Source organism: Enhydra lutris, unplaced genomic scaffold (genome assembly GCF_002288905.1).
Source record: "Enhydra lutris kenyoni isolate GAN:26980312 unplaced genomic scaffold, ASM228890v2 scaffoldscaffold5, whole genome shotgun sequence".
Lineage (NCBI taxonomy): Eukaryota > Metazoa > Chordata > Mammalia > Carnivora > Mustelidae > Enhydra > Enhydra lutris.
The window spans coordinates 49,295,748-49,727,734 of record NW_019154089.1 but is presented as its reverse complement, the minus strand read 5'-3'; the positions used below and the strand labels follow the sequence as shown (position 1 = coordinate 49,727,734).

Sequence of the window (431,987 nt, the reverse complement as noted above, 5' to 3'; positions counted from 1 at the left end):
CCCGCCTACTTGTGATCTCTATCTGTCAAATAAATAAATAAAATCTTAAAAAAAACCCTTAAAAATAAAAGAGCTGTTTGCGTCAATTGGCTATTTAAGTTTAATAATAAAAGACTCGTTAGTGATAACAAGGCATCGTAAAACCTTCAGAAGGAAAGGAGAATGTTTTGTGGACCATTTGTTTTGTGTGTGTGTGTTTGTGTCAGTTTTAAGTTATTATTTTTTAAAATCAGTACTTTTTACTGGAAACAACTTGATCAAAAATCTGTCACAGAATTTTGAGATCCATTAAAACAAAAGTTTAATGGGAAAAAAAAGGAGATAGATATCACCTAAAAAAGTTTTCATTTTCAGTTTCAAGTTTCCAAGTAAAATTATTTCTTTCACAAGACAGCTGTCTAAACAGTTCAGCTTTATTTTCAGGGAAAAGGGTTCCCCAAATTTTTTGTTAAATATCAAATTCAAAACATTAAAGTCTGAATATGGCATTTTGCCATAAGCCACATTTGGGGCATGCAGGGGCAGTCCAGAGAAGACCCTGGATATGTGGAAGAGGAGTACTGTGCGGGCAAGAAGAGGCAGCAGCCCCTCTGGCTTAGTGGAAACAAGGAATCAGAGATGCATGTATTTTAAGATAAAATCTCATGAGGATGAGATTAAGAAGAAAGTTGAAAGCCAAGTAGTTTTCCTCTGTCACTGGAAAAAAAAATTGTCCTTTAGAATGCCCACTCCCAATATGGGGATGATCCTACCAGAATAAAACATGGTAATATGATAGGAAAAGGAACTGAGCTGCTCTCAGCTCTTACATCAAGTTCAAGGCATATAACTCACATACTCTGGGGAAGTTGAGAGCAAGGGGACCCACCAAAGAGACACCAAATGGAAAGACAAAGGCTGAGCCTTGGTGGACAAGTGTAGCACCATCAAGGGAGAAAAAGGTTTACTAGCTGTACCACAGTAGATACCAACCCAAGAGATCAGGAGCAAACATCGAACACCCTGAAGCAGTGGGTAAGAAAATAGAAAACAAAGTCTGAACACAGGTACTCTCTCCCCCATTGCCTTTAGGGCATGTAACCCCTCCTCCCAATATCATAATCTACCCTGTAGATTAAGTAGAATGAGAAGAAAAAATCCACAAGATACAGCATTTATTTGAAATTCTTACCAAAGAAGAAATGGAAGTACTATTAATTGTCAAGATAAAGACTTTCCCTGCTATACACTGGGGTGGAGCCTTATGAAGAATATTCAATTACAGAAAAAAATTATAAACTACATTTTCTTTGTGAAATGGTAGATTTGCCATCTTCTCACTTTACCACAAAAGAAGCCAACTTGAAGACAAAGGGCAGAGTGAAGAGAATTAGAGAAAAATAGAAACAAAACCCCACTTGATAAAAACTTGCAACAGACCTGCTGAATCCCTACATTAATGAGCCAATCATTTATTGTTTGGCTTCTTTAATTGTTAAACCCAGTTTAGGTTCTCTGTTACTAAAGATCTTAAAGGTCTTGCTTAAAGGTAAGCAATTTAAAGCAGCCAGTAGATCATAGAGTTTGGAATAAAACATAGGACGTCTAACATCCAAATCTGGACTCCCTTTTTTTTTTTTTTCTTCGAAAGATTTACCTATTTATTTGAGAGGGAGAGGGGCAGGGGGAGAGGAAGAAGCCATCTTAAGCAGACTCTGCACTGAGCGTGAGGTGGGGTGTGACCCTGGGTGCAACATGGGTGGGGATTGACCTCAAAACCCCAAGATCACAACTCCAAGATCACCACACCGAAATCACAACCTGAGCCAAAACCAAGAGTCATATGGTTAACCTTCTGTGCCACTAAGGCACCCCACCAAACTTGGACTCCTAATCATCATAACACATAGATGTAGCTCAACTGCCATTTTCTTTGCTGAATCTGCAACTACTTGCTACTCAAAGTATGGTCCAAGGACCTGAACTGTGGCATCACTGGGAGCTCGTTAGGAAAGCAGATCTCTAGGCTCCACCCACCCAAACCTACTGAGTCAAAATCTGCATTTTAATAAGAGTCTCAAGTAATTCATATGTACCTTACTGTTTGAGTCATCTATCTCCTTACCAAAACTGTGATAACTTTGAAGGCAGAAAATACATATTAGTACTTTTAAAATGTAACTACTTGTAATAATTGTCCACCAAATTAATTGTTCATAATAATAATAATAATTGTGCACCAAAACACTCTTTCAGTATTACTGGGTACATTGCCAATCTGCATTTCCCAGCCTCCCTTGCAATACCCTTGTGATTAAGTAAGTTCTCTCTAATGCAACCTAAGCAGAAATATGGTGTACAACTTCTGGGCTCAGATCTTATTATCATGGACATACTTTCTCATTTTCCTCTCCCCTTGGCTGAAATCCACTGTGACCCAGTTTGATTACGCAATGAGACACTGAAGAATGCCAGAGCAAGTATCCTGAAGGAAGCGAAATCTCTGAATAATTGTACGGATGAGAGCTACTCCTCCAACTGAATCAGTACCTTGTAATAGTAGTATAAGAGAGAAATAAATGTCTCTCTTCTTTAGGCCACTGATTTATTGTAGGGGCTTTTTGATATGGCAGTCTAGTCTTATCTTAAATAATTCACACTCGGGTACCTGGGTGGCTCAGTTTGTTGGGTAACTGCCTTCGGCTCTGGTCACCATCCCTGAGTCCAGGGATCAAGTCCTGTGTCGGGCTCCCAGCAACACCGGGAGTCTCCTCCATCTGACCTTCTCCCCTCTCATGCTCTCTTTCACTGTCTGTCTCTCAAATAAATAAATAAAATCTTTAAAAAAATCAAAGCAAAAGCTTATTAAAAAAATAATAATTCACACTCCATCTTGTAATAAACCTCAACTTAGAATGTTTCCCCTTGTGCTAAAGGCCTCAAATAAGCACACAGCACTCATTTCTATGCTATGTGATACTAGCCATAGGTGACTGGTTGAAAAATGGATCCTTTACCCAAACTGCACTATTTGCAATTTCCCTCCAAGAGATTTGGAATTTTTTTTTAAAGGTTTTTTGTTTTCTATTTTTTCCTTTTTTTTTTTTTTTAAAGATTTTATTTATTTATTTGACAGACAGAGATCACAAGGAGGCAGAGAGGAAGTAGAGAAGCAGGCAGCCTCTCTGGAGGCTGGAGCAAAGGGGGGCACCATGCCAGGTTGAAGAACACCAGTCTTCACTCGGCCCACAAATTCTGTAGATGTCCTGGAGAGGCAGATGCAAGGGTTTGTCAGTTGGACGAGCTGGTGACAGAATGCAATCCAGAGCTTCAAGCAGGGTGGTTCCAAGGGCATTCCCATCTTTTCGGGTGACTTTCCATCCTTTGAACCAAGGTGTGTTAGCACTTGTCTCCAGCATGTTGTCACCGTTCCAACCAGAAATTGGCACAAATGCTATTGTGTTGGGGTTGAAGACAATTTTCTTAATGTAGGTGCTTCTTAATGATTAACTTCTGTTAATTGATTAACGATTCACTTCCTTAACCATCTCCTCATATCTCTCCTGGCTGTAGGGTGGCTCAGTGGAATCCATTTTGTTAACACCAGTAATTAGTTGTTTCACACCCTGTGTGTAAGCCAGAAGGGCATGCTCTTAGGCCTGCTCATTCGTGGAGATGCCTGCTTCAAATATATCCACACTACCAGCAACCATCGGGACAGCACAGTCAGCCTCGGATATGCCTGTAATCATGTTTTTGAGAAAGTCTCTCTGTTCTGGGGCATCAAGACATAGTACTTGCTGGCCTCAAATTTCCACAGGGATATCAGTGGTGATACCACATTCATGTTCAGCTTTCAGTTTATCCAACACCCAGACATACTTGAAGGAGCCCTTTCCCATCTCAGCAGCTTCCTTCTCAAATTTTTCGATAGTTCTTTTGTTGATCTCACCACATCTGTACATCAGATGACCAGTAGTGGTAGATTTGCCCAGGTCTATTAGTCCCCGATGTTGATGTGAGACTTTTCCTTTCCCATTTTGGTTTAGGTTTAGCAGTGGTTTTCATGACACCCGTGTTTTGGCGACAAACCCGTTTTGAAAAAACTGGTTGGTATCTAGATTTTTTTTTAAGATTTATTTATTTATTTTACAGAGAAAGCGAGAGAGAGCACAAGCAAGGGAAGCGGCAGGCAGAGGGAGAGGGAGAAGTCAGCTCCCTGCTGAATAGAGAGACTGACACGGGGCTTGATCTGAGGACCCTGGGATCATGACCTGAGGCAAAGGCAGATAGATGCTTAACCGACTGAGCCACAGAGGCACCCCGGTATCTATCTTCTATATAAAGACGTGAATGTCACTGATTCAATGAATGGGTTGTAATGATAGATTTGTACTGTGTCAACTTGGCTAGGCTGAATCCCCTCCTGGTATGTTTCTAGCCAGAGCAGACCACAGGGAAGATTCTTTCCCCGCCCCCACAAGGGAGATTTTTTTTTTTTAAGATTTTATTTATTTTTTTGACAGACAGATCACAAGTAGGCAGAGAGGCAGGCAGAGAGAGAGAGGAGAAAGCAGGCTCCCTGCAGAGCAGAGAGCCCAATGTGGGGCTCGATTCCAGGACCCTGGGACCATGACTTGAGCCGAAGGCAGAGGCTTTAACCCACTGAGCCACCCAGGCGCCCCCGCAAGGGAGATTTTTATGGGAGATTTCAGGGGCAGAAGTGAAGCAGCTGTCTTAGAGCTCACATAGGTGGTCACTTATCTGCTGGCTTTGCAGCTGCTCTAACTTCCCTTGAGTTAGTTCCAAAGTCTCTTTCAAAGTCTCCAACTCCTGGGCCAGGTGTAAGTATTTAGCTCCATGAAGAAGGACTCGGCTTCTGCAGGACATCAATACCACCATGGTCAGAAGCAACAAAAACTGACATGGATTTTGGTCTGTCCTCATGAACTTCAGTTCATGCTTGTAGGGTCCAACCTGTCTTGACTCTCTTTTCCTTTGCAGCCATCTTCCCTTGTTGCCTGACTGCTCTATGAACTTCAAGCTCCAACATCTGATGCAAAGAAACAGTCTTACAGAGACTTAAACGAGCTCTACTGATTCCGTAATATCAAATTCCTATAAAAATACACACCACAAACCCATTTTCTAATGCTTCTTTCTTTCTTAGAACCGTGACTGATACAATATGTAAGACAACAAATTTTAATGAATATAGTATTTCTTCCCAAGATATTATTTAAAAGTATCATTTCTGGTATGGTACCAAAAGGCTAGAGATGTCTCATATCCTACACTGTCACACATCAAGGAAAAAAAAATCTATTTCCTCAATCTGTGCTTCACTCTGATTGGAACAATTTAAGTCACATACCCACTTTGAGTTAATCACTTGTCCTAAAAAAAGAAAATAAAAGCATTGATTGGTTTAGGCTTTAGTTAAGTGTCACTTATAGACTAATCACTGTGACAAGGTGAGTTACGAGACTGTAGTAGCAATAACTAATCATGCATTTTTCCTGTCACCTGAAATGTGGCCATTTTGTACTTTAAGTATGCTTCCCATTGCTTGTCATTTGGAGGGTCGATTTATCATGTACGTGGGCAGACAACGAGTGAGTACTCAGAAGCCATTTTGACCATCTTCCAGCTCAACAGAAACTATTAAACTGAGTTACACAATCCGTTAGAGTTGCCAGAGTTGTCAGAGAGAAAAGACTATTTCTCATGGCAAGCACTATGGATCCATATGTCATCTCAGTAATAGGGACTCACCCTCTCACTTCTCTTCTGAGGCTGTACCTCAGAAGGAGACCTACAACAACTGTGTAACCTGGCAGATGGACTGTGTGCGGAAGCTTTCATAGTTTACCAAGCTGCCGTTCGTTCTTTATCTTCAGATGAGTGTAACAGTACTGTTGTAACATGCATCCTTTTAATTTCAAGTCCTAAATTCTCCTCTTGTTTATTTTATTTTTTAACATTTTACTTATTTATTTGACAGAAAGAGTCACAGCTAGAGAGGGAACACAAGCAGGGGGAGAGGGAGAAGCAGGCTTCCCGCTGAGCAGGGAGCCCATGTGGGGCTCAATCCCACGGCCCTGGGATCATGACCTGAGCCGAAGGGAGATGCCTAAAGACTGAGCCACTCAGGCATCCCAATTCTCTTGTTTAAAGAGAAATTGGAGTTGTTATTTCTACTTTCAGAAAACCTATCAAGGGGTGCCCAGGTGGCTCAGTGGGTTAAACCTCTGACTTCGGCTCAGGTCATGATCTCATGGTCCTGGGATTGAACCCCGAGCCCCGCATCAGGATCTCTGCTCAGCAGGGAACCTCCTTCCCTCTCCAACATCTGCCTGCTTCTCTGCCTACTTGTGATCTCTCTCTGTCAAATAAATAAATAAAATCTTAAAAAAAAAAAAAAAAAAGAAAAGCTGTCAAAAGGAAAAAGACAACCCACGTGGAGGGAAAAAAAGTAGGTAAAAAAATAAGATTGGCTCAAATTCCTTGGCATCAAGACCAGACATAGGAAAGAATATACATGCTTTTAGGTAATATTCTATATCTCAACCCAGTGGTAAACAAGTGTGTTCTTTTTGAGAAAACTTATCCTATGATTTGTGTGCTATTCTCTGTATTATTTCAATTAATATCAGGGTTGTTTTGTTTTGTTTTGGGGGAGGGCATGCAGGGGAGAGGTAGAGCGAGAATCCTAAGCAGGCTTCACACCTAGCCCAGAGCCTGACACAGGGCCTAATCTCAGAACCCTGAGATCATGGCTTGAGCTGAAATCAAGAAGCGGATGCTCAATCGGATGCCACAGAAGTGCTTCAAAGTCAGTTTTTTAAAAAATGCTTCAGTTGGTTGGGCAACTGAGCTTTCGGCTCAGGTCATGATCCTGGAGTCGCAGGATCGAGTCCCGCATTGGGCTCCCTGCTCAGGGGAGAGTCTGCTTCTCCCTCTGATCCTCCCCTTCTCATGCTCTCACTCTCTCTCTCAAATAAATACATAAAATCTTTAAAAAGATAAATATCATATATTGGAAGCTACCTATTTTTTTGAAAGCTACTGGTTTTAAAAATATTTATTTGAAAGAGAGAGCGTACGCACATGTGCACATGCAAGGGGGGCTGTAGAAGGAGAAGCAGGCTCCCACTGAGCAGGTAGGACTCAATCCCAGGACCCTGGGATCATGACCTGAGCCGAAGGCATTTTAAAAAAAATTCTGCTTGACTAAAATAAAAAAGAGATCTATCAGAGCCCAAGCAGATTCACTTTTAAAGGATGTAAGATTTTGATAACAAAGTGGAGGAAGATCATGAGTTCAGGTTTGGGTTTTTTTTGTTTTTTTCTGTATTAATTTTTAAGGGGAGGAAGAGGTCAAACTATTTGATAAATCTGAGGGTGAAAAGTATCATATCCTCAGATGTTCTGATGAGGCTTCTCATATCCTTGAAAGATTATCCTAATGCAAAAATGGGAAAATATGAAGCTGCCTGCAAAGTGGCAGGAGTAGAAGGCTATTGCTCCAAAGCAGAGTCTCTTTATTTTTTTAATTTTATTTTAAATTTTATTTATTTAACAGAGAGACGGTGAGAGAGGGAACACAAGCAGGAGGCGTGGGCAGAGGGAGAAGCAGGCTTCCCAACGAGCAGGGAACCAGATGCCAGGCTTGATCCCAGGACCCTGGGATCATGACCTAAGCCGAAGGCAGATACTTAACCAACTGAGCCACCCAGGCACCCCAAATTTTTTGGGTTTTTTTAGAGATTTTTAGTTATTTTTCTGAGAGAAATAAATAGGGGGAGCTCCCAGAGGGAGAGGGAAAAGGAGAAGCAGGGTCCTTGCTGAGTAGGGAGTTTGGTGCAGAGCTGGATCCCAGGACTTTGGATCATGACCCGAGCCGAAGGCGGGCGCTTCACTGACTGAGCCACCCAGGCATCCCGAAAAAATTGTTTCTTAGGAAAATGAAAGTTTGAAGAGTTTAAATGATTAACCAGAAGACTCAAAAATATTCTGGAAAAAAATTTTATTATTAAGAGAATTTAAATGAAGAAACTGATAGAAAATGAAAGAAAATTATGTGCCCTTTCAAGACCTTTACATTCAATATTCCAGTTTTCTTGATACAACTGTATCACTATCACAATATTTCCTCTCATGAATAAGAGGAAAAATGAGGTGGGAAGAATCCTGAGGAAGAGAATGAGCAATCTGTGAATCCTGAGACTGAAATTAACTATATAACATAAATGTGGAGGAAATGCATGTGATCAGCAGAGGTGTTCAATGAAAAAGTCACTAGTAAATCACATATGTTATAACTAAAGAAATGTCGAACATAATCACATGCATTTCACGGTCAATATCCCATACTTTGCGCAATTACTCAAAAATAGGTTCTTCTCTTCTTTCCTGACCATTTTGACAAATGAAAATGATCTATCTAAAACTAATATGTCACAATCATGGTCTTCAGTGACTCGTCATTGCCTACAATGAATGCACTGTTTCATAAATAATGTTCAACTTATTATTCATTGCCTATATATGTTTAATAGTATAAAGAAACAATGTGTTGACTAAACATCAAGTACGAGATATATTAATACAGTGATAAATGTGCAAGAACAATGCTATTCCAAGCTTGAGCCACTGACCACCAGTATCAGTATCACATTAGAGGTGGAACACCTGGTTTCAGCAGGTTATCCAGGTGATTCTTATGAATTACAAGTTTTAGAAACACTGTTCTAGAAAGCTTAAAATGCACTAATTTCTCTTAGGGATCTCACCCTCCCCAAAGGTATGGAAAACATTTGCTGTGCAGCTAGAACTGTTAAACCTTCTCAAAAGTGCTCTGTGATAGAAAGAACAGGGTTCAGATTTCTGACTCCTAAGGACCATTTAGCCATGCTTAGCTTACAGTCCTTTTGAAAGATGTAGCTTCAATATCTGAGTTGAGTATATTTAATGTAACATATATATTAATATGCTTGTGTGTAAATGGACTTAAAAAATACACATATATAGTAGAATTGGAGTCATGGCTAAATACCATTTAAGTAAGACTTTCATTTTAAGTAGACGTAACAAAATTTTAAGTTTATAGAGTTAACAATGCGTAACTTACATTCATTTTACATATTCAAGAAAACTAAACTTAAGGAACTAAAAGCTGAAAAATATGAGAGGTAGTGGTATTGAATGAGTGACATTTTGATAGTCTATTAAATATTATGAATTAGATTATAGGAAAAAGGGAACTAAATTCTAAGAGAATAAATACGAAAAGGTCAACCCATGACCTTGGGAAAAAAGAAGGGAAGGAAAACTATTTTCAAAATGTACTATAAAAATTGTTAGACATGCTTCAGTGACAATAAGTAGAAGGCAATTACTCTTGATGGCATAAAAGGTGAGAGGAAAGAAGTCCATGTCCTCGCTTTTGTCAGTCCTGGCCATTCCTACTCTGTTCTCCTTCCTTGTTGTTGCCATGACTTGGTTTAGTTATTCCAATTTGCTGAAAACTAAAATCTCCATCACTAACAATTTTACTTCATATATTGTGTCTTGGGTAAAACTCATTTGTTGTGGTTATTGATTGGGAGGAAAAAGAATCAAACAGGGAGCAAATTCCCAGATGATGCTTCTCTGCTGGTTTGGTGCATACACTTTGAGAACCACTGTTTTAATGTGGTTGGTAATCAGTAGCAAGGACTGGTAGGTAGACACTAAAAGGAAAACAGTATCTCTCTGTGTAGGTTTTTAGGACATAGAGTATTAGTTACACATTTGCTACCTGCTCAAAAAATAGCCAAGTATATATTAATCTTTAAGAATTACAACTGACAATATTAGTAGTTGGAAGAAATTTCTTTCCAAGGATGAACCAAAACCTAAATAATTTTTTAAGAGACAGTGTTTATTTGCCTATATTAGGACTGTTGTAGAATCCAGTGTTATGGAACTTGCTCAGCTAGCCTATTTAAGTTTTGATATCAACATCCTTGGACTAACTTGAAAATGATTACTGTAAGTTCAAAATTTCTGCCTTCATTAAATTAAAAATAAGAATTTCTAAATGTTTATCTTTGTGTTAAGATTGTAAGTAATCTTATTTCACTTGTCTTTTTAACCTGATTATTAAAAAGCAAAATAATAATAAAAATAATTCATCTGGCAAATGTACTGTTTGTAGATATTGCCACTTATTTCTATTAAAATTGTTCTTAAATTCTTAAATTAGAGCACCTGATATCCAGACCCAGCTGAGCTTTTATTTTACAGATTAAAATGCATGGATAACAATACACTACAATAATTAATGAAGCCGTTCTAGTTTAGCCTGAAGAGATTTAAAATTTCCCGTGATGGCTTGTACTGCAACTGAAGAGCTCATAGACTGAAGCTCAACCAGATAACCACAAATGGCATCCAGGCACAGATTTGTAAATCTTCTCCTGTAAAGGAAAAAATACCTGATCAACTGTTGATACGTTTAGAAACATTTCCTCCTGTAAGACTTCTCTCTAACTTCTGCTAACATTACTATCATCCCAGAAAGAGCAAGGATCATATGATTAAGTAAATGGTAAATCAATGAAAACAGACAAGAAATGCAGGGGGAAGGTGAATTACCACATGACCACCATGTTCTTTGGGGAGATTATTATAATGGGAAGGAGACAATAGGGATGACTCTTTAAATTAATACTGAATTATTTACGTTCTTTTGGTCTTTTCAAACAAATATACCTCGAAATGGCCAATAATCTCACAAAGACGTAACTGAACTGAAGGAGTTTAGAAGTAATTCATAAATTACATCATTTACCTATAGAAAGTATTCAGAACAGGGGTTGAAAAATGGAAAAAACTCTAACCTTTCATATATGCTAACTGATACCATTCAAATAGTAATTCTCCGTATCTTCCCCCATCTAACGTTGTTGTTCAAATACTTATTAGAAATATTTAAGGTTTTGCTATAATGCAATAGCTAATTCATAGTTACCTCTCACAATTTAAAACCTGGCTAGGATTCTCAACATATCTTGCCAATAGTACATGTATACAATCCAAAAGGTGCAGTGGCTTCTTCATTCTGTTCCAGAATGGATCCTATAAAGAAAGCACACACCATGAGATCTAAAGCAAACTGTGTCAACTGATTTTTCAACCATTTATATTATTGGTTAAACCAGTCTTCGGAGTCCCAGGCAGAATTTCTCAATACTAAAATAAGCATTTAATGCAGGAGCACTGTGACAATGGGTGTGCTAACGGTTCTCACTATTCTGAGGGCTTCCTGAACAGCATGGGGTGTGAGATGCCCTGTTCCGGGCAGAGAGAGTGGGGTGGCACTATTTTCCCCCTTGCTACCAATACAAAGACTTCAGAGATCACTACAGTGGCCCCCAGTGGAGGTGCGGTTGCTTACATCAAATTCCACCCCTTGTGGTGCTTATTTACTGGGAATGTTCTGACTCTGCGCCAGTGTGGCAGGTCTTTCCCCCAGAAGACCAGCATAGGAAGCACACCTGCACCAACTCTAATGCTCACAGAGTGCTTCAAAGCATCACCTGAGTACTGGTAGAACTAGGACTAGGCTTTAGGGGTTTTTTTTGTTGTTGTTAGTTTGTTTTTTCATTTCCTTTTCTCTTTTGGGGGATCAGGATTCTCACCACCCCTTCTTGTTCCTTGGAATCAGGCTTACAGTTTTTTGATTGTCTATTCGATTTTGGCGGGGGGGGGGGTTCCTTTTCTTTTTCTTTTGTGGAACAGGCCTATTTTTTCCTTCTTCTTCTCTGTCTTTTATTTTTCTTTTCTTAAGATTTTTATTTATTTGAGAGAGAGAGAGAGATCACAAGCAGGGAGGAAGGGTAGAGGGAGAAGCAGACTCCCTGCTGAGCAGGGAGTCTGATGTGGGACTCAATCCCAGGACGCTGGGATCATGACCTGAGCTGAAGGCAGACACTTAACTGACTGAGCCATACAGGCGTCCCTTCTTCCCCACCCCCCACCAGGCTTATTTTAACAAATAAATCAAAGCACATCTAGTTAAAAGGTCTAAACACTCCTCGTGACAAAAAGGAGCTCTGCAGAGGACTAACCAGTGGGAAAGAGCAGTCAAAGCACAACAGCAGAGGCCACACAGCATACACCAGAAACACTTCTTGAAGTGCCATGCCCTGGACAGTGTATGATTCTGCCACACTTTTTTTTTTTTTTTTTTTTTTTAAAGAAAGGGAGGGGTGCCTGGGTGGCTCACTGGGTTAAAGCCTCTGTCTTTGGTTCAGGTCATGATCCCAGGGTCCTGGAATTGAGCCCTGCATCGGGCTCTCTGCTCAGCAGGGAGCCTGCTTCACCTCCATCTCTCTCTGCCTGCCTCTCTGACTACTTGTGATCTCTGTCAAATAAATAAATAAGAACCTTTAAAAAAAAAAAAAGAAAAGAAAGGGAAAGAGAGAGAGAGAGAGAGATGGAAGAGCAGAAGGAGAGGGAGACAGAATCTTAAGCAGGCTCCATGCCCAGTGTGAAGCAGGACATGGGGTGCGATCTCATGACCATGAGGTCATGACCTGAGCCCAAATCAAGTTGGATGCTTAACTGACTGAGCACTCAGGCACGCCTGACACCTTTTTAATATAGCATTACTCTCAGATTCAAGAAACATAATGAGCCTTCAAAACACGCAAAAGAAACTTATCAAAAAGGCCAAGATAGAAAAATTCTCCCCAAAAGAAAGGTCAATAAGAAATCATAGCCAGGAACTTGTACAAAACAGATATAAGCAATATATCTGAACAAGGATTTAGAACAACAGGTGTAAGACTTCTAGCTGGGCTTGGAAAAAAGCATAGAAGACACCAGAGAAACCCTTGTTGCGGAGATAAAAGGACTAAAAACTAGTCAGGCTGAAATAAAAAATGCTATAGCTTGAGATGCGAAACCAAGTGGATATAATTACAATGAGGACTGAAGAAGCAGAAGAGCGAATAGGTGATATACACGATAAAATTATGGAAAATAATGAAGCTAAAGAGAAGAAGAAAAGAAAACTATTAGATTGTGTAGGTGGACTTAGGGAACTCAGCAAGACCATAAGGCAAACCAGGATCTATATCATAGGAGTCCCAGAAGAAGAGTGGGAAGAGGGGACAGATGGTCTATTTGAACAAATTATAGCTGAAAACTTCCCTAATTTGGCAAAGGAAAGTTCAAGTCCAAGAGGCACAGAGAACTCCCCTCCAAATCAAAAAAATAGGTGAATACCACAAAATATCATTGTGAAACTTATAAAATACAAAGATAAAAAGAAAGTTCTGAAAGCAGCTAGGAACAAAAAAGGTCCTTAGCCTACAAGGGTAGACACATAAGATTAGCAGTAGACATGTCCACTGAAACCTGGCAGGCCAGAGAAAAGTAGCATATTCAATGTGCTGTGAATGGGAAAAATAAGCAGCCAAGAATACTATATCCAGCAAGGCTGTCATTCAGAATAGGAGAGATAAAGTTTCCAAGACAAGCAAAAACTAAAGAAGTTCATGAACACTAAACTAGCTCTGCAAGAAACATCAAAGGGGATCCTCTGAGTGGGAAGGAGACCAAAAGCAACAAAGAATAGAAAGGAGCTGAGACAATCTACAGGAACAGTGTCTTTACGGGTAATACAATGGCACTAAATTCATATCTATCAATTATTATTCTGAATGTAAATGGACTAAATGTTCTAATCAAGAGACACAGGGTATCAGAATAGATAAAAAAAAACACAAAAAACAAGACCCATTGATATGCCTGTTTACAGACTTGCTCTAGACCTAAAGATAACCCCAGACTGAAAGTAAGGGAGTAGAGAACCATAATCATGCAAATAGACATTAAAAAAAAAGAAAGAAAGCTGGAGTAGCCATGCTTGTATCAAACTAGATTAATTTATATTTAAGATTTTCATTATTATTTATGTATTTGTCAGAAAGACAGAGAGCGAGCGAGTGCACACCAGCACAAGCACGAGCACAAGCAGGGGGAGCTGCAGGCTCCCGGATGAGCAGGAAACCTGATGCGGGACTCAATCCCAGGACCCTTGGATAGTGACCTGCATCAAAGGCAGATGCTTAACCAATTGAGCCACCCAGGTGTCCTGACAAACTAGATTTTTAAAAAATTGTATTTTTATTTTAATTATTTTTTTTTTTAAGATTTTATTTATTTGACAGAATGAGAGAGCACAAGCATGGGGAACAGTACAGGAAGAGGGAGAGGGATAAGCAGGTTACCCCCAAACAGGGAGCCTGATGCGGGGCTCGATCCCAGGATCCTGGGATCATGACCCAAGCATAAGGCAGACACCCAACATCTGAGCCACCCAGGCACCCGACAAACTAGATTTTAAACCAAAGACTGTAAAAAGACATGACGCAGGCACTATATCATAATAAAGGGGTCTATCTAACAAGAAGATCGAACAACTGTAAATATTTATGCTTCTAACTTGGGAACAGCCAAATATATAAACCAATTAATAACAAACTTAAAGGAATTCATTGATAGTAGGGGACTTTCACATCCCACTCACAGCAATGGACAGATCATTAACGCATAAGATCAATAAGGAAACAAGGGCTTTGAATGACACCCTAGACCAGATGGACTTAACAGATATATTCAGAGCATTTCATCCTAAAACAGCAGAATACAGATTTTTTTCAAGTGCACACGGAAGATTCTCCAGAACAGATCACATACTGGGTTACAAATCAGGCGTCAAAAAGTACAAAAAGACTGAGACCATACCATGGATATTTTCAGACCACAATGCTATGACACTTGAAATCAACCACAAGAAAAAAATTTGGAAAGACCACAAATAAATGGAGGTTAAAGAACATCCACTAGGGGTGCCTGGGTGGTCATTCAGTTAAGTGTTTGCCTTTGGTTTAGGTCATGATCCTGGAGTCCTGGGATAGAGTCCTGCATTAGGGAGGCTCCCTGCTAAGCAGGGAGGCTGGTTCTTCCTCTCCCTCTGCCCCTCTCCCTCCCCTTGAGTGCACGCACATGCTCTCTCTCTCTTCTCTCAAAAAACAAAAACAAAACAAAAAAAACCACAAACCCCCCCCCAAAAACACAAAAAAACTTAAAAAGGAAATAAAGAACATCCTACTGAAGAATGAACCAATTAACCATGAAATTAAAGAAGAGATTAAAAAAAATAAATGAAGGCAATTGAAAATGAAAACACTGTGGTCCAAAACCTTTGGGATGCAGCAAAAGCAGTCATAAGTGAGAAATACACAGCAGTACAGGCCTACCTGAAGAAGCAAGGGAAGTCTCAAATATACAACCTAAACTTACACCTATGGGAGCTAGAAAAGGAACAGCAAATAAGGCCTAAGTCAGGAGAAGAAGGATAATAAAGCTAGAAGCAGAAATAAATGATATAGAAAAAAACCCAACCAGACCAGATCAATGAAACTAGGAGGTGGTTCATTGAAAGAATTAATAAAACTGATAAACCCCTAGCGAGACTTATCAAAAAGAAAACAGAAAGGACCAAATAAATAAAATCACAAATGAAAGAGACCACAACGAACACTGCAGAAATACAATTGTAAGAGAATATTATGAGGAACTACATGCCAATAAATTAGGAAATCTGGAAGAAATGGATGCATTCCTAGAAACATATCAACTACCAAAACTGAAACAGGAAGAAACAAAATCTGAATAGACCCATAATCAGCAAAGAAACTGAATCAGTTATCACCAAAAATCTCCCAACAAACAAGAATCCAGGGATGGATGGCTTCCCAGGGGAATTCTATCAAACATTTAAAAAAGAATACCTATTCTTCTTAAACTGTTCCAAAAAACAGAAACGGAAGGAAAACTTCCAAACTCATTCTGTGAGGCCAGTATTACCTTGATTCCAAAACCAGATAAAGGAGAATTACAGGGAGCTCCGGGATGGCTTAGTGAGTGGAGCACTGGACTCCTGATTTCTGCTCAGGTCATGATCTCAGGGTCATGAGACTGAGCCCCGCGTTGGGCTCCATGCTCAGTGCAGAGTCTGCTTGTCCTTCTCCCACCCCCTCTGGTACACTCTAAAATAATAAGTAAAATAAATTTTTTAAAATGGAGAATTACAGACCAATATCCCTGATGGACATGGATACAAAATTCTCAACCAGGGGCTCCTGGGTGGCTCGGTCAATTAAGCAGCCAACTCTTGATTTTGGTTCAGGTCATGATCTCAGGGTCTCAGAATCAAGCCCTGCATTGGGCTCAGCACTCAGCTGGGAGTCGGCTTGAGGATTCTCTCTCCCTCAGCCCCTCCCCCTGCACACACTCTCCCTCTCTCAAATAAATAAATAAATTTAAAAAGCCCCAATTCTCAGCAAGATACTAGCTAACTGGATCCAAAATTACATTAAAAGTATTATTCACCACAACCAAGTGGGATTTATTCCTGAGCTGCAGGTATGGTTCAATATCCACATATCAATCCACGTGACATACCACATAAATAAAAGGATAAGAACCGTATGATGCTCTGAGGTGCCTGGATGGCTCAGTCACTAAGCGTTTGCCTTTGGCTCAGGTCATAGTCCCAGGGTCCTGGGATCGAGCCCCACATCGGGCTCCCTGCTTGGCGGGAAGCCTGCTAATCCTCTCCCACTCTCTTTGCTTATGTTCCCTCTCTCGCTGTGTCTTTCTCTATCAAATAAGTAAATAAATAAATAAGAACCATACAATGCTCTACATACAGGCAGAAATAGCATCTGACAAAATACAGCATCCTTTCTTGATAAAAACCCTTAAGAGCGTAGGGATAGAAGGAACATACTTCAATATCATAAAGACCATATACAAAAGACCCACAAGTAATATCACCCTCAATGGGGAAAAAACAGAGCTTTTCTGCTATGGTCAGGAATAAGACAGGGATGTCCTCTCTCACCAATGTTGTCTAACATAGAACTGGAAGTCCTAGCCTCAGTAATCAGACAACAAAAGGAAATAAAAGGCATCCAAATTGGCAAGGAAAAAGTGAAACTTTCACTATTCACAGATGACATGATGCTCTGTGTAGAAAACCCAAAAGACTCCACCAAAAAATTGCTAGAACTGATAGAGGAATTCGGCAAAGTTGCAGGGTATAAAATCAATGCACAGACGTCTGTTGCATTTCTATACAACAATAATGAAGCGGCAGAAAGAGAAATCAAGGAATCAATCCCATTTACAATTGCACCAAAACCATAAGCTAGCTAAGAAGAAACCTAGCCAAAGAGGTAAAAGATCTGTACTCTGAAGACCATAGAACACTTAAAAAGAAACTGAAGATGACACAAAAAAATGGAAAAACATTCCATGCTCATGGAATGAACAAATATTGTTAAAATGTCTGTATTACCCAAGCAATCCACATATTCAATGAAATCCCTATCAAAATAACACCAGCAATTTTCACAGAGCTAGAACAATCCTAAAATTTGTATGGAACTAGAAAAGACCCCATATAGCCAAAGTAATATTGAAAAAGAAAACCAAAGCTGGAAGCATCACAATTCCGAACTTTTAAGCTCTATTACAAAGCTGTAATTAAGAAGACAGTAGGGTACTGGCACAAAAGCAGATATATAGATCAATGGAATGGAACAGAATGCCCAGAAAGGGACCCGTAACTATATGGTCAACTAATCTTCAACAAAGTAGGAAAAAATATCCAATGGGAAAAAGTCTCTTCAACAAATGGTGCTGGGAAAATTGGACAGCAACAGGCAGATGAAGCTGGACCACTTTCTTACACCATACAAAAAAATAAATTCAAAATGGATGAAAGACCAAAATGTGAGACAGGAATCCATCAGAATCCTAGAGGAGAACACAGGCAGCAGTCTCTTTGACCTTGGGCACAGCAACTTCTTATTAGACATGTCTCCAGAGGCAAAGGAAAGAAAAGCAAAATGAACTCCTGGGATTTCATCAAGATAAAAAGCTTCTGCACAGCAAAGGAAACAGTCAACAAAACTAAAAGGCAACAAATGGAATAGGAGAAGATACATGGAAAGGACATATGTGATAAAGAATTAGTATCCAAAATGTATAAAGAACTTATCAAAGTCAAGACCCCAAAACAAATAATCCAGTTAAGAAATCGGCAGAAGATATAAGAATGGCTAAAAGACACATGAAAAAATGCTCAACATCACTCATCATCAGGGAAACACAAATCAAAACCGTAATGAGATACCTCCTCACACCTGTCAAGAGGAAACACAGGTTCCTAAACAGGAAATTTACATGCTCTACAAAATAACATCACAATGCAGTTTTCAAGGATGTTCAAATATTAACCATGACCAGATAAATAATCTAGAAACCACATAATATTAAATGCTTATTTTATTTTACTTTTTTTTTTTTAAATTTTCTTCTTGTCAGCTGTGATACCTCTTTTGCTATAAACCTATGCAGACTTAGTCTGATATTATAAATAAAGACTAAACCAGTAAACAATCTTAATTCTCATTCTGGGTAACTAGACATGAGCAGGTTATTTATTTAAAATCTCTGCCCTTGTCAGATGCTCATTTCAAGGTTTAAATGAGATATACAAGTGTCTTGTAAAGCACCAAATAAATGTTTTGGTGGTGCTACCTTAAGAGACATCATATAGGTCAACAAGGTTTCATTTGCATCTTTTATCATAGGATAAAAATGATAAAATATATAGTCTGATAAGGTTCAATATGATCAGAAAGATTTTTTTTTTTAAATTGAGAAAGAATTTTTTTAATTAAGGTATAAATGACACATAACATCATATCATTTTCAGGTGTACAACATATGAGTTGTTATGGGAATCAGTATGGGAAATGATCACTATACTAAGTCTAGTTACCATGCATCACCATCATAGTTACAAAGTTTTTTTCTTGAGGTGAGGAAGATCTTTGAGCACTGACATTTAAGATGAAGTTATAGGGAATAAATACAGTATTATTTTGTTCTGATAAAACAAATGGTGATTCTTAATGTAATCAGGTTAGCTTATTCCACCAAGAATAAAGAAAATATGTTTACTAAGAAATATTTGATTTTTATCATGATACATGGCAAAGCAACTCATTATCAGTTTTAGAAGTGTAAAGGATGATAATTTCTTATATTGAACCAGTGAAGCATGTTTCGGAAGTAATTTTTATCATATGATGAGACACTTTCCTAAACAATCAAAATATTCTCCTTTTATTTAAAAAAGGTTTAACTTTAACTAAATTATTTCATTTTATTTTTTTCTTACCCGTGACTTGAACAAGTGATCATATACTTCTAATAGTCTAGGTAATGGCATTCCAATTTCATTCATTGTCTGTATTACAAAACCTACATCCCAGTTCAAAGTACAAACTTGCTGTTCTAAAAACTGCACAATAAAATCTGGAGGGGGAAAAAGATCAGAAATTAGAATTGTTAACTCTCCGCCTCACCCCAGCTTATTGAGAAAAAACAGGCAAATGTTACGTAAGTTTAAGGTATAGAACATGAAGATGTTATACATATATACACTGTAAAGTGTTTACTCCAGTAAGGTTAGTTAACAGGTCCTTCACCTCACATAATTACTCTTTTGTTATTAAAGAATTGTTAACTCCTGGGGAGCCTGGGTGGCTCAGCTGGTTAACTGGCTACTTTCAGCTCATGATCTCAGGGTCCTGAGATTGAGTCCCGCATGGAGCTCCCCGGTCCGTAGGGAGTCTGCTTCTCCCTCTGCCCCTTCCCCCTGTTTGTGCTCGCACTTGCTCTTACTCTCTCAAATAAGTAAGAGCTTTAAAAAAAGAAAACCAATTTTCAAAATTTTTTTTTTTACAAAAATAAGTGATATATCAGAATAGGCAACACAGAGACATAAACTAGATCAGTAATTGCCCAGGGCCGGAGAGTGGGAAGGTATAGGGAGTGACGGCTATTGGGTACATAGTTTCCTTTGGGGTGATGAGAATGGTCTAAATTTAATCGTGGTGATTGTTGTACAATGATGAATATGCTACAAAATTTAAAGCTATTAGGAAAAAACTACATTTTGCTGAGTTTGGAAAATACAGAAAGGTATAAGAAATAGAGACCATTCACAATCCCACTATTGGAGAGGACCCACTGGTATTTCTTCAGTATCTTGATATATTATATACTCAATTTAACAGTTTTTCAGAAAAGAAGGGTTACCTGCATCCTGATTTTAGAAATATTTAATGTGTTTTTTAAGCGCATCCACCCCCTCAGATGTGTAAGTTATTTATTTGATGGTTCTAATTTTGGCCCCATTCTCACTTTTTACTCCCTATCATATCACAAATAAGATCGTAATAGTAACAATCACATTCATATTTATGATAGTCAAAATCTGAGAATGACCAAGGTGAATGTCCCCAGGTAAGAAGAATCACTGAAAAGACTGCCACTGACTGAACCTGCAACTACCCTAGAATCTACCACACAAAAATTTTGCATAGGTAATCAAATTCCTAAAAACTCTACACTTGCTCTAGTTTGCAGCCCCCAGAGCTTGTTTGACATTGAAAGATAGATGAAAAAAGAAGAAGGAAAAAAAGGGCCTCTTCTACCCTAGACATTATTGGGTTCAAAAACTAAAAATCTAAGCCAAAGCAGAAATACTCTCTAAAGAAATTTGTATAATGAGGCTTTTTTATTATTAAAATTGTTAAGTTTTTATTTTCTCTTTATTTTCATTAATAAGTAGCATGGCAGTTTTAAATACTATACTTACAAGAGAAAAGGGTATGATTATAATGACTTGATTTCCTGACATTTCCAGGAAATAAATTGTAAATCAGAGATGGTCTATAAAAAGGGATCTATCCTCATTAAATAAACAAAACAATTTAATGTTATGTTGTGAGCATTTTCCTGGTTCTCAACATTTTTCAAAGACCCTAGGTGCTTAACATCTTACTTTACGGATGTATTTATGTTGATTCTATTCTTTTATTTTTATTTTTTATTTTTTTTAAGTAGGCTAAAAGCCCAGCACGGAGCCAACATGGAGCTTGAACTCATGACTCTGAGATCAAGGCCTGACCTGAGAACAAGAGTTGGACGCTGAATCAAGTGAGCCACTCAGGCACCCTGATTCTACTGTTTTACAACTGAAGAAAAACATTATACATTGGCAAATGGCTAATAATTAGAGTCATATACATAACAATTATAGTAATATAGTTGATTAAGGGGTTCAAAAAATTGCATTTTAAACACAATAATTTGCTATTTAATTTTTTTAAAGATTTACTTATTTTTCTGAGAAAGAGAAAGAGTGTGAGCAGGGGGAGGGGCACAGGGAGAAGGAGAATTCTCAAGCAGGTTCCCTGCTCAGTGGGGAGCCCAAAGTGAATCAGGGCTCTATCCCAAGACCCTGAGATCATGACCTCAGTTGAAATCAAGCATCAGCTGCACAACCAACTGAACCACCCAGGTGCCCCAACTACTTGTTATTTTAAAGAAAAATGTGTCCTCAATATAATAAGAGGAGTTGAAGCAATCACAGATTGCCCATGCAGAAAAACAATCATTTTTCTTTCTTCCTTAAAACTTGTAGAGGGTTACCAACAATATAATCATTACTAAGGTCTGTTAGCACTATCCCCAGATATGGAGACTTGCAAGGCCAAAGAAAGTTCCTTACCTAACTACCAACAAATTCTGCTATCTTTGGAGATTTTTCTTTCTGGAGAGGTAGAATTACACTATTGAGCTAAATAGCAACAAAGACACAATTCCACTCTGAAGAACATCAATTTTTTTCATGTCAATGAAGAAAACCATCAAAACAAAACAAAACACCCATGATAGCACATAAGATTACTGCTTACCTAAAGGAAAGAAGCGAGGTGTGCCAGCGTAAATTTTGCCCAGGAGCACAACCTTGAGACTGAGGGCATGCATTCTATCTGAGGAGCTCAGTGCCACGCTTTCATTCAATTCTGCAAGAAAAAGACATGCCATGAGAAACCAAATGGCTTTTCATGTGAAATGTTTAAATTGGCTATTTCATTCTATTTCAAGGTAAAAAGTATCCTACAAATGATATTCTAATATAATGAGCAGATACTGTGTTTCTGTTAGTGTCTGAAATACTTGTCTTAAATAAGACACAGGTTATGGGATTCTGAGTAAAGTGTCTCAGAATCCTTTATTAAGAAGAACAACCAGGGGCACCTGGGGGGCTTAGTCGTTAAGCATCTGCCTTTGGCTCAGGACATGGTCCTGGGGTCCTGGGATCCAGCCCCGCACCAGGCTCCCTGCTCAGTGGAGAGACTGCTTCTCCCTCTCCCACTCCCCATGCTTATATTATTTGACAGAGAGAGACATAGTGAGAGAGGGAACAGGAGTGGGAGAGGGAGAAGCAGGCTTCCCGCTGAGCAGAGAACCTGATGCGGGGTTCAATACCAAGGCTCTGGGATCATGACCTGAGCCAAAGGCAGATACCTAATGACTGAGCCACCCAGGCACCCCTAAATAAAATCTTAAAAAAAAAAAAAAAAAGAACCACCAAAAAATAACTATCCTTTTCTCAGAGTTTTCTCCAATATAAATTGAGGTCACTCTCTACAGGACTACCCTCTGCCATATCCAGGTGCCCTCCACTTAGGTATATTCAATTTTCATGAGCTCTAGATATATGAAAGCCACTAATAGCTTGCATTCCTCTACCAAGTCACTAAATAATGTATGCTAATATACCTGTAAGTGAGCACTTACCTTTCTCTATGATATCTTGCCAAAGTGTCTGCACCAATATAGGGTCTGAATAACCAGCGCAATGAATTATTGCAAGTTTACACTCTGCAAGTTTAAACGGGTCAGCAAATTCCCCATAAAGCTGTCGGAGAAAATGCCAACATTATACATACAACCAGAGGTCAAGAGTCAGAAATTAATAGTGATACACTCCTTGTTATCCAAAGTTCCTAAAATACGATATAAAGATGTGATGACATGCAGCTGGTCATAACTCCAGATTGAGAATGGCAAAGGCTTGGTAAAATTAATAGATTTCAACATGTGTGCCTCCCCGGCCCCCTTGGCTGGCAGGGAGATACTGTAATAACATGTCTTTTATAATTAGCACTGTCTAAACCAGGATTTAAAGAATCATGGAAATACAAGTCTCAGGGTGCTTCACGGTCCTTGGAGAAATGTCCAAGAATTATTGAAAAAGGGACTGCTCTGAAGTACAAAGTGGGAGAGGCTTGGAGAGATAAGCAAAGATAAGTTACTTCTCCAAGACAAGAAGCAGGGCCATAAAATAAATGGCAGGAGTTTTAACAAAGCTTGGTGTGAGGCTGATAAGAGTCTTGATAGAAAATGGCCTGGACAGAGCAAGTTAGCTGTCCCTAAGAGTCAGATACCACAGCAGTGATCTCTCAGCCCAGCGACATGCTCCCCAGGATGGGTTATCTTAATTTTGTGGAGACAGATTAATCTTTCTCATGAAACGCAAAGTAGAATGCAAATGAAACAAGGAATTTATAGGTATTATGTGACTGCTAGAGGAATTCAACTTGCTTTTTTATTACCTTAGTTATGTCCATTAGCTCAGAATCCAACTGAGAAATTGCATCCTGGACAGAAGAATGATGGGAATACTGTCTTTGTAGTGTCTCTTGTATCTGAAGTTGGATCCTAGCAACCTAGTTTGGATTAAAAAAAGCAAGTCTTAAGTTCTTGATGATAAATCAACAAGTACTTGAAGGAATGATTCCTAGTATCTGACTTTAAGTTGGTTAAAGTAAAAATAATGTATAAATAACAGCATAGTGACTATAATTAACACTGTATTGCATATTTGAAAGTTGTTGAAGAAAATAAATTGTAGGGCGCCTGAGTGGCTCAGTGGGTTAAGCCGCTGCCTTCGGCTCAGGTCATGATCTCAGGGTCCTGGGATCGAGTCCCGCATCGGGCTCTCTGCTCCGCAGGGAGCCTGCTTCTTCCTCTCTCTCTGCCTGCCTCTCTGCCTACTTGTGATCTCTGTCTGTCAAATAAATAAATAAAATCTTTAAAAAAAAAAAAGAAAATAAATTGTAGAAGTTCTTATCACAAGAAAAAAATTTTGTAATTATGTATATGGTGATAAGTGTTAGATATATTATGGTGATCATTTTGCAATACCTAAAAATACTGAATCATTACACTGTATACCTGAAACTAATATAATGTTACGTCAATTATACCTCAATAAAAAACTGTACAAATGAAGACTTCTATTGTAACAAACTAGCAGCTCTTCATCACACCACAAAAGATCTCATAGAAAGTATACTATGGCAGAGAGCCTTTGCTGTCACTGTAATACCCATCTCTCCCACAATTGCAGCCAGAAAATGGCTAGACCATATTTTCCAACCTCCTCTGTAGGGAGATATGGCCATAAGACTAAGTTCTCTTCAATGGACTGTAAGTGGCTATAAAGTATGTCATATATACATATATATATATATAAAGAGGTCTTTAAGAGAGTGAATGTGCTTCTTACATGTGATTTTTTCTCTTACTCCCTCTGACAGAAGAAAAAGTTAAGGCCATAGGGAATGGCAGAGCCAGAAAATAGAACTTGGGTATTAAAATCAATCAAGTGGAAGAAAGCCAGTGGCCAATCAGGAACACCAACTCTGGATATTTGTGAATGAGAAATAAGCTTTTGTATTTGCACTACTACATACTTTTGGGTCTCTTAATTAGGGCAGTTTAGCCTACTCTACTTCACGTATCTACTCATTAGTTTCCAGAATAAATGGTAAATGTGATAATCTCCTTTGTGTTGGAACAGTTGGAAAAAAAAAATGCCACAGAGAAAAATCTAATTATACCAATGTCCTGTGACCCAATAAAAGATGTATGTCTAAATATGAAAATAAATACATACAGGCAGAAGACACTAGAATTACTAACTGCTACTGACCTATGAGTTACTAGAGGGAAGAAGGGAAAATGAAATAAATGCAGGCAAAGTTTAAGTATCTTTAGTGCTTACTTCCATTTTTTCTTCTAATTCATGAAGGAATTCACCATCTGCAGCTATCGATGAAATGGCAGTAGAACTTTTGGCACTAAGAATGGCTCGAGCAATGTACTCTAGTCGCTGCTGAAGTGAAATTTCTGTGCTGGGGGGAAAAAAAACCTTACTTTTATTTATATGAACTCTTAAGGATCCAATATACAAATATATTAATTATGACGCACTATTTTGTACATACCAAATGAGCCATAAAAGCCCATTTGAAACTTGAAAAAACTATTAAAGGACTTCTAATGAAAGAGATCTACAGTTTAAGGCAACAAATAAAAAAATGCTTAAGTTTACATCCAAGAAAGTAACTTCTGATTTTAAAACTTTAATTCAATATATTAAAACTTGGATTCTTTGAAACACAGAAAAGTTCTTTATCACTCCTCATATTCTTCACTTCTCTACCTTAATACAGATAATACTGTATGTGATCCTCCACAAAGCAACTAGAGTGACCTCTTAAAAACAGAAATCAAATTATGTCACATGTCTTCACCTACTCCTTCAACCTCCTCTCCTTTCACCTGCTCCCATGTTCACCATCTCCAACCCCACTGGCTTTCTTTTTTGTATCCTAAACATGGTAAACTTGAATCTGAAACTACCTCTGCAGAGACTATTGTTCCCAAGCTTGGGCCATTTCCTCCACATCTTTAATACTGTACTTTCTTGTCACTTGAGAATCAATTTTCTTTTTTTTTTTTAATTTTTAAAAAAGATTTTATTTATTTATTTGACAGACAGAGATCACAAATAGGCAGAGAGGCAGGCAGAGAGAGAGGGGGAAGCGGGCTCCCCACTGAGCAGAGAGCCCGATGCAGGGCTCAATCCCAGGACCCTGAGATCATGACCTGAGCTGAAGGCAGAGGCTTAACCCACTGAGCCACCCAGGTGCCCCAAGAATCAATTTTCATAACAATCTGAGGTCTTCTCTGACCAATCTTAACTAAAGCCGCTCCTCACCCCCACTTCCCAATAGGCCCTTTTTACTATATTATTCTATTTTTATTATTTTTATAGAACCTGAATTTGTGTCTGCATTCTATACCCACTGGAATGGGAGCTCTTGGGAACAAAGGTGGTATTTACGTTGTTCACTATTCCTTTCTGCATGCCTTTAATATACATCACTGGTGCTCAAAATCTATTGCTGGCTAGCGGGCTGGCAGGTGTCAGAAAGCCCAAGCATGTATCCACCTCCATGGTTACCACCTTCAGTCCTTTCTAATCCCCCATCACATTTGGTTCTTTGACATTACAAAGTGACTTGGCATTAAAAACAAACACACTAATTCATTTAGTTGCTGGCAACCTCTCATACTAACCAGTATTAAATGTAACTTTTGATATCCCCATTACTTCCAGTTTGAATCAGGAAAAAACTAGCTTTCTTTTACTTTCAGATCAAACTGTCCTTCTGTATAGCTATGCCTCCCATATTTTTCCCCTTCTAAAAAAAAAAGAAAGGGAGGGAAGGAGGAAGGAAGAATTAACTCCTCTTTCCCTTCTATCTTTGAAAGTATCGGTGTAGATGACCGTTACTTAGCACTGACCATCTCTCAGTGCTGCACATAAAGGATTGTTTAGTACATTTAGGACCTGTTTCTAAAAGAGCTTCCCTTTCTTGGGGCGCCTGGGTGGCTCAGTGGTTAGGGCCTCTGCCTTCGGCTCGGGTCATGATCTCGGGGTCCTGGGATCGAGTCCCGCATCGGGCTCTCTGCTCGGCGGGGAGCCTGCCTCCTCCTCCTGTCTCTCTCTGCCTGCCTCTCTGCCTACTTGTGGTCTGTCAAATAAATTAAAAAAAAATCTTAAAAAAAAAAAATAAATAAAAGAGCTTCCCTTTCTTTCCCCTCTCATCTCTAAAAAAAGCCCTACTTGACCCAAACATATTAAAAGTAGGTAACATTTCCAAATAATTTAAAATACAAATTCTACAGCTGCCAATTTATTTGCTGCAGCCTGTATATGCAAAAAGAGTGTGGTGAGAAAGAGAGCAACATTATAGCTGGAAAAATATTTTATTGCGGAAAAAGAAGGTAAGCTGAGAGCTAGAGTAGAAGGACAGTGTATCTCGCATGAAGAGGAAATTAGGTTATATGTGTTATGTACAAAGTAGATATGGATAATGAGTGTTCTTAAAAGTTAGAGAATTTGTGAATTTTTTTTTTTAAGATTTTATTTATCTGACAGAGAGAGAGCAGGGGGAGGGCACACAGAGGGAGAAGCAGGCTCCCTGCTGAGAGAGGAGCCTGATGCAGACTCAATCCCAGGACCTCGGGATCATGACCTGAGCCAAGGGTAGACACTGAACGACTGAGCCACCCAGGCATCCCTTTTGAATATGTTATAATAACAATATAAGAAGAAAAAAGGTCAATAAATATTAATGGAAGGCCAATTAAGAATAAATACGTACATACTCACACTTGCTATTACAGTCACATCTAGACTCTTTAAAGTAGGCTCTATGCCCAAGGTGGGCTTGAACGAATTACCCTGAGATAAGAGTCACATGCTCTACTGACTGAGCCAGCAAGGTGCCCCATAAATTACCATTCTGATTAACTTCGTTTGAAAAACAACTTTGTTTCCACAACCTCTTCTTCCTAATTTAACAGATCTCCAGTTTTTAAAAATAGAACTTGTGTTATTTTGGCAAAGATTCCAAATGAAAATACAAGGTCAAATTAATGATCTGTCCAAAATTATATTGTTTTTTGATATGATAATCTAACTAGAAATTTCAATGCTTTGTTTAATAAGATTCTTAACAATCTTTAACATAAATGCTCAAAGATTTTTTGTAATTTAAACCAATAGTGCAGAGGAAATTAGTCTGGATTTAGTAAAACATTTAAAATTATAAAGCCTTTGAGAGATTTGGTCCTTTTAATTAAGAATACTAATTAACTGCTTAGTAGTAAAGAATCTAAAGACATACTTTAAAGAAGAGATTTAGAAGATAGTTTGACTAAAGACAGTCTTGGGTATTTAGTACCTCCTACACACTATTAAAAAAGAAAAAAACTGTAAACTGTAGGTAAATCCAAGTAAAAGCATAAAAACTGTACATACTATAACCTGAATAAGGTTTTATTTAATTTCTGAAATCCAGATGTGTTTAGTTATAGGTCAGTTATCAGTCATTATTCATAGAAGTAAGAGTATTATACCATACCTATGCATGTCAGCCAATTTGGACAGGACGCGAGCAGCATTACTAAAGCTTCTGTTCTTTTCATAATACCTCCACAGTAAATCCATATAACGAACTTTGTTTTGATCAACTTTGGCCATTCGGACTAGATGTGGCTCCAGAAATGGAGAAGCAATCTGCAAATTATACAGTCACTCAGAAACTCTTCTGGGCTAGCCGCTTGCTCTTTATGTAGTAACTATAACATTTTTAAAACAACTACAGGTATGCCTTGCTTCACAAATACATAAGCAAAATTATAATCTAACAACAGACAGAGGGCAATTTTTTTCATTATACATGATTTTTGTTTTACTAGAGTTGACCAAAGAGTTGCTATGATAGTTGAATTAGGCTAATTAAACTAATCATAATCCAGTTACAATTTTTAATTTTTTTTTTTTTGAGACAGAGAGTGAGCATGAGCAGGGGTCAGGGGGAACCCCAAGCAGGCTCCATCTCATGACCCGAGGATCACAACCTGTGACGAAATCAAGAGTCGGATGCTTAACCGAATGAACTACCCAGGCATCCCCAACTACAAATGAAAACACAGCTACTGATTCCTCAAAGACGTCCTTGCCATTGTCAAATGCCACACATTTATTTTACAGAATGAAGAATACTGAGACTTAGGATAGTAAAAAGACATGTATGAAGTCACATACTGAATTAATGACAGAGGTTATGCCAAGTTTAGGACTCCTAATTCATAATCCAATGATTTTCATCCCACAATATAAGAAAATTAGAGCAATAGTTTACTTTATCCACCAGGAAAGGATATCACATTACTTGGATTGATGCTAACACATAATGGTAGGTTCAGGATAAGAAAATGAATTTCCTGGTATCTGCTTTTTTTTTTTTTTTTAAGGATTTTATTTATTTGACAGAAAGAGAGCGAGTGAGTGAGCACAACCTGGGGAGTGGCAGGCAGAGGGGGAGGGAGAAACAGGACCCCTGCTGAGTAGGGCGCCCGATGCAGGGCTTGATCCCAGGACCTTGAGATCATGACCTGAGCCAAGGCAGACGGTTAACCAACTGAGCCACCCATGTACCCCTCCTTCAACTATATATATGCTCATTGAAAATACAAGTTAACAATATTGGAATAAAAAAATATTTTTTACCTGCAATAGCTTATCTGCAAGATCAGCTTGTATTAGCCAATTATAAAGGGCAATACTAAAGAGCTCATCTTTGGATCGTTGAGATAATTTAAGCATTTGTTCAAACTAAAACAAAAAAAAAAATAAAAATTAGCAGTTAAAGGCTCTCATGCTGGACATCATAACCATCAGCCTTATAAAATGCTGAAATCAAGAATCTTTGTAAATGCTTATTTCTAAGATCTACTACCTTTCCCAAGACGAGCTGTCCCCACTATTACACAGAACATCTAAACAATGTATTTTCAGGATAAAAATATGCTATGTCCCTTACATGATGTCCTGCTTCTTCATTACTCAGCATATTGGGATCAGATGACAATACTGGAGGCCCAGGTTTTTTGGGTACACTGGGAGACTGAGGAGCAGCCTTACTTTGGTTTACCAATTCTTGAAGCGTATCTGTAATACACTTATAACTGTTTAATCTGAAAAAGAACGGAGAAGGAGCAAATGCATTGTTTAATTAGATAGCAACTGACTAATCTAATTTAAATACACAATAATATGAAGACTATTTTGGGGACTAGATATATGTACATACAAAAATATATTTGGTATTAAAAATAATATAAATCGTATACTTTTTCTATGTTTGAGAAACGTCATTAACCATAAAAGAATGAAGTTATAAAAATTAATGTATTAATAAAAAACATGTTTTAGATAGGTTATATATTTCCTTTATGAACACACTTTTTTTCTTAACAGTCACTACTAATTTGTGAACATTTAAAAATCATCCCATAAAATAAAATACTAATCATACCCAGAACCAGAAATTAGGTGGGGGAGAGATGGTTCCAAATAAGTTACTGCATTTAAAACTGACATTAGTAAAGTGTTATAAAAACCATAGAGGCAAATTCAAAAAAATTTATAAGTCCTTAAGAATTTTAACCAGACTAAAAGTTGACCCCTAAGGCAAGAATTATAATCCTAATTTAGGCCTGTGATAAAACAAAACATTTTTAAGTGAAAGCATAATTCATTCTTATAAGTGTTGTACTTAAAATATTGTTTTCCTAATATAATCAATCAAACTGTACAGCAAGGAAAGTCTGTATCCAAAAAGTTGACAAGCTGCTAGGGTGATAAAACTTGCCTTTCTTGGAAAGCCTGCAGTCCCACGATGTCTTCTTCTGGTTCTCCATGTTTATAGAAATGAAGTCCAAGACCCTGAGGATCTTTTTTTTCTGCAGCAGTAAGAGAGAGCTCCACTACACCCTCATAAAAACGGACTAATGGGAAAGGAAAAGGACAAAGAGATAAGGCTTATTAAGCTGGATGTGTTTTTCCTTAGCTGGTTTATAAAAGTACTGATCAAGGTCTCTACCGTATGCTAGTCACCTTAATGACACTATCATATAAAATATGGTGAATCTACCAAAGAACAAGGTACCAACATGCCTAAAAGGCAGCTATTAAGTGTATTTTCTTTATTGGAAAAAATTTTTTCCAAAGTTAGAATAACAAAAGGGAAGGTTTCTCTTCCTTGATGGGAAAAAAAAAATCTTAGAATTCAAAACAATATCTGTGCTAACAGTTACTACTTTTACATTATGCTAGATTTGATTTAAAGTAATTTAGGGGTGCCTTGGTGGCTCAGTGGGTTAAAGCCTCTGCCTTCGGCTCAGGTCATGATCCCAGAGTCCTGGGATCGAGCCCCGCATCCGTCTCTCTACTCAGCTTGCCTCTCTGCCTAGTTGTGATCTCTGTCTGTCAAATAAATAAATTAAAAAAAACAAAAACAAACAAAAAGGTAATTTATTTTTTTTTAAAGATTTATTTATTTATTTATTTGACAGACAGATCACAAGTAGGCAGAGAGGCAGGCAGAGAGAGAGAGAGGAGGAAGCAGGCTCCCTGCTGAGCAGAGAGCCCAATGTGGGGCTCGATCTCAGAACCCTGAGACCATGACCTGAGCCGAAAGCAGAGGCTTTAACCCACTGAGCCACCCAGGCGCCCCACAAAAAGGTAATTTAAAAGCAAGCAGACAAGTACTATTTTCAAAATTAGCCAAAAGAATTGAAAGCATCCAAAAAACTAAATGTAATCCAGGGAGCTATCTAATATAGATAGTATACAAGGACAAGGATTGAGACTCCTGTGTTAAAAGTTATCTATTTCAAGATATAAAAAGAGCATTATAGTTTTTGCAGAGGCCAGCCATCAAACACTAAAACATAAGGCATGAGTTTCCCAAGTCCTATCACATGGGGGAAGTGTCGCTTATGTTAAGAGGCTTTTTATCAGTAGCTTGTAATAAAACAGTCATTTGTCCCAAGTTAAGAAAAAGATGTGAAGAACATTTTGTTTCTCACCTTGTCTATACTGAGCACAAACATTGGAAAGGTCCACTTGATTGCTGATTTTCTGATACTCCTTTAAGGATTCTCTTAACATTCTTTCCTTTTCAATCTTATTCTGAACTTGTCGGGAACGCTGGAGGAGTTCATTTGCCTAGATTAGAGATGACAAGAACTTAAAAAGACATAAAATCCAGCACATAGACAATATTATCAACATAAGTCTTGGTCTATGTCTCAATTAACATCTGGTTTATTATCAGAAAAAATAAAAACAACTCTACAAACTTATTTCTTCTTAATTTTAGGCAGAAAAATTTTTGACCAAAAAAATCCTAGCTACTTTTAATTCCTCTCACAAATATTTTAAGCAAGATAGCTTTTGACTGGTAAATCTCTTGCCTAGTGAATACATTATTGGTCAGCAGGCAGTCCATATGATACTGATTTAAATTATTTTTACCTGTAAGAAAGGATCAATAAAAATTGCCCAATCAACTCTTATTACAGACTTAAAGTTTTTGTAATTTTTAATTTCTAAGGAGATACGTGTTTAACCATTTAAAAAAATATGGTCTAGAAATGTTATATTCTTTATGAAAAACTTAAATATACAAGGATTTTAAGAAATGATGTATTCCAACTCCTTTCATCATACAGATGGAGACTCTGGAGGCCAAGAGAGAGGTTAGGAGACACACCCAAGAGACATCATATGTTAAATAAAAGACGGTTTCTGATTCCAGTTCTATTGTGCTTTTCATACTATGAAACCCTCTTTAAGAAACACTGAAATAGGGGCGCCTGGGTGGCTCAGTGGGTTAAGGCCTCTGCCTTCAGCTCGGGTCGTGATCCCAGGGTCCTGGGATCGAGCCCCACATCGGGCTTGCTGCTCAGGAGGGAGCCTGCTTCCTCCTCTCTCTCTGCCTACTTGTGATCTCTGTCTGTCAAATAAATAAATAAATAAATCTTTGAGGGCGGGGGAGAAACACTGAAATAGCTGATAAAGCATCATACCTTAGAACAAATTGCATCATCAGTGCTATACAGAAGTGGGCAGATATCCTGTAAGTGTAAACTAATGCCATCAACAGCAGCATTATCTCTGATGTAGCAGTTGATAAGAGAAGCGATTAATGCCCCGGTCAGTTCCTTGTCCCTGATTACCAGATCTTTAAAGGTGGTGATTTTCAGCTGCTCTTGAAATTCCTAGGAGTATAATACAAAGTCCTTTTTTCTAACAAAAATACAGAAATATCCTATTTCTACCCACAACAAAATTTCTTTAGCAATTTAAAATAAAAAATGAAAAAGAGAAAATATGCTAAACTATACAGACTAACACATTTTTGCAAACTTCCATAGAATCATACAGAATTGTTAAAGAACCCACAGTATGACCAGTCGAAATCTCTCAATTTACAAGTGAGGTAAGTAAAATGTAGGCAGAATCAAAATTAGAGCCAGGTTTCCTGATTTTAGTCATCACCAGAAAGAATAATCACTTAGCTACATTAAAAAATCTTGGGTTTACGGGGCGCCCGAGAATGCCTCAGTTGGTTAAGCATCCGACTCTTGATTTCAGCTCAGGTCCTACAAATGGACCTTGAGAGCTCGTTTGGAGGTTCTAGCAGGGACGCGCAACTATTTGTACACCCCTTGACCAAAGAATGGTCCACCTCTATCAAGGAAGATCATCCTCTTCGAGCACAAAGCTTTGGAAGGGATGCACATGGAGTGGTGAGGGAGAAAGGGAACACCTGCTTAGCCAGTCAGCCGAGTCAACACGATCAATGGGCATGACAGATTCACATCACACCTTTCCTTAGAGAACACAGTATACAGGGATGAAATGACATGATATCTAGGATCATCTTTAAAGTAATTTGGTAAAGAAAAAGAGAATAGATTAATGAAAGTTGATAAAATCTTGAAAATGCTGAATGCAAGTGTATATGAAGATTATAATGTAGTATTTACTCTATTTTTGTATATGTTTAGAAATAGTCACAATAGGAATACATTCCCCCCAGTGACCTAACATTTAAGTGAATGCAAACTGCCATCATACTTAAAAAGGATTCAAATGAGGACAGCAAGAGAAATGTGATCCATTCATTTCTCAAATGGTAAACCTTTTTAAAAGTAAGAATGTTTAAGTCATTAGACTCTTTGAAATTACAGGCAAAAATTTTGTGGATGTATCTGTATGCATTCTTTGAGGGTGGGAAGAAAGAGTTTCGATCAAATTCCCAAAGGGATCTGAAATCCAAATAACGGTTACAACCTACTGTTTAAAAAAATACTTTTCGTAAAGATTTCATTCATATACCATAATAAAATTCTCACATATTGTAAAAACTTGGGGTTTTGACAAAGTGGATCCCTCAAGTTTTCATGCTTTAGTGCAATTTTCCATTAAGATTTCCATTAAGCAGATACTAACTTCATCATAACACCTAAATGATTCTCCCCGAAAGTCTCCTCTCAAACCCAAGTGTAAGATTAAAGCTCACTCAAAAGAAAACAAACTAAGCACAGAATTAACAAATATGATCTTAAAGGAAAAGAAATCCTACCTTCTGAAGTTCTCCTACAATGACAGTGAACTGATGTTCACAAAGAAGCTTCCATAAAGCCAGAGCCTGGTATGATTTTCGAACCAACTGCTGGATTGCCTGAAGCGAAACCTTTTCACTCAGTTGAGCCTCTAAGTACAAAACACAACTGATGAAGTTTTATACAATGACATAGGTTGTTTTGTTTTAAATAAAACAACACTTTGCTTTCAATAAGAATAACTATAGTTAAGGCTGAAATCCTCACTGGTCTCCCCTCATCACAGCCAACCATGATCATGACTTGTTGAATTCATCTTTTCATCCAGTCATTATGTATATGTGGTTCTATGTGTCTGCGTGTGTACACATAAAACAAAAACTGCTGTTTTTAAACCATTTACATCACTTTTTCCACCCAGCTGTATCTTAATAAGTATTTTATATTTTTAATATTCTAATATGTATTACTGGATATTCCATCATGTAAGTATACCACAATTAGGTCCATTTTCCACCTTAAGGACATTTATGTTATCTCCCATGCTTTGCTACTAAAACAATAATGCAATAAACATCCTTAAGAAAGGACTCCTGAAAAGCACCATCAGATTTCTCTAGGACTATGTTCCTCAAACTCTGGATTAAGATAAATTGGTGAAAATAAATAAATAAATAAATAAATAAATAAGTGGGCAAGTCATGAAATCAATTCAGTCAGTCATGACAGCTACCTCCCCCCCCTTTAAAAAGGAAAGAGAATTGGAGTGCCTAGCTGGCTCAGTCAGTAGACCATGCAACACTTGATCTCAGGGTTTTAAGTTCAAGACCCACACTGGGCATGGAGCCTACTTAAAAAAAAAGAAAAAGGAGATAAAATAAAAAAGGAAAATATTAGAGTGTAAAACAGGTAGTTATTTCCTATAATTTTGTTTCAGTTATGTATATATGCTTTCAAACATGAAGGTCATAACATAAAATGCATTTCTTACCATAAGAAAAAAAGTCTGATAAAGACTGCTATACAATGTATCCTTAGAAGTGAAACTGCTGGGTTTCAATATACATGTATTTTCAGCTTTTATAGGCTATGATCAAACTGCTCCCTAAAGTAGTCGTTTCAGTGTACATGTGCCAGCAATCTGAACCCTCCTTTGGTTTTAATCCTTACCAATGCTTGGTATTGTCAGTCTTAAGACCTTACTGAAGTACCAATAGCAGTAATGAAAAAATGTTTATGAAATAGTAAACAGAAAACTAGATTTAGCAGGAAGAGACAAGAGTAAATGGCTGGGTCTTAATTAGCAAGGATCTATCAGCCAGAAATGGCTCAAACAGAACACAAAAATTCTTTTAAAAAACCAAATGGCAGGCAAAATTTAAGCAATGATTTATTATTATTCCAAACTATTTCTGGAGTAATTGATGATTTTAAGTTTTCCATTACCTTGCTCCTTCCTTGATTGTTACTATTTATAACAGAAAAAAAAAACAAACAAACCAAAACCAACCAAAAATTTGATTCACATTTTTAACTTTATAAAAAGGTGTGCCACTAATCATTAGGAAAATGCAAATAAAAACCCACAATGAGATACCACATTGTATCCACTAGGATGGAGATTATAGAAAGAGAAAAATAACTGGTAAAGATGTGAAGAAATTGAAATACTACTGCACTACGAGCAGAAATGTAAAATGGTACATAGAGAACAGTATGGCAGTTCTTCAAAAATTAAAAAACTGACTACCATATGATCTAGCAATTCCATTTCTGGGTACATAACAAAAAAACTGAAAGCAAGGACTCAAATTTATATTTATACAACACGTTCATAGCAGAATTATTTACAATACCTCTAAGGTGGAAGCAACCCAAGTGTTCAAAAACCCAAGCTTTTTTTTCTGGTTTCACGATACAATACCCTAAACCCAGTATTCAGTGTTTGTTCTGCAGTGAGCCTTTACAGAGGCAGCATGCACCCTGCCATACCCCTTTCCCAGAAACCACACACATCACCTCAGCATCAAGCTGCCACAACTTTGCAATGTGTCTATGGAATTCTGTGCTTTATCTCTAAATGTGTCCTAAGGTTGGGCACCTGGCTGGCTCAGTTGGAAGAGCATGTGACTTGATCTCATCAGGGTCGTGAGTTCAAGCCCCACAATGGGCACAGAGATTACTAAAAAAGGTAAATAAACTTAAAAAAAAAAAAGTGTCCTACGGAATAGAAAAGCCCAAGAAAGGTTATTTTTTGGGGACTGGGAATGCTCAAAAATTTTTCCATATAATTTAATGGTAAATACTTCCTAACTTTATGCCACCATTTTGGCTTATGAAAGGTTTCATAGGAACACTACTTTCAGACAGCAGGGGGAAACCTCTGTAGACATACAATGGAATAATATTGTCTTAAAAAGAAAGGAAATTCAGACATATGCCGCAACATGGATGAACTCTGAAGACATATGCTAGCTGAAATAAGCCAGATGCAAAGGGGGTCACTGTATAATTCCACTTATATGAAGTGTATTAGGTAGTCAAATTCAGAGACAAAAAAACATGAATGATTGACAGTAGTAGGGGCTGGGATGGTGTGGGAAATGGGGAGTTACTGGTTTGGTACAGAGTTTTTTAAGAAGATGAAAAAAGTTTTGGAGATGGATAGTAGTGACATTTGCACAACCAAGTGAATGTGGTTAAAATTGTAGTCTATTTTACGATTTAAAAACTTATTTTAAAAAAGGTTATCATGTTTCTTGTAAAGGAAAAGAAAAAACTTAATGGGCTGAAAGTTATGAAAATACATGAAAGCCATACAGTCCACTTTTCTTAACCACACTGATGTTATTTTAATAAAAAATATTTGTGTTATCAAAAACCAGATCTTATTAAGAAATGTTCACTGTTTTCTATTCAATCCACTGTTTTCTACTTGATAAATAAAACTCTTTATGGGGGTCATGTACAGTCAACTGATATGAGAAGTAACTTACCATGAAACTTTCTTTGCAGCTCCTGTTGCATCTGCTGGGTATTTCCATTTTCAGGACGCATGAATCCTATCAGCCTCTGCTGCACTTTGGCAGTTGTACTGAAACAAATTTCAGAATGTGTATTTGTGTTTTTGATAGCTTTACTGAGATATAAATCATACATCATACAATTCAACCATTTAAAGTACACAATTTAGTTTTTCAAAATACATTCACAGGGTTGTGCAACTATCACCACAATCTGATTTTAGAACATTTTCACCCATTCTCTATTAGCAGTCAATCCCTATCTCTCCACCCCTACCCTAAGTAACTGCTAGCCTACTTTTGTCTCTTTAAGTTTGCCTATTCTGAATATTTAATATAAATGAGGTGGGATACATTGTTAATATTCTTTTCCTTTACAGAATAGTGAAGTAGTAGAATAGTAAAGCAAATAAATGATGATTTAAAACTGAATTATTTTAACCTCCTGGATGCTTAAAGTTTCAATTATTTGGTTATCGTGATGACCATTTTTATTCAGAAAGGCTAGATAAGTGGTTGCTTCTTTCTCTTTATCCGCCAAATTTAAAAGTAATGGATTGGTTTCTAGCATCCTTCAAAGATGAGCAACATTTTGGTTTCAAGTTACATAATAAAATCTACCTTTTCCATGTGTAGTTTTATGAGTTTTGACAGATGCATAGTGTTATATAACTACCACCTCAATCAAGATACAGAACAGTTCCGTCATGCCTCAAATTCTCTTGTGCTGTTTCTTGCATCCAAATCCTCTTCCCACCCCTAAGCCTGGCCACCACTAATCTCTTCTTTACGCCATAAGTTTTTTTTTTTTTTTTTTTTTTTTTTTAAGATTTTACTTATTTCTTTGACAGAGAAAGGAAGTGAGAAAGCACAAGCAGGGAGAGTGGCAGGGGGAGAGGAAGAAGCAGGCTCCCCGATGAGCAGAGAGCCCAATGCGGAGCTCCATCCCAGAACTCTGAGACCATGATCCGAGTCCAAGGCAGATGCTTCACCTGGAGCCCCTACCCCTAGGTTCCCCTACCCCTACAGTTTTTGCCTTTTCCAGTACATAATATAAATCTATTCTGCTTCTTTTCTATAGCATCATATATTTGACAGTCATCCATGTTGCTGTATATATCAGCTCTCTGGAGAATGTCAGTCTTGTTGTTTGTTTTAGCAGGTAATCTATCTCATGAAATCTGGTATTCACGTTGTAAGTGCTAACTCATGAAAAATGGAAAATAAAAGAGATCTTAGAACTAAAAATATAATGGCCAGGAAAAAAATGTATCAGAGAAATTGAACAGATGCTATTTTTTTTTTTTTTTTTTTTTTTGAGGGGGATAGAGAGTGAGCAAGTAAGAGCACAAAAGCAGGGGAATGGAGAAGCAGACTCCCTGCTGAAAAGGCGGCCTGATGCAGGACTAGATCCCAGAACCCCAGGTTCATGATCTGAGCCGAAGGCAGCCATTCAACCGAGAGAGCCACTCAGGTGTTCCTAAATAGATGTTATTTAAAATATAATTGGAGCCCCTGGTGGCGCAGTTGCTTAAATGCCAGACTCTCGGTTTCAGCTTAGGCCATGATCTCAGGGTTGTAGGATCGAGCCCAGCATCAGGCTCCACGCTCACTGTGGAATCTGCTTAAGACACTCTCTCTCTCTCTCACTCTCCTATGCCCCTGCCCAACAAAGTAAATAAATAAATCTTAAAAAAAAAAAAAAAAATATATATATATATATATATATATATATATATATTTATTTATTTAATGATCAAGAACATCAGCTCTAGGAATTCTGTAATCTGTAATCTAGAGAACCACCACCACCATAACAAATGGAAGAAAGGAAATTATGGAAGAAAAGAGAAGAAACTGAGGCTAGATCCAGGAGAGTAAATAGGATTTTCCCAAGAGAAGGGAAGTAATCAGATAGTATAATAATAAAAAAAATAACAGAAGAAAATTCACCAAGGCTTTAGTCTAGTTCTAAATGCTTACTGAGAAAATTTAGTTCTCAATACTCACCGAAAAAAGACATACTGAAGACATGGTGAAATTGCTAAATTTTTAGTAATAAAGACAAAGAGCATAAAAACCTTCAAAGCTAACACAAGTCATTACAGAGAAATGAGAATCAGAAAGGCAATGTATTTTTCCTCTGCAATATTAAAGTTTAGGAAGAAAATGGAACAAACTGTAAATGAAAATCTGAGAGAAAATGACTATGACCTTACAATCCCATATCCATTAGGCAATAAAAAGGGGTGAAGTACTGATTTATGTTGCAACCTGGACCTCGAACATGAACCTTAAAATAATGCTAAGCAAAAAAAGCTAGATTCTAAAGACCACAAATTATATAATTCCATTTGTACGAAATGTCAACAATAGGCCAATCTGTAGATAGGATAGATTAGTAAGTGTTTGAGGCTAAGGGGTGGAAATGACTGCAAATGGACTAAAGAAATGTCTTTGAGTTGAAGAAAATGTTCCCAAAATGGATTATGATTGATGGTTGCACAATTCTATATATTTACTAAAATTTGCAGAGTCAAACATTTAAAATAAGTGAATCTTGTGGCATATAAATTACATCTTAAGAAGCTATTAACAAATACTCAGTGAAACTAACGTTGCAGGCATGAAGGGTTGGTTGAAATGAGAAAATCTGTTAATAAAAGGAAAAAAATATCATCTCTGCAAAATGCAGACATTTGACAAATTCCAATACTCACTTTATATGGAAACTCAATAAAACAGAAATAGAGGGGCGCCTGGGTGGCTCAGGGGGTTAAACCTCTGCCTTCGGCTTGGGTCATGATCTCAGGGTCTTGGGATCGAGCCCCACATGGGGCTCTCTGCTCAGCAGGGGGCCTGCTTCCTCCTCTTCTCTCTCTGCCTGCCTCTCTGCCTACTTGTGATCTCTGTCTATCAAATAAATAAATAAAATCTTAAAAAAAAAACAGAAATAGATGAATACTTTCTTAGTATGATGAACTATCTACGTAGGCACGATCTTTAATGGGGAAACACTATAAGCTTTCTCACTGAAGTCAGGAGCAGGACCCAGATGCCCACTGTATCTCCACTACCATTTAACACTGTGTTGGAGATATCAGCCTATATAGACAGGAGAAAGCAACCAGAGCTAGAAAGAAAAGGTAAAATTATCTCTATTTGTAGATGACAGGACTATATATCTGAAAAACCCAAAACACTCAATGAAAAAAGTACTAACTGAAGAGAAATAGAAAAGTAGCAGGGTATTAAATTAACAGACAACTTCAGTTATAACTGTAAACTTCAATAAACTGCTAAGAAACTATTAACATAAGAATATAATGTTAAAAAAGAAAAAGAAAAAATACCTTATAACTAAAATTCCAGATAATTTCCAAGAAGGATACTGGTGGAGGGTAGGGGAAAAAGGAGTAATAATAGCTCTGTCCAATTACTAATGCTGACAGAGATATATATTTTTCAGAATTTAAAACTAACTACTAGAGAAAGAAAATCACATATAAAACTTCTAAATCTGTTTGGGGTAGGGAGAAGTCTGATCAATCCAGTAAAATACGGGGATGGGGAAGGAAAGAAAAACAAACAAAACACACAACAAAAGGCAAAATTCAGGATGGTGAGAATAAGATCAAACATTAAACTAATGCCAAACATGGGAAGAGGTTAAACCATCTTATGAAAAGATAAAGACTTTTAAACTATGTTAACAAAAGAAGGGAGAAATCAATTTATATATTAAGATATACTTTATAGAGTGTTCCAAAGGCTCAAAATAAAGAAAATTGGTATAACTTTCTCAGGAGACAACTAAATACTACATATCAACTTTTTTTTTTAATGTTCGTCTTTTTTTTTTTTTTTTAAAGATTTTATTTATTTATTTGTCAGAGAGAGAGAGAGAGAGAGAGCGAGAGCGAGAGCGAGTGAGCGCACAAGCAGGCAGAGGGAGAGAGAGAAGCAGGCTCCCTGCCGAGCAAGAAGCCTGATGCGGGGCTCGATCCCAGGACCCTGAGATCATAACCTGAGCTGAAGGCAGAGGCTTAACCCACTGAGCCACCCAGGCACCCCTACATATCAACATTTTAAAAAATAGTCCTTACACCCAATAATTCTATTTCTCAAGAAATTCATTGAAGATTACTGAACAAGTACACAAATATGTATAAAGAAGAGTGGGGGCACCTGGGTGGCTCAGTGGGTTAAACCTCTGCCTTTGGCTTGGGTCATGATCTCGGGGTCCCGGGATCGAGCCCTGCATCGGGCTCTCTGCTCAGCGGTGAGCCCGCTTCCTCCTCTCTCTGCCTGCCTCTCTGCCTACTTGTGATCTCTCTCTCTCTCTGTCAAAAAAAAAAAAAAAAAAAAAAAAAATCTTTAAAAAAAAAAAAAGAGGAGTAACCAGTGCACCTTGTTTATAACATGAAAAAACAGAAACACTACAATTATTAGTAGAGTTATACATTAAATGTTTGCGTATAAATAATGGAAAAATATGCAGCCAATATACAAATTATTTATTCCACTGATTTGGAAAGTTCTAAACTACATAGTGAGTATATACAATATATACAGTACATATAGTATATAAAACAATGAGTGTATATAATGTTTCATAAAAGTGTGCCTATTTAGATTCTATTTGCAGTTTTTAAAAAAAATTTTCTTAATTATTATTATTGTTTTTTTTTAGGGAGAAGACCTAAGGTTCGAGCAGCAGGAGAATGATACAATGTTGAATATGATGTCACAGAACAGTCTCTCTGTCCCACTGAGTGACAGCTGCAACTGGCACAGTCACAGGGCAAGGATGCAATCAAGGGTTTTCTTTCAGCAGCAACTACCAAATCCTGGCCCCAGGGTTTGTCAGGGGAGGACCTATGAAAGTGTTCTATTTGCAGTTTTAAATAAATACCTTTATATGTTTCATATAGTTTATACTCTTATATTTCAGATCATAAATTTTCTGGTCAGTAAAGTGAAATCTTTACAAAAAGCCCATATTATTTCTATAATAAAATTTTTTTTATCCTAAGTGTACCCCCCACAAAAACTCTATAGGTATGTTCACATCAACATTTTTCATAGAAACCAAAAAGCTAACATCACCCAAATAAGCATCACCCGATGAACTGAAAAATGAAACAAAGTACCAATACATATTAAAACACGTGAAACTTGAAAATATGCTCAAAGAAGCCAGAAACAAAAGGCCACATTTCCATTTACATAAAAGATACAGAATATGGCAGGTCCACAGACACAGATAAATCAGTGGTTGCTAGGGACAGGTAACAGGGAGTGCTATGGACTGTTTGTGTCCCACTGTATTTCAATATTGAAGTCCCAATTCCCAGAGTGATGGTATTAGGAGGTGGGGCCCCTGGGAGGTAATTAGGTTTAGATCGGCTGATGAGAGTGAAGCCCCCACAATGAGATTAATAGCCTTATAAGAGACCAGAGAGCCTGTCACTTAGTTTTTTCTCTGCCATGTTAGGACACAGAAAGAAAGCAGCTGCCTATAAATGAGGAAGAGGGTCCTCACCAGAACCCAACCATGCTGGCACCCTGATCTCAGACTTCCAGCCTCCAGAACTGTGAGAAATAAACGTTGTTGTTTAAGCCATTCTATAGTATTATTGCTACTGGGGCCTGAACACAGAGTAATTGTTAATGGATAAAGGGTTTCTTTTTGGCATGATGAAAATATGCTGGAATTAGAGGTGATAATAGCATCAACTTATAAATATACTAAAAACCACTGAACTAAAAATTTAAAGGATGAATTTTATTTATTTTTTTTTTAAAGATTTTATTTATTTATTTGACAGAGATCACAAGTAGGCAGAGAAGCAGGCAGAGAAGCAGGCAGAGAGAGATAGGAGGAAGCAGACTCTCCGCCGAGCAGAGAGCCAGATGCGGGGCTCGATCCCAGGACCCTGGGATCACGACCTGAGCCGAAGGCAGAGGCCCCAACCCACTGAGCCACCCAGGCGCCCCTAAAGGATGAATTTTATAACAAGAATTCTATCTCAGAGAGAAAAAGGAATAATAGGCAAATAAATCTTATTTATTCTTACTTTGGATTTCCTAAGGGTCCTCCTGCAAATTGGGAGTTTCTGTCTAGAAACTCTTGCAAACCTTTTAGTTCTTGCAGCACTGATTCCAACAGCTGGGAGGGAACACTACTTTCAATCTGTAAGAAAAAAAGTATTTTTAAAAGCTTTAAAACACTTGAAAAATTGTATATGTAAAAAACATACTTTATAATTGAATGTCAAGTTTCAATTTTTAAGTTTCCTATCTTCATTAATAGTAATCATTTATGCTTGGTGACCAGAATAAAGGGCTAGATACCCACATCCCTCCCATCCCGCTCTGCTTTGTTTTAGGTATAACTGACATACAGTAATTGATAGCTTTTTATGTTTTAATACAGTCATCATCCAATCCATAATATAGAATATTTCCAACACCCAAGAAGTTCCCTAATGCTCCTTTCTAGTCACTAGTCATTCCATCTACCAGGTAGCCACTTTTCTTTTTTTTTTTTTTTTAAAGATTTTATTTATTTGACACCCAGAGAGAGAAATCACAAGTAGACAGAGAGGCAGGCAGAGAGAGAGGGGGAAGCAGGCTTTCCGCAGAGGAGAGAGCCTGACACGGGGATCGATCCCAGGACCCTGAGATCATGACCTGAGCCGAAGGCAGAGAGAGAAAGTATACTAATGCATGGAAATTAGTAGTGGGTTCATGGAGTTCGGGAGCATATAAGCAAAACACTAAATAGTAGCTCTGAGTAATATTAAGTATTAGGACTTATTCTGTTTAACACTCACAACAACATTAAGAGGAAGAGGTCTTATTGTTCTCTTCTTATAGTGAGGTATCAGACTGAAATATTAAGAAAATGACTCATCATTTATGTGAGTGACAGAGCTCAGTGGGTTCACTGAGCCACCCAGGTGCCCGGTAGCCACTTTTCTTATTGTCACCAACAGTTAGCTTTGCCTGTTCTTGAACTTCATATAAATGGAATCATATACTATGTTAAATAAATATATTCTTCTTCTTAGAAATGTGAACTTTAAAAAGTATCAGAATTGAAAAAATATTTGGTAACTTTCAGATTTAAAAAGAACAAAGTTTAAATTGCATTCATATTTCATGTTAAAAAATATTTACTACCTGAATTTATGATAATAAAAAGTTTTACAGGATCTATTCTTTTTTCTTTTTTTTTTAAAGATTTTATTTATTGATTTGAGAGAGCACGAGTGAGAGTGAGAGTAAGAGAGACGAGCAGGGGGAATAGGGAGAAGTAGGATCCCTGCCGAGCAGGGAACCCCAAGTGTGGCTCCATCCCAGGGCTCTGGGATCATGACCTGTGCCAAAGGCACACCTTAACCGACAGAGCCACCCAGGCGCCCCTACAGGATCTATTCTTACAGCACTCCAGAGAGTATACTAATGCACGGAAATTAGTAGTGGGTTCATGGAGTTCGGGAGCATATAAGCAAAACACTAAATAGTAGCTCTGAGTAATATTAAGCATTAGGACTTATTCTGTTTAACACTCACAACAACATTAAGAGGAAGAGGTCTTATGTTCTCTTCTTATAGTGAGGTATCAGACTGAAATATTAAGAAAATGACTCATCATTTATGTAAGTGACAGAGCTGGGACTTCACCCAGGGCAAGGAGAGTTTATCGGACATGAACACAAACATATACATAAAAGAAAAACCACTGCATCTTGTTTATAACACCAAGAAATGTGAAACAATCTATTTATACAATTAAATCATAAACTGGTTACACACAGCAATGAAATGCATTATATGATACACTTACTGCAGTGATTTCTCTGTTGCCACTCTTGAATACTCTCTCCACAACTAAACTAGCATCCCAGATATTTCTGAAATAAAAAATGTTTTAATAATTATGCTGTGCAAACAAAAAACAAATACATTATGTAGTAAATTCTTTTGTGTGTTTGTCAAAGTACAGCAATGATTTAACACTTTACAAAGTTATCCAAAAGAATGGAAAATAAGAAAATTTCTAAACCTGATATATCTAAGTTATTTCACATAATGAAATACTGCTAAAGAAAAATCAAAGGACTATGGGCAATGATTGTAAACAAGCGTGTTGCACTGTTTCACATTTTAAGCAAATGATTCTAATGAAAGCATTCATTTCAAATCTAAGACAAATATAGAACAGACAGGATAATTAACTAAATGATATGGTAGACTAATGCAAAAATGGCTGTAATTCTTTGTCTCTCCTTATACTTATCCTTTTTACAAGATGACTTTGATGTGTCTCTCATAATGAGTGTATTTCCCATTTTTGACTGGATTCTATTTTTGAATCTGGGTTGGCATGGAGATGTTTCCCTGGCCCAGTGAATGAGGTTAAAATGATGGTAAGCCAACTCTAAACTTAGGTAGGCATCAGGAAGCTTTGCAAATGTCTACCCCTGTCTCACCTTGCCATCACCAAATGAAGAGTAATCCTTGGCTAACCTGCCGGAGGATGACAGAGCATATGAAAACAATCCAATTGCCTCAGCAGAGACCATTCTAGACCAGCATATAAACATGACCCTAAATATGTGAGAATCCAGACAAAATTGACAGAACTCTCTTCAACCTGACAGCTGAATGTGTATAAATGAGTGAGTCTAGCTCAGTCAAACCAGAACTGCCTAGCTGACTTGCAGATACACTTCACTGAGTTAATGGGGTGGTTTGTAACACTGTATGTTAATATATATGTGTATGCATACATATAAAACACAACAACAAATATAGATGGTTAGATGATTTAAAAAAAAAAGCTAAACAATCATAGATTGTTTAGAAAATAGAAAACAATCATATTGATAAATAAGTGAGCTAAAACAACTATAAGTAAAATTTAACAGGAATAAATGATGTCCCAAATTTAGTTAAAAATATTCAACTACACAAAACAAGACAAGGTGAGCAACAGTTGGTTATTCCATGCAAAACTTACCCCATGATTCGAGAAAAGTAAATGCAAATACCATTGTGTTTTCCAGAGTACACAATCTCTGGTGCAGCCATACAACTCATACTTGCAGCCTGAGTTGCTGGGTTTCCTGAGATACACACTGGAGTTGACATGGCAGGAGGATGTACACCTTGTACACAATGGAAGAAAGACAAATCTTTAAATTTAACCTTAAACATTCACCATCCTCAATAACCAAAGCCTCTTTATCTAGGCCCAAAGGCAAGAATATTTATAAAAATACTGGAATAATCAGATACTGAATTTGGTTTTTCCTGATAAGAAGAGACTCAGATTGGATGGATGCTCCCAGGCAGACTTTCAAGTGTCGGCATGCAGGATAAAGGGCAAGAAAGCTTCTGGTCACCCCTCCTTAACGTCGGGTATCAGAGAGCTAATCATACAGATTTCATGGCTAAAACTTGAATCCTGGTCCCCAAATAAGGAGCTTTCAGGTATACTACTACAAGTGATTCTATGCAAAGGCATTCATGGACATCCATACTTGTTTGGATGTAACTTCTACTCAATTACATTATTTGCAAGAGACTAGGGCAAGTTAATACTTCTCTCACTAAGCTTTAAGGATAACAGTGTTAGCTCTTCAAAAAGACTAGTAGTAGCAGTATAAAACAAAGAAAAGAGGTACCTTGAGATGGTGTTCCCAAAAATGATGGATTTGGGTAAGGACTACTACTAGGAACAGGAGAACCTAAAAAGAAAAGAAAATCAAAATTTATAAAATAACCTCTAAATCTTTTAAATCTGATTAAATTAGGCAGAGACGCTGTTTCTAAGCATGAGTGAGGAGTGGCACCATCCGTGAAAAATTTATTTATTTATTTTTAAAGATTTTATTTATTTATTTGACCGAGAGAGACACAGCGAGAGAGGGAACACAAGCAGAAGGAGCAGGAGAGGGAGAAGCAGGTTCCCCCTGAGGAGGGAGCCTGATGCGGGGCTCAATCCCAGGTCCCTGAGATCATGACCTGAACTGAAGGCAGACGCTTAGTAACTGAGCCACCCAGGTGCCCCCATGAAATATTTAAGATTTAGGGACTCCACTCATTTCCCAGGAACTTTCTAACAATTCCCACTTTGGAAAACACTGAGGTAGGAGTTTACTTATTATTTAATCATTCACCTCCTTCCTTTTGGATAAATAACAAATGAGTTCTGTAAATACTAATAGTTACATGTTATTTTGTTTTCTAACTAAAAGAACTCAGTATACCATCGCTTTTAAGAGTCAGCATCTATAGAATTATTCACCCAATAAAACAATAGCAGTAAATAAAATATAATGAAAAGGTTTGTTCATGAAAATATGCTACACAGTTTCTAAAATTCAAACTATTAGAAATAGTCTCATTTCAGTACTTTGTACTCACTAGAGTAGACAGGAGACCCCAAGATGGGACCAACGTTACTTGGAGCAGGAAGAGTGGTTGGAAATCTCATCTGTGCTTCCCCACCGTACCTGTTTTTATGACAACAGAGGTTGAGTTTATTCAGTGAAATTATCCACCTTAAAAGCTGGAATTGTTCCACATCCTGCTAGCTCCCAAATAAATGCTTTAAACATTAGAGGCTTTATGGTATTGTGTTTACAGTGCTTATACCTATAAGCATAGATACAACATTTACTTAAACATTGTTGACTTGAATCTCCACCAGAAAGAATTATAAAGGACTCTAGCAGTTTCTAAGAAGGGTTAGCAAAGCACAGAATTTACTTAAGAGTGTATGGCTCTGTAATTTCCATGCCAAATTGTGGTTAGACAGCACTTGAAAAACTGTTTTAAACAAATCACGTTTCAAATTCTTACATGCAGCTATTTTCCAAATAAAAATATTGTTTTGATACCAAGTTTCCTTGAAGTGATTCAGAATCCCTCAATGCCAATGATACAAATAAAGCAGGATAGGTACAGTGTTTTAGGAAGTAAAAAAGATATGGTAACTGAAGTAGAAAGAGGTGTAGAAAAAAGATTAGACAGAAGAAATTGGAGAACAGAACCCAGAGCAAGGGTAACAATTCATACATTGTGCTAATCTACCTACTTCTATTAGTATTATAGTCTTTCCAGATTTCAGTCTTGCAAAAAGATTTTAGTATCTTGCTTATATAGTTCTTCAACTGTTTGGTAAGCCCTTAAACTATCACACTGACCAAAGCAATCATTAAAAAAGTGGCTAAGAACAAAAAACTGACATACCTGAAGAAAGCCCGAGTGGCCCATGCAGATACTTCTCTATCACAGGCAGCAGTGGAACAAGCAAGGATAAGGCAGGTTGCACAAGCCTGGTCTTCCTGTTAAAAAAAAAAAAAAGTTTTCTTCCCTTATATTAAACATAAACGTTTAAAAAGTTTTGGTTATTTTTGTATCCAGTGTTTCAATTTGTGCCTAGCACAGAGTAGGTGCTCAGTCTATATCTGCTAAGTGAGTGAAATCAGTTGGTTTGAAAAAGGAGAAAGTTTATCACAGGCACTATCTTTAAAGGATGTTTTTTCTTTTTACCTAGATTCTATTTTAGTTCGTAGTTTAGTCCCCTAATTTTTTTTTCTCATAGTCTTTTTACCTTTACAAAAATAATAACAATATAGCTATTTATTAAGTACCTGTCATGTGCCAGGTACTATGTTAAAAGTTAATTCTATAATAAATATAATAACCATAGAAGTTATTTTAGTTAAAATAATAGTTAATAAATAAAAAATTATTAATAAAGTTAATAAATAAAATAAAAATAGTTAAGAATAACTATAATAAAAGTTAATTTTTATATTAAAAATTAATTCTCACATCATACACTATTTTAATGCCTGTTATAGACATGAAGAAACTGAAGTTCACAGAATTCAGGTAATCTAATCTACCCTGGTGGTAGAGCTGGTGATTTGAATCTAATGTCTCTGTATTTAACTTTGATCTGATATTCTATCTTTTTAAAAAGATTTTTATTTATTTATTTGACAGAGAGATGGAGAGAGAGCACAAGTAGGCAGAGAGAGAAAGGGAAAAGCAAGCTCTCTGCTGAGCAGGGAGCCTGATGCGGGACTTGATCCCAGGACTCTGGGATCATGACCTGAGCTGAAGGCAGCCGCTTAAGCATCTGAGCAACCCTGGCACCTTGATCTAACAGGCTTGATCTTAAGCTTTCTGAGTTTTACCTTCTCAATTCTAGCAATGGTTCTGAAATACTAATGGCCTTATCACTATTGCCCCAAATTTTTTCATCAGCTCATTGGCAAGAAATAAAAAAAATTTAAAAATTAAAAAAAAAAAAAAAGATTTGTCCACAAATATCCTTTGTCTTAGTAAAAATGCATTTATCGTATAACTTGAACATGAATCTCTTACTAGTATACTTTAATAAGAACTTATTAATAATAGCAAATAAAAATCTGAGTTTATTGTATAAGCTTTACTTATTAATACTGCTCCCAAATATTAGCATACACATAATGACCAACGTAAAGAAAGGAAGACTGCTAAGATTACCTATTAATTACAGTATTTTGATCCTAACTTATATAAAATTCAGGCATTATTCTCATTGTTCTATTGTTCTATTCTTTTTTTTTTTTTTTAAAGATTTTATTTATTTATTTGACACAGAGAGATCACAAGCAGGCAGAGAGGCAGGCAGAGAGAGAGGAGGAAGCAGGCTCCCCGCTGAGCAGAGAGCCCAACGCGGGGCTCAATCCCAGGACCCCGAGATCACGACCCGAGCCGAAGGCTGCGGCTTAACCCACTGAGCCACCCAGGCGCCCCTATTGTTCTATTCTTTATTCTATTGTTCTATTCTTTAAAATACCATAAAATTTTTTAAAAAGTACAAATAATTACCTGATGTAATTTAAAGAATCTTTCGATCTCTTCTCCATCTCCACCCACATTACTCACAAGTAGATGCCTCAGTTGATCTACAGGTCTAAGTTTATGAAACATAAGACTTCCCTAAACAGTTAAAACAAAACAAAACACAACCATAAATAACAGATTTATCAAGCACGGCTAGCATCAACTGATCCTCCTATCTTATCTAATAAAATCAATAAAACAAACAAAAAAACCCCTTCAATAATACAAAGTAAACTGGCCAAAAGAACATCTACATTTCAACTCCCAACCTATACTAGATCTATATATGCCTAAAGAAAATTTAATAGGAAAACACTGCTCTGTAACACATAAAACATATTCGCATTTGCTATTACCATGCATAAAACACAGGTTTATAAAACGCTGTATCTACAGAGCAAAAACCTTATTTAATTTATTTTTTGGTGGAGGTCAGTGTTTACTTATTAAATTTAGAAAGTTGTTATATAGGTTCAAGTAAATACTTACATTTAGAATATGATAAAAGCTGTCCCTCAAACCAGAGGATTAAAGTTAGATTATCCACTAATTATGTTGGTATAAGTATGTCCATTTAGAAAAAACTGAAGCTGGATCCTTAATCATATATCAGGATAAATTCCAAATAGATCAGAGATTGAAAGGACAAAAATAAAACTATAATAGTACTAAAAGCAACTATGGGTGAATTTTTTTTTAAATAGAGGATGAGGAAGTTTTTTTTTTTTTAACTACTTTTATAAATCTCAAAAAAAAATAATAGAAAATGTTGACTACTTATATGCTTACCTGTATGGGAAAAATCTCAATAAACAAAATAAAATGACACACCAGGAAAAATATGATACTAAAATTATAAAAAGTTTCATTAATAAAGAGCTTCTATAAATCAAAATGAAAAAGAGAACTTAGTAAAATAGGAATAGATAGTCCATAGAAAAATAAACACTTGTAAAGACTGTCCATCTTACTCTTAATAAAATGGTATATTACATTTGGAGAGGATGTAAAGAAACAGGCACTCAATATTCATCGATAGTGAATGTATACACGGATATATGAATACAGGGGAATTTGGCAAAATCTATCAAAATTAGAAACACACATATTCTTTCACCCAGCAGATATAATTCTACAGCTTTATTCACACACACAGAAAATGATACACACATAAGGTTGTAGTGTTACGAACAGCAAAAAATAATTCACTAATAGGAACCTAGTTAAATAGGATACATTCATATAAAAGAAAACCTTACAAATACAAAATAGAATGAGAACGTTCTTTATATAATGATATGGACAGATCCCTAAAATATATATTTGAGATACAAAAAACAAAATATAAAACAATGTATATAATACACTACCATTTATTTAGAAATATACTTCATTGTTTGTGTATCTACACCTCTGGAAGGATACACAGATGCTGATGACATGGCTGTCTGTAGGAAAGTAACCTCAACTGGAAGGGAGATATTGCTCTGTATACTCGTTATACCATTTGAATTTTAAATTCATCACTATTCCAAAATCAAATATTAAATATGTTTTAATAAGTGAGTAGTATAAAAATAAACTTAGGTTATTTTGTTTTATGCTGCTGAACACTGGTATAGAAACGCTACTTTAGAAAAAATGTTAACACTTTATAAACAGCAAGTTCTTTTCATTGCATTTTTGGTAGTTACAAACTATTCCTCAAGAATACTTTTAGGAGTAAACATTCCTAAAGTACTTAATGACTCTATGAAGCAAATATAGCAGAATACTTAACATTAAACATCACTTCTTTTTTGTCTCTACCTTAAGAGAGTATGTACATACCTGTGCTGAGAGGAGAACAAATTTCTTTGGAGGCAACATGTGCTGCTGTACTACAACTGGTGAGTCAGTTATTGGAATATGATCCTTATTTAAGGGTGTAATTATTTTATCTACTTTCAATTCATCTATTGCAGAAAGAGCCCAGGAATGACCATCAACACGGGTTGTCATCTATGCAAAAGAAATAAACTTTTTATACCTGTTATTAAAGTTACATAAAGCAAATGTTCCAAAAAGGAAAAAAACATATAGACCTAATTTCTAAGGAAAAGCAGAATTTTACAAATTAATAACACATGGGGACGCCTGGGTGGCTCAGTTGGTTAAGCAGCTGCCTTCGGCTCAGGTCATGGTCCCAGCGTCCTGGGATCGAGTCCCACATCGGGCTCCTTGCTTGGGGGGAGCCTGCTTCTCCCTCTGCCTCTGCCTGCCACTCTGCCTGTGCTCGTGCTCTCTCTCTCTCTCTCTCTCTAACAAATAAATAAATAAAATCTTTAAAAAAAAATTAATAACACATGAATGTGAACATTTCCTGTTTCTATCTAATGCTCTACAGTCTATTCCTTCAATTAAGCCAGCTTCTATGATAATAATCCTTCATAAAAGGCGGCAAAGGCAAAATTTTCTTAAGATAAACTGTAAATAGTGTTTACTAAAATTTTAATTATTTCGATAACCAAAAACTATTTTACCATCTTTCCGGGATAGACTGGATAGGTTAATACTTACATTTTGCTGATGTTTAGATTTTTGTTCTCTTCTGAAGGTTTTGCTTTCTAAGCTATTTTTTAAAGTGTTTAAATTTATAAAAAATTTCAAGCATCTAAAAATGTTTCAAGCACCGTAACTATCCATATGCCCAATACGTAGATTCGGTAATTGTTAGCATTTTGCCATATCTGCTTTCTCTAATATATAGATTTATATATATATATATACATATATATAGATCTAATATACATATATTATCTACCTATATATATCTTTTAACTGAACCATTTGAATGTGCTGGATATCATACGTCACTGCCAAATACTTTTGCATGCATCTCCTAAAAATAAGGATGTTCTCTTATACAACCACAATACTGTAACATTAAAGAATATTAACAATAATCTAATGTCCAACCAATATAGAATTTTGCATTGTACCAATGTCTTTTATAGCTGTTATAGGGAGAATACAATTTGCATGACATTTATATTTGGTAGTTGTTTTTCTTTAAAAAAAAGTCCATATTTGGGAACAATTCAAGTACTATACAAATGAAATGAGATGCTGTACAGATTTAGCTCAAAAAAATTTAATAGTTATCATTTATTATTTCCTGTGTGCCAGGCAGTGTGCTGAGTGCTTTATACATATGAACTCATTAAATCCTACAACAAACTCATAGAGGTAGTTTTTATTACAACTATAATAGACAAGGTAATTGAGAGCCAGAGACATACTAAATCCTTTGAGTCACAGTTTTAAGGAACTGGAGGCAAAATTCAAACCTGCATTCCCTAACACTGTGCTCCCATCAGGACAGGGTTTGTATCTTATTCAGTTCTGAATCCTCACAGTCTATCACGACATGAGACTCATAATCAGTGCTCAGAAAAGTTTAAAGGAAAGAATTTGAGAAAAGTGCTTCTTGCCTCCATACCTACCTACCACCTGCCCCTACCCCAGCTCCTTGGGCCATTTCAGAAACTTGTAAGAAATCTATTCAAACCACTCCCCCATCCCTAGGGATGGTTTCTACCTCCTCCCATCTATGTACCTTTTCCTGCTCCCCACAACAAAAAGGGCTTAAATTTGAGAATAACCAGAAGTAGTCAGCAGCACCTGGAAACAAAATACCTTTAAAGAGAGGATTCCAAAGGGAGTCTCAGACATTCATACCCTAGTGGACGTTGGTCTATCTGGTTTGATCAGCATCCTCAGGGGGCAGGAAGCATGGGCTATGCAAGGGCATTTAGGAGAAATAAATGGGGTGAAAGAGGGTATACCAACAGTGGGAACCAGAGCTAGTCTTCCCTAGCCATATCCTTGGAGGTGCTGGACACTCCTTAGCTCCTTTTGTGCTGAGGGCTGAAATGAGCAGCCAAGGTGTGAGACGGCTGGGATAGGCAGGGGCTGCACCCCTATCCAGGACCTGTACATCAATCTCATGGAATGTGCAGTAGTATCTGCTTTTAAAACACAATTACGTGATTATGTGTGGACATTTGTATATGCAGGGAAGAGAGATGAAAACAAGATGGGGATAATGTTGGTAATTGTCTAATGTGGGATTCACTTTATCATTCCTCTATTCTTTTTTATGTTCAAAAATTTCTATAATTAAGGGGCACCCTTAAATAAACAAATCTTTAGGCGGAACTACAAATTAAAGGCATCATTAAGATAAAATTCTAAGGGGCACCTGGGTGGCTCAGTCAGTTAGGTGTCCAACTCTTGATTTTGGCTCAGGTAATGTTCTCAGGGTGATGAGATGGACCCTTCATCAGGCTCGGCATTCAGCAGGGAGTCTGCTTGAAATTCTCTCTCCTTTTGCCCCTCCCCCACCCCACATACATACACACTCTCTCTCTAAAATAAATAAAATATATTTAAAAAGACACAATTCTTTTATTTATTTTTTAAAAGATACTATGTATTCATTTGTCAGAGAGCGAGAGTGCGAGCGAGCACACAAGCAGGGGGAACAGCAGGTAGAAGGAGAAGCAGCTCCCCGGTGAGCAAGGAACCTGACATAGGACTCAGACCCAGGACCCCAGGATCATGACCTGAGCCAAAGGCAGATGCCCAACTGACTGAGCCACTCAGGCATCCCAAAAAAGATACAAATCTAACCATAACTGTAGTAGATGACCTCATAATTAAATGACTAAAAACATATTTAAAAGGCACAAAAGTCATTTCAGAAAATGTATATGCATTTTCAGGTACATTGTGAGCAAGATTCTAAAACGATTCCAATGTTTAAAGATATATTTAATGATTACCATAATGACTTCTGACCTCACAGAAGAAAAACAAAGAATTAATAGGATACACTTTTCAATATGATTTCTAATCATATATGATTGCTCAAAATAAATGTTATCACAACATAAAGATTCTTATAATTTTATTCTTTACTTAAAATAATAAATTATATAAAAAATTAAGATTCTCAGGATAACTTACCTGGGTTTCCATCATTGGCTTTTGGAAAGGAAATGTATCATGGTTGACACACCACAAGATGTCATTATCTTCATTTTCTGAAGCTGCCATCAGTAGGATGCCTAGAAGTTTAATACATAAAATCTTATTATATGATGCTAAAAAACATGCATCCCTAATGATCTTAAAAATATTAATTACTAACATTAATATGTATAACATACATATATAACATGCATTGTTATAAGTAAACAAGTCACAAAATGAAAAAAAAATTAATCCCTTGAAAGGACATATAATCATTGATAGGGTAGAATCAATTAAGTGTTCCAGATCTTATACTTCATTTCTTTCAAGTAAACACTTTTTCACATCTTAAATTTCTGACATTAGGATATATTTTCCAATCAATGAGCTTATGAATTTAATTGACTTAAAAAAGTATACTTAGTACATTAAAAATGTGACTTTCAATCAGTGGTACCTAATGTTCAATGAATAGAATTTCATGTACTGATCATCTCAATATATCATGAATAAAAATGATGAAGTTACTAGTGGAATGACAGAGTAAACCATAAAAGTATCATCTTAGCAATATTAGTTGATTTTGAAATATACTCTCCTGTGCTCAATTCCAGCTCCTTCTGCTAACTTATTCCCTTTATACTGACGTTAGTGATATCAGCCTTAAGTCCACTGGATTGTTATAGGTGATAAGGGCATAATTAGTGTAAGAAATTAAAATATTCCAAATTTTACTGGAAAATTTATTAATTTCAAATGGCTCAAATGACACTTTAACAATTTAAAAAATTCAATCTTAAATCTGAAAGGATATCAGAACCTACCTTTACTGTAAAGAGCTTTATGTACTTTTGAAGGTTTTTCCACTGTTGAAGACGCTGAGAATCCAGGAGGTAAGCGGACATGAACCAGTGTCAACGTATTAGGTCGTGCTAATGGTTGTCTGAATGGACAAGTGCTGAAATATAACCTTACCCCTGATGACGGAATAAAATTATACGTCAGTAACAAAATGAAAGACTTGAGGTCCTTGTGTTATTGATGCAATTCAACAGTGAAATACAGACACCTGTTAAAAAGTCATAGAATCACTTTGCTGACTAATCTTAAATCACCATGTGTAAAAACACCTGAAGTAGAGTTCCAAGAAATTGTCACTTGGAATTGACAGGTCAATCAACACATTTTAGCAGAAGAAATCTGCAACTAAAAGCCAAGAGAGTCCTTTTCCTTATTCAAGCTCTGTCGCAGAATATCAGCCACTTTACTGTTCTGGCTTAGTTTTTCATCTATAACATGAGGAGACAACACCAGAAGAATCTTCCAATTTTCAAAATCCTTAATTTTATGAATTATTAATATGTTGAAAATTGATACAGAAGTAAAATACATTTCTAATCATAAATTTCCAAATCCGAGGATCATCAAGTTCCAAACGCAATAGCAGACATATAAATTAAACAACATACCTGCATGTGTGACTGCCAATAACTGACAGTCCAGTGATTCAGAATTTCCAATCACTGCTATCTGAACAATTGGCTTAAAAACAGAACGATCTATGGTCCTAGGAGAAAGGAAAAAAAACTAAAGTCTAATATGCTAAAACAAGACTAACTTCTTAGAAAAATGATATAACAGCAGCAAGAGCAGGCAAAAATCCCTGAATACGAGTTTACCTTGTTAGACATTACCCTTTTCTCAAAGATCATAAAAGAAGGTTAACTCCACTGCATAAATGGTTAATGAGGAATGGGGTGTTCTCAGAGCATCAAATTATCATTATAAAGATTAACACTAACTAAAAAGAAAGAAAAATGAAACTTTATGATGGAGAAATCTGGTAAACAGCACCTTAACCAACTATTCTAGTGGAAAAACTTGGGATTATGTGCCTACTGATGTAATGCTGCAAGGAGTTCACATCACCTATGTAATACTGGCAAAAAACAAAACAAAACAGAACAAAACAAAACCTGAATCTAATGATAATGAAAAACAAACAAACAAACAAACACACAAAAAACGACCCAAATTCAGAAATTGGGATATTCCACAAATAAGACTCTTGCCCCCCCCACCAAATGTGAGTATTTAGGGAAAAAAGAAAGATGATGAGACATTTGTTGTATATTAATAAGACAAATGACCAATATAATTCATGGGCTCTGACTGAATCTGGGGAAAAATGGAAAGAAAAACAGCTATGGAAGATTTCTGGGACTGTTAAGTAATGTTAATATGAACTGTACAATTACAAGATAATACTACAAAACTACCAAGTTTTTTAGGTGTGGAATTGGTATTGTGCTTAATAGAGACTTAGGACACGGAAGCTGAAGGATTTAAGAGTGAAAGTCATGTCTGCAACTTACTTTCAAATAGCTCATAAGAATGAAAATGAGCAAATAAGGGAAAACAGTAACAACTGCTGAATTTGGATAATTTGATAAGGTGTTATCAGTTTTACCATTGCTCTTCTAGTTTTTCTGTGGATTTGAAAACATTTCCAAAAAAAAAAAAAGTAAAGTTGGAGAAGAAAAAGGAAACCCTTTTAGATTGTCTGCCTTAAGAATTTTTTTGTCACTGAAAAGCTACGAAAGCACTGATTTTTTGCTAGGATAGGTGAATGCAGCAATGACCTAAGCACATAGAAAACTGAAGTTAAATATGTGAGGTCTTTGTTATGTAAAGAGAATTTCTGCAGCTGAGCTAAATTAGTTGTGATAAAATAAATCACAGCACACAGTGTCTGAAGAGTTTGCTTGTAACTTGGGTACCGTTACTTATCTAGGAGTCAGAAATCAGACAAATCATAACATCCCTTAGTTTCAGTTTCCTCAAGAATACAATGTGAACACAATACAACTGTAAAGTTCTGTATTCCCAAACTGCCCCTGTGTCAATTATCAGACCAACTAAACTCATACTACGCAGGCCTGTTAAAAAGGTTGAAGTGGTGATTCCAGGGTCCAGGAATCGAGCCCCGCGTTGGGCTCCCTGCTTAGCAGAGAGTCTGCTTCTCCCTCCCTCTGCCCTCTCTCTCAAATAAATAAATAAGATAAATAATGGTTGAAGTAGTTACTAGTGGGAAACTTTGAGACATGTAGTTTCCTAATGACAACTCCTGTAATTGCCTATACAGACCACCTAAAGCTTAAAAATCCAAGGAAAAATCAAGTTGTACTTTACACTGTAAAAAAACCAGTCTGCCTTATGTTTCAAACCATCCTACATTAGAATTAACATAAGTCTTTCTCTAGGAGCTGTTTCAAACATAACCTGTAGCGCCATCTTCTTCAACATTCCTTACCCTTTAGATATATTTTGAAGAGGAAATAATTTTAGTATGCTGCACATATATAGTATACTGATATACCTTGTACAAACGAAATGCCTAACAATTAATTACCTAGCAATGTTTCCAGCAGCAGAGACAATAGAATTCTGTGAAACTGAGGCAACTCTGCTCATTCCTTGTCCATCCTGGCCCAAATCATATACCTGTGAATAAAAAATTGTACCCACTTAAACATAACTATAACCCATATACTTAGAAAATAAACTTTTAGAAAAAATTATATTAAATACACTCTTCCTTTTTAGGGATCCTTCAATTTAGGCACTTCACACAGATATGGAAACATCAAAGATTTGAAATTTCATAAACAAAGGAGCCCTAAAAAGATTTTTTAAAAACTTAACATATAATGTATTATTTGCTCCAGGGGTACAGGTCTGTGAATCATCAGGCTTACACATTTCACAGCACTCACCATAGCACATACCCTCCCCACTGTCCATAACCCAACCCAGCAACCCTCAGTTTGTTTTGTGAGATTAAGAGTTTCTTATGGTTTGTCTCCCACCCGATCCCATCTTGTTTCATTTTTTCCTTCCCCACCCCCCAGCAACCCTCAGTTTGTTTTGTGAGATTAAGAGTTTCTTATAGTTTGTCTCCCTCCCGATCCCATCTTGTTTCATTTTATCCTTCCCTTAAAAAGTTCTTTAAAAAGCACACAGCTCATAGGAAAAGGTAAGAGTAACTGAATCTCTTCCTTAAAAACAGGGATGTTCTTACCCCCCTTATATAGTAATGTATTAATACTTGCCTGTATTACTCCTTTCTCAGAACGTGTATATAAAATGTTTCTAGAATTATCAATTGCAATTTGAACAATAGGATCTAAAAATAAGACAAAGAAAAAAACCTCTAAAAATTAATGAATTAAACAGAGTAGCTATTTGTAACAAATTTAAATTGGCTGAATTAGAACTTTGCGTTTAGGGGCTTTCTCTTGCTTTGCAGGTAAGTCCTACGATATTTGCATGAGGAAAAAGGTAGGAAGCATTTAAATCAGACAATATATGAAAAAAGCAGACATCAAAAACTGTGACTAGATGAAGAGCCTCACAAATAAATGTCTTCTTAATGAATTTTAAGCCAAATCAAAAACCAAGGTCTAAATTATTTCTTCATTCAACATTTAATGAATGTCCACTATACGCTAGAAACATAGGAAATAATTACACTCAGTGCATTCCTTCAGGAAACTTCCAATTTAGTTTAATAAATTATGGTGTGAGGGCACCTGGGTGGCTGAGTCGGTTGAGTGTCCGATTCTTGATTTCAGCACAGGTCACAATCTTGGGGTCATGGGACTGAGCCCGCTGGTCGGGGTCCATGTTCAACATGGATTCTGCTTATATCTTTTCCTTTGCTTTTCCCTCTGTTCCCCAACCCCGCAAACTCTCCTTCTCTATCTCAAATTTTTTCTTTAAAAAGGGAAGAATAAAAAGAAACCTTATGAATATATAAAAATGTTATTTAGTTGATAAGACATTATTTAGTAAGACAAACTTTCAGTTAAGAATGAGAATTTCTGGGCGCCTGGGTGGCTCAGTGGGTTAAGCCGCTGCCTTCAGCTCAGGTCATGATCTCAGGGTCCTGGGATCGAGTCCCGCATCGGGCTCTCTGCTCAGCGGGGAGCCTGCTTCCCTATCTCTCTCTCTGCCTGCCTCTCTGTCTACTTGTGATCTCTGTCAAATAAACAAATAAAATCTTAAAAAAAAAAAAAAAAGAATGAGAATTTCTGAAGAAGATGTTAAGCCAACAATTTTAAAAAATTCTGTTTGCCAAATTTATTGTTTTCTACTTACCATCTTCTGAGAATGTGAATTGTAGCAATGAAGGAACAAGGAAAGAAAGTGCACTCTTTGAGTGGTTTATTTTCCTACATCTTTGGCTAAACCAACCTGCTTCTGCCTTAAAAGGAAAAATTGAAAGAAGCAAGACTTGTAAATATAAATGCATTTGTCATAGGAACTAATCGTATTCCCACATATACAAAAATCCTCAAATCTAGCAAAGTACAAATAATTGTAAATAAAGTGAGACATACTATTTGGAATAAGTACTGAGTTTAATCTTTTAATTAATAATAGAAAATGTAGTTAGCCATAATCAAATCACAGCTCTCAATGAAATCAGCTATTTCAACCTCATAGTGCTATGTTAATGAACTCAAATTTTAGTTATCTTAAAAACTCTTTTATTTGAAAGTTTTAGCTGTATGTCTGAATACTTTCCTTAAGAATATATTAATGTGCTTACATAATTAGAAACAAAAGTACAGTCTATCCTTACTTTATCCAGAGGGAGAAAAAATATGTTTATAAATGCCAGACTTACTTGGTATGCTACTTCATATAAACAGCCATCTTTTCCAGCCAAGAAAATTCTGCCATTATCAGTGGAAGTTATTGTTAAAAGGTAAGTATTATCAGTGGGAAGAGAATATAAGGGATCTGGAAGCAACTGCATTCCACCACACATACTGTCATTAAGAACCCCAGAACCTATTTTTTTTAAAGAAAGAATACAGGAATCAGCTTATCAGCTTTTTTAAAGGTTGAAACAATCACTGCATTATCTTCAGAATTGGTATTGTTACTGAATTCTTTTTGACACACCCAAAAATTTCTATAACATACTTTTAAATTACTATAAAAAGTCTGATAGAATTTATTCAAGTTAAATAAAACCTACAATATGTACATATATATTTTAAAAATACATAATATATGTTTTATATATATAACATCGTAAAACATCAATTGACAAACTATTCTAAATGATTAGATTTTGGGAAAGAACCCAAGGATTTGATAGTAATAATCACTAATCTAAGTCTCTGAAATTCAACATTATTTCACCCAAAACAGGTGCCAGAATGCAAGAGAAACCACTGAATGTACTAATAATAAACTGAGGGCTTCTTATGTTAAAGGACAGAATAATATATATTTCAGTGTTCCTATGTTAAAACGGCCATTCAAAGAAACAGAAACAAACTGAAAGCATTACAGAAAAACTCACTAGTGTCAATTATTTCTCTTCTACTACCCTTTTATATTGTACATTTAAGGAGCGCACATTGATATGATAAACATTCAAAATACTTGCTTGATGGAGCTGCTAAACCCGAAAGATATCATACCTATAGGGAAATATTTTCCTATGAACAAATAGTCTGGAAAGTTAAGTTAGTGAAAAAAATTAGCTTTTAATTATATTAAATTGCCTAACATATTTTTATTTTAAAAATACTACATGTGAAGCGAAATAAGTCAATGGGAGAAAGATAACTATCATATGATCTCCCTGATATGAGGAAGTGGAGATGCAACATTGGGGGTTAAGGGGGTAGGAGAAGAATAAATAAAACAAGATGGGATTGGGAGGGAGACAAACCATAAGTGACTCTTAATCTCACAAAACAAACTGAGGGTTAATGGGGGGAGGGGAGTTGGGGGGGTGGGATTATGGACATTAGGGAGGGTGTGTGCTATGGTGAGTGCTGTGAAGTGTGTAAACCTGGCGATTCACAGACCTGTACCCCTGGGGATAAAAATATATTATATGTTTATAAAAAATAAAAAATTAAAATAAAAAAATACTACATGTGATTTGCTATACCTGTTTGTAAATTAGCATAGCTAAGTCCAAGAATCACTATATCCACGGGGGTTGCCAAAACCAGGAGATGTCGTACATGAGGTTGAAAGATGCCTAAGATAAAGCAGACATGGGTTAGAGATTATTCCAAAAAAAATCCACTTCCACTATTTAAGCACTGATAGACTAATGGTTTTACCATTAAAATAACTAGTGACTAAACAGTATATGAAAAATGTGTCTGGCTGGTTCAGCTGGTACAGTATGCAACTCTCGATCTTGGGGTCACTACTTTAAGCCCCACATTAGGCGTGGAGCCTACTCAAAAAAAAAAAAAAAAAAAAGAATATGAAAATTCTGAACTCACTTTTGTTTTGATGTTAAAATATTACTACCTATAGTTATTTAAATAAGTAGTTAGTAATAAAAAAGAGCCATCTTAGAAAAGAAACACTTCAGTATTTAATCCAATTAAAATCAGTATTACATTATAAAATAGTTCATTAAAATATAAAGCCTTCTATTTGTATACTTTCACTCAGAACAGCATAATTCACAGTGCACCAAAGGAGGAAGCAACTCAAGCGTCCACCAATAGAGGAATGACAAAATGTGGTGTGTGTGTGTGTGTACATACACATATATGTATGTGAGAGAGAGGAGGAAGCAGGCTCCCCGCTGAGCAGAGAGCGCAATGCGGGGCTCGATCCCAGAAGCCTGGGATCATGACCTGAGCCGAAGGCAGAGGCTTTAACCCACTGAGCCACCCAAGCGCCCCAACAAAACTTTTTATTTTATTTCTTTCACAGATGAACATCAAGGGGCATAAAAGACATTTTTTTTTAAAGATTTTATTTATTTATTTGACAGAGATCACAAGTAGGCAGAGAGAGAGCACAGAGTGGGGCGGGGCGGGGCGTGCAGGCTCCCTGCTGAACAGAGAGCCCGATGCGGGGCTCGATCCCAGGATCCTGGGATCATGACCTGAGCTGAAGGCAGAGGCTTCAACGCACTGAGCCACCCAGGTGCCCCCATAAAAGCCATTTTTGTGTATGAAGGTTCAAGTCAGTAAAGCTGAAGACACAGACCTTCTACCAATTGAACTCAAAATATAATTGATATTTCATGATAAGTTGGTTTAAAAAGCTTTAACTTTATGAAAACTTAGATTTTCCTTAATAAAAGCCTTATCTCATGCTTGCTTCAGCAGCACATACATTACAACTGGAATACATGGATTAGCATGGCCCCAGTGCAAGGATAACAGGCAAATTCATGAAGCGCTCCATATAAAAAGTAAAAAAGAAAAGTCTTATCTCTAAGTATTCAGTCACCAGCCTATGCCAAAGAAGTCATCTTTGATTACAAAAACTTTAGTGAGGTTGGAATTTTATAGATAATTGAGCTGATTTATGGCTTTAAGTAAAGGTAGTGTCTTTAGACACTAAAGCAGTGTCTTATCAAACGATGCATCTTTTCTAAAATCTCTCATCATTTATTCAAGTATTTTGTAACAGGAGATGGTAGAAATGGAAGACATTTCCCTTCAGGATGCAACAAGGTTAAATGACTAACACTTCTCACTTCTGTCAGCTTTTACTTCTTCTTCTTCTTTTTTTTTTTTTTAAAGATTTTATTTATTTATTTATTTGACAGAGAGAGAGAGACACACAGAGAGAGAGGGAACACAAGTAGAGAGAGAGGGAGAAGCAGGCTTCTCACCGAGCAGAGAGCCTGATGCGGGGCTCGATCCCAGGACCCTGGGATCATGACCCGAGCTGAAGGCAGACGCTTAGTGACCGAGCCACCCTGTCAGCTCTCACTTACCTAAAAAGTACATTTTATTAGAACTTTTTAGAAATTAACGTTAAGTTTTTTAGGTCTTTGGAACAGTTCAGTTTGGGCTTCTGAATGAAAAAATTTTAAAGTTTTGAAAAAGTTTTGAAATAGTTTAATACTTGTGCACAAACATGAACACTTAGGGTCCTTTGCTAACATGTCTGTTTTTGCCTTTTTTTTTTTTTTTGGAGAGAGAGAATGAAAGAGAGAAAGAGTGAGAGAGAACACGAGTATGGGGACGGGCAGAGGGAGAAACAGACTCCCTGCTGAGCAGGGAGCCCGACACGGGACTCCATCCCAGGACCCTAGGATCATGACCTAAACTGCCTAAAGGCAGATGCTTAACTGACTGAGCCACCCAGGCGCCCCTGTTTTTGCTGCTTTGATGAAAAAAAAAATCAAAAGAACCATAACCCACTGCATTTTATTTTTTATTATTTTTAAAAGATTTTAGAAAGGCATGCTTTGGCACCAAAAACTTGCCCAATGGAACCTTCAACTTCTAAGGCAACTTCAATGACAGTATGAAGTGATGCCTTTTCAAAGATGTTGGTTCAGTAATATGAAAATATAAAGTTCTCTTCTACTGAAAAGTCCACTGACTTTCCTGAACTAATTGACTGAACTTGAGGTAGGAGGTTTACTGTTTTAGACAAGGAAAGACCATTCCAAAAATAACTTCCAGGAAGGAGTTTACACATGATTTGACTTTGGTGGCAGCCCTAGTTGGTCATACAGATGAGGTCAAATGACTCATAATCACTAATTACTCATAATCACTATAATGAATAATGTCCCAAAGCCATAATTCAGCTAAGTTACCTCCCTGGAAGATGCAAATGAAGCTAGACAACCACGTGACTCTTTCAATACATGGAAAATGCTCCCCTGAACTCAGAGAAGTGTGATTAACTCTTGTCAATTTCTCTGCAGACAAAAACCTGCAAATGCTAGAAAACACCGAAAAACTCTATGTTTTATTGAAACACGTATTCATACTCTTCTTGCCAATAAAGCAAACTCTTGCTAAAGAGCTGAACTTAGAAAACAATGACTTCAAGAATATATTTTCCTGGAATAGGCGAAATAAGATATGGACTTTGTTAGCTTTAACATTATGTTCGAGTTAGAATTTTCAGTGCTTATGGAATGCAACGTCAGAGTTGTTTTATAATCAAGGTGGCTCATTCTGTTAAGTGTCTGACTCTTGATATTGGCTCAGGTGATGACCTCACGGTAGTGAGATCCAGCCCCAGAGTCCAGCTCTTTCCTGGGTACGGAGCCTGCTTAGGATTCTCTCTCCCTTAGCCCCTCCGCCCCCCACTTGCACACTCTCTCCTAAAAGAAGAATTGTTTCATTATCAAAGATCACAACTTCGTTGTCATATCAAAGACTCGTCATAATTTTAATTTTGCACTGAAGTTTATATTTACGTAGAATAAAATTTTACTTTTTTTAAGATAGACAATTTATATTTATTAAAATACACAGCAAGGACAGCCCTCCATTGTTACAATGAATAAACTTTAGATAGTAACTTTTCTTAAAAAAAAAAAAGATCTATTTATTTTGAGAGAGAGCACATTTGAGAGTAAGCACACGTGAGCAAGCAGGGGGCAGGAGCAGAGGGAGAGGGACAGTCTTAGGCACTCTGCACTGAGTGTGGAGCCCCATGCGGGGCTCAATCTCATAACCCTGAGATCATGACCTGAGCCAAAACCAAGAGTTGGATGCCTAACGGACTGCACCACCCATGTGCCCCTATGAATAAACTTTTTTTCTTTTAAACTTTTAATGTAGAAGAGAGAGATACATATCTCATGGTGAAGAATACCTCGAGGTTCTATGTTAAAGAAATAAGTTTCCAATGTAATCATGTAAACAGTGTATAAGAATGCATGTTTGCACCATGTGAATATCATTTCAAAGCAGCTGTGACCTCAAAAGATTTTATTTAGGCCTTACAAACAATTTTGTGTACTATTTCCCATTGTAGGAAGATTTCTCATACATCCCCAAAAAAAGTATATTAAATTTAAATCAAGCTATTATTGTCATTAGCTCTGATAAAAAAAAAAAAACTGACGTTGACTCTTAAACAATGCTTGCCACTTCTTTAAGACTTATTCTGAACTCTTTTCATTTCTATTGGCTATCAAGACTAAAAAAAACACAGAGATAAAAATGGCTTTTACATTAAATTCAGTAACCAATAAAAATGTATAATGCAAAAAATTTAAGTAATTCAATAAGAGTAATAAAAAATAAGCAAAACAAAATTCAAAAATTATAGTTTAACAATTTATTAAAAATGATTTCTTTAAAGTAAGCTCTATACCTAATACGGGGCTTGAACTCATGATCCTGATATCCAGAGTCACATGCTTTACCAACTGAGCCAGCCAGGGACACCTCACCTCTACCATTACATGAATAAACTGTTAAATATTCCTAATCACTATACATATTTCTAATTAGAATTCAGACCAAACTTCAAAATTTCAACTATATTAAAATGTGCTGTTATTCAGTTCCATGTATATACATATGTAAATTATTCATTACATTTTTATTTCTTACCAGGTTTTGGTTTCACAAGTCCCACAGCAAGAATGGTCTCACTAAGTCCATCAAAATAGGCAAGGTCTCCTCTGTCAATAGTTAAAGAAAAACATGTTATACATATAAAGAAAACAAAGTTTTATCTAAAATGTTCTTTAAGACATCAGAATATAATGAAAAATAAATCAGCAAACAAAACTGTTTCAATTCCAAGATCTAGACACACAGGCGTATCTAAGGCTAATAAGCGCAAACCAAGGAATGCTGCTCCCCATCCCAAACTTTCCCCCAACCAGGTTGCAAGGCTCAAGTAACAGCCATTCTACTGCTGGGGCAAGACCTCTTCAGAAAAACAGACTCATAGGGAAAGAATAAGGTTGAGAGTAGAAGAGAAACATTGAGAAAAAATCTCCAGCATCCCAACCTGTATCCTATGTGCAAATAATTCTACAGGAATTTGAAACCTATGGTCCACTAGAGGTAACTACAGCAATGACAAAACCAAACTCAGCTCAACTCCCCATTATAAAGGCTTAACCTGCTAGGCCTATTTCTAAGGATAAACATATTTACTGCATTATCCACTGTCCTACACATGATATCTAGCTTTCAAAAAACACCCGAGACATAAAAAGCACAGGAAAAAAAAGCCTGTCAAGAAACAAAGTAATTGGGACGCCTGGGTGGCTCAGTTGGTTAAGCAGCTGCCTTCGGCTCAGGTCATGATCCCAGCGTCCTGGGATCGAGTCCCACATCGGGCTCCTTGCTCGTCAGGGAGCCTGCTTCTCCCTCTGCCTCTGCCTGCCATTCTGTCTGCCTGTATTCCCTCTCTTGCTGTGTCTCCCTCTGTCAAATAAATAAATAAAAGCTTTTTAAAAAAAAATTAAGTCTTCAAAAAAAGAATCCTGAGATATTAATATGTATTATCAAACATTGATAATTAAAACAGCCTGTTAGGGACGCCTGGGTGGCTCAGTTGGTTGGGCAGCTGCCTTCGGCTCAGGTCATGATCCCAGCGTCCTGGGATCGAGTCCCACATCGGGCTCCTTGCTCGTCAGGGAGCCTGCTTCTCCCTCTGCCTCTGCCTGCCATTCTGTCTGCCTGTGCTCGCTCGCTCTCCCTCTCTCTCTCTGACAAATAAATAAATAAAATCTTAAAAAAAAAAAAAAAGTCTTAAAAAAAAAAAAAAACAAAGTAATCAACAGAAATGGACTCAGCTATGACCCTGATGTCTGAACTACAGATAGGAAAGTTAAAATAAATAAATCTGATTAATATTGTATAGGTGCTAATGGAAAAAGTGAACAATATAAACAAACAAATAAGGAATTTCAGCAGAGAGGTGAAAATTACAAGAAATAAACAAGTGAAAATATTAGATATAAAAAGTACAGCACAGAGAAAGAGCATCTCGTAAGAACTTCTGAAGTAGAGCTGACATAGCTAACAAAGGAATCTGTGATCCTGAAGTTGGGTCAATAGAAATTGTCCAAATTGAAACAAAAAGAATAAAAAAAAAAAAAAAAAGAATGGCAAAACAAAAATAGAACAGAGCATCCAAAACCTGTTGAAGAACAAATCTAACAAACAAAGAGGGAGAGAGTGGGGCAGGACAAATATTTGAAGATAATCACTGAAAAATTTCCAATAAATTCAATATTTTATCATGATGGGTATGTTAGATGTTAACGGAAATAAGTGAATTTTCATTAAAGGGAAAATCCTTTTTAGGGGAATTATTCTTACATTTATATATTACATAGTTTTTTGGCATTTGATTTTCTTAAATACACTCATGCCTAAATGAAGAGGTTTTATTCCTTAGTATCAAAATGACCATGTTACAATAACATAACAAACTAAAGTTCAGGGTATATGAAGAACAATCACAACCGTGTATCACTGCTATTAGGAATACGTAATAATTCAGTCATAACTCTAGCTATGAAAAGTTGTAATCGAAAAAAATCAGTAAACAAAAATGGTTTCATTTAAGCTACAAGTTCAAGTTGTCTTTAGTGTCACTTCAACTCAATGATACAGTGTATATGTGTGGTTCCTAACAGATGTTTTAGTACCCAAGGAAAGAGTAACAACTACAAGGGCCTTCCTTTCATTAACCCACTTAACCCCCTATAGATAATATGACAGAGCACTGGTAATAAGCCAAAATTTATCTCCAGAAAGCCAGGTGAGATTACCAGATCAATAAGCTTTATTTTAGCAAGAATGTCTTGGACCTTCACTCAGACTATGACATACATTCAAATTACACAAAGATTAAGTTCACAGACCAACAAAACTGGTTAGTCACTTCAGTAAGTTAAGAGACTTTCAATGCATAGAAATGCATTGAAAATAGAGATCCTCAAAACATCAAACCATCTCTCTAAACACTACTGATAGGCTATCTTACTGGACGATAAGAGCTTGGCAACTAGACCCCTGCTACTCAGAGTGGTACTTAGGCTGGCAGCATCACTGGGAGTCTGTTACAATGTGGACTCTTGAGGCTCACTCAGAACTACTGAAACAGAACCCACATTTTAATCCCCTACCCAGGGGATTGGTATGCATACAGAGAAGCACTTATCCAGATGTTACATGAATGAAAGAGAAACCAGGCAGCTTCTGATGGGTAGAACAATAGCTGCAGTTAAGATCATCTAATTCTAACCATGCTACAGCAAACCGGCATTAAATACATACCCATCTTCATAGTTCCACATGAATATGTCACTGTCGATTGTGAGCCAAGCTCTGCTGATAGGAGGAAACACGCCCATCATGCAGTTACACTGCATATCTGAAGTCATGTGAATGTAAGGCAAAAGATTTCACTCTTATCTTTCTTAAATTTGCTTAGATTTTGATTTAAAATTTATGATTAAAAAGTCACGACCTAAACACTCTTTAATAGAAAGAGAAAATAAAATATCTTAATTTCGAATGAGTTTAACGAAAAACATAGCCATGACAGATATAAACCTGTAATTTGTAATTTCTAAATAATGCTATCTGACCACTTAAAATGTATTCTAAAGGACAAGTGAAATGTTTTTACCATTACTGACTTACTGATTATGAATAACACCATTAAATTTTGACCATGAAACCAAATTTTGACCATAACACCATGAAAAACTTACTGGACCAGTTTCTCCAATTGTGTAAAAGCAAGACTGATTTAAAAAAAAAAAAAAAAAAAAAAAAAAAAAAAAGCACATGGTATGCTAAAGTCATAGCTTGAGAATCTGCAAGCCTCTTATAAATAATACAACTGAAAAACAATGAATTATATTATGTAATTATAAGACAAGGAAACAATTATGGAATAATTTCCTAATGTTTCTTGCAGAAATAGTATTATCAGAAGATTAAAGAATATAGGGGCACCTGAGTGGCTCAGTGGGCTAAGCCTCTGCCTTTGGCTTAGGTCATGGTCTCAGGGTCTTGGGATCGAGCCCCGCATTGGGCTTCTTCTCAGCAGGGGGCCTGCTTCCCCCCCACCCCGCCTGCCTCTCTGCCTACTTGTGATCTCTCTCTCTGTCAAATAAATAAATAAAATCTAAAAAAAAATAAAAAGATTAAAGAATATTAAGAAACTAAACAAGAGTAGAATATGGAATAAGGTATGTTTTATCTTTAATAACACTATTTCATCAAGTCTCAGAGAAACACTGAAAATTTTAGGGAAAATATTAAATTCTACTAGTTTTTCTACTTACAAGTATTTCCTTAAATTTCCATCTCCTTTATTTTTGAATCAGACTGTAATGAAATCTGTAATGTTTTCACTTTAAATAGATTAATATACTTTTAAGTTTCATTAAATATTAATACAGCACCTTAATATCTATATTATGAGGGCTATAGATTGATAAAAAAGCTTTCTAGGAAATAACTATAGATCTAATGCCTTTATAGGGTATGCCACACTTAAAAAAATTAGATAAAATCTTTCTTTCTAGAGGGTAAGAAAACTCCTCTAGCAACTCAGTCTACAAAGATGCCATTAGTGCTCCATTCTTATTGTGATCCCTAGAAATGCAATCATTTATAAACTTTAATTCTAAGATAGCAATAAGTGCAAAACCACACCAAAAATTTTTGGGGAGGGGCAAAAAGAAGTACCTGGCAGATTGTTTTAAACAGTTTTAGAACAACATCTCAGTTTTAAAATTTAAAATATGAGAAAAAATAAAAATAAAAATCATAGGTCTTCCAGCTAAAATGTAGTAGTAAAAGCTTCCTTCTATAGCATTTAACTGGAAAGTACTACTTTGCAAGAATATCATTAAAAAAAATGCAGAACTCCTTGTAAACAATTTACTCTCTTTAGTGTCCCAGAAAAATTAAAATGTGATTCAATTTTCAACATTCAATGTTGTATGAAATTTTCTAGGCACATGGCAAACTACCCACATAACTTAAAATGTTTTTTAAATAAAACTCTTAAATGAACTGATATACACACACCAATTAAACACAAAGCAAGAATTATAATAAGAATACCAATTTTAAAAAATTTTAAGGAGTTAAAAACAAGGTAACAGGATACGTCCAAACTGTTCAACAAGTTCAGGTGGGAGAGGAACTCTTCGGATGGAACTGATCTCTGGAAGGTTGGGTACTGACAGCAAACCAGGTCCTTGTAGAGGATAATCCATATCTGACATGCCAGAAACAGTGGGATTATCTGCAAGTAATAAAACAAAGCATTTATTAAAATAATAATGTTTTGGGCATCAACTAGGCATACTGAAGCACTGCAAGCTACAAAATGAAACTGTACATCTGGTGGTTGTAAAGGTAAAAAGAGAAAATAGTTCTGACCCAACACAAACCAGGCCTGGGAAAATCCAGTGTTAACATGGGGGCAATTATAGGTTTCAGCCCTAAACAGAAGATTATCTTTCACAAAGATTCCATTTCCCCAAGGAAATACTTGGGGCGCCTGGGTGGCTCGGTGGGTAAAGCCTTTGCCTTTGGCTCAGGTCATGATCCCAGGGTCCTGGGCTGGAGCCCCACATCGGGCTCCTGGGATCCAACCTCACATCAGGCTCTCTGCTCGGCAGGGAGCCTGCTTCCTCCTCTCTCTCTCTCTGCCTGCCTCTCTGCCTACTTGTGATCTCTGTCTGTCAAATAAATGAATGGAATCTTAAAAAAAAAAAAGAAAGAAAGAAAGAAAGGAAATACTTAGTTCAATAATTTAGGGTTTTTTTCCCATTATTTTACTAATCTGAAATGGGCAAATATTTATAAAACCACTTTGTGACTGTCAGATAAGACAACTGTGAACAAAATATTGATTGGGGGAAAAGAGCTATTTCATTTCCCACTTAAATATTAATAGATTAAAACAATCTATGCATTTTTCTGTTAGACCACCCCCCACCGAGACCAATAAGAAATACAAATAATATCACATATGCAATATTTTATTGGGAGAAACCACAGACTGCTCTATAAACTGTTCACATTTGGGAACTTGCTCTCAGAGTCAACTAAGGGCAAAAGTGGGCTACTCTATTCAGCCTGTCCTTTCTGTGTCTTGAACAGGGAGGTGTTCTTTAGATCTGACTGATAACTTATGTTTATCCCAGGCACCTTTCCAGGCTCTCTTTAAGTACAAAGATGTTGGGGAAAACTGATATATAAAAGAAATTCTAAATGTATCATGAAAATTTAAAATATACAACTAGGGAGAAAAATGCAATCAATTCCTATGTACTGATTTGATTACCCAGTTTCAATAATTGCCAATAACATGACTGATCATGTTTCATTTATATTCCTAGCTACTATTTCCCTACTGGATTTTTTGAAGCAAATCCCAAACACCCTATTTAATCTTAAAACATAATTTTAATAGGATATTGCACATGTTAAATGACAATGGAAACACAAAGGATGGAATTAATAACTGGTGAAAGTGTGCATGGTTAAGAAAGCCCTCACAAAGAAGTGATATTCAAGGGAGTGTGGAAGAATGCCAAGCAAAGAAGAAAGAACATTCCATTAGTGATGAAGTAAATGATGATATAAAATAGAATCCTGAAGAGGAAGCTTTTTTTGAAAAACATATTAAATTCTGTGTGACTGGAACAAAGAGTTTGAGAATTGGATGGAAGGGAGGAGATTAGGTTGAAGAGGTTGATGTAAAGGTGGATAGAATCTATTTGAATCAGATAAGAGAGGAAAAGAATGTATGGACTGTTTTTACATCTTGCTTTTCAAACCTAAGGAGGTCAAAGGGAGTAATGCTGTTCAAGATGAGAATTGCTAATAGGCCACTCAGTTCTTATAAACACTGGTAAGCAGTTGCCAGAAACAAATACTACATGTGTTTTACTTCTATCTTTCTCTGACTACAAGTCTACTCAATTTTTATAAATCACCAGAAGTGTCCTTTAGGTTGACATTGCACAGATTATCCTTATTAATTTATCCTGGTTATTGTTTACCGAAAACCTTGTCTCTCTATCAGGCTTCTTTTCTCCAATATAGGTCTCAAAAAGGGGCCACTCTTTTTTTCTTAAACAACTTATGTAACTCCATGCCTTGAGGAACCTGGTCATAATTTAAAACCATGATACAAAGTACTTTTCCTCTCACCTCTCTTTTGTCGGCCCATACACTGCCTTACCCTCCCTGTCCATCATCACAGCTAATATCCCTGCTCTCTTCCTTTATTTCACAGGTAATGAAATAAAGAATATTTATTTAATACAGGACTCTGTATTTATTTATACAGAGAATTCCAGTTCTTCGTATTACAGGACTGTATTACAGGACTTCGTATTACACTAACTCTACACATAATAAAGGCTATCTTTGAGAGAAGATGGTAAATTTCCAAATTTCGTTTGCTCTTCTGTTTTAGTCTAAAGTTAATGAGGAATCAACAAGAATGAGACTTGGATCAGGCGATCCTACTCAACTGGCCTTAGCGATGAACACTTGGAGACAGTGAGCAGCTCGTTAAGTTTGGGGTGTTTGCTTCAAATGGGTTGCTCGTCACTCCCCCCCTTTCAAATATCGGCAATGAAGTGAGGACAGGAAAATAAACGAAAAACAGACTCTTTTTCGCTCTTAGAAATGTAGCAAACAGCTCAATCTCAAAATGTTTTCGCTGGGACCACCCTGGGGATAAGGCCTAGTTAGGAAGTCAGGCGAGAGTCCTTTCGGCTGAGAAAGCAGTCACCAAATGGACACTGATCACTCACTTGGGGCAGACACCATGAGAAGCTCGGAAAGGTCCGGGTACATGCGGTCTTCTTGCAACTGACGGTCGATGAGCCGCCCTGCATTTTCCAGAGCTTCCTGCAAGCCTGAGGCCGACGTGGAGGCCGGCATCGCCGAGCCCAGTAAAGAAGACGGCATGTCGTGCTTCGGAGACACCAGCGTCTGGAAAAAGTAAAAAACCAAGAAGAAAAGAGAGAAAATCCAACAACCCAGCTCAGACCCACAGCTTAGAGCGCGCGCGCCAAACGAGCGCCTCGGCGCTTGTGCATGACGCACTTCCGGTCCATCTGGAGGGGAATTTGAAGGCTGCGTTTTGAAGCGGAAGAGAGGAAGTTGTGGAAGGGGCGCTAGACGTTAGGGGGCGGAGCCAGTGAGCCGAGGCGCTTTCCAGGGCTTGGGCTGGGTGCTTGAGGGTGGGGTAGTAGAAAATCCGTGGAGGTTATCTAGGGAATGGAGGAAAGAAAGGGAAAGGACCCCGGGAAGGAGAGGGTCGGGAGAGGGTCGGGGGGTGGGGGGAGGTGGAAGGGAGCAGGGGTCGGGTAAGTGGGAGCTGGGTAGTGCCCGGCAGCGCAGGCTGCTCCGGTTCTGGTGGGTTTCGCGAGCGCTGGATCTTGGTGTCTCGAGCTTTGCAGGTTAGAATCTCCCAACTGCAACTACTTAAGAGTTTGCGCGTCAATTTCTTTGGCATTCCACACAACTTCTTTTCAAGAGTGGATAGGAGTCGGTAGTTTGCCAGAAATAGTTTACGTGTGAACCAGAATTTCACTACATTTGTTATGGGCTTCACTGTAAATTCATCAGACTTTACTGGCCGGGTCAGTCAGTAGAGCATGTGATTCTGGGTGTCTGGGTGGTGAGTTCAAGTTCCACCTTGTGGTGGAACCTACTTCAAAAAAATTCATCAGGCTTTTCTATTTGTGTATGGCTACTGTTACTTTGAAGAATTGTGTGTTTACTGAGTCATTCGTTGCATGCAGGAGGCTGATGCCTTCCTTTATTTCTCATTACAGAGCGGAAGAAGAGTGTTCTAATTCATTGGTGGATTCCCAGCACAAAGTAGAGGGACCCCTATAAAGTAGATCACCCAATATATCACCAAGTCCTACAGAAATTGAATTTATAATTTGTGTCAGGCACTGTGCCTGGTGCTGGGAATATCAAACAACCCATTCCTGTCCTCAAGTTGCTTCATGCAGGGACACACAAGTAAAACAATAAAGTACATCACTGTAATGTTTTATGGGGTATGTATTAACTGCAGTAGGAGGATAAGATGAGCAAGAAGAGGTAAGATAGGCTTCATTTCACATAGAAGACAACTGGGGTGGTCAAACCAAAGCACTCTTTCAAAGCGCATTCCTCATTTAGAAATACTAAATTTGTCCTTATTTAGTGCTCATTTAGAACCACACTTAAGCTTCATCTGCTTACATTCTTAATAGTTCAGCTAGTCAGTAACTGAATTACCCCTTATTGACAAGCTAAACTGAAAGAGGACTTCAACTACCTCCATTTTGATCTCAAACCTTCTAATTGATTAGGTTTTTCTTTCCAGCTTATCTTTTAACTCAGGCCAAAGATCCTGCTGGCAAAGCATCCTGTGATGGGAACCGAAAGTACCCCCTCAAACAATTAGGACTGCCCTGAGCCAGCAAAACCCTGCCTGTAGTTGACCCCCAAGATAATGATGGATCTGACCTCTACTGCCCACTTACTGAAATTTACTGAACTTTGTCCCTCATTTTCCTTATATAAACCTAGGAGTATTTTCAGCAATTTGGAAACAGTCTTTGAGACACTAGTTTGCTGTCTTCGCAGTGTTGGCCTCACTCAAATGAATTCCTTTCTTGTTTCATCACCACTTGTTTCTCTGCTTTTGGATTTTTCAGTGGTGAGTGGCTGAACCTTCTGTGTTTGGGACCCCTTGAGCCAGGTGCTCTTGTGCCCCATGCCCAGGATAAAAAACTATAGTCTTTGCTAAACTATGGTCTTTGCTACTTGAATTATATTTTGCTCCCTCAAATGAGGGGTTGACTGAATTTCTGAATATTAAAATTTCTGAGATGTTACAGATCTATAGGTATAATTTAAAACTTCATAGTAAATATATCAGGAAAAATTAAATTTGTATTATTGGTGAGTAAATAGGCAGATGGTTCTCCAGCCATCAACTTTCTTTTATTTGGGAGACCACAGATTGAAAACTGATGGTTTGGAGCAGGGTTTGTTTGTTTTAATTTAAGATAAAACATATGAATGAGACTTTTTAATTCCACAAATTGGATGATCTGGCAATAGAGGTCTAATGTTCCTGCATTCCAATAATATTCCCAGGGGCCCAAGTCCAAGGACGTCTGTTCATTTGTATATTGCATTTGGTTGCTTTTGAGCTACAGCTGCTGAGTTGAGTAATTGCTACACAGACCACAGGGCCCCAAAGCCTAAAATACTTACCACCTAGCCCTTTACAGGAAAAGTGTGAAGTCTTCCCTAACCGGTGATTTTAAAGCTTTTTTCTCAGAAACTCTTGAGACATTTATTAAGGATTACAAAGAGTTTTTGTTTTGTGTGGGTTGTATTTGTTAATAATTGCTAATATCTCCTAAAAACAAGAAATTTAAAAAGTCATTTAAAACAATAAGCCTTCTGGCACCTGGGTGGCTCTGTCGTTAAGTGACTCCTTTAGCTCAGGTCATGATCCTAGGGTCCTGGGATCAAGTCCCATGTTGGGCTCCCTGCTCCTTGATCAGCAGAGAGCTTGCTTCTCCCTCAGCCTGCTGCTTCCCCTGCTTGTGCTCTGTCTTTTTCTGTGTCATTTAAGTAAGTAAGATCTTTAAAAAAATAAAAGAATAAACCTAATCCATTTTAATTTAATTTTAATTTAATTTAATCTAATCCATTTTAAATTTAATTTAAAAATTCATTTTAATTAAATGACACAAATTTTATGGAAAACCACTATAGTTTCTAAAAGTAAATATTAGAAGAATGCAGTATTTTACATTTTTCCAAACCTCTTAAATGTCTGGCTTAATAAGACAGATAAGATAGCTAGATTTTCATATCTGCATTTGCGGTAAGTATGTTGTGATCTGTTGTTTACTTGAAATATATGAAGAAAAGTGGGCCTCTCACAGTTTTGAAATGGGAAAGGGAGAAGTATTTTAATGACCTTTTTAGATAGTTGGGAATGTTTTTCTCTGATAGATTACCAAAACATGACAAGTGGTATAGTTTTGTTTTGTTTCGTTTTTTAAGTGGGCTCTACTCCCAGAGTGGAGCCCAACACAGAGGTTGAACTCATGACTCTGAGATCAAGACCTGGGTTGAAACTAAGAGTTGACCACTCAACCAACTGAGCCATCCAGGCATCCCAAGTGGTATAGTTTCTTTTCTTTTTAAAAAATTTAAAAACTTATTTATTTGAGAGACAGTGAGAGCTCACGAGTTGGGGGGGAAAGGGAGATGGGGAAGCAGGCTCCTCGTTGAATAGGGAGCTTGATGTGGAGCTCAATCCCAGGAACCTGGAATCATGACCTGAGCCAAAGGCAGCCGCTTAACTTGCTGAGCCACCCATGCACGCCACCCCAAGTAGTATAGCTTCTTAAAAGTTAGTTATGATGTGGAATTTGAAACCATCAGTGAATTTTTTTTGAAATTGTTAAAAACCTCTTGTCTAATATTTTGGACCTTCTATTCTTCATGCATGAATCTGTAACTTTATGTGTTGGTCATTTGGGAAATATTGGTTCTCTAAGTTATACAGAACTTCCAAATGTTCACATATTTCATTAACTAATAGAAAAAAAAAAGAAAAATCTTTAACAGAAAAAATTTTCAAATATTAGGAAGTTGTCAGGATTATGGTTGTTGATACAACCTTGATACAATCTTGGTAAGTTTTTCAGGAGTCTAATTTTATCTTAAAAGCTCAAATTTCCATTAGTAGCAAGTATAGTGAGTTATTTTCCTTGAAGTGACAAATTCATTTCATTCATTTGTGTTTAAAGTGGGAATGTAACAGGAATACAATACAAGAACTACTACAACAATTTGCTTGTAACTGCCTTGATTTATGCTGAGGCAGTTTTACCCACTATTGTTTCTGCATTGTAAGTGCAAATGGCAATAGCATGAAGAAAGCAAATGTCTTAGTATTATTATGAAAATAATTTTTAAAAAAGATTTTATTTATTTATTTGGCAGAGAGAGAGAGAGAGAGAGATCACAAGTAGGCAGAGAGGCAGGCAGAGGGAAAGGGGGAAGCAGGCTCGATCCCAGGACCCTGAGACCATGACCTGAGCAGAGGCTTAACCCATTGGGCCACCCAGGTGCCCCATTATGAAAATAATTTTGATCTCATGCACCCTTTTACAAGAATCTACAGAATACACTTTGAGAACCACTGCTCAAGTAGCTCCCTATTTAAGTAGATTAGCCGTACTAGGTATTTAGGGTTTTTAAAAGTATCCTCATTAGGGGCACCTGTGTGGCTCAGTCCTTAAGCATCTGACTTTGGCTGAGGTCATGATCCCAGGGTCCTAGGATTGAGCCCTACATCAGGCTTCCTGCTCAGCGGGAAGCCTGCTTCTCCCTCTCCCATTCTCTTTGCTTGTGTTCTCTCTCTCACTGTCTCTTTCTCTGTCAAAAAAAATAAAATCTTCAAAAAAAATCAAGCGAGTTCTGAAGGTTGAGTAGGATTCAATAAAGGGCATGGGGACTGGTGAAGAGGCAGAGTTTTCCAGACATGATATTCTCTGAGGCTGCTTATTGAGCTGAAAGAAGGCTGGTGTAGTGGAAAATAGAACATGATGAGGTTGGAAAGGCTTTGGGGGCCATGTGAATCATTTGCATTTTAAGAACAATGGAAGTGATAGTAGACGTGATAATTATCATTTAGGGTGCGTAGCTAAAGCATAATTTGAGATAGGACACTAAGGTGTAGTAGTTAGGCTAATGAGTAACTCTATGAAAATACTTTTATTCAATAACATTTATTAGGACTATATATGGTTTTGCTAGAATTTAGAAATATAAAGATAAGTAATATACCATTAGTTTGTAGCACAGGTAAGGAGTTGTGTTGTAAAGAAATTAGAATCAAATATGAAGTAAAGATATAATAAATATGTTAATAAAGTGCTTTGGGAACCCTTGCTGTGGGCTGGGAAACTCTATAAGCAATCATGACTGATAGCCAGAGGGAGGCTTGGGCTAAGAATACAAGATTTAGAGCATTTATTTTATTTATCTTTATTTTTTTTTAAAGATTTTATTTATTTATTTGTCAGAGAGAGAGAGAGAGAGAGCGAGCACAGGCAGACAGAGTGGCAGGCAGAATCAGAGGGAGAAGCAGGCTCCCTGCGGAGCAAGGAGCCCGACGTGGGACTCGATCCGAGGACACTGGGATCATGACCTGAGCCGAAGGCAGCTGCCCAACCAACTGAGCCACCCAGGCGTCCCTATTTATCTTTATTTTTTAAAAAGATTTTATTTATTTGAGATAGACTATGCACAAGCAGGGGTAGGGGCAGAGGCAGAGGGAGAGGGAGAAGCCGACTGCCTGCTGAGCAAGGGAGCCCCATCCAGGACTCCATCCCAGGACCCTGAGATCATGACCTGAGCTGAAGGCAGACATTTAACCAACTGAGCCACCCAGGTGCCCCTAGAGAATTTTTTTTTTTTTTTTTAAAGTAGGCTCCACTCCCAGCATGGAGCCCAACACAGGGCTTGAACTCATGATCCTGAGATCAAGACCTTAGCTGAGATCAAGATTCAGGCACTTAACCAAATATGCCAAATGCCCTTAGTGCATTTTTGCCAATCTTAGCTACACAGGCTCCTGTGTACTTTTCAGTCATGTAGTAAATACTATTTTTTTTTCCTTAAAATATACTCAAAGGGTGGAGAACTGTGAGCATTTCCTCATAGGAAAGGACAAAATGCTAAGAGGGAGTTTTTTGGTTTTTCTTTAGAATTCTGTGAGGACTGTGTCACCTTGGCAGTAAATTGCGCCTTAAAAATAAAGGGTGTTCACAAAAATGTATGAGATCTTGACATTTGCAACAAGGTGGACGGACCTAGGGAGACTTCTGCTAAGTAAAATAAGTCAGACAAAGACAAACATCATATAATTTTACTGATATGTAGAGTCTAAGAAACACACACGCACACACACACACGCACACGCACACACACACACACAATCAAAAGGAAGAAACAGACCCATAAATACAGAGAACAAACTGATGGTTTCCAGAGGGAGGAGGATGGGCAAAATAGGGGAAAGGGAGAAGGAAGACACAGGCTTCCTTCCAGTCGTGGAATGAATAGGTCATGGGTATAAAAGGTACAGGATAGGGGATCCAGTCAAGGGTATTGTAATAGTGTTGTAGGGTGATAGATAGTAGCTACCCTCGTGGGCATAATATATAGACTTGTTGAATCACTATGTTGAATGTCTGAAACTAATGTAGCATTGTGTCAACTGTACTTCAATACAAAACAAATCAATTAAGGGAAGACAAAACAAAACACCTCCCCAGGTGATACTAATACGCAACCGAGATTAAGAAATATTGCCAGGGGCGGGGGGCGGTTTCCACGGGGTCTACTTGTTGCTTGTAGGACCTGTGTACTCCTTCTTTCTTTTTCTAAATGCTTATTATACCAATCATATATAATCACTGAACAAAATGTAGGGAAAAAAAGAAGGGAGGAAGGAAGGAAGGAAAGGAGTAAGGGATGAAGGGCGGAAGGGAGGAACGGAGGGAGGGAGGGAGGGAGAGGAAAAAGAAAGGATGCTGGCACAAACTACGTAATGTTTCCAGCCAGTGGGTTGAGTAAGTAGGTGATCTCGGCGGCGGTTATGCCCCGCCAACCCGGTAGGGCGGCGCAGCTCCGGGGACCGCCATCTCCTCGCGGAAGGCGACGCTCTTGGCCTTGGCCGCGGCGTCTCTTCAAGGCGATACTTCCTGTTGGTGTTGCCTCGAGTCTTCCGCAGTTGTTTGTGCTGTGGCTGTAGCTAGTTCTGGGGCTGGCGGCTGGCCATGGAGCGCCCGGGACCCAGCGAAGGTGGGTTCCGTGGGGGCGATGCCAGGCAGGGCGAGGAGGGCTAGGGGGCGCCGGGGTCGCCGCGCTAACGAGGTCTCCTCCTCCTCTTGCCCCAGTGACAGGCTCAGACGCGTCGGGACCGGATCCGCAGCTGGCGGTCACCATGGGCTTCACGGGGTTCGGTGAGTGACCGTGTTAACGCTTAGCCCCCGTCTCCTTTTGCAAGGCTTTTAAGAACGGCAGGTTGAGAGAGGAGACCCAGCTGTCACCTCTGGTCCGCACCCTCAGCTGCGCCAAGCCTTAGTTACTTTCGCTCTAGTGTATGCCTTGCAATTTCTCCGTAGTCTCTTTCCCATCCGCTAATTCTTGCTTGACTGTTGGGACCAGCTCAGGTGACACATATGGGAAGGCTTGTGGGAAAGATAGCTTTGTGACCTATGCTGTGGACGTGTTGGTGCGTGGAGGGAGTTGTCTTTTTGTGTCCTGAGGCTGAGAGCTAACCATTGACTGTGGTCTGCAATGAGATGGCCTTTCTGGCAACAAGTGGTGCATTGAGTGATAATTATAAGAGTTACTAAATCCTTTTTGATTAAAGCCTTTCTTCCCCGGAATTGTCACTTCAGTGTCTCTGTAGAGTCTTGCTGTGAGATAAAGAAGAACATTTCAAACAGAGATGTAGTCATCTGTTGAAAACATACTGCTTGTAAGAAACAAATGTAAATCTCCTTCCCATTTCTCTTGGGTCCTGGATGGAACAAATATCAGGCTGATGTGTCCAGGTCTCTTGTTGGTGTTCATATACTCATTTATTATGGCAATGTCTTCTGCCACATTTTTACCCGTAGCTGGTCGTGTTTATAAAAATACTATATAGTTATGTATTACTATAGTATCTACTTTTGTCGGTCTTTTAAAATGATTTTATTTGTTTATTTGCCAGAGAGAGTGAGCGAGCACACAAGCAGGGGGAGTGGCAGGCAGAGGAAGAAGCAGGCTCCCTGCAGAATAAGGAACCCGATGCTGGGCTCCATCCTGGGACCATGGGATTACGACCTGAGGTGAAGGCAGATGCTTAACTGGCTGAGCCACCCAGGTGTCCCTATACTATTTAATTTTGTTTCAGTTCTTTAAAATAGTTTCCTCCCTAATTTCAAAAGTAACACATATTAATAGCAGAAAATCGGAAAAACAAATAAGGAAGAAGTAAAATCCTTAATAATTGCATGATCTAGAAATCAAGACTTAAAGTTATTTTTCTATTCTTTCCTGTTGTATATTTATCAAGAAAGTTAAGATCATATGTATGTACAATTTTATGTTATTCTTAATTATGTATTTTAATTCTTAATACTTTGAGGATTTTCCGTATTATAATGTGCTCTTCCAAAACATTTTTAATGGCTGGATAGTACATTTAATAGAAGTGTCATAATTTTGGCCTACATAGTTTCTAATTCTAACTTTTATTAGTAATACTCAAAAGAATATCTTTATGAATAAACCTTTCTTTTTGTAAAAAAGGATTTCCATAGGATAAATTTCTAAAGAAGGGACTATTATAAAAATATATTAAAAAGTAACCAAAAACATTGGGTATATATCTTTTTTATTTTTTAATTTTTAAAGATTTATTTATTTATTTTTTAAAATTTATTTTTTAAGCAGGCTTCCCAGCCAGTGTGGAGCCCAACCTGGGGCTTGAACTCATGGCACTGAGATCTAGAGTCCTATGCTTAACTGACTGAGCCACCCAGGTGCTCCTGGGTATATGTCTTTTAAAATTAATTGATACATTTTGTCATAACGCGCTTCAGAAAGGTTGTTTCATTTTATACCAAAGTATTATGTAAGAGTGACATTTTTACCATATTCTTACTAACATGAAGTAGACACTATTATTTAAAAAAAAAAAAAAGGCAATGAAAACAAATATAATATTGCTTCCAAGCCCATTCACATTGTTGTCAGAATTTAGTTTCTTGTAGTTTTAGGGCTGAGGCCTCTGTTTCCTTATTTGCTGTCAGGTGGGAATCTCTTCGCTTCTTAAGGTGCTTGCATTACTGTCGTCATCTGTAAACTCCAGCTAGTATTTCTAGTCCGTCTCACACTTCACATCTCTCTGACTTTAGCTGCATCTGTTCTTCATCTTTGCTTGTAAGGTCATCTGTGATTAGACAGGGCCAACTAGGATAATCTGTTTTGAAGTCCATAACCTTAATTAGATCTACAAAGTCTCTTTTGCCCTGTAATGTAACATATTCCCGGGTTCCAGAAATTAGGGTATGAACATTCTCCATTCTGCCTATGACCAGTGTTGTAGATTTCAGGGGTAGAGTCCGGGTGTATTAAAGGAGGATGGGAAAGTCGGCCGATTAATGATGAGACTGTCATTAAAATTTCCCTGGGAAATAAACTCTTTCTTCCTAGGTATTTTTCTTGTTGCCATGCTATAAATTAAACAGACTAAATGATTGTCAATCATTTAATAAGTGTTTATGGAGTACCTAAAGTTTAGCCAGCTTAATGCAGGAAGATCAAAGTTTGCTACTTATTTCTGTTTAGGAAAAAAAGCTCGCACATTTGATTTGGAAGCAATGTTTGAACAAACGCGAAGAACAGCTGTGGAAAGAAGTCGGAAAACACTGGGTAAGAAGTTCAGTGATGGCTCTTTTATTGGTATAAGTATTGTATATGCCTTACACAAGTATGTTGACAGTTACTATTAGGCTGAAAAAAAATTCAGAGCTGTTAAAAGACCAAATGTGCTGGTTCCTTTGGAAGCAGAGGTTATTATTATTATTATTGTTATTATTTTAGCATGGTAAAAGTTGCATCTAAGTAGGATAAGAAAGTCTGAATGCTAAAAATCTTTTTGAAGGCAATTCTGCTATGAACAAACAGGGATTCTAAATTAATTTATAAGAATCAAAATAGCAGTTTCTTTATTACCTCTCCTTCCACCTTTATCTGATTTTCTCTTCATTTTTTTCTTTTCCTGCTTACAGCGGAACCAGTATTTGGAAGGCTGGGCGAGAGGTGGCTCTGAGAGCTGTGTACACCACTGACTGTTGACTCAGACAGTATAGAAAATTGAGACATACAGTGAATGTGGCTGCTCCTGTTGAACCCTTGCACTAATGAGTTGTATCAGACATGTAATGAAGGCCTTAATTTCCAGACTGTCTGGTGTGATAGCAGGTGGTGGGCAATTCTGGGTACCACCTTAGGGTCTTCCAAGTAGACTGACTCCTCTACTGCTTTCTTTGTTTTTTGATCTTTGGTTTTTTTAAAAGATTTTATTTAATTTTCAATTTTTAAAATTTTTCAAAATATTTTATTTCTTTATTTGAGAGAGAGAATGAAAGAGAGAGAAAGAGAGAGTATGAGAAGAGGGAGGGTCAGAGAGAGAAGCAGACTCCGTGCCAAGCAGGGAGCCTGATGCAGGACTCCAGGGTCATGACATGAGCCAAAGGCAGTCGCCTTATCAACTGAGCCACCCAAATAGGAGATTTACATAAGAGAAAGCGCACAAGTTGGGAGAGTGGCAGGCAGAGGGAGAAGGAGATGCAGGCTCCCCACTGAGCAGAGAGCCCAATGTGGGACTCAATCCTAGGACCCTGGTATCATGACCTGAGTGGAAGGCAAGTGCTTAACCGACTGAGCCACCCTGGTGCCCCTCCATTGCTTTCTTTGGATAAGACTCAGATCATTCTTTCACTGAAAAGATGGATGTATCTTGATAGCGCAAAAGGGGCTAGAAATCAGAGACAGGACTTCTGGAAAAATTTAAGTGAATATTCTGGCAATTGTCCTTTTTTGGTTTTAAAATGATAAACTATATAGCAGTAATAGCTAATATTTGGAAAATGAGCTTGTTGTGAAATTTTTCGGTCTTTGGAAGAATAAGTTTTTTTTGTGGCGAGAAGCCCACCTACTATTTTTTAGAAAGAACTGTCATTAATAACACGTTTCAAACACATACAAAAGTATAGTAATGAACTCTTATCACACAGATTTAAAAACTATAATAATGCACAGCTGGTGTTATTTCCATTTTCTTCCCCTGTCAGATTATTTTGATACAAATCTGAGACACATTATTTCACCCATGAATACTTCAGTATGTGTCTTTAAGAGATACTGATCCTTTAAAAACTTAACTGAAATACCTCTACCACACTTAAAAATATTAAATAATATCATCAGACAAAATGCAAAGACATGCTACTACTTCAGGCATATTTATACATTCTTTAACCACTTAATTTTAAAATTATGCTTTTTAGTTAGTGCTTATGCTATTAGAGTATAGCTCTCTTGTATTTAACCTCTTTCAGCTTGTGATAACAAAACACTTGGAACAGAGATTGTCTGTTTACCTAAGTAAGTTTTATAGTTCCCTGTACCATGCCTTGCAGGATAAGTTCTCAATATATACTTGAGAAGATTGAATTTAGAACTCTAATACTGCCTTTTAAAAAACAAATTCTGCTTTTTTGGAGAATGTTTTAAAATGGCCCCAACTGTTTTATAGAACTTGGGATTTGGAGTTGGAGGACTTGGGTTTGAGGGTCAGCTGCACATCCTACTAGAGATAATGTTGGTGGGTTTTCAAATTTCAGATCCTTAATTTCCTCATCTGTCAGGTGGAAGTGATAATAAGGGATTCCTTACAAGTTTCTTGAAGGGATTAAGATGTTGGGCATAGTACCTTTTATTTTATTTTTTTCTTTTTTATTAACATATAATATATTATTAACCCCAGGGGTACAGGTCTGTGAGTTGCCAGGTTTATAAACTTCACAGCACTCCCCATAGCACATACCTTCCCCAATGTCCATAACCCCACCACCCTCTCCCTACCCCCCCCGCCCCACCCCACAACCCTCAATTTGTTTTGTGAGATTAAGAGTCTCATGGTTTGTCTCCCTCCTGACCCCATCTTGTGGCATAGTACCTTTTAAACAGTAAAGTACTTTGAAAACAATTACTTTTAACTCCTACATTTTTTCTTAGCAAAGCATGTGTGCATTTAGCACCTAAGGGGAATTACAATGAACAGTTACTAGATTTTTAAAATTTGAAAAATCATCAGAAGACCAAGTTCTCCAGTGATAATTTGTGGATGAATTAAATATATTGAACTTACTTTTTTTTTTTTTTTTTAAAGATTTTTAAAATTTATTTTGAGAGACCAAGTGAGTAAGAGAAAACATGAGAGGGTAGAAGGTCAGAGGGAGAAGCAGACTCCCTGTGGAGCTGGGAGCCCAATGTGGGACTCGATCCTGGGACTCCAGGATCACGACCTGAGCCAAAGGCAGTCGCTCACCCACCCGACTGAGCCACCCAGGCACCCATGTTGAACTTTCTTGATTTAGCATTATATTCTTGGACTTGGACCACTGTTTTTACCCCTGATCTAAACACATGAATCCAAAGTTTCACTTGTTTTTCTTGAAAGTTCAAAAATTGAGATATGGGCATTCTTTATCTCGTGATTGTATTGGAGTCTTTCTGAGGGCATTGACATTAGGCTTGAGGAAAATAAAACTGGGAATCATCCCTCCTCCTCCTGCCCCATGGTCCCTTTTAATAGCAAGTTTGTCTGTGTATATGAATATGAACTGTTTTCGTTGGTAAATGCTCTCATAGAAAGGATGAATTACTATAAAAACCTCAATAAAGTATGCATTATGTTAAATGTCAGGAAATAATCGTGTAAGTGGTTTTTTTTAAGTGTTTTCATTTTCTTTTTTTTTTTTTTTTTTTTAAGATTTTATTATTTATTTGAGAGAGAAAGAGCACAAGGGAGCATGGGTGGGGTGAGGGGCAGAGGGAGAAACAGGCTCTCTGCTGAGCAGGGAGCCTGAAACAGGACTTAATTCTGGGACTCTGGCATCATGACCTGAGCTGAAGGCAGATGCTTAACTGAGCCACCCAGGGGCCTCTAAAGTGTTTTATTTTTCTGAAAGCTCTAGTAAGTATGTCTAGGACATATGAAAGACATAAGTCCTTTTTAAAGCTATAAAACTATGAGGAGATAAATAGAGAAGAAAAATTTATTCAAATGCTTATTTTGGGTGTGCATGTATTTTATTTATTAAAAATTATTAGGGAGAAAGCACACGAGTGAGTGTGTGCAAGGGGGAGGGGAAGAGGGAGTGGGAGAAGTAGAATCCTGCTGAGTAGGGACCCTGGCAGGGCTGGGGGGGGGCCCTCTGTCCCTCCCCCCCACCCAGGGCTCAATCCCAGGACCCTGAGTTCCTGACCTGAGCCAAAGACAGAGGCTTAACTCACTGAGCCACCCAGGTGTCCCTAGGTATGCCTGTGCTTTAGATGGATTTATGAGCCTTATCTGTGGTAGGATAGGAAACAACATCTTTGAAAAAACGTTAAAATAGGATTTGAATATGATTTTAAGTGATCCTGAAAAGAAAACCTGTCCCAGAGATTTTAGAAATTAGAAAAGCTTAAAGAGTTGTGTGTGTATGTGTACCTGAAATGGTCTTCCTACCTGGTTAAATCCTACCTTATCTTTTAAGGCCTCATACATATTTTACTTTTTCTAGGGATTTTTTTGAAAAACTGTCTGGACATAATAATTGTTCCCTGCCTTTATATCCATAACACTTTAAAGAATACTATAAATTTTTTCCTAATATTTTTCACATATTGAGGATAAGAACCTTGTTTTCACTTTTATACTGTAAATATAAGCCTAGTAGAGCTTAGTACATAATAGTTACATCCCTAAATATTTAATGGAGAAATGTAATTAATGTAGTTAAAATGTTCTTATTTTTTAATTTCCTAGTATTTTGGCATTAAATATTTTGAATTTAGATTTACATGAAATTGGTAAGCTAGGGAATTGTTTTTTAAGTTAGAGTAACAAAAACATTTAGCAAGATTTAAGTCCTATGGGTAAAAAGAGTATCATGATGAGAAAACCATTTATTCTAGCTTATATTTACAGTAATTTATTTCTTTTACATTTTAAGTCTCATTTCTTTAAGATAAGTGATTGCTATAATGATTGGCTCTGAGATTTTATTTTTTTTAAAGATTTTATTTATTTATCAGAGATCACAAGTAGGCAGAGAGGCAGGCAGAGAGAGGTGGTGGGGAAGCAGGCTCCCTGCTGAGCAGAGAGCCGGATGCAGGGCTCCATCCCAGGACCCTGGAATCATGACCTGAACCAAAGGCAGAGGCTTCAACCCACTGAGCCACTCAGGCGTCCCGGCTCTGAGATTTTTATGTGCCAAATTATATTCCTTTGACTCTGCAATTTGTGTGAATGAGCCCAGATGAGAGATGGTACTTTTGGATAGTTTGCCATTACCTAGACAAAAATTGCATACACGTGGAGAAGCTTTTCAGAAACGGCTATCCAAAAATTGGTAACTGTTTGAAAGTAGAACAATAAAATGAGGTGTTTGGAAGAATAAAATTAGATGTTGGATAGTAGGTTAATTCAGTTTGGTTAAGGGAAGATACAGAGCATTTTTACAGGGCTGACACTGTACTTGGTTCCACATTTGATGAAAATGCATGAAATGATACCCTTTGTCGGGAGTTCTCTCTCTCTCTCTCTCTCTCTCTGACAAATAAATAAATAAATAAATAATAAATAAATAAAATCTTTAAAAAAATACCTGATACGTAGTAAACGCCATGTGTTAGCTGCTGTAATATTTGTTAAACTAAGGTTGTTATTTTAAGGTGGTTACTTGCAAAGAAGTCATAGAACACCTAGTTAAAAATGACTCAAATAAGAAAAATTTAGTGTTACACATGAAAACAACTCCAGAATGGGGCTCTTCCATCTTCTGAGTCCTGGCATGAGGAACATTAAGTTTTCCCCCCTTTTTCTGCTTTGCCAGTTTTAGGGTATTGGCTTGTTTTAAACTGACTGCACTCATCACCCAAAATTATAAGTGAAATTTTATTACAAGCAGATGACCACCTCCACAGGCTGAAAGGAAACTGTTCTGTATATCTTTTTTTAGAAGTAAGAAAACCTTTCTCAAATGTTCCTCCAGCTGACTTCTCATATCTTATAGGCTGGTGTTAGTGTGGAATGTTAGTTCCAAAATACAGCCACTGGCAAGAGCAATATAGTTGACTTGGAATCAAGCTTTACCCCTCTGGGCAGGGAGGGGCCCAGCATCTGCTGAAGCACCTGCTTCCTCTTACCTGGAGAAAGTTGTGGTTTTTCTTAGCAAGGGGAAAAGGAAGAAATGGCTGCTGTATAGGAGGCTAATAATGTATGCCTAGGTATTGTTTACTGATTAAGGTCAGAAATGCCCCAAGACCAGAGCCTAGGATCAAGTGTCCAAGTGTGGTCCCCCCCCCTCACACCTCTCCCCTCTCACCCAGGATGATGGTAGGAGCCATGCAGGCCTACTCTTCTATTTAGACATTATCGTCTTTATTTTTATTTTTTTTCAACCTCAGCATCAGAGTGCAGAATTACCTAACCCACCCACCTTAGCCCAGTGGTGAGCACAAAAAATACCAACATGAGCTAGAGTTATAGTGTTTGCCTTTCCTCATCCTGTAGTTTTATCTTCCCTGTTTGAAATAAAAGGCTATTTAGTTACTTGTCCATGTATGTTTGTTATCTTCTTATTTCTTATCCTCCATATCCCATCAACAAAAGACCCTAAAGAGTACAACATTCCAATTAATAAGTGCCTTGTGATACTGTTTAACTTTAGGTGTATTGTTTTTCATTATTAAAAAAATGTTAAAGATTATCTCAGGCCGTTGAGGATGGTGGCAGTTGAGAACAATTTAAGTAACTCAGTTCCTTCCTGTGTGCCCTCCAGTTGTAGAGTGACATTATCAGAGGAAAAAGATCAAATTTCTTTGGATAATTTTTTTTGTCTTTCCAAGGTAAATAACTCTAGAAATCTGAAAATTTCTCAAGATTTTTGTGGGAAGTCCTTACCACAAATCCAGTGGGGAACATCAGAAATGAACAAAATTCTGAGTTTATAGTTTAAAATATATTAAAAATAAAAAGTGAAGTTACCTAAAGTCTTACCTTTGGACACTTTATTTTTTACTTGTCACCTTCCACATCTTTTCATTTTAATTTACTTAATTCATTAATTAATTTAAATATTTTATTATTTGAGAGAGAGAGCAAGAGAGAGTACAATTGGGAGCGGGGAGAGGGAGAAGCAGACTCCCTCTTGAGCAGGGAGCCTGACTAGGGCTTGATCCCAGGGTGCTGGGATCATGACCTGAGTCAAAGGCAGATGCTTAACTGACTGAGCCACCCAGGTGCCCCTCTTTTTATTTTTTAAAAATTTTTATTTATTTTTTAAGATTTTTTTTTTTTAAAGATTTTATTTATTTATTTGACAGACAGAGATCACAAGCAGGCAGAGAGGCAGGCAGAGAGAGGGGGGAAAGCAGGCTCCCTGCCAAGCAGAGAGCCCAATGCGGGGCTCGATCCCAGGATTCTGGGATCATGACCCAAGCCGAAGGCAGAGGCTGCAACCCACTGAGCCACCCAGGTGCCCTTTTAAGATTTTATTTTTAAGTAATCTGTCTACCCCATGCGGGGCTCAAACCCACAACCCTGAAGTCAAGTGTCACGTGCTTTAGTGACTGAGCCAGTCAGCTGCCCCGTTAGTGCCATGTCATTCACATACTATTCACATGTTAATTTTGCTTAGCATATCTGTTATTATTTTCCCAGATTTATATATTTTCCATCACTATTTTTATTGGTTGTATTAAATTAATTAATTGTTTAAAGATTTTATGTATTTGTCAGAGAGATACAGAGCTCAAGGAGGGGGAATGGCAAGGAGAGGGAGAAGCAGACTCACTCCTGGGCAGGGAGCCTGACTGGGGACTCGATTCTAAGCCTTTGAGATCATGGCCCTAGCCAGAGGTAGATGCTCAACCGACTGAGCCACCCACATGTCCCTATTGGCAGGATTTTATATTGATATACAGTAGTTCAGTTATTTTCCCAATTTGGGTACTTAGGTTGATAATTTTTTGCTGTTACTGGCACTACTTTAAATTACATCACTTTGACTATATTTTTAGCCTTTATTGTCCTGACAAATTTTTGAAGTCTTAACTATTGAAAATTTTTTTAAATCTTTACAGAAGCAAGAGAAAAAGAGGAAGAAATGAACAGAGAGAAAGAATTAAGAAGGCAAAATGAAGATATTGAACCAACATCTTCAGGGTCACACGTAGTCAGAGATGGCTCTAAATCGTCTTCCAGGTGCTTGACTTTCTCAAAAAGATTCCATTAAACTATCATTCCCATTTAGGTGTTTAATCTCAGATAATTGAAACTGATAGTTTTTGCAAAGAAAGAGGATTAAGACTGATTTTGTTCTAAGAAACTGATTTTTTCTTTTTAAAGATTTTTAGTTCTAATTAGAGGTCGGTGAGTAAACACTATCAGATTTTAGTTTTCTCAGAGATTAGGAAGCAAATGGCAGCTTCTCCTGTTGGTGACCACAATTACTATGCATTGACACAATGGGAAGCAGTCTTTATTAGTCCTGAGAAGGGAGGTGGTGACCTTTTCCTTGTGGGGAGAAAGCCCATAATTAAAAAGAATTTTCTTGAAATTTTGTAAACCAATACACATTTTAATTTTTTATTTTTTTTTAAAGATTTTATTTATTTATTTGACAGAGGGAGAGAGATCACAAGTAGGCAGAGCAGCAGGCAGAGAGAGAGAGGGAAGTAGGCTGCCTTCTGAGCAGAAAGCCCAATGCGGGGCTTGATCCCAGGGCCCTGAGATCATGACCTGAGCCGAAGGCAGAGGCTTAACCCACTGAGCCACCCAGGCGGCCCACACATTTTTAAATAAATAAGAAAGTACATGTTAGTTAAGGACTTTAAAAAAAAAAGATTTTATTTCTTTATTTGACAGAGAGAGACACAGTGAGAGAGGGAACACAGGCAAGGGGAGTGGGAAAGGGAGAAGCAGGCTTCCTGCTGAGCAGAGAACCTGATGCGGGGCTCAATCCCAAGACCCTGGGATCATGACCTGAACCAAAGGCAGAGGCTTAACTGACTGAGCACCCCGGGCTTTTCACTTTCTTAAATATTTTTTTAAAGTAAACTCTCTGCCACATGTAGAGCTTGAACTCATACCCCAAGAACAGGAGTCACATTCTATACCAACTGAGCCAGCCAGCGCCACTGTCTTTTCACTTTCTTAATAATGTACTTTGGTGGGGCACCTGCGTTGCTCAGTGGGTTAAATCCTCTGCCTTCGGCTCAGGTCATGATCCCAGGGTCCTGGGATTGAGCCCTGCATCGAGCTCTCTGCTCAGCAGGGAGCCTGCTTCTCCCTCTCTCTCTGCCTGCCTCTCTGCCTACTTGTGATCTGTGTCTGTCAAATAAATAAATAAAATCTTTAAAAAAAATAATGGGGGCACCTGGGTGGCTCAGTGGGTTGGGCCGCTGCCTTCGGCTTGGGTCATGATCTCAGGGTCCTGGGATCGAGTCCCGCGTTGGGCTCTCTGCTCGGCGGGAAGCCTGCTTCCCTCTCTCTCTCTCTGCCTGCCTCTCCGTCTGCTTGTGATCTCTCTCTGTCAAATAAATAAATAAAATATTTAAAAAAAAATAATGTACTTTGGCGTATTGAAGTTTTTAATTTTGATGAAGTCCAACTTACATATTTTTTCTTTTTGTTGCTTATCCTTTTGGTACCACCTTGAGAATCCATTGCCAAAGTATAGATTGTGAAGATTTCCCCTTGTTTTTCTTTTAAGAGTTTTATGGTTTTATTTATTTTTTAAATTTTTAAAAGATTTTATTTATTTGATTGGGTGGCGGGGAGCACAAGCAGGCAGAGGGAGAAGCAGACTCCCTGCTGAGCAGGAGAGCCCAGTGTGGGGCTTGATCCCAGCACCCTGGGGTCGTGACCTGAGCCGACGGCAGACGCTTTATTTGGTTGAGCCACCCAGACACCTGAAGAGATTTATGGTTTTAGCTCTTATATTTTGGTCATTGATTCATTTTGAGTTAATTTTGATATGGTGTGAGGTAGGAGTCCAACTTTTTTTTTTTTTTTTGGAGGGGGGTGTGGCTTTGGCTTATCTTGGTGATTCCATTATGTAATGTAGGGTATGATTCCAGAGTAGTTTTCTATTTTATATTATGGATGTTCAGTAGTCATTACATGGTGGTCATCTTCTTTACTATCTTTAAATGCATACTTGTTGTTATTTACAAATTATTTCTTACGATAATTTGAATTTGGTTCTGGAGTTCCTCTTCTGCTCTCTTGGTGTGTTTCATTCAGTCCTATATATTTTAAACAAATTTCGGGTTAGTTTTTTTTCCTTTGTGATATATTAAGAGTCTGTTTCACAAAGCATACAAATAATTTTTTTTTGAGATTTTATTTTCTTAAGTAATCTCTACAACTAGTGTGGGGCTTGAACCCTCAGCCCTGAGGTTGAGAGTTGCATGCCCCACCAAATGAGGCAGCAAGGCACCCCCACAAAACATATAAATAATTTTTAAAAATATCTATAGTGTTGTTAAAATTTGTTTTAGAGGAAGTCATCTAAAACTACTACTTTTCTTGGATTTAAAGAAATAGTGTACGGATGGAAGTACAATTTACACATCAAATGCTGGAAAGAAATATGTCATTTATTCTATGAAATATAGCTACAAGATAGGAGAGAAGTATTCATATACTCCAAATCTGTAAAGTAGGAATTGTTTAGTCATTTGCATTTCCTCTAAAGAAATTAGTACCAGTGGTGCCTGCATGGCTCAGTTGGTTGGATGTCTGCCTTCGGCTCAGGTCATGATCCTAGGGTCCTGGGATCAAGCACCAACTTAGGATCCCAGCTCAGTGGGGAGCCTGCTTCTCTCTCTTCCTTTGCCTGCTGCTCCACTTGCTTGTGCTTTCTCTCTTTGTTGAATGAATAAAATTAAAAAAAAATACCAGAAACAATGAATTTTGTTCCTGAATTTAGTTCCTATATTAAATTGTACAATTACATATTTATGCTTAGCTAAACTCTTTCAAAAAGTCAGCTGAGGGGCACCTGGGAAGCTCAGTCATTTTAGCATCTGCCTTTTATATTCCCAGGGTCCTGAGATCGAGCCCCACTTCAGGCTTCCTGCTTAGTGGGGAGTCTGTTTGTCCCTCTCCCACAGATGCTCCCCCTGCTTGTGCTTTCTCTCTCTCTCTCTCAAGTAAATAAACAAAATCTTAAAAAAATAAAAAGTCAGGGGCGCCTGGGTGGCTCAGTGGGTTAAGCCTCTGCCTTCGGCTCGGGTCGTGATCTCAGGGTCCTGGGATCGAGCCCCGCGTGGGGCTCTCTGCTCGGCAGGGAGCCTGCTTCCCCCCTCTCTCTCTGCCTGCCTCTCTGCCTACTTGTGATCTCTCTCTCTGTCAAATAAATAAATAAATTAAAAAAAAAAAGTCAGCTGAGAGAAATACTAGGTTTTGAGTCCTCTGTTTTTTCTTCAGATACATATTGTTTTTCAGGCTCTGGTTCATATTTTGATAGCACATTTAATTAAGGCATATTTTAAACATGGAATATGTTCTGTTTTCTGTCATGGACATTTTGGGGCATAATTTCTTGGACTTTTTGTTTTTCAGAAATTGGAACTATGTTAAGAATTGTTTATTTTCTTGGCTTGTGTATATTAGAAGCAAAAAGACAGAAATGGAACTAGAAGCTGCATATAAGCAGATACATTCCATCCAGTTTCATGTCAGTGTTAGGACTGTCTAATCCATCATGAAATCAGTTTGGATGGTGGGTATTATGGAGGGCACTGGGTATTACGTGGAGCACTGGGTGTGGTGTATAAACAATGAATTTTGGAACACTGAAAAAAGAATAAAATAAAAGAAGAAAAAAGAAATCAACTTGGATTTGTTGAGTTCTCAGTTCAGTGCTTCTGAACTAGTTAAGTCATTTAAAGCATAGGTGCTAAGGATTAACATTTTAGTTTAGAACTCTCTGTGCTCCAAATAATTTTGCATTAAGAAAGTGTGATTTCTAAACTAGTATAGTTGGGAATTTGTGACTTAATGACAAGGGAGAAAATTTTGGAGTGTGACTACTCTAATAAAAATCTGTTCAGTCATTCAACTGTTATTTGTTGAACATCTGTTGTGGGTTAGGCACTACTTTAGGCATTGGGGCTACAGTAATTAGCAAGTCAGATGAGATCTCTGAGCTCATATTGTTGTGGGATATCTGAGGAGATGGATAACAGATTATAAACAAGTAAGTAACCAATTACATAAGATAATTTAGTGAGGTGTATGATAAAAATAACCCAAGTAAAGTAATGAAGACAATGGTGACTGATAGGGCTGTGTTTGAGAAAGCAGAAAGTGGGCACATTAGGCCTCTTTGAGGACACCTGAATGAAGAGAAAGAGACCATTTAACAATCAGTTCCAGCAGAGGGGACTGCAAGTTCAAACACAATCATGCTGGACCAAGCTTAACCTGTTTAGTTTGAAAGAAAGCCTATGGGGCTGGAGCACAGTGAGCTAAAACATTGCAAAAACAAAGAGAAATTCTCTTTGTGGAGGTTTGCTTGCTCCAAACAAAGGTAGTAACCTTTGTATATGGATAACACGTATGTATGTATTCCCTTCAATAGTGAACTTAGATGAGTATCCGTGGATATTGGGTGCCTGTTATATGTCAGGCATCATTTAGGTGCTAGAGACAGCAGTGAACACAACAGAGAGAAATTTCTGCTTTCATGGAGCTTACATATGAGAAATATTTTACTAGATGGCAATAATACTTTGAATTTTATAAAATATTTGTTGTAATTAGGAACGTAATTCTCAACCCTTTGGGATTGTGTAGGAGGGATGGTGGATGGTGGTGACTTTCAGAATGCCTAGAGGAGTGTGATAGAGACTTTAGAGGAAGTGTGTAACAGTTTACAGATATGCTGGGTAGAAAAACAGTTGAGAATCAGTATAATACTCTCTACAGTAAGATAGTTTTAGAATCCAAGGATGCTACATAGAACATTTTTTTTTTTAAGATTTTATTTTATTTATTTGACAGAGATCACAAGTAGGCAGAGAGGCAGGCAGAGAGAAGGAAGCAGGCTCCCTGCTGAGCAGAGAGCCCGATGCGGGGCTTGATCACAGGACCCTGGGATCATGACCTGAGCCGAAGACAGAGGCTTTAACCCACTGAGCCACCCAGGTGCCCCTACATAGAACATTTTTTAGCAACTCAGCAAGCTTGAATTAAGACTGAGAAATAATTTGTATTTCAGAAAATATATTGAAACGTTTTGGGAGTAATATTAACTTTCTTACATGGCTGACTGTATGTGCTCCTGTGGTAAACAGTGATTGGATTTAGATATAGTGAGCAGAAGCATTGGTTATCATGTGGTTTTCTTTCTAATGGATGTAATATTTTGTAGTTTTTCTTCTACATTCCAGTTGTTCTGCTGGCTTTTTATGAGTGAGGAGGCCCTAATGAGCCTCTAACATATAATTGCTGTGACTTTTTGTTTGGGTTAAGATAAGTAGACAAAAGAAACTTTTACTTTCTTAAGTTAAAATAATATCTGAGTTACACATTTAATGCTTGAATTACAAATTTAATGAATTACACATATTTAATTAATTAAAACAAAAACCCAGCTGTTAAAAGGAGAAGCAGGTTTCCTGGGAAATCTGTACCATCTCTAGAGTGTGTTCTTCGTTGCAGCAGAGGCAAAGAGTTTCTGTTTTTGTATTTTCAGGGATACAAGCAGCAGTGAGAGTGAAGAGAGTTCTGGTTCTTCTGATGATGAGTTAATTGGCCCTCCTTTGCCCCTTAAAATGACGAAAGAGCCAAGTAATCATATCGAGGAAGATATCCTTGGTCCTTTACCTCCACCTCTTTATGAAGAAGTAGAAGAAGATGATGATGATGATGGTGATTCAGAGGAGGAGGAGGTAAGTGTATCAGTAGTAATGGAACAGTTCACTGGAGTAGTGTAGGGATCAGTTCCCTGCTAACTGTTATTCACAAGTGAGAGCAAATAAAGAACAGTTTTGAACTTACTCCTGATAGCCCTTGTTGAAAGAACTCTAAAGGATGTACTTCAGGAACAAGGAAATACAACTCAAATAATAAATGGGCAGTAGGAAGCAATGTCTTAAAAAAAGGAGTTGACATACATTTTCTTAAATCTACATAAGCATTGAGCATTACTATAAGCATTACTACAAGCATTACTATAAATAATAGTAATCATTAAATTTATGGTGATTTTTTAAAAAAGATTTTATCTATTTGAGAGAGAGAATAAGTTCATGCACATGAATGGAGGTAGGGGCAGAGGGAGAAGGAGACTCCTGGCTGAGCAGGAGCCCCATGTGGGGTTTCATTCCAGGACCCATGAAATCATGACCTGTGCCTAAAGCAGCTGCTTAACCAAATGAGACACCCAGTCGCCTTGATTTAGGGCGATTTAAAAACAAAGTGGATCGAAAATTACTGTAATCAATAATGTGAAATATAGGAGAGTGGAATCAGTTCATTCAGTTGGAAGTCCTTCTATTATTTAGAAGGAGGCTAGAGCTATTAATTAACTTCAAATTAGTTTAAGTATGAAAGTTATAATTTTAAGAGTAATTGCCCAAAGAATAGAAATAAATTGTATAACCTCAAAATAGTAAAAGAAAACCATTGGTATACTTTGTGTATTTCACACTAGGAGTAGATCATTTTTTAATACCACTCTCCTCTGTTATAAATTATTTTCCATAATAATTGAGATGAAACAAATAATGATCAGAAAAGAAACAGCTTTTGCGAATCTGTCAGTGACTTTACAAAATGGGCATTCTTTGCATATTCTTATTCAGTACCAGTGTACCAAATTTACCAATCTGTTAATTCATAGGTAAAGAAAGCTTTTTCAAGATTTTTTAATTTATTTTAGAGAGAGACAGAGAGAGAGGAGAGCATGTGAACAGGGGAGGAACAGAGGGAGGGAGAAAGAATCTCAAGCTGATGCCATGCCGAGGGTGGAGCCCAACCGAAGGCTCGATCTAACCACCCTGATACCATGACCTGAGCAGAAACCAAGAGTGGGACTCTGAATCAACTGAGCCACCTGGTGGTCCCAGATCAAAGAAAGCTTTCATTTTATTTATTTATTTAAAAAGTTATTTTTTTTTTTTTCAGTGTTCCAAAATTCATTGTTTACGCACCACACCCAGTGCTCCGTGTAATACGTGCCCTCCTTAATACCCACCACCAGGCTCACCCAACCCCCCCACTCTCCTCCCCTCCAAAACCCTCAGTTTGTTTCTCAGAGTCTGCAGTCTCTCATGGAGAAGTGAGATGGGGGAAATCAGAGGAGGAGACAAATCAAAGAAAGCTTTTATAAATTTTTTTTTTTTTTTTTTTTAAGATTTTATTTATTTATTTGACAGAGATCACAAGTAGGCAGAGAGTCAGGCAGAGAGAGAGAGAGAGAGAGAGAGGAGGAAGCAGGCTCCCCGCAGAGCAGAAAGCCCGATGTGGGGCTCGATCCCAGGACCCTGGGATCATGACCTGAGCCGAAGGCAGAGGCCCAACCCACTGAGCCACCCAGGCGCCCCCAAAGAAAGCTTTTAATTTTAATTTTGAAAAATTTTTTTCAGTTAAAACCTGAGGGGTGTGTGTGTGTGTATACATATATATATATATATATACACATATATGTATGTGTGTGTGCACGTGTATGTGAAATTAAAAAAAGAGGCACATAAGGATAAATTTGGTAGTTTCATTAAAATATCTTCTTTCAAGATGTTATTAAAAAACAAACAATAAAAAAAGAAAAAAAATCTTGTTTCATGGGGCGCCTGAGTGGCTTAGGCAGTTAATTGTCTGCCTTCAGCTCAAGTCCTGATCCCAGCGTTCTGGAGTGGAGCCCTGCATGGGCTCCCTGCTCAGTGGGGAGTCTGCTTCCCCTTTTGCCTCTCCCCCTGGCTTGTGCTCTCTCTCGATCACTCTCCCTCTCAAGTAAATAAATAAAATCTTAAAAAAAAATCTTGTTTCATAATAGATTCCTAAAACTGCAATGTTGACCATTTCTTTTTTTAATTTTTAAATTTTATTTATTTTTAATTATTATTAACATATATTATTTTTTTCAGAGGTACAGGTCAGCGATTCATCAGTCTTACACAATACATAGTACTCAGCACAATACATACCCTCCCCAATGTCCATCACCCAGACATGCCATTCCTCTATTTTTAAAAAATTTTGATATCCATTCTAGTGGGTTTTAAAAAATACCTCTTTTCGGGGCACCTGGTTGGCTTAATATGTTGGGCCTCTGCCTTTGGCTTAGGTCATGATCTCAGGGTCCTAGGATCGAGCCCTGCATCAGGCTCTCTGCTCTGCAGGGAGCCTGCTTCCCCTTCTCTCTCTGCCTTCTCTGCCTTCTTGTGATCTATCTCTCTCTCTCTGTCAAATAAATAAGTAAAATCTTTAAAAAAAAAAAACCTCTTCACTAAAATATATATATATTTTTTCTTACGTAAAAATAAAAAAATGGCAGATTATGGTAAATATTGTCATCAAATGACCTGCTTTAGAATGTTGTTGGTGAAAATAATTCAGGTGTTCAAACGTTGCCCTTTTGAATTCTTCTGCCAACCTAGTCTCCCATCTTTTGTTTTTTTCTCAAAGAATAACAGAATGAGAGGTACTCAAGTGTTGTTTCTTTAATATATCAGTTTATTTTGGATCTGCTGTTTAAATGCAGAAACATGTAGTACAACAAGGATTAGAGATACGAAACTACCCTTGAAGTTAAGTTTGAATGATTCTGAACCACTCAAAACATTATCTGTAAACATACATATCAGAGTATGTCTGTGCATGTATGTGGGGCGGTGCAGACTCTCTAACTGGGAGTTCTGTAAATTAACTTCAGGTAGAATACAATGTTTATTGAAAGAATAAAAATATGCCACTTTAAAGCTAACATATATGTTATCAAAATTCAGCACTAATCATAGTAAAAATCAATAAAAAACAAATTTCTAATCTGACATTTTTAGAATTGCCAGCAAATGGTGATAATGAAAAACAGACTCATCTTTGGATGATTTTATTACTGTTTTAAGGTTCTTTTTTTTTTAAGATTTTTTTTTTTAAGATTTTATTTATTTGACAGAGAGAGATCACAAGTAGGTGGAAAGACAGGCAGAGAAGGGGGAGAAGCAGGCTCCCCACTGAGCAGAGAGCCCAATGCAGGGCTCGATCCCAGGACGCTGGGATCATGACCTGAGTGGAAGGCAGAGCCTTTAACCCACTGAGCCATCCAGGTGCCCCATTTTTTTTTTTTTTTTTAAGATTTTTATTTATTTGAGAGAGAGAGAGAAAGCACACAAGTAGGGTGAAGGGCAGAGGGAGAACCTTTTCTCCCTCCCTTCTGCTAAGAAGGGAGCCTGATCAGGGCTCCATCCGGGGACTCAGATCATAACCTGAGCCAAAGGCAGACACTTAACCAACTGAGCCACCCAGGTGCTCCTGTTTTAAGGTTCTTTACAAAAAATGCACCCCCTTACTGTGTGCACCACTTCCACTGCAATACTCTTAATCTGCCGCTGAAGAAGACTCAATCATTCTAGTAAAAGACAGGAAAGGAGAAAAAAAACGTAGAGGAAAATCTTGGTAAACAGAGATAGAAAAATAAGGCGGTAGGCACGAATACAGACGTATCAGTATTCACAGTAGATGTAAGTGACTCAACTTGCCACTTAAAATTCTCAGAGTAGATTTAAATATTCAGATACATTCTGTTTATGAGTGATACACCTAAAATGTAATGACCAGAAAGTTTGAAAGGAAGAGGAATAAAAAATAGCAGGAAAATACTAACCAAAAGATAACTGATTAATCTTACAAAATTGACTTAAGACAAAATAATCTTTAAGTCATTATTAACCTAATTAGCCAAGTGAGTGTCATTACTTAATGCTAAAGGGAACAAGTTATCTACCAGGAAAATTTGGCATTTCTTTTTTTTTTTAAGATTTTTATTTATTTATTTGACAGGGAACACAAGTAGGCAGAGAGGCAGGCAGAGAGAGAGGAAGGGAAGCAGGCTCCCCGCTGAGCAGAGAGCCCGATGTGGGGCTTGATCCCAGGACCCCGGGATCATGACCGGAGCCAAAGGCAGAGGCTTAACCCACTGAGCCACCCAGGTGCCCCAAGTTGGGCATTTCTTAATCTCTGAATCTAACACAATATATTTAAAGCAAAAATTTACAGAAATATTTATTAAACAAAAATAATTGACAAATAACGAGGAATAGACAAATCTACAATCATAATGGAGATTCAGAAATCCTTGACAAACAGTAAGAGTATCGTAGTGAACAATATGAATGCAAATGTTTTCTCTACTGAACATATATAGAACCCTTATTTGATATTTTCTTTTCAAGCACATATGGATAAATTTAGGTGGATCATGAAATGTGAGAGTATTTGAGTGAATTTTTGTGTGCCCTCAAAATTCATGTGTTGAAGCCCTAACCCCCGGTGTGGCTGCATTTGGACATGAGACTCTTTGGAAGTAATAAAGGTCAAATTACATCGTAGGGGTGGACCCTGATCTTAAAGATTTAGTTTGCTTGTAGGAAGAGAGACACCAAAGAGCCAGGTCTGCATATAACAAAGCAAGAAGGTGGACATCTACAAACCAGGAGGAAAGCTCTCAGCAGAAACCAAATTACCTTGATCTTAGACTTCTGGCCTTCAGAACTGTGAGAAAATAAATTTCTGATGATTAGCTGTCTAGTTTGTGGTATTTTACTGTGGTAGCCTGAGCTGATTAATACAGGTCTGCCAAGGCTGACAAGAGGCTGGGAAAGAGAGAATGGAAAAAAAGAAGGGTGTTGTGAGCAGGCAGAAAATTGCTATAGTGAAGGCTCTGATGTATGCAGGTGCATGTCATGGTGGTGACATGTCATGTGATTAGTGCATGGCTGAGTCTTCCTATTAGGGGTAAGTGGAAAGATGAGGCTGATGAGATCAACTCTAGAGATCAGTACACAGAAGAGCAGCTTTCTGGAGGGCATGGAGTTTGAATGAGCCTTGTAGAGGGTTACATTTTGTTGAGCATGGTGGGGGTAGGCCACGTCCTGTTTATGAAGAGTAAATGGCAGGAACAAAGGCACAATTTACAAGGTTAGATTTCAGATGATCCAGAAATCAACTTGCCTAGAATGGGAAGTTGATAAAGAAGACCAGGCCTTTGATATAGAGCTGATGTGTGAGTAAACCCAAAGTGCAGCTGTGCACTTTGCTCACTTACCAAGCTGTGCTTGGGTTTGGGCTCGGAAGCTTGTTTGTAAACTTTAGTCTTTCCTGGCTGTAATTCAAGCATTTCAGGAGACTATAACAGTTTCCTGGGTGTGTGGGTTTTTTTGTTTATTTGTTTTCTTTTCTTTTCTTTCTTTTTCTTTTTTATTTTAAGATTTTACTTATTTAGGGGCACCTGGATGGCTCAGCGGGTTAAGCCTCTGCCTTCGGCTCAGGTCATGATCTCAGGGTCCTGGGATTGAGCCCCACATTGGGCTCTCTGCTCAGCAGGGAGCCTGCTTCTCCCTCTCTCTCTCGCTGCCTGCCTCTCTGCCTTCTTGTGATCTCTGTCTTCTCTGTCAGATAGATAAATAAAATCTTAAAAAAAAAAAAAAGATTTTACTTATTTATTTGGGACAAAGGGAGAGAGTGTGTGTGAGAGAGAGCAAGCAAGCAAGAGCCGGGGGCGGGAGGCAGAGAGAGAGGGAGAAGGTTCCCTGCCAAGCAGGGAGCCGAATGTGGGGCCCGATCCCAGAACCCTGAGATCATGACCTGAGCTGAAATTAAGAGTCAGTCACTTAACTGACTGAGTCAACCAGGTGCCCCTATTTTCTGTTTTTGTTTGTTTGTTTTTTTTATAAGGTTGTATGCATGGAATCTTTTTAAAGAAAATTGTTTAAGTCTTTTGATGGACGTGCCTTTTTTGATAAGCCTAGTAAAAGGATATGCTGATAAAATAATAGTGCAAAACAATAAAAATAATAAAAAATAAAAATAATGATAAAATAATAAGATAAAATAAGATAAAAATAATAGTGCAAAGCAAGGCTGTTGATGAATGTTCCAATAACAGCCTTAATTTTAAAGTGTGCACTAATTGATAATTCAGAATTTATTAGCACTGTTAATGGATTAACTAAAACTTTGGCAGGTAGATAAAATAGGAGTCGGAGATTCCTTATGCCTGTTCCAATTCTCCCTCCGTTTCTCTTTTGGATATATATCGTAACCAGCATTTCCAGGCCTAGGACAGAGATGGTGGGTAACGCAAACAGTTTGGAAACTTGGAAGTGTTGTGAATGTGGCTTTGCAGTGGCCTTCTTAGATTTGGATAAATTATATTGGCTTTGAATGGAATCCTTCAGTTTTTAGACTGTTTTTGGTTTTTTTTTGTTTTTTTTTTAAAGATTTCATTTATTTATTTGAGAAAGAGAGAGCGAGAGACAGCACAAGCAGGGGGAGGTGCAGAGGGAGAAGCAGACTCCCTGCGAAGCAGGGAGCCCAATGCGGGACTCAACCCGACTTGACCTGCTGCTATATCACACCCATTTTTAGATCTTTTTATCCTTATCTCTAATTACACCTCTTAAATCATAACCATCATGGTCTGCAAAGGACTACGAATGAGTAAATTGTCTATGAGTTGAGCCATAGCTCTGACAGTTGTTTTTATTTTATTTATTTTTATTTTTATTAAAGATTTTATTTATTTATTTGAGAGAGAGAGAGAAAGAGAGAGGAGAGAGAGCATGAGAAGGGAGAGTGTCAGAGGGAGGAGCAGACTCCCCGCTGAGCAGGGAGCCTGATTTGGGACTCAATCCCAGGACTCCAGGATCATGACCTGAGCCGAAGGCAGTCACTTAACCATCTGAGTCACCCGGGGGCCCCTGACAGTTGTTTTTCTTATTGAAACTATATTACCAAGTATTGAGAGCCTAACAATCCTCTAATCTCAGTGATATTACTTCTGGGAGTCTAACCTGAGGAAATTTAGAGAAAGCTTTATGCCCAAAAATGTTTATCACAGTGCTATGTGTAATAATGATTTTCAGAATGTGTTCCATGGGAGTGGTGGGTTGGGGCACTGTATCTCCAATCTGTTTTCATTTGAGGGAACTGATGAGAGTATGTCCATACCCCTGGTGGTATCAGGAATAATGTGAGTACGTGTCTAGTAGGAAGAGGAAAGACAAGTGAACTGTTGTGTAGTCATAAAATATTACACAGTCATTGAATGTGTTTAATAAGAGCTTTCAGTAGCACTAGGGAGTGATGTACAACTGTCTAAACAGTATGAGTTCAAAAATTTAAATGATACAGATGCATGGAAAAAAGGATTTACATTGCTTGTTTCTGGATTGTGAGAATGAGGATTTTTTTTTCCTGCCTCATATTTTTCTGTTCTTTTCTAATTTCCATATTGACCATAAGATGTGCCTGTGACTAGAAACAAATAATGGGGTTGCATTCAGTTAACATTTCTTCATTGTAAGCCAGTTAAGATCTTAATTTAAAAATTAGAATGGATAGGGTGATGGGCATTAAGGAGGGCACTTGATGTTAATACAACTGATGAATCACTAACTTCTACCCCTGACACTGATACTATACTATGTGTTAACTAAATTGAATTAAAATGAAAAACTAAAAAAGAGAATAGAAAGAAAAAAAATTAGAACAGATAGAGAAAAAACTCCAAACAGAATAATATTGAATGTGGATATAAAATACATCTTCTGTGAATAAATTCCTCTCTTATCTTGTTCCAAAAAGGATTTAATGAAGTGAAGTGCTATAAGAAAGCATAAATTAGGAAGCATGAAGGAAAATAGAAAAGCAAGGGACATAAAAAAATTAACATAAATCATAGGAAGCAGAGTTCTAAGTATTTGCTAACAGGTAGGCCACAAAACCTAGTCACCATGATTGGTTACTTTCTTTCTCTCCTGCCCCACATCCAATTCATTGTAAGTCTCATTAGATCTCTCTCCAGCCAGATTGCTCCTTTTCTGGCCATCTCTATTACTTCCACCTTAGTGAATCTAGGATCACTACAATGGCAGTAGCCACTTAGATTGTCTCCCAGCTTCCAGTGTTAACTGGAGTATTATAATAGTGATCCAGGCAATAAAAAGAAGTAGGGAAATGATGTAGAGTAGCATTTAAGAGAATGGATTTTGGAGCCACATGGAGCTTTCAATTTCAAGCTGGTTACTTCTCTTGTGTCTTTTTTTCCTCCTCTGTAAAATGGGGCTAATAAAATACTCAACTGGAATTGTGTAGATGATTCAGTGAGTGAATGAATGTATTTGGAACCCTTAGAATGGTGCCTGTTATTTGTCATGGTCATCTATTTAAATATACAGCAAAAGTGAATCAAAAAATTTTAATGTAATTTCTAATGAAAACATCTAAAAGTGAAACTAAAAGAAAACTTTTATACCTTATTAAATTATACATTCATGCTTCCTACCAGCAGTCAGTGTTATAAATAATTAAGGAGCATTAGAGTTATTCCCTTTAAAATCTGGAATAAAGGATGGTAACTGTTGCATTATTCTTCTACACATTTTTGCCAATTAAACAAGTCAAATTGAAATAATCAAAATTGAATATTAGAAAGGAAAAAGTAAGACTTTTTGGTATTTAGTGTAATTAAATAATAATTATATTTAATATTTTATTTATATTAAATATAATTATATTTAATATTATATTTATTATTTCATTTATTTATTTTTATTTATTATATTTATTATATTTAATATTTAATAATAAATAGTATTTATTTTTATTTTTTTGTATGTAGTTTAAAGGGCTAATGAAAAAAAGATACCTGTCTCACAGCAGGAACAACAATAACAAATTAGGACTAAGCTCAGTGAAAGATGTGTCTGAATATATAAATAACAGTATAAAGCTTTTCAGTACAAAAAAGAATTTGAGTAAATAAGAACCATTAAAAATCAGTAAATATTTCTCATTTTTCCCCCCATAGAGGTTAAATTATTTGCCCAATTTGCTTATTTAGTCACTTACCTGGCCATTAATGGTAGAGTTGCTATTTAAACCCAGGCCTCTATGCTTTTAACATTACTCTGCTACCTTCCGTACTTGGAAGCCGTGGAGCTGGGCTGTGAGCCTGTTCTAAGGGGCTGGGCTGTGTATTAGTACCTTACAGTAGTCCCCCCTTATCTGTGGGGGATGCATTCCAAAACCCCCAGTGGGTTCCTGAAGACAGATGGTACCAAACTCTGTGTATACTATGTTTTTTCCTATCCGTATATGCCTATGATAAAGTTTCGTTTATAAATTAGGCACAGTAATAGATGAACAACTAATGATAAAATAGAACAATTATAACATACTGTAATAAGAGTTAGGTGAATATGATCTCTATCGAAATACGTACATTTTGATGATGTGAGATGATAAAATGCCTGTGTGACAAAGTGAAGTGAATGACCTAGCATTGGTGCTACAGTGTGTTGGGCTGCAGTTGACCTTCTGACCATGGTTGATGGTGGGTAATGAAACTGGAAAATGAAACTATGGTTAAGGGAGGACTACTGTATTATGTAATTTGGCTGATGCTGACAAAATGGAAAAAAAACCAACAATGGCTTAAACAAGATGGAAGTCTTTTCTTTCTATCTCACATAAATTCAATCAACAGTTAAATGGACCAGAACTAGCTTGTAGGTCCAGTGTGCCACACATGGCACACGCATGGAAGAGCTTGCCTCCGTCCTTTTGTTCTGCCATCCTCAATAATGTGAGCTTCAAGATGTATGCTCAAACCGTAGCCATAGTTTTTGCATTTTTGTCAGTAGGCGTGCAGAAGGGATAAAGAAGGCTACTGATTTTGAATTTAATCTTTTACATGAGAAATATCATATTTACTTTAGGAAGCTAGGATTGTAGTGGAAATTTAGTGCTTCTTTTAGAAAGGATGAATGATATGGAGAGGTGGGAGCCAATTAGCAACTCTGGAGTGAGCATAAATTTATATTCAGTGTTTGATGCTTTTGGTTCTAGTAGTGGCAAATTAGTTACTTTTTAGAAAAAACTGTAGCCATTGTGAATAATCCTTTACTATTGTATGATAAAGACTCTACTTGATTTTATTTTGTTCATTGTAAATGTATTATATAGCTACCTTTCTCTAAAGGAACAAATGATGTAAAATTTATGGGTACTGATGCAGTCTTGAAACTTTTGGGATTTGGTCACTGTATTAGCATGCATGAATTTCACTTGATTTTTTTTTTTTTTGTATCTGTTATATCCTGCAGTTTAGTTATTATACTGTTTTTCTTTTTTTAGAGGAATTTTTAAAAAAAATTATTTATTTATTTAACAGAGAGAGAGAGAGAGAGAGAAAGCACAAGCAGGGGGGAGAAAGCACAAGCAGAGGGAGCAGGAAAGGGAGAACCAAACTTCTCTTCCATTACAGAGAGTCTGAAGTGGGGCTTGATCCCAGGAGCCTGGGATCATGACCTGAGCCAAAGGCAGATGCTTAATCAACTGAGCCACCCAGGCACCCCTGGACTGTTTTTTCTTAAAGCCTCTGCCTTCGGCTCGGGTCATGATCCCAGAGTCCTGGGATCGAGCCCCGCATCTGACTCTCTGCTCAGCAGGGAGCCTGCTTCTCTCTCTCTCTCTGCCTGCCTCTCTGCCTACTTGTGATCTCTGTCTAATAAATAAATAAATGAATCTTTAAAAAAAAAAAAAAAAAAGAAATGAGTTGCAGGGGCGCCTGGGTGGCTCAGTGGGTTAAAGCCTCTGCCTTCGGCTCAGGTCATGATCCCAGGGTCCTGGGATCAAGCCCCGCATCGGGCTCTCTGCTCAGTGGGGAGCCTGCTTCCACCTCTCTCTCTCTGTCTGCCTCTCAGCCTACTTGTGATCTCTGTCTGTCAAATAAATAAATAAAATCTTAAAAAAAAAAAAAAAAGAAATGAGTTGCAGTCTTTTTGGTTCATTTTGTTAAAGAAGGAATCCCTAAAACTAGCCCCAGGGCTAGTCCAAAGATATTGTCAAGTTCAACTATTTATTTGTCAGGTTCTTTTATATAGAGAATCATTAAAATACTCATAAGGGAAATGGAAGTATGGAAATGGATTTTTCGAAAAAACTTTACAGAAGGTTTCCTTTTTTTATTTTTAAAAATATTTTAAAATATATATTTTTATTTTTTTGCCTCAAAAAGTGACATTTAGGGACGCCTGGGTGGCTCAGTTGGTTGGACGACTGCCTTCGGCTCAGGTCATGATCCCGGGGTCCCGGGATCGAGTCCCACATCAGGCTCCCAGCTCCATGGGGAGTCTGCTTCTCCCTCTGACCTTCTCCTCGCTCATGCTCTCTCTCACTGTCTCTCTCTCAAATAAATAAATAAAATCTTTAAAAAAAAAAAGTGACATTTATTCAAAGAAGAAAAAAAGACAAGATATCCATCCCTTGGCTCCACTCCCTTACCCCTCCTTCTCTTCTTCCACCCCTCCATGGTCTGAACTCTGAGTAGGACTAGGTAGGAGGACAGCCACTCAGATGAATTCAGAAGCACTGAGGGGCGTCTCCTCACTGGAGGTGTTGTAGAAGGTCTTGATGTCTCCAAGAGTCTTCTTGTCTTCTGTCACCATGTTAGTAGTCACACCCTTATGGTCACATTGGCCATCACAACTGATTCTGTGGATATAGTTTTCCCTGTTGGTGGGAAGGTCATAGTTGGTGACTAAAGAAAGCTGCCGCACATCAATGCCCTGGTGTAGGTCAAGAGAGAGGACACCTTCAGTGTGTGCATGCGAAAAAGACATGGTCTATCCAGAAGAGATTGAATTATCTGTGTAGGCAACCAAAGGAACACAAAGCAAACATCCCTTCTCCAACAACCTAAGGCATACCAGCATTTTTTTTTTGGCATACCAGCTTTTATTCCAAGTTGTTCCTGAAGTGGGGAGTGAGCTGGCCCTTTGGAGAGGGAATCACGTTGGATTTTATAGAAGACTTCCTTAACGGAGAAAGCATATTTTATTTTTTAATTCATTATTTTAAATAAATTTTTTTTTAAAATCTTAGGATCTTAGGCATGAGTTACTTATTTTCAAATCTCTCTCTCTCTCTTTTTTTTTACTGTGGTAAAACACATGTAACATAACATTTACCATCTTAACTACTTTTAGGTGTATAGTATATTAGTGTGAACTATGTCCACATTGTTGTGCAACAGTTCATTAGAACTTTTTCATTTGGCAAAACTGAAACTCTACACCCAATAAACTGAAACTTCACTTTTTCCCTACCCTGTGCCATTCTTGAGAAAGTGTATTTTAAATGCTTCAGTGTAGGGGCCTGTATGGCTCAGTCGGTTATGCTTCTGACTTCAGCTCAGGTCATGATCCCAGAGTCCAGGGATCGAGCCCTGCAATGGGCTCCCTGCTGTGGGGGGTGGGGGTGGAGACTCTGCTTCACCCTCTCTCCCTCACACAAACACTCTTGTCTCTCAAATAAATAAAATCTTGAAAGAAAGAAAGAAATCCTTCAAATTGGGGAAATATACCTCTTAAGTGAAGCAAGTTATACCTGTAAACAAAATTAGCAATTTTTCCTCAATTGTGTGTATGTGTTTAAATATTTTATTTATTTATCAGAGAGAGGGGAGAGAGCACAAGCATGAGTGGTGGGGAGGAGCATAGGGGGAGGGAGAAGTGGACTCCGCTGAGCCGGGAGCCTGCTGTGGAATTTGACCTGGCATCACGACCTGAGTTGAAGGTAGATGCTTAACCAACTGAGCTACCCAGGTATCCCTCCTCACTTGAGTTTATTATCATTTAAAAAAAAAAGATTTTATTTATTTATTTGACAGAGAGAGAGAGAGATCCACAAGTAGGCAGAGTAGTAGGCAGAGAGAGGGGGAAGCAGGACCCTGCTGAGCAGAGAACCCGGTGAGGGGCTTGATCCCAGGACCCTGAGATCATGACCTAAGCCAAAGGCAGAGGCTTAACCCACTGAGCCAGTTAGGCGCCCCTATGATTATCATTTTTAAAGAGGAGTTTTACCTCTTACCCACTTTCTTTTATTATTTTCCGTAACAGGCATATATCAGTTCCCATTTAGCACTAGTCGTATCGGTAATTCAGGATATATTTTTTAAGGACATATCTAATTTTTCATGAGTATAGGCTAATATATGGAAGTTCTGATTTTTAAATTTATCAGACCTCACCAATTCCTGTTTGCCCATTAGTTCTCCCTAACAGAGTTTTGTGTTGGTACAGGCCGAAACTTTAATGCTTCCTTTCCATTCCTCTAGTTCCTGGTTGTTAAAATTCTGTCCAGCCTTTAGGGACCATTTCAAATGTGATTTCCTCCATGCAGCCCCTCCAGATGCCAACTGCATGTTTTACTCCCTAGGCTTGGCTTCTGCCTTCCATAGCAAACACAAACTGTTTTCTTTGTTAATTCATTACTTGTGTGCTTGTCTTAACTCCTCTGCCTCCACTTTGCAATCATTTGTAATGATCTCAAGTATAGGGACTTGTATATAAATGGTTCAGTAATTTCTAAAAACTCTTAAAAAACCTCTGGTGTAGTGTTTTTATATAGTACATACAGAGTAAATATTTGTCAAGTGGATTGAGTGTATTTGGCTTTTATAATTGAGCAGTTCATTTTATGACATTTGAGAGTGTTCTGTCTTTGTGACTTAGCAATCCTTAGTTTTTACTAAGTGGAAAATGGAAGTAGGGATTGAGGAATGATCAGAGGAAATATGAATATAAAAATGTATGAAGATACCTATTTCTGGTAGAACCATTATATTGCCTTTTCCTAAGTTTACAATCTATTTTTTATTATTTTTTATCTAAGTTTACAATTTAGTTACATAATAGTTTAATAATTATAGGAGCTGCTCTATGATATTAGTTAATTTAATTGTATAGACTGTAACTAGAACCTACCTGTCAAATGAGGCAAAAAAAGTTATAGTTATCTCTTCTTAAAACAGGAATTGTGACTAAAAGGAATTGTGATTGTTTTCATTGAGGTGTAATTTATATATCATAATGTGTACGGATCTTCAGGGTTCAGTTTGTTGAGTGTTAATAATTGTATATTTTGTGTTCAGGCACCACCCAAAACAAAATATGGGACATTTCTGTCACCCAAATAGTTCTTTGTGCCCCCTTCTAGTCACAAAACTTTTTAAGAATGAGTTTGACAGCTGTATAATTGGAAGGAGAGTTATGAGAGAACATAAATTAGGAGACAGAGTAAAATCTATACCACCTGGTTATGATTAATTTTGTTGTTTTTTATATGTAGTTTACTTCAGTTGCTGGTTAGTAGTTGGTCTAGTGTTACTACTGTTGAGGTCACTGGAATGGAGATGTTAATGTTGTATCTCATAATTCTTTTGATGACAAACTTGCTTTTTTATTCCTCCTTTATTCCATTTTACTTACCTAGAGTGGTAATGGAATTGTTCTTTCAACTAGAATGCAAATGAAAACAGCATTCAAACCACTACCTAACTTTGTCAAACTATACCAATTGTTAACTAATTAGAAGTATCTAGTATTTGAAGATTTATTTGTCTCTGAGCTTAATGAACAAAATTTCAGATTGGTAGAGTCAGAGAAAAGAGGGGTAAAAAATAACTTCTAAATCGTGTATCTATTATGCCTGATTCTGTTTTTTTTTTAAATGTAAAAAAGGTTGTAACTTACAGTTAAGTGGAGACTTTGGGATTATTTTTTTTTTTTTAAGATTTTATTTATTTATTTGACAGAGAGATCACAAGCAGGCAGAGAGGCAGGCAGAGAGAGAGGAGGAAGCAGGCTCCCCGCCGAACAGAGAGCCCGATGCGGGGCTCGATCCCAGGACCCCGAGATCATGACCTGAGCCGGAGGCAGCGGCTTAACCCACTGAGCCACCCAGGTGCCCAGACTTTGGGATTATTGAGGATTTTTATTAGCCTTGCTGTCCTCTTGCCTGTTACTGCAAAAAATCAAAAGTTGCATTTTTATGACTGTAGCTAAAGGCTAGATGTAGCGGTGTCTTTTTAGTTGTGAGCACCTGTTTTCCATGAACTTTCTCTGACTCCCAGGCTGGCACATTCTGTAGTGAAGAGTCCACGTTTGGGCCACCACTGTGCTTCTCTGACTTCTGGTCTGAGGCTTCTCATCCCCTTGGCCTTGGTCATTGCCAGCCACCTGTATCAGTCAGTCTCTTTCTTTCATGCATAGGGAAAGGCTAAAGAATTAACAGTGGGTAAAAGTTCTCTTTTAGTTCTCACAAGTTGCTATGAGAATGAGATGATTTAAGTAAACACTTAGGATGGGGATTGACACATTCTAAGCACTCAGAATTGCTGGGATTTATCATTGTTTTCATCGTCATTACCATATTTGATTAATGACCAATTTTAATTTAATTGCAGCTGGCTGGGAAGAAAAGTCTTAAAAAAAAAAACAATGTGAGGGACCTTAATGATCTTAACTTCAGAGGAAATTAATGTTTTTTAAAACAGAACAATTTAATTACATCTGCAAGATTCCGTCAGCAGAGGATGCTAGAAGCTCTATTCCAAAACCCAGTCAGTGTGTTCCTGACCATTTCCAAGCTGCAAATCTTTGAAGGCCTTCATTCTTTAGAAGGACACTAGGGGGCAATAGAGATATTTTGGCTTTTGGCAAAAATCCATTTTATTCAACTGTCTCCTGTCTACTGTGGAAGGGAAAAAAAGAGGAATCTTATAAACAATGTTTTCTATAAATTGGAACAAGTGAGGTTAAGGTTGAGATTAATGCTGGAATAATTTTTTTTTTAAAAAAGAATAATGCAGAAAAATTATGAATATTCCTTTGTGATTTGATGGTATTATATTTACAGGATTTTTTTTTTGTATCTTTAAGTTTTTTAAGTCAGTAACTGTAAGATAAAGCTTTATGGCAGGAACATTAAGGATAGCTTCTTCATAATTTAAGATTTGTTCGTAAGTTCAAATAAAAAAGTTTATATTACTCTGATCACGAGAATAATCCAAACTTTTAAAAACACATATCAGATCTTGTCACTTTCCTGCTTCCCTTGTCACTTTCCTGTCAGTAAACCCTCCAATTTCTTCCTGTCACAATGTTAAGAAATCCCAAGTTCCCTGCTGTGACCTCTAAGGCCTGCATGACTTGGCCTCTTCACCTCTTTCTGACTTCATCGCCTTCCACTCCCTGTCTTGCTCACTCCTCTCTACCCACAGTGACCTTCCTGCTTTTCTTCTTAGCAACCATGCTTCTTCCCTCACAGAGCTTTTCTGTTTACTCTTTCTTATACAGGAAATAGGTCTCAGAGCTTTACATGACTCCCTTTTTTCATCTGGGTCTTTGTGGAAGTGTTACCTCTTTGACCACCTTCTATAAGTACCTCCACTTGCTCTACTGCACTGTTTTTTTCTGACATTGCTTTATGGTAGTTACCATGATTTGACATCTTTTGTTTATTGGCTTTTTGTCTTTCTCCTCAAAGTAATACAAGTTCCATGAGGGCAGTTATAGTGTCTCTTTTATTGCTGTATCCCCAGTGGCTTGACTGGTTCCTGGCACATAGTAGGTGCTCAAGGAATATTTGTTCAATGAATGGCCATCTTTGGCTGTGGTCAGAGGTACTCTCTAGCCCCTAAACATTTCACTGAAGCAAAGCTAGCTTCTGATATAGTCATAATTATCCTTTAGAAGCTCAGGAATCAATACCTACCCTCCCATTTTCAGGCTAGTCCTGCCACAATTCCTTTGTTAAAAGGCTGCAGTTCCCTTTTAAGCTCCCATTGGTAGGCTTTTGTATCCTCTCAGGTGGCTGCCAGGAACAATCACTAGTGTGTGTCCTTTCTGCCTTTGAGCAGTGGCTTCCCCTCCCCCCCCCACAACAAATATTTTGTGTGATTGTCATGTGAATGACACTGCTACATAAACTGTTTTATTTGCAGTAGTTAGCATGTAGTGATGAAGTGGACTATTTTTTTTTAAAGATTTATTAGAGAGAGTGTGCAGCATGTATGTGCAAGGTTGTGGGGAGGAAGAGAGGGAATCTCAAGCAGACTCCCTGCAAAGCCCGACGCGGGCCTCGATCTCACCACCCTGAGATCATGACACAAGCCCAAATCAAGAGTTGGAACGTTTAGCCAGCTGAGCCACCCACGTGCCCCCAAAGATGGACTAGTTTATACAAATAATACAAAGCATAATTTAAGTGCAATGAGGAAGGCAGGAGGGTACTTTTTATCTGACTGATTGTAGTCTGCGTAATTACAAGTTCTTTTAAATGTAAGTATATTTACTCTGGTAAATTTCTGTCATTATGATGTATATACTATATAGTAAATTGCAAATCTTGCAGATGTAAATTGTTATTAAGTCTATGGAAATGATGTTAAGGATGCCCTTTGCTCTACCCAAAACCATTTTCAAATGAGGATTTAGTTGAGTTACACCAGTTCTTAAGTGAAAAAAGGAAAATTGACAAGGGCGGTAAATGATTTGAGTATCATAGGAGCCTGATATTAAGAGCCTTTGAAGGGCGCCTGGGTGGCTCAGTGGGTTAAGCCTCTGCCTTCAGCTCATCTCATGATCCCGGAGTCCTGGGATCGAGCCCTGCATCGGGCTCTCTGCTCAGTGAGAAGCCTGCTTCCTCCTCTCTCTCTTTCTCTGCCTACTTGTGATCTCTGTCAAATAAATAAAATAAAATCTTAAAAATAAAGAGCCTTTGAGAAAATTGATGAAGACCTTGAATATTTTTTGCAAAAACAGTCCTTTTAATAATCCTTGCCACAGGGGCGCCTGGGTGGCTCGGTGGGTTGAGCCGCTGCCTTCCCCTCGGGTCGTGATCTCAGGGTCCTGGGATCGAGTCCAACATCAGGCTCTCTGCTCGGCGGGGAGCCTGCTTCCCTCTCTCTCTCTGCCTGCCTCTCTGTCTACTTGTGATCTCTCTCTGTCAAATAAATAAATAAAATCTTTAAAAAAAATAATCCTTGCCACAGTCAGTCCTATAGAGTCTTTATGCCATTTTATATTGTCAAAATTTCGTTGGAAAAATGACCCCTCCCACCTCCACCCCATTCTCTCTCTGCTCAAAACACTGCTATTTTTTTCCCCCACACTTTATGTTTTTTTGATCCTAGGTTCAGGGGATTGAATTATTCATTCTTCATAGTTCTGTTTATACTGTTGTAATTGACCGTAAAAAAATACTGTTGTAATTGGGTCTTCCAAAGTCCTTCATTTGTTATTATTCATCTGTGTGGAATTTTTTTATGTGGAATTTTTTATCTTTTGTTTTCATTTCACTTTTCTTTCTAGATCCTAACATCTTCCTACATATGCCTCATCTCGTGGCTCTGTTTCCTTTTACCTTAAAGCTTTTTAAAAAAAAAACTTTATTCAGTGTAACTTTAACCCATTTATTATTTCAGTTTGTTATTTTACTATTTTATTTTTAAAATATATTATCTTTAAGTAATCTTTGTTCCCAACCTGAGGCTTGAACTTATAACCCCAAGATAAAGAGTCACACGCTCTGTCCACTGAACCAACCAGGCACCATACTCAGTTTGTTATTTAAAAATTTTGCTTTGAATGTCCACAATAGCCAAACTGGAAAAGAGCCTAGATGTCCATTAACAGATGAACAGATAGAGAAGATGTGGTATATATATACAATGGAATATTATGCAGCCATCAAAGAAACATGAAATCTTGCCATTTGCAAAGACATGGATGGAATTAGAGGGTATTATGCTAAGGGGAATAAGTCAATCAGAGAAAGATAATTATCATACGATCTCACTGATATGAGGAGTTTGAGAAACAAGACAGAAGATCATAGGGGAAGGAACGAAAAAATGAAACAAGGCAAAACCAGAGAGGGAGACAAACCATAAGAGGCTTTTAATCTCAGGAAACAGGTTTGCTGGAGTGAAAGGGGTGGGAGGGATGGGGTGGCTGGGTGATGGACATTGCTGGGGGGTATGTGCTATGGTGAGCGCTGTGAATTGTGTAAGACTGATGATTCACAGACCTGTATCCTGAAGCAAAATAACACATTATATGTTAAAAAAAAAAAAAAAATAAAGAACGGAAGGGGTTCGTGTAATAGAAGTTTATAGTTTCTTCCTTTGTTGGAAAAAAAAATTTTGCTTTGAGTTGCTTTATTGATAGATTTTAGTTTTTCTTCTGCCTTTCCAACTATAAGTATTCTTTTTTGTTGTTGTAACTTTTTAAAGATTTTATTTATTTATTTAACAGAGAGAGAGCGAGAGCAATAACACAAGCTGGGGGAGTGGGAGAGGGAGAAACAGGCCTCCTGTGGAGCAATCCAATGTGGGGCTAGATCCTAGGACCCTGGGATCATGACCCGAGCCGAAGGCAGACACTTAACTACTGAGCCACCCTGCCACCCCACAACTATAAGTATTCTTAAGAATGAGGGTTATGGGGGCTCCTAGGTGGCTCAGTGGGTTAAGCCTCTTCCTTCGGCTCAGGTCATGATCTCAGGGTCCTGGGATAGAGTCCTGCATCGGACTTGCTGCTCGGTGGGGAGCCTGCTTCCTCCTCTCTCTTTCCCTGCCTGTCTCTCTGCCTATTTGTGATCTCTGTCTGTCAAATAAAGTCTTAAAAAAAAAATGAGGGTTATGTAACTAGTTTTTGCACTCTATTGAATGTTATAGAAGACAGTTATAGAAAATGCACATCAGTTTCTTAGTTTAATCGGTATAAAAACAGTATTTGAAAATAAAACAGCTCCTTTGATCTTTCACCCTTTCTGTTTACATGAGGAAAAGTGAGAGTTTTGCCTGTGTCAGTTTTGAGAAAGATTTCTCAATGCTTGAATCTTAAAATTTTAAGAAGTGTCATTATAAAGAATTTCTAGAAAATCAGGACTATCTACCAAAATTGATACAATTTGTCTTTTAATGGAATTATGTACTTTCTTGTTTCCATGATTGTAAAGTTTGCATTTGAATAAATTTTATATTTTTAAGTACCAAATTGATAGAATGGCATGTAAGTACATATTGAAGTAGCTCCAACAGAGCTTACTTTCTTTATTCTTCTATAGACCTTGATCCTTATTTGGAAAGATATTTTGTTCATACTATTTGTGCTGAGTGCTAGCAGTGTGGCAAATTGTGAATTTGAAATAAGACCAAGACCACCAAGTTGACTCACATAGCCTATCATGCAGCTGTTGGTTGGTAATGTTGCCATTTTGCTACTGACCTGGATCAGAATTAGGGAGTCTTTATTCAGTTTTGCATCCCAAGAGCCTTGCAGAGTATAAACGGGAATTAAATGGTTTTTTGTTTGTTTGTTTGTTTTTTTAAATAAATGAAGAAGTTGGTGACACAGCCTTGTTTTTTTTTTTTTTTTTTTTTAACTGTCATAAAAAGGGATGCTTCAACAAACCAGGAATTCACTGTTAAGCCACAGTTTTCTGTCTTTGCAGTCTCCTTTTGTTTGATTTATGATAAATAAATAAGCAAATATTTATGATTTATGATAAATAAATAAGCAAATCTAGAACCAAATATTACTGACAGTGGGTACTTCATGAAGCAATGTCCTAAGCACTAAAGATGAAATAATTCCTTTCATCCTCCTGGTACTGTTTTCCTTTGTTGACAGATAAGGAAACTGATACTCAGAGCTGCTAAGTAACTTTCCCAGGGCCACCTAGTAGTAAATGTTGGAGCCAGCTTTTGTATGTAGGGAATTTGCTCCAGAATCCTTGTGCTTAACCATTACACTCTTTTACCTCTGGTTGTAACCCATCCTGCTTCTCAAGAGTCACCTCTTGCCCCTTTCCTCCACCTACTCATGCCCCAGCCATATAAACTATGAACAATCTTTGCATATGACTGACTCTTTCGTGCATTCCAGTGTGCTCTTTCTTCTCTCTGGATGGTGGCCAACACTTAGTCCATTTACTTGGCAGGCTTTGTAAGCATTGGTCCTTGTGGGGTGTGTTGTGACAGATCTGTCTCCTTCATCAGGGAAGAACCTTTTCAGTTTTTTTTTTTTAAGATTTTATTTATTTGACAGAAATCACAAGTAGGCAGAGATGCAGGCAGAGAGAGATGTGGGGGAAGCAGGCTCCCCGCTGTGCAGAGAGCCTGATGTGGGGCTCGATCCCAGAACCCTGGGTCATGACCTGAGCTGAAGGCAGAGGCTTAACCCACTGAGCCACCCAGGCGCCTGAACCTTTTCAGTTTTAAGGATCTAGCTTTTCTTCTTGTGAAAGGAGAACATTTTCTTTTTGTAAAGGTTTTCTTTTTGTAAAAACCTTCATTGACCCACGAAAATAGAGTTGAATACCTCCTTCTTTATGTGTTAGTTATATTCCTCTATTATTTTATATTATAACAGCTTATTGAGATATAATTCATATGTATTAAATTTCACAATTTGCAGGTATACAATTCAGTGAGTGTTACAATTCAGTGAGTTAGTATAATCATGGAGTTGTGTAACCATCACTACCATCTACTTTTATGACATTTTCCTCCTCCCTCAAAGAAATCTTGCACTCTTTAACTTTTACTTCCTCTTCTCTTATCATTACCCTACCCCTAATTCCTGGCAATCACTTATCTACTTTCTGTTTCTGTGGATTTGTTCTGGACATTTCATACTACTGGAATACTACAGTAAGTGTTCTTTTCATTAATTTCTTCACATAGCATAATGTTTTCAAGGTTCATTCATGTTTAGCACTTGTGAGTACCTCATTCCTTTTTATTGCCAGTATTGTCAGACAGTGGAATATTGTGTGACATACTGCGTTTTTTTTAATTCATTCATCAGTTGATGGACATTACCTATGAACATTTGTGTAGAAGTTTTTGTATGGATGCATATTATGGTTTTGGGGGTTTATATCTAGGAGTGGAATTACTAAGTCATATGATAATTGTGTTTAATATTTTGAGGAACTGGTTTTTAAGCTGGCTATACCACTGAAAATCCCACGAGTAGTCTCAGGAGGATTCAATTTTTCACATCTTCACCAACGCATGTTATTGTTCGTCTTTATGATTATAGCTGTTCTAGGGAGTGTGAAGTGGTATCTCATTGTAGTTTTGATCTGCGTTTTCCCTTAAGAACGATGATGTTGAGCATTATTTCATGTGCTTATTGGCCATTTGTATATCTTCTTTGGAGGAATGTCTCTTCAGATTTTTTTCCTGTTTCAGTTGGCTTATTTGTCTACTGTTGAGTTATCAGAGTTCTTTATATATTCTGGAGATAAGTCCCTTATCAGACACACAATTTCCAAATATTTTGTCTCATTCTGAGTTGTCTATCACCTTCTTGATGGTGTACTTTGAAGTACAGTAACTTGAAATTTTGATGAAATCCAGTTTATTTTTTCTGTTGTTGTTTGTGCTTTTGGTGTCAAATCTAAGAAGCCCAACTCAAGGTCATGAAGATTTACTCCTGTTTTTTTCTAAGAGTTTTATAGTTTTAATTCTTACATGTTGGTCTTTGATACATTTTGAGTTCATTTTTGTGTATGATTTACCTAGGGCCTTCTTCTGCTATTGTCACAACCGTGATAAAATGATAATTGTGATACAGTTGTTTGTTTACAAGTGTGTACTTTTCATAGCTTCTGAGCTCATGAAGACAATGCGTATGTCTTCCTTATTTTGGGATTCTTAGTGTTTATTAGATATGGCTTTTAGTCTGCCTGTGGCTTCAAATATTTTATCTTGAAAGTACACAGAAAAATTTGAAGAGTAGTTACAAAATGTGGATAATTGATAGATATGTCCCTGTGTTTCAGAGGGATATATAAACACATTATGATAAGTAAAAATATGATTGCCTATTATTTTTTCTCATAGATTTCACTTATTTTCTTTTAAAAACAAGCTGTCATTAGTAGGTAATCTTTATTATCTTCAGTTAAGAAGATATATTTTGAGCACCTATATTATACTATTAGGTATTATAGATACAGATCAAATAAGACATTGTACTTGTCTCAAGGATCTTACACACTAATGGGGACATAGCAAGTAAACAATCTACTTTTGTTCTTTTTTTTTTAAGATTTTATTTTTAAATACTCTCTATATCATGTGGGAATTGAAGTCACAATCCCAAGGTCAAGAGTTGCATGCTGTACCAACTGAGCCAGCCAGGTGCCCCAAATATCACTTCTTTCTAAACTTCTGCTCTCTCTCCTGCTTTAAGTTGTTTCTTTTCATTGTCTTTATTTTTTATTTTTTTCTTTTCAAAATTTTAATTTAAATTCTAGTTTGTTAACAGACAGTGCAATATTGGTCTCAGGAAAAGATTTAGTGATTCATCACTTACAACACCCAGTGCTTGTCATAACAAGTGCTCTCCTTAATACCCATCACCCATTTAGTACCCCCCTACCCACCTCCCTCCATCAGCCCTCAGTTTGTTCTTTATCATTGAGTCTCTTATGGTTTCTTTCCCTCTTTATCTCCCCCCCCCACCCCGTCCCTTAGGTTCATCTGTTTTGTTTCTTCAGTTCCACATATGAGTGAAATCATATGGTATTTGTTTTCTCTGACTGGCTTATTTCACTTAGCATAATATACTCCAGCTCCATCCATTTGTTGCAAATGGCAAGATTTCATTCTTCTATTTTTATTTATTTATTTTTAAAGATTTTATTATTTATTTGAGAGAGATACAGTGAGAGAGAGCCTGGGAGGGGAGAAGGTCAGAGGGAGAAACAGACTCCCTGTGGATCTGGGAGCCCAATGTAGGACTTGATCCTGGAACTCCAGGATCATGACCTGAGCCTAAGGCAGTTGCTTAACCAACTGAGCCACGCAGGTGCCCTATTTTTTAAAATTTTATTTTATTTTTTTTTCCATTTTATTTGCAGGATTTCATTCTTTTTGATGGCCGAGTAACACTGCATTGTATATACATACCACATCTTCTTCAGCCATTCATCAGTCGGTGGACATTTAGGCTCTTTCCATAGTTTGGCTATTGTCGATAATGCTGCTGTGAGCATCAGGGTGCCTGTATATATCCTTTCAAATCTGTATTTTTGTATCCTTTAGATAACTACCTAGTAGTGCAATTGCTGGACTCTAGGGTAGTTTTATTTTTAACTTTTTTGGGGGAACCTCCATACTATTTCCCGGAGTGTCTATACCAGTTTGCGTTCCACCAAAATTGCATGCAGTCTCCCCTTTCTCCTATCCTCTCCACAGTCTGCTTTTGTTCTCTAGCAAGAAATGCCCAAGAGCGATTTAAAACACTTGGTTGTAGTGGTGGTGGCTTTAGACGTTATGGCAAGTATGAAGTGTTAAAACTGTGTTTATTCCATATTTGGTGGGATAAGTAGGATGCATAATTGCTAGAGCTGGAATTGTATAATTGTCCAGAGAATATACATAGGTCACTTTCTAAGATGTTTCTCATTTTCACTGTCCCTTTGACAGTTGTGAAGCATGTACATGCTTTTACATGTATGGAAAGTTATATCAAATCAGATACGGTATCCATTTTGCAGTGTTGTTAGGTTTTAAAAGAACTGTAGCAGAGGGGGCACCTGAATGTGTTGGTGGGTTGAGCGTCTGCCTTTGGCTCAGGTCTTGATCCTGCATCCTGGGATTGAGCCCCATATCAGGCTCCGTGCTTGTCAGGAAGCCTGCTTCTCCCTTTGGCTGCTGCTCTCTCTCTGACAAATAAATAAAATCTTTATTTAAAAAAAAGAACTGGGGCGCCTGGGTGGCTCAGTGGGTAAAGCCTCTGCCTTCGGCTCAGGTCATGATCTCAGGGTCCTGGGATCGAGCCCCACATTGGGCTCTCTGCTCAGCAGGGAGCCTGCTTCTTCCTCTGTCTCTGCCTGCCTCTCTGCCTACTTGTGATCTCTCTCTGTCAAATAAATAAATAAAAATCTTAAAAAAAAACTGTACAGAGGAAAAGGATAAAGATATCTCAGTGTTAGGTGAATTTAATAAAAATTTATTATGGCTCAGGGTTCTTTTGTTTTCCCAAATATATTAGTCCTTACCTAATTTAACTCATACTGTGGCACCTTTTGTAGTTAAAATTAGTAAAGTCCGTGCATCTTTAACTAAATAGAAACAGATTGCCCAAGCAGTAACTCAATGTTTATTAAAAAACAGATACAAATTTTTTTTTTTAAAGATTTTATTTATTTATTTGACAGACAGAGATCACAAGTAGGCAGAGGCAGGCAGGGGGAGTGGGGAAGCAGCTCCCAGCCGAGCAGAGAGTCCGATGTGGGGCTCTATCCCAGGAGCCTGGGATCATGACCTGAGCTGAAGGCAGAGGCTTTAAACCCACTGAGCCACCCAGGCCCCCCAGATATGAATTCCTAAACATAACTCAACATGGTATAACCTATGTTGAAATAATTTTACACTGCATATCTGAGATTCCGAAACTTGATGAAACCTTTTTACCTCAAGGCATTTTTTACTGCGTCTCCCAATAGTTCCTAAAATACGTACTTTCAGGAAAAACCTTTGTAGCCATAGGCTCATAATAATTTCGTCCTTATAATGGGTTATAATTATAAAGTACTTTGTCACATTAATTGGGTTATCACACAACTCTGTGCTTTGTTTCTCAAATGAATCATTCTAATAAATACTTATTCTTTGTAGACAGGAGGCTAAAGATTTGAGGCTTTCAGTGGATGATTAATTCAAGTTGTAAAGATTTGAGATTGATGTATACGTTGTTGCCACTGACATGGTGGAGGTGGGCCTTTTTTTTTTTTTTTTTTTTTAAGGATAAGGCAAATGGTAAAACCCAGGACCTTTGTTTATAGTTGTAAAAGAAAGCCTTCTTTTTAGGGTGGAGGTGAAGGATTGGGAGGGAGGAGTTTCATTATAGGGGTTCTAGAAAGCCAGGTTGCTCCTTTTTATTTCTGTTATAACACTCTCCCACAAACTACCACCCTCTTCCTGGCAAGCCCAACTCCTTTGTTCTTCTGTTCCTGCCTGAATTGGTTAATGTGGGTGAGGGTGGGCTCTTAATAGGCACATTAATAAGTAATATATAGAAAAGTACCACTGCAAGTAATAAGACTATTGTTAGGCTCTTTAGATATTAATATCTTACAAGAAGCTGCTTTTTAATTTTATAAGGAATTTAAAGAAAAATAATTTCTCTGCTCAGTGTGAGGCTGGAACTCAGGATCCCCTAGATCAAGAGTCACATGCTCTACTGACCAAGCCAGCCAGGCACCCCAGTAGTTTTTTTCCCCTTTTTTAATAATCTATTTTCCAACTTTACTGAGTTGTAATTAACAAAAATTATATATATTTAAAGGGTATAATGTGCTGTTTTGATACATTTATAAATTGTGAAATGATTACTACAGTCAGGTTAATTAACACATCTATCACCTCACATGGCATTTTTTTTTTGGTTTGTTTTGCTTTTTTTTTTTTGTGGTAAGAACACTTCAGATCTACTCTCCTAGGAAATTTCAAGTATGCAACACAGTATTATTATTATTTTTTAATTTTTTAAAATTATTTAAAAATTTTTTTAATTAACATATAATGTATTATTAGCCCCAGGGGTACAGGTCTGTGAATCGCCAGGTTTACACACTTTACGGCACTCACCATAGCACATACCCTCCCCAATGTCCATAACCCCACCACCCTCTCCCTACCCCCTTTCTGCTGGCAACCCTCAGTTTGTTTTGTGAGATTAAGTCTCTTATGGTTTGCAACACAGTATTCTTAACTACAGTCATCATGCTGTACATTAGATCCCCAGAATTTACTCATAACTGAAAGTTTGTATCCTTTGACCGGAAACTTCTTCAAAACATTAATTTTCTAAACGTAATTTGGGACAGCAGTCAAATGTTGCAGAAAATTTCTAAAACAAAAACTGTGTGAATGCTGTGAAAAGTTATTGATTGCTACTAAAAGCAATGGAGAACCATTGAAGGTTTTCAAAGAAAAACAGCCTAAGAAGAGAAACATTATGGTAGTGAGCAGGGCAGAGAGAAGTGAAAAAGATAGCAGTCAGAGAAGGACTTTTCAGTGGCATAGGGAGTGTTCATAGTTTCAGATGTGAATAAGTTTTAAGGTAAACCATGTCATCATAGAATGTCATGAATTACCTCCTCTGATTTTCCCATTTTTATCAGTGAAAAATCCAGGGTTCTAGACAATCAAGTGGCTTAATGAAGGTTACAAGTGGAGTTAATTGCAGAATTCTGTCTAGATTTCAAGTCTTCAGAAATAGCAAATAAGAGCAGAAATACATAAAATTTTAGGGTATCAGGGAATGATAAGGTGCATATTCATGGTAGCTTTAGAAAATAAATGTATCTTTTGGTATAAATCCTTTTGGTAATTACCTGCCATTATTGTATGATAAGGGTAGAAAATTGTCATCTTTGTGTTTATTGATAATGTCATGGAGTTTAAAAAAAATACAAGAATGACCTATCCTTTTTGAGTTTTTCAGCCTTCACACAAGTATAAAAAGTTATTTAACAATGTACTTTTAAGTCATGTTACTGAGAAATACTCTCCAAGGCTGCAGCTTGCAATAGGGCATAAATTGTTTGAGGGTGATTTAGAGGTAGTTTGGGAATACTACTAATTGAAGGATTGGAACCAGCTGTGAGAATTAGATAGGAAATTGTCTTTCCTTCCTGCAATATTTTATACCTATAGTTTTACATTTTTGGAGGAAGATTTTAAACATTTGATAAATGATTTATTTTGAAGCTTACCAAGAGTTTATTAGAACATTAAGAAGTATTTAGGCTTAATACTATGCGTCTTTTCATGATTTTTTTATTAATTATTTTTATTAACATATAATGTATTATTTGCCCCAGGGGTATAGGTCTGTGAATCATCAGGCTTACACATTTCACAGCACTCACTATATCACATACCCTCCCCAATGTCCATAACCCAACCACTCTCTCCCCACCCCCCCTCCCACCAGCAACCCTCAGTTTCTTTGTGAGACTGAGAGTCTCTTAAGGTTTTTCTCCCTCCTGATCCCATCTTGTTTCATTTTTTCCTTCCCTACCTCCCAAGCCCCCACTCTCAAATTCCCCATATCAGAGAGGAATTATCATATGATAATTGTCTTTCTCTGACTTATTTCGCTCAGCATAATACCCTCTAGTTCCAGCCACATCATTGCAAATGGCAAGATTTCATTTCTTTTGATGGCTGCATAGTATTCCATTGTATATATATACCACATCTTCTTTTTTTTTTTAAATGAACTATTTTTTAAAAAATTTTCAGCATAACAGTATTCCTTGTTTTTGCACCACACCCAGTGCTCCATGCAATCTGTGCCCTCTCTAATACCCACCACCTGGTTCCCTCAACCTCCCACCCCCCTGCCCCTTCAAAATCCTCAGATTGTTTTCAGAGTCCATAGTCTCTCATGGTTCATCTCCTCTTCCAATTTCCCCCAACTCCCTTCTCCTCTTTAACTCCCCTTGTCCTCCATGCTATTTGTTATGCTCCATAAATAAGTGAAACCATATGATAATTGACTCTCTCTGCTTGACTTATTTCACGCAGCATAATCTCTTTTAGTCCCGTCCATGTTGCTACAAAAGTTGGGTATTCATCCTTTCTGATGGAGGCATAATACTCCATAGTGTATATGGACCACATCTTCCTTATCCATTCGTCCGTTGAAGGGCCTCTTGGTTCTTTCCACAGTTTGGCGACCATGGCCATTGCTGCTATAAACATTGGGGTACAGATAGCCCTTCTTTTCACTACATCTGTATCTTTGGGGTAAATACCCAGTAGTGCAATTGCAGGGTCATAGGGAAGCTCTAATTTTAGTTTCTTGAGGAATCTCCACACTGTTCTCCAAAGTGGCTGTACCAACTTGCATTCCCACCAACAGTGTAAGAGGGTTCCCCTTTCTCCACATCCCCTCCAACACATGTTGTTTCCTGTCTTGCTAATTTTGGCCATTCTAACTGGTGTAAGGTGATATCTCAATGTGGTTTTAATTTGAATCTCCCTGATGGCTAGTGATGATGAACATTTTTTCCTGTGTCTGATAGCCATTTGTATGTCTTCATTGGAGAAGTGTCTGTTCATATCTTCTGCCCATTTTTTGATATGATTATCTGTTTTGTGTGTGTTGAGTTTGAGGAGTTCTTTATAAATCCTGGATATCAACCTTTTGTCTGTACTGTCATTTGCAAATATCTTCTCCCATTCCGTGGGTTGCCTCTTTGTTTTCTTGACTGTTTCCTTTGCTGTGCAGAAGCTTTTGATTTTGATGAAGTCCCAAAAGTTTATTTTCGATTTTGTTTCCTTTGCCTTTGGAGACATATCTTGAAAGAAGTTGCTGTGGCTGATATTGAAGAGATTACTGCCTGTGTTCTCCTCTATGATTCTGATGGATTCCTGCTTCACGTTGAGGTCTTTTATCCATTTTGAGTTTATCTTTGTGTACGGTGTAAGAGAACGGTCGAATTTCATTCTTCTACATATAGCTGTCCAGTTTTCCCAGCACCATTTATTGAAGAGACTGTCTTTTTTCCACTGTATATTTTTTCCTTATACCACATCTTCTTTATTCATTCATCTGTTGATGGACATCTAGGTTCTTTCCATAGTTTGACTATTGTGGACATTGCTGCTATAAACATTCGGGTGCACGTGCCCCTTCAGATGACTACATTTGTATCTTTAGGGTAAATACCCAGTAGTACAATTGCTGGGTCATAGGGTAGCTCTATTTTCAACTTTTTGAGGAACCTCCATGCTGTTTTCCAGAGTGGCTGCACCAGCTTGCATTCCCTCCAACAGTGTAGCAGGGTTCCTCTTTCTCCGTATCCTCACCAGCATCTGTCATTTCCTGACTTGTTAATTTTAGCCATTCTGACTGGTGTAAGGTGGTATCTCATTGTGGTTTTGATTTGTATTTCCCTGACGCTGAGTGATGTTGAGCACTTTTTCATGTGTCTGTTGGCCATAAAAATTAAAAATCTTTTTTTTTTTTTTTTTTGCTTATGTGGGTTTTATCTATGAAAATTATTTTTTAGTTAGGTTAAATACACAAAATTTATAATTTTTTGTTAAGATTTTATTTATTTATTTGACAGAGAGAGGCAGCGAGAGAGGGAACACAAGCTGGGGGAGTGGGAGTGGGAGAAGCAGGCTTCCTGCTGAGCAGAGAGCCTGATACGGGGCTTGATCCCAGGACCCTGGGATCATGACCCGAGCCAAAGGCAGATGCCTAATGACTGAGCCACCCAGATGATAATCTTAACCATTTTTATTTTTATTTATTTAAAAATTATTAAATTTTATTAAGTTTTTTATTTTAATTCCAGTATAGTTAACATACAGTGCTATATTAGTTTCAGGTGTGCTATATAGTGACTGAACAGTTCTGTACATTACTTAGTGCTCATCATATTCTTTAATCCCTATCAACTGTTTCACCCATCCTCCCCCCCCGCCCCCCCCATCACCTTCCAGTCTTAACCATCTTTAAATGTTTAAATGTACAGGTCAGTAGTGTTATGTCGTTGTATGTTCAGTCTCCAGAACTTTTTTTTATCTGGTACAGAAACTATACCCATTAAACAATAATTCCCTATTTTCCCCTCTTTCCCCAACTCTGGCAACCACTATTCTACTTTCTATGAATTTGACTACTCTAGATACCTCATAGGAATTGTACAGTATTTTTCTTTTATGGCTTGTTTCACTTAACATAAGGCCCTCCAAGTTCATCCTTGTTACATGTGTCAGAATTTCCTTCTCCCCCACTTTTTTTTAAGATTTTATTTATTTATTTGTCAGATGGAGAAAGAAAGAGAGTGAGCTCACACAAGCAGGGGGAGCAGCAGCAGGGGGAGCAGCAGCAGGGAGAGCAGCGGGTAGCAGTAGAAGCAGACTCCCTGCTGAGCAAGGAGCTCGATGCGGGACTTGATCCCAGGACCCTGAGATCATGACCTGAGCCAAAAACAGATGCTCAACCGACTGAGACACCTGGGTGTCCCCTTCCTTGATGAATACTTCAGTTGCTTCTGTCTTTGGTTGTTGTCTTGCTGCTATGAACATGGGTGTACAAACATCACTTGCAGATCCTGCTCTTAGTTCTTTTGGGTATATACACAAAAGTGGGATTGCTGAATCATATTTTAAATTTTTTGAGGAGCTACCATACTGTTTTCCATAGCAGCTGCCCCATTTCTGTCCAGCAGTGTAAAAGGGTTCCATTTTTTGTATGTCCTGGTCCACATTTCTTTTTTTCTTTTTTCTTTTTTTTTTTTTTTAAATAATAGCCATCCTGTTACTGGTATCTCAGTGTGGTTTTGATTTTCACTTCCCTGATGATTAGTAATGTTGAGTATCTTTTCATGTACTACTTATTGGTCATCTGTATTTCTTCTTTGGAGAAATCTATTTGGGTCCTGTGCCAATTTTTGAATCAGGTTGTTTGTTTTGTTGTTGTTGTTGATGAATTGTAGCAATTTTGTGTTTTTAGATATTAACCCCTTATCAAATATATGATTGGCAGATATTTTCTCTCATTCTAGAGGTTGCCTCTTCACTGCCTTTCCCTTTTCCTGCCCAGCAATTTAAACTCGACCCAGGCAAAAATATTCGCAGTTTAGTAAGTGTCAGGATTTATCTGATTCTCTCCTGGATGCCCTCTACATTCACCTAGGGAACCTCTGTATTTCCAAAGGCATCTCAGGCATCTCTTCTAAAGCCTTTTCTAATCGCCCTCTACTTCCCCAGGCAAAATGGAATTGAGCACTGAACCCTGTGTGTTCTTCTGTCATAGCATCTGAAACATTTCACTGTTGCTTACTTGTTTACCTGTCAGTTTTGCTATACCGGATTGACAGTCCTTAGGAGCAGTGTCTTTGTTAGTCTTTTTATTTTTACTGTAGTCCCAGGTGTCTGGTATATAATTAAATATTCAATAAATGTTTTTTTAGGGAATGTGTGATGGTGAATAATTCAGTCTATTGGATCTCCAGATTTATACTAGAATAGACTCTTAATTTTGGTTTTCTGTGATACCAAACGGGCAATTATTTACAAAATGGTTTCTGGGAGACTGTAGCATTCGTTTGCAAGTTCCTGGTTGGTAGTCCTCATTCTCTCCACACAATTCATAGCCACTATGTGGCAGATCTTTGTTTCTCAGTAGACTTTTGATTAGGCGTTATAGGGCCATACTATTATAACTTTTTAAACTTATGGCAACTTTATCACAGAAGGGTTATTTCTGATTTGCAAGTCTTTTGAAAACACTTTAAGGGTATGTGTCAGATGAAACTGCTCATGTTATTCCAGATATATTTGTGATCCTTGTTATTGAGGGCAAACCAAAGAGCCTGGGAAATAATCCTTTGGTTGGCATTTAAGACCAAACCAAAACAAAAGCTGGTATCTTTCCTCCTCTTCCATTAAGACTAGATTTTGTTATGAATTCTTATAATAAATGACTTCAGTGAAGTCTTGCAGCTTATGATGTCCCTGGAATGAAAATCATGAAAATATTTTACTGTTACAGCAAATTTCACACTTAAGCCATATCCCGAAAAGTCATTAGGAAAATTTCTGGAAAAAGAACAGTCACCATCAAATGATATGCTACCAAAAGATGAATTGCTACTATTGTAGATGATTTAGTTGTGCCAGTTATGTGGGCCTCTTGAGTTATGCCTTCCATGATTTCCAGTAAAACTTTGATTTTAAATGTAAACAACATTTATTTAAACATTTAATTCACTCCTAATATAAATACTAAATTGTTCTGTGTTCTTGTAAGTTTTTATTTTAAATGCCAGAAATTGTCTATATATAGGCACATTGTACATTGAATTCAATGAAGTAATTTTCATCCTTCCTCTTAGTGACAGTGTTTCTGTTTCCTAAGTGATGAAAAACTAGTTAGTTATGAAATGAGACACTGACTATAATAGAATCTTCTCTAAGTGAAACATTTGAGCTGTTCTGCTGTATTTGCAAGAGTTTGTAGCACTTATACATGAGTTTTTATTGCTTGCAAATGTTGTCAACTGCAGAAGGAACAGTGGCTTCCATAATCTAATATAGGGATAGTCCAGAATTCATTTGTTTGACTTTTAAATTATTTTGGAATTTGTGTTGGAATATTGGTATCACTGGAATCAAGGTATGTGCTGCCCTTTTCCAAAGCAGAGTAAGCCATGCTGTAACATCTGGTACTGAAATAAATTATAAACTCTCCAGCAGTTCTTTAGGTTACTGTGAGGTTAGGGTTCCTGTTCAGTGTCTTCTCATTTCCTAATCTTCACTGCACTGTGGTGGTGGTGGTAGACTGTAGTAATCTCTGAGATGCAGACATTCTAAAACAAAGTGCCTTTAATTCTCTATATTGGCAACTTTTTTTTTTTTTTTAAGTCATCTCTACACCCAACATGGGGCTGAAACTCATGACCCCAAGATTGAGAGTGTCATGCTTTACTGACTGAGCCAGTTAGGCACCCTTATATGTGCAACTTTAAATTTACTTTTCACCTGGGATCTAATCATTTGGTTGGTAAAGGTTTTTACTTTTTGAAAATCTCAGTTATCCCATATTGTCACTTACTGGGCTGATCTGATGGATAGCACTTGCTCTCCTTTTTGGACATAAACATTAATGTTTGAAAGTAAATTAAAAAGTACAATCTAATGTGATCTACAAGGTAGACATTGGGCTGTGAATTAGTTCCAAAACACTTTTGTGTTTGTCTGCTATTCACCACCTGTTTTGTGGATTAGGGATCCAGAGATAATAATAGATATACAAAATCTTTGAGAAGTGTCCATCTTGCAGTTTTTTATGGAGTGGTGGGGAGGGAGAGAGGGCAAAAATTACAATGGATTTTGATAAATTCTGGATCGAGATAAGGAGGGGTTGTCTCCTTATCTGAGACATGGGAGTACATGGAAGGGTCATTTAACCGAGTCTGAAATGTTGAGAAATGCTTCCAGGAGCAGGTCACATCTGAATTGAGTCTTAAAAGATGAGTAGGAATTAGCGAGTTAAGGAGGAAGAGAAGCCTGGAAATAGACTAAGATGATATGACTGGAGAGATAGGAGGTAAACCTTAGAATAAATGGTGGCTGTCATTTACTGAGCACCTACTTTGTGATGAATGCTGCATTATAAGGCTTAAACCACTTACCTCACAGTAACCTAAAGGGCAGGTGCTATTATCTTTTATATATAAATGAGGAAATAGAGTCATAACTCTTCTGCAGTTATGACAGGGTTATTGAGTGGCAGGGCTAGATTTAAAAAACTTAGTTTTCTTGGGGCATCTGGCTGGCTCAGTCAGAGCACATGACTCTTGATCTTGTGGTTGTGAATTCAAGACCAACTTTGGGTATAGAGCTTTAAAAAATTAAATAAATAAAAGAAAATGTTAAAAAGAATGTTCAACCTTAAAAAAACATAGAAATAAAACCCCTAGCTTTTCTGGCTTCTTGTCTAGGCTGCTTCCTCCCAGGAAAGAACAATTTCAAGAAGGAGGAAATAGTTAAGTAGTTGCCTTACTGTTGAAAGGTCAGTTGTGCAGGTTAAGTTCTGACTTTATAGCGACTTGTTTGTTTATTCAAGAGGTATTTACTGACAATCTCTTAAGTGCCAAGGACTGTGTTGGGCATTAGGAATAAAAGGACACATGCTAGAGTGGTAGAGGTAGAAGGGTGTCAGGAAGCAGAGACACTTGAGTGAAAACTTGTATAAGGAAGCTTGATTGCAAAGGAAAAGATAATGATATAGCAGTAAATATAGGGGAGATTGCTTGTGTGTATATGTATGTCTAATATGGCAAGCGCGTTAGTTGTTTATGTGCTGGGAAGAAAGAGCCTTAGCAGAGGACAAGTTTATGATGAGATAAAACTAGTGATTGATTGATTCATCAAGGGTGCTAAAGAATGAGGGGAGACAGGAACTGAAGTCTATTAGATTGCACATATCCAGTTAAGTAAATTGCAGGAAGATCCTCACATAAATTTGTAATGGCTCTAGAATTTTAGTCTGATTACCCAGCTCTTGGATAATGGAAACTTGACTAAATAATGAAACTTCATATTCCGATGATCACTGTGATTCCTTATGTCTGATTTATGCATCCATCTTTTCTCTCCCTCAGTTATCCTGCCCATAACTCCTGCCTGTCACAGCATTTCTTATATTGCATTAGAGTGATTGATCTCCCCACCTAGACCACATGGTTCTTGGAAGGGGGAATGGTACAGGCTATGTCTGATGATACCTAGCATCTGGAATAATCTCACTTTAACACATGCTTATTGAATCAATGAATCATTGAATGACTCGGTTCCTTATTTGTGCCATTTTTAGCAGCAGTGTTTTGTTTTTTAAACTTTTAAGGGTTAAAAGATATATATCTACCCTGTACAGATTTTATTTTATTTTATGTAATTAAGCACTTTAAGTTAGGCCCATTTTTTTCAGTGAAGAGTGGACTTTAAATATTTGGATGCTGAGAGGGCTTATGGTTCCATACAACCTAAAAAGTTTCTTAGGCTTATCTTTTTTGAGATTTGAGGTACATTCATGACCAGCTCAACAACTATCATCTATCTAGAAGTGCAGAAATAAGATACTCTCACAAATTTTATTTCCTTTTTTTAAAGCTTTGTGTAAAAAGCTAGTGATGCAATTTTAAAAAATTCTATTTCCTGTGAGTGTGGCATGTAGTCCCCTCAATATGTTGGATACTCATTGATGTCATGGAATTTTCTTTTTTCAGAATCCTGTCCAAAAGATCCCTGACTCACATGAAATAACTCTAAAACATGGCACTAAAACAGTAAGTTTAAAAAATTTGATTCTTTCAATAACAAGGCTCTCACGGAAAAGTAAACCCATGATACGTTTGTATTAAGACTAATTGCACAATGAACTGATAACACAGAAGCTACAAGGCATTAAAGAAACAGAATGATGACATTTCTATTCAATCAAAATAACTGTTCCGTTTCATTTAAAATAGCAACCCTTATTGTTATTGTTGGCTTTAAAACCTTGTTCTTTGATAGAGGAACATTATAAGTGAAAAAAAGAAATGAAGCTAAAATACAATTTTCCTTTTTATGGTGTGGGAAAATTTCTCATTACCCTTAGCTTTATTTCTATATCAGTAGAAGGCCTGAGTTTGTTTTTTAGATGAACATTGAGATAAGAAAGGAACATAAAATAGTTACTGTATTGCTTTAAGATCATTATCATTATTACTTAACTTACAGATTCTGTTTTTGCATTGTTATATTAATGTTATTTAAAGATTACGAATGTAAAATTTTGAGTTATAACATGAAATCATTTTATTGAAAAAGTGGGAGTTGAATGAATGAAACCTCATAAATGAAAGAATTAAATTATCTTGCTTTCCCTTTTCAATGAACCTGCCTTTTTCTAGATGTCTGATATGTAAAGAAGTAGGAAAATACATCCCATAATGGGGAAAATGTCAATCCATAGAAATAGACCCAGAAATGATGCCAATGATAGAATTAATAGAGAAAAGATGACATTCTTCTTGCCAGATTTTTTTGCTTTTGAAAATATCTTTTTCTTAAAAATATTTGTTAAGGTATAGTTGGTTTATTGTTGTTTCAAATGAAGTGAACAATAAGTATTTTAAAATGGCTTAGTTTATAGTTTTACTGTGGTAAATATTGATACATAGAGCTCACATAAACAAATGCTTTTTGGGGTCCTCAATAGATTTAAAGATCGTAGAGTGGCTTGAAATCTGAGTATCTGAGAACTGCTGCTTTAGGAAACTCTTTCCTTCTGATTTGTGATCTTATGTCTCCTTTTTGTTAAATCAGACTCCTGGTATTTTTATTCTGAATATGTGACAGAATTTTCCTAATTTTCATGCTTTTAAGTAAATTAGGAAAGGAACTGTAGACTGTACTTAAACAGAAACTTCCCTATCATTTAGTTCAGAGATTTTTACAACCAGAAGTGTTAATGAGTTTTACATCTTTTATTTAAGTATTTCTATTTTTTTACATTGAATTTTATCTTCTAAAGAATTATAATAAAAAATGTAGTGTCCACTTGTTTTGCACATTAAAAAAATCAATTAGAGCTTCCTTTTTTTTTTTAAGGTTTTATTTAATTATTAGAGAGATAGAAGACCCCACATGGAGTGGGGAGGAGCGAAGGAAGAGGGAGAAGCGGACTCCTCGCTAAGTGGGGAGCCCTCCACAGGTCTCAATCTTAGGATCCCGAGATCATCCTGAGATCATCCTGAGATTATGACCTGAGCTGAAGGCAGATCAATGACTCTCTAGAAGTTGGGAGCTGCTGGCTCTAAACAGCCCTTTCCCCCTCCACAAGAAGGGCTCAAGGAGATGGCTATGGCTAGTCATTAGTTTTCCTATCCTCACCATAGGTCTCTGCCCTGCTGCTTGGTGCGGGCAGTCGTAGGGAGGGAGTGGAGCTTACGCCCTTGAGGGGAGGACGGGCATAGAATAGACGAGCCACAAACGAATTTGCATTTTCAAATTGTATTGTAATGGAATGAACACGGGTGCAGTTAGTCATATAAGGAGGAAGACATCTCTTTAATTGTAACAGGAGAGCGGAAGGAAGGATAGAGTGGGCATAGACGCAAATAAGTTTGTAGCTGGTAGTAGCAGAAGTCACTTTCTAACCTTCAAAAGCTACTGTTTATTTTTATTTTTCATTGTTTTAGGTTTTAAGACATACAATTGTCCTCATTTGTATGCTTTCTTTAACACATTTCGAGTAGTACCTATCTAACTTAAACATATAATAAGTCATTAATTATATTTATATATAATTATCTTACATTGAAATCAGTGTTTACAGATAGTGGTTGAAATGAGTAAAATTATTTTTTAAGTACCTGGTTTTAATTACAGTAATTCTAACATTAATAACATTTCAATTCTGTTCAGAGAACTGATTTATAGTTGCTTCCTTTATATAAAACTTGGATCCTTTTAGTATTTCATTTGTATGGTAGTCTCATTAATTATTTCTAATGTATTTTTTTTTTCCTTCTGAGAAGGCAGTAGATCCAGGGACTCCCTGCTTAAGAATAGTGAGTTACCAGTGGGTGTTCACATGTGCATTGGATCTAGGAAAATTCACAGGGACGGCAGATATTTTATGGAGCCAATGTAAAAAAGTGGTATTATAATGTAGTTAGTCACTTATAAATTCAGCTTTAAAAATAATTGTTTAAGGTGATTATATTGAGTCATTCAGCCATATACACAAGAAAATAACTTCTACTCTGTCCTACTTCATTAAATAGATTTCTTAACATTCCTGTTGGCATTTTCTCATTTTGGTAATTTTAGATTCGTGTGGTCTTCTGTTGGTAATTAAAATATCTCAAAAGATTTTCTCAAAATTGTTTATTGAAAAAGTTGATCTATTTATGAGGTTTGGTAGATAAGTTGGGACAAAGCTGGCAATTACATTAAATGAAAATATTTTTTCTTTATTTCAAAAGAGGTAGTAGTCATAATAACAAAGTCAAATAATAAAGAAGATGCTATCCAGTCGTACTTTTTAGAAGTAATAACAGCTAGTGGGTTGTACTTCCAATGCCTATAATATAGGAAGTAGGGTTAGAGAAAGGAAATGGAGGTTATCATGGACTATAACTAGATTTTCTCCAGTTAATTTTTTTTTTTTTTTTTTTTTTTAAACCAGGTTTCTGCTTTGGGTCTGGATCCCTCAGGTGCCCGTTTGGTGACTGGAGGGTATGACTATGATGTTAAATTTTGGGATTTTGCTGGAATGGATGCTTCTTTTAAGGCATTTCGATCCCTTCAGCCTTGTGAATGGTACGTATTACACAACTTAATACCTTCCTATTTGAAGACAGAGTGCTGTCATCGTTCGAATTCCATCTGTAATGCTCTGTACCAAAATATACTACATTTATATGACCATATGTTACCTTCATTATTTGAGTGAAACAAAAATGTACCTTAAATTTCTTTCCTTCACTTTGATTAATCTACATTTTAAAGATGTTTTCAGTCTTTTTTTGTTTGGTAAAAAATATTTGTATTTAGAGATTATTACCTTGCTAGTTTAATACTCCAGTAAATACTGTGTAATGTCATGTGTTTGTGAATGACATATGTGAAGCCGATAACCTAGGTGCTCGTCAGTGCCACGCTGTGCAGGTATGGTCAGCTAGCATTATATCAGAAGGGGCTTTACATGTTGCTACCATAAGCCACCCTCTTATTTCTGTTTTTGACCATATCTTATCTTTTAGTATATTAGATATCAAAAATAGATTTTTATCGGTGAAACTGATATCTTGTTAACTTGTATAATGTATGTTGGAAATGAGCTCTTACTGACTAAATGTAGATATTCAAAATATGTGAATTAGCTGAAATGACTTAGATCCAATTTTCTACTCTTGCATGAGGGGGCCTTAAGAATCTAGTTTGCCGGGGCGCCTGGGTTGCTCAGTGGGTTAAGCCGCTGCCTTCGGCTCAGGTTGTGATCTCAGGGTCCTGGGATCAAGCCCCGCATCGGGCTCTCTGCTCAGCAGGGAGCCTGCTTCTTCCTCTCTCTCTGCCTGCCTCTCTGCCTGCTTGTGATCTCTCTCTGTCAGATAAATAAATAAAATCTTTAAAAAAAAAAAAAAAAAGAATCTAGTTTGCCGGGGCACCTGGGTGGCTCAGTGGGTTAAAGCCTCTGCTTTTGGCTCAGGTCCTGTTCTCAGGGTCTTGGGATCGAGCCCCACATCAGGCTCTCTGCTCAGCAGGGAGCCTGCTTTCCCCCCTCTCTCTGCCTGCCTCTCTGCCTACTTGTGATCTCTGTCTGTCAAATAAATAAATAAGATCTTTAAAAAAAAAATTAAAAAATTAAAAAAAAAAAAAGAATCTAGTTTGCCTGGGGCACCTGGGTGGCTCCATTGTTAAGCGTTGTTAAGCGTCTGCCTTAGGCTCAGGTCATGATCCCAGGGTCCTGGGATGTAGTTCCAGATCACTCTGTGCTCAGTGGGAGCCCGCTTCTCCCTCTCCCACTCCCCCTGCTTGTGTTCCCTCTCTCCCTATGTCAAATAAATAAATAAAATCTTAAAAAAAAAAAGGAAGAATCTAGTTTGCCTTTAACTTGAACTCTTGGGATGATGGTTTTTGCTAAACCTAATATCTGCCTGTTAACTAGGTTCTGTCAACTATATGGTTAAAGTTCCTATTTCTGGGCTATTGGGAGTTCGCTTTCAGTGACTCTTTCATGAAAGTGGTGGTTGGAGTAAACGAAAGACTAGAGAGCTGGGATTTTTCTTAATCCTGCAGAACAGGTCAGATGAATTGTTTTTGCTTTCTTGCTAATAAATGCTTAGATAATAAATGTCTGTATGTGGCTAAGAGTTGGATCTGCGATCTCAGATTTCTCTGGCAGCTAGTTATCTAGCAAAATAACCTAAAAGTTTTATCTAAACATGGCTCTGGTCAGTTTTGTACAAATCACACTGATTTGTAAATTTCGAAGTCCTAACTCTTAAGCTATCTTTAGTAAAGATTTGAGAATTCCCTAAGTGAACATAGCAGATCTCTGATCAAATGGAAAGGAAAAAAAAAATTTAAAAACAGGTTATCTCCAATGATGGCTGTATTTTTTATTTATTTGTTTGTTTATTATTTATTTATTTATGATGGCTGTATTTAATAAAGCTCTCATTATTTAAAATAGTAACTTGGTATCTTGAGTTAGTGTGATGACTTTTTTAAAAAAATGTATTTAAAATATGAGGTCATATCTTTTATTCCCATGTGATGGTCTCTTGATTAAGGATTGTGTTTTCCTTCTACTTTCACAACTGTGAACTTGCTTGTTCAGGATTGTTCCGTATTCTATTAATGATCAGCTCTGAATAGACTCATGTCTCATGAGTCTCAAGCCAGTGCTCTATTACTAAACTGTGTCATTTGCTATGCTGTTGTAACTGAAAATGCAGAAAAATCCAAGAATAAGATTATTTTCTCTTCCATAATTAAATTGTTGCATCCTATATATAATAGTGAGCTATCAAAGGGAAGATGGGAATAAACAGAATTCTTGACAGTCTGTACAAGATTAATGTAAACTCCAGTACTGCAAACATTATATGAATGTTACTATTTTAAATCATGAGAATTGTGTAACTTTGCCATCATTTGCCCCTAATCTCCAAATAAATGATGGTACTTTTTATGACAATATATATTTTTTTTACTTAATATGTATTTTTTTTTAAAGATTTTATTTATTTGACAGAGAGCACAGGTAGGCAAAGCAGCAGGCAGAGGGAGAGGAGGAAGCAGGCTCACTGCTGAGCAGGGAGCCTCACGTGGGCTCGATCCCAGCACCCTGTAATCATGACCTGAACCGAAGGCAGGTTGACTGAGACGCCTAGGCACCGCACCTTAATTTTATACCTATTTATGCATCCATCTGTAATTCACTTTTTATGGCAAAAAATTTCAAAAATAGACAAAAGTAGAGGGATTACTGTAATAGCCTTTTACCCTTTACCTAGATGTAACAGTTAAAAACATTTTTTGTATTTGCTTCATTTTTATAATTTTTGAAGTATTTAAAAGTAAAGACATACATAGCTTTCACTTTGAAATAATTCAGCATGAATCTTTCAAAAATATAGACATTTCCCTATGTAAATATAGCTCCAATTATCCTAACAAAATTTAGAATTTCTTTTTAAAAAAATTTTAAAAAATTTTGTTTAGTTACTTGACACAGAGAGAGAGAGAGAGAGAGAGAGAAAGCACAAGCTGGCAGAGTAGCAGGCAGAGGGAGAGGGAGAAGCAGGCTCCCTGCCAACCAAGAAGCCTGATTGATATGGGGCTTGATCCCAGGACCCTGGCATCATGACCTGAGCTGAAGGCAGTTGCTTAACCAACTGAGCCACCCAGGTGCCCCTATTTAGAATTTCTTAATATTTCTCTTTTTATAGTTTTTTTTTATTGTGTTATGTTAGTCACCATACAGTACATCATTAGTTTTTGATGTAGCATTCCATGATTCATTATTTGCGTATAACACCCAGTGCTCATTACAATATCATCCCATATTTAAATTTCCCCAGTTTGCTCTCAAAATGTGTTTTAATGATGGTTTGTCAAACATGGATCCAATCAAGTAATACATATCACATTTATTGTGTACCTCTCTTACATATCTTTTAACCTAGGAGAACGTTTCCTTCCAAACCATTTTCTTTCCCATGACTTTATTAAATAGTTTGGTTGTGCTTCATAAGGTTCTTCTTCCCTGAATTTTCTAATTGTTTCTTTACGGTATCATTTAACTTATTTGTCTCTAGTATTTCTTATTAAAGATCTGAAGGCTTGATCTTTTTTTTTTTTTTAAAGATTTTATTTATTTATTTGACAGACAGAGATCACAAGTAGGCAGAGAGGCAGGCAGAGAGAGAGGAAGAAGCAGGCTCCCTGCTGAGCAGAGAGCCTGATGCGGGGCTCGATCCCAGGACCCTGGTATCATGACCTGAGCCGAAAGCAGAGGCTTTAACCCACTGAGCCACCCAGGCACCCCTGAAGGCTTGATCTTTTTTTTTATTTTTTTTTTAAAGAATTTATTTATTTGACAGAAAGAGATCACAAGAAGGCAGAGAGGCAGGCAGAGAAAGGGAGAGGAGGAAGCAGGCTCCCCGCCGAGCAGAGAGCCTGATGCGGGACTCGATCCCAGGACCCTGAGACCATGACCTGAGCCGAAGGCAGAGGCTTAACCCACTGAGCCACCCAGGCGCCCCTGAAGGCTTGATCTTAATCTCTAATGTATCACATCAAGTGGCATATATTGTCTAGTTGTTGCTATTTGTGACTTGCAATTAAGATTGATCCTGGGGGCACCTGGGTGGCTTAGTCATTAAGTGTCTGCCTTCAGCTCAGGTCATGATCCCAGAGTTCTGGGATCGAGCCCTACATCGGGCTCCCTGCTCAGCGGGAAGCCTGCTTCTCCCTCTTCCTCTCCCCTTGCTTGCATTCCCTCTCTCTGTCAAATAAATAAATAAAATCTTAAAAAAAAAAAAAGATTGATCCTGGATTAAATTGGTGACATCTGATTCTTCCATTATAAAGTTAATATTATATTATATACTTGAGATAGGCAAGAATTTTATGGAGAGATATTTGGTAGCGTGGAAATATCTAGATTCTTATCATTGCTTCACTTAGTAAGTTTAGCATCCATTGATTATTCATACCTGAGTCAGTTATCTCATTGAGGGTTGTTAAGTTTGTGATTTTCTTGATTTCCTAAATTCCGTTATTTCATCTACATTTATTTGTTGACATTCTTCTAAGAGAACTTTTCCATATTAACTGATGTTATTTGGTTACCCTAAAATACAGTTCTACTGTGAAGGCAAGATAAATATTTGGTTATTTAACTACCCATTTTTAGTTCATGGGTAGATGGTGATAAGTGAGTTGCTGCTGTTATTGGGGGTGGTTTTTTTTTTTTTTTCTTTTTCCTTTTTGAGTGGCAGGATTTATGACTTAAAAATTTTTGTGTGTTCCAGTCAGTTGTACTCATTATTCTTTTTGATGTTTAAATTGTCCCAGATTTGGCCAGGGGAGTCCCTGATTGCTATGTAGTTTTGACATGTACTCATTAGACTTTATGAAAGCTTACTTACTTTCTGGCATAACATGATGTAGGCTTCCTGATACGTTCCTTTCCAGGCCCTAGAATCAGCATTTCCCCATGGAGATCTTTTTTTTTTTTTTTATAAACTGTGGAAATGGCATTTAGAGACCAAATCTGAATGTTATACCTGCTCATTAATAGTGGGATATCATTCCTTCTTGACCTTTTCAGTGGAAAGAGGTAGGAAATATAGGTGTGTGTGTGTGTGTGTGTTTTAAGTGACAAGATCATATTGATATTTACATTTCAAAATTTTAGTAAACTTTAACTTCAGAATATTTTTTTAATTTATAGAAAAACTGCAAAGATCATCTAGAGTTCAGGCATACCCCTAACTCAGTTTCCTCTGTTGTTAATATCTTACATTTACCATGGTACATTTATGGCAAGTAAACTCACATTGGTCCATCACTATGAACCAACCAAACTGTATTTGCATTTCACTGTTTTTCCACTAATATGCCTTCCAAGATACACCTTACACTTAGTGTTCATGTCTGTTTAGTCTTCTCTGGTTTATGATGACTTCTCAGTCTTTCCTTGTTTTCCTGACCCTGACAGTTTTGAGGGGTCCTGGTCAGGTGTTTTGTAGAATGTTTCTTGGTTTGTTTTTGTTTTTGTTTTTGTTTTTTAAAGATTTTATTTATTTATTTGAGAGAGAGACAGTGAGAGAGAGCATGAGCGAGTAGAAGGTCAGAGAGAGAAGCAGACTCCCCGCGGAGCCAGGAGCCCGATGCGGGACTCGATCCCGGGACTCCAGGATCATGACCTGAGCCGAAGGCAGTCGTCCAACCAACTGAGCCACCCAGGCGTCCCTTGGTTTGTTTTTTTTTTTTTTTTTTTTTTTTTTTTAAAAACTTTTTTTTTTTTTTTTTTTAAGATTTTATTTATTTATTTGACAGAGAGATCACAAGCAGGCAGAGAGGCAGGCAGAGAGAGGAGGAAGCAGGCTCCCCGCTGAGCAGAGAGCCCGATGCGGGGCTCGATCCCAGGACTCTGAGACCATGACCCGAGCCGAAGGCAGCGGCCCAACCCACTGAGCCACCCAGGCGCCCCTCTTGGTTTGTTTTTTTATGATGTTTTTCTCTGGTTAGACTGGGACTCTGGGTCTTGGGGGATGAATATCACAGAGGTGAAGTGCCCTTCTTATCACATACCAGGGTACATGCTATCATGTTTTTAAGGTTTCTCCACTATAAAGTTACTTTTCCTCCCCTTTCCGTTTTCTGTTCTTTGGAAGTACGTCAGTGAATGCTGCTCACATTTGGGAGTAGAAAAACTAAGCTCCACCTCTTGGTGGGGGTAGTGTTTACATAAACTACTTGGAATTCTGTATTGATTACTTGATATTTGTTTTATATCTTGGGTTATAAGCCAATACAATGTTATTTATTTTGTTGCTAAGACTATTTCAGCTGTAGTCATTGGGAGCTCTTGCAGTTTGGCTCATGTGATCCTTTCTTTGATATGCCTCCTTTTTTTTTTTTTTTGAGTACTTTTTACTTTTTGGTACTATTAGATGCTCTGGACTCATCTTGTATTGTCCCTGCCCCAGTCCTAGAGTCAGTCATATTTGTTAGGACAGCGGTATCTAAAAACAGCATCTAGGTTCTTGGTGTGCTTATTGTTCCTTCTAGGCTTCTCAGCTGAGGTGGAATTAAATGCATGTATACACACTTTTGTGTGTGCTAGATCTATAAAATTGTTTCTTTATCCATTTGCATCCATGTTGAGGTAAACAGGAGTTCATACCCATGTCTCTGACTTGTAGCTAGTATACATTGGTTCATTCCAGCCTTCCTCCTCCTTGGAAACCTTCACTTCCTAACAGTGAGAACCCTGGTTCTCACCAACCATCATTTCTGTGTTTGTTTAACCCAAGTACGTGTGTAAAACAGTCACAGAATGGTTAAGTTGTATTCCTGCTCCATTTTCTTGAAAAGTCTCTTAAGTTTTTCAATTAAAATTTCACACTGAGAAATTTTTGATGAGATTATTGGTGAGATAATTGATTTAGGAACTAATTCCAAAGGCAAGCTCTCCACTCTGTCATTCACTCAGGTAGGACACACAGTGAGAGAGGCAGGGTGGCCGTGGAGAATCAGGATCCCTGCGAGGCAAGCTTGAGACCCAAGCTGGCTCTTTAGTTCTGCCCAAGCCCTGCACATCTAGCTGGAAGCTGCTGATACTAGGAGAGGCAGGGAGCTGCAAGGCCCCTGAGGAGCCAGGGGTGCAGGGAGCTTGTGATAGCAAGGAGGCCTCCACACCTTAGGCTGCTGGGTACTTCTGGGAGCCCCTGCTGTATAACTCCTTGGAATGGATCCATGGTGGTCCTCTTCTGATTCCAGAAGGCATGATCTTTGAGAGGATACCTTGTGACTACAAGATCACACCAGCTGGCTTCCAAGCACCTGTCCTGGGACAGGTGGTGAAGGAAGGAGTGTTGGCCCGAGGGGAGGATCCTTTGGGAGGATCTTCTCTGTTGACCCCAACATCTCAGTCAGCTAGCCCATTCTCACATAGATTAGTTATACTTACATAGTCATATATATTATAGTTACATACTAAAAAGAGAAGAAAACTTGCCTGAAGAGAAACTCCTTAAAGGACCCACATGGCTCAGGAAGTTGACTATTCCCTCACCCCTACCCCAAATTCTTTTATAAAGTCATGTAGTGCGATCTTTAGGAAAACCCCACTCAACCCAGCTCCCCTCAACTTGGCCCTCCTGTGTTCCCATGACCATGGACTGCCCCCCACCTCCAGCCCAGTGCCTGGCTGCAACCAGTCTCCTCTGAGTCTCATCTCATCCACCCAGCCATGGATTTCTGCCAGGTGCCCCTCTACTGTGCTCCCAGGGGCCATGTTGGCTGTGGGTGGTGGAGGGAGTGGTATCCAGATGCCCTGGTGGCTTGGTGGGGCCAGGCCCAGAAGGGACTGAGGTTTGCAGGAGAGGAGGAGACCACAGCTGTCATGGGGATGTTGCTGCTCTGAAGGCTGTCAGAGCCCTGTGGCTTAGGGAACATGGCCAGTGCATCAGGAAAGTTGGGTGGGATGGCAGGTGTTTTGCTGGGGGTGCACATCATCTGGTGGTGATGGTAGTTGTTGGGAATGGTGGTTTCTTGGAAAAAACCACTCAGGGCAGTCTCTAGCTGCCAGTGCAGTCTCTAGCACCTGTTGCAGCTGTTCACCTGGTTGGCAGTGCAACCTACAGCTAGCATGAACTGGTTGATCATGACCTGGTGCCATAGGTGGTCCACTTTCACCGACATGGCTCTGGGCGTGTGCGATCCCAGCTGCGCAGCCTGGGAAACTTGCTGCCATGGGCTCATGCTAGTCACTGGCCATAGACTGCGGACTTCATTGCCTCCTGCCCGCCCAGGACTGTCCCAGTACCCCTGCTCCAATTTAAATTTAACGTTACAGAATGTTTACTTAATATCTTTGATTTTAATACTCAAAATCAAAGATAGAACATATTTTTGAGAAAAACCATAACTGGTCGAGACCAGGAGTTGGCAAAATTTTTCTGTAAAAGGGCCAGATGTTGAGTATTTTAGGTCTTATGTGCCACAAATGATGTTTGCTAAATTTGTGTGTTCATGTGTGACTGTATATTATATAATATTAAATTAAATTCACATTAAATTTTTAAATACTGAAAAAAATGCAGTGGAGGTATTTTCTTTGGCATTCAATTCTGTTCTCTTTATTTTGTTAGCTGATTGTTCCAGTTTTAGATTCTAACATATTAATGATCATATTAATGATCAAATTTTGCTTTTTGCTGATTACAGATTTGATAAATGTGCAATGAGTTATTCAATTGATACTTGTTGAATATGGCAGAGTCAGACTTTGGTATGCCATTAGAAGCCTTTCATTAGGGTGTGTGGGTGGCTCAGTTGGCTAAGCATCTGCCCTCAGATCAGGATCATGGGATCGAGTCCTGCATCGAGTCCTGTATCGGTCTCCCTGTTCAGCGGGGAGCCTGCTTGTTCCTCTGTCTGCCACTCCCCTTGCTTGTGCCCTCTCTCTCTTACAAATAAATTTAAAAAAATAAAAAAAGAAGCCATCTTTATTTTCATATTGATCTGTTAACCCTTTAGATTAAATTGCTCACAGCTATGAGAATCCATAGACACCTGTTAACTCAGCTAAATTTTTCCATACCTTTCCTCGCTCATCTACATTGTTATTATATCACCTGCAAAGAAAACTTGAAGGAGTTTGTTGACTGTTTTGAAGGTGTAGAAGCAGGGTGTGCTGTTTTTAAGACCATCTATTCACCATGGTGAGTAAGTGGGTGTCAAAGAGGCATTCACCGCCCCCCCCTCCAATAGCCATTGAGGTTAGGCAGCAGAAGTCCTAAGTTTAGGAGTGAGAATGAGATCAGGTATTTTGAATTTTGGACATCTCTGATGAATATTTTAATATTTTTGTTCTCACTTCCCTGGGATACCTTAAACATACTTTGAGGTAAAATGTTTTCTTGATCTACCTGTAGAAAAATGAGATTTTTCAAAATGCTTTTCTTCTGTTGTTATTCAACTTCTTTTTGATGCATCTTCTATTTTGGTATTTTGAAGTGTGTTTAATAATTTGTTTTGGACTTTTGCCCAGCCAACATCAATATTAGATTTGCGAATCTCGAGGTTCTAAAGTCTTTCTTTGTCCCATTTAGTGAAAATCATCAGTACTCCATATTCTCTAATCCAGTCTGCTGGTCACCTTTTGTTTTGTTTCTTCACTGAGTCTCAAAAAAATTATATATGTATGTTCATGAGTTAGAATCCATGGACACAGATCCTTCAGATGTATCCTTTATGTAAAAAAATGTGGATGGAGTTAAATTTTTCACAAAATATTAAGAAGCTTTGGATCACTTAGGTAGCCCCAAGTTAAGAATTCCTTATCCTCTGCCCATTTAAAAATGGCTACATACTCTCTATTCTCTTCTTTTAAAAACACTTTAATTAATTAATATATTAAGTTATGTTCTCATACAGAAATTAAAACATTACAGTTAAAACTAAAGTTCTTCCTTGGTCATCTTTTAAAAATCTCTTTCTTAGATATTCTTACTGTTTTGATGAATTCTTTAAGTTTTGTTTTTTTTTTTTTTTTAATGCCACCATTGACAAATACACATACCCATCAGAAGAGTATGTGCTACGGGCGCCTGGGTGGCTCGGTTGGTTGAACGTCTGCCTTCCACTCAGTTTGTGATCCCGGGGTCCTGGGATCGAGCTCCGCATCGGGCTCCCTGCTCAGCGGGAAGCCTGCCTCTCCCTTTCCCACTCCCCTGCTTGTATTCTCTCTCTTGATGTCTCCCTCTCTCTCTCTCTGTCAAATAAATAAATAAAATCTTAAAAAAAGAGTACATACTATACTTGTTTTTATAAATGATATCAGATGGTTGTTATCCCGTAATTTATTTTTGTTTTCCACTTCACAGTATTGCTTGGAGATTTTTAGTATCCCTGCATGTTCTACTATATTCTTTCCAAGTGTTGTGTAGCATATTATGTATAATTTACCATAGTTCAGAACCATTTGAAGGTCATGGTAAAATGTTAGATACCAAAGGGGGAAAAAATATAAGAGAAAGAGAGGAACAAATCAAGAAACGGACTGCCTCTTCACTCTAGGGGACAAACTGACGGTTACCAGAGGGAGGTAGGTGGGGACATGCATTAAATAAGTGATAGAGATTAAGGAGTGCACTTGTGATGAGCACAGAGTGATGCATGGAAGTCTTGAATCACTATGTTGTACACCTGAAACTCTTTTAACACTCTATGTTAATTGCAATTAAAATGCAATCTTAAAAAAATGTTAAATGCTGGACCTCACCTTTAGAATTTTTTTTTTTTTTTAAAGATTTTATTTATTTACTTGACAGAGATCACAAGTAGGCAGAGAGGCAGGCAGAGAGAGAGAGGGAGAAGCAGGCTCCCTGCTGAGCAGAGAGCCCAATGTGGGGCTCGATCCCAGGACCCTGGGATCATGACCCGAGCCGAAGGCAGAGGCTTTAACCCACTGAGCCACCCAGGTGCCCTGATTGCCTGTATTTTTTAAAAATACTTATTGAACTATAGTTGACATATACTATTATATTAGTTTCAGGTGCACACCATAGTGATTTGACAATTCTTTACTCAGTGCTCATCATGATAAATGTAGTCACCGTGTATCTGTCATACAATGTTATTACATTATTGACTATATTTCCAATGCTGTACTTTTCATCTCCATAATTTATTTTATAACTGGCTCCCTTAATCTTCTTTGCCTATTTCTCATAACTGTCCCCCTTCCCCACCTTCTTTCTGGCAACCATGAGTTTTCTGTTTTTAAGGGTCTGTTGGTTTTGGTTTTTAGATTTCACATATTGGTGACGTCATACAGAATTTGTCTTTGTCTGACTTATTTTATGTAGCAGAATACTCTTTACCTCCATTCACATTATTGCAAGTAACATGATTTCATTTTTTTAATGACTAAATAATATTCCATTGTGTGTGTGTGTGTATCTTTTCTTTTTAAAGAATTATTTATTTATTTGGGAGGGAGAGAGAGAGAGAGCAGGGGAGGGGTGGAAGGAAAGAATCTCAAGCAGACTCCCCGCTGAGCACAGAGCCCAACATGGGGCTCTATGTCAAGACCCCCCTCAAGATTTTTAGTATCACATGATAAGGTTTCAGTACTTTATCATTTGTCTTAAATGTTCAACCTTTTCATGTGGATGAATTCTATTTTTCATTAGGTATCTCATCAAAATTATTATTCTTAATTGTTTTATAAATGTTAAATATGATTAAAAATGTTAAAATAAATTTCCATTTCAGAAATTCACCAAAGATTCATAATTGAAGACAGAGTTGTTTCTGATCATGCATTAGAGATCATCTTCCCAAAGCCATTTTGTGAATGGGCACGTAGCAGAACTGCTCTGCATATTTCAGTAACTTCTAAGACTGCACATTAAAGATTTCTCAAATTGGGCTTCATGGACATACTTTTAGGGGCTCATGAATTTCTTACATTAATTAAAACATTTTGTTTTTTGATTTTGATAATCTTTGGCCAGTCCCTAATTTTGAGCAGAGACACGCATCATATATAAATGTGCTGGCACCAAGGGAAGATTTGTTCTGTCATGAAGTGATGTATGAATAAATTTTTCACAATAGTTTGAAAAAGACAGTTGAGGGGGAAATTGTGTCATCACTGGAGCACAGTAAAATAGGCATGTGCTATAGCACACAGTAAATATTCGTTAACTAGCTGATCCAAAAGTAGGTTAGAGGACTTAGGTAGGTGGACATAATTAATTTGTTCCGCAACAAAGAAGTTGTTTCATTCTGTATGATATTGTTTCAGCAAACATCTCAAAATTAATCTGAATTCTTTGGATCTTCTGTTTTAGTATTTACTTAAAAAAATCACTTTATTGAGGTATGGTCTACATAACATAAAATTCATTCATTGTAAGTGTGCAGTTCATTAATTGTTAGTAACTTAAAGAGTTGTGCAACCAGTACCACAGTCTGATTTCCATCACTCTAAAATCAAATCTCATTTCCATTGTGGTCACTCTTCATTTCCTCCTCCAGCCTTATGCAGCCGCTAATCCGTCTGTTTCTTATCAGTTCGGTTTTTCTGGACATTTCTTACATATGCAGTCATACAGCATGTGGTCTCTTGTATCTGACCTCTTAGCATAATGTTTTTGAAGTTCATCTGTATTGTGGGACACATCCGTGTTTTGTTCCTTTTTACGATCAGATAGTATTCCATTTTTTATTTATGTGCATGTGTATGTATGGCATATTTTGTTTGTCCATTCGCCAGTTGGTGGACACAGTTGGGTTATTTCTACATTTTGGCTATTATGAATAATGCTATTACGAACATTTGTGTACAAGTCTTGGGAAGGATATATGTTTCCATCTTATGTCTTTCTTAGGTTGATACTACCTGCATTGGGAATTGTTAGGTCATGTGGTAAATTTATGTTTAATATATTAGTAACCTGACAAACTGTTTTCAAGAATGACTATACTGCTTTATATTTGTACTGGCAGTATATAAGGGTTCCAGTGTCTTTAGATGATCCCCATCATATGTTACTGTCTTTTTCATGATAGTCATTCCTGTGGGTATGGAGTGGTTAATGTTTACTTTTAAATTCATTGTGAATTGATAGTTTTATAAGAGTGTGTAAGGATAAGAACCCTTGTCACCTGTTTATATGCAGTTAAGTAATATTATAAAAATCATTGGCCACCATAAAATGATCTTTCAGCTACTCTCCTATTAGAAGGAAGGTGTTATTACTCACATTTGAAAAATACTTACCTAAGGCATTGAGAAAAGGATCAATTGTGGAACAATCCTCAAAAATATGTAGAGTTAAAAAAGCACAGTATAAAAGTATATAGTTTTCTTTTTTTTAAAGAATGGTATAGTATTTTTAAAAGTATTTTTTTTTTTAAAGATTTTATTTATTTGAGAGAGAGAGAGCGCATGAAAGGGGCGAGGGGCAGAGGGAGAAGCCAGCTCCCTGATGAGCAGAGGGCCTGATGTGGGACTTGATCCTGGGACTCCAGGATCATGACCTGAGCCGAAGGCAGTTGCTTAACCAACTGAGCCACCCAGGTTCCCAAAAGTATTTATTTTTTTAAAGTATATATATTTTTCTTTAAAGCTTGGGAAAAAACAGTACGTACTATTTGCTTATATATGCATAAAATACTTCTGGAAAGGTATAGAAGAAACCAATAACACTGGTTGTTTATAGGGAAAAGAACTGGTTATCTGGAAGGAAAACGTGTTGTTACTTGTCTCTTTTATATCTTTTGACTTTCAGCTACCATGTGTAGATTCTACTTATTTTATCCAGGAATAATAATATCCACAGCCTCTCCAACATTGTTTCTTGCCTTTTTTATTTTTCTTTTGTTAAAGAACAAAGAAGATATGTTCTGTTTGCGTACTAGTTTATTGAGTCTGGCTGAATTCTTCATATCAGTGAATTCTCACAACTGCCGTGTATCATAGATACATTTATTATCCCTGTCTTACGGATGTGGAAATGGAGGCTTAGGGAGATTAATTAATTAGCCTAAGGTCACACAAAGTGATAGAGCAAGGATTTGAATGCAGGCATTCTAACTGTAGAGCAAGTACCATTAATCATTATGTTATACAAAAGCACAGAAGGGATTGAAACCATTTAGGATAAGTGCCATTCGAAACAGTCAAGGGTGGTGTGTTTGCTTAATTCTTTTACTTGTAAGCCTTACGTATCTCAATACTTTTTTCACTGCCCATGCCATATAACTGAAATAATAATGTTTTGGATTTTAGGGCAAGTTGTTTTTTATTACTTTACAACTGATATTTGTGCATCGTAGTAGTTTCTTCATTTCACATAATTGCATGATAAATTAGTGATTTATTTAGGTATTTGTGCTTTCTCTGTGTTATCAGTTAGTTCTGAAAAAGAAATTGAAGGTGGACAGAGATTCCCCTTGCTAACCGTAGACACATGATTGGTATATGAGTTGATGTGTATGGAAGCAGAATTACATAAACTTCAGTAATCATGGCATTGTGTCTCTTCTCACTTGACCTAGTCCATTGAGTTTAATGACAGCGTATATTTGAACTTTTTATATTCATTAATAAATTGGTAAACTTGCTTTATGACTTTCCTTATTAATATATTATGATGTCATATATTAATATATATTTCCAAACTACTAGATTTTGCAAACTTTGCCATATATTACTTTTCCCCCCATAGATATCACTGATCAGTGGCATCATTAATTAGGCTCTGCTTGAGATGCAAGGTAGAATATTACATCCATCTAGCCTCCTTCAGCCTTGTACATAACAAACTTTTATTTGTCTGCAACTTATCTTGGATATCACCAATAAGAAGGAAGAAGTTGGAAAGTAAGATGCCTTCAGCTGTAATATTAGATTGATAAAATCACCAGTTATTCTCATATATGTCAGGATACTCCCAGGCATTGATAAGACTTCTTGTGGTTTACTAACTGGAGAGGAGGTTGTTTATTTGGTTTATATGAAAATCAGATGAGATCATGTACATCAACAGAAATCTTTAATAGGAGATGAAAAGGTATGTGGGAAAAAGCACAGTTAGTATTCTCTGATAAACATTATGTACCTGAATATATTTTCCCTTTCTCTTTGATATTTGCTTTGTAAAATTATATAAGCTTAAAGATTTTTTGAACTTAATTTCCTGGGTTTCTGCTGCCTTCTGTAACTGTCGTCAAGTTACATAACTTGTAAATTCTATCTTGTTAACCATCAGTGAATTTTTTTTTTTTTTAAGATTTTATTTATTTATTTGAGGAAGTGAGAGAGCATGAGAGGGGGGAGGGTCAGAGAGAGAAGCAGACTCCTTGCTGAGCAGGGAGCCCCATGCAGGACTCGATCCTAGGACTCCAGGATCATGACCTGAGCCCAGGGCACTTGATTAACCAGCTGAGCCACCCAGGCATCCCATCAGTGAACTCCTGTATTGTGTCTCAGCTTATTTATTATTATTTTTTTATTATGTTATGTTAGTCACTATACAGTGCATCATTAGTTTTTGATGTAGTGTTCCATGATTCATTGTTTGCATATGACACCCAGTACTCAATGCAAGCAGTGCTCTCCTTAATACCCATCACTAGGCTCACCCTTCCCCCCACCCCCTCCCCTCTAAAACCCTCAGTTTGTCTCTTGGAGTCCATAGTCTCTCATGGTACACCTCCCCCTCTGATTTCCTCTCCTTCATTTTCCCCTTCCTTCTCCTAATGTCCTCCATGCTATTTCTTTTGTTCCATAAATAAGTGAAACCATATGATAATTGACTTTCTCTGCTTGACTTATTTCACTTAGAATATTCTCATCCAGTCCCATCCATGTTGATGCAGAAGTTGGGTTTTCACCCTTTCTGATAGCTGAGTAATATTCCATTGTATATATGGACCATATCTTCGTTTTCTTTCTTTCTTTAGTTTGTTTGTTTGTTTTTTTTTTTTCCATTTAAAGGTTTTTATTTATTTGACAGAGAGAGCACAAGTAGGCAGAGTGGCAGGGATAGGGAGAGGGAGAATCAGGCTGTCCACTGAGCAGGGAGCCTGACGTGTGGCTTGATCCCAGGACCCTGGGATTATGACCTGAGCTGAAGGCAGCCACTTAACCCACTGAGCCACCGGGCACCCCTGGACCACATCTTCTTTATCCATTTGTCTGTTAAAGGGCATCTCAGCTCTTTTCATATTTGGCTATTGTGGACATTGCTGCTATGAACATTGGGGTGTATATGGCCCTTCTTTCATTATTATCTGTATCTTTGGGGTAAATACCCAGTAGTGCAATTACTGGGCCATAGGGTAGCTCTATTTTTAATTTTTTGAGCAACCTCTACAGTGTTTTCCAAAGTGGCTGTACCAATTTGCATTCCTACCAACTGTGTACGAGGGTTCCCCTTTCTCCACAGCCTCTCCAACATTGTTTCTTGCCTTATCAATTTTTACTATTCTAACTAGTGTAAGGTCGTATCTCAGTGTGATTTGGATTTGAATTTCCCTGATGGTTAATGATGATGAACACTTTTTCATGTGTCAGCCATTTCTATGTCTTCATTGGAGAAATGTCTGTTCCTGTCTTCTGCCCATGTTTTGACTTGATTATTTTTTTGGGGGGTGTTGAGTTTCAGAAGTTCTTTATAGATCTTGGATATCAGTCCTTTGTCTGTAGTGTCATTTGCAAATATCTTCTCCCATTCTGTGGGTTGCCTCTTTGTTTTGTTGACTGTTTCCTTTGCTGTGGAAAGCTTTTTATCTTGATGAAATCCCAAAAGTTCATTTTTGCTTTTGTTTCCCTTCCCTTTGGAGATGTGTCTTGAAAGAAGTTGCTGTGGCTAATGTCGAAGGGGTTACTGCCTGTGCTCTCCTCTAGGATTTTGATGGATTCCTGTCTCACATTGAGGTCTTTCATCCATTTTGAGTTTATCTTTGTGTATAGTGTGAGAGAATGGTCAAGTTTTACTCTTCTATGCATAGTTGTCCAGTTTTCCCAGCCCCATTTATTGACGAGACCGTCTTTTTTCCACTGGATATTTTTTCCTGCTTTGTTGAAGATTATTTGACCATAGAGTTGAGGGTCCATATCTGGACTCTCTATTCTGTTCTATTGGTCTATGTGTCTGTTTTTTTACCAGTACCATGCTAATCTTAGTGATCACAGCTTTGTAATACAGCTAAGGCAGGTAACGTGATACCCCCAGCTTTGTTTTTCTTTTTCAACATTTCCTTGGTGGTTCGGAATCTTTTTTGGTTCCATACAAATTTTGGGATTGTTTGTTCCAGCACATTGAAAATGCTGTTGGTATTTTGATTGGGATGGCATTGAAAGTAGATTGCTCTGGGCGGCATAGACATTTTTTTTTTTTTTAAGATTTTATTTATTTATTTGACACAGATCACAAGTAGGCAGAGAGGCAGGCAGAGAGGTAGGGGTGGGAAGCAGGCTCCCTCCTGAGCAGAGAGCCTGACGTGAGGCTTGATCCCAGGATCCTGGGATCATGACCTGAGCCAAAGGCAGAGGCTTAACCCTCTGAGCCACCCAGGTGCCCCCAGCGTAGACATTTTACCAATGTTTATTCTTCTGATCCATGAGCATGAAATGTTTTTCCATCTTTTTCTGTCTTCAGTTTCTTTCATGAGTATTTTGTAGTTCCTTGAGTACAGATCCTTTACCTCTTAGATAGGTTTATTCCAAGGTATCTTATGGTTTTTGGTGCTGTTACAAATGGAATTGATTCTCTAATTTCTCTTTCTACACTTACATTGTTAGTATATAAGAAAGCAACTGATTTCTGTACATTGATTTTGTATCCTGCTACATTACTGAGTTGCTGTCTGAGTTCTAGCAATTTGGAGGTGGAGACTTTTGGATTTTCCACATAAAGTATTATGTCATCTGCGAAGAGAGAGAGTTTGATGTCTTCTTTGCCAATCTGAATACCTTTCATTTCATTTTGTTGTCTCATTGCTTTTGCTAGGGCTTCTAGTACTATGTTGAACAACAGTGGTGAGAGTGGGCATCTTTGTCATGTTCCTGATCTTAAGGGAAAGGCTCTCAGCTTTTCCCCATTGAGAATGATACTCACTGTGGGTTTTTCATAGATGGATTTTATGAAATTGAGGAATGTTCCTTCTATCCTTAATACTCTGAAGAGTTTTAATCAGAAAGTATGTTGTATTTTGTCAAATGCTTTTTCTGCATCAATTGATAGGACCATGTGGTTCTTCTCTCTCTTCTTACTAATATATTCTATCACATTGATTGATTTGCGAATATTGAACCACCCTTGCATCTCAGAGATAAATCCCACCTGGTTGTGATAGATAATTCTTTTAATGTAGTGTTAGATCCTGTTAGCTAGGATCTTTCAGAGAATTTTGGCATCCATATTCATCAGGTCTTTGCCTGGTTTTGGGATCAAGGTAATGCTGGCCTCATAGAAAGTCTGGAAGTTTTCCTTATGTTTCTGTTTTTTGAAACAGCTTCAGAAGAATAGGTATTATTTCTTCTTTGAATGTTTGGTAGAATTCCCTAGGGAATCCATCAGGTCCTGGACTCTTGTTTTTTGGGAGATTTTTGATCATTGCTTCAATCTGGTTACTGGTTATTGGTCTACTCAGGTTGTCAATTTCTTCCTGTTTCATTCTTGGTAGTTTATAGGTTTCCAGGAATGCATCCATTTCTTCTGAGTTGCTTAACTTACTGGCATATAACTGTTGATAATAATTTCTGATAATTGTTTCTATTTCCTTGGTGTTAGTTGTGATCTCTCCCCTTTCATTCATAATTTTATTAATGTGGGTCCTTTCTCTTTTGGGTAAGTCCTGCCAGTGGCTTATCAATCTTATTAACTCTTTCAAAGAACCAGCTTCTAGTTTGATTGATGTGTTTGTTTTACTGTATTTCTGGTTTCTAATTCATTGATCTCTGCTCTAATCTTAACTGTTTCCCTTCTCGTGCATGGGTTAGGCTTAATATGTTGTTGATTTTCTGATTCTTTAATGTGTAAAGATAGTTTGTGTATTCGGGATTTTTCTTTTTCTTTTTCTTTTTTTTTTTTGAATGGGGCTTGGATGGCTATGTATTTTCCCCCTTTGGAATAACTTTGTTGTATCCCATAGGTTTTGGACTACTGTGTTTTCGTTCTCATTGGTTTCCATGAATTATTTAAGTTTTTCTTTGATTTCCTGGTTGACCCAAACATTCTTGAGCAGGATGGTCTTTAGCTTCCAAGTGTTTGAATTCCTTCCAGACCCTTTCTTGTGATTGAGTTCCAGTTTCAAAGCATTGTAATCTGAGAATATGCAAGGAATAATCTCATTCTTTTTTTATCGGTTGAGTCCTGATTTGTGACCCAGTACATGGTCCGTTCTACAGAAAGTTCCATGTGTGCTTGAGAAGAAGGAGTATTCTGTTGTTTTAAGGTGGAATGTTCAGCATATATGAGGTCCATCTGGTCCACTGTGTCATTCAAAGCTCTTGTTTCTTTGTTGATTTTCTGCTTAGATGATCTATCGCTGAGAGTGGAGTGTTGAGGTTGTCTACTGTTAACATATTATTATCAATATGTCTCTTTATTTTGGTTGAGAGTTGGCTTATGTAGTTGGCTGCTGTCATGATGGGTGCATGGACATTTACAATTGTTAGATCTTCTTATTGGATAGACCCTTTAAGAATGATTTGGTGCCCTTCTGTATCTCTAACTATAGTCTTTAGCTTAAAATCTGATTTATCTGATTTGAGAATTGCTACCCCAGCTTTCTTTTGAGGTCCATTGGCATGAAAGATGGTTCTCTGTCCCTTCACTTTCATTCTGGATATATCTTTAGGTTCAAAAAAAGTCTCTTGTAGACAGCATATGGATGGGTCTGTCTTTTTATCCATTCTGCAACCCTGTGCCATTTTATGGGAGCATTTAGGCCATTCACGGTGAGAGTGATTATTGAAAGATACGATTTTATTGTCATCATCTTGCCTGTAAAGTCCTTGTTTCTATAGATTGTCTCTGTAAGTTTCTGTTCAGTATCACTCTCGGGGTCTTTCTCCTTTTATAGAACCCCTCTTAATATTTCTTGCAGGACTGGCTTAGTGGTCACAGATTCTTTTAGTGTCTGCCAGTGCTGGAATCTCTTTACCTCTCCATTCATTCTGAGTGACAGCCTTGCTGGATAAAGAATTCTTGGCTGCATGTTCTTCTCATTTAGTGCCCTGAATATGTTTTACCAGCCCTTTCTGGCTTGCCAGGTCTCTGTGGGCAGGTCAGATGTTATTCTGATGTTTCTCCCCCTGTATGTAAGGAATCTCTTCCCCCCATCTGCTCTTAAGATGGTTTCCGTGGTTCTAAGATTTGTGAGTTTTACTATTACATGCTGGGGTGTTGGTCTATTCTCCTTGATCTTAGGAGGGGTTCTCTCTGCCACAAAGAAGCCACAAATGGTTGTTTCATCCCCCAAATTAGGGAAGTTCTTGGCTACAATTTGCTCAAATATATCTTCCAGTCCTCTTTCTCTCTCTAGCCCCTTAGGTATCCCAATAATTCTGACATTGGACTGTTTCATGGTGTCATTTATTTCTCTAATTCTGTTTTCATGGATTTTAAACTGTTTGTTCCAGGCCTCCTCCTGTTCCTTCTTTTCTATCAGTTTGTCTTCTAGATCACTAATTCGTTCTTCTGCCTCGTTTACCCTAGCTGTTGGAGTATCTAGATTAGATTGGATCTCACTGATAGCATTTTTAAGTTCTTCCAGATCAGCTCTCATTTCTGCCCTTAGAGAATCTATGTTGTCATTAATGGTTTTCTCCATCCTAGCTATTGTTTTCATAACTGTTATCCTGAAGTCTATTTCTGACATCTTGCTTATATCCATATCCATTAATTCTGTGGCAGAGGTCACAGTCTATGTTGGGGGTTCCTCCTCTTAGTCATTCTGTTGAGGGATGGTTGAGGGAATGACAGAGTCCAAATGACTGACGGCAACCCAAGCAGGATGCACCTGTTTTATAGGGACCTTAGGGTTGTTGGCCTTTTGTTCCTCCAGCTTGTCTTCTGGGGGCGGGGCCTGCCTCAGTGTTACTCGGCAACCCTGTTTGGGCAGAATTGCCCTGCCCCCTCTGGGGGGTGTGGGCTCATGAAAACTTTTTTTTTTTGGGGGGGGGGTTGTTCTTTGGTGGCTTTCCCTGGCAGGTTTCTGCATTTCTTCTGAGAGTCAGAGCAGAAGTGACCATATCCAAACCTCTTGTTTCAAAACAGAGAGATCACAAACTGTTCTTCAGTGAGCTCTTGAGGCCACACTGTCTCCATTTCTGTCTGTACTGCTAAAAACTGCAGTGTCCTGGGTTGTGTGCCCCACAGCTGCACTCCCAGACCTCCCTTCCAGTAGAGGCATGTCTCTGCCCTTTGTGCTTCTAAAACTACCAGTCATCCCCAGTTTGCACGTGCATCCCCACAGCTCCAGGTTTCATTGTGGGGTTGTCCTAAAGTCTTTTCCCCACTGCTACCAGTCTGTGAGTCTGTGCCTGGTCCCAGTGCAGGAAACTTTTGAGTTCCAGCAGTGCAGGATCCCAGAGGTTCCCCCTCCTGTTTATCTTCCAATATCTACCTGCAGAGTCACGGCTCCCTACTTCATACCTTGATGCCAATTGCCCGATGGGCTCTGCCATCTTTGTGACTCCTCCCTATTTTTTTTTAAAAATTTTTTAGAAGGGTCATATTTATTTCATTTGGCTTATATCTTACCTATATATGTTTGTATTTTTTAAAAATTTAACATATAATCTATTATTTGTTTCATGGGTACAGGTCTTTGATTCATTAGTCTTATGTAATACCCAGTGCTCATTATAGCACAAACCCTTCCCAATGTCCATCAGCCAGTTACCCCATCCCCTCACCCACTTCCCCTCCAGCAGCTGTCAGTTTATTTCCTAAGATTAAGAGTCTCTTGTGGTTTGTCTCCCTCTCAGGTTTTGTCTTGTTTCATTTTTTTCCTCTCTTCCCCTATGATCCTCTCTACCTTGTTTCTTAAATTCCACGTATAAGATCATGTGATAATTATCTTTCTCTGATTGACTTATTTTGCTCAACAATAATACCCTCTCATTCCATCCACGTCGTTGCAGATGGCGAGATTTCATTTTTTGATGGCTGCGTAATGGTCCCTTGTGTGTCCATTCATCTGTCAATGGACATCTGGGCTTTTTCCATAGTTTGGCTATTGTGGCCATTGCTGCTGTAAACATTAGGGTGCATGTGCCTCTTTGGATTATTACATTTGTATTGTTGGGGTAAATACCTAGTAAGCAGTGCAATTGCTGGGTCGTAGGGTAGTTCTAGTTTCAACTTTTTGAGGAAACTCCATACTGTTTTCCAGAATGGCTGTACCTTAATGAACTTTTAAAAATTATATTTACTCAGGGTTAATTTATAGACAGTAAAATATATTCTTTTCAAGTGTGCAGTTCTAGGAGTTCTGAGAAATACATACAGTCGTGTTACCAGCACCACAGTCAAGATAAAGAAGATTTCATTATCCCCCAAAGTTCCCCCTGGTCACGTTGTGGTCAGCCCCTTCTCCTGACACCAGGCAACCACTGATCTGATTTTGTTGTTGCCTCTCTTGGTAGGTTTTCTCCTTTTCATTGCTGTGTAGTATTCATCATACGACTACAGTACAGATTGTTTATCTGTTCACCAGTTAGAGATTTGGGTTGCTTCCAGTTTTTAGATATTTGAATGAAACTGCTATAAATATTTCTGTACAGATCTTTTTGTAGATAGATGTTTTACTTTCCTTGGATAAATAGAGTAAATTTGGAGTAAGAACTGTTGGCTCCTATGCTATGTATATGTTAACTTTCTAAGAAATTGCCAAACTTTCCCAACATGCCTGTACCATTTTGCTTTCTAAGCAGCCATGTATGAGTTTTAGTTAATTTATGTCCTTAGGTACACTTGGTGGTATCCATATTTTAAAATTTAGCCATTGTTTTGGGTGTGTAATGATATGTAAATGGTTTTAGTTTGAGTTTTCATAGTTAGTGTGATGTTGAGCATCTTTTTATGTCTTTTATTATGTATGTCTTCTTTAGTGAGCTATCCAGATCGTTTGTCCATTTGAAAAATTGAGTTGTTCTTCTCAGGTTGGTTGATAAAGCTCTTTTAAGATTTGTGTATCATAAATATTTCCTCTCAGTCTGGAGCTTTTCCTTTTCCTAAGTGTCTTTTGAAAAGCAGCCTTAATGTATTTTTACATATTGTTTTCTGAATTGCCTGTTTTTATGCCCAAAACTGTGTTTTCTTGAAAAATTTTTATATAGAAAAGAGAAACATTTTTAAATGTTTATTAAATAAAAAGCATTTTCCAAAAATCTTTCCTTTTTATTTTTTGAACTTTTTTTTTTTTTTTTAAAGACTTTTATTTATTTCTTTGACAGAAACACAGTGAGAGAGGGAACACAAGCAGGGGAAGTGGGCGAGGGAGAAGCAGGCTTCCTGCTGAGCAGAGAACCTGATGTGGGGCTCAATCCCAGAACCTTGGGATCATGACCTGAGCCAAAGGCAGATGTTTAACCAACTGCGCAACCTAGGTGCTCCCTTTTTGTAATACATAACTTACATATTTACATTTTTCAGTTACTAGGGAAAGTTTAGAAGATTATATCTTTTTTTAAAAATGATTTTATTTATTTTTTTGACAGACAAAGATCACAAGTAGGCAGAGAAGCAGGCAGAGAGAGAGGAGGAAGCAGGCTCCCCACTGAGCAGAGAGCCCAATGTGGGGCTCGATCCCAGGACCCTGAGATCATGACCCGAGCTGAAGGCAGAGGCTTTAACCCACTGAGCCACCCAGGTGCCCCTAGGAGGTTATATCTTGCAAATGGAAGTATATACTGTGGGGGAAAAGAAGAACTTTCACTTTCTACTTTTACATGGCATCCAAAACAGTATAATTGCTGTTATAATTAAAAGGATATTTTATACTTAGGAAACAAAAGACATTGTAAAGAAAATTAAAAGACAAATGATAAACTCAGAAAAAGTTGAAATACATGTTGAAAGTAATGGGCTAATATCCATAATATGTAGCTTCTGTAAATCAGTAAGGAAAAGGATATTTGAAAATTAAAACGGGTCGAAGGAAATGAATTAACAGATAACAGCAGAAGAAATATAACTGACCAATAACATGAAAATGGATACTCTACTAACAATAAAAGATGGAAAAATTAAAACGCCAGTGAGGTGCTACTTGTCACTTACAAGACTGGCAAAGGAGAATGAGATCCACGGTATCCAGTGAGAGGAGATGGCAAAGATGGGGTATCGTTTACTAAACCTGTTTTCCACAGAGCAGTTTGGTAATATCTGTCAAGATGTAAAGTGTGAATTCTGATGCAAGATTTGGAGAAAAAAACCATTTTCATGCATTGTGCCTGTACTTCATAGGTACCATACTCCTTATTCCTCCTGTCTCTACAATTTCTTTTATAGTCCCTCCCTTAGAGTTCACCTCAGGCTTAAACCTCACTTAGATTTCTGTATCAGTCTCTCTATTTTTTCCCCCACTATTCATGCTAAATCTGTGTAATGCCTGCCTGCCTTTCTTTCTTCCTTCCTTCCTTCCTTTCTTTCTTTCTTTTTTTTATTTTATTTTTTTTTAATTTTCAGCATAACAGAATTCCTTGTTTTTTGCACCACACCCAGTGCTCCATGCAATCCGTGCCCTCTCTAATACCCACCACCTGGTTCCCCCAACCTCCCACACCCCCGCCCCTTCAAAACCCTCAGATTGTTTTTCAGAGTCCATAGTCTCTCATGGTTCACCTCCCCTTCCAATTTCCCCCAACTCCCTTCTCCTCTCTAACTCCCCTTGTCGTGTAATGCCTTTCTGATTCATTTTGACTAAAACCCATATGCCTTGCCATGGTTTATGATGTTCCTTGTGATCTGGCCATTGCTTATTTCTTCCCTTGCTCTAGCAGAGTGGCTGAGAGATTTTTACATAGTGTGTTTGTGTACTTTGTTTTCTGCCTAGAATGCTCTTCCCTACTCCCTGGTACCTGCTCTCCCCTCACAAACATGTAGCTCATTATGCTTAGGTCTCCACCTAAACATTGCTTTTCCAGAGAGGCTTTCTAATAAAGTAGGTCCCTCTCGTAGGTGCTTCCTCAACACGTTTTATCCATTGTGAAATCCTGAGCCCCTGTTGTTCTGCTACTAGAATTGAGATGAGTTATTTTTAGCATCAACATTATCATAAAGGAAACTGTTGGGAAGACTCAGATCAAAGACTTAGCTTTTTCGAGTCATTCTCATTGGTTGGCTGTTTTTAATCACATTTCTCTAATCCTCAGAAGACATGAAAACATATTGTTTAAGTATTTGCATTCCTTGCCTTTTGGATTGACCATCTTATTTTAGCGTGGAACTTGACTGTGAAATCATATAAAGTCACAAAGCTATTAATCTGTACTTTATTGAGTGATAGAGTAATTTTATTACATTTATAAACTAGAGTATGCATTTTTTAAAAAAGATTTCATTTATTTATTTGACAGAAGGAGATCTCAAGCAGGCAGAGAGGCAGGCAGAGAGAGAGAAGAAGGGAAGCAGGCTCCCTGCTGAACAGAGAGCTCGACGAGGGGCTCGATCCCAGGACCCTGGGATCATGACCCAAGCCGAAGGCAGAGGCTTTAACCCACTGAGCCACCCAGGTGCCCCAAGAGTATGCATTTTAATGGAAGGGAAGAGTTATAGATTAGCTTTAGTAAAATTATGTATGTATAGTCCTGGGTAGAATTTTTCTGGCTTTAATTTTGTTTGACCGATACAGTGTTTTGTAAGTTACTACTAGTTTACTAACCTTTGGTATGTTTAAGCTGGTAAGTGACATATTCTTAATTAATTTTGCATTGGAAATCTAAACTTAAATTCTTAAATTTAAAGCTAAAATATTGAAGTAGCTGAAGATGTATTTTGGCATGGAATAAATTAGCATTTTCTGATATTGCCATACAGAAAACTTTGATGGCTCTGAGTCAGGTCTCTTGCTTTCTTGCCCTTTTCCCAGCACTGGATAATATATATTTCCTACCTGGAAAATGGCATGCAAATTTGAAACTATGTTTTCTGTAATTATTATCATCTTTCATTTCTAAGAATGTAGTAGTCACATTTGACATAGGACTTGAGTTTTTGGAGTAGGTGCAGAAAATCAGAAAAGATGTAAGGATGTTTCTCATGAATATTTTGGTTAATAGATCATTAAAACCTGTGATAAACTTACACTAACTTAACTCGTAATGAATTTGAAATACTTGCTGTATTCAATTTGGTATATTCATTATAGTTGGCTCCCAAGATCTCATACCTGTTCAATCTTAAAGAGACCTTGGAAATAAAGAAGTAATAGTAATAGCAACGACTCATTTCACGTACTGTGTTAGGTGTCATTGTGTATATTACTTTTAATCCTCACCCCAATACTGTAAGTGTTACTGCTCCAGGATTTTTCAGTGGAAGACACCAGGACTCAGCAAAGTGCGTGAACTCTCAGGATCGCCTCTGCATGGTGCTGCCAACTAGTTGCATCAATTAATTTTCCAAAAGCTGGGGAGACTGCCTGAACCTAGCAAAGCTGAAGGGCCTGTTAATCATCACACGGCCACTTAACAGCAGAGCGAGGACTTGGATCCCCAGCCTCCTGACTCACATTCCCGTGCACTTCTCACTACATCAGGACACGTTGGCTCCTGAGCCCCAAGTGACAGTCCCAGACAGCTGTGTTTATCTGTCTTGCATGTCCCAGCTTGTTTTGCTAGCTGAGCAAAAACTACTTAAAAGGATCCTCAATCTTCACCTTCCCATTCCCCTCCACTCACACTCCTATACTCCCACTTGCCCCATGAATAACTTCACAGAAAGAATTGTGCAATGTCACTAAGCCTTCCTCTGGTGTCAGAGTTACTCCCTGAGAGAACATTCACTTCCTCATGACTCCAGTTTACTGTCAGATTGGCTTTCCCTCTTTTCTCTTTGATCGGAATCTTAGTTGTTTAGGCAGGAATTTGAGGAGCAGATGTTATACTCCTTGAAAAAGCCTTTAATTCTCCTTAGTACTGTGTCTAATGACTCCTTAATCCTGTCCTTTTAACTCCGTGGCTAGCAGAATTAAGAGCGAAGTGGGACAGGAATGATGAGCTTGATGCTTAACTTTTCATTTTAATGTTGACAAAGAGAGCATATGAAAACCAGTGACACAGAAGGAAAACATCAAGTTTGCCTATATGGCTATATATCTTAATTTACAAGGTGAATATTAGTGTGGGGTTGTTGAGACTTTGTATTTCCCTCCAAACATAAATAGAGCAATTTCACAGAGCACATAGCCAGAGAAAGAGAGCTGCTGTTTTTACTACCTTTTCTCATTAAAATTTGCTGTTCTTTAGAAAATTATTTCCAAAGAAGTAAAAATGATTCACCAGAGAAAACAAAGTGATTTCTCTTTCTTTCTTTCTTTCTTTTTTTTTTTTTAAAGATTTTTATTTTATTTATTTGACAGACAGAGATCACAAGTAGGCAGAGAGAGAGGAGGAAGCAGGCTTCCCGCTGAGCAGAGAGCCTGATGCTGGGCTCGATCCCAGGACCGTGAGATCATGACCTGAGCCAAAGGCAGAGGGTTAACCCACTGAGCCACCTAGGTGCCCCAACAAAGTGATTTCATACACTACTAGATCTTTTATGGTTAATGAAGAAAATCGAATTCTCCAAAGTGAGATTACTATTAACAAAGATACACCCTGTGAACTACTTTAGTTTAGCAGTCTGAACTATTTAATTATCAAAAATTTGATCTGCTTGTTTCTATATATATACATTTGTGTGCATTTGTGTATAAATGTGTATATAAACAGATTGGACTAAATTGCCCATAATTTTCTCAGTTTCTGTTTAATCACTTGAAATTTAGTATATCCATCAGGGTCTAATAAGTTGAGAGTAGTCACACACCAGTTTGAAAAAGGTGAGGTTTATTATAAAGAATTACGAACAGAGGATTGGAGAAATGAGATATTAGCTAATAGAAAGTAAAGAGTACTTTAAGGAATGCAGGAATGGCAGGTGAAAGGAGCATCTATTATCCCTAGAGTGGAGATACAAAGCATTCAAGGCCTCCAGGATTGAGAGCCAGACATTTGAGAGGACAAGGCTTTGGCTCATTAAATGATAAAGTATTTGTTGTGCTCTGACAGCAGAACTTTCCAGAAACCTGTCTCGCCAGAGTCACCGTGATAGCACTGCCACAGGGAGGTGCTGGGGGAAGCTGCTGGATCTTGCTGAATCTGAGGTACTTTAGCAGCCAGGCATAGAGAAGCTGTACCGTGCTCCAGAGAGCCAAACCCTAGAGAAGCCCTGTGGGGCTCTGGAGCCCACCCCAGGAAGAGCACACTGGATGTAGTGGGGAAAGCTCCTCCCTCTGCTCAATCCCTCTCTAGCACCCTCTATCGGCAAGACTTCATGCCACAGGGCAAAGGAAAAATATTTAAAGGGCCCAAATTCATTTTTGCACAGCAGGCAGTGAAGGGTGAATTTGGAGCTGTGGGACAATAAATGAAAATCTGGCAAATCTGACGAAACATATAATTTTATATCTTATAATGGGGGCCTACTTCTGGGCTTAACGTTTAAATTTGGGACCTTGGTCAGAATTTTGTTAAGGACCTCATTACTTCCTAGCATTTATCATTTTGGCATAAGACTAGAGAGGCTTTTCTTTTTAGGAAGGAAGGGCCTGGGCAGTAGCCCCATGTTTGCTTTTCTAGGTTTCTCTCTTATGAGCGCCTAGTTTGGGAGCTTCAATTTCTCATCTACCTTGACCCTTTGATCTGGGGCATTGTGGTAATTCCTCACCCTGTCACACATTCTAACCTCAGAGCCCACTCAGACCTTTGTTTGAGTTACCTTTGCATTGGAATTAGTACTTTGAATCATTGCATTAAGAATGGCTTTTTGAAGAATAAATAAATTAAAGACTATCACTTAGAATTTCAGTGTTTTAGGAGAAATGGTCAGTATAAATTTTGAGAAGTAGTTTCTAGTTAGTAATAGCTGTGAAGAAAAACAGTTTCATTGGTAAATATCTGATTTGGAGTTGGCAACCAGCCAGGAAGAATAATTCTTTTGTGGCTTAGCTAGATACTCTTAAATTTTGATTTCTTTTGTATATATCCTGTTTCTAGAAGACAAAATTACCATGATTAATAGTTTTTTTCTGCTGAAATACCCATTTATTTCTCAGCCTTGAAATTATAGACTTAGAAAGTAAATCTAAATAAGACTAAATAGCCTAAAATTTTGTTAAAATTGTCTTATCATTGAAATTTATTTTATTTTCAGATTGGCCTTTTCAGATAAATTGAGGAATTTGACTTTTTTTTTTTTTTTTTTTTTTTTTTTTTGCCAACCATGTTACATTCATCAAGGAAGTTATGAGACAGTTTAAAAAGACAGATGTTCAGTTTTGCTTTTTGATTGAGAAATTTTATATTTGGGACTTTATTAAGTTAGCTCTCCAGCAGAATTCTTTATAGGTTTGTGTATTAATATCTAGTTAAATTGTTTGCTTTCCACACATATTTATTTGGTGATTTCTCTTTTGAGAGAATGGCACCTGAGATAGCATATACCTTTAAGATTGCTTTGATGTATGCTACTACTTTACCATGCCATCTCTGAAGAATGTTATAGATGGTGTTTTATTTAGCATGGTGAATAAGCAATTTTTACATGAAGAGTTTACTTCAATATTCATTCCTAAATTTGTAACTGGAAATCACATTTAGGGACTGTACAACTGACTTTTTAGTACCGGTACTATTATCATGCAAATAGACGTCAATAGATTTCATTAGGTTTTCTTTTGTTTTTAAAGAAAATTTTAGTTAGTACTTCATTTTTCATCTGTTTTATGAGCCAATAAGAGTCTTCCGTTGTTCCAAAGTTGAGACCGTTCTATATTTATTTCATATTGTTAACAGCTGTACTTGTTCAGTGCACTAGCCAATAGCCTTATGTAGCTATTTAAATTTAAATTAAATAAAATTAAAAATTAAGTTCCTTAGTTGCACTAGCCATGTTTCTAGTGTCTGATAGAAACATGTGGCTAGTGGTTAGTGGTTACCATAATGGGCAACGCAGATGTAAAATGTTTCCACCATCACAGAAAGTTCTATTGAGCAGTGCTGGTCCTATAGTATGTAGAATATATTGTAATTGCTTTTGTCTCAGAAGATAGATTTTTTCCATTTCACAGTCCCGGTAATAAACTTTGTATTGTTAGCCTTTTAAATTTGGTCATTTGGTGGGTAAGCAATGGTATCTCACTGTACTTTTACTTTTGAATTTTCCTGATGAAAACATATTTGGAAAAAACAATGTTTTTAAGGTTTTACTTTTGCCTTTGGCTTTCAGCACTTTTACTATGATGTGCCTGGTTGTGGATTTTGCTCCCCTTTTGCGGTTTGTAGTACTTATTGAATCTCCAGGTTAATGTCTTTTATCATTTTTCCAAAATTTGACAGTCACTTCTGCACATTCTGCTTTTCTCTTTTTCCATTCTGCAATTCTAATGTGAGACTTTTTCACCACATGTCATATGTACCTTAAACTTTTCCACATTTTCCATTTTTTGTCCTCATGCTTCTGTCTAAAAATGATCTTTTAACCATTAATTCTCTGCTGTTAAACCCATCCATTAGTTCTAAATTTCAGTAATTGTAGTTCTCATTCTAAAATTTCTGCATGTTTCTCTTTTTAATTTTCAGTTTAATGTATGTATTATATACCTTGTCATTTAAATTATTTTTTTAAATTTCTTTTCGGTGTACCAGAATTCATTTTTTATGTACCACACCCAGTGTTCCATGCAATACGTGCCCTCCATAATACCCACCGCCAGGCTCACTCAACCTCCCACCCCCTGCCTCTTCAAAACCCTCAGATTGTTTTTCAGAGTCCATGGTCTCTCGTGGTTCGTCTCCTCCTCCAGTTTCCCCCAACTCCCTTCTCCTCTCCATCTTTCCATGTCCTCCGTGTTATTTCTTATGCTCCACAAATAAGTGAAAGCATATGATAATTGGCTCTCTCTGCTTGACTTATTTCACTCAGCATAATCTCTTCCAGTCCTGTCCATGTTGATACAAAAGTTGGGTATTCATCCTTTCTGATGGAGGCATAATACTCCATAGTGTATATGGACCACATCTTCCTTATCCATTCATCTGTTGAAGGGCATCTTGGGTCTTTCCACAGTTTTGCGACCGTGGCCATTGCTTCTATGAACATGGGGTACAGATGGCCCTTCTTTTCACTACATCTGTATCTTTGGGGTAAATAACCAGTAGTGCAATTGCAGGGTCATAGGGAAGCTCTATTTTTAATTTCTTAAGGAATCTCCACACTGCTTTCCAAAGTGGCTGTACCAACTTGCATCCCCACCAGCAGTGTAAGAGGGTTCCCCTTTCTCCACATCCTCTCCAACACACATTGTTTACTGTCTTGTTAATTTTGGCCATTTTAACTGGTGTAAGGTGATATCTCAATATGGTTTAGATTTGAATCTCCCTGATGGCTAGTGATGATGAACAATTTTTCCTGTGTCTGATAGCCATTTGTATGTCTTCATTGGAGAAGTGTCTGTTCGGGTCTTCTGCCCATTTTTTGAGGTGATTATCTGTTTTGTGTGTGTTGAGTTTGAGGAGTTCCTTATAGATCCTGGATATCAGCCTTTTGTCTGTGCTGTCATTTGCAAATATCTTCTCCCATTCCGTGGGTTGCCTTTTTGTTTTGTTGACTGTTTACTATGCTGAGCAGAAGCTTTTGATCTTGATGAAGTCCCAAAAATTCATTTTCGGTTTTGTTTCCTTTGCCTTTGGAGACATATCTTGAAAGAAGTTGCTGTGGCTGATATTGAAGAGGTTACCTACCGCCTATGTTCTCCTCTATGATTCTGATGGATTCCTGTCTCAGGTTGAGGTCTTTTATCCATTTCGAGTTTATCTTTGTGTATGGTGAAAGAGAATGGTGGAGTTTCATTCTTCTACATATAGCTGTCCAATTTTCCCAGAACCATTTATTGAAGAGACTGTCTTTTTCCATTGTATATTTTTCCCTGCTTTGTCAAAGTTTATTTAACCATAGAGTTAAAGGTCCATATCTGGGCTCTCTACTCTGTTCCCTAACCCTGACCCTAATTTCTTAATTACAGTTATTTTAAATTCCACAATTCATAAGTTCAATATCTGGTACTCTCAATTTCTCTGAACTTGGATGAAAAATTATTTCTTTTCACTAACCTCTGATTTTTAGCATTTCCTCTAATTATGGGAGTAGTCAACAAAGTCTACTTTGTAGTTATTAGACCTGCCTCTCGGCATAGTTACTTGATACATTAGTACAGAAACTCACATATGTCACAAAATTAAAAAGTATTTTGTAGTTATTTTTTACTTTTGCTTTTTTTACTGTAGTTATTTTTACTATAGTTATTAGTTACTGTAGTTTTTTTTTACTTTTTAGGTTTTTTTACTGTAGTTATTCTTTATGTGATAAAGCAATAATGGTTTCCAGTATATGTCTAATGTAGTTTTTTTAATATGTTTAAAAAACATACTAAGAAGGAGTCCACAAACTTCCGAGTGCAGAATTGTCCAGGCACAAAAAAATGGTTCTGTATAGTGTAGGTCAGATTGTGTCACTGCCCAGCTCAGAGCACTCCAATGGGTTTCCTCAAATTTCTCCCCGAAAAAACAAAAGCCAAGGTCCTTTCAGTGGCTTACATGGCCCTCCTTGATCTGCTCACCCTACTTGCTACATATTCTGACCTCTCCAACTCCTGTTGCTTTGCTCACCCTGGTACAGTTACCTTGGAGAAATGCCAGATTCACTCTTGCTGCAGTTCCTTTCTAGTAGCTGTTGCTGCTTGGTCTTTTCTAGAAGCTGTTTCTTCATAGTCCACTCCTTCACTTCATAGCTTACTCAGTCACTTAGTTCCTGACCATTTTACTTAAAACATTTATCCTTGTCCCCTGGTTCACATTTTCTGCCCTCCCCACTCAGTTTTTTCCCCATATACTTATTATAGTTTTTCATATTATGTATTTGACTTACTCATTAGATTAGTATTGATTTCAGGAGTGGGGCTTATCCTAGGCTTCTGTTACTGGCAGGTTGGACCTTTGGCAATAATAGGTCAATTTGCAGAGTTGCCATTGGTCCCGTGCATAACTTCCATCCCTTTTCCCACTGCTATTTCACTTATAAGCCTATTGCATTAACAGTGGTATGGATGATGACAAAAGTTAGCTAATGTCAACTGGCCAAGTCACTTTGTCTGTGTGGTTTATTGCCTCCTTCAAAGTTGGTGTTGTCTGGGATTAACATGGGATACAAAGAGCTCGCATTTGGTGTCCACTTTTCGCATGTCTACCTACATGCATCTTCCCCACACATTCTTGTCTTAATCTCTTGCTCTTTTCTAGGCTTTACCTCATATCTTTTGGAGAGCATGTTTCTCACCAATGTACTTGATTTTTTGCTCACCCTATTCAATTAGCATGATGTCATCTAGATCACAGACCAGCATGAACTAATTCAGATTGTCCAGCTGGTCCAGGTCCCTTTGGACTATGTTAAGACAAAGGGCCAGAAAATTAATGTAGCCCTGGCTCAAGGATGCACATGTGTGCTGCTGTTGGACACCTGTGAATGTCAACTGCTTTTGGGCTTGCTTCCTAATAGAGGTAGAAAAAGATGCTTTACCAGATCAGTCACTGCATACCACTTAACCTGACAGGGACCAATAACCCTTTCTTTATAGGCTGGCAAAGAGGCCCTTTGGGTTTTTCACACTCTAGGTTTTAATTGGTGATTACTCATCCTCAGCCTTTCATTGTCTTTATTCATTGCACTGACTACACCCAGTAACAGCTGTCCAGTTCTAGAGTTGTTTCAGTTCTTACATTTCCTTTACCTCTCAAATCCCTAGAATGCTACACTAGCCAGTACCTTTCCCTTCATGATGAACTTTAGCAGTTGCACTTGCACTGCTGTAGCATGTTGAGGACTATGTGCTCCCTGTGATGAGGTCCTTGTTCCTAGCCACTCGGTGATCTCATCTTAGCATTGACTTCATAGGACCACTTTCGATACCAGCTCTCTCAGGTCAGGCTCATCAGAACCATTATTTGAAATTCCAGGATTTGCATGCAGAAGGTTGGTTGAAGAATGCTTTGGGGATCAGGCCCCGAGAGAGAAGGTGCAGGGGAAGCGCCCTTTGGAAGGCACAGAAACTGCATTATCATGTAGTTGCAGAAGCAGCCTCAGCTCAGCCCACAGGGAGATCTGAAGCTGGCGTCATTCTTCCCCCGGATCCCGCCTGAAGTAGAGGGCTGGACCATTTTCCTTTACGCTGGCCAGGCATTGAATGTGGGCTGCTTTGGAATGGTAATATAATCTTGTATGAAGGAGTTCAGTTGTTAGCCATCAGCAAACCATATCCCAGAAGCTGGGGGAATGAGTGGAGTGGTGAGTGTGCAAAAGATACTGTAGTACTGGAGAAATGAAGGAGGAGATGAAAACTTGTTCAGGCACTTAGCTGTGAAGGGGAGGAGAGGATAATCAGTAGAAGTTCCTGAGGAGACTGGAGAGGATGCGATCCAGAATAGGTATTAGATTTGCCGTGGGCAGGAAGAGGTTTACATCCACCATTGTAATTAGAGAGGAGGAGGAAGAGAGGTGTTCAGATGCAGATAAGTTTATGACGTTAGTGGGAGGAAGTTGAGACAGTTGTTTGTTGCCTTTGGGAAAGAGCCAGACAAATCAACAGCTGAAAGAAGGGCAGTTGGTTGGGTTGAAGATTTAAGGTGAGTAGATATTTTAGTAGATGCTGTGGTGAGTGGGAGGAGAGTGCTAACAGGATAGCCACTGGTGTTGAGGGCACCTTTGAGGTTGATGATCTCTATTTTGAAGAATTATCAATTTGTGCAGTTGTGTGACATTTTTCTGGCAGTGCTTAATATACTGGAAGTGTAAACATTATGACCAGTGTCTTACAACACTATTTTCTTTTTTCTTTTACATAGCCATCAGATCAAGTCACTGCAGTATAGTAACACAGGAGACATGATTCTTGTTGTATCTGGAAGTTCTCAGGCCAAAGTGATTGACAGAGATGGTTTTGAAGTAATGGAATGTATAAAGGGAGACCAGTATATTGTGGACATGGCAAACACCAAGGTAAGCATTAAGCAAAATATTTTATTGAATTTAATTAATTCAGCACACATTTATTAATGACTTGTTTGAGTTGCTATCATTCACTCTAAAAATTAGTGTCTTGTTGTAAGCAATGTATTATTTCTCACAATATATTATTTCTCACAATTTCTCCACAATTCTGTGGGTTGACCAGGAAGTTCTTATGCTGATGGTTTTAATGTTCAAAATGCCTGACTTGGATGATATATAGTTGGTGCTGTACCCCATGGTATCTGTCCTGTTTCCAGTGCTCCCCTGTCCCCATTATGTGCACATGCATACCTGCATGTGTGCTCTCTCTCTCTCTCCCACCTTCTCTTTCCATATGTCTAATTGGGGCTTTCCAACAGTGTGGTGGACTTAGTGGGGTCTGACTTCCTGCTTGATGACTGGGTTCCATGAAGAAGGAACATGGAAACTTCAGATTTTATAAGGTCTGGCTTCAAGACTTATGTAGATTGTAGGGCCAACTCAAATTTGAGGAGAGGAGAGATAGACTCCACCATTCAGTGGGTGAATGACAAGATCACATTGTAAAAGATCATATGGGATGGGAGATAGGGATACAGCCATCTTTGGAAACAACATACTACGAAGCTACTACGTACTAGGCTTTAGGATAAGGACGAAAGAGGGTCTCATCAGCCTTTTATATAAAGATTTTTTAGTGAGATAATATTTTTAAAATTACATGAAGTATCAGTTAACTATAGCTGTATAAATGCTATCAAACTTAATGGATTATTTATAATTAACATACCTGTGGGACGTCCAGGTGTGGCTCCAAACTGCAGTTAATGTCTAGGTCTGTTCCATGTCTCTGTTCCTCCTTGCACTAGTGAACTGCCCGTGGACACGTTTTTCACATGGTGATGGCAGAAACACAAGAAGGAAACCTGAACTCTGGAGCACATTTCAGGCCTTTGCTCATATGTCCATGGACATTGCCTTGGCTAGAGCAAACCTCACGACCACGGGTAGCAGTGCAGAAATTTGCTCAGGTCTTCGGTGAGGGGAACTCCAGTATCGCATGCCCAAGGTTGGGGGTACAGGAGAGGTGATGGACTGGGAACAATAATGCAACCTGCCACAGATATATTACAGTGTCAGTGCATATGCTTGGTGCAGAATTTTGAGCCTCAGTTTTATTTTTTATTTATTTTAAAGATTTTATTTATTTGACTATTTATTAAATTTATTTATTTATATGATTTTATTTATTTATTTATTTATTTATTTATTTGTGATTTGAGATCACAAGTAGGCAGAGAGGCAGACAGAGAGAGAGGAGGAAGCAGGCTTCCTGCTGAGCAGAGAGCCCGATGCAGGGCTCGATCCCAGGACCCTGGGGTCATGACCTGAGCCGAAGGCAGAGGCTTTAACCCACTGAGCTACACAGGCGCCCCGACCCTCAGTTTTAATTCTGACTTTTACTCCTCTTTTCCTGTCCTAGTACCTTCTTCTAAAACACTTAATACTCAAGGTTTGTAACTATATCAGAATCTAATAGATGTGATTGTGTAAGGCAATACAGTGGATCCTCATTATTTGTGGTTTCTGTATTTGCTGAAATGTTTTTGTAACCCCCAAATCAATACACAGTGTTTTTGTGGTTGTTTGCAGACATGCACTGTACAGAGGAGCAAAAAAGAACATGAAAAAGCTGATGCTCTTTCTTCTTGTTTCAGCTCTCTCTTTGTAATCAAGTGTCCTTTTTGTGATCTAGCAGTGCTACATTTCTCCTATTTGAGGGCCTTTCGTTGGTGATTTTGCTGTTTAAAATGCCCCCCAAGTGTAGTGCTGAAGTGCTGGGGCACTGTCTGGTGTTCCTAAGTGTGGAAAGTCCATGATATGTCTCACAGAGAAATACATTCATTAGATAAGCTTCATTCAGGCCTGTGAGTTCAATGTTAATGAATCAGTTCAATGTTAATAATGTATATATTAAATAATGTTTCATTAAATAAAAACATAAAGTTACATATTGATTGGTTGATGAAGATGTGACTGGGGGCTTGTATGAACCCAACCCTGTATTGGATAATTCAGTGTTTACGGAACACTGTATAGTAGTGTTATAGTCCCTAACTATTGCAAGTAATGAGAATTGACTATTATCTAATGCTCTAGTTGAGCTGTTGGAATAAATTAATATGCTATGTTTCAGACTGCCCTCTGTTGAAACCTAGTGAAGTGCCTTTCAACCCTAATGAGGCTCACAGTCCCATGCATTTTTTGTGTGTGACTGATTGTTTATTAAGCGCCCAGTGTTAGATGATGCAGACAGAATTCACTTATAATTTAAGCATATAATTATATTGCAGTGGTGGCTTCAGTAGTTTCTTTTTTTTTTCATATATTTTACTAGAATTTCTCATTCCCTTCTCCTTAAAATCATTGCCCCTAGGAATCCACCAAGGATGATGTTGGTGAGATTGATAGTGGTAAGGAAAGAAAGCAGATAGGTCTCTAGGTCACTCTTCTTGTCTTAAACTTAGTTCTACTTTTATCTGCTTTATTTGAAGCTTTTGGGAGTCCAAAACTATTTAAGCAACTTGTTTGTGTAAATGAAACCTTTGAAAACTTGTATTTAATTTATTCTCTTTTTAGTTTATGCTTACCATTGACAGTATTTCTTTAAAACTATGAGGAAGTGGAGCTTTTGCCGCTCTCTGAGCTCTTCTTAATTATTTCAGTCACTCAGGACTTCTTACATTATAGACAGACTAAGACTTTGTGGATTTAAATTTTAACCAATAAAATTTCAAGAAGAAAGGAATCTGATTAGTTTTGTTTCTGGCTATTTCTGCAGTCTCAGACTTACAGTATATATAGTACATACAATAAGATGATTAGGAAAGTAGGACAAGGATGGGTAAACAAATCTGCACAGAAACACAGGCAATTAAAATTAAAATATTAAGTTACCAGAGTTATTTTTTTACCTCCTTGGTTAAATATATTCCTAATTATTTGTTTTTGATGCTGTTGTAAATGGGATCATTTTATTTCTTTTTCAGAAAATTCATTGTTAGTGTATGTAAACATATTGATTTTTTAATATTAATTTTGTGTCCTGCAACTTTACTGAATTTGTTGATTCAATCTAAGAGTTTTTTTTGATGAGTCTTAAGGATTTTCTGTATTTAGAACCATGTCATCTGAAATAGTTTTTACCTCTTACTTTCCAATTCTGATATCTTGTATTTCTTTTCTTGCCTGATTGCTCTAGTTTTGACTTCCAGTATAGTCTTGAATAGGAGTAATGAGAGTGGGCACCCTTATCTTGTTCCTAATCTTAGAGGAAATGCTTTCAGCCTTTCACCACTGAGTATGATGATGGCTGTGGGCTTGTCATATAAGGCCTTTATTATGTTGAGATATGTTCCTTCTATGCCTAATTGCAAATCATATATCTGATAAGGGGTTAAAATCCAAAATATGTAAACAACTCCTATGACTCAGTAGCAAAACAAAACAAACCCAATAAAAAATGGGCAAAGGACCTGAACAGACATTTTCCAAGGAAGATGTACTAAAGGCCAACAGGTATATGAAAAAATGCTCAACATCACTAGTCATTAGGGAAATACAAATGAAAACTACAGTTGAAGTATCACTTCACTATTCTAGTATCACTAGTATCACATTCACCTATTAGAATGGCCAATATCAAAAAGACAAGAGATAACAAATGCTGGTGTGGATGTGGAAAAAAGGGAAACCATGTTCACTGTTGGTGGCATTGAAAATTGGTGCAGCCACTGTGGACAACAGTTTGGAGGATCCTCAAAAAATTACAAATAGAGCTACCATGTGATTCATCAAGTCCCCTTCTGAGAATAAATCTAAAGGAAATGAGAACACGAACTTGAAAAGATATCTGCACCTCCATGTTCACAGCAACAGCATTTGCAGTTACTAATACATAGAAACAGCCAAACAACCTAAGTGTCCATTGATAAGTGGATAAAGAAGTCATTATCTTCTTTAATACACACACACACACACACACACACACACACACACACACACACACACACTGCTATATATTGTATATCTATATCTATATCTATATATCTATAAATATAATTCAGCCATAAAAGGTGAGGAAATCCTACCATTTTCAACAACTTGAATGGACCTTGAAGGCATTATGCTAAATGAAATAAGTCAGACAGAGAAAGACAAAATACTGTATGATCTTATTTACCTGTGGAATCTAAAAAAGAAAAAAACCCAAACAACCCCCACTCCCCTTGCAACAAACCACAGAGTCACAGGAAAGATCATCAGACATGTGGTTACCAGAGGCGGAAGGTGGGGAATGGGGGAATTGGAAAAGAGTAGTCGAAAGGTACAAATTTCTAGTTATAAGATAAATAAGTACTAGGGGTATAATCAGGGGTATAACATGCAACATTATGACTATAGTTAACACTGTATGATATATAGGACCGTTGTTAAGGAGAGCAAATCCTAAGAAGGTATCATTACAAGGAAAACTTTTTTTTTTTTTTTTACTTATTTCTTTTCTCTATAGTGTATCTGTATGAGATGAAGGATGTTAGCTGAACCTATTGTGATAATCATTTCACAATATATGTAAATCATATTATCATGCTATATGCCTTAATCTTACACAGTGATGTATGTCAATTATTTCTTAATAAAACTGGGAAAAAAATTTAATTAACAATATGTAGAAAACTACTATATATAGTAACTATCTACTGCAACTTCCCCCACTTGCTAATATCTCCATTTTGATTTCAAAATCATAGTTAATAATTACTTTCTTCATTTCCCAGAAGCAAATGTAATTAATTGACTATTTACTTATCTAGGAAATGTTACTGATATCTTAATTGCAGTCTTTAGCTTGAGTAATGGGTTTTGGAAATGCAAGAATTATTATTTGAAAGTAGAAGATTTCATGGGACACTTTTTTCCTTAACTTTTTAACCTCTTTTCTGATTCCAGAAGTAATTAGTAATTTGTGGCTTTACTGGAAGTTGCAATGAATAGAACATTAAAGGAAACAATTAAATACATCTGATCTATTGTGATTAAAATATTATGTTCTTCAAATATAAACAGGCCTCTCTGATTGTTAAATTGTTACATTGTTAATTTATATCTCTAATCTTTACGTAATTGTGTGTATATGTGTGTATTTTTAAGTGTACTCATAGTGGTACAGAAATGCTTTTTTCTCGTATATACTACAACACAGTGCATTATAGGGACAGTGATTGTACTTATACCTTAAAAAAATAAAGTTAATTGGGTTTCTAACAGTAATTCCTGTCAACTATTAAAAAATTTGGAAAAAAATTACTCATAATTCTATCCAAATATAATCGCTACTAACATTTGTTTCTATATGCCTATACTTTCCCTATGTATCTGAAAAAAATGTCTTTCTGATCATACCAGGGCCTTTACATCAGTTATTGCTTGGAGCTATGTTTTGTATGTTCTACAGTCTTGGGATTTTGTGCAGATTCTTCAGGGGCTGCAGTAAGGTGGAAGGAGAGGCCTTAGGATAGGATTGAGGGCAGGGGGCCTTCCACTTCAGTCAGAGGAGTTCTGTTTTGCCTGTTTTATGTGTTGGAGTTTTTCATAAGATATCCTTTGAGGGATGTGTGGGTGGCTCGGTTGTTTGGGCATCTGCCTTCAGCTCAGGTCATGATCCCAGGATCCTGGGATCGAGTCCTGCATCCACCTCCTTGCTCAGCGGGGATCCTGCTTCTCCCTCCGCCTGTTGCTCCCTCTCTCTCACTCTTGCTCACTCTCTCTGACAAATAAATAAAATCTTAAAAAAAAAATCCTTTTTTAAAAGATTTTATTTATTTATTTGATAGATCACAAGTAGGCAGAGAGGCAGGCAGAGAGAGAGAGGGAAGCAGGCTCCTCGCTGAGCAGAGAGCCCCATGTGGGGCTTGATCCCAGGACCCCTGAGCCGAAGGCAGAGGCTTTATCCCACTGAGCCACCCAGGTGCCCCCCCAAAAAAGATATCCTTTGAAAATTAGGTTGGACGGCCTTTTTAAAATATGAGGATTCTTGGGCTGGAGTTCATGACATTATTGGTTATTTTATCTGGGGAAAATAGGATTTTACTTATTTAGGTTTAGATGAGTAATATTAAATCCAACAAAAATCCAACTGAGTATATTTGAAGATCTAATTATCTTTATTCAATGATTTATGAATTGGGAAGCATCTCATCTAGCAAACAGAAGTTATGAGGAACTGTACAAAATATAATGTTTTTAAAGGCAGAGTGAGGGTGGGACAAGGAACTTATAAATAGAAAAAAAATGGATTTTTCCAGCAGGATTATACCTTTTTTGGGGGGCAGAAAGTTCTATTGGTTGGATTACCTCACTGCTGCTGATCAGGAAATTCCAGGCTGACTAGGTAAGAGTACATTCTTGGGGGAGTTTGAAACTGTACTTAGGTTAGGTATTAAGTTTCTTTTTGGTCGTGTGGGGTTAGCATAAGTGACTTCATTTTGGGCCTATAGTCTCTTTCTCTCTCTCTCTTTTTTTTTTTTTTTTTAAATTTTTTTATTTATTTGACAGACACAGCGAGAGAGGGAACACAAGCAGGGAGAGTGGGAGGGGGAGAAGCAGGCTCTCTGCTGAGCAGGGAGCCCGATGTGGGACTCAATCCCAGGACCCTGGGATCTTGACCTGAGCCGAAGGCAGAGGCTTTAACCCACTGAGCCACCCAGGTGCCCCTCTTTCTCTTTTTTAACGTTAGGAAAGTATGACAAGGATAAGCAGGAATCAACCTTTAAAGCTATTCAAAAGCATACTTCAAAATCTATAGTTACATTGTCATCTAAAACTAATTTATTTTAAGCCAGAATATTGGTACATTACTTCCGGTCAGAGAGTGTTTTCCTTTCTTACTTTGGAGTCTTACACACATACTTTGCCTGAGATTCAGATGGGGCTCTCCCCACAAATGTGTGACTATTAAATTTCGATTCTTCATTAAGAAGTGTTCCTAAACATCAAAACTCCATAACAAATCAGTATTAAGTTAAATTAAAAAGTGTTTTCATAGATTATTAATAAGTGAATGCCCATGATTATAATCTTGTAATTTCATTTATTAAACTTCCTTTTATCAATTCATCTAGAGTTGATATTGTTAAGTGACTTTCCTTTGGGTTATCTTCAGCCCTTTTCAACATTAAAACAATTCTGTTACATTTCTTTCTTAACTACATGATTAAATTAGGAGAGGACAGGCTCAGGGGACCCTAGAATCCTTGGACCTTTAACTGGGCAATTTCTCCATGAATGTACTATAATTATGGACATTAGAAGCTTTATAAATAATTACTGGAAAAACATGTTTTCAAATAGCTTTATTTATATTTGAATAGTACACATAGTTATTCTGATATCCAGCCACTCCAAAAATGTGCTATGGCACATTTGGAGATGAAACATATTAGTCATATCCTTTAAATGATAAATTCTGTTTCCTAAGAAGTAAAACATTTTAAACTGTATATTTTTTTGTTTCTGAAGGTATATTTTTGTTTCTGAAAGCAGTTTTAACTGATGATTTTAACCACAAATATAAACTCTAAAAAGTGCAGTGATCAGAAGTACATTGTGTTTCTTTCCAATTTCTGAATATTTTCAGAGCTTTTTATCTAACAGAAACTCCCTAACACTGGTTTCTGTCCTTTTGACATATCCCCATCACTTTGGGGATAATTTCTTAGATTTTGGTACAACAAAATGTTCTTGACTCATCTTGTACTTTTCCTGCTCTGATGTTACCCATTTCTCCATTGACCCATGATTCTTTTTTTTTTTTTTTAAAGATTTTATTTATTTGTTTGACAGAGAGAGAGAGCACAAGCAGTAGGAGAGGCAGAGGCAGAGGGAGAGGGATAAGCAGGCTCCCTGCAGAGCAGGGGAAGCCCGATATGGGACTCGATCCCAGGACTCCAGGATCATGACCTGAGCCCAAGGCAGTAGTTTAACCAGCTGAGCCACCCAGGTGCCTGATCCATGGCTCCTTTTAATAGGGAATTCTGTTTACAAATCTGGATCTGGCCCTGGGTATGTTCACTGATGCTGGGGTGTCATTGCCTCTAGACTATTTCAGGAGAGCAAGCTGAAATGGAAGATCAACCAACTATATATATGTGTATATGTGTGTGTATTTATGTGTGTGTGTGTGTATAAAATCATGAGTTCACACTGATACATCCGGTAATCCTAATCCAACTTTCCAGCCTTTCTCCATTCCACATTTGTATTTCACTTCTTCAACATTGAGAAGTTTGGATTCCAGCATCATCACTACTTTCATTTATTTGTTTGTTGCTACCATTCATAGAAAGTAGTTTCAGAATTGCTACACTCACAGTCCTGATTGTAGGCAGAATTCTGAGATGGCACCCAAGATTCTCTGCTCCTCCCCCTGAGTGTGGATGTGAACCATGAGCAGGATGGAATACTCCTGTGATTAGGTCATATTGTATGGGACAGTTGAGAAAGGAAGATTATCTTCAGTGGGTCAAGCTACTGGGCCCTTAAAGGGATTGAGCCTCTCCTGGCAAAAGAGATTTGAAGTGTGGGAGGGATTTGACTTGAGGGAGAGTCTCTATTGCTGGCTTTGAAGTTGTAAGCAGAACTTACCGGATGAAGTTGGATATGTAGCTAAGGCAATTTCTGAGCAAAGTGTTGAGTGAAGATACTGCCTGATTTCTTCTTGCTGCTTATAGGAAAATATGAGAGAATAAAGTTAAGTCGAAAGAAGTTTTATTAAAAGGGAACCAGGACTAGATGATTTAGTTAATTTTGAGCCTGTCTCAAAAAGATGGCAAATAATGTTAAAATGAAGAAATTGCTTTTGAAAGTGTGATTCAGAGAAGAAACCAAGTATGTACATATAACCTTTTGCTACATAAAACATAAAACCTCTGAAAGATCATAAGGTCAGATTATTCAGTTACACTGGAGGCTTTTTTTTTTTTTTTAAGATTTTATTTATTCATTTGACGGACGGAAATCACAAGTGGGCAGAGAAGCAGGCAGAGAGAGAGGAGGAAGCAGGCTCCCTGCTGAGCAGAGAGCCCGATACGGGGCTTGATCCCAGGACTCTGGGATCGTGACCTGAGCCGAAGGCAGAGGCTTTAACCCACTGAGCCACCCAGGCGCCCCAACACTGGAGGCTTTTTCAAGAAATTAATGTGTGCTTCACAAATTTTCTGAATCAAACCAGGTGATCTCTAGAAAGCTTATGGATATTATTCCTTAGCCATTTCAACTGGAGTTAACAGATAAACAGGAGATTGTTTTGCAAAGATTTGCAGGCATAGCTTTTGTCTAATTTAGACTCAACATGAGCAAGCTTCTCATTTGTTGACTTTGAAGATGGAGGAATCCATATGGCAAGGAAGGCACACAGCTTCTAATCACTGAGAATAGCCTTCAGCTGACAGCAAGGAAATGGGTATCTCAGTCCTGTAACTACAAAGAACTTGGCTTCTGCCAGTGACCTCAATGAACTTTGGAAGAAGATTCCTCCCCTGAACCTTAAGAGAGGAATGCAGCCCTACCACAATCCTGATTTCGGTCTATGAGACCCTAAGCAAAGAATCCAGCTACTTCGTGATGGACTTTTGACCTCCTAAACTGTTAGTGTCTTAGGCCACCTCCAATTTGTTTGTTAAGTTTGTGGTGATTTGTTACACAGCATGGATAACTAATATAGTTCTGCAAAAACCAAACATACTAAGTAATAATGCAAGTCCATGAGGAGGTCGTAGTGATTGTGATCACATGGAAGAGCAGGAGTTGGCTTCTGGTGGGACCAGGGAATGTATTTATACTGGGAATGGAGGGATTATAGAGGGCTCGTATCCAGATATATTTATAGCTTGTGGGTCTTAGGTAGGAAACTACAAGTGTCACCATCTGCTGGCAGGGCCATTAATTTTGTGTTGGGAGATGTTGGGATGAAGACTACAGTAAGATAATAAAGACTTAGAATAGCTATTGATGGTTGTGAGGAAAAATGAATAGGACTGTAGGAGCTTTAAGGGCTGTAGAATGTAAATTTGCAGAGACAATCATTCTGCCTATTTGTATGATGTTCTTGAGTCTTAATCAGGAGCCTGGGTGTTTGAATGGAATACAGTGATGAGGAGGAGGGAGTTATTCCAGAATAAAAGTTGTTCGTTGTAGGTAAAGCTAAAGAACTTTCAGGTTTATTATGCCTGAGGAGTGGATGATAATGAAAATAAAGAAAAACTGAAGAACTGAAAGATAGGAGGTTATGGGACCAGTGAATGAAATATGAGAGCCCAGAACATATCAGCTGAAAAAATATTTGTTAAATCAATAAATATTGGAAATTCATGGTTTCAGAAGAGGAACTATCTGTAGTAATGGCAGAGTTAGCCATAGTTGGGGCTGCTGAAATAAATTGGGAAGAGGTCATTGGAGTTGAGTAGTTCACAGAAAAATGAGTTTATCTCTTGAATGTATTCAAATGAATTTTAAAATCTCTCAAGAATTAGAAAAACTTGGACTTCAGAGTCTTTGATTCATGGAAGGAAATGACTAAGAGTATGGATGGATTACAACAGGGGGTCGGCAAACTGCAGCCTGTGGGCCAAATCCAGCCTGCACCGTGTTTTTGTAAATAAAATTTTTATTGGAAACCGCCATGCCTGTTCTTTCACTCTGAGTAAAAGAACTCACTGCTTCCACAGTTTACTCTTGACCGTGGCTGCTTTTGTGCTTCAGTGGTAGCGTTGAAGAGTTGCAGCAGAGACCATGTGGCCTGCAAAGCTTAAAATACTCATGATCTGGCCCTTTAGAAGAAAAAGTTTGCCAATTCCTGCATCAAAGCTGTGAACATTTTCTGCAGCAAAATGTATGCACGCAAAACTTTGCTGACAATTTTAGGAACTTCTGTGATTCCTAACAGCCAAAGATTGGACTCCGGTTAAGAGGATCTTTTGGATCAACGTTCACACTATGTTCTCCGCTACATTTCATCTTATCCTGTGCGTTGCCCCTGTTAGTTGGCTCACCGTGCCAAAGACTTGGACATTTCCATATTGGTGGGTTACAGAGCCTCACCTCATTCAGGGGCCACAGATGGTACTGCAGAGCAGCTGTTAACAGTTTTTGTTGTGCAGCAGCCACAAGAGTATGTACAGATCAGTACAAATCAGCACGTGTTGCGCCACACCCCGACCGCGTCTCTGTGTATGTGTTTAGAGGAAACCAGAATTGATCATGGTTCAGTAATGTCCTGTCTTTAGGGAAAGTATAACATTTTTGAGAAACAAATGGGTGCTTAATTCTTCTAGGCTATTTCTAGTGAAGTCTGTTAAATAAAGGAAGGTTTTTTGTTTTTTTTTTTCAGGAGTGCCTATGTTTAGATAAGGGAGAAAGAGAGAAAAACTGGTTTGTTTGATGAAAAACTATTTTAGTCACTGGCTGTTCTCTAATAGGTGTCACTTTAAAATTTTTTCCGCTAATGTTAGCCACAGTACTGAATCTGTTTGGATCCATTTAAGAATCCTTAGTTGAACTTGATTTTTGTTATGACTAATTTTGGTCACTGTTTTAACACAAGGGTACTTAACATTCCCATTGGCTTTGTCATGCTCCTATCTTACAAACAAGAGACAACATTCACAGTCTTTTAGATTTTTTACAGTTTAACCTACTTGTGTTCAATATTCTAGGTACTCAGCAGCTAAGGTGCCCACATGTCCTTTTGAACTTTTGGTCATTTTCTGTTGGTTCTCTTAAAAATATCCCTTATATTCCAAGATGCTATTTCAACTCCAATCAACAAGTATCAGTAAAAAAAACCCTGTTTTCTGGTGCTTGCCTTTAGGACCTGAATTCATGTTGCAGGGTTGCTGCTCGGACGAAGTACTAGAAGTACTAGAAGTGAGATTCTAGTACTAGAAGTACTAGAAGTGAGATTCTCAGGACTAGACTGAGCACTGTCCATTTGTAGAGTCCCCGAGTCTGGGAGTGGGAGAGGAGAACGGTAAATGGGAACTGACTGGGATGTAAGCAGACTACGCATTAGATTACTGGGCCCTGGCAGAGATGTCAGTGGAGATGGAGGTCAGGTGGGCAGAGGAGAGTGCAGCAGGCGTGGAGGAGTCTCCAAAACTGAGGAAGTCAAGGCTGTCTAGGCTCTCTGCTTTGAGGCTCTCTGTCCTGTTCCATAGCTATGTGTATATCCTTTTACTAATATCATACTGCCTTGATTATTGCATCTTTTTAGTATATGCTAAAATTTGGTGGTGTGTTTGGGTGCCTGGGTGATTAAGCATCTGCCTTTGGCTCAGATCATGATCCCGGGGTCCTGGGTTCGAGTTCCTTGTTGGGCTCCCTGCTCAGCAGAAAGCCCGCTTCTCCCTCTTCCTGTGCCCCTCCCCCTGCTCATTCTCTCTGTCTCTCTTTCTGTCTTTCCAATAAATAAATAAAATCTCTTAAAAATTTTTAAAAAATTTGATGGTGTGCTCCAACTCTGTTCTTTGTCTCAAATTGTTTGGGCTATTTTAGTTTCTTTTTAAAAAAAGCTTTTATTTTAATTCCAGTTAACATACATTGTTATATAGTTTCAGGTGTATCGCTTCTCGGCCTTTTGGCTAAGGTCGAGTATATAGTTTTGGGTGTACAATGTAGTGATTCATCACTTACATACATCTCCTGGTGCTCATTAGGATAAGTGTACTCTTTAATCCCTATCACCTGTTTCACTCATCCCTCAACCACCTTCCCTCTGGTAACCATCAATTTGTTGTCTATAATTAAGAATCTGTTTCTTGGTTTCTTACTCTCTTTGTTCTCCTTTGCTCATTTGCTTCATTTCTTAAATTCTACATAAAAGTGAAATCATAAGGTATTTGTCTTTCTGTGACTGGCTTATTTCACTTAGCATTATACTGTCTAGCTACATCTGTGTCCTTACATATGGCAAGATTTCATTCTTTTTTATGGCCACATAATATTCCATTGTATGTACATACATATAATGGAATATTATATATATATGTATACACACATATTATATATATGTATACACACATATTATATATATGTGTGTGTATATATACATTTTATACATTTTATACATTTTAAAGAAGAGATTGATATATATACATACACACACACATATATATATCAATCTCTTCTTTATCCGTTCATCAACACATCGATACATTCACCAGTACACTTGCACTGCTTCCACAATTTGGCTATTGTAAATAGTGCTACTGTAAACATAGGGATGCATAGTCCTTTGAATTAGTATTTTTGTATTCTTTGGATAAATACCCAGTAATATGATTGCTGGATCATAGGGTAGTTCTATTTTTAACCTTCTGACAAACTCCGTACTGTTTTCCAGAGTGGCTGCACCAATTTGCACTCCCACCAATAGTGCACAAGGGTTCTTTTTTGTCCTCATCACCAATACCTGTTGTTTCTTGTGTTGTCAATTTTAGCCATTCTGACAGTTTTGAGGTGATATCTCATTGTAGTTTTGATATTAGGCCCTTTTAGTTTCTTTACTTTTTCACGTACATTTTAGAATTATCCTGTCTATACATATGAAGAATCCTGCTAGGATTCTGTTTGAAATTATTTTGAATCTAAAGATTATTTGGAGAGGAGCCTGGTTGGGTCCATCAGTTAAATGTCTGACTCTTGATTTCAGCTCACATCATGATCTCAGGGTAGTGGGATCAGGCCCGTCGTTGGGCTCTGTCCTGGGTGTGAAATGTGCTTAAGATTCTTTCTCTTCCCCTCTGCCTTCCCCCGACTGCCTGTTCGAGTGCTCACTCTCTCTCTTTCTCTCTGGGGGAAAAAAAACAAAAAACTACAAATTTTTTTTTTTCAAAAGTTAAAGGTCATTTAGAGAGAATTATATTATACCTTAACTATATGGAGTCTTTCAGTTCCATCAACAGCAATGTATCTCTCATTTTTTTAGGTCTTTCTTTTATTTAGGCTTTATAGTTTTTAGCATAGAGCTCCTTAACGGATTTCATTAAGTTCGTACTTAATTTATACCTAAAAATTTCATTTTTTAAGCCATTATAAATGGTATCACTTAAAAATGCCTAGTAGAGGGGCACCTGGGTGGCTCAGTGGGTTAAAGCCTCTGCCTTCAGCTCAAGTCATGATCCCAGGGTCCTAGGATCGAGCCCCGCATCGGGCTCTCTGCTCAGCCAGAAGCCTGCTTCCATTCCTCTCTCTGCCTGCCTCTCTGCCTACTTGTAATCTCTCTCTGTCAAATAAATAAATAAAATCTTAAAAAAAAATGCCTTGTAGAATTTGCCAGTGTAGCCTGGGGTTTTCTTTTCCCTTTTTTCCAAAATATTTAAGCTATGAATCCTATTTATTTAATAAATATAGAACTATCCATGCTATTTCTTTGTTCTTGGGTTGAGTTCTGATAGTTTATGACTTTCCTGGAATTGGTCCATTTCCTCTAAATTAGCAAATTAATTTACATAGAATTTTTAGTAATATTTCTTTAGGGTCATTGCTCATATATTTTTTCCTTGTGTTGGCAATTTATGTCTTCCCTTTTTTCTTGATCTGGCTAGAAGTTCGGTTTATCTCATTCATTTCTATTTCTCTGCTGTAGTTTTATTTTTAACATTGATTTCTGTTCTGTGCTTTCTTTCCTTTTGCTTGCTTTTCCTAGTTTTCTAATTCCTAATATTTTAAGGTAGATGCTCTAATTATGGAGACTTGCTTTATCTTTTTTTTTTTAATATTTTATTTATTTATTTAGAGAGTGCACAAGTGGGGAGAGGGCCAGAAGAAGATGGAGATAATCTCAAGCAGACTCCATGCTGAACACAGAGCCTCATGCAGGGCCCTCATGACACTGAGATCATGACCTAAACTGAAATCAGGAGTTGAATGCTTAACCATCTGAGCCATCCAGGCACCCCATAGGTGCATATACACTTATAATTACTATGTCTGGTGAATTGATCCTTTTATCATTATATAATGTCCCTCCTTATCTCTTGTGATTTTTCTTCTTCTAATGTCAACTTTGTGTGATATTAATATATTCACTCAAGTTTTAAAAAAATTATTGTTTGTCGAAGATTATTTGACCATAGAGTTGAGGGTCCATATCTGGGCTCTCTACTCTGTTCCACTGGTCTGTGTGTCTGTTTTTATGCCAGTACCATGCTGTCTTGGTGATCACATCTTTGTAGTAAAGCTTGAAATCAGGTAACGTGATGCCCCCAGTTTTATTTTTGTTTTTCAACATTTCCTTAGCGATTCGGGGTCTCTTCTGATTCCATACAAATTTTTGGATTATTTGCTCCAGCTCTTTGAAAAATACTGGTGGAATTTTGATCGGAATGGCATTAAAAGTATAGATTGCTCTAGGCAGTATAGACATTTTAACAATGTTTATTCTTCCAATTCAAGAATGGTCTTCCATCTTTTTGTGTCTTCTTCAATTTCTTTCATGAGTTCCTTGAGTACAGTTCCTTTACCTCTTTGGTTAGGTTGATTCCCAGGTATCTTATGGTTCTTGGTGCTATAGTAAATGGAATCGATTCTCTAATTTCCCTTTCTGTATTTTCATTGTTAGTGTATAAGAAAGCCACTGATTTCTGTACATTGACTTTGTATCCTGTCACGTTACTGAATTGCTGTATGAGTTCTAGTAGTTTGGGGGTGGAGTCTTTTGGGTTTTCCATATAAAGAATCATGTCATCTGCGAAGAGAGAGAGTTTGACTTCTTCATTGCCAATTTGGATACCTTTTATTTCTCTTTGTTTTCTGATAGCTGTTGCTAGGACTTCTAATACTCTGTTGAACAAGAGTGGTGAGAGTGGGCATCCTTGTCGTGTTCCTGATCTCAACGGGAAGGCTGCAAGCTTTTTCCCATTGAGGATGATATTTGCTGTGGGTCTTTCATAGATAGATTTGATGAAGTTCAGGAATGTTCCCTCTATCCCTATACTTTGAAGCGTTTTAATCAGGAACAGATGCTGGATTTTGTCAAATGCTTTTTCTGCATCAATTGAGAGGACCCTCTTACACTGTTGGTGGGAATGCAAGTTGGTGCAGCCACTTTGGAGAACAGCGTGGAGATTCCTTAAGAAATTAAAAATAGATGGGGCACCTGAGTGGCTCAGTGGGTTAAAGCCTCTGCCTTCGGCTCAGGTCATGGTCTCAGGGTCCTGGGATCGAGCCCCGCGTCGGGTTCTCTCTGCTCAGCAGGGAGCCTGCTTCCCCCTCTCTCTCTGCCTGCCTCTCTACTTGTGATCTCTCTCTGTCAAATAGATAAATAAAATCTTTAAAAAAAAAATTAAAAATAGAGCTTCCCTATGACCCTGCAATTGCACTACTGGGTATTTACCCCAAAGATACAGATGTAGTGAAAAGAAGGGGCATCTGTACCCCAATGTTTATAGCAGCAATGGCCACGGTCACCAAACTGTGGAAAGAACCAAGATGCCCTTCAGCGGACGAATGGATAAGGAAGATGTGGTCCATATACACTGTGGAGTATTATGCCTCCATCAGAAAGGATGAATACCCAACTTTTGTATCAACATGGACAGGACTGGAAGAGATTATGCTGAGTGAAATAAGTCATGCAGAGAGAGTCAATTATTATATGGTTTCACTTATTTATGGAGGATAACAAATAGCATGGAGGACAGGGGGAGATGGAGAGGAGAAGGGAGTTGAGGGAAATTGGAAGGGAGGTGAACCATGAGAGACTATGGACTCTGAAAAACAATCTGAAGGTTTTGAAGGGGCGGGGGGTGGGAGGTTGGGGGAACCAGGTGGTGGGTATTAGAGAGGGCACGGATTGCATGGAGCACTGGGTGTGGTGCAAAAACAATGAATACTGTTACGCTGAAAAGAAATAAAAAAAATTATTGTTTGCTTGGTGTATTTTGTTCTACATTCATTTATTCAACAACTTTAATTGACTGTCTGCTAGATAAAGCCCTCATGAAATCTATATGCCAGTGGGGAGACATTGAAAATATGCAAAAATATATATCACAAAATCAGGGAGTAGTAAGTGTTATGAATTAAAATGAAGCCAGTTTAGGGGATGGGGAGTGACTAGGGGCTTGTAGATAGAGTAGTCAGGTGGCCTCTCTGAGGGGGTGGCATTCAGGCTAAGACCTGGATGATGGATCCACGAGGGAGCCAGCCACATGGGTATCTGAGAAGGAGCCATACAGAAAGAGGAACTGTAAAGGCTATTCTGTTCAAGGCTCTGAGTCAAGGTGCTTGTTACATCTTTTTCAGTTCTTTATTTTTAACCTTTCCGTATCATTATATTTCAAGTTGGATTCTTGAAAGAAGTGTATTGTTGGGTCTTGCTTTTTAATGTGTAATGGTAATCATTGTCTTTTAATTGGTGTATTTAGCTCATTTAAGTTTAATGTAATTATTGATATGGTTAGATTTAATTCTACCATTTCATTATTTTTGCTTCTTTCTGTTCTTTGTTCTCTGCTTCATCTTTCCTGATTTCTTTTAAATTAATCTAAGTATTTTTAGGATTTCATTTTTATTTACCTGTCAGATTTTAATTATGTCTCTTTGTATAGTTTTTTTAAGTGGTGGCTTTAGGGAACTATACAAATGTATTTTAAATTTTACATAATCTACTTAGAATTAATATTTTATCATTTCAAGTAAAAAATAGGAATTGTGCAACCACTTAGGCTCTTTTGCCAATCCTGATGGCGTTGTTATATGTGTTACATTTACATGCATTGAAAATCCCATCAGGCAAGGGCACCTGGGTGGCTTGGTTGTTAAGTGTCTGCCTTCCGCTCAGGTCATGATCCCAGGGACCTGGGATAAATACCTGTTTTGGGCTCCCTGTTCCGGGGGGAGGCCTGCTTCTTCCTCTTCCACTCCCCTTGCCTGTATTCCCTCTCTCTCTCTCTCTCTCTCTCTCTCTCTCTCTGTCAAATAAATAAATAAGATCTTTAAAAAAATCCCATCAGGCAATGATGATAATTTTTGCTTTCAACAAGTTAAAGGTGAAAAATATTGTTCTATTTATTCCAGATATTTACCTTTTCTTTTGTTGTCCCTTCATTGCTTGTATTCCAGGTTTCTCTTTGTTACCCTTTCCCTTTCACTTGGAGAACTTATTTTAGATTTTCTTTTTTAATTTTTAATTTTGAGATAGAATATATATACCATAAAATTCACCCATTTAATGTGTATGTTCAGTGGCTCTTAGTATATTCAGTAGTTTTTAGCATATTCATGGAGTGTGCAGCCATCATCACAGTCACTTTTAGAACATTTTTTATCCTCCCCAAAAGAAACTACTGGAGTTAGCCAGGAGGGAAGGGGCCAGGGAGTGATGATTAGGCAGAGCACAGAGGATTTTTAAGACAATGAGACTTGTCTGTATGATATTGTATTGATGGATACATGTCATTATAAATTGTTCATAACCATAAAATGTACAATATCAAGAGAAAATCCTAATGTAAGTTGTGGAGTTTGGATGATAATGATTTGTCAGTGTAGGTTTATCAATATTAACAAATGTACTACTGCAGTGGGGGTTATTGATAATAGGGAGAAGCTATGCATGTTGGGTACAAGGGATATATGGTAAATCTCTGTATCTTCCTCTCAATATTGCTGTGAACCTCAAACTGTCCTAAAAAGTAGTCTGTTAAAAACAAAATACTCCCTGTCCCTTAGCCATCATCCTCAACTCTACCACTCCACAAAGCCCTATGTAACTACTAATCTATTTCCATCTCTATAGATTTGCTTATTCTGGATATTTCATGTAAATGGAATCATATAATATGTGAACCTTTCACTTAGCAGAATGTTTTTAAAATTCATGTTGTGGCATGTATCAATATTTAATTTCTCTTCATTGCAAAAATAATATTCTGTTATATAGATATAACACATTTATCTCTTCTTCAATTGATGGGAATTTGTGCTGCTCACGCTTTTTTTTACTATTATGAATAATGCTACTATGAACATTCATGTACAAGTTTTTGTGTGGAGATATATTGTCATTTCTCTTAGATGTTTACTTAGGAGTGGGATTTCTGGGTCCTATGGTAACTCTGTATTAACGTTTTGAGGGACTTATAGATGCTTTTCCAAAGTGTCTGTAACATTTTACATACCCACCAATAGTGTATGAGGGTTCCAGTTTTTATATATGCTTGTTAACACTTGTGAGTTTCTCATTTTGTTGTTTTTGTTGTTTGTTTTTAATGATAACCATTTCAGAGGGTGTGGAGTGGTGTCTCTGTGATTTTAATTTATGTTTCTTTGATGCTTAATTATGTTGGTATATATATTAGCCATTTGTAAATGTTTTTTTAGAGAAATATCTATTCAGAGCCTTGCATGTTTTAAAATTGAGTTATTTGGTTTTTTATCATTGAGTTCTAACAGTTTGTATATTCTGGATTATTAGTCCTTTATGAGATATATGATTTGCACATATTTCTCCCATTCTTTGGGTTGTCTTTTCATGTTCTTGATGGTTTCCTTTGAAGCACAGAAGTTTTAAATTTTGGTGAAGCTCAATTTAATTTTTCCTTGTTTTGTGCCTTTAGTGCCATTGACTAACCTACGCTCATGAATTGTGCTTATGTTTTCTTCTAAGTTTTATAGTTTTAGCCCTTACATTCAGATCTGGATTCCATTTGGAGTTAATTTTTGTGTATGATGTGAGATAGGTGTCCAGCTTTATTATAAGTATTCTTTAAATAAAGGAATTTTTGAATTTTCTTGGCTATTTGAATTTCCCTATGAAATATATGATCATTTCTTTTCAATTTCTGTAACATTTCTTTGAAAACAAGTCTGTTGGTGACAAGTTCTCAGTTTTCTTTCATCTTATAGTGTATTTATTTTACCTTCATTCCTAAAGTACATTTTCTGTACATTTAACATAGCAGTATTTTTCTTTCAACACTTAAAAAATGTTGGTCTACCATCTTCTGGCTTTATTTTTGATGAATACTCTGTAGTAATTCAAGTATTTGTTATCATTATGTAATGTGTCTTTTTTTATATTTGCTTTTACGATTTTTTTTAATCTTTGGCTTTTAATGGCTTAATATGTGTCTAGGTATAGGCTTTAAAGACTTTTTATTATTTTTGTTTTAGTTAGTTCACCATGTTTGGCAGTCTCTGAGGTTCTTGGATCTGTAAATTTACCTCCTTCACCATGTTTGGGAAATTTTTAGCTGTTATTTCTTCAAATATTTGTCTGCACCTGTCTCTCTTCTCCTAAATCTTATATAACATGAGTACTAACTTTTTTTTTTTTTATAATTGTCTCGTAGCTCTCTGTGATTCTTCTCATTTTTTCCTATTTAGACTGAATTATTTCTGTTGATCTGCCTTCAGGTTCATTGACTCTTTCCTCTGACATATCCATTCTACTATTGGGCCCTTCCAGTGAATTTTTTATTTCCATTATTATATTTTTCAATATAACCAGATATCCCTTTTTTAATAGTTTGTTTTTCTTTGCTGAGCACTTCTATTTTGCATTTGTTTCAAAAGTGTTAGCTTTCCATTTATGTATCATGGTCATAAACACTGATTTTAAGTCTTTTTCTGATTATTAGAACATTTAGATCATTTTGTGGTTGGCATCTTTTATCTTATTTCTTGGGAGCTGGTTAATTTTTCCCGTTTCTTTGTATGATTATTTTTGGATTGTGTCTTTGACATTTTGAATATTGTGTTAAGATATTCTTAGTCCTATCCAAAACTTCTGGAGAATGCTGGGTTTTTGTTTTGTTTTGTTTTGTTTGTCTGAGTGTGTCGTTTCTTTTTTAGCTGAGAGTCAACCTGATTAGTTTTAGACTGTAAGTCCTGATCTACTTCCTATGAGCTGTTTTTCCTTGCAGTATTCATTTCCAAAGCTTTTGTATGCTATTCTGATTTGACCCATGTATGTGTTACCCAGGGACCTGTGTGGACCCTGGCTGGTGGGCCACACCATCTTCAGTTCTCATTGCTTTTCTCTGGTTGATTCTGGTAGATTTCACATAGCGCACCTCAGGAGTGAGTGCAGGTATACAGATATAAAGGGTATTTTTTCTCTAGCTTTCTTACCCCTTTACCCTATGATTTTCCCTTTACTCTCTTGCAGGGGCTTTCTGTTCTGATATTCTTGCTAGAAAACCTTTTTATGCAATGTAGCAGTTCTCATAAATGTAGCTTATGCCTCTAGGCAAAGCTGGAGTGGGGTGGAAAATTAAAAATTTCTCTACCCACAGATGTAAAGCATAGAGTATCAGGAAGGTTCTATTCTGTGTATGTTGTTTGGTGATCTGCTTTGTTTAATTATGGCCAAATTAAAAACACAGAGTGCCATAAGTGCTCTGACACACAGAGCTGTTAATGTTGCTTGTGGTTCAGGGGAATAGGCACCATGCCTCTTTGTTGCTGGTTCCTTCCTGGCATGGGGTCAGGAGAGCCAGCAAGTATCCTCCCTGCAGGGCCACTTCTGTTACTGAGAAGACAACTGCTGTTTGTTGCTGGCACTCACCTGCTTTATGGCCTCACAGGACCACTGCTGCTGGTTGGGAAGACGAGAAGTGCCACTCCAGAGCCTGCATTTGCCTGGTAGGAAGAGCAGGAGATCGATAGCTCTTTGACTTGTAAGGACTTCCATTTCCAGTGCCAGCACTGAGGAGAGACTTGCAGCTTTGTTGCTTGTGCATGGCTGGCATAGGGTAGATCAGATCACAAGAACTTCATCCCACAGGCCCTTCACCACCCATCTGCCACCCTGTGCCTTGGAGAGAGAAAATTTTTGGAACTTTCTGTCCGCTCTTGCTCTCAGTTGTTTGTTGTGTTCAGAGCCTAAGTCAAGAAATATAGAAGTCAGAAACCATCCCCCAACTGCTCTTTAAGACCTGGGTTCTATATCCTTTTTGCTTGCTTTTATTCACTATTCATTGTCTTCTGGTAGTTTCGCCCTTCCCTCCCTTCCCCTCCTTTCTCATTAAATGTAGGCTCCACGCCCAGTGTGAAGTCTAGTGTGGGACTTGAACTCAAAACCCTGAGATCAAGACTTGAGTTGAGATCAAGAGTCAGACACTTAAGTGACTGAGCCACCCAGACACCCCTTACCTTCTTTATTTTGTTCAGAATTTTTTTGTTGTAATTAAATGGAGAGATGGGGTAGAATGTGTGTATTCCATCATGAGTGAAATTGGAATCTCCTGTAAAATATATTTTAATTCACTCCAGTTCTCGGATCAAAATTATGAGCTAGGATTTCAGTACCTGTTCTTGGCTTTGTGCAGCAAAACTGACTCTACTTGACTTATGCATAATAAGAATACGGAAGTCCAGTGAATCACACTTGATGTGAAATGTAGGAAAAATGCCCCAGACCATGCTGTAAACTTAGTTTTCTGATAAAACTGTGGTGGTCATTGCCAAAAATTGGATATCAGAGAGTACCACGACCTCTTAAGAGCAGGGAGTTTTGTCTTGCAGGAGGTGTGGTACTGTTACCCTTAAGGAGACTGCTATGGTCTGAATATTCTCCAGAATTCATATTCTGAAATCATAACCCCCAAGGTGATGGTAATAGGAGGTGGGGCCTCTAGGAGGTGATTAGGTCATTAATGTGGAGCTCTCATGAATGGGATTAGTGCCCTGTGCAAAGGGCCCAAGAAAGCTTTCTTACCCCTTCACCATGTGAGGTTACGTCAAAAAGACAGCCTCTGTGAACTAGGAAGTTGAGACACTAAATCTGCTGGCACCTTGATCTTCAACTTCCCAGCTTCCAGAAGTGTGAGGCAAAAATGTTTATGGCTTATAAGCCACTCAGTTTATGGTATTTTTGTTATAGTGGCCTAAATGGACTAACATGGCAAGTTAGCATTCCATTGTCCATGAGTTACAACTCCAGGGGATGTAATGGCTGGATCTGGATTGCCTTCCTGTGTCAAATCTGTAAGGGAGGCTGGCAAAATTAGCACCTGACTTTCCCTCTTCTGTGAGAGGTAGTCTCTGTCTTTTACCCCAAGAGTCATTATGCGGGGGAATTTCCTAAATACAAAAGAGAGTTCAGTTTCTCCATGGGCAGAGAAAATGACATGGTATTTGTATAGTCACCATTTACACAACACAGTTGCTTAGTTCACAAACTTTGCTTTCCTCTGTGGTTGCCCAGATCCAGTTTATTAGGGAAACCTGATGTCTGTCTCTTTAAAATGCATCCCATAGCTTCTTACCTCTGAACCCTTAACTTCTGTGCCCTAGTCCAAGCCACTGTCAGTGTTCCCATAGACCACATCACTGTCTTCTTAATTCCTGTCTTGACTTTGCAACAGGGTTTTCTTCACAGAGCAGCCAGAATATTTTTTTAAGGTTAATTTTGATATAATTTCAACTTTACAGAAAAGTTACAAGAATACCATATAGAACTTCCTTATGCCCTTTTTCTGGATTCATCAGTTGCTAACATTTTGCCCGATTGCTTTGTCTTCTCTTGGCTTCCTTCAGGAACTAATACAAACTCTGTTCCCCCTACTTATATATCCCCCTACTCACTCACATATGTATATGCACATATATATGAATTATGTGTGTATGTTTTACTATTCCCCAACCTTTGAAATAAGTTGCAGCCATCTTTCTCCTTTACTCCTAAAATTCTTCAGTGTTGTTTTCCTAATAACATTATATATTTTTTATATAACCATGAATTTAACCTTGATAAAATACTATTATCTAATCCATAGTCCACATTTGTCTCAATAATCTCCTTTATAAACAGTTTTTTAAAAATATTTTATTTATTTATTTGACAGAGAGAGAGAGGGAGAGAGAGCACAAGAAAGCAGAGCTACAGGCAGAGGGAGAGAGAGAGAAGCAGGCTCTCTGCTGAGCAGGGAGCCTGATGTGGGGCTTGAACCCAGGACCCTGGAATCATGACCTGAGCTGAAGGGCTGCTTAACCAACTGAACTACCCAGGCACCCCCACAATCTCCTTTATAATTATATTCCCACTAGTTTAGTAGTCATACTTTTTTAAAAAAAAATATTTATTTAAAGAGGGGAGAGTGAGAGAGCAAGCACGAGAGTAGGTGGGGGGCAGAGGGAGAGGGAGAGGGCAGGCTCTCCGCTGAGCTGGGAGCCTGATATGGGTCTTGATCCCAGGACCCTGAGATCATGACCTCAGCTGAAAGCAGAGGCTTTAACCCACTGAGCCACCCAGGCACCCCAGTTCCTCTGCCTTTAAAAAGAAAAAAAAAAGAATCTTTGATATATATGAAGACTATAAGCCATTTACTTTATAAATATGTAGAAGCTGTAAATATGTAGCAATAGATGCAGGATTTGATTTTGCCTGTTTTTCCTCATCATTAGGGTTTGGGTGTGCATTTTTAGAAAGTCTGTCGCAGAAACGCTCTTGTATTCCTACATCCTCATATCAGGAATGCATGATACCAGTGCATCCCAGTATTGGTAACGTTAGTTTGATCACTTGTTTAAGGTAGTGTAATACCAGATCTCTTCCCTGCTATTTTTCTCTTTGTACTTATTAAGTAATTTGCAGGGAGATTTTGAGAGTAGGGAAGGACCCTCTCTGTTCATTATCAAGCTTTTCTCCAATAGTTTTAGCATCCATTGATGATTCTTGTGTGAATCAGTTATTACTGTGATGATTACAACATGGTGATTTTTCTAACTCCATCATTCATTTTATATTTATTATTCTATTTCAAGGAGGAGCTTTCTCTTATTTATTTATTCATATACACCCAGGAGTTCCTGGTTGAGTCAGCCATTTCTAATCCATTACTTTCATTGTTTATTTTGATGCCCTAATTATCCCAGAAGAAGCCCCTCAACCTGCCCTTTGTTCTTTAACATATACTTGTCATTTTTGCACTTTCTTATTTTTTGGCACAAGCAGATGTTCCATGTTCATCTTGTATGAACAAGAATCAAACATTTCTTCAAGGAGCCCTATTTCCTTTTAGTGGAGAATGTAATATAGAATCCAGGATCTCTGTGCTGGGGTCGCTGGGGTGTCCTTGCTTCTCTGTATACAGAGCTTGAGAATAACTTACACCCATGTACACCTATATTTATATTTACCTATTAGAAATTGTGGGTCCATATTGATATCCCTGATTTCAGTCAAATTCCGTAGGGTTCATCCTAGTTTTTCTTCTTTTCACTTTTGTTATTCCCTTTTCCAGTGGAGAAATTTGGCTTCCATTTCCTCAGAAGTATTTTTTCATTTGCTTAATTCTTCATTGTAATGAAACAGTTTCAGAATTCTTAATGCATACCACTGCAAAAGAGAAACAAATGTATTAACTAGAATTCAGTATTTATTTATAGTTCTTTTGGGAGAGAGACACAGAGAGAGAGGGAACACAAGCAGGGGGAGTAGTAGATGGAGAAGCAGGCTTCCCGCTGAGCAGGGAGCCCGATGCTTGGCTCCATCCCAGGAGCCTGGGATCATGACCTGAGCCAAAGGCAGTCGCTTAATTGAGCCACCCAGGTGCCCCCAGTTCTTTTGGTCTTTTTTTTTTTTTTTTTTTAGTATTTTATTTCCTTATTTGACAGAGAAAAATCACAAGGAAGCAGAGAGGCAGGCAGAAAGATGGGGAAGCAGGATCCCTGCTGATCAGAGAGCCCATGCAGGGCTTGATCCCAGGACCTGAGATCATGACCTGAGCCGAAAGCAGAGGCTTAACCCACTGAGCTGCCCAGGAGCCCCTCTTTTGGTCTTTATATACTAGTTTTCTAGTGCTTTTGTTCTTTTTATACTAGTTTTCTAAGACTACCATTAATAAATTACCACACACTTAGTAGCTTAAAACAACAAATTCTTGCCCAGTTTTGGAGGGCGGAAGTATTGGAATCAAGATATTAGCACAGCCATGCTCCCTCCAGTGGCTCTAGGGGAATTCTTCCTTGCCTGTCCTAGCTTCTGGTGCCTCCAGGCATTCCTTGGCTTGTGGCTGCATAATCCAGGCTCTTTTCTCTCTGCCTCTCTTCACAGAGCTTTCTCTTCTTTGTGTCTTCTCACTCTTTTTTTTTTTTTCAAACTTTCTATTTTTTAAAAAATATTTTTAGTTTTTTTATAAACATATAATGTATTATTAGCCCCAGGGGTACAGGTCTGTGAATTGCCAGGTTTACACACTTCACAGCACTCAGCATATCACATACCCTCCCCAATGTCCATAACCCCACCACCCTCTCCCTACCCCTCTACCCCCCGGTCACCCTCAGCTTGTTTTGTGACAGTAAGAGTCTCTTACGGTTTGTCTCCCTCCCGATCTCATCTTGTTTCATTTATTCTTTTCCTACCCCCCAAACCCCCCACGTTGCATCTCCACTTCCTCATATCAGGGAGATCATATGATAGTTGTCTTTCTCCGATTGACTTATTTCGCTATGTCTTCTCACTCTTTTTTTTTTTTTTTTAAGATTTTATTTATTTGTCAGAGTGAGCACAGGCAGACAGAGTGGCAGGCAGAGGCAGATGGAGAAGCAGGCTCCCAGTGAGCAAGGAGCCCGATGTGGGACTCGATCCCAGGACGCTGGGATCATGACCTGAGCCAAAGGCAGCGGCTTAACCAACTGAGCCACCCAGGCGTCCCTATCTTCTCATTCTTAAGTGAGACTTAAGAATGTGACTTCAGGTCACATTCACTGCTTCTAGTGAGGAGGACACAAGTAGATCCTTGGTGGGGGGCCACCATTTAATCCAGTACAGAGTGTATAGTTACTTGGGTTATTATCTTCTGTTTACTCTTTCAGTGCATTTGTTGTTCATTTGAAATACAGTAAGATTTGGGGCACCTGGGTGGCTCAGTGGGTTAAAGCCTCTGCCTTCGGCTCAGGTCGTGATCCCAGGGTCCTGGGATCGGGCCCCGCATTGGGCTCTCTGCTCAGCATTGAGCTTGCTTCCTCCTCTCTCTGCATGCCTCTCTGCCTACTTGATCTCTGTCTGTCAAATAAATAAAATCTTTAAAAAAAGAAATACAGTAGGATTCATTTGTTTCTGCTTATGTTGAATTTTAGGTTCCTCTCAGCCTTATTCGTTTGTTTTTGAATATGCAGAACATCAATAGTTTCAGAAGTCTAATAAGTTAATAAGTATAGAATTTAAAATTGTGACTGTAGTTAAGGGAATGGACAAATACTTGAGTGGAGAACAACAGAATGAGCCATATATACTTAGATATAGACCAGGTCGTATTATTTGAATAAGTACTATATAAACTGAGATTGAAGGAATGAGAAGCCAGTCAGTCATGTAAAAGTGGAAAAAAGAGCTTTCCCACAAATGAAAAAGCATGTGAGAGGCCTTGATGAGGGGAAAGAGCTGGATGTTGTAGAGGAGATGAAGGAAGCCCAGCAGATTAGTGCCTATTGGGGAAGAGGAAACATAAAATAAATGTAGTTGTAAAGAAAGCAAGAGCCACAACGTATGAGCTGTTGTGGGCTGTGTGAAGAGGCTGGGGAGCCAGTGAAGGACAATAAGCACTGGCATTTTTAGAAGTGTATATATATATATGCATATATACACTTTGTATATATATGTGCGTGTGTGTGTGTGTGTGTATACTTCTGTGTGTGTGTGTATAAATATGTGTGTGTGTGTGTGTGTGTGTGTGTGTGTGTGTGTGTGTGTATATATATATATATATATATATTTAAGGATTTATTTAGTTGTTAGAGTGTGAGCCCTGTATGTGCAGGGGCAGGTGGAGAGGGAGAGAGAATCCTAAGCAGACTCTGCTGAGTGTGGAGTGCAATGTGGGGCTTGATCTCACGACCCCAAGATCATGATCTGAGCCGAAACCCAGAGTTGGATACTTGACCGACTGTGCCACCCAAGGATATTTTTAAAAGACTGTATTGATTGCTAGGTGGAGCACATGAGGCAAGAATAAAAGTAGAGAGACAAATGGCAGGCCTGTTACAGTGTATAATAACTGAATAGAGGCAAGAGGTAATGTTGGCTCCTGTAAGGATGGTGAGGTGAATAAGCAGAAAAGTGGTTAGATTTAAGATGTATTTTGGGTTGAACTGACAAGACTAGTGAGGGAATTGAATTTAGGTGGAGAGAGGGTTTTGGATTTATGGTTGTTGGAGTATTTAAGGATGATCTCCAAGTTTGTAGTTTGAACAACTATGGAAGAAATCAATTGCGAATGAAGTGGACATGAAGAATCAAGATTTCCCTGTTGGCCTACTACTATGTAGGAAATGCCTATGCAAATGCAAGTGGCAAGTTGATAGTTAAGTATGCAATTTTAAGCTTAGGAAAGAAAATGGAATCTCAAACCGCTCATCTAGTCCCATTACTTTGGTTCATGCTTCCCTACTGCACATCTCTGGTCCGTGTTTGTACCCTGTCAGCATAAACAGATTGTCAGGAGTTGGCCAGATCCTGTTTGAGGTTTTGTGGGCAATTCAGACTATAGATGGTCTTCATCTATTATTTTGGACCCTTACAGAATAAGAGATTTTGCCATTATTATGTATTAGGCTCTTTCCTGCCTCATCTGAACATACTGTATGAGATCACTCCAGCCGACTTTGCACCTGGAAGGGAAGTGTGTGTGTATATTCATGTTTGATATGTACTCTTTGGTTGATTTGGTGTGTATGTCAGTTTGTATACCAACATTACATTGTTTTAATTACAGTATTTTTATATTATGCTCTATAATTAGTAGGGCTAATCTTCTTGAATCATTTTAAAGGTATTTCTCCTTTTCTCACATACTTAGATGTAGAATCAAGATTGTTGACACATTTTTAAGAAGTATGGATTTTTCCCCTCAACCTCTTGCTTTTGCCTTAATTATTTGTAAATACTTTGTATTCTTATTTTCCATTGAGAAAAGTCTTTAAAGAAGGGCCTCTCTGTCTCTTACTATGGTTTTTCCATTTGTTTCCTAAAGAGAGGCATCAATTTCCTTCCTTATTAAGCACCTGTTTTATATAAGTGCCATGTTAATTTCTGGGCAGGAAACTTATACAGTGAATTAAACAAAGTGAAATAAAGAAAGCATATTTTGAAATAAAATTGGGAGAGTATACTACATTTGTAATTAAAATAGTGTGCTCTTGGGAGGAGTAAACAGTTACTTTTAAGTATGATATATCAGTTTCTGGTCATTTTATTTATTTTTAAGAATCTTTTTAAAGTATCTTTTTTTCTATATTTTTATTTTTTAAGGGTCATACAGCAATGCTTCATACTGGTTCATGGCATCCCAAAATAAAGGGAGAATTTATGACTTGCTCAAATGATGCGTGAGTACAGTTGATAATTCATCTAATACATTCGTATCTTTCAATATTTTCTACATTTGTATTGTAACAAACTTGCCACTGAAATAGGAGATAGAGTATTGGAATCCTGATATTTACATATTCTTGTTCTTAACATTACTTTGCTTTTACCTGATAGTATAAGGTTTGTTTAAATAAATATGGAAACTATGAAAAAGAGAGTTGGTATAAATTCTAGTACAGTTTATTCGGGAGCTCAGTGGATCAGACTGATGGTATTAAATGGACTCAAATGACTTTGAAGTTGTGACTAATAATTCGTTACTTTTTATAGTAAAGATTGATATCTTTCTGGGTATAATACCTAATATAGGTTTATTGTTTAAGTGATTGGTTTTTAGGAATAATAACTGAAAAAAATTGTTTAAATGATTATTGAGATTCTTTTTGCATTGTATCTATTGGCCTAGGACTCAAGAATATTACAGGGACTATTTGAGCAGCTTTTTCCTATATTGTTATATTGTATGATTAATTTTTAGTATACAGAATAGTTATAAGAATGCACTATTTATAGTATTATAAATTAAAATGGGAAACCTTATAAATTAAAAAATATAGATTGTGTTATTTAGGTGAAACTGTATTTTAGATTAAAAAGATTGTTGTTTTAGGTTGTTTTGTCTCATCTTTTTACTTTCTGATATTTATAATTTGCCATATTTACCTTCAAAATTCCTGTTCACATTCTTAGATAGTATATATGTTTTCTGGAGTTGATCTTTAGGATAACAGACAAAAGACATAATTTCACTTCCATACCACAATTTAAAAATTAATTTGATCCAAAGGGAACTAAAATTTAGGAATCTATACAGAATATGACTAGAACAGGATAATACAATTTGATTAGAATTTCTGGTAAATAGAATTATACAGTTCTAATTTCTTTTTAATCTTTGTCTTATTTTCTTTCCAAAACTTAAATTATGTATGTTTAAAGTGACATTACTTACTTCAGCAAATCAAGTATCTGATTTCTTCAGGAATTAAACTTACCAGGTAATCTAAATCAATAGTATCCCATGACCGAGTAAGGTTTATTCTAGGAATGCAAGGATATTTTACAGTTAGCAAATTTTGCCATCCAGAAGTTTTCAATGAAACTCATTATTAGATAAGGGAAAAGTTACAAATCACATGATATGTTATATGATAATATTGACATTTGATAAAATTTAGTAGTCTTTCCCAGTAGAAATTCTAAGTAAAATAGGAATAAGAAGAAATTAGCAAAACCTGTTAAAGATTAATTACCAAAGTTTTATTTTTATCTTTTTAAACTTTTTAAAATTTATTTCTCAGAGAGAGTACAAGCAGGGGGAGTGGCAGGCAGAGGGAGCAGCAGGCTCCCCACTGAGCAAGGAGCCTGTTGTTGACTGGATCCCAGGACCCTGGGATCATGACCTGAGCCAAAGGCAGACACTTAATTGACTGAGCCACCCAGGCATCCCCTAATTACCAAAATTGAAAGTAAATATTGTATTATATATGGGAGTACTGGAGCTATTTGCATTTAAATAAAAAGAGAAGAAAAAAAAGACAAAGATCCCCACAACTATTTAGACCCTTTATGCAGTGAGGGTTTAGAGACTTTTATACAGTGTAGTAAAATAAGAAAATAAATTGATAGAAGTGTTGGAAGAAAACAAGTATTAAAGAATAGAGGAGCCAGGCTATTGTGGTTAAAAACTTAGGCTGAAGAAAGCAATTGGAAAAAAACAAACAAACAATTTTTGTTCTTCAAACTACTAAGGATCAAGCTAAGTGGTAGGCTCTCAGAGTTGCTAATACAATAACTTTATGATCTCTATAGAAGCTTATCCTAAATCGATTTCCAGGATATGTAAATTTGTAGTTTAAAGAAAGGCATTCCATAGTCAGTTAGGTTTGAGAAACTTTGAATGTTATATTCCCAGGCTAGTGATCCACAGTAAACATTTAAATAGTTTGTATAGGGTTTAAAGAAACTTGTTTAACTTTGTGAATCCCTTAAACAATAGTTTGGATAAAGTTCTAATGCATGACATCATTTTATTGGGTATAAAATGTAGTTTATCCCATTCTTTGAAAGAACAAATCATTAGTTCCCTGCCCAGTCACTGATATACTAGTATATTGTACTTTTGAAAACGTGCTTGTTTCTTTTTATACTATACAAATTGGTTTCTTTTTTTTGTCCATACCTCTGTATGAAGATCAGTGGGCTTTAATCATTGACCCCAATTATACATATTCTTTACCACCTTTTATTTATTTATTTTTTTGTTTGTTGGTATGTTTATAGATTTATTTATTTTAGAGAGATAGTGTGTGTGCCTACAGAGGGGGAGGGGTAGAGGGAAGTGGGAGTGGGAGGGAGAGACTCTCAGACAGACTCTGTATTGAGTATGGAGCCTGATTCAGGGCTTGATCTCACTGATTTCACCACCCAGAGATTATGACCTGAGGTGAAATGAAGAGTTGGATGCTCAACTGACTGAGCCACCCAGGCACCCCAATTTACCACCTTTTTTAAAAATCTACCATTAATAAATTCAAATGGTTTGTAGTTAGAGTGACTTTCTCTTGGCCTTTGACTTTGACGGTAGTAGTAATTAGTAATGGGCTAAGCTGTGGGACATCAGCCCAGACACATAGTTTGATCAACAAATACAGTGTGCTCACTGTGTGCTGGATACTCTTGGATATGATCTAAGTCTCTGCCTTCATGATGCTTACATTTCATGGAGGGGAGTGCTTGGAGACAGACAATGTACAGAAGCACTAATAAATTAATACAGTTTTATGTAGTAATAAGTGTTGAGAATAAAATAAAGTAAAGCAAAAGGGTAGAGAGAGAGATAGTAGAAGTGTCTATTGTATGTAGTCAGAGAAAGCCTCTGAGGAGGTGACCTTTTAGTTGAGAATTACACCATGCACAGGAGGTAGTCCTAGCAGAGAGAGCCTTCCAGGCCAAAATGGAAGCATAATTCAATACCTTAAGAAGGAAATGTATTAGAGCATATTGGAGAGGCACAAAGTCTGGTTTTGTTGACATTTGGTAGGTTGATAGAAAAGGTAGGGCTGTCAGGAAGTGAATTTGGAGAGGAAGGCAGGAACTAGAACATATAAGGTATTGTAGTCTATGGTATAAAGGGTTAAGATTTTAATGTAATTATAAGGCCAGCCAATAAAGATTCCTAAGTCTGCCCTGTAATATTATTGAAAATCAGAACTATAGGAATGCTCACTTTACAGGGTATTAAAATTTTCCAATGACCTTGGCATAATAAAGGCCATGAATGAATATCATAATCAATGGGGAGAAACTGAGAACTTTCCCTGTAAAGTCAGGAATAAGACAAGGATGTCCACTCTCATCACTTTTATTCAACATAGTACTGGAAGTCCTAGCCATAGCAGTCAAACAAACAAGAAGAAATAAAAGGTAAAGAAGAAGTAAAGCTTTCACTGTTTGCAGATGACATAATACTGTGTATAGAAAACCCTAAAGACTCCACCAAAAAGAATCCGCCAGAACTGATAAATGAATTTAGTAAGGTCACAGGATACAAAATCAATGTGTAGAAATCTGTCGCATTTCTATACATTAATAATGTAGCAACAGAACGAGAAATTAAGAAAGCAGCCTATTTGCAATTACACCAAAAAATAATAAAATACCTAGGAATAAAGTTAACCAAAAAGGTGAAAGCCCCATAGTCTTTCTTTTTCTTAACGATTTTATTTTTAAGTAATCTCTTTACCCAGTGTAGGACTTGAACTCACAAGCCTGTGATCAAGAGTTACATGCTCTACCAACTGAGCCAGGCAGGTGCCCTGCCTTATATTCTTTAAAACTATAAAACATCATTGAAAGAAACTGAAGATGACACAAACAAATGGAAAAACATTCCATGCTCATGGGTTGGAAAAACAAATATTAATAAAATGTTGAGACTACCTGGAACAGTCTATACATTTAATGCAATCTCTATCAAAATACTAACAGCATTTTTCACAGAACTGTAACAAATAACTCTAAAATTTATATAGAACCACAGAAAGACCCCATGAGCCAAAAAGCAGTCTTGAAAAAGAAAATCAAAGCTGGAGGCATTACAATTCTGACTTTAATTTATAAAGTTATAGTCCTCAAAACAATATGGCACTGGCATAAAAATAGACACAAAGATCAATGGAACAGAGTAGAAAACCCAGGAATAAACCCATGATTATATGGTCAGTTGATCTTTGACAAAGCAGGAAGGAATATCTAATGGGAAAAAGACAGTCTCTTTAACAAATGGCGTTGGGAAAATTGGACAGCTACCTGCAAAAGAATGAAACTGGACCACTTTCTTACACCATACACAAAAATAAATTCAAAGTGGGTTGAAGACTTAAATGTGAGACCCAAAACCGTAAAAATCCCAGAAGAGAGCACAGGCAGAAATGTCTTTGGCATTGGCCCTAGCAACATTTTTCTAGGTGTGTCTCCTGAGGCAAGGGATATAAAAGCAAAAACAAACTATTGGAACTACATGAAAATACAAAGCTTCTGCACAGCTTTGGAAACAATCAACAAAACTAAAGGCAGCCTACTGAATGGGAGAAGATATTTGCAAATGAATTATCCAATAAAAGGTTAGTATCTAAAATATATAAAGAACTTATACAACTTAACACCTAAAAAATGAATAATCCAGTTAAAAAATAGGCAGAAGACATGAACAGACATCCAGATGGCCAGCAGACACATAAAAAGATACTCAACATCACTTATCATCAGAGAAATGCAAATCAAAACCACACTCTGGGGCACCTGGGTGGCTCAGTTGGTTGAACATCCAACTCTTAGTTTTGGCTCAGGTCATGAAATGCAGCTCTGCCAGTTGGGCTCTGTGCTTAGAGTGGAGTTGGCTCAAGATTCTCTCTCTCCCTCTGCCCCTGCCCCCCTGCTCACATGTGCACACACACACTCTCTTTCTCTGAATAAATAAGTAAAATCTTAAAAAAAAAAGAAAAATTACACTGAAATACCCTTTTACACCTGTCATAATGACTAAAATCAACAACACAAGAAACAAGTGTTGGGGCAGATATGGAGGAAAAGGAACCCTTCTGCACTGTTGATAGGAATGCAAACTGGTGCAGCCACTGTGCAAAACACTAGTAGGAGTTTCCTCAAAAAGTTAAAAATAGAACTGTCCAATCCAGTAATTGTATTACTGAGTATTTATCCCCAAAACACAAAAACACTAATTCAAAGGAGTACATGTACCCCTATGTTTATAGCAACATTGTATTTATAATAGCCAAATTATGGAAGCAGTCCAGGTGTCCGTTGATAGATGAATGGATAAAGAAGAGGTGGTATATACATACAGTGGAATATTACTCAGCCATAAAAAGAATGAGATTTTGCCATTTGCAGTGACATGAATGGAGCTAGACAGAATAATGCTAAGTGAAGAAGACAAATACCATGTGATTTCACTCATGTGGATTTTAAGAAACAAAACAAATGAGCAAAGGAAAAAAAACAGAGAGAGAGAAACCCAGAAACAGACTTTTAGTGATGATCACCAGAGGGGAGGTGGGTGGGGGGAAGGGTGGAATAGATGATTGGGATTAAGGAGTGCATCCGTCATGGTGAGCGCCAGGAGATGTATGGAATTGTTGAATCACTGTGTTACACCTGAAATTAACATAACACTGTATTTTAACTATACTGGGATTAAAACTTTAGAAATTATAAAAAAAGAAAAAAATTCTCTAGCAAGATAACATTATGGTAATAGCTAATAATAGCTAACACTCACTGTGCCAGCATCATGCAATACAATTTATACATGCTAAGCACTTTGTCTAACGTTTTCCTCACAGAGGAGAAAGTAGTGTTATTACAGGTTTCAAATGAACAAACTGGTTATGATTTTCCTAGGGACACATGATTCTAAGTGGTTGAGCCAGGATGTGAAACCACTGAGTCAGACACTTTGTGAGTGGTTGTCACAAAGGTTACAGTGATGGATTTACAGATGGATTCACAGGATAGAAGCCCCTTTTATGTAAAGGGAGTACACAAGAATTCACCTCATTGAGAACACTTGCAGTATTCTCCACCACTGGAAGGACAAATTCCTTTCTTGGAGTCTCCAGTAGCGCACCCCAGGGATGCTGCTGCTATGTTTCTGACTGTGTTGAAGATGATGAGAGGTCCTTTGCTAGTACAGGTGGTCTTTACCCTCTTTTACCTGTCCCCTCCCCTCAACACCCCTTGAGGCAACCCTACTTGATTTTTGAGATCTAGAACCACTCTGGCTGTGCTGGACAAGTGGCCTCACATAGCCAGAGGCAGACCATATTTAGGCCTAATGGTATTTCCTCTGTCTCTCTTACCAGCTGGGAGTTGGCGTTGGTCTCTACTCCTCACCCCATTCCTAAGCAAAAACTAAAGGAAAATAGTGTACTGGGTTAAATACATTTTATTTTAATATGGTTTCTTTTTTTTGAAGTATGATGGATTTGGTATGTATCTTTGTTAAATAAAGAAATTTCATTCTATTTCTATCATAGATGTTGAAATTTAGTGCTTTTGTTGAATATTTGATGTAATCTTGCTTTTTATCTCTCTGACCCATTCATACAGAGAATTACATGAATATATATCAGAATGTTAAACCATTATTGTTTTTTTTATAGTAAATCCTACCTGATCATTTTGTATTTTGGGGGGGGGGTGGAGAGAGAGAGAAGTGGGGAGGGATAGGCGGAAAAGGAGAGAGAGAGAATCTCAAGTGGGTTCCATACCGAGCCCAGAGCCCCATGTGTGGCTCGATCTCACAACCCTGAGATTATGACCTGAGCCAAAATCAAGAGTCAGATGCCTATTGAATGAGCCATCCAGGTGCCCTGATTGCTTTGTATTTTAAAAAAATATATTGCTCTATTTACAAAACTTGTATTTTATTTAGGATTTTAATTTTATATTGACAAGTAAATGGGGGACTTTTTGTTGTTGTATTGTTTATTAGGTTTTTGGAACAAAGATTATACTGGTTTCCTAAAATAAGGCAGTTTTCCCTCTTTTTTAATTACTTGGTATCCATGTCCAAGTTCATGAATGTGGCTGTAAACAAAAAAATCTCATAATACTAAGGTCATCCAACAAGTTGAATTACTATCCATACTCAAGAGTTCTAATATAGAAGTTATTTTATAAGACATAATTTATTTTTAACAACATTTCTCAGATTTTTCTGAAAAAAATTTTAATAAGTTTAGGAGAAATATTAGAAGTAAGCAGGAACAGTTCAGAAGAAAATGCTTTGATAAAAAATTTCAGGAAAATATCTGTGATACTATGTTAAGTGTACTAATAATGTGCCTGGACTGAGTTCTCCATTAAAGCAAAAGTATGTGTACCTGGACATATGAACATAGGAGGTGGGAAGAGAGTTAAAAGAGAAAATGCGATCTAGAGGCCCACAAATACAACATGATATAGATCAGTTTGAATAAAATGTACTTAGAAGTCTTCTTCTATAACATTAAAAAAAAAAAAAAAAGTCTTCTTCTATAAAACTAAGATTGTGCCTTTAGTTGAAATATAAGTATTTACAAACAATGACTATCTAGTGAACAGGGGTATTGTATATATCTTTATTTTTTTCAGAGAAATATAAGAATTGATTTATTTAATGATTGGCTACTTGATAATATTAAAGAATTATTAATTTGGGGGATATGATATTGGTATTATAGTTGGCTTTTTATTTTGATTTTTAAAAAGATTTTATTTATTTATTAGAGAGTGAGGAAGAGAGAGCACAAACTGGCGGGGAGAGGAAAAGGGAGAGGGAGAAGCAAACTCCCCACTGAGCAGGGAGCCCAACATGGGGGGCTCAATCCCAGAACCCTGGAATCATGACCTGAGCCAAAGGTAGACACTTAACTGACTGAGCCACCTAGGCACCCCTGTAGTTGGCTTTCAAAAAGTAAGTCTTTCTTTAAAAATTTTTATTTAAATTCAATTTAGTTTACATATAGTGTACTGATTTTAGGGGTAGAATTTAGTGATTCGTCAGTTGTATATAACACCCAGTGCTCATATAACACTCAAGTGCCCCCCTTAATGCCCATCTCCCAATTTCCTTAGTCCCTCACCACCTCCGCTCCAGCAACCCTCAGTTGTTCCCTGTAGTTAAGAGTCTCTTACGGCTTGTCTCCCTCTCTGTTTTTATCTTAGGTGATGGATCAAAAGTTTCCATTGTTTAAAATAGATAATTAGGATCAAGAGTCATGTTTTTGTAGTTTGTATTTTGTTTTTTTACTCTAAGATAATAGAGTAAAAAGATTTTATTATTGGCCAAACTCTGGGTTAACAGGATAAACAAAGTAAAATTGATGATACTTTTAATTATACTTCAGTATAATTCTCAAACCAGTATTTTACCTTATAACACTATATATAAGATATTTTAAATAGGTTTTAGGAAAAAGAAAAGCATAACCATGGTATATTGGCTGCTTTCCATCACACTGGAAAACTACGTGAACTGTTAGGAACAACTAACATCTTATGAGGCATCATCAGAATTCTTAGGTTTAAAATACTGGGAAGTTCGTCCTGGATTAAGAAATAGTCCCATGGTTTAGTAATTAGTTCAGTTAACGTCTTTGGGCAGAATCTTCCTATATTTTTTGTGTGTCTCATAGCTCAGAGGACCACTCTGCCTTTTATTGCTTTATCTCATACTCTTTGTTGGTAAGCATGACAGAGAGGTAAATATCAACTATATGTCTTATAAACTCTTCATTCTCATGGAGATTTTATTAGAAGATGTTTAGGATTTAAATTAGGGTAATTTCATCAGACTTCATCAAGCTCATAGTAGTAATACTCTCTTCTTCCCCAGTCTCCTTCTATCTCTCCCTCTTTCCCCTCATTTTGGGTAACTGGATATAGGTATTTTGGATAATATTGCTGTGGTGTAGAGAGCTTCTGGATGAAAGTTACTCATCTCACGACCTCCTGTGTTACCATAGTATTATGTGTTTAGTGCTAACACACACACGTGTTTGTCAGGCTATGGCTGTCAGCAGTGTAGGAGTAGAGAGGGAATCCTGGCCAGGTCAGTACCAGCCATTCACGTAAGTCACACATACTATGAGTAAGTTTAGATACAGTAGGAGCGAATGACCAGATAGCATTTGTGGGAAACTATTCCACTGGAGGCAAAGGTGGCTCTCCCTGTTTTGTTCTGGCCTCATGTATGCTCAGTTAAACTATGATGTTTCCTCTGAGTGTGAGTTGGAGATGCCAGTGCCATAACCTTTTGATTTAATGAGTTTCAGTATGAAACACAAACCTGGGATCAGGTAATTTTAGGAATGCAGTGAAGAGGAACAAGGTAATAGGGAAATCTTTTTGGTTTTCCCAAGTTTACCAGAACGAAACATAGATAACAAGGCAGAGCTTGCTACGTTATGCTTGGAAGTAAATGTTAATTTAAACCAGATGATAATGAAGATAAAAATGCTTGCTTACTCAGGGGAAGTCAGTTCTACTTGTGAATTTATAGCATCTGATCCGGAGCCACTTTATACTATGCGGTGCCCAGAGTCAGAGTCTGAGTGATGCTATGCTAGAGGAATCTGAGTTCTCGGTGCAGAATTTGTCCAGAGCAAGTTCCAGCTCAGCCCAGGCTCTGCCCGCAGGTACTGCTCAGTGAATCAGATGCTTCCAATTTGTGTCTGGAGGGTTTTCTTTTGCTTACTCAGGAATTTCTGTCTCAGAGGAGTTTGTTCATATCTGTTGTGACTACTTCTGCCTCTGCATGTGGTTAATGATGAGGAAAGAGCAGGAAAATAATTCACGTACAGACAAACATTTCACAGTGAGTTGCTGCAGAAAAAATAGACAGTGTTAGATCAGAATAACAAACACTGGGGAGATAACAAAACTATATAACATAATGTCTCCTTCCACACCATAGTCGGGAGGGAGGACATAAGGAAGAATAGGTAGACAGTGGTAGGGCCCCTGCTAATTTAAAAAAAAAAAAAGAAAGAAAGAAAAGATGGGTGCAGAATAAGTGGGTCTTAGGCCAGAGTTAAAGAGGCGGAACTGGTGGATGTCACAAAATAGCCACAAGACCCATTTGTGAACACTCGTGAGAAATGGCTTCCAAGTACCAAATGAGTCTGTGAGGGTTGGAGTCCTGCAATAGCTGGCAGAATTAACAACTAGGGGCTTAAAAAAAAAATAAAATTGGAATAAGACCAATTTTTACTCCAGGGTGCAGTGGTCTGGGGAAAGTCAGGCTGCTTGTGTCATATTAAAAGTGTTCACCAGGAGGAGTCAAGATGGCGGAGAAGTAGCAGGCTGAGACTACTTCAGGTAGCGGGAGATCAGCTAGATAGCTTATCTAAAGATTGCAAACACCTACAAATCCAACGGGAGATCGAAGAGAAGAAGAACAGCAACTCTAGAAACAGAAAATCAACCACTTTCTGAAAGGTAGGACTGGCGGAGAAGTGAATCCAAAGCGACGGGAAGATAGACCGCGGGGGGAGGGGCCGGCTCCCGGCAAGCGGCGGAGCAACGGAGCACAAAATCGGGACTTTTAAAAGTCTGTTCCGCTGAGGGACATCGCTCCAGAGGCTTAACCGGGGTGAAGCCCACACGGGGTCAGCGTGGCCTCAGGTCCCGCAGGGGCACAGAAGGATCGGGGGTGTCTGAGTGTCACAGAGCTTACAGGTATTAGAACGGGGAAGCCGGCTACAGAGACGGAGCCGAGGAGTAAGCTTTAAGCTCGGGGTTACCTTGAACCGGTCGCAGGCTCGGTCAGCTTGGAGCGCGGCCGGAAGCAGGGAGATGGGAGTAAATCGGCGCTGTTCTCCGAGGGCGCACTGAGGAGTGGGACCCCGGGCTCTTGGCTCCTCCGGGCCGGAGACCAGGAGGCCGCCATCTTCATTCCCGCCCTCCAGAACTCTACGGAAAGCGCTCAGGGAACAAAAGCTCCCGAAAGCAAACCCGAGCGGATTACTCAGCCAGGCCCCTGGTAAGGGCGGTGCAACTCCGCCCGGGGCAAAGACACTTGAGAATCACTACAACAGGCCCCTCCCCCAGAAGATCAACAAGAAGCCCAGCCAGGACCAAGTTCACCTACCAAGGAGTAGTTTCAATACCAAGGAGAGCAGCGGAATTCCAGAGGAGGAGAAAGCAAAGCACGGAACTCATGGCTTTCTCCCCATGATTCTTTAGCCTTGCAGTTAATTTAATTTTTTTTCTTTTTCAATTTATTTTTCTTCTTCTGCTAAATTTTTTTAACTTTTACCCTTTTCTTTTTTAAAGTTTTTTAACTAGTTTAATATATATATATATATTTTTTCCTTTTTATATTTTTTCTTTATTGGTTTTCTTTTTTTAATTGTTTCTTTTTTTTTTTTTCTTCTTTCTGAACCTCTTTTTATCCCCTTTCTCCCCCCTCACGATTTGGGATCTCTTCTGATTTGGCTAAAGCATATTTTCCTGGGGTTGTTGCCACCCTTTTAGTATTTTACTTGCTCCTTCATCTACTCTTATCTGGACAAAATGACAAGGCAGAAAAATTCACCACAAAAAAAAGAACAAGAGGCAGTACCAAAGGCTAGGGACCTAATCAATACAGACATTGGTAATATGTCAGATCTAGAGTTCAGAATGACGATTCTCAAGGTTCTAGCTGGGCTCGAAAAAGGCATGGAAGATATTAGAGAAACCCTCTCGGGAGATATAAAAGCCCTTTCTGGAGAAATAAAAGAACTAAAATCTAACCAAGTTGAAATCAGAAAAGCTATTAATGATGTGCAATCAAAAATGGAGGCTCTGACTGCTAGGATAAATGAGGCAGAAGAAAGAATTAGCGATATAGAAGACCAAATGACAGAGAATAAAGAAGCTGAGCAAAAGAGGGACAAACAGCTACTGGACCACGAGGGGAGAATTCGAGAGATAAGTGACACCATAAGACGAAACAACATTAGAATAATTGGGATTCCAGAAGAAGAGGAAACAGAGAGGGGAGCAGAAGGTATATTGGAGAGAATTATTGGAGAGAATTTCCCCAATATGGCAAAGGGAACAAGCATCAAAATCCAGGAGGTTCAGAGAACCCCCCTCAAAATCAATAAGAATAGGTCCACACCCCGTCACCTAATAGTAAAATTTACAAGTCTTAGTGACAAAGAGAAGATCCTGAAAGCAGCCCGGGAAAAGAAGTCTGTAACGTACAACGGTAAAAATATTAGATTGGCGGCAGACTTATCCACAGAGACCTGGCAGGCCAGAAAGAGCTGGCATGATATATTCAGAGTACTAAACGAGAAAAACATGCAGCCAAGAATACTATATCCAGCTAGGCTATCATTGAAAATAGAAGGAGAGATTAAAAGCTTCCAGGACAAACAAAAACTGAAAGAATTTGCAAATACCAAACCAGCTCTACAGGAAATATTGAAAGGGGTCCTCTAAGCAAAGAGAGACCCTAAGTAGTAGATCAGAAAGAAACAGAGACAATATACAATAACAGTCACCTTACAGGCAATACAATGGCACTAAATTCATATCTCTCAATACTTACCCTGAATGTTAATGGGCTAAATGCCCCAATCAAAAGACACAGGGTATCAGAATGGATAAAAAAACAAAACCCATCTATATGTTGCCTACAAGAAACTCATCTTAAACCCGAAGACACCTCCAGGTTTAAAGTGAGGGGGTGGAAAAGAATTTACCATGCTAATGGACATCAGAAGAAAGCAGGAGTGGCAATCCTTATATCAGATCAATTAGATTTTAAGCCAAAGACTATAATAAGAGATGAGGAAGGACACTATATCATACTCAAAGGAACTGTACAACAAGAAGATCTAACAATTTTAAATATCTATGCCCCTAACGTGGGAGCAGCCAACTATATAAACCAATTAATAACAAAATCAAAGAAACACATCGACAATAATACAATAATAGTAGGGGATTTTAACACTCCCCTCACTGAAATGGACAGATCATCCAAGCAAAAGATCAACAAGGAAATCAAGGCCTTAAATGACACACTGGACCAGATGGACATCACAGATATATTCAGAACATTTCATCCCAAAGCAACAGAATACACATTCTTCTCTAGTGCACATGGAACATTCTCCAGAATAGATCACATCCTCGGTCCTAAATCAGGTCTCAACCGGTATCAAAAGATTGGGATCATTCCCTGCATATTTTCAGACCACAACGCTCTGAAGCTAGAACTCAATCACAAGAGGAAATTTGGAAAGAACCCAAATACATGGAGACTAAACAGCATCCTTCTAAAGAATGAATGGGTCAACCAGGAAATTAAAGAAGAATTGAAAAAATTCATGGAAACAAATGATAATGAAAACACAATGGTTCAAAATCTGTGGGACACAACAAAGGCAGTCCTGAGAGGAAAATATGTAGCGGTACAAGCCTTTCTCAAGAAACAAGAAAGGTCTCAGGTACATAACCTAACCCTACACCTAAAAGAGCTAGAGAAAGAACAAGAAAGAAAGCCTAAACCCAGCAGGAGAAGAGAAATCATAAAGATCAGAGCAGAAATCAATGAAATAGAAACCAAAAAAACAATAGAACAAATCAACGAAACTAGGAGCTGGTTCTTTGAAAGAATTAATAAGATCGATAAACCCCTGGCCAGACTTATCAAAAAGAAAAGAGAAAGGACCCAAATAAATAAAATCATGAATGAAAGAGGAGAGATCACAACGAACACCAAAGAAATACAGACAATTATAAGAACATACTGTGAGCAACTCTACGCCAACAAATTTGACAATCTGGAAGAAATGGATGCATTCCTAGAGACACATAAACTACCACAACTGAACCAGGAAGAAATAGAAAGCCTGAACAGACCCATAACCAGTAAGGAGATTGAAACAGTCATCAAAAACCTCCAAACAAACAAAAGCCCAGGGCCAGATGGCTTCCTGGGGGAATTCTACCAAACATTTAAAGAAGAACTAATTCCTATTCTCCTGAAACTGTTCCAAAAAATAGAAATGGAAGGAAAACTTCCAAACTCATTTGATGAGGCCAGCATCACCTTGATCCCAAAACCAGACAAGGATCCCATCAAAAAAGAGAACTACAGACCAATATCCTTGATGAACACAGATGCAAAAATTCTCGCCAAAGTACTAGCCAGTAGGATTCAACGGTACATTAAAAGGATTATTCACCACGACCAAGTGGGATTTATTCCAGGGCTGCAATGTTGGTTCAACATCCGCAAATCAATCAATGTGATACAACACATTAATAAAAGAAAGAACAAGAACCATATGATACTCTCCATAGATGCTGAAAAAGCATTTGACAAAGTACAGCATCCCTTCCTGATCAAGACTCTTCGAAGTGTAGGGATAGAGGGCACATACCTCAACATTATCAACGCCATCTATGAAAAACCCACCGCAAATATCATTCTCAATGGAGAAAAACTGAAAGCTTTTCCACTAAGGTCAGGAACACGGCAGGGATGTCCGTTATCACCACTGCTATTCAACATAGTACTAGAAGTCCTAGCCTCAGCAATTAGACAACAAAAGGAAATTAAAGGCATCCAAATCGGCAAAGAAGAAGTCAAACTATCACTCTTCGCAGATGATATGATACTCTATGTGGAAAACCCAAAAGACTCCACTCCAAAACTGCTAGAACTTGTACAAGAATTCAGTAAAGTGTCAGGATATAAAATCAATGCACAGAAATCAGTTGCATTTCTCTACACCAACAACAAGACAGAAGAAAGAGAAATTAAGGAGTCCATCCCATTTACAATTGCACCCAAAGCTATAAGATACCTAGGAATAAATCTAACCAAAGAGACTAAGAATCTATACACAGAAAACTATAAAGTACTCATGAAAGAAATTGAGGAAGACACAAAGAAATGGAAAAATGTTCCATGCTCCTGGATTGGAAGAATAAATATTGTGAAAATGTCTATGCTACCTAAAGCAATCTACACATTTAATGCAATTCCTATCAAAGTACCATCCATTTTTTTCAAAGAAATGGAACAAATAACCCTAAAATTTATATCGAACCAGAAATGACCTCGAATAGCCAAAGCAATATTGAAAAAGAAAGCCAAAGTTGGTGGCATCACAATTCCGGACTTCAAGCTCTATTACAAAGCTGTCATCATCAAGACAGCATGGTACTGGCACAAAAACAGACACATAGATCAATGGAACAGAATAGAGAGCCCAGAAATAGACCCTCAACTCTATGGTCAACTAATCTTCGACAAAGCAGGAAAGAATATCCAATGGAAAAAAGACAGCCTCTTCAACAAATGGTGTTGGGAAAATTGGACAGCCACATGCAGAAAAATGAAATTGGATCATTTCCTTACACCACACACGAAAATAGACTCAAAATGGATGAAGGATCTCAATGTGAGAAAGGAATCCATCAAAATCCTGGAGGAGAACACAGGCAGCAACCTCTTCGACCTCAACCGCAGCAACATCTTCCTAGGAACATCGCCAAAGGCAAGGGAAGCAAGGGCTAAAATGAACTATTGGGATTTTATCAAGATCAAAAGCTTTTGCACAGCAAAGGAAACAGTTAACAAAACCAAAAGACAACTGACAGTATGGGAGAAGATATTTGCAAATGACATATCGGATAAAGGGCTAGTGTCCAAAATCTATAAAGAACTTAGCAAACTCAACACCCAAAGAACAAATAATCCAATCAAGAAATGGGCAGAGGACATGAACAGACATTTCTGCAAAGAAGACATCCAGATGGCCAACAGACACATGAAAAAGTGCTCCACATCACTCAGCATCAGGGAAATACAAATCAGAACCACAATGAGATACCACCTCACACCAGTCAGAATGGCTAAAATTAACAAGTCAGGAAATGACAGATGTTGGCGAGGATGCGGAGAAAGGGGAACCCTCCTACACTGTTGGTGGGAATGCAAGCTGGTGCAACCACTCTGGAAAACAGCATGGAGGTTCCTCAAAATGTTGAAAATAGAACTACCCTATGACCCAGCCATTGCACTGCTGGGTATTTACCCTAAAGATACAAACGTAGTGATCCGAAGGGGCACGTGCACCCGAATGTTTATAGCAGCGATGTCTACAATAGCCAAACTATGGAAAGGACCTAGATGTCCATCAACAAACGAATGGATAAAGAAGATGTGGTATATATACACAATGGAATACTATGCAGCCATCAAAAGAAATGAAATCTTGCCATTTGTGACGACGTGGATGGAACTAGAGGGTATCATGCTTAGCGAAATAAGTCAATCGGAGAAAGACAACTATCATATGATCTCCCTGATATGAGGGAGAGGAGATGCAACATGGGGGGTTAAGGGGGTAGGAGAAGAGTAAATGAAACAAGATGGGATTGGGAGGGAGACAAACCATAAGTGACTCTTAATCTCACAAAGCAAACTGAGGGTTAATGGGGGGAGGGGGGTTGGGGGGGTGGGGTTATGGACATTGGGGAGGGTATGTGCTATGGTGAGTGCTGTGAAGTGTGTAAACCTGGCGATTCACAGACCTGTACCCCTGGGGATAAAAATATATTATATGTTTATAAAAAATAAAATTAAAATAAAATAAATAAAAGTGTTCACCAGCAATGCCTCAGGTAGGTACAGGGAGCATAGGGGAAGAATTGCAAACACTAATTGCTTGGAAGAATCAGGGAAAGCTTTATACTGGGGTTTTGAATATCTGTACAGTAGTCCCCCCTTATCCATGGGGAATATATCCCAAGACCCACAGTGGATGCCTGAAAACATGGATAGTACCAAACCCAATATGTACTATGTTTTTTCCTGTACATACTACCTATGATGAAGTTTAATTTATAAATGAGGCAGAGTAGGAGGTTAACAACAGTAATGAATAATAAAATAGAACAGTTGTAGTGTAAAATAGAAGTTATGTGAATGTGGTGTTTCTTTCAAAATACATACTGTACTCACCCTTCTTCTTGGGATGATGTAAAATGATAAAATGCCTAAGTGATACGATGTGAGGTGAATGACATAGGCTATCATTGACCTGATGATATGTTAGGGGGACAGTCATTTGCTTTCAGACCAGGTTGACCATGAGTAACTGAAACCATGGAGAGTGAAACTGGAAAAGGGAGGGGTTACTGTATTGGCATAAATTCTTTTTGTGGAAAAGTAAGGAACTGATGAGAGAGGAGATGGACTTGGAGAAGAACATAGGAAAATCTTAATTTGGGCCCACAAGTATAGTACTGTATAGAACATGCAGAATATATAGTGACCTATGATTAGGTGATTTTTATCTTTAAGCAAAAAATATGATTTCATATTTAGGGTTTATTTTATACAATATGAAGTGAGTATTTAGAGACATTAAAATCTAGTCCTTTTAGTTCTCTTAAGAGCAACTGAATATTATGAAATGGGAATATCACGAAAGAAATAAAGGTAGGGTGCTGCTCTAAATTAAAGGATTCATGGTGGGGCACCTGGGTGGCTCAGTCAGTTGAGTGTCTGACTCTTGATTTTGGCTCAGGTCGTGGTCTTGGGGTCGTGGGATTGAGTCTTGTGTAGGGCTCCATGCTCATCATGTAATCTGTTTGGGATTTTCTCTCTTCCTGTCCCTCTGCCCCTTTCCTCTGCTCTCTCTCTCTCAAATAAGTAAATCTTAAAAAAAAATTAAAGGATTCATGGCAAGCATAGAAACCTACAATTTGTGAGAGCGCAAGCACACAGAGGGAGAGGGAGTAGGAGCCAGAGAAGCAGACTCTTCGCTGAGCAGGGAGACCAGTCCCAGGATGCTGGGGTCCTGACGTGAGCTGAAGGCAGACACTGCACTGACTGAGCCACCCAGGAGCCCCCGATTTGATCTCCTTATTTCTTCTAAGGAGGAAAGGAACGGGAGGAGAGGGAGAGAGAATAGGAAGGAACCACCAAAAACCCAAAAAAACAATAAAGAAACGATTTGGGATATAATTTGGGAAATTTGGATATTAGGTGATACGACAGATTGCAAAAATGGTCACAGTTCTTCATCTTTCCTGTACCCATGCTCTTGGCAATGTGACTTTATAGCTACTCTCACTAAGAGATGGAGTCTGTTTCTGCACCTCATAAATATGGGCTGGCCAACAGAACGTGGCAGAAATGATGGTGTGCCATTTATGAGCATAAGCTTCTTAAGCTCCTTCTTTTTAAAAAAAAAAAAATATTTATTTGCCAGAGAGAGAGAGAGCAAGCGAGTACACACAAGCAGGCAGAGAGGCAGGCAGAGGCAACAAGAGAAGCAGGTTCCCCGCCGAGCAGGGAGCCCGATGCGGGACTCGATCCCATGACCCTGGAATCATGATCTGAGCCGAAGGCAGCGGCTTAACCCACTGAGCCATCCAGGCACCCCGTTAAGCTCCTTCTTATGTGCTTCACTTTCCTGGAACTGTGGCATTGCTATCTGATCAGGCTCTGGCTAGTCTACTAGAGAGTGGATGACCCGGTGGAGGAGAATTGAGTTTTCCCAGTTGAGGCCATCCTAGCTTATCGTCAGCCAACTCCCAAACATGTGAGACATCTTAATGTAGATTAGCAAAACTGACCACAGACACATAACTTGCTAGGACAAAGCCACCTACCTGACTAAGGGACTCATAAGCAGTAACATGCCTATCTTTTAAGCCTTTAAATTTTGGAAATGTTTTGTTGGGCATCAGTTGTTAACTGATACAGATGATATTATTGAATGGTGTTATGTAGAATCAGGTTATATAGAAGAATGTCTTTGTTCCTGGAAGATACCAGCTGGTGAATTTAGGTGTGAAGTATCATGTGATATGGTGTAACAAGGGGTGCCTGGGTGGCTCAGTGGGTTAAGCCTCTGCCTTTGGCTCAGGTCATGATCTCAGGGGCCTGGGATCGAGTCCCGCATAGGGCTCATTGCTCGGTGGGGAGCCTGCTACCCACCCCCCGCCCCTCGCCCCCTGCCCCCTGCCTGCCTCTCTGCCTACTTGTGATCTTTCTCTGTCAAATAAATAAATAAAGTCTTTTAAAAAAAAGGGTGTAATGAAAGTAAAGTATGGCTTGTGTGTGGTATGTGTATATGTACATATATATATGTGGGTATACGTATATATGGAAAATGAGAGATTTAGAATACAGATGTGACGAAATGTTATGTATATGGTGTCCATCGGAAAGGATATATCATCTCTGTTGTACTGCTCTTTGAACTTGCTTGTAGCTTTGAAGCTTTTCAAAATACAAGTTGGGAGGATCTTCTTAATACTGGTTTATTTGGATAAGAAGGTAAAGGCAATAAAGTGTCCTCCACACTGAGAAGGCACTTTGAGACTGAAAAAAAAAAAGCAAGCCACTTCATATCATTTACACGGAGATTTATTTAGGGTAACTTACTGACGGGGGCGGGGCGGGGGTGGGTAGGGGATCAGACGGATGGCAATCCAGTTGCTATGCAGCTCTTCTCTGCAAAGCCTGGACCTTAATCCATAGATTTTATTGTGTTGTGATGAGGTCAAAGGGCAGTTATCTAAAGTGGCGCCATTTGTGTGCCCAAGGGGAGGGAGGAGAAGAAACTATGTTATCTCTACTAGTTATCTAAACAACTTTAGGGAAGATCAGAAAAAGCTCCCTGCATTCCTGCCAGGGCACACATTAACTTCCATCCTGGGACAAATTGGGCCAAAGATGGAGTCAGGATTGTCAGCTGGCTTACACATCTATTCCCCCTGCACCTTTTTGTCTCTGTAAGTGGAATACAGGATGGAGTATAAAGGGTCATGAGAATTATAGTTCGTTGCCTTCTATTTGGGCAAAGAAGAAGTCAAACACTGACTCTTTGCAGATGATATAATTTAACATCTTTATAATGTATAAATTATTGCATTGTGGTATAAAATGCCTCACAGAGTCTTGGCATATGTAGTCCTATCTACAGCTTTTAGAGTTTTTGACTATTACTTTCATTTTTTGGTTTTCCCTTTCTGTTCATTGTTGCTTCTTATTGCTGTTGGTGTGGGCTTGTAGCCTCTACCCGTGCCTCAGTTTCTCTCAGTTTTTTGTTTCCAGTAAGCTGTGGGCTGGGGCTGGAGGAAGGCGGCCCCAGATTATAAAGTTTTTTTATAATTTGTGCAGGAGAAGAGGGAATAAGCAATTAGTAGAGTGCATGACTTTTTTTGTTTCTTTTTTATTGTTGTTGTTGTTAGCATGTTAATTTTTGCCATCTTTGGCTGCTGCGAGACTTTTTCTTGCTTCTTCTGGTTCTGGGAGGAGTTTTATACTCTGCATCCTGCCAAATAAGTAAGATGGTTTATATATATATATATATACATATATATGTATATATATATATTTTTTTTTTTACAAGCACAAATAAAATTAGCCTTCTTAAAATAAATGTTGCCTTTTGAATATAAAATAGTCTAAAATTATAGAGTTGACAGACAAACCTAGGACATTTAAGTGTTAATGTCTTCTTTCTTTTTCTTTATGTGGGATTAATATTCATGTAGTTCAGCTGACATTAAGGATGGTTATATTTTTAATGGTTCTTTTTTGGTGAGTTTCTCATAGAAACAGTGTACTCTTTTTAGGTGTTAACTAGACTTATGGTGGTGATCATTTTGCAATGCATACAAATAAGTCAGTTTTACATCTGAAATTAATATTATATGTCAATTATACCTCAATTAAAAGAGGAAGTATGCTGGGCTCCTGGGTAGCTCAGTTGGTTAAGCAACGGCCTTCAGCTCAGGTCATGATCCTGGAGTCCTGGAATCGAGTCCCGTATCGGGCTCCCCGGCTCAGTGGGGAGTCTGCGTCTCCCTCTGACCTTCTTCCACTCATGTTCTCTCTCACACTCCCAAATAAATAAATTCAATCTTAAAAAAAAAAAAAAAAGAGGAAGTATGCTGTTTAGGTCATGTTTCTGCAATATCTGGTATTACTTTTATCTGATTTAATTCTTTGATTTTTAAAACCTACATCTAATTATTCTTTAATATACTCTCAATAGGTTAGGTTTTTATTTTAAAGCCAGAAGGATGCTTTTAAAACTATGTATATCAGTAGCTACAAGCATTTAAAAAATTAATTGCTTTGATTTTATTTTCATTGTGTGGGTGAGGAAAAATTTGTGTACATAATTTATAAGGATTTTTCAACAAATTTTACATGAAACAATAACTTTGTTGAAAAATTAATTAGGGTTTAGCAACAGAGCCTAAATTTGAAAATTTTACCATTCAAACTTGCTGATAATGGTGAAATATGCTCATGATAAAAGGCAAAATTTTCTCACCTTCTGAAACTCTTTTTCTTCATATGTTCTGAGAGTATGAGCATCTATTCTCAAATTACTGTTATAATTGAGGTGTTCACATTTTGCTGTTTGATTTAGCTTCTATTGACAAACTTTCTCTGTAGGCCTAGATGTAAGAAATATGTACATCTTCTTTTAATTTTATCATAAATTCATTTGGTTTGTATAAGTTCCTCTTAAAATAGTTTACTCAGCCCTATTTTATTTCTGTTATATATTGAGAAACATACAGTAGGTAAAAAGTCTGTAAGATTTTATTTTATTTAATTTTTAAGACTTTATTTAATTTGAGAGAGAGAGAAAGAGAGAGAGATCACAGGCAGGCAGAGAGAGAGAGAGGGAAGCAGGCTCTCCGCTGAGCAAAGAGCCCGATGTGGGGCTTGATCCCAGGACCCTGAGACCATGATCAGACCCAAAGGCAGAGGCTTAGCCCACTGAGCCACCCAGGTGCCCCTAGTCTGTAAGATTTTAAAGTAATAATAACAACCCATTCCAGAGCTACCAGGACAGATAATTTATTTTTATTTTTATTTTTTTTTAATTTATTTATTTGACAGACAGAGATCACAAGCAGGCAGAGAGGCAGGCAGAGAGAGAGGAGGAAGCAGGCTCCTTGCCGAGCAGAGAGCCGGATGCGGGGCTCGATCCCAGGACCCTGAGATCATGACCCGAGCCGAAGGCAGCGGCTTAACCCACTGAGCCACCCAGGCGCCCCAGGACAGATAATTTAAAAGGTCAAGTTTAAAACTTAGAAGTAAGGCTTATGGTTGTGGTTGTCCTCTAAAGATCGCTGTTCGGATTAATGTGTGATTGTCCCAATTTTAAATTGCTTCTTTTAGTTCAGCCATCTTTGGAATTATTGTATGCATTTGTAATGTTCGATTAAATATAGAAAGAACTTTTGTTTGTTAATTTTTACCTGGGTTAATTTCTTACACAGGAGACTGAGGTTGGATTTTGTGTAATCTCTTTTAAGCGTAAAAATGTCAGTGTTCTCGGGTCACCTGGGTGGCTCGGTGGGTTAAAGCCTCTGCCTTTGGCTCAGGTCATAATCCAAGGGTCTTGGGATCGAGCCCCGCATCGGGTTCTTTGCTCGGCGGGGAACCTGCTTCCTCCTCTCTGCCTGCCTCTCTGCCTACTTGTGATCTCTGTCAAATAAATAAATAAAATCTTAAAAAAAAAAAAAAAGATGTCAGTGTTCTCAGTTTCTGTCATGCAGTATAATACTTTAACAGTAAAAATCCTGGAAATTTTTTTTTTTTTTAAAGATTTTGTTTATTTATTTGATAGACAGAGATTACAAGTAGTCAGAGAGGCAGGCAGGGAGAAAGGAGGAAGCAGGCTTCCTGCTGAACAGACAGCCAGATGCCGGGCTTGATCCCAGGACTCTGAGACCACAACCTGAGCCGAAGGCGGAGGCTTTAACCCACTGAGCCACCCAGGCGCCCCCTGGAAACGTATTTTAACTGGGAAATGAAATTGACAGTTATTGAGGACCATCCAATATTTGGAACTCTAGAACTTAGTTTTACCTTAGAGATTGCTGAGAGCATAAAATAAGGCTTTATATAATCAGATATTTTGAGGTAATTTGAAAATACTACATCAAAAGCAGCCTAGAGATTTAAAAATTGTAATTCTACTGTAATTCTATAGTATTTTGGTTCTGTGGTGATTTAGAATAATTGGGTGCTAGTCTAGAGTAATAAACACATGAGAGGCAGAGGGGGAATTTTCGTGCTTGACTTTAGAGCTGAATTATATATTTCTGTGTTTACTGGTGACATAATTTGGCCCACTAATAACTGATTATTTAATATCTCAAAAAACTAGAACACTGTCTTTTAGTGTTATTGATGAAACGGATGTGGAATTAGTCATATCCTTTTTAAAAAAATTGAGATATAATGTCATCTATATTCTGTAACAAAATAGGCTAATAAAATATTACTAGAGAAGTTGAATTACTGAAGAGGCAAGAGTTATTTATAATTAAGCATTTTAATTTTCTGTACGTTTTAATTTTCAAGCTTCTGTTATGCTTGAATAACCTTTGATTTATAATTTTCCTTGTACCTCTAACTTCCTTAGGTATGTTTCTTAGCATATGTTTATAGTATCAAACTTTGTGTCGTATCTCTAGGAATTAAAAAAAAATTAATGTCCCATTATCCTTGATATAAGTTTATGTAACTTTTATACAAAATGTTGCTCAGGTGTACTGTATTACCATATTGAACCAGTTTAAAATGTTCACACCTTCAAAAATTTTGGAGAATAGTTTAAGCTCAAGTTTGTTATGTTTTATTTGTACACTTTTCCCAGTTGTTAAGTAGTAACTCATTTTGGCTATAGGAACATCAGTACTGAACAGTAACGTAGAAATTGTATACTGTGGAGGATGCTCTTCCATATTTTCTTTCTTTATCTTGAAGTCCACATGAAACTGTCATTAATTTCATCATTATGTCTCTGTTCAATTCAGTTTTTAAGATACTTATTTATTCATTTATATATTTATTTGTAAGAATAATGTGGATGTCTCCAATACTGCAGGCTATGCTTGTTTCCTCGCATCGCTCAGTTAACTAGGACTGTGATAGAGAGTAGTTTGAATTTCTTCTGGGGATTTCTAGGTCAACCAAGGTAGCATCAGTACAACTAGTCCATTCCATGTGTGACTAAATGAGTTTGTATGGATGACTAATACACTAGTACTTTTGTGGTATGATAGTGGCCTTGTTGGCCATTTATGGAGTAGTTGTAAAGAATGTTATTCCTGTGAAAATTTATGAATTGAATGTAGTTGTGGGAATGGAATTAAAGGTGTTTCCATATTGTGGATTTTACAGTCCTTAATTAAAGTCGTAATTAAAGTGTTTCTTTGTTTTGAGTCTTCCAAGATTTCCTGAGGGACATGGCTACAGTAAGTGATTTTTCTTTTTTAAATTACCCTTTCCATTTCTTTTCTAAGTTTCTATAACTACATGGCAAATTTATATGTATCCTGTTTCTGAATCTTTGCTGTAATGCCAGATAAGCCTGTTGAATCCATTTCCAACTTCGAAAAAATTGTCACCTCATTTTTTCAGTTTCATATTGACAGAGTTTATGAAATTAGGGTGTTAGGTTAACAGGAACTTTTTAAGGAAGTATGATTAATGATTTGCCCTTTTCAGTTGCTTCTTTCTAAGTCTTGTAAGATTACATGACATTGTAAAACTATTTCTGTCTTATAAACTATCCTTTCTTGGGATAATACTTTTAAAATCTGCCTTGATGAAATGGTAGCTTTTGTTGCTGTTTTAATTTTATGAAGTGCTCCAAGTGGAAATAATTTACTCCTCCCTTCATAATACTTTTCCATTATTATAATAGTAGTAATATAGACTGTAAAATAGAACTCATAAATTACTAATTATAGGCCATAGTGGATTCTACTAATTAGAATAAAACAAATGATATTTTTGCGCCAAAATTAACAAGACAGGAAACAACGTGTGTTGGAGAGGATGTGGAGAAAGGGGTACCCTCTTACACTGTTGGTGGGAATGCAAGTTGGTGCAGCCACTTTGGAAAACAGTGTGGAGATTCCTTACGAAATTAAAAATAGAGCTTCCCTATAACCCTGCAACTGCACTACTGGTTATTTAGCCCAAAGATACAGATGTAGTGAAAAGAAGGGCCATCTGTACCCCAATGTTCATAGCAGCAACGGCCACAGTCGCCAAACTGGGAAGAACCAAGATGCGCATCAATGGACGAATGAATAAGGAAGATGTGGTCCATATATACTATGGAGTATTATGCCTCCGTCAGAAAGGATGAATACCCAACTTTTGTATCAACATGGATGGGACTGGAAGAGATTATGCTGAGTGAAATAAGTCAAACAGAGAGAGTCATGTATCATATGCTTTCACTTATTTGTGAAGCATAAGAAATAACATGGAGGACATGGAAGATGGAGAGGAGAAGGGAGTTGGGGGAAATTGGAGAGGGGGGATGAACCATGAGACCGTGGACTCTGAAAAACAATCTGAGGGTTTTGGAGGGGTTAGGGCTGGGAGGTTGGGTGAGCCTGGTGGTGGGTATTATGGAGGGCACGTGTTGCATGGAGTACCGGTATGGTGCATAAACAATGAATTCTGGAACACTGAAAAGAAATTAAAAAAATAAAAATTTAAAAAAAATTATATTTTTTAAAAATATTTTTGAAAGCTGTACTAATCTATCAACAAATACAACCGGCCCAGACTGGTTTAAGATCCTTCGCATGGTCATTTAAGTCTTGTAATATCAGTCAATAAGTGTGTCTTCGTGGAGGAAGTGAGGTTCACTGATAATATTCCAACAAAAATTTGGTTGCAGAGCTTTATCTCTAAACTGAAATTGGGCAGAGGTAGGACAGCTTCTGGTTGATGCCACATAGCTATGGTTGTATTTAACATTCTGTATCTTACTTAGGTAGTCTTACTTTTATGTCCAAAATAGCCTGTGGATTATGATTCTTTCAAAACATATTATGTAATTAATTTTTTCCACAGGAAAATATATCCTTTGCAGCTTTTAATATTCTTTTAATATTCTTAATTCCATTCTGTTCTTGTAAAACCGTTTTGTCTATTAACTAGCAAACATTTATTGACAAGCTACTATGTGCTCAGCCTCAGCAAGCCTGGAGAAATGAAGTAGTTCTTGCTCTGGTAGAATTTATAATACAGTGAAAATACTGAGGTAATAATTAACAATTAGGCAAACAATCAAAAGTAAATAACTGAATAATTAAAAGTATGTAAAGTTCTAGGAAGGCGCAATATACAAGGAAGACCTAAAGTGGACTAGAGAGTTGTTATAAAACGAGTGACTTTCATACTGCTAGGTTAGTGGTTTTTTTTTCTGCCTGGAGAGTTTTCAGATATGAAACATACTCCCATCAGTAACACTGTTCATCATCTGTAGTGAATTTGATCTTCATCCATATGCTACCCACCCCTGAGGTGAGAATCACCGAGCTAGACTGGCTCTTACCTACTGATGCTCAGAGAAGTGACTTAGCCAAGGTTGCCTAGATAGTTACAGTGGCAGAACAGACAGTCCACAGTTGTGAAAATCATTTGGAGCCCTTTTCACATAATTTCTCTTGGCTTAGGAAACTAGCATCGTCAATTAGAATGTATTTACTATGGTTGGCTACGGAATAACATAAAATATATGTGGCAAATTCTCTAGTATAAACATAGCATATGGGAGATAATGCTGAATGAAATAGTGTTTTGCAAGAGCAATTTTCATAGTGTGATCCACGGACCTCTGGAGGTCTTTGAGATCCTTTTAGCTGGTCCGCAAGGTCGAAACCATTTCTATAGTAGAAGTAAGGCATAATTTGGCTTTTTCACTGTGTTGACATTTGCACTGACACCAGAGCAATGGTGGGTGAAACTGCTGGCATCTTGGCTTTAATCAAGGCAGTGGCAATAGGCTTTATTAGTAATCATTGTATTTACTGTCACATAAGAATGTCTTTGATGAAGCAGTAAAAATTATTAGTTTAATTAAATCTCAGCCCTTGAGTACATCTTTACTATTCAGTGTGACATAGAGGGAGGGGCGGATGAAGCACTTCTGTGCATATCAGAGTGTGATGGTTGTCTGGAGAAGAAGTACTTGCATGACTCAGTTGTGAGGTAACTGGTGTTTTTTCATGGAACAAACATAATTTTTACTTGAATGAACTATTGACAGACAAATTAAGGTTATTCATGCTCGGCATTAGTAGACATTTTATCAAAAAAGTGAACCATGTTGGGGTGCCTGGATGGCTTGGTTAGTTAAGCATCAACTCTTGATTTTGGCTCGGGCCATAATCTTGGGGTCTTGTGATCAAGCCCCATGTCAGGCTCTATGCTCAGCAGGGAGTCTGCTTGGGGATTCTCTCCCTTTTCCTCTGCCCCATGCCGGACTTGCTCGCTCTCTTTCTCTCTCTCAAATAAATAAATAAATAAATAAATAAATTAATTAATATTTTTAAAAAATGAACTCACTTGTCATTTTAAGGAAACCAGTTGGTAGTATTTGTGTCCAGTGATACAATTTGAGCTTTCAAGTAAAATATAGAACTTTGTAAATATTCCTTTGAATTTGACAGCTTCTCAGTACCTAATGGTTTGTTTTTTTTGTAATGAGATTGGTTATAACATTAATGTTAGATGAGTGGTTTTTTTCCAATTGTACAATGAAATGTATCAACATTTTGAGGACTTGCATAACCCACTGACCAGTATTTTTCTTTTTTCATTTTTTTATTCAAGTATAGTTCACACACAGTGCCACATTAGTTTCAGAAAATGAACAAAGTTAGTTTCAGTGCATGATGTTATAAAATCACGCACACCTAAAGGATCCGTCATTCAGAATATATGATAGACCTATAGATTTTAATGTAAGAGTATGAAAATTGTCATGGTTTTAGGTTCTGCACTGCAGCTAACTTTTAAGATACTACTATTTGTTGAGTTTTGATGTAGTATCAAAGAATATCCACAATTGTATGAAAGAACTATTAAAATACTCCTTTTTCCCATTACACATCTGTGTGATGGATTTTCTTCTTGTGATTTAACTAGAACAATATATGTAACAGACTGAATGCAGAAGTATTAAGTACTGTCCTCTGTTAAGCCCCACTTTAAAATGATTTGCAACACTGTAGAATGGTGCCACATTTCTTACTATTTTTGTTTTGGAAAACATTGTTATACATTCATGAAACCTATTTTGGTTTACATATTTTTTTCATGAAAACATACTAACATGTAATGAATTTATTAATATTCTCTTAAAGATTTTTTTTTTTTTTTTAAATATCAGGGTGCCTGGGTGGCTCTGATTGAGCATCTGACTCTTGGTTTTGACTTGAGTTGTGATCGTGGGGTCCTGGGATCAAGCCCAGTGCCCGGCTCTGGGTTCAGCGTGGAGTCGGCTTGAGATTCTCTTCTTCTCCCTCTGCCCTTCCCCCTTCTCTGTCTCTGTCTCTCAAATAAATGAGTAAATCTTTTTTTAAAAAGTAAGTAAAAAAAAAGTTCTTTGAGTACATTATTCAATTTCCGGCCTTTCAAGAAATACCAGTTGTCTATGGGAAGAACAATTCCAAAACTACTGAGAAGTAAGTTAATGCTAAATAGATTTTCATTAGGAAAGGCAGAGTGAAAACAGTGGGTGGTGTAAAAAAATGTACTGTGGGAAGGCAGGAAGAAGAGGAAAAGGGGAGTCATACAGAAATGAAACATGATATAGAATTGCATTTGGTGGACCTTTTCTCCTTAAGCCAGAGCTGAAAACTTTTCTTTGGTTAAGCTCAGCAAACATTCATTTTATGTCTATTATTGTATGTCAGGCGCTGCATTAGGTACCATGTTTTGAGCTGAATGCACAGAAGTAAGTACAACATGGCACTTTCTCTCCTGGGTGCTTCCAGTCTCTTAAGATCATTGGACATCTGTAACACTATGTTTTACAGCAAAGGGATGGGGGGGGGGAGCTCATTCTGGATTGTTTCTTCAGAGGAACATGAAGCCCTCTTTGCCAAGAGACACAGATCCCATAATGCAAGAGCAGAGTTTTCCTGTAGATACTTTTTGGCCTGAAAGTTAGCTCAGACTCACCTTGGAAAGAAATTTTTTTTCCAGATAGGATGGTTCTTGAGTCTTCAATAAGTTATAGTTATCAATTTCTGAATCCTTTCCTATTTCAAAATAACGCAACTTCTGCTTTATGAAAGTTACTTTAACCAAGAGATACAAACTCCCAGAATTGGTGTGGGGGGAAGAAAATATCCCTTTATCTATGTTATTCACCAGGAGTTTTATATATTGTGTCTCACTCATTCGTCCGAACGTTGGGTTGAAGAGGGAAGTGACTTGCTAGATCATATATTTGTTGTGTAGGGATGGAGTACGGATTGTAACTCATGTCTGGCTCCATTATACCACGTTCCCCTCCCTAGCTTCAGTTATCTAAAGCCAACAACAGTAAGCTACATCTTGTTTATATCTTCCTCTGGAGTACATGGTTGCACAGTAAAGCTGATCTTGGGGTTAGTGCAGTGTTTTCCAGACTGCATTATAGGACCTTTTTTGGTTTATGACCAGCATTTTTTACAAGATAGAGTAGAAGTTGTCAGATTTTGTTCCAGTTCATATTGTTTCCTGAAATTTTGGCTTCAGTTGAACGAGAGAGGGAGGAGTCGAGGGTGGGGCACGTGCATGTGCTGAATCTTAGTATAATGTATTTCGTACTCTGGGAAATCCTTCTCTTTTTTGAGTGTAGGACATGGTCATGAGTTCACTATCATGTCTTTTCTCCAGGCTTAAAAAACCTTAAACGTTTTTCTTTCAGTTATAAGGCAGTAGTGTGTACAGCATGGACTCTGGAATCAGACAATGCTGGCTTGAATCCAGGCTCTGCCATTCACTACCTCTGTGACTTTGGGCAAGGTATTTTGTATCAGTGTGCCTCTGTTTTATCTTCCATACATGGGGTTGAGCATTAAGTGAATTTATATCCTTAAAGTGCTTAGGATAGTGTCTGTCTCAAAGTAACACTCCATAAGTTAATTGCTGCTATTACTGTTGTCATTGTTAGTGTTTTAGAAAAGTTCCTATCTTTCTTAGAGGGATTATGGATGTATTGCTTTAACAACAGCCTTCAACAGCAATTGATTTATTTGGTTAGTTAATTTGCAAACTTTTTGTAAGCTACAAGAATGCTAAGAATGCTAACTTTGCCACTGGTTTAGTGCAATACCCTCTTTATTTATATACTCAGATTGTTCCTATTTGGCCAAGGACACCGAAGACAGCTAAGATAACTACTAAGTCGTGTATTTGTTTAAGAGTTATTATGAAAAATTGTGAGCCTGACTCTGCCAGATCTTGGCCTGTGAAGAACTGGCTGGCTTTATAGGCTGATTTAATCCTGGACATAGGCCAGTGTTGCTGGCTCATAAAATATATGTGTTAGAGGTAAAAAATGTACTGTATACTATACCTACATCCGCCTGCCTCAACCTCTGTGACAGGTTTGGAGGAAGATGTTGCTTGGGTGATCAAGGGAGGCTTCACAAAGGAAATGATATTTGAGTTTGGGTTGAAGGATGAATAGAAATCTTCTAGAAAAATAGTTAAAAGATGTCATACCAAGCTCTGGAGTCTGGAAGTCCTAAAATGGTCATAGAAAGGCAAGAATAAGCAGAAACAGTGAGCAGAAATTCTAATCTATTACCATTTAGGATATCAGTGGCAGATCTTTGTAAGAACTTACTCTCAGGGTGCCTGGGTGGCTCAGTGAGTTAAGCCTCTGCCTTCAGCTCAGGTCATGATTTCAGGAACCTGGGATCGAGCCTCGCATTGGGCTCTCTGCTCAGCAGGGAGCCTGCTTCCCCCCCCTCTCTCTGCCTGCCTCTCTGCCTACTTGTGATCTCTCTCTCTGTCAAATAAATAAATAAAATCTTAAAAAGAAAAAGAGCTTACTGTAAAAAAATAAAGGTTAAATAAGCATTAGAGAATTATTTGTATTTTTAGGAATTATACTTCTTATATAGTGCAGCATATCTTATAGTGAATAGTTAGCTACATTTTGTTATGATGATTGTTGATAAAATAGTCTTTGGTTTATAGAATTGAATCATATGCATCACATGTTCTCTTCATCTGGGCCTTGGCTCCCATTAACAGCTCCTAAGAGCAGCTGCTAGAATTGCTGGCAGTAAATGCATGGGAAAAATTCATAGGACTTGGCTGGAAAAGTCCAACCTGGTTCACAGAATAATTAGTATAATGTAGTGATATGAGTTAATATTTTTTCATAGAATCACAAACACTTACATAACAATTATTACATAGTTAGCTATAAGCATTAAACAAATTGTATCTTATCCTCACATCCATCACACAATATTCTGATAACACAAATATTATAAGAGATGAGGTTCTCAGATGCTTAGGTTGACAAATTTCTCAAGGTTATGGAGTTGTAAGTTTATGCCATTTTTTTTCTAGTGCCCTTTGTATTTCCTTTTTGCTTAAATTTAAAAAAATGCAGGTGTATGTTTTATAATTATAAGGCAGTTTAACAACATCGCAGAAATCTTAGGCAGTTCAGAGAGGCAAACCCTCACCTATTTATTCCCATTGCTGTAATATAACTATTAATGTTTTGAGAAGAGAAAATACCTTAAAGTATTTTTACATAACTTGAATATAGTTATTATTATAGCTTATACAAAATCTTACTTTTTCCCCCTTAACTTTATACCAAAAGCTATATAACCTTATATCAAGACCTTTTTCCTACTGTGAGGTACCTTTTTTTTTTAATTTTTTTATTATTTATTTATTTATTTATTTATTTGACAGAGCAAGTGAGCACGTGCACAAACGGGGAGGAGCAGAGGGAGAGGGAGAAGCAGACTCCCCACTGAGCAGGGAGCCTGATGTGGGGGTCGATTCTAGAGCCAAAGGCAGATGCTTAACTGACTGTGCCACTCAGGCACCCCTGGGGACATTTTATTACTATAGTTTTTAGTTGTGGCATAATAATTAAGTGTTTAGTACCATAATTTACCAATACATTCTGTTACCTAGTTTTCTTTATTGTAAATAGTGTGTTGAATATTAATATGCCTGTAACTTATTCCATATTTTGGATTTTGTGTTTTTAAAAAAATTATATTTACTGTCAGTGTCCACATTTAGATGCAGAAAAGTGTTTGGAAAAAAAAAGAGTCTCACTTTCTAAATAGTTTTTTTGGGGTACCGGTTATTTGACTGAATTACAGGATTTGACCAATTCTCTGATAGTTACTACCATCCATTTTATGTCCTATAATATGACAGATCAGAGAACTGGGTGGACTGTTCCAGACAGATTTCCTTACTTTATCTGTTTTGGACGTGAAAATTATTGGAAAAACTAGTTAGTTTACTGATTCTGGAAATTTAAAAAAATTTTGTTGCTCCTCTAGCACTTATAATCAAAATGTTTAGATTATACCTTTGAAATAATAAACAGCATTGTATGGTCTTCATCTATAAATGACATTTTCTTTTAGAGGTTCTTAATCTTAAACTCATCAATATGTGACATTCCAAATGCTTTATTCACATTAACGCTTTATTAACATTTTTCAATAGAATGTTCTTTCTTTCTTTCTTTGACAAAAAGAGACACACAGCGAGAGGGAACACAAGCAGGGGGAGTGGGAGAGGGAGAAGCAGGCTTCCTGCCGAGCAGAGAGCCTGGTGTGGGACTCGATCCTAGGACTTTGGGATCATGATCTGAGCTGAAGGCAGATGCTTGATGACTGAGCCACCCAGGCACCCCAGAATGTTCTTTTTAATGACCCTTTAATTCATTTTATAATTTTAGTTAGATTTTAATATCTTTTAAAAATACCCGTTAACATCCTGTTGGTGGGAATGCAAACTGGTGCAGTCACTTTGGAAAACAGTTTGGAGGTTCCTCAAAAAGTTTAAAGTAGAACTACACTACAACCCAGCAATTGCACTCCTCTAAATATTTATCCAAAGGATTCAAAAATAGTGATTCGAAGGGACACATGCATCCCAGTGCTTAGAGCAGCAAGATGCACAATGGCCAAAACATGGAAAGAGCCTGGATGTCCATCAACAGAGGAATAGATAAAGAAGATGTCACACACACACACACACACACACACACACACACACGAATATTACTCAGCCATCAACGAGAATGAAGTCTTGCCATTTGCAACAACATGGATGGAACTAGATATATTATGCTAAGTGAAATAAATCAGTCAGAGAAAGACAAATACTATATGATTTCACTCCTATGTGGAATTTAAGAAACAAAACAGATGAACATAGGGTAAGGGAAGGAAAACCAAAATAAGATAAAAACAGAGAAGGAAGCAAACTGTAAGAGACTCTTAACAACAGACTGAGGGTTGCTGGAGGGGAGGTTGTGAGAGGTGGGGTAACTGGGGGTGATGGGCATTAAGGAGGGCACTTGATGGAATGAGCCCTGGGTGTTACATGCAAATGATGAATCATTAAATTCTGTCCCTGAAACGAAAAATATACTATATGTTAACTAACTGAAATTTAAGTTAAAAAATACCTGTTAGTATCTGCTTTATGTGGGCAGATATCCTAAGACTGTGAGAAATTACAGTAGCAATTAAGGGAAAATAGGAAGGGTGGGCTGGTCAGTTTTGGAGAGCAGGAACAATGTAACGCATTTTCAGATAATACTAACTAACCCTGAGAGTCAAAGTGTAAATTCCTTTATGTGGCATTCAAACTTAAGAATATTTTGTGTCAATTTCTGATAGGGTAAAGTCTACCATAATGCTGTAAATAGAATCACAAATATTCAGTTGGGGTAAAGTGTGGGATAGCATTAAACACAGTTATGTTATTAGAAGATTGATGAAATGGCTGGGTGAGCCTGTTATGGAGGATGGATGCTAACCCCAATTGCTTTATAACCAAGTTAGTATTAAGGAAGGGTATATTATCAAGGGATTTCACTGGATTTTAATATATTTATTTCCTTTCTGCAATGGAATTATGTATTCGAAATCAAATCATTGAGATTTTCTTTTTAGACATAACCTGAGTAACTTCCCAAAGAAAAGTTCGACTAATTGAATAGGCTTTATCTGGTGGTACTTGTATTATGGAATGAAGTGTATGAGCAGCCAGCATGAAAAGAAGTTAGCTGTTGTTTCAAAACAGCAAAACGGGTGCTTGACATTTAATGAAGTTCATTTTTTTTAAAAGTTTCACAAAATCACTGTTGTTAATGACCACCCAAGTAGCTGTTGTAATTAATGCCGATGGGCCTTGAAGAGCATTGGCGAGGCACTGACCCTGAATAGATCAACCAAAGGGTTACCAAATATAGGCTATTTATTCTTCCTAGATAGTTTATGGAGACTAGGACTTTTGTAAAACTGTTTTTGTGTGAGGGAAATAGTGTTACTAAATGCGTGCTGTGTGCCAGATGCACTCTTGTAAACACTTTGTGTGTATTAACTCATTTAATTCTCATAGCAAGACAGATTGGACAATTAAAAAGATCCTTCTTTTTTTCCTCCTCTTCCTCAACCACTTTTTTGTGTAGAAATCTGAAATCATTGCCTTGTTCTGGGGATACACTTTGGCTAAAGGTGGGAGGTGCCATAGTCTTATTGGTAGGAGGAAAGTTTCAAAGTTGTGGTGGGGTCAGTGGTGAGTCTTTAGTAACTATATAGTTTCACATGTTAGGCACGTCTAATAAGGATTTCCTTCTGGTTCATGGTAATTCTAAATATTTTATTAAGGCAACATACTTTCCATAACTAATCTGTACATCAGGTAATATTCCATAAGAGTTGACTATATATATAATAAAAAATGAATTACTTAGATTTGCATTTTGTGAACTAGTATAGATTTTCACTTAGAATTTTTTGAGCTATGTTATGTATATTAATTTATAATTAATTTCTTAGTTATATTCAAGAATATTATAATTCCTGTAAGAACTAGCAATGACCACTCTGTCTCACTCTAGATATGTCAACTGCCTTGGCTATTTAAGTTCCATTAGTAGTAGTAACATTCTATAAGAATTCCAGTCATTTTTAGATGCAAAGAAAACCCTTCCAAATGTCAGATTTCAAAGCGAGATCAGGCATTTATTTAGGAATACTTACTATGATATAATCTGTCTAAATTTTCACATGTAGTTTGCTGTTTATTTTTTAAATTTGCCGAATTGCATGTAGTTGCCATGTTAGTATCTGTTAACCTCAATTTTTTTTTTTGTCTTGAACTCAGAATATTTAATTTTCTTTGATTAATAACTATCTACTCCTCGGTGAGAGTGTCTTTCCCTGTTCTGCATTATCTTCCAGCCATTTATATTACTCATAGAGATTAAGTTTTCCTTCCTCGAGAAAAGCAGGTGGCTCCACAGTGATCTTATTCTTAGGTCAGTAGGCCTAGTTCTGTTGCTTTTTGTTGTTGTTCTTGTTTTTACCAGCTCCCACCCCTACCCCTGAGTTAGAATATTAATAATTCATCTTCCCTCATTATTTATTCTCATAATGAAATATATTCTTATTCTTTTTTAAAGAAGATAGATTGGGGGCGCCTGGAAGGCTCAGTGAGTTAAGCCTCTGCCTTTGGCTCATGAGGTCATGATCTCAGGGTCCTGGGATCGAGCCTCGGGTTCTCTGCTCGGCAGGGAGCCTGCTTCCCCCTCTCTCTCTGTCTGCCTCTCTGCCGACTTGTGATCTCTCTCTCTCTCTGTGTCAAATAAATGAATAAAATCTTTTAAAAAAATAAATAAACAAGATACATTGAACTTTTCTCTTGGTTTATATGACATCACTTTATTACTTCTCATTTCTTCTTTCCCTTTCTCATGTTCTCCTCTCTCCCCACTCCACTTCCTTCTCCCTGTCTTTATTCTCCCTCCCTTCCTGCTTCCCTTCTTCCTTCTCTTCCCTCATCTCTCTCAGAGACAAGTATTAATCTAGAGCAAACTCCTTTAAAGTTACATGAAATATTGATTTATTTGGGTCTTAAATTTGATTGCCAAAGACGCCTTAATAAATAAAAATATAAAAGGCTTTTTGAAAGTCTTGGGAGATTATGGATTGGCTCTTGTTATCCTACTACATTTTGTTTTTCTTACATTAAACAATTTCACTTCTTTTAGTTGCAGTTATATATTTCGTTTTGTTTTGACTGATGAAAGTTTCATTGTGTTTATGCTTATGCTCATAACTTCTAGAAAATAACTTTTATAGGTTTTTTAAATACTTAATTTTTTAAAGATATTATTTATTTATTTGACAGAGGGAGAGATCACAAGTAGGCAGAGAGGCAGGCAGAGGTCGGGGGGAAGCAGGCTCCCTGCTGAGCAGAGAGCCCAATGCGAGGCTCGATCCCAGGACTCTGAGATCATGACCTGAGCTGAAGGCAAAGGCTTAACCCACTGAGCCACCCAGACACCCCTTTAATACTTAATTTTTGAAAGCAGAAGAAAATTGTGATACTTTCGTTAGCCAGTAGAAGCAAAACTAGTTATGGGGAGAATTTAAAACCAAGAAAATCTGTTAATAACTGAATGTTCCCAAAGTAGCTTGAATTATGAGTTTATATAACTGAAGGTGGGAAGGTACAGACACTACATTTATTTTTGATGTAAATGTTGTGAAGGTCCCAGCCAGATATTCTTCAAAACCATTATAGATGAAGCACTACCTTTTAATAAATCATTCTCTTTCTACTTAAACCAAAGGAATCTCTCTGACTTGTGTAGTATATATTTCTTTGCTTAAAGTTACATAGTTTTGTTGGTCATCTAGCTTAGCTCCTTCTGTTAAGATACACAGTTTTTAAGCTACAGTGTATCCTCTCCTGACAACGCCCAGCTTAAAGTCAAATATGAGTCTGCTTGGTAAGCCAGGTAGGAGCTATTATCTATCTGTCTCTATCGGACTGATACCTTTCCTTCTTATCTTTTGTGCTGTTTCAGATCTTTAAAACACGTGCCCTTTGACTGAACATAAATTTGTCTTTCTTAGTTATTTCTGATTCCTCCGGTAATTTATTCAAAGTAGACTACTTCATGTCTCAAATTATAAATGAATCAGTCTGAGATACATTAATAGTTGATTATAAAAATTAGGAACTAGGTCTACATGTTAGAAGCTTTGTGGCAATCAAAGTCACTGGACCTTTCCAAGATACCCCGTCAGTTACTTGCTATTTATTTTAGTACATGACCAGGGCTTATAAAAGTCAGTCTTGAGGGCGCCTGGGTGACACAGTGGGTTAAAGTCTCCGCCTTCGCCTTGGGTCATGTTCCCAGGGTCCTGGGATAGAGCCCCGCATCGGGCTCTCTGTTCGGCAGAGAACCCGCTTCTCCCTTTCTCTCTGCCTGCCTCTCTGCCTACTTGTGATATCTCTCTGTCAAATAAATAAAATCTTGAGAAAAAAAAAAAAAAAGAAGTCAGTCTTGAGAAGACAAAAAACAAAAAACCACACACACACACACACACACACACACACACACACACACACACACACACCTCAAAGTAGTTTATGTAGTCAGGCATTGGCTTTGCCTGAGCCAGCCATGCGGTACACAGCACCTAAGATTGGCAGGCTCAAGGGTATGTTCACTGTTACTGTATCCATCATATACTTGCTTTAATTCCATGAGACAGTGGATTACTACACATACTGCTGGCGGTGGGGGGATCTGCTAAGAAGGATGCCTGTGATTGGCTAGTGTAAACTCACCTTGTCTCACCTCATGGGTATTATAGGAGAAAGATCATTAGGAAATGAAGTCTGTAGCAGTTGGTACTATAGACTTTATTTCCATCTGCTAAATGTTTTCTGATTATTTTAAATTCTGTTAATATTATCTCTTTAAATATTACTTTAAGTGCCATGAAGGCAGGGATATTTTGTACTTCTCGTATTCTCTGTAGCCCCTCAAAGTTTTAGAAAAGTAGAAGTAACTAATATAGAAAACTGAGAAGATTGTTTTGGTCAGGCTATAAATCTGTATTTCCAAATTCTTTTAAAGAAATAAAGTCTTCCTTACCATTATGACAGAGATGGCATCCACTGTGCTAAAACAACTGCTTAATTAAAGTTGTGTAAAATATTTGTATAAGAAACACAGTCACCACAGATAGGGTTAGCTACCTTGGTGGAGAAATGGAGTGACGGTTCCCCAGAACCAGGAAGAATTCATTGTTGGCAGCTGTCATGTTGGCATGGTGCTAAGACTTGTTTTGTCCCCAACAAGGACAGGATCTGCTGTAGGAGGGTCTCGGCAATAGGCCATATCATTATGAGGGTTATTTTTATAAAGCAGGTCTCATTGTAGTAGCAAAGCTTAATCCTGTTGTGGGTAGAATTCATTTTATTATAGTTTATATTATGACATACTGCTTTGTTAGCAGTAAACTAGAAATGTTCTCTCTGTTTATTTAACATAAAGATAGCATCTGTCATTTGAAGTGTACTTGCTATTTACATATATGAAAATTATTTCATGTGTTCTTGTGGAAAAGAAAAAAAGAACCCATGGATTTAGAAAATTAAGGTTGGAGGAAGAGTGATAAAGAAGACAGACTGGCATTTGAAGGAGTAGGATAGGGGAAGCGCCTTAGGTAACCCTTATACAGGTTCTTGGGGTAAAGAAAAAAAGAACCCATGGATTTAGAAAATTAAGGTTGGAGGAAGAGTGATAAGGCAGACAGACAGGCATTTGAAGGAATAGGATAGGGGAAGCACCTTAGGTACCCCTTGTACAGGAACCCAGGATATACTCAGGGTCCTGAGTTCTACATGTGAGTAGATGACATCAAATGCATATTCAAATTTTGTGTAATTAAGTGGAAAATTTTCTTTGTTCTTTAAAGTGACATTCTATAAAAGTGAGAAGCCTTGTGTTTGAAATCTGCAAGTTACTTACTGGCTTTGAAGCTTATTTTCCCCATCGCCCAGATGTGAGTATGTTAGATAGTTTTGGAGGAAGCTTAGCTTTTTAGACTGGAGTTCGAAAAACATTTCCTTTTCCTCTCTTGGGATGCAATTCGGAGGCTCCAGTTGGTATGACAACTGTGTGCGATCTTATGATAAAATTTATGATTTAAAAAATGATGAAGTTGTATCTGTACTGTTAGTTATAGACTTCATCAATAACTCCTTGCTTTTTTCTTTTCTTTTTTTTTTTTAAGATTTTATTTATTTATTTGACAGAGATCACAAGTAGGCAGAGAAGCAGGCAGAGAGAGATAGGAGGAAGCAGACTCCCCGCTGAGCAGAGAGCCCGATGCGGGGCTCGATCCCAGGACCCTGGGATCATGACCTGAGCCGAAGGCAGAGGCTTTAACCCACTGAGCCACCCAGGCGCCCCTCCTTGCTTTTTTCGTTATCATATTTCTGAATTATGGTTTGGAAAAATTTTTTTTCTATTGATGTTGACATTTTTCTGATTGAGTTTGTTTTATTTCGAAGGCAACTTAAGTGCAACTCAGGTTTTTATGCATAAACATTAGCAGTAACTTATGTAGTTAAAACTTAAATACAAAATAAACAATTTTATAGCCATTTAGAAATAACATCATCATCAAAATAAACTGCTTTATGTGACATTTTAAGTGATGGCATAGGAGGAGATCTCACAGATCTTGCTCTTTCCTGATGTCCCAATTGTGGCTGATTGATACGTTACAGGATGGCAATAAGAACTGTTAATATAACTGTAGTTTAGCTGGATAAGAAATATCTGCAGAGAGCTTACAAGTTAAGGAAAAATTTATCATGTTGTTTGTCAGCATATTTCAGAGATACAAACTCTAAAGTCTAATAAATAAAAGTTACGAAGCAATTTACAACCTCGAAAAATCAGGTCTTTAAGAATCCCTTCTTTCTTCCTTTTGCTGCTTCATGCAAGACTACTTTTGTGCCATTAGTAACTGAGCTGGTGAAATAGCTTAGCTGGTAGGCATATTTTGCTGTAAAAGTCATTCCCTTTTGATCTTAACAAGATGAGCTGTAGTCATTTATCGTTAGAGTCTGTTATCTTGTTGAAAGAAGAACCTTGGGTAGATTTGTTTTATTACACATCAGCTTGATGTGTGAAATTGCTTATGTTGTCTGTATTTACAACTGTTAATTCCCAGGAAAACAGGTGTCTTTATATTATGTAGCCCATTGGAATTCAAACCTTTTTGTTTTTAAAGGGTCCGTCAAGAATCAAAATCTTCAATATTTAGTGTTACTTCTGTGTTTTGAAGAGTTGTTGGTAGCCTGTGGATACTTAGAGCATTAGAGTAACTAACCCTTCAGGAACGTAATTCCTAGAAAATAATAGACAAAGCAGTTTATAGGTAGACGATTTGAATATTACCCTGGAATAAATATTTTCTTTTTAGAAATTCATATAGGTAATAAAAATATTTAGCCTTACCTTTTACGATAACTTCGAGATACAATTCATGTACCATAAAATTTACCCTTTTAAAGTGTATAATTTAGTGGTTTTTAGTATATTCACAGACTTGTGCGACCATTTATCTAAGTTTCAGAACATTTATTGCCCCAAAATGAAACCCTATACCCTTTGGCAATTACTCCCCATTTTCCTTTTCCCTCAATCCATGCACTAATGTGCTCTTTTTTACTTATTGAATTTTAAAATGATACTTTAAAGTTGAAATAATAATAGGTTTCATACCACTGATCCTTCATATTAATGAAATTATGTAATTAAGTTCTATATCATTAAATATTTGTGGCAGTGCGTTAATGTGCTTCCTCATGTTGTAAACAATAGTTTATCATCACTGTATAGTTTAATTAAGCATAGTAGTATATTGTTAATTATTTTTATTTAGTAAAATTTTGTTGAATCTTTTTTTTTTTTGCTTTCGTCTTTGAAGATTTGAGTTGAATGTTTCTGTCTTTTAACCCCTGAATTGAGATAAACATAGTGAACTTGGTTGTGCTTATCTTTGCTTAGAATACCTTTCCTTCATAGTACAAATAAGTTATTTATGTAGCAGTTATAATAGAAGTAATATTTAAAGTTCTTTAAGGTAAACCTTGCAGTTTTACTTAGGAAACATCACTTTTTTGCACACAAACAATTGACATTCTTTATAGTTCATGCTTATTTATTCACTAATGCAAACTCTTACAGTTCTTGCTAGGTGCATGACTTTGGGCACCTGATTGTTTGACCAGTGATTAATAATCACAGATCTGTGATTATCCAAGATTAGTCTAGTTTTGCCTGGTATAATTTAGGTGCTCAGAGAGAGGTATAGGGAGTATTTTTTGAAGTTGGCTGCTGTACTGAGTATTCTGTTAATGTAGAGATCTAATTTACAGTTCACCTGGGGTTTTTAGTTCAGCTAAGAACTGTCAGAATCATCCTAAGGCTGTTATTGTATAAAACTCTATCAGATGTATAATAGAATAAAGAGATCTGAAACTGATTACGTAAGAATTCTGGGAAGGAGACCTGTTTGGGGAACATTACTATAAGGCTTCTCTAAGTCTTCTTGGAAAATGATGACAGAATCTGGGGTCTCCAAAAGCAAATGATACTAGTTCACTGTGACTTTTCCAAAAATAGCTGGTTTTTTGTTTTTGTTTTTGTTTTTTTTTACTGTCTCTGTAGTAATAAGCAATGGCAAATACTTTAAACAGCTAAGATACTGAAAGAACCCACAGGTTGAACAAGTACTCCGTTTTTGGATTCGTGCCTCACATTTCTTCTCTAGATATAAAATCAAAACTTTTTTTTTTTTTTTAATGACAAATAAACCAGAGGACTAAAACATTGCCATTACTGGGTACTGACAGGAGATGCTTGGAGCCTGTGTCAGCTGAGCAGGTGGAAAATGAACATCGTCGTACAAGTGGACACCACACTACAGCTTTTATTCTAGTACACAAAAATATAACCCAAATCCACGGTCTCAGGAGCATGCTTCTATATAGATACACATGTTGGATTTTATAATAGCTCCCAGAGGAAAAATGGGTTTCACTTTACACAAAATTTTGTTCTGCCTACAGAATTTTAAGAATAAATCTCTTGTAAAACTCGATGCTCTTATGTAAAATTAAAAAATGAAAAGCTGTTCTGTTTAAATATCACAGAATAGGTCCCGATAAGAAGTACTAATAATAGAATTAGATTCTGAGTTTTCTATTTTATATTAAAAAAAATTTTTTTTCCATGGTAGATTAACTACTTCATGTGCATTCCCCAAAAGATAATTTTATTGCTGTGCCTCATATGTTTTTTATTGAATTTGAACAGGCAGTTTTGTCCATGCCTATAAGACTTTTTTCACTGCTCCCAGTTATCATGCCTGGCTTGTGTAATTGGGTAGTCATCAGAAAAAAGAGGGGGGGGATTTTTTTAACCTTTGAAAGTGATATCCTTTTCAGCCTTGGCAGGTCTCAGTGTTCTATCTTTGTCTCTAAAATCCACATCGGAAATGCTAAGAGTTCCCACGCAGGAGTTAGGAGAGGTCGTTGTCAAGAGGATCCTGTAGCACTTTTCAGAAATTAGAGGGTCATCCAGCAAAACTAGGCCACATAGTCCAAGGATCAAGTTCACCCAGTAATATCACTTGGATTTGAAGATCTGCATGCTTTTAAGCTTATCTGTAATTTGGGCTGGTTTCTGTTTACCTAGTCAAGCCCAGCATAGTTTTTGTGGTTGCTGAAAAATACCCTACTAGTAACAGTTTGCACACATGAAAGTCTTTTTCCATTTTCTTCTAATTTTCTTTCTAGGAGTTTGCCAGATTTATGTGTATTTTCCAGGGGAACTCCCCATTTAGCTCCACTTACCCACTTACCTAGCTCGCTCCTTTGGTACAAGGGTTACAGTGAGTGATTCCACGAATGTGTGGCATGTTATCTCTGTGCGGCAGGTCTTGAGGAGTGAGTCCATGGCCTGGTCCTTTTCCTGAATTACATAAGTACGAGTTTTTCTGTACATTAAAAAGATCTGATGTGGGCTTAGCCCTTGTTTATTTTAATTGAATCCTTTCACCAGTGATACAATGGACCATCCTGTTACTTTTTCGAGCCCCTTGATGGCCCCCACAATGAATTAACAGAATGCACTGTCATAAAAACACTCTTCTCTGAGATTAGTGGGGAATGACATCACAATAAAGTGAGTTATTTAGTGCAAATCTTTTAACCTTTATCCTGATTGTGGAAAACATTTTGCAGTATGCCTCTTGGCCTATAAGATACTGTTATTTAACTCCTTGCTGAATCAGAATCATCATTATGAATCTCAGTACTGAACTGTACTGCTTACGGGTAGATGCATGTGTATGGCCAAATAGTGTAGGAGATACTGATTACAAAAAATGGCCTTGATTTTTCCCTCCCTGTATCTATGCCCTTTGTAGTGTGACTCTGCAGAGATAGTGTCTGTTTACTTGCTTCTTGAATCTGGGCTGGGCTTGGGACTTGCTTTGGCTAATAGATGTAGCAGAGGTGATGGTGTGTCAGTTACAAAGCTAAGTCTCAAGAGGCCTTGTGCATTTCTGCTCATGGACACCTGTCTAGCTGCTGTGAGAATTAGCTTGGCGTAGTCTGCTGGATGTGTCCCCATCATGCCTTCCACCCCATTCAAGAGCCAGCCAACCATAATATATGTGAGGGTGGCCATTCTAGATAAGCCAGTCTTAGCTAACCTGTAAGACTGTTGCATACTCATAAGAGAGCACAGCCAAGGTGGAATTAATTGCTAGCTGACCTGTAGAGTGAAGAGTGAAAAATGTTTATTATTTTAAGCCCCTGCATTTGAGTTAGTTATGCAGCAGGGTCTCACTTGGGTTCAGTGATTGGTTTTAGAACATGTTTCTTTGAGAAAAAACAAAGCTTAGACATCAGCTCACTTTTTGCTCAGTTGTTGCTTTCTCAGAAAATTGTCCTGAATGACATTTCTTCAAAATAAGTGAGTCAAAGACAAAAGCAATTTATTTCCATTGTTATTGGCTACCTTAAGTGTTTGTTGAATTGTGCTTTTTCAGTTAATCCTTTTTTTATTATCTTTGCTGTCCATTTATAATAATATTTTATATATTATCTGTTCTGTTGACTTTATTAGAAGGGTAACCACAGGAAGTCCCCTGTCATCCTGAACCCATTTTTTAATCTTATGTGTGCTTAGTGTTTTGATGAAGTGTGTTAAGGATTTCCTTATCATTTGTTTAGTCATAACACAAATATTTTTGAGCCCTTGAAGTATGCATCGGCACTGTGTCCAGGGCTTTTATGAATTTACCGTCTAGGAAGATACTAACAAACAACAAATTAAAATAGTGGCATAAGGATACCTATGATAGGAACATGTAACAGAAAGCAGTTAGGCAGGTTCAGTAAAGGTACCCAGTATAGCTAATCACCAGGGAAATAGAAATCAAAACCATAATAAGATATCACCTCACACCTGTCAGAGTGTCTATCAAAAAGATAAGAGATAACAAATGCTGGCAAGAATGTGGAGGGAAAAGACCCTTGTGTAAATTGATGAAAATTAAACTGGTACAGCCACTATGGGAAACAGTGTGGAGGTGCCTCAAGAAATTAAAAACAGAACTACCATATGATCCTGCAGTCTCATGCCTCATGATACTCAAAGGAGATGTAACCTTTGTCTTGAAGGTATTCCCATGTTCGATACAGAATTATTCACAATAGTCAAGGCACAGAAACAACCTAAGTGTCCATTGATGGATGAATGGCTAAAGAAAATGTAAGATACACACACACTTAACACACACATACAGAGGAGTATTTTTCAGCCTTAAAAGAGAAGGAAATCTTGTCATTTGCAACAATGTGGACGAACCTGGAGAACGTTACTAAGGGAAGCAAGCCAGATGGAGGAAGACAAATACTGCATGGTATCACTCACATGTGGAATCTTAAAAGAAAAAAAAGTGAACTCAAAGAAAAAGAGGGTAGAAAGGTGGTTGCCAGGGGCTGGGAGTTAGAGGAAATAGGTAGAGTTTGGTAAGATGGTACAAATTTCCAGTTATAAGATGAGTAAGGTCTGGGGATCTAACATACAGCATAGTGACTATAGCTGATAATACTGTACTGCGTAATTGCAACTTGCTAAGAGTGTAGAACTTGTGTTCTCACATACATACAAATTAAATATGTGAGATGATACATGTGTTAATTAACTCATGGTGGGAATTCTTTCACAACATATATGTATTTCTAATTATGTTGTATATTTGATATTACAGTCTCACTTGCCAATTATACCTCATAAGAAAAATGCTAACAAAAGGGCCCCATTAAAAAAAAAAGAAGAAGAAGAAAGAAAAAAAAAGAGGAAGCAGTTGAGGGATCAGTGGCTCCCCTGAGGAAATAATGTATAATTTTAGATCTAAAGGAAGAGTGGGAATTAGTTTAAAAAAAGAGAGAGAAAAAGAACAGAAATGGCATATTATGCATGGGAAATGTATGTAGAAAGACCTAAAGGCAAGATAAATGGTTGAATATGACTGGAAATACAGAATGTGTAGGGGCTAGGGGCAAGAGGTAAGTCCAGAATATAATTAGGAACTAGATCATGCCAGATACTGTAAGACATACTGTCACGTGGAGGGTAGGTTGGAGGCAGCAGGACTAGTAGCAAGGGAGTCCGGTTAGAGTTTTGCAAGAATTTATGCAAGAGGTGATAGGACCATAAATGAGGACTGTAGCAGCTGGGATGAAGAGAAGTATACAAATTCAAATAAAAGGCAAAATTGACAGAATTAAGAACTGAATATATGATGAGCATAAGGGAGAGAGAGAAGTCAAGGACAGTGTCCAGGTTTTTGGTTTGGACAACTGGCTGGCTGGTTCTCTGAGGTGGGGGGGATCCCAAGAGGAGAAGGAGCTTTGGGAGAAAGACATTTTCATTTTGAAAGTATTAAGTTTGGAGGCGCTTGTGACATTTTTAAAGAAGTGTCCAGAAGACAGTAGTTGTTTGGCTCTCAGCCTCCAGCCTCGGGAACTATCTGTTCTGGAGACACAGCTTTGAGAGTCATGAATATACGGTAATTGAAGCCATGGGAGAGAGATGAGCTCTACCAGGCAGGGGACTTTTCATTTTTGGGGGAAAAAAAAAAAAAGGGCCCGGTACTGACTTTATGGAAATAATAGTATAGAAGAGACAAAGAGAAACCTTCAAAGCGCACCGGGGAAGACGGAGCAGAGAGATTAGGAGGAATACAAAGAGAGAGCAGTGTCACCAAACTAAGAATATGTCAAGGAAAGAGAATGATCATCAGGATCAGAAGCTGCTGTGAAATCAAGTGAGTTCTGAAGAATGTCCTTCGGTTTTAGGAACGTGGCCTCTTGTTCCTAAGCACAAGTTGTTCCTTTTACTTAGAATGTTCTTTATTCCTTTTCATATTGGAGTTTTATTGAATTCTCAGTCTTTCAAGATGTTTTTCACATGCCCTCTCTGCTGTGAAGTCTTCGCCCAGTTGTTCCCTGGCTCTGGTTTCCCACTTGGGTAGCATACCGGAGCATCCTCACAGATGAATTTGAGTTTCGCTGGGCACTGTGAAAGGACAGTGAAGTCCTGAACTCAGCAAGTTTTTGTTAATTCTTTTAGGACTGGGGTCTTGTGTTAATCATCTTTTGCTTTTTTTTTTTTTTAAGATTTTTATTTATTTATTTGACAGAGATCACAAGTAGGCAGAGAGGCAGGCAGAGAGAGGGAGGGAGAAGCAGGCTCCCCACTGAGTAGAGAGCTCGATGTGGGACTCGATCCCCTGGGATTGTGACCTGAGCCGAAGGCAGAGGCTTAACCCACTGAGCCACCAAGGTACCCCCATCTTTTGCTTCTTAACATTCCTCACAGTACCTAGCAAGTAGGTGTTGCTTGATAAATATGTGGATTTGAATGCTTGACTTTGAGTATGAACCTAGGCAAAAGCAGCATTTTAAATTGCACATTAACAGTCAAAACCAAAATTTCTAAATAGTGCTTGGTCAGAGCTACAGGAGCAAAAAGAATGTTCTCTGCAGTGAAAATCAAAAGGCTGAGGAGTTTTAAGGTCTGGTTTATGGAGTTTAACAATGGTCTTAAATAAAAGGAGAAAAGAAGGAACTAGCTCATATTAATAAGCAAGGATTTCTAATTTTCAGGAAAAGCCCAGAAGAGAAGCCAGTGGTAAGAACCTCAGAAATTGCCCATGAATAAATTTCTGGACTGAGGGCTTATGGACTATTCCTGAAATATGTATAAAATTGTATGTGAAGGTCAAGAGAGCAGCATTAATATGTATGAGCAGATTCCAACTCCAGAAGGCAATCCATTCCCTCAGGCATAAAGTGAGGTAGTTGAGCATTGAAGAAGAAACATTCTGTGTTAGCCTGTGTTGCTTAGTTCAGTTGTGTTACACAGTTATATTTTTTGGTGTTATGAATGTTGGGGTGTGGTTTATTGGTGTACCACCAAGAAAAGGGGCTGCCTATGGTCTGTGGCGCCCCTTGGAAGTTGGTGCACCTCAGTTGGGCCCCATAACCAGTTTTGCTGAGTTGATTGAGCCAAAGTCCTAGGAGTTGTCAAGTTATGATAACTCCCTTTCTCTTAACCCCGTCTTTGCCAGTCCTGTAGATTCTATCTCTGAAAATGCATGTTGAATCAATTTGCTTCTCTCCTTTATTAAATATTTGAATGAATGAATGAGTGAATGAATTCAGCTACCCAAGTTCAAGTTACCACTGGCTCTCAATAGATCTTTCTTTTTCTTTTTCTTTTTCTTTTTCTTTTTTTCCAAGGTTTTAGTTATTTATCTGAGAGAGAGAGCGAGAGTGAGAGCAAGAGAGAGCACAAGCCAGGTGAAGGGCAGAGGGAGAAGCAGACTCCCCACTGAGCAGGGGCCTGGAGGTGGTACTCCTTCCCAGGACTCTGGGATCATGACCAGAGCTGAAGGCCGACGCTTAACGAGGCGCCCTCAACAGATCTTTCACTTCTGTTTCCCCCCAACTAGAAATAGTGATATTTTCACAAAACCGTAAATCAGGTCATGTTAACTTTAACCCCCACTTAAAATTTCTAGGCTTTAGGCTAAAATCCAGAATTTTCTCACATTCCACATGGCCTTGCATAACTGATCCTGGCTCTCTTTATTTCAGCCACAACTGGTTTTCTGGTCCTCTAATTACTCAAAATTTTTCCTATGCCTTGGCTTTAGCACCTGCTCTTTCCTCTTTCTGCAGTGTTCTTATTTCCACTCTTCTGGTAAACTTTATTTTCTCAGAGATACCCTCTCCAGTATACTTTAGGTTTCCCACTTAGACTTTCTGAAATCCTAGTATCACTCTTTCAGAGCACTTACTATAGCTGGGAGTTCTGTAAGCAAACCTTCTAGAGTGAATTAGTTGTTTGTAGTCTCTATGAGTTCCTCTGTCATTTGTCATTCACCCCACAGCCCATTCCAATTCAGCTTTGATTCACACTGCCCCACCGAAAATGTCCTCTTCAGTATTCTCAATGACCTTCATTTAGCCAAATTCACTCATGGTTTTTACTTGACTTCCCAGCAACCCTCATCAGAGTGGATCATTTCCCCTTAGAAACATTCTTTCTTCTTGGTTTTTGTCACTGTGGAATGTGGTTTTCCAGGATGCAAGTGCTGAGATGGAGAGAGACATGCAAGAGGCTTACTAGGGAGAGGGGCTTGCCTATGAAGGTGAAGAGGAAGGAAGCATGAGTGGACAGGGCAAATCTTCAGACCATGACCTTAAGAGCTGTGGAAGGAAAAGAGGGGAGAAAGCAGGATTGGGTAGGGCAAACCTCAGACCGTGCTGCAGATACGACAGAGTCTCTGGCAACTCTACTGGGAACTCGGGAGCAGAGGTTACTCGTTAGAAGAGATGCATTAGGCAGACCTGGCCAGATCGTACCACCCATAGTGTGCTCAGTGATCAGCTGGGCGGCCTGGGAAGATTATGACTTTGGCTCCCAAACCAAGCACGTTCTGAGGCTATCTCAAGAGCTGGGGTTGTCAGTTAACTGAACTCCTTACACTTGAATGGCAGGTGCTTTCTTGACGGGAGATTCTAGTAGCATACCTCCGTGGCTTGCCACAGTGACACTACGCATTTCCCCCTACCTTACTAATCACTTCTCCGTTTTTCTTTTCCTCCTTTACTTAACCTCTCAAAGGTAGAATGTGTCAGGGTTTGATCCTGAGGCTCTCCTCATTTATACTCTCTTCCTAAAACCCATCTTTATGCTGAACTCCTGGTTTTACCTCTCTGGTTCTGCCCTCTGAACTTTCAGGCTCCTAGCAGTCCCCTGGATAATTCCTCTTCATATGTCTAGGGTACCTCCTCCTATATGACCAAAATAGAATTCTTGGTTTCCTTCCCCAGACAGGCATTTCTGTTTTTCTCCATTTCGGAAATCACATTACACCCATCAATGCAGTTGTACAGACCAGAGATGTGAAAGTCATTCCCAATTTCTCTTTCCTTTATCCTTTCTAGTCCTATGTTTTGCACCTCTAAAATAGAACTTATATTTGTCCATTTCTCTCTCTCTCTACTGTAACATACCTTGTCCAAACCACCATAATCTATCATGTGGACTCTGCAGTGGTCTCTTAACCGAAGCCCTTACTTCCTTTTTGTCTTCACAAGAGTATTCTAGAATACTCTAGAATGAAAGCTTAATGAAGGCAAAAGCTTTTTACCTGTTTTGTTCATCACTGTATCCATAGTGATCAGAATGATATCTGGTGCATAGCAGACAGTTACTAAGTAATTGCTGAGTGAAGGAATGTGTGAATGAAAGAATCAGTTCTCTACATAAGATTTAAAACATAAATCGGATTATGCCCTTCCCCTGCTTAAAATTCTTCAGTGCATTATCAATTTGGAATAGAATCCAGGCTGTAAGACTCTGTGTAATCTGGTACCTGCCTGTTTCACTGACTTTATCTCATTTTACACTATTTTCCAGCCATGCCACTGTTCTTTTCATTTCTCATACCAACCTCTTTCTCACATTAAGGCCTTTTACTTGTGGTCCCTCTTCCTGATAATCTCTAAGGCAGGATATAGGTCTTTATCAGTTCTCAACTCTAGTGCGTCTTAGTCTCAGAGCTATCTTCCTCTATCTACCTAGCAATACTTTCCTACCCTCCACTGTATCTAACATAAGAGGCCAAAGTAACTGACTAGAGCCTAGAAAATTGAGTTTAGACTATGATGATTTTAGGAAGGCCATTGGGTGCTAGGCCATTGGGTGCTATGCCATTAGCATCTGGGACTTTTTTCTGTAGCCTTCTGAAACCTCAGAGGCTTTTCCTCAGTAGAGTGGCATTATCAAATTATTTTTTTCCTCAGGAAAAAAAACCATCATTTTTATGACTGGGTATAAGACAGGCTAAAGATAGGGAACTCTATCAAAAGCCTAGTTCTAGAGTGTAGACAATAGGTAATGACCAATCCAGAGCTTTGGCGTCAGTTTGGTGGAAAATTGGGAACAGATGTGAGACACGATTCAGAATGGGGTCCATCAGAACTTACCATCTGATCAGGTATTCATTCATTAACATCCGTTATTGGTACCAACTCTGTCACATCCTGGACTAGGCTCTAGGGGACACTAGTGAGTAAGAGAGCTCCCGGTGTAGTGGAGGAGAAAGCAATGAATTCAGAATTGTGACTTGTAGTCAGTCCCTGAAGCAGGCAGATGGGGTCAAATGGTGTGGCATGCTTCTGCAGACTTCTCTAAGGACACGACATCTTAGGTGAGAACAGAAAAGGAGAGAAAACAGCCATGAGACAAGATGATGTTTTATTTTTTTAAAGCTTTTTAAAAAGATTTTTAAAAATTTATTTATTAGAGACAGAGAGAAGGGTTCACACAAGCAGGGGGAGTGGCAGGCAGAGGGAGAGAGAGAAGCAGACTCCCCGCTGAGGAGGGAGCCTGAGATGCAGGGCTCCATCCCAGGACCCTGGGATCATGACCTGAGTCATGATAATGACTGAGCCACCCAGGTGCCCCAGACAGGATGATGTTTTAAACAGAAGGAACCACATGTGCATTGTGGGTGTGGGGATGGACAAGAAGGAGTCAGAGATGAATGAGACGACTTCCTCGAGTAGGGGCATTAATACCGATTCTTTGAAGTGAGACAGGGATGGTAGGAGGGGGAGCCAGTCCGAGAAGGAGGATATTACATTCTGTTTTTGACATGGTTAGTTCTGGGTGCCTGCAGAAGAACCGTATGTCTGACTGGTATTGCAAAATGTGGAATTGCAGCTCAGACAATAGATATGTGAATAGTAAACTTAGACCTGAGAGGCAGTCGTCGCATAGGTGTGGTTTTAGCCATAGGGTTTAGGTTAAAGCATAGAACTCTGAGGAACGGCAGATTTTTTTTAAAATTTTTTTTAAAGATTTTATTTATTTATTTAAGAGAGAGAGAGCATGAGGGGGAGAAGGTCAGAGGAAGAAGCAGACTCCCTGTGGAGCTGGAGCCTGATGTGGGACTCCATCCTGGAACTCTGGGATCATGACCTGAGCTGAAGGCAGTGGCTTAACCAACTGAGCCACCCACATTCCCTATTTTTTTTAATTTTTAAAAAATATTTTATTGATGGATTGATTGTACATGGTGGGAAGGGGCAGAAGGCAGGGGAGAGAGAGAATCCCACGCAGACTCCGAGCTGAGCCTGACACAGGACTTCAAGGAAAAGATAGGTCAAAGATGGATGTAACTATTACATTTGGCAGCCAGTGAGTTCTTGCGGGCCTCATAGAATTTAGTTGCAGAAAAGTAGCAGAGACAAAAAACAAGGCTGCATGGAAAACATGAAAAAGGTGTTGATGAAGAAGGATAGAGGCGTGGAGAGGTGCAATTTAGGGAAGTAACATGAATAGTGAAATAGGCTGAGTACAGAGAACTAAGGAAGGTAATAATGACTTGAATAATTATAAACAAGTCAACATTTTAGGATTTTTGCTTTGCCTTTTTTTGGGGTCTGTACCAGAGCATTATCATTTTATTTTATAACTCTAAGTGTAACAAACCCACTGTTAGTAGAGACCAAATTAGTGTGAGAAAGTTGCAGAGTAACAGTGTAATCAACATGTGGAAGCCGTCTTACAGTAGTTAACCATTCAGCTGGAATTATACTGTAGTTATGAAATTTTAATAACTTACTGGTTTCTTGGCTCTGTAACTTACAGTTTTTAGTTTTATTGAAGATCAAAATAAGTGAGAGTGTGTGTGTATGTGTGTGTGTTTGCGGGTATTGGAAAAACAAGTTTTATTGTCAGTCAGTTTATACTAATTAGTTTGTCTATTTTTTCTTTTTTAAAAAATTTTTTATCTTTAATTCCAGTTAGTTACCATACAGTGTTAAATTCGTTTCAGATGTACAATATAGTGATTCAACAGTTCCATATATCACCCAGTGCTCATCACGACTAGTGCGTTCCTTAATCCCCATCACCTATTTAAGCCATCCCCCACCTCTCTCCCTTCTGGTAACCATCAGTTTATTCTCTATAAGAGTCTGTTTCTTGGTTTGTCTCTTTCTTTCATTTTCCCCCTTTGCTCATTTGTTTTGTTTCTTAAATTCTGCATATTAAATTAGATGATATTTCTCTTTGACTTGTTTCGCTTAGTATTGTACTTTCCAGCTCCATCGATGTCATTGCAAATGACAAGATTTCATTCTTTATTATGGCTGGATAATATCCATTATACACACACACACACACACACACACACACACACACACACACACACATATATTCTGACAGGGATTGCATTAAATGTGTAGATTGCTTTGGGTAGTCTTGACATTTTAACAATATTCTTCTAATCCAGGAACATGGAATGTCCATTTCCTTGTGTCATCTTTACTTTCTTTCATCAGTTACAGTTTTCAGAGTACAGGTCTTTCATCTCTTTGGTTAGGTTTATTTCTACGTATCTTATTTTTGGTACAATTGTAAGTGGGATTGTTTTCTTAATTTCACTTTCTACTGCTTCTCTTTTGGTTTATAGAAATGTAATGGATTTCTTTACATTGATTTTGTATCCTGGGACTTTACGGAATTCGTTTATCAGTTCTTGCAGTTTTTTTTTTTTTAGTTCTTGCAGTTTTTTGATGAGTCTTTAGGGTTTCCTATATGTAGTATCACGTCATCTGTAAAAAATCAAAGTTTTACTTCTTACTTACCAATTTGGATGCCATTTCTTTCTTTTTTTCTTATTTGATTGCTCTGGCTATGTTGAATAAAAGTGGTGAGAGTGGGCATCTTTGTCTTGTTCCTAATCTTACTGGGAAAGTTCTCAGTTTTTTCCCATTAAGCATGATGTTAGCTGTGGGTTTTTCATATATGGCCTTTATTATGTTGAGGTATGTTCACTCTAATCCTACTTTTTTTTTTTTAATCATGAATTAATGTTGTACTTGGTAAATTTTTTTCTGGGTATATTGAAATGATCATATAGTTTTTAATCCTTTCTCTTATTGATGTGATGTGTCATGTTGATTGATTTGTGAATATTGAATCACCCTTGCATCCCAGAAATAAATCCCATTTGATTGTGGTAAATGCTTTTTTTCTAATGTATTGTTGGATTTGGCTTCCTAGTATTTTATTGAGGATTTTTGGATCTTTGCTCATCAGGGATATGAACCTGTAGTTCTGTTTTTTAGTGGTGTCTTCATCTGGTTTTGGTATAGGGTAATGCTGGCCTCATAGAATGAGTTTGGAAGTTTTCCTTCCTTATCTATTTTTTGGGATAGTTTGAGAAGAATAAATGTTAACTTTCCATTAAATGTTTGGAAGAATTTGCCTGTAAAGCCATCTTGTAGTAAACTTTTGTTTGTTGGGAGGTTTTTTGTTTTTTAATTTTATTTACTTATTTTGAGAGAGAGAGAGAGAGAGAGAGAGCATGAGCACAAGCAGGGGGAGGGGCAGAGGCAGAGGGAGACACAGGCTCCCCACTGAGCAAGGAGCCAAGGTGGAACTCCATCCCAGGACCCTGGGATCATGACCTGAGCCAAAGTCAGATGCTTAACTGGCTGAGCCACCTATTGGGAGTTTTAAAAATTACTGATTCAGTTTCTTCGCTGGTAATCAATCTGTTCAAATTTTCTATTTCTTCCTGTTTCAGTTTTGGTAGTTTATGTTTATAGGAATTTATCTGTTTCTTCTGGGTTGTCCCAAATTGTTGGCATTATTGTTTTCCATAATATTCTCTTATAATTGTTTACATTTCTGTGGTGTTGGTTGTTATTTCTCCTCTCTCATTTGTGATTTTGTTTATTTGAATCCTTTTTTTTTTCTTTTCTTGGTAAGTCTCGCTAAAGGTTTATCAGTTTTAATGATTTTTTTCAGAGAACCAGCTCCTGGTTTCATTGATTTGTTTTTTTTTTTTTTTTTAAGTTTCTATGTCATTTATTTCTGCTCTGATCTTTATTATTTCCTTCTTCCTGCTGGTTTTAGGTTTTTTGTTTGTTCTTTTTCTAGCTCCTTTAGGTGTAAGGCTATGTTGTTTATTTGAGATTTTTCTTGCTTCTTGAGATGCAAGGCCTGTATTGCTTTAAACTTCCCTCTTAGAAATGTTTTGCTGTATCCCAGAGGTTTTTGACTGTTGTGTTTTCATTTTCATGTAATTTTTAATTTCTTCTTTTATTTCCTGGCTGAACCATTCACTGTTTAGTACGTGTTATTTAACCTCCATGTATCTATGGTCTTTCCAGATTTTTTTCTTGTGTTTGATTTCTAGTTTCATAGTGTTATGGTCAGAAAAGTTACATGGTATGACTTTGATCTTCCTGAATTTGTTGAGGCTTGTTTTGTGGACTAATATGTGACCTATTCTGGAGAATGTTATGTGTGCACTTGAAGAGAATGTGTATTCTGTTTTAGGATGGAATGTTCTGAATACATCTGTTAAATCCATCTGTTCCAGTGTGTCATTCAAAGCCATTGTTTCCTTTTTGATTTCCTGTTAGATGACCTGTCCATTTATGTAAGTGGGGTCTTAAAGTCCCCTACTATTACTGTATTACTATCAATTAGTTCCTTTATGTTTGTTATTAACTATTAATATATTTGGACACTCTTACGTTGCATGCATAAGTATTTATAATTATTATATCTTCTTGTTGGATTGTCCTCTTTGTTATTATAAAGTGTCCTTCTTTGTCTCTTTACCATTTTTGTTTTGAAGTCTGTTTTGTCTGATGTAACTATTGCTTACAGCTTTCTTTTGGCACCAATTTGCATGATAGATGTTTCTCCATCCCCTCAGTTTCTATCTGTTGTTTTTAGGTCTGAAATGAGTGCCTCGTAGGCAGCATATGGATGGCTTGTGGGTTTTTTTGGGCTTTTTTTTTTTTTTTTAATCCATTTTGTCACCCTATGTCTTTGGAGTGCTTAGTCCATTTAAATTCAAAGTAATTATTAATAGATATGTATTTAGTGTCATTTTATTGTTTGTTTTGTGGTTGTTTCTGATGAGTGTCTCAGATTATTTGTCTTTCCCTCTTTCATGACTTCCTGATTTAATTCTTTAGTAATATATTTTGATTTCTTTCTTTTTATTCTTGCATATTTATTAATGATTTTTGATATATGATTACCATTAGGTTTATATATAACATCTGCAAATAGTAGACTATATTAAATTGTTTGTCATTTACGTTTGAACCCATTCTTTACTCCTCTTCTCCCTGTTTAGTTTTTATTTGTCTGGAAAACTCTTTATCATTCCTTCTGTTCTGATAGCCTTGGTGGATAGAGTATTTTTGGTTGCAGATTTTTCCCATGCAGTACTTTGAATATATCATGCCACTTTCTCCTACTTGAAGAGTTTCTGCTGAAAATTTTCCTGCTAGCCTTGTGGGTTTTCCCTAGTAAGTTACTGTCTTCTTTTTTTCTTGCTGCTTTTAAGATATTTTTTTTCTTTTTCACTGTATTTTGTTAATTTAACTTAAATATGTCTTGGTGTGGATCCACTTTTGTTGATTTTGGTGGGAATTCTTTGTGCCTCTTTGATGTGGATATCTGCTTCCTTCCACAGATTACAGAAGTTTTCTGCTGTTATTTCTTCAAATAAATCTTCTGCCTCCTTCTTCTTTTGGGACTCCAAAATACGAATGTCATTATATGATGGAATCACTGAGTTTTCAGTCTGTTCTTGTTTTTAATAATTGTTTTTCTCTCCTTTGTCCTGGTTGATTACTTTCCATTACTCTGTCTTTTAGGTCAATAATTCATTCCTCTGTTTCTTTCATCCTGTTGTTCTTTCCATCTAGGTTCTTTCTTACTTCATTTATTGAATCTTTTGTCTCTGCTATGTCATTCCTTCTCTCTGTGTTAAAGGTCTCTTTCATGTCTTTCACTCTTTTCTCAAGTCCAGTGAGTACCCTTAAGATCTTTACTTTAAATTCTCTATCAGGCATGTTACTTATATCTGTTTTGCTTAGATCTCTTTCCATGGCCTCATGCTATTTTTTCATTTGGGATAAATTTCTCTGTCTTCTCATTTTGTTTAAGCCTCTGTGCCTGTTTCTCTGTGTTAGGAAAGTCAGCTGTGTCTCTTTTTGTGTGGGTTATGCCCTTATGAAAGTCCTGTAGTGCTCTCCCTGTGTTGTCTGCTATTCCCCAGGGTCTGATGCTTCCGAGAGTGCCCCAGTGTGTGCTGTGTGTGCTCTGCTGTTTTGTCCTGGCCACTTTATCCTTTAGGCCCGGTGTCTGTAGAGACTGTCTTTGCCTGTTGTGGACAGTATTTGGTCCCTGGCTTGAATGTGACATGTTTTTACTAGGTGTGGTTCTCTGACTGTTTATTAAATGAAACCTGTTGCCACCTCCATAAGAACTAAAGCTCCAGAGAACTCTCCATGAGGAGATGTGGTGTGGGCAGTGCTTGGGGCTTGTCTTCTGGGGGAGGAGGAAGCCCACCACACTGGGACTGAGGCAAGCATTACTGGGAGGGGTGGTTCCACAGGAGTATGGGGGCGGGGTTTGGTGCAAGCAAGTTAGATAGCAAATGTCAGCACCGATCTGGTTCTTGCAGGTGCCCCTGTGCTTATGTTGAGGATCGGGGAGGGAAATGGCCAGTTCCTTTGTTCTCAGAGGCATCTCCATGCATGCTGCCTCTCTGGGACATGCTCTGAGAGGGCAAAGAACCTCCCATAGTATGGCCCAGGTACTCTTCAGATCACTATTTCCACACTGCATGTTCCTAGGCTTTTTGCCTGCCTTTTCCTCAAGAGCACTCCTAGTACCCTCTGAGCTCTCCCAGAGCCAAGCATGCTAACTTTTAAAACTCTAGGCTTTAAGCCCCATTGGTTGAAGAACTCATGAAATTTGGGCTCTCTTTCTTTCCAAGCCAATTGCTATGGGGATTTGTGTTCACCATGTGCACTGCTTTGTCTTCGTTTGTTTCCTGCCCTTCTCCATGCCTGTAACTCCTTCCCCACTGCAGTGGCCACCGTCTGGTTCTCTCTCAAACTCCTTCTCTGCACTTCCTACCTTCTTTGGTGTGGCCTCTTCTCTAGCTTTATTTGTGGTGTCTGTTCTTCCAGTCTTCAGGTCACTTTCTTGTATATTTAGGATGATTTGATGGTTATCTAGTTGTATTCATGGGACAAGGCAAGCCTAGAGTCCTACTTCTACTCTGCTGCCATCTTCCCCATCCTGTGTGTGTTTTTTAAATTTAATGATTTAGATATAACATTTTGTGTAATTAAAGGCTATAAATTCAGTAAATTTATTTGAACTCATTTGTTCTGCATAGCTCTTAGTGCTAGCAACACAAAGTTGTATAGAACTGGACTTTGTCCTCACAGAGGTCACAGTCTAATGTTGGTGAGAAAAATGTGCAGTATAAAACATGTGATAGGACATGTATTATACAAGAAGTTTAACAGACTCAACCCTGTAGATACATAGAAAAATGATAAATTAAGCCTGGAGAAGTGAGGAGATGCTCCCACAGGTGGGCCCTGACCTGAATCTGACCCATGTCTCTTCCACATATTGTATTTTCATTTAAATATCATATTCAAAGTTCTAATTTTCTTGTAGAGTCTTAACCCTGATTTGCTATTAAGTTGTTTCTCTACTTCCTAGTGTGTTTCTCCTAATTCTTTGTCCCTTGAAGGCACACCATAAAGAGATATTGAAATGAAGGAACAAATGCATTAGTGTGTGTGACTAGGCTAACAGCTTCACAAGGAAATGGATGTTTGTTTTATTCAGTGCTGTATTTCTAGCACCTACAGCATTACTTGGCTATCTTTTTGACTAACTGGAAGGAAAAGAAAAGAAATGAAGGAGAATTTTAAATATATTCACTTCTGAAAGGGGAAAGAAAAGAAAATGGACGAAAATATCTAACTCTGACAACAATTTTGGAAAAATTAAACATTTAGAGTATCCAGAGATTTGATTATTGTCTGAAGGAAATTTGAATTTCAATGTATTAACTTTTATGCATTATGGTGCATAATCCAATATGGTATCATTTTCTTTCTTACAGCTTTCAATAGATTGGGCACCCACAATGGAATTTTTATTATAGACAGCAGCTTTCACAAACAAGAAGTCCATCAAACACATTAAGTACATTTTTCTTTAGAACATCATCTCTACTTTCTCTTCATTGTTTCTTCTCTTCTGTATTTCCTTAACATACCACTTAAATTTTGCTGTCTTAAGAATGTCCAATAATGTACTTAAAAATTATTGGATTTTATTCTCTTATAGATTCTTTAGAGGTCATAGTTTTCTTATTGTGAAAACATTTGCATCTGAAAAATTAGTATCTTTTCTGTCGTTTGCCCAAGACAATATAGAACTTTTTAATGGTATATGGAATTAAAGTCTCAGTAGGAATTCAGATAATCCGGATATCAACATGTGTAACAGTGAAACTGCCTTATAATTTTATCTATTTAACAATTCACTAAATTTTTTTGTTTTTTACTGCCCTGTTTTTAATTTTCCACTCACCACATGTGCATCAAATTAAGATAGTTTATTTAGACACTGTATTGCCAAGCAGTTATGGAAAGCTTCGTTGGCTTACATTTTGAATTTTTTCCTCCTTTGTCTTTGGCCAACGCTCAGCCCCTTTGGTGTCTCATCTGCTTACCACACGACAGCTATGGCATATTTCCATTCATCTGGGTCAGAAAATAAAGAGACCTTTAAGTCAGCCTGAACATTACCTGCCATTGCTGTGGGTTTGGTAAAGCTAAAACCAGAAAACTTGTTTTTGTTTTTCCCAGAAATAGGTGCAATTTATCCCATTTCTGTGAATTTGTACCTTCTTTTTAAAATATCCCTCATTGAATTCTAGAAGTTATTTAACTTTCAGAACACGTAAGTATTCACCTCAAAGGAATAGCATATTGCTCTACTCCCCCATGACTTTGTCACTTTTTGTGTTAAACTCTCTTTGTCATTGCAGGGACTTGTTTTACTTTTTGACTGATGACTCTTGGTTCAGCTTTCCTTTGAGAGTCTAAACTAGTATGGGGCAGGTTCTACTTTTGGAAGTCCAAAGAATTAAATTTTTCTCCTGACTTGGTAGCCAGTATACCCATGAATTAGGCAAAGTGACATTTTTTTTTTTTTAACCAATGTTATCACCAGTTCAAAAACAAGCACTATTTATTTTTTCTGCTGGTTTGTGAATTTGTTTATATTTATGCATCTTGTCTCATTCCAAAAAAGAATTTGAAGAAGCTCAAAATAGTAATAGTAACACAATATTATAAAAAAATGCAGTATCCAGGCCATGGGAAAATAAAGGTGAAGGGATAAAGTTAGTTCACAAAAGATTATTAGTAGAAGATTTTTGTCCCTAGTAGACAACGTTAGGTTGTAGATTCAGCTCTAAACTCAATAGTGGCCAGAGCAAAGATGTGTACATGCTCAGTTAAAAGAGTCCCAGGATACCCAAGATGAAAACTTAGAGCTTTTCCTTTCAAGAGTGTGTAAAAGATAATTGTTTCCCAGAGATCGTCATATAAAGGACAATGGTTGATATATATATATATAGATAATACCCTTATACTAAATACTGTCATAAATTTATAATAATTGGTCATATACTGTGTACAAGGCACTGCACTAAGTGCTTTTTATGTATATTTTGTCATTCAATTCCTTAAAATAACTCTGTGAAGTATTATTTTCGGATTGGGAAGCTGAAGCTCTGACAGGTTAAGTGACTTGTACAGGAACACATAGTAAGTGAGGAGAGAGGATTTAAAAATAGGCAAATCTGACTTCATCGTCCTCACTCTTAATCATTTTTCTCTACTGTATTCCTGTTACTATTTTTTGTTGCACCTGACAGTATAAGTCAAGCACCAAGAAATGTAATTCCGGAGAAGACATCCTAAGAGAGGGTCAAAGAAATGCAGTCTAAAAACTGTCAGCTCTCTGAAGGTCTTGCTTGGGCCAGTGTAAATTTTAGGTTACCTGGAGCTGCATTCTTAACCTTTGTTGTATCTCTTTGATGATCTAGGAGGCAACTACAGACATTTTCTGCAAAAAGACAAGTAAATACTCTTTCAGGCAACTCAGTACCCTTCCCTCCCCTACTCCCCTCAAAAAAGGAAAAAACCTCTCAAAGCACTATCTGTATATCTATATCTGTATATCTAATGTTGGGCAGCAGAGAGTCCAAGGCAATAAACTGATATTTCACTAGAAGAGGTCTTTCTTTCTTTCTTTCTTTCTCTCTCTCTCTCTCTTTCTCTCTTTCTCTCTTTCTCTCTTTCTTTCTTCAAGATTTTATTTATTTTATTTGAGAGAGGGAGAGACCACATGCGCATGAGCTGGGGGAGGGTCAGAAGGAGAGGTAGACTCCCCATAGATTAGGGAGCCCAATGTAGGGCTCTATCCCACTGCTTAACTAACTGAGCCACCCAAGCGCCCCACGAAAGGAGTTATTTCATTAGATTCCTGGTCTTGGATCTCACAGTACTTTAGACAACTCCTGGGGATGGAGGAAGTTTATGAAAACTTTTGTTTATTTAAATGTACTAAAGCAGTATCTGCCTTACTAGGATATTTAAACTTTGATGGTCTTTTCAGTTATAGGATGGGTCATTTTTACAGTTGTATTCTGGTCCTCATTTCTCCTAGAGTAAATTTAAGTTTTGTGTTGACAACTAATTAACTGTAGGGACAGGTGAAAGCCAAACATTGAAATCAAACCTTTTAATTTAATTTTTTTTTTTTGAGAGAGAGAGAGAGAAAGTGCATGCATGCAAGTGGGGGAGGGAGCGGCAAAGGGAGAGAGAGAGAATCTTAATTAAGCAAGGCTCCGTGTCCAGTGCAGAGCCCAGCACGGGGCTCAATCTAACAATCCTGAGATCATGACTTGAGCTGAAATCAAGAGTTAGACACTTAACCGATTGAGCCATCCAGGCGCCCCTAACCTTTTAATGTTTTATGGAGACATGTAATGAGTGTTTCGGAAAGCTAGGCTAACAGTATTTTTTTTTTTTTTTCCCGAAGTTGCTATATCAGACATCAAGCCATATAACCCTGGAATATTCTGTTTACTTAATAGTGTCTGGTCCAATTTTATACAGTAATTCAACCAGAGGTCTACACACAGTTTTCCTTTAGCACCTCTATAAGGCTGACCTGGATTAGAATCCTAACTCTTTTAGTGACTGTGTGATCATGGTCAAATTACACAACTTTTCACACCTTATGCGTGAAATGAGAATGATAAAGGTATCTACTTCAATGTTGAGTTTATTTATTTATTTTTTAAATTTTATTTATTTATTTGGCAGACAGAGATCACAAGCAGGCAGAGAGGCAGGCAGAGAGAGAGAGGAAGGGAAGTAGGCTCCCTGCCGAGCAGAGAGCCCGATGTGGGGCTCCATCCCAGGACTCTGGGATCATGACCCGAACTGAAGGCAGAAGCTTTAACCCACAGAGTCACCCAGGCGCCCCCAATGTTGAGTTTAAAATGAGATAAAAGTCCTTAGCATAGTGGGCTGGTATAATATAAACAGAATATGTGTTTAGCTTTTATGAATATCATTATATTTAGTGGTAATGATGTAGGCAGGGAACATCTCTTTACTTTGTCTCTTTATGTAGTCATAAAGGCTGGAGAGCATTTGGAGAGTTGACAAGAGTTTCAGCCTCTGCTTTCAGCATGGGCTGTCCTTCTGTACAGCACTTCTTGACTATTTTCTCGAAATTCTCTTGTTTCTGAAGGGAAAATGCTATATGGGTGGTTTCCCCTGCTCTGTTGATCCTCGTAGTTCATAGCCTCTGTGCAAGGTTTTAAACTGTGTGGTGAGTTTTAAAACTTTTCCTGGTTCACCTTGTTTATTTCACCGTTTGAACTCTGTGTATCAGATGCTGCTAATTCTTCTACATGCTGTTCCTTGTCCTCTACACACAGAAAATTTTATCCCACTAAAGGTATTTTTTAAGTGTCTGGCAGAGCTTATCGAGGAGGAAAATGCCTGGCTTATGAACAAATGTGCCATAGGCCTTGGTGGGGGTGGATGGAAAAGTGAGGGTTGGGGCACAGAAGCAATTAAAATAAATGGAATTCTTTACCCTTCTATGCTTTGAAAATGTCTTCTCATTGATTCTCTTCATTGGAAGAGAAAAGTTGGAATTTATCTTGTTAAATAGTACTCTATTTCTGTAACATACTTTACAATAATGAGACTTCCACATCACAGCTTGTTCATAAAGGATGCAAAATACAGAAAATAGCTTTATTTTGCATTAGTTTTATAGATACGGAAACTGCACAGTATTCTTTCTTAAGCAAAAGTATTTCTTGCACCATCAGTATCAATCCAAAACTGTTGTGACCTTACCTGTGTTCATGGGTTCTCGTAGACCAATCTATGAAACAGGAGTCGGCAGTAGATTATTTTGCTTATCTGAATATTGACCTAAATTATTACTAATCTTTCTATGCTTTAGTTTTGCTCTCCAAAATACAGATGTGAGGATTAGATGATGAAGTACTTACAACGGTGCTTACTTCATTCAAAGCATGTAAATGTGAGCTATCATGCTTATTAGTCCAAATTCAGCTTTTATTCAGATTATTAGTTCAGTGTTCTAAATTATCAGACACTTTTTGGCATTCGTAATTTCTGGAAATAATCCTCCAAGTACAAGAGTTCTGTTACAGATTATTTGTTAGAACTATTTTAAAGGTTCACTATTTTTAGTGTAAACTCCTAAAGTAACATTGACTTCACTACTTAACTCTACAACTTGATTAAGCATTGTTTAACTTTTCAGGCAGGAAAGAAACCATTCTCTTTCAAAAGAATATTTATCTCATTTTCAAATTTGCACTGAATCACTCTTTGGCACATAAAATCTTATCTTTAGAATCTGTTTTGCAGATGTGCAGTCTGCTGCTTTCAGACTTGGTTGGTTGAGTGAATACTTTGTGTCTGTATTGTATTTTAGAGGCATTTTTAAAAATAAGGAGTAATGGCTGTAATCATGAAGAAGAATGGCTCCATTTTTCAGTGGCTTGTTGGAGAGCCTGCTTCCACCTGCTAATGTCCAGGGAGAAGTTGGTCCAGAAATACTATTGTGCCCTGGCAGTACTTAGGTAAAGGGTGGGTGGAGGCAGATTTCTGTAGAATTTGTCATATCTGCTTTATCCTGGGCTGGCTACCACATCTCTTTATTTCTCCTCTTCCTCCCTATCTCTCCACCTCCACCCATTGCATTCTGTCAGGAGGTAGTAATTATTTCTTACCATAAATTAAAAACAGTCATCTGTAAATATAGACACATTTCATTTTTCTGCACATTTTAAGGCCAAATCTACATGTGATTTCTTTTTGTGATGCTTGTTATAAGAGTGATTGATTACTGGACTAGCACTGAATGACTTGCTTTATGCCTCAGGTGGGGTCATTGTGAATTTTCTGCTTCCGAATCAAGTACATAGAAATGCAGTTGGAAAGTTGAAGAATTCTTCTGTCTATTCTCAGTGCCCTCTTTAAAAGAGTTGGTATCCATCAGTGACCTCTTCAAGTTTATTTCCAGTTGGTCAGAAATATATACTATTAGGAACACTGGATCTTTACTTATATAATTTCATTTTTGGGTATCTTCTTCAGTTCTCCATTTATGTTAATAATGGTATCATTCTCCATTGTTCGGGACATTTGTCAGCAACAGTGTCTTCATTCCTCCTTGGCTCTATACTTTGCAGCCATGGATCAAGCCCGGTTATTAGAGTACCAGTCCAGGCCAACTTTGGGGCACCATGCTTGCCCAGGAGGAGAATTCCAGTCGGCCTGCGTGGTCCTAAACCCCTTATTGGTGTTGACTCCTTATTGGTGTTCCTAACTGGGTTTCTAGTCCTAGTCTTTCCATCCTCATCTCTAGATATGTGTGCAGTCCTCCCTCCCCTTTCTAACTTCACCCTCATACACACACTGCCACTATAATCAGACCGTGCAACATTCCTTTCAAGGCCTTTGCTCATGGTATTTCTTCTGCCATAAATTCCTTCTCTCAAATCTACCCCACAACCCTTCTCATTTAGGAGCCAAATCAAATGTTGTAGTGTCTCAGCCTCTCTTCCTCAGTGCTATTTCTCCTGGCCAGGTTTTATTGATTCTTACCTGTATTTAAATAACATTTTATGCAGGAGCACTCTTCACCAGCTGTTTCTCCCTTATCATCCCCACTCCTAATTTCCATTGCATTCTGACTGCCGCCATCATTTTACCGAAATTGCTCCTGCAGACCTCATCTATGACCTTTACCTGTTATTCTAATGGAGGCTTTTCACTCCTTGTTTTACTCAGTATCTCTGGAATTGACACTCTTGATCATACCTTTCTTTTGAACTGTCTCCTTCAGCTTTTCTCATCCTCTTCTGCCTCTCTTACTTTCTTGTCTTCTGCTTCATGTCTTTTCCTTTTTGCTGCCTATTGCTTCAGACTCTATTTCATGGGAGTCTGCCTGCTCCCACACTTTTATCTCTGTTTACATTCTAATGACTCCTGATTGTGATCCTTTCACATGCCCTGTACAAGATTCTCCACCTGGCTGTCACGGAACTATTTCAACTTTATCTTGCTCTTACATCCTTTAATATTATTTTCTGTTTTATACCACACCTTCCACAACTCTGCCTCACTGAATGAGTGGCAAGCCCCCCGGCCCTCTTCAGAGTTTTCCTTTATACCTTCCACACCCCTTGCCTTAGCCCAGGCCTTGATCATCTCTCACCTGGGCTACCCAGGACAGACCTGTTCCCTCCAAGCAGCCTTGCCCACTGTCGCACGAGTGGTTTTCTAAAACAGATGTGGTTGAATAACTTAAGTCACTCCTCTGTTTAGTGGCTTCAGAGTTTCCTAGACCATAAAGCCCCTAATCCCAGTGTGTCTTACAGGATACCCTTTATAATTTTGTGATTACCAGTGCCTGTGACAGTCTCATCTTCCACTTAAGCCCACTGGGCACCTCATTCTTTTGTCAAAGCAAACTACCTGTGTTCCTAGAATAGCTGTGCTTCTGCAAGCCAACTTATCTTTCTATTTTCTGTGCCAGCTATTAGGATCCCCTGTCCATCCACCCAGATTTCAGAAATTTCACGTGCAGAATCTCAACTCTTCCCAGCATACATACCTCTGTGGAATCTTTTCCAGATCTTTCCATTTGAGCTCCTCTTTCTTTTCTCTGGGTGGTGCTTCATGAGTTTTTCTCCTCCGTTAAGTAATTTGGCTTATAAGATTATGGAGTAAATTTTATCTAATAAGAAATATTGGTATATATTTTAAATTGAAAGTCTCTTAATTCCATCTGGTCAACTTTCTCCTCTGAGTTTTCTTAGAGTGGTCTTCAGGCATGTTTACTGATGATCATTTTAGGAATTTAATGAGACTTTTAGCTATACTGATTCTAGATGAAACTAGGAGAGGGTGGGGAAATGATTTTTTAATATATTTATAGAGTTGTGCAACCATAAGAACAGTACAATTTATAACATCTTCATTACCCTAAAAAGATGTTATGTTCAGTCATTCCCTTTTCCTACCTCTACCGCTAGGCAACCACTAATCTGCTTTCAGATAAATGGAGTCATGTAATATTTGACCTATGGTATCTAGCTTCTTTCATTTAGTATAATGTGTTTTTAGGTTCGTCCATATTATAGTATGAGGTGGGTTGAATAGTAGCCCCCCCCCTTACCTGCGCCGGCCAAAGATGTTTCTATGTCAAATTACTAGAACCTGTGAACGTTACTTTGCTTGGAAAAGGGATCTTCAGAGATGTAATTGTTAAGGATCTTGAGATGAGATCATCCTGGATTATTCAGGTGGGCCTTAAATCTAATGACAGGTATCCTTATGAGACAGAAAAATAGAAGACACGCAGAGGGGAAGATCACGTAAAGATAAAGGGAGAGATTGGAGCAGTGTGGTTGTGAGTGAAGAGGACCAATGCTAATAGGCCTGAGAAGCTGGAAGAGGCAAGCAAGACTTGTCCTCTAGAGCTTCCAGAAGGAGAGGACTACTGGTGTTCAAAACTGTGAAAGAATAAATTTTTGTTGTTTTAAGTCACCCAGTGTGTAATTTGTTATGGCAGTCTCAGGAATGTCAAATTAGTATGTGTCAATACTTTGTTACTTTTTATTGGTAAGTAGTTTTCTGTTGTATTTCACATTTTACTTATCCTTTCATCAATTGATGGACATTGGGTTTCCAGTTTTTGGCTGTTAAGAATATTGCTTCTATGAACATTCATGTTAAATTTGTTGCATTGGGTATGTTTTCAGTTCTCTTGCATGGATATCTAGGAGTGGAATTGCTGAGTCATGTGGTAAATCTATGTTCAATATTTTACAAAACTGCCAAATTGTTTTTTGAATAGGTTTTACCATTTACACTCCTACCAAGATTCCAGTTTCTTTCCTTTCTCACCAACAATTATTATCTATCTTTTTGATTATAGCTCACTAGTGGGTATAAATTGGTATCTCATTGTGATTTTGATTTGTATTTCCTTAATGTCAAGCATCTTTTCATGTGCTTATTGGGTGTTTGTATATATTCTTCTTTAAAAATTTATTTATTTATTTATTTGACAGAGAGAGAGAGAGAGAGAGAGAGAACACAAGCAGGGGTAGTGGCAGGCAGGCAGACAGAGGGAGAGGGAGAAGCAGGCTCCCTGACGAGCAAGGAGCTTGATGTGGGGTTTGATTTCAGAACCCTGGAATCATGACCTGAGCCGAAGGCAGCCACTTAACTGACTGAGCCGCCCAGGCGCCCCTGTATATATTCTTTAGTGAAATATGTATTCATGTCTTCGCCTATTTAAAAAGTTTATCACTTTTCTCTTTATTGAATTGTAAAAGTTCTTTAAATATTCTAGATCCTTGTCCCTTGTCAGGTATATGATTTATAAATACTTTTTCCAAATCTATGACTTAGCTTCAAACCTTCTTCATAGTATCTGTTGACGCACATATATTTTTAATGCCATCCAGCTTATCTTCTTTTTCCTTTTATTATTTGTGCTTTTGATGTAGTATCTAAGAAATCATTTTTAATCTAATATCATGTTTTAAGAGTTTTAAATTCATGTCTGTGTTGTATTTTGAACTAATTTCTGTATGATGTGAAGTAAAGGTCCACGTTCACCTTTTTGATTATGGATATCCAGTTGCCTCAGCAGCAGTTTTTGAAAAGATTTTTTCCAAAACAGTTCTTTTCTCCTGAATTGTTTTGGCATCTTTGTTGCAAATCAATTGGCCATAAGTGTAAGTGTGCAAGTGGTTATTTATTGTGGCATTTATCCCTTAGTCTAACTCTAGATTTCATAAGGCCTAACTTTAAATGATGAGTTTAAAGCATTAGCACCAAATATATTTCTTCTGAATGCAATTGTATTCTTATTGCAGTTGCTGTGTGTGTATGTGAATTATGTGTGTTTGCGAAGATTATTGTGGGTTTATATGGAAGCTAGAACATTTTTCCTATTTCTAGAATTTCAGTGCTTTCATTTTTGGGCATTTTTTAAAAGAAGGTCATTCTTGTTGACTTTGCCAAGAGAGCCAGCAAGTTTCATGCTTTTATATCACTCAAGTTGCTTGTGTAGTCTTTCGAGAAAAATTAAACCAAGATCGCTTAAGTGATTTCCATGCAAAATTAATGCTTCCCTTGACTTCTGCCAAATGCTGTGATGCATTTATGTAGTCAATGCCAGAAAGTTCAGAACTTGTATCTGGAAAGAACTAAAAATTTTAAGACAGAAAGCATTTGTGCCTGGGGCAATGTAATGACGCCACCTGTGTCTTTTTCATGTCTCCTGGGTGTTTTCATTGTATGTCTAGAAAGGCCCAGGCAGGTCCTTCTTCTATTTGAAATCTTTTTTATGAAGCACAGTTTTAATTTTACAAGACCAGATCTCACTCCAAGTTTCAAAATATGTGTTCTTCAGCATAAAATGTTTAGACAGATACCTAATGGCCTAGCACTTTAGCATCCATCTTTTTTTTTTTTTTTAAGGCATAGATTCAGAGAATCAGAGCCATAAAACCACAGTGTAATTAGTTACTATCAGATGCTGTGTAAATTATGATTCACACTTCTATCTGCTAGGTTAACTGCTTTTTTTTTCCTTTCTGCTCAACCTGTTAATATACCACTGAAACAAATGGAACATACTTAGTTGTTAGTTTTATTAGCTGTAATATTTTATTTATAGTCTAAGAGGAAGAGCAGAAAGGAACTGATATTTATTGAGTGCCTACTGTGTTCCAAGTACTGTCCCAGACACATTTACATCCCTGATCTCATTTAAGTCCCTTATTGTTGGTATTATTATCCCAGTTTTTAGTGATGAAGAACTTGAAACGAGCCAGATAATGATAATGATATTTTATACTTGTGTGGGGCCTTTTATATCAAATTTTAAAGTAGTATCTGACTTTTGGAGATGTTCAGTTATTAAAAAAAGAGAAGTCATCATAGTTTATCTCTACTGTTGTCAAGCCAAGGGTAGAAAGAAGAGACACATGAGGTATTTCTCAACTATGGGAAGCATAGTGAATAGAGATAAGATACAAGTAAGCTATACAGAATACATTCAGTAGGGAATGAGGTTTTATAATTCTCAGGTATAAATGGTGCTGGAACAATTGGGATATCTATCTATCTATCTATCTATCTATCTATTTATATATGTAAATGAACTTCAGCTTTGTACCAGATATAAAAACTAATCTAGATAGATCGTAGACCCGGTTGTAAAACTTTGAAGCATAAAATTTCTAGAAGAAGGGGCACCTGGGTGGCTCAGTCTCTTAAGCCTCCAACTCTTGGTTTCCATTCAAGTCATGATCCCTGGGTCTTGGGATCGAGTCCCACATTGGGCTCTCTGCTCAGCCTGCTTCACCCTTTCCTTCTGCCTGCTGCTCCCCCTGCTTGTGTTCTATTTCTCTATAAATAAATAAAATCTCTTAAAAAATAAATATTAAGCAGGGCATGTATTGCATGGAGCACTGGGTGTTATATGCAAACAATGAATCTTGGAACACTACATCAAAAACTAATGACATACTATATGGTGACATAATGTAATAAAAATAAATAAATAAATAAGTAAATAAAATTTCTAGAAGAAAACAGGAGAATTTCTATGACCTTGGATAAGTGAAGATTTCTTTAATATGTTATTATAAAATTTGATAAAAAGCACTTTATCAAAATCTAAAACATCTGCTATTTGAAAGATTATTTAAAAAATTGGGGCACCTGGGTGGCTCAGTCGTTAAGCTTCTGCCTTGAGCTCAGGTTGTGATCTCAGGGTTCTAGGATTGAGCCTGACATCAGGCTCTCTGCTCAGTGGGGAGTCTGCTTCTCCCTCTGCCCCTCCTCCTGCTCATGCTCTCTCTCCTTCTCTCTCTCTAATAAATAAGTAAAGTCTTTAAAAAATTAAAAAGGCAAGCCATAGACTTGGAAAATATTTGCTAAACACATATCTGGTGAAGAACTTGTATATATAATATCTAAAGGACTCTCAAAATACAATAATAAGGAAATAAACAACAAAAGTTTTCAATGGGCAAAAAATTTGAAGACACACATCACCAGAGAAATGGATTGATGCCCAACATTATTAATCATAAAGGAAATGTAAATTAAAATCAAAATACCAAAACCTACCTATTAGAATGACTTTCAAAAAAACCCCAACTGATCATATTTTTTGGGGGGGTAGTTAGAACTCTCATATACTGCTAGTGGAAATGCAAAATGAAATAGCTACTTTGGAAAAGTTTTGCAGTTTCTTATACAGTTAAACATTTACTTCCCATATGATCAGTAATCCCCTTTCTAGGTATTTAACCAAGAGAGATGAAAGAAACATATTTCAAGAGATATGAAAACTTATTTTCATTAAAACAAACAATAAAAAACTATACATGAATGTTTATAGTGGATTTATTCATAATCACATCAAACTGGAAACAACCCAATAACCATTATTTGGTGAGTGGATAAACAAAATGTAGTATATCCATATGTGGAATGTTACTCATTAGCAAAAAGGAATGGACTAATGAGACATTATAAAACTCAAATACATTATGCTGAATTAAAGAAGCCAGACTCAGAAGCTACATGCAGTATTATTCCCATTATGCAATAGTGGAAAAGTCATAACTCTAGGGATACAAAACAGGTCAATAGTTGCCAGGGGTTAAAGCTGGGGAGAGGGGTAGTTTACAAAGAGGCAATACAAAGAAAACTTTTTGGAGTGATATAACTATGCATTTCTCAAAACTCACAGAACTGTACATTTAAACAGATGAGTTTCATTGTATGTTATTCCCCAATAAACTTTCCTTCCTTCCTTCTTTCCTTCCTTCCTTCCTGTCTCCCTCCTTCTTTCCCTCCCTCCCTTCCTCTCTTTCTCTCCCCCACTCTTTTTCTTTCTATTTATCTGTCATCTGTCTAACACTCAGTAAGAGAAGTCTAGAGATAGGTACTCCAGAGTTGGTTTTCAGCTCTAGTGTCAGAGTATCTCATAACTCTGAAATTAAATCTTCTGGCTCCCCACTATGTTGCTTTAAATCCTGGGATTCCAAGGTGCCTTTCCATTGTCTCTGTGTGTACTCTTTCTAAACTCTTACTTGAACTTACATTTTGCTAACCAATAGTTCCTAAAACGCAGTCAGTGCAATCTTATGTCAGGCATGGGTTTCACAGCTCTTAAAACTAGGGTTTGGTAATGTTAAGCAATTGATTAAGTTCTCAAACAAAGCTTAGGTGGAAAATAAGCAGAAGTTATTTTAAAAATCCCCAAACCCTCATTTGGAAAAAATCATAAATACTTGCTGAGAAATCTATCTGAAATCTATACATTTAAAAATCAATTTTATTTCGTGTATGTTGGTTATACCTCAATTAAGTTGATTTTTAAAATGCTTAGATAGGCAGTGAATTTCTTTTATTCTTTGACAAACATTTGTTGAAGACCCAGTAGGTATTGTGTTCCTGTTAGGTTTAAGAGATGGTGCAGACTCTAGGCATACAAAGATAAGAGAGAAAGAGAGCCCTTGCTCTCAAGTAGCTCTTTTTGTAGGAGTAGATGTTAATATGTGTGATTACAACTTATGTGATTGGTGTTATAATGTGGGAGTTAGAAGGTAATATGGGGACTTGGGTAGAGTGAATTCCCTAATTTTGTTCTTTTTCAAAATTGTATTAACAGTCCAAGTTGTTTGCATTTTCATGTAAGTTTTAGAATTACCTTACCCAGTTTCTATCAAACCCCCCCCCCCAAAATGAAAAATAACCCCTGCTGGATCTTGTATTGAAATTGTGTTGAATCTAAAGATTAATTAGGAGAGAATTGTAATCTTAACAGTATTGACTCTTCCAACCCATGAATACAGTATATCTTCTCATCTACTTAGGTCTTTTTTCATTTCTCTCAGAAATATTTTATGGTTGTCAGTGTACAGATACTATACATCTTTTGAGATTCCATGTTTACTCATACCATTATTAATGGTATTATTTTCATAATTTCAACATTCAATTGTTGCTAGTCTATGGAAATAAAATTGATTATTTACCTTGTATCCTGTGACCTCACTAAATTCGCTATTAGTTTTAGTAGCATTTTTGTAGATTCTTGGGTTTTTCTATATATATATATATGATCAGATGGTCTCTCTTTTTTTAAAGATTTTATTTATTTATTTATTTATTTGAGAGAGAGAGCTGGGGGAGGAGAAGACAAAGGGGGCAAGAATCTCAAGCAGACTCTGCAATGAGTGCAGAGCCCAACATGGGGCTCATCCCACAGCCCTGAGATCATGACCTGAGTCGAAACCAAGAGTCAAATGCCCAACTGACTGAGTCACCCAGGCACCCCAGACATGTCGTCTCTTAATAAAGACAGTTTTATTTTTTTCTTCTGGTCTGTAAGCTTTGAATTTTATTCGCCTTATTGCACTGGATGGCTACTCCAGTATAAAGACATGGGGAGAGTTTGGTATCATTGCTTTGTTCTTAACCATAAGAGGAAAGCATTCAGCCTTTCTTCATTAACAAGTATATTACTTGTAAGTTTTTCATAGATATCCTCAATCAGGCTGAGGAAGTTCCATCCTATTCCTAGTATGTGGAGAGTTCTTATCATGAGTCAATGTTGGATTTTTTTAAAATGTTTATTTTGCATGGATTGAGATGATCGTATATCTTCTATTGTCTGTTGATGTAATGTATTAATTTTCATTCCTTTCAGTTCTTTCATTCCTGTTTTTTTTTTTAAGATTTTATTTATTTATTTGACAGACAGAGATCACAAGTAGGCAGAGAGGCAGGCAGAGAGGAGGAAGCAGGCTCCTTGCTGAGCAGAGAACCCGATGTGGGGCTCTATCCCAGGACCCTGGGATCATGACCTGAGTCGAAGGCAGAGGCTTTAATTCACTGAGCCACCCAGGTGCCCCTCATTCCTGGTTTAAATACTCTCAGCCATAGTGTATTATTATATTTATACACTGCAAGTTTGAACAATTTACTGATATTTTGTTAAGGACTTACGTTTCTGTGTTTATTAGGATATGGAACCATAGTTTTCTTTTCTTGTAGTGACTTTGGTTTTGGCATCGGGTAGTGCTGGCCTTATACAATGAGGAGTGCTGGCAAGTGTTTCCTCTTCTATTTTCTGGAAGAGTTTGTATAGAGTTGGTATTATTTCTTTCTTAAATGTTTGGTAGAATTCAACAGTGAAGCTATCTAGATTTTTCTTAATGGGAAGATTTTTAACTATATATTCAGGCTTTTAATCATGTAAGAATATTCCAGTTATTTATTTCTTATTGAGTGAACTTTGGTAGTTAGTGTCTTTTAAGGACATTTCTCCATTTCACCTAAATTATCAAATTTAGGTGAAATTCATGCATGGAATTCCCTTATTCTTTTAATGTTGTTATGCTTTATGGTGATGTCATCCTGTCTTCCATTTCAAATATTGATATTTGATATTGTCTCCAATTTTTGCTTTTTTTCATCAAACCAGTTAGAGGTTTATTAATTTTGTTGATCTTCTTAAGGAACCAGCTTTTGGTTTCTCTGTTGTTTTTCTGTTTTCTATTTTATTCATTTGTATCCTCATTTTTATTATCTCCTTCCTTCTACCTGCTTTAGATTGAATTTTCTCTCTTTTTTTCTAGTTTCTTTTTAAAAACATTTTATGTATTTATTTGAGAGTTAGAGAGAGAGCTTGCACAAGTTGGGAAAGTGGCAGAAGGAGAGGGAGAGAGAGAATCTAAAGTAGGCTCCATGCCCTGTGCAGAGCAGGGCATGATCCCATGACCCTGAGATCATGACCTGAGCAGAAATCAAGAGTCAGACACTTATTAACTGACTGAGCCACCCAGGTGCCCCTTTTTTTTCTAGTTTCTTAAGGTTGAATCTTAGGTTGTTGATTCCAGCCTTTTTTTTTTTTTTTTCCTATTATATATAATTAATGCTGTATTTTCCTTCTGTGGTTTTTTTTTTTAGCTGAATACCATAAATTTTGGTATATATTTTAATATTTATTGGATTCAGAGTTTTTTCTGCTATGCTTTGTGATTTTTTTCTTTGACCTATGGATTATTTAGAATTCTATTTCTTAATTTCTTAATGTTTTGGAAAAGATATATTTTCAGATACATTTCTGTTATTGATTAATCTTATTTTTTGACAGTGTACATGCCTTGTATGATTTTGGTCATTTTTAGTGTGTTAATATTTGCTTTATGACCCAGAGTATGTTCAGTGTGTACTCGAAAAGAAGGCACATTCAGTTGTAGTTGGGTGAAGTGTTATATAAATGTCAATTAGCCCAATTGTTTGGCATTGTTTTTGAGGTCTTCTGTATCCTTACTAATTTTGGAGGTGGGCAGGGAGGGGGATACTTGTTCTATCAGTACTGAGAGAAGAGTGTTGAAGTATACAAATATAAATATGGATTTCCTTTATTTAATTTTATTTCTATTAAGTTTGCTTTCCTCTTTTGAACCTCTTTTATTAGTAGCATATGCATTTAGGATTGTTATGTCTTCTTGATTGATGGGCTCCTTAGCATTATGTAAGTTTGCTCTTTGTCTTTAGTTTTATTCCTTGTTCTGAAGTCCACTTTGCAGACATTACTATGGTTGGTTACTCCAGCTTTCTTTTGATTATGTTCACCTGACACATTTTTCCCCCATCTTTTTACTGTTAACCTAAGTCTTTATATTTAAACATTTGTGTATATTTAAAAAATATTTTATCTTTATTTTTTTTAATTAATTTATTTTAGAGAGAGGGAAAGTATGCACGCACATGAGCTGGGGATAGGGGTAGAGGTGGAGGGAGAGGGACAAGCAAGCTCCGCACTGAGCATGGAGCCCATCATGGGACTCGATCCCAGGACCCTGAGATCATGACCTGAGTGGAAACCAAGAGTTGGATGCTTAACTGACTGAGCCACCTAGGTGCCCCCATTTTTGTGTAATCAGCTGGATCTTGCTTTTACCTAATCCAGTCTGACAATTTTTGCCTTTTAATTAGAGTTTTTAGATGATTTCTAATAAATGTAATGACTTATGAGACTAAATTAAACCTACCATTGTGCTCTTTGGTTTATGTTTATCCCATAGTTCTTCTTTATTATCCCTTCCTGTTTTTATTTCATTTCCATCAGAATCTCTCTTCAAATAATATTCCACCATTTCCAGTATAGTATAAAACTATATTTCCGTGTCTTCCTCCTAACCTTTGTGCTATTGTTGACATACATTTTACTTGAACGTATGCTATAAATCTTATAATACATTGTTTTACTTAAGCCATTTATCTTTCAAAGAGATTTAAACATTTTCTAAAACGTCTTTTAAATTTATCTTCATTTTTACCATTTCTGGCAGTCTTCATTTCTTTGTGTAGATTCAGATTTCCATTTGCATTGTATTTGTTCTTCTTGAAGAACTTCCTTTAACATTTCTTTTAGTACATGTCTGAAGGAAATGAATTATCTCAGCTTTCATTCATCTGAAAAAGTATTTACCTTATTTTTGAAAAATATTTTTGCTGCCTATAGAATATTAGATTGACTTTTTTTTTTTCTTTTTTCTTTCAGAACTTTAGAGATGTTGTTCCATAGTGCTTTGGCTTGGATAGTTTCTGCCAAGAATTTGCTGAACTCATCTTTGGTTTTCTGTATTTTATGGCTCCCCCTCCCCCCCACCCTGGGTCAGGATCTTGTTTTAGCTTTCCTTAGTAGCAGTGTTCTTTGCCTGTGATGTGAGCAGGCGGGTACTCTGTATCTCCCCCAGTCCTAGCCTGCTGTTTTTTGTTACTTGTTGAAAACTCAGGGGCAGACAATTTTGTTTCTGCTTCTCCCCCAGAGGCATGAAATCTTTGCCTGTGCCCTAGAGGGGGACATCATTCTTTCGTGACTTATTTTTTCAGTGTGTTTTCTGGTGTGTATTATATAACAGTGCATTAACACGTGTAATTAATTTAGAAATTAGTGTGTGTATATAGGAGGTATATATTCAACAGTTTTACTGATCAGAGTGTATAGTCAGAGTTGTTTGGAGGCCAGTGTTATAGAGGGTTAGAACTTACAACGCTGATAGATTTGAAGTAGAATTTGCTACTTGCTGTTTGATTTGAAGACAACATGATTCAGATGGTTCACTTTATTGCAGTGAGTAACTTCATTTATAAGTGGAGAATGTTTTACAGTACACATTTTATTTTAAAAATAATTATTAGATTTATATGCTTAAGAGGTGAAGCAGTTTTTATGAGCTCTTCTGAACTTTAAACTCCTTTCTTTTTTGTAAATGAAAATCTCTTTATTGTTTTTAGGACTGTGAGGACATGGGAAGTTGAAAATCCAAGGAAGCAAAGAAGTGTGTTTAAGCCACGGACGATGCAGGGTAAAAAAGTAATTCCCACCACGTGCACATATAGTAGAGATGGAAACCTCATAGCAGCTGCCTGCCAGAATGGAAGCATACAGATCTGGGACCGAAATTTGACTGTAAGTCTAGGACATTCAAGTCCGCTTTTCTTAGAAGAAACCACCTTATAAAGACGAGACAAACATCATGTTAAAATATTATGAAGGTCAGTTTCCTGAGTTTAGCCCTAATTTAAACTTCAGTGTTAGTTGATAAAACATTGGGACGTTTGCAGTAAACAGCATTTCAGCAAACATTCCAACTCAGTATTTTCCAATGTGTATGAGATTTTGTTTTTAAAATAGAGTAGATCTTTTAGTATAAAATTTAAAAAGCATAGTGCAGTTTTATTATTTGGTGTCTCAGTGTACTTGATTTTGAAAGCGAAGGATTTGATAGTAGTGTAAAACAAGACTAAGCAGAATACTAGAAAATACCCTTTAAAAGATTTAAGAAAACCATATGTATAGGATGGTCCATCAGTTGTTTTGCAATTATTTTTGTAGTAATTTAAATAATATTTTGTTTTGACATTCCATGACATTCCATTTGAATATTCGGGTTTCAGATTTCCTTTTACAGTTTTAGATCATTATTAGAATAAATAAATTTTTGAATTGGAAGGGATCACAGAATTCTATGTAAACAATTCTGCGAAATAATGAATATGAAAGTGTTTGGATTCTGGGAATTCAATAAACTTTAGAAAGGGTTTTGTTCTATGTAGAGATGGTACAACAAGATTTTTTTATAAGTGGAATGATTCTATTTTACCAATGTTAAAATGAAAATCTACACTAATGTTGTAATAGTATTTGGTTATCTTTAATTAAAGATCCTGATAAAATGGGGTGCCTGAGTGGCTCAGTGGGTTAAAGCCTCTGCCTTCGGCTCAGGTCATGATCCCAGGGTTCTGGGATCGAGCCCCGCATCGGGCTCTCTGCTCAGCAGGGAGCCTGCTTCCTCCTCTCTCTGCCTGCCTCTGCCTACTTGTGATCTGTCTGTCAAATAAGTAAATAAAATCTTAAAAAAAAAAAAGATCCTGATAAAATGATTAATTTAGTAACTTGTTAGAATTTATTGGGGCGCCTGGGTGGCTCAGTGGGTTAAAACCGCTCTGCCTTTGGCTCTGGTCATGGTCCCAGGGTCGTTGGGTCGAGCCCCACATCAGGCTCTCTGCTCAGCGGGGAGCCTGCTTCCCCCTCTCTCTCTGCCTGCTTGTGATCTCTGTCTGTCAAATAAATAAATAAAATCTTTAAAAAAAAAAGAATTTATTAAGTAACTCTACTACATGATAGGCACTATTGTAGACACTGGGAATACTGCAGATTATAAAAAGCCCCTGCCCTTTGGAGTTTATATTCTAGTTCTAGTTTAAAAATTATAAAAATAGTCTTTCAAATAAAATTGCCCATCATACATTTACGTTTTGAAAGACACCCTAGGAGACATTGTTGTCTTTTAGGCCGATGGGTTAAAATCATTTGTCTTAGAGTGAGGTAAAAAGTAATGATAGGGAAAAAAGAATCCATGTTGATAATGCTGGAAATATCTTTGGCATTTTCTGTTTGTCAGATCTTTTTATTTCTGTTTTCATCTCTACTGTAAACCCTATAAAGCTTCATAACAGCACAGAGATCTTAAAAATCCTTTGAATTGTAAACTGAGTTTTAACCAAGCAATAAATTTTTTAGTAACTGGTTTCATCGTCTCTGGGTGCTGTTGGATTAAACATAAAAATTCTAAGACATGAAGTTTTTTTGTGTAGCTTTAATAGTGGTGTCTTAATATGTGCATATATGTGTGCCTTTCTCTTAGAACCCATATATTCTTATAAAGTTGAGTATAGTTTTTAAAGATTGGCTTTGCATATCTCCTAAGATAATGAGTATCTTCTATTTCCATTTTTGTAAAAAATAAAGCTTTTTAAATGTCAATTTACTCCCCGCCATCTTTTAAGCTATTTTTCCTAATTATAGTCTTTGTTCTGTTTTCTTAGAGTTTAGTAGTACATAAAGTTATAGCATATTATATAACATCCTGTTTATTTTTATTCATATTTTTACATTTGCATGTACATCTGTCACCTAAAGACAAATCAAATAGAGAAGAAAAACTTGCTAGCAGGAAATACAGCTGGATTTAAGGACAGAATTTTACCAAATTTCTTATTATTACTTCAGCAATAATAAATTATCTGCAGGGAAACACTAAAGCTGAGATTAAAAAAAAAAAACGAAACAAAACCTAATAGCAGTCGTTTTTCTATGTAGTAGCCAGAGAATTAGATGGTAAATAGTGATTAATACATGTGTGTGTTTTGTGACAAGTAAAACTATCATAATTGCCCTACTTAATCATAGAATTCTCATTAGAGAATTTAGCAAATAAATGAAATATTTCTTTTTTAGAAATAAGGTGTCTATTAGTGATAAATTCCTGTGTTCTCAAGACCTACCTCTGCTCTAGAATTACGTTGGCCAGTATTGTCGCCACTAGCCACATTTGACTGTTTCAATTTAAATAAATTAAAATTTGCAATTAAAATTTCAGTTCCTTAGTCACGTGGCACTTTTCAAGTGCCAAGTAGCCACATGTGTCTAGTTATGTGCTACTTACTGAACAGCACAGATCAAGAACATTCCCGTCACTGCAGAGAGTTCTGTTGGAAAGTGCTGCTCAAGAGGAGTGTTTGTTTGCCCAGCATCCCTTTCAGAAGTCATGGATGATGGCCCGTCTGTCCGTTTGAGGGAAGAGCTTTTCAGAGGAGCTTCTACAGGTCTGCAGTGCCTCCTTGGTCCCTCAGCCCCCATTCACCAGCGTACATCCGAGCAGTGGCAAGAAAGCCCGTGTGTGGTTGGAGTAAGGTGAGGGAGGTGCAGAGCAGTGGGAGGTGACATGGGGAGGTAACAGCGTGTGCTCTGACTCAGGTTCCATGTGTGCAGAGGCCCGCTCAGCCCGCACCGTGCTCCTCCTATGTGCTCGCGTGGCTTTTCCCCCTCACCTCTTTGAGTCCTTTGCTCACATTTTCTCTTCTCGGCAAGGTCTCCCTGACTCCACCCTACAAAAAATTTCAGCCTTCTCCCCACCAGTGGCACTCTTCTGTCCCCTCTTATTTTCTTCTGTCGTGCTGATCAGCATCTTACATACTCCACTGTATATCTTCCATACTTGTTTATTGGCTGTTTGCCTCCAGTAGGATATTGGCTCCATAGAGAAAGGATTATTGTCTATTTCACTCCCTGTTGGATTCCCAGAGCAAAGAACAGTACCTAATATACGGTAGATCTTCAACAATGATTTGTTGAATGAAGGAATGAATGAATGTATTCTGCAAGGGTAGCAAAATAAGGTTGTCAGTTTGTTTCTGGGAAGACATTTAAAAATAGCAACATAAAAAAAAAAACTTCTATTTCTATGAAACCACAATGAAATAGAGATAGAGAAGAGATAGGGGAGAAATAGACTGAGGTAATTTTGGGTATATCCTTAATAATGTATGAATATACAATCTGTATTAACATAGGTAGATTTTTAAAAACTATTTTCATGGCTCTCAAGCCTAATTTCTGACTTCTGAAATATTCCAGCGTTGTATGGTCTCATGAGTATCTAACGGTTTCTTCTGTTTATATAAAAACACATAGCACATTATTTGGACATATTTTTTCAAAGCAGTGTTGCTGTTCTTTAATGTCTGTTAAGAATCTATGATATGCTAGACCCTTTACTAAAAGAACATGCTGTATTTGCTTGTATTGCAATCAGTATTTATAAACTAAGATTTTGGCAGGGAAATGGGGACCATCCTATTTATTTATTTATTTTTGCCTTCCCTAGACACAGGTGATGGGAGGGAATAGTATCCGAAGTTGTTCCATTTGGCAGTAGAGTACTGTCAGCAGCAGCTTGATCCACTTGCCACCTGATTGCCTCTTACTTCTCCTTTTGCCTGCATTGCCCGCCCAAATTCTGGGGCTGTGCCTTTTGGGAAAATGACCACATACTGCAGCCCCCTATCAGGAAAACTTCAAGCCTAAGAGATTTTACAGAGATGCATTTCTTCAGCTCAGTGGCTGATCAGCGCCCTTACTATCAGCTGCCCTAGAGAGTGGTTGGTATGGATCAGAGAAGGGCTTGGGCAGGAACTAGTAATGACGTTGGGAGATAAGTTTCTGGGCAAATGAAGCCCCAGTGTGTAAGAGAACAGGTATAAAGGAGAGAGACTGTGGGAAATAAAGTTACCAGGAGTAGCTTAGATCTAGTGCACTACATCTTTAAATGTCTTCAGTCACTGTCAGGTAACCCATGTTGAACTTAGGTTGATTTATGTCCTTTTTCATCTTTCCCTTTATTTTTGTATAAACGTGACTTAAAAGATTTTGTTTTTATAGAGAGAGAGAATTTGCAGTTTGCTTTTTTTACTTGTAAGTGAATAGGTAGACCTCTAATTTCTTTATTTAAATAGGATCATAATATTACACATGTGAAAGAGATTTTTCAAAGAATTTATTTATTTTTATTAACTTCTTTGTTCTCATTATTCTGTCTCTACCCCCAAATGCTTGTAAATTACCTGGGATGTATTTTTCTGTACTTTTCTCCATATCTCTGTATCTGTATCTAGCTAGCTAGTTAGCTGTCTATATTAGGAGCATTTCACCTGGTATTTTGGAACACCTACCACCTCACTGAGAATGAAACAAAAGAAATCTAAACTCATTAGGTAGTTTGTAAAAAGGAGAATAATCTGTAAGATAATTTATAACCAGATGCTACCTGATGAGTGTCCAGAATATGGAAGAGTTAAGGAAGGCTTAGAGGGTCAGGGTATATGCATAGTCAGGACCTCTCAGAGGTATGGAATTTAGATAACCAAGGGAATCAGTTGGGATTACAGACTAATAATGCTATTATTTTACTAACCAACATAACAAGGGCTATTCTGTGTTAAAGTAGTCACATTGAAAGGTTCTTTTGAGATTGTTATTTCTCAAAATGTTTTGAATCTTTTCTTTTAAAATTGCCATCAAGCTAATTTCAGATAATGGCAACTACCACAAGGAAAATAAAGCAGAATAAAAAGAATGTTTAGTGGGAGGGGTGGCACTTGAGTCCCTGGGTACCTTTAAGTTGCTTGAAGTCTCACAGAAATCATTCCTCACTATTGGAGACTATCTGCTGTGCCTATATAGATATCTATATATATATCTATATATATATATATATATGTGCATATATAGATATATATATCTATATATAAAATACAATATATATGTGTATATATAGTATATGTATATGTATGAATGTATATGTATATGTATGAATATACAATCTGTATTAACATAGGTAGATTTTTAAAAACTATTTTCATGGCTCTCAAGCCTAATTTCTGACTTTTAAAATATTCCAGCCTTGTATGGTCTCATGAGTATTTAACGATTTCTTCTGTTTATATAAAAACACATAGCACATTCTTTGGACATATATATACACACATTTATATAATATAATATATATAGTATATATATTAATTACATATATAATTATGTATAATTAACTAGAGAGCCCGATGCGGGGCTCGATCCCAGGACCCTGGGATCATGACCTGAGCCGAAGGCAGAGGCTTTAACCCACTGAGCCACCCAGGCGCCCCTCCTTGCTTTTTTCGTTATCATATTTCTGAATTATGGTTTGGAAAAATTTTTTTTCTATTGATGTTGACATTTTTCTGATTGAGTTTGTTTTATTTCGAAGGCAACTTAAGTGCAACTCAGGTTTTTATGCATAAACATTAGCAGTAACTTATGTAGTTAAAACTTAAATACAAAATAAACAATTTTATAGCCATTTAGAAATAACATCATCATCAAAATAAACTGCTTTATGTGACATTTTAAGTGATGGCATAGGAGGAGATCTCACAGATCTTGCTCTTTCCTGATGTCCCAATTGTGGCTGATTGATACGTTACAGGATGGCAATAAGAACTGTTAATATAACTGTAGTTTAGCTGGATAAGAAATATCTGCAGAGAGCTTACAAGTTAAGGAAAAATTTATCATGTTGTTTGTCAGCATATTTCAGAGATACAAACTCTAAAGTCTAATAAATAAAAGTTACGAAGCAATTTACAACCTCGAAAAATCAGGTCTTTAAGAATCCCTTCTTTCTTCCTTTTGCTGCTTCATGCAAGACTACTTTTGTGCCATTAGTAACTGAGCTGGTGAAATAGCTTAGCTGGTAGGCATATTTTGCTGTAAAAGTCATTCCCTTTTGATCTTAACAAGATGAGCTGTAGTCATTTATCGTTAGAGTCTGTTATCTTGTTGAAAGAAGAACCTTGGGTAGATTTGTTTTATTACACATCAGCTTGATGTGTGAAATTGCTTATGTTGTCTGTATTTACAACTGTTAATTCCCAGGAAAACAGGTGTCTTTATATTATGTAGCCCATTGGAATTCAAACCTTTTTGTTTTTAAAGGGTCCGTCAAGAATCAAAATCTTCAATATTTAGTGTTACTTCTGTGTTTTGAAGAGTTGTTGGTAGCCTGTGGATACTTAGAGCATTAGAGTAACTAACCCTTCAGGAACGTAATTCCTAGAAAATAATAGACAAAGCAGTTTATAGGTAGACGATTTGAATATTACCCTGGAATAAATATTTTCTTTTTAGAAATTCATATAGGTAATAAAAATATTTAGCCTTACCTTTTACGATAACTTCGAGATACAATTCATGTACCATAAAATTTACCCTTTTAAAGTGTATAATTTAGTGGTTTTTAGTATATTCACAGACTTGTGCGACCATTTATCTAAGTTTCAGAACATTTATTGCCCCAAAATGAAACCCTATACCCTTTGGCAATTACTCCCCATTTTCCTTTTCCCTCAATCCATGCACTAATGTGCTCTTTTTTACTTATTGAATTTTAAAATGATACTTTAAAGTTGAAATAATAATAGGTTTCATACCACTGATCCTTCATATTAATGAAATTATGTAATTAAGTTCTATATCATTAAATATTTGTGGCAGTGCGTTAATGTGCTTCCTCATGTTGTAAACAATAGTTTATCATCACTGTATAGTTTAATTAAGCATAGTAGTATATTGTTAATTATTTTTATTTAGTAAAATTTTGTTGAATCTTTTTTTTTTTTGCTTTCGTCTTTGAAGATTTGAGTTGAATGTTTCTGTCTTTTAACCCCTGAATTGAGATAAACATAGTGAACTTGGTTGTGCTTATCTTTGCTTAGAATACCTTTCCTTCATAGTACAAATAAGTTATTTATGTAGCAGTTATAATAGAAGTAATATTTAAAGTTCTTTAAGGTAAACCTTGCAGTTTTACTTAGGAAACATCACTTTTTTGCACACAAACAATTGACATTCTTTATAGTTCATGCTTATTTATTCACTAATGCAAACTCTTACAGTTCTTGCTAGGTGCATGACTTTGGGCACCTGATTGTTTGACCAGTGATTAATAATCACAGATCTGTGATTATCCAAGATTAGTCTAGTTTTGCCTGGTATAATTTAGGTGCTCAGAGAGAGGTATAGGGAGTATTTTTTGAAGTTGGCTGCTGTACTGAGTATTCTGTTAATGTAGAGATCTAATTTACAGTTCACCTGGGGTTTTTAGTTCAGCTAAGAACTGTCAGAATCATCCTAAGGCTGTTATTGTATAAAACTCTATCAGATGTATAATAGAATAAAGAGATCTGAAACTGATTACGTAAGAATTCTGGGAAGGAGACCTGTTTGGGGAACATTACTATAAGGCTTCTCTAAGTCTTCTTGGAAAATGATGACAGAATCTGGGGTCTCCAAAAGCAAATGATACTAGTTCACTGTGACTTTTCCAAAAATAGCTGGTTTTTTGTTTTTGTTTTTGTTTTTTTTTACTGTCTCTGTAGTAATAAGCAATGGCAAATACTTTAAACAGCTAAGATACTGAAAGAACCCACAGGTTGAACAAGTACTCCGTTTTTGGATTCGTGCCTCACATTTCTTCTCTAGATATAAAATCAAAACTTTTTTTTTTTTTTTAATGACAAATAAACCAGAGGACTAAAACATTGCCATTACTGGGTACTGACAGGAGATGCTTGGAGCCTGTGTCAGCTGAGCAGGTGGAAAATGAACATCGTCGTACAAGTGGACACCACACTACAGCTTTTATTCTAGTACACAAAAATATAACCCAAATCCACGGTCTCAGGAGCATGCTTCTATATAGATACACATGTTGGATTTTATAATAGCTCCCAGAGGAAAAATGGGTTTCACTTTACACAAAATTTTGTTCTGCCTACAGAATTTTAAGAATAAATCTCTTGTAAAACTCGATGCTCTTATGTAAAATTAAAAAATGAAAAGCTGTTCTGTTTAAATATCACAGAATAGGTCCCGATAAGAAGTACTAATAATAGAATTAGATTCTGAGTTTTCTATTTTATATTAAAAAAAATTTTTTTTCCATGGTAGATTAACTACTTCATGTGCATTCCCCAAAAGATAATTTTATTGCTGTGCCTCATATGTTTTTTATTGAATTTGAACAGGCAGTTTTGTCCATGCCTATAAGACTTTTTTCACTGCTCCCAGTTATCATGCCTGGCTTGTGTAATTGGGTAGTCATCAGAAAAAAGAGGGGGGGGATTTTTTTAACCTTTGAAAGTGATATCCTTTTCAGCCTTGGCAGGTCTCAGTGTTCTATCTTTGTCTCTAAAATCCACATCGGAAATGCTAAGAGTTCCCACGCAGGAGTTAGGAGAGGTCGTTGTCAAGAGGATCCTGTAGCACTTTTCAGAAATTAGAGGGTCATCCAGCAAAACTAGGCCACATAGTCCAAGGATCAAGTTCACCCAGTAATATCACTTGGATTTGAAGATCTGCATGCTTTTAAGCTTATCTGTAATTTGGGCTGGTTTCTGTTTACCTAGTCAAGCCCAGCATAGTTTTTGTGGTTGCTGAAAAATACCCTACTAGTAACAGTTTGCACACATGAAAGTCTTTTTCCATTTTCTTCTAATTTTCTTTCTAGGAGTTTGCCAGATTTATGTGTATTTTCCAGGGGAACTCCCCATTTAGCTCCACTTACCCACTTACCTAGCTCGCTCCTTTGGTACAAGGGTTACAGTGAGTGATTCCACGAATGTGTGGCATGTTATCTCTGTGCGGCAGGTCTTGAGGAGTGAGTCCATGGCCTGGTCCTTTTCCTGAATTACATAAGTACGAGTTTTTCTGTACATTAAAAAGATCTGATGTGGGCTTAGCCCTTGTTTATTTTAATTGAATCCTTTCACCAGTGATACAATGGACCATCCTGTTACTTTTTCGAGCCCCTTGATGGCCCCCACAATGAATTAACAGAATGCACTGTCATAAAAACACTCTTCTCTGAGATTAGTGGGGAATGACATCACAATAAAGTGAGTTATTTAGTGCAAATCTTTTAACCTTTATCCTGATTGTGGAAAACATTTTGCAGTATGCCTCTTGGCCTATAAGATACTGTTATTTAACTCCTTGCTGAATCAGAATCATCATTATGAATCTCAGTACTGAACTGTACTGCTTACGGGTAGATGCATGTGTATGGCCAAATAGTGTAGGAGATACTGATTACAAAAAATGGCCTTGATTTTTCCCTCCCTGTATCTATGCCCTTTGTAGTGTGACTCTGCAGAGATAGTGTCTGTTTACTTGCTTCTTGAATCTGGGCTGGGCTTGGGACTTGCTTTGGCTAATAGATGTAGCAGAGGTGATGGTGTGTCAGTTACAAAGCTAAGTCTCAAGAGGCCTTGTGCATTTCTGCTCATGGACACCTGTCTAGCTGCTGTGAGAATTAGCTTGGCGTAGTCTGCTGGATGTGTCCCCATCATGCCTTCCACCCCATTCAAGAGCCAGCCAACCATAATATATGTGAGGGTGGCCATTCTAGATAAGCCAGTCTTAGCTAACCTGTAAGACTGTTGCATACTCATAAGAGAGCACAGCCAAGGTGGAATTAATTGCTAGCTGACCTGTAGAGTGAAGAGTGAAAAATGTTTATTATTTTAAGCCCCTGCATTTGAGTTAGTTATGCAGCAGGGTCTCACTTGGGTTCAGTGATTGGTTTTAGAACATGTTTCTTTGAGAAAAAACAAAGCTTAGACATCAGCTCACTTTTTGCTCAGTTGTTGCTTTCTCAGAAAATTGTCCTGAATGACATTTCTTCAAAATAAGTGAGTCAAAGACAAAAGCAATTTATTTCCATTGTTATTGGCTACCTTAAGTGTTTGTTGAATTGTGCTTTTTCAGTTAATCCTTTTTTTATTATCTTTGCTGTCCATTTATAATAATATTTTATATATTATCTGTTCTGTTGACTTTATTAGAAGGGTAACCACAGGAAGTCCCCTGTCATCCTGAACCCATTTTTTAATCTTATGTGTGCTTAGTGTTTTGATGAAGTGTGTTAAGGATTTCCTTATCATTTGTTTAGTCATAACACAAATATTTTTGAGCCCTTGAAGTATGCATCGGCACTGTGTCCAGGGCTTTTATGAATTTACCGTCTAGGAAGATACTAACAAACAACAAATTAAAATAGTGGCATAAGGATACCTATGATAGGAACATGTAACAGAAAGCAGTTAGGCAGGTTCAGTAAAGGTACCCAGTATAGCTAATCACCAGGGAAATAGAAATCAAAACCATAATAAGATATCACCTCACACCTGTCAGAGTGTCTATCAAAAAGATAAGAGATAACAAATGCTGGCAAGAATGTGGAGGGAAAAGACCCTTGTGTAAATTGATGAAAATTAAACTGGTACAGCCACTATGGGAAACAGTGTGGAGGTGCCTCAAGAAATTAAAAACAGAACTACCATATGATCCTGCAGTCTCATGCCTCATGATACTCAAAGGAGATGTAACCTTTGTCTTGAAGGTATTCCCATGTTCGATACAGAATTATTCACAATAGTCAAGGCACAGAAACAACCTAAGTGTCCATTGATGGATGAATGGCTAAAGAAAATGTAAGATACACACACACTTAACACACACATACAGAGGAGTATTTTTCAGCCTTAAAAGAGAAGGAAATCTTGTCATTTGCAACAATGTGGACGAACCTGGAGAACGTTACTAAGGGAAGCAAGCCAGATGGAGGAAGACAAATACTGCATGGTATCACTCACATGTGGAATCTTAAAAGAAAAAAAAGTGAACTCAAAGAAAAAGAGGGTAGAAAGGTGGTTGCCAGGGGCTGGGAGTTAGAGGAAATAGGTAGAGTTTGGTAAGATGGTACAAATTTCCAGTTATAAGATGAGTAAGGTCTGGGGATCTAACATACAGCATAGTGACTATAGCTGATAATACTGTACTGCGTAATTGCAACTTGCTAAGAGTGTAGAACTTGTGTTCTCACATACATACAAATTAAATATGTGAGATGATACATGTGTTAATTAACTCATGGTGGGAATTCTTTCACAACATATATGTATTTCTAATTATGTTGTATATTTGATATTACAGTCTCACTTGCCAATTATACCTCATAAGAAAAATGCTAACAAAAGGGCCCCATTAAAAAAAAAAGAAGAAGAAGAAAGAAAAAAAAAGAGGAAGCAGTTGAGGGATCAGTGGCTCCCCTGAGGAAATAATGTATAATTTTAGATCTAAAGGAAGAGTGGGAATTAGTTTAAAAAAAGAGAGAGAAAAAGAACAGAAATGGCATATTATGCATGGGAAATGTATGTAGAAAGACCTAAAGGCAAGATAAATGGTTGAATATGACTGGAAATACAGAATGTGTAGGGGCTAGGGGCAAGAGGTAAGTCCAGAATATAATTAGGAACTAGATCATGCCAGATACTGTAAGACATACTGTCACGTGGAGGGTAGGTTGGAGGCAGCAGGACTAGTAGCAAGGGAGTCCGGTTAGAGTTTTGCAAGAATTTATGCAAGAGGTGATAGGACCATAAATGAGGACTGTAGCAGCTGGGATGAAGAGAAGTATACAAATTCAAATAAAAGGCAAAATTGACAGAATTAAGAACTGAATATATGATGAGCATAAGGGAGAGAGAGAAGTCAAGGACAGTGTCCAGGTTTTTGGTTTGGACAACTGGCTGGCTGGTTCTCTGAGGTGGGGGGGATCCCAAGAGGAGAAGGAGCTTTGGGAGAAAGACATTTTCATTTTGAAAGTATTAAGTTTGGAGGCGCTTGTGACATTTTTAAAGAAGTGTCCAGAAGACAGTAGTTGTTTGGCTCTCAGCCTCCAGCCTCGGGAACTATCTGTTCTGGAGACACAGCTTTGAGAGTCATGAATATACGGTAATTGAAGCCATGGGAGAGAGATGAGCTCTACCAGGCAGGGGACTTTTCATTTTTGGGGGAAAAAAAAAAAAAGGGCCCGGTACTGACTTTATGGAAATAATAGTATAGAAGAGACAAAGAGAAACCTTCAAAGCGCACCGGGGAAGACGGAGCAGAGAGATTAGGAGGAATACAAAGAGAGAGCAGTGTCACCAAACTAAGAATATGTCAAGGAAAGAGAATGATCATCAGGATCAGAAGCTGCTGTGAAATCAAGTGAGTTCTGAAGAATGTCCTTCGGTTTTAGGAACGTGGCCTCTTGTTCCTAAGCACAAGTTGTTCCTTTTACTTAGAATGTTCTTTATTCCTTTTCATATTGGAGTTTTATTGAATTCTCAGTCTTTCAAGATGTTTTTCACATGCCCTCTCTGCTGTGAAGTCTTCGCCCAGTTGTTCCCTGGCTCTGGTTTCCCACTTGGGTAGCATACCGGAGCATCCTCACAGATGAATTTGAGTTTCGCTGGGCACTGTGAAAGGACAGTGAAGTCCTGAACTCAGCAAGTTTTTGTTAATTCTTTTAGGACTGGGGTCTTGTGTTAATCATCTTTTGCTTTTTTTTTTTTTTAAGATTTTTATTTATTTATTTGACAGAGATCACAAGTAGGCAGAGAGGCAGGCAGAGAGAGGGAGGGAGAAGCAGGCTCCCCACTGAGTAGAGAGCTCGATGTGGGACTCGATCCCCTGGGATTGTGACCTGAGCCGAAGGCAGAGGCTTAACCCACTGAGCCACCAAGGTACCCCCATCTTTTGCTTCTTAACATTCCTCACAGTACCTAGCAAGTAGGTGTTGCTTGATAAATATGTGGATTTGAATGCTTGACTTTGAGTATGAACCTAGGCAAAAGCAGCATTTTAAATTGCACATTAACAGTCAAAACCAAAATTTCTAAATAGTGCTTGGTCAGAGCTACAGGAGCAAAAAGAATGTTCTCTGCAGTGAAAATCAAAAGGCTGAGGAGTTTTAAGGTCTGGTTTATGGAGTTTAACAATGGTCTTAAATAAAAGGAGAAAAGAAGGAACTAGCTCATATTAATAAGCAAGGATTTCTAATTTTCAGGAAAAGCCCAGAAGAGAAGCCAGTGGTAAGAACCTCAGAAATTGCCCATGAATAAATTTCTGGACTGAGGGCTTATGGACTATTCCTGAAATATGTATAAAATTGTATGTGAAGGTCAAGAGAGCAGCATTAATATGTATGAGCAGATTCCAACTCCAGAAGGCAATCCATTCCCTCAGGCATAAAGTGAGGTAGTTGAGCATTGAAGAAGAAACATTCTGTGTTAGCCTGTGTTGCTTAGTTCAGTTGTGTTACACAGTTATATTTTTTGGTGTTATGAATGTTGGGGTGTGGTTTATTGGTGTACCACCAAGAAAAGGGGCTGCCTATGGTCTGTGGCGCCCCTTGGAAGTTGGTGCACCTCAGTTGGGCCCCATAACCAGTTTTGCTGAGTTGATTGAGCCAAAGTCCTAGGAGTTGTCAAGTTATGATAACTCCCTTTCTCTTAACCCCGTCTTTGCCAGTCCTGTAGATTCTATCTCTGAAAATGCATGTTGAATCAATTTGCTTCTCTCCTTTATTAAATATTTGAATGAATGAATGAGTGAATGAATTCAGCTACCCAAGTTCAAGTTACCACTGGCTCTCAATAGATCTTTCTTTTTCTTTTTCTTTTTCTTTTTCTTTTTTTCCAAGGTTTTAGTTATTTATCTGAGAGAGAGAGCGAGAGTGAGAGCAAGAGAGAGCACAAGCCAGGTGAAGGGCAGAGGGAGAAGCAGACTCCCCACTGAGCAGGGGCCTGGAGGTGGTACTCCTTCCCAGGACTCTGGGATCATGACCAGAGCTGAAGGCCGACGCTTAACGAGGCGCCCTCAACAGATCTTTCACTTCTGTTTCCCCCCAACTAGAAATAGTGATATTTTCACAAAACCGTAAATCAGGTCATGTTAACTTTAACCCCCACTTAAAATTTCTAGGCTTTAGGCTAAAATCCAGAATTTTCTCACATTCCACATGGCCTTGCATAACTGATCCTGGCTCTCTTTATTTCAGCCACAACTGGTTTTCTGGTCCTCTAATTACTCAAAATTTTTCCTATGCCTTGGCTTTAGCACCTGCTCTTTCCTCTTTCTGCAGTGTTCTTATTTCCACTCTTCTGGTAAACTTTATTTTCTCAGAGATACCCTCTCCAGTATACTTTAGGTTTCCCACTTAGACTTTCTGAAATCCTAGTATCACTCTTTCAGAGCACTTACTATAGCTGGGAGTTCTGTAAGCAAACCTTCTAGAGTGAATTAGTTGTTTGTAGTCTCTATGAGTTCCTCTGTCATTTGTCATTCACCCCACAGCCCATTCCAATTCAGCTTTGATTCACACTGCCCCACCGAAAATGTCCTCTTCAGTATTCTCAATGACCTTCATTTAGCCAAATTCACTCATGGTTTTTACTTGACTTCCCAGCAACCCTCATCAGAGTGGATCATTTCCCCTTAGAAACATTCTTTCTTCTTGGTTTTTGTCACTGTGGAATGTGGTTTTCCAGGATGCAAGTGCTGAGATGGAGAGAGACATGCAAGAGGCTTACTAGGGAGAGGGGCTTGCCTATGAAGGTGAAGAGGAAGGAAGCATGAGTGGACAGGGCAAATCTTCAGACCATGACCTTAAGAGCTGTGGAAGGAAAAGAGGGGAGAAAGCAGGATTGGGTAGGGCAAACCTCAGACCGTGCTGCAGATACGACAGAGTCTCTGGCAACTCTACTGGGAACTCGGGAGCAGAGGTTACTCGTTAGAAGAGATGCATTAGGCAGACCTGGCCAGATCGTACCACCCATAGTGTGCTCAGTGATCAGCTGGGCGGCCTGGGAAGATTATGACTTTGGCTCCCAAACCAAGCACGTTCTGAGGCTATCTCAAGAGCTGGGGTTGTCAGTTAACTGAACTCCTTACACTTGAATGGCAGGTGCTTTCTTGACGGGAGATTCTAGTAGCATACCTCCGTGGCTTGCCACAGTGACACTACGCATTTCCCCCTACCTTACTAATCACTTCTCCGTTTTTCTTTTCCTCCTTTACTTAACCTCTCAAAGGTAGAATGTGTCAGGGTTTGATCCTGAGGCTCTCCTCATTTATACTCTCTTCCTAAAACCCATCTTTATGCTGAACTCCTGGTTTTACCTCTCTGGTTCTGCCCTCTGAACTTTCAGGCTCCTAGCAGTCCCCTGGATAATTCCTCTTCATATGTCTAGGGTACCTCCTCCTATATGACCAAAATAGAATTCTTGGTTTCCTTCCCCAGACAGGCATTTCTGTTTTTCTCCATTTCGGAAATCACATTACACCCATCAATGCAGTTGTACAGACCAGAGATGTGAAAGTCATTCCCAATTTCTCTTTCCTTTATCCTTTCTAGTCCTATGTTTTGCACCTCTAAAATAGAACTTATATTTGTCCATTTCTCTCTCTCTCTACTGTAACATACCTTGTCCAAACCACCATAATCTATCATGTGGACTCTGCAGTGGTCTCTTAACCGAAGCCCTTACTTCCTTTTTGTCTTCACAAGAGTATTCTAGAATACTCTAGAATGAAAGCTTAATGAAGGCAAAAGCTTTTTACCTGTTTTGTTCATCACTGTATCCATAGTGATCAGAATGATATCTGGTGCATAGCAGACAGTTACTAAGTAATTGCTGAGTGAAGGAATGTGTGAATGAAAGAATCAGTTCTCTACATAAGATTTAAAACATAAATCGGATTATGCCCTTCCCCTGCTTAAAATTCTTCAGTGCATTATCAATTTGGAATAGAATCCAGGCTGTAAGACTCTGTGTAATCTGGTACCTGCCTGTTTCACTGACTTTATCTCATTTTACACTATTTTCCAGCCATGCCACTGTTCTTTTCATTTCTCATACCAACCTCTTTCTCACATTAAGGCCTTTTACTTGTGGTCCCTCTTCCTGATAATCTCTAAGGCAGGATATAGGTCTTTATCAGTTCTCAACTCTAGTGCGTCTTAGTCTCAGAGCTATCTTCCTCTATCTACCTAGCAATACTTTCCTACCCTCCACTGTATCTAACATAAGAGGCCAAAGTAACTGACTAGAGCCTAGAAAATTGAGTTTAGACTATGATGATTTTAGGAAGGCCATTGGGTGCTAGGCCATTGGGTGCTATGCCATTAGCATCTGGGACTTTTTTCTGTAGCCTTCTGAAACCTCAGAGGCTTTTCCTCAGTAGAGTGGCATTATCAAATTATTTTTTTCCTCAGGAAAAAAAACCATCATTTTTATGACTGGGTATAAGACAGGCTAAAGATAGGGAACTCTATCAAAAGCCTAGTTCTAGAGTGTAGACAATAGGTAATGACCAATCCAGAGCTTTGGCGTCAGTTTGGTGGAAAATTGGGAACAGATGTGAGACACGATTCAGAATGGGGTCCATCAGAACTTACCATCTGATCAGGTATTCATTCATTAACATCCGTTATTGGTACCAACTCTGTCACATCCTGGACTAGGCTCTAGGGGACACTAGTGAGTAAGAGAGCTCCCGGTGTAGTGGAGGAGAAAGCAATGAATTCAGAATTGTGACTTGTAGTCAGTCCCTGAAGCAGGCAGATGGGGTCAAATGGTGTGGCATGCTTCTGCAGACTTCTCTAAGGACACGACATCTTAGGTGAGAACAGAAAAGGAGAGAAAACAGCCATGAGACAAGATGATGTTTTATTTTTTTAAAGCTTTTTAAAAAGATTTTTAAAAATTTATTTATTAGAGACAGAGAGAAGGGTTCACACAAGCAGGGGGAGTGGCAGGCAGAGGGAGAGAGAGAAGCAGACTCCCCGCTGAGGAGGGAGCCTGAGATGCAGGGCTCCATCCCAGGACCCTGGGATCATGACCTGAGTCATGATAATGACTGAGCCACCCAGGTGCCCCAGACAGGATGATGTTTTAAACAGAAGGAACCACATGTGCATTGTGGGTGTGGGGATGGACAAGAAGGAGTCAGAGATGAATGAGACGACTTCCTCGAGTAGGGGCATTAATACCGATTCTTTGAAGTGAGACAGGGATGGTAGGAGGGGGAGCCAGTCCGAGAAGGAGGATATTACATTCTGTTTTTGACATGGTTAGTTCTGGGTGCCTGCAGAAGAACCGTATGTCTGACTGGTATTGCAAAATGTGGAATTGCAGCTCAGACAATAGATATGTGAATAGTAAACTTAGACCTGAGAGGCAGTCGTCGCATAGGTGTGGTTTTAGCCATAGGGTTTAGGTTAAAGCATAGAACTCTGAGGAACGGCAGATTTTTTTTAAAATTTTTTTTAAAGATTTTATTTATTTATTTAAGAGAGAGAGAGCATGAGGGGGAGAAGGTCAGAGGAAGAAGCAGACTCCCTGTGGAGCTGGAGCCTGATGTGGGACTCCATCCTGGAACTCTGGGATCATGACCTGAGCTGAAGGCAGTGGCTTAACCAACTGAGCCACCCACATTCCCTATTTTTTTTAATTTTTAAAAAATATTTTATTGATGGATTGATTGTACATGGTGGGAAGGGGCAGAAGGCAGGGGAGAGAGAGAATCCCACGCAGACTCCGAGCTGAGCCTGACACAGGACTTCAAGGAAAAGATAGGTCAAAGATGGATGTAACTATTACATTTGGCAGCCAGTGAGTTCTTGCGGGCCTCATAGAATTTAGTTGCAGAAAAGTAGCAGAGACAAAAAACAAGGCTGCATGGAAAACATGAAAAAGGTGTTGATGAAGAAGGATAGAGGCGTGGAGAGGTGCAATTTAGGGAAGTAACATGAATAGTGAAATAGGCTGAGTACAGAGAACTAAGGAAGGTAATAATGACTTGAATAATTATAAACAAGTCAACATTTTAGGATTTTTGCTTTGCCTTTTTTTGGGGTCTGTACCAGAGCATTATCATTTTATTTTATAACTCTAAGTGTAACAAACCCACTGTTAGTAGAGACCAAATTAGTGTGAGAAAGTTGCAGAGTAACAGTGTAATCAACATGTGGAAGCCGTCTTACAGTAGTTAACCATTCAGCTGGAATTATACTGTAGTTATGAAATTTTAATAACTTACTGGTTTCTTGGCTCTGTAACTTACAGTTTTTAGTTTTATTGAAGATCAAAATAAGTGAGAGTGTGTGTGTATGTGTGTGTGTTTGCGGGTATTGGAAAAACAAGTTTTATTGTCAGTCAGTTTATACTAATTAGTTTGTCTATTTTTTCTTTTTTAAAAAATTTTTTATCTTTAATTCCAGTTAGTTACCATACAGTGTTAAATTCGTTTCAGATGTACAATATAGTGATTCAACAGTTCCATATATCACCCAGTGCTCATCACGACTAGTGCGTTCCTTAATCCCCATCACCTATTTAAGCCATCCCCCACCTCTCTCCCTTCTGGTAACCATCAGTTTATTCTCTATAAGAGTCTGTTTCTTGGTTTGTCTCTTTCTTTCATTTTCCCCCTTTGCTCATTTGTTTTGTTTCTTAAATTCTGCATATTAAATTAGATGATATTTCTCTTTGACTTGTTTCGCTTAGTATTGTACTTTCCAGCTCCATCGATGTCATTGCAAATGACAAGATTTCATTCTTTATTATGGCTGGATAATATCCATTATACACACACACACACACACACACACACACACACACACACACACACATATATTCTGACAGGGATTGCATTAAATGTGTAGATTGCTTTGGGTAGTCTTGACATTTTAACAATATTCTTCTAATCCAGGAACATGGAATGTCCATTTCCTTGTGTCATCTTTACTTTCTTTCATCAGTTACAGTTTTCAGAGTACAGGTCTTTCATCTCTTTGGTTAGGTTTATTTCTACGTATCTTATTTTTGGTACAATTGTAAGTGGGATTGTTTTCTTAATTTCACTTTCTACTGCTTCTCTTTTGGTTTATAGAAATGTAATGGATTTCTTTACATTGATTTTGTATCCTGGGACTTTACGGAATTCGTTTATCAGTTCTTGCAGTTTTTTTTTTTTTAGTTCTTGCAGTTTTTTGATGAGTCTTTAGGGTTTCCTATATGTAGTATCACGTCATCTGTAAAAAATCAAAGTTTTACTTCTTACTTACCAATTTGGATGCCATTTCTTTCTTTTTTTCTTATTTGATTGCTCTGGCTATGTTGAATAAAAGTGGTGAGAGTGGGCATCTTTGTCTTGTTCCTAATCTTACTGGGAAAGTTCTCAGTTTTTTCCCATTAAGCATGATGTTAGCTGTGGGTTTTTCATATATGGCCTTTATTATGTTGAGGTATGTTCACTCTAATCCTACTTTTTTTTTTTTAATCATGAATTAATGTTGTACTTGGTAAATTTTTTTCTGGGTATATTGAAATGATCATATAGTTTTTAATCCTTTCTCTTATTGATGTGATGTGTCATGTTGATTGATTTGTGAATATTGAATCACCCTTGCATCCCAGAAATAAATCCCATTTGATTGTGGTAAATGCTTTTTTTCTAATGTATTGTTGGATTTGGCTTCCTAGTATTTTATTGAGGATTTTTGGATCTTTGCTCATCAGGGATATGAACCTGTAGTTCTGTTTTTTAGTGGTGTCTTCATCTGGTTTTGGTATAGGGTAATGCTGGCCTCATAGAATGAGTTTGGAAGTTTTCCTTCCTTATCTATTTTTTGGGATAGTTTGAGAAGAATAAATGTTAACTTTCCATTAAATGTTTGGAAGAATTTGCCTGTAAAGCCATCTTGTAGTAAACTTTTGTTTGTTGGGAGGTTTTTTGTTTTTTAATTTTATTTACTTATTTTGAGAGAGAGAGAGAGAGAGAGAGCATGAGCACAAGCAGGGGGAGGGGCAGAGGCAGAGGGAGACACAGGCTCCCCACTGAGCAAGGAGCCAAGGTGGAACTCCATCCCAGGACCCTGGGATCATGACCTGAGCCAAAGTCAGATGCTTAACTGGCTGAGCCACCTATTGGGAGTTTTAAAAATTACTGATTCAGTTTCTTCGCTGGTAATCAATCTGTTCAAATTTTCTATTTCTTCCTGTTTCAGTTTTGGTAGTTTATGTTTATAGGAATTTATCTGTTTCTTCTGGGTTGTCCCAAATTGTTGGCATTATTGTTTTCCATAATATTCTCTTATAATTGTTTACATTTCTGTGGTGTTGGTTGTTATTTCTCCTCTCTCATTTGTGATTTTGTTTATTTGAATCCTTTTTTTTTTCTTTTCTTGGTAAGTCTCGCTAAAGGTTTATCAGTTTTAATGATTTTTTTCAGAGAACCAGCTCCTGGTTTCATTGATTTGTTTTTTTTTTTTTTTTTAAGTTTCTATGTCATTTATTTCTGCTCTGATCTTTATTATTTCCTTCTTCCTGCTGGTTTTAGGTTTTTTGTTTGTTCTTTTTCTAGCTCCTTTAGGTGTAAGGCTATGTTGTTTATTTGAGATTTTTCTTGCTTCTTGAGATGCAAGGCCTGTATTGCTTTAAACTTCCCTCTTAGAAATGTTTTGCTGTATCCCAGAGGTTTTTGACTGTTGTGTTTTCATTTTCATGTAATTTTTAATTTCTTCTTTTATTTCCTGGCTGAACCATTCACTGTTTAGTACGTGTTATTTAACCTCCATGTATCTATGGTCTTTCCAGATTTTTTTCTTGTGTTTGATTTCTAGTTTCATAGTGTTATGGTCAGAAAAGTTACATGGTATGACTTTGATCTTCCTGAATTTGTTGAGGCTTGTTTTGTGGACTAATATGTGACCTATTCTGGAGAATGTTATGTGTGCACTTGAAGAGAATGTGTATTCTGTTTTAGGATGGAATGTTCTGAATACATCTGTTAAATCCATCTGTTCCAGTGTGTCATTCAAAGCCATTGTTTCCTTTTTGATTTCCTGTTAGATGACCTGTCCATTTATGTAAGTGGGGTCTTAAAGTCCCCTACTATTACTGTATTACTATCAATTAGTTCCTTTATGTTTGTTATTAACTATTAATATATTTGGACACTCTTACGTTGCATGCATAAGTATTTATAATTATTATATCTTCTTGTTGGATTGTCCTCTTTGTTATTATAAAGTGTCCTTCTTTGTCTCTTTACCATTTTTGTTTTGAAGTCTGTTTTGTCTGATGTAACTATTGCTTACAGCTTTCTTTTGGCACCAATTTGCATGATAGATGTTTCTCCATCCCCTCAGTTTCTATCTGTTGTTTTTAGGTCTGAAATGAGTGCCTCGTAGGCAGCATATGGATGGCTTGTGGGTTTTTTTGGGCTTTTTTTTTTTTTTTTAATCCATTTTGTCACCCTATGTCTTTGGAGTGCTTAGTCCATTTAAATTCAAAGTAATTATTAATAGATATGTATTTAGTGTCATTTTATTGTTTGTTTTGTGGTTGTTTCTGATGAGTGTCTCAGATTATTTGTCTTTCCCTCTTTCATGACTTCCTGATTTAATTCTTTAGTAATATATTTTGATTTCTTTCTTTTTATTCTTGCATATTTATTAATGATTTTTGATATATGATTACCATTAGGTTTATATATAACATCTGCAAATAGTAGACTATATTAAATTGTTTGTCATTTACGTTTGAACCCATTCTTTACTCCTCTTCTCCCTGTTTAGTTTTTATTTGTCTGGAAAACTCTTTATCATTCCTTCTGTTCTGATAGCCTTGGTGGATAGAGTATTTTTGGTTGCAGATTTTTCCCATGCAGTACTTTGAATATATCATGCCACTTTCTCCTACTTGAAGAGTTTCTGCTGAAAATTTTCCTGCTAGCCTTGTGGGTTTTCCCTAGTAAGTTACTGTCTTCTTTTTTTCTTGCTGCTTTTAAGATATTTTTTTTCTTTTTCACTGTATTTTGTTAATTTAACTTAAATATGTCTTGGTGTGGATCCACTTTTGTTGATTTTGGTGGGAATTCTTTGTGCCTCTTTGATGTGGATATCTGCTTCCTTCCACAGATTACAGAAGTTTTCTGCTGTTATTTCTTCAAATAAATCTTCTGCCTCCTTCTTCTTTTGGGACTCCAAAATACGAATGTCATTATATGATGGAATCACTGAGTTTTCAGTCTGTTCTTGTTTTTAATAATTGTTTTTCTCTCCTTTGTCCTGGTTGATTACTTTCCATTACTCTGTCTTTTAGGTCAATAATTCATTCCTCTGTTTCTTTCATCCTGTTGTTCTTTCCATCTAGGTTCTTTCTTACTTCATTTATTGAATCTTTTGTCTCTGCTATGTCATTCCTTCTCTCTGTGTTAAAGGTCTCTTTCATGTCTTTCACTCTTTTCTCAAGTCCAGTGAGTACCCTTAAGATCTTTACTTTAAATTCTCTATCAGGCATGTTACTTATATCTGTTTTGCTTAGATCTCTTTCCATGGCCTCATGCTATTTTTTCATTTGGGATAAATTTCTCTGTCTTCTCATTTTGTTTAAGCCTCTGTGCCTGTTTCTCTGTGTTAGGAAAGTCAGCTGTGTCTCTTTTTGTGTGGGTTATGCCCTTATGAAAGTCCTGTAGTGCTCTCCCTGTGTTGTCTGCTATTCCCCAGGGTCTGATGCTTCCGAGAGTGCCCCAGTGTGTGCTGTGTGTGCTCTGCTGTTTTGTCCTGGCCACTTTATCCTTTAGGCCCGGTGTCTGTAGAGACTGTCTTTGCCTGTTGTGGACAGTATTTGGTCCCTGGCTTGAATGTGACATGTTTTTACTAGGTGTGGTTCTCTGACTGTTTATTAAATGAAACCTGTTGCCACCTCCATAAGAACTAAAGCTCCAGAGAACTCTCCATGAGGAGATGTGGTGTGGGCAGTGCTTGGGGCTTGTCTTCTGGGGGAGGAGGAAGCCCACCACACTGGGACTGAGGCAAGCATTACTGGGAGGGGTGGTTCCACAGGAGTATGGGGGCGGGGTTTGGTGCAAGCAAGTTAGATAGCAAATGTCAGCACCGATCTGGTTCTTGCAGGTGCCCCTGTGCTTATGTTGAGGATCGGGGAGGGAAATGGCCAGTTCCTTTGTTCTCAGAGGCATCTCCATGCATGCTGCCTCTCTGGGACATGCTCTGAGAGGGCAAAGAACCTCCCATAGTATGGCCCAGGTACTCTTCAGATCACTATTTCCACACTGCATGTTCCTAGGCTTTTTGCCTGCCTTTTCCTCAAGAGCACTCCTAGTACCCTCTGAGCTCTCCCAGAGCCAAGCATGCTAACTTTTAAAACTCTAGGCTTTAAGCCCCATTGGTTGAAGAACTCATGAAATTTGGGCTCTCTTTCTTTCCAAGCCAATTGCTATGGGGATTTGTGTTCACCATGTGCACTGCTTTGTCTTCGTTTGTTTCCTGCCCTTCTCCATGCCTGTAACTCCTTCCCCACTGCAGTGGCCACCGTCTGGTTCTCTCTCAAACTCCTTCTCTGCACTTCCTACCTTCTTTGGTGTGGCCTCTTCTCTAGCTTTATTTGTGGTGTCTGTTCTTCCAGTCTTCAGGTCACTTTCTTGTATATTTAGGATGATTTGATGGTTATCTAGTTGTATTCATGGGACAAGGCAAGCCTAGAGTCCTACTTCTACTCTGCTGCCATCTTCCCCATCCTGTGTGTGTTTTTTAAATTTAATGATTTAGATATAACATTTTGTGTAATTAAAGGCTATAAATTCAGTAAATTTATTTGAACTCATTTGTTCTGCATAGCTCTTAGTGCTAGCAACACAAAGTTGTATAGAACTGGACTTTGTCCTCACAGAGGTCACAGTCTAATGTTGGTGAGAAAAATGTGCAGTATAAAACATGTGATAGGACATGTATTATACAAGAAGTTTAACAGACTCAACCCTGTAGATACATAGAAAAATGATAAATTAAGCCTGGAGAAGTGAGGAGATGCTCCCACAGGTGGGCCCTGACCTGAATCTGACCCATGTCTCTTCCACATATTGTATTTTCATTTAAATATCATATTCAAAGTTCTAATTTTCTTGTAGAGTCTTAACCCTGATTTGCTATTAAGTTGTTTCTCTACTTCCTAGTGTGTTTCTCCTAATTCTTTGTCCCTTGAAGGCACACCATAAAGAGATATTGAAATGAAGGAACAAATGCATTAGTGTGTGTGACTAGGCTAACAGCTTCACAAGGAAATGGATGTTTGTTTTATTCAGTGCTGTATTTCTAGCACCTACAGCATTACTTGGCTATCTTTTTGACTAACTGGAAGGAAAAGAAAAGAAATGAAGGAGAATTTTAAATATATTCACTTCTGAAAGGGGAAAGAAAAGAAAATGGACGAAAATATCTAACTCTGACAACAATTTTGGAAAAATTAAACATTTAGAGTATCCAGAGATTTGATTATTGTCTGAAGGAAATTTGAATTTCAATGTATTAACTTTTATGCATTATGGTGCATAATCCAATATGGTATCATTTTCTTTCTTACAGCTTTCAATAGATTGGGCACCCACAATGGAATTTTTATTATAGACAGCAGCTTTCACAAACAAGAAGTCCATCAAACACATTAAGTACATTTTTCTTTAGAACATCATCTCTACTTTCTCTTCATTGTTTCTTCTCTTCTGTATTTCCTTAACATACCACTTAAATTTTGCTGTCTTAAGAATGTCCAATAATGTACTTAAAAATTATTGGATTTTATTCTCTTATAGATTCTTTAGAGGTCATAGTTTTCTTATTGTGAAAACATTTGCATCTGAAAAATTAGTATCTTTTCTGTCGTTTGCCCAAGACAATATAGAACTTTTTAATGGTATATGGAATTAAAGTCTCAGTAGGAATTCAGATAATCCGGATATCAACATGTGTAACAGTGAAACTGCCTTATAATTTTATCTATTTAACAATTCACTAAATTTTTTTGTTTTTTACTGCCCTGTTTTTAATTTTCCACTCACCACATGTGCATCAAATTAAGATAGTTTATTTAGACACTGTATTGCCAAGCAGTTATGGAAAGCTTCGTTGGCTTACATTTTGAATTTTTTCCTCCTTTGTCTTTGGCCAACGCTCAGCCCCTTTGGTGTCTCATCTGCTTACCACACGACAGCTATGGCATATTTCCATTCATCTGGGTCAGAAAATAAAGAGACCTTTAAGTCAGCCTGAACATTACCTGCCATTGCTGTGGGTTTGGTAAAGCTAAAACCAGAAAACTTGTTTTTGTTTTTCCCAGAAATAGGTGCAATTTATCCCATTTCTGTGAATTTGTACCTTCTTTTTAAAATATCCCTCATTGAATTCTAGAAGTTATTTAACTTTCAGAACACGTAAGTATTCACCTCAAAGGAATAGCATATTGCTCTACTCCCCCATGACTTTGTCACTTTTTGTGTTAAACTCTCTTTGTCATTGCAGGGACTTGTTTTACTTTTTGACTGATGACTCTTGGTTCAGCTTTCCTTTGAGAGTCTAAACTAGTATGGGGCAGGTTCTACTTTTGGAAGTCCAAAGAATTAAATTTTTCTCCTGACTTGGTAGCCAGTATACCCATGAATTAGGCAAAGTGACATTTTTTTTTTTTTAACCAATGTTATCACCAGTTCAAAAACAAGCACTATTTATTTTTTCTGCTGGTTTGTGAATTTGTTTATATTTATGCATCTTGTCTCATTCCAAAAAAGAATTTGAAGAAGCTCAAAATAGTAATAGTAACACAATATTATAAAAAAATGCAGTATCCAGGCCATGGGAAAATAAAGGTGAAGGGATAAAGTTAGTTCACAAAAGATTATTAGTAGAAGATTTTTGTCCCTAGTAGACAACGTTAGGTTGTAGATTCAGCTCTAAACTCAATAGTGGCCAGAGCAAAGATGTGTACATGCTCAGTTAAAAGAGTCCCAGGATACCCAAGATGAAAACTTAGAGCTTTTCCTTTCAAGAGTGTGTAAAAGATAATTGTTTCCCAGAGATCGTCATATAAAGGACAATGGTTGATATATATATATATAGATAATACCCTTATACTAAATACTGTCATAAATTTATAATAATTGGTCATATACTGTGTACAAGGCACTGCACTAAGTGCTTTTTATGTATATTTTGTCATTCAATTCCTTAAAATAACTCTGTGAAGTATTATTTTCGGATTGGGAAGCTGAAGCTCTGACAGGTTAAGTGACTTGTACAGGAACACATAGTAAGTGAGGAGAGAGGATTTAAAAATAGGCAAATCTGACTTCATCGTCCTCACTCTTAATCATTTTTCTCTACTGTATTCCTGTTACTATTTTTTGTTGCACCTGACAGTATAAGTCAAGCACCAAGAAATGTAATTCCGGAGAAGACATCCTAAGAGAGGGTCAAAGAAATGCAGTCTAAAAACTGTCAGCTCTCTGAAGGTCTTGCTTGGGCCAGTGTAAATTTTAGGTTACCTGGAGCTGCATTCTTAACCTTTGTTGTATCTCTTTGATGATCTAGGAGGCAACTACAGACATTTTCTGCAAAAAGACAAGTAAATACTCTTTCAGGCAACTCAGTACCCTTCCCTCCCCTACTCCCCTCAAAAAAGGAAAAAACCTCTCAAAGCACTATCTGTATATCTATATCTGTATATCTAATGTTGGGCAGCAGAGAGTCCAAGGCAATAAACTGATATTTCACTAGAAGAGGTCTTTCTTTCTTTCTTTCTTTCTCTCTCTCTCTCTCTTTCTCTCTTTCTCTCTTTCTCTCTTTCTTTCTTCAAGATTTTATTTATTTTATTTGAGAGAGGGAGAGACCACATGCGCATGAGCTGGGGGAGGGTCAGAAGGAGAGGTAGACTCCCCATAGATTAGGGAGCCCAATGTAGGGCTCTATCCCACTGCTTAACTAACTGAGCCACCCAAGCGCCCCACGAAAGGAGTTATTTCATTAGATTCCTGGTCTTGGATCTCACAGTACTTTAGACAACTCCTGGGGATGGAGGAAGTTTATGAAAACTTTTGTTTATTTAAATGTACTAAAGCAGTATCTGCCTTACTAGGATATTTAAACTTTGATGGTCTTTTCAGTTATAGGATGGGTCATTTTTACAGTTGTATTCTGGTCCTCATTTCTCCTAGAGTAAATTTAAGTTTTGTGTTGACAACTAATTAACTGTAGGGACAGGTGAAAGCCAAACATTGAAATCAAACCTTTTAATTTAATTTTTTTTTTTTGAGAGAGAGAGAGAGAAAGTGCATGCATGCAAGTGGGGGAGGGAGCGGCAAAGGGAGAGAGAGAGAATCTTAATTAAGCAAGGCTCCGTGTCCAGTGCAGAGCCCAGCACGGGGCTCAATCTAACAATCCTGAGATCATGACTTGAGCTGAAATCAAGAGTTAGACACTTAACCGATTGAGCCATCCAGGCGCCCCTAACCTTTTAATGTTTTATGGAGACATGTAATGAGTGTTTCGGAAAGCTAGGCTAACAGTATTTTTTTTTTTTTTTCCCGAAGTTGCTATATCAGACATCAAGCCATATAACCCTGGAATATTCTGTTTACTTAATAGTGTCTGGTCCAATTTTATACAGTAATTCAACCAGAGGTCTACACACAGTTTTCCTTTAGCACCTCTATAAGGCTGACCTGGATTAGAATCCTAACTCTTTTAGTGACTGTGTGATCATGGTCAAATTACACAACTTTTCACACCTTATGCGTGAAATGAGAATGATAAAGGTATCTACTTCAATGTTGAGTTTATTTATTTATTTTTTAAATTTTATTTATTTATTTGGCAGACAGAGATCACAAGCAGGCAGAGAGGCAGGCAGAGAGAGAGAGGAAGGGAAGTAGGCTCCCTGCCGAGCAGAGAGCCCGATGTGGGGCTCCATCCCAGGACTCTGGGATCATGACCCGAACTGAAGGCAGAAGCTTTAACCCACAGAGTCACCCAGGCGCCCCCAATGTTGAGTTTAAAATGAGATAAAAGTCCTTAGCATAGTGGGCTGGTATAATATAAACAGAATATGTGTTTAGCTTTTATGAATATCATTATATTTAGTGGTAATGATGTAGGCAGGGAACATCTCTTTACTTTGTCTCTTTATGTAGTCATAAAGGCTGGAGAGCATTTGGAGAGTTGACAAGAGTTTCAGCCTCTGCTTTCAGCATGGGCTGTCCTTCTGTACAGCACTTCTTGACTATTTTCTCGAAATTCTCTTGTTTCTGAAGGGAAAATGCTATATGGGTGGTTTCCCCTGCTCTGTTGATCCTCGTAGTTCATAGCCTCTGTGCAAGGTTTTAAACTGTGTGGTGAGTTTTAAAACTTTTCCTGGTTCACCTTGTTTATTTCACCGTTTGAACTCTGTGTATCAGATGCTGCTAATTCTTCTACATGCTGTTCCTTGTCCTCTACACACAGAAAATTTTATCCCACTAAAGGTATTTTTTAAGTGTCTGGCAGAGCTTATCGAGGAGGAAAATGCCTGGCTTATGAACAAATGTGCCATAGGCCTTGGTGGGGGTGGATGGAAAAGTGAGGGTTGGGGCACAGAAGCAATTAAAATAAATGGAATTCTTTACCCTTCTATGCTTTGAAAATGTCTTCTCATTGATTCTCTTCATTGGAAGAGAAAAGTTGGAATTTATCTTGTTAAATAGTACTCTATTTCTGTAACATACTTTACAATAATGAGACTTCCACATCACAGCTTGTTCATAAAGGATGCAAAATACAGAAAATAGCTTTATTTTGCATTAGTTTTATAGATACGGAAACTGCACAGTATTCTTTCTTAAGCAAAAGTATTTCTTGCACCATCAGTATCAATCCAAAACTGTTGTGACCTTACCTGTGTTCATGGGTTCTCGTAGACCAATCTATGAAACAGGAGTCGGCAGTAGATTATTTTGCTTATCTGAATATTGACCTAAATTATTACTAATCTTTCTATGCTTTAGTTTTGCTCTCCAAAATACAGATGTGAGGATTAGATGATGAAGTACTTACAACGGTGCTTACTTCATTCAAAGCATGTAAATGTGAGCTATCATGCTTATTAGTCCAAATTCAGCTTTTATTCAGATTATTAGTTCAGTGTTCTAAATTATCAGACACTTTTTGGCATTCGTAATTTCTGGAAATAATCCTCCAAGTACAAGAGTTCTGTTACAGATTATTTGTTAGAACTATTTTAAAGGTTCACTATTTTTAGTGTAAACTCCTAAAGTAACATTGACTTCACTACTTAACTCTACAACTTGATTAAGCATTGTTTAACTTTTCAGGCAGGAAAGAAACCATTCTCTTTCAAAAGAATATTTATCTCATTTTCAAATTTGCACTGAATCACTCTTTGGCACATAAAATCTTATCTTTAGAATCTGTTTTGCAGATGTGCAGTCTGCTGCTTTCAGACTTGGTTGGTTGAGTGAATACTTTGTGTCTGTATTGTATTTTAGAGGCATTTTTAAAAATAAGGAGTAATGGCTGTAATCATGAAGAAGAATGGCTCCATTTTTCAGTGGCTTGTTGGAGAGCCTGCTTCCACCTGCTAATGTCCAGGGAGAAGTTGGTCCAGAAATACTATTGTGCCCTGGCAGTACTTAGGTAAAGGGTGGGTGGAGGCAGATTTCTGTAGAATTTGTCATATCTGCTTTATCCTGGGCTGGCTACCACATCTCTTTATTTCTCCTCTTCCTCCCTATCTCTCCACCTCCACCCATTGCATTCTGTCAGGAGGTAGTAATTATTTCTTACCATAAATTAAAAACAGTCATCTGTAAATATAGACACATTTCATTTTTCTGCACATTTTAAGGCCAAATCTACATGTGATTTCTTTTTGTGATGCTTGTTATAAGAGTGATTGATTACTGGACTAGCACTGAATGACTTGCTTTATGCCTCAGGTGGGGTCATTGTGAATTTTCTGCTTCCGAATCAAGTACATAGAAATGCAGTTGGAAAGTTGAAGAATTCTTCTGTCTATTCTCAGTGCCCTCTTTAAAAGAGTTGGTATCCATCAGTGACCTCTTCAAGTTTATTTCCAGTTGGTCAGAAATATATACTATTAGGAACACTGGATCTTTACTTATATAATTTCATTTTTGGGTATCTTCTTCAGTTCTCCATTTATGTTAATAATGGTATCATTCTCCATTGTTCGGGACATTTGTCAGCAACAGTGTCTTCATTCCTCCTTGGCTCTATACTTTGCAGCCATGGATCAAGCCCGGTTATTAGAGTACCAGTCCAGGCCAACTTTGGGGCACCATGCTTGCCCAGGAGGAGAATTCCAGTCGGCCTGCGTGGTCCTAAACCCCTTATTGGTGTTGACTCCTTATTGGTGTTCCTAACTGGGTTTCTAGTCCTAGTCTTTCCATCCTCATCTCTAGATATGTGTGCAGTCCTCCCTCCCCTTTCTAACTTCACCCTCATACACACACTGCCACTATAATCAGACCGTGCAACATTCCTTTCAAGGCCTTTGCTCATGGTATTTCTTCTGCCATAAATTCCTTCTCTCAAATCTACCCCACAACCCTTCTCATTTAGGAGCCAAATCAAATGTTGTAGTGTCTCAGCCTCTCTTCCTCAGTGCTATTTCTCCTGGCCAGGTTTTATTGATTCTTACCTGTATTTAAATAACATTTTATGCAGGAGCACTCTTCACCAGCTGTTTCTCCCTTATCATCCCCACTCCTAATTTCCATTGCATTCTGACTGCCGCCATCATTTTACCGAAATTGCTCCTGCAGACCTCATCTATGACCTTTACCTGTTATTCTAATGGAGGCTTTTCACTCCTTGTTTTACTCAGTATCTCTGGAATTGACACTCTTGATCATACCTTTCTTTTGAACTGTCTCCTTCAGCTTTTCTCATCCTCTTCTGCCTCTCTTACTTTCTTGTCTTCTGCTTCATGTCTTTTCCTTTTTGCTGCCTATTGCTTCAGACTCTATTTCATGGGAGTCTGCCTGCTCCCACACTTTTATCTCTGTTTACATTCTAATGACTCCTGATTGTGATCCTTTCACATGCCCTGTACAAGATTCTCCACCTGGCTGTCACGGAACTATTTCAACTTTATCTTGCTCTTACATCCTTTAATATTATTTTCTGTTTTATACCACACCTTCCACAACTCTGCCTCACTGAATGAGTGGCAAGCCCCCCGGCCCTCTTCAGAGTTTTCCTTTATACCTTCCACACCCCTTGCCTTAGCCCAGGCCTTGATCATCTCTCACCTGGGCTACCCAGGACAGACCTGTTCCCTCCAAGCAGCCTTGCCCACTGTCGCACGAGTGGTTTTCTAAAACAGATGTGGTTGAATAACTTAAGTCACTCCTCTGTTTAGTGGCTTCAGAGTTTCCTAGACCATAAAGCCCCTAATCCCAGTGTGTCTTACAGGATACCCTTTATAATTTTGTGATTACCAGTGCCTGTGACAGTCTCATCTTCCACTTAAGCCCACTGGGCACCTCATTCTTTTGTCAAAGCAAACTACCTGTGTTCCTAGAATAGCTGTGCTTCTGCAAGCCAACTTATCTTTCTATTTTCTGTGCCAGCTATTAGGATCCCCTGTCCATCCACCCAGATTTCAGAAATTTCACGTGCAGAATCTCAACTCTTCCCAGCATACATACCTCTGTGGAATCTTTTCCAGATCTTTCCATTTGAGCTCCTCTTTCTTTTCTCTGGGTGGTGCTTCATGAGTTTTTCTCCTCCGTTAAGTAATTTGGCTTATAAGATTATGGAGTAAATTTTATCTAATAAGAAATATTGGTATATATTTTAAATTGAAAGTCTCTTAATTCCATCTGGTCAACTTTCTCCTCTGAGTTTTCTTAGAGTGGTCTTCAGGCATGTTTACTGATGATCATTTTAGGAATTTAATGAGACTTTTAGCTATACTGATTCTAGATGAAACTAGGAGAGGGTGGGGAAATGATTTTTTAATATATTTATAGAGTTGTGCAACCATAAGAACAGTACAATTTATAACATCTTCATTACCCTAAAAAGATGTTATGTTCAGTCATTCCCTTTTCCTACCTCTACCGCTAGGCAACCACTAATCTGCTTTCAGATAAATGGAGTCATGTAATATTTGACCTATGGTATCTAGCTTCTTTCATTTAGTATAATGTGTTTTTAGGTTCGTCCATATTATAGTATGAGGTGGGTTGAATAGTAGCCCCCCCCCCTTACCTGCGCCGGCCAAAGATGTTTCTATGTCAAATTACTAGAACCTGTGAACGTTACTTTGCTTGGAAAAGGGATCTTCAGAGATGTAATTGTTAAGGATCTTGAGATGAGATCATCCTGGATTATTCAGGTGGGCCTTAAATCTAATGACAGGTATCCTTATGAGACAGAAAAATAGAAGACACGCAGAGGGGAAGATCACGTAAAGATAAAGGGAGAGATTGGAGCAGTGTGGTTGTGAGTGAAGAGGACCAATGCTAATAGGCCTGAGAAGCTGGAAGAGGCAAGCAAGACTTGTCCTCTAGAGCTTCCAGAAGGAGAGGACTACTGGTGTTCAAAACTGTGAAAGAATAAATTTTTGTTGTTTTAAGTCACCCAGTGTGTAATTTGTTATGGCAGTCTCAGGAATGTCAAATTAGTATGTGTCAATACTTTGTTACTTTTTATTGGTAAGTAGTTTTCTGTTGTATTTCACATTTTACTTATCCTTTCATCAATTGATGGACATTGGGTTTCCAGTTTTTGGCTGTTAAGAATATTGCTTCTATGAACATTCATGTTAAATTTGTTGCATTGGGTATGTTTTCAGTTCTCTTGCATGGATATCTAGGAGTGGAATTGCTGAGTCATGTGGTAAATCTATGTTCAATATTTTACAAAACTGCCAAATTGTTTTTTGAATAGGTTTTACCATTTACACTCCTACCAAGATTCCAGTTTCTTTCCTTTCTCACCAACAATTATTATCTATCTTTTTGATTATAGCTCACTAGTGGGTATAAATTGGTATCTCATTGTGATTTTGATTTGTATTTCCTTAATGTCAAGCATCTTTTCATGTGCTTATTGGGTGTTTGTATATATTCTTCTTTAAAAATTTATTTATTTATTTATTTGACAGAGAGAGAGAGAGAGAGAGAGAGAACACAAGCAGGGGTAGTGGCAGGCAGGCAGACAGAGGGAGAGGGAGAAGCAGGCTCCCTGACGAGCAAGGAGCTTGATGTGGGGTTTGATTTCAGAACCCTGGAATCATGACCTGAGCCGAAGGCAGCCACTTAACTGACTGAGCCGCCCAGGCGCCCCTGTATATATTCTTTAGTGAAATATGTATTCATGTCTTCGCCTATTTAAAAAGTTTATCACTTTTCTCTTTATTGAATTGTAAAAGTTCTTTAAATATTCTAGATCCTTGTCCCTTGTCAGGTATATGATTTATAAATACTTTTTCCAAATCTATGACTTAGCTTCAAACCTTCTTCATAGTATCTGTTGACGCACATATATTTTTAATGCCATCCAGCTTATCTTCTTTTTCCTTTTATTATTTGTGCTTTTGATGTAGTATCTAAGAAATCATTTTTAATCTAATATCATGTTTTAAGAGTTTTAAATTCATGTCTGTGTTGTATTTTGAACTAATTTCTGTATGATGTGAAGTAAAGGTCCACGTTCACCTTTTTGATTATGGATATCCAGTTGCCTCAGCAGCAGTTTTTGAAAAGATTTTTTCCAAAACAGTTCTTTTCTCCTGAATTGTTTTGGCATCTTTGTTGCAAATCAATTGGCCATAAGTGTAAGTGTGCAAGTGGTTATTTATTGTGGCATTTATCCCTTAGTCTAACTCTAGATTTCATAAGGCCTAACTTTAAATGATGAGTTTAAAGCATTAGCACCAAATATATTTCTTCTGAATGCAATTGTATTCTTATTGCAGTTGCTGTGTGTGTATGTGAATTATGTGTGTTTGCGAAGATTATTGTGGGTTTATATGGAAGCTAGAACATTTTTCCTATTTCTAGAATTTCAGTGCTTTCATTTTTGGGCATTTTTTAAAAGAAGGTCATTCTTGTTGACTTTGCCAAGAGAGCCAGCAAGTTTCATGCTTTTATATCACTCAAGTTGCTTGTGTAGTCTTTCGAGAAAAATTAAACCAAGATCGCTTAAGTGATTTCCATGCAAAATTAATGCTTCCCTTGACTTCTGCCAAATGCTGTGATGCATTTATGTAGTCAATGCCAGAAAGTTCAGAACTTGTATCTGGAAAGAACTAAAAATTTTAAGACAGAAAGCATTTGTGCCTGGGGCAATGTAATGACGCCACCTGTGTCTTTTTCATGTCTCCTGGGTGTTTTCATTGTATGTCTAGAAAGGCCCAGGCAGGTCCTTCTTCTATTTGAAATCTTTTTTATGAAGCACAGTTTTAATTTTACAAGACCAGATCTCACTCCAAGTTTCAAAATATGTGTTCTTCAGCATAAAATGTTTAGACAGATACCTAATGGCCTAGCACTTTAGCATCCATCTTTTTTTTTTTTTTTAAGGCATAGATTCAGAGAATCAGAGCCATAAAACCACAGTGTAATTAGTTACTATCAGATGCTGTGTAAATTATGATTCACACTTCTATCTGCTAGGTTAACTGCTTTTTTTTTCCTTTCTGCTCAACCTGTTAATATACCACTGAAACAAATGGAACATACTTAGTTGTTAGTTTTATTAGCTGTAATATTTTATTTATAGTCTAAGAGGAAGAGCAGAAAGGAACTGATATTTATTGAGTGCCTACTGTGTTCCAAGTACTGTCCCAGACACATTTACATCCCTGATCTCATTTAAGTCCCTTATTGTTGGTATTATTATCCCAGTTTTTAGTGATGAAGAACTTGAAACGAGCCAGATAATGATAATGATATTTTATACTTGTGTGGGGCCTTTTATATCAAATTTTAAAGTAGTATCTGACTTTTGGAGATGTTCAGTTATTAAAAAAAGAGAAGTCATCATAGTTTATCTCTACTGTTGTCAAGCCAAGGGTAGAAAGAAGAGACACATGAGGTATTTCTCAACTATGGGAAGCATAGTGAATAGAGATAAGATACAAGTAAGCTATACAGAATACATTCAGTAGGGAATGAGGTTTTATAATTCTCAGGTATAAATGGTGCTGGAACAATTGGGATATCTATCTATCTATCTATCTATCTATCTATTTATATATGTAAATGAACTTCAGCTTTGTACCAGATATAAAAACTAATCTAGATAGATCGTAGACCCGGTTGTAAAACTTTGAAGCATAAAATTTCTAGAAGAAGGGGCACCTGGGTGGCTCAGTCTCTTAAGCCTCCAACTCTTGGTTTCCATTCAAGTCATGATCCCTGGGTCTTGGGATCGAGTCCCACATTGGGCTCTCTGCTCAGCCTGCTTCACCCTTTCCTTCTGCCTGCTGCTCCCCCTGCTTGTGTTCTATTTCTCTATAAATAAATAAAATCTCTTAAAAAATAAATATTAAGCAGGGCATGTATTGCATGGAGCACTGGGTGTTATATGCAAACAATGAATCTTGGAACACTACATCAAAAACTAATGACATACTATATGGTGACATAATGTAATAAAAATAAATAAATAAATAAGTAAATAAAATTTCTAGAAGAAAACAGGAGAATTTCTATGACCTTGGATAAGTGAAGATTTCTTTAATATGTTATTATAAAATTTGATAAAAAGCACTTTATCAAAATCTAAAACATCTGCTATTTGAAAGATTATTTAAAAAATTGGGGCACCTGGGTGGCTCAGTCGTTAAGCTTCTGCCTTGAGCTCAGGTTGTGATCTCAGGGTTCTAGGATTGAGCCTGACATCAGGCTCTCTGCTCAGTGGGGAGTCTGCTTCTCCCTCTGCCCCTCCTCCTGCTCATGCTCTCTCTCCTTCTCTCTCTCTAATAAATAAGTAAAGTCTTTAAAAAATTAAAAAGGCAAGCCATAGACTTGGAAAATATTTGCTAAACACATATCTGGTGAAGAACTTGTATATATAATATCTAAAGGACTCTCAAAATACAATAATAAGGAAATAAACAACAAAAGTTTTCAATGGGCAAAAAATTTGAAGACACACATCACCAGAGAAATGGATTGATGCCCAACATTATTAATCATAAAGGAAATGTAAATTAAAATCAAAATACCAAAACCTACCTATTAGAATGACTTTCAAAAAAACCCCAACTGATCATATTTTTTGGGGGGGTAGTTAGAACTCTCATATACTGCTAGTGGAAATGCAAAATGAAATAGCTACTTTGGAAAAGTTTTGCAGTTTCTTATACAGTTAAACATTTACTTCCCATATGATCAGTAATCCCCTTTCTAGGTATTTAACCAAGAGAGATGAAAGAAACATATTTCAAGAGATATGAAAACTTATTTTCATTAAAACAAACAATAAAAAACTATACATGAATGTTTATAGTGGATTTATTCATAATCACATCAAACTGGAAACAACCCAATAACCATTATTTGGTGAGTGGATAAACAAAATGTAGTATATCCATATGTGGAATGTTACTCATTAGCAAAAAGGAATGGACTAATGAGACATTATAAAACTCAAATACATTATGCTGAATTAAAGAAGCCAGACTCAGAAGCTACATGCAGTATTATTCCCATTATGCAATAGTGGAAAAGTCATAACTCTAGGGATACAAAACAGGTCAATAGTTGCCAGGGGTTAAAGCTGGGGAGAGGGGTAGTTTACAAAGAGGCAATACAAAGAAAACTTTTTGGAGTGATATAACTATGCATTTCTCAAAACTCACAGAACTGTACATTTAAACAGATGAGTTTCATTGTATGTTATTCCCCAATAAACTTTCCTTCCTTCCTTCTTTCCTTCCTTCCTTCCTGTCTCCCTCCTTCTTTCCCTCCCTCCCTTCCTCTCTTTCTCTCCCCCACTCTTTTTCTTTCTATTTATCTGTCATCTGTCTAACACTCAGTAAGAGAAGTCTAGAGATAGGTACTCCAGAGTTGGTTTTCAGCTCTAGTGTCAGAGTATCTCATAACTCTGAAATTAAATCTTCTGGCTCCCCACTATGTTGCTTTAAATCCTGGGATTCCAAGGTGCCTTTCCATTGTCTCTGTGTGTACTCTTTCTAAACTCTTACTTGAACTTACATTTTGCTAACCAATAGTTCCTAAAACGCAGTCAGTGCAATCTTATGTCAGGCATGGGTTTCACAGCTCTTAAAACTAGGGTTTGGTAATGTTAAGCAATTGATTAAGTTCTCAAACAAAGCTTAGGTGGAAAATAAGCAGAAGTTATTTTAAAAATCCCCAAACCCTCATTTGGAAAAAATCATAAATACTTGCTGAGAAATCTATCTGAAATCTATACATTTAAAAATCAATTTTATTTCGTGTATGTTGGTTATACCTCAATTAAGTTGATTTTTAAAATGCTTAGATAGGCAGTGAATTTCTTTTATTCTTTGACAAACATTTGTTGAAGACCCAGTAGGTATTGTGTTCCTGTTAGGTTTAAGAGATGGTGCAGACTCTAGGCATACAAAGATAAGAGAGAAAGAGAGCCCTTGCTCTCAAGTAGCTCTTTTTGTAGGAGTAGATGTTAATATGTGTGATTACAACTTATGTGATTGGTGTTATAATGTGGGAGTTAGAAGGTAATATGGGGACTTGGGTAGAGTGAATTCCCTAATTTTGTTCTTTTTCAAAATTGTATTAACAGTCCAAGTTGTTTGCATTTTCATGTAAGTTTTAGAATTACCTTACCCAGTTTCTATCAAACCCCCCCCCCCAAAATGAAAAATAACCCCTGCTGGATCTTGTATTGAAATTGTGTTGAATCTAAAGATTAATTAGGAGAGAATTGTAATCTTAACAGTATTGACTCTTCCAACCCATGAATACAGTATATCTTCTCATCTACTTAGGTCTTTTTTCATTTCTCTCAGAAATATTTTATGGTTGTCAGTGTACAGATACTATACATCTTTTGAGATTCCATGTTTACTCATACCATTATTAATGGTATTATTTTCATAATTTCAACATTCAATTGTTGCTAGTCTATGGAAATAAAATTGATTATTTACCTTGTATCCTGTGACCTCACTAAATTCGCTATTAGTTTTAGTAGCATTTTTGTAGATTCTTGGGTTTTTCTATATATATATATATGATCAGATGGTCTCTCTTTTTTTAAAGATTTTATTTATTTATTTATTTATTTGAGAGAGAGAGCTGGGGGAGGAGAAGACAAAGGGGGCAAGAATCTCAAGCAGACTCTGCAATGAGTGCAGAGCCCAACATGGGGCTCATCCCACAGCCCTGAGATCATGACCTGAGTCGAAACCAAGAGTCAAATGCCCAACTGACTGAGTCACCCAGGCACCCCAGACATGTCGTCTCTTAATAAAGACAGTTTTATTTTTTTCTTCTGGTCTGTAAGCTTTGAATTTTATTCGCCTTATTGCACTGGATGGCTACTCCAGTATAAAGACATGGGGAGAGTTTGGTATCATTGCTTTGTTCTTAACCATAAGAGGAAAGCATTCAGCCTTTCTTCATTAACAAGTATATTACTTGTAAGTTTTTCATAGATATCCTCAATCAGGCTGAGGAAGTTCCATCCTATTCCTAGTATGTGGAGAGTTCTTATCATGAGTCAATGTTGGATTTTTTTAAAATGTTTATTTTGCATGGATTGAGATGATCGTATATCTTCTATTGTCTGTTGATGTAATGTATTAATTTTCATTCCTTTCAGTTCTTTCATTCCTGTTTTTTTTTTTAAGATTTTATTTATTTATTTGACAGACAGAGATCACAAGTAGGCAGAGAGGCAGGCAGAGAGGAGGAAGCAGGCTCCTTGCTGAGCAGAGAACCCGATGTGGGGCTCTATCCCAGGACCCTGGGATCATGACCTGAGTCGAAGGCAGAGGCTTTAATTCACTGAGCCACCCAGGTGCCCCTCATTCCTGGTTTAAATACTCTCAGCCATAGTGTATTATTATATTTATACACTGCAAGTTTGAACAATTTACTGATATTTTGTTAAGGACTTACGTTTCTGTGTTTATTAGGATATGGAACCATAGTTTTCTTTTCTTGTAGTGACTTTGGTTTTGGCATCGGGTAGTGCTGGCCTTATACAATGAGGAGTGCTGGCAAGTGTTTCCTCTTCTATTTTCTGGAAGAGTTTGTATAGAGTTGGTATTATTTCTTTCTTAAATGTTTGGTAGAATTCAACAGTGAAGCTATCTAGATTTTTCTTAATGGGAAGATTTTTAACTATATATTCAGGCTTTTAATCATGTAAGAATATTCCAGTTATTTATTTCTTATTGAGTGAACTTTGGTAGTTAGTGTCTTTTAAGGACATTTCTCCATTTCACCTAAATTATCAAATTTAGGTGAAATTCATGCATGGAATTCCCTTATTCTTTTAATGTTGTTATGCTTTATGGTGATGTCATCCTGTCTTCCATTTCAAATATTGATATTTGATATTGTCTCCAATTTTTGCTTTTTTTCATCAAACCAGTTAGAGGTTTATTAATTTTGTTGATCTTCTTAAGGAACCAGCTTTTGGTTTCTCTGTTGTTTTTCTGTTTTCTATTTTATTCATTTGTATCCTCATTTTTATTATCTCCTTCCTTCTACCTGCTTTAGATTGAATTTTCTCTCTTTTTTTCTAGTTTCTTTTTAAAAACATTTTATGTATTTATTTGAGAGTTAGAGAGAGAGCTTGCACAAGTTGGGAAAGTGGCAGAAGGAGAGGGAGAGAGAGAATCTAAAGTAGGCTCCATGCCCTGTGCAGAGCAGGGCATGATCCCATGACCCTGAGATCATGACCTGAGCAGAAATCAAGAGTCAGACACTTATTAACTGACTGAGCCACCCAGGTGCCCCTTTTTTTTCTAGTTTCTTAAGGTTGAATCTTAGGTTGTTGATTCCAGCCTTTTTTTTTTTTTTTTCCTATTATATATAATTAATGCTGTATTTTCCTTCTGTGGTTTTTTTTTTTAGCTGAATACCATAAATTTTGGTATATATTTTAATATTTATTGGATTCAGAGTTTTTTCTGCTATGCTTTGTGATTTTTTTCTTTGACCTATGGATTATTTAGAATTCTATTTCTTAATTTCTTAATGTTTTGGAAAAGATATATTTTCAGATACATTTCTGTTATTGATTAATCTTATTTTTTGACAGTGTACATGCCTTGTATGATTTTGGTCATTTTTAGTGTGTTAATATTTGCTTTATGACCCAGAGTATGTTCAGTGTGTACTCGAAAAGAAGGCACATTCAGTTGTAGTTGGGTGAAGTGTTATATAAATGTCAATTAGCCCAATTGTTTGGCATTGTTTTTGAGGTCTTCTGTATCCTTACTAATTTTGGAGGTGGGCAGGGAGGGGGATACTTGTTCTATCAGTACTGAGAGAAGAGTGTTGAAGTATACAAATATAAATATGGATTTCCTTTATTTAATTTTATTTCTATTAAGTTTGCTTTCCTCTTTTGAACCTCTTTTATTAGTAGCATATGCATTTAGGATTGTTATGTCTTCTTGATTGATGGGCTCCTTAGCATTATGTAAGTTTGCTCTTTGTCTTTAGTTTTATTCCTTGTTCTGAAGTCCACTTTGCAGACATTACTATGGTTGGTTACTCCAGCTTTCTTTTGATTATGTTCACCTGACACATTTTTCCCCCATCTTTTTACTGTTAACCTAAGTCTTTATATTTAAACATTTGTGTATATTTAAAAAATATTTTATCTTTATTTTTTTTAATTAATTTATTTTAGAGAGAGGGAAAGTATGCACGCACATGAGCTGGGGATAGGGGTAGAGGTGGAGGGAGAGGGACAAGCAAGCTCCGCACTGAGCATGGAGCCCATCATGGGACTCGATCCCAGGACCCTGAGATCATGACCTGAGTGGAAACCAAGAGTTGGATGCTTAACTGACTGAGCCACCTAGGTGCCCCCATTTTTGTGTAATCAGCTGGATCTTGCTTTTACCTAATCCAGTCTGACAATTTTTGCCTTTTAATTAGAGTTTTTAGATGATTTCTAATAAATGTAATGACTTATGAGACTAAATTAAACCTACCATTGTGCTCTTTGGTTTATGTTTATCCCATAGTTCTTCTTTATTATCCCTTCCTGTTTTTATTTCATTTCCATCAGAATCTCTCTTCAAATAATATTCCACCATTTCCAGTATAGTATAAAACTATATTTCCGTGTCTTCCTCCTAACCTTTGTGCTATTGTTGACATACATTTTACTTGAACGTATGCTATAAATCTTATAATACATTGTTTTACTTAAGCCATTTATCTTTCAAAGAGATTTAAACATTTTCTAAAACGTCTTTTAAATTTATCTTCATTTTTACCATTTCTGGCAGTCTTCATTTCTTTGTGTAGATTCAGATTTCCATTTGCATTGTATTTGTTCTTCTTGAAGAACTTCCTTTAACATTTCTTTTAGTACATGTCTGAAGGAAATGAATTATCTCAGCTTTCATTCATCTGAAAAAGTATTTACCTTATTTTTGAAAAATATTTTTGCTGCCTATAGAATATTAGATTGACTTTTTTTTTTTCTTTTTTCTTTCAGAACTTTAGAGATGTTGTTCCATAGTGCTTTGGCTTGGATAGTTTCTGCCAAGAATTTGCTGAACTCATCTTTGGTTTTCTGTATTTTATGGCTCCCCCTCCCCCCCACCCTGGGTCAGGATCTTGTTTTAGCTTTCCTTAGTAGCAGTGTTCTTTGCCTGTGATGTGAGCAGGCGGGTACTCTGTATCTCCCCCAGTCCTAGCCTGCTGTTTTTTGTTACTTGTTGAAAACTCAGGGGCAGACAATTTTGTTTCTGCTTCTCCCCCAGAGGCATGAAATCTTTGCCTGTGCCCTAGAGGGGGACATCATTCTTTCGTGACTTATTTTTTCAGTGTGTTTTCTGGTGTGTATTATATAACAGTGCATTAACACGTGTAATTAATTTAGAAATTAGTGTGTGTATATAGGAGGTATATATTCAACAGTTTTACTGATCAGAGTGTATAGTCAGAGTTGTTTGGAGGCCAGTGTTATAGAGGGTTAGAACTTACAACGCTGATAGATTTGAAGTAGAATTTGCTACTTGCTGTTTGATTTGAAGACAACATGATTCAGATGGTTCACTTTATTGCAGTGAGTAACTTCATTTATAAGTGGAGAATGTTTTACAGTACACATTTTATTTTAAAAATAATTATTAGATTTATATGCTTAAGAGGTGAAGCAGTTTTTATGAGCTCTTCTGAACTTTAAACTCCTTTCTTTTTTGTAAATGAAAATCTCTTTATTGTTTTTAGGACTGTGAGGACATGGGAAGTTGAAAATCCAAGGAAGCAAAGAAGTGTGTTTAAGCCACGGACGATGCAGGGTAAAAAAGTAATTCCCACCACGTGCACATATAGTAGAGATGGAAACCTCATAGCAGCTGCCTGCCAGAATGGAAGCATACAGATCTGGGACCGAAATTTGACTGTAAGTCTAGGACATTCAAGTCCGCTTTTCTTAGAAGAAACCACCTTATAAAGACGAGACAAACATCATGTTAAAATATTATGAAGGTCAGTTTCCTGAGTTTAGCCCTAATTTAAACTTCAGTGTTAGTTGATAAAACATTGGGACGTTTGCAGTAAACAGCATTTCAGCAAACATTCCAACTCAGTATTTTCCAATGTGTATGAGATTTTGTTTTTAAAATAGAGTAGATCTTTTAGTATAAAATTTAAAAAGCATAGTGCAGTTTTATTATTTGGTGTCTCAGTGTACTTGATTTTGAAAGCGAAGGATTTGATAGTAGTGTAAAACAAGACTAAGCAGAATACTAGAAAATACCCTTTAAAAGATTTAAGAAAACCATATGTATAGGATGGTCCATCAGTTGTTTTGCAATTATTTTTGTAGTAATTTAAATAATATTTTGTTTTGACATTCCATGACATTCCATTTGAATATTCGGGTTTCAGATTTCCTTTTACAGTTTTAGATCATTATTAGAATAAATAAATTTTTGAATTGGAAGGGATCACAGAATTCTATGTAAACAATTCTGCGAAATAATGAATATGAAAGTGTTTGGATTCTGGGAATTCAATAAACTTTAGAAAGGGTTTTGTTCTATGTAGAGATGGTACAACAAGATTTTTTTATAAGTGGAATGATTCTATTTTACCAATGTTAAAATGAAAATCTACACTAATGTTGTAATAGTATTTGGTTATCTTTAATTAAAGATCCTGATAAAATGGGGTGCCTGAGTGGCTCAGTGGGTTAAAGCCTCTGCCTTCGGCTCAGGTCATGATCCCAGGGTTCTGGGATCGAGCCCCGCATCGGGCTCTCTGCTCAGCAGGGAGCCTGCTTCCTCCTCTCTCTGCCTGCCTCTGCCTACTTGTGATCTGTCTGTCAAATAAGTAAATAAAATCTTAAAAAAAAAAAAGATCCTGATAAAATGATTAATTTAGTAACTTGTTAGAATTTATTGGGGCGCCTGGGTGGCTCAGTGGGTTAAAACCGCTCTGCCTTTGGCTCTGGTCATGGTCCCAGGGTCGTTGGGTCGAGCCCCACATCAGGCTCTCTGCTCAGCGGGGAGCCTGCTTCCCCCTCTCTCTCTGCCTGCTTGTGATCTCTGTCTGTCAAATAAATAAATAAAATCTTTAAAAAAAAAAGAATTTATTAAGTAACTCTACTACATGATAGGCACTATTGTAGACACTGGGAATACTGCAGATTATAAAAAGCCCCTGCCCTTTGGAGTTTATATTCTAGTTCTAGTTTAAAAATTATAAAAATAGTCTTTCAAATAAAATTGCCCATCATACATTTACGTTTTGAAAGACACCCTAGGAGACATTGTTGTCTTTTAGGCCGATGGGTTAAAATCATTTGTCTTAGAGTGAGGTAAAAAGTAATGATAGGGAAAAAAGAATCCATGTTGATAATGCTGGAAATATCTTTGGCATTTTCTGTTTGTCAGATCTTTTTATTTCTGTTTTCATCTCTACTGTAAACCCTATAAAGCTTCATAACAGCACAGAGATCTTAAAAATCCTTTGAATTGTAAACTGAGTTTTAACCAAGCAATAAATTTTTTAGTAACTGGTTTCATCGTCTCTGGGTGCTGTTGGATTAAACATAAAAATTCTAAGACATGAAGTTTTTTTGTGTAGCTTTAATAGTGGTGTCTTAATATGTGCATATATGTGTGCCTTTCTCTTAGAACCCATATATTCTTATAAAGTTGAGTATAGTTTTTAAAGATTGGCTTTGCATATCTCCTAAGATAATGAGTATCTTCTATTTCCATTTTTGTAAAAAATAAAGCTTTTTAAATGTCAATTTACTCCCCGCCATCTTTTAAGCTATTTTTCCTAATTATAGTCTTTGTTCTGTTTTCTTAGAGTTTAGTAGTACATAAAGTTATAGCATATTATATAACATCCTGTTTATTTTTATTCATATTTTTACATTTGCATGTACATCTGTCACCTAAAGACAAATCAAATAGAGAAGAAAAACTTGCTAGCAGGAAATACAGCTGGATTTAAGGACAGAATTTTACCAAATTTCTTATTATTACTTCAGCAATAATAAATTATCTGCAGGGAAACACTAAAGCTGAGATTAAAAAAAAAAAACGAAACAAAACCTAATAGCAGTCGTTTTTCTATGTAGTAGCCAGAGAATTAGATGGTAAATAGTGATTAATACATGTGTGTGTTTTGTGACAAGTAAAACTATCATAATTGCCCTACTTAATCATAGAATTCTCATTAGAGAATTTAGCAAATAAATGAAATATTTCTTTTTTAGAAATAAGGTGTCTATTAGTGATAAATTCCTGTGTTCTCAAGACCTACCTCTGCTCTAGAATTACGTTGGCCAGTATTGTCGCCACTAGCCACATTTGACTGTTTCAATTTAAATAAATTAAAATTTGCAATTAAAATTTCAGTTCCTTAGTCACGTGGCACTTTTCAAGTGCCAAGTAGCCACATGTGTCTAGTTATGTGCTACTTACTGAACAGCACAGATCAAGAACATTCCCGTCACTGCAGAGAGTTCTGTTGGAAAGTGCTGCTCAAGAGGAGTGTTTGTTTGCCCAGCATCCCTTTCAGAAGTCATGGATGATGGCCCGTCTGTCCGTTTGAGGGAAGAGCTTTTCAGAGGAGCTTCTACAGGTCTGCAGTGCCTCCTTGGTCCCTCAGCCCCCATTCACCAGCGTACATCCGAGCAGTGGCAAGAAAGCCCGTGTGTGGTTGGAGTAAGGTGAGGGAGGTGCAGAGCAGTGGGAGGTGACATGGGGAGGTAACAGCGTGTGCTCTGACTCAGGTTCCATGTGTGCAGAGGCCCGCTCAGCCCGCACCGTGCTCCTCCTATGTGCTCGCGTGGCTTTTCCCCCTCACCTCTTTGAGTCCTTTGCTCACATTTTCTCTTCTCGGCAAGGTCTCCCTGACTCCACCCTACAAAAAATTTCAGCCTTCTCCCCACCAGTGGCACTCTTCTGTCCCCTCTTATTTTCTTCTGTCGTGCTGATCAGCATCTTACATACTCCACTGTATATCTTCCATACTTGTTTATTGGCTGTTTGCCTCCAGTAGGATATTGGCTCCATAGAGAAAGGATTATTGTCTATTTCACTCCCTGTTGGATTCCCAGAGCAAAGAACAGTACCTAATATACGGTAGATCTTCAACAATGATTTGTTGAATGAAGGAATGAATGAATGTATTCTGCAAGGGTAGCAAAATAAGGTTGTCAGTTTGTTTCTGGGAAGACATTTAAAAATAGCAACATAAAAAAAAAAACTTCTATTTCTATGAAACCACAATGAAATAGAGATAGAGAAGAGATAGGGGAGAAATAGACTGAGGTAATTTTGGGTATATCCTTAATAATGTATGAATATACAATCTGTATTAACATAGGTAGATTTTTAAAAACTATTTTCATGGCTCTCAAGCCTAATTTCTGACTTCTGAAATATTCCAGCGTTGTATGGTCTCATGAGTATCTAACGGTTTCTTCTGTTTATATAAAAACACATAGCACATTATTTGGACATATTTTTTCAAAGCAGTGTTGCTGTTCTTTAATGTCTGTTAAGAATCTATGATATGCTAGACCCTTTACTAAAAGAACATGCTGTATTTGCTTGTATTGCAATCAGTATTTATAAACTAAGATTTTGGCAGGGAAATGGGGACCATCCTATTTATTTATTTATTTTTGCCTTCCCTAGACACAGGTGATGGGAGGGAATAGTATCCGAAGTTGTTCCATTTGGCAGTAGAGTACTGTCAGCAGCAGCTTGATCCACTTGCCACCTGATTGCCTCTTACTTCTCCTTTTGCCTGCATTGCCCGCCCAAATTCTGGGGCTGTGCCTTTTGGGAAAATGACCACATACTGCAGCCCCCTATCAGGAAAACTTCAAGCCTAAGAGATTTTACAGAGATGCATTTCTTCAGCTCAGTGGCTGATCAGCGCCCTTACTATCAGCTGCCCTAGAGAGTGGTTGGTATGGATCAGAGAAGGGCTTGGGCAGGAACTAGTAATGACGTTGGGAGATAAGTTTCTGGGCAAATGAAGCCCCAGTGTGTAAGAGAACAGGTATAAAGGAGAGAGACTGTGGGAAATAAAGTTACCAGGAGTAGCTTAGATCTAGTGCACTACATCTTTAAATGTCTTCAGTCACTGTCAGGTAACCCATGTTGAACTTAGGTTGATTTATGTCCTTTTTCATCTTTCCCTTTATTTTTGTATAAACGTGACTTAAAAGATTTTGTTTTTATAGAGAGAGAGAATTTGCAGTTTGCTTTTTTTACTTGTAAGTGAATAGGTAGACCTCTAATTTCTTTATTTAAATAGGATCATAATATTACACATGTGAAAGAGATTTTTCAAAGAATTTATTTATTTTTATTAACTTCTTTGTTCTCATTATTCTGTCTCTACCCCCAAATGCTTGTAAATTACCTGGGATGTATTTTTCTGTACTTTTCTCCATATCTCTGTATCTGTATCTAGCTAGCTAGTTAGCTGTCTATATTAGGAGCATTTCACCTGGTATTTTGGAACACCTACCACCTCACTGAGAATGAAACAAAAGAAATCTAAACTCATTAGGTAGTTTGTAAAAAGGAGAATAATCTGTAAGATAATTTATAACCAGATGCTACCTGATGAGTGTCCAGAATATGGAAGAGTTAAGGAAGGCTTAGAGGGTCAGGGTATATGCATAGTCAGGACCTCTCAGAGGTATGGAATTTAGATAACCAAGGGAATCAGTTGGGATTACAGACTAATAATGCTATTATTTTACTAACCAACATAACAAGGGCTATTCTGTGTTAAAGTAGTCACATTGAAAGGTTCTTTTGAGATTGTTATTTCTCAAAATGTTTTGAATCTTTTCTTTTAAAATTGCCATCAAGCTAATTTCAGATAATGGCAACTACCACAAGGAAAATAAAGCAGAATAAAAAGAATGTTTAGTGGGAGGGGTGGCACTTGAGTCCCTGGGTACCTTTAAGTTGCTTGAAGTCTCACAGAAATCATTCCTCACTATTGGAGACTATCTGCTGTGCCTATATAGATATCTATATATATATCTATATATATATATATATATGTGCATATATAGATATATATATCTATATATAAAATACAATATATATGTGTATATATAGTATATGTATATGTATGAATGTATATGTATATGTATGAATATACAATCTGTATTAACATAGGTAGATTTTTAAAAACTATTTTCATGGCTCTCAAGCCTAATTTCTGACTTTTAAAATATTCCAGCCTTGTATGGTCTCATGAGTATTTAACGATTTCTTCTGTTTATATAAAAACACATAGCACATTCTTTGGACATATATATACACACATTTATATAATATAATATATATAGTATATATATTAATTACATATATAATTATGTATAATTAACTATATATATATATATAGTATATTTATACTATATATATATAGTATATTTATACTATATATATATATAGTATATTTATACTATATATATATAGTATATTTATACTATATATATATAGAGTATATTTTTCCTGAGCATTCTATACATCATTTTCCTGATTCAGGAAATGAGGGCATGATCGCCATCTCATCAGATTATTTTGAGGAATATGTTAGGTAATATATTAAAAGTACCCAGAATGGGACTTGCACGTAACAGTTTCTTGGTAACTATCGGTCTTCTTTCTCCTTTTCCTCTTTAGCTTCTAATCAGCTTACAGTTTTTGTAGAGTGCTTGGATCTCAGGATGCTGTTGAACTCTGACTGTGAACGTGTCATGAATTTCCCAGATTTCTTGGTGACTGAAGGTGTGGCTTAGAAAGATGAGAATGTAGATCCCTGTTACAGCTGTCATTCAATGTATAAAAATACAGTCACCATCAATTAATGAGAATGTTATGTACCCACCGGCTAGTGTGCCTGAGTAGATGTATGAACTGTAATTACCTTTTTAAATAAACACTTGGGAGAAAACATGTGACATACGGATTGTTCTGTAGTGTTTTTAACAGGCATATTTTTCGAAGTTTACTTTTCAAAAAAGTATGTCATTGTCTCACAACACAAATAATCATTGGACTTGCACAAAATTACTTGCAGGCCCTGAAGTTAAGTTCTAATTTGTCAATTATTTTAATGAAAGCTTTAAAGTTTTACTTATAATGCTTTTAGGAAATGTTGTATACTGTTGGAAACAACATTTTTTTAAATGAGAAAAAGTTAGGTTAAAAGATTTTTCTTTTAAATATAAGTGATTATTGTCCTTGTTTTTTGAGGTCAGGAATAATAGAGCAATTGCATTTTAAGACTTTCAGTTAAATAGGGTAAATTAAACACATTCCACTCGGCTCTCTCCTGAAACACCACTAAAATGACAGAAAGGGCATTTTTAAGAGCATGGATGAAGAGAATTAGAGGGGAGATGACAGCAGAAAAGAGAACTCAAGACACTTTTGGAAGCTGGAAACCAGATGCAGGAATGGTAACTGACTTAGCCAAGGAGAGAAAAGCGGAAACCTTAGCAGTGGTGGGAGCAGCCAGTAAAAGTCCAAACGACTTATCCTTTGGGTCCCTTCTCTGTCATGTGCAACCATATCACTGTTCTTCCCTCTTCTTCCCTCACCCTGACAGAACACCAAAGAATTACTGTTGGGTGTTAGAGACTGTATTCCAGGTAAAGCTGCGATAAGGGGAATATCCTTATGTGGAGGTGTGTTTCTCCCCCCCTCCCCATTGTTACTATAATAACAATTACTGGTGCTTCCTGTGGGGTAGGTGGTATTTTAAACACTTGATGTGTAATATTTCATTTAATCCTTATCGCATTCCTGTGATGCAAGTACTATTACTATCATCACTTTGCAAAGGGAGAGATAAGACACAAAGAGGTTGAGTTGCCTATCAAAGATTACAGTCAGTAAGTGACAGAATTGAGATTTCGTCTCAGGCAGTTGGTTCAAGGCCAGTACCACAGCTTAGCAAAATACAGCCCGTGTGCCAAATATAGCCCACCATCTGGTTTCCTATGGCCTGCAAGCTCAGAAGGGCATTTACATTTTTAAATGGTTGTATTGTTGTCTCATGTAATAAATTATCTCAAACTTAGTGATTTAAAACACAAATTTATTATTTTACATTTTTGTGGGTTAGAGGTCTTACTGCACCAAAAGTAAGGTAGTTAAGGGCTGTGTTCCTTTCTGGAGGCTTCAGGAGAACATCTGTTTTCTTGCCTTTTCCAGCTAGTAAGAGTCACCCACATTCCTTGGCTCATGGCCCCTTTCCTCCATCTTCAAGGCCAACAACAATGAGTGGAGTCCTTTCACATCACAACATGGTGACCTTCTCTTCTGTTTCCCTCTTTCACTTTTAAAGACCCTTGTGATTACATTGGATCAACTGAGTAACCTGGAATCGTCTCCCTATTTTAAGATCAATTTTCTCAATATTAATTCAGTCTGAAACCTTAATTCCCCTTTTGCTGTGTAAAATAACTTATTCACAGATTTAAGGAACTAAGATGTGGAAATCTTTGGGGGGCATTATTCTGCCTACTTCAATGATATACAACATTTAAAAAAGTCAAAGTATTGGGGCACTTGGGTGGCTCAGTCATTAAGTGTCTACCTTGGGCTCAGGTCATGATACCAATGTCCTGGGATCGGTGTCCTGGGATCAAGCCCTGCATCCGGGCTCCCTGCTCCTCCCTCTCGCACTCCCCCTACTTGTGTTCCCTCTTCTCACTGTGTCTCTTTCAAATGAACAAATAAAATCTTTTAAAAAATCAAAATGTGAACAATATTTCACGACATGAAAATTACGTGACTTCAGATTTCATAGTCATAAAATTTTATCAGAGCAGCCTCACTCATTCATTGTCATATTGCCTGGGGTGGTTTTTGCTTTGCAGCAGCAGAGTTGCAACAGACTCTATGGCCCTTAAAGCCTGAAATATTTACTGTCTAGCCTGACATAGTGTTTCTAATCAGCTTTTTGCACCTTACTCTTATATATGAATGGACAGACGAGGGTTACCAGACATTTGAGGAAATCTTTTAATATGAAAGACAGAGATTAAAGCAAACAGACTAACTCAGAGTGGGGAGAGAGGCAATGTAGAAAAGAGAAGAAAATTTGAAGAAAAAAAAATCCTATAATTCATATTCCAGAGAGAAAAGAGAAAATATTACAACCAAGAAACTAAGCAGAATACTACAAAAAATTTTTGGACATTTAGAGTTCAAGCAGGAGCTCTTGGAAAGTAAATGGATGATACTAGGGGTTGGACATCCATAGGAGTGTTGAAAGATAGAGCCAGAGAAATCTACTAGAAAGGAGAATAAAACACTGAGAATGATAGTCTTTTAAAAGGGTCAATTTTGACTTGAAAAGTCTAGAAAAAGAAAATTTAGAAGAGGGAGGACGGAATTAGATAAGAATTAGTTACTCTTCCCTCTCAAAAAAAAAAAAAAAAATCAGAACTGAAAAAACCATAATTTTCCGGATAGGAAGGCCTCATCGAATACTCACTACAATGAATGAAAAAGACTCCCGTTAAGCTATGGGTCATGAACTTCCCGGGCACCAGGCTTATACAGAAGATACTAAGAAATCTCAGAGAGAGAAGCAGAAGAAACATGTAACAGAAGGATAATGGGGCATGTAATTAAGGATGTTGGTAAGGTGGTAGTTCAGTGTGGGTTCTTGGGTCAGTAGAGAAGAAAACAAAGAGCAAGAGGGGCGGATAGATGGAAGGGAGGCAGAAAGATCACATCATTGATTCCACAGAAATTATTGAACATCTTCTCTGGTCCAAGCCCTATTCTGGGTGCTTGGCACCTACCACAACGAACAAAATAGTGACCCGAAGCAGTGTGCTTTCAAATGCCCTGGAGAAGCTGGAAAATTGATATTTTGAGGACGCATCATAAGATATTATGTAATCTGAGTATTTTGAAGAATAAAATATAAGACTTTCCAAGCACCAAATTCAGCTTTTTCTCCTTTTTCCTCTTTTTTCAGTCTTTCTTCTCCTTATTGACAGTATTACTCTTTGAAACAACTTCTTCTCCTACTAATTTCCCTTTTCTTTTCCTTTTTATTTTTTTGAATTTCCCTTTCCTATAACCAGTGTCAATCTTATAAATTCTATGTTTTAGTGGCCCTCACATCCACCCCCTCTGTTTCACCTCCTTTGCCTTCCTTCTACTTCAGACTTGCATCATCTCCAGCCTGTGTTTCTGGGCATCCTCACCTTTCTCTGCCCATTCCCTCTGGTATACCCAGTTCCAGTTTAAATCTCATTAAATGCAACGCACACCGCTTCAGTGCTCACCACATACTGAATATAGTTCATATTTCCTCTGACTGACACCTACAGCCTCTCAGTTTATCTTTAACCAGCCTTTGAATATCTCCCACGACTTTCTCCATAAATAGAAAAACTTCTTAAAAAAATCAGACTTAATTATACTTTGTTCCCTCTTGATCATCCTCTCCTGCCTTGCTGCCTTTCTCAAAACTGACCGCTCCGCCCTGTGTGCTTCTCCCGCGAGCCCCCCACTGCGGGTGGTGATTTCATTCTTTGAAAGCCAGATCAGATGCTGTTCCCTGCAGGCTGCTCCTGAACGGTGGGCCAGAAGATTATTTATCCAGGACTGTAAGCCCTGTCGAATGTTTTTTAAGAAATTATTTTCTACTTTAGAATCTTATCATTTTAATAAGTGAAGAATGCTTTGCCTCAGTTTGTCCCATGGTGATGGTGAATTCCCCCAGAAATGTCCATTAGTGACCTAATGTTACTGCAAGCAGTTGGATAGGGAAGGGGGTGATTGAAATAGTGAAATGGTACAAGAATTTAGTGTCTGCCTCTCTCTTCAACCTCACCTGCCATCCTCCTCCTCCTCCTTTTCCTTCCCCTTCTTCTTCTTCTTCTTCCATAAGACTTATTTATTTATTTGAGAGTGAGCGAGAGAGAGAAGAGAGAGCATGTGCAAACAGGGGGAGGGGCAGAAAGAGAGGGAGAAAAGCAGACTTCCCACTGAGCAGGGAGTCTGACACGAGGCTCCAGCTCGGGACCCTGAGATCATGACCTAAACCCAAATCAAGTGTCGGAAACTCAACTGACTGAACCATCCAGGCGTCCCATCTTACCTTCTTTATGCTCATTAAACTCCAGACTAGCTGGCCGCTTTCCATTCCTCAAATGCTACTAAGCCTTGTCCCGCTGTGGAGCCTTTGTACTTGTTACCCTTGGTGCTTGTAGGCCTTTGTAATGGTTTATTGCTTTGGCTCTGGCAGCTAATTTCTCATTCTGACCTCTGGCAAAATGTCATCTCAAAGAACCACAAAGCAGTGTAATAGTAGAGAATATGCACTAAGAAGGCTAGTTCTAGAGCAAGGCTTGATTTCCGTCTAGAGTAGTGCCCTTGTTCTCCCTGACCCTGTATCTCTGTCTCATTGCCTAAAGTATACTATTGTCCTTAGAACATTTACCACTGGATAATTATTTTGTTTTATTTTTCAGTTGTCTGCTCATTTGGTTTGTCTCCTCCTAACAAAAGCTTAGTAGGGTCAGGGACTTTGTCTTATTTGCTATTTTCCCATCCCTAAAAAGAGCATGACATGACATTTAGTATGTACTCCCCCTAAATATTTGTTGAGTCAGTGAATGGATGCTATCCGATCATCATAGGTTTTATCTTGAGGTGGTTTTGTTTTCAGTTATCATTATTCTTGTTTTTAAATTTTTGATTACTGTTAATCAGGCTTTTTAATTATCAAATAAATGTGTTGTTACAGGTTGTTTCAGCCGTCAGTATGGAGTGATGTTTATTTGTGTTGAAAGTATTTTCAGTCTATTTTTTCCAAAAAATACATTTTTAAAGCATATGATATATTTTTTAAAGATTTTATGTATTTATTTGACAGAGAGAGAGAGAGATCACAAGCAGGCAGAGCAGCAGGCAGGGAGAGAAGGGGAAGCAGGCTCCCCACCGAGCAGAAAGCCTGATGCAGGGCTCTATCCCAGGACCCTGGGATCATGACCTGAGCCAAAAGCAGAGGCTTTAACCCACTGAGCCACCCAGGCACCCCAAAGCACATGATATTAATAATAGCTAATAATTACTGGACACCTTGTGCCAACCACTGTTCTGAGTATATATGTGTTAATTCATGTGACACTCAGAACTGTACTATGAGGTGCTACAATTAGCCACATTTTTAGATGAGAAAACTGAAACCCAGCAGAGAAAGGTTTACTGGCTTGCTGGAGGCTGGTCAAATCATGGAGCCCTGCAGTCTGCACTAGGACCTGTGCTCTTAATCACTATGCGGCAGTACTGCATGGGTCACAAAGGAGTGGTGCTGGTGGAGAGATTCTAAAGCTAGAGTATGGTGATGGTTGCACAGCTCCTCAAATTTACTAAAAAGCATTGAATCATACAATGACAATGGGTAAATTTTATGGTATTAAGTTGTATTTTGATAAAGCTGTTTAAAAAGTGACATGTTATTAAAATGGGTCATAAACTTTTCAAAACTGCTCCTGCAGTGGAACTTTAAACCCTGAATTCTCTTGCCACTGGAATGAAGGAAGAGATAAAGCAGGTAATCTTCTTCCCTATTTAAATTGGCTAAGGACAGGGGCACCTGGGTGGCTCAGTCGGTTAAGTGTCTGCCTTCCACTCAGGTCACGATTCCAGGGTCCTGGGATTGAGCCCTACATCTGGCTCCCTGCTTTGTGGGGAGCCTGCTTCTCCCTCTGCCACTCCCCCTGCTTGTGCTCTTTCTCTCTCTCTGTCAAATAAATAAATAAAATCTTAAAAAAAAATTGGCTAAGGACAAAAAAGTTTACAGGTCATTGTTACATGCTCTTTGGAGACAGGGTTTTTTTTCCCCTTTCTTCTTTAACTTTGGATCCACTGGGTATGGAACACATGTAGGAGGGATTTAATAAGTAGTTGCTGAATTAAATTTCAAGGACTTAATTTACCTATACCCTCAATATTTAGATTTTCCAAACATCCTTGCTTTCATATTCTAATTTTGCACAGCATCCTGAAAAAGGCCGAACTTATGCACTGCCTTGATGCAGTATTAACACACAGAAAGAAGAAAATATAACACATGAAAATAATGTGTGAAAAAATTCTTAGGTTTAGATGATCATATACTGATCAAAGTTGCCCAGGGAAGCCAGAAGAAAAATTATAATTGAATTAAGATAAGTATTTTTCTTATAAGACTATAAATATTCTTAAAGCAATTTACCTTATAAGTAAAACTGGAAGAATTAGAATTTTCTCCTAAATGTGGTAGGAGTAGAAACTTCTATGAATATCTGTGGATGTGTATTGATCATTAGAACAGAATAAAATGGAAATTGGTTAGCCGAAACCCCCAGTGTAAAATACGTGAATAAGAGGGGTGCCCGGGTGTCTCTGTTGCTTGAGTGTATCACGGGCTCAGGTCACAATCTTGGGGTCCTGGGATCGAGATCTCCGGCTCCCTGCTCAGCAGGGAGTCTGCTTGTCCCTCTACCTCTACCCTCCCCACCCCTGCTCATGTGCTCATGATCTTTCTGTCTCTCTCAAATAAATAAATAAAATCTTAAAAAAATGTGATTAAGAGCTGCTGTTATGGAGTCAAATGTATAAACATTGTAAGTAAGCAGTTAGTATAATCTTACATTTTCTTTACACTGAATGTATAGACCACAGGGGCTATACAGATTCAAGAGAATGATAATACGTTTTGTCACTGTTTGGTGACTTGAATTTAGTCAAAATGTTAAGTAATTATAAAATACCTGTAAAGAAGTAAGACTTGTTTATCTGCATGGCATGTAGTCATGATTAGAGACAGTTCTTATGTAACTCTGTTTTGGGTTTCATTAGACATGTATCCAACAGATAGCTTATGATTTCCTCTGAAAACCTGGTGCCAACCTTTCCCCTATGTAATGGTTCCCAAAGAAGGTTAATTTGGGCTATTTTTTCTCTGATTATAAAAGTAACCTACAGTTATTTGTAAAAATACTTGAAATAGAAAAGCATATGAAAAACATGAGTTACGTATAACTACTCCACCCAGAGATAAGCATTTCTAGATTCTCTTCTGTACTCACATGTAAGGTGTGTGAGCCCTGCATGTGTGTTTGTTTCAGTGAGTTGGGTATTTTAGTAGCCCTGATAATTTAGCACCCCTCTTCCCTACATGAGTTCTAAGCAAAGAAATAAATAAGACTAATCACCAAAGCGTGATAGATGAAGCCCCAAATCCGCCTTTGCCACAGATGGTGGAGGAGGATAACAGCCAGAAGTGCCTGCTGTCTAACTCCTAGCATTGGACAGTATTGGCCACCCAAGTCCCGTCCAACACTGAACCTGGCTAGGTATGCCTCAGGAAGACTTTGGGCATGGGAAAGGGAAGGAAAATTACTCCTTAAGGTCAGTTTACACCCAAGAAGGAAAAGGGAAGAACTAAGCCAAGTGCTGTCAGTTACTTTTTACCACAAGCACAGGTCAGATTAATGTACTACCTTCCTTCCTAGGAAAGAGTGAATGAGACTTGGGAAAAGGTTGGGGTGGGAGGCTGTCAGGTCAAAGGGCCTCAGAGGAGTTTGAATATTCTTCTAGGATAATAGGAAGCCATTAGACGGATTCTAGAAGAATGACTTGATCCAAGTCGTATTCTTAAAAGAATCACTCTGGCCACTTTTTTTTTTTTAATTGAAGTATCATTAACGTACTGTGTTATATTATTTTCAGGTGTACAACATAATGATTCGGCAGGTGGTTTTTTTTTTTTTATTATATTCAGTTAGCCACTGTACACTACATCATTAGTGTTTGATGCAGTGTTCAATGATTCATTAGTTACATATAACACCCAACAGTTCTATACGTTACTAAACACTCACCATGATAAGTGTAGTTACCATCTGTCACCAGACAATGTTATTGAGTATATTTCCTGTGCTGTATTTTTCACCTCTGTGACAGTTGTTTATTTTATAATTGGAAGTTTGTACCTCTTAATCCCCTCCATCTATTTCACCCATTCTCACCACCACCACCCCACATCCCCTTTGGAAACCCTAAACTCCTTGCCACTTAGCATGGAGAATAACTGTAAGGGGCAAAAGGTAGAAGTAAGGTGACTGGGGACTGGCTGTTGCAGATTTCCAGGTAATTTCTTGGACCAGGGTGGTAGTGGTAGAGGTAATGTTTGGATTTTGGAGACTTTTTTTGAAGCTAGATTGACAAATGGGTAAAATTGAATGTAAAGGTAATTTTTTCACAGCATTTTGAATTATGCCTTTTTAAAGAGTTGTGCACTGTGTTATAAAGAAAACCACAGGCCTAAAATGGTATCACTTAGGTTAAGGCCCCAAGTCAGTAAACCAACACATAGTACCTAACCCATCTCTAGTTTCAACCCTCCAGGAATATAACCTTTAGCCAGTCAACAGGGAATTTTCTGGTCAGCACTAGGAAAATTACTGAGAGACCCTTCCTGTTACCCTTAAGAGGGCAACTTTGCCTAAAATAGTGGATTCTTTGCTAATAATTTCCTTTTGTCCACCCCCTCTCTATCTTTAAAAACCCTTTCTCTTCTGTAGCCCTGTGGAGCTTCCCTCTACTTGCTAGAAGGGATGCTGCCCATTTCATGCACTGATTAATAAAGCCAATTACATTTTTAAAGTTTCCTCGGTTGAATTTTTGTTATTTAACAACTGGTATAATAATAGAGCATTTAATTTGAGAAATGACTCCATAAAACACATTTGATCAGGGGCGCCTGGGTGGCTCAGTGGGTTAAGGCCCTGCCTTCGGCTCGGGTTGTGATCCTGGGGTCTTGGGATGGAGCCCCACGTCGGGCTCTCTGCTCAGCGGGGAGCCTGCTTCCCCCGCTCTCTCTGCCTGCTTGTGATCTCTGTCAAACAGATAAATAAAATCTTTAAAAAAAAACCCACACATTTGACCAGCCATGTCGATGCAGATGGTGGGTATTCATGCTTTCTGACGGCTGAGTCATATTCCATCGTATATATGGACCACATCTTCTTTATCCATTCGTCCATTGAAGGGCATCTCAGTTCCTTCCACAGTTTGGCTATTGTGGATGTTGCTGCTGTGAATGTTGGGGTGCATGTGCCCCTTCTTTTTACTATCATCTGTATCTTTGGGATCATTCCTTTTCATTCTTTCTGATTTTTTTTTAAAGATTTTATTTATTTATTTGACAGACAGAGATCATAAGTAGGCAGAGAGACAGGCAGAGAGAGAGAGGAAGGGAAGCAGGCTCCCTGCTGAGCAGAGAGCCCCATGCAGGGCTCAATCCCAGGACCCTGGGATCATGACCTGAGCCAAAGGCAGAGGCTTAACCCACTGAGCCACCCAGGTGCCCCATGCTGTCTGATTTTTTAATAGTAAGCAGGCTGTTTGGGGTTGAGAATTTGGATTACATGAAAATCTGTTTTGATGTTGTGTTATTTTAGGTAATTTTAAATAGTTTGTTTTACTTTTAGGATTATCTTACATCATTTGGTAATGTGGAGTAAGTGCTTCCTAATTCTATTTCCTTCCTTCCTTCCTTCCTTCCTTCCTTCCTTCCTTCCTTCCTAGAGAGAGCGAGCGAGCATGAGTGGGGATGGGGGGGAGCAGAAGGAGAGGAAGAGAGAGAATCTTAAGCAGGCCCCATGCCCAGTGTGGAGCTCTATGTGAGACTCAGTCTCAGGACCCTGAGATCATGACTTGAGCTGATATCAAGAGTCAGATACTGCAGTGCCTGGGTGGCTCAGTGAAGTTAAGTCTCTGCCTTCAGCTCAGGTCATGATCCCAGGGTCCTGGGATCAAGCTCCACGTTGGGCTCTGCTCAGCAGGGAGCCTGCTTCCTCCTCTCTCTCTGCCTGTCTCTCTGCCTACTTGAGATCTCTGTCTGTCAAATAAATAAAATCTAAAAAAAAAAAAAAAAAGAGTCAGATGCGTACAACAATCCCTGAATCTTAAAAAAAAAAAAAAAAAAAAGAGTTTTTGCATCTTCTGTAGCATGAGTAAATTCCTTTGCAGTTGTCTAGATAGGGCTGTTATGTCATTTAAAATGGTGGATCTCTGCAGGGTGACTATAGCCTCTAGAAAGCCTATATAAGGGATTCCTCTCTAGGAGGGATATTTCCTGAGCTATGTTCCTCAGCTTCAAGACATCTTTGATTTATTTTGTAAGCTGAAGAGGCCAAACATTACTGTTTTAATCATTATAAACAACATAGTAAATGTTAAATGTTCACTCAATAGAGCCACTAGTGGGGATTTTATATACAGAAAGTAATGTCTGAGCCAAAAATGTGAAAGCGTTCTCTGGGCTGTGTGCATTCTCTTTTAATCTACTCTTTGATTCGTTGCAACTGGAGAAAGGACATAACCAGTAATGGCTTGAGCTCTAAAACTCTTGGTGTTAACAGTGAACGTCCCTGTTCTGTATTTTTGTTTTGTTTTTTAAAAATATCCTTCTTCTACTAATTATACAAGCCATAATAATTTACCATATTTCATAGAACTCAGAAACTTATTTTTATGTATGATACCCAAATTACAGGACATTTCCAGATTCCGGTAACTCTCAACACTTTGGAATATTTAACATATTTATCAGTTTTGTTCCGTATCAGAGTGTTTGTGTCTTTTAACTCTCTTCTACAAAGTAATGTAAGGATCCAGTCTTAATTTAGAAGTATCTTTAAAGTTATTGCCCCAACTTATTTATAATTATATAAAGCGTTATTCTCACAGCTGATAAAAATGTTTACTTTTTGCTGTAATAGTTTTACTTTGGGTGGATAACACTGATCTTCATGAGGTAGGTGGTGAAGTCACCAATTGCTGTGTATATCCTATAATAACCCTGTTTTATTCCAAAAAACAGTTCTTATGGTCTCAATCTGATCATACAACACAGAGAGAAAGCGCTTACTTATTTTGTAAAACTACTTTCTTTTTGCCCACAATAAGTTACATTTTCATTGTGAGTGACTCGACAAGTATCTTTGCGCAGACTGACACACACCCACACATACATACACACACCCGTGCAATTTATTTTTTATTTTATTATTTTTTTTAAAGATTTTATTTATTTGTCAGAGAGAGAGGGAGAGAGAGCGAGCACAGGCAGACAGAAAGGCAGGCAGAGGCAGAGGGAGAAGCAGGCTCCCCGCCGAGCAAGGAGCCCGATGTGGGAATCGATCCCAGGACGCTAGGATCATGACCTGAGCCAAAGGCAGTTGCTTAACCAACTGAGCCACCCAGGTGTCCCACACCCGTGCAATTTAAATAGAAGTTTACCAAAACAGTTCCTGATCTTGCAATGTACAATGCACTCCCAATTGTTTTCATTTCACTTTATTTCATTATACTTGTAATAATCTGTTAAATTGATTTTATGAAGCACTAATGAGTTAGAATCCAGAGTTTACAAAATACCTCCGAAGCATGTCCCAGATATAATTTGAGCTTTACAGTGACCTTGTGGTTATCGATCCTTTCAGGATACAATTAAAACCTGCATTTTAAAAAACCAAAGTTCTGTGGATCACCTGGATGGCTCAGTCGCTTAAGTGTCTGCCTTCCACTTAGGTCATGATCACAGGGTCCTGGGTTCAAGTCCTGTATCGGGTTCCCTGCTCAACGGGGAGCCTGCTTTTCCCTCTGCCTGGTCTCCCTGCTTATGCTCTCTCTCTCTCTGACAAATAAATAAATAAAATCTTAAAACACACACACACACACACACACACACACACACACACACAAAACTGCAAAAACAGAAGCTCTGATTGATGATGAAGAAGAAATGGCTTGGGGCACTGAGTGACCAGCGGGCATCATGAACACAGCTGTCCCTTCAAATGGTGAGAGAGAGGAAGGGGAGCTGCTGAGATTTAGAACAGGAGGTGGATGGATGCAGTAGATGCTTTCTCTGCCTCGGGATTTTTGCCTCAGTCCTTCAGGACATCTGCTATGCTACCAGAAATCACTAGTCGTTAGACTGTACTAGGTTGCTGGTATCTTGAAAAGCTACCAAAATTAGTTTGTCCAGGACTCTACCTTTGAGATTCCTGTGGTTTACCCCCAGAAATCCCAACCATACTCATCCAGTCCAGTTTCATTAGTTAAGTGTGTTTCTCAAACTTCATTTGTTTGCGTACTATTCCCATAACTTTTCCCATCTCTCTATGCTATCTCGTTAACTACTTAATTTTAAAACACTGATTTTTGGGGCACCTGGGTGGCTCAGTTGTTGGGTATCTGCCTTTGGCTCAGGTCATGATCCTACGGTCCTGGGATCGAGCCCTGCATTGGGCTCCCTGCTCGGTGGGGAGCCTGGTTCTCTCTCTCCCACCCCCTCTGCTTGTGTTCCCTCTCTCGCTGTGTCTCTCTCTGTCAAATAAATAAAATGTTTAAAAAAAAAAAAAAAAAACACTGATTTTTCCACGGTTTGGCAATTGTGTCCATTGCTGCTATGAACATTGGTGTATAGATGGCCCTTCTTTTCACTACATCTGTATCTTTAGGGTAAATACGCAGTAGTGCAGTTGCAGGGTTATAGGGTAGCTCTATTTTTAATTTCGTAAGGAATCTCCACACTGTTTTCCAAAGTGGCTGCCCCAACTTGCATTCCCACCAACAGTATAAGAGGGTTCCCCTTTCTCCACATCCTCTCCAACACATGTTGTTTACTGTCTTGTTGATTTTGGCCATTCTACCTGGTGGAAGGTGGTATCTCAATGTGGTTTTGATTTGAATCTCCCTGATGGCTAATGATGATGAACATTTTTTCATGTGTCTGTTAGCCATTTTTATGTCTTCTTTGGAGAAGTGTCTGTTCATGTCTTCTGCCCATTTTTTGATGTGATTATCTGTTTTGTGTGTGTTGAGTTTGAGGAGTTCTTTATAGATCTTGGATATTAGCCCTTTGTCTGTAGTGTCATTTGTGAATATCTTCTCCCATTCCATTGGTTGCCTCTTTCGTTGACTGTTTCCTTTGCTGTGCAGGAGCTTTTGATCTTGATGAAGTCCCAAAATTTCAGTTCCACTTTTGTTTCCTTTGCGTTTGGGGACATGTCTTAAAAGAAGTGGCTGTGGCTGAAGGTAAAGAGGTTACTGCCTGTGTTCTCCTCTAGGATTTTGATAGATTCCTGCCTCACATTGAGGTCTTTTATCCATTTTGAGTTTATCTTTGTGTATGGTATAAGAGAATGGTCGAGTTTCATTCTTCTACATATGGCTGTCCAATTTTCCCAGCACCACGTATTGAAGAGACTGTTTTTTTTTCCAATGTATATTTTTTCCTGCTTAGTTGAAAATTATTTGATCATAGAGTTGAGTGTCCATATCTGGGCTCTCTACTCTGTTCCACTGGTCTGTGTGTGTCTGTTTTTGTGCCAGTACCATGCTGTAGTAGTACAGCTTTGTAGTAAAGCTTGAAATCAGGCAACGTGATGCCCCCAGTTTTTTGTTTCTCTTTTTCAACATTTCCTTGGCGATTCTGGGTCTCTTCTGGTTCCATACAAATTTTAGGATTGTTTGTTCCAGCACTTTCAAAAATGCTGTTGGTATTTTGATTGGTATGGCATTGAAAGTATAGGTTGCTGTGGGCAGCGTACACAATTTAACAATATTTATTCTTCTGATCCAGGAGCAGGGAATGCTCTTCCATCTTTTTGTGTCTTCTTCAGTTTCTTTCATGAGTGTTCTGTAGTTCCTCGAGTACAGATCTTTTACCTCTTTGGTTAGGTTTATTCCCAGGTATCTTCTGGTTCTTGGTACTATAGTAAATGGAATCGCTTCTCTGATTTCCCTTTCTATATTTTCTTTGTTAGTATATAAGAAAGCAACTGATTTCTGTGCATTGATTTTGTATCCTATCACAGTACTGAATTGCTGTATGAGTTTTAGTAGTTTGAGGGTGGAGTCTTTTAGGTTTTCCATGTAAAGTATCTTGTCATCTGTGAAGAGAAAGAGTTTGACATCTTCTTTGCCAATTTGAATACCTTTTATTTTTTTTGGTTGTCTGATTGCTGTTGCTAGGACTTCTAGTACTATGTTGAACAATGGTGGTGAGAGTGGACATCCTTGTAGTGTTCCTGATCTCAAAGGGAAGGCTTTCAGCTTTTCCCCATTGATGATGATATTCGCTGTGGGTTTTTTTATTTTACAATTATAAATACTTTTTAAATTGAGATAAAATGCACATAACATACAACCATTTTATTTTTATTTTTTCATTTTAAAATATGTAATTTTGTGGTATTTAGTGTGTTCTCAGTGTTGTGCAACCACCAGCTTTCTCTAGTTTCAAAACTTTCTCATCATGCCATAAAAATACCCAGTGCCCGTGAAGTAACCACTCCTCATTCTCCCTTCCTAAGGGAAACATTGTAACACCACCATAAGCAAAAAGCCAATGTTGCTGTTAATAGAACATAGCAATTATTAAAATTGCATTAAAAACAAAACAATCATAAATACTTGCTAGATACTATTGTCAGCCAAGGCTCTGTGTCTGAATTTTTTTCTGTATTAAAGAGATAATTAGCAAGTGTTATGGAGGTTAAAAAGACAAATCAGTGCTAAATCAAGACTTTGGTTTGGAATTGTAGGAGAATTTTAAAAATAGTTTTCTATGAGATTCACTACCATTTAATGCTATTTCCTTGTACCACCTAAAATCTGTGTTGCTATAGCTGAATTCATCCAACCCCCACCCCATCTTCTCACTTACTTCATTTTTTTAAATTGTTTTTAAAGATTTTATTTATTTATATGATAGACAGAGATCACAAGTAGGCAGAGAGGCAAGCAGAGAGAGAGAGAGAGAGAGGAGGAAGCAGGCTCCCTGCTAAGCAGAGAGCCTGATGCAGGGCTCAATCCCAGGACCCTGGGATCATGACCTGAGCTGAAGGCAGAGAGGCTTTAACCCACTGAGCCACTCAGGCGCCCCTCACTTACTTCATTTTTAAAGGGATTCTGTATTATTCCCAGAGTTTTCTATAGAAATTCAGAATGTGTTCTACTGAGTATGGTGATTGCAATCTTCATCATTATCCTTGATTATATAAAATTAGGTATTACCAAATAGTGAACTAGATGCTTTGGGAGTTTTAAAGAAAAGACACAGATTCAACTCTGGAATGATATAAATCTTTGTTGTAAAAATCTATGCACAATTAATACTTAGGAAATAAAACTCATAATAGTAGACAAGTAGGTTGATTGTATTCTAAAAGTTCACTGGTTTGAATTGTTTGGAACTTGTATAGTTTTTTGTAGAAACAGTATTAATATTAGCCAGTATTGTGAATATTCTAGGTTAGCCCAAATGAACTTATCTTTCTGCACTCTTCTTTATGTTCCCTGTAGGTAGGTTTGGTAGGACAAAAAGAGTACTTTGCCTCCCAAGCTTCAGTTTACTTATCCGAATAATAAACTTCATCTTCGTGTGGTTATACAGATCAAATGAGATAACCTTTGTGAAATTACAAAGCACCAGTACCTCGTCCTTAGGTGAAGGTCAATAAGTGTGCCTTTTTTTAATTTAGTCACTCATGTTCATAGTCTGGTTAGGTTGTTAGGAGAACTACATCAAGACTATATGCCCACAGGCACTTAGGTGGCTCAGTCGGTTAAGCATCGGCTTTGGCTCAGGTCATGATCCCGGGGTCCTGGGATCGAGCCCCACATAGGGCTCTCTGCTCAGTGGGGAGCCTGCTTCTCCTTTTCCTTCTGCAGCTCCCACTTCTAATGCTGTTTCACTCTCTCAAATGAATAAGTTAATAAAATCTTGGGAAAAAAAAAACACTATTTGCCCAAAGAAGTCAGTTAGCTTTGTTTTGTTGTGACCTATAGAACTTTACCGGAGAATTCATTTCCTTCTCACTGCTACCTACCTCAACATTAGTAATTGTTGTGGTAGTAGTGATAGTAATAATAGTAGTAATTATTAAAATAGGAGCTAACATTGTCCACTACTTTGTACCAGCAATTTTTATAAATGCTTTCAATCTTGTTGCTTGCTATACAGATTATGGCTTAATATTGATATCTCCATTTTAAGGATGAGTTAACTGAGACTCAGCAGTTTATCTGAGGTCATGCAGGAAAGAATAGGTAGAGCTGGGATTCAACTCCAGGCAGTCTGGCTCCAGAGTCTGTACTTCTAACCACAATCTCGAGTCTCTGAGAGTGGGAACCCATTCATCTACCCAACTGAAGCATATTCTCTATATGTTGTTTAAAAGCCAGGAAATGCATATTATCAAGGGTAAAATTGTCTGATTAATGATCTGGTTCCAATAAGAAAAGAATCAACTTCTGTCTGTCTGCCTAGAAAGGCTCCACGGGGCTGGGTAAGTGGGGAGTGGATCCAGGAGAGAAGAGAGAAGTCAGGGGGATAGTGCAAAGGAAATTCGTGGGTCTTTCTATCACAATTAATGAGGAAAAAAATGGAATAAGGCTGGAAGAGGAAAGGAGCTCAGTTTAGACTCAGATAATTAGACAAGGAGTGACTACCACAGTCTTTCCTTACAGCTGTATTTCCAAATGCTATCACCTAAATTGACTGCATAAGAAGTGCTTCTAAATTTTATATCTGTTTCCCTCGGTAAAAATGTGTGGTGTCCACATTTATTAAAGGAAATAATTCACTCTGTACTATATTTATGCTGTCTGTTTTATTACTGAGATAGTGAATCAAAATGATAGAAATAGCATAAAATTAAGACATTTTACTAAGTTTAAATGGCCATAACTTAAATGGAATTCTTTGTCATTGACTAGATCTAGTAGCCAGATGACATTTTGCTATTTTATTTTTAAACCTAGGAAGATTTGCCTATAAACCATTTAGTAGCAGAGCAGACTTTCCAAGTGCATGAGCTAAAACATATGGAGATGCTAAAGATATTTGCATGGGGCTTGAATGTTTTCCCACACATAAAATCTGTATCTCAAGGAGGGAGAGATATTTTAGACATTTCACTGAAACACTAGTTAGAAGTTATAGCAAGATACATGATAGTTATTATTTTTTATATTGAAAAATTAGTACTTTTAAATAGATATGATAAGCCAAAAAGTTAAAAAAAATCTATACTGTAAGCCTAAACCCTAAATTAGGAAGTGACCCTCTGGTATAACCCTGAAACTGACATAGTTGTGTGTGCATGGATGTGTTTGAGTTTGACACTGATTGCTTGTTTGTCTGGGGCTTTCCTATTCACAAAGATAGGCTTGGACCGAGTGCCTCTGTTTTATCTTACAGGAGAGTATTTTTCAGTATCTTAAAAACCAATACATATTCTGTGTTTTGCAGTTAGCTAAGAAGACTTTGTTAAGCTTTACTTTCTGTACTCTGTTACGGAAACAGTAGGAAATGGAATATGCTTTTTCAAACAAATCTCTGTTCTTACCCCACACTGTGATTTGCCATGCACCGCCTGGTGGCATTGAGGTGGGGTGAGGTCGAGAGGAAGGCCTGGTTTTTTTCCCTTTCAGTAAATGGCTGTGTGCAGGAGAGGGATATGATCAGAGTTGTTTTTGAAGAATCACTTTATTGTGCATGTGGAGGCCAGGGGCTCATTGAAGAGGTGCTAGGTGAGTCCAGGCCCAGTGAGAGGTGAGAATGGAGATCAACCCAAGAAGTGGATTAGAGAGATATTTAGAATATAGGACAGACACATACAGTTCCATAAATGTTTGTGTAAGAGGAGGCAGGATGAGTGACTGGCCAGGCTGAGGAGCTGGGATGCTGCCATCGAGGCAGGGAGATTACCCGAGGACGTAGAGGAAGGAGAGGATGCTGTAAGGAGTTCACTTTGGGTTGTTTATTTGCAAAGCCCAATTCCATATCCAACTCAGTGGAATAAATGCATTAGTTAATTTATTAATTCTTGGGGCTTATATCCATGCACATTACTCCTTTGCTCCAATTTTGACTAAAAAGTGCCTCTTTTGCCCTGGGGCTGGGCTTCTATTTGTGAAACCTCACTGAGATTGGATTCTTTTCCCCATGATCTCCCAGCCTAATTTCCTTGTTTTGTTTCGTTTCGTTTCTTTTCTTTCTTTCTTTCTTCCTTGTTTTCTTTCTTCTCCTCAGCTTATTAGGAGGACTAAATGAATGTGTGTGTATACGTATTATATTAGCTGTTGTTAGCTACTGTTATTGTTTTGATTCTCTGATCAGCTCGGAAGTTTATTTTTGTTCCATTTTCTGCTTAAATTTTGTATGTCAAGTCCTTTAACCTTCTTTGTGTCTGCAGTATGTTTTCTCTTTGTTGACCTCTGTAGTAGGTGTCTTATAAGAGAAAGTTCACACCAATGCTAAGATCTGAGATCAGATTTTGTGAATTGATAATGTTATTGAATCAACTCTGTTTTTGGCAGTTTTTGGAATCTATACAGCCTTTCAGTTTTTAGCCGATTTACTTATAAGTAAAAGTGATAACTGCCATCCCAACTTAAGAAGGAAATGAATTTGTTACTTTGAGAGCAAGACTAAAATATTAGCTTCACTTTATTATCTTTAAATATTTCTAGAATAATTTGATCTACATAGTGCTTAAAAGAAAAAATGTATCTAACTTAATTAAATGGATTTTTATAAGCCAGATGAACAAAATTAAGCTATTCACTGACCGCCCAAGAGAGGAGTAAATTAGAACATTCAGAAGAAATGGAGAACATAAAAACAACCCCTGAGAGTTACTCATTTAAATAACGAACAACAGCATCATTGTGTTGAGCCTTTGAAATTCTTCCCCTCGTTGCCTATTGGAGTAAGCTTTCCTTAAAGAATTATTATACCAGTATGATGGAAAAAACCGGAAAATTTTTCCTGACAAACTTCACACTTTCTGATCTTGTGATTAAGACTCAGTGATTTTAATCATTATGATCGTGGTTCTTTCCCAGTGGATATGGACATCATTATCCATCTCTGAAGGCTCATCAAAACCTTCTTCAAAGTTTTATTGTAGTCAGTTAGCAGCCTATTAAAGGAAAGCCACAGTGCTCATTGGGGCTGCTAGCGAGACAGAAAGAAGTTAAAAAATTACCCTCTAAATACTTTTCCTGCCTAATTTGCAAATCTAGGAATGCTCATCTGTGGACCTTAATAATTGATGAATGTTGTTAGTCTTAGTTCCTCCATTTTTGTAGCTCTTAAGCTTTTTCTGGTCTGGGTGTGTTGTATAGTTCTTTGTCAGTGGCTCTGGCCTCTTACATTTTAGTTGATGCCAGTGTCACCTGTTTTGGATTATAAGTTCCTTGAGGGCAGTGACTCTTTAGCTTGGGTTCCACCGTCCTCTTTGATGGTGATCATGATGATGAAGTGGTTTGCTTCTTTGATTTCCAGTATGCTTTTGACTTCTGGTTAGCATATTCTGAGAATTAATAATATTGCATCTATTTCTCAATATTCATCTCCTTTCCAATTGCCTATTATGTAATAGCTAATATAATAACTATGGTTTGTTGATCATTTTCTGGGTACCGGAGGTGTGTGCGAGCACTTCACATTTATTATTGCATCTAATTCTTGCCACAATTCACTGAAATTTGTGCTGTTTTCTCATTTTACAGGTGAGAAAACTAAGGCTTAAAAAAATTTAAATAAGTTGCCTGTTGTGTACAATTAGAAATACTAAAGCTGAGAGACCCAGGTCTTTGTGATTTCAAAGGCACTACTTTCAGGCACTATATTATGGTTTTCTTTGAGTCCCCATGGACGTTTGCATGTGTCATTGATTATTTTATTTCTCTGAAATTCAGAATTAATTTTCATTCCTTATAGAATGCCTGCAGAGAGTTAAGATTGTAATGGCATGCTCTTGAAAGAATGAATATTTCACTGAGTTGTCTTCACTTATTAGGGAAAAGAATTCTAAAAATATCTTCCTACCCCATTTATTTAACACCAAAAACCTGTTACTTGAATTGTTAATGCTGTTTAGAATATAGAGTGGACATTTCCTGATGGTAGCTGCCGGCGTTGATACATTTTGTAGTTCCCTGATAATTCCTCTATAGCTATGCCTTAGCCTTTCTGATGTGGCATTCACTAGTCTTTGATAAATAGACTGTATTGTGTGTTTTTTTTCCTTGAGAGAATGATGGAGTTAAAAATAATCACAATAATAATTTTAAAAGAACATGCTGACATTTAGATCTAAAGACTTTCTCTAGGCTATAGAGTCTTAAAAGTAGGTCACACTTTGGGTTTAAACTCTGAACAGATACTTGCTCTCTGTATTAGCTTACCTTTTGATCTTAAAGCAGCACTTATTCTTGACTTCAGTAAATTTTAAATTGTCCTTCCCAATTTGAAATACCATATGAAATGAAAAATCACCATTTAAAGGAGAAAATTAAAGGAACAAGTATCTGTCTCCTTGAGGAATTGGAACTTTTCTTCAGTCACTGATTTAAGCTAGAAATACGAGACAGTTTATAAGTACAGAAGTTCATGCTCACTTGACTAAAAGGAGGTATAGGGTAGCATCTTTCAAATTCTCTGTTGAGTTACCTTTCATTAACCAGAGGACGGCAGAGTAAGAGAGTGTTTGTAGGCTACTCCCTAAATAGAGCCTGCCTCACTGAGTTAGCGTAATTGTCAATTCACTAGTTTCCCAGTGCTCTATTCATTACAACAAAATTTCTGTGGGTCTTTTGAACTGTTTTCCTCAGTTCCACACCACCACAAACCACTGAAGAACATGACCTTTAGCCTTTCCTCTTTTATTTCTCTGATTCACAGCATACTTTCTTATACTTAGAATTTCTCTTCCAGATTCCCCTGCCCGGTACTGCCCAGTTCCAGTTATGTGTAAACAGCAGGTTCACTTTTCTGCTGTAGGCATCAATCACTGAAAAACGTTTTTGCAAATGGATTTTTTTGTTCTATAGTAGGGCAAACGCTTTTCAATGTCAGCTGTTTTCGAAAAGCGTATTCTATGGCCGGAGAAGGTTAGTGGTGGTGGAAGTGTAATTAAAGGTTACTTTAAATTTTCTAGATCTAGTAACTCTCAATACAATATTTGGTATAAATATAACTGTTAGAGTTTTGAAAGCATGATTGCTAAAAATTTGGTACCTGTTTACTTGTAAATATTTCTTTATTTGTATCAACTGCCTATAGTTATGTAATGTTAGGAGGTATTTGTTTCAAGATCAGTTAACTGGTGATGATTTATTTCACATTTTAGTTCCCTAGCCCACTGTTACCCCCACCTCCCAGTATTATCTTTCCTTCTCTTCTCTATACTAAGTCTAGTTTTTCCTCCCAAATGCTTAGTACAGTTTTCTCTTTCCTTTCCTCCTCCATTTCTTTCTTGTTTTGTTACTGAAAATAATAGTTAACTAAATTCTTTGTTTAGAAAATAAGAATTATATTCTTTGTCTTATTTATATTTGACATTATAATCTTGATCTCTGTTGCCATGGTTTAAAATGGAGTCCCAAGACTGTTGAAAGTGAGCAGAAGATTATAATCCTATATAAGTATTTAAGGGGGTTCCATTTAAGATGGTCTAAAAGAGAATATTTCCAGCATGAAACTGTCGAAATAAGACACCATTCACGACAACCAGGAAGTGAGGAAGTATAGTTAGAATCGGAAAAGAGAACCCTGTTGGAGGCATAATGCTTAGAAGTACACAGTGAACATGCATTTTGTACTGACTCACAAAGTACTGACACCGAAAAGGCATTTTTCGCTTACCTAAGGAATACAGAGAGAGTGACATAGGAAGAAGAGCATAGAGAGAGATATCAATTAAAAACTGATCCTGTAGATGTTTTTTTGTCTTCACTTTCTTATACCAGCTTCTAATTAATTTCATCAGATGTTCATAGAGAAAATGACCCAGCATCCTAACTAATCGCAACTAATACTTATTGAATAAATACTATTACTTGGTCCACTTACCTTCATAAGATTATGATCTATTTCAAAGTATAAAAATAGTCCAAAATTGACCAGAATTATACATAAGCATTTTTAATGTTTGTTTTTTGGGGACTAATAAATAAGCAATGTTTTCCTAAAGAGAATGAAATCTTGCTAATTAATTAGGAAACTCAGAGGTATTTTGAACTTGTAATGATAGTTCTTACATCTACCAAATATAGGATTTAGATAAGACATTAGACTGTTCTTCAGGAAATGAATATTATTCTTCCAACAGAATTGTCATGTTTCAAGTTTTTATGACTTCCTTGGGCATTTTGGGAAATAATTTTTAGATTTTCTAAAATATTTTAACTTCTACCCAAATGAGAAGGCGGCATGAGAAATAATTCCCTTTCTAGTATTCCTTACAGAAAGGCTAGAGCTTTGTTTCTGTGGTTGTTGCTGTTAAATAATTTTAGGAACGATCATGAAATAGTGAGGTCTTTACCATTGCATTTTATATAATGTAGTATCATGATACTACACAAGACTGTTACCAGATATATCTAGCAAAAGGCTGCCTTCTTGAACTTTGTAAAATTTTTCACAAGATCTGAAATCAGAGCTGATGCTTGCTCTTTTGTGTAGCCTAGTGTTTGTAAAGGAAAAACAGCAGCACTGCTTTTTGATTATCTGTGCTATTTCCAGCCTTCCTATTCCTTCCTATATCCCATGGTAAAACAAACTTAGGAACAACTGAAATTTATTTAAAAAACATTTTTGACCAGTAGAATAAATTCAGTGTCTTTTATTCTGTGTTGTGTCTTGTGATACTTTTGAGCTTATTTGGACATTTTTTCCTAGTTCACGCTGTCCTATATTAACTATACCTAAATGTCTACATATTCACTCTGTGACATAAAATTCTAAATGCCAACACTTTTCCTCATGAAGTATTATATTTTAGCTTTGAGTGCCTCAGACACAGGAGGCACTTGATAAATATCGACAGGCTGAAATGTATATATAAAAGAGAGTTTTCAAAAATATTTTTAAAAATAGTTGTCTTATTGAAAGAAATTAATGTTCCAGTTTTCTCCCCACCCAGAAATTTGCCCCATATTAAAAAAAGGTTCATCAGTAGATATATGGGAACATCAAATGAAAAATGTTTATTTTGAGAGGATATACCTAATAAATGCTGTTTTCAGTATCTTTTCTTGCTTTACTAAGATGGTGGTAATTTCTGTAATCTGTGAAGAGCCTTTTTTATTCTGAAAAGATCATGTCTTTCAGGCATGCTGACTTCTCTTCTGTTTTAATCTAAATTTATGAAGCCACTCCACTGTAAAGTATGATGCCATAATCTAGAAACACAGTGATTAATCCCAGTATTGACTTGAACTAATTAATAACTTTTTTAAAAAACAGAAAAATACTTTCCAGAGAAAGAGAGCTATTCTTTTAGTGGTAATCTGTTGGTAGCTTAATTGTAAGGAGTAACTATAAAAGAAAACATCAACAAACATGGTTGGTACTCTTCATCCATTATTTGTTATCCACAGTTTATGGAAAAAAGAGTGGTTTGATATATTTCTTCAGCTTTGAACAAAACAATAAGGTTGAGTACTTCCTCTTTCTTTGTAGTTCACTATTCATGGGGTTTTAAATTATAGCTAAAATGCATGTGTCTTCTTTATGAAAGAAAAAGTAGCTGGAACTTTAAAATATGAAGATTTTATTTCATATATAAAAATGGCAATTTGGATCAAGGATTTTCACAGATGTTTATAATTTTTATCTCTTCTAACTTGCAGTCCCTATTGAATTTTCCTTTTAAGACATTGATTTCTTTTTCATTGTTAACATTGTCAGTGGCCTCTAAATGATTTTTGAAATGATATTTAGAAATCATTTAGAAATGACATAAAACTAAACTGTGACTCTTTAGTGATAAACTCCCTGAAAAGCATATTCCTGTACCCAACTTTATAAAAATTAAATCAAATTAAAATTTTAAAACGGTAATTTTAAAAAGTCCTTGTGGGGCCCCTGGGTGGCTCAGTCGGTTAAAGACTCTGCCTTTGGCTCAGGTCATGATCCCAGGGTCCTGGAATTGAGCCCCGCATCCCATGGGGCTCTCTGCTCAGTGGGGAGCCTGCTTCCTCCTCTCGCTCTCCCTGCTTCTCTGGCTACTTGTGATCTCTGTCAAATAAATAAGTAAAATCTTAAAAAGAAAAACTTTAAAAAAGTTCTTGTGTGTATATTAGAAAAGCTTCATGTAGTGAAAGGTACCCGGATTTTGACAGGTTAACTAGGGCAGGTAGAGAGGAGAGAGGCAGGCTCTCTAGATAAAGAACAGCATTGGCAACAGTGTAAAGTAGAAAATAGAAGTCTTGCCAAGTAACAGTGATAATTTGAGTTTATCTAGAGCAAAGGATTGCCGCTAGGAGTAGTAGGAAGTAGGACCAAGAAGCTAGGTTGGGTCCAGATCATGGAAGAACATGAGTGTCATCGTTCTTGGTTTTAGACATTCATTCGTTCATTCACTCATTCATTCATGAATTTACTTACTTTCTTTACTTAACCTATTAACTTGCGTATTTTCTTATTTTGCATTGTCACTTTCTAAAGGTCTGTGCATATGGAAGTAACACGACCAACAAAGTTTTATGAGAACAGTTAGTTTGGTGTGGGTATATAAGATGGTTGAGATGGGAGAAAGATCTTTCCTTACCTTGAATTATTATAATAATTGCAATGAAGCTGAAGAGCACGATGGGAAGTGGCACTTGTGATCTTGAGCCAGGTCATTAATCTTTCTGATCCTGTGTGGTTTTTCTATCTAGACAGTGGGTATAACAAAAAATATCTTTCCTAGTTGTCTCACTGGGTTGTTGTGACCAAGAATGTGATAGTACACATAAAAGTGGTTTGTAAACTATGAAGTTAGTGTACATTTAGCCCGATATTACTTATTATATCATTGTCAGTAATTATGGGAACACTCAGGACTTGTCAGCCATCACAGTAGTTACTAAAAGGCGGCATTGGATGTGAGAGATGTATTATATCAAGGGATATCTGGTAAGGGTCAAAGATTATGCTTAGTGACTAAAAATTGTAGAAGGTTAACTAAAATTTTAAAAAAATCAGGACTGGGAGCAGGTTTGGGGGTAAAAAGTATGAGTTCAGTTCTAGGAATAATGATTAGAAGAAATAATAGTAAATCTGAGTGGAAATGTCTAGTATCATTACTTGTTAAAGGCTTTGCTTGAGAGAAAGTTCTGGAACACAGTGGGGTCGAAATTTGGGGATCATTTGCATGGCAGGTTATTGAAGCTATTGAAGTGCATTCATGAGCTCTTGGGCAGTAGGTATGGAGAGGAGAGCAGAGATTTAGGGGCAAAACCATGCACATAATTTGTTCCCTCACATACTATCTCATATGTTATGCTCCTTATTTTGAGGAGGAGAAGACACTGTCCTTTGTAACTCCCTCTGCTACACAACTACCCACTCTTTTTTTTATACTGTCCTGAAACAGCAACGCTTGCTTTAGCAGAACTTCCTTGAGGGCTTTCAGAACATCAATCAGCAGAACATGCTTTGTTTTTATAAAGGCGTTAACTGGCTATTTATCTTTAGTTTTGAAAGGGGAAAAAAAAAAGTCTTTTTATCTCTGGGTGGATCCTTCTCCTGTCTCATTTCTTGAACTGATTTGGTGGTTCTGGCACTTAAAGTTGGCATGATAGTGAGAAAGGCTGAGAATCAGTCTGCTAATGTGGCCCTGGGGACAAGATATTTATTGGAGTCCAATCTTGTAACCTGGGCCATTGCAGCAGGACCATCTGGTAGGATGTGCAAGTTTACCCTGTCAGTTAAGGCCCTTGATAATCTGATCCCAGTAAGTCTTCTCTGCCTTACGGTCTACATTTCTGTTTTTTGTTTTGTTTTGTTTTTTGTTTTTAAAGATTTTATTTATTTATTTGACAGACAGAGATCACAAGTAGGCAGAGAGGTAGGAAGAGAGAGGAAGGGAAGCAGGCTCCCTGCTGAGCAGAGAGCCCCATGCGGGGCTCAATCCCAGGATTCTGGGATCATGACCTGAGCCTAAGGCAGAGGCTTTAACCCACTGAGCTACCCAGGCACCCCTACATTTTTGTTTTCTGATCAAACTGTTTCCACAACATGCCATGTATTTTAAACTTCCTCCATACCTTCAACTAGGCAGTTTCCTCAGCCTTAGTGTCTCCTCCGGCCATGGAAGACCAGTCTTCCATCAAGGCCCAGTTCAGATGTGTCTGCCAAGAGAGAAATAATTATCCCTTTCTTTGCTTCCCCAAAGTATTTTAAATCAGGAATATATAAGAGGTCAAGCTCTAGAGTCAGACTTTGTAGATTTAAATCCCACTTCTAAGTATATAACCTGACTCATCTGTAAAATGGGAGGTTTTATGAAGATAAAATAAAATAATATAAATAAAGAGGTTACCCTGGGAATGGCACATAGTAAGTGCTTATTAATACATGTGATTTTTAAAATAGTGATTATTATATCTTGAAACCATGAAAGTGGTTTCATTCTTAGTTACTCATAGTTGTATACTTTTTTGTCTCCTTTGCAAGATTGGGCAGTCTTGGGGGCTCCAGGGCCCTGTGGTAGTTATCTTATTCCTCAGGGGGCCTAGGACAGTGCCTCATTTACAGTAGGAACTCCATAATTGAATATATGAATTGAGGAACCAGTTGACTGTGGATGTGGAACAACAGCATGGTTTGGTCTCTCTTCCATTGAAACCATAGTGTCTTCAAATCCAAATTCATTTTTTTAAATTTTATTTCCTTTCAGTGTTCCATAATTCCTTGTTTATGCACCACACCCAGTACTCTATGCAATACATGCCCTCCATAATACCCACCACCAGGCTTACCAAACGCCTACCCCCTTCCCTCCAAAACCCTCAGTTTGTTTCTCAGAGTCCCCAGTCTCTCATGGTTTGTCTTCCCTTCCAATTTCCCCCAACTTACTTCTCTCCATCTCCCAATGTCCTCCATGTTATTCCTTATGCTCCACAAGTAAGTGAAACTGTATGATAATTGACTCTCTCTGCTTGACTTATTTCACTCAGCATAATCTCTTCCAGTCCTGTCCATGTTGATACAAAAGTTGGGTATTCATCCTTTCTGATGGAGGCATAGTACTCCATAGTATATATGGACCATATCTTCTTTATCCACTCATCTGTTGAAGGGCATATTGGCTCTTTCCACAGTTTGACGGCTGTGGCCGTTGCTGCTATGAACATTGGGGTAGAGATGGTCCTTCTTTTCACTACATCTGTATCTTTGGGGTAAATACCCAGTAGTGCAATTGCAGGGTCATGGGGAAGCTCTATTTTTAATTTCTTAGGGAATCTCCACATTGTTTTCCAAAGTGGCTGCACCAATTTGCATTCCTACCAACAGTGTAAGAGGGTTCCCCTTTCTCCACATCCACTCCAACACATGTTGTTTACTGTCTTGTTAATTTTGGCCATTCTACCTGGTGTAAGGTGGTATCGCAACGTGGTTTTGATTTGAATCTCCCTGATGACTAATGCTGATAAGCATTTTGTCATGTGTTTGTTAGCCATTTGCACGTCTTCTTTGGAGAAGTGTCTGTTCACATCTTCTGCCCATTTTTTGATGTGATTATCCGTTTTGTGTGTGTTGAGTTTGAGGAGTTCTTTATAGATCTTGGATATCAGCCCTTTGTCTGTAGTGTCATTTGCGAATATCTTCTCCCATTTCGTGGGTTGCCTCTTTGTTTTGTTGACTGATTTCTTTGCTGTCCAGAAACTTTTGATCTTGATGAAGTCCCAAAAGTTCATTTTCGCTTTTGTTTCCTTTGCCTTTGGAAACATATCTTGAAAGAAGTTGCTGTGGCCGATGTCGAAGAGCTTACTGCCTGTGTTTTCCTGTAGGATTTTGATAGATTCCTGCCTCATGTTGAGGTCTTTTATCCATTTCGAGTTTATCTTTGTGTATGGTGTAAGAGAATGGTCGAGTTTCATTCTTCTACACAAATGCAAATTTAAAAGGATAACACTTTGTTTTATTTTCTTTATAAATTACTGCCCATTTTTACTCTTGACACCCCCTCTCTTACATATACTGTGGCGTACACACCTTAATCATGTCACATACTGACTTCTCACTGGCATCGCATAAGTAATAAGTTTATACCCAAGTGATAACTTTTCAAAAAAGAATTAGGACTCTAACTCATGTGAAGAAATGACAGGAAGGCTAAATTTGTTAGCTTTTTGTTGTTTAGGTGACTCTTTGTTTTTAATTAAATATAGATAAGAGTGTCTAAAATTATGAACATTGTTTAACATAGCTATAGATTAATGCTCCCATACTATCTCTCTTACAGTGAAAATGGAAAATACCTAGATATATATATACCCATTTCCCATAAAATATTGAACACGCTGGTTACATAAGAGCTATATAGTCACAGATGCTACCTTTTCAGTGGAAATTCAAATAGAACCACCTCTCTAATCCTATGTGATAGTAAGAAGGGGCAGGCTGAATATTAGACTACCAGACAATTGCTTGTCATCTCTAAATGTACTGTGCCCTCTCCTACTGTGCCCTAGAAAATATGTTCCTTCTGCCTACTACATACCTTGCCCCTTTCTCTGCCTAGTGACCTCCCAGCAATTTTCCAAAACTGTCCTTAAATGTAATTATCTCTGTCAAAACATTCCTGCCCCTAGGTAGAATTTGTTCCTTGCTCCTCTCTGCCTGTGTGAGACCCCTTGGAGCTCTCCTCCCACATTCCACTGTGAGTTCCCTGAACAGCGGCCATCTCTGTAGCCTCAGCTTCCCAAGTACTTAGGGGCTCTACAAATGTTCAGAGTGTGGATGAACTGGGGAATGAGTTGAGTAAATTAGAAATCCACAAATAATCCCAAATCCAGGATTTTGGTAAGAGGGATAGGCTAGCAACTTGCTTTCTCCCAGCCATTTGCCAGCCATATTTTTTGTTTTAAGACAAAATCAAACATTTGAAGTTTTAGTTTCATTATTTAGTTTCATTTTATCTTCCCATTTTCTGCCAGAAGACCATTTGTTCAAGAGACTGGAAGAAAAGAACTGGATACTTTGCATTTGGGCCACTCAATTCCTGATCTCTATGCTAGGAGATTCTCTTTGGTACTGATCGTATTTTCTATCAATAAGAGGAGTCTTAATGATCTGTACACATTTTATTCCGTAATTTTCATTTCAGCAAGTTCTTAGAAAATGACTAGAGGTAGATTATTATTTTAATTTTTGGGGGGGGGGAGTGTGCTCTACATCCTCAGTAGCATATGTTTTAAGATAAGTATATAGACTATATAGATTTTAAGGTAAATGCTTCTCTAGTTAGAAAACAAATTATTAATATTTCTTAACTGTTTGTGACCTAATGCAATAACCTTGACATTTTTGTTTTGGTTAATTTCTCTGTTTTGTTAACACAGAAGTTGAATGTAGATTTCCATTTGAGTTTCATGTTTTTGGTATTCTTGTAAATATTTTTAATTTCAATTTCTAATTATTCATTGTTTTTTATTTCTCTTTTTTTTATTACTGCTCTTTACTATTTTCTTCCTTTTTATTTGTTCATCTTTTTCTAATTTCTTAAAGTGGAAGCTTTGGACTTTTACATGAGACCTCTTTTTTTTTAATATATATACATTAAATTTCCCCTCTAAACACTTTTATCTTAGTTGGCTTGGGCTGCCATAACAAAATACCATAGACTAGATGGCTTAAAAAACATTTATTTCTCACCATTCTGGTTACTGGAGAGTCTAAGATCAGTTCCTATTCATTTCCTAGTGAGAGCCTTTTCCATCGTTTGCAGATGACAGCCCCCTCATTGCTGTGTCCTCTGCAAAGGAAGGGGGCGGGTGGGAGCTATGGCTATTTTCTAGTATCTCCTTTGGATTTCTTTTTAAGGCCATGGATTATTTAGAAGCATGTGATACAATTTTTAAAAATTTTTCTGCCATTCTGTCAATTGATTTCTACTTGAATTCCAATGTAGCCTGAGAATATATTTGTATGATTTTAACCCTTCGAAATTTATAGTGATGCGTTTTCTGGTCCAGCATATAGTCTATCTCAATAAATGTTCCATGTACAGTTTGAAAAGAATGTGGATTCTGCTGTTTTAGGCACGAGTGTCCTATAAATGTTCATTAGGTCAAGTTGGTTGATAGTATTGATCATGTCACTTTACTGATTTTATGTCTACCTATTTTACCAGTTGCTGAGAGAGAAATGTTGAAATCTGCAACTGTTATTATGGATATGTCTCTTAGACTATTATTATTCTATTGTTTCTCTAGAGAGTCTTGGGTGAGAGCACATAGTCTGTTTTTCATCTTTCTCTATGACATCTGACCTTTGCCTAGAAGGGGCATGGGCCAGGAGGTAGGAGAGTTTCCTATCCTTTATCAACAGTAGATGCTTTTTGCTTTAAATTAAAGTAGTATCTGGACCACAACCCAGGGCCAAAGCTCATCACCACACCTGTGCCTGCCACTTATGGATAATGTGAAGGGTCTTAGGAGCAAATACATTTATAGATAGGCTTTCAGAACAAAACATATTGATAAATAGCAGAACTTCAATATTTTTCCATTAAAACTCAGATAAAAAGGAGTTTAAGAGAAAATCTGAGCTTGTGGAGATAGCACAGTTTTACAGAGAAGTAAATGTTTTCCAAGATCAAGGTAAATGTTAAATAACTGGGAGAGGTTTTTGTTTGTTTTTTTGTTTGTTTTAAACTCAACATTGTATCCTTAATAAAGATTGATTTGTATTCATGCCCAAAACATACTAGTCTGCACAAAGGAGGAGTCTATCTATCTTGGTTAAAATAGTTTCAGTGCATCCTTGTGCTTATACTTAATGATATCTTATTAATAAATGAGTTACTTTTTTTTTTTTTACTTCAAATTAAAACAATTTCTTTTGTCATGTTATCTTAAGGCAGTCTATTTCTCCTGTGTTAGCCTATTGTTACAATGTGGAAATAAGGTGTGTGGAATCTTTTAGTTTATTACTAAGAGAAGCCAGAAGTCCCTAATTTCTTGAATGCCTGTATTGTTATAAATTCCTATTTGTTTCTTCCATATTCTGACTTATTTTAATTAAAAACCTTAATGAAGAGGGGCGCCTGGATGGCTCAGTGGGTTAAGCCGCTGCCTTCGGCTCAGGTCATGATCTCAGGGTCCTGGGATCGAGCCCCGCATCGGGCTCTCTGCTCAGCAGGGAGCCTGCTTCCTCCTCTCTCTCTACCTGCCTCTCTGCCTGCTTGTGATCTCTCTCTGTCAAATAAATAAATAAATAAAATCTTTAAAAAAAAAAAAAAAAACCTTAATGAAGATACTTTTTTTTTTTTAAGATTTCTGTGTCATTTAACTGCTTGGTCATTATTCCTTTTTTGTGGATAGTTGAAAGATTACACCAGGCTCATTAACAAATATAATGAACAAAGAAATATAAGATGCTATTTAGCAAGGAAAAATGTTATTAAAACATTTAAATATGAATTACAGTATAATCTTGAAGGCAGGGATTGTGTTTTTGCCTCTGTTCCTACAAGCATGGCATAATGCCACAGAGCTAGAAAGCAACCAATAAATATTTGCTTTAAGACGATTTAAGTGTGTGAAATTGGAACTCTTGCTTTTTTGAAATAAGTTAATGCTATCTCAGTATAAACAAAATATTCATACTATTATTTTTAGTTGTCGTGAAGGCATTTTCGCTAACAAAGTGTACATTTAAAGAAAAGAAAACATTCTATTTCTGTAATTGAGCTAAGTTTAAAATTACATTATACGGACCTCAACTTTGACTTTGGGGGCAAAAATGCCCCCAAATATTTAAGCCAGTTAACTGTGGCGTTTAATCCTCGGAGAAAAGGCAAAAGATCACTTGACTTCTGCAGTACACGTTTTACCAAGATGTTTTCTATCCTGCACCTCCGGTAGTATGGTTCGTTGCTGCTCTGCTCTGGCTCGAAGTCCAGAATGATCAAACCCGTAGTTCTGCAGATCGGTATATTCCAGATCGATGATACAGCCTTCTTCTGGGCACCCCCAGCCTTTGGTAATCCCTTCCCTTTTCCTGTCCATTTCTGTCTTGTTATTTCACCTCAGTGGGGATTTTCAAAGTCAGCCAGATCTCCAGTCTACCTTGTAATTCCCACCACCTGCTCGGTTCTCTCTCCTTCTCTACGTGGAAGAATAAGGAAAATGGGCTAGACCTCTGTCAGACGTTGCCACCTGATGTAGGTGAATGTCTCTAGGTTGATACCTGCTTGTCTTCAGCCTCCTTCCTTGCAGCTCCGCGGAAGAGGTCTGTCTTCCAGCGCCTCATAACCCTTCTGCCTGCGTGCTTGATCGCGGCTCCTTCCTGCTGCCCCTGACACTTCATTCTGTCAGTTGCTCCCTTTCCTGAATTTTCATCCTTTTCATCCCTATTGGCTCCTCAAATGCTCAAGCTCCTCTGCTTTTTATTTACTTGATTTAACAAAAATCTTTTCCAACTCTTCCTTCTTTATTCTATCAGGTATCGACCCAGAAGAGACTATATTCGCTCAGTCACAGATTCACCAAAACTATGCCAAAATTGCCGACTACAATCACTTGTTCTCAGGCATAGTCTTCCATTCCCCAGCTTCAAGCCCTCACCTGCTCTCACCTGGACCACTGTGGGTGTTAACTAACTTCTCTCCCTTCCCCCAGTCTTCCCTTTTCTAGTTTATCTTTCCCACTTCTGCAGAACGATCTTTTAAAATACAGATATGATCATATTACGCCTCTCTCTTTAAAATCCTCAGAGGCTCAACATTGCCCTTGGTTACAAATTCAAACTCCACAGGAGGATATCTGAGGGCCCTAGTGATTTGACCTCCAGCTCTCCAGGCTGATGTGCTACTGGTCTGTTCTTGAGTCCCATCTGTGGTTCCAAAAGCAGTGTGCTGTTTCACAGTTCAGAATCTTTTATATTCTGAGTCCTGTAGTGGAATAACTTTTGCTTGTACTGCTAGTGATCTCCTACTTATCCTTCAAAGACAGGTGTCAAGCATCCTCACCAGGTTTTACCTGATTTCTCTCTCCTCTACTCCCAGCCTATCACCATTTTGCTACGATGGCAGAGTTGACCATTATTCTTGGGCTTATTATATAGTTTGTGGATACCGTGCTTATTTATTACACAAAGAATTGCAAATATTTGTTTTATGTTTTCTTCCACTTCTAGACAGGTCTCCTTGAGAGTAAGGAACCATTTTACCAATCTGTGACTCATCTACAACAACTGGCATAGTGTCTTGTACACAGCAAGGACTCCATAGATGTTTGTAGAATGAGTGAATAAACCGTTGGATTAATTTTCACATATATTAACCCATCCTGCTTCTATAGACTCAGTGTTACACTTCTAAAGTTAGATAATAAGTTTTGGGTTGTATGTTTTTGATATCACTGTACTTGAAACTGGCTACTGTGTCATATAGTTTTAAAAAGACTTAAAGAGCAGGAGGAGAAGGCATTTGTAGCTAATGACTTAAGAGAGTTATCTGAATATCGAGGTCTTTTCCTCATATTGCCCTGGTGCCTGGTACAAGCTCATCCATTCATTCTTTTTCTGACCAAAATGTACAAAACTAGAGAAAAGATTTCGTGATTTTATGGTCATTTTTCTCCTTGCTTCCAATCTTCCTCGCTATCTACACAGAACTGCCGGAGAACTCCATCTGAAATGTAGGTCTGATGGTTGAATCCTCTGTTCATGACTCTTGAGTTCTTTCCTTTCTCCTACATTTTGTCACTTCCACAGCCTTCCACTTTACCAAATTTAAGGTCTTGTTCTTAGGTGGACTTCTTTTGAAAGTTTGTTGTCACTCACAGAACTGTTGAGTGTCCCTTTTGTACCTGTAGTTGATAACACTCACTATCTCTCTTCCAAGCATATTGTTTCGGAGGATAAATATAACAACACATTGGTAATGTTTACGTTAAATGAGCCAGTCTTCTTTGAGCATCTGCTGCACAGGCGCAGAAACAGATAAGTGGTTTTAGTTTCTGGCTGCCAGGGGAACAGAAGGGTTGCCACAACAAACTCAGCAAACAACCCCAAAAGTCCCCAAGAAGCATAAACTCCTGCTGCTGGAAAATCAAAATTAGTAAAGGATTGTTGTGCATTTTTGATGCTTGATCTTAGCTTTGTCCCCTACATCCTTACCGAGAGATTGGACTATTTTCTGCAGCAACTGGGCCATCTTTCGATCTTTAGAAGAGTACATTTGAGAGTCACTTAGCTTTTGAAGGAATTTGAAAACTTTCTGGTTGCTTTGTGGTCAAGTTGGATTGTGCTCTCCTGGAAGCTTGGTCTTTTGACTGACACTGATAAGGTTGGTTCCAAAGAAACCCAGCATCCTCTTTGCCCTGGCGCCACTGGGCCTCGCCACCCTCCTCCCCCGCCACTCCCTCTTCCTCACCCTTCCTTCTCTGCCACCTCTCTATCCCTCACTTGAACTGGCTGCCAGAGTTCACAGACAGCTGGGCAGAGAGTGGCTAAATCTGCCCAGCTGCCCGGGAAGCTTGGCGGCCAGGCCGAGGGAAGGAAGCATCGGCTCTCTTTGAAGGTTGGCCGCCAGTGAATCTCAGGCAGCTGGACTTCAAAGGGGGGACCGCTGGGCTTTCCCTCCTGTCTAGGCAGGTCATTCCACAGCACTGTGCTTCCGGTGTTGGCGTAGTGGCTTTCAAGTTCCTCTTCAATTAAAAAGCTGAATGGAAGGCTGCACTTGTGTTCACATTTGTGTTTCTTGTGTCATATAAACGCTCTAAGATCCTCACCCCTCTTACCCCATACTTAAGAGTAAAGGTGGAGGGGAAGGGTAACATCATCCGAAGGGCAGCTAAGGAGATTCACAGCAGTAAGCGGGATTAACTCCTTTCCAGTTGTAACTTGTGTTATTTACCGAGTTTTAAATTACTTTAAGGACTCGTTGTGTGATCTTCGCAAGTAAAGAACCTTGGCTTATGGATTGCTTAACTAGTGACCTAGAATTGGGTTTAGTTGTGACAGTGGTTTTATTTGTTTCCAGAAGCTGGTATAGTGCTCACCTACCTCGCTGCACTCTCTAGTTCTACTTCCCCACTTTCCACTTGCAAATTTCTTTGGTGGTTACGGGTTGGAGGGGGAGGACTGGCCTCTTGAGGAGAGAGCAAAGGTGCTGCACAAAGTCTAGGCCTTTGTTGCTAAAGTCGGAAGAGCTGTGAGTATGTACGTGTACGGTGGTGGATAGGAGAGTAGGCACTGAAGCCGGGTGCCTGAGTTCAAATCTTGGCTCCCACTTAGTGATCATATGGCGTGGGCAACTACCCTTACTTACTGTGTTGTCCTTCTAGAAAGTGGGGATACTAATAGTATGTATCTCATAAGGCCATTGGAAGGTTCAAGGGGTTAATCCATAGCATGCACTTGGGACAGTATCTAGTCCACAGTAAACTCCCAGTAAATGTTAGCTGTTATTATCATGTACCAGATCCCATTGACTGGGGCTAGAGTGGAGGTGAAAATGACTGGGTTAAAATTTTTATTCCCCCTTTATAGATTAAAAATGGCTAGTTTCTGCTTTAGATGGAATTTGCAATAGAATCCCCCCGAAATTTTTAATAGTGTTTAAATAATGTATTATGTATTTTGAAGGAGAAAAGTTATTTCATGTTATCTACTCTCCATCCCCCCCTCCCTGCACTGCCTTTTTTGGGGGTACAAGGAGATACAGTCATTTAGGACCCTTATTATAATAATCTGTACAAATCCAAAAGAAGCCTGGTAAAACATGATAGCATACATATATGTATATATACTTCAATACATAAATATAAAAATATATGAATATATAAATTAAAAGAGATGATTTAGTGAAGAGTACACTTTCTGGAGTTAGAATCAGGGTTTGAATTTTTGTTATGACAATATACTAGTCATACGTCTTTCAGTAAGTCACCTTGCTAGCCTCAGTTTTCTTGTCTGTGAAGTGAGGTGATTACATACATCTCAGGAGGCTTGTTCTAAGGATGAAATTAGAAAGTGTATGTTTTACTGCACCAAGTAGCAACATGTTCAATAAACATACCTGTTGTTATTGACACCACCATTGGTGTTACAAATTAAATTCTTACTGAATCACAAGGAAGCCTTTAGTCTATGGAGCAGTGGTTGCCTTTTCCTGAGATTTTTATTCTCTTTAGGTCAGAGGCCAACAAACTGTGGATCAAACCCAGCCTGCCATCTCTTCTTTAAATAAAGTTTTATTGGAACACAGCCTCATCCATTTGTTTATGTATTATCTATGGCTGCTTTCATGCTACAACAGCAGAAACCAATCATTACAACAGAAACTGTAGTCCTCAAAGCCTAAAATATTTACTGTGTGGCCTTTTCTAGAAAAAAGTTTACTAACTCTTGTTCTAGATACTGTATTTCCCCAATTAAAGTCCAGAGAATGTTAGTTCTCTCAGTGTTAGTAAGTACTATGTGTATTTAAAAAGTGCCATGGTCAAATAAGCATCAGAAATGTTAGAGAGGTTGAGTTATTCTAGGACTGCTATTTAAAAGACTCTGTCTTTTAATACACTAATGTGCATTGTGAATTTTCAAGACAAGGGCATGGTTTTTAAATAAACTCTATTTTCCCAGGCTTCTTTGGCCCCCACCCCCACCCCCACCCACCCCTGGAGAGGGTGATGTTGCACAAAACATCTTCTGGGAAACCTGCTTTTAGGCTGTTTCTGGAAGGACTTTTTTTCTTAAATCATTTTTCATGGTGATTTAGGTGCTATCCTCATTTGGAAACCTACAGAATATCATCTCATTTTTTTTTTCCCCAGTAAAAAGTACACTTTGCTTAAAATCGGAACAGTAAAATATATCAGATATTTAAATGTTCTAATCAGATAACATCCCCATCTTTAAATGATCCTATATGATGTCTGAAGATTGAACTTGGAATCTCAAAGTCCAGAGTTTCATTTTATTCTTTCTGCAGATTCCAAAAGCTTGGGTTTTCTGTAGGGCTTTAACATTTTTTTCCACCCAGCTTTCAGAGGCATAAATCTAGAGTGCCTAACTGGTGTACCAATTGATTCAGCTAGGGTTTATAGGAAGGGAAATTAATGTGAAGGTAACTTGTGCCTTAGCCAAAAGGGGTTTGTTTTATAGACTAAAGTAAACACCTTGAATTTCAAGTTGCAAGCACACGGGGAGCCAGAAGATTCCAGAGCAGTGGCGTCATATGCAGCCTGTGACTCACACAGCTCAGTGGCTGAGCTTTCTCCTGCAGCTGCAGCTTCCAGCTGGTCATCAGATAGAGCCCTAGGTAGTCACACACTGCGGTCACCTGGCTTCAGATGACCCAACAGACATGGAATTGCAACATTGTCCAGTTATGAATGAAGGCTGGCTATCTCTTTGCCAAACATAGTTGGAAAATAAATGCTAAGTCATACCTGTTTTCTGAAATCACAGTGGTTCCAACAGTGAGCCTGGACTAAGCGTGGAGAACCCTGCTGGAGAGAGAGTTCAGCCCCGCTCATAAATGTTCACACTCGCCCATTCTGTCTCTGTCTTTCTCTTGCTTGTAAGTTTCCCCATTAAAGGCAGAGGCCAGATCCTAGTCATTTTTGTGCCCTCTAAACCTGGCTTATAGTTGATGCAGTAAATGTTTTATGGAAGAATAAGAGGTCTATGTGTGTCTCTCCCTTTTCCAACTTGCAAATCGTTTGAAGAACATTCCATGTGGTCTCTTCATTTATGTATCTCGTTGTGTGTATAATAGGTCCTCGGTAAATGTGGTTCCCACTGTAAATGTGGATTCTGAAAGTTTCATTTTCACACTTTTATTTTATGGGGGATGATGAATAGACTTTTCAGAAACCTTTGTCAGATTATTACTGTCTTTTGGCTTTAAATTCAGAGGAAGGGAGGGCGGGAAAGAAGGAAGGAATGAGGGAAGGGAAAAAACATCTTGGCTGGAGCATAATTATCTTCTTAAAAAAAGTTAGAAACTTGGAAAATTGTCAACTTAGTATGAAATATATTATTCCCTTGAAACATCCTCAAAAGTTCTGAGTTTCATTTGCTGTATTTATTAAGTCTGTTCCTCTTACAAGCACCATGATATGTGATGTATAACATATTATACTGTTCTAAAACTCATTGGCGTTCTTGGAGTTCAGATGTGTCTGGGAAAGAAGGAATCTGAGGCTGACCTTCTTTTTTTTTTTTTTTTTTTTTTTTTAAAGATTTTTCACTTATTTATTTGACAGGCAGAGATCACAAGTAGGCAGAGGGGCAGGCAGAGAGAGAGGGAGAAGCAGGCTTCCTGCTGAGCCGAGAGCCTGATGCAGGGCTCGATCCCAGGACCCTGAGATCATGACCTGAGCCGAAGGCAGAGGCTTTAACCCACTGAGCCACTCAGGTGCCCTGAGGCTGACCTTCTTGAAAGAAAGGATTGAAAATGTGGGGAAAGAGCTTTTATCTAGTACAATAAGGAAAAGCAACTTAAACACAGTCCTCCCTTTCAAATCCTTGAAGAATGAGCTGTTCCTAAGCATTCTCTTCTCTCACTGCAATATTGTCTGCTGGAATCCTCTTATTCGGGGTCCCAAGATTCTATACAAGAATGGCTGCAACTGGTTGGAACCAGACTACAACCACCTAGAGACGGGCGATTCCAAGCGACCACAGCAAGGATTAAGAAACGTTGCTAGAGAGAATTCTTGCTCTCACAGGCAGGTGCAGAAAGGCAAAAGAGGAGCACAGTGATCATGTAAAGTACAACACATGATAAAGTTGAATAAATTTTAAATACTGGATTTCAGGACTGGTTTATGATGGATATTATTTGGTAGCATGCTGAGGTAGACAATCAGTCTTTAAAAAGTTATGCTCCTGTAGTATCATCTGACTTAAAATAATGCCAAACACATGTGATGTTTACTATCTGTCAGGTACTGTCCACATCCTTTATGTTATATTAGTTACCTTTTGCTAGCCTAACAAACTACTCTAAAACTTAGTAACTCCAACAACAGACATTTCTTGTTTCTCACTGTTCTGTGGGTCAGTTGGGCAATACTTCTGGTCTGAAATGGCGGGGCTGATTTCTCCTGCGTTCTCTGTTGCATCTACTGTTAACTAACAGCTGGATGGTCTAGGATGTCCTCACCCACATGTCAGCTGGTGCTATGGGGATGACTGGGCACGTCTCTGATCATCCAGGAAGCTAGTCCGTGCTTTTTTACAAGATGACTGGGCTCCAAAAACAGCAAGAGAACAAGTCCCAATGTATATGCCTTTACAGTTTTCTGCTTGTGTCTTGTTTGCTAGTGTCCTTGGTTAGGCTTCTCCAAGAAGCAGATGCTAAGGCAGCCTTAGATGTATAAGAGATCTATTGCCAAAACTCCTACAAGGGAGAAAATGAGTGCGGGAGCCAGACGAGGAGGCTAGAGTACCAGATGGTGACACAGGTCCGACTCCTATGAAAGAAAGAGGGAGGGAAGGGGGGATTTGGCGTTGGGTAGGAAGAATCTCAGACAGCAGCACAGTTCTAAGAAAGCATTGGCCAGGCCAGTGGGAAGTCCTTTTGCCAGAATCACCATAAGGCTTTATTAATCTGCTCTAGCTATGACCTGTCATTCATCACAGGAGCTACAATTGGGACTACTACTCCATTAAGTCTGTAGTCAGCAGTCCCTTTGTGGAAGGACTAGGAGAATTATTGCTCCACTGAGTAGCATTGTCCTTTTTCTTAGGAATCTGGCTACCTCTGTAGTCGGTAGGCTCCTGATCTGAAAATAGGCTTAGATATGGGACTAGAACAAGGGATCATGACTTTTTATTGAGGTGACCACCTTCAGCCTCCTCCTCCTCCGTTCATCTCTCTTTTTGATGGTAGAGATCAAGCATTACCTTTGTTGTCTGCCCATCCCTTCTGTCCCTAGGAATGCTGTGTTCTGTCAACCTTCTCCATAACTCCCTGCACATCAAGCCCCCTTGCCTGCCTCTCTGACTTTGCCAGTCATTATGCTTTATGTTATAGTAATTGCAACCTTTTGACTTCTAGTAATTAAATACTACCACCTGGCTGATATTAATTTGGGCCTCATCATCCCTGTTAATTTTAATGGTCTAGCTCTGTGACATTAGCCCTGGGCTACAGAGGAGAGCTGCCATTGAACTTCTCAGTGATGCTGGCTCTCTCCCCTGTGCTTGCTGATGTTCCCTGTAAATGGTGGTTCTTCTGGGCTCTCCCATGAAAAATAATAATCTGTTTTCTCCGGCCTGACATAATATATCCATTCCAGTATGCCCATTTCCCTAGGCCTTTTTATTTCCTCTGCTGGGACAATCAGGGTGTTTTTATTTTACTCAACATTGGCCATCACTTTTCTAGGCCTCCAACAGCTTCTAGGCCCCTAGCAGCTTGTTTGCCCCATATCCTGGGTTCCTTTTCCAAAAATCCTCACCTCCCCATGCCAGAATCAAGGAATCCTGCTTATCTAGTCTTACATCAAAGCCCCATTGATTAAACATCATCACCCTTTAAACTCAAGACACGTCATGTCTCCTTCCAGAAGCTGCTAGCTAATTTGTCCCAGTAGCTGCTAGCTAATTCTTGCGTTTTCTTGGTGTGTAATCTCTTTTCTCCTTTCAGCCACTGCAACAGCCCCCCACACCTCCCACCCTGCCCCAGCTGAGTCATCCTGGGATTCAACCCTAGTTATTAGTCTAGAAGCCAGGAGAGGAGGAGGTAGGGGAAGGTCCTCATGGGGGAGGGGCGGTTGTAGGATTTTCCAACACAAACAAAGTTCTAGCTCTTCCTAGGGCAAGAGTGGCCACCACTCTAAGCTGTGAGTGTTCCAAGGGCATCTGCAGATCCAGCGTTCTAAGGACATCCATCCAGATATCCTATCCTTATGTTTCAGGGTCTTAGGTTTTCCCAGCTAGAACCCTGACCTTAGAACAACAGACCTGCCTTGGTTGAGCATTTAAATGTCCCCGGAGCTCTATAAATCTAACTACCAGATCACTTTTGTCTATTGCTCAGCTCTGTCCGTTCTTCCACTGCAGGAGATGAGGGCCTCTTCAAGAAGTACTGAAGTCAGCCCTCTGGTTCTCCCACATGGTCTCTAACTGTTAATGGCCCTCAATTTCTCATTATCCCTCTGTAGGGTATCAGTACAACTTAGCTGTAGCCAGCCAACACCATTATTTCTGTAGGCATTGTGCCTCCCATGTCTTTTAAATGCCTAAAACATTGTACCCACAAGGACATTCCCCTATACCAGGAAGTGTTCCCAGGTCACGTCCAGTGAAATCTGTAGCACTTGAACTAGTACCAAGCACTAGAGTGTATCTGCACCTCATAGTCCACTTAAAACAATGTTTTCTCTATCTGTCAGGAGATGAATGAGCCAGTCCCACATTCCTATCTCACCCTGATGTTGTTGGATCCCTCATAGCAGCACTTTTGTTAGTCTGGGTCCTCTGAAAACAGACACCAAGATCAGGATTAAACATGTGAGATTTCCTGGGGACAGGCCTGAAGGGGGTAATGGGTAGGGAGTCTGTGAAGTCTGGAAAGAGAGCATGATGCGGGTCACACCTCTGTGAAAGGAAAGAAAGAAGCATTAAATGTTCATCTGCGGATGAGTGAATAAATAGAATGTGATACATTTATACAATGGAATATTTTATTTGGTAATAAAAAGATATGAACTACTGATACATATCTACACTGTGGATGAACCTCAGAAACATAGGTGAAAGAAGCCAGTCACAAAAGAGAGCTCATTGTGTAATTTCATTTAGATGAAATGTGCAGATAGACAAATACACAGAGACAAACTACAGTAGCAGTTGCTTGGGGCTGAGGGGTTCGGAGGGAAATGGGCAGTGATTGCTAATGTGTATAGGGTTTCTTTCTGGGGGTGATGGAAACGTACTTAAATTATGGCTGCCCAACTCTCTGGAAATACTAAAATCAGTGAACTGCATACTTTAGGTAGACAAATTCCATGGTATGTGAATTATATCTCAATAAAACTGTTATAGTAAAAGAAAAGAAAAAAGAGGGCCGTGCAGAAAAACTCTTAGACTGTAGCACAATGTCAAGAAAGTTTCATGCAGATTGGCTGGGAGCGGTCCTTGGAAAGCCTGGCCGAGTCACAGAGGCAGGGGGCATGGCAGTCAGTTACGGTTTTTACCCTGGGAAATGTGACAGGCACATTTTCACGGCTGCATGACCTGTATGCCCAAGCAAGTCACATGTCCATACCCAGAACCCAGGGTTTGAGAAGAAAACAGCACATCTTGATGAAAAGAACAGCAAAGTTGTATTGCAAAGACTTTTGCCGTGCTTGCATCAATTCATTAAATTTTCCCAACAGCTGACGTGGATATTATTATTATTCTCATTTAATAGATGGCAGAGGGGGGCATAGGGAAATTAGTTCATCCAAGATCATTCAGATGGTAAGTGGTGAAGCCTGGATTTGAGCTCGTCAGTCTGGCTGCATCGTCTGCTTTTTATCATGGTGTCATATTTTCACACACTGTATTAATCTGAATACCACAGCATCAGTTGGAGAGGCATTACTGTCCCTTTCTCCTCACTAAAATGAAGGCTTCGTGGCAGTAGGGAATGGCAAATCATGCTCATATGACAGTTTCTGTTGTTTTGTACGTATTCTCTTCATTCTCCTTACTACAGAATCAGAGAGACAGGAGTGAATTATGTTCAGTCTAGACCAGTATTTATTCTGTTCTTACTCTTGCCATTTAAAAAAATCCTGGCGTATTTTTATCCTAGTGTAATAGGTAACTCTAACGTGTGATTGCACATGTAGAGTTGCTTGGTTATTGAAACTAGGTTCCCAAGGAGAAAGAAATTTTTTATCTATTGAGGGGGTCCTAGAAACAGATTTGAGAGGACAAATGTTTGTACCCTTCATCGGTTAGGGAGCCCTGCATTTGCTTCATCTTGCTCTTGGGATTTGTATTCTGGTAGCACAGCTGCGTGCCAGCAACTTTCTGAAAAGAGGTTCCTACTACAGAGTTAATGAATGTGTGGTATTGACCTAAGGCAGGGATTAGAAAGTCAAACGTAACTCCGTGTCTTTGGGAGTTGAGGAGAAGGGGAGGGGTGGGAAGATGTGTACAGTATGTTATTTTAAAAATTAACAAACTGAGAAACAGAAAGATTAATCAGTTTGGCCAGGGTCAAACTAAAATGTAACAGGCTGAAAATTTAGGTGAAATCAGCTTGGCTGTAGGACCAATATTCTTTCCGTTAAATTTTCCTCTATTTTCAGCCCAGCAATTCATTTAAATTCCCTCATTTAAAATAGTTTATTCCACTGTCTCTGTTAGTTACAAAACATACTTTGATCATTTTGAGGGCTGTCATTCTTCTTGCATTGATCGACACACATAGAACAATAAAGATACTGGGATCTAGGGGCACCTGGGTGGCTCAGTGGGTTGAAGCCTCTGCCTTCGGCTCAGGTCATGATCCCAGGGTCCTGGGATCGAGCCCCACATCGGGCTCTCTGCTAGTCAGGGAGCCTGCTTCCCTTCCTCTCTCTCTGCCTCTCTCTCTGCCTACTTGTGATCTCTCTCTCTCTGTCAAATAAATAAATAAAAATCTTTAAAAAAAAAAAAAAAAAAAAGATACTGGGATCTAGGCAGCCCGGGGGTGTCAACTCACTGACCATCGGTTACACCTCAGAATGTTTGGATTATGTTTAGGATTTGGGGAATGGTATATTTAAGACTTTGTGGAAGACATCATATTTTTCTATGAGAATTTGGCAGACTGTGTTGGAGAAGAAAAGCTGGAATTAGTCAGCACAGCCACGGAAGATGGGACCAGGAGTCATACGTAGATATTGGAATTCTAGGAAGGAGTCTTGGACCCAGTTTAAGAAAAGTGTTCCCAGGGGCGCCTGGGTGGCTCGGTGGGTTGAGCCGCTGCCTTCGGCTCGGGTCATGGTCTCGGGGTCCTGGGATCGAGCCCCGCATCGGGCTCTCTGCTCAGCAGGGAGCCTGCTTCCTCCTCTCTCTCTGCCTGCCTCTCTGCCTGCTTGTGATCTCTCTCTGTCAAATAAATAAATAAAATCTTTAAAAAAAAAAAGAAAAAGAAAAAGAAAAGTGTTCCCAGTTAGAGCCACCCAGAAATGGACTGATCTTGCTTGTGAGGTAACGTGTTCTGTGCTGTCAGAGGCTCCTGGCCATCTGCTAAGAAAGGATCGAGGGACAGTTTTACCAATTGGAGTTTGTATGGTAAGATCTCAGGAGAGGGCCCTTAAAACGCCAGCATTTGTGCTTGTGTTTTCCATCACTATGAATCTGAGACTTGATACTCTCCAAATCATAACCGAAGGCCCTCCTAAGAATAGGAAACCTATATAAAGGAGTTAATAATCTCAGCTTCCCTGAAGAACGATGTTCTTCGCTTGGGATGATCATAAAATCAAAGGAGAAGTCATGGTTTTAGATTTCCCAAGTTATGCCAGAAGTGTTTTTAGTCAGGTTGACGCTGTTTCCAGAGCATAAGTGTGTTTGTCATCTATTTATGCAAGTTTAAGATCACCTCTGGTTCTCATTTTATTTCATTAGAATAAACTTTTGTTATTGGTTAAAGTGAAGTTAATAATTGGAGAGCACTTTTGACATGAAATCTGTGAACTGTTCATCGGAAGTGAGGACATTTTGCTTTTTTATTTTATTGGGTCCTTTTAAAAGAGGAAATGACTTAGATTATTTTGAGTGCAATCTCTCTTGAAATCTTAATTTTTAATATGCGGCCGTTTGTTGCTCTAAAAGACTGTTGCACTGACATGTGAATTACTATGGCAGCAGGAACCACGGGAGTCAGAAAGATGGGGGGGGATGCAGGGCTTGATCCCAGGACCCTGGGATCATGACCTAAGCTGAAGGCAGACACTTAACAACTGAGCCACCCAGGCGCCCCCAGAAGTTCTATTTAGAATTTAGTCGTTGATAACTTGATAAAACATGGCCAAGTGGCAGATTTTCCTAATTGAGTTTGGTAGCAGAGTTTCATTTCTCTGAGGATCAAAATACTCCCAGACTATTCTCCGCATGTGCCCAGAATGATCTTTTTAAAAATAAGCAAACCTAGTCACGTTCTCCTCTGAGTAATCACCATTAAGCAGCTCCCTTTTGCCTTCAGGATAAAATCTAAGCCCTTAACATGACCTATAAAGCTCGCTGTGATCGAGGCCCTGCTCACACCATCCCCCCACCTCTCCTTCCCCTCCAGTCGTGGTTAGCTTCTTTTAGTTCTTTGAATGCAGCTAGCTCCTTTACCTTTATGCACGTTAGCTTTCCATTGCTTCTTAACAAATTACACTATTTAGTGCCTTAAAAAAAAAAATCACCCAATTTATTATTTCACAGTTTCTGTAGGTAAGGTGTCTGGCATGGTGTGGTGAGTTCTCTTCTTAGGGTCTCATCAAGCTAAAATCAAACTGTTGGCCAAGGCGGTGGCTCTCCTCAGGGGCTCAGGGTCCTCCTTCAGACGCACTAGTTACTGGCAACATTCAGATCCCCATGTCCCTGACATATCTTTAGAATCAACAGTGGCATGTCCAGCACTTCCAGTCTCTTATTTACTCTCTGTCATGTCTCTGCAGCTTTTTCTTCTGTCCTCAGCCAGGAGAAAGTTCTGCTTTCCCCGTCTCATGTGACTACTTCAGCCCCACCTGGGTAATCCAGGATGATCGCCTTCTTTGAAGGTTAACTAGTTAGTAACCTTAGTTATACCTGCAGCGTCCCCTTTGCCATGTAGAGTGACATGACACCAGGAAATGGAGGTCATGGGGGTCGGAATTCTTCCTACTACAACACAGTACCCTGTGACTGGAATATTCATTGTTACCTCTGCGTCCTCCTCAGTCATCTGCTAACTCGTGCTTTCATCCACTGGGTCTCGGGATTTCTTTCTGCCCCCCTCCCCCAGTTCTCAGGTTTGGATTAGGCATCTCTCTTCAGTGCTCACTTATTACTCCTCATGTCCCCATCATACCACTTGTCACTTACGCTTACCCGTACGTATTCCTTCAGGGGACTGTCAACTCTCTAAGGAGAAAAGCTGTGTTTATCTTGGCACATTTGTGTTTCCCTGTTTAACCTTGTGTCTTTCATGCAGTTGATGCCCAATTAAAAGAGAAGTTGAGTCAGTTAATTATTTGTACCCATGAAAGGTGGAAGCATGAGCAACATGTTTAATACAAATTTCTAAGACTATCAGAGGAAGAGAGAGGACAAATTAAACTCAAGATATACAAATTATTAAAAACAAAAATGAAAACAAAACCCAGCCTGCTTTTGTGAGATAATGAGGTGCTCCTCATTACTGGAAGCTTTTAGGTAGAAGCTCACAGATGGGGGGTCAGGAGTATTGATGTGAGGCTAATGGACATGAGCTCCATTTTGTGACTCATTCTTGTTAGGGTTGATGTAAGACTGAAAGAGATGGAATCACTTGTATTCCTATCCCTGTGGCTCCCAGGAGAGACCTCCGTGCTGTGTCACCAGCCATGTCCCTTGTCCAGTCACTGGAATTACCCAGCCTGGTGGAGCTGAGATAATCGACTCCCTAGTTTTTGCCTGTGCTGGTTAGTGAATCATAACTGAGTGACAAGATTAGTAGAGTTACCTTTGTAAGTCATTAACTGTGAAGAAGTAACACTGGAAGTAAAAAGACTGCTAACATACATGAACAGAGAAGGAGTATCATGTAGAGTGTAAGAGTGGCCTTTCAGTTCAAACACTGAGCTGTACCACTTATGAGCTATGTGACCTTACCTCAGGTACGTAAGTCTTTGTGGTTCTGTTTCCTAATCTGTAAAACGCAGATGATGATAGTAGAACCTAACTTGTAGAGTGATTGAGAGAATTGAGTAGATGAGATAGTAAAGGGTACAGTGCGTAGGGTACGATTAGCATTGTGTCAGGGTTGGCTCTCCCCCTCTTCCGCTCCACAGCAACATAATCCTGCAGGCACGTTAAAGAGAGTTCAAGACCTACAACCACATGCACGGTGTCTGGCATATACTAGGAATACAATGAGGCTTGAACTCACAATGCTGAGATCGTGAGTCCCATGCTTTACAGACTCAGCCAGCCAGGCAACCCTACAATGATATTTTTAATTTAAAAAATGATATGTTCATTTGTAATTTTTATTCAAATTTTTCAATTTTATTTTATTCGTATTTACCATAGGAAATGGTCCCAATGACTTTATGCTCTGAGAACTAAATACTGTGCCAATCTTGTCTTGCTCAGAACTTGCTAAGGCAGTCTGAAAAAATGGGACTTAATCTCTTTTTTATTATTAAAGCAAATGGATGTTTTAAGAAACCTTTTGAATTATTTTCCAGAATAAAGAAAACTATATTCAAGTAAAATTCATATTATACGTATATCGTTTCCTAGATGATAAGGTAAAATACTCCTGCCACAAAAACGTTCTCATTTGAATTCCGATGAGATATTAACACTTTGCTTGTTTTTCAAACAGGTTCATCCCAAATTCCACTATAAACAGGCTCATGACCCGGGCACAGACACTTCTTGTGTGACTTTTTCTTATGATGGTAATGTCCTTGCCTCTCGTGGAGGTAAGTTAAAAACTTTCTTTTGGATGTGTCTCTTTGTTTAAAAATGATCATAATTAACAGATGTTACTTTAATATCCTAACAGTAAAGCTATCTGTCCTTTTGTTAATGTACCTTTGCCAGTCTTTTTTTTTTTTTTTTCATTAAAATGCATTTCTAACTTGGCAATATTGTTTTCTTAAAAGATATCGAGTAAAATTTAGAAAATATATACTTTTTGCCTAAATTTTTATTTTAGCTTTAAATTCCATCAGAGTTTGAGCCTCCAAGGATGACCTTTGCCTCTAATTTAATGAAATTTTATAGATGATGTTCTATATTCTTCCTATATTGTTTTATAATTTAGAGTCTTCTCTTGGCTCACAATTTTTTTTTCCAGTTTGAACACTGTACCTCAATTCAGTTAAAAAAAAATTGTGTACTTTGATGTTAGTTTTTAAATAACTTCATAGTTCTCTATTTACCCACATTCATATGGTTGAATATGGGTTTTTTTCTCGCTGAATCTTTCTCACGCCAATGAACCAAGTGTTGATACAAGAGAATAGAGAGGGCAGCTTATGAGCTGACTGAGCCAGCCAGGCAACCCTACAATCATATTTTTTATTTAAAAAACGATACGTTCATTTGTAATTTTTATTCAGATTTTTCATATTCCCATTATGGGAAGTATGGGACATGACTGAGGATCTTCCTGTGGGCCCGTTTGTGGGGAGGGAAAAGAAACAGTAGAGTAGGAGCCATTACAGATGGCTTTAAGTATCACATAAAGGATTTAGTCTTTATTCTGTAGGCCATGTTAATCTAGCAACACTACATTTGGTCAGTCATTCACTCACTCAACTGCTCTATGTTGAGCAACTTCTCTGAGCAAGCATTGTGCTAGGTGCTGGGTCTAAACTGTGAACATCATAGAAGAGTTCCTTTCCTGAAAGAATGTGCTCTGGTGTAGAGGGTAGTGGGAGTGAGAAGGAGATGGAGAGATTTGGCCTGGCTTTCGCTCAATTCAGCCATTCCATGTCTGTGTACCTTGGGAATTGCATCAGATTCTCTTTCTTCTGAGGAAGCCTTGTCTGTTATATCCAAACTACCATCACTTACATAATTGTAAAACATCAAAGCACATGTATTTTCTATTTATGGTCTATATGGAAAAGGGGGGGGAGTCTGTATAAAGTATGTATATTGGTCTATCGGTTCTAACCTATTTGAGTCCTGAGAGGACTCTTAATTAAGACTGTATATACTCTTTACTTACAAATAATGGTTCTTACCTCAAGAGTGTGTACCTGAATTGTCTGAGGAAGTTTTTCAAATGATAAATGTTTCACTTAGAAATTCTCACATTGGGGTGCCTGGGTGGCTCAGTGGGTTAAAGACTCTGCCTTTGGCTCAGGTCATGATCCCGGGGTCCTGGGATTGAGCCCCGAATCAGGCTCTCTGCTCAGCAGGGAGCCTGCTTCCTCCTCTCTCTCTGCCAGCCTCTCTGCCTACTTGTGATCTCTGTCTGTCAAATAAATAAATAAATAAAATCTTTAAGAAAAAAAAAATTCACAGTTACCCTTGCAGCTTTAGAATAGTGTACCCAAATCTCCAACGTGGAGTGAGGGGACGAAAGAAGAATAAGAGGGAAGCATTGTTTGAAAATTCCTCTCAGAGGATTCTAAAACAGGCCAGCCCCAAACCAGTTGATAATTACTAGAAGTATACGACTAACCTCATTTCAGTCAAAGCCATTTTGGTGATAATTCTTGCCTTCCCCTTCCATCCTATAATAGCTGTTGGGTAACACGTCGCCAACACAACATGTATGCTCTATTCTATCATTTTTCTTCCTGGACGTATAGAATATGGCAGATGGAATTCTAGTCAGCAGAATCCCCAGGTGTTGCAAGGTATTCCGGCTAGCACCAGAACCTGTCAGGTTAGCTAAACTGTTTAATGCAGATTAATGTTTTCTTATTATTTGAGAATTATGAGAATAGGTAATCTTTTTTTAAGACCAAAAAAAAAAAAAAAAAAAATGGTGAGTCTTACAGAGTCCTTCCATTTTAAGCAGGTCCCCAGTCCAGCCAGTTGTAGATTAGTGCACCTGCCAAAAGTTGGGTTTCAGAAGAAGGGTCACTTGGGAGAGAATGGAGATTTTTATTGAAATCTCCACTCACCTCACTTGCACCTGATACTGATTCTTTATTGGACCCAAGGGGTTGAGGCAGGTCTCAGCTGTGGACACCAGGGAGAAAAGAACAGCAAAGACATCACTTATATGAGTTTTGGCTTTCATTATGGCCAGGAATATTAGTTAGTAGCCCTTTAGAAATATAAAAAAAGTGATTCTTAGAAGAATATTCATTACACTTTAAAGAGCTTTTGGAAAAGCTGTACTCCCTGGCAAAGCGAAGAATGATAGCCACGTTGGAGTCATACTGGAGGGAAGGGAATCCCGGGGCTCACTCTCATTCATGTTAATGGATAGCTTCATCTACACCCCAGTGGGAGAAGGAATCTATTGTGAACTGAACTGTTTCCAGTCCTGATGGTTGTTAAATTAGTATCTTCTTAAGAAGTCAGGTTATGTTCAACTATACCATAGGGGAACTGCCAGCTGCTGTAAAATCACTCCTTAGAGCAGAGTCTCCAGGGCTCTTCTAACCCACAGATGCTGCATCAGTTTGAAAATTTATTTCTAGGAGGCCGGTTCATTATCATAAATCTTTCTACTGTTCTCACATCCACTACTTTCAAACTCCCCAGTTAAAACAGTAAAATGCACTTATGTGCACCTTCCTTTCCCCTTCCTTCTTTCTTTCCTTCCTATAGTTATACACTAAGTTTAGCAAACTCTAAATTTAGAACTAGTTTTTTTTGCACAATTCACTTTTTTTTTTCCTTTTCCATTCCTCTATCAGGTGATGATACACTGAAATTATGGGACATCCGACAATTTAATAAGCCACTTTTTTCAGCCTCGGGTCTTCCTACCATGTTCCCAATGTAAGTAGCATATTTTAAATAACTGATAAACATAAGAGAATAGAGAAAAAAATTTGTCACTTTAATTTATGTCATATGTCTTAAAAAGGGACAAGAAGAGTACTTGAAAACTGTTTTTTGAAAGATGCATTTTGTTTTTCCCTTTCATTTGCACATTCTTCAGACCATAAAACTTTTTTGAAGTTGAAATGATATACGTTCATGTGTCTCTCTGTGTGTATACTTGGGATAGTAAAAATATTTTAAGAGATTGAATTGTTCTTTTAATATGTATAAATGAGAGGGTAGGCCTACGTATTTGTTGTCTTTTAAAATTTGAGCCCCATTCCATCAAAGCAATCTTCCATAGTTCCTGAGCATTATTACGTGTCATTCTCTCAATTTTTTCTTACCATCATCCTAGTCAGTAATTCAGTATACTTCACTTGGTCAGAGTACCTTGCTCTAGGTAGCTGAACACCATTACCTCCATTCTGTTAAGTTGACAATGGAAGCACTTAAAGGTTTTTCTAAGGCAATTGAGGTAGGATTTGAACTTTTAAGTCCTACAATTGATGCCTAAATAAAACTTTCTATTTTTTAGAAATAAAATCTCACATCTGTGTTAAATAATGACCAACAGGGAGAGCGTGAAGGGGATGGAAGCGTCAAACGGAGGAAACTGTGTCATAGCAGAGCATTAATTCTAGTGTGGTCCGTTGCCCATGGCAGTTATCTGCTAAAACAAACAGATGGACAAACAAACATGAATTTATAGCTGATGAGAATTTTTTGAGCTATTATGCCTGCTGCAAGCTATACTAACTACATAACTTCTTTGGATCATGTCTTAGATTATTCACAATCAGGTGGCCAGATCTCTAATAACAAGGGCTCTTGAATCATAGCCATCAATTAGGTTCCAGCAGTTCAACCTGCTCCTCATTTCATGGTCCTTGACTTGACAAAACTCAAATTATTTGGGGATGGTGGCTAGTGGTGGTAAAAAATAATTCCAAAACTGGACAAAATTATCACTTCTTAGACATTAGTCATACAATGTCTGTTTGTCTATATCTCCGTCAAGGTCTATCTTGACTTTTTCCCACACTTCCTTTACATTAAAAAATAGGATGTGTAGAAGTTAAAAAAGCACAGATTCTGGAATCAGACTGCCTGAGTTCACATCCCAGCTGCACCACTTACTTTTGTAATCTTGGGCAAGGGCAAGGTTTCTTTAATCTCTCTCTGCCTCAATTTCCTCATCAGTAAAATGGGGATAATAATATCTACCTCATAGGATTATTGTGAAGATTAAGTGAACTAATATACATGCTTGACTTACGTTGAGCCCTCAATAAGATTACAGTGGTGGTGTTTATGTTTTATTTAACTCATTGCTGTAGGGTCCTAAGCTTATGCTAATAGACTGTTTTTGCCTGTAGGACGGACTGCTGTTTCAGTCCAGACGACAAACTCGTAGTCACTGGGACATCTGTTCAAAGGGGATGTGGCAGCGGCAAGCTTGTTTTCTTTGAGCGCAGGACTTTCCAAAGGGTGTATGAAATAGACATCACGGATGCGGTATGTAAATTCTTCTCTCCTCAGCCTTGAGAATGAAGTTTGCCTCCTAGTCATCTTTTGTTTTGGTTTTAGTTTTTAAATAGAACATAAGTCCTGGCCCTTATGGTGCAATGGTAGCTGCTTTTTTCACCAACACAGGAATTCATAATGTAATGCTGACTGGCTGATCGATGCTGTCCCTTCCTCTGACCCAGTATTTCCCATGGGCCCACACTTCAGTCGGAATTTCGGCTGGGCTGGGGACGTTTGCCCCTCTGCCAAGCATTTGGAGGACAGCAGAAGCTGATCACCATGTAGGATCCAGAAAGGAGTGCCCCAAAGGGCGCGTGTTTGTGAGGATTCAGGGATTGTGGGCAGAAGTGAAAGTTATGCCCTCAGAAAGTGATGAATTGTACCATTGTTCCCTAAACCTTGAAAACTGACAGAATTCTGCTTGCCAGAGTTGTCATTGAGGTAAGACTCAGCTTCCACTGAGCTTAATTTCTGTTTAGTTATTGGGAAGTTTAAAACATTTCACAGTTAACTTCTGCCTCTAAAAAAGTCGATTAGTTTTCTTTACATATTTACAAAACACCAGCATGCTTGGGGGCGCCTGGGTGGCTCAGTGGGTTAAAGCCTCTGCCTTTGGCTCAGGTCAGGATCTCAGGAGCCCCGCATCGGGCTCTCTGCTCAGCAGGGAGCCTGCATCCTCCTCTCTCTCTGCCTGCTTCTCTCTCTACTTGTGAACTCTGTCAAATAAATAAATAAAATATTAAAAAAAAAAAAAAAACCAGCATGCTTGCATGCGTTGTTCCGCTGATTCATCCATTCCTGTCCCGAGACCGGAGCTGGATATAACACAGTAAGAGTGAAGTTTCCCCGAGGAAAATCCGAATTCCTTTATAGTCTTTTAAAGTATGTATTAGTATTTAGAAGGTAAGGTAAATCATTGTTATTTTCTGAGTATGAAACAGACCTATTAATGTCTGTGCACAATTTTTTTGGCTCACTGTCAAAGCCTTTAGTAATACCCTGTGTCTTAAACAGTGCCCTTATGTAGACTTCTCCACTTCTTTCCTCTCTTTGTAAACAGTTGGGACATATTATGTACTTAAATGATTCAGACAATTGAACAACTGTTTTTAAATCACTAGTCAAAAGCTCCTGTCTCTAATGTTCTAGTATTACTGTGTACTCTTAATTTGTAGGCCCTAAATTTGAAACCCTGGTATAGTTAGTTAAAGACAATGAATTAACAATGAGACCAATTCTAGATGAGTACTTAAGTTTTATAGATTCTAATCTCATGACATAATTTGAAATGTACCAGCACTACTAATAATTTTTTTGGGGTATATCCAAGAGCCAACTAAAACACTAGAATCAAAGAAAAACATTCTTGACTCTATCAACTTTAATCTCAAAAAATAAAATTATTATAATCGGTTGTTCCAGAAGTAAGCTGTGTTCTGTTATGCCTCTCAATGACTATACATGTCAGTATTACTTGTGGTGTTCTGGTTTTTAATTATAATTAAAATTGAAACCTGAATAAATTAAGGGATGTATGATTGCAATTTTAAGAACCCCTGTGTTTTTGTAGTGTATAGAACATGCTGTCTGCTGTGTTGCTCTGAATTGCTTTTCTAGCTACATCTTTTGCTCTATAGTATTTACTGCCGTTGCATCTGTTATGTGTTTGTTGTCTGTTTTCTTGCATCAAGATGTAAGCCCCCTAGAGCAGAAACTCCGTCGTGTTCACCGTAATCTCCTCAGTGCTTAGAACAGTGCCTGGCACATAGTTGTTGAATGCATGAATGGTATACTTGGCAAGTGAATGTAATGAATTCTGTATGTCTTTGGAGAGTGAGGCAGAAGAGGAGTATCTAGAGACGGAAAGGTGAACGGATCTTGTATACCATAATAAGAAGGTGACTTTATCTTCTGTTTTTTGTTTGTGTGTTTGTTAAAGCAAAGGAATGGCACAGCCCGATTTAGTCTTTAGAACATTTTTATTGAATTTTATTGAAGTGCAAAGGGTAGATTTACAAGATTTGGTGTCGTGTATGGAGGCTGAGGTTTATTACTTGGGATACTGGGCCAGTGTTCCCCAAGATTTAAAAAAAAGAAAAGAAAAGAAAAGGAAAAAGCAGATTTTGGAAGAAATTCAGTACATTGTTGTTGAAATACCTGCAGAGCCTCTGGGTGAAGACAGTAGACAGATAGGTAAGTGAGTTTGGTCCTTAAGGAAAGAAGACACAGTTTTGGGGGGAAATATTTACAGTTTATAGTTGAAATGTTGGTTACTGATTACTTTGATCAAAGAAAGGGCACAAAGGATGGAAAACATGGGCTGTAGGAAACCCAGACTTTTAAGGGATGAGCAAATGAAGAGAAGCAAACAAAGGAGAAACGTCATTAAGTCAATGGAATATACCTCCTATTGAATTGTCTTAGAAAAGTCAGAAAACAGATCTTGAGATCCATATTAATAGATGAAGAGAAAACTTCAAATAGGAACAAAAATGCCACAGCACTTCAAACCAGCTTTTTAAATAATTGATTTATGATCCGTTTGATTGCATTTTTGTTGTTGTTACTATCAGACAGCATTGTTTTTGTTTACATAGTGGAATGGTATGGTAAAAGAACTTTAAAATGCCCCTCTGGGGGCGCCTGGGTGGCTCAGTGGGTTAAGGCCTCTGCCTTTGGCTCAGGTCATGATCCCGGGGTCCTGGGATCGAGCTCCGCATCGGGCTCTCTGCTCTGCAAGCAGCCTGTTTCCTCCTCTCTCTCTGCCTGCCTCTCTGCCTACTTGTGATCTCTGACTGTCAAATAAATAAATAAAATCTTTAAAACATAAAATAAAATGCCCCTCTGATCTAAAGTTTTAAGACTTGGAATATAAGAGAATAAATGTGATCTTTGGAATGGGTAAAGATAGTGGACATTTTGCTTGAAGGGCCAAAAATATCTCTAATTTTATTGTATTTTTGTCACTAAAAACCAGAATAGTCATCTCTTTTGGAAATACCGCACTCTGCTGCTGTAAGGTACTTACTGTGTAGAGTTTTAATTTACATAAACAGCAACATCTCATTCTTTTTGTTTGTTTGTTTGGTTGGTGTTTTTTTTTTTTTTTTGATTAAAACTCCTCTTATTTGTATCATGAATTGTACAATCTCCAGTTCTCTTTGTCTCTAGAATATCCTAGCTGTAGCATTGATGCCTGGATCAGACTTGTAGAATCGCTATCCTGAAGACATGGAGCGCCAAACAAATGTTTAGAAAATAGGTTTCTTCAAAGCTGTTATGACTCCAGGTGATTTCTTCTGGTTTTTAATTCTATGGAATGAGGTCACTTTGTCCATTTCTCTTCTCAGTGTCTCATTCTTAATATCAGCGTTTAGTGGTGTGCTTGCTTGACTAGACACAGACAACGGTGGCTTTAGGTCTATTGTAGATGAGTCCATTTACTTCAGCAAAGTATGAGGGATTGTATTCTCACAGTCTCTTCTAAAACGAAATAAACCCCTAGGTGGCTATATTTTAGAATGCCAAGCTCCACATGTATATGGAGCCAAACATTGTTTTCAGTCAAGGAGATTAACAACTCTACAGTTGCCTAATAACTAAAAACTCTACTACAAGCTTCACAATAAATAGCTTTTAAAAATACAATTATTTGTATTTTTCCTACTTATTTTTGAAACAAACTTAAAGGAAACAAGGCTTTAATTCCATTCTCTGTATTGTTATATGCTCTGAATATTTTTTTCTCTTCAATGTAGACTCTCTTCACTAGGAGATAACAAATGTTTCTTTAACATATACCATTTTTATTGTATAATGTTCATACACATTTTACAATTCTGCTGGTATTATTTTTAGATGTTTCTTTGTAGTCCAGTTGTGTTTCCCTCAAGGGAAAAAGACAGCATATTTCTCATTTGTCATCTATTTTTTTTATGATTTGAGTAGTGTGCTTAGCCTCTTTTCTAAGATAAATTTCAGAATATAACTTGACTTTAGTGAGTTTACAAACTCACTTTAGTTCTTGTGTAAGAAGGGACCCTAAGCTTTTGTATATTGCATAAAAGGCTAACCATTACTTATTTTATATGATGAAAGTATGAGAGAGAAAGAATGGACGAAATATAATTTGGAGATAATATCAATTTAATATCAATTAAAAAATTATGTTTAATCGAAACCACAATGAGATACCACCTCACACCAGTCAGAATAGCTAAAATTAACAAGTCAGGAAATGACAGATGCTGGTGAGGATGCGGAAAAAGGGGAACCCTCCTACACTGTTGGTGGAAATGCAAGCTGGTGCAACAACTCTGGAAAACAGCATGGGTGTTACTCAGAAAGTTGAAAATAGAGCTACCCTGTGACCCAGCAATCGCTCTACTGGGTATTTACCCTAAAGATACAAATGTAGTGATCTGAAGGGACACGTACACCCAAATGTTTATAGCAGCAATGTCCACAATAGCCAAACTATGGAAAGAACCTAGATGTCCATTAACAGATGAATGGATAAAGAAGATGTGGTATATATACACAATGGAATACTATGCAGCCATCAAAAGAAATGAAATCTTGCCATTTGCAATGATGTGGCTGGAACTAGAGGGTATTATGCTGAGCGAAATAAGTCAATCAGAGAAGACAATTATCATATGATCTTCCTGATATGAGGAAGTTGAGAGGCAATGTGGGGGGTTTGGGGGCTAGGAAGAATAAAAGAATAAATGAAACAAGATGGGATCAGGAGGGAGACAAAGCATAAGAGACTCTTAATCTCACAAAACAAACTGAGGGTTGCCGGGGGGAGGGGAGTAGAGAGAGGGTGGTTGGGTTATGGACATTGGGGAAGGTATGTGCTATGGTGAGTGCTGTGAAGTGTGTAAACCTGGCAATTCACAGACCTGTACCCCTGGGGCTAATAATACATTATATATTAATAAAAAAAATCCGGAAAAAAAGATTTATGTTTAGAAGAAACAGACATTTTCAGGCCTTTTTAAACTTCCAGTTATTCAGGAGAGGTCCTGAAATAATGTTATGGACTATTATTAGCTTAGTAATTTTTCATCAAACTATAATTTGTTATAAAATGACTAACAGAATTTCCTTTTTCACTAATGTAAATCAGAAGACATGGTTTATGCAATTATACTAGCATATTAACATTTATACTCTTTAACCCAAGTATAATGGACTAAAATTTTTGACCTGGTGTTATTTAGGGTTGTGGCCTCTCTCAGTTGCTTTTGGCAATAATTTAAAAGAAATAGCTGGTGTTCCCTTGGGTAAAGAGGAAAAAAAGTAGAAAGGAAAAAAGCCAGAAATCTCACCCTTGATCCTATGACTCTTCGATTTCTTTGTTAGCTTACTTTGACCTTTGTTTCTGCATACACTGACTGAACGAAGTGAGGAAAAGAAAAAAAAAATCAAACCTATATTTACAAAACAGAGCTGCATATCTAGTACAACTGATCTGGTATAAGGCTGCTGAAGGGAAGGGAAGCGAAACTTGCTTGGATATTTTCAACCAGACTGCTTTATTTTATTCATTCATTCATTTTTCAGCTAGTCTGCTTTTGGTATTTTCTAATTGTATTTTTCTGATTATAAAGTAGTACATATTAAATCCAAAAAATTGACACCATAGAAAAGATCATTAAGAAAATAAACATCTAATCATATCACCCATAGATTATTCTCAGATATGACATTTAAATTAATACATTTCAATGTCCAAGAAAATGGCTCTATTTGTTAACCTAAAGAATGGCATATAGCATACAATGAAAATATCACCACTTTCATTTCACATAAAAAGTTTTTGTGTTTTTATTAGGAGAGTATATTGATATTTTAAATCAAAGAGAATGAAGGGAAAGAAGAAATGGGTATAATCAGGCCATAAATAATAGACTCTTCACAAAACTGCTATTTATCTTAATTTATGAGTATAAGGGACATGCTGACCATTAAGACTACAATCATCCTTCATTACTTGTACATGTGTAAGAGCAGAAAGGTCATTCAAATTAATGGATATTCCAGACGTCCTCAGAATTGGTTTTGGAAAGTGTCTTTGTTCTTACGTATGAGTCTAAATAGAACAACTCTGGAAATTCACTTCAAACAAATTAATGAAGCTGTGCTTGTGAAAGCTTGTCTCTGGAGAATTGAGGAACTCACCTGTTCTGTATCATCCTGGGAATAGACTAATGATCTGTCTCACTGATACAAGGTTCCACCTCTTTAAAAGTTATCTGGATATAAAGGAGTCCAGCAGTGTCTTTGCCCAGTCAGAATTGTACAAGGAACAGGACACAGAGGGAACTTGAGCTATTGGCAGTGCAAATGCCAACTGAAAATAAACCGGAAAGAAAGACTATATTTGGCATTTGTCTGCCTTCTAAAATATAGTGAAACCTTCTTAATATGAAGCACAGGGGATGGAAGAAATGGACTTCGAGTTTAGCTTTCCACTATCTGATTTTTATGAAAGAGCAATCAGGCAGCTGGTTAACTAGGGAACAGCAGTTGCTTTGAATTATATATTATCTTGGATAAAGCACCATCAGGTTAATGAAGTTTTGCTGTAATTCACTTTCTTGGGAGGATTAAACAATGCAGATTCTAGATGGATACTGATTAACCTATTTGTACTTAGTAAAATAGGTATATTTTTCCCATAGCCAAGTGATAAAACAGTATATTCAGTGTAGGTATTTAGAACATTTGCTCATTGGAAACAGAAAGTCAGGTTACAGGAGCACTGGTTGTTTCCTGGTCTTCTGAGATGTATGAATATTTGATGAAAAACTTCAGAGAATTGTGTGTTCCAGCTCTGTGAAAAATGTCAATGGTATTTTGATAGGGACTGCAAACAATCCTAAAATATGTATGAAACCATAAAAGACCCCAAATAGCCAGGGGAATATTGAAAAAGAAAACCAAAGCTGGGGACATCACAATGCCTGACTTCAACTTCTATTACAAAACTGTGATCATCAAGACAGCATGGTACTGGCACAAAAACAAACACATCGTTCAATGGAACAGAATTAGAGAGCCCAGAAATGGACCCTCAACTCTATGGTCAACTAATCTTCGACAAAGCAGGAAAGAATGTCCAATGGGAAAAAAAGACAGTCTCTTCAGTAAATGGTATTGGGAAAATTGGACAGCCACATGCAGAAGAATGAAACTGGACCATTGTCTCACACCATACACAAAGATAAATTCAAAATGGATGAAAGACCTCAATGCGAGATAGGAATCCATCAAAATCCTAGGTAACACAGAGAGTAACCTCTTCGACCTCGGCCGCAGCAACTTCTTGCAAGACACATCTCTGCAGGCAAGGGAAACAAAAGCAAAAATGAACTATTGGGACCTCATCAAGATAAAAATCTTCTGGGGGCACCTGGGTGGCTCAGCTGGTTTAGCAACTGCCTTCGGCTCAGGTCATGATCTTGGAGTCCCGGGAACGAGTCCTGCATCGGGCTCCCTACTCTGCAGGGAGTCTGCTTCTCCCTCTAACCCTCCCCCTCTCTCATGTTGTCTCTCTCTCTCTCATTCTCTCTCTCAAATAATAAATAAATAAAATATATTTTTAAAAAAAAAGCTTCTGCACAGCAAAGGAAACAGTCAACAAAACTAAAAGGCAACCTACAGAATGGGAGAAGATATTTGCAAGTGACAGATAAAGGGCTGGTATCCAAGATCTAAAAAGAACTTAATCAAACTCAACACCCCGCCCAGAAAACAAGTAATCCAGTCAAGAAATGGGCAGAAGACATCTACAGACACTTCTTCAAAGAAGACATCCAAATGCCCAACAGACACATGAAAAAATATTCCACATCACTTGGCATCAGGGAACTATAAATCAGTACCACAATGAGATACCACCTTGCACCAGTTAGAATGGCTAAACTTAACAAAACAGGGGACAACAAATGGCGAGGATGCAGGGAAAGGGGAACCCTCTTACACTGTTGGTGAGAATGCAAGCTGGTGCAGCCACTCTGGAAAACAGTATGGAGGTTCCTCAAGTAGTTTAAAATAGAACTACCCTACAACCCAGCAATTGCACTACTGAGTAGTTGCATCAAAGATACAGATGTAGTGAAAAGAAGGGACACTGCACCCCAATGTTCATAGCAGCAATGTCCCCAGTAGCCAAGCTGTGGAAGGAGCTGAGATGTCCTTCAACAGATGAATGGATAAAGAAGATGTGGTTCATATATATAATGGAATATTACTTAGCCATCAGAAAGGATGAATACCCACCATTTACATCAACAAGGATCGAACTGGAGGGGATTATGCTCAGTGAAATAAGTCAGTCAGGGAAAGACAATGATCATATGGTTTTACTCTATGTGGAGTGTAAGAAATAGTGCAGAAGATCCTAGTGGAAGGGAGGGAAAACCGAATGGGAAGAAATCAGAGAGGGAGACAAACCATGAGAGACTCTTGACTCTGGGAAACAAACTGAGGGTTGTTGTAGAAAGGGTGGTAGGTATGGCAGGGGTGGGTAACTGGGTGATGGGCCTTAAGGAGGGCACACAATGTGATGAGTGAGCACTGGGTGTTATATGCAACTAATGAATCATTGAACACTAAATCAAAAACTAATGATGTACTATATGTTGGCTATTGAATTAAACAAACAAACAAACGGACGGGAGTAAGTAGAAGGTGATGGAGTTCTTGTACTGCCAGTGCTAATCTGCAGTGCAGCAATTAACATGGTTCTTTCTCTAGTGCTGCCTTTTCAGGGTCAAGAGCTTCCAGGATGGCTATTAGGACAGTGTTTTACTGTTAAGATGATCAAACAGTGATCAGCCACCACTCCTTTCTGTAGGAGTATTTTCTTTAATCACCGAAGAAAAGATATGTCATTGGGCTGTGATGAAAAACAGTATTGCATTATTGCTGCTTTCATGGTTTGGATTACTAAACTCTTTCTTGGGATTTCATGAAGTAAGCAGCATACTCACCAGACTTCAATTTAAATGGTACCTGGACCTCAGCTGGAGTCCCCTGCTAAGTTAGCTGTTAGCTTCACAATGTCGGGGGCTGGGGGTGGGGGTGGGGGTGGGGGCTGGTATTACTTGATTAAATTAATTCTCATTACATGGAAAGCTATCATGTAATGGGTGTTCCAGGACAGAAGTTCTCAGGATTTGAGGAATATAGTTGAGTGCTCATCCGTAGGCACATGCAAATAGAAAAGAAACCACTGATTTCATGGTAATATCTGCTTTATCAAATCTAAATGTTTTAAGTAAGGAAAATGATATGAACTAGTTTAGTGCTGATTCTTTGTTACTGTTTTAAAATGATACAGTAAAATGTATCTTTTTAAAAAATGTACAGGGACGCCTTGGGCGGCTGCCTTCAGCTCGTTTCATGGTCCTGGCGTCCCAGGATGGAGTCCCACATTGGGCTCCTTGCTCCTCGGGGAGCCTGCTTCTCCCTATGCCTCTGCCTGCCTGTGTTCTGTCTCTCTGACAGGTAAATAAATAAAATCTTAAAAAAAATCAATAAATTTAAAAAATAATAAAAAGGGTATAGTTCTGTGACTTTTAGCGCATGTATGAATTTATGTAGCTGCTGTCAGTACAATCAGGATACAGAATAGTTCTGTCACCCCCCACAAAAACTCCTTTGTGCTGTCCCACTGTAGCCGCTCTCTCACCTCTTCCCCTGCGCCCCCCTTCCCAACCCCTAGCATTCACTGGTCTCCACTGTAGTTATGGCTTTTCAAGAATGTGTTCTAAGTGGACTCATACAGCATGTAACCTTTTTAGATCAACTTCTTTATAATAATTATTATTATTATTACTATTATGTTCAGTTAGACCAGCTTCTTTTAGCAGAATGCTTTTGAGACTCATCCAGGTTATGGTGTGTATCAAGAGTTTGTTACATTTTTTTGCTGAGTAGTATTCTACTGTGTGGACATAGCCCAGTTTATCTTATTATAGGACGTTTGATTGTTTCCACTTTTTGGAGATTATAGATAAAGCTGCCATCAGCATTCACATGTAAGTTTTTGTGTGAACAGAAGTCTTTGTTTCTGTAGAGTAAATACCTAAGAGTAGGCCTCTTGGGTCATACAGTGAGTGTGTGATTATTTTTGTAAGAAAATACCAAGCCATTATTCAGAGTAACAGTACCATTTTGCATTTCCACCGATGGTGTATTTGTTTTCCATTTGCTCCGTATCCTTAACAACAGTTTGTGTTGTGGACACTTTTTATTTTATACATTCTAATAGGTGTGGAATGGTCTCTCATCAGGTTATAATTTGCATTTTTCTAACTGGCTAATGATGGTGAATATCTTTATGTGCTCTTTCTCCACTGTTACTCTCTTTGTTGCAGCACCTGTTCAAGTATTTTTGCCCATTTTTAAATCAGGTTGTTTGTTTTCTTACTGTTAAGTTTTGAGAATCCTCTATATATTCTAGACAAGTTCTTTTTAGGATAAGTTCTTTTTAGGATATCTGCAAATATTTTCTCCTAGTTAGTTGCTTATTTTTTTCTTAAAAAAATAAGTGGCTTAATGAAACAAAAGATTTTGAATCTGATACAGTCTGAATTACAGTTTTTTTTTTTCCTTTTATAAAGTGTATTTTTGGTGTCATATCTCAGAACTCTTTGACTGACCCCAGGTCACCCAGATTTTCTTCTGTAAGTTTTATGTTTTGTATTTAGGTCTAGTGGTCCATTTTGGGCTTAATTTTATGTAATAGAGGGAGACATACGTTGAGACAGGTCCGTCCAGGTCTAGGGTCAGGCTCAAGCACAAAATTTAAGGAGGTGCCAAAAATCTCAGTACAAGATAAATGACTTTTTAACACAACATTATAAAAAATGAAAATACAAAAAATCCATGATGAATAAAATACCAGTATTTTAAATAAAAATGGAATGAGTAACAAGGCTGTGCCAAGGTGTACTAAAGCTTAAAGCAAAAGGGGAACTGAACTGGACTGAGCTGTCTTTTTCAAAATTTTGATATTTTGTGCATCAGATTTTGGGGTGGGGTAGTGGGAAGTACTGGAATAAGGGAAATAGTAAACTCTTCTGTTTCAGCGATATTCTGAATTTTGGACTAATTCCCCAATCTACCTACTACTACTGTTTACTTTTCAGAGTCCTCAAATAGGTGCTCTATGCCTTCTGTATTCTATAACTGCATTCGGAAGGCAAGACTGAGTGGAATGTTTCCTCTGTCTCACCTAAAACCAGTCCTTCCTTCCTTTCTCCCTTCCTACTTTCCTTCCTTTTTTCCTTAACTTCCTTCATTCCTTCCTTCCTTGAAAAAAAATTACAATGTTAATGGAAAATACATAATGGAATAGTACAGATTGCAGCAGATGTGCCTAGAAGGAAGCTTCTAAGATCCCTGCACATTTGCAGGGACATTTATATTGTAGGAAGTAAAATAATGTCATTGATCCTGGTGTGAGTCACTTCTCTTACTCTGGTGGTGTGTTCCCTTGATGTAATTGCCACAGGCAAAGCTACTGGCTTTTGCTTAATCAGCTGCCATCTGGCATCAAGCATACTTTGTTTAGTTTCTCAATATTATCTTCCGGAGTCCATCTCCTTGCCTACCTGAGAACTATGCCTTAATTCTTCTATGTGAAATTTAGAGTTAATTTTAACAGATTTTATAACCCTTCCAAAGAGTTCATTCCTTTTGTTGAAATCCCTTACTATCAGATCTTTTTCATTTTTTTCCTGTACTTGAGCCTCACATTCTTAAGCTTAGAGCCCACATCCTTTACGGGAGTCCTCATGGAGTTGGAGAACAGCTGGTCAACATCCTCTGTTTCCTCTATTACAAAGTTTCTGTTCAGTCTTCTCTTGTCTACGAGAACCAAACTTAGTTGTTTTGTTTTGTTTTTTTTTTACATTTCCTTGTGGGTCATATCGTCTCAACATTTCTGTTATCTCTGATCCTCTCTTTTCAGCCATTCTTTTCCTTGAAATAATGCTTGCTGTAGGAATTCATTCAAAACCTATAGTGAGATGTCCGTCCTGTCATTATCTCTTTGATCATCTATTTGAAAAGATTTTATTTTAAGAGTTACGTCAAGTAGAAGTGCCAGTCACGTGCTGCTCTAGGCTTCATAAATCAATGAAAACAAAAGAATGAGGACCAAAAGGAGAGCTCATTCAGTTTAATAGTTTACTCATTTTCTAGTGGCATTTACCCTGTATCGTGCTATATTGAAAGACATCTACTACTTATTGGTATTAGCGATTTCAAAGAAATGATTTCTGTTTACTGTTTTGCTTCCATTTCTGGACCTGCAAAAACAATAGCAAAAGTCACTATTACCCTTTTGGTTAAATAGAAACATTTTTTTCTCTTCTCTACACTCTTGTGTTTGATGTTCTTTTAATTGGTATTGAAATTTATTTGTATTTCCTTGTATAGATATGATTGCCATGAATGGTTAAGCTGGATGAAGAATTAGCCACTAGATAATACAACCCTGAAGGAGAAACATACTTGACTCCTTTATAAAATATCAGAAAAGGAGAACTTGATTTTATAGATTTTTGAAGCTGTTCAGAATGGCATACTCTTCTTTATACAGTGTGAAACCATACAGTGCAATGATGACTAGTGCTCTGTTGTCTAACCCCAGCACCGTATTATGTCCTGCTGATAGCAGACCAGTGAAGGACTTTATGTCTTGTAGGACATTCTGTGACAGTTTTTCCTCTCCCAACCTGAATTTGATGAACGATCTTTAGTAACAAGTTTTCCAGCTGTTCTATCGGACCTCTGGCCAGACAATTATATATAGTGTGGGGAAAAAAGAGGTCTATAATTAACACATATCCCAGGATAGTGTTTTTTTTTTCTTTTTTTGGAGTGATACAATGCTTTGTCATGTGTGAGGAGGGGTTGTGAGATCCCCCCAAAGGGCTAAAAGAGTATGATTTGTAAAACATTTTTACCATACTGTGTTAAGATAAATAGTGCTTTACATATCCTATATAGTTCATTTTTTTTAAAAAGATTTTATTTATTTGACAGAGAGACACAGTGAACAGCGAGAGAAGGAACACTAGCAGGGGAAGTGGGAGAGGGAGAAGCAGGCTTCCCGCTGAGCAAGGAGCCTGATGCGGGGCCCGATCCCAAGACCCTGGGATCATGACCTGAGCCGAAGGCAGCGGCCTAATGGCTGAGCCACCCAGGTGCCTCTATAGTTCATTTTTGAAGATACAACTTTTCTTGTTTGGTTTGGTTTGGTTGGTTTTACATAGCTGATGATTTCCAAGATTTAATGACATGTACTTCTTATATAGGGATTTAATAGCTTTATCTACTTGTGCTTTGTTTACTCATATAAACAAAGGATTTATGGTTATTATCTTTATGCACGTATCTATTTTTCTTAAAATTTGAAGTCCAGTGTAGTTAACATACAGTGTTATATTAAATATGCTTCAGATGTACAATATAGTGACTCAACAATTCTTAACATTACTCAGTATTCATCATTATAAGTGTACTTATATCCCCTTTATTTATTTCACTCATCCTCCAACCCACCTCCCCACTGGTAACCATCAGTTCTCTATACTTAAGAGTCTGTTTTTTGGGTTGTCCCTTTTTTTCTTTGCTTCTTTGTTTTGTTCGATCAGTTTCACATATAAGTGTGGTTATGGTATTTGCCTTTGTCTGACTGACTTATTTTACTTAGAATTATACCCTCTAGATCCATCTCTGTTGTTGCAAATGGCAAGATATTATTTGTTTTTTTATGTCTGAATAATAGTCTGTTGTATATATATACCACTTCTTCATCCATTCATCTGTTGGTGAGCACTTGGGTTGCTTCCGTAATTTGGCTGTTGTAAATAATGATGCAATACGCTAGGGAGCACATATCTTTTTGAATTGATATTTTTGAATTCTTTTGGTGAATACTCGGTAGTAGAATTACTGGATGCTATAGCAATTCTATTTTTAATTTTTTGAGGATCTTCCCTACTATTTTCCACAGGGGCTGTACTAGTTTGCATTCCCACCAACACTGTACAAGGGTATGTTTTTCTCCACCTCCTCACCAACATTTGTTGTTTCTTGTTTGTTTGATTTTAGTCATTCTGAGAGGTGTGAGGTGGTACCTCATTGTGGTTTTGGTTTTCATTTCCCTGATGATGAGTGATGTTGAGCATCTTTTCATATGTCTACTGGCCATCTGTATGTCTTCTTTTGCAAAATGTCTATTCAGGTTTTCTGCCCATTCTTTAATCAGATTGTTTGTTTTTTGGGTGTTGAGTTATATACGTACTTTATATATTTTGGATACTAAAACTTTATCCAGTATGTCATTGGCAAATATCTCCTCCCATTCAGTAGGTTGTCATTTAGTTTTGTTGATAGTTTCCTTTGTTGTATAAAAGCTTTTTATTTTAATGTAGTCTTAATAGTTTCTTTTTGCTTTAGTTTCCCTTGCCTCCTAGATGGGAGGCCTGTCTAGAAAAATGTTGCTATGGTCAATGTCAGAGAAATTGCTGCCTGTGATTTTATGGTTTCAGATCTTCTAGGATTTTTATGGTTTCAGATCTTAAATTTAGGTCTTTAATCTATTTTGAGTTTAATTTTGTGTATTGTGTGAGAAAGGGGTCCAGTTGCATTTTTTTTTTCATGTAACTGTCCAGTTTTCCCATCACCATTTGTTGAAGAAACTTTTTCCCATTGCATATTCTTAACTCTTTTGTTGAAGATTATTTGACCATATAATTGTGGATTTATTCCTGGACACTCTATTATGTTCTATTGATCTATGTCTGTTTTTGTACCAGTACTGTACTATTTCGATTACTGCAGCTTGGTAGTACATCTTGGTATCTGGGATTGTGATACCTCCCATTTTGTTCCTCTTTTTCAAGATTGCTTTGACTATTTGAGGTCTTTTGTGGTTCTATACGCATTTTAAGATTATTTGTTCTATTCCTGTGAAGAATACTGTTGGAATTTTGATAGGGTTTGCATTGAACAGGAGATTGCTTTGGGTAGTATGGGCATTTTAACAATGTTTGTTCTTCCAATCCATTAGTATGGAATATCTTTCCATTTGTTTGTGTCATCTTCAATTTCTTTCATTAGTGTTTTATACTTTTCAGAGTAAAGATCTTTCATCTCTTCAGTTAAGTTTATTTCTAGGTATTTTATTATTTTTGGTATAATTATAAATGGGCTTGTTTTCTTAATTTCTCTTTCTGCCACTTTATTATTGATGTATAGAAATGCAGTGGGTTTCTCTATATAGATTATGTTTCCTGTGACCTTACTGAATTTATTTATTCTACTAGTTTTTTGGGCGAGTCTTTAGGATTTTCTATATACAGTATCATGTGATCTGCAAATAGTGGAAGTTTTACTACTTCTTTACCAATGTGCCTGCCATGTATGTATGTATGTATGTATGTATTGTCTGATTGCTTTAGCCAGGACTTCCAGTACTATGTTGAGTAAAAGTGGCAAGAGTGGACATCTTTGTCTTGTCCCTGATCTTGGGGGAAAAGCTCTCAGCTTTTCACCATTGAATATGATGTTAGCTGTGGCTTTTTCATGTATGGCCTTGGCCATCTTTAACTTGATGATTGAAAAAGAGTAAAGAGGCCTGGGTCTGTGTAGATTAGCTGAGAGATGTGGCCTTAGGTAGTGTTTCTCAAGCTTTTTCTCAACCAGGTGCTCATGATGATAATGTGTAAACAGATAAGGGTACTCTTTGCTGTTAACTGATTTGCTGAAGGCTCTAGTACCCTATGCCCATCTTAGACCTGAGGAGCTCTCAGGCCTAAGGAATTCCCTGCAGCCCATCATGTGCCCACCAGTGGGAAGCTCTGCTAGAATTTTGGGAATGTGCCTACAGTAAGTGCTGCTTCTCTGTGGATCGTTGTGGTATGGGGCCTCTGGGATATTTGCCTTGTAGGATCCACCGCCAGTGTCACTCATCCTGTGGACTCCAGCTTCCAGCTGCCTGTTTGTTTCCGGCTCCCAGACTGCTGTTAATAAGAATAATTACCAGATTTTCTTCAGTCATTATTTGTGCTTTCTTTGCCTTTGTAAATTCTTCTCAAATAAGTGGATTGGAGCAAACTAACGTTTAGTGTTTTGAATTAGATGAAGAAAATTGTATTTAATTTTCTTACCCAAGAGACCTTCCATTTACTCTGAGAACTTTTTCTTGTGATGAAATTCTTTAGGCATTTTTATTATCAGATACAGATGTGATTCATTTAGTGCCAAGGACAACTATCAGATTTTTGCTGCTTTAGTAATTACCTTAATTTTAGAGCGTAGGCTATAAAGGAAAAGATTTTAATAAATGAATTTTCCATGGCTTTGATGGGAATTAATTTGATAATTAGGTGCTAGTTTTTAAAAGTCATAATCTATACATCTGTATCAGATACTTATGGCAGGTACAGAGCAACACTTTTCCTTGTTTGGTTTTTCTGCAGCAGGCCCTACATTTATAAAAATGGTACGGCATTTTTTTTTTTCTTTTCACCATTAAGCTGCTATCTGGTTTATCAGAAAATTACTTGGGGCAGGAAAGGGGGAAGACTGAGATTTCAATCAAAGAGTGACAATTGCTTCATGTCTGGCCCTATGGGAGAACTTCCTTGGAGTTGGAGGAGGTGTGGAGGAAGAAGAAAGGATAGGTGTGTATTTAGGAAGAGGAACTGAGAAGATGTCTGTCTTTAATTTTTTCCATTTGAGGGATGTCTCCATGGAGATCAGGTGGGTGTTGAAGAGTTTTATTTATTGGAGACTGAGACTTACTCACCAGGTTTTCCTCCTGAACTTCAGAGGGATGAAGCCAAGCCTCATGGTCTATGCATGCTGCAGAATACCCCAAATTTGGGGAAATCATGGCTTTGGCAGGACAGGACAAATAGCCTTCAAAGGTATAAAGAATTCTCGTCTTACTCTTCTACCTTCCTAGCTTAGTGTTTTAATGTAGAAAGCAGTTCTTTCTGTGAAGTGAAATTTGGGCTTGTGAAAATTTGAAGAGAGTTTTTTCTCCAGTATTTTTCCATTTTCATCTGCTTTCTTTTTATTTATTTTGGACTCATATCTTGATCTGTGATCTTGGCCTTGGGAATCAGCACACACACAGCCATTCAAACGCAGTGGGTTATTCCCGAGGATGTCCATGACCATGAGGCTGCCTCCATACAGATCTGCAAAACTGTGACTGTCTCCTTCACAAACAGGTGTAAGGCTCCTTATTTGAAAATTCTGAAAAGTGCTGGTTCTCCCAAGGAATCACTAGCTAGCTTATCCATTCTTGTACTATGTGACAAAAACCAAACATGAAAAAACCAGATGGAGTTTGGTTTACAGTGTGGCTCAGCAGCTGGGAAGGATCAGGAAATGGTGTTTCATCATAATCATGTTTAAGATATAAAATTATGAAGGATGTTAGGCTTCTTTTAGCATTTAGAGTAGAATAACGGTGGTGTTTGGGTATTTGCATTACAGATGCCTAAGATACTATACAGGCATTGATTTCTTTATAGTAACATTTATGACCTGGTTAGTAGTGAGCCTTTCCTTTATGATTTTAGTTATACCATCTGCCTTTTAACATAAACTTGCTAAGATTTCTACTTCTGGCTTAGGTGGGTTTGGAAATGATTTCAGATCTCCCACATCCCTTCCTCCCCATCTTCTAAAATAGGACTTTGCATAATTAAGTAGTATCAGGGAAGGAGCACTGGAATTGGGAAAACCTCCCCACTGATCCCAGCTCCTTTCTGTACAGGCTGCATGGCCTTGGGAAAGTTCCCTACCCTCCTTTAAGCCTCAGTTTCTTGTTCTTATGAAATGAGGATAACATTACTAATTTCGTAGTATTGTTGCAAGGATTCAGTTACTTTAGATAATATAAAATTCCAGATACTTAGTAGTTCCCTTCCCACCATGCCCTAAAATATAAATTCGTTTCTCTTATTCACTTCCTTCTCCTCTCTTTATTTGCTTCCATGATTTCACTTAAAGTAAACCGTAAAAACCACAGAAATAAATTATTTGGAAGTTTTCATGGCCTTTTTACTTTTGCTAAGGGGTAATCCCAAAATTCCTATTTCGGAATATTGACACTGCTGTTTGTACACAGCGCTCTCTTCTTCCCCAGCCCACACCCCTGCTTTTTCTTTGGTCTCTGCAGAGAAGAAAGATCTCTGTGTTAAGTACATTAAAGTCTTGTAATTCCTTCTTGTCATCTTGGTTATGATCTCCAGCCCCATTCCCGTCTCTTTGTGGCTGCTGCTAGAGCTAAGTACCTTTGGGGCAGATTGTGGTTACTCTGCACTGCCAAATTATAACACAAAGATGAAGGTAGGCTTTGGTTTACAAGGCTACACCTAATTTTGTGCTAAAACGGAGGTCAGCCTAATTAGCTAGGGGAAGCCATTGGTGGATCCACATTGTTTTGGTAAGCTGAAGTAGATTAGCGCAAGAATGAAATGCCTTACCAGGTCAGTTTAGCAAATCAGTTTATTATAATATGCGACTAATTTCAGAATCTAGTCCTTCCCACGACAGTGGGTTCCCGCCGTTTGAATCTCGGGGTACAGTATGAAGGCTTTCTCGTAGATCCGGGTAGCTCTTGTGTCATTTTCCTCTCTGGTCCCGCCACTCAGATGTGTGGGGACCCTCCGTTTGCCGCTTCCTCGGGAAGCCTGTGGGTGGGTCCAACTGTGTCAGCACCCCCCCCTCCCCCCCCCCCCCCCCCCCCCCCCCCCCCCCCCCCCCCCCCCGGGCACAGAAGCACCTCCCTGAAGACCAGAGCCCGAAGGGAGGCTCAGGTGGGTGGTTGATGGAGGGGATGCCCTCTGCCTAAGTAGTTATAGCTCGTATGTCTTCTGATTGTTCCTTGGGTTTCTAGCAGGCACGTGTCCCATTGTTGTTAAGTAAAGCCCGGTATGTATGTTGGAAGAGTTAGCAGCGTGGCGGCTCTGCTGGCTGCCCCGTGCTGCTGTCTCGGGGATTGTTTGGTTTGGCAGATGGCCAGCTCTCTGCTATAAGATGCATTTCCTTGACAGGACAAAGTGTGGAGCCGCATTAGCTGCAAAGTTTACAAAGGTTAGCTAAACACACACAATAAATATTAATAAACAAAAAAGGCCCACCCACCTTTGATTTTGAATTCTGTTTCTTCATTCCACGTTTCAGAATCCCTGTAGTATTTGATTAATAACCAGTCTTAGGGTAATTGAGCCTTAAGTATCCTTTGCCTAAGTTAGACGGCTCATGGAGCCCTCATTGGCTGCCTTGGTGACTCATTGCCACAGTGGATGGAGCTCTGGAATGACTGTTTAGTTCAAGGGGTCTTATTCTCCCTGCTTCCATGAGAAAAGGAGGGTAAGTGAGCTTTATGCTGACCAGCCACGTGTGTGTCTAAGAACTCCGGAAGGGGAAGGACATGAACAGGAATAGAGGTGCGGTGGCCTGAGCTTGGACTACCTAGAAAGCAATCCAGCCTTGGTCTGTTGGCCTGGGCAATTGCCTCTCTCTAACATTTACACCCTCAGAGTAGAGGGAGAGAGTAACAGTAACCTGCTGCCCCTGGAAACTGCCTGTTTGGCTGGGTGTCTTGGAATTTACCAGGCCTACATTGTGGATCATTTCCAATTCTGCACCCTGCTCACTTGAAAACATATTTGAGAACCAGTAATCTTAGACTGCTTAGCCAGACCTCTAGAGAACCAAGGAAGTGAAATAACTTTAATACTATGTCCTTGAGATTGTCCTGGGGCCATTTGTAGGTGGCTGGAATTTCTGAAGGCCCTTGAAAGCCCCTCTTACTATTGTCTCTCACTCTCTGGTTCATGCATATCCCTCTTTTTAGGACCACATTAGGAAGGAATGAGCTCTACTTTGTCTGTAGGATACTTGAGTATGATAATGATCTAGAGAAATAAAATTATTCTCCATAGATTGTACTGATTTTAACTTGAACTTTCACTTGTCTCTAACTCTGCATAGCAAAGCAGTCCATTTGGACTTGGGTGAACTCTGATCCTTGATTCATTCTATCAGCAAACGTTTATTGAACACCCCACACTAATCTAGGCATTTGGGATACATTGCCACCTAAAACACGCCAAGATCTCTGCCTCTGTGGAAATTATGTTCACATCAGGGAAGCAGATAATAAGCATAATTAAAGATAAAATTATACATTCTGTTAAAAGGTGATACATGCTTTGGTTAAAATGAAAAAACAGTAAGGTAAGTTGTGGGGTACAATTTTAAATGGGGCACTCTTGGCATGATGACATGTAAGCATTGATTTGAAGATGAGTATTGGCTTGGATGAACTTAATCTAGATTGGGTTTTATAAGGTTAAGTTCGTGACTCTTCTCATGTTTCCTTATACCTAGCCATGACCATTTGGAAATTTCCAGTGGCCAAGGCATGATTCTCAAATGAATCTCAATGGCAGAGCACCTGTAAGTCAGGCTGTGCTTTGTAGACCGTGAACTGTTTATACACTTAATTCCATCTTGATACACTTAATTCCATCTTACCAGCCAAGCATAGTCTTATAAGATAAAATGTGTCTTCTATGCTTGTGCATTATAAAGTAGGTTTCACAAGCATATGAATGAAATGACAACCCTCCCCCAAAAGCCAAGCCATGTGTGATATACTGTTCTCAAGGATTTTTGTTAATAACCACTCACTATGTTATGTTTTATCATCTTTTAGTGCTTGCTCGTGGACACTGGGTAGCGGGCACCATAGATTTAAGAAAAAATTGTGGAAAGAACACCTAAAATTATAAAAACTTGCCCTTTTAACCCAATTTTACCCCTCCCCAAACTAGGAAAACACAGCCACTCTGGTTTTATTTTCTCTATAGACCATCTCGGCTGTCTTCCGTGCTGCAGAGCTTAGGAACCGCTCTTGTAGAGCATTGTCAGACAATGCTGAGAAGATCTGCAGACTCTTAAGTTTCCTCTTGAGTTCCTCAGGAATCTCAGAGAAGGATCTGGGGCCATATAACGATATGCATACTTCTCACCAGTCAGGTGGGAGCCAGAATTCCTATCAAAAGGGATTGAGGAGATGCACAGATACTCTGTCTTAACAAGAATGGGATGGTTAGGGAGAAGAAACCAGAGAAATTCAGCCTGAGATAGATTTGGAAGCCAGGAATTTTCACGATTTTCATTTTGCTCTCAGAACCTAAAATAGCGGTATCTAATCATACCCTTTTTTCTTTAGTCCTTGTACATTGCGTGGCACATGATGGTCCTTAATAAATCTTGAATTGGTGTTTCCATGCATTGCTTGTTCTATCAGAGTGAGATCTGCAGAACCTGGCCCACGGTGTCTCTGCCTACCAATCTGAGCTTTATCCCCCCCGCCCCGCCCCACCGTTCTGTCCCTGCTGAACCTGCCACTTCGGCCTACTTACTGCACACACAAATTAAAACAGGTGGTCATTCCCACTGAGAGCTCATTCTTTTTGACCCCAGAGCACCACTTGTTTTCCTTACCAGTAATGAATTCAAAGGATCATAACTTCCAGCGAACCGTCTCTTAAATAGTTTTTCATTCAGGTTAATGTCAAGTCTTTGTATGCTGTATCTCTGTTTTATTTCTGCTATCATCCTGCTGGTTTATCTCATAGATAGGGAGATATTATTCAATGCCTGCAAATATGTGTTGTTCCTGAAAAAGCTTTATGAGATTTGGATCTCGGTGAACTAAAAACAATAAGCACCTGGCTTCAATCTGCTGTCCAGAGGGACGTGTTGTGTGTATAAAAGCATGAAACACTGAGATCTAAATCTGCTTCAGTGGTAAGCGGAACTGAGTTATGTGGGCTTAGCGTTCCAAGATGCCAGTCTCACATGGCCAAGGAGCCAGGGAAGAGTACCTCTGCGGTTGCTAGGTTGTCAGGAAAAGAGAGGAGCAGTGTCAGGAAGGAACATCTTTTTCATTTGTTTTAAAAGATTTTATTTATTTATTTGACAGACAGAGATCACAAGTAGGCAGAAAGGCACGCAGAGAGAGGGGGAAGCAGGCTCCCTGCTGAGCAGAGAGCCCAATGCGGGGCTCGATCCCAGGACCCTGAGATCATGACCCGAGCCAAAGGCAGAGGCTTTAGCCCACTGAGCCCCCCAGGCACCCCATCTTTTTCATTTTTAAAGGGTATCACACTTATAACAAGTGATGGAATAGAACCTAACTCAGGGACACAACCTTCTGGTTTAGGGGGAGAATGTCCTAAAAATTACAGGTAGCCATCACGATGATGCCCACTTTAGCAAACTAGCCACCAAGATAGGATTTTTCCCATCTTTATTTGGCTTCTTTAGTTGATTCCCATGCCTTTCCTTTTCAGAGTGTTGTCCGCTGCCTGTGGCATCCGAAGCTGAACCAGATCATGGTAGGAACTGGAAATGGATTGGCTAAAGTCTATTACGACCCCAACAAGAGCCAGAGGTATTTCATAAGTATGGCCTGTTTTAGATGGATGACAACAACTGGGGGGAGGGCTTCATTTCCCAGCCTGCTTTTATTTATTTCCCCCTTTGATGGGGATCCACCCTTTTAGAAAATGCAGCTGGCATGGAGTAAAGCCTGACTCCTGGTATTGTACTTTAAAGAGGATTTGGATATTGCTCTTGATCCAGACAGAATTCAAAGTGAAAGTTTCCTGAGGATTTGCAGTTCTTTAGCTGAAATGCTGAGTGCAAAGGGGGAAAAAGTCTTGCCCACTTTGCATACTTCCCTGGACATGGCATTAGCAGTGATACATGTAAGGGATTAACAAAGCAGAGAACTAACCACTTACAGGAAGTGGGAACAGCTAGTCTGTTTTGTTCCCTTTCTGTTTGGGCTTTTATCAGGTAGTGGTTTGGATTTTGGGGGTTGTTCTCCACCAGCAGAAAGGGACAGCACAAATTATTTCCTCTTCAACCCTATGCCTGCCCCAAATGCTAGACTTAAACATCCCCGTGTGTTTCATAAGTCTGAAAACTTCACTGGAGGCTCCCTCTATTCCTCAGATTATTTTCATTTTCTTTGGGCACAAAGATGAACACTTGTCACCACCCCAAATGACGATGGTTTTGGTTCTCTCTTAAGGTACACTACTTGATTAGCTCTTTCTCTGGAGTAAGCCTTGGTTAGCTAGTATTAAACTGCATATGCTAAATTCACTGGGGTCCCCCATAAACCTGTTGTGAGGTCTCACATCCTTTTTGAGGAAAGGAAACTCCTCCTCTATTAATGAATGTTCATTGTTATAATTTGGATCTGAATAGAAACAGACAGTCCTGTCTTCCCTTGGAACTTTGTGGACTAGCTTTGGAACCCTTGCCCTCTAAAATAAAGTTTTCATTGTATTTAAGAACAAATAGGATTTTGTTTGTTTTTTAATAAGTAAAGAAATTAAAAATGCTAACGTAATTAGAATGAGAGAGTCTGTTTCACTTGAGAAAACAGTGAGCCCCATTTGCTAGCCCCTATTTGGAAGCTACTATGTTTGGAATCTTGAAGAAATTTTTTTATTTGTATTTGCTCCTCCTGAGAGGGATCGCTCATTATTGCTAAGGAGAAGTGAAATGTTCTAATCGGACTTTTGGTTAATCCCACACATTCTTGGGCAGTTGCCCCGTGGCAACACTGCCAAGCCGACTCAGTTCCAGACACTTGTACTCTTACATTTGAGATGCGGACAAATGCCACTTGGGGTGTAGACCACCCAGGTTGCTTTCATCTGAGACATAAACTAAAATTTGAACCCTGTGACCGTCACGGTAAAAAGGTTTTTAAATTTTATTTATATCTCTCTAAGATCTTAAATTTTAAGTTATTCCTATAGATTTCTTAAACTAGCGTTCTGTTGCCCAGTTACCTCTCCAACCCTTTCACTCAGTAGTAACCACTGACTGACAGACTTGCTTTCCCATAAATTTAAGCCCTTATCACCAAGGCCCCTTCTGTTGACCATCCCTTAGAAAGTCAAGGACTTGGCGAGATGGTGTGCACAGAGTGTGTTCCTGAAAGTATCTAATGCTTTTGACATGACTTTCTGTTTATAAGACCAAGTAAAGAAAATAATGTGCTTTTACCCGCCCCAGGGGAGCAAAATTGTGTGTGGTTAAAACCCAGCGGAAGGCAAAACAAGCCGAGACTCTAACCCAGGACTACATCATCACCCGTAAGTTGTTAGCGTGGTCTCTCCATCATCTTTCTCCCTTCTGCTGTAGTGTGGTGTTGCTCTCATGGCTTTAGAGACAGAAAAAGTCTTCGGAGTCCGGGCATATATTACAAAATACTATGTGGACAGGGCTGCGAGTCATGTAACGGCTAACCGCTGTAGCTTCTGTGACTCATCACAGAGACAGGGTAATTTCATGTAACTTTCAACCCAAAAGGGAAAAGCCTATTTGAGCCTAATGCATTACTCCAAAGCAGCCTTTTAAAGAATAACAATCTGTTCTAAGAATAAACAAGAATGAGTGCTGGTCTTGGAATCAGGAGACCTGGATTTGTCCAGTTCTACCAGTTGCATTCAGTGTGATGTTGAACAACTGAACTTTATCAGGAGGTGGGGGAGACTGGGTGAAAGGTCTACTTCAGCTCCCTCTGAGACTCTGTGACAATAGATCCGGAGACATTTAGATACAAAAGGAACTACCCAGAAACCTTACCAGAATAAGCAGCTTCTCTCACGTTTGTCACCCTGGCAGATGTGTGTTGCCCAGGGCCAGAGCCTCAGACCTGTCACAGCTAGTGGCTGGAGGGACATCTTGGAAGAAGTAACAGTTGTGATGAGCAGATGCCCTGTGGACCTCACCAGGGTCTCTGTCTCAAGCCCAGGGGGCGCTGTACTGCTGGGTTTTTCTCCCTGGTAGTGGGTCTCCTGTAAGACCAAGTCCCTTGGAGCTTATGATCAGTAAGGAGATCCCGTGACACTTTTTGCAAGAGTAGAAGTGTTAAAGTCGGTGTCACAACCAGTCTAGCTCATGTAATTACATGCGGCCTACTTAAATTCCTCCAGTCGTTTGAAGTGAAAAGCTATTTTTCCCCCTCCTAAAAATACCGTTGTGTCGTGTTGCCCAACAGAGTGACGGGGTGGCTGTGTTTCTCAGCTCCCCTGACTCAAGGCAGGAGAGTTTTACTGGTGAGTGAGATGGTCCTGGCCCTAGCAGGTGCTAGGGAGAGGGGGATACTAGAAGACTTTTTGAAGTATTTGAGACATTTCTATCATTCATATTATAAATTCCCTTTGAGCCCCTCTTAATCCTTTTCCTTCTCTGCCCTGATCCCCTGGATAAAGGTTTTCTCTTTTAAAGGAGGTTGTACTCCTCATGTAAGGATCCAAAGAAAATATTCTGAAACAGTTTTTGGTTAAGAAAAAGATCATTATTTAATTTTCCCCCCAGTCACCTTCTTGCTCTCCAGCAGAATATCACTATTTTCCTTTTACATTCATAGACTCTTTTATAAGATTTAATTCTGACATTGAGTAAACAACCAGTAGCAATTGGACAAATACTACTCCGAGTCTTACCCTTTTGTTTCGTCTACCATATAGAAGTAGGGAAAAGTCTTCATCAAGTCACCATGCCCGGAGATCCAGACACCCCCCTGCATTCAGGACAACCTTTACCCCAGTTTCAGTGGGAGAAGTGCTCCTCCCTTCCGGTTACTCAGTGTTGTCAACTCCTCCTGAGAGGTGGTCACATTTCAGAAACGTGTGAAGTGATTCCAGAGGTTTTTTGAGGAGTCCGAGGAGACTTCAGGGCTGACAGGCGAGCTGCTGGCCTTATTCACATTTGGGTCCTATAAGAAAAAAATAAGAAGCAGTCCCATTAAGTGTTTTCATTTCAAAACCACAGAAATTAAGTTTAACTGCTACCCATGGTTTGGGCGACGGGGAGCCTCACCAGTGTTTCCATGACAGTATTTGACAGTATTTCCTGAGTGCCATTAGTTGCCAGGAGAGGTGAACAATGAGTCTGGTCTCAAACAAAATTGGCTAATTGGTTACAGTAAAACTGTCTTTTATTATTAGAGGAAGGCTGTCATTATGACTTCCATTTCACCTTCAAGTTAGTCATGCTTCAGCTATGTTTTTGGATGGAAGGGTTATTATTATAATAAAATTTTTCAAATGTGACTTCTCATAGCTCATGCCTTGCCTATGTTCCGCGAACCCCGCCAACGGAGTACAAGGAAACAGCTGGAGAAGGACAGACTGGATCCCCTGAAGTCGCATAAACCCGAACCTCCTGTGGCAGGCCCAGGTGACCGTGATTGATCCAGCTGGTGACCTATGGGGGGGGGCGGGGGGCACAGGGTTCGCTGAGAGAGAAGTGGGAAGATGCTTTGCTCCTGATTGCTGCTTTGTCTCTAGGGAGATTTTACTACATGGTGGTTTTCAAACATTTTCTTTTTAGCATCAGAACTTTTTGCTTAAAGGATGCAGAATCCTGGTGCATAAAACTGATAAAAATGGAGCTGCAGTGCTAACAGAGAGAAGGCTGGGCCCCTTTCTGCTCGGTCTCTGACTTGAGCCCTTTTAGGTGATCTTGGTGGAACTCTAGGGTTCCCAGAACCCAGTGTTGAAACTATTGTTGTCAGTGTTGGCTTTGTACACAACATTTGAGTACTTTGACCAGAATCCGGGCTGGATTAGGTTTCACATAAGGGAGAAGTGGCCATCATTTAGTTTTGTGTTGATAAAATGGAGCTGCCCATTCCCCTAGAGGATGGATAGAAGTCTTTAGAAGTTTGAAGAAAGTAGGTACCCCCTCCCAACCCCGCTCCCCCCCCCCAAAAAAAAAGAAAGAAAGAAAGAAAGAAGGTACCAGAAGCAAGCAAGGCAGCATTGCTGTTATACGACACATACACTTACTGGAATCTCATTTTACTCGTTATCACTTGTGTGGTTTCTGTTTTCCTAGGCTCCTAAGCCTATAGCTTTTGACTTGTTCGTTCATCCTGAACCTCAGTTCTGGGCCTCCATCTGTTTTTGGTCTGCCCTTTCCACCTTGAGCCTTGAAAACATTTCACATATCTATCTTAACTTTTTTTTTTTTTTTTTTCATTTTCTCTGCCACCATTCTAAATCAAAGTTCCTAAATAATATTCTTACCTGGATTATTGAAAAGCCTTTCTAACTAGGCACCGTATCTCAAGTCACTCTCTTTCCTTCCCACCTTGCCTCCATCCACTTTCTACATAGCTTTTATTCCCAGCTCCTCTGGCTTTCACACTGCTACTGCCCCCAAATCTTATAAGCTCCCCACTGTCCGTTTGCATTTCCAGAGAGTCATTCTCTGCATTCTGACTCTAACGCACTTTTGAGCATCCCACCTCTCTTCCCTCCTCCTCCGATCTTCTGATACGACTGTCAGGTCACTCCTGCCCGCAAATGCCCATTGAATTGTCCTCTTTCTGTACTTTTGTTCTGAAACCATTCTGCTCATTCTGAAAATGACCGCTGCCTTCAGAGCTTTCTCAGATTGGATCCGTCTCTTCCTAAAGAGCTCCCCAACCTCCTCAGTACTATAATAGTTCTGTAAGTACTATAACAGTTACTGGCCATGCAAATTCTTTCACAACTAATTATTTCCTGCCTTTTTTAGTCTCCTCTTATCTTGATTTATAGAATTAATCATATAGCACAATTTGGCTCTTCATGTGTAGTTTTTTTTTTTTTTTTCAAATCTTCCTAAAATGTCATAGATTTTTTTTTTTTTCTGGTTGTCTTAATAATATAACTTTATTGACATAGCATTTTGGAATTTGAAAATGTCATAGATTTTATGGGTACCTGGGTGGCTCACTGGGTTAAGCATGTGCCTTCAGCTTAGGTCATGATTCCAAGGTCCTGGGATGGAGCCCCATGTCATGCTTTCCGCTCAGTGGGGAGTCTGCTTCTTCCTCTCCTTCTGCTTCCTGCTCCTGCTGCTTGTGTTCTCTCTCTCTCTCTCTCTCTCTGACAGATAAATTAATAAGGTCTTCAAAATAAAAGTCATACATTTTTCTGACTACCAGGCACCAGACTAGCTGTTGGAGATCCAGCAGGGTGCAGATCCCTGCCCTTACAGAGCTTTTGTCTATGAGAGCAGTTCTAGTACCATAAAATAACGTGAATCAGGGAATTCAATTTGTTTGTTTTTTTCTCCTACAAGGTACTTGGGAGATGGCAAGCCCTAAGATATATTTGTTTAAAGCTATAATAGGCATCTAATGAATATGGGTTAATTTTTTTTAGGATTTATTTATTTATTAGAGAGAGAAAAAGAGAGAGCGTGTGTGTGTGTGCATGCAAGTGGTGGGGAGGGGCAGAGGGAGAGAATCCTGCAGCAGACTCCCTGCTGAGCGGGGAGCACACCTCAGTTCTCCACGCCAGAATCCTGAGATCCTGACCTGAGCCGAAATCAAGAGTCAGCCGCTTAACTGACTGAGCCACCCAGCTGCCGCAGTATTGGTTATTTTTATGAATTGAATTTCAAATGTTCACGCCTAAGGAATCTTTTCAAGGCCTACACATGGCCAAGTATTTGTAATTCTTCCTTGCATTGGTATCACTATGTAGATGAAACAGCTAAGACATACTTTAAAAAAATCTCTATTTAAAAATGTTATGGGAGGGGCGCCTGGGTGGCTCAGTGGGTTAAGCCTCTACCTTCAGCTCAGGTCATGGTCTCAGGGTTCTGGGGTTGAGCCCCACATCGAGCCCTCTGCTCAGTGGGGAGCCTGCTTCCTCCTCTCTCTCTGCCTGCCTCTCTGCCTACTTGTGATTTCTCTCTGTCAAATAAATAAATAAAAATCTTAAAAAAAAAGTTAAAAAAATGTTCTGGGGAAGTTAAAGTTTGTTGATTTCCTACTTCGGTTGTGATGATCATAAATGAAACCTGAAGAGATGATACCGAAGTCCCCTTGAGATTTGTGTGCTTCAGGCTGGGATCTGAAGAAGCCCCAGAGTGCTCCAAACCTTGATCGTGTAGGGAATGACAAAAATTGGGTAAACCTGAAGCTCTGGCCTCACTCTGTTTCTCATGTCACTTGCCACCTTGGAAGAAAGCATTGAGGAATTCTCAACCTTTTCAGATAAGTACAGGGCATACAAGGTAGTATGCGTCTATATTGTCATGCTCATTCCAGGTCTGATCTGTGTTTTTTCCTTGGGAACAGGTCGTGGCGGCCGGGTTGGAACCCACGGGGGCACTCTGTCGTCATACATTGTGAAGAACATTGCTTTGGACAAAACTGATGACAGCAATCCCCGGGAAGCCATTCTGCGGCATGCTAAAGCAGCTGAAGACAACCCGTATTGGGTTTCTCCAGCATATTCTAAGTAAGGAAACAGACTTTGAAAATAGAAAAAAAATATATTATGTTGAATGAATTGGAAAGAATATAACGACGCTACTTTGAGGTTCTAACTCTCCATTTCTTGTTTTATTCTTTTTTTAAAGATTTTTAAATTTATTCATTTGACAGAGATCACAAGTAGGCAGGGAGGCAGGCGGTGGGTGGGGAGCAGACTCTCTGCTCCCCACTGAGCAGAGAGCCTGATGCAGGGCTTGATCCCAGGACGCTGGGATCATGACCCGAGCCAAAGGCAGAGACTTTAACCCACTGAGCCACCCAGGCGCCCCTCTTGTTTTATTCTTGAGCATGAAAAATAAGCCAAGTACTCATAGTCCTGAACCTAGCTATTTGTTTGTATCTTAGGACTCTAGAATGGTGCATTTTTAAAGTAGGTCAATTCCATCAGTTATGACCTAGTGTAAACCCATTATGGGAAGTCCATCCTACCTCTGACGAGAAGGAGGAAGAGCACTCCCCGCATGCGTTATCTCAGTTGAAGAGGGTTAAAAGCCGATGGAGAGGAGCAGCTTGTAGGTCTGTCATCACGGACTGCTTTTCAGCTGCAGAACTGTGTCCATAAGGAGCATGTACGTTGGCAGAGTAGAGCCCGCCTCCTCGGATTCCCTCAGGTGGCTCAACATGGGTGAACATGTAGTGGTTCTTAAAGCCTCCAAACCAGGCACATTTACACTAGAGAAGAGTCGTGTTGTAGAATTTTTTGTTTCGTTTTATTTTGAGCACTTCCTTGCTTTCCAATACCATACGATGTGCCAGAGTCATCTTTGGTTTTCTTCCTCCAGTCCTGGAATCAACTACTTCTTCAAGGAGTCTAGGCTTCTTTTGTTTGAGAACATGTTTAGAAACCAAGACATTGGTGCTCGATGTCCCTATTGCTACCCAAGTGTCATTGCTTCTAGTTCCTCCTTTAGGTCTTCTTAGCTGACAAAACTTGAAAAAATATATATGTATACTAACCTGTGCTTCAACACACGTACACATATGTACATATATATATATACACACACGTACACATATCTGTATTCATATTTTAAAAACTATGAGTTTATGGGACACCTGGGTGGCTCAGTTGGTTAAGCGGCTGCCTTCGGCTCAGGTCATGATCCCAGCGTCCTGGGATCGAGTCCCACATCGGGCTCCTTGCTCAGCGGGGAGCCTGCTTCTCCCTCTGCCTCTGCCTACCACTCTGTCTGCCTGTGCTCATGCTCTCTCTCTCTCTAACAAATAAATAAATAAAATCTTTAAAAAAAATAAATAAATAAAAACTATGAGTTTATACTGATGCCTCTGATTTCAGTCCTATACCCCTGGTTTCATTGTACCTTTCTCCTTCCTGTATTTTTAACTTCTTTCTCCAATAATGAAAAACCCAGCTCTCATTACTGACAATATATTCATTTATTTATTCACTGCTAGTTTCCATATAAAGTAGTTTCAAAATTGCCTACCCATACACCTGTGAGAAACATTTCCCCAACTAGGATTTCTTTAACCACGTTCATGTAGTTTTTTTTTTATTTGTTTTGGGTTTTTTTGGATTTTTTTTTTTTTTTGGTTGTTTTGTTTTGTTTTGTTTTTTGTTCTTTTGGCCTTATAGTATTTGGTCAAGAGACTGGTTTTCATAGTTACTTGGGTGAGATATTTTCTTCTCCACTTCTGTCAGGGTAGTTCTAGAATTCATTTGAAATGCAGCTAGGGTCATTTGTTAGTGTGCATTCCTTTTTGGGGTTTCCCCTATGTTCTATGTATTTTGGAGGTTTGTGTAGGGTGTGCAAAATATTACTCTAGTGTTAGGAGTCAGGGCCTTAAAAAGACTCATTTTTCCCCTCTGTTCTCACATTTCCATGCCGCACTTCTCTTGGTCCCTTCCCCTCTCACTCCTGCAGGTAGCCTATCTCTTTAGTTTCTGGTCTACCTCTCCCGTAGGTCTTTTGCACAAGTGAACAGATTTGTATTTTCTTCTACCCTCTCCTTTCTAACATGAAGGTTAGCATAATATAAATACCCTTTTGGGCTTTGCTTTTTTCACTTAGGATTATGCCCTAGAAATCATTCTATATCAGTTCATAGAGCTCCTTCTCGTTCTTTTTCACTACTGCATAGTACACCATCGCAGGGAAGTATAGTTGATTCAACCACTCTCCTATGAGTAGACATTTGGGTTGTCCCAGTATTTTGCAATTTCTAACAGTGATACAGTAAATAAATTTGTGCATATGTATTTTTATATCATTGGAGGTGTGTTTAGGTTTTTATTTGATGTCTTCATATATTATTAAAGTTTTCTCTTAAATTTTGAGAAAGCTGGAAACTGATCACTTTTCAGAACATTAATATGCTGGGAAAAAAATCACTTATGAACCAACTCAACAGACATGTTATACCAGTATCAGTGCTCTGTCTGCTAATCACTATGAGCTATTTGCGTAAAAGAAAAACACACGTTTTAGCTTGGGTTCCTTAGAAGTAGGTCCTGAGACAAAGATTCATATAAAGGTGCTTTTAAGATTCTTTATTATTAGGATGCTTATTAGGACGCACCCATAGAGAAAACCAATAGGGGAGTAGAGAAGTATAATGAGGCCAAGTAAGGGTGTATCAAGCAAGGTTTCAGGGACCAGCTCCCCTTTAGCTCAGTCTGCAGGGTATCCCTGGAGACCCAGGTCAGAGGCGTGGTGACTGGAGTCCTCACACTCCAGTATCTGTTGATCCTTGCTAATGGCTGGAGATGGGGCCCGGGGGATGACATTCCCAGGTACTTTCAGCTTTCCAGGGCTTCAGCAATGTGCTGACAGCCCTCTGACAGAGAGAGAGAGCTGCTGCTGTTGTGAGTGAAAGTACCCCACACAAAAATGCTGAAGAGATTTGTGGGCCGCTGGTGGGGAGCGCTGCCTCCTCCGCTGTCCGTGTAGAGGAACAGACTTGACTCCGTACTGTCAGGGGCGGTTGTTCACAGTGTGTACTAATAACCAGACGGTACAGATGGAACATCTCTGAGCAATTAGTTGGATAATATTACAACAGCTAAGAGGGTCATATTAAGGCTGGCCAGCTAACTAGTGTGCATTTAGCCCTCTTTTGTATAGAATTTGTGTGTGTGTAAGCTAATGTATGTCAACACATCATTGGCAGTCAGATAAGCTTATAGATTATGCCTCTGTTGACACTTCTGTTTTTAATGGAGTCATTATTTTCTATTACTATTAGGGGTTTTTTATACTTAAAGAAATTTGTTTAGAAACAGGCAAAAAAATTAGCTGAGGAAAGAAGAGGAAACAGCCATGTTTTAAGATTTGCTAAACATAGTGAGCATCATTTGGAGAAAAATTTGGCACTATCTATACAAATTTAAAATGCAAATAGCCTTTGACTTGGCAATTCTATTTCCAGAAGTTTTGCACATGTGGGTAAATACGTATGTCCAAAGATACTAAGTTCAGTATTGTTTATGAAAGCAAAAGATGGGAAACAATGTAAGTGTCCTTCAGTGAGATATTGTTTTAGAAAAGTACAATACATCCATTTAATTAAAGGTAACAAGAAAATATAAAGAATGAGCTAGGTATATATGGATGGATGTGTCCCAATCTCCTTAAGTAAAAAACCAATAAGCAAAAATAGAAACCTGCTTGCAAAACATGCTCTCTGTATACCTGTGTTTTTACACAGTGAATGTACCTCCTCGCATATCTGATCATTTACACATGAACTCCCCCTGGGAAGAAATACAAGAAATGTAGGTGGTGGGTATCTTTTAAGTAGGAGAACAAAGGAGTGGGGAGGGGGGCGGGGTGGGGAGAGCAGCGTGAAGTGAAAGGGGCCCTCGAAGTTCCATAGTCTGCCCATGAGCACTGCTGGATTTTTTTCACTGTGCATCTATTCCTTAAAAATCTCACACATGTAAATAACATATGATATTAAAGTTAGATCCTTCATCAGAATAATTAGTTGTTAGAAATTAGAACAATAACCTGGAAGTTCTAAGGCCAGCTTCCTGGCCTGAATTCTAGCAAGGACTTACTATCCAGTAGGTTCTAAAAGTTATCTTCTCAGTGTCTCATTTTCTTCAGTGGTAAGTAAGGTCTTTGACACCTTCATTTAAATTTGTTAATATCACCCAATAATCAGCAGTATTATTTCAGTATTTATGGAAATACCTCAGTAATTTACTTTGCATGTAAACACAGACAAACCTATTTGTTGTGTTGTGTATTTAATTGTTCAGAGATGTTCCATCTGTACCGTCTGGTTATTAGTACACACTGTGAACAACCACCCCTGACAGCACGGAGTCAAGTCAAACTGCTATTTGATAGCAGTTTGCTATCAAATGTATTTTAATGTAGTCAGATTTAGGAATTTTTTCTTTCTTGGGTTTTGTTTTAGTTAGGAAGGCCTCTGCATTCAAGATAGTTCTTCAGATTCTCCCATCTTTCCATTAATACCTTCTTTTTTATTTTTTTAGCGTTAAATCTTTTATTCACCTGAAATTATTTTAGTGAAGGGAGTGAGAAAGGTATCTTCATTTCCTGTGGCCACTGGAACAAATTACCACAAGCATGGTGGCCTGAAAGGCAGAAATGAATTCTCTCACAGTTCTGGGGGCCAGAAGTCTGAAATAAAGGTGTCACAGGGGCCACACGCCATAGAGAGGCTCTGGGGGAAATCTGTTCCAGGCCTCTGCTAGCTTCCAGATTTTGCCTGCAAGCTTGGCTCAGAGCCACCGTGACCCCAGGCTCTTCTCAGTTCTCTCTTTGACTTTTGCTTTGTGTGAGTCTCCTCTTCTCTCTTATAAGGATACCCATGACATCATCTGGGGCCCACCTAAGGTAATCCAGGATTATCTCCTCATCTTAAAATCCTTAGTCATATCTGCAAATCCTTTTTTTCCAAATAAGGTCGTATTCACAGCATCCAGGGATTTGGGGTGGACATTTCAGCCTACCACAGTAGAGCTCTAATTTGATTGTTTCCTGTTGGTTAGCCAGTTGGTTAGCCAGTTGCTGTAATTTTTTAATTGGATAATCTGGTTTTCCTCATTGAATTGAAACCACATGGTTACACACACGCACTTCCATTTGAATTTGAGCCCACTTCTGGGCTCTCTGTTGTGTTCTCTTATTTGGTCTGTTCAAGTAGCAGTATCAGACTGTTTTCATTGTTGTTGGGCTGCCTGTTCTCATTCTTCTTAGTAAAACTTTTCCATTCTGCAGGTTCCATGACTTTAAGCTATCTAGTAAGCAGCCCACCCCCCAATTCTTGGTGCTATTTGTATTGGAATTGAGTCAATGTATATATTAACTTAGACTGAGTTTTACAATATTGGTTTTTTAAAACCAAGAGCAAGGGGGCACCTGGGTGGCTCAGTGGGTTAAGCCTCTGCCTTCGGTTCAGGCCATGATCTCAGGGTCCTGGGATCAAGCCCTGCATTAGGCTCTCTGCTCAGCGGGGAGCCTGCTTCCCCCTCTCTCTCTGCCTGCCTCTCTGCCTACTTGTGATCTCTCTCTCTCTCTGTCAAATAAATAAATAAAATCTTTAAAAAAAATTGTTTAAAAAAATAAATAAATAAACCAAGAGCAGGGTATGTCTTTCTATTCAGTCACATCTCTGTCTCTCAGTAGTATTTTAAAGTTTTCTTTATATAGATCTTTCACATTTTCTTTTAATTTTGTTTCCAGTTATTTTAACTTTTTGTGCCATCGTAAATAGAACCTTTTCTTCTGCTGAGTTTATAACTCCTGTGTATATGGAAGTGCTGTGTGGCCACATAAATGTGTATTATTAAAGCATATGTAGGTAGTTGCTTTATATACAGCCGTATTTACCCTGTTTTCCTCTTGTTTTCAATAATTTTCCACTCATTTTACTTGTAGTTTCCAGGCGGAAAATTATATCCTATGCAAATAATGATACATTTACCTCATTCTTTCTAATTATTTTAATTTACTTTTATTTTAATTAAAAACTTTTTTTTTATTTGAGTTTAGAGGACACACAATGTTACATTACTTTCAGGTATGCAGCTTAGTGATTTTACAAGTTTGTACATTATGCTGTGTTCATCATAAGTGTAGCGGCCCTCGGTCCTGTTATGTCACTGTTACAATATCGACTATATTCCTCATGCTGTGCCTTTTATTCCTGTGACATATTCATTCCATAACTGGAAGCCTCTGTCTCCCCTAAACCCCAACCCCCTCCCCTGTAGCAACCATCAGTTTGTTCTCTATATTTATAGGTCAAATTCTGTTTTTTATTTCTTTATTCATTGTAAGGTTTTGTTTGTTTGTTTGTTGGGTTTTTTTAGAGTCCACTGGTGAATGCAGTCCAACAGTGTTTGTCTTTCTCTGACTAACTTAGTTCACTTAGCATAATACCATCCACATCCATCCATGTTGTCTCAAATGCCATGAACTTATCCTTTTTTATGGCTATGTAATATTTCACTGTGTATATGTGTGTGTCACATCTTTCTTATTCATTTGCCTAATGATAGATATTTAGATTGTTTCATATTTTGACTATTGTAATTAATGCTACAGTAAACATAGGGATGCATGTATCTTTTCAAATTATTGTTTTTGTTTCTTTGGGTAAATTACCCAATAGTGGAATTACTGGATCACGTGGCATTTCTATTTTTAATTTTTTGAGGAACCTCCATACTGTTTTTCCCAGTGGCTGTACCAGTTAACATTCCCACCAATAGTGTATGAGGTTTTCTTTTTCTCTATGTCCATGCCAGCACTTATTGTTTCTTGTGTGTTTGAGTGTAGTCATTCTGGCAAGCGTGAGGTGATATCTCATTGTGGTTTTGAGCTGCATTTCCCTGATGATCAGTCTGTTGGCCATCTGTATGTCTTCTTTGGAAAAATGTCTGTTCGGGTCCTCTGCCTGTTCTTTAATCAGATTGCTAGGGGGAAGCAGTTGGTGTTGACTTATATAAGTTCTTTATGTATTCTGAATATTAACCTCTTACTGGATCTGTCATTTGCAAATATCTTCTATTCCGTAGGTTGTCGTTTTATTAATGGTTTACTTTGCTGTGCAGAAGCTTTTTATTTTGATGTAGTCCTACTCATTTATTTTTGCTTTTGTTTCTCTTGCCTCAGGAGACACATTTAGGAAAATGTTCGTACAGGCCGATGTCAGAGAAATTACTACCTGTATTCTCTTTTAGAATCTTTGGCTTTTCAGGTCTCACATTTAGGTCTTTAATCCATTTGAGGGTTTTTTGTGTGTATGGTGTGAGAAAGGGGTCCAGTTTCCCTTTATTGGATGTAACTGTCCAGCTTTCTCAGCACCATTTGTTGGAGACACTGGGTTTTCCCCATTGTATAGTCTTGCCTCCTTTGTCATAGATTGATAAAGCATTATAGTGTGGGTTTATTTCTGCGCTCTCTATTCTGTTCTATTAAACTATGTGTCTGTTTTTGTTTCAGTAACATATTGTTTTGATTACTATAGCTTTGTAGTATGTCTTAAAATCTGGTATTGTGATACCCTCAATTTTGTTCTTTTTTCTTGAGATTGCTTTGGAAATTCGGGGTCTTTTGTGGCTCCATACAAATTTTAAGATTATTTGTTCTAGATTTGTGAAAAATGTTGTTGGTATTTTGATAGGGGTTGCATTGAATTGCTTTGGGTAATATGGACATTTTAATAATGTTTGTTCTTCCAATCTATTAGCATGGAATATCTTTCCATTTGTTTGTGTCTTCAGTTTCTTTCATCAGTGTTTTATAGTTTTTGGAGTACAGTCTTTCACCTCTTTGGTAAATTTTATTTCTAGGTATTTTATTCTTTTTGGTACAATCATGTTGTTTTCTTAATTTCTCTTTCTGCTACTTTATTATTAGTGTATAGAAACACTACTGATTTCTGGGTATTAACTTTTGAATTCTGCAGCTTTACTGAATACATTTATTACTTCTAGTAGTTTTTGTTGGAGTCTTAAGGCTTTTTTTATGTATGGGACCATATCATCTGCCAATGGTAATGGTTTAACTTCTTTATCAGTATAGATGCCTCATTTCTTTTTCTTGTCTTATTATTGTGGCTAGGACTTCTAGTACTGTGTTGAATAAAAGTGGCAAGAGTGGACATCCTTGTCTTATTCCTGATATTAGAAAGCTTTCGGTTTTCAGCACTAAATGTGATGTTAGCTGTGGGTTTTTCACATATGGGTATTATAATGCTGAGGTATTTTCCCTCTAACCCCACTTTGTTGAGAGTTTTTATCATAAATAGATGTCGCCCAGTTTTTGTACTAGTTATCTAATTGTATTGACTAATACTGCTAGCACGGTATTAAATAATGTCATGATACAACACATCTTTTTCTTAATTTGAACTTTAAAGGAGTGACTCCATTAGGTTAAATCAAGTAATTTCCCTTTTCTAGGTGAAAAAAAGTCAAATATTGGCAATATCACATTGTTCAATTTAATGATATTTCTCCATAAAGCATAATTTTTGAAAACTCGTACATACAAGATGTTACAGATGAATCCATATCTTTCTCTTCTATTTATTCAATAATGATTTATTGAACACTATGGGTCAGGTACTGTTCTAGATTATGGGGATACAGTAGTTTTTATGGAGCTTATATTCAGGTTGCCAGACACAGACAATAAAGAAGTCCCTAAATTTTAGATGATAGCTAGTGCAAAGAATAAAACTAAAATAGGGATAAGAGGATGTAGAGTAACCAGGGGAAGAAAAGGTTACTATTTTTTAGATATGGTGATCGGGGTAAAAACCTCTGCTCTGTGATTCTTTACTTGAGTGAAGGAGTGAGCCATGTGGATATCCAAGGGAAGAGCACTCCATGCAAAGAAAACACCATACAAAGACCAGAGGCATGTTCCTCTGAAATAGATGCTGAATTTTATTGCATTCATTTATTGTATTTCACGAAAGTGACCCTATGACTTTTCTACTTTGATCAATGAATATGATGAAGTATATTATTGGCTTTCCTCATATTGAATTATCCTTTCATCTTTGGTATGATCCTCACATAGTTCTGGTTTATTCTTTGTCGTGTGTCAGATTGGCTTCAGAAAAATCTTGTACGCTTTTCTGTGTATACTCTCAAACTGTTTTGAATACCATTAAACCTATCTACGTTGTAAAGATTTGATAGAATTCACCTGTGAAACTGTCACAACCTGGTGCTTTTGTGGAGGAGAGGGTAAAGAGTAATTTCTTGGTTTCTCTCTTTCCCATTCCCTCATGGTAAATACTCTGTTTGGATTTTCCAAGTCTTCTGTGTCTGCTTAGTAATTAATATTTTCCTGGGGATTCATGCATCCAGATTTTCAGCTTTCTTTGAATAGAATTACTTGAAGCAGAAGTTCTTTTTGGTTTTTTTGGTGAGCATCAACGGATGATATTTTCCAGCATTATAGGTAGTTGAATTATATTTACAGTTGAATAATGTGCTTGCTTAAATATTAGCTCTCCCGGGTGGGGAGAACAGGCACTGTCCTTCTTTTACCCCACATGTGAGGAGGCTGAAGCTTGCGGTCCAGAGTGACTGCAGCAGAACTGGACTTCAGCTCCAGCCATCCCTCATCCAGTGAGCTCTTCAGAGGGCTGCACTCTCTCTTAATATATATACCCTTCCGCGGTGGCATTTTCCTCCCGTCTCCTTCCAGGCCATTTGGTCACCTTCCACTTCTTGCATACTAAGTTCATGGCACTGTCTGCGGCATGTGACTCGTTAGCCAGGACTGTGGTGCTATTTCTCCTGTGTTCACCTGCTGGAGTATACTGTTTACTGCCAAGTGGCAGAGTCTCCGAAGGGAAGCTAATATTTAAAAGGATCTTTCCGTAAAGGTCACTGTAATTGAGAATGTGTGTCTGGTTGTTTTTCTTCACTGCAATTGACTTCTGTCAGTGATGAAATGAAGATTGACTGTATCTCACTTTATCACAGAAAAGTCCCATTAGGCATTCCATAAATCTCCGTGCTTGCACATGACACGTACCCACCTTCTTTCTCCAGTGATGATAACGAACGGTCTTTAAACACTTCACCTGTGCCGATGGAGGCCTCGAGTTTCATTCCTGGCACCAGCAGTGTGATGGCCATGGAAGTTTTAAAACCCAGCAGGATCACAGAGGCCCCTAGTGCAGCCACACGTGGGCAGATTCAATTACAGTTTCTGGTTAAAAGAAGTGGCTGTGCGGGGAGGGAAAAGGAGCTGGCTGGAGGGCGGGCAGGATATAGATCCAGAATGCTATTAGCTTACACATCACACAGAGATGGACATGTGTGGGAGCCTGGCCCCAGGCCAGCAGCCTGCCATCCTGACAGCTCTGTCAGCCATGGTCACTTTTCCTGCCAGAGAAGCTGCCATTCTCACTGGTTCTGTCCGTGTAGTTTTCAGTGTGCATGTCTTGTCAGATACGGGATACCTGGATGTATTGTGTGTGTGTTGAAATACCGTTCCCATCTGTAAAGGATCCGTTTAAAACCATGTTGAGTTAGTAGGCAGTATTTAAAGAGGTCATTCTTTGAGCGAGTAAAGGTTTGTATATTGTTTTTGCCAAGAAGAGACATAAACTCACAGAGGAAAGTGTAACTTTTTCCCTGAGTTATATTTAGGTGACCGATTGTCCCTGTCCAGCATATCCCTGTGTAGAGGCCAGCATTTCTCAGAGCAGTTCTGTGGACTGCCTTGTGTCAGAGTCAAGGGTGGGAGTAGGGGGTTAAAGATGCAGGTTTCTAGACTGCTCCTCACACTCAGCTAGATTCTGTGAGCTTGGGGCTGGAAATCTGCATCTTAAGAAGTTTCCCAGGCGACTATTTTATGTACTAAAGTAAACCACAAATAAACCACAAATGATTTACCCCTTTAAAATGTACAGAAAAGATTATTCCAATTATAGAGATTTATGCTGAAGAAACAGATTATTTGCACAACCAAGTAATTTCCCTGTTTTTTTTTAATAGCAAGGTGCTGTCATGTATTTAATATATAAATTATTTTCCTAAATGTATTATTCTACATACAACTTTTTGAAAACATTTTGTATGAGATGAGGAATCCATGATAGCAGAAGCAAAGGGTATAATAATAAAAACGACACTTTTATTATACTTACAGTGTGCCAGCCCTGTTTGAGAACTGTATATATATTATTCATTTAATCTTCTCAACAGTGCTATGAAGGAAGCGGTATTATTGTCCCCATTTTACAGATGAGGAGATTGAGGCAGATTGAGGCTTGTAAGCTGACCAGAGCCATACAGGTAGCAGGTGGCAGAATTGGGATCTGAGTGCAGGCTTTCTGGGTTCGGGGTCAAGCTTCTGCCCTTGATGACTATAGTGTACTGCTTCTCATCACAAAGCAACTCATGGCAGTTATGAGAAAAAAAATTGAGTACTAGTGAAGCTGAAAAGACAACCCTGTGAGCCAGCATGGCAGAGCCAAGCACTAGACTAAGAACCAGAAGTTCCAGGGTGTTGCTCTCGCCCTGTGCTTCGCTGATGTGGCCTGGGGCTGTTTTCCCATGTGTGAGGAGAGCCAGGCTGTGGTAAAGTAAGGCCCAGCTCTACAGTTGAGAGAGGGAGCCATGACACCTGGACGGCCTTAGGCCTGTGCACTCTTCAAAGATTTTATCCTTTAACTTGTTTAACCATTTGGTGATAAGACAGATAATGGTGATTTTAGAGGGTTCTTTTTTGTTTTCCTTTTCCTCTGTTTTCTCTTTCTGTTTCCCATTTCCACAGGTTTCATGTTTGTCCCCTTTCCCTACCTTCATCCAGGCTTTGAACTCACACACCAGCATTATGAGTTAGTGTGCCCTCTTTAATGAGTCCGAGATATGTTTATCTATTTTTCCAAAATATTATGTGTTCATTTTTTGAAGAAAATAGAAACAGCATGTTGCGTCTCATCTTTTTATTCATCCCTAATATTTTAAAAAAAATATCTTTGATTAGCTCCTCACCAGAAAGAAGGGCCCATTTCAAGTGGAATCTTTTGGTCAAGCCCCTTATTTAATCTTAATAATTCTGCAATTGTGATGACTGGGTCACAGTTCATCCGGACCGTATTCATTCTAACAAGGTTAACAAGTGTGTCAGATTGTCAAGTCATGGCTATAATTGACTTTGGCTTTGAGGTTTTCCTTCATAATAAACAATGGGCCCTGAGCCAAAAAAGCTTGTGGTTTATACTCACATACTGATGACTGAATATTATAAGTGATTTCTCCTCATACTCATTCTGTGACCCTGGAATTGCCTTTATGCTTTTTAAATGAATCATATCAGAAGAATATCCCTAATTAAAAAGAACATGACCTGTGTGCTTTCCAATGCAGCTGAAAACATTCTGAGATTCTTCTGGAAAGGGAGTGTAAAAGTCCTAGGTTAGAGCTCAGTCAGAAGAGAGAAGACAGCTCTGCTGACAGTTTGAATATCTCGCACCAGCAGTGCACCCCAGAAATGTCCTCATAGAATATTGCAGGAGGAATTTTTATTTATTACTGACTATTCTACACCAAATTCCCCTGGATGGAAACACTGAAGGTGGGACTTAGTTTTTGTTGGGCTTCTGACATTTTTCCATTAACACATAGTTGCTGGGAAAGACTTGCTTTATACAGATATGTGTGAGAATTCCATTTAAAAAATGTCCCAAGGGGAAAATTATTCAGCACATAGTATCATCTAATCAGAATTGATAGATTTGAGAAAGACATTTGCTTAAGCTTTTATCTTTGCTTCATGAAATATTAATTATTAGCAAATGCAGAGTTTACTGAAGCTAAAACAAAATGAAACAAAAAAACTTTCAGCCCTTCTCTGATTAGTTTATTGAATGGTTCATAACAATAACTATGTTGATACGTAATCTGTTCTTTTCTTGGTAACTCTAGTAAACAAATTGATGTATGTAGTCAAGTGAGAAATGTTTACTGTTCACCAAGTGAGTTAAACTGGAAAACAAGTTTCACACCAGCTTTCTGTAAGTTTAAGTTTTCAGCTAACATTTAGAAAAATGGGTTAGTGTGGGCCATCAACCAGTAAATTAGATAGTCTGGATAAAGCTGATTTCAATTGTGGGTTACTCTGCTGGTTCTCAATGAGGTTTACCAGGTCCCTACTGACCTGTTGAGCAGCTGCCTTGATTATACCCTTGGCTGAATGGAATGTTCCCCTTACTACCTTTTCCCTCAAATCAGTCTTTTTATAGGCTTTTGTTTTTGGGGCAACTGACACAAATCTTCCATGAGGCTAGAAGTTTGAGTTGGCAACTTCGTGTCTCTCGAGAAACAAGGTATAGAATCCTGGAGGAACTGATTAAATAGAAGACACAGGAATGGGTCAGAAATGGTAATGCTTTCTTAAGGTCGTGGGATATATTTCTTGCTCATTTTTTATTTCTATGTATATTTCCTGAGTTCTTGCCATGTGTTCAGTGCCCATTTGGTTTGGTTTGGTTTTCTCTTACTCATAGGAGCACCCAACAAAGTCTATATAAAAATCAGCTACAAATTCTGTTTCTTTAAGCAGCTCAGAAAGGAATCCACTTTTGTGGCCAGGGACGATGTTAATAGAGACTTGAAGTATTTTTTGTTGTTGTTTATTTGTTGGTTTCCTATTGGTTTTAAAAGCAGGGGCTTCTGGAGCAACTTTTAAGTGTTTTCAAATCCATTAGCATTTTTTTTTTTTTTTTGCATGTGTCATTTTACTTCTGCTTGGCATTGTTGATTTATTTTTATAGTAGTTTTCTATGTCAAGGGCCAATTAGGCTATCCCCCAGGGAAGAAATCTTTTGGTTCTGTTCCTAACTCTTCCTAATCATCTCTGTTTCTCATTGTCTTAAAAAATAGTGACTGCAGAAACCCATTTTAAATGCCCTAGATAATCTGAACTGAATTTGGGGGGTGGGGGGGGGTCTTTGTCATATAGGAGTTTCCAAGTTTTTTCAAAAGAATAACTGCTGGAAATAAATTTAAAGATAACAGTTGCTGAAAAGAAAGAATAGCTTCAGGATTTAAAGCTGTAATTGTCTCACTTTGCTTCTATAAAACACTGGCATTCTCTAGACTAGATAGAGATGTTCAGTGTACACAAGTCAAATACTTTTTTTTTGAAGAACCTAGTCTTAGTTTAGCAAACAACATAGAGCTCTTATGTGAATGGTGCTGTGAGAATGTTGGTATTGGGAACAGGACGGATTGGAACAAGGGAAACTTCTCTCTCTGGGCCACATCTCCCCCCACCTGCTCATGCCTCACTCCCAGGGCTTAAAGACTGCTCTTTCAGGTGTGGACCTGTGAGGGTGCGGCCTCAAACCCAGTCCTTTACTCAGTCTTCAGTGCCATTATCTAGGGCAGGCTTCTCCCAAGGTGAGAAGTACTTCCCTCCAGTTAAAGGAAACTCATCCTGTGTCAGAGTTGATGTTAAGAAGACAGACTCTTACTCCACAGCCTGGTTTCAGAGCCCTGCTTTACTGCTTTCTTTCCCCAGCTGCGGAGGGGGGAAGGTGTTCCCACAGGTGCTGCTCAGTGCACTCTACCAAGCAGTACTCGTGAGGGTAAGTGTAGGAATTGAGAGTAAGCACTTAGGAAATTGTAGAGCAATTTGATTCATTTTTGGAATCAAATTAAAATTTGGATTTGTACTTTGCAGTCTTTTTATTTTTCTAGAAATATGGTACTTATCTGCAAGGGTTTGGAAATTAGAAAACAACGCCTGGCTGTGCACCACAGATGGTTTGAGAAGCACTGCTCTAGGCTGGGCCACAGATTGGAGGCTGAGGCCTTCTCTAGGGTGCTTCCCGTTTATTCTAGAAGCAGGTTCATTATTCCTTATTCCCAAACCCAGGAGTCTGGTTCTTCTTTTTTTAATCAAAACAAATTTTTTTAATGTTGGTAAATATACATAACCTAAAATTTACCCTCTTAACCATTTTTAAGTGTACATTTCCATAGTGTTAAGTACACCAGTCTACAGAACTCTTCTCATCTTGCCAAACTAAAATTCTATAGTCACTAAACAAGGGCTCTTCCTTTCCCCCTCTATCCAGTCCCTGGCAACCACCATTCTGCTTTCTGTCTCATGGATATGACTGTCTCGGTACTGCATATAAATGGAATGACACAGTATATGTCTTTTTGTGACGTGCCTATTTCACTTAGCATAATGTCCTTAAGGTTCATATTCGTGGCATTTGCCAGAGTTTCTTTCCTTTTTAAGGCTGAATAAATTTCATTGTACATATCACCACATTTTGTTTTCTATCTATTCTTCTATCCACGACACTTAGGTTGCTCCTACCTTCTGACTATTCTGATAATGGTGCACCGACCATGGGCGCACAAATATTTAAGACCCCACTCTCAAAGTATGGGGGCATATTTCCTGAAGTGGAATTGCTCGACCACATGGTAATTTTATTTTTAATTTTTTGAGGATCTACTGTGTTGTTTTCCATAGAGGCTGCACCATTTTACATTCCCACCATCACTGTTCAAGGGTTCCAGTTTCTCCACATCCTGGTCGATACTTGGTATTTTCTAGGTTTTGTTTGTTTGATAGTAGCCATCCTGCTGGGTGTGAGGTATTACCTCACTGTGGTTTTGATCTGCATTTCCCTAGTGCTTAGCGATGTTGGGCATCATTTTATGTGCCTATTAAGTCTTTTGCTCTCTTCTTTGGAGAAATATCTGTTGAAGTTCTTTGCCCTGTTTTTAACTGTGTTGTTTGGGGTTTCGTTGTTATTGTTGTTTTTATTGTTATTGTTGAGTTTAGGAGTTCTTTAAATATTCTAGGTAGTAATCCCTTATAAATATATAATTAGCAAACATTTCTCCCCTTTCATAGGCTGCCTTTTCAGTCTGTTGATTCTATCTACTGATGCACAGGTTTTATTTTTATATAGTTCAGTTTACCTGGGGCTTTTTAGTGTGTGTGCTTATGCTTTTAGTGTCTTATCAAAGAAATCATTACTGTATCCAATGTCATAAAGCTTTTCTGTAGTATTTTATAGTTTTTGCTCTAGGTTTAAGGTCTTTGATCCATTTTAAGTTAATTTTTGCATATGGTATAAGGTGAGGGTCCAGTTTTATTTATTGCTTTTGGTACAATTTTGCCAGCACCATTTTTTGAAAGGAGCCTACTTCTTACATGCAGGTGTTCCCTACCTGGCCAATAAAATGAAAGACAAAGTGGTAAACAAGTACTGCTGGGAAAATCTGGACACAAGCTTCTCCTTGGGGGAAGGGCAGCCTGGCTGTTTGAAAGCTAAATGTCATGATTTGATGTTGCATATACATAATATGATTCTTTTTCTGGCAACATTGTTATTAGTTCAAAAACTGGAATTTAAAATACAATTTTAAATTGCATGGAGTTCCTCAAAGAGACCATTCTACTTTCCAAACAAATTCATATCCCCTAAGTTAAGATACCTGGAGAGGACAAAAGAAACTGTTGTGGTCTGGTAATTCAGCACAACAGTCTAAGTGATCCTGATGTAAAAGTTTAATCAGTGAATTTTGCTTAATTTAATTTAGTGCTGGGGGAAGAGGTATCTCCTTTGAAAACTAATATATTTCCTTTTTCTTTGTCTTTGTCTGGGCTACTAGGAAAGTTGAGTGTTGTATTGTTATGTTTACCCTTTCCTTCTACTCATTGGTTTTGATTTTCTTTATAAGTCCATTTTACTGAGGTATAATATGTATAATAAAATACAAAATGCACCCATTTCAAGTCTTGACAAATGTATACACCTATGTAATCACTTCAGTCAAGATTATGGACTATTTCCATCCCCCCAAAACATTCCCCATGCCTCTTTACAATCATTACTCCCTTTCTGCCCCCCTGTGAAATAGTTCCATTCATTCTATGTTCTTCAAGTTAGCCACCAACTTGTAAAAAATACTTTGGAAAGTAGGTAGAATATGAGAGCAATTACTTAAATGAAATGGCCTTTTTAAGATTTAGGTTTTGTTCTTCCTGTGATCTGTCATTTATTTTTTTTTTAATATCCAAAAAACACCATTACAATTCTTAGTACTTAAGTCTTATTCCAACTAACATTGATGATCTGTTGTCTTATTGCCAGATATGGTTACAAGACCATGTTATTTTTTTCTCTTTTCAAAGAGTTTTTTTAAACCACATTTGTTCCCATATAGGTCTTATCTGTACCTCAGTGGTCCACATCTTTGCCAGAAGATGAAATATGTAATGAGCACCAGTTGCCCTACTGTCACATGTTAGAGAGCCAGCCTAGGGGGTCGGGGGGCTGCTTTCTAGTAACTCAGCAACTCATGACCTTTGCAAATCTGCAGCTGTTTTTGGAAATATTAGAGCTGTGACCTGTTTATAGATGTCATAGCAGTGTCTTGAAGTGACAAGAATTTCAACTGACTGGATTGTGTATGGGGGCACCTTGGACTCTTGGTAGGTGTGTGGGTCATTAGAGAGACAGGCATGAGGAATTCCAGAATTCCAGAATGATGCAGAATGATGGCTTCTGCATCAGAGCAACATCAGCCTGAATGTGGATAGTATATATTTCTTCCCAGAATAATAAAGAGACAGCAACAAGTAACATAGGTTTTAACCCTGTTTTCACTTGTCAAAGAAAAGGAATGGCTATTGTCATTATTTTAACATTCTGGAATTATCTTGATATAATGAATTGAATTCAAGATGAAGATGTAAGCAAAAATATATCATCTTCAGATACATTGCTTTAATATTTCCTCGTAATGTGTGCAGCCACTCTGGAAAACAGTAATGAGAAGGTTCCTCAAAAAGTTAAAAACAGAACTACTATAATCTAGCAGTTACACTACTAGGTATTTACCCAAAGCATACAAAAATACAGATTTGAAGGGACACATAAATGTACCCTGATGCTCATAGCAGTATTATCAACAATAGCCAAACTATGAAAAGAGCCCAAATGTCCATCAACTGATGAATGGCTAAAGAAGATGTGGTATATATATATGAACATACACATATACATACATATACAGAAACACACATACATATACATACACATACATACATAAACAATGGAACATTACTTAGCCATCAAAAAGAATGAAATCTTGCCATTTGCAATAACATGGATGGAACTAGAGAGTATTATGCCTAGTGACCTAAGCTAGTCAGAGAAAGACAAATACCATATGATTTCATTCATATGTGGCATTTAAGAAACAAAACAGATGAACCTATGAGAAAGGAAAAAAAGGAGAGGATAAACCATAAGAGATTCTCAACAATAGAGAACAAACTGAGAGTTAATGGAGAGGCATGGCGGGATGGGCTAAATGAGTGATGGGCATTAAGGAGCACACTTGTTGTGAAGAGCACTGGGTGTTGTATGTAAGTGATGAATTACTAAATTCTACTCCTGAAACAAAAGAAATAAAAAAGCTTTCTAAAAATATTTCTTTGTAATGTGATAGAGCTGGGGTTTTTTTAAGATTTTATTTATTTATTTGACAGAGATCACAAGTAGGCAGAGAGGCAGGCAGAGAGAGAAGGGGAAGCAGGCTCCCCTCCGAGCAGAGAGCCAGATGCGGGGCTCGATCCCAGGACCCTGAGATCATGACCTGAGCCGAAGGCAGAGGCTTAACCCACTGAGCCACCCAGGCGCCCCTATAGAGCTGTTTTTAAAAGGGAATCAGCAGTAGCATAACTGAAAGGAGCATCAATTATAACTATTTCACATATTCTTGAAAGTATTTTCTGTGTGAATGGTGTATAAAAAAAAGTCACTGAACCAGATGTGTTTACAAAGCCCAAAGAATCCTAACACAAAGATTGCTTGAGGTACCATGTTCCTGTATTAACAACAGCGGTAGCCAGTGATGTATCCTAAAATGCTTGAGTCTTGACGTTTCCATGCACTGAACTGGGTGTTGGAGAGAATGTCCCATCTGTTTGGTTGGTTGTTTCATTTTTGTTGGCAGTGCTCAAGTTATTCTATATGCTATCAATTATTTTAGACTCATTAAATAAGAAAGCGATTATCTCAAATTCTCCTGTTCATGTGTACCATAATCACATGTATTTGGACTACTTAAGTCTAGGAACAATGCAGAGAGCTGTAAATAAAGATCATGTGTGTTCTTGCTTGGTAACTGTAATGTGGACTCCCAAAAAGTCCCAGTTAGCATGAGTTTGAAGTAGAGGGTGGTTATGAATATATGAGATTGTACTGAATTTGATATATTTTCATTTTATTTAAGAAAAGGACAGCATACATGGTCTGCCACAGAGGGAAATCTTTAAGAGACTCTTTGGCTCTTTGGATGAACAAAAGTAAATTTTTGTTATCCTTTTCTTTGCCAGAAGTTTAATGATTGATATTTAATGATTGAGATGTAGTTGATTCCCCAGATGTGCTTCCACTTGATGAAAGTAGCAAAGTCTAATCTAATAAGCACTTGCTGACTAAATTTTTCCTCTTTTCATTAACTTTCTTTTAGGACTCAGCCCAAAACCATGTTTGCCCAAGTTGAATCTGATGATGAGGAAGCAAAGAATGAGCCAGAATGGAAAAAGCGTAAAATTTAAAGACTCTCACATGAGAGCTGTTTGCGTGAGGGGGGAGTGATATTGGACAGGTTGTTGTTGTTTTTTTTTTTTTTAATGAAATAAAAAGTACATTTTTATGAACAACTTTTGTAGTTTGCATTATTGAACCATTCAAAAGATTGGTAGCTACCCTCCACTAAAATTGTGCTTACATTTTTTTAACTACAACTATGAGTCTGTATTATAAATAAATAAGAAACAGATTCTTAGCTCATTACCAAGTAGTTTAGGTATTTGGAAACTTTATTCAACTATTATTGGTCTTGTACAGATTCTTACAACGTTGAGGGCGGGAGATGTACAGTGAAATGGACATGTGTCTTGACCAACTCTAGGAGCATAATATGGAGATAGACATCAAAAAGTTTAATATTTCTGTGTAATTTCACAAGTTGTTTACATGATTATAATTAATTAGACTGAGTTCAGGCTAAAAGCATTGCCATACTAGGAAAGAACATGTATCTGATTATCTTTAAGCAGCAGAATATAGTGGTTAGGATGTAGGAAATAGGCTTTGAAGTCAGACCCATGTGGGTTCAAACCTTGGCTCTGGTCTTTACTGTCAGGTCCCCTTGGAAGTTATTAAATTCTCTCTTCCAGCCTCCGATGATGATAGCACCACCGTCCTAGGTTTGTTACAGGATTCGATGAGACACTCCTTGGATAGTGTTTAGTATATTACCTGGCACGTAATAAATATACACCATTTCCTTTTTTAAAATAGAGCTAATGATAACTACTTTGCTTGATTTTTATCACTATTAATGTGGAAAAGTATGGAAATGCTTTGTACTTATAATTAGAAGACATTAAAAATCATTCTAAAAGATCCTTGTGCTTTTGTGACTAGAAAACTAAAACAAAAGTTGGCAGTTTGTCCAAAGTAATAATGAGTCAATAGAATAAAATTCTGTGGACTGCTTTCACACAGACCTGAGGTAATACTGCATGTCAAATAGTCCCCACTAGAAAATTCAGGAATTTTTTAATCCTCTTGCCTTTTCCCCTCTTGCTCTCATTTGTCCTAGTGAATTAAATTATTCTAAAAATGAATGATGATCAAAAATGTGTGTTGGAAAGTTGTAGTCCTCATATACCTACCCCTTCCCCCCCCCAAAAATCTTTTTTACCAAAATCATAGGTACACAGGCTTCCTGCCTCTGCAGTTCTGAGGTGGGTGACAGTGGGCATTCCTCTATAAATAAATAAAAATAAATAATAAATAAATAAATAAATAATTCCTCTATAAATAAAAAAATTCCTCTATAAATAAAAATAAGTAATAAATAAATAAAATCTACTCTCTGTCCTTTTTCTCTTCCACCCCCATCTTCATTCTGTTCCTTTCCCTCATTATTTCTCACATAACATTTGTTATGTGCCTACCATCTGATGGCTACTATTCTGAGTTCTTTACCTGCTATAATAGCTCATTTAATCTTCACAAAAACCCCATGAGTAGGTAAAATTGCTAAACCCATTTTACAGACAAGACAAAAGAGATTCAAGAAGTCAGTCTGAGATTAAAGTTAGGGAGGGCTATATGAAGACACCCAAGATTTCTAGGCATCAGTAATTAACAAACTGCCCCAAGTTTCCTATTCCTGTTGTACACTTCATCCAAAATCAATTACAGACCAATATTTTGTTCCAAGTGCTTAGGATTTGTAAATTTACTGTTTCTTGGATAAAATTTACTGAAAGCATTTCGTATTTTTTTCCTGTCTTAACATAAACATTGCACCATATGGAAGTATTCGTCTGGCACAGCCAAAAGTTGTCGTGAAGTGTTGGAGGGAGGAATAAAAACTTGATCATAGTGGTCTTGGCGGAGCCTGCTATGATGTCAGGGGAGAGAAAGACAGATTTAGCATGAAGATGATTTTCTCATTGTTACCCACAACACAAGTGGCCCTTTTCATGCTTGAGATGATCTATCTCACTTGAGAATTTTATACAAAGTTATTTTTCCACATAAGATTGGCTAAAGACTCATAGGACTTCCATATCGATTTTGGCGAGTGAGGACCTCAGAACCAGGACTAGATGAATAGTGCTCATTAGACCTGTTGACCCATCACCAGGGTAGAATCGCCAGTTGGTATTCCCCAGGTCCTCACACTCCCCATGCCCCTCGGGCCTCATTATCTTACCCCATACAACCCTATACTCCCTATCTCGGTCAACTGCATTTCTATTTGCTCAAATAAGGGACCCGGAGTCATAATAATGACTCCTCCCTTACCCTCCTCCCACCTCATGTAATCATTTGCCAGTTTCCATCCATGCCATCTGCTGACTGTCTTCTATTTGAACTTCATCTCTTTCCCTGCTACCCCTGCTAGAGTTTAGTCCCTCTTCTATCCCTCACCAGGACTTCCCAGGAGCCTCCCTCCCAACTAATCTCCCTGTTTTTCATTTGGTCCCAAATCCATCTTTTATTCTGTCATCAGACTTAGCTTTCTAAAACTAAAACCCATCATTTCATCTCTCTGGGAAGAGCCTTCTGGAGTGTCTATGTCAGTACTATGAATCCATTCGTGTGGTGGTTAGGATGTCTACATTTGGCCTCTCCCTGTCTTTCCAGCTTTAACTCTTGCTGATCTTGCATAAGCTTCTCAGCAACTCTCAGCAACTCTGAACCTGGGAAGTACCAGGTGCTTTGCACCTGAGTGCCTCTGCACATACTGTCCCTTCTTCCTTCCTTGTCTGCTTATTTGTTTTTGAATACGGAGATCAATGTCACCTTTCCCGAGCAGCCTTCCATGACCCACCCTAGTGGACAATTACTTCCTCCCTCCTCTGCTCCCATGGTTGCTTACATATCTCTATGCTATGGCCTTATATGTTCATTGTAAGTGTATGTGTGTGTGGCTTGTGGGCTTGAGTGTGTTTCCCCTACCGGGATGTAGATTGTGAAAACTAAAGTACATTGGGTTCTGTGAATGTTCAGTGAATTTGTTTAATGAGTTAAGAGGAGCCATATTTTATCCACATTTGTATTCTTAGCCCCTTGCCCCAAAAAAGGGGTTAAAAAGGTGCTCATTACAAGTATCATATGATATCCCTGATATGAGGAAGTGGAGATGCAACAAGGGGATTTGGGGGTGGGAAAAGAATAAATGAAACTAGGTGGGATCGGGAGGGAGACAAACCATAAGAGACTCTTAATGTCACAAAACAAATTGAGGGGGTTGGGGGGAGGAGGGGAGGGAGAGGGTGGTAGGGTTATGGACATTGGGGAGGGTATGTGCTATGGTGAGTGCTGTGAAGGGTGTAAACCTGGTGATTCACAGACCTGTACCTTTGGGCTAATAATACATTATATGTTTATAAAAAAAATTAAAAAAATTTTTAAAAAGGTGCTCATTAAATATTAGAGGGAAAGAGAAATACGGAAGGGTGAGGATGGAAAAGGAATGAGGTATGAAAAAGTGTTTCTGCCTCGCCAATGGGAAGGAGGATCATTAGTATGGAAGCTGGGGCTACATCTAGGTTGCTTGGCCTTTCTCTGTTGGGGTTTATTCATAGGTGACTATTGTGATGGCTTAAGGAGGAAACAGGATTGTAAACAGTTGCCTGTGTTGCACCTGGCATGGCCTAATAAGCTCTAAGCCATCATGACATCCTCAGGCACTCACCTCCTATCCTGAATCACTGAATCACCAAAGATCTGAGATATCTCTATCGTGGAGGTTCTTAACCGAAGAAGGGTGTCTGCGAATGCCCCAGAGTGTGCAGCACACTTTGCTTAGGCTCATGTATGTCTTTCTGTAGGGAGGATCCACAGCATTAATTAAAATTCTGGATTACTGGGTGTTGCTAGCAGCCCCCTCATCTCTCAAGAGGACTGTATAAAATTGGGCCATCCAGTTATGAAAATAAGAACATAACTATCATACACATTCACATATGCACAAAATACCAAACAGAACAAACTAAACCCAGACCACTAACACACTGGCTTCCATGGAATCTTAGGCAGTTGATCTTACTGCTTTGTAGTCAGACCTTAATTTTGGTTCTTTAAAGATGATAGTCTTCTGTCCCATTAGCAGTTAAAGAGATCAGCTTTATGATTCCCTGAAGGCAGCATCCAAAGGTAAGTGCTTCTTTATGTGATCTAAGAGTGAATATTAAGAGATTTGAGCCAATTTGAGAAAAGCTTTTAGGAGTCGATATTACTATTTCAGGCATCTGTGAGCCCTTCAGTGCTTAATAACCAATGAATCCAATGCAGTAGGAGATAAGGAGGGTAACGAGATGCCTGCTTAGATGTGTACATCCAACCTGGGTCAGTGGCCCTTTACAGGTGACATGCTTTGTTCATTCATTGGTCTTCTTGTGTGTGAGTAGGTCAGGAAGTGGGAGAGGGTTGTTAAATGCCTTTTGAAAAGTTTCTACCTGGAATGGAGTATACCACAAGCCACCATGACTGTGACACGAATTTACTCAACACCCTCATCAAAGAACTGACCGGGGGTAGGAAGTGCTTAAAGATGGGAGATCTTGTGTGTGTGTGTGTGTGTGTGTGTGTGTGTGTGTGTGTGTGTGTGT

At 37.9% G+C, this 431,987-nt stretch overlaps 2 protein-coding genes across 5 annotated transcripts; one reads left to right on the top strand and one right to left on the bottom strand.

The window, feature by feature from the left end:
• Positions 1–10,239: 10,239 nt before the first annotated feature.
• LOC111141065 (nucleoporin 155) lies at positions 10,240–74,137 on the bottom strand. Of its 2 annotated transcripts, XM_022493393.1 has the most exons (35): positions 73,861–74,137; positions 71,193–71,330; positions 69,341–69,437; positions 66,650–66,720; positions 62,251–62,343; positions 60,964–61,130; positions 60,432–60,537; positions 59,384–59,457; positions 58,684–58,775; positions 56,741–56,838; positions 56,096–56,248; positions 55,266–55,366; positions 52,086–52,256; positions 50,241–50,351; positions 48,606–48,700; positions 47,778–47,866; positions 47,036–47,098; positions 46,369–46,516; positions 45,193–45,259; positions 43,418–43,533; positions 37,311–37,408; positions 34,335–34,465; positions 32,773–32,964; positions 31,771–31,909; positions 30,552–30,687; positions 29,721–29,874; positions 29,408–29,512; positions 28,257–28,411; positions 25,043–25,172; positions 23,589–23,702; positions 22,771–22,891; positions 21,882–21,992; positions 19,295–19,431; positions 10,997–11,103; positions 10,240–10,442 (listed from the first exon to the last, which is right to left on the bottom strand). In XM_022493393.1, exons 1-35 carry the CDS (start codon positions 74,015–74,017, stop codon positions 10,304–10,306), a joined length of 4,176 nt encoding a protein of 1,391 aa, XP_022349101.1. In that variant the 5' UTR covers positions 74,018–74,137; the 3' UTR covers positions 10,240–10,303. The 2 variants fall into 2 exon arrangements, with proteins under 2 accessions (XP_022349101.1, XP_022349102.1); XM_022493394.1 differs by lacking the exon at positions 32,773–32,964 and having other exon boundaries at positions 73,861–74,117.
• Positions 74,138–80,874: 6,737 nt separating this feature from the next.
• LOC111141227 (WD repeat domain 70) lies at positions 80,875–427,512 on the top strand. Of its 3 annotated transcripts, none has more exons than XM_022493644.1 (18): positions 80,875–80,953; positions 81,049–81,114; positions 83,495–83,578; positions 91,067–91,187; positions 96,691–96,886; positions 132,849–132,908; positions 135,800–135,933; positions 171,050–171,203; positions 200,515–200,591; positions 277,058–277,232; positions 373,729–373,828; positions 376,736–376,820; positions 378,245–378,383; positions 400,817–400,917; positions 402,561–402,640; positions 404,616–404,732; positions 407,632–407,794; positions 427,319–427,512. In XM_022493644.1, the coding sequence occupies exons 1-18, from the start codon at positions 80,929–80,931 to the stop codon at positions 427,404–427,406; spliced, it is 1,965 nt and encodes a 654-aa protein (XP_022349352.1). In that variant the 5' UTR covers positions 80,875–80,928; the 3' UTR covers positions 427,407–427,512. The 3 variants fall into 3 exon arrangements, with proteins under 3 accessions (XP_022349352.1, XP_022349353.1, XP_022349354.1); XM_022493645.1 differs by having other exon boundaries at positions 91,070–91,187; positions 427,319–427,484; XM_022493646.1 differs by lacking the exon at positions 81,049–81,114.
• Positions 427,513–431,987: the final 4,475 nt, after the last annotated feature.

Bases quoted from the DNA above. Each gene is read 5' to 3' on its own strand.
- LOC111141065 (XM_022493393.1), bottom strand. From the start codon at position 74,017: ATGCCGTCTTCTTTACTGGGCTCGGCGATGCCGGCCTCCACGTCGGCC. The intron at 52,257-55,265 runs GTAAGTTATCCT...TCTTTTGCATAG, and splicing joins AGCCAATGATGGAAACCCAG to ATGACAACCCGTGTTGATGG. The intron at 34,466-37,310 runs GTAAGTTACTTC...TTTTGTACTTAG, and splicing joins GCTGCAAAGAAAGTTTCATG to AGGCTCAACTGAGTGAAAAG.
- LOC111141227 (XM_022493644.1), top strand. From the start codon at position 80,929: ATGGAGCGCCCGGGACCCAGCGAAG. The intron at 81,115-83,494 runs GTGAGTGACCGT...ATTTCTGTTTAG, and splicing joins CATGGGCTTCACGGGGTTCG to GAAAAAAAGCTCGCACATTT. The intron at 407,795-427,318 runs GTAAGGAAACAG...ACTTTCTTTTAG, and splicing joins GTTTCTCCAGCATATTCTAA to GACTCAGCCCAAAACCATGT.